The 553,361-nt window shown below is 42.8% G+C and overlaps 233 non-coding genes and 19 pseudogenes across 233 annotated transcripts; 112 read left to right on the plus strand and 140 right to left on the minus strand.

Annotated features, from left to right (window-relative positions):
* Window positions 1-94,747: 94,747 nt before the first annotated feature.
* Window positions 94,748-94,926, minus strand: LOC135044580 (U1 spliceosomal RNA; annotated as a pseudogene).
* A 9,282-nt stretch (window positions 94,927-104,208) lies between these two features.
* TRNAN-AUU (transfer RNA asparagine (anticodon AUU)) lies at window positions 104,209-104,282 on the plus strand. The gene has a single exon. It is a non-coding gene; the product is annotated as a tRNA-Asn (tRNA).
* Window positions 104,283-109,644: 5,362 nt separating this feature from the next.
* Window positions 109,645-109,760, minus strand: LOC135044778 (U5 spliceosomal RNA). The gene has a single exon (XR_010237317.1). It is a non-coding gene; the product is annotated as a U5 spliceosomal RNA (small nuclear RNA).
* Window positions 109,761-110,035: 275 nt separating this feature from the next.
* LOC135044619 (U5 spliceosomal RNA) lies at window positions 110,036-110,151 on the minus strand. Its single transcript, XR_010237160.1, has one exon. It is a non-coding gene; the product is annotated as a U5 spliceosomal RNA (small nuclear RNA).
* A 274-nt stretch (window positions 110,152-110,425) lies between these two features.
* Window positions 110,426-110,541, minus strand: LOC135044728 (U5 spliceosomal RNA). The gene has a single exon (XR_010237269.1). It is a non-coding gene; the product is annotated as a U5 spliceosomal RNA (small nuclear RNA).
* Window positions 110,542-110,827: 286 nt separating this feature from the next.
* Window positions 110,828-110,943, minus strand: LOC135044644 (U5 spliceosomal RNA). The gene has a single exon (XR_010237185.1). It is a non-coding gene; the product is annotated as a U5 spliceosomal RNA (small nuclear RNA).
* A 270-nt stretch (window positions 110,944-111,213) lies between these two features.
* Window positions 111,214-111,329, minus strand: LOC135044629 (U5 spliceosomal RNA). The gene has a single exon (XR_010237170.1). It is a non-coding gene; the product is annotated as a U5 spliceosomal RNA (small nuclear RNA).
* Window positions 111,330-111,473: 144 nt separating this feature from the next.
* Window positions 111,474-111,636, plus strand: LOC135044379 (U1 spliceosomal RNA). The gene has a single exon (XR_010236984.1). It is a non-coding gene; the product is annotated as a U1 spliceosomal RNA (small nuclear RNA).
* Window positions 111,637-112,308: 672 nt separating this feature from the next.
* LOC135045037 (U1 spliceosomal RNA) lies at window positions 112,309-112,472 on the plus strand. The gene has a single exon (XR_010237571.1). It is a non-coding gene; the product is annotated as a U1 spliceosomal RNA (small nuclear RNA).
* A 152-nt stretch (window positions 112,473-112,624) lies between these two features.
* LOC135044378 (U1 spliceosomal RNA) lies at window positions 112,625-112,787 on the plus strand. The gene has a single exon (XR_010236983.1). It is a non-coding gene; the product is annotated as a U1 spliceosomal RNA (small nuclear RNA).
* A 671-nt stretch (window positions 112,788-113,458) lies between these two features.
* LOC135044939 (U1 spliceosomal RNA) lies at window positions 113,459-113,622 on the plus strand. Its single transcript, XR_010237475.1, has one exon. It is a non-coding gene; the product is annotated as a U1 spliceosomal RNA (small nuclear RNA).
* A 152-nt stretch (window positions 113,623-113,774) lies between these two features.
* Window positions 113,775-113,937, plus strand: LOC135044478 (U1 spliceosomal RNA). The gene has a single exon (XR_010237066.1). It is a non-coding gene; the product is annotated as a U1 spliceosomal RNA (small nuclear RNA).
* A 671-nt stretch (window positions 113,938-114,608) lies between these two features.
* On the plus strand, window positions 114,609-114,772 carry LOC135045106 (U1 spliceosomal RNA). Its single transcript, XR_010237639.1, has one exon. It is a non-coding gene; the product is annotated as a U1 spliceosomal RNA (small nuclear RNA).
* A 152-nt stretch (window positions 114,773-114,924) lies between these two features.
* LOC135044495 (U1 spliceosomal RNA) lies at window positions 114,925-115,087 on the plus strand. Its single transcript, XR_010237079.1, has one exon. It is a non-coding gene; the product is annotated as a U1 spliceosomal RNA (small nuclear RNA).
* Window positions 115,088-115,757: 670 nt separating this feature from the next.
* On the plus strand, window positions 115,758-115,921 carry LOC135045130 (U1 spliceosomal RNA). The gene has a single exon (XR_010237663.1). It is a non-coding gene; the product is annotated as a U1 spliceosomal RNA (small nuclear RNA).
* A 152-nt stretch (window positions 115,922-116,073) lies between these two features.
* Window positions 116,074-116,236, plus strand: LOC135044397 (U1 spliceosomal RNA). The gene has a single exon (XR_010237001.1). It is a non-coding gene; the product is annotated as a U1 spliceosomal RNA (small nuclear RNA).
* A 614-nt stretch (window positions 116,237-116,850) lies between these two features.
* On the plus strand, window positions 116,851-117,014 carry LOC135044969 (U1 spliceosomal RNA). The gene has a single exon (XR_010237505.1). It is a non-coding gene; the product is annotated as a U1 spliceosomal RNA (small nuclear RNA).
* Window positions 117,015-117,166: 152 nt separating this feature from the next.
* On the plus strand, window positions 117,167-117,344 carry LOC135044418 (U1 spliceosomal RNA; annotated as a pseudogene).
* Window positions 117,345-117,999: 655 nt separating this feature from the next.
* Window positions 118,000-118,163, plus strand: LOC135045089 (U1 spliceosomal RNA). The gene has a single exon (XR_010237622.1). It is a non-coding gene; the product is annotated as a U1 spliceosomal RNA (small nuclear RNA).
* Window positions 118,164-120,882: 2,719 nt separating this feature from the next.
* LOC135044403 (U1 spliceosomal RNA) lies at window positions 120,883-121,046 on the plus strand. Its single transcript, XR_010237007.1, has one exon. It is a non-coding gene; the product is annotated as a U1 spliceosomal RNA (small nuclear RNA).
* Window positions 121,047-121,198: 152 nt separating this feature from the next.
* LOC135045150 (U1 spliceosomal RNA) lies at window positions 121,199-121,361 on the plus strand. The gene has a single exon (XR_010237679.1). It is a non-coding gene; the product is annotated as a U1 spliceosomal RNA (small nuclear RNA).
* Window positions 121,362-122,035: 674 nt separating this feature from the next.
* Window positions 122,036-122,199, plus strand: LOC135044836 (U1 spliceosomal RNA). The gene has a single exon (XR_010237374.1). It is a non-coding gene; the product is annotated as a U1 spliceosomal RNA (small nuclear RNA).
* A 152-nt stretch (window positions 122,200-122,351) lies between these two features.
* On the plus strand, window positions 122,352-122,514 carry LOC135045236 (U1 spliceosomal RNA). The gene has a single exon (XR_010237763.1). It is a non-coding gene; the product is annotated as a U1 spliceosomal RNA (small nuclear RNA).
* Window positions 122,515-123,188: 674 nt separating this feature from the next.
* Window positions 123,189-123,352, plus strand: LOC135044973 (U1 spliceosomal RNA). Its single transcript, XR_010237509.1, has one exon. It is a non-coding gene; the product is annotated as a U1 spliceosomal RNA (small nuclear RNA).
* Window positions 123,353-123,504: 152 nt separating this feature from the next.
* On the plus strand, window positions 123,505-123,667 carry LOC135045181 (U1 spliceosomal RNA). Its single transcript, XR_010237709.1, has one exon. It is a non-coding gene; the product is annotated as a U1 spliceosomal RNA (small nuclear RNA).
* A 674-nt stretch (window positions 123,668-124,341) lies between these two features.
* Window positions 124,342-124,505, plus strand: LOC135045133 (U1 spliceosomal RNA). The gene has a single exon (XR_010237666.1). It is a non-coding gene; the product is annotated as a U1 spliceosomal RNA (small nuclear RNA).
* A 152-nt stretch (window positions 124,506-124,657) lies between these two features.
* On the plus strand, window positions 124,658-124,809 carry LOC135044562 (U1 spliceosomal RNA; annotated as a pseudogene).
* Window positions 124,810-125,494: 685 nt separating this feature from the next.
* Window positions 125,495-125,658, plus strand: LOC135044945 (U1 spliceosomal RNA). Its single transcript, XR_010237481.1, has one exon. It is a non-coding gene; the product is annotated as a U1 spliceosomal RNA (small nuclear RNA).
* Window positions 125,659-125,811: 153 nt separating this feature from the next.
* Window positions 125,812-125,974, plus strand: LOC135045217 (U1 spliceosomal RNA). The gene has a single exon (XR_010237745.1). It is a non-coding gene; the product is annotated as a U1 spliceosomal RNA (small nuclear RNA).
* Window positions 125,975-126,648: 674 nt separating this feature from the next.
* On the plus strand, window positions 126,649-126,812 carry LOC135045063 (U1 spliceosomal RNA). Its single transcript, XR_010237597.1, has one exon. It is a non-coding gene; the product is annotated as a U1 spliceosomal RNA (small nuclear RNA).
* Window positions 126,813-126,964: 152 nt separating this feature from the next.
* Window positions 126,965-127,127, plus strand: LOC135045182 (U1 spliceosomal RNA). The gene has a single exon (XR_010237710.1). It is a non-coding gene; the product is annotated as a U1 spliceosomal RNA (small nuclear RNA).
* An 828-nt stretch (window positions 127,128-127,955) lies between these two features.
* Window positions 127,956-128,118, minus strand: LOC135044353 (U1 spliceosomal RNA). Its single transcript, XR_010236958.1, has one exon. It is a non-coding gene; the product is annotated as a U1 spliceosomal RNA (small nuclear RNA).
* A 152-nt stretch (window positions 128,119-128,270) lies between these two features.
* Window positions 128,271-128,434, minus strand: LOC135045060 (U1 spliceosomal RNA). Its single transcript, XR_010237594.1, has one exon. It is a non-coding gene; the product is annotated as a U1 spliceosomal RNA (small nuclear RNA).
* Window positions 128,435-129,108: 674 nt separating this feature from the next.
* Window positions 129,109-129,271, minus strand: LOC135045259 (U1 spliceosomal RNA). Its single transcript, XR_010237782.1, has one exon. It is a non-coding gene; the product is annotated as a U1 spliceosomal RNA (small nuclear RNA).
* Window positions 129,272-129,423: 152 nt separating this feature from the next.
* LOC135045085 (U1 spliceosomal RNA) lies at window positions 129,424-129,587 on the minus strand. Its single transcript, XR_010237618.1, has one exon. It is a non-coding gene; the product is annotated as a U1 spliceosomal RNA (small nuclear RNA).
* A 10,160-nt stretch (window positions 129,588-139,747) lies between these two features.
* Window positions 139,748-139,911, minus strand: LOC135045042 (U1 spliceosomal RNA). The gene has a single exon (XR_010237576.1). It is a non-coding gene; the product is annotated as a U1 spliceosomal RNA (small nuclear RNA).
* A 674-nt stretch (window positions 139,912-140,585) lies between these two features.
* Window positions 140,586-140,748, minus strand: LOC135044354 (U1 spliceosomal RNA). Its single transcript, XR_010236959.1, has one exon. It is a non-coding gene; the product is annotated as a U1 spliceosomal RNA (small nuclear RNA).
* A 152-nt stretch (window positions 140,749-140,900) lies between these two features.
* Window positions 140,901-141,064, minus strand: LOC135045043 (U1 spliceosomal RNA). Its single transcript, XR_010237577.1, has one exon. It is a non-coding gene; the product is annotated as a U1 spliceosomal RNA (small nuclear RNA).
* Window positions 141,065-141,738: 674 nt separating this feature from the next.
* On the minus strand, window positions 141,739-141,901 carry LOC135044355 (U1 spliceosomal RNA). The gene has a single exon (XR_010236960.1). It is a non-coding gene; the product is annotated as a U1 spliceosomal RNA (small nuclear RNA).
* A 152-nt stretch (window positions 141,902-142,053) lies between these two features.
* On the minus strand, window positions 142,054-142,217 carry LOC135045045 (U1 spliceosomal RNA). The gene has a single exon (XR_010237579.1). It is a non-coding gene; the product is annotated as a U1 spliceosomal RNA (small nuclear RNA).
* A 674-nt stretch (window positions 142,218-142,891) lies between these two features.
* Window positions 142,892-143,054, minus strand: LOC135045183 (U1 spliceosomal RNA). Its single transcript, XR_010237711.1, has one exon. It is a non-coding gene; the product is annotated as a U1 spliceosomal RNA (small nuclear RNA).
* A 152-nt stretch (window positions 143,055-143,206) lies between these two features.
* On the minus strand, window positions 143,207-143,370 carry LOC135045046 (U1 spliceosomal RNA). Its single transcript, XR_010237580.1, has one exon. It is a non-coding gene; the product is annotated as a U1 spliceosomal RNA (small nuclear RNA).
* Window positions 143,371-144,044: 674 nt separating this feature from the next.
* LOC135044356 (U1 spliceosomal RNA) lies at window positions 144,045-144,207 on the minus strand. The gene has a single exon (XR_010236961.1). It is a non-coding gene; the product is annotated as a U1 spliceosomal RNA (small nuclear RNA).
* A 152-nt stretch (window positions 144,208-144,359) lies between these two features.
* LOC135045047 (U1 spliceosomal RNA) lies at window positions 144,360-144,523 on the minus strand. Its single transcript, XR_010237581.1, has one exon. It is a non-coding gene; the product is annotated as a U1 spliceosomal RNA (small nuclear RNA).
* A 674-nt stretch (window positions 144,524-145,197) lies between these two features.
* Window positions 145,198-145,360, minus strand: LOC135044358 (U1 spliceosomal RNA). Its single transcript, XR_010236963.1, has one exon. It is a non-coding gene; the product is annotated as a U1 spliceosomal RNA (small nuclear RNA).
* A 152-nt stretch (window positions 145,361-145,512) lies between these two features.
* LOC135045048 (U1 spliceosomal RNA) lies at window positions 145,513-145,676 on the minus strand. The gene has a single exon (XR_010237582.1). It is a non-coding gene; the product is annotated as a U1 spliceosomal RNA (small nuclear RNA).
* Window positions 145,677-146,350: 674 nt separating this feature from the next.
* On the minus strand, window positions 146,351-146,513 carry LOC135045184 (U1 spliceosomal RNA). The gene has a single exon (XR_010237712.1). It is a non-coding gene; the product is annotated as a U1 spliceosomal RNA (small nuclear RNA).
* Window positions 146,514-146,666: 153 nt separating this feature from the next.
* Window positions 146,667-146,828, minus strand: LOC135044837 (U1 spliceosomal RNA). Its single transcript, XR_010237375.1, has one exon. It is a non-coding gene; the product is annotated as a U1 spliceosomal RNA (small nuclear RNA).
* A 674-nt stretch (window positions 146,829-147,502) lies between these two features.
* Window positions 147,503-147,665, minus strand: LOC135045195 (U1 spliceosomal RNA). The gene has a single exon (XR_010237723.1). It is a non-coding gene; the product is annotated as a U1 spliceosomal RNA (small nuclear RNA).
* A 152-nt stretch (window positions 147,666-147,817) lies between these two features.
* Window positions 147,818-147,982, minus strand: LOC135045228 (U1 spliceosomal RNA). Its single transcript, XR_010237755.1, has one exon. It is a non-coding gene; the product is annotated as a U1 spliceosomal RNA (small nuclear RNA).
* Window positions 147,983-148,653: 671 nt separating this feature from the next.
* LOC135044401 (U1 spliceosomal RNA) lies at window positions 148,654-148,816 on the minus strand. The gene has a single exon (XR_010237005.1). It is a non-coding gene; the product is annotated as a U1 spliceosomal RNA (small nuclear RNA).
* A 152-nt stretch (window positions 148,817-148,968) lies between these two features.
* On the minus strand, window positions 148,969-149,132 carry LOC135044830 (U1 spliceosomal RNA). Its single transcript, XR_010237368.1, has one exon. It is a non-coding gene; the product is annotated as a U1 spliceosomal RNA (small nuclear RNA).
* Window positions 149,133-150,104: 972 nt separating this feature from the next.
* LOC135044831 (U1 spliceosomal RNA) lies at window positions 150,105-150,268 on the minus strand. Its single transcript, XR_010237369.1, has one exon. It is a non-coding gene; the product is annotated as a U1 spliceosomal RNA (small nuclear RNA).
* Window positions 150,269-150,942: 674 nt separating this feature from the next.
* On the minus strand, window positions 150,943-151,105 carry LOC135044545 (U1 spliceosomal RNA). Its single transcript, XR_010237116.1, has one exon. It is a non-coding gene; the product is annotated as a U1 spliceosomal RNA (small nuclear RNA).
* Window positions 151,106-151,257: 152 nt separating this feature from the next.
* Window positions 151,258-151,421, minus strand: LOC135045023 (U1 spliceosomal RNA). The gene has a single exon (XR_010237558.1). It is a non-coding gene; the product is annotated as a U1 spliceosomal RNA (small nuclear RNA).
* A 692-nt stretch (window positions 151,422-152,113) lies between these two features.
* On the minus strand, window positions 152,114-152,255 carry LOC135045143 (U1 spliceosomal RNA; annotated as a pseudogene).
* A 152-nt stretch (window positions 152,256-152,407) lies between these two features.
* On the minus strand, window positions 152,408-152,571 carry LOC135045100 (U1 spliceosomal RNA). Its single transcript, XR_010237633.1, has one exon. It is a non-coding gene; the product is annotated as a U1 spliceosomal RNA (small nuclear RNA).
* Window positions 152,572-153,245: 674 nt separating this feature from the next.
* On the minus strand, window positions 153,246-153,408 carry LOC135044546 (U1 spliceosomal RNA). The gene has a single exon (XR_010237117.1). It is a non-coding gene; the product is annotated as a U1 spliceosomal RNA (small nuclear RNA).
* Window positions 153,409-153,560: 152 nt separating this feature from the next.
* Window positions 153,561-153,724, minus strand: LOC135045065 (U1 spliceosomal RNA). Its single transcript, XR_010237599.1, has one exon. It is a non-coding gene; the product is annotated as a U1 spliceosomal RNA (small nuclear RNA).
* A 692-nt stretch (window positions 153,725-154,416) lies between these two features.
* On the minus strand, window positions 154,417-154,558 carry LOC135045144 (U1 spliceosomal RNA; annotated as a pseudogene).
* A 152-nt stretch (window positions 154,559-154,710) lies between these two features.
* Window positions 154,711-154,874, minus strand: LOC135045111 (U1 spliceosomal RNA). The gene has a single exon (XR_010237644.1). It is a non-coding gene; the product is annotated as a U1 spliceosomal RNA (small nuclear RNA).
* A 32,352-nt stretch (window positions 154,875-187,226) lies between these two features.
* Window positions 187,227-187,390, plus strand: LOC135044871 (U1 spliceosomal RNA). Its single transcript, XR_010237407.1, has one exon. It is a non-coding gene; the product is annotated as a U1 spliceosomal RNA (small nuclear RNA).
* Window positions 187,391-187,542: 152 nt separating this feature from the next.
* On the plus strand, window positions 187,543-187,705 carry LOC135044406 (U1 spliceosomal RNA). The gene has a single exon (XR_010237010.1). It is a non-coding gene; the product is annotated as a U1 spliceosomal RNA (small nuclear RNA).
* Window positions 187,706-188,379: 674 nt separating this feature from the next.
* On the plus strand, window positions 188,380-188,543 carry LOC135044972 (U1 spliceosomal RNA). The gene has a single exon (XR_010237508.1). It is a non-coding gene; the product is annotated as a U1 spliceosomal RNA (small nuclear RNA).
* A 150-nt stretch (window positions 188,544-188,693) lies between these two features.
* Window positions 188,694-188,857, plus strand: LOC135045154 (U1 spliceosomal RNA). Its single transcript, XR_010237683.1, has one exon. It is a non-coding gene; the product is annotated as a U1 spliceosomal RNA (small nuclear RNA).
* Window positions 188,858-199,843: 10,986 nt separating this feature from the next.
* On the plus strand, window positions 199,844-200,007 carry LOC135045123 (U1 spliceosomal RNA). The gene has a single exon (XR_010237656.1). It is a non-coding gene; the product is annotated as a U1 spliceosomal RNA (small nuclear RNA).
* Window positions 200,008-200,159: 152 nt separating this feature from the next.
* Window positions 200,160-200,322, plus strand: LOC135045233 (U1 spliceosomal RNA). The gene has a single exon (XR_010237760.1). It is a non-coding gene; the product is annotated as a U1 spliceosomal RNA (small nuclear RNA).
* A 674-nt stretch (window positions 200,323-200,996) lies between these two features.
* On the plus strand, window positions 200,997-201,160 carry LOC135044965 (U1 spliceosomal RNA). Its single transcript, XR_010237501.1, has one exon. It is a non-coding gene; the product is annotated as a U1 spliceosomal RNA (small nuclear RNA).
* Window positions 201,161-201,311: 151 nt separating this feature from the next.
* Window positions 201,312-201,475, plus strand: LOC135045142 (U1 spliceosomal RNA). Its single transcript, XR_010237674.1, has one exon. It is a non-coding gene; the product is annotated as a U1 spliceosomal RNA (small nuclear RNA).
* A 13,331-nt stretch (window positions 201,476-214,806) lies between these two features.
* LOC135044872 (U1 spliceosomal RNA) lies at window positions 214,807-214,970 on the plus strand. The gene has a single exon (XR_010237408.1). It is a non-coding gene; the product is annotated as a U1 spliceosomal RNA (small nuclear RNA).
* A 152-nt stretch (window positions 214,971-215,122) lies between these two features.
* LOC135044549 (U1 spliceosomal RNA) lies at window positions 215,123-215,285 on the plus strand. Its single transcript, XR_010237120.1, has one exon. It is a non-coding gene; the product is annotated as a U1 spliceosomal RNA (small nuclear RNA).
* A 9,793-nt stretch (window positions 215,286-225,078) lies between these two features.
* LOC135044966 (U1 spliceosomal RNA) lies at window positions 225,079-225,242 on the plus strand. The gene has a single exon (XR_010237502.1). It is a non-coding gene; the product is annotated as a U1 spliceosomal RNA (small nuclear RNA).
* A 151-nt stretch (window positions 225,243-225,393) lies between these two features.
* LOC135045155 (U1 spliceosomal RNA) lies at window positions 225,394-225,557 on the plus strand. The gene has a single exon (XR_010237684.1). It is a non-coding gene; the product is annotated as a U1 spliceosomal RNA (small nuclear RNA).
* Window positions 225,558-231,647: 6,090 nt separating this feature from the next.
* On the minus strand, window positions 231,648-231,767 carry LOC135044351 (5S ribosomal RNA; annotated as a pseudogene).
* Window positions 231,768-244,016: 12,249 nt separating this feature from the next.
* LOC135044534 (U1 spliceosomal RNA) lies at window positions 244,017-244,179 on the minus strand. The gene has a single exon (XR_010237113.1). It is a non-coding gene; the product is annotated as a U1 spliceosomal RNA (small nuclear RNA).
* Window positions 244,180-244,331: 152 nt separating this feature from the next.
* Window positions 244,332-244,495, minus strand: LOC135045088 (U1 spliceosomal RNA). The gene has a single exon (XR_010237621.1). It is a non-coding gene; the product is annotated as a U1 spliceosomal RNA (small nuclear RNA).
* Window positions 244,496-245,169: 674 nt separating this feature from the next.
* Window positions 245,170-245,332, minus strand: LOC135045164 (U1 spliceosomal RNA). Its single transcript, XR_010237693.1, has one exon. It is a non-coding gene; the product is annotated as a U1 spliceosomal RNA (small nuclear RNA).
* Window positions 245,333-245,484: 152 nt separating this feature from the next.
* On the minus strand, window positions 245,485-245,648 carry LOC135045017 (U1 spliceosomal RNA). Its single transcript, XR_010237552.1, has one exon. It is a non-coding gene; the product is annotated as a U1 spliceosomal RNA (small nuclear RNA).
* A 674-nt stretch (window positions 245,649-246,322) lies between these two features.
* On the minus strand, window positions 246,323-246,485 carry LOC135044506 (U1 spliceosomal RNA). Its single transcript, XR_010237089.1, has one exon. It is a non-coding gene; the product is annotated as a U1 spliceosomal RNA (small nuclear RNA).
* Window positions 246,486-246,637: 152 nt separating this feature from the next.
* Window positions 246,638-246,801, minus strand: LOC135045018 (U1 spliceosomal RNA). The gene has a single exon (XR_010237553.1). It is a non-coding gene; the product is annotated as a U1 spliceosomal RNA (small nuclear RNA).
* Window positions 246,802-247,475: 674 nt separating this feature from the next.
* Window positions 247,476-247,638, minus strand: LOC135045196 (U1 spliceosomal RNA). Its single transcript, XR_010237724.1, has one exon. It is a non-coding gene; the product is annotated as a U1 spliceosomal RNA (small nuclear RNA).
* Window positions 247,639-247,787: 149 nt separating this feature from the next.
* Window positions 247,788-247,952, minus strand: LOC135044455 (U1 spliceosomal RNA). Its single transcript, XR_010237046.1, has one exon. It is a non-coding gene; the product is annotated as a U1 spliceosomal RNA (small nuclear RNA).
* Window positions 247,953-248,622: 670 nt separating this feature from the next.
* LOC135045125 (U1 spliceosomal RNA) lies at window positions 248,623-248,785 on the minus strand. The gene has a single exon (XR_010237658.1). It is a non-coding gene; the product is annotated as a U1 spliceosomal RNA (small nuclear RNA).
* A 152-nt stretch (window positions 248,786-248,937) lies between these two features.
* LOC135045011 (U1 spliceosomal RNA) lies at window positions 248,938-249,101 on the minus strand. Its single transcript, XR_010237547.1, has one exon. It is a non-coding gene; the product is annotated as a U1 spliceosomal RNA (small nuclear RNA).
* A 972-nt stretch (window positions 249,102-250,073) lies between these two features.
* LOC135045134 (U1 spliceosomal RNA) lies at window positions 250,074-250,237 on the minus strand. Its single transcript, XR_010237667.1, has one exon. It is a non-coding gene; the product is annotated as a U1 spliceosomal RNA (small nuclear RNA).
* A 674-nt stretch (window positions 250,238-250,911) lies between these two features.
* LOC135044582 (U1 spliceosomal RNA) lies at window positions 250,912-251,074 on the minus strand. The gene has a single exon (XR_010237137.1). It is a non-coding gene; the product is annotated as a U1 spliceosomal RNA (small nuclear RNA).
* A 152-nt stretch (window positions 251,075-251,226) lies between these two features.
* Window positions 251,227-251,390, minus strand: LOC135044913 (U1 spliceosomal RNA). The gene has a single exon (XR_010237449.1). It is a non-coding gene; the product is annotated as a U1 spliceosomal RNA (small nuclear RNA).
* Window positions 251,391-252,061: 671 nt separating this feature from the next.
* On the minus strand, window positions 252,062-252,224 carry LOC135045126 (U1 spliceosomal RNA). Its single transcript, XR_010237659.1, has one exon. It is a non-coding gene; the product is annotated as a U1 spliceosomal RNA (small nuclear RNA).
* Window positions 252,225-252,376: 152 nt separating this feature from the next.
* Window positions 252,377-252,540, minus strand: LOC135044878 (U1 spliceosomal RNA). The gene has a single exon (XR_010237414.1). It is a non-coding gene; the product is annotated as a U1 spliceosomal RNA (small nuclear RNA).
* A 674-nt stretch (window positions 252,541-253,214) lies between these two features.
* Window positions 253,215-253,377, minus strand: LOC135044501 (U1 spliceosomal RNA). Its single transcript, XR_010237084.1, has one exon. It is a non-coding gene; the product is annotated as a U1 spliceosomal RNA (small nuclear RNA).
* Window positions 253,378-253,529: 152 nt separating this feature from the next.
* On the minus strand, window positions 253,530-253,693 carry LOC135044902 (U1 spliceosomal RNA). Its single transcript, XR_010237438.1, has one exon. It is a non-coding gene; the product is annotated as a U1 spliceosomal RNA (small nuclear RNA).
* Window positions 253,694-253,837: 144 nt separating this feature from the next.
* LOC135044697 (U5 spliceosomal RNA) lies at window positions 253,838-253,953 on the plus strand. The gene has a single exon (XR_010237238.1). It is a non-coding gene; the product is annotated as a U5 spliceosomal RNA (small nuclear RNA).
* A 270-nt stretch (window positions 253,954-254,223) lies between these two features.
* Window positions 254,224-254,340, plus strand: LOC135044810 (U5 spliceosomal RNA). Its single transcript, XR_010237349.1, has one exon. It is a non-coding gene; the product is annotated as a U5 spliceosomal RNA (small nuclear RNA).
* A 286-nt stretch (window positions 254,341-254,626) lies between these two features.
* LOC135044802 (U5 spliceosomal RNA) lies at window positions 254,627-254,739 on the plus strand. The gene has a single exon (XR_010237341.1). It is a non-coding gene; the product is annotated as a U5 spliceosomal RNA (small nuclear RNA).
* Window positions 254,740-259,552: 4,813 nt separating this feature from the next.
* Window positions 259,553-259,715, minus strand: LOC135044668 (U1 spliceosomal RNA). Its single transcript, XR_010237209.1, has one exon. It is a non-coding gene; the product is annotated as a U1 spliceosomal RNA (small nuclear RNA).
* A 144-nt stretch (window positions 259,716-259,859) lies between these two features.
* On the plus strand, window positions 259,860-259,975 carry LOC135044733 (U5 spliceosomal RNA). The gene has a single exon (XR_010237274.1). It is a non-coding gene; the product is annotated as a U5 spliceosomal RNA (small nuclear RNA).
* A 270-nt stretch (window positions 259,976-260,245) lies between these two features.
* Window positions 260,246-260,361, plus strand: LOC135044762 (U5 spliceosomal RNA). The gene has a single exon (XR_010237302.1). It is a non-coding gene; the product is annotated as a U5 spliceosomal RNA (small nuclear RNA).
* A 286-nt stretch (window positions 260,362-260,647) lies between these two features.
* Window positions 260,648-260,763, plus strand: LOC135044667 (U5 spliceosomal RNA). The gene has a single exon (XR_010237208.1). It is a non-coding gene; the product is annotated as a U5 spliceosomal RNA (small nuclear RNA).
* A 275-nt stretch (window positions 260,764-261,038) lies between these two features.
* LOC135044779 (U5 spliceosomal RNA) lies at window positions 261,039-261,154 on the plus strand. The gene has a single exon (XR_010237318.1). It is a non-coding gene; the product is annotated as a U5 spliceosomal RNA (small nuclear RNA).
* Window positions 261,155-269,204: 8,050 nt separating this feature from the next.
* Window positions 269,205-269,368, minus strand: LOC135044409 (U1 spliceosomal RNA). The gene has a single exon (XR_010237013.1). It is a non-coding gene; the product is annotated as a U1 spliceosomal RNA (small nuclear RNA).
* A 671-nt stretch (window positions 269,369-270,039) lies between these two features.
* Window positions 270,040-270,203, minus strand: LOC135044458 (U1 spliceosomal RNA). The gene has a single exon (XR_010237050.1). It is a non-coding gene; the product is annotated as a U1 spliceosomal RNA (small nuclear RNA).
* A 152-nt stretch (window positions 270,204-270,355) lies between these two features.
* On the minus strand, window positions 270,356-270,519 carry LOC135044862 (U1 spliceosomal RNA). The gene has a single exon (XR_010237398.1). It is a non-coding gene; the product is annotated as a U1 spliceosomal RNA (small nuclear RNA).
* A 670-nt stretch (window positions 270,520-271,189) lies between these two features.
* On the minus strand, window positions 271,190-271,352 carry LOC135044555 (U1 spliceosomal RNA). The gene has a single exon (XR_010237124.1). It is a non-coding gene; the product is annotated as a U1 spliceosomal RNA (small nuclear RNA).
* Window positions 271,353-271,504: 152 nt separating this feature from the next.
* On the minus strand, window positions 271,505-271,668 carry LOC135044849 (U1 spliceosomal RNA). The gene has a single exon (XR_010237386.1). It is a non-coding gene; the product is annotated as a U1 spliceosomal RNA (small nuclear RNA).
* Window positions 271,669-272,370: 702 nt separating this feature from the next.
* Window positions 272,371-272,505, minus strand: LOC135044538 (U1 spliceosomal RNA; annotated as a pseudogene).
* Window positions 272,506-272,657: 152 nt separating this feature from the next.
* LOC135044990 (U1 spliceosomal RNA) lies at window positions 272,658-272,821 on the minus strand. Its single transcript, XR_010237526.1, has one exon. It is a non-coding gene; the product is annotated as a U1 spliceosomal RNA (small nuclear RNA).
* A 3,191-nt stretch (window positions 272,822-276,012) lies between these two features.
* On the plus strand, window positions 276,013-276,176 carry LOC135045116 (U1 spliceosomal RNA). Its single transcript, XR_010237649.1, has one exon. It is a non-coding gene; the product is annotated as a U1 spliceosomal RNA (small nuclear RNA).
* Window positions 276,177-276,328: 152 nt separating this feature from the next.
* Window positions 276,329-276,491, plus strand: LOC135044518 (U1 spliceosomal RNA). Its single transcript, XR_010237100.1, has one exon. It is a non-coding gene; the product is annotated as a U1 spliceosomal RNA (small nuclear RNA).
* Window positions 276,492-279,794: 3,303 nt separating this feature from the next.
* Window positions 279,795-279,958, minus strand: LOC135044888 (U1 spliceosomal RNA). The gene has a single exon (XR_010237424.1). It is a non-coding gene; the product is annotated as a U1 spliceosomal RNA (small nuclear RNA).
* Window positions 279,959-280,650: 692 nt separating this feature from the next.
* On the minus strand, window positions 280,651-280,792 carry LOC135044482 (U1 spliceosomal RNA; annotated as a pseudogene).
* Window positions 280,793-280,944: 152 nt separating this feature from the next.
* LOC135044474 (U1 spliceosomal RNA) lies at window positions 280,945-281,108 on the minus strand. The gene has a single exon (XR_010237063.1). It is a non-coding gene; the product is annotated as a U1 spliceosomal RNA (small nuclear RNA).
* Window positions 281,109-281,800: 692 nt separating this feature from the next.
* On the minus strand, window positions 281,801-281,942 carry LOC135045268 (U1 spliceosomal RNA; annotated as a pseudogene).
* Window positions 281,943-282,094: 152 nt separating this feature from the next.
* Window positions 282,095-282,258, minus strand: LOC135044587 (U1 spliceosomal RNA). Its single transcript, XR_010237141.1, has one exon. It is a non-coding gene; the product is annotated as a U1 spliceosomal RNA (small nuclear RNA).
* Window positions 282,259-283,561: 1,303 nt separating this feature from the next.
* TRNAN-AUU (transfer RNA asparagine (anticodon AUU)) lies at window positions 283,562-283,635 on the plus strand. The gene has a single exon. It is a non-coding gene; the product is annotated as a tRNA-Asn (tRNA).
* A 5,365-nt stretch (window positions 283,636-289,000) lies between these two features.
* On the minus strand, window positions 289,001-289,116 carry LOC135044780 (U5 spliceosomal RNA). Its single transcript, XR_010237319.1, has one exon. It is a non-coding gene; the product is annotated as a U5 spliceosomal RNA (small nuclear RNA).
* A 275-nt stretch (window positions 289,117-289,391) lies between these two features.
* LOC135044650 (U5 spliceosomal RNA) lies at window positions 289,392-289,507 on the minus strand. The gene has a single exon (XR_010237191.1). It is a non-coding gene; the product is annotated as a U5 spliceosomal RNA (small nuclear RNA).
* Window positions 289,508-289,781: 274 nt separating this feature from the next.
* Window positions 289,782-289,897, minus strand: LOC135044717 (U5 spliceosomal RNA). Its single transcript, XR_010237258.1, has one exon. It is a non-coding gene; the product is annotated as a U5 spliceosomal RNA (small nuclear RNA).
* Window positions 289,898-290,172: 275 nt separating this feature from the next.
* LOC135044685 (U5 spliceosomal RNA) lies at window positions 290,173-290,288 on the minus strand. Its single transcript, XR_010237226.1, has one exon. It is a non-coding gene; the product is annotated as a U5 spliceosomal RNA (small nuclear RNA).
* Window positions 290,289-290,563: 275 nt separating this feature from the next.
* Window positions 290,564-290,679, minus strand: LOC135044651 (U5 spliceosomal RNA). The gene has a single exon (XR_010237192.1). It is a non-coding gene; the product is annotated as a U5 spliceosomal RNA (small nuclear RNA).
* A 274-nt stretch (window positions 290,680-290,953) lies between these two features.
* On the minus strand, window positions 290,954-291,069 carry LOC135044721 (U5 spliceosomal RNA). The gene has a single exon (XR_010237262.1). It is a non-coding gene; the product is annotated as a U5 spliceosomal RNA (small nuclear RNA).
* A 275-nt stretch (window positions 291,070-291,344) lies between these two features.
* LOC135044686 (U5 spliceosomal RNA) lies at window positions 291,345-291,460 on the minus strand. The gene has a single exon (XR_010237227.1). It is a non-coding gene; the product is annotated as a U5 spliceosomal RNA (small nuclear RNA).
* Window positions 291,461-291,734: 274 nt separating this feature from the next.
* LOC135044673 (U5 spliceosomal RNA) lies at window positions 291,735-291,850 on the minus strand. Its single transcript, XR_010237214.1, has one exon. It is a non-coding gene; the product is annotated as a U5 spliceosomal RNA (small nuclear RNA).
* A 264-nt stretch (window positions 291,851-292,114) lies between these two features.
* Window positions 292,115-292,230, minus strand: LOC135044748 (U5 spliceosomal RNA). The gene has a single exon (XR_010237288.1). It is a non-coding gene; the product is annotated as a U5 spliceosomal RNA (small nuclear RNA).
* A 270-nt stretch (window positions 292,231-292,500) lies between these two features.
* Window positions 292,501-292,616, minus strand: LOC135044707 (U5 spliceosomal RNA). Its single transcript, XR_010237248.1, has one exon. It is a non-coding gene; the product is annotated as a U5 spliceosomal RNA (small nuclear RNA).
* Window positions 292,617-292,760: 144 nt separating this feature from the next.
* LOC135044593 (U1 spliceosomal RNA) lies at window positions 292,761-292,888 on the plus strand (annotated as a pseudogene).
* A 593-nt stretch (window positions 292,889-293,481) lies between these two features.
* On the plus strand, window positions 293,482-293,645 carry LOC135044953 (U1 spliceosomal RNA). The gene has a single exon (XR_010237489.1). It is a non-coding gene; the product is annotated as a U1 spliceosomal RNA (small nuclear RNA).
* Window positions 293,646-293,797: 152 nt separating this feature from the next.
* LOC135045240 (U1 spliceosomal RNA) lies at window positions 293,798-293,960 on the plus strand. The gene has a single exon (XR_010237767.1). It is a non-coding gene; the product is annotated as a U1 spliceosomal RNA (small nuclear RNA).
* Window positions 293,961-294,635: 675 nt separating this feature from the next.
* Window positions 294,636-294,799, plus strand: LOC135045074 (U1 spliceosomal RNA). The gene has a single exon (XR_010237608.1). It is a non-coding gene; the product is annotated as a U1 spliceosomal RNA (small nuclear RNA).
* Window positions 294,800-294,951: 152 nt separating this feature from the next.
* On the plus strand, window positions 294,952-295,114 carry LOC135044468 (U1 spliceosomal RNA). The gene has a single exon (XR_010237059.1). It is a non-coding gene; the product is annotated as a U1 spliceosomal RNA (small nuclear RNA).
* Window positions 295,115-304,329: 9,215 nt separating this feature from the next.
* LOC135045102 (U1 spliceosomal RNA) lies at window positions 304,330-304,493 on the plus strand. Its single transcript, XR_010237635.1, has one exon. It is a non-coding gene; the product is annotated as a U1 spliceosomal RNA (small nuclear RNA).
* A 152-nt stretch (window positions 304,494-304,645) lies between these two features.
* Window positions 304,646-304,808, plus strand: LOC135044363 (U1 spliceosomal RNA). The gene has a single exon (XR_010236968.1). It is a non-coding gene; the product is annotated as a U1 spliceosomal RNA (small nuclear RNA).
* Window positions 304,809-305,463: 655 nt separating this feature from the next.
* On the plus strand, window positions 305,464-305,627 carry LOC135044914 (U1 spliceosomal RNA). The gene has a single exon (XR_010237450.1). It is a non-coding gene; the product is annotated as a U1 spliceosomal RNA (small nuclear RNA).
* Window positions 305,628-315,374: 9,747 nt separating this feature from the next.
* Window positions 315,375-315,537, minus strand: LOC135044469 (U1 spliceosomal RNA). Its single transcript, XR_010237060.1, has one exon. It is a non-coding gene; the product is annotated as a U1 spliceosomal RNA (small nuclear RNA).
* Window positions 315,538-315,689: 152 nt separating this feature from the next.
* LOC135045076 (U1 spliceosomal RNA) lies at window positions 315,690-315,853 on the minus strand. Its single transcript, XR_010237609.1, has one exon. It is a non-coding gene; the product is annotated as a U1 spliceosomal RNA (small nuclear RNA).
* A 675-nt stretch (window positions 315,854-316,528) lies between these two features.
* Window positions 316,529-316,691, minus strand: LOC135045241 (U1 spliceosomal RNA). Its single transcript, XR_010237768.1, has one exon. It is a non-coding gene; the product is annotated as a U1 spliceosomal RNA (small nuclear RNA).
* A 152-nt stretch (window positions 316,692-316,843) lies between these two features.
* Window positions 316,844-317,007, minus strand: LOC135044824 (U1 spliceosomal RNA). Its single transcript, XR_010237363.1, has one exon. It is a non-coding gene; the product is annotated as a U1 spliceosomal RNA (small nuclear RNA).
* Window positions 317,008-317,600: 593 nt separating this feature from the next.
* LOC135044594 (U1 spliceosomal RNA) lies at window positions 317,601-317,728 on the minus strand (annotated as a pseudogene).
* A 144-nt stretch (window positions 317,729-317,872) lies between these two features.
* On the plus strand, window positions 317,873-317,988 carry LOC135044708 (U5 spliceosomal RNA). Its single transcript, XR_010237249.1, has one exon. It is a non-coding gene; the product is annotated as a U5 spliceosomal RNA (small nuclear RNA).
* Window positions 317,989-318,258: 270 nt separating this feature from the next.
* Window positions 318,259-318,374, plus strand: LOC135044749 (U5 spliceosomal RNA). Its single transcript, XR_010237289.1, has one exon. It is a non-coding gene; the product is annotated as a U5 spliceosomal RNA (small nuclear RNA).
* Window positions 318,375-318,638: 264 nt separating this feature from the next.
* On the plus strand, window positions 318,639-318,754 carry LOC135044674 (U5 spliceosomal RNA). Its single transcript, XR_010237215.1, has one exon. It is a non-coding gene; the product is annotated as a U5 spliceosomal RNA (small nuclear RNA).
* A 274-nt stretch (window positions 318,755-319,028) lies between these two features.
* On the plus strand, window positions 319,029-319,144 carry LOC135044687 (U5 spliceosomal RNA). Its single transcript, XR_010237228.1, has one exon. It is a non-coding gene; the product is annotated as a U5 spliceosomal RNA (small nuclear RNA).
* Window positions 319,145-319,419: 275 nt separating this feature from the next.
* LOC135044718 (U5 spliceosomal RNA) lies at window positions 319,420-319,535 on the plus strand. Its single transcript, XR_010237259.1, has one exon. It is a non-coding gene; the product is annotated as a U5 spliceosomal RNA (small nuclear RNA).
* A 274-nt stretch (window positions 319,536-319,809) lies between these two features.
* LOC135044652 (U5 spliceosomal RNA) lies at window positions 319,810-319,925 on the plus strand. Its single transcript, XR_010237193.1, has one exon. It is a non-coding gene; the product is annotated as a U5 spliceosomal RNA (small nuclear RNA).
* Window positions 319,926-320,200: 275 nt separating this feature from the next.
* On the plus strand, window positions 320,201-320,316 carry LOC135044782 (U5 spliceosomal RNA). The gene has a single exon (XR_010237321.1). It is a non-coding gene; the product is annotated as a U5 spliceosomal RNA (small nuclear RNA).
* Window positions 320,317-327,059: 6,743 nt separating this feature from the next.
* LOC135044599 (U1 spliceosomal RNA) lies at window positions 327,060-327,223 on the plus strand. Its single transcript, XR_010237142.1, has one exon. It is a non-coding gene; the product is annotated as a U1 spliceosomal RNA (small nuclear RNA).
* Window positions 327,224-327,375: 152 nt separating this feature from the next.
* LOC135045269 (U1 spliceosomal RNA) lies at window positions 327,376-327,517 on the plus strand (annotated as a pseudogene).
* Window positions 327,518-328,209: 692 nt separating this feature from the next.
* Window positions 328,210-328,373, plus strand: LOC135044485 (U1 spliceosomal RNA). The gene has a single exon (XR_010237069.1). It is a non-coding gene; the product is annotated as a U1 spliceosomal RNA (small nuclear RNA).
* Window positions 328,374-328,525: 152 nt separating this feature from the next.
* Window positions 328,526-328,667, plus strand: LOC135045270 (U1 spliceosomal RNA; annotated as a pseudogene).
* A 692-nt stretch (window positions 328,668-329,359) lies between these two features.
* On the plus strand, window positions 329,360-329,523 carry LOC135044889 (U1 spliceosomal RNA). Its single transcript, XR_010237425.1, has one exon. It is a non-coding gene; the product is annotated as a U1 spliceosomal RNA (small nuclear RNA).
* A 3,304-nt stretch (window positions 329,524-332,827) lies between these two features.
* LOC135044519 (U1 spliceosomal RNA) lies at window positions 332,828-332,990 on the minus strand. Its single transcript, XR_010237101.1, has one exon. It is a non-coding gene; the product is annotated as a U1 spliceosomal RNA (small nuclear RNA).
* Window positions 332,991-333,142: 152 nt separating this feature from the next.
* LOC135045118 (U1 spliceosomal RNA) lies at window positions 333,143-333,306 on the minus strand. The gene has a single exon (XR_010237651.1). It is a non-coding gene; the product is annotated as a U1 spliceosomal RNA (small nuclear RNA).
* Window positions 333,307-333,980: 674 nt separating this feature from the next.
* Window positions 333,981-334,136, minus strand: LOC135044603 (U1 spliceosomal RNA). Its single transcript, XR_010237145.1, has one exon. It is a non-coding gene; the product is annotated as a U1 spliceosomal RNA (small nuclear RNA).
* A 2,361-nt stretch (window positions 334,137-336,497) lies between these two features.
* On the plus strand, window positions 336,498-336,661 carry LOC135044894 (U1 spliceosomal RNA). Its single transcript, XR_010237430.1, has one exon. It is a non-coding gene; the product is annotated as a U1 spliceosomal RNA (small nuclear RNA).
* Window positions 336,662-336,813: 152 nt separating this feature from the next.
* LOC135044539 (U1 spliceosomal RNA) lies at window positions 336,814-336,948 on the plus strand (annotated as a pseudogene).
* Window positions 336,949-337,650: 702 nt separating this feature from the next.
* On the plus strand, window positions 337,651-337,814 carry LOC135044850 (U1 spliceosomal RNA). The gene has a single exon (XR_010237387.1). It is a non-coding gene; the product is annotated as a U1 spliceosomal RNA (small nuclear RNA).
* A 152-nt stretch (window positions 337,815-337,966) lies between these two features.
* Window positions 337,967-338,129, plus strand: LOC135044491 (U1 spliceosomal RNA). Its single transcript, XR_010237075.1, has one exon. It is a non-coding gene; the product is annotated as a U1 spliceosomal RNA (small nuclear RNA).
* A 670-nt stretch (window positions 338,130-338,799) lies between these two features.
* LOC135044863 (U1 spliceosomal RNA) lies at window positions 338,800-338,963 on the plus strand. Its single transcript, XR_010237399.1, has one exon. It is a non-coding gene; the product is annotated as a U1 spliceosomal RNA (small nuclear RNA).
* Window positions 338,964-339,115: 152 nt separating this feature from the next.
* Window positions 339,116-339,279, plus strand: LOC135044459 (U1 spliceosomal RNA). Its single transcript, XR_010237051.1, has one exon. It is a non-coding gene; the product is annotated as a U1 spliceosomal RNA (small nuclear RNA).
* Window positions 339,280-339,947: 668 nt separating this feature from the next.
* On the plus strand, window positions 339,948-340,111 carry LOC135045038 (U1 spliceosomal RNA). Its single transcript, XR_010237572.1, has one exon. It is a non-coding gene; the product is annotated as a U1 spliceosomal RNA (small nuclear RNA).
* Window positions 340,112-340,263: 152 nt separating this feature from the next.
* On the plus strand, window positions 340,264-340,426 carry LOC135044584 (U1 spliceosomal RNA). The gene has a single exon (XR_010237139.1). It is a non-coding gene; the product is annotated as a U1 spliceosomal RNA (small nuclear RNA).
* Window positions 340,427-341,098: 672 nt separating this feature from the next.
* On the plus strand, window positions 341,099-341,262 carry LOC135044526 (U1 spliceosomal RNA). The gene has a single exon (XR_010237106.1). It is a non-coding gene; the product is annotated as a U1 spliceosomal RNA (small nuclear RNA).
* Window positions 341,263-347,888: 6,626 nt separating this feature from the next.
* Window positions 347,889-348,004, minus strand: LOC135044783 (U5 spliceosomal RNA). Its single transcript, XR_010237322.1, has one exon. It is a non-coding gene; the product is annotated as a U5 spliceosomal RNA (small nuclear RNA).
* Window positions 348,005-348,279: 275 nt separating this feature from the next.
* LOC135044741 (U5 spliceosomal RNA) lies at window positions 348,280-348,395 on the minus strand. Its single transcript, XR_010237282.1, has one exon. It is a non-coding gene; the product is annotated as a U5 spliceosomal RNA (small nuclear RNA).
* Window positions 348,396-348,681: 286 nt separating this feature from the next.
* LOC135044798 (U5 spliceosomal RNA) lies at window positions 348,682-348,797 on the minus strand. The gene has a single exon (XR_010237337.1). It is a non-coding gene; the product is annotated as a U5 spliceosomal RNA (small nuclear RNA).
* Window positions 348,798-349,067: 270 nt separating this feature from the next.
* Window positions 349,068-349,183, minus strand: LOC135044694 (U5 spliceosomal RNA). The gene has a single exon (XR_010237235.1). It is a non-coding gene; the product is annotated as a U5 spliceosomal RNA (small nuclear RNA).
* Window positions 349,184-349,327: 144 nt separating this feature from the next.
* On the plus strand, window positions 349,328-349,490 carry LOC135044679 (U1 spliceosomal RNA). Its single transcript, XR_010237220.1, has one exon. It is a non-coding gene; the product is annotated as a U1 spliceosomal RNA (small nuclear RNA).
* Window positions 349,491-354,306: 4,816 nt separating this feature from the next.
* On the minus strand, window positions 354,307-354,419 carry LOC135044804 (U5 spliceosomal RNA). Its single transcript, XR_010237343.1, has one exon. It is a non-coding gene; the product is annotated as a U5 spliceosomal RNA (small nuclear RNA).
* A 286-nt stretch (window positions 354,420-354,705) lies between these two features.
* Window positions 354,706-354,822, minus strand: LOC135044811 (U5 spliceosomal RNA). The gene has a single exon (XR_010237350.1). It is a non-coding gene; the product is annotated as a U5 spliceosomal RNA (small nuclear RNA).
* Window positions 354,823-355,092: 270 nt separating this feature from the next.
* On the minus strand, window positions 355,093-355,208 carry LOC135044702 (U5 spliceosomal RNA). The gene has a single exon (XR_010237243.1). It is a non-coding gene; the product is annotated as a U5 spliceosomal RNA (small nuclear RNA).
* Window positions 355,209-355,352: 144 nt separating this feature from the next.
* Window positions 355,353-355,516, plus strand: LOC135044903 (U1 spliceosomal RNA). The gene has a single exon (XR_010237439.1). It is a non-coding gene; the product is annotated as a U1 spliceosomal RNA (small nuclear RNA).
* Window positions 355,517-355,668: 152 nt separating this feature from the next.
* Window positions 355,669-355,831, plus strand: LOC135044502 (U1 spliceosomal RNA). The gene has a single exon (XR_010237085.1). It is a non-coding gene; the product is annotated as a U1 spliceosomal RNA (small nuclear RNA).
* Window positions 355,832-356,505: 674 nt separating this feature from the next.
* On the plus strand, window positions 356,506-356,669 carry LOC135045064 (U1 spliceosomal RNA). Its single transcript, XR_010237598.1, has one exon. It is a non-coding gene; the product is annotated as a U1 spliceosomal RNA (small nuclear RNA).
* Window positions 356,670-356,821: 152 nt separating this feature from the next.
* LOC135044426 (U1 spliceosomal RNA) lies at window positions 356,822-356,984 on the plus strand. Its single transcript, XR_010237026.1, has one exon. It is a non-coding gene; the product is annotated as a U1 spliceosomal RNA (small nuclear RNA).
* A 674-nt stretch (window positions 356,985-357,658) lies between these two features.
* LOC135044851 (U1 spliceosomal RNA) lies at window positions 357,659-357,822 on the plus strand. The gene has a single exon (XR_010237388.1). It is a non-coding gene; the product is annotated as a U1 spliceosomal RNA (small nuclear RNA).
* Window positions 357,823-357,974: 152 nt separating this feature from the next.
* LOC135044487 (U1 spliceosomal RNA) lies at window positions 357,975-358,137 on the plus strand. The gene has a single exon (XR_010237071.1). It is a non-coding gene; the product is annotated as a U1 spliceosomal RNA (small nuclear RNA).
* A 671-nt stretch (window positions 358,138-358,808) lies between these two features.
* Window positions 358,809-358,972, plus strand: LOC135044909 (U1 spliceosomal RNA). The gene has a single exon (XR_010237445.1). It is a non-coding gene; the product is annotated as a U1 spliceosomal RNA (small nuclear RNA).
* Window positions 358,973-359,124: 152 nt separating this feature from the next.
* LOC135044564 (U1 spliceosomal RNA) lies at window positions 359,125-359,287 on the plus strand. Its single transcript, XR_010237127.1, has one exon. It is a non-coding gene; the product is annotated as a U1 spliceosomal RNA (small nuclear RNA).
* Window positions 359,288-359,958: 671 nt separating this feature from the next.
* Window positions 359,959-360,122, plus strand: LOC135045003 (U1 spliceosomal RNA). Its single transcript, XR_010237539.1, has one exon. It is a non-coding gene; the product is annotated as a U1 spliceosomal RNA (small nuclear RNA).
* Window positions 360,123-366,754: 6,632 nt separating this feature from the next.
* Window positions 366,755-366,870, minus strand: LOC135044784 (U5 spliceosomal RNA). The gene has a single exon (XR_010237323.1). It is a non-coding gene; the product is annotated as a U5 spliceosomal RNA (small nuclear RNA).
* Window positions 366,871-367,145: 275 nt separating this feature from the next.
* LOC135044662 (U5 spliceosomal RNA) lies at window positions 367,146-367,261 on the minus strand. The gene has a single exon (XR_010237203.1). It is a non-coding gene; the product is annotated as a U5 spliceosomal RNA (small nuclear RNA).
* Window positions 367,262-367,547: 286 nt separating this feature from the next.
* LOC135044739 (U5 spliceosomal RNA) lies at window positions 367,548-367,663 on the minus strand. Its single transcript, XR_010237280.1, has one exon. It is a non-coding gene; the product is annotated as a U5 spliceosomal RNA (small nuclear RNA).
* Window positions 367,664-367,933: 270 nt separating this feature from the next.
* LOC135044735 (U5 spliceosomal RNA) lies at window positions 367,934-368,049 on the minus strand. The gene has a single exon (XR_010237276.1). It is a non-coding gene; the product is annotated as a U5 spliceosomal RNA (small nuclear RNA).
* Window positions 368,050-368,193: 144 nt separating this feature from the next.
* Window positions 368,194-368,357, plus strand: LOC135045146 (U1 spliceosomal RNA). The gene has a single exon (XR_010237675.1). It is a non-coding gene; the product is annotated as a U1 spliceosomal RNA (small nuclear RNA).
* Window positions 368,358-373,176: 4,819 nt separating this feature from the next.
* LOC135044805 (U5 spliceosomal RNA) lies at window positions 373,177-373,289 on the minus strand. The gene has a single exon (XR_010237344.1). It is a non-coding gene; the product is annotated as a U5 spliceosomal RNA (small nuclear RNA).
* Window positions 373,290-373,575: 286 nt separating this feature from the next.
* Window positions 373,576-373,692, minus strand: LOC135044819 (U5 spliceosomal RNA). Its single transcript, XR_010237358.1, has one exon. It is a non-coding gene; the product is annotated as a U5 spliceosomal RNA (small nuclear RNA).
* A 270-nt stretch (window positions 373,693-373,962) lies between these two features.
* LOC135044703 (U5 spliceosomal RNA) lies at window positions 373,963-374,078 on the minus strand. Its single transcript, XR_010237244.1, has one exon. It is a non-coding gene; the product is annotated as a U5 spliceosomal RNA (small nuclear RNA).
* Window positions 374,079-374,222: 144 nt separating this feature from the next.
* On the plus strand, window positions 374,223-374,386 carry LOC135044915 (U1 spliceosomal RNA). The gene has a single exon (XR_010237451.1). It is a non-coding gene; the product is annotated as a U1 spliceosomal RNA (small nuclear RNA).
* Window positions 374,387-374,538: 152 nt separating this feature from the next.
* Window positions 374,539-374,701, plus strand: LOC135044503 (U1 spliceosomal RNA). The gene has a single exon (XR_010237086.1). It is a non-coding gene; the product is annotated as a U1 spliceosomal RNA (small nuclear RNA).
* Window positions 374,702-375,375: 674 nt separating this feature from the next.
* LOC135044899 (U1 spliceosomal RNA) lies at window positions 375,376-375,539 on the plus strand. Its single transcript, XR_010237435.1, has one exon. It is a non-coding gene; the product is annotated as a U1 spliceosomal RNA (small nuclear RNA).
* Window positions 375,540-375,691: 152 nt separating this feature from the next.
* On the plus strand, window positions 375,692-375,854 carry LOC135045168 (U1 spliceosomal RNA). The gene has a single exon (XR_010237696.1). It is a non-coding gene; the product is annotated as a U1 spliceosomal RNA (small nuclear RNA).
* Window positions 375,855-376,525: 671 nt separating this feature from the next.
* On the plus strand, window positions 376,526-376,689 carry LOC135044838 (U1 spliceosomal RNA). The gene has a single exon (XR_010237376.1). It is a non-coding gene; the product is annotated as a U1 spliceosomal RNA (small nuclear RNA).
* A 152-nt stretch (window positions 376,690-376,841) lies between these two features.
* LOC135044530 (U1 spliceosomal RNA) lies at window positions 376,842-377,004 on the plus strand. The gene has a single exon (XR_010237109.1). It is a non-coding gene; the product is annotated as a U1 spliceosomal RNA (small nuclear RNA).
* A 674-nt stretch (window positions 377,005-377,678) lies between these two features.
* LOC135045109 (U1 spliceosomal RNA) lies at window positions 377,679-377,842 on the plus strand. The gene has a single exon (XR_010237642.1). It is a non-coding gene; the product is annotated as a U1 spliceosomal RNA (small nuclear RNA).
* Window positions 377,843-377,994: 152 nt separating this feature from the next.
* Window positions 377,995-378,157, plus strand: LOC135045284 (U1 spliceosomal RNA). The gene has a single exon (XR_010237791.1). It is a non-coding gene; the product is annotated as a U1 spliceosomal RNA (small nuclear RNA).
* A 670-nt stretch (window positions 378,158-378,827) lies between these two features.
* Window positions 378,828-378,992, plus strand: LOC135045229 (U1 spliceosomal RNA). Its single transcript, XR_010237756.1, has one exon. It is a non-coding gene; the product is annotated as a U1 spliceosomal RNA (small nuclear RNA).
* A 149-nt stretch (window positions 378,993-379,141) lies between these two features.
* On the plus strand, window positions 379,142-379,304 carry LOC135045197 (U1 spliceosomal RNA). Its single transcript, XR_010237725.1, has one exon. It is a non-coding gene; the product is annotated as a U1 spliceosomal RNA (small nuclear RNA).
* A 674-nt stretch (window positions 379,305-379,978) lies between these two features.
* Window positions 379,979-380,142, plus strand: LOC135045019 (U1 spliceosomal RNA). Its single transcript, XR_010237554.1, has one exon. It is a non-coding gene; the product is annotated as a U1 spliceosomal RNA (small nuclear RNA).
* A 152-nt stretch (window positions 380,143-380,294) lies between these two features.
* LOC135045221 (U1 spliceosomal RNA) lies at window positions 380,295-380,457 on the plus strand. Its single transcript, XR_010237748.1, has one exon. It is a non-coding gene; the product is annotated as a U1 spliceosomal RNA (small nuclear RNA).
* Window positions 380,458-381,131: 674 nt separating this feature from the next.
* Window positions 381,132-381,295, plus strand: LOC135045020 (U1 spliceosomal RNA). The gene has a single exon (XR_010237555.1). It is a non-coding gene; the product is annotated as a U1 spliceosomal RNA (small nuclear RNA).
* Window positions 381,296-381,447: 152 nt separating this feature from the next.
* LOC135045165 (U1 spliceosomal RNA) lies at window positions 381,448-381,610 on the plus strand. Its single transcript, XR_010237694.1, has one exon. It is a non-coding gene; the product is annotated as a U1 spliceosomal RNA (small nuclear RNA).
* Window positions 381,611-382,284: 674 nt separating this feature from the next.
* On the plus strand, window positions 382,285-382,448 carry LOC135045090 (U1 spliceosomal RNA). Its single transcript, XR_010237623.1, has one exon. It is a non-coding gene; the product is annotated as a U1 spliceosomal RNA (small nuclear RNA).
* A 152-nt stretch (window positions 382,449-382,600) lies between these two features.
* LOC135044525 (U1 spliceosomal RNA) lies at window positions 382,601-382,742 on the plus strand (annotated as a pseudogene).
* A 30,319-nt stretch (window positions 382,743-413,061) lies between these two features.
* LOC135045156 (U1 spliceosomal RNA) lies at window positions 413,062-413,225 on the minus strand. The gene has a single exon (XR_010237685.1). It is a non-coding gene; the product is annotated as a U1 spliceosomal RNA (small nuclear RNA).
* A 151-nt stretch (window positions 413,226-413,376) lies between these two features.
* Window positions 413,377-413,540, minus strand: LOC135044967 (U1 spliceosomal RNA). Its single transcript, XR_010237503.1, has one exon. It is a non-coding gene; the product is annotated as a U1 spliceosomal RNA (small nuclear RNA).
* Window positions 413,541-414,214: 674 nt separating this feature from the next.
* LOC135044407 (U1 spliceosomal RNA) lies at window positions 414,215-414,377 on the minus strand. Its single transcript, XR_010237011.1, has one exon. It is a non-coding gene; the product is annotated as a U1 spliceosomal RNA (small nuclear RNA).
* Window positions 414,378-414,529: 152 nt separating this feature from the next.
* Window positions 414,530-414,693, minus strand: LOC135044873 (U1 spliceosomal RNA). Its single transcript, XR_010237409.1, has one exon. It is a non-coding gene; the product is annotated as a U1 spliceosomal RNA (small nuclear RNA).
* Window positions 414,694-424,513: 9,820 nt separating this feature from the next.
* Window positions 424,514-424,677, minus strand: LOC135045158 (U1 spliceosomal RNA). The gene has a single exon (XR_010237687.1). It is a non-coding gene; the product is annotated as a U1 spliceosomal RNA (small nuclear RNA).
* Window positions 424,678-424,827: 150 nt separating this feature from the next.
* LOC135044979 (U1 spliceosomal RNA) lies at window positions 424,828-424,991 on the minus strand. Its single transcript, XR_010237515.1, has one exon. It is a non-coding gene; the product is annotated as a U1 spliceosomal RNA (small nuclear RNA).
* A 674-nt stretch (window positions 424,992-425,665) lies between these two features.
* On the minus strand, window positions 425,666-425,828 carry LOC135044408 (U1 spliceosomal RNA). The gene has a single exon (XR_010237012.1). It is a non-coding gene; the product is annotated as a U1 spliceosomal RNA (small nuclear RNA).
* A 152-nt stretch (window positions 425,829-425,980) lies between these two features.
* On the minus strand, window positions 425,981-426,144 carry LOC135044712 (U1 spliceosomal RNA). The gene has a single exon (XR_010237253.1). It is a non-coding gene; the product is annotated as a U1 spliceosomal RNA (small nuclear RNA).
* A 9,819-nt stretch (window positions 426,145-435,963) lies between these two features.
* LOC135045159 (U1 spliceosomal RNA) lies at window positions 435,964-436,127 on the minus strand. The gene has a single exon (XR_010237688.1). It is a non-coding gene; the product is annotated as a U1 spliceosomal RNA (small nuclear RNA).
* A 150-nt stretch (window positions 436,128-436,277) lies between these two features.
* On the minus strand, window positions 436,278-436,441 carry LOC135044980 (U1 spliceosomal RNA). Its single transcript, XR_010237516.1, has one exon. It is a non-coding gene; the product is annotated as a U1 spliceosomal RNA (small nuclear RNA).
* A 674-nt stretch (window positions 436,442-437,115) lies between these two features.
* LOC135044410 (U1 spliceosomal RNA) lies at window positions 437,116-437,278 on the minus strand. The gene has a single exon (XR_010237014.1). It is a non-coding gene; the product is annotated as a U1 spliceosomal RNA (small nuclear RNA).
* A 152-nt stretch (window positions 437,279-437,430) lies between these two features.
* On the minus strand, window positions 437,431-437,594 carry LOC135044723 (U1 spliceosomal RNA). Its single transcript, XR_010237264.1, has one exon. It is a non-coding gene; the product is annotated as a U1 spliceosomal RNA (small nuclear RNA).
* Window positions 437,595-485,788: 48,194 nt separating this feature from the next.
* On the plus strand, window positions 485,789-485,952 carry LOC135044926 (U1 spliceosomal RNA). The gene has a single exon (XR_010237462.1). It is a non-coding gene; the product is annotated as a U1 spliceosomal RNA (small nuclear RNA).
* A 152-nt stretch (window positions 485,953-486,104) lies between these two features.
* On the plus strand, window positions 486,105-486,267 carry LOC135044386 (U1 spliceosomal RNA). Its single transcript, XR_010236991.1, has one exon. It is a non-coding gene; the product is annotated as a U1 spliceosomal RNA (small nuclear RNA).
* Window positions 486,268-486,922: 655 nt separating this feature from the next.
* LOC135045031 (U1 spliceosomal RNA) lies at window positions 486,923-487,085 on the plus strand. The gene has a single exon (XR_010237565.1). It is a non-coding gene; the product is annotated as a U1 spliceosomal RNA (small nuclear RNA).
* A 9,471-nt stretch (window positions 487,086-496,556) lies between these two features.
* On the minus strand, window positions 496,557-496,719 carry LOC135045185 (U1 spliceosomal RNA). Its single transcript, XR_010237713.1, has one exon. It is a non-coding gene; the product is annotated as a U1 spliceosomal RNA (small nuclear RNA).
* Window positions 496,720-496,871: 152 nt separating this feature from the next.
* Window positions 496,872-497,035, minus strand: LOC135044842 (U1 spliceosomal RNA). Its single transcript, XR_010237379.1, has one exon. It is a non-coding gene; the product is annotated as a U1 spliceosomal RNA (small nuclear RNA).
* A 674-nt stretch (window positions 497,036-497,709) lies between these two features.
* On the minus strand, window positions 497,710-497,872 carry LOC135045186 (U1 spliceosomal RNA). Its single transcript, XR_010237714.1, has one exon. It is a non-coding gene; the product is annotated as a U1 spliceosomal RNA (small nuclear RNA).
* A 152-nt stretch (window positions 497,873-498,024) lies between these two features.
* LOC135045007 (U1 spliceosomal RNA) lies at window positions 498,025-498,188 on the minus strand. The gene has a single exon (XR_010237543.1). It is a non-coding gene; the product is annotated as a U1 spliceosomal RNA (small nuclear RNA).
* A 694-nt stretch (window positions 498,189-498,882) lies between these two features.
* On the minus strand, window positions 498,883-499,023 carry LOC135044558 (U1 spliceosomal RNA; annotated as a pseudogene).
* A 152-nt stretch (window positions 499,024-499,175) lies between these two features.
* On the minus strand, window positions 499,176-499,339 carry LOC135045083 (U1 spliceosomal RNA). The gene has a single exon (XR_010237616.1). It is a non-coding gene; the product is annotated as a U1 spliceosomal RNA (small nuclear RNA).
* A 674-nt stretch (window positions 499,340-500,013) lies between these two features.
* On the minus strand, window positions 500,014-500,176 carry LOC135044444 (U1 spliceosomal RNA). The gene has a single exon (XR_010237039.1). It is a non-coding gene; the product is annotated as a U1 spliceosomal RNA (small nuclear RNA).
* A 152-nt stretch (window positions 500,177-500,328) lies between these two features.
* LOC135045095 (U1 spliceosomal RNA) lies at window positions 500,329-500,492 on the minus strand. The gene has a single exon (XR_010237628.1). It is a non-coding gene; the product is annotated as a U1 spliceosomal RNA (small nuclear RNA).
* A 674-nt stretch (window positions 500,493-501,166) lies between these two features.
* Window positions 501,167-501,329, minus strand: LOC135045187 (U1 spliceosomal RNA). The gene has a single exon (XR_010237715.1). It is a non-coding gene; the product is annotated as a U1 spliceosomal RNA (small nuclear RNA).
* A 152-nt stretch (window positions 501,330-501,481) lies between these two features.
* On the minus strand, window positions 501,482-501,645 carry LOC135045061 (U1 spliceosomal RNA). The gene has a single exon (XR_010237595.1). It is a non-coding gene; the product is annotated as a U1 spliceosomal RNA (small nuclear RNA).
* A 695-nt stretch (window positions 501,646-502,340) lies between these two features.
* LOC135044446 (U1 spliceosomal RNA) lies at window positions 502,341-502,482 on the minus strand (annotated as a pseudogene).
* A 152-nt stretch (window positions 502,483-502,634) lies between these two features.
* LOC135044946 (U1 spliceosomal RNA) lies at window positions 502,635-502,798 on the minus strand. Its single transcript, XR_010237482.1, has one exon. It is a non-coding gene; the product is annotated as a U1 spliceosomal RNA (small nuclear RNA).
* Window positions 502,799-503,469: 671 nt separating this feature from the next.
* On the minus strand, window positions 503,470-503,632 carry LOC135044464 (U1 spliceosomal RNA). Its single transcript, XR_010237055.1, has one exon. It is a non-coding gene; the product is annotated as a U1 spliceosomal RNA (small nuclear RNA).
* Window positions 503,633-503,784: 152 nt separating this feature from the next.
* On the minus strand, window positions 503,785-503,948 carry LOC135045067 (U1 spliceosomal RNA). The gene has a single exon (XR_010237601.1). It is a non-coding gene; the product is annotated as a U1 spliceosomal RNA (small nuclear RNA).
* Window positions 503,949-504,563: 615 nt separating this feature from the next.
* On the minus strand, window positions 504,564-504,726 carry LOC135044390 (U1 spliceosomal RNA). The gene has a single exon (XR_010236995.1). It is a non-coding gene; the product is annotated as a U1 spliceosomal RNA (small nuclear RNA).
* Window positions 504,727-504,879: 153 nt separating this feature from the next.
* Window positions 504,880-505,043, minus strand: LOC135045253 (U1 spliceosomal RNA). Its single transcript, XR_010237780.1, has one exon. It is a non-coding gene; the product is annotated as a U1 spliceosomal RNA (small nuclear RNA).
* A 683-nt stretch (window positions 505,044-505,726) lies between these two features.
* LOC135044527 (U1 spliceosomal RNA) lies at window positions 505,727-505,878 on the minus strand (annotated as a pseudogene).
* A 152-nt stretch (window positions 505,879-506,030) lies between these two features.
* LOC135045054 (U1 spliceosomal RNA) lies at window positions 506,031-506,194 on the minus strand. Its single transcript, XR_010237588.1, has one exon. It is a non-coding gene; the product is annotated as a U1 spliceosomal RNA (small nuclear RNA).
* A 671-nt stretch (window positions 506,195-506,865) lies between these two features.
* LOC135044437 (U1 spliceosomal RNA) lies at window positions 506,866-507,028 on the minus strand. The gene has a single exon (XR_010237034.1). It is a non-coding gene; the product is annotated as a U1 spliceosomal RNA (small nuclear RNA).
* Window positions 507,029-507,180: 152 nt separating this feature from the next.
* LOC135044959 (U1 spliceosomal RNA) lies at window positions 507,181-507,344 on the minus strand. Its single transcript, XR_010237495.1, has one exon. It is a non-coding gene; the product is annotated as a U1 spliceosomal RNA (small nuclear RNA).
* A 615-nt stretch (window positions 507,345-507,959) lies between these two features.
* On the minus strand, window positions 507,960-508,122 carry LOC135044392 (U1 spliceosomal RNA). Its single transcript, XR_010236997.1, has one exon. It is a non-coding gene; the product is annotated as a U1 spliceosomal RNA (small nuclear RNA).
* A 152-nt stretch (window positions 508,123-508,274) lies between these two features.
* Window positions 508,275-508,438, minus strand: LOC135045093 (U1 spliceosomal RNA). The gene has a single exon (XR_010237626.1). It is a non-coding gene; the product is annotated as a U1 spliceosomal RNA (small nuclear RNA).
* A 672-nt stretch (window positions 508,439-509,110) lies between these two features.
* Window positions 509,111-509,273, minus strand: LOC135044479 (U1 spliceosomal RNA). The gene has a single exon (XR_010237067.1). It is a non-coding gene; the product is annotated as a U1 spliceosomal RNA (small nuclear RNA).
* Window positions 509,274-509,425: 152 nt separating this feature from the next.
* LOC135044792 (U1 spliceosomal RNA) lies at window positions 509,426-509,589 on the minus strand. Its single transcript, XR_010237331.1, has one exon. It is a non-coding gene; the product is annotated as a U1 spliceosomal RNA (small nuclear RNA).
* A 671-nt stretch (window positions 509,590-510,260) lies between these two features.
* Window positions 510,261-510,423, minus strand: LOC135044438 (U1 spliceosomal RNA). The gene has a single exon (XR_010237035.1). It is a non-coding gene; the product is annotated as a U1 spliceosomal RNA (small nuclear RNA).
* A 152-nt stretch (window positions 510,424-510,575) lies between these two features.
* Window positions 510,576-510,739, minus strand: LOC135044916 (U1 spliceosomal RNA). Its single transcript, XR_010237452.1, has one exon. It is a non-coding gene; the product is annotated as a U1 spliceosomal RNA (small nuclear RNA).
* Window positions 510,740-511,410: 671 nt separating this feature from the next.
* LOC135044510 (U1 spliceosomal RNA) lies at window positions 511,411-511,573 on the minus strand. Its single transcript, XR_010237093.1, has one exon. It is a non-coding gene; the product is annotated as a U1 spliceosomal RNA (small nuclear RNA).
* Window positions 511,574-511,717: 144 nt separating this feature from the next.
* LOC135044630 (U5 spliceosomal RNA) lies at window positions 511,718-511,833 on the plus strand. Its single transcript, XR_010237171.1, has one exon. It is a non-coding gene; the product is annotated as a U5 spliceosomal RNA (small nuclear RNA).
* A 270-nt stretch (window positions 511,834-512,103) lies between these two features.
* LOC135044621 (U5 spliceosomal RNA) lies at window positions 512,104-512,219 on the plus strand. Its single transcript, XR_010237162.1, has one exon. It is a non-coding gene; the product is annotated as a U5 spliceosomal RNA (small nuclear RNA).
* A 286-nt stretch (window positions 512,220-512,505) lies between these two features.
* Window positions 512,506-512,621, plus strand: LOC135044640 (U5 spliceosomal RNA). Its single transcript, XR_010237181.1, has one exon. It is a non-coding gene; the product is annotated as a U5 spliceosomal RNA (small nuclear RNA).
* Window positions 512,622-512,899: 278 nt separating this feature from the next.
* Window positions 512,900-513,015, plus strand: LOC135044692 (U5 spliceosomal RNA). Its single transcript, XR_010237233.1, has one exon. It is a non-coding gene; the product is annotated as a U5 spliceosomal RNA (small nuclear RNA).
* Window positions 513,016-513,290: 275 nt separating this feature from the next.
* LOC135044785 (U5 spliceosomal RNA) lies at window positions 513,291-513,406 on the plus strand. Its single transcript, XR_010237324.1, has one exon. It is a non-coding gene; the product is annotated as a U5 spliceosomal RNA (small nuclear RNA).
* Window positions 513,407-518,769: 5,363 nt separating this feature from the next.
* TRNAN-AUU (transfer RNA asparagine (anticodon AUU)) lies at window positions 518,770-518,843 on the minus strand. The gene has a single exon. It is a non-coding gene; the product is annotated as a tRNA-Asn (tRNA).
* A 22,097-nt stretch (window positions 518,844-540,940) lies between these two features.
* Window positions 540,941-541,119, plus strand: LOC135044585 (U1 spliceosomal RNA; annotated as a pseudogene).
* Window positions 541,120-543,200: 2,081 nt separating this feature from the next.
* On the minus strand, window positions 543,201-543,363 carry LOC135045247 (U1 spliceosomal RNA). Its single transcript, XR_010237774.1, has one exon. It is a non-coding gene; the product is annotated as a U1 spliceosomal RNA (small nuclear RNA).
* Window positions 543,364-553,361: the final 9,998 nt, after the last annotated feature.

Below are 553,361 nucleotides of genomic sequence, written 5' to 3' on the forward strand. Positions count from 1 at the left end.
TTCTGGCTTTATTTTTATGATAACAAATTTGTTCTCTGAAAAGTGTCCACAAAGCCAAGTATCTGATTAACATCTTTGTAGGGATGTTTTTTCACCTATTACTAAATTAAACTTGCTTCATTGGAAAGGCAGCAAGATGCATCCTCATTTCAATATCTACGGAAATAATACAGGTTGACACCAGGAAACATTAACGCCACTGCATCTTTGCTGTTTTCTCATGTGGAAGTCTGTTTAATGTGAAAACAAGGTGATATCTAATTAGCACACAGGTAAGGAATTAAGAAAATCTTTATTTAAGGGTGAAGATGTTTCTCACAAAATCGTTGCCCCAATGCATAATTGAAATTCAAGCTGGAAAGATGATTTTAATATATCACTTGTACATTTTGTATTGCTCTTCTGGTGACAATGTAGTTTGTTTTTGTCAATTACCATTTTAATAATCGGGTAAAGAAAATTAATTGGATTTTTGAAAGAAAACAATACTGTCAATATACTATTAAAACAAATTAAAATGGTAAAAGTTATTGTACTTTAAGTAAAAATAAAAGAGCAAAAATATCAATCCCAGTTTTGGATTACTTTAATTAACAAAAAAAAAATGCATATAGCAGAGGATAGTTTCAATCTGCCTACCTTTGGGTTATGGACCCAGCATGCTTCCATTACAGTACTCTGCTGCACATGTAAGTGCAAGAGATCCTGAAGCACTCACTCATCATGGGAAAGTACCAATGTGTTTCTTCATTGGTTGATGGAAGAAACATCTTACAAAAACTCTCCACATTATTGACTTTTTAAAATGTTTCTAGGAATCGTTCTAGATGAATGCTTATTAGCCTTTGTCAGTAAGTACTTCTGCAAAGTGTCGCTGTGGCGCAATCAGTTAGTGTGTAAGGCTATTAACCAAAAGGTTGGTGGTTCAATCCCACCCAGGGACTTAATTGACCTTGTTATCAGATTTTGGTGATCTTTAAGTAGACAAGTCAAAATTTCAAACCCCCTGTTATGGTGTAGGGTACCTGGCCTTCTCTGATGTAATCAGAGTTAGATTTGATTCAGTGATTTTATAAAAACAGCTAGGAAGCACAATTTAGCAGTGGGTTGCAGAGAAAAAGAAATATGCTGGTAAAAAAATCCAATTGAGTGATTAAACAGCTCTTCATTTTCTGGCTTTATTTTTATGCTAACAAATTTGTTCTCTGAAAAGTGTCCACTAAGCCAAGTCTCTGATTAACACCTTTGTAGGGATGGTTTTTCACCTATTACTAAATTAAACTTGCTTCATTGGAAAGGCAGCAAGATGCATCTTCATTTCAATGTCTACTGAAATAATACAGGTTGACACCAGGAAACATTAACGCCACTGCATCCTTGCTGCTTTCGCATGTAATAGTCTGTTTAATGTGAAAACAAGGTGATATCTAATTAGCACACAGGTAATGAATTAAGAAAATCTTTATTTAAGGGTGAAGATGTTTCTCACAAAATCGTTGCCCCAATGCATCATTGAAATTCAAGCTGGAAAGATGATTTTAATATATCACTTGTACATTTTGTATTGCTCTTCTGGTGACAATGTAGTTTGTTTTTGTCAATTACCATTTTAATAATCGGGTAAAGAAAATTAATTGGATTTTTGAAAGAAAACAATACTGTCAATATACTATTAAAACAAATTAAAATGGTAAAAGTTATTGTACTTTAAGTAAAAATAAAAGAGCAAAAATATCAATCCCAGTTTTGGATTACTTTAATTAACAAAAAAAATGCATATAGCAGAGGATAGTTTCAATCTGCCTACCTCTGGGTTATGGACCCAGCATGCTTCCATTACAGTACTCTGCTGCACATGTAAGTGCAAGAGATCCTGAAGCACTCACTCATCATGGGAAAGTACCAATGTGTTTCTTCATTGGTTGATGGAAGAAACATCTTACAAAAACTCTCCACATTATTGACTTTTTAAAATGTTTCTAGGAATCGTTCTAGATGAATGCTTATTAGCCTTTGTCAGTAAGTACTTTTGCAAAGTGTCGCTGTGGCGCAATCAGTTAGTGTGTAAGGCTATTAACCAAAAGGTTGGTGGTTCAATCCCACCCAGGGACTTAATGGACCTTGTTATCAGATTTTGGTGATCTTTAAGTAGACAAGTCAAAATTTCAAACCCCCTGTTATGGTGTAGGGTACCTGGCCTTCTCTGATGTAATCAGAGTTAGATTTGATTAAGTGATTTTATAAAAACAGCTAAGAAGCACAATTTAGCAGTGGGTTGCAGAGAAAAAGAAATATGCTGGCAGAAAAATCCAATTGAGTGATTAAACAGCTCTTCATTTTCTGGCTTTATTTTTATGCTAAATAATTTGTTCTCTGAAAAGTGTCCACAAAGCCAAGTATCTGATTAACATATTTGTAGGGATGGTTTTTCACCTATTACTAAATTAAACTTGCTTCATTGGAAAGGCAGCAAGATGCATCCTCATTTCAATATCTACTGAAATAATACAGGTTGACACCAGGAAACATTAACGCCACTGCATCCTTGCTGCTTTCTCATGTGGAAGTCTGTTTAATGTGAAAACAAGGTGATATCTAATTAGCACACAGGTAAGGAATTAAGAAAATCTTTATTTAAGGGTGAAGATGTTTCTCACAAAATCGTTGCCCCAATGCATCATTGAAATTCAAGCTGGAAAGATGATTTTAATATATCACTTGTACATTTTGTATTGATCTTCTGGTGACAATGTAGTTTGTTTTTGTCAATTACCATTTTAATAATAGGGTAAAGAAAATTAAGTGGATTTTTGAAAGAAAACATTACTGTCAATATACTATTAAAACAAATTAAAATGGTAAAAGTTATTGTACTTTAAGTAAAAATAAAAGCTAAAATATCAATCCCAGTTTTGGATTACTTTAATGAACAAAAAAAAATGCATATAGCAAAGGATAGTTTCAATCTGCCTACCTCTGGGTTATGGGCCCAGCATGCTTCCATTGCAGTACTCTGCTGCACATGTAAGTGCAAGAGATCCTGAAGCACTCACTCATCATGCGAAAGTACCAATGTGTTTCTTCATTGGTTGCTGGAAGAAACATCTTACAAAAACTCTCCAGATTATTGACTTTTTAAAGTTTTTCTAGGAAACGTTCTAGATGAATGCTTATTAGTCTTTGTCAGTATGTACTTTTTGCAAAGTGTCTCTGTGGCGCAATCGGTTAGTGTGTTCAGCTATTAATCAAAAGGTTGGTGGTTCAATCCCACCCAGGGACGTAATTGACCTTGTAATCAGATTTTGGTGATATTTAAGTAGACAAGTCAAAATTGCAAACCCCCTCTTATGGTGTAGGGTACCTGGCCTTCTCTGATGTAATCAGAGTTAGATTTGATTAAGTGATTTTATAAAAAAACAGCTAGGAAGCACAATTTAGCAGTGGGTTGCAGAGAAAAAGAAAAATGCTGGCAGAAAAATCCAATTGAGTGATTAAACAGCTCTTCATTTTCTGGCTTTATTTTTATGATAACAAATTTGTTCTCTGAAAAGTGTCCACAAAGCCAAGTATCTGATTAACATCTTTGTAGGGATGTTTTTTCACCTATTACTAAATTAAACTTGCTTCATTGGAAAGGCAGCAAGATGCATCCTCATTTCAATATCTACGGAAATAATACAGGTTGACACCATGAAACATTAACGCCACTGCATCTTTGCTGTTTTCTCATGTGGAAGTCTGTTTAATGTGAAAACAAGGTGATATCTAATTAGCACACAGGTAAGGAATTAAGAAAATCTTTATTTAAGGGTGAAGATGTTTCTCACAAAATCGTTGCCCCAATGCATAATTGAAATTCAAGCTGGAAAGATGATTTTAATATATCACTTGTACATTTTGTATTGCTCTTCTGGTGACAATGTAGTTTGTTTTTGTCAATTACCATTTTAATAATCGGGTAAAGAAAATTAATTGGATTTTTGAAAGAAAACAATACTGTCAATATACTATTAAAACAAATTAAAATGGTAAAAGTTATTGTACTTTCAGTAAAAATAAAAGAGCAAAAATATCAATCCCAGTTTTGGATTACTTTAATTAACAAAAAAAAATGCATATAGCAGAGGATAGTTTCAATCTGCCTACCTTTGGGTTATGGACCCAGCATGCTTCCATTACAGTACTCTGCTGCACATGTAAGTGCAAGAGATCCTGAAGCACTCACTCATCATGGGAAAGTACCAATGTGTTTCTTCAGTGGTTGATGGAAGAAACATCTTACAAAAACTCTCCACATTATTGACACTAGAATGAAAATTTTAAAGCCTCCTGTTAGTGCTTCATCTACACGTTATAGCCCTGAATTTTCCAATGCCTATCTCTGTGCAAAAGAGAGATATCGGCAAGGAAATGCTGTATTGTACCTTTGCATTTTTCTCCCAAACGAAAGACACTAGAATGAAAATTTTAAAGCCTCCTGTTAGTGCTTCATCTACACGTTATAGCCCTGCATTTTCCAATGCCTATCTCTTTGCAAAAGAGAGATATCGGCAAGGAAATGCTGCATTGTACCTTTGCATTTTTCTCCCAAACGAAAGACACTAGAATGAAAATTGTAAAGCCTCCTGTTAGTGCTTCATCTACACGTTATAGCCCTGCATTTTCCAATGCCTAGCTCTTTGCAAAAGAGAGATATTGGCAAGGAAAAGCTGTATTGTACCTTTGCATTTTTCTCCCAAACGAAGGACACTAGATTGAAAATTTTAAAGCCTCCTATTAGTGCTTCATCTACACGTTATAGCCCTGAATTTTCCAATGCCTATCTCTTTGCAAAAGAGAGATATCGGCAAGGAAAAGCTGCATTGTACTTTTGCATTTTTCTCCCAAACGAAAGACACTAGAATGAAAATTTTAAAGCCTCCTTTTAGTGCTTCATCTACACGTAATAGTCCTGAATTTTCCAATGCCTATCTCTTTGCAAAAGAGAGATATCGGCAAGGAAAAGCTGTATTGTACCTTTGCATTTTTCTCCCAAACGAAAGACACTAGAATGAAAATTTTAAAGCCTCCTGTTAGTGCTTCATCTACACGTTATAGCCCTGAATTTTCCAATGCCTATCTCTGTGCAAAAGAGAGATATCGGCAAGGAAATGCTGTATTGTACCTTTGCATTTTTCTCCCAAACGAAAGACACTAGAATGAAAATTTTAAAGCCTCCTGTTAGTGCTTCATCTACACGTTATAGCCCTGCATTTTCCAATGCCTATCTCTTTGCAAAAGAGAGATATCGGCAAGGAAATGCTGCATTGTAACTTTGCATTTTTCTCCCAAACGAAAGACACTAGAATGAAAATTGTAAAGCCTCCTGTTAGTGCTTCATCTACACGTTATAGCCCTGCATTTTCCAATGCCTAGCTCTTTGCAAAAGAGAGATATTGGCAAGGAAAAGCTGTATTGTACCTTTGCATTTTTCTCCCAAACGAAGGACACTAGATTGAAAATTTTAAAGCCTCCTATTAGTGCTTCATCTACACGTTATAGCCCTGAATTTTCCAATGCCTATCTCTTTGCAAAAGAGAGATATCGGCAAGGAAAAGCTGCATTGTACTTTTGCATTTTTCTCCCAAACGAAAGACACTAGAATGAAAATTTTAAAGCCTCCTTTTAGTGCTTCATCTACACGTAATAGTCCTGAATTTTCCAATGCCTATCTCTTTGCAAAAGAGAGATATCGGCAAGGAAATGCTGTATTGTACCTTTGCATTTTTCTCCCAAACGAAAGACACTAGAATGAAAATTTTAAAGCCTCCTGTTAGTGCTTCATCTACACGTTATAGCCCTGCATTTTCCAATGCCTATCTCTTTGCAAAAGAGAGATATCGGCAAGGAAAAGCTGTATTGTACCTTTGCATTTTTCTCCCAAACGAAAGACACTAGAATGAAAATTTTAAAGCCTCCTGTTAGTGCTTCATCTACACGTTATAGCCCTGAATTTTCCAATGCCTATCTCTTTGCAAAAGAGAGATATCGGCAAGGAAAAGCTGTATTGTACCTTTGCATTTTTCTCCCAAACGAAAGACACTAGAATGAAAATTTTAAAGCCTCCTGTTAGTGCTTCATCTACACGTTATAGCCCTGCATTTTCAAATGCCTATCTCTTTGCAAAAGAGAGATATCGGCAAGGAAAAGCTGCATTGTACCTTTGCATTTTTCTCCCAAACGAAAGACACTAGAATGAAAATTTTAAAGCCTCCTGTTAGTGCTTCATCTACACGTTATAGCCCTGCATTTTCCAATGCCTAGCTCTTTGCAAAAGAGAGATATCGGCAAGGAAATGCTGTATTGTACCTTTGCATTTTTCTCCCAAACGAAAGACACTAGAATGAAAATTTTAAAGCCTCCTGTTAGTGCTTCATCTACACGTTATAGCCCTGAATTTTCCAATGCCTATCTCTTTGCAAAAGAGAGATATCGGCAAGGAAAAACTGTATTGTACCTTTGCATTTTTCTCCCAAACGAAAGACACTAGAATGAAAATTTTAAAGCCTCCTGTTAGTGCTTCATCTACACGTTATAGCCCTGAATTTTCCAATGCCTAGCTCTTTGCAAAAGAGAGATATTGGCAAGGAAAAGCTGTATTGTACCTTTGCATTTTTCTCCCAAACGAAGGACACTAGATTGAAAATTTTAAAGCCTCCTATTAGTGCTTCATCTACACGTTATAGCCCTGAATTTTCCAATGCCTATCTCTTTGCAAAAGAGAGATATCGGCAAGGAAAAGCTGTATTGTACCTTTGCATTTTTCTCCCAAACGAAGGACACTAGAATGAAAATTTTAAAGCCTCCTGTTAGTGCTTCATCTACACGTTATAGCCCTGAATTTTCCAATGCCTATCTCTTTGCAAAAGAGAGATATCGGCAAGGAAAAGCTGTATTGTACCTTTGCATTTTTCTCCCAAACGAAAGACACTAGAATGAAAATTTTAAAGCCTCCTGTTAGTGCTTCATCTACACGTTATAGCCCTGCATTTTCCAATGCCTATCTCTTTGCAAAAGAGAGATATCGGCAAGGAAAAGCTGCATTGTACCTTTGCATTTTTCTCCCAAACGAAAGACACTAGAATGAAAATTGTAAAGCCTCCTGTTAGTGCTTCATCTACACGTTATAGCCCTGCATTTTCCAATGCATAGCTCTTTGCAAAAGAGAGATATTGGCAAGGAAAAGCTGTATTGTACCTTTGCATTTTTCTCCCAAACGAAGGACACTAGATTGAAAATTTTAAAGCCTCCTATTAGTGCTTCATCTACACGTTATAGCCCTGAATTTTCCAATGCCTATCTCTTTGCAAAAGAGAGATATCGGCAAGGAAAAGCTGCATTGTACTTTTGCATTTTTCTCCCAAACGAAAGACACTAGAATGAAAATTGTAAAGCCTCCTTTTAGTGCTTCATCTACACGTTATAGCCCTGCATTTTCCAATGCCTATCTCTTTGCAAAAGAGAGATATCGGCAAAGAAAAGCTGTATTGTACCTTTGCATTTTTCTCCCAAACGAAAGACACTAGAATGAAAATTGTAAAGCCTCCTGTTAGTGCTTCATCTACACGTTATAGCCCTGAATTTTCCAATGCCTATCTCTTTGCAAAAGAGAGATATCGGCAAGGAAAAACTGTATTGTACCTTTGCATTTTTCTCCCAAACGAAAGACACTAGAATGAAAATTTTAAAGCCTCCTGTTAGTGCTTCATCTACACGTTATAGCCCTGAATTTTCCAATGCCTAGCTCTTTGCAAAAGAGAGATATCGGCAAGGAAAAGCTGTATTGTACCTTTGCATTTTTCTCCCAAACGAAGGACACTAGAATGAAAATTTTAAAGCCTCCTGTTAGTGCTTCATCTACACGTTATAGCCCTGAATTTTCCAATGCCTATCTCTTTGCAAAAGAGAGATATCGGCAAGGAAAAGCTGTATTGTACCTTTGCATTTTTCTCCCAAACGAAAGACACTAGAATGAAAATTTTAAAGCCTCCTGTTAGTGCTTCATCTACACGTTATAGCCCTGAATTTTCCAATGCCTATCTCTGTGCAAAAGAGAGATATCGGCAAGGAAATGCTGTATTGTACCTTTGCATTTTTCTCCCAAACGAAAGACACTAGAATGAAAATTTTAAAGCCTCCTGTTAGTGCTTCATCTCCACGTTATAGCCCTGCATTTTCCAATGCCTATCTCTTTGCAAAAGAGAGATATCGGCAAGGAAATGCTGCATTGTACCTTTGCATTTTTCTCCCAAACGAAAGACACTAGAATGAAAATTGTAAAGCCTCCTGTTAGTGCTTCATCTACACGTTATAGCCCTGCATTTTCCAATGCCTAGCTCTTTGCAAAAGAGAGATATTGGCAAGGAAAAGCTGTATTGTACCTTTGCATTTTTCTCCCAAACGAAGGACACTAGATTGAAAATTTTAAAGCCTCCTATTAGTGCTTCATCTACACGTTATAGCCCTGAATTTTCCAATGCCTATCTCTTTGCAAAAGAGAGATATCGGCAAGGAAAAGCTGTATTGTACCTTTGCATTTTTCTCCCAAACGAAAGACACTAGAATGAAAATTGTAAAGCCTCCTGTTAGTGCTTCATCTACACGTTATAGCCCTGAATTTTCCAATGCCTATCTCTTTGCAAAAGAGAGATATCGGCAAGGAAAAACTGTATTGTACCTTTGCATTTTTCTCCCAAACGAAAGACACTAGAATGAAAATTGTAAAGCCTCCTGTTAGTGCTTCATCTACACGTTATAGCCCTGCATTTTCCAATGCCTATCTCTTTGCAAAAGAGAGATATCGGCAAGGAAAAGCTGCAATGTACTTTTGCATTTTTCTCCCAAACGAAAGACACTAGAATGAAAATTTTAAAGCCTCCTTTTAGTGCTTCATCTACACGTAATAGTCCTGAATTTTCCAATGCCTATCTCTTTGCAAAAGAGAGATATCGGCAAGGAAATGCTGTATTGTACCTTTGCATTTTTCTCCCAAACGAAAGACACTAGAATTAAAATTTTAAAGCCTCCTGTTAGTGCTTCATCTACACGTTATAGCCCTGCATTTTCCAAAGCCTATCTCTTTGCAAAAGAGAGATATCGGCAAGGAAAAGCTGTATTGTACCTTTGCATTTTTCTCCCAAACGAAAGACACTAGAATGAAAATTGTAAAGCCTCCTGTTAGTGCTTCATCTACACGTTATAGCCCTGAATTTTCCAATGCCTATCTCTTTGCAAAAGAGAGATATCGGCAAGGAAAAACTGTATTGTACCTTTGCATTTTTCTCCCAAACGAAGGACACTAGATTGAAAATTTTAAAGCTTCCTATTAGTGCTTCATCTACACGTTATAGCCCTGAATTTTCCAATGCCTATCTCTTTGCAAAAGAGAGATATCGGCAAGGAAAAGCTGTATTGTACCTTTGCATTTTTCTCCCAAACGAAGGACACTAGAATGAAAATTTTAAAGCCTCCTGTTAGTGCTTCATCTACACGTTATAGCCCTGAATTTTCCAATGCCTATCTCTTTGCAAAAGAGAGATATCGGCAAGGAAAAGCTGTATTGTACCTTTGCATTTTTCTCCCAAACGAAAGACACTAGAATGAAAATTTTAAAGCCTCCTGTTAGTGCTTCATCTACACGTTATAGCCCTGCATTTTCCAATGCCTATCTCTTTACAAAAGAGAGATATCGGCAAGGAAAAGCTGCATTGTACCTTTGCATTTTTCTCCCAAACGAAAGACACTAGAATGAAAATTGTAAAGCCTCCTGTTAGTGCTTCATCTACACGTTATAGCCCTGCATTTTCCAATGCCTAGCTCTTTGCAAAAGAGAGATATTGGCAAGGAAAAGCTGTATTGTACCTTTGCATTTTTCTCCCAAACGAAGGACACTAGATTGAAAAATTTTTAAGCCTCCTATTAGTGCTTCATCTACACGTTATAGCCCTGAATTTTCCAATGCCTAGCTCTTTGCAAAAGAGAGATATTGGCAAGGAAAAGCTGTATTGTACCTTTGCATTTTTCTCCCAAACGAAGGACACTAGAATGAAAATTTTAAAGCCTCCTATTAGTGCTTCATCTACACGTTATAGCCCTGAATTTTCCAATGCCTATCTCTTTGCAAAAGAGAGATATCGGCAAGGAAAAGCTGCATTGTACTTTTGCATTTTTCTCCCAAACGAAAGACACTAGAATGAAAATTTTAAAGCCTCCTTTTAGTGCTTCATCTACACGTAATAGTCCTGAATTTTCCAATGCCTATCTCTTTGCAAAAGAGAGATATCGGCAAGGAAATGCTGTATTGTACCTTTGCATTTTTCTCCCAAACGAAAGACACTAGAATGAAAATTTTAAAGCCTCCTGTTAGTGCTTCATCTACACGTTATAGCCCTGCATTTTCCAATGCCTATCTCTTTGCAAAAGAGAGATATCGGCAAGGAAAAGCTGTATTGTACCTTTGCATTTTTCTCCCAAACGAAAGACACTAGAATGAAAATTGTAAAGCCTCCTGTTAGTGCTTCATCTACACGTTATAGCCCTGAATTTTCCAATGCCTATCTCTTTGCAAAAGAGAGATATCGGCAAGGAAAAACTGTATTGTACCTTTGCATTTTTCTCCCAAACGAAAGACACTAGAATGAAAATTGTAAAGCCTCCTGTTAGTGCTTCATCTACACGTTATAGCCCTGCATTTTCCAATGCCTAGCTCTTTGCAAAAGAGAGATATTGGCAAGGAAAAGCTGTATTGTACCTTTGCATTTTTCTCCCAAACGAAGGACACTACATTGAAAATTTTAAAGCCTCCTATTAGTGCTTCATCTACACGTTATAGCCCTGAATTTTCCAATGCCTATCTCTTTGCAAAAGAGAGATATCGATAAGGAAAAGTTGCAATGTACTTTTGCATTTTTCTCCCAAACGAAAGACACTAGAATGAAAATTTTAAAGCCTCCTTTTAGTGCTTCATCTACACGTAATAGTCCTGAATTTTCCAATGCCTATCTCTTTGCAAAAGAGAGATATCGGCAAGGAAATGCTGTATTGTACCTTTGCATTTTTCTCCCAAACGAAAGACACTAGAATGAAAATTTTAAAGACTCCTGTTAGTGCTTCATCTACACGTTATAGCCCTGCATTTTCCAATGCCTATCTCTTTGCAAAAGAGAGATATCGGCAAGGAAAAGCTGTATAGTACCTTTGCATTTTTCTCCCAAACGAAAGTCACTAGAATGAAATTTGTAAAGCCTCCTGTTAGTGCTTCATCTACACGTTAAAGCCCTGAATTTTCCAATGCCTATCTCTTTGTAAAAGAGAGATATCGGCAAGGAAAAACTGTATTGTACCTTTGCATTTTTCTCCCAAACGAAAGACACTAGAATGAAAATTTTAAAGCCTCCTGTTAGTGCTTCATCTACACGTTATAGCCCTGAATTTTCCAAAGCCTAGCTCTTTGCAAAAGAGAGATATTGGCAAGGAAAAGCTGTATTGTACCTTTGCATTTTTCTCCCAAACGAAGGACACTAGATTGAAAATTTTAAAGCCTCCTATTAGTGCTTCATCTACACGTTATAGCCCTGAATTTTCCAATGCCTATCTCTTTGCAAAAGAGAGATATCGGCAAGGAAAAGCTGTATTGTACCTTTGCATTTTTCTCCCAAACGAAGGACACTAGAATGAAAATTTTAAAGCCTCCTGTTAGTGCTTCATCTACACGTTATAGCCCTGAATTTTCCAATGCCTATCACTTTGCAAAAGAGAGATATCGGCAAGGAAAAGCTGTATTGTACCTTTGCATTTTTCTCCCAAATGAAAGACACTAGAATGAAAATTTTAAAGCCTCCTGTTAGTGCTTCATCTACACGTTATAGCCCTGCATTTTCCAATGCCTATCTCTTTACAAAAGAGAGATATCGGCAAGGAAAAGCTGCATTGTACCTTTGCATTTTTCTCCCAAACGAAAGACACTAGAATGAAAACTGTAAAGCCTCCTGTTAGTGCTTCATCTACACGTTATAGCCCTGCATTTTCCAATGCCTAGCTCTTTGCAAAAGAGAGATATTGGCAAGGAAAAGCTGTATTGTACCTTTGCATTTTTCTCCCAAACGAAGGACACTAGATTGAAAATTTTAAAGCCTCCTATTAGTGCTTCATCTACACGTTATAGCCCTGAATTTTCCAATGCCTAGCTCTTTGCAAAAGAGAGATATTGGCAAGGAAAAGCTGTATTGTACCTTTGCATTTTTCTCCCAAACGAAGGACACTAGATTGAAAATTTTAAAGCCTCCTATTAGTGCTTCATCTACACGTTATAGCCCTGAATTTTCCAATGCCTATCTCTTTGCAAAAGAGAGATATCGGCAAGGAAAAGCTGCATTGTACTTTTGCATTTTTCTCCCAAAAGAAAGACACTAGAATGAAAATTTTAAAGCCTCCTTTTAGTGCTTCATCTACACGTAATAGTCCTGAATTTTCCAATGCCTATCTCTTTGCAAAAGAGAGATATCGGCAAGGAAATGCTGTATTGTACCTTTGCATTTTTCTCCCAAACGAAAGACACTAGAATGAAAATTTTAAAGCCTCCTGTTAGTGCTTCATCTACACGTTATAGCCCTGCATTTTCCAATGCCTATCTCTTTGCAAAAGAGAGATATCGGCAAGGAAAAACTGTATTGTACCTTTGCATTTTTCTCCCAAACGAAAGACACTAGAATGAAAATTTTAAAGCCTCCTGTTAGTGCTTCATCTACACGTTATAGCCCTGAATTTTCCAAAGCCTAGCTCTTTGCAAAAGAGAGATATTGGCAAGGAAAAGCTGTATTGTACCTTTGCATTTTTCTCCCAAACGAAGGACACTAGATTGAAAATTTTAAAGCCTCCTATTAGTGCTTCATCTACACGTTATAGCCCTGAATTTTCCAATGCCTATCTCTTTGCAAAAGAGAGATATCGGCAAGGAAAAGCTGTATTGTACCTTTGCATTTTTCTCCCAAACGAAGGACACTAGAATGAAAATTTTAAAGCCTCCTGTTAGTGCTTCATCTACACGTTATAGCCCTGAATTTTCCAATGCCTATCTCTTTGCAAAAGAGAGATATCGGCAAGGAAAAGCTGTATTGTACCTTTGCATTTTTCTCCCAAATGAAAGACACTAGAATGAAAATTTTAAAGCCTCCTGTTAGTGCTTCATCTACACGTTATAGCCCTGAATTTTCCAAAGCCTAGCTCTTTGCAAAAGAGAGATATTGGCAAGGAAAAGCTGTATTGTACCTTTGCATTTTTCTCCCAAACGAAGGACACTAGATTGAAAATTTTAAAGCCTCCTATTAGTGCTTCATCTACACGTTATAGCCCTGAATTTTCCAATGCCTATCTCTTTGCAAAAGAGAGATATCGGCAAGGAAAAGCTGTATTGTACCTTTGCATTTTTCTCCCAAACGAAGGACACTAGAATGAAAATTTTAAAGCCTCCTGTTAGTGCTTCATCTACACGTTATAGCCCTGAATTTTCCAATGCCTATCTCTTTGCAAAAGAGAGATATCGGCAAGGAAAAGCTGTATTGTACCTTTGCATTTTTCTCCCAAATGAAAGACACTAGAATGAAAATTTTAAAGCCTCCTGTTAGTGCTTCATCTACACGTTATAGCCCTGCATTTTCCAATGCCTATCTCTTTACAAAAGAGAGATATCGGCAAGGAAAAGCTGCATTGTACCTTTGCATTTTTCTCCCAAACGAAAGACACTAGAATGAAAATTGTAAAGCCTCCTGTTAGTGCTTCATCTACACGTTATAGCCCTGCATTTTCCAATGCCTAGCTCTTTGCAAAAGAGAGATATTGGCAAGGAAAAGCTGTATTGTACCTTTGCATTTTTCTCCCAAACGAAGGACACTAGATTGAAAATTTTAAAGCCTCCTATTAGTGCTTCATCTACACGTTATAGCCCTGAATTTTCCAATGCCTAGCTCTTTGCAAAAGAGAGATATTGGCAAGGAAAAGCTGTATTGTACCTTTGCATTTTTCTCCCAAACGAAGGACACTAGATTGAAAATTTTAAAGCCTCCTATTAGTGCTTCATCTACACGTTATAGCCCTGAATTTTCCAATGCCTATCTCTTTGCAAAAGAGAGATATCGGCAAGGAAAAGCTGCATTGTACTTTTGCATTTTTCTCCCAAAAGAAAGACACTAGAATGAAAATTTTAAAGCCTCCTTTTAGTGCTTCATCTACACGTAATAGTCCTGAATTTTCCAATGCCTATCTCTTTGCAAAAGAGAGATATCGGCAAGGAAATGCTGTATTGTACCTTTGCATTTTTCTCCCAAACGAAAGACACTAGAATGAAAATTTTAAAGCCTCCTGTTAGTGCTTCATCTACACGTTATAGCCCTGCATTTTCCAATGCCTATCTCTTTGCAAAAGAGAGATATCGGCAAGGAAAAGCTGTATTGTACCTTTGCATTTTTCTCCCAAACGAAAGACACTAGAATGAAAATTGTAAAGCCTCCTGTTAGTGCTTCATCTACACGTTATAGCCCTGAATTTTCCAATGCCTATCTCTTTGCAAAAGAGAGATATCGGCAAGGAAAAACTGTATTGTACCTTTGCATTTTTCTCCCAAACGAAAGACACTAGAATGAAAATTTTAAAGCCTCCTGTTAGTGCTTCATCTACACGTTATAGCCCTGAATTTTCCAATGCCTAGCTCTTTGCAAAAGAGAGATATTGGCAAGGAAAAGCTGTATTGTACCTTTGCATTTTTCTCCCAAACGAAGGACACTAGATTGAAAATTTTAAAGCCTCCTATTAGTGCTTCATCTACACGTTATAGCCCTGAATTTTCCAATGCCTATCTCTTTGCAAAAGAGAGATATCGGCAAGGAAAAGCTGCATTGTACTTTTGCATTTTTCTCCCAAACGAAAGACACTAGAATGAAAATTTTAAAGCCTCCTTTTAGTGCTTCATCTACACGTAATAGTCCTGAATTTTCCAATGCCTATCTCTTTGCAAAAGAGAGATATCGGCAAGGAAATGCTGTATTGTACCTTTGCATTTTTCTCCCAAACGAAAGACACTAGAATGAAAATTGTAAAGCCTCCTGTTAGTGCTTCATCTACACGTTATAGCCCTGCATTTTCCAATGCCTATCTCTTTGCAAAAGAGAGATATCGGCAAGGAAAAGCTGTATTGTACCTTTGCATTTTTCTCCCAAACGAAAGACACTAGAATGAAAATTTTAAAGCCTCCTGTTAGTGCTTCATCTACACGTTATAGCCCTGAATTTTCCAATGCCTAGCTCTTTGCAAAAGAGAGATATTGGCAAGGAAAAGCTGTATTGTACCTTTGCATTTTTCTCCCAAACGAAGGACACTAGATTGAAAATTTTAAAGCCTCCTATTAGTGCTTCATCTACACGTTATAGCCCTGAATTTTCCAATGCCTATCTCTTTGCAAAAGAGAGATATCGGCAAGGAAAAGCTGTATTGTACCTTTGCATTTTTCTCCCAAACGAAGGACACTAGAATGAAAATTTTAAAGCCTCCTGTTAGTGCTTCATCTACAAGTTATAGCCCTGAATTTTCCAATGCCTATCTCTTTGCAAAAGAGAGATATCGGCAAGGAAAAGCTGTATTGTACCTTTGCATTTTTCTCCCAAACGAAAGACACTAGAATGAAAATTGTAAAGCCTCCTGTTAGTGCTTCATCTACACGTTATAGCCCTGAATTTTCCAATGCCTATCTCTGTGCAAAAGAGAGATATCGGCAAGGAAATGCTGTATTGTACCTTTGCATTTTTCTCCCAAACGAAAGACACTAGAATGAAAATTTTAAAGCCTCCTGTTAGTGCTTCATCTACACGTTATAGCCCTGCATTTTCCAATGCCTATCTCTTTGCAAAAGAGAGATATCGGCAAGGAAAAGCTGTATTGTACCTTTGCATTTTTCTCCCAAACGAAAGACACTAGAATGAAAATTGTAAAGCCTCCTGTTAGTGCTTCATCTACACGTTATAGCCCTGAATTTTCCAATGCCTATCTCTTTGCAAAAGAGAGATATCGGCAAGGAAAAGCTGTATTGTACCTTTGCATTTTTCTCCCAAACGAAAGACACTAGAATGAAAATTGTAAAGCCTCCTGTTAGTGCTTCATCTACACGTTATAGCCCTGAATTTTCCAATGCCTATCTCTTTGCAAAAGAGAGATATCGGCAAGGAAAAACTGTATTGTACCTTTGCATTTTTCTCCCAAACGAAAGACACTAGAATGAAAATTTTAAAGCCTCCTGTTAGTGCTTCATCTACACGTTATAGGCCTGAATTTTCCAATGCCTAGCTCTTTGCAAAAGAGAGATATTGGCAAGGAAAAGCTGCATTGTACCTTTGCATTTTTCTCCCAAACGAAAGACACTAGAATGAAAATTGTAAAGCCTCCTGTTAGTGCTTCATCTACACGTTATAGCCCTGCATTTTCCAATGCCTAGCTCTTTGCAAAAGAGAGATATTGGCAAGGAAAAGCTGCATTGTACCTTTGCATTTTTCTCCCAAACGAAAGACACTAGAATGAAAATTGTAAAGCCTCCTGTTAGTGCTTCATCTACACGTTATAGCCCTGAATTTTCCAATGCCTATCTCTTTGCAAAAGAGAGATATCGGCAAGGAAAAGCTGCATTGTACTTTTGCATTTTTCTCCCAAACGAAAGACACTAGAATGAAAATTTTAAAGCCTCCTTTTAGTGCTTCATCTACACGTAATAGTCCTGAATTTTCCAATGCCTATCTCTTTGCAAAAGAGAGATATCGGCAAGGAAATGCTGTATTGTACCTTTGCATTTTTCTCCCAAACGAAAGACACTAGAATGAAAATTTTAAAGCCTCCTGTTAGTGCTTCATCTACACGTTATAGCCCTGAATTTTCCAATGCCTAGCTCTTTGCAAAAGAGAGATATTGGCAAGGAAAAGCTGTATTGTACCTTTGCATTTTTCTCCCAAACGAAGGACACTAGATTGAAAATTTTAAAGCCTCCTATTAGTGCTTCATCTACACGTTATAGCCCTGAATTTTCCAATGCCTATCTCTTTGCAAAAGAGAGATATCGGCAAGGAAAAGCTGTATTGTACCTTTGCATTTTTCTCCCAAACGAAGGACACTAGAATGAAAATTTTAAAGCCTCCTGTTAGTGCTTCATCTACACGTTATAGCCCTGAATTTTCCAATGCCTATCTCTTTGCAAAAGAGAGATATCGGCAAGGAAAAGCTGTATTGTACCTTTGCATTTTTCTCCCAAACGAAAGACATTAGAATGAAATTTGTAAAGCCTCCTGTTAGTGCTTCATCTACACGTTATAGCCCTGAATTTTCCAATGCCTATCTCTTTGCAAAAGAGAGATATCGGCAAGGAAAAACTGTATTGTACCTTTGCATTTTTCTCCCAAACGAAAGACACTAGAATGAAAATTTTAAAGCCTCCTGTTAGTGCTTCATCTACACGTTATAGCCCTGAATTTTCCAATGCCTAGCTCTTTGCAAAAGAGAGATATTGGCAAGGAAAAGCTGTATTGTACCTTTGCATTTTTCTCCCAAACGAAGGACACTAGATTGAAAATTTTAAAGCCTCCTATTAGTGCTTCATCTACACGTTATAGCCCTGAATTTTCCAATGCCTATCTCTTTGCAAAAGAGAGATATTGGCAAGGAAAAGCTGTATTGTACCTTTGCATTTTTCTCCCAAACGAAGGACACTAGATTGAAAAATTTAAAGCCTCCTATTAGTGCTTCATCTACACGTTATAGCCCTGAATTTTCCAATGCCTATCTCTTTGCAAAAGAGAGATATCGGCAAGGAAAAGCTGTATTGTACCTTTGCATTTTTCTCCCAAACGAAGGACACTAGAATGAAAATTTTAAAGCCTCCTGTTAGTGCTTCATCTACACGTTATAGCCCTGAATTTTCCAATGCCTATCTCTTTGCAAAAGAGAGATATCGGCAAGGAAAAGCTGTATTGTACCTTTGCATTTTTCTCCCAAACGAAAGACATTAGAATGAAATTTGTAAAGCCTCCTGTTAGTGCTTCATTTACACGTTATAGCCCTGAATTTTCCAATGCCTATCTCTTTGCAAAAGAGAGATATCGGCAAGGAAAAACTGTATTGTACCTTTGCATTTTTCTCCCAAACGAAAGACACTAGAATGAAAATTTTAAAGCCTCCTGTTAGTGCTTCATCTACACGTTATAGCCCTGAATTTTCCAATGCCTAGCTCTTTGCAAAAGAGAGATATTGGCAAGGAAAAGCTGTATTGTACCTTTGCATTTTTCTCCCAAACGAAGGACACTAGATTGAAAATTTTAAAGCCTCCTATTAGTGCTTCATCTACACGTTATAGCCCTGAATTTTCCAATGCCTATCTCTTTGCAAAAGAGAGATATCGGCACGGAAAAGCTGTATTGTACCTTTGCATTTTTCTCCCAAACGAAAGACACTAGAATGAAAATTTTAAAGCCTCCCGTTAGTGCTTCATCTACACGTTATAGCCCTGCATTTTCCAATGCCTATCTCTTTGCAAAAGAGAGATATCGGCAAGGAAAAGCTGCATTGTACCTTTGCATTTTTCTCCCAAACGAAGGACACTAGATTGAAAATTTTAAAGCCTCCTATTAGTGCTTCATCTACACGTTATAGCCCTGAATTTTCCAATGCCTATCTCTTTGCAAAAGAGAGATATCGGCAAGGAAAAGCTGCATTGTACTTTTGCATTTTTCTCCCAAACGAAAGACACTAGAATGAAATTTTTAAAGCCTCCTGTTAGTGCTTCATCTACACGTTATAGCCCTGCATTTTCCAATGCCTATCTCTTTGCAAAAGAGAGATATCGGCAAGGAAAAGCTGCATTGTACCTTTGCATTTTTCTCCCAAACGAAAGACACTAGAATGAAAATTGTAAAGCCTCCTGTTAGTGCTTCATCTACACGTTATAGCCCTGAATTTTCCAATGCCTATCTCTTTGCAAAAGAGAGATATCGGCAAGGAAAAGCTGTATTGTACCTTTGCATTTTTCTCCCAAACGAAAGACACTAGAATGAAAATTGTAAAGCCTCCTGTTAGTGCTTCATCTACACGTTATAGCCCTGAATTTTCCAATGCCTATCTCTTTGCAAAAGAGAGATATCGGCAAGGAAAAACAGTATTGTACCTTTGCATTTTTCTCCCAAACGAAAGACACTAGAATGAAAATTTTAAAGCCTCCTGTTAGTGCTTCATCTACACGTTATAGCCCTGAATTTTCCAATGCCTAGCTCTTTGCAAAAGAGAGATATTTTCAAGGAAAAGCTGTATTGTACCTTTGCATTTTTCTCCCAAACGAAGGACACTAGATTGAAAATTTTAAAGCCTCCTATTAGTGCTTCATCTACACGTTATAGCCCTGAATTTTCCAATGCCTATCTCTTTGCAAAAGAGAGATATCGGCACGGAAAAGCTGTATTGTACCTTTGCATTTTTCTCCCAAACGAAGGACACTAGAATGAAAATTTTAAAGCCTCCTGTTAGTGCTTCATCTACACGTTATAGCCCTGAATTTTCCAATGCCTATCTCTTTGCAAAAGAGAGATATCGGCAAGGAAAAGCTGTATTGTACCTTTGCATTTTTCTCCCAAACGAAAGACACTAGAATGAAAATTTTAAAGCCTCCTGTTAGTGCTTCATCTACACGTTATAGCCCTGAATTTTCCAATGCCTATCTCTGTGCAAAAGAGAGATATCGGCAAGGAAATGCTGTATTGTACCTTTGCATTTTTCTCCCAAACGAAAGACACTAGAATGGAAATTGTAAAGCCTCCTGTTAGTGCTTCATCTACACGTTATAGCCCTGCATTTTCCAATGCCTATCTCTTTGCAAAAGAGAGATATCGGCAAGGAAAAGCTGCATTGTACCTTTGCATTTTTCTCCCAAACGAAAGACACTAGAATGAAAATTGTAAAGCCTCCTGTTAGTGCTTCATCTACACGTTATAGCCCTGAATTTTCCAATGCCTATCTCTTTGCAAAAGAGAGATATCGGCAAGGAAAAGCTGCATTGTACTTTTGCATTTTTCTCCCAAACGAAAGACACTAGAATGAAAATTTTAAAGCCTCCTGTTAGTGCTTCATCTACACGTTATAGCCCTGCATTTTCCAATGCCTATCTCTTTGCAAAAGAGAGATATCGGCAAGGAAAAGCTGCATTGTACCTTTGCATTTTTCTCCCAAACGAAAGACACTAGAATGAAAATTGTAAAGCCTCCTGTTAGTGCTTCATCTACACGTTATAGCCCTGAATTTTCCAATGCCTATCTCTTTGCAAAAGAGAGATATCGGCAAGGAAAAGCTGCATTGTACTTTTGCATTTTTCTCCCAAACGAAAGACACTAGAATGAAAATTTTAAAGCCTCCTTTTAGTGCTTCATCTACACGTAATAGTCCTGAATTTTCCAATGCCTATCTCTTTGCAAAAGAGAGATATCGGCAAGGAAATGCTGTATTGTACCTTTGCATTTTTCTCCCAAACGAAAGACACTAGAATGAAAATTTTAAAGCCTCCTGTTAGTGCTTCATCTACACGTTATAGCCCTGAATTTTCCAATGCCTATCTCTTTGCAAAAGAGAGATATCGGCAAGGAAAAGCTGTATTGTACCTTTGCATTTTTCTCCCAAACGAAAGACACTAGAATGAAAATTTTAAAGCCTCCTGTTAGTGCTTCATCTACACGTTATAGCCCTGCATTTTCCAATGGCTATCTCTTTGCAAAAGAGAGATATCGGCAAGGAAAAGCTGCATTGTACCTTTGCATTTTTCTCCCAAACGAAAGACACTAGAATGAAAATTGTAAAGCCTCCTGTTAGTGCTTCATCTACACGTTATAGCCCTGAATTTTCCAATGCCTATCTCTTTGCAAAAGAGAGATATCGGCAAGGAAAAGCTGCATTGTACTTTTGCATTTTTCTCCCAAACGAAAGACACTAGAATGAAAATTTTAAAGCCTCCTTTTAGTGCTTCATCTACACGTAATAGTCCTGAATTTTCCAATGCCTATCTCTTTGCAAAAGAGAGATATCGGCAAGGAAATGCTGTATTGTACCTTTGCATTTTTCTCCCAAACGAAAGACACTAGAATGAAAATTTTAAAGCCTCCTGTTAGTGCTTCATCTACACGTTATAGCCCTGCATTTTCCAATGCCTATCTCTTTGCAAAAGAGAGATATCGGCAAGGAAAAGCTGTATTGTACCTTTGCATTTTTCTCCCAAACGAAGGACACTAGAATGAAAATTTTAAAGCCTCCTGTTAGTGCTTCATCTACACGTTATAGCCCTGAATTTTCCAATGCCTATCTCTTTGCAAAAGAGAGATATCGGCAAGGAAAAGCTGTATTGTACCTTTGCATTTTTCTCCCAAACGAAAGACACTAGAATGAAAATTTTAAAGCCTCCTGTTAGTGCTTCATCTACACGTTATAGCCCTGAATTTTCCAATGCCTATCTCTGTGCAAAAGAGAGATATCGGCAAGGAAATGCTGTATTGTACCTTTGCATTTTTCTCCCAAACGAAAGACACTAGAATGAAAATTTTAAAGCCTCCCGTTAGTGCTTCATCTACACGTTATAGCCCTGCATTTTCCAATGCCTATCTCTTTGCAAAAGAGAGATATCGGCAAGGAAAAGCTGCATTGTACCTTTGCATTTTTCTCCCAAACGAAGGACACTAGATTGAAAATTTTAAAGCCTCCTATTAGTGCTTCATCTACACGTTATAGCCCTGAATTTTCCAATGCCTATCTCTTTGCAAAAGAGAGATATCGGCAAGGAAAAGCTGCATTGTACTTTTGCATTTTTCTCCCAAACGAAAGACACTAGAATGAAATTTTTAAAGCCTCCTGTTAGTGCTTCATCTACACGTTATAGCCCTGAATTTTCCAATGCCTATCTCTGTGCAAAAGAGAGATATCGGCAAGGAAATGCTGTATTGTACCTTTGCATTTTTCTCCCAAACGAAAGACACTAGAATGAAAATTTTAAAGCCTCCTGTTAGTGCTTCATCTACACGTTATAGCCCTGCATTTTCCAATGCCTATCTCTTTGCAAAAGAGAGATATCGGCAAGGAAAAGCTGCATTGTACCTTTGCATTTTTCTCCCAAACGAAAGACACTAGAATGAAAATTGTAAAGCCTCCTGTTAGTGCTTCATCTACACGTTATAGCCCTGAATTTTCCAATGCCTATCTCTTTGCAAAAGAGAGATATCGGCAAGGAAAAGCTGCATTGTACTTTTGCATTTTTCTCCCAAACGAAAGACACTAGAATGAAAATTTTAAAGCCTCCTGTTAGTGCTTCATCTACACGTTATAGCCCTGCATTTTCCAATGCCTATCTCTTTGCAAAAGAGAGATATCGGCAAGGAAAAGCTGCATTGTACCTTTGCATTTTTCTCCCAAACGAAAGACACTAGAATGAAAATTGTAAAGCCTCCTATTAGTGCTTCATCTACACGTTATAGCCCTGAATTTTCCAATGCCTATCTCTTTGCAAAAGAGAGATATCGGCAAGGAAAAGCTGCATTGTACCTTTGCATTTTTCTCCCAAACGAAAGACACTAGAATGAAAATTTTAAAGCCTCCCGTTAGTGCTTCATCTACACGTTATAGCCCTGCATTTTCCAATGCCTATCTCTTTGCAAAAGAGAGATATCGGCAAGGAAAAGCTGCATTGTACCTTTGCATTTTTCTCCCAAACGAAGGACACTAGATTGAAAATTTTAAAGCCTCCTATTAGTGCTTCATCTACACGTTATAGCCCTGAATTTTCCAATGCCTATCTCTTTGCAAAAGAGAGATATCGGCAAGGAAAAGCTGCATTGTACTTTTGCATTTTTCTCCCAAACGAAAGACACTAGAATGAAATTTTTAAAGCCTCCTGTTAGTGCTTCATCTACACGTTATAGCCCTGCATTTTCCAATGCCTATCTCTTTGCAAAAGAGAGATATCGGCAAGGAAAAGCTGCATTGTACCTTTGCATTTTTCTCCCAAACGAAAGACACTAGAATGAAAATTGTAAAGCCTCCTGTTAGTGCTTCATCTACACGTTATAGCCCTGAATTTTCCAATGCCTATCTCTTTGCAAAAGAGAGATATCGGCAAGGAAAAGCTGTATTGTACCTTTGCATTTTTCTCCCAAACGAAAGACACTAGAATGAAAATTGTAAAGCCTCCTGTTAGTGCTTCATCTACACGTTATAGCCCTGAATTTTCCAATGCCTATCTCTTTGCAAAAGAGAGATATCGGCAAGGAAAAACAGTATTGTACCTTTGCATTTTTCTCCCAAACGAAAGACACTAGAATGAAAATTTTAAAGCCTCCTGTTAGTGCTTCATCTACACGTTATAGCCCTGAATTTTCCAATGCCTAGCTCTTTGCAAAAGAGAGATATTTTCAAGGAAAAGCTGTATTGTACCTTTGCATTTTTCTCCCAAACGAAGGACACTAGATTGAAAATTTTAAAGCCTCCTATTAGTGCTTCATCTACACGTTATAGCCCTGAATTTTCCAATGCCTATCTCTTTGCAAAAGAGAGATATCGGCACGGAAAAGCTGTATTGTACCTTTGCATTTTTCTCCCAAACGAAGGACACTAGAATGAAAATTTTAAAGCCTCCTGTTAGTGCTTCATCTACACGTTATAGCCCTGAATTTTCCAATGCCTATCTCTTTGCAAAAGAGAGATATCGGCAAGGAAAAGCTGTATTGTACCTTTGCATTTTTCTCCCAAACGAAAGACACTAGAATGAAAATTTTAAAGCCTCCTGTTAGTGCTTCATCTACACGTTATAGCCCTGAATTTTCCAATGCCTATCTCTGTGCAAAAGAGAGATATCGGCAAGGAAATGCTGTATTGTACCTTTGCATTTTTCTCCCAAACGAAAGACACTAGAATGGAAATTTTAAAGCCTCCTGTTAGTGCTTCATCTACACGTTATAGCCCTGAATTTTCCAATGCCTAGCTCTTTGCAAAAGAGAGATATTGGCAAGGAAAAGCTGTATTGTACCTTTGCATTTTTCTCCCAAACGAAGGACACTAGATTGAAAATTTTAAAGCCTCCTATTAGTGCTTCATCTACACGTTATAGCCCTGAATTTTCCAATGCCTATCTCTTTGCAAAAGAGAGATATCGGCACGGAAAAGCTGTATTGTACCTTTGCATTTTTCTCCCAAACGAAAGACACTAGAATGAAAATTTTAAAGCCTCCCGTTAGTGCTTCATCTACACGTTATAGCCCTGCATTTTCCAATGCCTATCTCTTTGCAAAAGAGAGATATCGGCAAGGAAAAGCTGCATTGTACCTTTGCATTTTTCTCCCAAACGAAGGACACTAGATTGAAAATTTTAAAGCCTCCTATTAGTGCTTCATCTACACGTTATAGCCCTGAATTTTCCAATGCCTATCTCTTTGCAAAAGAGAGATATCGGCAAGGAAAAGCTGCATTGTACTTTTGCATTTTTCTCCCAAACGAAAGACACTAGAATGAAATTTTTAAAGCCTCCTGTTAGTGCTTCATCTACACGTTATAGCCCTGCATTTTCCAATGCCTATCTCTTTGCAAAAGAGAGATATCGGCAAGGAAAAGCTGCATTGTACCTTTGCATTTTTCTCCCAAACGAAAGACACTAGAATGAAAATTGTAAAGCCTCCTGTTAGTGCTTCATCTACACGTTATAGCCCTGAATTTTCCAATGCCTATCTCTTTGCAAAAGAGAGATATCGGCAAGGAAAAGCTGTATTGTACCTTTGCATTTTTCTCCCAAACGAAAGACACTAGAATGAAAATTGTAAAGCCTCCTGTTAGTGCTTCATCTACACGTTATAGCCCTGAATTTTCCAATGCCTATCTCTTTGCAAAAGAGAGATATCGGCAAGGAAAAACAGTATTGTACCTTTGCATTTTTCTCCCAAACGAAAGACACTAGAATGAAAATTTTAAAGCCTCCTGTTAGTGCTTCATCTACACGTTATAGCCCTGAATTTTCCAATGCCTAGCTCTTTGCAAAAGAGAGATATTTTCAAGGAAAAGCTGTATTGTACCTTTGCATTTTTCTCCCAAACGAAGGACACTAGATTGAAAATTTTAAAGCCTCCTATTAGTGCTTCATCTACACGTTATAGCCCTGAATTTTCCAATGCCTATCTCTTTGCAAAAGAGAGATATCGGCACGGAAAAGCTGTATTGTACCTTTGCATTTTTCTCCCAAACGAAGGACACTAGAATGAAAATTTTAAAGCCTCCTGTTAGTGCTTCATCTACACGTTATAGCCCTGAATTTTCCAATGCCTATCTCTTTGCAAAAGAGAGATATCGGCAAGGAAAAGCTGTATTGTACCTTTGCATTTTTCTCCCAAACGAAAGACACTAGAATGAAAATTTTAAAGCCTCCTGTTAGTGCTTCATCTACACGTTATAGCCCTGAATTTTCCAATGCCTATCTCTGTGCAAAAGAGAGATATCGGCAAGGAAATGCTGTATTGTACCTTTGCATTTTTCTCCCAAACGAAAGACACTAGAATGGAAATTTTAAAGCCTCCTGTTAGTGCTTCATCTACACGTTATAGCCCTGCATTTTCCAATGCCTATCTCTTTGCAAAAGAGAGATATCGGCAAGGAAAAGCTGCATTGTACCTTTGCATTTTTCTCCCAAACGAAAGACACTAGAATGAAAATTGTAAAGCCTCCTGTTAGTGCTTCATCTACACGTTATAGCCCTGAATTTTCCAATGCCTATCTCTTTGCAAAAGAGAGATATCGGCAAGGAAAAGCTGCATTGTACTTTTGCATTTTTCTCCCAAACGAAAGACACTAGAATGAAAATTTTAAAGCCTCCTGTTAGTGCTTCATCTACACGTTATAGCCCTGCATTTTCCAATGCCTATCTCTTTGCAAAAGAGAGATATCGGCAAGGAAAAGCTGCATTGTACCTTTGCATTTTTCTCCCAAACGAAAGACACTAGAATGAAAATTGTAAAGCCTCCTGTTAGTGCTTCATCTACACGTTATAGCCCTGAATTTTCCAATGCCTATCTCTTTGCAAAAGAGAGATATCGGCAAGGAAAAGCTGCATTGTACTTTTGCATTTTACTCCCAAACGAAAGACACTAGAATGAAAATTTTAAAGCCTCCTTTTAGTGCTTCATCTACACGTAATAGTCCTGAATTTTCCAATGCCTATCTCTTTGCAAAAGAGAGATATCGGCAAGGAAATGCTGTATTGTACCTTTGCATTTTTCTCCCAAACGAAAGACACTAGAATGAAAATTTTAAAGCCTCCTGTTAGTGCTTCATCTACACGTTATAGCCCTGAATTTTCCAATGCCTATCTCTTTGCAAAAGAGAGATATCGGCAAGGAAAAGCTGTATTGTACCTTTGCATTTTTCTCCCAAACGAAAGACACTAGAATGAAAATTTTAAAGCCTCCTGTTAGTGCTTCATCTACACGTTATAGCCCTGCATTTTCCAATGGCTATCTCTTTGCAAAAGAGAGATATCGGCAAGGAAAAGCTGCATTGTACCTTTGCATTTTTCTCCCAAACGAAAGACACTAGAATGAAAATTGTAAAGCCTCCTGTTAGTGCTTCATCTACACGTTATAGCCCTGAATTTTCCAATGCCTATCTCTTTGCAAAAGAGAGATATCGGCAAGGAAAAGCTGCATTGTACTTTTGCATTTTTCTCCCAAACGAAAGACACTAGAATGAAAATTTTAAAGCCTCCTTTTAGTGCTTCATCTACACGTAATAGTCCTGAATTTTCCAATGCCTATCTCTTTGCAAAAGAGAGATATCGGCAAGGAAATGCTGTATTGTACCTTTGCATTTTTCTCCCAAACGAAAGACACTAGAATGAAAATTTTAAAGCCTCCTGTTAGTGCTTCATCTACACGTTATAGCCCTGCATTTTCCAATGCCTATCTCTTTGCAAAAGAGAGATATCGGCAAGGAAAAGCTGTATTGTACCTTTGCATTTTTCTCCCAAACGAAGGACACTAGAATGAAAATTTTAAAGCCTCCTGTTAGTGCTTCATCTACACGTTATAGCCCTGAATTTTCCAATGCCTATCTCTTTGCAAAAGAGAGATATCGGCAAGGAAAAGCTGTATTGTACCTTTGCATTTTTCTCCCAAACGAAAGACACTAGAATGAAAATTTTAAAGCCTCCTGTTAGTGCTTCATCTACACGTTATAGCCCTGAATTTTCCAATGCCTATCTCTGTGCAAAAGAGAGATATCGGCAAGGAAATGCTGTATTGTACCTTTGCATTTTTCTCCCAAACGAAAGACACTAGAATGAAAATTTTAAAGCCTCCCGTTAGTGCTTCATCTACACGTTATAGCCCTGCATTTTCCAATGCCTATCTCTTTGCAAAAGAGAGATATCGGCAAGGAAAAGCTGCATTGTACCTTTGCATTTTTCTCCCAAACGAAGGACACTAGATTGAAAATTTTAAAGCCTCCTATTAGTGCTTCATCTACACGTTATAGCCCTGAATTTTCCAATGCCTATCTCTTTGCAAAAGAGAGATATCGGCAAGGAAAAGCTGCATTGTACTTTTGCATTTTTCTCCCAAACGAAAGACACTAGAATGAAATTTTTAAAGCCTCCTGTTAGTGCTTCATCTACACGTTATAGCCCTGAATTTTCCAATGCCTATCTCTGTGCAAAAGAGAGATATCGGCAAGGAAATGCTGTATTGTACCTTTGCATTTTTCTCCCAAACGAAAGACACTAGAATGAAAATTTTAAAGCCTCCTGTTAGTGCTTCATCTACACGTTATAGCCCTTCATTTTCCAATGCCTATCTCTTTGCAAAAGAGAGATATCGGCAAGGAAAAGCTGCATTGTACCTTTGCATTTTTCTCCCAAACGAAAGACACTAGAATGAAAATTGTAAAGCCTCCTGTTAGTGCTTCATCTACACGTTATAGCCCTGAATTTTCCAATGCCTATCTCTTTGCAAAAGAGAGATATCGGCAAGGAAAAGCTGCATTGTACTTTTGCATTTTTCTCCCAAACGAAAGACACTAGAATGAAAATTTTAAAGCCTCCTGTTAGTGCTTCATCTACACGTTATAGCCCTGCATTTTCCAATGCCTATCTCTTTGCAAAAGAGAGATATCGGCAAGGAAAAGCTGCATTGTACCTTTGCATTTTTCTCCCAAACGAAAGACACTAGAATGAAAATTGTAAAGCCTCCTGTTAGTGCTTCATCTACACGTTATAGCCCTGAATTTTCCAATGCCTATCTCTTTGCAAAAGAGAGATATCGGCAAGGAAAAGCTGCATTGTACCTTTGCATTTTTCTCCCAAACGAAAGACACTAGAATGAAAATTTTAAAGCCTCCTTTTAGTGCTTCATCTACACGTAATAGTCCTGAATTTTCCAATGCCTATCTCTTTGCAAAAGAGAGATATCGGCAAGGAAATGCTGTATTGTACCTTTGCATTTTTCTCCCAAACGAAAGACACTAGAATGAAAATTTTAAAGCCTTCTGTTAGTGCTTCATCTACACGTTATAGCCCTGCATTTTCCAATGCCTATCTCTTTGCAAAAGAGAGATATCGGCAAGGAAAAGCTGTATTGTACCTTTGCATTTTTCTCCCAAACGAAAGACACTAGAATGAAAATTGTAAAGCCTCCTGTTAGTGCTTCATCTACACGTTATAGCCCTGAATTTTCCAATGCCTATCTCTTTGCAAAAGAGAGATATCGGCAAGGAAAAACTGTATTGTACCTTTGCATTTTTCTCCCAAACGAAAGACACTAGAATGAAAATTTTAAAGCCTCCTGTTAGTGCTTCATCTACACGTTATAGCCCTGAATTTTCCAATGCCTATCTCTTTGCAAAAGAGAGATAATGGCAAGGAAAAGCTGTATTGTACCTTTGCATTTTTCTCCCAAACGAAAGATACTAGAATGAAAATTTTAAAGCCTCCTGTTAGTGCTTCATCTACACGTTATAGCCCTGCATTTTCCAATTCCTATCTCTTTGCAAAAGAGAGATATCGGCAAGGAAAAGCTGTATTGTACCTTTGCATTTTTCTCCCAAACGAAGGACACTAGAATGAAAATTTTAAAGCCTCCTGTTAGTGCTTCATCTACACGTTATAGCCCTGAATTTTCCAATGCCTATCTCTTTGCAAAAGAGAGATATCGGCAAGGAAAAGCTGCATTGTACTTTTGCATTTTTCTCCCAAACGAAAGACACTAGAATGAAATTTTTAAAGCCTCCTGTTAGTGCTTCATCTACACGTTATAGCCCTGAATTTTCCAATGCCTATCTCTGTGCAAAAGAGAGATATCGGCAAGGAAATGCTGTATTGTACCTTTGCATTTTTCTCCCAAACGAAAGACACTAGAATGAAAATTTTAAAGCCTCCTGTTAGTGCTTCATCTACACGTTATAGCCCTGCATTTTCCAATGCCTATCTCTTTGCAAAAGAGAGATATCGGCAAGGAAAAGCTGCATTGTACCTTTGCATTTTTCTCCCAAACGAAAGACACTAGAATGAAAATTGTAAAGCCTCCTGTTAGTGCTTCATCTACACGTTATAGCCCTGAATTTTCCAATGCCTATCTCTTTGCAAAAGAGAGATATCGGCAAGGAAAAGCTGCATTGTACTTTTGCATTTTTCTCCCAAACGAAAGACACTAGAATGAAAATTTTAAAGCCTCCTGTTAGTGCTTCATCTACACGTTATAGCCCTGCATTTTCCAATGCCTATCTCTTTGCAAAAGAGAGATATCGGCAAGGAAAAGCTGCATTGTACCTTTGCATTTTTCTCCCAAACGAAAGACACTAGAATGAAAATTGTAAAGCCTCCTGTTAGTGCTTCATCTACACGTTATAGCCCTGAATTTTCCAATGCCTATCTCTTTGCAAAAGAGAGATATCGGCAAGGAAAAGCTGCATTGTACCTTTGCATTTTTCTCCCAAACGAAAGACACTAGAATGAAAATTGTAAAGCCTCCTGTTAGTGCTTCATCTACACGTTATAGCCCTGAATTTTCCAATGCCTATCTCTTTGCAAAAGAGAGATATCGGCAAGGAAAAGCTGCATTGTACCTTTGCATTTTTCTCCCAAACGAAAGACACTAGAATGAAAATTTTAAAGCCTCCTTTTAGTGCTTCATCTACACGTAATAGTCCTGAATTTTCCAATGCCTATCTCTTTGCAAAAGAGAGATATCGGCAAGGAAATGCTGTATTGTACCTTTGCATTTTTCTCCCAAACGAAAGACACTAGAATGAAAATTTTAAAGCCTTCTGTTAGTGCTTCATCTACACGTTATAGCCCTGCATTTTCCAATGCCTATCTCTTTGCAAAAGAGAGATATCGGCAAGGAAAAGCTGTATTGTACCTTTGCATTTTTCTCCCAAACGAAAGACACTAGAATGAAAATTGTAAAGCCTCCTGTTAGTGCTTCATCTACACGTTATAGCCCTGAATTTTCCAATGCCTATCTCTTTGCAAAAGAGAGATATCGGCAAGGAAAAACTGTATTGTACCTTTGCATTTTTCTCCCAAACGAAAGACACTAGAATGAAAATTTTAAAGCCTCCTGTTAGTGCTTCATCTACACGTTATAGCCCTGAATTTTCCAATGCCTATCTCTTTGCAAAAGAGAGATATCGGCAAGGAAAAGCTGTATTGTACCTTTGCATTTTTCTCCCAAACGAAAGATACTAGAATGAAAATTTTAAAGCCTCCTGTTAGTGCTTCATCTACACGTTATAGCCCTGCATTTTCCAATTCCTATCTCTTTGCAAAAGAGAGATATCGGCAAGGAAAAGCTGTATTGTACCTTTGCATTTTTCTCCCAAACGAAGGACACTAGAATGAAAATTTTAAAGCCTCCTGTTAGTGCTTCATCTACACGTTATAGCCCTGCATTTTCCAATGCCTAGCTCTTTGCAAAAGAGAGATATTGGCAAGGAAAAGCTGTATTGTACCTTTGCATTTTTCTCTCAAACGAAGGACACTAGATTGAAAATTTTAAAGCCTCCTATTAGTGCTTTATCTACACGTTATAGCCCTGAATTTTCCAATGCCTATCTCTTTGCAAAAGAGAGATATCGGCAAGGAAAAGCTGTATTGTACCTTTGCATTTTTCTCCCAAACGAAGGACACTAGAATGAAAATTTTAAAGCCTCCTGTTAGTGCTTCATCTACACGTTATAGCCCTGAATTTTCCAATGCCTATCTCTTTGCAAAAGAGAGATATCGGCAAGGAAAAGCTGTATTGTACCTTTGCATTTTTCTCCCAAACGAAAGACACTAGAATGAAAATTTTAAAGCCTCCTGTTAGTGCTTCATCTACACGTTATAGCCCTGAATTTTCCAATGCCTATCTCTGTGCAAAAGAGAGAAATCTGCAAGGAAATGCTGTATTGTACCTTTGCATTTTTCTCCCAAACGAAAGACACTAGAATGAAAATTTGAAAGCCTCCTGTTAGTGCTTCATCTACACGTTATAGCCCTGCATTTTCCAATGCCTATCTCTTTGCAAAAGAGAGATATCGGCAAGGAAAAGCTGCATTGTACCTTTGCATTTTTCTCCCAAACGAAAGACACTAGAATGAAAATTGTAAAGCCTCCTGTTAGTGCTTCATCTACACGTTATAGCCCTGCATTTTCCAATGCCTAGCTCTTTGCAAAAGAGAGATATTGGCAAGGAAAAGCTGTATTGTACCTTTGCATTTTTCTCCCAAACGAAGGACACTAGATTGAAAATTTTAAAGCCTCCTGTTAGTGCTTCATCTACACGTTATAGCCATGAATTTTCCAATGCCTATCTCTGTGCAAAAGAGAGAAATCTGCAAGGAAATGCTGTATTGTACCTTTGCATTTTTCTCCCAAACGAAAGACACTAGAATGAAAATTTTAAAGCCTCCTGTTAGTGCTTCATCTACACGTTATAGCCCTGCATTTTCCAATGCCTATCTCTTTGCAAAAGAGAGATATCGGCAAGGAAAAGCTGCATTGTACCTTTGCATTTTTCTCCCAAACGAAAGACACTAGAATGAAAATTGTAAAGCCTCCTGTTAGTGCTTCATCTACACGTTATAGCCCTGCATTTTCCAATGCCTAGCTCTTTGCAAAAGAGAGATATTGGCAAGGAAAAGCTGTATTGTACCTTTGCATTTTTCTCCCAAACGAAAGACACTAGAATGAAAATTTTAAAGCCTCCTGTTAGTGCTTCATCTACACGTTATAGCCCTGAATTTTCCAATGCCTATCTCTTTGCAAAAGAGAGATATCGGCAAGGAAAAACTGTATTGTATCTTTGCATTTTTCTCCCAAACGAAAGACACTAGAATGAAAATTGTAAAGCTTCCTGTTAGTGCTTCATCTACACGTTATAGCCCTGAATTTTCCAATGCCTAGCTCTTTGCAAAAGAGAAATATTGGCAAGGAAAAGCTGTATTGTACCTTTGCATTTTTCTCCCAAACGAAGGACACTAGATTGAAAATTTTAAAGCCTCCTATTAGTGCTTCATCTACACGTTATAGCCCTGAATTTTCCAATGCCTATCTCTTTGCAAAAGAGAGATATCGGCAAGGAAAAGCTGTATTGTACCTTTGCATTTTTCTCCCAAACGAAGGACACTAGAATTAAAATTTTAAAGCCTCCTGTTAGTGCTTCATCTACACGTTATAGCCCTGAATTTTCCAATGCCTATCTCTTTGCAAAAGAGAGATATCGGCAAGGAAAAGCTGTATTGTACCTTTGCATTTTTCTCCCAAACGAAAGACACTAGAATGAAAATTGTAAAGCCTCCTGTTAGTGCTTCATCTACACGTTATAGCCCTGCATTTTCCAATGCCTAGCTCTTTGCAAAAGAGAGATATTGGCAAGGAAAAGCTGTATTGTACCTTTGCATTTTTCTCCCAAACGAAAGACACTAGAATGAAAATTTTAAAGCCTCCTGTTAGTGCTTCATCTACACGTTATAGCCCTGAATTTTCCAATGCCTATCTCTTTGCAAAAGAGAGATATCGGCAAGGAAAAACTGTATTGTATCTTTGCATTTTTCTCCCAAACGAAAGACACTAGAATGAAAATTGTAAAGCTTCCTGTTAGTGCTTCATCTACACGTTATAGCCCTGAATTTTCCAATGCCTAGCTCTTTGCAAAAGAGAAATATTGGCAAGGAAAAGCTGTATTGTACCTTTGCATTTTTCTCCCAAACGAAGGACACTAGATTGAAAATTTTAAAGCCTCCTATTAGTGCTTCATCTACACGTTATAGCCCTGAATTTTCCAATGCCTATCTCTTTGCAAAAGAGAGATATCGGCAAGGAAAAGCTGTATTGTACCTTTGCATTTTTCTCCCAAACGAAGGACACTAGAATTAAAATTTTAAAGCCTCCTGTTAGTGCTTCATCTACACGTTATAGCCCTGAATTTTCCAATGCCTATCTCTTTGCAAAAGAGAGATATCGGCAAGGAAAAGCTGTATTGTACCTTTGCATTTTTCTCCCAAACGAAAGACACTAGAATGAAAATTTTAAAGCCTCCTGTTAGTGCTTCATCTACACGTTATAGCCCTGCATTTTCCAATGCCTAGCTCTTTGCAAAAGAGAGATATTGGCAAGGAAAAGCTGTATTGTACCTTTGCATTTTTCTCCCAAACGAAGGACACTAGATTGAAAATTTTAAAGCCTCCTATTAGATCTTCATCTACACGTTATAGCCCTGAATTTTCCAATGCCTATCTCTTTGCAAAAGAGAGATATCGGCAAGGAAAAGCTGTATTGTACCTTTGCATTTTTCTCCCAAACGAAAGACACTAGAATGAAAATTTTAAAGCCTTCTGTTAGTGCTTCATCTACACGTTATAGCCCTGCATTTTCCAATGGCTATCTCTTTGCAAAAGAGAGATATCGGCAAGGAAAAGCTGTATTGTACCTTTGCATTTTTCTCCCAAACGAAAGACACTAGAATGAAAATTGTAAAGCCTCCTGTTAGTGCTTCATCTACACGTTATAGCCCTGAATTTTCCAATGCCTATCTCTTTGCAAAAGAGAGATATCGGCAAGGAAAAACTGTATTGTACCTTTGCATTTTTCTCCCAAACGAAAGACACTAGAATGAAAATTTTAAAGCCTCCTGTTAGTGCTTCATCTACACGTTATAGCCCTGAATTTTCCAATGCCTATCTCTTTGCAAAAGAGAGATATCGGCAAGGAAAAGCTGTATTGTACCTTTGCATTTTTCTCCCAAACGAAAGATACTAGAATGAAAATTTTAAAGCCTCCTGTTAGTGCTTCATCTACACGTTATAGCCCTGCATTTTCCAATTCCTATCTCTTTGCAAAAGAGAGATATCGGCAAGGAAAAGCTGTATTGTACCTTTGCATTTTTCTCCCAAACGAAGGACACTAGATTGAAAATTTTAAAGCCTCCTATTAGTGCTTCATCTACACGTTATAGCCCTGAATTTTCCAATGCCTATCTCTTTGCAAAAGAGAGATATCGGCAAGGAAAAGCTGCATTGTACTTTTGCATTTTTCTCCCAAACGAAAGACACTAGAATGAAAATTTTAAAGCCTCCTTTTAGTGCTTCATCTACACGTAATAGTCCTGAATTTTCCAATGCCTATCTCTTTGCAAAAGAGAGATATCGGCAAGGAAATGCTGTATTGTACCTTTGCATTTTTCTCCCAAACGAAAGACACTAGAATGAAAATTTTAAAGCCTCCTGTTAGTGCTTCATCTACACGTTATAGCCCTGCATTTTCCAATGCCTATCTCTTTGCAAAAGAGAGATATCGGCAAGGAAAAGCTGTATTGTACCTTTGCATTTTTCTCCCAAACGAAAGACACTAGAATGAAAATTGTAAAGCCTCCTGTTAGTGCTTCATCTACACGTTATAGCCCTGAATTTTCCAATGCCTATCTCTTTGCAAAAGAGAGATATCGGCAAGGAAAAATTGTATTGTACCTTTGCTTTTTTCTCCCAAACGAAAGACACTAGAATGAAAATTTTAAAGCCTCCTATTAGTGCTTCATCTACACGTTATAGCCCTGAATTTTCCAATGCCTATCTCTTTGCAAAAGAGAGATATCGGCAAGGAAAAGCTGTATTGTACCTTTGCATTTTTCTCCCAAACGAAGGACACTAGAATTAAAATTTTAAAGCCTCCTGTTAGTGCTTCATCTACACGTTATAGCCCTGAATTTTCCAATGCCTATCTCTTTGCAAAAGAGAGATATCGGCAAGGAAAAGCTGTATTGTACCTTTGCATTTTTCTCCCAAACGAAAGACACTAGAATGAAAATTGTAAAGCCTCCTGTTAGTGCTTCATCTACACGTTATAGCCCTGCATTTTCCAATGCCTAGCTCTTTGCAAAAGAGAGATATTGGCAAGGAAAAGCTGTATTGTACCTTTGCATTTTTCTCCCAAACGAAAGACACTAGAATGAAAATTTTAAAGCCTCCTGTTAGTGCTTCATCTACACGTTATAGCCCTGAATTTTCCAATGCCTATCTCTTTGCAAAAGAGAGATATCGGCAAGGAAAAACTGTATTGTATCTTTGCATTTTTCTCCCAAACGAAAGACACTAGAATGAAAATTGTAAAGCTTCCTGTTAGTGCTTCATCTACACGTTATAGCCCTGAATTTTCCAATGCCTAGCTCTTTGCAAAAGAGAAATATTGGCAAGGAAAAGCTGTATTGTACCTTTGCATTTTTCTCCCAAACGAAGGACACTAGATTGAAAATTTTAAAGCCTCCTATTAGTGCTTCATCTACACGTTATAGCCCTGAATTTTCCAATGCCTATCTCTTTGCAAAAGAGAGATATCGGCAAGGAAAAGCTGTATTGTACCTTTGCATTTTTCTCCCAAACGAAGGACACTAGAATTAAAATTTTAAAGCCTCCTGTTAGTGCTTCATCTACACGTTATAGCCCTGAATTTTCCAATGCCTATCTCTTTGCAAAAGAGAGATATCGGCAAGGAAAAGCTGTATTGTACCTTTGCATTTTTCTCCCAAACGAAAGACACTAGAATGAAAATTTTAAAGCCTCCTGTTAGTGCTTCATCTACACGTTATAGCCCTGCATTTTCCAATGCCTAGCTCTTTGCAAAAGAGAGATATTGGCAAGGAAAAGCTGTATTGTACCTTTGCATTTTTCTCCCAAACGAAGGACACTAGATTGAAAATTTTAAAGCCTCCTATTAGTGCTTCATCTACACGTTATAGCCCTGAATTTTCCAATGCCTATCTCTTTGCAAAAGAGAGATATCGGCAAGGAAAAGCGGCATTGTACTTTTGCATTTTTCTCCCAAACGAAAGACACTAGAATGAAAATTTTAAAGCCTCCTTTTAGTGCTTAATCTACACGTAATAGTCCTGAATTTTCCAATGCCTATCTCTTTGCAAAAGAGAGATATCGGCAAGGAAATGCTGTATTGTACCTTTGCATTTTTCTCCCAAACGAAAGACACTAGAATGAAAATTTTAAAGCCTCCTGTTAGTGCTTCATCTACACGTTATAGCCCTGCATTTTCCAATGCCTATCTCTTTGCAAAAGAGAGATATCGGCAAGGAAAAGCTGTATTGTACCTTTGCATTTTTCTCCCAAACGAAAGACACTAGAATGAAAATTGTAAAGCCTCCTGTTAGTGCTTCATCTACACGTTATAGCCCTGAATTTTCCAATGCCTATCTCTTTGCAAAAGAGAGATATCGGCAAGGAAAAACTGTATTGTACCTTTGCATTTTTCTCCCAAACGAAAGACACTAGAATGAAAATTTTAAAGCCTCCTGTTAGTGCTTCATCTACACGTTATAGCCCTGAATTTTCCAATGCCTAGCTCTTTGCAAAAGAGAGATATTGGCAAGGAAAAGCTGTATTGTACCTTTGCATTTTTCTCCCAAACGAAGGACACTAGATTGAAAATTTTAAAGCCTCCTATTAGATCTTCATCTACACGTTATAGCCCTGAATTTTCCAATGCCTATCTCTTTGCAAAAGAGAGATATCGGCAAGGAAAAGCTGTATTGTACCTTTGCATTTTTCTCCCAAACGAAAGACACTAGAATGAAAATTTTAAAGCCTTCTGTTAGTGCTTCATCTACACGTTATAGCCCTGCATTTTCCAATGGCTATCTCTTTGCAAAAGAGAGATATCGGCAAGGAAAAGCTGTATTGTACCTTTGCATTTTTCTCCCAAACGAAAGACACTAGAATGAAAATTGTAAAGCCTCCTGTTAGTGCTTCATCTACACGTTATAGCCCTGAATTTTCCAATGCCTATCTCTTTGCAAAAGAGAGATATCGGCAAGGAAAAACTGTATTGTACCTTTGCATTTTTCTCCCAAACGAAAGACACTAGAATGAAAATTTTAAAGCCTCCTGTTAGTGCTTCATCTACACGTTATAGCCCTGAATTTTCCAATGCCTATCTCTTTGCAAAAGAGAGATATCGGCAAGGAAAAGCTGTATTGTACCTTTGCATTTTTCTCCCAAACGAAAGATACTAGAATGAAAATTTTAAAGCCTCCTGTTAGTGCTTCATCTACACGTTATAGCCCTGCATTTTCCAATTCCTATCTCTTTGCAAAAGAGAGATATCGGCAAGGAAAAGCTGTATTGTACCTTTGCATTTTTCTCCCAAACGAAGGACACTAGATTGAAAATTTTAAAGCCTCCTATTAGTGCTTCATCTACACGTTATAGCCCTGAATTTTCCAATGCCTATCTCTTTGCAAAAGAGAGATATCGGCAAGGAAAAGCTGCATTGTACTTTTGCATTTTTCTCCCAAACGAAAGACACTAGAATGAAAATTTTAAAGCCTCCTTTTAGTGCTTCATCTACACGTAATAGTCCTGAATTTTCCAATGCCTATCTCTTTGCAAAAGAGAGATATCGGCAAGGAAATGCTGTATTGTACCTTTGCATTTTTCTACCAAACGAAAGACACTAGAATGAAAATTTTAAAGCCTCCTGTTAGTGCTTCATCTACACGTTATAGCCCTGCATTTTCCAATGCCTATCTCTTTGCAAAAGAGAGATATCGGCAAGGAAAAGCTGTATTGTACCTTTGCATTTTTCTCCCAAACGAAAGACACTAGAATGAAAATTGTAAAGCCTCCTGTTAGTGCTTCATCTACACGTTATAGCCCTGAATTTTCCAATGCCTATCTCTTTGCAAAAGAGAGATATCGGCAAGGAAAAATTGTATTGTACCTTTGCTTTTTTCTCCCAAACGAAAGACACTAGAATGAAAATTTTAAAGCCTCCTGTTAGTGCTTCATCTACACGTTATTGCCCTGAATTTTCCAATGCCTAGCTCTTTGCAAAAGAGAGATATTGGCAAGGAAAAGCTGTATTGTACCTTTGCATTTTTCTCCCAAACGAAGGACACTAGATTGAAAATTTTAAAGCCTCCTATTAGTGCTTCATCTACACGTTATAGCCCTGAATTTTCCAATGCCTATCTCTGTGCAAAAGAGAGATATCGGCAAGGAAATGCTGTATTGTACCTTTGCATTTTCTCCCAAACGAAAGACACTAGAATGAAAATTTTAAAGCCTCCTGTTAGTGCTTCATCTACACGTTATAGCACTGCATTTTCCAATGCCTATCTCTTTGCAAAAGAGAGATATCGGCAAGGAAAAGCTGCATTGTACCTTTGCATTTTTCTCCCAAACGAAAGACACTAGAATGAAAATTGTAAAGCCACCTGTTAGTGTTTCATCTACACGTTATAGCCCTGCATTTTCCAATGCCTAGCTCTTTGCAAAAGAGAGAATTTGGCAAGGAAAAGCTGCATTGTACTTTTGCATTTTTCTCCCAAACGAAAGACACTAGAATGAAAATTTTAAAGCCTCCTTTTAGTGCTTCATCTACACGTAATAGTCCTGAATTTTCCAATGCCTATCTCTTTGCAAAAGAGAGATATCGGCAAGGAAAAGCTGTATTGTACCTTTGCATTTTTCTCCCAAACGAAAAACACTAGAATGAAAATTTTAAAGCCTCCTGTTAGTGCTTCATCTACACGTTATAGCCCTGAATTTTCCAATGCCTATCTCTTTGCAAAAGAGAGATATCGGCAAGGAAAAGCTGTATTGTACCTTTGCATTTTTCTCCCAAACGAAAGACACTAGAATGAAAATTGTAAAGCCTCCTGTTAGTGCTTCATCTACACGTTATAGCCCTGAATTTTCCAATGCCTATCTCTTTGCAAAAGAGAGATATCGGCAAGGAAAAACTGTATTGTACCTTTGCATTTTTCTCCCAAACGAAAGACACTAGAATGAAAATTTTAAAGCCTCCTGTTAGTGCTTCATCTACACGTTATAGCCCTGAATTTTCCAATGCCTAGCTCTTTGCAAAAGAGAGATATTGGCAAGGAAAAGCTGTATTGTACCTTTGCATTTTTCTCCCAAACGAAGGACACTAGATTGAAAATTTTAAAGCCTCCTATTAGTGCTTCATCTACACGTTATAGCCCTGAATTTTCCAATGCCTATCTCTTTGCAAAAGAGAGATATCGGCAAGGAAAAGATGTATTGTACCTTTGCATTTTTCTCCCAAACGAAGGACACGAATGAAAATTTTAAAGCCTCCTGTTAGTGCTTCATCTACACGGTATAGCCCTCAATTTTCCAATGCCTATCTCTTTGCAAAAGAGAGATATCGGCAAGGAAAAGCTGTATTGTACCTTTGCATTTTTCTCCCAAACGAAAGACACTAGAATGAAAATTTTAAAGCCTCCTGTTAGTGCTTCATCTACACGTTATAGCCCTGAATTTTCCAATGCCTATCTCTTTGCAAAAGAGAGATATCGGCAAGGAAATGCTGTATTGTACCTTTGCATTTTTCTCCCAAACGAAAGACACTAGAATGAAAATTTTAAAGCCTCCTGTTAGTGCTTCATCTACACGTTATAGCCCTGCATTTTCCAATGCCTATCTCTTTGCAAAAGAGAGATATCGGCAAGGAAAAGCTGCATTGTACCTTTGCATTTTTCTCCCAAACGAAAGACACTAGAATGAAAATTGTAAAGCCTCCTGTTAGTGCTTCATCTACACGTTATAGCCCTGCATTTTCCAATGCCTAGCTCTTTGCAAAAGAGAGATATTGGCAAGGAAAAGCTGTATTGTACCTTTGCATTTTTCTCCCAAACGAAGGACACTAGATTGAAAATTTTAAAGCCTCCTATTAGTGCTTCATCTACACGTTATAGCCCTGAATTTTCCAATGCCTATCTCTTTGCAAAAGAGAGATATCGGCAAGGAAAAGCTGCATTGTACTTTTGCATTTTTCTCCCAAACGAAAGACACTAGAATGAAAATTTTAAAGCCTCCTTTTAGTGCTTCATCTACACGTAATAGTCCTGAATTTTCCAAAGCCTATCTCTTTGCAAAAGAGAGATATCGGCAAGGAAAAGCTGTATTGTACCTTTGCATTTTTCTCCCAAACGAAAGACACTAGAATGAAAATTTTAAAGCCTCCTGTTAGTGCTTCATCTACACGTTATAGCCCTGCATTTTCCAATGCCTATCTCTTTGCAAAAGAGAGATATCGGCAAGGAAAAGCTGCATTGTACCTTTGCATTTTTCTCCCAAACGAAAGACACTAGAATGAAAATTGTAAAGCCTCCTGTTAGTGCTTCATCTACACGTTATAGCCCTGCATTTTCCAATGCCTAGCTCTTTGCAAAAGAGAGATATTGGCAAGGAAAAGCTGTATTGTACCTTTGCATTTTTCTCTCAAACGAAGGACACTAGATTGAAAATTTTAAAGCCTCCTATTAGTGCTTTATCTACACGTTATAGCCCTGAATTTTCCAATGCCTATCTCTTTGCAAAAGAGAGATATCGGCAAGGAAAAGCTGTATTGTACCTTTGCATTTTTCTCCCAAACGAAGGACACTAGAATGAAAATTTTAAAGCCTCCTGTTAGTGCTTCATCTACACGTTATAGCCCTGAATTTTCCAATGCCTATCTCTTTGCAAAAGAGAGATATCGGCAAGGAAAAGCTGTATTGTACCTTTGCATTTTTCTCCCAAACGAAAGACACTAGAATGAAAATTTTAAAGCCTCCTGTTAGTGCTTCATCTACACGTTATAGCCCTGAATTTTCCAATGCCTATCTCTGTGCAAAAGAGAGAAATCTGCAAGGAAATGCTGTATTGTACCTTTGCATTTTTCTCCCAAACGAAAGACACTAGAATGAAAATTTGAAAGCCTCCTGTTAGTGCTTCATCTACACGTTATAGCCCTGCATTTTCCAATGCCTATCTCTTTGCAAAAGAGAGATATCGGCAAGGAAAAGCTGCATTGTACCTTTGCATTTTTCTCCCAAACGAAAGACACTAGAATGAAAATTGTAAAGCCTCCTGTTAGTGCTTCATCTACACGTTATAGCCCTGCATTTTCCAATGCCTAGCTCTTTGCAAAAGAGAGATATTGGCAAGGAAAAGCTGTATTGTACCTTTGCATTTTTCTCCCAAACGAAGGACACTAGATTGAAAATTTTAAAGCCTCCTGTTAGTGCTTCATCTACACGTTATAGCCATGAATTTTCCAATGCCTATCTCTGTGCAAAAGAGAGAAATCTGCAAGGAAATGCTGTATTGTACCTTTGCATTTTTCTCCCAAACGAAAGACACTAGAATGAAAATTTTAAAGCCTCCTGTTAGTGCTTCATCTACACGTTATAGCCCTGCATTTTCCAATGCCTATCTCTTTGCAAAAGAGAGATATCGGCAAGGAAAAGCTGCATTGTACCTTTGCATTTTTCTCCCAAACGAAAGACACTAGAATGAAAATTGTAAAGCCTCCTGTTAGTGCTTCATCTACACGTTATAGCCCTGCATTTTCCAATGCCTAGCTCTTTGCAAAAGAGAGATATTGGCAAGGAAAAGCTGTATTGTACCTTTGCATTTTTCTCCCAAACGAAAGACACTAGAATGAAAATTTTAAAGCCTCCTGTTAGTGCTTCATCTACACGTTATAGCCCTGAATTTTCCAATGCCTATCTCTTTGCAAAAGAGAGATATCGGCAAGGAAAAACTGTATTGTATCTTTGCATTTTTCTCCCAAACGAAAGACACTAGAATGAAAATTGTAAAGCTTCCTGTTAGTGCTTCATCTACACGTTATAGCCCTGAATTTTCCAATGCCTAGCTCTTTGCAAAAGAGAAATATTGGCAAGGAAAAGCTGTATTGTACCTTTGCATTTTTCTCCCAAACGAAGGACACTAGATTGAAAATTTTAAAGCCTCCTATTAGTGCTTCATCTACACGTTATAGCCCTGAATTTTCCAATGCCTATCTCTTTGCAAAAGAGAGATATCGGCAAGGAAAAGCTGTATTGTACCTTTGCATTTTTCTCCCAAACGAAGGACACTAGAATTAAAATTTTAAAGCCTCCTGTTAGTGCTTCATCTACACGTTATAGCCCTGAATTTTCCAATGCCTATCTCTTTGCAAAAGAGAGATATCGGCAAGGAAAAGCTGTATTGTACCTTTGCATTTTTCTCCCAAACGAAAGACACTAGAATGAAAATTGTAAAGCCTCCTGTTAGTGCTTCATCTACACGTTATAGCCCTGCATTTTCCAATGCCTAGCTCTTTGCAAAAGAGAGATATTGGCAAGGAAAAGCTGTATTGTACCTTTGCATTTTTCTCCCAAACGAAAGACACTAGAATGAAAATTTTAAAGCCTCCTGTTAGTGCTTCATCTACACGTTATAGCCCTGAATTTTCCAATGCCTATCTCTTTGCAAAAGAGAGATATCGGCAAGGAAAAACTGTATTGTATCTTTGCATTTTTCTCCCAAACGAAAGACACTAGAATGAAAATTGTAAAGCTTCCTGTTAGTGCTTCATCTACACGTTATAGCCCTGAATTTTCCAATGCCTAGCTCTTTGCAAAAGAGAAATATTGGCAAGGAAAAGCTGTATTGTACCTTTGCATTTTTCTCCCAAACGAAGGACACTAGATTGAAAATTTTAAAGCCTCCTATTAGTGCTTCATCTACACGTTATAGCCCTGAATTTTCCAATGCCTATCTCTTTGCAAAAGAGAGATATCGGCAAGGAAAAGCTGTATTGTACCTTTGCATTTTTCTCCCAAACGAAGGACACTAGAATTAAAATTTTAAAGCCTCCTGTTAGTGCTTCATCTACACGTTATAGCCCTGAATTTTCCAATGCCTATCTCTTTGCAAAAGAGAGATATCGGCAAGGAAAAGCTGTATTGTACCTTTGCATTTTTCTCCCAAACGAAAGACACTAGAATGAAAATTTTAAAGCCTCCTGTTAGTGCTTCATCTACACGTTATAGCCCTGCATTTTCCAATGCCTAGCTCTTTGCAAAAGAGAGATATTGGCAAGGAAAAGCTGTATTGTACCTTTGCATTTTTCTCCCAAACGAAGGACACTAGATTGAAAATTTTAAAGCCTCCTATTAGTGCTTCATCTACACGTTATAGCCCTGAATTTTCCAATGCCTATCTCTTTGCAAAAGAGAGATATCGGCAAGGAAAAGCGGCATTGTACTTTTGCATTTTTCTCCCAAACGAAAGACACTAGAATGAAAATTTTAAAGCCTCCTTTTAGTGCTTAATCTACACGTAATAGTCCTGAATTTTCCAATGCCTATCTCTTTGCAAAAGAGAGATATCGGCAAGGAAATGCTGTATTGTACCTTTGCATTTTTCTCCCAAACGAAAGACACTAGAATGAAAATTTTAAAGCCTCCTGTTAGTGCTTCATCTACACGTTATAGCCCTGCATTTTCCAATGCCTATCTCTTTGCAAAAGAGAGATATCGGCAAGGAAAAGCTGTATTGTACCTTTGCATTTTTCTCCCAAACGAAAGACACTAGAATGAAAATTGTAAAGCCTCCTGTTAGTGCTTCATCTACACGTTATAGCCCTGAATTTTCCAATGCCTATCTCTTTGCAAAAGAGAGATATCGGCAAGGAAAAACTGTATTGTACCTTTGCATTTTTCTCCCAAACGAAAGACACTAGAATGAAAATTTTAAAGCCTCCTGTTAGTGCTTCATCTACACGTTATAGCCCTGAATTTTCCAATGCCTAGCTCTTTGCAAAAGAGAGATATTGGCAAGGAAAAGCTGTATTGTACCTTTGCATTTTTCTCCCAAACGAAGGACACTAGATTGAAAATTTTAAAGCCTCCTATTAGATCTTCATCTACACGTTATAGCCCTGAATTTTCCAATGCCTATCTCTTTGCAAAAGAGAGATATCGGCAAGGAAAAGCTGTATTGTACCTTTGCATTTTTCTCCCAAACGAAGGACACTAGAATGAAAATTTTAAAGCCTCCTGTTAGTGCTTCATCTACACGTTATAGCCCTGAATTTTCCAATGCCTATCTCTTTGCAAAAGAGAGATATCGGCAAGGAAAAGCTGTATTGTACCTTTGCATTTTTCTCCCAAACGAAAGACACTAGAATGAAAATTTTAAAGCCTCCTGTTAGTGCTTCATCTACACGTTATAGCCCTGAATTTTCCAATGCCTATCTCTGTGCAAAAGAGAGATATCGGCAAGGAAATGCTGTATTGTACCTTTGCATTTTTCTCCCAAACGAAAGACACTAGAATGAAAATTTTAAAGCCTCCTGTTAGTGCTTCATCTACACGTTATAGCCCTGCATTTTCCAATGCCTATCTCTTTGCAAAAGAGAGATATCGGCAAGGAAAAGCTGTATTGTACCTTTGCATTTTTCTCCCAAACGAAAGACACTAGAATGAAAATTTAAAAGCCTCCTGTTAGTGCTTCATCTACACGTTATAGCCCTGCATTTTCCAATGCCTATCTCTTTGCAAAAGAGAGATATCGGCAAGGAAAAGCAGCATTGTACCTTTGCATTTTTCTCCCAAACGAAAGACACTAGAATGAAAATTGTAAAGCTTCCTGTTAGTGCTTCATCTACACGTTATAGCCCTGAATTTTCCAATGCCTAGCTCTTTGCAAAAGAGAGATATCGGCAAGGAAAAGCTGTATTGTACCTTTGCATTTTTCTCCCAAACGAAGGACACTAGATTGAAAATTTTAAAGCCTCCTATTAGTGCTTCATCTACACGTTATAGCCCTGAATTTTCCAATGCCTAGCTCTTTGCAAAAGAGAGATATCGGCAAGGAAAAGCGGTATTGTACCTTTGCATTTTTCTCCCAAACGAAAGACACTAGAATGAAAATTTTAAAGCCTCCTGTTAGTGCTTCATCTACACGTTATAGCCCTGAATTTTCCAATGCCTATCTCTTTGCAAAAGAGAGATATCGGCAAGGAAAAGCTGTATTGTACCTTTGCATTTTTCTCCCAAACGAAGGACACTAGAATGAAAATTTTAAAGCCTCCTATTAGTGCTTCATCTACACGTTATAGCCCTTAATTTTCCAATGCCTATCTCTTTGCAAAAGAGAGATATCGGCAAGGAAAAGCTGTATTGTACCTTTGCAGTTTTCTTCCAAACGAAGGACACTAGAATGAAAATTTTAAAGCCTCCTGTTAGTGCTTCATCTACACGTTATAGCCCTGAATTTTCCAATGCCTATCTCTTTGCAAAAGAGAGATATCGGCAAGGAAAAGCTGTATTGTACCTTTGCGTTTTTCTCCCAAACGAAAGACACTAGAATGAAAATTTTAAAGCCTCCTGTTAGTGCTTCATCTACACGTTATAGCCCTGAATTTTCCAATGCCTATCTCTTTGCAAAAGAGAGATATCGGCATGGAAAAGCTGTATTGTACCTTTGCATTTTTCTCCCAAACGAAGGACACTAGAATGAAAATTTAAAAGCCTCCTGTTAGTGCTTCATCTACACGGTATAGCCCTGAATTTTCCAATGCCTAGCTCTTTGCAAAAGAGAGATATTGGCAAGGAAAAGCTGTATTGTACCTTTGCATTTTTCTCCCAAACGAAAGACACTAGAATGAAAATTTTAAAGCCTCCTGTTAGTGCTTCATCTACACGGTATAGCCCTGCATTTTCCAATGCCTATCTCTTTGCAAAAGAGAGATATCGGCAAGGAAAAGCTGTATTGTACCTTTGCATTTTTCTCCCAAACGAAGGACACTAGATTGAAAATTTTAAAGCCTCCTATTAGTGCTTCATCTACACGTTATAGCCCTGAATTTTACAATGCCTATCTCTTTGCAAAAGAGAGATATCGGCAAGGAAAAGCTGTATTGTACCTTTGCATTTTTCTCCCAAACGAAGGACACTAGAATGAAAATTTTAAAGCCTCCTGTTAGTGCTTCATCTACACGTTATAGCCCTGAATTTTCCAATGCCTATCTCTTTGCAAAAGAGAGATATCGGCAAGGAAATGCTGTATTGTACCTTTGCATTTTTCTCCCAAACGAAAGACACTAGAATGAAAATTTTAAAGCCTCCTGTTAGTGCTTTATCTACAAGTTATAGCCCTGAATTTTCCAATGCCTATCTCTGTGCAAAAGAGAGATATCGGCAAGGAAATGCTGTATTGTACCTTTGCATTTTTCTCCCAAACGAAAGACACTAGAATGAAAATTTTAAAGCCTCCTGTTAGTGCTTCATCTACACGTTATAGCCCTGCATTTTCCAATGCCTATCTCTTTGCAAAAGAGAGATATCGGCAAGGAAAAGCTGTATTGTACCTTTGCATTTTTCTCCCAAACGAAAGACACTAGAATGAAAATTTTAAAGCCTCCTGTTAGTGCTTCATCTACACGTTATAGCCCTGCATTTTCCAATGCCTAGCTCTTTGCAAAAGAGAGATATCGGCAAGGAAAAGCAGCATTGTACCTTTGCATTTTTCTCCCAAACGAAAGACACTAGAATGAAAATTGTAAAGCTTCCTGTTAGTGCTTCATCTACACGTTATAGCCCTGAATTTTCCAATGCCTAGCTCTTTGCAAAAGAGAGATATCGGCAAGGAAAAGCTGTATTGTACCTTTGCATTTTTCTCCCAAACGAAGGACACTAGATTGAAAATTTTAAAGCCTCCTATTAGTGCTTCATCTACACGTTATAGCCCTGAATTTTCCAATGCCTAGCTCTTTGCAAAAGAGAGATATCGGCAAGGAAAAGCGGTATTGTACCTTTGCATTTTTCTCCCAAACGAAAGACACTAGAATGAAAATTTTAAAGCCTCCTGTTAGTGCTTCATCTACACGTTATAGCCCTGAATTTTCCAATGCCTATCTCTTTGCAAAAGAGAGATATCGGCAAGGAAAAGCTGTATTGTACCTTTGCATTTTTCTCCCAAACGAAGGACACTAGAATGAAAATTTTAAAGCCTCCTATTAGTGCTTCATCTACACGTTATAGCCCTTAATTTTCCAATGCCTATCTCTTTGCAAAAGAGAGATATCGGCAAGGAAAAGCTGTATTGTACCTTTGCAGTTTTCTCCCAAACGAAGGACACTAGAATGAAAATTTTAAAGCCTCCTGTTAGTGCTTCATCTACACGTTATAGCCCTGAATTTTCCAATGCCTATCTCTTTGCAAAAGAGAGATATCGGCAAGGAAAAGCTGTATTGTACCTTTGCGTTTTTCTCCCAAACGAAAGACACTAGAATGACAATTTTAAAGCCTCCTGTTAGTGCTTCATCTACACGTTATAGCCCTGAATTTTCCAATGCCTATCTCTTTGCAAAAGAGAGATATCGGCATGGAAAAGCTGTATTGTACCTTTGCATTTTTCTCCCAAACGAAGGACACTAGAATGAAAATTTAAAAGCCTCCTGTTAGTGCTTCATCTACACGGTATAGCCCTGAATTTTCCAATGCCTAGCTCTTTGCAAAAGAGAGATATTGGCAAGGAAAAGCTGTATTGTACCTTTGCATTTTTCTCCCAAACGAAAGACACTAGAATGAAAATTTTAAAGCCTCCTGTTAGTTCTTCATCTACACGTTATAGCCCTGCATTTTCCAATGCCTATCTCTTTGCAAAAGAGAGATATCGGCAAGGAAAAGCAGCATTGTACTTTTGCATTTTTCTCCCAAACGAAAGACACTAGAATGAAAATTTTAAAGCCTCCTGTTAGTGCTTCATCTACACGTTATAGCCCTGAATTTTCCAATGCCTAGCTCTTTGCAAAAGAGAGATATTGGCAAGGAAAAGCTGTATTGTACCTTTGCATTTTTCTCCCAAACGAAGGACACTAGATTGAAAATTTTAAAGCCTCCTATTAGTGCTTCATCTACACGTTATAGCCCTGAATTTTCCAATGCCTATCTCTTTGCAAAAGAGAGATATCGGCAAGGATAAGCTGTATTGTACCTTTGCATTTTTCTCCCAAACGAAGGACACTAGAATGAAAATTTTAAAGCCTCCTGTTATTGCTTCATCTACACATTATAGCCCTGAATTTTCCAATGCCTATCTCTTTGCAAAAGAGAGATATCGGCAAGGAAAAGCTGTATTGTACCTTTGCATTTTTCTCCCAAACGAAAGACACTAGAATGAAAATTTTAAAGCCTCCTGTTAGTGCTTCATCTACACGTTATAGCCCTGAATTTTACAATGCCTATCTCTTTGCAAAAGAGAGATATCGGCAAGGAAAAGCTGTATTGTACCTTTGCATTTTTCTCCCAAACGAAGGACACTAGAATGAAAATTTTAAAGCCTCCTGTTAGTGCTTCATCTACACGTTATAGCCCTGAATTTTCCAATGCCTATCTCTTTGCAAAAGAGAGATATCGGCAAGGAAAAGCTGTATTGTACCTTTGCATTTTTCTCCCAAACGAAAGACACTAGAATGAAAATTTTAAAGCCTCCTGTTAGTGCTTCATCTACACGTTATAGCCCTGAATTTTCCAATGCCTATCTCTTTGCAAAAGAGAGATATCGGCAAGGAAAAGCTGTATTGTACCTTTGCATTTTTCTCTCAAACGAAAGACACTAGAATGAAAATTTTAAAGCCTCCTGTTAGTGCTTCATCTACACGTTATAGCCCTGAATTTTCCAATGCCTATCTCTTTGCAAAAGAGAGATATCGGCAAGGAAAAGCTGTATTGTACCTTTGCATTTTTCTCCCAAACGAAAGACACTAGAATGAAAATTTTAAAGCCTCCTGTTAGTGCTTCATCTACACGTTATAGCCCTGAATTTTCCAATGCCTATCTCTTTGCAAAAGAGAGATATCGGCAAGGAAAAGCTGTATTGTACCTTTGCATTTTTCTCTCAAACGAAAGACACTAGAATGAAAATTTTAAAGCCTCCTGTTAGTGCTTCATCTACACGTTATAGCCCTGCATTTTCCAATGCCTATCTCTTTGCAAAAGAGAGATATCGGCAAGGAAAAGCAGCATTGTACTTTTGCATTTTTCTCCCAAACGAAAGACACTAGAATGAAAATTTAAAAGCCTCCTGTTAGTGCTTCATCTACACGGTATAGCCCTGAATTTTCCAATGCCTATCTCTTTGCAAAAGAGAGATATCGGCAAGGAAAAGCTGTATTGTACCTTTGCCTTTTTCTCCCAAACGAAGGACACTAGAATGAAAATTTTAAAGCCTCCTATTAGTGCTTCATCTACACGTTATAGCCCTGAATTTTCCAATGCCTAGCTCTTTGCAAAAGAGAGATATTGGCAAGGAAAAGCTGTATTGTACCTTTGCATTTTTCTCCCAAACGAAAGACACTAGAATGAAAATTTTAAAGCCTCCTGTTAGTGCTTCATCTACACGTTATAGCCCTGAATTTTCCAATGCCTATCTCTTTGCCAAAGAGAGATATCGGCAAGGAAAAACTGTATTGTACCTTTGCATTTTTCTCCCAAACGAAAGACACTAGAATGAAAATTTTAAAGCCTCCTGTTAGTGCTTCATCTACACGTTATAGCCCTGAATTTTCCAATGCCTATCTCTTTGCAAAAGAGAGATATCGGCAAGGAAAAACTGTATTGTACCTTTGCATTTTTCTCCCAAACGAAAGACACTAGAATGAAAATTTTAAAGCCTCCTGTTAGTGCTTCATCTACACGTTATAGCCCTGCATTTTCCAATGCCTAGCTCTTTGCAAAAGAGAGATATTGGCAAGGAAAAGCTGTATTGTACCTTTGCATTTTTCTCCCAAACGAAGGACACTAGATTGAAAATTTTAAAGCCTCCTATTAGATCTTCATCTACACGTTATAGCCCTGAATTTTCCAATGCCTATCTCTTTGCAAAAGAGAGATATCGGCAAGGAAAAGCTGTATTGTACCTTTGCATTTTTCTCCCAAACGAAAGACACTAGAATGAAAATTTTAAAGCCTTCTGTTAGTGCTTCATCTACACGTTATAGCCCTGCATTTTCCAATGGCTATCTCTTTGCAAAAGAGAGATATCGGCAAGGAAAAGCTGTATTGTACCTTTGCATTTTTCTCCCAAACGAAAGACACTAGAATGAAAATTGTAAAGCCTCCTGTTAGTGCTTCATCTACACGTTATAGCCCTGAATTTTCCAATGCCTATCTCTTTGCAAAAGAGAGATATCGGCAAGGAAAAACTGTATTGTACCTTTGCATTTTTCTCCCAAACGAAAGACACTAGAATGAAAATTTTAAAGCCTCCTGTTAGTGCTTCATCTACACGTTATAGCCCTGAATTTTCCAATGCCTATCTCTTTGCAAAAGAGAGATATCGGCAAGGAAAAGCTGTATTGTACCTTTGCATTTTTCTCCCAAACGAAAGATACTAGAATGAAAATTTTAAAGCCTCCTGTTAGTGCTTCATCTACACGTTATAGCCCTGCATTTTCCAATTCCTATCTCTTTGCAAAAGAGAGATATCGGCAAGGAAAAGCTGTATTGTACCTTTGCATTTTTCTCCCAAACGAAGGACACTAGATTGAAAATTTTAAAGCCTCCTATTAGTGCTTCATCTACACGTTATAGCCCTGAATTTTCCAATGCCTATCTCTTTGCAAAAGAGAGATATCGGCAAGGAAAAGCTGCATTGTACTTTTGCATTTTTCTCCCAAACGAAAGACACTAGAATGAAAATTTTAAAGCCTCCTTTTAGTGCTTCATCTACACGTAATAGTCCTGAATTTTCCAATGCCTATCTCTTTGCAAAAGAGAGATATCGGCAAGGAAATGCTGTATTGTACCTTTGCATTTTTCTCCCAAACGAAAGACACTAGAATGAAAATTTTAAAGCCTCCTGTTAGTGCTTCATCTACACGTTATAGCCCTGCATTTTCCAATGCCTATCTCTTTGCAAAAGAGAGATATCGGCAAGGAAAAGCTGTATTGTACCTTTGCATTTTTCTCCCAAACGAAAGACACTAGAATGAAAATTGTAAAGCCTCCTGTTAGTGCTTCATCTACACGTTATAGCCCTGAATTTTCCAATGCCTATCTCTTTGCAAAAGAGAGATATCGGCAAGGAAAAATTGTATTGTACCTTTGCTTTTTTCTCCCAAACGAAAGACACTAGAATGAAAATTTTAAAGCCTCCTATTAGTGCTTCATCTACACGTTATAGCCCTGAATTTTCCAATGCCTATCTCTTTGCAAAAGAGAGATATCGGCAAGGAAAAGCTGTATTGTACCTTTGCATTTTTCTCCCAAACGAAGGACACTAGAATTAAAATTTTAAAGCCTCCTGTTAGTGCTTCATCTACACGTTATAGCCCTGAATTTTCCAATGCCTATCTCTTTGCAAAAGAGAGATATCGGCAAGGAAAAGCTGTATTGTACCTTTGCATTTTTCTCCCAAACGAAAGACACTAGAATGAAAATTGTAAAGCCTCCTGTTAGTGCTTCATCTACACGTTATAGCCCTGCATTTTCCAATGCCTAGCTCTTTGCAAAAGAGAGATATTGGCAAGGAAAAGCTGTATTGTACCTTTGCATTTTTCTCCCAAACGAAAGACACTAGAATGAAAATTTTAAAGCCTCCTGTTAGTGCTTCATCTACACGTTATAGCCCTGAATTTTCCAATGCCTATCTCTTTGCAAAAGAGAGATATCGGCAAGGAAAAACTGTATTGTATCTTTGCATTTTTCTCCCAAACGAAAGACACTAGAATGAAAATTGTAAAGCTTCCTGTTAGTGCTTCATCTACACGTTATAGCCCTGAATTTTCCAATGCCTATCTCTTTGCAAAAGAGAGATATCGGCAAGGAAAAGCTGTATTGTACCTTTGCATTTTTCTCCCAAACGAAGGACACTAGAATTAAAATTTTAAAGCCTCCTGTTAGTGCTTCATCTACACGTTATAGCCCTGAATTTTCCAATGCCTATCTCTTTGCAAAAGAGAGATATCGGCAAGGAAAAGCTGTATTGTACCTTTGCATTTTTCTCCCAAACGAAAGACACTAGAATGAAAATTTTAAAGCCTCCTGTTAGTGCTTCATCTACACGTTATAGCCCTGCATTTTCCAATGCCTAGCTCTTTGCAAAAGAGAGATATTGGCAAGGAAAAGCTGTATTGTACCTTTGCATTTTTCTCCCAAACGAAGGACACTAGATTGAAAATTTTAAAGCCTCCTATTAGTGCTTCATCTACACGTTATAGCCCTGAATTTTCCAATGCCTATCTCTTTGCAAAAGAGAGATATCGGCAAGGAAAAGCGGCATTGTACTTTTGCATTTTTCTCCCAAACGAAAGACACTAGAATGAAAATTTTAAAGCCTCCTTTTAGTGCTTAATCTACACGTAATAGTCCTGAATTTTCCAATGCCTATCTCTTTGCAAAAGAGAGATATCGGCAAGGAAATGCTGTATTGTACCTTTGCATTTTTCTCCCAAACGAAAGACACTAGAATGAAAATTTTAAAGCCTCCTGTTAGTGCTTCATCTACACGTTATAGCCCTGCATTTTCCAATGCCTATCTCTTTGCAAAAGAGAGATATCGGCAAGGAAAAGCTGTATTGTACCTTTGCATTTTTCTCCCAAACGAAAGACACTAGAATGAAAATTGTAAAGCCTCCTGTTAGTGCTTCATCTACACGTTATAGCCCTGAATTTTCCAATGCCTATCTCTTTGCAAAAGAGAGATATCGGCAAGGAAAAACTGTATTGTACCTTTGCATTTTTCTCCCAAACGAAAGACACTAGAATGAAAATTTTAAAGCCTCCTGTTAGTGCTTCATCTACACGTTATAGCCCTGAATTTTCCAATGCCTAGCTCTTTGCAAAAGAGAGATATTGGCAAGGAAAAGCTGTATTGTACCTTTGCATTTTTCTCCCAAACGAAGGACACTAGATTGAAAATTTTAAAGCCTCCTATTAGATCTTCATCTACACGTTATAGCCCTGAATTTTCCAATGCCTATCTCTTTGCAAAAGAGAGATATCGGCAAGGAAAAGCTGTATTGTACCTTTGCATTTTTCTCCCAAACGAAAGACACTAGAATGAAAATTTTAAAGCCTTCTGTTAGTGCTTCATCTACACGTTATAGCCCTGCATTTTCCAATGGCTATCTCTTTGCAAAAGAGAGATATCGGCAAGGAAAAGCTGTATTGTACCTTTGCATTTTTCTCCCAAACGAAAGACACTAGAATGAAAATTGTAAAGCCTCCTGTTAGTGCTTCATCTACACGTTATAGCCCTGAATTTTCCAATGCCTATCTCTTTGCAAAAGAGAGATATCGGCAAGGAAAAACTGTATTGTACCTTTGCATTTTTCTCCCAAACGAAAGACACTAGAATGAAAATTTTAAAGCCTCCTGTTAGTGCTTCATCTACACGTTATAGCCCTGAATTTTCCAATGCCTATCTCTTTGCAAAAGAGAGATATCGGCAAGGAAAAGCTGTATTGTACCTTTGCATTTTTCTCCCAAACGAAAGATACTAGAATGAAAATTTTAAAGCCTCCTGTTAGTGCTTCATCTACACGTTATAGCCCTGCATTTTCCAATTCCTATCTCTTTGCAAAAGAGAGATATCGGCAAGGAAAAGCTGTATTGTACCTTTGCATTTTTCTCCCAAACGAAGGACACTAGATTGAAAATTTTAAAGCCTCCTATTAGTGCTTCATCTACACGTTATAGCCCTGAATTTTCCAATGCCTATCTCTTTGCAAAAGAGAGATATCGGCAAGGAAAAGCTGCATTGTACTTTTGCATTTTTCTCCCAAACGAAAGACACTAGAATGAAAATTTTAAAGCCTCCTTTTAGTGCTTCATCTACACGTAATAGTCCTGAATTTTCCAATGCCTATCTCTTTGCAAAAGAGAGATATCGGCAAGGAAATGCTGTATTGTACCTTTGCATTTTTCTACCAAACGAAAGACACTAGAATGAAAATTTTAAAGCCTCCTGTTAGTGCTTCATCTACACGTTATAGCCCTGCATTTTCCAATGCCTATCTCTTTGCAAAAGAGAGATATCGGCAAGGAAAAGCTGTATTGTACCTTTGCATTTTTCTCCCAAACGAAAGACACTAGAATGAAAATTGTAAAGCCTCCTGTTAGTGCTTCATCTACACGTTATAGCCCTGAATTTTCCAATGCCTATCTCTTTGCAAAAGAGAGATATCGGCAAGGAAAAATTGTATTGTACCTTTGCTTTTTTCTCCCAAACGAAAGACACTAGAATGAAAATTTTAAAGCCTCCTGTTAGTGCTTCATCTACACGTTATTGCCCTGAATTTTCCAATGCCTAGCTCTTTGCAAAAGAGAGATATTGGCAAGGAAAAGCTGTATTGTACCTTTGCATTTTTCTCCCAAACGAAGGACACTAGATTGAAAATTTTAAAGCCTCCTATTAGTGCTTCATCTACACGTTATAGCCCTGAATTTTCCAATGCCTATCTCTGTGCAAAAGAGAGATATCGGCAAGGAAATGCTGTATTGTACCTTTGCATTTTCTCCCAAACGAAAGACACTAGAATGAAAATTTTAAAGCCTCCTGTTAGTGCTTCATCTACACGTTATAGCACTGCATTTTCCAATGCCTATCTCTTTGCAAAAGAGAGATATCGGCAAGGAAAAGCTGCATTGTACCTTTGCATTTTTCTCCCAAACGAAAGACACTAGAATGAAAATTGTAAAGCCACCTGTTAGTGTTTCATCTACACGTTATAGCCCTGCATTTTCCAATGCCTAGCTCTTTGCAAAAGAGAGAATTTGGCAAGGAAAAGCTGCATTGTACTTTTGCATTTTTCTCCCAAACGAAAGACACTAGAATGAAAATTTTAAAGCCTCCTTTTAGTGCTTCATCTACACGTAATAGTCCTGAATTTTCCAATGCCTATCTCTTTGCAAAAGAGAGATATCGGCAAGGAAAAGCTGTATTGTACCTTTGCATTTTTCTCCCAAACGAAAAACACTAGAATGAAAATTTTAAAGCCTCCTGTTAGTGCTTCATCTACACGTTATAGCCCTGAATTTTCCAATGCCTATCTCTTTGCAAAAGAGAGATATCGGCAAGGAAAAGCTGTATTGTACCTTTGCATTTTTCTCCCAAACGAAAGACACTAGAATGAAAATTGTAAAGCCTCCTGTTAGTGCTTCATCTACACGTTATAGCCCTGAATTTTCCAATGCCTATCTCTTTGCAAAAGAGAGATATCGGCAAGGAAAAACTGTATTGTACCTTTGCATTTTTCTCCCAAACGAAAGACACTAGAATGAAAATTTTAAAGCCTCCTGTTAGTGCTTCATCTACACGTTATAGCCCTGAATTTTCCAATGCCTAGCTCTTTGCAAAAGAGAGATATTGGCAAGGAAAAGCTGTATTGTACCTTTGCATTTTTCTCCCAAACGAAGGACACTAGATTGAAAATTTTAAAGCCTCCTATTAGTGCTTCATCTACACGTTATAGCCCTGAATTTTCCAATGCCTATCTCTTTGCAAAAGAGAGATATCGGCAAGGAAAAGATGTATTGTACCTTTGCATTTTTCTCCCAAACGAAGGACACGAATGAAAATTTTAAAGCCTCCTGTTAGTGCTTCATCTACACGGTATAGCCCTCAATTTTCCAATGCCTATCTCTTTGCAAAAGAGAGATATCGGCAAGGAAAAGCTGTATTGTACCTTTGCATTTTTCTCCCAAACGAAAGACACTAGAATGAAAATTTTAAAGCCTCCTGTTAGTGCTTCATCTACACGTTATAGCCCTGAATTTTCCAATGCCTATCTCTTTGCAAAAGAGAGATATCGGCAAGGAAATGCTGTATTGTACCTTTGCATTTTTCTCCCAAACGAAAGACACTAGAATGAAAATTTTAAAGCCTCCTGTTAGTGCTTCATCTACACGTTATAGCCCTGCATTTTCCAATGCCTATCTCTTTGCAAAAGAGAGATATCGGCAAGGAAAAGCTGCATTGTACCTTTGCATTTTTCTCCCAAACGAAAGACACTAGAATGAAAATTGTAAAGCCTCCTGTTAGTGCTTCATCTACACGTTATAGCCCTGCATTTTCCAATGCCTAGCTCTTTGCAAAAGAGAGATATTGGCAAGGAAAAGCTGTATTGTACCTTTGCATTTTTCTCCCAAACGAAGGACACTAGATTGAAAATTTTAAAGCCTCCTATTAGTGCTTCATCTACACGTTATAGCCCTGAATTTTCCAATGCCTATCTCTTTGCAAAAGAGAGATATCGGCAAGGAAAAGCTGCATTGTACTTTTGCATTTTTCTCCCAAACGAAAGACACTAGAATGAAAATTTTAAAGCCTCCTTTTAGTGCTTCATCTACACGTAATAGTCCTGAATTTTCCAAAGCCTATCTCTTTGCAAAAGAGAGATATCGGCAAGGAAAAGCTGTATTGTACCTTTGCATTTTTCTCCCAAACGAAAGACACTAGAATGAAAATTTTAAAGCCTCCTGTTAGTGCTTCATCTACACGTTATAGCCCTGCATTTTCCAATGCCTATCTCTTTGCAAAAGAGAGATATCGGCAAGGAAAAGCTGCATTGTACCTTTGCATTTTTCTCCCAAACGAAAGACACTAGAATGAAAATTGTAAAGCCTCCTGTTAGTGCTTCATCTACACGTTATAGCCCTGCATTTTCCAATGCCTAGCTCTTTGCAAAAGAGAGATATTGGCAAGGAAAAGCTGTATTGTACCTTTGCATTTTTCTCTCAAACGAAGGACACTAGATTGAAAATTTTAAAGCCTCCTATTAGTGCTTTATCTACACGTTATAGCCCTGAATTTTCCAATGCCTATCTCTTTGCAAAAGAGAGATATCGGCAAGGAAAAGCTGTATTGTACCTTTGCATTTTTCTCCCAAACGAAGGACACTAGAATGAAAATTTTAAAGCCTCCTGTTAGTGCTTCATCTACACGTTATAGCCCTGAATTTTCCAATGCCTATCTCTTTGCAAAAGAGAGATATCGGCAAGGAAAAGCTGTATTGTACCTTTGCATTTTTCTCCCAAACGAAAGACACTAGAATGAAAATTTTAAAGCCTCCTGTTAGTGCTTCATCTACACGTTATAGCCCTGAATTTTCCAATGCCTATCTCTGTGCAAAAGAGAGAAATCTGCAAGGAAATGCTGTATTGTACCTTTGCATTTTTCTCCCAAACGAAAGACACTAGAATGAAAATTTGAAAGCCTCCTGTTAGTGCTTCATCTACACGTTATAGCCCTGCATTTTCCAATGCCTATCTCTTTGCAAAAGAGAGATATCGGCAAGGAAAAGCTGCATTGTACCTTTGCATTTTTCTCCCAAACGAAAGACACTAGAATGAAAATTGTAAAGCCTCCTGTTAGTGCTTCATCTACACGTTATAGCCCTGCATTTTCCAATGCCTAGCTCTTTGCAAAAGAGAGATATTGGCAAGGAAAAGCTGTATTGTACCTTTGCATTTTTCTCCCAAACGAAGGACACTAGATTGAAAATTTTAAAGCCTCCTGTTAGTGCTTCATCTACACGTTATAGCCATGAATTTTCCAATGCCTATCTCTGTGCAAAAGAGAGAAATCTGCAAGGAAATGCTGTATTGTACCTTTGCATTTTTCTCCCAAACGAAAGACACTAGAATGAAAATTTTAAAGCCTCCTGTTAGTGCTTCATCTACACGTTATAGCCCTGCATTTTCCAATGCCTATCTCTTTGCAAAAGAGAGATATCGGCAAGGAAAAGCTGCATTGTACCTTTGCATTTTTCTCCCAAACGAAAGACACTAGAATGAAAATTGTAAAGCCTCCTGTTAGTGCTTCATCTACACGTTATAGCCCTGCATTTTCCAATGCCTAGCTCTTTGCAAAAGAGAGATATTGGCAAGGAAAAGCTGTATTGTACCTTTGCATTTTTCTCCCAAACGAAAGACACTAGAATGAAAATTTTAAAGCCTCCTGTTAGTGCTTCATCTACACGTTATAGCCCTGAATTTTCCAATGCCTATCTCTTTGCAAAAGAGAGATATCGGCAAGGAAAAACTGTATTGTATCTTTGCATTTTTCTCCCAAACGAAAGACACTAGAATGAAAATTGTAAAGCTTCCTGTTAGTGCTTCATCTACACGTTATAGCCCTGAATTTTCCAATGCCTAGCTCTTTGCAAAAGAGAAATATTGGCAAGGAAAAGCTGTATTGTACCTTTGCATTTTTCTCCCAAACGAAGGACACTAGATTGAAAATTTTAAAGCCTCCTATTAGTGCTTCATCTACACGTTATAGCCCTGAATTTTCCAATGCCTATCTCTTTGCAAAAGAGAGATATCGGCAAGGAAAAGCTGTATTGTACCTTTGCATTTTTCTCCCAAACGAAGGACACTAGAATTAAAATTTTAAAGCCTCCTGTTAGTGCTTCATCTACACGTTATAGCCCTGAATTTTCCAATGCCTATCTCTTTGCAAAAGAGAGATATCGGCAAGGAAAAGCTGTATTGTACCTTTGCATTTTTCTCCCAAACGAAAGACACTAGAATGAAAATTGTAAAGCCTCCTGTTAGTGCTTCATCTACACGTTATAGCCCTGCATTTTCCAATGCCTAGCTCTTTGCAAAAGAGAGATATTGGCAAGGAAAAGCTGTATTGTACCTTTGCATTTTTCTCCCAAACGAAAGACACTAGAATGAAAATTTTAAAGCCTCCTGTTAGTGCTTCATCTACACGTTATAGCCCTGAATTTTCCAATGCCTATCTCTTTGCAAAAGAGAGATATCGGCAAGGAAAAACTGTATTGTATCTTTGCATTTTTCTCCCAAACGAAAGACACTAGAATGAAAATTGTAAAGCTTCCTGTTAGTGCTTCATCTACACGTTATAGCCCTGAATTTTCCAATGCCTAGCTCTTTGCAAAAGAGAAATATTGGCAAGGAAAAGCTGTATTGTACCTTTGCATTTTTCTCCCAAACGAAGGACACTAGATTGAAAATTTTAAAGCCTCCTATTAGTGCTTCATCTACACGTTATAGCCCTGAATTTTCCAATGCCTATCTCTTTGCAAAAGAGAGATATCGGCAAGGAAAAGCTGTATTGTACCTTTGCATTTTTCTCCCAAACGAAGGACACTAGAATTAAAATTTTAAAGCCTCCTGTTAGTGCTTCATCTACACGTTATAGCCCTGAATTTTCCAATGCCTATCTCTTTGCAAAAGAGAGATATCGGCAAGGAAAAGCTGTATTGTACCTTTGCATTTTTCTCCCAAACGAAAGACACTAGAATGAAAATTTTAAAGCCTCCTGTTAGTGCTTCATCTACACGTTATAGCCCTGCATTTTCCAATGCCTAGCTCTTTGCAAAAGAGAGATATTGGCAAGGAAAAGCTGTATTGTACCTTTGCATTTTTCTCCCAAACGAAGGACACTAGATTGAAAATTTTAAAGCCTCCTATTAGTGCTTCATCTACACGTTATAGCCCTGAATTTTCCAATGCCTATCTCTTTGCAAAAGAGAGATATCGGCAAGGAAAAGCGGCATTGTACTTTTGCATTTTTCTCCCAAACGAAAGACACTAGAATGAAAATTTTAAAGCCTCCTTTTAGTGCTTAATCTACACGTAATAGTCCTGAATTTTCCAATGCCTATCTCTTTGCAAAAGAGAGATATCGGCAAGGAAATGCTGTATTGTACCTTTGCATTTTTCTCCCAAACGAAAGACACTAGAATGAAAATTTTAAAGCCTCCTGTTAGTGCTTCATCTACACGTTATAGCCCTGCATTTTCCAATGCCTATCTCTTTGCAAAAGAGAGATATCGGCAAGGAAAAGCTGTATTGTACCTTTGCATTTTTCTCCCAAACGAAAGACACTAGAATGAAAATTGTAAAGCCTCCTGTTAGTGCTTCATCTACACGTTATAGCCCTGAATTTTCCAATGCCTATCTCTTTGCAAAAGAGAGATATCGGCAAGGAAAAACTGTATTGTACCTTTGCATTTTTCTCCCAAACGAAAGACACTAGAATGAAAATTTTAAAGCCTCCTGTTAGTGCTTCATCTACACGTTATAGCCCTGAATTTTCCAATGCCTAGCTCTTTGCAAAAGAGAGATATTGGCAAGGAAAAGCTGTATTGTACCTTTGCATTTTTCTCCCAAACGAAGGACACTAGATTGAAAATTTTAAAGCCTCCTATTAGATCTTCATCTACACGTTATAGCCCTGAATTTTCCAATGCCTATCTCTTTGCAAAAGAGAGATATCGGCAAGGAAAAGCTGTATTGTACCTTTGCATTTTTCTCCCAAACGAAGGACACTAGAATGAAAATTTTAAAGCCTCCTGTTAGTGCTTCATCTACACGTTATAGCCCTGAATTTTCCAATGCCTATCTCTTTGCAAAAGAGAGATATCGGCAAGGAAAAGCTGTATTGTACCTTTGCATTTTTCTCCCAAACGAAAGACACTAGAATGAAAATTTTAAAGCCTCCTGTTAGTGCTTCATCTACACGTTATAGCCCTGAATTTTCCAATGCCTATCTCTGTGCAAAAGAGAGATATCGGCAAGGAAATGCTGTATTGTACCTTTGCATTTTTCTCCCAAACGAAAGACACTAGAATGAAAATTTTAAAGCCTCCTGTTAGTGCTTCATCTACACGTTATAGCCCTGCATTTTCCAATGCCTATCTCTTTGCAAAAGAGAGATATCGGCAAGGAAAAGCTGTATTGTACCTTTGCATTTTTCTCCCAAACGAAAGACACTAGAATGAAAATTTAAAAGCCTCCTGTTAGTGCTTCATCTACACGTTATAGCCCTGCATTTTCCAATGCCTATCTCTTTGCAAAAGAGAGATATCGGCAAGGAAAAGCAGCATTGTACCTTTGCATTTTTCTCCCAAACGAAAGACACTAGAATGAAAATTGTAAAGCTTCCTGTTAGTGCTTCATCTACACGTTATAGCCCTGAATTTTCCAATGCCTAGCTCTTTGCAAAAGAGAGATATCGGCAAGGAAAAGCTGTATTGTACCTTTGCATTTTTCTCCCAAACGAAGGACACTAGATTGAAAATTTTAAAGCCTCCTATTAGTGCTTCATCTACACGTTATAGCCCTGAATTTTCCAATGCCTAGCTCTTTGCAAAAGAGAGATATCGGCAAGGAAAAGCGGTATTGTACCTTTGCATTTTTCTCCCAAACGAAAGACACTAGAATGAAAATTTTAAAGCCTCCTGTTAGTGCTTCATCTACACGTTATAGCCCTGAATTTTCCAATGCCTATCTCTTTGCAAAAGAGAGATATCGGCAAGGAAAAGCTGTATTGTACCTTTGCATTTTTCTCCCAAACGAAGGACACTAGAATGAAAATTTTAAAGCCTCCTATTAGTGCTTCATCTACACGTTATAGCCCTTAATTTTCCAATGCCTATCTCTTTGCAAAAGAGAGATATCGGCAAGGAAAAGCTGTATTGTACCTTTGCAGTTTTCTTCCAAACGAAGGACACTAGAATGAAAATTTTAAAGCCTCCTGTTAGTGCTTCATCTACACGTTATAGCCCTGAATTTTCCAATGCCTATCTCTTTGCAAAAGAGAGATATCGGCAAGGAAAAGCTGTATTGTACCTTTGCGTTTTTCTCCCAAACGAAAGACACTAGAATGAAAATTTTAAAGCCTCCTGTTAGTGCTTCATCTACACGTTATAGCCCTGAATTTTCCAATGCCTATCTCTTTGCAAAAGAGAGATATCGGCATGGAAAAGCTGTATTGTACCTTTGCATTTTTCTCCCAAACGAAGGACACTAGAATGAAAATTTAAAAGCCTCCTGTTAGTGCTTCATCTACACGGTATAGCCCTGAATTTTCCAATGCCTAGCTCTTTGCAAAAGAGAGATATTGGCAAGGAAAAGCTGTATTGTACCTTTGCATTTTTCTCCCAAACGAAAGACACTAGAATGAAAATTTTAAAGCCTCCTGTTAGTGCTTCATCTACACGGTATAGCCCTGCATTTTCCAATGCCTATCTCTTTGCAAAAGAGAGATATCGGCAAGGAAAAGCTGTATTGTACCTTTGCATTTTTCTCCCAAACGAAGGACACTAGATTGAAAATTTTAAAGCCTCCTATTAGTGCTTCATCTACACGTTATAGCCCTGAATTTTACAATGCCTATCTCTTTGCAAAAGAGAGATATCGGCAAGGAAAAGCTGTATTGTACCTTTGCATTTTTCTCCCAAACGAAGGACACTAGAATGAAAATTTTAAAGCCTCCTGTTAGTGCTTCATCTACACGTTATAGCCCTGAATTTTCCAATGCCTATCTCTTTGCAAAAGAGAGATATCGGCAAGGAAATGCTGTATTGTACCTTTGCATTTTTCTCCCAAACGAAAGACACTAGAATGAAAATTTTAAAGCCTCCTGTTAGTGCTTTATCTACAAGTTATAGCCCTGAATTTTCCAATGCCTATCTCTGTGCAAAAGAGAGATATCGGCAAGGAAATGCTGTATTGTACCTTTGCATTTTTCTCCCAAACGAAAGACACTAGAATGAAAATTTTAAAGCCTCCTGTTAGTGCTTCATCTACACGTTATAGCCCTGCATTTTCCAATGCCTATCTCTTTGCAAAAGAGAGATATCGGCAAGGAAAAGCTGTATTGTACCTTTGCATTTTTCTCCCAAACGAAAGACACTAGAATGAAAATTTTAAAGCCTCCTGTTAGTGCTTCATCTACACGTTATAGCCCTGCATTTTCCAATGCCTAGCTCTTTGCAAAAGAGAGATATCGGCAAGGAAAAGCAGCATTGTACCTTTGCATTTTTCTCCCAAACGAAAGACACTAGAATGAAAATTGTAAAGCTTCCTGTTAGTGCTTCATCTACACGTTATAGCCCTGAATTTTCCAATGCCTAGCTCTTTGCAAAAGAGAGATATCGGCAAGGAAAAGCTGTATTGTACCTTTGCATTTTTCTCCCAAACGAAGGACACTAGATTGAAAATTTTAAAGCCTCCTATTAGTGCTTCATCTACACGTTATAGCCCTGAATTTTCCAATGCCTAGCTCTTTGCAAAAGAGAGATATCGGCAAGGAAAAGCGGTATTGTACCTTTGCATTTTTCTCCCAAACGAAAGACACTAGAATGAAAATTTTAAAGCCTCCTGTTAGTGCTTCATCTACACGTTATAGCCCTGAATTTTCCAATGCCTATCTCTTTGCAAAAGAGAGATATCGGCAAGGAAAAGCTGTATTGTACCTTTGCATTTTTCTCCCAAACGAAGGACACTAGAATGAAAATTTTAAAGCCTCCTATTAGTGCTTCATCTACACGTTATAGCCCTTAATTTTCCAATGCCTATCTCTTTGCAAAAGAGAGATATCGGCAAGGAAAAGCTGTATTGTACCTTTGCAGTTTTCTCCCAAACGAAGGACACTAGAATGAAAATTTTAAAGCCTCCTGTTAGTGCTTCATCTACACGTTATAGCCCTGAATTTTCCAATGCCTATCTCTTTGCAAAAGAGAGATATCGGCAAGGAAAAGCTGTATTGTACCTTTGCGTTTTTCTCCCAAACGAAAGACACTAGAATGACAATTTTAAAGCCTCCTGTTAGTGCTTCATCTACACGTTATAGCCCTGAATTTTCCAATGCCTATCTCTTTGCAAAAGAGAGATATCGGCATGGAAAAGCTGTATTGTACCTTTGCATTTTTCTCCCAAACGAAGGACACTAGAATGAAAATTTAAAAGCCTCCTGTTAGTGCTTCATCTACACGGTATAGCCCTGAATTTTCCAATGCCTAGCTCTTTGCAAAAGAGAGATATTGGCAAGGAAAAGCTGTATTGTACCTTTGCATTTTTCTCCCAAACGAAAGACACTAGAATGAAAATTTTAAAGCCTCCTGTTAGTTCTTCATCTACACGTTATAGCCCTGCATTTTCCAATGCCTATCTCTTTGCAAAAGAGAGATATCGGCAAGGAAAAGCAGCATTGTACTTTTGCATTTTTCTCCCAAACGAAAGACACTAGAATGAAAATTTTAAAGCCTCCTGTTAGTGCTTCATCTACACGTTATAGCCCTGAATTTTCCAATGCCTAGCTCTTTGCAAAAGAGAGATATTGGCAAGGAAAAGCTGTATTGTACCTTTGCATTTTTCTCCCAAACGAAGGACACTAGATTGAAAATTTTAAAGCCTCCTATTAGTGCTTCATCTACACGTTATAGCCCTGAATTTTCCAATGCCTATCTCTTTGCAAAAGAGAGATATCGGCAAGGATAAGCTGTATTGTACCTTTGCATTTTTCTCCCAAACGAAGGACACTAGAATGAAAATTTTAAAGCCTCCTGTTATTGCTTCATCTACACATTATAGCCCTGAATTTTCCAATGCCTATCTCTTTGCAAAAGAGAGATATCGGCAAGGAAAAGCTGTATTGTACCTTTGCATTTTTCTCCCAAACGAAAGACACTAGAATGAAAATTTTAAAGCCTCCTGTTAGTGCTTCATCTACACGTTATAGCCCTGAATTTTACAATGCCTATCTCTTTGCAAAAGAGAGATATCGGCAAGGAAAAGCTGTATTGTACCTTTGCATTTTTCTCCCAAACGAAGGACACTAGAATGAAAATTTTAAAGCCTCCTGTTAGTGCTTCATCTACACGTTATAGCCCTGAATTTTCCAATGCCTATCTCTTTGCAAAAGAGAGATATCGGCAAGGAAAAGCTGTATTGTACCTTTGCATTTTTCTCCCAAACGAAAGACACTAGAATGAAAATTTTAAAGCCTCCTGTTAGTGCTTCATCTACACGTTATAGCCCTGAATTTTCCAATGCCTATCTCTTTGCAAAAGAGAGATATCGGCAAGGAAAAGCTGTATTGTACCTTTGCATTTTTCTCTCAAACGAAAGACACTAGAATGAAAATTTTAAAGCCTCCTGTTAGTGCTTCATCTACACGTTATAGCCCTGAATTTTCCAATGCCTATCTCTTTGCAAAAGAGAGATATCGGCAAGGAAAAGCTGTATTGTACCTTTGCATTTTTCTCCCAAACGAAAGACACTAGAATGAAAATTTTAAAGCCTCCTGTTAGTGCTTCATCTACACGTTATAGCCCTGAATTTTCCAATGCCTATCTCTTTGCAAAAGAGAGATATCGGCAAGGAAAAGCTGTATTGTACCTTTGCATTTTTCTCTCAAACGAAAGACACTAGAATGAAAATTTTAAAGCCTCCTGTTAGTGCTTCATCTACACGTTATAGCCCTGCATTTTCCAATGCCTATCTCTTTGCAAAAGAGAGATATCGGCAAGGAAAAGCAGCATTGTACTTTTGCATTTTTCTCCCAAACGAAAGACACTAGAATGAAAATTTAAAAGCCTCCTGTTAGTGCTTCATCTACACGGTATAGCCCTGAATTTTCCAATGCCTATCTCTTTGCAAAAGAGAGATATCGGCAAGGAAAAGCTGTATTGTACCTTTGCCTTTTTCTCCCAAACGAAGGACACTAGAATGAAAATTTTAAAGCCTCCTATTAGTGCTTCATCTACACGTTATAGCCCTGAATTTTCCAATGCCTAGCTCTTTGCAAAAGAGAGATATTGGCAAGGAAAAGCTGTATTGTACCTTTGCATTTTTCTCCCAAACGAAAGACACTAGAATGAAAATTTTAAAGCCTCCTGTTAGTGCTTCATCTACACGTTATAGCCCTGAATTTTCCAATGCCTATCTCTTTGCCAAAGAGAGATATCGGCAAGGAAAAACTGTATTGTACCTTTGCATTTTTCTCCCAAACGAAAGACACTAGAATGAAAATTTTAAAGCCTCCTGTTAGTGCTTCATCTACACGTTATAGCCCTGAATTTTCCAATGCCTATCTCTTTGCAAAAGAGAGATATCGGCAAGGAAAAGCTGTATTGTACCTTTGCATTTTTCTCCCAAACGAAGGACACTAGAATGAAAATTTAAAAGCCTCCTGTTAGTGCTTCATCTACACGGTATAGCCCTGAATTTTCCAATGCCTTGCTCTTTGCAAAAGAGAGATATTGGCAAGGAAAAGCTGTATTGTACCTTTGCATTTTTCTCCCAAACGAAGGAAACTAGAATGAAAATTTTAAAGCCTCCTGTTAGTGCTTCATCTACACGTTATAGCCCTGAATTTTCCAATGCCTATCTCTTTGCAAAAGAGAGATATCGGCAAGGAAAAACTGTATTGTACCTTTGCATTTTTCTCCCAAACGAAAGACACTAGAATGAAAATTTTAAAGCCTACTGTTAGTGCTTCATCTACACGTTATAGCCCTGAATTTTCCAATGCCTAGCTCTTTGCAAAAGAGAGATATCGGCAAGGAAAAGCTGTATTGTACCTTTGCATTTTTCTCCCAAACGAAAGACACTAGAATGAAAATTTTAAAGCCTCCTGTTAGTGCTTCATCTACACGTTATAGCCCTGAATATTCCAATGCCTATCTCTTTGCAAAAGAGAGATATCGGCAAGGAAAAGCTGTATTGTACCTTTGCATTTTTCTCCCAAACGAAGGACACTAGAATGAAAATTTAAAAGCCTCCTGTTAGTGCTTCATCTACACGGTATAGCCCTGAATTTTCCAATGCCTAGCTCTTTGCAAAAGAGAGATATTGGCAAGGAAAAGCTGTATTGTACCTTTGCATTTTTCTCCCAAACGAAGGACACTAGAATGAAAATTTTAAAGCCTCCTGTTAGTGCTTCATCTACACGTTATAGCCCTGAATTTTCCAATGCCTAGCTCTTTGCAAAAGAGAGATATCGGCAAGGAAAAGCTATATTGTACCTTTGCATTTTTCTCCCAAACGAAAGACACTAGAATGAAAATTTTAAAGCCTCCTGTTAGTGCTTCATCTACACGTTATAGCCCTGCATTTTCCAATGCCTATCTCTTTGCAAAAGAGAGATATTGGCAAGGAAAAGCTGTATTGTACCTTTGCATTTTTCTCCCAAACGAAAGACACTAGAATGAAAATTTTAAAGCCTACTGTTAGTGCTTCATCTACACGTTATAGCTCTGAATTTTCCAATGCCTAGCTCTTTGCAAAAGAGAGATATCGGCAAGGAAAAGCTGTATTGTACCTTTGCATTTTTCTCCCAAACGAAAGACACTAGAATGAAAATTTTAAAGCCTCCTGTTAGTGCTTCATCTACACGTTATAGCCCTGCATTTTCCAATGCCTATCTCTTTGCAAAAGAGAGATATCGGCAAGGAAAAGCTGCATTGTACTTTTGCATTTTTCTCCCAAACGAAAGACACTAGAATGAAAATTTTAAAGCCTCCTGTTAGTGCTTCATCTACACGTTATAGCCCTGAATTTTCCAATGCCTATCTCTTTGCAAAAGAGAGATATCGGCAAGGAAAAGCTGTATTGTACCTTTGCCTTTTTCTCCCAAACGAAAGACACTAGAATGAAAATTTTAAAGCCTCCTATTAGTGCTTCATCTACACGTTATAGCCCTGAATTTTCCAATGCCTATCTCTTTGCAAAAGAGAGATATCGGCAAGGAAAAGCTGTATTGTACCTTTGCATTTTTCTCCCAAACGAAGGACACTAGAATGAAAATTTTAAAGCCTCCTGTTAGTGCTTAATCTACACGTTATAGCCCTGAATTTTCCAATGCCTATCTCTTTGCAAAAGAGAGATATCGGCAAGGAAATGCTGTATTGTACCTTTGCATTTTTCTCCCAAACGAAAGACACTAGAATGAAAATTTTAAAGCCTCCTGTTAGTGCTTCATCTACACGTTATAGCCCTGCATTTTCCAATGCCTATCTCTTTGCAAAAGAGAGATATCGGCAAGGAAAAGCTGCATTGTACTTTTGCATTTTTCTCCCAAACGAAAGACACTAGAATGAAAATTTTAAAGCCTCCTGTTAGTGCTTCATCTACATGTTATAGCCCTGCATTTTCCAATGCCTATCTCTTTGCAAAAGAGAGATATCGGCAAGGAAAAGCTGCATTGTACTTTTGCATTTTTCTCCCAACCGAAAGACACTAGAATGAAAATTTTAAAGCCTCCTGTTAGTGCTTCATCTACACGTTATAGCCCTGAATTTTCCAATGCCTATCTCTTTGCAAAAGAGAGATATCGGCAAGGAAAAGCTGTATTGTACCTTTGCATTTTTCTCCCAAACGAAGGACACTAGAATAAAAATGTTAAAGCCTCCTGTTAGTGCTTCATCTACACGTTATAGCCCTGAATTTTCCAATGCCTATCTCTTTGCAAAAGAGAGATATCGGCAAGGAAATGCTGTATTGTACCTTTGCATTTTTCTCCCAAACGAAAGACACTAGAATGAAAATTTTAAAGCCTCCTGTTAGTGCTTCATCTACACGTTATAGCCCTGCATTTTCCAATGCCTATCTCTTTGCAAAAGAGAGATATCGGCAAGGAAAAGCTGCATTGTACTTTTGCATTTTTCTCCCAAACGAAAGACACTAGAATGAAAATTTTAAAGCCTCCTGTTAGTGCTTCATCTACACGTTATAGCCCTGAATTTCCAATGCCTATCTCTTTGCAAAAGAGAGATATCGGCAAGGAAAAGCTGTATTGTACCTTTGCCTTTTTCTCCCAAACGAAGGACACTAGAATGAAAATTTTAAAGCCTCCTATTAGTGCTTCATCTACACGTTATAGCCCTGAATTTTCCAATGCCTATCTCTTTGCAAAAGAGAGATATCGGCAAGGAAAAGCTGTATTGTACCTTTGCATTTTTCTCCCAAACGAAGGACACTAGAATGAAAATTTTAAAGCCTCCTGTTAGTGCTTAATCTACACGTTATAGCCCTGAATTTTCCAATGCCTATCTCTTTGCAAAAAAGAGATATCGGCAAGGAAAAGCTGTATTGTACCTTTGCATTTTTCTCCCAAACGAAAGACACTAGAATGAAAATTTTAAAGCCTCCTGTTAGTGCTTCATCTACACGTTATAGCCCTGCATTTTCCAATGCCTATCTCTTTGCAAAAGAGAGATATCGGCAAGGAAAAGCTGCATTGTACTTTTGCATTTTTCTCCCAAACGAAAGACACTAGAATGAAAATTTTAAAGCCTCCTGTTAGTGCTTAATCTACACGTTATAGCCCTGCATTTTCCAATGCCTATCTCTTTGCAAAAGAGAGATATCGGCAAGGAAATGCTGTATTGTACCTTTGCATTTTTCTCCCAAACGAAAGACACTAGAATGAAAATTTTAAAGCCTCCTGTTAGTGCTTCATCTACACGTTATAGCCCTGCATTTTCCAATGCCTATCTCTTTGCAAAAGAGAGATATCGGCAAGGAAAAGCTGCATTGTACTTTTGCATTTTTCTCCCAAACGAAAGACACTAGAATGAAAATTTTAAAGCCTCCTGTTAGTGCTTAATCTACCCGTTATAGCCCTGAATTTTCCAATGCCTATCTCTTTGCAAAAGAGAGATATCGGCAAGGAAATGCTGTATTGTACCTTTGCATTTTTCTCCCAAACGAAAGACACTAGAATGAAAATTTTAAAGCCTCCTGTTAGTGCTTCATCTACACGTTATAGCCCTGAATTTTCCAATGCCTATCTCTTTGCAAGAGAGATATCGGCAAGGAAAAGCTGTATTGTACCTTTGCCTTTTTCTCCCAAACGAAGGACACTAGAATGAAAATTTTAAAGCCTCCTATTAGTGCTTCATCTACACGTTATAGCCCTGAATTTTCCAATGCCTAGCTCTTTGCAAAAGAGAGATATTGGCAAGGAAAAGCTGTATTGTACCTTTGCATTTTTCTCCCAAACGAAAGACACTAGAATGAAAATTTTAAAGCCTCCTGTTAGTGCTTCATCTACACGTTATAGCCCTGAATTTTCCAATGCCTATCTCTTTGCCAAAGAGAGATATCGGCAAGGAAAAGCTGTATTGTACCTTTGCATTTTTCTCCCAAACGAAAGACACTAGAATGAAAATTTTAAAGCCTCCTGTTAGTGCTTCATCTACACGTTATAGCCCTGAATTTTCCAATGCCTATCTCTTTGCAAAAGAGAGATATCGGCAAGGAAAAGCTGTATTGTACCTTTGCATTTTTCTCCCAAACGAAGGACACTAGAATGAAAATTTAAAAGCCTCCTGTTAGTGCTTCATCTACACGGTATAGCCCTGAATTTTCCAATGCCTAGCTCTTTGCAAAAGAGAGATATTGGCAAGGAAAAGCTGTATTGTACCTTTGCATTTTTCTCCTAAACGAAGGACACTAGAATGAAAATTTTAAAGCCTCCTGTTAGTGCTTCATCTACACGTTATAGCCCTGAATTTTCCAATGCCTAGCTCTTTGCAAAAGAGAGATATCGGCAAGGAAAAGCTGTATTGTACCTTTGCATTTTTCTCCCAAACGAAAGACACTAGAATGAAAATTTTAAAACCTCCTGTTAGTGCTTCATCTACACGTTATAGCCCTGCATTTTCCAATGCCTATCTCTTTGCAAAAGAGAGATATTGGCAAGGAAAAGCTGTATTGTACCTTTGCATTTTTCTCCCAAACGAAAGACACTAGAATGAAAATTTTAAAGCCTACTGTTAGTGCTTCATCTACACGTTATAGCTCTGAATTTTCCAATGCCTAGCTCTTTGCAAAAGAGAGATATCGGCAAGGAAAAGCTGTATTGTACCTTTGCATTTTTCTCCCAAACGAAAGACACTAGAATGAAAATTTTAAAGCCTCCTGTTAGTGCTTCATCTACACGTTATAGCCCTGAATTTTCCAATGCCTATCTCTTTGCAAAAGAGAGATATCGGCAAGGAAAAGCTGTATTGTACCTTTGCATTTTTCTCCCAAACGAAGGACACTAGAATGAAAATTTTAAAGCCTCCTATTAGTGCTTCATCTACACGTTATAGCCCTGAATTTTCCAATGCCTATCTCTTTGCAAAAGAGAGATATCGGCAAGGAAATGCTGTATTGTACCTTTGCATTTTTCTCCCAAACGAAAGACACTAGAATGAAAATTTTAAAGCCTCCTGTTAGTGCTTCATCTACACGTTATAGCCCTGCATTTTCCAATGCCTATCTCTTTGCAAAAGAGAGATATCGGCAAGGAAAAGCTGCATTGTACTTTTGCATTTTTCTCCCAAACGAAAGACACTAGAATGAAAATTTTAAAGCCTCCTGTTAGTGCTTCATCTACACGTTATAGCCCTGAATTTTCCAATGCCTATCTCTTTGCAAAAGAGAGATATCGGCAAGGAAAAGCTGTATTGTACCTTTGCCTTTTTCTCCCAAACGAAGGACACTAGAATGAAAATTTTAAAGCCTCCTATTAGTGCTTCATCTACACGTTATAGCCCTGAATTTTCCAATGCCTATCTCTTTGCAAAAGAGAGATATCGGCAAGGAAAAGCTGTATTGTACCTTTGCATTTTTCTCCCAAACGAAGGACACTAGAATGAAAATTTTAAAGCCTCCTGTTAGTGCTTAATCTACACGTTATAGCCCTGAATTTTCCAATGCCTATCTCTTTGCAAAAGAGAGTTATCGGCAAGGAAATGCTGTATTGTACCTTTGCATTTTTCTCCCAAACGAAGGACACTAGAATGAAAATTTTAAAGCCTCCTGTTAGTGCTTAATCTACACGTTATAGCCCTGAATTTTCCAATGCCTATCTCTTTGCAAAAGAGAGATATCGGCAAGGAAAAGCTGTATTGTACCTTTGCATTTTTCTACCAAACGAAGGACACTAGAATGAAAATTTTAAAGCCTCCTATTAGTGCTTCATCTACACGTTATAGCCCTGAATTTTCCAATGCCTATCTCTTTGCAAAAGAGAGATATCGGCAAGGAAAAGCTGTATTGTACCTTTGCATTTTTCTCCCAAACGAAAGACACTAGAATGAAAATTTTAAAGCCTCCTGTTAGTGCTTCATCTACACGTTATAGCCCTGAATTTTCCAATGCCTATCTCTTTGTTATCATGCTGTTAACTGGGTTCAGATCACAAGTTGTACGGTGTGATTGGTGTGGCTGGTATGAGTCTTACCCGGGATTCAAAATCCTTCCTTATTGTGTACGCTCGTCCGGGCACAGTATCCTAACTGAGGCTTGGAGGAGGGTCATAGGGGGAGGAGCCAGTGCACACCAGCTAGTCCTAAAGCTTTTACTTTGTGCCCAGTCTCCTGCGGAGCCGCTATTCCCCATGGTCCTTTCGGAGTCCCCAGCATCCACTACGGACTATGAGAAATAGAATTATCGGTAAGTAAATTCTTATTTTCTGGACTGTGTCCAGGATCATCCTTAGGAATAGAAGACGTGTCTTCGGGATCAGCTGCGATTTTGGAATATTAAGAATCCAACCGTGCTGCCGCAACACTACCTGAGATAGTGCTACCCCGACTACCAACTGTTCCCTGGATCTTGCCCTTATCCGGAGATCGTCCAAGTAAGGGATAATTAAAACTCCCTTCCTTCGGACTTCCGGTTCCGGCATGGCGGAGTAAGCAGCAACTCCAGTGTGCTCCTCCGTTGCCATCAGCCTTTACCGCCCAACGCACACCGAAGGATCTTCCAGAATCTCACTAACCGGCATTTGACACCTCCTGCAGAGAGCCCCTGCCAGATCGGACCGCCACCCGTCACCCGCACACGCGGTGAGTAGTTACACGGCGTGCTGAGGTCCGGGCCTACGCGGCGGCCGGTAGTGGTGCCCTGGTAGCTGGAAACACCGCAGCACAAAACTCAGGCTCCCTAATAGTTATCCCACACACCGGACTCTCTCTCTCACGACCAGCTCGTCACCCGTACACGCTGGGCGCGTTAGCACGGAGTACTGCGGCTGACGGAGGCGTTCCGGTGGCTGAGATCTCCGCAGTATACCACACAGGCTGTCTGATACCTCCCGCAGCGGGCTCTCTCCCGTCCAGCTTACCACCCTCACGCGCTGTGAGTGTTAAGGAGCAGACCCACGCGGCGGCTGGCAGTGAAGTCCCGGTGGATGAGAGCACCACAGCACAGGCTCCCTGCATAGTGCTAGGCACTTTAATACTCCGTTTATAACGCTCCCTGATCTCCTGTCCTAATTTCGTTAACGACGGAGAGAAAGAAGGCGACAAGAAAAACCCAATACCCTGCCTAATATAATACAGGACCAGACACCAACGGCAACCCCATCAGGCTACACGATCTACAAGCAGCATCATGGAGAAATTACTGGGCCCACCAGTTACTGCTAAGATTCATCCCCCAGCACTACCCCCTAGGCAGGACAAAAGGAGGGCAGACCAGACTCCCCCGTCCAGTTCTGACTCTAGCCCAGTAAAACCTGCAGCAAAAAAAGCAAGCAAAGACACCTCTGACGTCTCCCAAATACAGGTACATGACAATGTTGCAACTCCGGGCACCCCCCTAACTTATAAAGATATGGTAACCGCAATACAGGATACAATGGCCCCTCTGCTGAAGAAAGCGGTGGGGGACATTTCTCTACAATTGCAGCAACTCTCAAGCAGAGTTTCTACCACGGAGAATAGCTTAGGAGTTACCATAGATGAAGTTGAACAACTAAAAGCCACGGTAGGGCGTCTGGAGAAAGACAATAGGCTTCTCAGCGACAAAATGGACAATATAGAAAACCGCACGCGTAGGTGCAACTTACGAATAATTGGCCTACCCGAATCTTTTAAAGGTCCCAGTCTGGAGCAATTTGTCAGGAATACTCTTCCTAAAATGCTTAACGTGGAAGGCGTTTGTGCTGACATGGTGATAGAACGTGTGCATAGAATGGGGGACCAGACACGCGCAGGAATTAATAAACCACGTGTGGTCATCTTTAAAACCTTGAACTTTCTTCACAAAGATGCTATATGGAGGGCCTCGCGTAAAGTAGATCTCCGATGGGAGGGCACCCCTTTGAGGATCTTTCAAGATTACTCGGCTGAACTCTCTCGCCTTCGCAAAGCCTTCAATCCTGTTTGTGCCTTTCTAGCCAAAGATAAACGGAAATTTGCTATGCTATACCCAGCTCGTCTCAGAATTTTTCAGGGATCCTCTTTCAAGGACTTTACTAACCCCGATGATGCTGAAGCATATCTCAAAGAAGAAGACGACTCGCTGGCTCAGGATATTACAGATGATCCACCTGGGTGACTCTTTAATTGTTTCTGGCTTAATACCACATTCAGGTTTCAGTTATGCTAAATAATATGGTGATCTCTAGCTAGAGCAAAGCTTAGGAGATACATTCAGAGGTGCCGTATAATATATGGTTTGGTAATCTTTTGGTGAGCTTGGAAAAATATTTCATTAATGTTACTGTATGTTAAAAAAAGTTGCTGATGGCAGCGGAGAAGCCCCCGCCGCCATTTTGTTTTCCTATCATTGTAACCAGCTTCTGTTACAGTTTCACCCGAAGTCGGTTACTATTACTAGTTCTAAATATTTTTGTAATGTTTTATTCATTACACGTGTTTTTGCTGTCTAATATTATTTTTTCCATTTTCTTTAAGTCTGTCTCCCCTGTCATTGTCGTTGTCTTTTTTCCTCATGTGTTTCCCCCTCCCCCCCATTTCCTTTCTATTCCTTCAGAGAGGAGAAATGATGTTACAATCTACATGTGCCAGACGATATACCCTTTTTACTTGATATATGGCTACGATTAAGGTATGTACACTAAATGTAGGAGGCATTAATACACCTGCCAAAAGGAGAAAAATATTGTCTTATCTGAACAAAAAACATATTGACATTGCATGTTTACAAGAGACGCACCTGGTTCTAAATGAAACTAAAAAACTACAGATGCTGAATTGGTCCTTATTAGGAGCAGCATCTTTGAACTCAAAATCTTGTGGTGTAGCGATTTTAGCAAGACGATCCCTCCCAATCGAAGTAATGTCGATGGAGGCTGACCCAGAGGGCAGGTACGTGTTAGTGCAATGTAAATTGGGCAATAAAAGTTATCACATATGCTCCGTTTATGCTCCTAATACTTATAAAAAAATCTTTTTTACAAAACTCATGGCCAGACTCCACTCCTGTGATCTCTCTTCCCTGATATTGTGTGGAGATTTAAATTTAGTATCCTCCCTATATCTTGATAAATCCCACCCTACAAGTAGATCCCGTCCTCTTCCCACGTTAGGTGTGCCGTGGTTAGCCAAAAGGCTAAGCCTGGTAGATGCCTGGAGAGCCCTAAATCCCACAGAAAAAGAGTTTACATGCCTTTCCATGGTGCACAACTCTTGGTCTCGCATAGACTATGTTTTGGTTGCTTCCCTTTTATTTCCTAATATTCGCCAGGCCTCCATTGAACCGACTGTTATCTCGGACCATGGATTGGTCTGGGTTGAGTTGGCTTATACTGTGGAAAAGTCTTCTCCCCCTTTGTGGAAATTCCCTTCGCATTTAGCGAAATCTGATAAATTCAAAAGTAAATGCGAAGAAGTCTGGGAGAATTTTCGACAAGATAACTCAATGCATGAAAGAGAGGATCCCTCTCTTTTCTGGCAAACCGCCAAAGTAGTTCTCAGAGGCGAAGTGATTTCTTATTACTCACATCTTAAGAGAAAGCTTAACCAGTCATTCTTGGATGCCCAAAGCAATCTATCAGCGGCGTATCAGTCTTTTAAAACAAAACCCTCGCTGGAATCCAGGACAGCCTATAACTTAGCCAAAACTACCTTTAATGATATCCTACATTTAAATGGGGAAAAGTATCAGTTTAATGTTAGCTATAAATTTCACCGATACGGAAACAAAACAGGCAAACTCCTTACCTCACTATTGCAGGGAACCAGGAAGCCAATGGTGGTCCATCCTCTAAAAAATCCGGATACCTCTCATACCTCCTCTAATGCCCAGATTGCAGCCATTATGCGTGAATATTACATATCCTTGTATTCTTCGCCTGATCAAAGAGATGCACTTTCCCCACATGATAAATACCCCCCACATTTTTGGGATAGTCTCCCACTACCCCAAGTACCAGAGAAAATGATACATACATTAACTTCTCCTATTACTCTCTCTGAAATCTTAACGGCTATAAAAAGGCTTAAACCTTGCAAAGCCCCAGGCCCAGATGGCTACACAAACGAATTCTATAAACTTCTGTCACATAAGATTAGCCCCCTATTACAGGCGGTTTTTAACAAAATCATGACCGAGGGGATTCTTCCTGATAGATTCACTGACGCAGTAATCAAGGTGTTACCCAAAGCTGGCAGAGACCTCTCCTTACCAGGCTCATATAGGCCGATTTCATTATTAAACGTGGATTTTAAAATTTTTACATCTATTATCACGCAGAGACTAAAACCAGTCATGCCTATACTTATCCACAAAGACCAAACAGGATTTATAAATGGTCGACACTCTGTAGTGAACCTGAGAAGGGTCCTCTCGGTCATCCAACAATCCGACATCCAACATGCCAACTCTCCTTCAACCCCCCCTCCAGCGCTTATCTTATCGATAGACGCAGAAAAGGCTTTCGACCTTTTACTATGGCCCTATCTCTTCCAAATATTACACAGATTTGGTTTCCCCGACTCCTTCATTTCTGTTATCCGTACACTGTACACAACTCCGTCTTCCTCCATTTCTTGCAATGGCCTTCTCTCAGATGCCTTTGTCTTACAGAGGGGGACGAGACAAGGCTGTCCTCTTTCCCCACTCCTTTTTGATCTGTCAATAGAACCTCTCGCTATAGCTGTTCGTAATTCCCCACTAATAAATGGTATCACAATCGGATCACAAGTTTTGAAAATAGCATTATTTGCGGATGACACACTTCTGTTTTTATCAAACCCAGAACAATCACTACCATCCCTACTACAATTGATTTACTCCTTTGGAAAATTAGCAGGTTACAGAATAAACGTTAGTAAATCGGAACTTCTGTTACTAGGTAATTTAACTCCTTCCATATTGTCCCATCCTGATATCCCATCCTTTAAAATAACCCTTTCCCATTTTAAATATCTAGGTATTAACATTTGCTCAGATCTCCTTAATCTTTACAAAATTAATTACTCTCCTATCATAAAGAACCTGGCCCTGAAATTAGATTCCTGGATGGATCTACCATTATCCCTCATGGGTAGGCTAGAAGTGTTAAAAAGCGTCATCTTCCCCAAGTTATTTTACTTAATGCAAATGCTTCCTATTTCGTTGACTGGTAAAGATACCCTCAGGCTTGAAGCACTTTTCTCTAAGTTTCTTTGGCAAGGTAAGAGACCACGTATAGCCAGACAGAAATTAAAATACCCTAAAGCAAAAGGAGGTTTTGCGGCCCCTGATATTCAAGCATATTCTTTATCTGTCCAGTTCCGCTATATTGTCGATTGGCTCCATGCAACATCCCACTATGTGGATTACGATCTTGACCTAGCAATATTCTCTCCATACGCCCCTAGTGCGCTAATACTTACGCATCACTCCCAGATACCGCCTCAATTAAAAAATCATATACTATTCAAAGACACTTACTATGCATGGTTGGCCATAAGCAAAAAATGTCACCGAGACCCTCATTTCTCTAAATTTATCCCGTTGTGGGGCAACCCAAATTTCCCGCCCTCGCTCCACAATGCCACGTACTCCCTCTGGAAGGAAAAAGGTCTTGATTCCTTTCACAAGGTGTTTGACCCAGGAGGAGTTTTGCTCTCCTTCTCTGCGCTGTGTCAAAAATACGATTTATCGCCTCGACACTTATACATGTACTTCCAGGTGCGTCACTTTGTTCTTTCATTTGATGCCTCGACCCAGGCAATATCTCCCTCTAAGGTCAACTCCGCATCCCAAGATATTGAAACTCTCCTGCATTCCTCCCAGTCGCGTCCATTTAAGATAAAATATATCTATGCCATTTTGATATCCTGCCTACCCACTGTGCAATGGGATAATTTAATGTTGAAATGGAAAGGTGACATTCCTGATTTAGTTTCCATTTCAGACATTACACAACCCTGCGAAAAATCACTGAAATTTTTGTCATCAGCTTACTTCCAGGAAGTCCACCTGCGATTTTTGCACAGGGCTTATATTACACCGGCACAACGATCACATATGTTAAATGCCGAATCTGGTGAATGCCTTAAATGTGGGAAAGCCTCTGCTTCTTTTGCACATTGCGTTTGGGAATGCAGAAAAATCAGAAAATTCTGGTGTAAACTTTTTGCATATATCAATAGTATATTTTTAATAAACTTAACACCTGATAAGCTAGCCTGCCTCACATTAAACTTCACAAACTGGCAGATCAAGGCTGTTCATATCCCGCTCCTCAGTGTGATCCTCACGCTTGGGAAAAAATGTATATTGATTAGGTGGGTCAAACGTTCTGCTCCTTCCCTCGCGGAAGTCAAGCAGAAGCTTTTACAGTTATTGTTTTATGATAGAAAATCGGTTTTATCATCTCCATCTTACAATACGCGAAAGTTTTGTCGCAAATGGAGCCCACTCATAGAATCGCTGGCAGTACCTACTAAACGTCATATCTTGGAAACCTTGGACTGCTCTATACTAGCTTATGAATCATTTATTAAGGTTTAAGTACACTGTTATACCTGGCTACCTTTAAAAGTTGCATATCATTATATCTTTATTTCTTTTATCTATTATTTATTATCTTTAATGGCACTAGTAACATGGTGTGGTTAAGAGTGTTATGGGCAGGCCCTAATACTCACTCTCTGCTGGTCTCATCTCCCCGCCCCCCCCCTCCCATCTCAGTTACCCTTATGTGTTTCCCCCCCTCCATGCGCATATTTCTCAGACCTAATACGTATTACTCATTTGTTGTATGTACATTTCATCTTACATTTTATGTATTTACATGTATGTGCTTGAAAACTCTTCAATAAATATATTTAAAAAAAAAAAAAAACTCCCTTCCTTCGAAGGAGTATCATCATTTCGGCCATTACTTTGGTAAAGACCCGGGGTGCCGTGGACAAACCAAACGGCAGCGTCTGAAACTGATAGTGACAGTTCTGTACCACAAACCTGAGGTACCCTTGGTGAGAAGGGTAATTTGGGACATGGAGATAAGCATCCTTGATGTCCAGAGACACCATATAATCCCCTTCTTCCCGGTTTGCCATCACCGCTCTGAGTGACTCCATCTTGAATTTGAACCTTTGTATGTAAGTGTTCAAGGATTTCAGATTTAAATTAGGTCTCACCGAGCCGTCCGGCTTCGGTACCACAAACAGCGTGGAATAATACCCCTTTCCCTGTTGTAGGAGGGGTACCTTGATTATCACCTGCTGGGAATACAGCTTGTGAATGGCTTCCCATACCGCCTCCCTGTCGGAGGGAGACGTCGGTAAAGCAGACTTTAGGAAAACGGCGAAGGGGAGACGTCTCGAATTCCAATTTGTACCCCTGAGATACCACCTGAAGGATCCAGGGGTCCACCTGTGAGTGAGCCCACTGCACGCTGAAATTTATGAGACGGGCCCACACCGTTTCTGTTCCTGGGAACTGGCTGTTTGCTGCAGCCTTTTTCCTCTCCCTCTGCCTCGGGGCAGAAATGAGGAGCCTTTTGCCCGCTTGCCCTTATGGGGCCCAAAGGACTGCGCCTGATAATACGGCGTCTTCTTATGTTGAGAGGCTACCTGGGGTAAAAATGTGGATTTCCCAGCTGTTGCCGTGGCCACCAGGTCTGTTAGACCTACCCCAAATAACTCCTACCTTTTATAAGGTGATACTTCCATATGCCTTTTGGAATCAGCATCACCTGACCACTGTCTTGTCCATAACCCTCTTCTGGCAGAAATGGACAGCGCACTTACTCTTGATGCCAGTCGGCAAATATCCCTCTGTGCATCACGCATATATAGAAAGCATCTTTTAAATGCTCTATAGTCAGTAATATACTGTCCCTATCTAGGGTATCAATATTGTCAGTCAGGGAATCCGACCAAGCCACCCCAGCACTGCACATCCAGGCTGAGGCGATTGCTGGTCGCAGTATCACACCCGTGTGAGTGTATATACATTTTAGGATATTTTACTGCTTTCTGTCAGCAGGTTCCTTAAGGGCGGCCGTATCCGGGGACGGTAGTGCCACCTGTTTAGACAAGCGTGTGAGCGCTTTATTCACCCTAGGGGGTGTTTCCCAATGTGCCCTATCCTCTGGCGGGAAGGGGTATGATGCTAATAACTTTTTAGGAATTAACAGTTTTTATCGGGGGAAACCCACGCATCATCACACACTTCATTTAATTCCTCAGATGCAGGAAAAACTACAGGCAGTTTTTTCTCACCCAACATAATACCCTTTTTAGTGGTACTGGTATTATCAGAAATGTGTAAAAACATTTTCCATAGCCTCAATCATGTAACGTGTGGCCCTACTGGAAGTCACATTCGTCTCTTAATCGTCGACACTGGAATCAGTATCCGTGTCGGCGTCTGTATCTGCCATCTGCGGTAACGGGCGTTTTAGAGCCCCTGATGGCTTTTGAGACACCTGGACAGGCACAGGCTGAGTAGCCGGCTGTCTCATGTCATCAATCCTTTGTAAAGAGCTGACACTGTCACGTAATTCCTTCCATAAGCTCAGCCACTCAGGTGTCGACTCCCTAGGGGGTGACAACTCCATTACAGGCAATTGCTCCGCCTCCACACCATTTTCCTCCTCATACATGTCGACACAATCGTACCGACACACAGCACACACACAGTGAATGCTCTGATAGAGGACAGGACCCCACTAGCCCTTTGGGGAGACAGAGGGAGAGTATGCCAGCACACACCAGAGCGCTAATAATATATATACAGGGATAACCTTATATAAGTGTTTTTCCCCTTATAGCTGCTGTATTGTTATACTACGCCTAATTAGTGCCCCCCTCTCTTTTTTAACCCCTTTCTGTAGTGTAGTAACTGCAGGGGAGAGCCAGGGAGCTTCCCTCCAACGGAGCTGTGAGAGAAAATGGCGCCAGTGTGCTGAGGAGATAGGCTCCGCCCCCTTCTCGGCGGCCTTTTCTCCCGTTTTTCTGTGGAATCTGGCAGGGGTTAAAATTCATCCATATAGCCCTGGGGGCTATATGTGATGTATTTTCGCCAGCCAAGGTGTTTCTATTGCTGCTCAGGGCGCCCCCCCCTAGCGCCCTGCACCCTCAGTGACCGAAGTGTGAAGTGTGTTGAGGAGCAATGGCGCACAGCTGCAGTGCTGTGCGCTACCTTGGTGAAGACAGGATGTCTTCTGCCGCCGATTTTCCGGACCTCTTCTTGCTTCTGGCTCTGTAAGGGGGCCGGCGGCGCGGCTCTGGGACCGAGCTCCGAGGCTGGGCCTGTGTTCGGTCCCTCTGGAGCTAATGGTGTCCAGTAGCCTAAGAAGCCCAATCCACTCTGCACGCAGGTGAGTTCGCTTCTTCTCCCCTTAGTCCCTCGATGCAGTGAGCCTGTTGCCAGCAGGTCTCACTGAAAATAAAAAACCTAAAACTAAACTTTCACTAAGAAGCTCAGGAGAGCCCCTAGTGTGCACCCTTCTCGGCCGGGCACAAAAATCTAACTGAGGCTTGGAGGATTGTCATAGGGGGAGGAGCCAGTGCACACCAGGTAGTCCTAAAGCTTTACTTTTGTGCCCAGTCTCCAGCGGAGCCGCTAATCCCCATGGTCCTTACGGAGTTCCCAGCATCCACTAGGACGTCAGAGAAACACTGATAGAGTACATTATATTTATGAATTAATTGCTTCCAGATTCTGCAGCAGCATCATCAGCACCACCAGTGTTACTCACAGTCACTTCACACTGACTGCTGCACAACACATCACTTAATTTCCGGGCCGCCCGCCACCTGGTGAAGAGACATGGGAGATGAAGGACCAGCAGTGCCACGTTGAGCGGAAGTATTGTGAATTAGTTACCCACACACTCCTTGTGACACCTGCTCCCCGTCTGCCCTCCCACCCGCCGCCTGCCGTCCGGAACCCGCACTGACAAGTAAGTCTCAGCAGAATGTGTCTGCCAGCAGCTCCCAGTCCCTCCTAGAGGAACACTGCCAGTGGTGTGGCGGCCGCGGCACACTAGGACTGAGAGACCGCAGCAGGAGGAAAGCACAGGTGGGCGGGAGGAGAGCATGGGCGGACATCACCATGTCACATTGCAAGGTGACGCCAGTCCCCCCAGTGAGGCCGCCGACGAATGCACTCAGCATAGTATTAGCAGCAGGCAGAGGGGGGGTCGGGTGCAGCGGTGGTGGGAGGTACGGAAATGAGCTGCAGGCTAGGCTCCACCGATCACACACTCAGCGATCACTGTGCTACAGCAAGCGTGGCGTGCAGCGGTGCTGGACATGAGGGAGTGCCTGTGCGCACCAGGCACCCCCTGTACGCACGCCTATGCGCTACCACCACCCATATGCCACACTACATCACTATGCTACAGCCCTCCCATATGCTGCACTTCATAATTACACTATACCCCCCATACAACATACTACATCACCACACTACACTACTCACAATAAAATTAAAACATCCCAGTTCCTCATTCTTAATGAGCTCACGTGAGTTCTCTCCCCAACGGAGCTCCAGACCAAGTAACAATGAAGACACCAGCAGCGTGTAGGGGGCAGGCCTGGTCCACTTGTCAGGAGAGAGCAGTCACAGGAGGGTAAGAAGGGGGCGGGGCCTAGTCCTACAGACGGGAGAGAGCACAGACAGGAGAGAGCAAGGTACAGGGGTAGAAGGGGACGGAGCCTATTCTTACAGGCTTTCAAAATTCGACTTTAAAATTCGACATTTGACAAATTCGACTTTTCTGCAATGGTACAAATGCGGCAATTCGACAAAAGTATATTCAATTGAAGTTTGTAAATTCGACAACAGTGCTTTTAAACAGTAAATTCGTCATTTTCAATCCGCCACACTTTGCTGGCGGAATCTAATAAAAAAAATTTAAAAACATGTTTTTTTTGCAGTTTTTTTTTTTTGGTAATAGCATATCTATTTATATTAGAAGGGATTAGGTACTTGGTTTGTCTTTTTTGGAGGCACAAGTATTATTTATATATTTTTTAAAATATTATTTATTTTTTAAATGGAATGTGAAAAACCCGAAAAAAAAATTGCGTGGGTCCCCCCTCCAAAGCATAACCAGCCTCGGGCTCTTCGAGCCGGTCCTGGTTCTAAAAATCTGGGGGGAAAACGGACAGGGGATCCCCCGTATTTTTAAAACCAGCACCGGGCTCTGTGCCTGGTGCTGGTGCAAAAAATACGGGGAACAAAAAGAGTAGGGGTCCCCCGTATTTTTTACACCAGCATCGGGCTCCACTAGCTGGACAGATAATGCCACAGCCGGGGGTCACTTTTATACAGTGCCCTGCGGCCGTGGCATTAAATATCCAACTAGTCACCCCTGGCCGGGGTACCCTTGGGGAGTGGGGACCCCCAGCCACCCAAGGGCCAGGGGTGAAGCCTGAGGCTGTCCCCCCCATCCAAGGGCTGCGGATGGGAGGCTGATAGCCTTGAGAAAATTTAAATAATATTGTTTTTTCTAGTAGTACTACAAGTCCCAGCAAGCCTCCCCCGCAAGCTGGTACTTGGAGAACCACAAGTACCAGCATGCAGGAGAAAAACGGGCCCGCTGGTACCTGTAGTTCTACTGGGGAAAAAATACCCAAATAAAAACAGGACACAGACACCGTAAAAATATAACTTTATTTCCCACCTGCCGACACACCCATACTTACCTATGTTGACATGAAGCAGTCGGTCCTCTTCTCCAAGTAGAATCCACGGGTACCTGAAAATAAAAGATAATTATACTCACCTGATCCAGGTTCCAGATTAAATCCACATACTTGGCAAAACAACAAACCGAACACCCGGACCAGACGGACTGAAAGGGGTCCCATGTTTACACATGGGATCCCTTTCCACGAATGCAGACATCCGAATCTCGCGAGAATCCGACAGCGGGATGATGACGTTCGTGCGCGCTCGGGCTAGCCGAGCAAGGCGGGAAGGTTCGAACCTGCCTCGGACCCGTGTAAAATGGGTGAAGTTCGGGGGGTTCGGATTCCGACGAACCGAACCCACTCATCACTAGTATGTACGTGAGTGTCAGGTGCCGTGCCCGTACATACGTGTCAGTGCCGTGCGTGTACGTACGTGTGTGTCAAGTGTCGTGCGTGTACGTGTGTGTGTGTGTCAGGTGGCGCGTACCTACATGTGTGTATGTCAGGTGCTGTGCATGTGTGTACGTACAGGCGTGTGTCAGGTGCCGCGCGTGTACGTACGTGTGTGTGTGTGCCAGGAGCCGCGCGTGTACATGCGTGTGGGTGTCAGGAGCCGTGCGTATACGTACATACGTGTAGGTGTCAGGTGCCGTGCGTATACGTACATACGTGTGTGTGTCAGGAGCCGCGCGTGTTCGTACATGTGTGTGTGTGTGTCAGGAGCCACGCGTGTGTGTGTGTGTGTCAGGAGCCGCGCGTGTTCGTACATGTGTGTCAGGTGCCGCACGTGTATGTGTGTGTGTGTGTGTGTTAAATTCCGCGTGTGTACGTACGTATGTGTGTGCCTGGAGCCGCGCGTGTACATACATGTGTGTGTGTGTCATGTGCTGTACGTGTATGTGTGTGTCTCAGGTGCTGCACGTGTATATGTGTGTATCTCAGGTGCTGCATTTGTATGCGTCAGCTGCCACGTGGGTGTCAGGTGTTGAGCGTGTATGTGTTTGTGTCGCATCTGTATGTGTGTGACTGTCAGGTGCTGCACGTGTATGTGTGTGTCAGGTGCTGCATGTATATATGTGTGTGTTAGGTGCTGTTCATGTATGTGGGAGTGGCAGGTGCTACATGTGTATATATGTGTGAGTGGCAGGTGCTGCGTGTGTATACGAGTGTGTGTGAGGTGCTGCGAGTGTATGTGTGTGTTAGGTGCTCTGAGTGTATATGATTGTGTGTCAGGTGCTGTGCGTGTGTGCGTTAAATGCCACATGTATGTATGTATGTGTGTCAGGTGCTGCGTGTGTGTGTGGGTGTGTCAGGTGCTGCATGTCTGTGTGTGTGGGTGTGTCAGGTGCTGCATGTGTGTGTGTGTGTCTGTCAGGTGCTGCATGTGTGTGTCAGGTGCTGCATGTCTGCGTGTGTGTCAGGCGCTGCATGTCTGTGTCAGGTGCTGCATGTGTGTGTGTGTGTGTCAGGTGCTGTGTGTGTGTGTGTGTCAGGTGCTGCGTATGTGTGTGTGTGTCAGGTGCTGCGTGTCTGTGTCAGGTGCTGCGTGTCTGCGTGTGTGTGTCAGGTGCTGCGTGTCTGCGTGTGTGTGTCAGGTGCTGCGTGTCTGCGTGTGTGTGTCAGGTGCTGCGTGTCTGCGTGTGTGTGTCAGGTGCTGCGTGTGTGTGTGTGTGTGTCAGGTGCTGCGTGTCTGCGTGTGTGTGTCAGGCGCTGCATGTCTGTGTGTCAGGTGCTGCGTGTGTGTGTGTCAGGTGCTGTGTGTGTGTGTCAGGTGCTGCGTGCCGTGTGCGTGTGTCAGGTGCGTGAGTGTGCGTGTGTCAGGTGCGTGAGTGTGTGTGTGTCAGGTGCGTGAGTGTGTGTGTGTGTGTCAGGTGCGTGAGTGTGTGTGTCAGGTGCGTGAGTGTGTGTGTGTCAGGCGTTGCGTGTCTGTGTGTGTCAGGCGCTGCGTGTCTGTGTGTGTAAGGCGCTGCGTGTGAGTGTGTGCGTGTGTGTCAGGTCCGTGTGAGTGTCAGGTGCTGCGTCTGTGTGTGTGTGTCAGGTGCTGCGTGTGTGCGTGTGTGTCAGGCGCTGCGTGTGCGTGTGTCAGGCGCTGCAGGGAGGGCGGGGGGGACGGACAGCAGGGAGGGCGGGGGGGGGACGGACAGCAGGGAGGGCGGGGGGGGGACGGACACACAGCAGGGAGGGCGGGGGGAGAACGGACACACAGCAGAGAGGAGGAGGGGGGGTGGCCGGACACAGCGGGAGGAGGGGGGGTGGCCGGACACAGCGGGAGGAGGGGGGTGGCCGGACACAGCGGGAGGAGGGGGGGTGGCCGGACACAGCGGGAGGAGGGGGGTGGCCGGACACAGCGGGAGGGGGGGGGTGGCCGGACACAGCGGGAGGGGGGGTGGACGGACACAGCGAGAGGGGGGGGTGGCCGGACACAGCGGGAGGGGGGGGGCGGACACAGCGGGAGGAGGGGAGGGTGGCCGGACACAGCGGGAGGAGGGGAGGGTGGCCGGACACAGCGGGAGGAGGGGAGGGTGGCCGGACACACAGCAGGGAGGGCGCGGGGGGGAACACACTGCAGGGAGGAGGGGGGGGGACACACAGCAGGGAGGGCAAGGGGGGGGGCGATGGACACACAGCAGGGGGGGGGAGGGAGACGGACACACAGCAGGGAGGGCAAGAGGGGGAGGGGGGGTGACTGGTGACCATAGAGACCTTGATAAATACCGCATACTGCAGGGAGGGAGGGCCGGACACAGCGGGAGGAGGAGGAGGGAGGAGTGGCCGGACACAGCTGCCCGAGGCGCCTCCTACTGCCAGCCGCACCACAGACGCGGGGAGGAGACGCAGGCAGCCACCAGGGAAGGTCCGGCGGGCGGCCGGGCACACAGCGGGCGAGCGAGCGGGCGGGCGGGCGGGAGGGGAGGGTGGCCGGGCGGGCGGGAGGGGAGGGTGGCCGGACACGCGGGGGAGAAGTGGAAGCTGGGTACACAGCAGTGGGCTGCCTGACAGAACTCACCCAGTGCTACGATCTCCTCCCGCTTCATGGACCTCAATGAACTCACACGCCGGGAACCGCTGGCTGTCCTCCTGCAGCTCCACGTGACTCCTTCCCGCTCTGTCTCCTCGTGCCCAACTGCCAGAGCTACTCTCTGTACACCCCCTGCTGGCGGTCACTGCGCAGGCGCAACAAATTGAAATGCCCTATCTCTATAATGGGGCATATTTCTCTTAATTAAAAAAACCCTATAACTTTCTGAAAAACCACAACCCCAAAAGGCACTACACTGGGGCATACTCTATCTAGTAAAACAAACCCCAAGTCTTAATTCGTCCTCTATCCTGAGTTATGCCTTCCCAAAAAAATCTTCATTCACTCTATGGGAAAACGTTGTCAAAAAGCCACAGAGGGAGTGGCAGAAAAAAACTGACAGTTGGAACTTTAGCTTACTCCCAATTCCTCATTTTTTATTATTTTGCCCTGAAATTTGTCCTGCAGCAGCGGGTGACGATTCTACGCGTCCATGCCAAATTTCAGCTCAGTACGTCCAATCAGTTTTGAGGTGTAGCCCCTCAAACACCATGCCCCCATCTCAGAAGTTCCCTATGGGAGAATTCCGTTTGTTCGATTCAGCCTTAATATAAGGGCACGACCGTGCCCTTATAATTGACAGTATTGTTTTCTTTCAAAAATCCACTTAATTTTCTTTACCCGATTATTAAAATGGTAATTGACAAAAACAAACTACATTGTCACCAGAAGAGCAATACAAAATGTACAAGTGATATATTAAAATCATCTTTCCAGCTTGAATTTCAATGATGCATTGGGGCAACGATTTTGTGAGAAACATCTTCACCCTTAAATAAAGATTTTCTTAATTCCTTACCTGTGTGCTAATTAGATATCACCTTGTTTTCACATTAAACAGACTTCCACATGAGAAAACAGCAAAGATGCAGTGGCGTTAATGTTTCCTGGTGTCAACCTGTATTATTTCCGTAGATATTGAAATGAGGATGCATCTTGCTGCCTTTCCAATGAAGCAAGTTTAATTTAGTAATAGGTGAAAAACCATCCCTACAAAGATGTTAATCAGATACTTGGCTTTGTGGACACTTTTCAGAGAACAAATTTGTTATCATAAAAATAAAGCCAGAAAATGAAGAGCTGTTTAATCACTCAATTGGATTTTTCTGCCAGCATTTTTCTTTTTCTCTGCAACCCACTGCTAAATTGTGCTTCCTAGCTGTTTTTTTATAAAATCACTTAATCAAATCTAACTCTGATTACATCAGAGAAGGCCAGGTACCCTACACCATAAGAGGGGGTTTGCAATTTTGACTTGTCTACTTAAATATCACCAAAATCTGATCACAAGGTCAATTACGTCCCTGGGTGGGATTGAACCACCAACCTTTTGATTAATAGCTGAACACACTAACCGATTGCGCCACAGAGACACTTTGCAAAAACTATATACTGACAAAGACTAATAAGCATTCATCTAGAACGTTTCCTAGAAAAACTTTAAAAAGTCAATAATCTGGAGAGTTTTTGTAAGATGTTTCTTCCAGCAACCAATGAAGAAACACATTGGTACTTTCGCATGATGAGTGAGTGCTTCAGGATCTCTTGCACTTACATGTGCAGCAGAGTACTGCAATGGAAGCATGCTGGGCCCATAACCCAGAGGTAGGCAGATTGAAACTATCCTTTGCTATATGCATTTTTTTTTTGTTCATTAAAGTAATCCAAAACTGGGATTGATATTTTAGCTTTTATTTTTACTTAAAGTACAATAACTTTTACCATTTTAATTTGTTTTAATAGTATATTGACAGTATTGTTTTCTTTCAAAAATCCACTTAATTTTCTTTACCCTATTATTAAAATGGTAATTGACAAAAACAAACTACATTGTCACCAGAAGAGCAATACAAAATGTACAAGTGATATATTAAAATCATCTTTCCAGCTTGAATTTCAATGATGTATTGGGGCAACAATTTTGTGAGAAACATCTTCACCCTTAAATAAAGATTTTCTTAATTCCTTACCTGTGTGCTAATTAGATATCACCTTGTTTTCACATTAAACAGACTTCCACATGAGAAAGCAGCAAGGATGCAGTGGCGTTAATGTTTCCTGGTGTCAACCTGTATTATTTCAGTAGATATTGAAATGAGGATGCATCTTGCTGCCTTTCCAATGAAGCAAGTTTAATTTAGTAATAGGTGAAAAACCATCCCTACAAATATGTTAATCAGATACTTGGCTTTGTGGACACTTTTCAGAGAACAAATTAGTTAGCATAAAAATAAAGCCAGAAAATGAAGAGCTGTTTAATCACTCAATTGGATTTTTCTGCAAGCATATTTCTTTTTCTCTGCAACCCACTGCTAAATTGTGCTTCCTAGCTGTTTTTATAAAATCACTGAATCAAATCTAACTCTGATTACATCAGAGAAGGCCAGGTACCCTACACCATAACAGGGGGTTTGAAATTTTGACTTGTCTACTTAAAGATCACCAAAATCTGATAACAAGGTCAATTAAGTCCCTGGGTGGAATTGAACCACCAACCTTTTGGTTAATAGCCTTACACACTAACTGATTGCGCCACAGCGACACTTTGCAAAAGTAGTTACTGACAAAGGCTAATAAGCATTCATCTAGAACGATTCCTAGAAACATTTTAAAAAGTCAATAATGTGGAGAGTTTTTGTAAGATGTTTCTTCCATCAACCAATGAAGAAACACATTGGTACTTTCCCATGATGAGTGAGTGCTTCAGGATCTCTTGCACTTACATGTGCAGCAGAGTACTGTAATGGAAGCATGCTGGGTCCATAACCCAGAGGTAGGCAGATTGAAACTATCCTCTGCTATATGCATTTTTTTTTGTTAATTAAAGTAATCCAAAACTGGGATTGATATTTTTGCTCTTTTATTTTTACTTAAAGTACAATAACTTTTACCATTTTAATTTGTTTTAATAGTATATTGACAGTATTGTTATCTTTCAAAAATCCAATTAATTTTCTTTACCCGATTATTAAAATGGTAATTGACAAAAGCAAACTACATTGTCACCAGAAGAGCAATACAAAATGTACAAGTGATATATTAAAATCATCTTTCCAGCTTGAATTTCAATGATGCATTGGGGCAACGATTTTGTGAGAAACATCTTCACCCTTAAATAAAGATTTTCTTAATTCCTTACCTGTGTGCTAATTAGATATCTCCTTGATTTCACATTAAACAGACTTCCACATGAGAAAGCAGCAAGGATGCAGTGGCGTTGATGTTTCCTGGTGTCAACCTGTATTATTTCAGTAGATATTGAAATGAGGATGCATCTTGCTGCCTTTCCAATTAAGCAAGTTTAATTTAGTAATAGGTGAAAAACCATCCCTACAAAGATGTTAATCAGATACTTGGCTTTGTGGACACTTTTCAGAGAACAAATTTGTTAGCATAAAAATAAAGCCAGAAAATGAAGAGCTGTTTAATCACTCAATTGGATTTTTTTGCCAGCATATTTCTTTTTCTCTGCAACCCACTGCTAAATTGTGCTTCCTAGCTATTTTTATAAAATCACTGAATCAAATCTAACTCTGATTACATCAGAGAAGGCCAGGTACCCTACACCATAACAGGGGTTTTTGAAATTTTGACTTGTCTACTTAAAGATCAACAAAATCTGATAACAAGGTCAATTACGTCCCTGGGTGGGATTGAACCACCAACCTTTTGGTTAATTGCCGTACACACTAACTGATTGCGCCACAGCGATACTTTTCAAAAGTACATACTGACAAAGGCTAATAAGCATTCATCTAGAACGTTTCCTATAAAAACTTTAAATAGTCAATAATCTGGAGAGTTTTTGTAAGATGTTTCTTCCATCAACCAATGAAGAAACACATTGGTACTTTCCCATGATGAGTGAGTGCTTCAGGATCTCTTGCACTTACATGTGCAGCAGAGTACTGTAATGGAAGCATGCTGGGTCCATAACCCAGAGGTAGGCAGATTGAAACTATCCTCTGCTATATGCATTTTTTTTGTTAATTAAAGTAATCCAAAACTGGGATTGACATTTTTGCTCTTTTATTTTTACTTAAAGTACAATAACTTTTACCATTTTAATTTGTTTTAATAGTATATTGACAGTATTGTTTTCTTTCAAAAATCCAATTAATTTTCTTTACCCGATTATTAAAATGGTAATTGACAAAAACAAACTACATTGTCACCAGAAGAGCAATACAAAATGTACAAGTGATATATTAAAATCATCTTTCCAGCTTGAATTTCAATGATGCATTGGGGCAACGATTTTGTGAGAAACATCTTCACCCTTAAATAAAGATTTTCTTAATTCCTTACCTGTGTGCTAATTAGATATCACCTTGTTTTCACATTAAACAGACTTCCACATGAGAAAACAGCAAAGATGCAGTGGCGTTAATGTTTCCTGGTGTCAACCTGTATTATTTCCGTAGATATTGAAATGAGGATGCATCTTGCTGCCTTTCCAATGAAGCAAGTTTAATTTAGTAATAGGTGAAAAACCATCCCTACAAAGATGTTAATCAGATACTTGGCTTTGTGGACACTTTTCAGAGAACAAATTTGTTATTATAAAAATAAAGCCAGAAAATGAAGAGCTGTTTAATCACTCAATTGGATTTTTCTGCCAGCATTTTTCTTTTTCTCTGCAACCCACTGCTAAATTGTGCTTCCTAGCTGTTTTTTTATAAAATCACTTAATCAAATCTAACTCTGATTACATCAGAGAAGGCCAGGTACCCTACACCATAAGAGGGGGTTTGCAATTTTGACTTGTCTACTTAAATATCACCAAAATCTGATCACAAGGTCAATTACGTCCCTGGGTGGGATTAAACCACCAACCTTTTGATTAATAGCTGAACACACTAACCGATTGCGCCACAGAGACACTTTGCAAAAAGTACATACTGACAAAGACTAATAAGCATTCATCTAGAACGTTTCCTAGAAAAACTTTAAAAAGTCAATAATCTGGAGAGTTTTTGTAAGATGTTTCTTCCAGCAACCAATGAAGAAACACATTGGTACTTTCGCATGATGAGTGAGTGCTTCAGGATCTCTTGCACTTACATGTGTAGCAGAGTACTGCACTGGAAGCATGCTGGGCCCATAACCCAGAGGTAGGCAGATTGAAACTATCCTTTGCTATATGCATTTTTTTTTTGTTCATTAAAGTAATCCAAAACTGGGATTGATATTTTAGCTTTTAGTTTACTTAAAGTACAATAACTTTTACCATTTTTATTTGTTTTAATAGTATATTGACAGTATTGTTTTCTTTCAAAAATCCAATTAATTTTCTTTACCCGATTATTAAAATGGTAATTGACAAAAACAAACTACATTGTCACCAGAAGAGCAATACAAAATGTACAAGTGATATATTAAAATCATCTTTCCAGCTTGAATTTCAATGACGCATTGGGGCAACGATTTTGTGAGAAACATCTTCACCCTTAAATAAAGATTTTCTTAATTCCTTACCTGTGTGCTAATTAGATATCACCTTGTTTTCACATTAAACAGACTTCCATATGAGAAAACAGCAAAGATGCAGTGGCTTGGATTTTTGAAAGAAAACAATACTGTCAATATACTATTAAAACAAATTAAAATGGTAAAAGTTATTGTACTTTAAGTAAAAATAAAAGCTAAAATATCAATCCCAGTTCTGGATTACTTTAATGAACAAAAAAATAATGCATATAGCAAAGGATAGTTTCAATCTGCCTACCTCTGGGTTATGGGCCCAGCATGCTTCCATTGCAGTACTCTGCTGCACATGTAAGTGCAAGAGATCCTGAAGCACTCACTCATCATGCGAAAGTACCAATGTGTTTCTTCATTGGTTGCTGGAAGAAACATCTTACAAAAACTCTCCAGATTATTGACTTTTTAAAGTTTTTCTAGGAAACGTTCTAGATGAATGCTTATTAGTCTTTGTCAGTATGTACTTTTTGCAAAGTGTCTCTGTGGCGCAATCGGTTAGTGTGTTCAGCTATTTATCAAAAGGTTGGTGGTTCAATCCCACCCAGGGACGTAATTGACCTTGTGATCAGATTTTGGTGATATTTAAGTAGACAAGTCAAAATTGCAAACCCCCTCTTATGGTGTAGGGTACCTGGCCTTCTCTGATGTAATCAGAGTTAGATTTGATTAAGTGATTTTATAAAAAAAAACAGCTAGGAAGCACAATTTAGCAGTGGGTTGCAGAGAAAAAGAAAAATGCTGGCAGAAAAATCCAATTGAGTGATTAAACAGCTCTTCATTTTCTGGCTTTATTTTTTTGATAACAAATTTGTTATCTGAAAAGTGTCCACAAAGCCAAGTATCTGATTAACATCTTTGTAGGGATGGTTTTTCACCTATTACTAAATTAAACTTGCTTCATTGGAAAGGCAGCAAGATGCATCCTCATTTCAATATCTACGGAAATAATACAGGTTGACACCAGGAAACATTAACGCCACTGCATCTTTGCTGTTTTCTCATGTGGAAGTCTGTTTAATGTGAAAACAAGGTGATATCTATTTATGCAAACAGGTAAGGAATTAAGAAAATCTTTATTTAAGGGTGAAGATGTTTCTCACAAAATCGTTGCCCCAATGCATCATTGAAATTCAAGCTGGAAAGATGATTTTAATATATCACTTGTACATTTTGTATTGCTCTTCTGGTGACAATGTAGTTTGTTTTTGTCAATTACCATTTTAATAATCGGGTAAAGAAAATTAATTGGATTTTTGAAAGAAAACAATACTGTCAATATACTATTAAAACAAATTAAAATGGTAAAAGTTATTGTACTTTAAGTAAAAATAAAAGAGCAAAAATATCAATCCCAGTTTTGGATTACTTTAATTAACAAAGAAAAATGCATATAGCAGAGGATAGTTTCAATCTGCCTACCTCTGGGTTATGGATTATGGACCCAGCACTTCCATTACAGTACTCTGCTGCACATGTAAGTGCAAAAGATCCTGAAGCACTCACTCATCATGGGAAAGTACCAATGTGTTTCTTCATTGGTTGATGGAAGAAACATCTTACAAAAACTCTCCACATTATTGACTTTTTAAAATGTTTCTAGGAATCGTTCTAGATGAATGCTTATTAGCCTTTGTCAGTATGGACTTTTGCAAAGTGTTGCTGTGGCGCAATCAGTAAGGCTATTAACCAAAAGGTTGGTGGTTCAATCCCACCCAGGGACTTAATTGACCTTGTTATCAGATTTTGGTGATCTTTAAGTAGACAAGTCAAAATTTCAAACCCCCTGTTATGGTGTAGGGTACCTGGCCTTCTCTGATGTAATCAGAGTTAGATTTGATTCAGTGAATTTATAAAAACAGCTAGGAAGCACAATTTAGCAGTGGGTTGCAGAGAAAAAGAAATATGCTGGCAGAAAAATCCAATTGAGTGATTAAACAGCTCTTCATTTTCTGGCTTTATTTTATGCTAACAAATTTGTGCTCTGAAAAGTGTCCACAAAGCCAAGTATCTGATTAACACCTTTGTAGGGATGGTTTTTCACCTATTATTAAATTAAACTTGCTTCATTGGAAAGGCAGCAAGTGATGTCATCCAAGCAGTGGGTCAAAGTTGGCTTCAAACCTCGTCTGCTTATGAAAAGAGAAAAGGGGTATGCAGGGCATGGCGGCCTTTTGCGGTGCTTGGATGACCCCTAGTTCGCATTAAATAATGCAGTCGAGTTTCCCACATTTGGGGAAATCACAGGGGTCAGCATACCCAGAATGCAATGAATGAACCGCTCCCTGGGAGAACAGTCTTCATGACCATGGTATCTCCTATGCAAAATAAGTATGATTTGGGATAGGGCTGGGGAGGGCCTCTGCTCAGGCACATCTCTGTCAAGTAAAGGAGATTCAACTGAGGCAGCACAAGGGAACTCTCATCTGGGGACAACAACTGCAGGGAGAACACATATTTTCAGATGAACATGGGAGGGCAGAAGGCTGCCTAATACTGAAGCACCCCCAAACAACAAACCAAATGCAACAACTAGTGCAAGCATTCCTGGGGGAAGGCCTGCAGCAGATGGATTTGCATATGGCGATGTCATCCAAGCAGTGGGTCAAAGTTGGCTTCAACCCTCGTCTGCATATGAAAAGAGAAAAGGGGCGTGCAGGGCATGGCGGCCTTTTGCGGCACTTGGATGACCCCTAGTTCACATTTCTTGCAGCAGCTGGGCACTGTAACAGCTCCAGAGCTGCTCTGTATGGCAAGTAAAAGGGTGTGGGCCCTGCAGCACTACCTGTAGTTCGCATTGTGCGAGACCCCTAGTTCGCATTAAACACCCCCACCCTCCTTCGGTGTGGGGCTCATGTTGGCCATGCCCCAGCCCCTGAAGCATTCACGCTGATTTCTTGCAGCAGCTGGGCACTGTAACAGCTCAAGAGCTGCTCTGTAAGGCAAGTAAAAGGGTGTGGGCCCTGCAGCACTACCTGTAGTTTGCATTGTGCTTTGGAAGGCACAAAGTAAGCAGACGGGAGGAGAAGTCAGGATAGTGCACAAGGGTATAGACGGGAGGGGCTCAAGAAAAAAGATGTGGAAACAGACAGCAAACTAGGCTTCCAATGCACAATGCAAACTACAGGTAGTGCTGCAGGGCCCACACCCTTTTACTTGCCTTACAGAGCAGCTCTGGAGCTGTTTAATCACTCAATTGGATTTTTCTGCCAGCATAATTTTTCTCTTACGGCCTAGAGGATGCTGGGGACTCCGTAAGGACCATGGGGGATAGACGGGCTCCGCAGGAGACATGGGCACTTAAAGAAAGACTTTAGATCTGGGTGTGCACTGGCTCCTCCCTCTATGCCCCTCCTCCAGACCTCAGTTTACTACTGTGCCCAGAGGAGACTGGGTGCTATTCAGGGAGCTCTCCTGAGTTTCCTGACAGAAAGTATATTTGTTAGATTTTTTTATTTTCAGGAAGCCTGCTGGCAACAGACTCTGTGCATCGAGGGGCGGAGGGGAGAGATGCACACCTACTTCTGTGAGTTGATAGGCTCTGCTTCTTAGGCTACTGTACAGCATTAGCTCCAGAGGGATCGGTACGCAGGTCTCACCCTCGCCGTCCGTCCCAGCGCCGCGCCGCCGTCCCCCTCGCAGAGCCGGAAGATAGAAGCCGGGTGAGTATGAGAAGAAAAGAAGACTTCAGAGGCGGCGGAAGACTTCATGATCTTCACTGAGGTAACGCACAGCAGTAAAGCTGTGCTCCATTGCTCCCATACACCTCTCACACGGCAGTCAGTGTAAGGGTGAAGGGCGCAGGGGGGACGCCCTGGGCAGCAAGATAGACCTCTCTTTGGCAAATTAAATATATATGCAGCTAGGCACTGTATATATATATATAAGAGCCCCCGCCATTTTTTTACTATATTTGAGCGGGACAGAAGCCCGTCGCTGAGGGGGTGGGGCTTCTCCCTCAGCACTCACCAGCGCCATTTTCTCCACGGCACCGCTGAGGGGAAGCTCCACGGACTCTCCCCTGCTTATACCACGGTAGAAAGAGGGTCTTAAAGAAGAGGGGGGCACATAATTAGGCGCATATATATATGGAAATACAGCGCTACTGGGTAAACATAAAATTATTGTGTTTTTTTCCTGGGTCATATAGCGCTGGGGTGTGTGCTGGCATACTCTCTCTCTCTGTCTCTCCAAAGGGCCTTGTTGGGGAACTGTCCTCAGATAAGAGGATTCCCTGAGTGTATGGTGTGTCGGTACACGTGTGTCGACATGTCTGAGGTAGAAGGCTCTCCTAGAGAGGAGCAGGAGCAAATTAATGTGGTGTCTCCATCGACAACGCCGACACCTGACTGGATGGATATGTGGAATGTTTTAAGTGCTAATGTAAACTTATTACACAAGAGATTAGACAAAGCTGAAGCTAGGGAACAGTCAGGGAGTCAACCCATGCCTGTCCCTATGTCGCAGGGACCTTCGGGTCTCAAAAGCGCCCACTATCCCAAATAGTTGACACAGATACCGACACGGATTCTGACTCCAGTGTCGACTACTATGATGCAAAGTTACAGCCAAAATTGGCTAAATGTATTCGATATATGATTATTGCACTAAAAGATGTTTTGCACATCACAGAGTCCCCTGTCCCTGACACGAGGGTACACATGTATAAGGGAAAGAAACCTGAGATAACCTTTCCCCCCTCACATGAGTTGAACGAATTATGTGAAAAAGCTTGGGAATCTCCAGACAAAAAGCTGCAGATTCCCAAAAGGATTCTTATGGCGTATCCTTTCCCGCCAATGGACAGGATACGGTGGGAATCCTCCCCTAGGGTGGATAAAGCATTGACACGCTTATCCAAAAAGGTAGCGCTGCCATCCCAGGATACGGCTACCATCAGGGACCCTGCTGACCGCAAGCAGGAGGTTACCCTAAAGTCCATTTACACACATTCTGGTACCTTACTCAGACCGGCAATTGCGTCGGCCGGGGTTGTAGCGCGGTGGCAGCATGGACAGGTACCTTATCAGCAGAGATTGAGACCCTAGATAAGGATGCTATGTTATTGACCATAGGGCATATAAAAGATGCTGTCCTATATATGAGAGATGCTCAAAGTGACATTAGTCTACTGGGTTCTAGAATAAACGCTATGTCGATTTCTGCTAGATGAGTCCTATGGACCCGGCAATGGACAGGTGATGCCAACTCAAAAAGGCATATGGAGGTTTTACCTTACAGGGGTGAGGAATTGTTTGGGGAAGGTCTCTCGGACCTAGTCTCCACAGCTACAGCTGGTAAATCAAATTTTTTGCCTTATATTCCCTCACAGCCTAAGAAAGCACCACATTATCAAATGCAGTCCTTTCGATCACAGAGAAACAAGAAAGTACGAGGTGCGTCGTTTCTTGCCAGAGGTAAGGGCAGAGGGAAGAAGCTGCACAACACAGCTAGTTCCCAGGAACAGAAGTCCTCCCCGGCCTCTACAAAATCCACTGCATGACGCTGGGGCTCCGCTAAAGGAGTCCGCCCAGTTGGGGGCACGTCTTCGAGTTTTCAGCCACATCTGGGTTCATTCGCAGGTGGATCCCTAGGCAATAGAAATTGTTTCTCAGGGTTACAAGCTGAAATTCGAAGAGGTGCCTCCTCGCCGGTTTTTCAAATCGGCCCTACCATCTTCTCCCCAGGAAAGGGAGATAGTGTTAAATGCAATTCACAAATTGTATCTTCAACAGGTGGTGGTCAAGGTTCCCCTGCTTCAACAAGGAAAGGGAAATTATTCGACCCTGTTTGTAGTCCCAAAACCGGACGGTTTGGTCAGACCCATATTAAATTTAAAATCCCTGAACCTATACTTGAAAAGGTTCAAGTTCAAGATGGAATCGCTAAGAGCGGTCATCGCCAGCCTAGAAGGGGGGGATTTTATGATATCTCTGGACATAAAGGATGCATACCTTCATGTACTCATTTATCCACCTCATCAGGCGTACCTAAGATTTGCGGTACAGTATTGTCATTACCAATTTCAGACGTTGCCGTTTGGTCTCTCCAGAATTTTCTCCAAGAATTTTCACCAAGGTAATGACGGAAATTATGGTGCTCCTGCGAAAGCAAGGTGTCACAATTATCCCGTACTTGAACGATCTCCTCATAAAAGCGAGATCAAGAGAGCAGTTGCTGAACAGCGTATAACTTTCACTGAAGGTGTTACAGCAACACGGCTGGATTCTCAATATCCCGAAGTCGCAGTTGGTTCCTACGACTCGTCTGACTTTGCTTGGGCATTATTCTGGATACGGACCAGAAAAGGGTTTATCTTCCGATAGAAAAGGCCCAGGAACTCATGACTCTGGTCAGGAACCTATTGAAACCAAAACAGGTGTCAGTGCATCACTGCACTCGAGTCCTGGGAATGATGGTGGCATCATACGAGGCCATTCCCTTCGGCAGGTTCTATGCGAGGATCTTGCAATGGGACCTACTGGACAAGTGGTCCGGGTCACATCTACAGATTCATCAGTTGATCACCCTGTCCCCCAGGGCCAGGGTATCTCTCCTGTGGTGGCTGCAGAGTGCTCACCTTCTAGAGGGCCGCAGGTTCGGCATTCAGGACTGGATCCTGGTGACCACGAACGCGAGCCTCCGAGGTTGGGGAGCAGCCACACAGGGAAGAAATTTCCAAGGTCTTTGGTCAAGTCAGGAGACTTGTCTTCACATCAACATCCTGGAGCTAAGGGCCATATACAACGCCCTATGTCAAGCGGAGACCTTACTTCGCGACCAACCAGTTCTGATCCAGTCAGACAACGTCACCGCAGTAGTTCATGTAAACCGCCAAGGCGGCACAAGGAGCAGAGTGGCGATGGCGGAAGCCACCAGAATTCTTCGCTGGACGGAGAATCATGTAAGCGCACTGTCAGCAGTGTTCATTCCGGGAGTGGACAACTGGGAAGCAGACTTCCTCAGCAGACACAACCTACATCCAGGAGAGTGGGGACTCCATCAGGAAGTCTTCGCACAGATTGCAAGTCGGTGGGGACTGTTCCAGATAGACATGATGGCGTCCCGCCTCAACAAAAAGCTACAGAGGTATTGCACCAGGTCAAGAGACCCTCAGGCAGTAGCTGTAGACGCCCTAGTGACACCGTGGGTGTTCCGGTCGGTCTATGTATTTCCTCCTCTACCTCTCATACCCAAGGTGTTGATAATAGTAAGAAAAAGAGGAGTAAGAACAATTCTCATTGTTTCAGATTGGCCGCGAAGGACCTGGTATCCAGATCTGCAGGAAATGCTCACAGAAGATCCGTGGCCACTTCCTCTAAGACAGGACCTGTTGCAACAGGGGCCCTGTCTGTTCCAAAACTTACCGCGGCTGCGTTTGACGGCATGGCGGTTGAACGCCGGATCCTAGCGGAAAAGGGTATTCCAGATGAGGTCATTCCTACGCTAATAAAGGCTAGGAAGGACGTGACATCTAAACATTATCACTGTATATGGCGAAAATATGTTTCTTGGTGTGAGGCCAGGAATGCTCATACGGAAGAATTCCACCTGGGCCACTTCCTTCACTTCCTACAAACTGGAGTGAATTTGGGCCTAAAATTAGGCTCTATTAAGGTTCAGATTTTGGCCTTATCCATTTTCTTTCAAAAGGAATTGGCCTCTCTTCCTGAAGTAAGTACAAACTTTTGTGAAGGGAGTACTGCATATTCAGCCTCCTTTTGTACCTCCGGTGGTCCCTTGGGACCTTAACGTGGTGTTAAGGTTATGGTTTGAACCACTTAAAATGGTGGAGTTTAAATATCTCACTTGGAAGGTGGTCATGTTATTAGCCTTGGCTTCCGCTAGGCGAGTGTCGGAATTAGCAGCTTTATCACATAAAATCCCCTATCTGGTTTTCCATATGGATAGAGCGGAATTGCAGACCCGTCCTCAATTCCTGCTAAAAGTGGACTCATCCTTTCATATGAACCAACCTATCGTGATGCCTGTGGCTACGCGTGACTTGGAGGATTCCGAGTCCCTTGATGTGGTCAGGGCTTTGAAAATTTACGTGGCCAGAACGGCTAGAGTCAGAAAAACAGAAGCACTGTTTGTCCTGTATGCAGCCAACAAGATTGGCACCCCTGCTTCAAAGCAGACTATTGCTCTCTGGATCTGTAACACGATTCAGCAGGCGCATTCTATGGCGGGATTGCCGTTGCCTAATTCAGTCAAGGCCCATTCCACTAGGAAGGTGGGCTCTTCTTGGGCAGCTGCCCGACGGGTCTCGGCACTACAGCTGTGCCGAGCTGCTACTTGGTCGGGTTCAAACACCTTTGCAAAGTTCTATAAGTTTGATACCCTGGCTGAGGAGGACCTCCTGTTTGCTCAATCGGTGCTGCAGAGTCATCCGCAGGAGCCCGTTTGGGAGCTTTGGTATAATCCCCATGGTCCTTACGGAGTCCCCAGCATCCTCTAGGACGTAAGAGAAAATAAGATTTTAAACCTACCGGTAAATCTTTTTCTCGTAGTCCGTAGAGGATGCTGGGTGCCCGTCCCAAGTGCGGACTACTTCTGCAAGACTTGTATATAGTTATTGCTTACATAAGGGTTATATGTTAGTTTTCATCGGTCTTGGACTGATGCTATGTTGTTTTCATACTGTTAACTGGGTAGTATATCACAAGTTATACGGTGTGATTGGTGTGGCTGGTATGAATCTTGACCTTGGATTAACAAAAATCCTTTCCTCGTACTGTCCGTCTCCTCTGGGCACAGTTTCTCTAACTGAGGTATGGAGGAGGGGCATAGAGGGAGGAGCCAGTGCACACCCAGATCTAAAGTCTTTCTTAAAGTGCCCATGTCTGCTGCGGAGCCCGTCTATCCCCCATGGTCCTTACGGAGTCCCCATCATCCTCTACGGACTACGAGAAAAAAATTTTACCGGTAGGTTTAAAATGTTATTTTTTTCTCTGCAACCCACTGCTAAATTGTGCTTCCTAGCTGTTTTTTATAAAATCACTTAATTAAATCTAACTCTGATTATGTCAGAGAAGGCCAGGTACCCTACACCATAAGAGGGGGTTTGAAATTTTGACTTGTCTACTTAAAGATCACCAAAATCTGATCACAAGGTCAATTACATCCCTGGGTGGGATTGAACCACCAACCTTTTGGTTAATAGCCCATGTAAGTGAAAGAGATCCTGAAGCACTCACTCATCATGGGAAAGTACCAATGTGTTTCTTACAAAAATTCTCCAGATTATTGACTTTTTAAAGTTTTTCTAGGAAACGTTCTAGATGAATGCTTATTAGCCTTTGTCAGTATCTACTTTTGCAAGGTGTCTATGTGGCGCAATCGGTTAGCATGTTTGGCTTTTAACCAAAAGGTTGGTGGTTCAATCCCACCCAGGGATGTATTTGACCTTGTAATCAGATTTTGGTGATCTTTAAGTAGACAAGTCAAAATTTCAAACCCCCTCTTATGGTGTAGGGTACCTGGCCTTCTCTGATGTAATCAGAGTTAGATTTGATTAAGTGATTTTATAAAAAAACAGCTAGGAAGCACAATTTAGCAGTGGGTTGCAGAGAAAAAAAATTATGCTGGCAGAAAAGTCCAATTGAGTGACGAAACAGCTCTTCATTTTCTGATTTTATGTTTATGCTAACAAATTTGCTCTATGAAAAGTGTCCACAAAGCCAAGTCTCTGATTAACACCTTTGTAGGAATGGTTTTTCACCTATTACTGAATTAAACTTGCTTCATTGGAAAGGCAGCAAGATGCATCCTCATTTCAATGTCTACTGAAATAATACAGGTTGACACCAGGAAACATAAACGTCACTGCATCCTTGCTGCTTCCTCATGGGGAAGTCTGTTTAATGTGAAAACAAGGTGATATCTAATCAGCACACAGGTAAGGAATTAAGAAAATCTTTCTTTATGGGTGAAGATGTTTCTCACAAAATTGTTGTACCAAAGCATCATTGAATTTCAAGCTGGAAAGATGATTTTAATATATCACTTGTACATTTTGTACTGCTCTTCTGGTGACAATGTAGTTTGTTTTTGTCAATTACCATTTTAATAATAGGGTAAAGAAAATTAAGTGGATTTTTGAAAGAAAACAATACTGTCAATATACTATTAAAACAAATTAAAATGGTAAAAGTTATTGTACTTTAAGTAAAAATAAAAGAGCCAAAATATCAATCCCAGTTTTGGATTACTTTAATTAACAAAAAACAATGCATATAGCAGAGGATAGTTTCAATCTGCCTACCTCTGGGTTATGGGCCCAGCATGCTTCCGTTGCAGTACTTTGCTGCTCATGTAAGTGCAAGAGATCCTGAAGCACTCACTCATCATGGGAAAGTACCAATGTGTTTCTTACAAAAACTCTCCAGATTATTGACTTTTTAAAGTTTTTCTGGGAAACGTTCTAGATGAATGCTTATTAGCCTTTGTCAGTATATACTTTTACGAGGTGTCTCTGTGGTGCAATCGGTTAGCATGTTTGGCTATTAACCAAAAGGTTGGTGGTTCAATCCCACCCATGGATGTAATTGACCTTGTGATTAGATTTTGGTAATCTTTAAGTAGACAAGTCAAAATGTCAAACTCCCTCTTATGGTGTAGGGTACCTGGCCTTCTCTGATGTAATCAGAGTTAGATTTGATTAAGTGATTTTATAAAAAACAGCTAGGAAGCACAATTTAGCAGTGGGTTGCAGAGAAAAAAAATTATGCTGGCAGAAAAGTCCAATTGAGTGATTAAACAGCTCTTCATTTTCTGATTTTATGTTTATGCTAACAAATTTGCTCTCTGAAAAGTGTCCACAAAGCCAAGTCTCTGATTAACACCTTTGTAGGAATGGTTTTTCACCTATTACTGAATTAAACTTGCTTCATTGGAAAGGCAGCAAGATGCATCCTCATTTCAATGTCTACTGAAATAATACAGGTTGACACCAGGAAACATAAACGTCACTGCATCCTTGCTGCTTCCTCATGGGGAAGTCTGTTTAATGTGAAAACAAGGTGATATCTAATCAGCACACAGGTAAGGAATTAAGAAAATCTTTCTTTATGGGTGAAGATGTTTCTCAAAAAATTGTTGCACCAAAGCATCATTGAAATTCAAGTGGAAAGATGATTTTAATATATCACTTGTACATTTTGTACTGCTCTTCTGGTGACAATGTAGTTTGTTTTTGTCAATTACCATTTTAATAATAGGGTAAAGAAAATTAAGTGGATTTTTGAAAGAAAACAATACTGTCAATATACTATTAAAACAAATTAAAATGGTAAAAGTTATTGTACTTTAAGTAAAAATAAAAGAGCCAAAATATCAATCCCAGTTTTGGATTACTTTAATTAACAAAAAACAATGCATATAGCAGAAGATAGTTTCAATCTGCCTACCTCTGGGTTATGGGCCCAGCATGCTTCCGTTGCAGTACTCTGCTGCTTATGTAAGTGCAAGAGATCCTGAAGCACTCACTCATCATGGGAAAGTAGCAATGTGTTTCTTACAAAAACTCTCCAGATTATTGACTTTTTAAAGTTTTTCTAGGAAACGTTCTAGATTGATGCTTATTAGCCTTTGTCAGAATAAACTTTTACGAGGTGTCTCTGTGGTGCAATCGGTTAGCATGTTTGGCTATTAACCAAAAGGTTGGTGGTTCAATCCCACCCAGGGATGTAATTGACCTTGTGATCAGATTTTGGTGATCTTTAAGTAGACAAGTCAAAATTTCAAACCCCCTCTTATGATGTAGGGTACCTGGCCTTCTCTGATGTAATCAGAGTTAGATTTGATTAAGTGATTTTATAAAAAACAGCTAGGAAGCACAATTTAGCAGTGGGTTGCAGAGAAAAAAAAATTATGCTGGCAGAAAAGTCCAATTGAGTGATTAAACAGCTCTTCATTTTCTGACTTTATTTTTATGCTAACAAATTTGCTCTCTGAAAAGTGTCCACAAAGCCAAGTCTCTGATTAACACCTTTGTAGGAATGTTTTTTCACCTATTACTGAATTAAACTTGCTACATTGGAAAGGCAGCAAGATGCATCCTCATTTCAATGTCTACTGAAATAATACAGGTTGACACCAGGAAACATAAACGTTACTGCATCCTTGCTGCTTTCTCATGTGGAAGTCTGTTTAATGTGAAAACAAGGTAATATCTAATCAGCACACAGGTAAGGAATTAAGAAAATCTTTCTTTATGGGTGAAGATGTTTCTCACAAAATTGTTGTCCCAATGCATCATTGAAATTCAAGATGGAAGATGATTTTAATATATCACTTGTACATTTTGCATTGCTCTTCTGGTGACAATGTAGTTTGTTTTTGTCAATTACCATTTCAGTAATAGGGTAAAGAAAATTAAGTGCATTTTTTAAAGAAAACAATGCTGTCAATATACTATTAAAACAAATTAAAATGATAAAAGTTATTGTACTTTAAGTAAAAATAAAAGAGCCAAAATATCAATCCCAGTTTTTGATTACTTTAATTATAAAAAAAAAATGCACATAGCAGAGGATAGTTTCGATCAATCGACCTCTGGGTTATGGGCCTAGCATCCTTCCATTGCACTACTCTGCTGCTCATGGAAGTCCGAGAGATCCTGAAGACTAAATTGATTAAAGGCCTAAAAGTACTGGACTATAAGGAAAGACTTACTAGGCTGAATATGTATACACTAGAAAAGAGGTGCCTAAGAGGAGATATTATTAATATCTTCAAATATGTAAAGATACATAACAAAGAGTTATCAGAGGAATTATTTATTAAAAGAACACGTGGTCACTCGCTGCGACTGGAGGAAAGTTCAGAACGCAATGGAGGAAAGGGTTCTTAACTGTTAGGGCAATCAGGATGTGGAATTCCCTGCCAGGGAAGGTGGTAATGGCGGACTCTGTAATTGGATTTAAAAAAGGAATGGATACATTTCTGAATGAAAAAGCTATCCAAGGTTATAATACTTAAAATATCAACAAGGTTAATCCGGGGGTAACATGAGTTATAGTAGCTAACTAGTCATAAAACATTATTCAGCAAGTATGTAGAATCATCACAACTTAAAACAGGTTGAACACGATGGGCAATTTGCCTCTATTCAACCTCAAAAACTATGTTACTATATGTTACTATATTACTGTAGTATACAGAACACCACAATGCAATGAGCAGTGATAGTGAGCACTGATGAGGATACTAGAACTGACACTGAGCAGCAAGATGCAGCACTGGACTATTAGTAATGTACTGTAGTATGCTGAGCACCACAATGCAGCACAAGACAATGAGCAGTGATACTGAGCACTGATGAGGATACTACTGAGAACTGACACTGAGCAGGAGAGACACACTACTAGTATTACTGAGCAGCAATAAGTAACCACTGATACTGAGCACTGATATTGAGATTTCCACTGAGAGAACATAGCCACGTCCTCTCCGCTCTCTCTTCAATGCACGAGTAAAAATGGCGGCAACGCGCAGCTCTATATATAATATCCGAATCTCGCGAGAATCCGACAGCGGGATGATGACATTTTCCCTTGTTCAGGTTTTCCGAGTCAGGCGGGAACAACCGAGCCTGCCTCAGACCAGTGTAAACAACGTGGAGTTCGTGGGGAATTCGGTTCTCGGAGAACCGAACCCGCTCCTCTCTACCTTATACCCATCAATTTTTTTTATTTTCAATCTAAGCCCCTGCAGTTTTCTGTAAGCATCTGCTTCGCTATCATGAACAACAAGTCACAAGGGCAAACACTCAGGGCTTGAGGCATAGATCTTTGGACCAGCTGCTACAAGCATGGCAGAGGTGTCACTATCACTGGTGACACCCAGAGAGGTGGCGAGGGAGATTGTAATGCAGTGCGTGCAAATAAGCAGCGCAATGGTAAAAAGGAGGCATGATTTCATAGGTAGGGGCGTGGCCTGGTGGCCTGAATCTACATTTTGTTGCTCCGGGTGTCCCGGGGGTTGGGGGCTGCACCCGGGGACTAGTGTGTAAGCGGTGCTGGCTCCTGCACAGTGACAGGGCATGGCCACCCAGTATGACACCTCCCTTCTTGACCATGCTGTAATTGCAGTCGCACTGCAGTTCAGCGTGATCATAAACAATGGTGTAGCCTCCTGCTGGTGCAGACTGTATGTGCGCGCAGGAAGCCGCCACCATTTTTGTGATCACAGCGGCTGAATGTGATGTCATACAGCCGCTGTGACCACGCCCCCTGTGTCTCCTCCATTGCAGACCCCATTTTGAAGCCTTGCCCCCGCACTGCTCCATCCCTGACTTGGAAATGGAGTGTTGCTGACCCCACTCTCCCCCCCTGCCCCGATTGACAGGCAGAGGCGATCGCATGCAGGCACATGCATATGCTCTTAGCAATTTTTGCAGTTGGATCGCTTATTGTGATTGCAATCCAACCTGAATCAGGCCCTATTACCTATCACAATGCGCTGCGGGCAGTACAAAATTGGGTTAATATAGGAGAAAAACCCCCAGACCTGTGCTCCTTAACTGTACCTGGTGGCTAGTGGAGCGGCTGCCCAGTAATCAGTGTCCACCCCAGTGCGCACACGGCCCACCCCCTACGGCCACGCTCCCCTTTATCAGCGGCCTCGTGATCCGGAAGGGCGGTGTGTGTGTGTGACTGACCTTAGGAAGAAACCGGAGCCTCCGCTGCAGTGACCCAGCAACCAGGGCACGGGAGTATACAGCGCCGCTGGGAGTGATGAAGCTGCAGTAAAGATGTCTATTAGACCTAGCCTGCTGCAGCCCTTGTAGATTATCATAAAACAAGTTCTTCTTTTCTTGTCAAAATTAATAGCTAAGAATAGGCTGCCTGAGGCAGGCCCCTGTTAAGTGGCCTGCTACTGAAGGCACCAACTACAAACTGAGCTCCCTGTTCATGGAAGCGGGGTTATAGAGGAGGATGCGCTGAGCATCTTGGGAACAGTCAAAAGCTTTGAGCCGGTTGGTGCCTCAGATCAAGATCCTACTCTACACCCCAATGTGAATCCTTGTGGAGTCCAGTGTACCCCACAGAAGAAATTAATGTGTCACACCCATTGGCAGCAACCTAAGAATAGCTGCTGACGGGCACAATTGAGAAAGGAAGGGGGGGGGCATTTGAATCCAGCACATAGATGCAATTCAAATATGTAATTTGTACCTTCCTATTTTAAAATATAATGGATGAACCTCACCCTGTGAGAACAATCTTCATGATCAAGAGATCTAATATGTAAAATAAGTATGAGTTGGGATAGGGCTGGGGAGGGTGGCAGCTCGGGCAGCCCCTCCCCCGTCAAGTTAAGGAGATTCAACTGAGGAAGCACAAGGGAACTCTCGTCTGGGGACAACAACTGCAGGGAGACCACATCTTTTCAGATGAACATGGGAGGGCGGAAGGCTGCCTAATACTTAAGCACCATCAAATATCAAACCATATCCAACAACTAGTACAAGCATTCCTGGGGGAAGGTCTGCAGCAGACGGATTTGCATACGGTGATGTCATCCAAGCAGTGGGCCAAAGTTGGCTGGAACCCTCATCTGCATATAAAAAGAGAAAAGGGGCATGCAGGGCATGGCGGCCTTTTGCAGTGCTTGGATGACCCCTAGTTCGCATTAAACACCCCCACCCTCCTTTGGTGTGGGGCTCATGTTGGCCATGCCCCATCCCCTGAAGCATTCATGCTGATTTCTTGCAACAGCTGGGCACTGTAACAGCTCCAGAGCTGCTCTGTAAGGCAAGTAAAAGGGTGTGGGCCCTGCAGCACCACCTGTAGTTCGCATTGTGCGTTGGAAGGCACAAAGTAAGCAGACGGGAGGAGAAGTCAGGATAGTACACAAGGGCATCCTTTTTTCTTAGTCCATAGAGGATGCTGGGGTCACATTAAGAACCATGGGGTATAGACGGGATCCGCAAGAGACATGGGCACTTTAAGACTTTCAAAGGGTGTGAACTGGCTCCTCCCTCTTTGCCCCTCCTCCAGAATCCAGTTATAGGAACTGTGCCCAGGGAGACGGACATTTCGAGGAAAGGATTTATTGTTAAACTAAGGTGAGCATCTTACCAGCTCACACCTTAAGCATGCCGCAGAACGTGGCATTCAACAGAACACAAGCCAACGGCATGAACAATTGCAGCAAAAAGCTGACCAGAACCGTAACACAACATGTGTATAACCACAAGTAATAACTGCAGACACAGTATGGACTGGGATGGGTGCCCAGCATCCTCTACGTACTAAGAGAAAAGGATTTACCGGTAGGTATTAAAATCCTATTTTCTCATACGACCTAGAGGATGCTGGGGTCACATTAAGAACCATGGGGTTATACCAAAGCTCTTGAACGGGTGGGAGAGTGCGTACGACTCTGCAGCACCGAATGACCCAACTTGAGGTTATCATCAGCCAAGGTATCAAACTTGTAAAACTTAGCAAAAGTGTTTACTAAATAGCTGCTCTGCAAAGTTGCAATGCCGAGACTCCCCGACCAGCTGCCCAGGATGAACCCACCTTTCTAGTAGAATGGGTCTTCACCTAATTCAGTAACGGCAATCCTGCCGTGGAATGAGCATGCTGAATCTTACCACAGATCCAGCGCATAATGGTCTGCATGGAAGCAGGACACCCAATCCTGTTGGGAGCATACAGGACAAACAGAGCCTCTGTTTTCCTAATCTGAACCGTTCTGGTGACATAAATTTTCAAAGTTCTGACCACAGCCAGAGACTTTGACTCAACGAAGGTGTCAGTGGCCAAAGACACCATGTGGAAAGATGAACCACCTTTGGCAGAAATTGTTGACGTGTCCTCAATTCTGCTCTATCTTCATGAAAGATCAAATAAAGGCTCTTGTGATACTGCATGGTTTGTACTGTTTTCCATGTGCTCCCAGATCTTTCAAGCAAGTAGCATGGTCAAGAAAGTTCTGTTTGAAAAGAAACAAACATTTACTGTCATTGTTATGCAAATAAACTTACATTAAAGCTAACAAGAAAGCACACTCGTTCTGTCTTTAAACTGATAAAAGAAACCCCAATAATATGGGGCATGCAAAAATTGAGATAAAACTCAGTTTTGCTCCTCTCCACGGAAATCTTTAATAAAAGGCGAAATATTTGTTAGTTCTGAAGAGAAACCAGAGCATGACCAAGATTCCACCTGTCGCCTGAGTGCCATGCCAGCAGTTCTCATTCAGCTCAAAGTGAGCACCCAATTTGAATGAAAGAAAGCAGATTTCTCACCAGGCTTCCCCTTGCTATAAACATGGTTTGTACTCTTTTCCATGTGCTCCCAGATCTTTCAAACAATTAGTGTGGTCAAGAAAGTTCTGTTTGAAAAGAAACAAACATTTACTGTCATTTCTATGCAAATGAGCTTACATTAAAGCACACTCGTTCTATCTTTAAACCGATAAAATAAAACCCCAATAAGATGGGGCATGCAAAAATTGAGATAAAACTCAGTTTTGCTCCTCTCCACGGAAATCTTTAGTAAAAGGCGAAAGATTTGTTCGTTCTGAAGAGAAACCAGAGCATGACCAAGATTCTACCTGTCGCCTGAGTGCCATGCCAGCAGTCCTCATTCAGCTCAAAGTGAGCACCCAATTTGAAAGAAAGAAAGCAGATTTCTCACCAGGCTTCCCCTTGCTATAAACATGGTTTGTACTCTTTTCCATGTGCTCCCAGATCTTTCAAGCAATTAGTATAGTCAAGAAAGTTCTGTTTGAAAAGAAACAAACATTTACTGTCATTTCTATGCAAATGAGCTTACATTAAAGCACACTCGTTCTATCTTTAAACTGATAAAAGAAACCCCAATAAGACGGGGCATGCAAAAATTGAGATAAAACTCAGTTTTGCTCCTCTCCACGGAAATCTTTAATAAAAGGCGAAAGATTTGTTCGTTCTGAAGAGAAACCAGAGCATGACTAAGATTCCACCTGTCGCCTGAGTGCCATGCCAGCAGTCCTCATTCAGCTCAAAATGAGCACCCAATTTGAAAGAAAGAAAGCAGATTTCTCACCAGACTTCCCCTTGCTATAAGCATGGTTTGTACTCTTTTCCATGTGCTCCCAGATCTTTCAAGCAATTAGTATGGTCAAGAAAGTTCTGCTTGAAAAGAAACAGACATTTATTGTCATTGTTATGCAAATAAACTTACATTAAAGCTAACAAGAAAGCACACTCGTTCTGTCTTTAATCTGATAAAAGAAACCCCAATAATATGGGGCATGCAAAAATTGAGATAAAGCTCAGTTTTGCTCCTCTCCACAGAAATCTTTAGTAAAAGGCGAAAGATTTGTTCGTTCTGAAGAGAAACCAGAGCATGACCAAGATTCCACCTGTCGCCTGAGTGCCGTGCCAGCAGTCCTCATTCAGATCAAAGTGAGCGCCCAATTTGAAAGAAAGCAGATTTCTCACCTGTCTTCTCCTTGCTATAAGCATGGTTTGTACTGTATTCCATGTGCTCCCAGATCTTTCAATCAAGTAGCATGGTCAAGAAAGTTCTGTTTGAAAAGAAACAAACATTTACTGTCATTTCTATGCAAATGAGCTTACATTAAAGCACACTCATTCTATCTTTGAACCGATAAAAGAAACCCCAAAAAGATGGGGCATGCAAAAATTGAGATAAAACTCGGTTTTGCTCCTCTCCACGGAAATCTTTAGTAAAAGGCGAAAGATTTGTTCGTTCTGAAGAGAAACCAGAGCATGACCAAGATTTTTATCTGAAAATATGTGTTCTCCCTGCAGTTGTTGTCCCCAGATGAGAGTTCCTTTGTGCTGACTCAGTTGAATCTCCTTTACTTGACAGGGGGATGCTCGAGCAGCGACCCTCCCCAGCTCTAGCCCAACTCCTACTTACCTGCCAGGTGAGATACTATGATCATGAAGGTGCTTCTCCCAGGGCAAGGCTCACCCATTGCACTCTGGGTGTGCTGCTTCTGCGATTTCCCCAAATGTGGGAAACTTGACTGCATAATTTGTGTTTCCCCTGGTCGGCTCTCGTATAATTCAGATCTCTTTGTCTCAGGTCTCTCTCCAGCCTAGTTTGCTGTCTGTTTCCACTTCTCTTTTCTTGAGCCGCTCCCTTCTATGCCCTTGCGCACTATCCTGACTTCTCCCGTCTGCTTACTTCGTGCCTTCCAACGCACAATGCAAACTACAGGTAGTGCTGCAGGGCCCACACCCTTTTACTTGCCTTACAGAGCGTCTCTGGAGCAGTTACAGTGCCCAGCTGCTGCAAGAAATCAGCTTGAATGCTTCAGGGGCTGGGGCATAGCCAACATGAGCCCCACACCGAAGGAGGGTGGAGGTGTGTAATGCGAACTAGGGGTCATCCAAGCGCCGCAAAAGGCCGCCATGCCCTGCACGCCCCTTGTCTCTTTTCATATGCAGACGAGGGTTGAAGCCAACTTTGACCCACTGTTTGGATGACATCACCATATGCAAATCCATCTGCTGCAGGCCTTCCCCCTAGGAATGCTTGCACTAGTTGTTGCATTTGGTTTGTTGTTTGGGGGTGCTTCAGTATTAGGCAGCCTTCTGCCCTCCCATGTTCATCTGAAAATATGTGTTCTCCCTGCAGTTGTTGTCCCCAGATGAGAGTTCCCTTGTGCTGCCTCAGTTGAATCTCCTTTACTTGACAGAGATGTGCCTGAGCAGCGGCCCTCCCCAGCCCTATCCCAAATCATACTTATTTTGCATAGGCGATACCATGGTCATGAAGATTGTTCTCCCAGTGTGAGGTTCATTCATTGCATTCTGGGTATGCTGACCCCTGTGATTTCCCCAAATGTGGGAAACTCGACTGCATTATTTGTGGTAGTGGGGGACTGTGTTTGTGCTTTCCTCTGGTCAGCTCTGGTAAAAATCAGATTTCTTTATCTCAGATCTTCCTCTAGCCTTGTTCTACTTTCGAGAGTTCCCTTGTGCTGCCTCAGTTGGATCTCTTTCACTTGACAGGGGGGTACCCGAGCAGCGACCCTCCCCAGCTCTAGCCCAACTCCTACTTACCTGCCAGGTGAGATACTATGATCATGAAGGTGCTTCTCTCAGGGCAAGGCTCACCCATTGCACTCTGGTTGTGCTGCCCCTGCGATTTCCCCAAATGTGGGAAACTTGACTGCATAATTTGTGTTTCCCTTGGTCGGCTCTCGTATAATTCAGATCTCTTTGTCTCAGGTCTCTCTCCAGCCTAGTTTGCTGTCTGTTTCCACTTCTCTTTTCTTGAGCCGCTCCCTTCTATGCCCTTGCGCACTATCCTGACTTCTCCCGTCTGCTTACTTCGTGCCTTCCAACGCACAATGCAAACTACAGGTAGTGCTGCAGGGCCCACACCCTTTTACTTGCCGTACAGAGCAGCTCTGGAGCAGTTACAGTGCCCAGCTGCTGCAAGAAATCAGCTTGAATGCTTCAGGGGCTGGGGCATAGCCAACATGAGCCCCACACCGAAGGAGGGTGGAGGTGTGTAATGCGAACTAGGGGTCAGCCAAGCGCCGCAAAAGGCCGCCATGCCCTGCATGCCCCTTTTCTCTTTTCATATGCAGACGAGGGTTGAAGCCAACTTTGACCCACTGCTTGGATGGCATCACCATATGCAAATCCATCTGCTGCAGGCCTTCCCCCAGGAATGCTTGCACTAGTTGTTGCATTTGGTTTGTTGTTTGGGGGTGCTTCAGTATTAGGCAGCCTTCTGCCCTCCCATGTTCATCTGAAAATATGTGTTCTCCCTGCAGTTGTTGTCCCCAGATGAGAGTTCCCTTGTGCTGCCTCAGTTGAATCTCCTTTACTTGACAGAGATGCGCCTGAGCAGCGGCCCTCCCCAGCCCTATCCCAAATCATACTTATTTTGCATAGGAGAGACCATGGTCTTGAAGATTGTTCTCCCAGGGTAAGGTTCATTCATTGCATTCTGGGTATGCTGACCCCTGTGATTTCCCCAAATGTGGGAAACTCAACTGCATTATTTGTGGTAGTGGGGGACTGTGTTTGTGCTTTCCTCTGGTCAGCTCTGGTAAAAGTCAGATTTATTTGTTTCAGATCTTCCTCTAGCCTTGTTCTTCTTTCGAGAGTTCCCTTGTGCTGCCTCAGTTGGATCTCCTTCACTTGACAGGGGTGTGCCCGAGCAGCGACCCTCCCCAGCTCTAGCCCAACTTCTACTTACCTGCCAGGTGAGATACTATAATCATGAAGGTGCTTCTCCCAGGGCAAGGCTCACCCATTGCACTCTGGATGTGCTGCCCCTGCGATTTCCCCAAATGTGGGAAACTTGACTGCATAATTTGTGTTTCCCCTGGTCGGCTCTCGTATAATTCAGATCTCTTTGTCTCAGGTCTCTCTCCAGCCTAGTTTGCTGTCTGTTTCCACTTCTCTTTTCTTAAGCCGCTCCATTCTATGGCCTTGCGCACTATCCTTACTTCTCCCGTCTGCTTACTTTGTGCCTTCCAATACACAATGCAAACTACAGGTAGTGCTGCAGGGCCCACACCCTTTTACTTGCCGTACAGAGCAGCTCTGGAGCTGTTACAGTGCCCAGCTACTGCAAGAAATCAGCTTGAATGCTTCAGGGGCTGGGGCATAGCCAACATGAGCCCCACACCGAAGGAGAATGGAGGTGTTTAATGCGAACTAGGGGTCATCCAAGCGCCGCAAAAGGCCGCCATGCCCTGCACGCCCCTTTTCTCTTTTCATATGCAGACGAGGGTTGAAGCCAACTTTGACCCACTGCTTGGATGACATCACCATATGCAAATCCATCTGCTGCAGGCCTTCCCCCAGGAATGCTTGCACTAGTTGTTGCATTTGGTTTGTTGTTTGGGGGTGCTTCAGTATTAGGCAGCCTTCTGCCCTCCCATGTTCATCTGAAAATATGTGTTCTCCCTGCAGTTGTTGTCCCCAGATGAGAGTTCCCTTATGCTGCCTCAGTTGAATCTCCTTTACTTGACAGAGATGTGCCTGAGCAGCGGCCCTCCCCAGCCCTATCCCAAATCATACTTATTTTGCATAGGAGATACCATGGTCATGAAGATTATTCTCCCAGTGTGAGGTTCATTCATTGCATTCTGGGTATGCTGACCCCTGTGATTTCCCCAAATGTGGGAAACTCGACAGCATTATTTGTGGTAGTGGGGGACTGTGTTTGTGTTTTCCTCTGGTCAGCTCTGGTAAAAGTCAGATTTCTTTGTCTCAGATCTTCCTCTAGCCTTGTTCTCCTTTCGAGAATTCCCTTGTGCTGCCTCAGTTGGATCTCCTTCACTTGACAGGGGGGTACCCGAGCAGCGACCCTCCCCAGCTCTAGCCCAACTCCTACTTACCTGCCAGGTGAGATACTATGATCACGTAGGTGCTTCTCCCAGGGCAAGGCTCACCCATTGAACTCTGGGTGTGCTGCTCCTGCGATTTCCCCAAATGTGGGAAACTTGACTGCATAATTTGTGTTTCCCCTGGTCGGCTCTCGTATAATTCAGATCTCTTTGTCTCAGGTCTCTCTCCAGCCTAGTTTGCTGTCTGTTTCCACTTCTCTTTTCTTAAGCCGCTCCATTCTATGGCCTTGCGCACTATCCTTACTTCTCCCGTCTGCTTACTTTGTGCCTTCCAATGCACAATGCAAACTACAGGTAGTGCTGCAGGGCCCACACCCTTTTACTTGCCGTACAGAGCAGCTCTGGAGCTGTTACAGTGCCCAGCTACTGCAAGAAATCAGCTTGAATGCTTCAGGGGCTGGGGCATAGCCAACATGAGCCCCACACCGAAGGAGGGTGGAGGTGTTTAATGCGAACTAGGGGTCATCCAAGCGCCGCAAAAGGCCGCCATGCCCTGCACGCCCCTTTTCTCTTTTCATATGCAGACAAGGGTTGAAGCCAACTTTGACCCACTGCTTGGATGACATCACCATATGCAAATCCATCTGCTGCAGGCCTTCCCCCAGGAATGCTTGCACTAGTTGTTGCATTTGGTTTGTTGTTTGGGGGTGCTTCAGTATTAGGCAGCCTTCTGCCCTCCCATGTTCATCTGAAAATATGTGTTCTCCCTGCAGTTGTTGTCCCCAGTGAGAGTTCCCTTATGCTGCCTCAGTTGAATCTCCTTTAATTGACAGAGATGTGCCTGAGCAGCGGCCCTCCCCAGCCCTATCCCAAATCATACTTATTTTGCATAGGAGATACCATGGTCATGAAGATTATTCTCCCAGTGTGAGGTTCATTCATTGCATTCTGGGTATGCTGACCCCTGTGATTTCCCCAAATGTGGGAAACTTGACAGCATTATTTGTGGTAGTGGGGGACTGTGTTTGTGTTTTCCTCTGGTCAGCTCTGGTAAAAGTCAGATTTCTTTGTCTCAGATCTTCCTCTAGCCTTGTTCTTCTTTCGAGAATTCCCTTGTGCTGCCTCAGTTGGATCTCCTTCACTTGACAGGGGGGTACCCGAGCAGCGACCCTCCCCAGTTCTAGCCCAACTCCTACTTACCTGCCAGGTGAGATACTATGATCACGTAGGTGCTTCTCCCAGGGCAAGGCTCACCCATTGCACTCTGGGTGTGCTGCTCCTGCGATTTCCCCAAATGTGGGAAACTTGACTGCATAATTTGTGTTTCCCCTGGTCGGCTCTCGTATACTTCAGATCTCTTTGTCTCAGGTCTCTCTCCAGCCTAGTTTGCTGTCTGTTTCCACTTCTCTTTTCTTAAGTGCCTTCCAATGCACAATGCAAACTACAGGTAGTGCTGCAGGGCCCCCACCCTTTTACTTGCCGTACAGAGCAGCTCTGGAGCTGTTACAGTGCCAAGCTGCTGCAAGAAATCAGCTTGAATGCTTCAGGGGCTGGGGCATAGCCAACATGAGCCCCACACCGAAGGAGGGTGGGGGTGTTTAATGCGAACTAAGGGTCATCCAACGCCGCAAAAGGCCGCCATGCCCTGCATACCCCTTTTCTCTTTTCATATGCAGATGAGGGTTCCAGCCAACTTTGGCCCACTGCTTGGATGACATCACCGTATGCAAATCCGTCTTCTGCAGAACTTCCCCCAGGAATGCTTGTACTAGTTGTTGCATTTGGTTTGTTGTTTGGGGGTGCTTCAGTATTAGGCAGCCTTCTGCCCTCCCATGTTCATCTGAAAATATGTGTTCTCCCTGCAGTTGTTGTCCCCAGATGGGAGTTCCCTTGTGCTGCCTCAGTTGAATCTCCTTTACTTGACAGAGATGTGCCTGAGCAGCGGCCCTCCCCAGCCCTATCCCAAATCATACTTATTTTGCATAGGAGATACCATGGTCATGAAGATTGTTCTCCGAGGGTGAGGTTCATTCATTGCATTTTGGGTATGCTGACCCCTGTGATTTCCCCAAATGTGGGAAACTCGACTGCATTATTTGTGGAGGTGGGGGACTGTGTTTGTGCTTTCCTCTGGTCAGCTCTGGTAAAAGTCAGATTTCTTTGTCTCAGATTTTCCTCTAGCCTTGTTCTTCTTTCGAGAGTTCCCTTGTGCTGCCTCAGTTGGATCTCCTTCACTTGACAGGGGGGTACCCGAGCAGCAACCCTCCGCAGCTCTAGCCCAACTCCTACTTACCTGCCAGGTGAGATACTATGATCATGAAGGTGCTTCTCCCAGGGCAAGGCTCACCCATTGCACTCTGGGTGTGCTGCTCCTGCGATTTCCCCAAATGTGGGACACTTGACTGCATAATTTGTGTTTCCCCTGGTCGGTTCTCATATAATTTAGATCTCTTTGTCTCAGGTCCCTCTCCAGCCTAGTTTGCTGCCTGTTTCCACTTCTCTTTTCTTGAGCCGCTCCCTTCTATGCCCTTGTGCACTATCCTGACTTCCCCGTCTGCTTACTTTGTGCCTTCCAACGCACAATGCAAAATACAGGTAGTGCTGCAGGGCCCACACCCTTTTACTTGCTTTACAGAGCAGCTCTGGAGCTGTTACAGTGCCCAGCTGCTGCAAGAAATCAGCTTGAATGCTTCAGGGGCTTGGGCATAGCCAACATGAGCCCCACACCGAAGGAGGGTGGAGGTGTTTAATGCGAACTAGGGGTCATCCAAGCGCCGCAAAAGGCCGCCATGCCCTGCACACCCCTTTTTTATTTTCATATGCAGACGAGGGTTGAAGCCAACTTTGACCCACTGCTTGGATGACATCACCATATGCAAATCCATCTGCTGCAGGCCTTCCCCAAGGAATGCTTGCACTAGTAGTTGCATTTGGTTTGTTTTTTGGGGGTGCTTCAGTATTAGGCAGCCTTCTGCCCTCCCATGTTCATCTGAAAATATGTGTTCTCCCTGCAGTTGTTGTCCCCAGATGAGAGTTCCCTTGTGCTGCCTCAGTTGAATCTCCTTTACTTGACAGAGATGTGCCTGAGCAGCGGCCCTCCCCAGCCCTATCCCAAATCATACTTATTTTGCATAGGAGATACCATGGTCATGAAGATTGTTCTCCCAGGGTGAGGTTCATTCATTGCATTCTGGGTATGCTGACCCCTGTGATTTCCCCAAATGTGGGAAACTCGACTGCATTATTTGTGGTAGTGGGGGACTGTGTTTGTGCTTTCCTCTGGTCAGCTCTGGTAAAAGTCAGATTTCTTTGTCTCAGATCTTCCTCTAGCCTTGTTCTTCTTTCGAGAGTTCCCTTGTGCTGCCTCAGTTGGATCTCCTTCACTTGACAGGGGGTGCCCGAGCAGCAATCCTCCACAGCTCTAGCCCAACTCCTACTTACCTGCCAGGTGAGATACTATGATCTTCACTGTTAGGGCAATCAGGATGTGGAATTCCCTGCCAGGGAAGGTGGTAATGGCGGACTCTGTAATTGGATTTAAAAAAGGAATGGATACATTTCTGAATGAAAAAGCTATCCAAGGTTATAATACTTAAAATATCAACATGGTTAATCCGGGGGTAACATGAGTTATAGTAGCTAACTCGTCATAAAACATTATTCAGCAAGTATGTAGAATCATCACAACTTAAAACAGGTTGAACACGATGGGCAATTTGCCTCTATTCAACCTCAAAAACTATGTTACTATATGTTACTATATTACTATGTTACTGTAGTATACAGAACACCACAATGTAATGAGCAGTGATAGTGAGCACTGATGAGGATACTAAAACTGACACTGAGCAGCAAGATGCAGCACTGGACTATTAGTAATGTACTGTAGTATGCTGAGCACCACAATGCAGCACAAGACAATGAGCAGTGATACTGAGCACTGATGAGGATACTACTGAGAACTGACACTGAGCAGGAGAGACACACTACTAGTATTACTGAGCAGCAATAAGTAACCACTGATACTGAGCACTGATATGGAGATTTCCACTGAGAGAACATAGCCACGTCCTCTCCGCTCTCTCTTCAATGCACGAGTAAAAATGGCGGCAACGCGCAGCTCTTTATATGGAATCCGAATCTCGCGAGAATCCGACAGCGGGATGATGACATTTTCCCTTGTTCAGGTTTTCCGAGTCAGGCGGGAACAACCGAGCCTGCCTCGGACCAGTGTAAACCACGTGGAGTTCGTCGGGAATTCGGTTCTCGGAGAACCGAACCCGCTCCTCTATATATACTATATTACTATGTTACTGTAGTATACAGAACACCACAATGCAATGAGCAGTGATAGTGAGCACTGATGAGGATACTAGAACTGACACTGAGCAGCAAGATGCAGCACTGGACTATTAGTAATGTACTGTAGTATGCTGAGCACCACAATGCAGCACAAGACAATGAGCAGTGATACTGAGCACTGATGAGGATACTACTGAGAACTGACACTGAGCAGGAGAGACACACTACTAGTATTACTGAGCAGCAATAAGTAACCACTGATACTGAGCACTGATATTGAGATTTCCACTGAGAGAACATAGCCACGTCCTCTCCGCTCTCTCTTCAATGCACGAGTAAAAATGGCAGCAACGCGCAGCTCTTTATATGGAATCCGAATCTCGCGAGAATCCGACAGCGGGATGATGACATTTTCCCTTGTTCAGGTTTTCCGAGTCAGGCGGGAACAACCGAGCCTGCCTCGGACCAGTGTTAACCACGTGGAGTTCGTGGGGAATTCGGTTCTCGGAGAACCGAACCCGCTCCTCTCTACCTTATACCCATCAATTTTTTTATTTTCAGTCTAAGCCCCTGCAGTTTTCTGTAAGCATCTGCTTCGCTATGATGATCAACAAGTCACAAGGGCAAACACTCAGGGCTTGAGGCGTAGATCTTAGGACCAGCTGCTACAAGCATGGCAGAGGTGTCACTATCACTGGTGAGACCCAGAGAGGTGGCGAGGGAGATTGTAATGCAGTGCGCGCAGATAAACAGCGCAATGGTAAAAAGGAGGCATGGTTTCATAGGTAGGGGCGTGGCCTGGTGGCCTGAATCTACATTTTGTTGCTCCGGGAGTCCCGGGGGTTGGGGGCTGCACCCGGGGACTAGTGTGTGAGCGGTGCTGGCTCCTGCACAGTGACAGGGCATGGCCACCCAGCATGACGCCTCCCTTCTTGACCATGCTGTAATTGCAGTCGCACTGCAGTTCAGCGTGATCATAAAAAATGGTGTAGGCTCCTGCTGGTGCAGACTGTAGAGAAAAGCTGCTGTGACCACGCCCCCTGTGTCTCCTCCGTTGCAGACCCCATTTTGAAGCCTTGCCCCCTGACTAAGAGAAAAGAATGCCCTTGCGCACTATCCTGACTTCTCCTCCCGTCTGCTTAATTTGTGCCTTCCAACGCACAATGCGAACAACAGGTGGTGCTGCAGGGCCCACACTCTTTTACTTGCCTTACAGAACAGCTCTGGAGCTGTTACAGTGCCCAGCTGCTGCAAGAAATCAGCTTGAATGCTTCAGGGGATGGGGCATGGCCAACATGAGCCCCACACCAAAGGAGGGTGGGGGTGTTTAATGCGAACTAGGGGTCATCCAAGCACTGCAAAAGGCCGCCATGCCCTGCATGCCCCTTTTCTCTTTTCATATGCAGATGAGGGTTCCAGTCAACTTTGGCCCACTGCTTGGATAACATCACCATATGCAAATCCGTCTGCTGCAGACCTTCCCCCAAGAGTGCTTGTACTAGTTGTTGCATATGGTTTGATATTTGATGGTGCTTCAGTATTAGGCAGCCTTCCGCCCTCCCATGTTCATCTGAAAAGATGTGGTCTCCCTGCAGTTGTTGTCCCCAGATGAGAGTTCCCTTGTGCTGCCTCAGTTGAATCTCCTTTACTTGACAGAGATGTGCCTGAGCAGCGGCCCTCACCAGCCCTATCCCAAATCATACTTATTTTGCATAGGAGATACCATGGTCATGAAGATTGTTCTCCCAGGGTGAGGTTCATTCATTGCATTCTGGGTATGCTGACCCCTGTGATTTTCCCAAATGTGGGAAACTCGACTGCATTATTTGTGGTAGTGGGGGACTGTGTTTGTGCTTTCCTCTGGTCAGCTCTGGTAAAAGTCAGATTTCTTTGTCTCAGATCTTCCTCTAGCCTTGTTCTTCTTTCGAGAGTTCCCTGGTGCTGCCTCAGTTGGATCTCCTTCACTTCACAGGGGGGAACCCGAGCAGCGACCCTCCCCAGCTCTAGCCCAACTCCTACTTACCTGCCAGGTGAGATACTATGATCATGAAGGTGTTTCTCCCAGGGCAAGGCTCACCCATTGCACTCTGGGTGTGCTGCCCCTGCGATTTCCCCAAAAGTGGGAAACTTGACTGCATAATTTGTGTTTCCCCTGGTCGGCTCTCGTATAATTCAGATCTCTTTGTCTCAGGTCTCTCTCCAGCCTAGTTTGCTGTCTGTTTCCACTTCTCTTTTCTTCAGCCGCTCCCTTCTATACCCTTGTGCACTATCCTGACTTCTCCTCCAGTCTGCTTACTTTGTGCCTTCCAATGCACAATGCAAACTACAGGAAGTGCTGCAGGGCCCACACCCTTTTACTTGCCTTACAGAGCAGCTCTGGAGCTGTTACAGTGCCCAGCTGCTGCAAGAAATCAGCTTGAATGCTTCAGGGGATGGGGCATGGCCAACATGAGCCCCACACCAAAGGAGGGTGGAGGTGTTTAATGCGAACTAGGGGTCATCCAAGCACCGCAAAAGGCCGCCATGCCCTGCACGCCCATTTTCTCTTTTCATATGCAGATGAGGGTTGAAGCCAACTTTGACCCACTGCTTGGATGACATCACCGTATGCAAATCCGTCTTCTGCAGAACTTCCCCCAGGAATGCTTGCACTAGTTGTTGCATTTGGTTTGTTGTTTGGGGGTGCTTCAGTATTAGGCAGCCTTCTGCCCTCCCATGTTCATCTGAAAATATGTGTTCTCCCTGCAGTTGTTGTCCCCAGATGAGAGTTCCCTTGTGCTGCCTCAGTTGAATCTCCTTTACTTGACAGAGATGTGCATGAGCAGCGGCCCTCCCCAGCCCTATTCCAAATCATACTTATTTTGCATAGGAGATACCATGGTCATGAAGATTGTTCTCCCAGGGTGAGGTTCATTCATTGCATTTTGGGTATGCTGACCCCTGTGATTTCCCCAAATGTGGGAAACTTGACTGCATTATTTGTGGTAGTGGGGGACTGTGTTTGTGCTTTCCTCTGGTCAGCTCTGGTAAAAGTCAGATTTCTTTGTCTCAGATTTTCCTCTAGCCTTGTTCTTCTTTCGAGAGTTCCCTTGTGCTGCCTCAGTTGGATCTCCTTCACTTTACAGGGGGGTACCCGAGCAGCGACCCTCCCCAGCTCTAGCCCAACTCCTACTTACCTGCCAGGTGAGATACTATGATCATGAAGGTGCTTCTCCCAGGGAAAGGCTCACCCATTGCACTCTGGGTGTGCTGCCCCTGCGATTTCCCCAAATGTGGGAAACTTGACTGCATAATTTGTGTTTCCCTTGGTCGGCTCTCGTATAATTCAGATCTCTTTGTCTCAGGTCTCTCTCCAGCCTAGTTTGCTGTCTGTTTCCACTTCTCTTTTCTTCAGCCGCTCCCTTCTATACCCTTGTGCACTATCCTGACTTCTCCTCCCGTCTGCTTACTTTGTGCCTTCCAATGCATAATGCAAACTACAGGTAGTGCTTCAGGGCCCACACCCTTTTACTTGCCTTACAGAGCAGCTCTGGAGCTGTTACAGTGCCCAGCTGCTGCAAGAAATCAGCTTGAATGCTTCAGGGGATGGGGCATGGCCAACATGAGCCCCACACCAAAGGAGGGTGGGGGTGTTTAATGCGAACTAGGGGTCATCCAAGCACTGCAAAAGGCCGCCATGCCCTGCATGCCCCTTTTCTCTTTTCATATGCAGATGAGGGTTCCAGTCAACTTTGGCCCACTGCTTGGATAACATCACCATATGCAAATCCGTCTGCTGCAGACCTTCCCCCAGGAGTGCTTGTACTAGTTGTTGCATATGGTTTGATATTTGATGGTGCTTCAGTATTAGGCAGCCTTCCGCCCTCCCATGTTCATCTGAAAAGATGTGGTCTCCCTGCAGTTGTTGTCCCCAGATGAGAGTTCCCTTGTGCTGCCTCAGTTGAATCTCCTTTGCTTGACAGAGATGTGCCTGAGCAGCGGCCCTCACCAGCCCTATCCCAAATCATACTTATTTTGCATAGGAGATACCATGGTCATGAAGATTGTTCTCCCAGGGTGAGGTTCATTCATTGCATTCTGGGTATGCTGACCCCTGTGATTTTCCCAAATGTGGGAAACTCGACTGCATTATTTGTGGTAGTGGGGGACTTTGTTTGTGCTTTCCTCTGGTCAGCTCTGGTAAAAGTCAGATTTCTTTGTCTCAGATCTTCCTCTAGCCTTGTTCTTCTTTCGAGAGTTCCCTGGTGCTGCCTCAGTTGGATCTCCTTCACTTCACAGGGGGGAACCCGAGCAGCGACCCTCCCCAGCTCTAGCCCAACTCCTACTTACCTGCCAGGTGAGATACTATGATCATGAAGGTGCTTCTCCCAGGGCAAGGCTCACCCATTGCACTCTGGGTGTGCTGCCCCTGCGATTTCCCCAAATGTGGGAAACTTGACTGCATAATTTGTGTTTCCCCTGGTCGGCTCTCGTATAATTCAGATCTCTTTGTCTCAGGTCTCTCTCCAGCCTAGTTTGCTGTCTGTTTCCACTTCTCTTTTCTTCAGCCGCTCCCTTCTATACCCTTGTGCACTATCCTGACTTCTCCTCCCGTCTGCTTACTTTGTGCCTTCCAATGCACAATGCGAACTACAGGTAGTGCTGCAGGGCCCACACCCTTTTACTTGCCTTACAGAGCAGCTCTGGAGCTGTTACAGTGCCCAGCTGCTGCAAGAAATCAGCTTGAATGCTTCAGGGGCTGGGGCATAGCCAACATGAGCCCCACACCAAAGGAGGGTGGAGGTGTTTAATGCAAACTAGGGGTCAGCCAAGCGCCGCAAAAGGCCACCATGCCCTGCACGCCCCTTTTCTCTTTTCATATGCAGACGAGGGTTGAAGCCAACTTTGACCCACTGCTTGGATGACATCACCATATGCAAACCCATCTGCGGCAGGCCTTCCCCCAGGAATGCTTGCACTAGTTGTTGCATTTGGTTTGTTGTTTGGGGGTGCTTCAGTATTAGGCAGCCTTCTGCCCTCCCATGTTCATCTGAAAATATATGTTCTCCCTGCAGTTGTTGTCCCAAGATGAGAGTTCCCTTGTGCTGCCTCAGTTGAATCTCCTTTACTTGACAGAGATGTGCATGAGCAGCGGCCCTCCCCAGCCCTATTCCAAATCATACTTATTTTGCATAGGAGATACCATGGTCCTGAAGATTTTTCTCCCAGGGTGAGGTTCATTCATTGCATTTTGGGTATGCTGACCCCTGTGATTTCCCCAAATGTCGGAAACTTGACTGCATTATTTGTGGTAGTGGGAGACTGTGTTTGTGCTTTCCTCTGGTCAGCTCTGGTAAAAGTCAGATTTCTTTGTCTCAGATTTTCCTTTAGCCTTGTTCTTCTTTCGAGAGTTCCCTTGTGCTGCCTCAGTTGGATCTCCTTCACTTTACAGGGGGGTACCCGAGCAGCGACCCTCCCCAGCTCTAGCCCAACTCCTACTTACCTGCCAGGTGAGATACTATGATCATGAAGGTGCTTCTCCCAGGGCAAGGCTCACCCATTGTACTCTGGGTGTGATGCTCCTGCGATTTCCCCAAATGTGGGAATCTTGACTGCATAATTTGTGTTTCCCCTGGTCGGCTCACGTATAATTCAGATCTCTTTGTCTCAGGTCTCTCTCCAGCCTAGTTTTCTGTCTGTTTCCACTTCTCTTTTCTTCAGCCGCTCCCTTCTATACCCTTGTGCACTATCCTGACTTCTCCTCCCATCTGCTTACTTTGTGCCTTCCAATGCACAATGCAAACTACAGGTAGTGCTGCAGGGCCCACACCCTTTTACTTGCCTTACAGAGCAGCTCTGGAGCTGTTACAGTGCCCAGCTGCTGCAAGAAATCAGCTTGAATGCTTCAGGGGCTGGGGCATAGCCAACATGAGCCCCACACCGAAGGAGGGTGGAGGTGTTTAATGCGAACTAGGGGTCATCCAAGCACCGCAAAAGGCCGCCATGCCCTGCACGCCCCTTTTCTCTTTTCATATGCAGATGAGGGTTGAAGCCAACTTTGACCCACTGCTTGGATGACATCACCGTATGCAAATCCATCTTCTGCAGAACTTCCCCCAGGAATGCTTGCACTAGTTGTTGCATTTGGTTTGTTGTTTGGGGGTGCTTCAGTATTAGGCAGCCTTCTGCCCTCCCATGTTCATCTGAAAATATGTGTTCTCCCTGCAGTTGTTGTCCCCAGATGAGAGTTCCCTTGTGCTGCCTCAGTTGAATCTCCTTTACTTGACAGAGATGTGCATGAGCAGCGGCCCTTCCCAGCCCTATTCCAAATCATACTTATTTTGCATAGGAGATACCATGGTCATGAAGATTGTTCTCCCAGGGTGAGGTTCATTCATTGCATTTTGGGTATGCTGACCTCTGTGATTTCCCCAAATGTGGGAAACTTGACTGCATTATTTGTGGTAGTGGGGGACTGTGTTTGTGCTTTCCTCTGGTCAGCTCTGGTAAAAGTCAGATTTCTTTGTCTCAGATTTTCCTCTAGCCTTGTTCTTCTTTCGAGAGTTCCCTTGTGCTGCCTCAGTTGGATCTCCTTCACTTTACAGGGGGGGTACCCGAGCAGCGACCCTCCCCAGCTCTAGCCCAACTCCTACTTACCTGCCAGGTGAGATACTATGATCATGAAGGTGCTTCTCCCAGGGCAAGGCTCACCCATTGCACTCTGGGTGTGCTGCTCCTGCGATTTCCCCAAATGTGGGAAACTTGACTGCATAATTTGTGTTTCCCCTGGTCGGCTCTCGTATAATTCAGATCTCTTTGTCTCAGGTCTCTCTCCAGCCTAGTTTGCTGTCTGTTTCCACTTCTCTTTTCTTGAGCCGCTCCCTTCTATGCCCTTGCGCACTATCCTGACTTCTCCTCCTGTCTGCTTACTTTGTGCCTTCCAACGCACAATGCGAACTACAGGTAGTGCTGCAGGGCCCACACCCTTTTACTTGCCTTACAGAGCAGCTCTGGAGCTGTTACAGTGCCCAGCTGCTGCAAGAATTCAGCTTGAATGCTTCAGGGGCTGGGGCATAGCCAACATGAGCCCCACACCAAAGGAGGGTGGAGGTGTTTAATGCAAACTAGGGGTCAGCCAAGCGCCGCAAAAGGCCACCATGCCCTGCACGCCCCTTTTCTCTTTTCATATGCAGACGAGGGTTGAAGCCAACTTTGACCAACTGCTTGGATGACATCACCATATGCAAATCCATCTGCGGCAGGCCTTCCCCCAGGAATGCTTGCACTAGTTGTTGCATTTGGTTTGTTGTTTGGGGGTGCTTCAGTATTAGGCAGCCTTCTGCCCTCCCATGTTCATCTGAAAATATATGTTCTCCCTGCAGTTGTTGTCCCAAGATGAGAGTTCCCTTGTGCTGCCTCAGTTGAATCTCCTTTACTTGACAGAGATGTGCATGAGCAGCGGCCCTCCCCAGCCCTCTTCCAAATCATACTTATTTTGCATAGGAGATACCATGGTCATGAAGATTTTTCTCCCAGGGTGAGGTTCATTCATTGCATTTTGGGTATGCTGACCCCTGTGATTTCCCCAAATGTGGGAAACTCGACTGCATTATTTGTGGTAGTGGGAGGCTGTGTTTGTGATTTCTTCTGGTCAGCTCTGGTAAAAGTCAGATTTCTTTGTTTCAGATTTTCCTTTAGCCTTGTTCTTCTTTCGAGAGTTCCCTTGTGCTGCCTCAGTTGGATCTCCTTCACTTAACAGGGGGGTGCCCGAGCAGCGACCCTCCCTAGCTCTAGCCCAACTCCTACTTACCTGCCAGGTGAGATACTATGATCATGAAGGTGCTTCTCCCAGGGCAAGGCTCACCCATTGCACTCTGGGTGTGCTGCCCCTGCGATTTCCCCAAATGTGGGAAACTTGACTGCATAATTTGTGTTTCCCCTGGTCGGCTCTCGTATAATTCAGATCTCTTTGTCTCAGATCTCTCTCCAGCCTAGTTTGCTGTCTGTTTCCACTTCTCTTTTCTTCAGCCGCTCCCTTCTATACCCTAGTGCACTATCCTGACTTCTCCTCCCGTCTGCTTACTTTGTGCCTTCCAATGCACAATGCAAACTACAGGTAGTGCTGCAGGGCCCACACCCTTTTACTTGCCTTACAGAGCGTCTCTGGAGCTGTTACAGTGCCCAGCTGCTGCAAGAAATCTGCTTGAATGCTTCAGGGGATGGGACATGGCCAACATGAGCCCCACACCAAAGGAGGGTGGAGCAGAAGGCTGCCTAATACTGAAGCACCCCCAAACAACAAACCAAATGCAACAACTAGTGCAAGCATTCCTGGGGGAAGGCCTGCCGCAGATGGATTTGCATATGGTGATGTCATCCAAGCAGTGGGTCAAAGGTGGCTTCAACCCTCGTCTGCATATAAAAACAGAAAAGGGGCGTGCAGGGCATGGTGGCCTTTTGCGGCGCTTGACTGACCCCTAGTTTGCATTAAACACCTCCACCCTCCTTCGGTGTGGGGCTCATGTTGGCTATGCCCCAGCCCCTGAAGCATTCAAGCTGATTTCTTGCAGCAGCTGGCCACTGTAACAGCTCCAGAGCTGCTCTGTAAGGCAAGTAAAAGGGTGTGGGCCCTGCAGCACTACCTGTAGTTTGCATTGTGCATTGGAAGGCACAAAGTAAGCAGACGGGAGGAGAAGTCAGGATAGTGCACAAGGGTATAGAAGGGAGCGGCTGAAGAAAAGAGAAGTGGAAACAGACAGCAAACTAGGCTGGAGAGAGACCTGAGACAAAGAGATCTGAATTATACGAGAGCCGACCAGGGGAAACACAAATTATGCAGTCAAGTTTCCCACATTTGGGGAAATCGCAGGAGCAGCACACCCAGAGTACAATGGGTGAGCCTTGCCCTGGGAGAAGCACCTTCATGATCATAGTATCTCACCTGGCAGGTAAGTAGGAGTTGGGCTAGAGCTGGGGAGGGTCGCTGCTCGGGTTCCCCCCTGTAAAGTGAAGGAGATCCAACTGAGGCAGCACAAGGGAACTCTCGAAAGAAGAACAAGGCTAAAGGAAAATCTGAGACAAAGAAATCTGACTTTTACCAGAGCTGACCAGAAGAAATCACAAACACAGCCTCCCACTACCACAAATAATGCAGTCAAGTTTCCCACATTTGGGGAAATCACAGGGGTCAGCATACCCAAAATGCAATGAATAAACCTCACCCTGGGAGAAAAATCTTCATGACCATGGTATCTCCTATGCAAAATAAGTATGATTTGGAATAGGGCTGGGGAGGGCCGCTGCTCATGCACATCTCTGTCAAGTAAAGGAGATTTAACTGAGGCAACACAAGGGAACTCTCATCTGGGGACAACAACTGCAGGGAGAACATATATTTTCAGATGAACATGGGAGGGCAGAAGGCTGCCTAATACTGAAGCACCCCCAAACAACAAACCAAATGCAACAACTAGTGCAAGCATTCCTGGGGGAAGGCCTGCCGCAGATGGATTTGCATATGGTGATGTCATCCAAGCAGTGGGTCAAAGTTGGCTTCAACCCTCGTCTGCATATGAAAAGAGAAAAGGGGCGTGCAGGGCATGGCGGCCTTTTGCGGTGCTTGGATGACCCCTAGTTCGCATTAAACACCTCCACCCTCTTTTGGTGTGGGGCTCATGTTGGCCATGCCCCATCCCCTGAAGCATTCAAGCAGATTTCTTGCAGCAGCTGGGCACTGTAACAGCTCCAGAGCTGCTCTGTAAGGCAAGTAAAAGGGTGTGGGCCCTGCAGCACTACCTGTAGTTTGCATTGTGCATTGGAAGGCACAAAGTAAGCAGACGGGAGGAGAAGTCAGGATAGTGCACAAGGTTATAGAAGGGAGCGGCTGAAGAAAAGAGAAGTGGAAACAGACAGCAAACTAGGCTGGAGAGAGACCTGAGACAAAGAGATCTGAATTATACGAGAGCCGACCAGGGGAAACACAAATTATGCAGTCAAGTTTCCCACATTTGGGGAAATCGCAGGGGCAGCACACCCAGAGTGCAATGGGTGAGCCTTGCCCTGGGAGAAGCACCATCATGATCATAGTATCTCACCTGGCAGGTAAGTAGGAGTTGGGCTAGAGCTGGGGAGGGTCTCTGCTCGGGCACCCCCCTGTCAAGTGAAGGAGATCCAACTGAGGCAGCACAAGGGAACTCTCAAAAGAAGAACAAGGCTAGAGGAAGATCTGAAACAAAGAAATCTGACTTTTACCAGAGCTGACCAGAGGAAAACACAAACACAGTCCCCCACTACCACAAATAAAGCAGTCGAGTTTCCCACATTTGGGGAAATCACAGGGGTCAGCATACCCAGAATGCAATGAATGAACCTCACCCTGGGAGAATAATCTTCATGACCATGGTATGTCCTATGCAAAATAAGTATGATTTGGGATAGAGCTGGGGTGGGCCGCTGCTCAGGCACATCTCTGTCAAGTTAAGGAGATTCAACTGAGGCAGCACAAGGGAACTCTCATCTGGGGACAACAACTGCAGGGAGAACACATATTTTCAGATGAACATGGGAGGGCAGAAGGCTGCCTAATACTGAAGCACCCCCAAACAACAAACCAAATGCAACAACTAGTGCAAGCATTCCTGGGGGAAGTTCTGCAGAAGACGGATTTGCATACGGTGATGTCATCCAAGCAGTGGGTCAAAGTTGGCTTCAACCCTCATCTGCATATGAAAAGAGAAAAGGGGCGTGCAGGGCATGGCGGCTTTTTGCGGTGCTTGTGACAATACTAAATACTTTTGTCGTATAAACAACCCTTTATGAGGTCTAAGAACACTGTACGCTGTTTACTTAAGAAGTACCGTAAGGGTACACTAGTTGCGTAACGATCGCTCAGCCGTAGGCGAGACGCTCAAGCGTCACGTTCGCTCACGGCCCAGAGATCACAGGACACGTTATTGGCTGTTGACTAACGTAATGATTCGCTATGGCGTAGCAGACGCTCGAGACCACGAGGAGATCACCAGCAGCGCAGACGCTCACAACGCTATACCTTTATGTCTAAACCTTTTAACAATGAAATACACAGAATACCTTAATGTGGATACAGGGTGTAAGTGCAACCTTGTGTAACCTGACTAACTACAAAGCTGCTTGAGCGTCACCGACGCTCAAGTGAACACTTAACACTATAGAAAATACACAGATACTGGTTTAGGGTCCAAAGCCTATTAACTGTATTATATCTAATATACTGGTAAAAAGGGGATAACAGTACAAATGATACACTACAATATAACAAAGACTTCCTAACCAAAATAGCTACACTAGAAATACAATACAATACAATTACTATTTATGGGAAAATGGAAGGGGAAGAGAAGAAGAGAGAGATAGAGAGAAATGGCTCATGATAACATTAAATAAGAGACAACATGGTTGCAGATAAAACTACACATGTGAGAGACAATCGCTGCGCAGTTAGTCAATGCTGAATACAGCATGGGATGGAAGCTAGACTCCATTTTGAGAAACCTCCACTTGATTCCAAAGACCACACCACATGGCTGAAAGGGGGAGGGGAAGACATCCAGCAGCAGCCATTTTAGATTTGCAGGTCCAAACACATGGCACTTTATTCCAAAATGTCCAAGCCTCAAAACAATGCATATGTTCTGATTTTACAATTCCAAACCATCTAAATCACCTTTCACAATGTAATCCAACTTCCTAGAACCATCTCATAATTTCACATCCCAAACAACTTCAGTATCTCAATAACCAGAGCATATTCATCACAAGACCAGATCACAATGTAATTAACACAAACGTAACTGCATGGTGGTATTTATGATTAACAGGATATATATTATAACTAACCAGCACAATCTATTTTAAATCTCCATAGGCAAACAAATACCACAAATACTATGCTACAGATTGTATACTGTTCCAATTCATCACGGACTTCACAGAGTATCCACAAACACCCAACAATCACACAACCAAGTTACAATATCCTATTTAAAACCAGAAAGCAATCTGTCTGTTTCCTTATCTAGCCATGTGAAGTTCAATACTTAGCCTTTAGTTTGGAAGATGTCCTGGGGATTCAGCCGCCATGCTGCTTGGTGCCAGGTAGCTGTGTGTGTGTCTGTGAGTGTAGCTACATTACATCTGTTCTCTGAGGCCACACCTGACCACTACCTTCCTGTTTGACCAGTACCTGGGGGAGGGGTCTTTCTTTCTCCTTTGTATATGCTAATCAGGTTCAGCCCTGAAAACTTAGTAAAAGGTTGTCTTGAGCATCCATTGTTCTAACAATATGATCTTAGCTTTTATACATATAATCATATCTATCCGCTGCAATGTCCCACAACAACACAACAGGCCTCAAACTAACCCACACCTCATTCTGCTTGCTTCAATACCAAACATGATGTGTTTATCTGGTTCGGTTCGAATGATACACATCCATGACATTAATTCATTAGCCAATTCTAAATCTCCATGATGTCTGGTGCTGTTCATTATTATAACCATGTACTGTATGAAACAAGTGCCGAATCCATCTCTGTGCCATGTCCGAGCAAATGCGTGTGTTTCCATATATTGCTGTGCTCGCTGCGCATATTTGCAAGTATAGCGACTTATATGTGTGCAGTTTATATGGTCTCTCTATGTAATATTTTTGACTTTGACAGTCCACCCTTTGGCAGTCACCAATAACTGCCACTTCCTAAAACATTTCAAAAAGAGAAAAATATATGTCAGGGGTTAATACATTTCCATGGTTGGGTAAGGGAGGAGAGAGGAGAAGGTGTGAAGAGGGTATGACCTAGTGAGATAGCAGAAGCATGTGTGTATGAATCCATGTTTGGGGGGTCATGTATCATCGTGCCGTACGTGTTGTACATCAAGCTTCGAGGTATTGCGAAGTATACATTTGAATTCCTTCTTATCCCGTACTAAGGGTCTGTGGATGGGCTGTCAAACTTTACCGAGCTCATTTCGGCTGTGGTTGTAACAAAATGGGGGAGCACATTTTAGTTGATGATACATGAATGGGGGAGGTATGTGGTTGCTGATATCTGTGCCTGTATTCCCTATCGACTATGTGTGTCATTACCTGAGGGTTGTAGAGATGAAGATAAAGAACACTTATGGAAAATGCAATGATATTCTATGTCAGGGAAATGTACATCTGTTGTTGAAGTTTTGTTCGGTATCTGTTGAGAGTCGTCTTCTTTGCGCTGTATTGCTCTTTGGGCATGAGCAAATAGCTTTGTCAGTGCCATCAGATTTACAAAAAATGTTGGGCTAGCGTGAGTTTAAAATACTAGGGAAACTGGGGATCCATGGCAAAGTTCATCAAGTGTCCATATCATAGGTCGTCAAAACTTCATCTTTGGTTCTTGTCTGTTGTCTGTATAGCGTCTCGTTAACTTCCTCGTCCAAGGGGTCTTTGTATCTTGGAGAAAAGCAGAAAAACAGGTGAAAGAAACGGACCGTATAATCGCATTTTCATCACATCATGGTTTCTATCATTGGGTCATATACCAAATCCAGGTTAATTACAGTTTCCTCACTCCTTAGACTCATTACCTCAGGTAGTACTTTTCCAATACAACACAATCCTTCAGAGTTTGGGGCAAGCCGCTCATACGCCTTTCTCCCGCATATGAAATATGCATCATCGGGGAGAACATATGGGACGGAATATGTCATTACCATGTTACACATTTTCCATGTGAACTCTCCTAACCCTAACTCTCCCATCTGTTTAGTACACGTATCAGTTTGTACGATATGTGCACAGTATCCTGGTGATACTTCTCCAACTCTCGTAATCCTATTTCCTAAGGTATACCTATACCGGAAAGATTTTCCTCTACTGGCTATGTGGCGTACAAGCTCTGTATCTGTAGGCATTCTATCTGCTCTATGCGAAAAGGTCATGGTTTGGTTGCTCCATGACACTTCCCAATTTCCCGGCTTTCGGGGATTGGAGATGTTAAAACATAATAGGGACCTATCCACATGGTATTGGTGGAGCTTCAAACTAGGAGGGCTGGAGATATTAAACCTCCTGTCCACCGGTCTCCCACCCTTTAGCTCAAGTACCTCCCCTACCGTTAAAGGAAATGGTACTAGCCCTGATTTACTATGACCCTGAGGTACTTGAGAGCATACCCAACAATCTGTTTTATTTAACACACTACCCACTAAGGAGTGATAGTCACTCAATGGATGCCGGTCCATATGGATATTAAAACTGGATTGGCATTTCGTTATGCATCCATCCTCAACCATTGTCACAGAGCCTACAGATACAGTTTTCTTTTTGAACTAACAATCCTTCACAATTGTTTACAAATAACATGGTTGTTAGATCGTGCCCGGTACTCGCCTTTGCTTGGTGATTGGGTTGCTATTGGAAATTTACACCTCCGTCTCAGTCATCAGGACCTTTCTGGATCCTTTCTCGACCTCACTGGTACTCTCACCGAAACAGACTGCTCTGGTCAACATCATGGTCAACAGGAAAATCCATATCACAGTCTCTTGGGGCAAGTCCATCTTACAGGAGGAGAAAAGAAGAAATTTGTAAAGGGGGTATAAGAAATCAGTTTGAGGGGGAGAGAACTTGTTACGATAATAAGTTCTCTCGTCTTGTTGTTCTTCTTGTTCTGCTGTCCTCTCAAAGGTGCTATCTCTCAGTCTTCCAAACGAACATTCTGGTGATGCAATATTCCTTCCTAACCGGCGATCTTTCTGTAAGGAGAAAAAATCTGGCATTACCATTGGTCCAACTGAGGGGTGACATACCATCTTTAAACCATGAAAACATGAGTGAGAAGAGAGAGGAAAAAAAAAAACAAAAAACAAGAGATAGAGAACAATTCATATGCATATATATATTACATAACTCGACATTAACCATCAATAGGAAAAGAGAAACAAAGCATTTTTAAAACATTGTCAACATTAAGAAAACATTGTTAGCATTAGAAAAACATTGTCAGATTATCAGGCTGTCATATCTACGTGTCTAATGGTCTCCTTGAGCAGTCCCTCCCCACCAGCACCTGCATTACTCCACTGTCTGTATCTGGCCAGAAATACATTGTGGCGGAGGTCATGCTGGGGTTTGGTAGACTTCTGCAAGGACCAAGTGGATATGCAATGTGTGAATTCTTACCAATACTCGTCAGAGATGGGGATAGAGAGAGAGAGAAAAAAAACAACATTTCACAGATACATTTACAACGTTTCACCTGGTCATTCCTGTGTCTTCAGTGAATGACCTCCCAATTTATTAACCGTTACCTCAGGCTTACCATCAGTCGTATGATCACCTTTCTTGACTACCTATCATGGGTGTGGCTCAAAATTCTTCCTATGTGATCCCTGCTTGTAATTTGGTGTGTCATAACTTTTGCTCATTTTCATGTCTAGGGGGTCTGATTTTATGTGGGCTGTTGCAGTTACTGGCATAATGCCCTTCTCTTTTGCACAGATCACAAATCCTTAAGTTCCTCCATGTGCCAATGGCCTGGGGTTTTGGTTGATTTGATGCCTCCTCAAACGCTTGGATGCTCATCACCATCAACCGCTTTCCCTGTACCTACCTGATTCCTTGGATACCATGATTATGTCGTTGTCTAGGGAGTTGGTATGCCTTCTGTGAATCTTTGATCATACAGTTAGATCTTTCCTAGGATCTGGGTAATCAGACATGATTGATCTCAATTCTGTCCGGGACCAGGGATGGCGCATTGCACTGTCCTTGACGGGAATGGTTCCCTGATCATCAGTCTTCCCATTGGGGACTGTGATCACCCTGACAGGACTAAACTCAATCACATCACCTTGTTTTGGTCTTACAATATGGGGTACATTTGTTTGTGCGTGATATAAAACATTGTACGTACCTGTGGACACGACCTCACCTGACCCTCCGTTAGGGGGTTTGATTATTGCCTTTACCAATTTGGTCGCGTCCACCTGGATGTCTTGTAGGATGGCTTCTTTAAGAGGTGCCGACATCGTTCTGGGCTCACTTTCTTGTTGGTAATCCTGAGGGAAGTTTAACATGGGGTGCGACTTGCACAGGTTAACATTTGTAATTTTTACACTTTAATTTTCATAAACATTATTACATTTAACACTTTCATTCTTAATACAGTTACTAAGTGCATTTTTATCGTACAACATTGTGCCATTTCTCTGCAACCATAATCCTCTTCAATGCCATGTCTCTCCTCTCAAGATGAAAGTTAGATATGTAAGTTACATTTCTTTGCATTTCACTTTCCTGTTGCCATAACTGCAAACAATCATCATGTTTAACTCGTTGTTTCCAGGATTTTATGAGACTGATCCTTTGCCTTAAATTATGCAACACCTCTAAGTCAAAACTACCAATCCCGGGAAATGGTGCCTTATCCCCCGCAGTCATTCGTGTCCATTCATCACAAAAGGTCTCAGTGTGGGGACCATATTTCCCCCACATTACTAACCGAGCAGACCCTCGGGGTCTGCAAGCCTCTGGAGTCTGAATCCTGACCTCCGACCGTCTCTGTGTTGTGCACTTGGCTGCCATTGTGGACCTTTTTAAACACAGAAAAACTTCCTAAAATGCACCAAACACAGAACTTCGTTGGAAATCCTTAAAGCTCTTCCACTGAACTTCTTCTGCTCCGGGTATCCCCGTTCCGCCTTCTAGCAGACACGTGTAGCCGTTGCAGGCCCTATCTCTAGAGATTTTCCTGAGAAAATTCCCTTCCTTTTTCTTTACACAAATCACGCTTGCATGTGCTCCCTACAACACGTATGAGGGCAAGATTTACGCATGGATATACGACCTCATATCACGTTGCGTTATTGGTCACACATACAACCGTGCGGTCCAATCGTACCACTTATAGACACTTGTTGCCCATAAATGGTAGGATCATTGGAGTCTCCCTACTGTGCTCCAAAACAGCCAGAGCGTAATACAACGAAAACTTTATCACACTCTGTTGCACGTTTTCACTCAGATCGTGCTCATCACGTTCCACATAGATCACACAGATCACAAAGTCCACAAAGCGGAATTCAATACCGTTTTATCACATAGATCACAAAGTCCACAAAGCGGGATTCAATACACTCATACCGTTTTCAACCCACTATCAGTCTTATAGTTTTCTGATCAGAAAAATCATTTCCCGTAGTCTGATAGCTCTCCCCAGAGGCGTTACAGTAAAGTAAGGTATTTAAACTAAATTTTGGAAACTGAACAAATGTGTGCTATTGTCTTGTGGCTTCTGTATCGCCTTACTATAAGCGATATTTCACTATATAAACGCTTACCAAACACCACACAGTATCTTCTATGCTGTGTGCTTGTTTTTTCTCAGCACGTTATCAATGCAAATGGCAAACAGGAAGGTGAGATGTGAAATTTACACAGATGAAAATGCAATTCTAAATTTAATCTAATAACATACATTGATGTAAGCACACGCATATAGATATTACATATAAGTACCAATCACTATTACCTATGATTGACTATGATATAGATTAAATAAATGCATAAAAAAAAAACTCATTAAATGATGATTTCTTTTTGACAGTGGATGGCTGATTGTTTCCTGAGTCAACTGAAAACCAGCCGCTCAGAAAAAAAAAAAAATATTTGACCTTCCCAAAATGGCCGCTGCTCCTCCCCCTTCCACCTCCATGAGGGTCACACAAAATGGTGGACAGACCATGCGGCCTCTTGTCACAAAGAAAGTCATCATTCAAAACTCCTAAAGTTATTCTAGGCCTGAGTGTGTAGTTGGCACCAAATTGAAATAAAAACCAGATTTTCAAAGACAATAGCGTACTGTTCTTACCTCCGGTCCCGGATTCCCTCAGCACCCTTTACTAAGCGAAACAGACGCTTATCCAATCAGCACTGCAAGGAATATGATCCCGCCCTTTGCTGATGGATAATGTCTGCTGATCTACCTAGTGCAGATATGTGAAGGACTGGACGGCCCCCAATTGACAATACTAAATACTTTTGTCGTATAAACAACCCTTTATGAGGTCTAAGAACACTGTACGCTGTTTACTTAAGAAGTACCGTAAGGGTACACTAGTTGCGTAACGATCGCTCAGCCGTAGGCGAGACGCTCAAGCGTCACGTTCGCTCACGGCCCAGAGATCACAGGACACGTTATTGGCTGTTGACTAACGTAATGATTCGCTATGGCGTAGCAGACGCTCGAGACCACGAGGAGATCACCAGCAGCGCAGACGCTCACAACGCTATACCTTTATGTCTAAACCTTTTAACAATGAAATACACAGAATACCTTAATGTGGATACAGGGTGTAAGTGCAACCTTGTGTAACCTGACTAACTACAAAGCTGCTTGAGCGTCACCGACGCTCAAGTGAACACTTAACACTATAGAAAATACACAGATACTGGTTTAGGGTCCAAAGCCTATTAACTGTATTATATCTAATATACTGGTAAAAAGGGGATAACAGTACAAATGATACACTACAATATAACAAAGACTTCCTAACCAAAATAGCTACACTAGAAATACAATACAATACAATTACTATTTATGGGAAAATGGAAGGGGAAGAGAAGAAGAGAGAGATAGAGAGAAATGGCTCATGATAACATTAAATAAGAGACAACATGGTTGCAGATAAAACTACACATGTGAGAGACAATCGCTGCGCAGTTAGTCAATGCTGAATACAGCATGGGATGGAAGCTAGACTCCATTTTGAGAAACCTCCACTTGATTCCAAAGACCACACCACATGGCTGAAAGGGGGAGGGGAAGACATCCAGCAGCAGCCATTTTAGATTTGCAGGTCCAAACACATGGCACTTTATTCCAAAATGTCCAAGCCTCAAAACAATGCATATGTTCTGATTTTACAATTCCAAACCATCTAAATCACCTTTCACAATGTAATCCAACTTCCTAGAACCATCTCATAATTTCACATCCCAAACAACTTCAGTATCTCAATAACCAGAGCATATTCATCACAAGACCAGATCACAATGTAATTAACACAAACGTAACTGCATGGTGGTATTTATGATTAACAGGATATATATTATAACTAACCAGCACAATCTATTTTAAATCTCCATAGGCAAACAAATACCACAAATACTATGCTACAGATTGTATACTGTTCCAATTCATCACGGACTTCACAGAGTATCCACAAACACCCAACAATCACACAACCAAGTTACAATAACCTATTTAAAACCAGAAAGCAATCTGTCTGTTTCCTTATCTAGCCATGTGAAGTTCAATACTTAGCCTTTAGTTTGGAAGATGTCCTGGGGATTCAGCCGCCATGCTGCTTGGTGCCAGGTAGCTGTGTGTGTGTCTGTGAGTGTAGCTACATTACATCTGTTCTCTGAGGCCACACCTGACCACTACCTTCCTGTTTGACCAGTACCTGGGGGAGGGGTCTTTCTTTCTCCTTTGTATATGCTAATCAGGTTCAGCCCTGAAAACTTAGTAAAAGGTTGTCTTGAGCATCCATTGTTCTAACAATATGATCTTAGCTTTTATACATATAATCATATCTATCCGCTGCAATGTCCCACAACAACACAACAGGCCTCAAACTAACCCACACCTCATTCTGCTTGCTTCAATACCAAACATGATGTGTTTATCTGGTTCGGTTCGAATGATACACATCCATGACATTAATTCATTAGCCAATTCTAAATCTCCATGATGTCTGGTGCTGTTCATTATTATAACCATGTACTGTATGAAACAAGTGCCGAATCCATCTCTGTGCCATGTCCGAGCAAATGCGTGTGTTTCCATATATTGCTGTGCTCGCTGCGCATATTTGCAAGTATAGCGACTTATATGTGTGCAGTTTATATGGTCTCTCTATGTAATATTTTTGACTTTGACACTTGGATGACCCCTAGTTCGCATTAAACACCTCCACCTTCCTTTGGTGTGGGGCTCATGTTGGCCATGCCCCATCCCCTGAAGCATTCAAGCTGATTTCTTGCAGCAGCTGGGCACTGTAACAGCTCCAGAGCTGCTCTGTACGGCAAGTAAAAGGGTGTGGGCCCTGCAGCACTACCTGTAGTTTGCATTGTGCATTGGAAGGCACAAAGTAAGCAGACAGGAGGAGAAGTCAGGATAGTGCACAAGGGTATAAAAGGGAGGGGCTCATGAAAAAAGAAGTGGAAACAGACAGCAAACTAGGCTGGAGAGAGACCTGAGACAAAGAGATCTGAATTATACGAGAGCCGACCAGGGGAAACACAAATTATGCAGTCAAGCTTCCCACATTTGGGGAAATCAGAGTGCAATGGGTGAGCCTTGCCCTGGGAGAAGCACCTTCATGATCATAGTATCTCACCTGGCAGGTAAGTAGGAGTTGGGCTAGAGCTGGGGAGGGTCGCTGCTCGGGTACCCCCCTGTAAAGTGAAGGAGATCCAACTGAGGCAGCACAAGGGAACTCTCGAAAGAAGAACAAGGCTAAAGGAAAATCTGAGACAAAGAAATTTGACTTTTACCAGAGCTGACCAGAGGAAAGCACAAACACAGTCTCCCACTACCACAAATAATGCAGTCAAGTTTCCCACATTTGGGGAAATCACAGGGGTCAGCATACCCAAAATGCAATGAATGAACCTCACCCTGGGAGAAAAATCTTCATGACCATGGTATCTCCTATGCAAAATAAGTATGATTTGGAATAGGGCTGGGGAGGGCCGCTGCTCATGCACATCTCTGTCAAGTAAAGGAGATTCAACTGAGGCAGCACAAGGGAACTCTCATCTTGGGACAACAACTGCAGGGAGAACACATATTTTCAGATGAACATGGGAGGGCAGAAGGCTGCCTAATACTGAAGCACCCCCAAACAACAAACCAAATGCAACAACTAGTGCAAGCATTCCTGGGGGAAGTTCTGCAGAAGACGGATTTGCATACGGTGATGTCATCCAAGCAGTGGGTCAAAGTTGGCTTCAACCCTCATCTGCATATGAAAAGAGAAAAGGGGCGTGCAGGGCATGGCGGCCTTTTGCGGTGCTTGGATGACCCCTAGTTCGCATTAAACACCTCCACCCTCCTTTGGTGTGGGGCTCATGTTGGCCATGCCCCATCCCCTGAAGCATTCAAGCTGATTTCTTGCAGCAGCTGGGCACTGTAACAGCTCCAGAGCTGCTCTGTAAGGCAAGTAAAAGGGTGTGGGCCCTGCAGCACTAACTGTAGTTTGCATTGTGCATTGGAAGGCACAAAGTAAGCAGACGGGAGGAGAAGTCAGGATAGTGCACAAGGGTATAGAAGGGAGTGGCTGAAGAAAAGAGAAGTGGAAACAGACAGCAAACTAGGCTGGAGAGAGACCTGAGACAAAGAGATCTGAATTATACGAGAGCCGACCAGGGGAAACACAAATTATGCAGTCAAGTTTCCCACATTTGGGGAAATCGCAGGAGCAGCACACCCAGAGTACAATGGGTGAGCCTTGCCCTGGGAGAAGCACCTTCATGATCATAGTATCTCACCTGGCAGGTAAGTAGGAGTTGGGCTAGAGCTGGGGAGGGTCGCTGCTCGGGTACCCCCCTGTAAAGTGAAGGAGATCCAACTGAGGCAGCACAAGGGAACTCTCGAAAGAAGAACAAGGCTAAAGGAAAATCTGAGACAAAGAAATCTGACTTTTACCAGAGCTGACCAGAGGAAAGCACAAACACAGTCTCCCACTACCACAAATAATGCAGTCAAGTTTCCCACATTTGGGGAAATCACAGGGGTCAGCATACCCAAAATGCAATGAATGAACCTCACCCTGGGAGAAAAATCTTCATGACCATGGTATCTCCTATGCAAAATAAGTATGATTTGGAATAGGGCTGGGGAGGGCCGCTGCTCATGCACATCTCTGTCAAGTAAAGGAGATTCAACTGAGGCAGCACAAGGGAACTCTCATCTTGGGACAACAACTGCAGGGAGAACACATATTTTCAGATGAACATGGGAGGGCAGAAGGCTGCCTAATACTGAAGCACCTCCAAACAACAAACCAAATGCAACAACTAGTGCAAGCATTCCTGGGGGAAGGCCTGCCGCAGATGGATTTGCATATGGTGATGTCATCCAAGCAGTGGGTCAAAGTTGGCTTCAACCCTCGTCTGCATATGAAAACAGAAAAGGGGCGTGCAGGGCATGGTGGCCTTTTGCGGCGCTTGTCTGACCCCTAGTTTGCATTAAACACCTCCACCCTCCTTCGGTGTGGGGCTCATGTTGGCTATGCCCCAGCCCCTGAAGCATTCAAGCTGATTTCTTGCAGCAGCTGGGCACTGTAACAGCTCCAGAGCTGCTCTGTAAGGCAAGTAAAAGGGTGTGGGCCCTGCAGCACTACCTGTAGTTTGCATTGTGCATTGGAAGGCACAAAGTAAGCAGACGGGAGGAGAAGTCAGGATAGTGCACAAGGGTATAGAAGGGAGCGGCTGAAGAAAAGAGAAGTGGAAACAGACAGCAAACTAGGCTGGAGAGAGACCTGAGACAAAGAGATCTGAATTATACGAGAGCCGACCAGGGGAAACACAAATTATGCAGTCAAGTTTCCCACATTTGGGGAAATCGCAGGAGCAGCACACCCAGAGTACAATGGGTGAGCCTTGCCCTGGGAGAAGCACCTTCATGATCATAGTATCTCACCTGGCAGGTAAGTAGGAGTTGGGCTAGAGCTGGGGAGGGTCGCTGCTCGGGTACCCCCCTGTAAAGTGAAGGAGATCCAACTGAGGCAGCACAAGGGAACTCTCGAAAGAAGAACAAGGCTAAAGGAAAATCTGAGACAAAGAAATCTGACTTTTACCAGAGCTGACCAGAGGAAAGCACAAACACAGTCTCCCACTACCACAAATAATGCAGTCAAGTTTCCCACATTTGGGGAAATCACAGGGGTCAGCATACCCAAAATGCAATGAATGAACCTCACCCTGGGAGAAAAATCTTCATGACCATGGTATCTCCTATGCAAAATAAGTATGATTTGGAATAGGGCTGGGGAGGGCCGCTGCTCATGCACATCTCTGTCAAGTAAAGGAGATTCAACTGAGGCAGCACAAGGGAACTCTCATCTTGGGACAACAACTGCAGGGAGAACACATATTTTCAGATGAACATGGGAGGGCAAAAGGCTGCCTAATACTGAAGCACCCCCAAACAACAAACCAAATGCAACAACTAGTGCAAGCATTCCTGGGGGAAGTTCTGCAGAAGACGGATTTGCATACGGTGATGTCATCCAAGCAGTGGGTCAAAGTTGGCTTCAACCCTCATCTGCATATGAAAAGAGAAAAGGGGCGTGCAGGGCATGGCGGCCTTTTGCGGTGCTTGGATGACCCCTAGTTCGCATTAAACACCTCCACCCTCCTTTGGTGTGGGGCTCATGTTGGCCATGCCCCATCCCCTGAAGCATTCAAGCTGATTTCTTGCCGCAGCTGGGCACTGTAACAGCTCCAGAGCTGCTCTGTAAGGCAAGTAAAAGGGTGTGGGCCCTGCAGCACTACCTGTAGTTTGCATTGTGCATTGGAAGGCACAAAGTAAGCAGACGGGAGGAGAAGTCAGGATAGTGCACAAGGGTATAGAAGGGAGCGGCTGAAGAAAAGAGAAGTGGAAACAGACAGCAAACTAGGCTGGAGAGAGACCTGAGACAAAGAGATCTGAATTATACGAGAGCCGACCAGGGGAAACACAAATTATGCAGTCAAGTTTCCCACATTTGGGGAAATCGCAGGGGCAGCACACCCAGAGTGCAATGGGTGAGCCTTGCCCTGGGAGAAGCACCTTCATGATCATAGTATCTCACCTGGCAGGTAAGTAGGAGTTGGGCTAGAGCTGGGGAAAGTCGCTGTTCGGGCACCCCCCTGTCAAGTGAAAGAGATCCAACTGAGGCAGCATAAGGGAACTCTCGAAAGAAGAACAAGGCTAGAGGAAGATCTGAGACAAAAAAATCTGACTTTTTCCAGAGCTGACCAGAGGAAAGCACAAACACAGTCTCCCACTACCACAAATAATGCAGTCAAGTTTCCCACATTTGGGGAAATCACAGGGGTCAGCATACCCAAAATGCAATGAATGAACCTCACCCTGGGAGAAAAATCTTCATGACCATGGTATCTCCTATGCAAAATAAGTATGATTTGGAATAGGGCTGGGGAGGGCCGCTGCTCATGCACATCTCTGTCAAGTAAAGGAGATTCAACTGAGGCAGCACAAGGGAACTCTCATCTTGGGACAACAACTGCAGGGAGAACACATATTTTCAGATGAACATGGGAGGGCAGAAGGCTGCCTAATACTGAAGCACCCCCAAACAACAAACCAAATGCAACAACTAGTGCAAGCATTCCTGGGGGAAGTTCTGCAGAAGACGGATTTGCATACGGTGATGTCATCCAAGCAGTGGGTCAAAGTTGGCTTCAACCCTCATCTGCATATGAAAAGAGAAAAGGGGCGTGCAGGGCATGGCGGCCTTTTGCGGTGCTTGGATGACCCCTAGTTCGCATTAAACACCTCCACCCTCCTTTGGTGTGGGGCTCATGTTGGCCATGCCCCATCCCCTGAAGCATTCAAGCTGATTTCTTGCAGCAGCTGGGCACTGTAACAGCTCCAGAGCTGCTCTGTAAGGCAAGTAAAAGGGTGTGGGCCCTGCAGCACTACCTGTAGTTTGCATTGTGCATTGGAAGGCACAAAGTAAGCAGACGGGAGGAGAAGTCAGGATAGTGCACAAGGGTATAGAAGGGAGTGGCTGAAGAAAAGAGAAGTGGAAACAGACAGCAAACTAGGCTGGAGAGAGACCTGAGACAAAGAGATCTGAATTATACGAGAGCCGACCAGGGGAAACACAAATTATGCAGTCAAGTTTCCCACATTTGGGGAAATCGCAGGAGCAGCACACCCAGAGTACAATGGGTGAGCCTTGCCCTGGGAGAAGCACCTTCATGATCATAGTATCTCACCTGGCAGGTAAGTAGGAGTTGGGCTAGAGCTGGGGAGGGTCGCTGCTCGGGTACCCCCCTGTAAAGTGAAGGAGATCCAACTGAGGCAGCACAAGGGAACTCTCGAAAGAAGAACAAGGCTAAAGGAAAATCTGAGACAAAGAAATCTGACTTTTACCAGAGCTGACCAGAGGAAAGCACAAACACAGTCTCCCACTACCACAAATAATGCAGTCAAGTTTCCCACATTTGGGGAAATCACAGGGGTCAGCATACCCAAAATGCAATGAATGAACCTCACCCTGGGAGAAAAATCTTCATGACCATGGTATCTCCTATGCAAAATAAGTATGATTTGGAATAGGGCTGGGGAGGGCCGCTGCTCATGCACATCTCTGTCAAGTAAAGGAGATTCAACTGAGGCAGCACAAGGGAACTCTCATCTTGGGACAACAACTGCAGGGAGAACACATATTTTCAGATGAACATGGGAGGGCAGAAGGCTGCCTAATACTGAAGCACCTCCAAACAACAAACCAAATGCAACAACTAGTGCAAGCATTCCTGGGGGAAGGCCTGCCGCAGATGGATTTGCATATGGTGATGTCATCCAAGCAGTGGGTCAAAGTTGGCTTCAACCCTCGTCTGCATATGAAAACAGAAAAGGGGCGTGCAGGGCATGGTGGCCTTTTGCGGCGCTTGTCTGACCCCTAGTTTGCATTAAACACCTCCACCCTCCTTCGGTGTGGGGCTCATGTTGGCTATGCCCCAGCCCCTGAAGCATTCAAGCTGATTTCTTGCAGCAGCTGGGCACTGTAACAGCTCCAGAGCTGCTCTGTAAGGCAAGTAAAAGGGTGTGGGCCCTGCAGCACTACCTGTAGTTTGCATTGTGCATTGGAAGGCACAAAGTAAGCAGACGGGAGGAGAAGTCAGGATAGTGCACAAGGGTATAGAAGGGAGCGGCTGAAGAAAAGAGAAGTGGAAACAGACAGCAAACTAGGCTGGAGAGAGACCTGAGACAAAGAGATCTGAATTATACGAGAGCCGACCAGGGGAAACACAAATTATGCAGTCAAGTTTCCCACATTTGGGGAAATCGCAGGAGCAGCACACCCAGAGTACAATGGGTGAGCCTTGCCCTGGGAGAAGCACCTTCATGATCATAGTATCTCACCTGGCAGGTAAGTAGGAGTTGGGCTAGAGCTGGGGAGGGTCGCTGCTCGGGTACCCCCCTGTAAAGTGAAGGAGATCCAACTGAGGCAGCACAAGGGAACTCTCGAAAGAAGAACAAGGCTAAAGGAAAATCTGAGACAAAGAAATCTGACTTTTACCAGAGCTGACCAGAGGAAAGCACAAACACAGTCTCCCACTACCACAAATAATGCAGTCAAGTTTCCCACATTTGGGGAAATCACAGGGGTCAGCATACCCAAAATGCAATGAATGAACCTCACCCTGGGAGAAAAATCTTCATGACCATGGTATCTCCTATGCAAAATAAGTATGATTTGGAATAGGGCTGGGGAGGGCCGCTGCTCATGCACATCTCTGTCAAGTAAAGGAGATTCAACTGAGGCAGCACAAGGGAACTCTCATCTTGGGACAACAACTGCAGGGAGAACACATATTTTCAGATGAACATGGGAGGGCAAAAGGCTGCCTAATACTGAAGCACCCCCAAACAACAAACCAAATGCAACAACTAGTGCAAGCATTCCTGGGGGAAGTTCTGCAGAAGACGGATTTGCATACGGTGATGTCATCCAAGCAGTGGGTCAAAGTTGGCTTCAACCCTCATCTGCATATGAAAAGAGAAAAGGGGCGTGCAGGGCATGGCGGCCTTTTGCGGTGCTTGGATGACCCCTAGTTCGCATTAAACACCTCCACCCTCCTTTGGTGTGGGGCTCATGTTGGCCATGCCCCATCCCCTGAAGCATTCAAGCTGATTTCTTGCAGCAGCTGGGCACTGTAACAGCTCCAGAGCTGCTCTGTAAGGCAAGTAAAAGGGTGTGGGCCCTGCAGCACTACCTGTAGTTTGCATTGTGCATTGGAAGGCACAAAGTAAGCAGACGGGAGGAGAAGTCAGGATAGTGCACAAGGGTATAGAAGGGAGCGGCTGAAGAAAAGAGAAGTGGAAACAGACAGCAAACTAGGCTGGAGAGAGACCTGAGACAAAGAGATCTGAATTATACGAGAGCCGACCAGGGGAAACACAAATTATGCAGTCAAGTTTCCCACATTTGGGGAAATCGCAGGGGCAGCACACCCAGAGTGCAATGGGTGAGCCTTGCCCTGGGAGAAGCACCTTCATGATCATAGTATCTCACCTGGCAGGTAAGTAGGAGTTGGGCTAGAGCTGGGGAAAGTCGCTGTTCGGGCACCCCCCTGTCAAGTGAAAGAGATCCAACTGAGGCAGCACAAGGGAACTCTCGAAAGAAGAACAAGGCTAGAGGAAGATCTGAGACAAAGAAATCTGACTTTTTCCAGAGCTGACCAGAGGAAAGCACAAACACAGTCCCCACTACCACAAATAATGCAGTCGAGTTTCCCACATTTGGGGAAATCACAGGGGTCAGCATACCCAAAATGCAATGAATGAACCTCACCCTGGGAGAACAATCTTCATGACCATGGTATCTCCTATGCAAAATAAGTATGATTTGGGATAGGGCTGGGGAGGGCCGCTGCTCATGCACATCTCTGTCAAGTAAAGGAGATTCAACTGAGGCAGCACAAGGAAACTCTCATCTGGGGACAACAACTGCAGGGAGAACACATATTTTCAGATGAACATGGGAGGGCAGAAGGCTGCCTAATACTGAAGCACCCCCAAACAACAAACCAAATGCAACAACTAGTACAAGCATTCCTGGGGGAAGTTCTGCAGAAGACGGAATTGCATACGGTGATGTCATCCAAGCAGTGGGCCAAAGTTGGCTGGAACCCTCATCTGCATATGAAAAGAGAAAAGGGGTATGCAGGGCATGGCGGCCTTTTGCGGCGCTTGGATGACCCTTAGTTCGCATTAAACACCTCCACCCTCCTTCGGTGTGGGGCTCATGTTGGCCATGCCCCATCCCCTGAAGCATTCAAGCTGATTTCTTGCTGCAGCTTGGCACTGTAACAGCTCCAGAGCTGTTCAGTAAGGCAAGTAAAAGGGTGTGGGCCCTGCAGCACTACCTGTAGTTTGCATTGCGCATTGGAAGGCACAAAGTAAGCAGACAGGAGGAGAAGTCAGGATAGTGCACAAGGGTATAAAAGGGAGCGGCTCAAGAAAAGAGAAGTTGAAACAGACAGCAAACTAGGCTGGAGAGAGACCAGAGACAAAGAGATCTGAATTATACGAGACCTGACCAGGGGAAACACAAATTATGCAGTCAAGTTTCCCACATTTGGGGAAATCGCAGGGGCAGCACACCCAGAGTGCAATGGGTGAGCCTTGCCCTGGGAGAAGCACCTTCATGATCATAGTATCTCACCTGGCAGGTAAGTAGGAGTTGGGCTAGAGCTGGGGAGGGTCGCTGCTCGGGCACCCCCCTGTCAAGTGAAGGAGATCCAACTGAGGCAGCACAAGGAAACTCTCGAAAGAAGAACAAGGCTAGAGGAAGATCTGAAACAAAGAAATTTGACTTTTACCAGAGCTGACCAGAGGAAAACACAAACACAGTCCCCCACTACCAACAAATAAAGCAGTCGCGTTTCCCACATTTGGGGAAATCACAGGGGTCAGCATACCCAGAATGCAATGAATGAACCTCACCCTGGGAGAGTAATCTTCATGACCATGGTATCTCCTATGCAAAATAAGTATGATTTGGGATAGGGCTGGGGAGGGCCGCTGCTCATGCACATCTCTGTCAAGTAAAGGAGATTCAACTGAGGCAGCACAAGGGAACTCTCATCTGGGGACAACAACTGCAGGGAGAACACATATTTTCAGATGAACATGGGAGGGCAGAAGGCTGCCTAATACTGAAGCACCCCCAAACAACAAACCAAATGCAACAACTAGTGCAAGCATTCCTGGGGGAAGTTCTGCAGAAGACGGATTTGCATACGGTGATGTCATCCAAGCAGTGGGTCAAAGTTGGCTTCAACCCTCATCTGCATATGAAAAGAGAAAAGGGGCGTGCAGGGCATGGCGGCCTTTTGCGGTGCTTGGATGACCCCTAGTTCGCATTAAACACCCCCACCCTCCTTTGGTGTGGGGCTCATGTTGGCCATGCCCCATCCCCTGAAGCATTCAAGCTGATTTATTGCAGCAGCTGGGCACTGTAACAGCTCCAGAGCTGCTCTGAACGGCAAGTAAAAGGGTGTGGGCCCTGCAGCACTACCTGTAGTTTGCATTGTGCATTGGAAGGCACAAAGTAAGCAGACGGGAGAAGTCAGGATAGTGCGCAAGGGCATAGAAGGGAGCGGCTCAAGAAAAGAGAAGTTGAAACAGACAGCAAACTAGGCTGGAGAGAGACCTGAGACAAAGAGATCTGAATTATACGAGAGCCGACCAGGGGAAACACAAATTATGCAGTCAAGTTTCCCACATTTGGGGAAATCGCAGGAGCAGCACACCCAGAGTGCAATGGGTGAGCCTTGCCCTGGGAGAAGCACCTTCCTGATTATAGTATCTCACCTGGCAGGTAAGTAGGAGTTGGGCTAGAGCTTGGGAGGGTCGCTGCTCGGGCACCCCCCTGTCAAGTGAAGGAGATCCAACTGAGGCAGCACAAGGAAACTCTCGAAAGAAGAACAAGGCTAGAGGAAGATCTGAGACAAAGAAATCTGACTTTTACCAGAGCTGACCAGAGGAAAGCACAAACACAGTCCCCCACTACCACAAATAATGCAGTCGAGTTTCCCAAATTTGGGAAAATCACAGGGGTCAGCATACCCAGAATGCAATGAATGAACCTCACCCTGGGAGAACAATCTTCATGACCATGGTATCTCCTATGCAAAATAAGTATGATTTGGGATAGGGCTGGGGAGGGCCGCTGCTCAGGCACATCTCTGTCAAGTAAAGGAGATTCAACTGAGGCAGCACAAGGGAACTCTCATCTGGGGACAACAACTGCAGGGAGAACACATATTTTCAGATGAACATGGGAGGGCAGAAGGCTGCCTAATACTGAAGCACCCCCAAACAACAAACCAAATGCAACAACTAGTGCAAGCATTCCTGGGGAAAGGCCTGCAGCAGATGGATTTGCATACGGTGATGTCATCCAAGCAGTGGGTCAAAGTTGGCTTCAACCCTCGTCTGCATATGAAAAGAGAAAAGGGGCATGCAGGGCATGGCGGCCTTTTGCGGCGCTTGGATGACCCCTAGTTCGCATTAAACACCTCCACCCTCCTTCGGTGTGGGGCTCATGTTGGCTATGCCCCAGCCCCTGAAGCATTCAAGCTGATTTCTTGCAGCAGCTGGGCACTGTAACAGCTCCAGAGCTGCTCTGTACGGCAAGTAAAAGGGTGTGGGCCCTGCAGCACTACCTGTAGTTTGCATTGTGCATTGGAAGGCACAAAGTAAGCAGACAGGAGGAGAAGTCAGGATAGTGCACAAGGGTATAAAAGGGAGGGGCTCATGAAAAAAGAAGTGGAAACAGACAGCAAACTAGGCTGGAGAGAGACCTGAGACAAAGAGATCTGAATTATACGAGAGCCGACCAGGGGAAACACAAATTATGCAGTCAAGCTTCCCACATTTGGGGAAATCAGAGTGCAATGGGTGAGCCTTGCCCTGGGAGAAGCACCTTCATGATCATAGTATCTCACCTGGCAGGTAAGTAGGAGTTGGGCTAGAGCTGGGGAGGGTCGCTGCTCGGGCACCCCCCTGTCAAGTGAAAGAGATCCAACTGAGGCAGCACAAGGGAACTCTCGAAAGAAGAACAAGGCTAGAGGAAGATCTGAGACAAATAAATCTGACTTTTACCAGAGCTGACCAGAGGAAAGCACAAACACAGTCCCCCACTACCACAAATAATGCAGTCGAGTTTCCCACATTTGGGGAAATCACAGGGGTCAGCATACCCAGAATACAATGAATGAACCTCACCCTGGGAGAACAATCTTCATGACCATGGTATCTCCTATGCAAAATAAGTATGATTTGGGATAGGGCTGGGGAGGGCCGCTGCTCAGGCACATCTCTGTCAAGTAAAGGAGATTCAACTGAGGCAGCACAAGGGAACTCTCATCTGGGGACAACAACTGCAGGGAGAACACATATTTTCAGATGAACATGGGAGGGCAGAAGGCTGCCTAATACTGAAGCACCCCCAAACAACAAACCAAATGCAACAACTAGTGCAAGCATTCCTGGGGGAAGGCCTGCAGCAGATGGATTTGCATACGGTGATGTCATCCAAGCAGTGGGTCAAAGTTGGCTTCAACCCTCGTCTGCATATGAAAAGAGAAAAGGGGCGTGCAGGGCATGGCGGCCTTTTGCGGCACTTGGATGACCCCTAGTTCACATTAAACACCTCCACCCTCCTTCGGTGTGGGGCTCATGTTGGCTATGCCCCAGCCCCTGAAGCATTCAAGCTGATTTCTTGCAGCAGCTGGGCACTGTAACAGCTCCAGAGCTGCTCTGTACGGCAAGTAAAAGGGTGTGGGCCCTGCAGCACTACCTGTAGTTTGCATTGTGCATTGGAAGGCACAAAGTAAGCAGACAGGAGGAGAAGTCAGGATAGTGCACAAGGGTATAAAAGGGAGGGGCTCATGAAAAAAGAAGTGGAAACAGACAGCAAACTAGGCTGGAGAGAGACCTGAGACAAAGAGATCTGAATTATACGAGAGCTGACCAGGGGAAACACAAATTATGCAGTCAAGCTTCCCACATTTGGGGAAATCGCAGGGGCACCACACCCAGAGTGCAATGGGTGAGCCTTGCCCTGGGAGAAGCACCTTCATGATCAAAGTATCTCACCTGGCAGGTAAGTAGGAGTTGGGCTAGAGCTGGGGAGGGTCGCTGCTCTGGCACCCCCCTGTCAAGTGAAAGAGATCCAACTGAGGCAGCACAAGGGAACTCTCGAAAGAAGAACAAGGCTAGAGGAAGATCTGAGACAAATAAATCTGACTTTTACCAGAGCTGTCCAGAGGAAAGCACAAACACAGTCCCCCACTACCACAAATAATGCAGTCGTGTTTCCCACATTTGGGGAAATCACAGGGGTCAGCATACCCAGAATGCAATGAATGAACCTCACCCTGGGAGAACAATCTTCATGACCATGGTATCGCCTATGCAAAATAAGTATGATTTGGGATAGGGCTGGGGAGGGCCGCTGCTCAGGCACATCTCTGTCAAGTAAAGGAGATTCAACTGAGGCAGCACAAGGGAACTCTCATCTGGGGACAACAACTGCAGGGAGAACACATATTTCCAGATAAACATGGGAGGGCAGAAGGCTGCCTAATACTGAAGCACCCCCAAACAACAAACCAAATGCAACAACTAGTACAAGCATTCCTGGGGGAAGGCCAGCAGCAGATGGATTTGCATATGGTGATGTCATCCAAGCAGTGGGTCAAAGTTGGCTTCAACCCTCGTCTGCATATGAAAAGAGAAAAGGGGCGTGCAGGGCATGGCGGCCTTTTGCGGCGCTTGGATGACCCCTAGTTCGCATTAAACACCTCCACCCTCCTTCGGTGTGGGGCTCATGTTGGCTATGCCCCAGCCCCTGAAGCATTCAAGCTGATTTCTTGCAGCAGCTGGGCACTGTAACAGCTCCAGAGCTGCTCTGAACGGCAAGTAAAAGGGTGTGGGCCCTGCAGCACTACCTGTAGTTTGCATTGTGCATTGGAAGGCACAAAGTAAGCAGACGGGAGAAGTCAGGATAGTGCGCAAGGGCATAGAAGGGAGCGGCTCAAGAAAAGAGAAGTTGAAACAGACAGCAAACTAGGCTGGAGAGAGACCTGAGACAAAGAGATCTGAATTATATGAGAGCCGACCAGGGGAAACACAAATTATGCAGTCAAGTTTCCCACATTTGGGGAAATCGCAGGAGCAGCACACCCAGAGTGCAATGGGTGAGCCTTGCCCTGGGAGAAGCACCTACATGATCATAGTATCTCACCTGCCAGGTAAGTAGAAGTTGGGCTAGAGCTGGGGAGGGTCGCTGCTCGGGTACCCCCCTGTCAAGTGAAGGAGATCCAACTGAGGCAGCACAAGGGAACTCTCGAAAGAAGAACAAGGCTAGAGGAAGATCTGAGACAAATAAATCTGACTTTTACCAGAGCTGACCAGAGGAAAGCACAAACACAGTCCCCCACTACCACAAATAATGCAGTCGAGTTTCCCACATTTGGGGAAATCACAGGGGTCAGCATACCCAGAATGCAATGAATGAACCTCACCCTGGGAGAACAATCTTCATGACCATGGTATCTCCTATGCAAAATAAGTATGATTTGGGATAGGGCTGGGGAGGGCCGCTGCTCAGGCACATCTCTGTCAAGTAAAGGAGATTCAACTGAGGCAGCACAAGGGAACTCTCATCTGGGGACAACAACTGCAGGGAGAACACAAATTTTCAGATGAACATGGGAGGGCAGAAGGCTGCCTAATAATGAAGCACCCCCAAACAACAAACCAAATGCAACAACTAGTGCAAGCATTCCTGGGGGAAGGCCTGCAGCAGATGGATTTGCATACGGTGATGTCATCCAAGCAGTGGGTCAAAGTTGGCTTCAACCCTCGTCTGCATATGAAAAGAGAAAAGGGGCGTGCAGGGCATGGCGGCCTTTTGCGGCGCTTGGATGACCCCTAGTTCGCATTAAACACCTCCACCCTCCTTCGGTGTGGGGCTCATGTTGGCTATGCCCCAGCCCCTGAAGCATTCAAGCTGATTTCTTGCAGCAGCTGGGCACTGTAACAGCTCCAGAGCTGCTCTGTACGGCAAGTAAAAGGGTGTGGGCCCTGCAGCACTACCTGTAGTTTGCATTGTGCATTGGAAGGCACAAAGTAAGCAGACAGGAGGAGAAGTCAGGATAGTGCACAAGGGTATAAAAGGGAGGGGCTCATGAAAAAAGAAGTGGAAACAGACAGCAAACTAGGCTGGAGAGAGACCTGAGACAAAGAGATCTGAATTATACGAGAGCTGACCAGGGGAAACACAAATTATGCAGTCAAGCTTCCCACATTTGGGGAAATCGCAGGGGCACCACACCCAGAGTGCAATGGGTGAGCCTTGCCCTGGGAGAAGCACCTTCATGATCAAAGTATCTCACCTGGCAGGTAAGTAGGAGTTGGGCTAGAGCTGGGGAGGGTCGCTGCTCTGGCACCCCCCTGTCAAGTGAAAGAGATCCAACTGAGGCAGCACAAGGGAACTCTCGAAAGAAGAACAAGGCTAGAGGAAGATCTGAGACAAATAAATCTGACTTTTACCAGAGCTGTCCAGAGGAAAGCACAAACACAGTTCCCCACTACCACAAATAATGCAGTCGTGTTTCCCACATTTGGGGAAATCACAGGGGTCAGCATACCCAGAATGCAATGAATGAACCTCACCCTGGGAGAACAATCTTCATGACCATGGTATCGCCTATGCAAAATAAGTATGATTTGGGATAGGGCTGGGGAGGGCCGCTGCTCAGGCACATCTCTGTCAAGTAAAGGAGATTCAACTGAGGCAGCACAAGGGAACTCTCATCTGGGGACAACAACTGCAGGGAGAACACATATTTCCAGATAAACATGGGAGGGCAGAAGGCTGCCTAATACTGAAGCACCCCCAAACAACAAACCAAATGCAACAACTAGTACAAGCATTCCTGGGGGAAGGCCAGCAGCAGATGGATTTGCATATGGTGATGTCATCCAAGCAGTGGGTCAAAGTTGGCTTCAACCCTCGTCTGCATATGAAAAGAGAAAAGGGGCGTGCAGGGCATGGCGGCCTTTTGCGGCGCTTGGATGACCCCTAGTTCGCATTAAACACCTCCACCCTCCTTCGGTGTGGGGCTCATGTTGGCTATGCCCCAGCCCCTGAAGCATTCAAGCTGATTTCTTGCAGCAGCTGGGCACTGTAACAGCTCCAGAGCTGCTCTGAACGGCAAGTAAAAGGGTGTGGGCCCTGCAGCACTACCTGTAGTTTGCATTGTGCATTGGAAGGCACAAAGTAAGCAGACGGGAGAAGTCAGGATAGTGCGCAAGGGCATAGAAGGGAGCGGCTCAAGAAAAGAGAAGTTGAAACAGACAGCAAACTAGGCTGGAGAGAGACCTGAGACAAAGAGATCTGAATTATATGAGAGCCGACCAGGGGAAACACAAATTATGCAGTCAAGTTTCCCACATTTGGGGAAATCGCAGGAGCAGCACACCCAGAGTGCAATGGGTGAGCCTTGCCCTGGGAGAAGCACCTACATGATCATAGTATCTCACCTGCCAGGTAAGTAGAAGTTGGGCTAGAGCTGGGGAGGGTCGCTGCTCGGGTACCCCCCTGTCAAGTGAAGGAGATCCAACTGAGGCAGCACAAGGGAACTCTCGAAAGAAGAACAAGGCTAGAGGAAGATCTGAGACAAATAAATCTGACTTTTACCAGAGCTGACCAGAGGAAAGCACAAACACAGTCCCCCACTACCACAAATAATGCAGTCGAGTTTCCCACATTTGGGGAAATCACAGGGGTCAGCATACCCAGAATGCAATGAATGAACCTCACCCTGGGAGAACAATCTTCATGACCATGGTATCTCCTATGCAAAATAAGTATGATTTGGGATAGGGCTGGGGAGGGCCGCTGCTCAGGCACATCTCTGTCAAGTAAAGGAGATTCAACTGAGGCAGCACAAGGGAACTCTCATCTGGGGACAACAACTGCAGGGAGAACACAAATTTTCAGATGAACATGGGAGGGCAGAAGGCTGCCTAATAATGAAGCACCCCCAAACAACAAACCAAATGCAACAACTAGTGCAAGCATTCCTGGGGGAAGGCCTGCAGCAGATGGATTTGCATACGGTGATGTCATCCAAGCAGTGGGTCAAAGTTGGCTTCAACCCTCGTCTGCATATGAAAAGAGAAAAGGGGCGTGCAGGGCATGGCGGCCTTTTGCGGCGCTTGGATGACCCCTAGTTCGCATTAAACACCTCCACCCTCCTTCGGTGTGGGGCTCATGTTGGCTATGCCCCAGCCCCTGAAGCATTCAAGCTGATTTCTTGCAGCAGCTGGGCACTGTAACAGCTCCAGAGCTGCTCTGTACGGCAAGTAAAAGGGTGTGGGCCCTGCAGCACTACCTGTAGTTTGCATTGTGCATTGGAAGGCACAAAGTAAGCAGGCAAGGTCCAGAGAACAGTTAGAGGTCGGAGTAGCACTATCTCAAGTAGTACTACGACAGCACGGATGGATTCTAAATATTCCAAAATCGCAGCTGATTCCGACGACACGTCTGCTGTTCCTAGGGATGATTCTGGACACAGTACAGAAAAAGGTGTTTCTCCCGGAGGAGAAAGCCAAGGAGTTATCCGACATAGTCAGGAACCTCCTAAGACCAGGCCAAGTGTCAGTACATCAATGCACAATGGTCCTGGGAAAGATGGTGGCTTCTTACGAAGCGATTCCATTCGGCAGATTCCACGCAAGAACTTTTCAGTGGGATCTGCTGGACAAATGGTCCGGATCGCATCTTCAAATGCATCAGCGGATAACCCTGTCTCCAAGGACAAGGGTGTCTCTCCTGTGGTGGTTACAGAGTGCTCATCTCCTAGAGGGCCGCAGATTCGGCATTCAGGATTGGGTCCTGGTGACCACGGATGCCAGCCTGAGAGGCTGGGGAGCAGTCACACAGGGAAGAAATTTCCAGGGCTTGTGGTCAAGCATGGAAACGTCACTTCACATAAATATCCTGGAACTAAGGGCCATTTACAATGCCCTAAGTCAGGCAAGACCTCTGCTTCAGGGTCAGCCGGTGTTGATCCAGTCGGACAACATCACGGCAGTCGCCCACGTAAACAGACAGGGCGGCACAAGAAGCAGGAGGGCAATGATGGAAGTGGCAAGGATTCTTCGCTGGGCGGAGAATCATGTGATAGCACTGTCAGCAGTGTTCATTCCGGGAGTGGACAACTGGGAAGCAGACTTCCTCAGCAGACACGATCTTCACCCGGGGGAGTGGGGACTTCACCCAGAAGTCTTCCACATGATTGTGAACCGTTGGGAAAAACCAAAGGGTGGACATGATGGCGTCCCGCCTCAACAAAAAACTGGACAGATATTGCGCCAGGTCAAGGGACCCTCAGGCAATAGCTGTGGACTCTCTGGTAACACCGTGGGTGTACCAGTCAGTGTATGTGTTCCCTCCTCTTCCTCTCATACCAAAAGTACTGAGAATCATAAGAAGGAGAGGAGTAAAGACTATACTCGTGGCTCCGGATTGGCCAAGAAGGACTTGGTACCCGGAAATTCAAGAGATGCTCACGGAAGACCCGTGGCCTCTACCTCTAAGAAAGGACCTGCTCCAGCAGGGACCATGTCTGTTCCAAGACTTACCGCGGCTGCGTTTGACGGCATGGCGGTTGAACGCCGGATCCTGAAGGAAAAAGGCATTCCGGATGAAGTCATCCCTACCCTGATCAAAGCCAGGAAGGATGTAACCATACAACATTATCACCGTATTTGGCGTAAATATGTTGCGTGGTGCGAGGCCAGGAAGGCCCCTACAGAGGAATTTCAACTGGGTCGTTTCCCGCATTTCCTGCAAACAGGACTGTCTATGGGCTTCAAATTAGGGTCCATTAAGGTTCAAATTTCGGCCCTGTCAATATTCTTCCAAAAAGAACTGGCTTCTGTTCCTGAAGTTCAGACGTTTGTCAAGGGAGTACTGCATATACAGCCTCCTTTTGTGCCTCCAGTGGCACCTTGGGATCTCAATGTAGTTTTGGGATTCCTAAAATCACATTGGTTTGAACCACTCACCACTGTGGACTTAAAATATCTCACATGGAAAGTGGTAATGCTGTTAGCCCTGGCTTCAGCCAGGCGTGTCTCAGAATTGACCAAAACAAAAAACTGCAACAAACGAGTGCCTAATCATCAAAATAAAAAGTGAAAACCAATACGTGTTTCATAGAATTAAATAATCACAACTTTATGTTCCTGATAGTCTGCGCTTGCCGGAATACTATGTGTAGTATTGTGGTGATAGCATAGAAAAAGAACAAACGGCTGCGCTGAATATCAGGAACGAAACATGATGTACAGAGAGCCAACGTAAAAAATAACAATGTTTATTAATAAAACATATAAAAAGATTAATTGTCAAATAACCGGTGAAAAATATATACAAATATATATAAGAACAGTCACTAGACGTGAACTAGTGGTATATTGTAATGACTCAGCTTATTGGGGTGAAAAGTTCCGTGATTCACTTGTTAGATAGTTGATAAATACCAGGTGTGTTGGTAGGATCCTAATGAATAAAAAAGTCCCTCAGTTGAAATTGATATTCAATACCTTTCCAAAATGGGCTGGTAAGAGCCGAGCGTCCTCGGCTTCAATGTCCTGCAATGCCCATATACGCTGTGCAGCGGAAAGGAATGGATCGTCTCTCTCACAACCCGGTCGTGGTGGCGTGTGCGCTGAAGCCGCTGATGTCGGATGCTGTAGAAGGAGGGTGCAGCGGGGACCAAGGAACACCTGGAAGATTTCACCTGAGCTGAGTGTGGATAGGGGCGGGTCCTGACGCGTTTCGTCACGTTCACGTGACTTTCTCAAAGGTAGAATGTTCTTATATATATTTATATATATTTTTCACCGGTTATTTGACAATTAATCTTTTTATATGTTTTATTAATAAACATTGTTATTTTTTACGTTGGCTCTCTGTACATCGTGTCTCAGAATTGGCGGCTTTATCCTATAAAAGCCCTTACCTAATTTTTCATATGTGGTGCCTGCGGCTACTAGGGACTTGGAGGATTCCAAGTTGCTGGACGTAGTCAGGGCCCTGAAAATATATGTTTCCAGGACGGCTGGAGTCAGAAAATCTGATTCGCTGTTTATCCTGTATGCACCCAGCAAGCTGGGTGCTCCTGCTTCTAAGCAGACGATTGCTCGTTGGATTTGTAGTACAATTCAGCTTGCACATTCTGTGGCAGGCCTGCCACAGCCAAAATCTGTAAAAGCCCATTCCACACGGAAAGTGGGCTCATCTTGGGCGGCTGCCCGAGGGGTCTCGGCTTTACAACTTTGCCGAGCAGCTACTTGGTCAGGGGAAAACATGTTTGCTAAATTCTACAAATTTGATACCCTGGCTAAGGAGGACCTGGAGTTCTCTCATTCGGTGCTGCAGAGTCATCCGCACTCTCCCACCCGGTTGGGAGCTTTGGTATAATCCCCATGGTCCTTTCGGAGTCCCCAGCATCCACTAGGACGTTAGAGAAAATAAGAATTTACTTACCGATAATTCTATTTCTCATAGTCTGTAGTGGATGCTGGGCGCCCATCCCAAGTGCGGATTGTCTGCATTACTTGTACATAGTTATTGTTACAAAAATCGGGTTATTGTTGTTGTGAGCCATCTTTTCAGAGGCTCCTTCTGTTATCATGCTGTTAACTGGGTTCAGATCACAAGTTGTACGGTGTGATTGGTGTGGCTGGTATGAGTCTTACCCGGGATTCAAAATCCTTCCTTATTGTGTACGCTCGTCCGGGCACAGTATCCTAACTGAGGCTTGGAGGAGGGTCATAGGGGGAGGAGCCAGTGCACACCAGCTAGTCCTAAAGCTTTTACTTTGTGCCCAGTCTCCTGCGGAGCCGCTATTCCCCATGGTCCTTTCGGAGTCCCCAGCATCCACTACGGACTATGAGAAATAGAATTATCGGTAAGTAAATTCTTATTTTCTGGACTGTGTCCAGGATCATCCTTAGGAATAGAAGACGTGTCGTCGGAATCAGCTGCGATTTTGGAATATTAAGAATCCAACCGTGCTGCCGCAACACTACTTGAGATAGTGCTACCCCGACTACCAACTGTTCCCTGGATCTTGCCCTTATCCGGAGATCGTCCAAGTAAGGGATAATTAAAACTCCCTTCCTTCGAAGGAGTATCATCATTTCGGCCATTACTTTGGTAAAGACCCGGGGTGCCGTGGACAAACCAAACGGCAGCGTCTGAAACTGATAGTGACAGTTCTGTACCACAAACCTGAGGTACCCTTGGTGAGAAGGGTAATTTGGGACATGGAGATAAGCATCCTTGATGTCCAGAGACACCATATAATCCCCTTCTTCCCGGTTTGCCATCACCGCTCTGAGTGACTCCATCTTGAATTTGAACCTTTGTATGTAAGTGTTCAAGGATTTCAGATTTAAATTAGGTCTCACCGAGCCGTCCGGCTTCGGTACCACAAACAGCGTGGAATAATACCCCTTTCCCTGTTGTAGGAGGGGTACCTTGATTATCACCTGCTGGGAATACAGCTTGTGAATGGCTTCCCATACCGCCTCCCTATCGGAGGGAGACGTCGGTAAAGCAGACTTTAGGAAAACGGCGAAGGGGAGACGTCTCAAATTCCAATTTGTACCCCTGAGATACCACCTGAAGGATCCAGGGGTCCACCTGTGAGTGAGCCCACTGCACGCTGAAATTTATGAGACGGGCCCCCACCGTTTCTGTTCCTGGGAACTGGCTGTTTGCTGCAGCCTTTTTCCTCTCCCTCTGCCACGGGGCAGAAATGAGGAGCCTTTTGCCCGCTTGCCCTTATGGGGCCCAAAGGACTGCGCCTGATAATACGGCGTCTTCTTATGTTGAGAGGCTACCTGGGGTAAAAATGTGGATTTCCCAGCCGTTGCCGTGGCCACCAGGTCTGTTAGACCTACCCCAAATAACTCCTCCCTTTTATAAGGCGATACTTCCATATGCCTTTTGGAATCAGCATCACCTGACCACTGTCTTGTCCATAACCCTCTTCTGGCAGAAATGGACAGCGCACTTACTCTTGATGCCAGTCGGCAAATATCCCTCTGTGCACAACGCATATATAGAAAGCATCTTTTAAATGCTCTATAGTCAGTAATATACTGTCCCTATCTAGGGTATCAATATTGTCAGTCAGGGAATCCGACCAAGCCACCCCAGCACTGCACATCCAGGCTGAGGCGATTGCTGGTCGCAGTATCACACCCGTGTGAGTGTATATACATTTTAGGATATTTTACTGCTTTCTGTCAGCAGGTTCCTTAAGGGCGGCCATATCCGGGGACGGTAGTGCCACCTGTTTAGACAAGCGTGTGAGCGCTTTATTCACCCTAGGGGGTGTTTCCCAATGTGCCCTATCCTCTGGCGGGAAGGGGTATGATGCTAATAACTTTTTAGGAATTAACAGTTTTTATCAGGGGAAACCCACGCATCATCACACACTTCATTTAATTCCTCAGATGCAGGAAAAACTACAGGCAGTTTTTTCTCACCCAACATAATACCCTTTTTAGTGGTACTGGTATTATCAGAAATGTGTAAAAACATTTTCCATAGCCTCAATCATGTAACGTGTGGCCCTACTGGAAGTCACATTCGTCTCTTAATCGTCGACACTGGAATCAGTATCCGTGTCGGCGTCTGTATCTGCCATCTGCGGTAACGGGCGTTTTAGAGCCCCTGATGGCTTTTGAGACACCTGGACAGGCACAGGCTGAGTAGCCGGCTGTCTCATGTCATCAATCTTTTGTAAAGAGCTGACACTGTCACGTAATTCCTTCCATAAGCTCAGCCACTCAGGTGTCGACTCCCTAGGGGGTGACAACTCCATTACAGGCAATTGCTCCGCCTCCACACCATTTTCCTCCTCATACATGTCGACACAATCGTACCGACACACAGCACACACACAGGGAATGCTCTGATAGAGGACAGGACCCCACTAGCCCTTTGGGGAGACAGAGGGAGAGTATGCCAGCACACACCAGAGCGCTATATATATATATATATACAGGGATAACCTTATATAAGTGTTTTTCCCCTTATAGCTGCTGTATTGTTATACTACGCCTAATTAGTGCCCCCCTCTCTTTTTTAACCCCTTTCTGTAGTGTAGTAACTGCAGGGGAGAGCCAGGGAGTTTCCCTCCAACGGCGCTGTGAGAGAAAATGGCGCCAGTGTGCTGAGGAGATAGGCTCCGCCCCCTTCTCGGCGGCCTTTTCTCACGTTTTTCTGTGGAATCTGCCAGGGGTTAAAATTCATCCATATAGCCCTGGGGGCTATATGTGATGTATTTTCGCCAGCCAAGGTGTTTCTATTGCTGCTCAGGGCGCCCCCCCCTAGCGCCCTGCACCCTCAGTGACCGAAGTGTGAAGTGTGCTGAGGAGCAATGGCGCACAGCTGCAGTGCTGTGCGCTACCTTGGTGAAGACAGGATGTCTTCTGCCGCCGATTTTCCGGACCTCTTCTTGCTTCTGGCTCTGTAAGGGGGCCGGCGGCGCGGCTCTGGGACCGAGCTCCGAGGCTGGGCCTGTGTTCGGTCCCTCTGGAGCTAATGGTGTCCAGTAGCCTAAGAAGCCCAATCCACTCTGCACGCAGGTGAGTTCGCTTCTTCTGCCCTTAGTCCCTCGATGCAGTGAGCCTGTTGCCAGCAGGTCTCACTGAAAATAAAAAACCTAAAACAAAACTTTCACTAAGAAGCTCAGGAGAGCCCCTAGTGTGCACCCTTCTCGGCCGGGCACAAAAATCTAACTGAGGCTTGGAGGATTGTCATAGGGGGAGGAGCCAGTGCACACCAGGTAGTCCTAAAGCTTTACTTTTGTGCCCAGTATCCTGCGGAGCCGCTAATCCCCATGGTCCTTACGGAGTTCCCAGCATCCACTAGGACGTCAGAGAAACACTGATAGAGTACATTATATTTATGAATTAATTGCTTCCAGATTCTGCAGCAGCATCATCAGCACCACCAGTGTTACTCACAGTCACTTCACACTGACTGCTGCACAACACATCACTTAATTTCCGGGCCGCCCGCCACCTGGTGAAGAGACATGGGAGATGAAGGACCAGCAGTGCCACGTTGAGCGGAAGTATTGTTAATTAGTTACCCACACACTCCTTGTGACACCTGCTCCCCGTCTGCCCTCCCACCCGCCGCCTGCCGTCCGGAACCCGCACTGACAAGTAAGTCTCAGCAGAATGTGTCTGCCAGCAGCTCCCAGTCCCTCCTAGAGGAACACTGCCAGTGGTGTGGCGGCCGCGGCACACTAGGACTGAGAGACCGCAGCAGGAGGAAAGCACAGGTGGGCGGGAGGAGAGCATGGGCGGACATCACCACGTCACATTGCAAGGTGACGCCAGTCCCCCCAGTGAGGCCGCCGACGAATGCACTCAGCATAGTATTAGCAGCAGGCAGAGGGGGGTCGGGTGCAGCGGTGGTGGGAGGTACGGAAATGAGCTGCAGGCTAGGCTCCACCGATCACACACTCAGCGATCACTGTGCTACTCAAGCGTGGCGTGCAGCGGTGCTGGACATTAGGGAGTGCCTGTGCGCACCAGGCACCCCCTGTACGCACGCCTATGCGCTACCACCCCCCATATGCCACACTACATCACTATGCTACAGCCCTCCCATATGCTGCACTTCATAATTACACTATACCCCCCATACAACATACTACATCACCACACTACACTACTCACAATAAAATTAAAACATCCCAGTTCCTCATTCTTAATGAGCTCACGTGAGTTCTCTCCCCAACGGAGCTCCAGACCAAGTAACAATGAAGACACCAGCAGCGTGTAGGGGGCAGGCCTGGTCCACTTGTCAGGAGAGAGCAGTCACAGGAGGGTAAGAAGGGGGCGGGGCCTAGTCCTACAGACGGGAGAGAGCACAGACAGGAGAGAGCAAGGTACAGGGGTAGAAGGGGACGGAGCCTATTCTTACAGGCTTTCAAAATTCGACTTTAAAATTCGACATTTGACAAATTCGACTTTTCTGCAATGGTACAAATGCGGCAATTCGACAAAAGTATATTCAATTGAAGTTTGTAAATTCGACAACAGTGCTTTTAAACAGTAAATTCGTCATTTTCAATCCGCCACACTTTGCTGGCGGAATCTAATAAAATTTTTTTAAAAACATGTTTTTTTTTATGCAGTTTTTTTTTTTTTGGTTATAGCATATCTATTTATATTAGAAGGGATTAGGTACTTGGTTTGTCTTTTTTGGAGGCACAAGTATTATTTATATATTTTTTAAAATATTATTTATTTTTTAAATGGAATGTGAAAAACCCGAAAAAAAAATTGCGTGGGTCCCCCCTCCAAAGCATAACCAGCCTCGGGCTCTTCGAGCCGGTCCTGGTTCTAAAAATCCGGGGGAAAAACGGACAGGGGATCCCCCGTATTTTTAAAACCAGCACCGGGCTCTGCGCCTGGTGCTGGTGCAAAAAATACGGGGGACAAAAAGAGTAGGGGTCCCCCGTATTTTTTACACCAGCATCGGGCTCCACTAGCTGGACAGATAATGCCACAGCCGGGGGTCACTTTTATACAGTGCCCTGCGGCCGTGGCATTAAATATCCAACTAGTCACCCCTGGCCGGGGTACCCTGGGGGAGTGGGGACCCCTTCAATCAAGGGGTCCCCCCCCCCAGCCACCTAAGGGCCAGGGGTGAAGCCCGAGGCTGTCCCCCCCATCCAAGGGCTGCGGATGGGAGGCTGATAGCCTTGAGAAAATTTAAAGAATATTGTTTTTTCTAGTAGTACTACAAGTCCCAGCAAGCCTCCCCCGCAAGCTGGTACTTGGAGAACCACAAGTACCAGCATGCAGGAGAAAAACGGGCCCGCTGGTACCTGTAGTTCTACTGGGGGAAAAATACCCAAATAAAAACAGGACACAGACACCGTGAAAGTATAACTTTATTTCCCACCTGCCGACACACACATACTTACCTATGTTGACATGAAGCAGTCGGTCCTCTTCTCCAAGTAGAATCCACGGGTACCTGAAAATAAAAGATAATTATACTCACCTGATCCAGGTTCCAGATTAAATCCACGTACTTGGCAAAACAACAAACCGAACACCCGGACCAGACGGACTGAAAGGGGTCCCATGTTTACACATGGGATCCCTTTCCACGAATGCAGACATCCGAATCTCGCGAGAATCCGACAGCGGGATGATGACGTTCGTGCGCGCTCGGGCTAGCCGAGCAAGGCGGGAAGGTTCGAACCTGCCTCGGACCCGTGTAAAATGGGTGAAGTTCGGGGGGTTCGGATTCCGACGAACCGAACCCACTCATCACTAGTATGTACGTGAGTGTCAGGTGCCGTGCGCGTACATACGTGTCAGTGCCGTGCGTGTACGTACGTGTGTGTCAAGTGTCGTGCGTGTACGTGTGTGTGTGTGTGTGTGTGTCAGGTGGCGCGTACCTACATGTGTGTATGTCAGGTGCTGTGCATGTGTGTACGTACAGGCGTGTGTCAGGTGCCGCGCGTGTACGTACGTGTGTGTGTGTGTGTGCCAGGAGCCGCGCGTGTACATGCGTGTGGGTGTCAGGAGCCGTGCGTATACGTACATACGTGTAGGTGTCAGGTGCCGTGCGTATACGTATATACGTGTGTGTGTCAGGAGCCGAGCGTGTTCGTACATGTGTGTGTGTGTGTGTGTGTGTGTGTGTGTCAGGAGCCACGCGTGTGTGTGTGTCAGGAGCCACGCGTGTTCGTACATGTGTGTCAGGTGCCGCACGTGTAAGTGTGTGTGTGTTTTAAATTCCGCGTGTGTACGTACGTATGTGTGTGCCTGGAGCCGCGCGTGTACATACATGTGTGTGTGTGTCAGGTGCTGTACGTGTATGTGTGTGTCTCAGGTGCTGCACGTGTATATGTGTGTATCTCAGGTGCTGCATTTGTATGTGTCAGCTGCCACGTGGGTGTCAGGTGTTGAGCGTGTATGTGTTTGTGTCGCATCTGTATGTGTGTGACTGTCAGGTGCTGCACGTGTATGTGTGTGTCAGGTGCTGCATGTATATATGTGTGTGTTAGGTGCTGTTCATGTATGTGGGAGTGGCAGGTGCTACATGTGTATATATGTGTGAGTGGCAGGTGCTGCGTGTGTATACGAGTGTGTGTGAGGTGCTGCGAGTGTATGTGTGTGTTAGGTGCTCTGAGTGTATATGATTGTGTGTCAGGTGCTGTGCGTGTGTGCGTTAAATGCCACATGTATGTATGTGTGTCAGGTGCTGCGTGTGTGTGTGGGTGTGTCAGGTGCTGCATGTCTGTGTGTGTGGGTGTGTCAGGTGCTGCATGTGTGTGTGTGTGTGTGTGTCTGTCAGGTGCTGCATGTGTGTGTCAGGTGCTGCATGTCTGCGTGTGTGTGTCAGGCGCTGCATGTCTGTGTCAGGTGCTGCGTGTGTGTGTGTCAGGTGCTGTGTGTGTGTGTCAGGTGCTGCGTATGTGTGTGTGTGTCAGGTGCTGCGTGTCTGTGTCAGGTGCTGCGTGTCTGCGTGTGTGTGTCAGGTGCTGCGTGTCTGCGTGTGTGTGTCAGGTGCTGCATGTCTGCGTGTGTGTGTCAGGTGCTGCGTGTGTGTGTGTGTGTCAGGTGCTGCGTGTCTGCGTGTGTGTGTCAGGTGCTGCGTGTCTGCGTGTGTGTGTCAGGCGCTGCATGTCTGTGTGTCAGGTGCTGCGTGTGTGTGTGTGTGTCAGGTGCTGTGTGTGTGTCAGGTGCTGCGTGCCGTGTGCGTGTGTCAGGTGCGTGAGTGTGCGTGTGTCAGGTGCGTGAGTGTGTGTGTGTCAGGTGCGTGAGTGTGTGTGTGTGTGTGTCAGGTGCGTGAGTGTGTGTGTCAGGTGCGTGAGTGTGTGTGTGTCAGGCGCTGCGTGTCTGTGTGTGTCAGGCGCTGCGTGTCTGTGTGTGTCAGGCGCTGCGTGTGAGTGTGTGCGTGTGTGTCAGGTCCGTGTGAGTGTCAGGTGCTGCGTCTGTGTGTGTGTGTCAGGTGCTGCATGTGTGCGTGTGTGTCAGGCGCTGCGTGTGCGTGTGTCAGGCGCTGCAGGGAGGGCGGGGGGGGACGGACACACAGCAGGGAGGGCGGGGGGAGAACGGACACACAGCAGAGAGGAGGAGGGGGGGTGGACGGACACAGCGGGAGGAGGGGGGGTGGCCGGACACAGCGGGAGGAGGGGGGGTGGCCGGACACAGCGGGAGGAGTGGGGGGTGGCCGGACACAGCGGGAGGGGGGGGGTGGCCGGACACAGCGGGAGGGGGGGGTGGACGGACACAGCGGGAGGGGGGGGTGGCCGGACACAGCGGGAGGGGGGGAGGGTGGCCGGACACAGCGGGAGGGGGGGGGTGGCCAGACACAGCGGGAGTGGGGGGGTGGCCGGTCACAGCGGGAGGGGGGGGTGGCCGGACACAGCGGGAGGGGGGGGTGGACGGACACAGCGGGAGGGGGGGGTGGCCGGACACAGCGGGAGGGGGGGAGGGTGGCCGGACACAGCGGGAGGGGGGGGGGTGGCCAGACACAGCGGGAGTGGGGGGGTGGCCGGTCACAGCGGGAGGGGGGGGTGGCCGGACACAGCGGGAGGGGGGGGGTGGCCGGACACAGCGGGAGGGGGGGGTGGACGGACACAGCGGGAGGGGGGGGTGGCCGGACACAGCGGGAGGGGGGGAGGGTGGCCGGACACAGCGGGAGGGGGGGGGTGGCCAGACACAGCGGGAGTGGGGGGGTGGCCGGTCACAGCGGGAGGGGGGGGTGGCCGGACACAGCGGGAGGTAGGGGGTGGACGGACACAGCGAGAGGGGGGGGGTGGCCGGACACAGCGGGAGGGGGGGTGGCCGGACACAGCGGGAGGAGGGGAGGGTGGCCGGACACAGCGGGAGGAGGGGAGGGTGGCCGGACACACAGCAGGGAGGGCGCGGGGGGGAACACACTGCAGGGAGGAGGGGGGGGGACACACAGCAGGGAGGGCAAGGGGGGGGGCGACGGACACACAGCAGGGGGGGGAGACGGACACACAGCAGGGAGGGCGAGAGGGGGAAGGGGGGGTGACTGGTGACCATAGAGACCTTGATAAATACCGCATACTGCAGGGAGGGAGGGCCGGACACAGCGGGAGGAGGAGGAGGGAGGAGTGGCCGGACACAGCTGCCCGAGACGCCTCCTACTGCCAGCCGCACCACAGACGCGGGGAGGAGACGCAGGCAGCCACCAGGGAAGGTCCGGCGGGCGGCCGGGCACACAGCGGGCAAGCGGGCGGGCGAGCGGGCGAGCGGGCGGGCGGGCGGGCGGGAGGGGAGGGTGGCCGGGCGGGCGAGAGGGGAGGGTGGCCGGACACGCGGGGGAGAAGTGGAAGCTGGGTACACAGCGGTGGGCTGCCTGACAGAACTCACCCAGTGCTACGCAGCTCCGGCGATCTCCTCCCGCTTCATGGACCTCAATGAACTCACACGCCGGGAACCGCTGGCTGTCCTCCTGCAGCTCCACGTGACTCCTTCCCGCTCTGTCTCCTCGTGCCCAACTGCCAGAGCTACTCTCTGTACACCCCCTGCTGGCGGTCACTGCGCAGGCGCAATAAATTGAAATGCCCTATCTCTATAATGGGGCATATTTCTCTTAATTAAAAAAACCCTATAACTTTCTGAAAAACCACAACCCCAAAAGGCACTACACTGGGGCATACTCTATCTAGTAAAACAAACCCCAAGTCTTAATTCGTCCTCTATCCTGAGTTATGCCTTCCCAAAAAAATCTTCATTCACTCTATAGGAAAACGTTGTCAAAAAGCCACAGAGGGAGTGGCAGAAAAAAACTGACAGTTGGAACTTTAGCTTACTCCCAATTCCTCATTTTTTATTATTTTGCCCTGAAATTTGGCCTGCAGCAGCGGGTGACGATTCTACGCGTCCATGCCAAATTTCAGCTCAGTACGTCCTATCAGTTTTGAGGTGTAGCCCCTCAAACACCATGCCCCCATCTCAGAAGTTCCCTATGGGAGAATTCCGTTTGTTCGATTCAGCCTTAATATAAGGGCACGACCGTGCCCTTATAATTGACAGTATTGTTTTCTTTCAAAAATCCACTTAATTTTCTTTACCCGATTATTAAAATGGTAATTGACAAAAAAACAAACTACATTGTCACCAGAAGAGCAATACAAAATGTACAAGTGATATATTAAAATCATCTTTCCAGCTTGAATTTCAATGATGCATTGGGGCAACGATTTTGTGAGAAACATCTTCACCCTTAAATAAAGATTTTCTTAATTCCTTACCTGTGTGCTAATTAGATATCACCTTGTTTTCACATTAAACAGACTTCCACATGAGAAAACAGCAAAGATGCAGTGGCGTTAATGTTTCCTGGTGTCAACCTGTATTATTTCCGTAGACATTGAAATGAGGATGCATCTTGCTGCCTTTCCAATGAAGCAAGTTTAATTTAGTAATAGGTGAAAAACCATCCCTACAAAGATGTTAATCAGATACTTGGCTTTGTGGACACTTTTCAGAGAACAAATTTGTTATCATAAAAATAAAGCCAGAAAATGAAGAGCTGTTTAATCACTCAATTGGATTTTTCTGCCAGCATTTTTCTTTTTCTCTGCAACCCACTGCTAAATTGTGCTTCCTAGCTGTTTTTTTTATAAAATCACTTAATCAAATCTAACTCTGATTACATCAGAGAAGGCCAGGTACCCTACACCATAAGAGGGGGTTTGCAATTTTGACTTGTCTACTTAAATATCACCAAAATCTGATCATAAGGTCAATTACGTCCCTGGGTGGGATTGAACCACCAACCTTTTGATTAATAGCTGAACACACTAACCGATTGCGCCACAGAGACACTTTGCAAAAAGTATATACTGACAAAGACTAATAAGCATTCATCTAGAACGTTTCCTAGAAAAACTTTAAAAAGTCAATAATCTGGAGAGTGTTTGTAAGATGTTTCTTCCAGCAACCAATGAAGAAACACATTGGTACTTTCGCATGATGAGTGAGTGCTTCAGGATCTCTTGCACTTACATGTGCAGCAGAGTACTGCAATGGAAGCATGCTGGGTCCATAACCCAGAGGTAGGCAGATTGAAACTATCCTTTGCTATATGCATTTTTTTTTTGTTCATTAAAGTAATCCAAAACTGGGATTGATATTTTAGCTTTTATTTTTACTTAAAGTACAATAACTTTTACCATTTTAATTTGTTTTAATAGTATATTGACAGTATTGTTTTCTTTCAAAAATCCACTTAATTTTCTTTACCCTATTATTAAAATGGTAATTGACAAAAACAAACTACATTGTCACCAGAAGAGCAATACAAAATGTACAAGTGATATATTAAAATCATCTTTCCAGCTTGAATTTCAATGATGCATTGGGGCAACGATTTTGTGAGAAACATCTTCACCCTTAAATAAAGATTTTCTTAATTCCTTACCTGTGTGCTAATTAGATATCACCTTGTTTTCACATTAAACAGACTTCCACATGAGAAAGCAGCAAGGATGCAGTGGCGTTAATGTTTCCTGGTGTCAACCTGTATTATTTCAGTAGATATTGAAATGAGGATGCATCTTGCTGCCTTTCCAATGAAGCAAGTTTAATTTAGTAATAGGTGAAAAACCATCCCTACAAATATGTTAATCAGATACTTGGCTTTGTGGACACTTTTCAGAGAACAAATTAGTTAGCATAAAAATAAAGCCAGAAAATGAAGAGCTGTTTAATCACTCAATTGGATTTTTCTGCCAGCATATTTCTTTTTCTCTGCAACCCACTGCTAAATTGTGCTTCCTAGCTGTTTTTATAAAATCACTGAATCAAATCTAACTCTGATTACATCAGAGAAGGCCAGGTACCCTACACCATAACAGGGGGTTTGAAATTTTGACTTGTCTACTTAAAGATCACCAAAATCTGATAACAATGTCAATTAAGTCCCTGGGTGGGATTGAACCACCAACCTTTTGGTTAATAGCCTTACACACTAACTGATTGCGCCACAGTGACACTTTGCAAAAGTACATACTGACAAAGGCTAATAAGCATTCATCTAGAACGATTCCTAGAAACATTTTAAAAAGTCAATAATGTGGAGAGTTTTTGTATGATGTTTCTTCCATCAACCAATGAAGAAACACATTGGTACTTTCCCATGATGAGTGAGTGCTTCAGGATCTCTTGCACTTACATGTGCAGCAGAGTACTGTAATGGAAGCATGCTGGGTCCATAACCCAGAGGTAGGCAGATTGAAACTATCCTCTGCTATATGCATTTTTTTTTGTTAATTAAAGTAATCCAAAACTGGGATTGATATTTTTGCTCTTTTATTTTTACTTAAAGTACAATAACTTTTACCATTTTAATTTGTTTTAATAGTATATTGACAGTATTGTTTTCTTTCAAAAATCCAATTAATTTTCTTTACCCGATTATTAAAATGGTAATTGACAAAAACAAACTACATTGTCACCAGAAGAGCAATACAAAATGTACAAGTGATATATTAAAATCATCTTTCCAGCTTGAATTTCAATGATGCATTGGGGCAACGATTTTGTGAGAAACATCTTCACCCTTAAATAAAGATTTTCTTAATTCCTTACCTGTGTGCTAATTAGATATCACCTTGTTTTCACATTAAACAGACTTCCACATGAGAAAGCAGCAAGGATGCAGTGGCGTTAATGTTTCCTGGTGTCAACCTGTATTATTTCAGTAGATATTGAAATGAGGATGCATCTTGCTGCCTTTCCAATGAAGCAAGTTTAATTTAGTAATAGGTGAAAAACCATCCCTACAAATATGTTAATCAGATACTTGGCTTTGTGGACACTTTTCAGAGAACAAATTAGTTAGCATAAAAATAAAGCCAGAAAATGAAGAGCTGTTTAATCACTCAATTGGATTTTTCTGCCAGCATATTTCTTTTTCTCTGCAACCCACTGCTAAATTGTGCTTCCTAGCTGTTTTTATAAAATCACTGAATCAAATCTAACTCTGATTACATCAGAGAAGGCCAGGTACCCTACACCATAACAGGGGGTTTGAAATTTTGACTTGTCTACTTAAAGATCACCAAAATCTGATAACAAGGTCAATTAAGTCCCTGGGTGGGATTGAACCACCAACCTTTTGGTTAATAGCCTTACACACTAACTGATTGCGCCACAGCGACACTTTGCAAAAGTACATACTGACAAAGGCTAATAAGCATTCATCTAGAACGATTCCTAGAAACATTTTAAAAAGTCAATAATGTGGAGAGTTTTTGTATGATGTTTCTTCCATCAACCAATGAAGAAACACATTGGTACTTTCCCATGATGAGTGAGTGCTTCAGGATCTCTTGCACTTACATGTGCAGCAGAGTACTGTAATGGAAGCATGCTGGGTCCATAACCCAGAGGTAGGCAGATTGAAACTATCCTCTGCTATATGCATTTTTTTTTGTTAATTAAAGTAATCCAAAACTGGGATTGATATTTTTGCTCTTTTATTTTTACTTAAAGTACAATAACTTTTACCATTTTAATTTGTTTTAATAGTATATTGACAGTATTGTTTTCTTTCAAAAATCCAATTAATTTTCTTTACCCGATTATTAAAATGGTAATTGACAAAAGCAAACTACATTGTCACCAGAAGAGCAATACAAAATGTACAAGTGATATATTAAAATCATCTTTCCAGCTTGAATTTCAATGATGCATTGGGGCAACGATTTTGTGAGAAACATCTTCACCCTTAAATAAAGATTTTCTTAATTCCTTACCTGTGTGCTAATTAGATATCACCTTGTTTTCACATTAAACAGACTTCCACATGAGAAAGCAGCAAGGATGCAGTGGCGTTAATGTTTCCTGGTGTCAACCTGTATTATTTCAGTAGATATTGAAATGAGGATGCATCTTGCTGCCTTTCCAATGAAGCAAGTTTAATTTAGTAATAGGTGAAAAACCATCCCTACAAAGATGTTAATCAGATACTTGGCTTTGTGGACACTTTTCAGAGAACAAATTTGTTAGCATAAAAATAAAGCCAGAAAATGAAGAGCTGTTTAATCAGTCAATTGGATTTTTTTGCCAGCATATTTCTTTTTCTCTGCAACCCACTGCTAAATTGTGCTTCCTAGCTGTTTTTATAAAATCACTGAATCAAATCTAACTCTGATTACATCAGAGAAGGCCAGGTACCCTACACCATAACAGGGGTTTTTGAAATTTTGACTTGTCTACTTAAATATCACCAAAATCTGATCACAAGGTCAATTACGTCCCTGGGTGGGATTGAACCACCAACCTTTTGATTAATAGCTGAACACACTAACCGATTGCGCCACAGAGACACTTTGCAAAAAGTACATACTGACAAAGACTAATAAGCATTCATCTAGAACGTTTCCTAGAAAAACTTTAAATAGTCAATAATCTGGAGAGTTTTTGTAAGATGTTTCTTCCATCAACCAATGAAGAAACACATTGGTACTTTCCCATGATGAGTGAGTGCTTCAGGATCTCTTGCACTTACATGTGCAGCAGAGTACTGTAATGGAAGCATGCTGGGTCCATAACCCAGAGGTAGGCAGATTGAAACTATCCTCTGCTATATGCATTTTTTTTTGTTAATTAAAGTAATCCAAAACTGGGATTGATATTTTTGCTCTTTTATTTTTACTTAAAGTACAATAACTTTTACCATTTTAATTTGTTTTAATAGTATATTGACAGTATTGTTTTCTTTCAAAAATCCAATTAATTTTCTTTACCCGATTATTAAAATGGTAATTGACAAAAACAAACTACATTGTCACCAGAAGAGCAATACAAAATGTACAAGTGATATATTAAAATCATCTTTCCAGCTTGAATTTCAATGATGCATTGGGGCAACGATTTTGTGAGAAACATCTTCACCCTTAAATAAAGATTTTCTTAATTCCTTACCTGTGTGCTAATTAGATATCACCTTGTTTTCACATTAAACAGACTTCCACATGAGAAAGCAGCAAGGATGCAGTGGCGTTAATGTTTCCTGGTGTCAACCTGTATTATTTCAGTAGATATTGAAATGAGGATGCATCTTGCTGCCTTTCCAATGAAGCAAGTTTAATTTAGTAATAGGTGAAAAACCATCCCTACAAATATGTTAATCAGATACTTGGCTTTGTGGACACTTTTCAGAGAACAAATTAGTTAGCATAAAAATAAAGCCAGAAAATGAAGAGCTGTTTAATCACTCAATTGGATTTTTCTGCCAGCATATTTCTTTTTCTCTGCAACCCACTGCTAAATTGTGCTTCCTAGCTGTTTTTATAAAATCACTGAATCAAATCTAACTCTGATTACATCAGAGAAGGCCAGGTACCCTACACCATAACAGGGGGTTTGAAATTTTGACTTGTCTACTTAAAGATCACCAAAATCTGATAACAAGGTCAATTAAGTCCCTGGGTGGGATTGAACCACCAACCTTGTGGTTAATAGCTTTACACACTAACTGATTGCGCCACAGCGACACTTTGCAAAAGTACATACTGACAAAGGCTAATAAGCATTCATCTAGAACGATTCCTAGAAACATTTTAAAAAGTCAATAATGTGGAGAGTTTTTGTATGATGTTTCTTCCATCAACCAATGAAGAAACACATTGGTACTTTCCCATGATGAGTGAGTGCTTCAGGATCTCTTGCACTTACATGTGCAGCAGAGTACTGTAATGGAAGCATGCTGGGTCCATAACCCAGAGGTAGGCAGATTGAAACTAGCCTCTGCTATATGCATTTTTTTTTGTTAATTAAAGTAATCCAAAACTGGGATTGATATTTTTGCTCTTTTATTTTTACTTAAAGTACAATAACTTTTACCATTTTAATTTGTTTTAATAGTATATTGACAGTATTGTTTTCTTTCAAAAATCCAATTAATTTTCTTTACCCGATTATTAAAATGGTAATTGACAAAAGCAAACTACATTGTCACCAGAAGAGCAATACAAAATGTACAAGTGATATATTAAAATCATCTTTCCAGCTTGAATTTCAATGATGCATTGGGGCAACGATTTTGTGAGAAACATCTTCACCCTTAAATAAAGATTTTCTTAATTCCTTACCTGTGTGCTAATTAGATATCACCTTGTTTTCACATTAAACAGACTTCCACATGAGAAAGCAGCAAGGATGCAGTGGTGTTAATGTTTCCTGGTGTCAACCTGTATTATTTCAGTAGATATTGAAATGAGGATGCATCTTGCTGCCTTTCCAATGAAGCAAGTTTAATTTAGTAATAGGTGAAAAACCATCCCTACAAAGATGTTAATCAGATACTTGGCTTTGTGGACACTTTTCAGAGAACAAATTAGTTAGCATAAAAATAAAGCCAGAAAATGAAGAGCTGTTTAATCACTCAATTGGATTTTTCTGTCAGCATATTTCTTTTTCTCTGCAACCCACTGCTAAATTGTGCTTCCTAGCTGTTTTTATAAAATTACTGAATCAAATCTAACTCTGATTACATCAGAGAAGGCCAGGTACCCTACACCATAACAGGGGGTTTGAAATTTTGACTTGTCTACTTAAAGATCACCAAAATCTGATAACAAGGTCAATTAAGTCCCTGGGTGGGATTGAACCACCAACCTTTTGGTTAATAGCCTTACACACTAACTGATTGCGCCACAGCGACACTTTGCAAAAGTACATACTGACAAAGGCTAATAAGCATTCATCTAGAACGATTCCTAGAAACATTTTAAAAAGTCAATAATGTGGAGAGTTTTTGTAAGATGTTTCTTCCATCAACCAATGAAGAAACACATTGGTACTTTCCCATGATGAGTGAGTGCTTCAGGATCTCTTGCACTTACATGTGCAGCAGAGTACTGTAATGGAAGCATGCTGGGTCCATAACCCAGAGGTAGGCAGATTGAAACTATCCTCTGCTATATGCAATTTTTTTTGTTAATTAAAGTAATCCAAAACTGGGATTGATATTTTTGCTCTTTTATTTTTACTTAAAGTACAATAACTTTTACCATTTTAATTTGTTTTAATAGTATATTGACAGTATTGTTTTCTTTCAAAAATCCAATTAATTTTCTTTACCCGATTATTAAAATGGTAATTGACAAAAACAAACTACATTGTCACCAGAAGAGCAATACAAAATGTACAAGTGATATATTAAAATCATCTTTCCAGCTTGAATTTCAATGATGCATTGGGGCAACGATTTTGTGAGAAACATCTTCACCCTTAAATAAAGATTTTCTTAATTCCTTACCTGTGTGCTAATTAGATATCACCTTGTTTTCACATTAAACAGACTTCCACATGAGAAAACAGCAAAGATGCAGTGGCGTTAATGTTTCCTGGTGTCAACCTGTATTATTTCCGTAGATATTGAAATGAGGATGCATCTTGCTGCCTTTCCAATGAAGCAAGTTTAATTTAGTAATAGGTGAAAAACCATCCCTACAAAGATGTTAATCAGATACTTGGCTTTGTGGACACTTTTCAGAGAACAAATTTGTTATCATAAAAATAAAGCCAGAAAATGAAGAGCTGTTTAATCACTCAATTGGATTTTTCTGCCAGCATTTTTCTTTTTCTCTGCAACCCACTGCTAAATTGTGCTTCCTAGCTGATTTTTTATAAAATCACTTAAACAAATCTAACTCTGATTACATCAGAGAAGGCCAGGTACCCTACACCATAAGAGGGGGTTTGCAATTTTGACTTGTCTACTTAAATATCACCAAAATCTGATCACAAGGTCAATTACGTCCCTGGGTGGGATTGAACCACCAACCTTTTGATTAATAGCTGAACACACTAACCGATTGCGCCACAGAGACACTTTGCAAAAAGTACATACTGACAAAGACTAATAAGCATTCATCTAGAACGTTTCCTAGAAAAACTTTAAAAAGTCAATAATCTGGAGAGTTTTTGTAAGATGTTTCTTCCAGCAACCAATGAAGAAACACATTGGTACTTTCGCATGATGAGTGAGTGTTTCAGGATCTCTTGCACTTACATGTGCAGCAGAGTACTGCAATGGAAGCATGCTGGGCCTATAACCCAGAGGTAGGCAGATTGAAACTATCCTTTGCTATATGCATTTTTTTTGTTCATTAAAGTAATCCAAAACTGGGATTGATATTTTAGCTTTTATTTTTACTTAAAGTACAATAACTTTTACCATTTTAATTTGTTTTAATAGTATATTGACAGTATTGTTTTCTTTCAAAAATCAACTTAATTTTCTTTACCCTATTATTAAAATGGTAATTGACAAAAACAAACTACATTGTCACCAGAAGAGCAATACAAAATGTACAAGTGATATATTAAAATCATCTTTCCAGCTTGAATTTCAATGATGCATTGGGGCAACGATTTTGTGAGAAACATCTTCACCCTTAAATAAAGATTTTCTTAATTCCTTACCTGTGTGCTAATTAGATATCACCTTGTTTTCACATTAAACAGACTTCCACATGAGAAAGCAGCAAGGATGCAGTAGCGTTAATGTTTCCTGGTGTCAACCTGTATTATTTCAGTAGATATTGAAATGAGGATGCATCTTGCTGCCTTTCCAATGAAGCAAGTTTAATTTAGTAATAGGTGAAAAACCATCCCTACAAATATGTTAATCAGATACTTGGCTTTGTGGACTCTTTTCAGAGAACAAATTAGTTAGCATAAAAATAAAGCCAGAAAATGAAGAGCTGTTTAATCACTCAATTGGATTTTTCTGCCAGCATATTTCTTTTTCTCTGCAACCCACTGCTAAATTGTGCTTCCTAGCTGTTTTTATAAAATCACTGAATCAAATCTAACTCTGATTACATCAGAGAAGGCCAGGTACCCTACACCATAACAGGGGGTTTGAAATTTTGACTTGTCTACTTAAAGATCACCAAAATCTGATAACAAGGTCAATTAAGTCCCTGAGTGGGATTGAACCACCAACCTTTTGGTTAATAGCCTTACACACTAACTGATTGCGCCACAGCGACACTTTGCAAAAGTATATACTGACAAAGGCTAATAAGCATTCATCTAGAACGATTCCTAGAAACATTTTAAAAAGTCAATAATGTGGAGAGTTTTTGTAAGATGTTTCTTCCATCAACCAATGAAGAAACACATTGGTACTTTCCCATGATGAGTGAGTGCTTCAGGATCTCTTGCACTTACATGTGCAGCAGAGTACTGTAATGGAAGCATGCTGGGTCCATAACCCAGAGGTAGGCAGATTGAAACTATCCTCTGCTATATGCATTTTTTTTGTTAATTAAAGTAATCCAAAACTGGGATTGATATTTTTGCTCTTTTATTTTTACTTAAAGTACAATAACTTTTACCATTTTAATTTGTTTTAATAGTATATTGACAGTATTGTTTTCTTTCAAAAATCCAATTAATTTTCTTTACCCGATTATTAAAATGGTAATTGACAAAAACAAACTACATTGTCACCAGAAGAGCAATACAAAATGTACAAGTGATATATTAAAATCATCTTTCCAGCTTGAATTTCAATGATGCATTGGGGCAACGATTTTGTGAGAAACATCTTCACCCTTAAATAAAGATTTTCTTAATTCCTTACCTGTGTGCTAATTAGATATCACCTTGTTTTCACATTAAACAGACTTCCACATGAGAAAACAGCAAAGATGCAGTGGCGTTAATGTTTCCTGGTGTCAACCTGTATTATTTCCGTAGATATTGAAATGAGGATGCATCTTGCTGCCTTTCCAATGAAGCAAGTTTAATTTAGTAATAGGTGAAAAACCATCCCTACAAAGATGTTAATCAGATACTTGGCTTTGTGGACACTTTTCAGAGTACAAATTTGTTATCATAAAAATAAAGCCAGAAAATGAAGAGCTGTTTAATCACTCAATTGGATTTTTCTGCCAGCATTTTTCTTTTTCTCTGCAACCCACTGCTAAATTGTGCTTCCTAGCTGATTTTTTATAAAATCACTTAATCAAATCTAACTCTGATTACATCAGAGAAGGCCAGGTACCCTACACCATAAGAGGGGGTTTGCAATTTTGACTTGTCTACTTAAATATCACCAAAATCTGATCACAAGGTCAATTACGTCCCTGGGTGGGATTGAACCACCAACGTTTTGATTAACAGCTGAACACACTAACCGATTGCGCCACAGAGACACTTTGCAAAAAGTCCATACTGACAAAGACTAATAAGCATTCATTAGAACGTTTCCTAGAAAAACTTTAAAAAGTCAATAATCTGGAGAGTTTTTGTAAGATGTTTCTTCCAGCAACCAATGAAGAAACACATTGGTACTTTTGCATGATGAGTGAGTGCTTCAGGATCTCTTGCACTTACATGTGCAGCAGAGTACTGCAATGGAAGCATGCTGGGCCCATAACCCAGAGGTAGGCAGATTGAAACTATCCTTTGCTATATGCATTTTTTTTTTGTTCATTAAAGTAATCCAAAACTGGGATTGATATTTTAGCTTTTATTTTTACTTAAAGTACAATAACTTTTACCATTTTAATTTGTTTTAATAGTATATTGACAGTATTGTTTTCTTTCAAAAATCCACTTAATTTTCTTTACCCTATTATTAAAATGGTAATTGACAAAAACAAACTACATTGTCACCAGAAGAGCAATACAAAATGTACAAGTGATATATTAAAATCATCTTTCCAGCTTGAATTTCAATGATGCATTGGGGCAACGATTTTGTGAGAAACATCTTCACCCTTAAATAAAGATTTTCTTAATTCCTTACCTGTGTGCTAATTAGATATCACCTTGTTTTCACATTAAACAGACTTCCACATGAGAAAACAGCAAACATGCAGTGGCGTTAATGTTTCCTGGTGTCAACCTGTATTATTTCCGTAGATATTGAAATGAGGATGCATCTTGCTGCCTTTCCAATGAAGCAAGTTTAATTTAGTAATAGGTGAAAAAACATCCCTACAAAGATGTTAATCAGATACTTGGCTTTGTGGACACTTTTCAGAGAACAAATTTGTTATCATAAAAATAAAGCCAGAAAATGAAGAGCTGTTTAATCACTCAATTGGATTTTTCTGCCAGCATTTTTCTTTTTCTCTGCAACCCACTGCTAAATTGTGCTTCCTAGCTGTTTTTTTATAAAATCACTTAATCAAATCTGATTACATCAGAGAAGGCCAGGTACCCTACACCATAAGAGGGGGTTTGCAATTTTGACTTGTCTACTTAAATATCACCAAAATCTGATTACAAGGTCAATTACGTCCCTGGGTGGGATTGAACCACCAACCTTTTGATTCATAGCTGAACACACTATCCGATTGCGCCACAGAGACACTTTGCGAAAAGTACATACTGACAAAGATTAATAAGCATTCATCTAGAACGTTTCCTAGAAAAACTTTAAAAAGTCAATAATCTGGAGAGTTTTTGTAAGATGTTTCTTCCAGCAACCAATGAAGAAACACATTGGTACTTTCGCATGATGAGTGAGTGCTTCAGGATCTCTTGCACTTACATGTGCAGCAGAGTACTGCAATGGAAGCATGCTGGGCCCATAACCCAGAGGTAGGCAGATTGAAACTATCCTTTGCTATATGCATTTTTTTTTTGTTCATTAAAGTAATCCAAAACTGGGGTTGATATTTTAGCTTTTATTTTTACTTAAAGTACAATAACTTTTACCATTTTAATTTGTTTTAGTGCAAATGGCATATCAGCAGTCAGCACTAACTGGTGACATGCCATTTGTACAAGTAAGCCATGTGTGACTAATATATAAACATACTTTATTAAATAACACCTCAAACTATCATACCCAGGATTCAAACCTATAACCTGTTGAATTCTAATCAAACACCCTACCCATGGAGCTACTTGATCCTGCATCTTTTCTAACCTCCAAAAACAGATTCAGTTGCATTTTCCAGCGTGTTTTGTTTGCGCCTTTGCAAATGTCTTACATCGACAAACTTATTTAGTACTATTTTGCAAATAGGGTTACATTGTCGCAACATTGTGTTCCCTAATTGCTTGATTTTTTAAATGCAACAATGCAGACACCTGATAATTGCTCTGTGGAGTCTTATTTTGTGTTTTGTGTTTAGTCTTTAGATCTGAATTTGAATGTACTTGTGAACTAACTTAATTTCCTACTTCTAAATTCATTCCTAAATTCACTACTTACATGAATCCTGTAGTTGGGCATTTTGGGACTTCGATTGTGGGCATTGTTTTGTGTCCAGACCAGCAGCAGGTGGTGTGCATTTGCTGGAAAGGCATCGAAGACCTCCGATATGCTGCATCTCCTGATGTGTGTCTCCCTCAAGTGGCTGTCAGCAAATGCCTGCTAGACACCCCATTCCAAGCTGATTGTGACATCATGGAACATGCATCATAGAACAGGCATGCTAAAACATGGGTCTTCAACCTGCGACCCTCCAGCTGCTGTGGAACTACACATCCCAGCATGCCCTGCCTCAGTTTTAGCATACCTTAATAGCAAAACTGTGGCAGGGCATGCTGGGATGTGTAGTTTCACAGCAGCTGGAGGGCCACAGGATGAAGACCCATGTGCTAGAGCCAAGCCGCAGGTACATTGAATGCTAGCAAGCTGAATATTTAAATCCTTTTTGTTCCGCAGCATTCCAATGCGGAAGATTCCATGGAACCAGAGATCCTTCCATTGAGAAGGACATGCTGCCTGGATGACTACACTGTGCAAATTAAATCACGGAGCCAGTTGGCTTGTGGGTGGCTCTGGTGACTGGGTGGTTGGGTGGGTGGTGTGTCGGAAGTGGAGCGCATGCAAATGATTGTGTATCATCCAGCTAGTGAGAGAGAAAACTCATGCAGGAGTGTGCCTGCTTGTCAGTGGGTTATGCACCTTGCCAGACGTTAAATCTACATAGAGCAGCTGGAGGGGACAAGAGCAGGTTTGCAAAATATAGATAGAAGAGCATATATGCTGGCGCATTCTCCATGATTGTGTCAGCTTATGTTTTGGTGCACTGCACTTTCCTCCACTAAGTTTTAGCCATTTTTGTTAAGCTCAAGTGTAGTTGCTTCTCGGCCTTTTGGCTGTGATCTTGTATCGTGGTTGAAGGGTCTGCTGGAGGGAGGGATTGTTTTCTTCATTGGCGAAAGACCAAAGATATTCCAGGATGGAAGGCTTGGGAACACTATCTGTTTTTCAGTTGTGGAAGAGCACAGAGGTCGGATTGGACTACATTCTATAGTAAAGGATATCTTTCTATTTATTGACCCTCCCCTTATATGTGTCTGTGTTACAATAAAGCTTCGGTTTTGTGAATCCCTCACCCTCTTACACTCCACACCCATAGCCTTATTAACTGTTGTATTATTGTATAGTTTAAATGTATAGTGCAGTTCATGATTTATAGTGTAGACTGGCCTGTGCTGTAGTTCTTGAACTGTACTATACCGTCAGCATTTGTATTGTGTTTTGGCTGTGCTGCAACACTGTATTTATGTGTGCAATGTTTATGTATGTTTTTTTTTATGTCAATAAAGACTGCTTTTTCAAGCCAATATCTGAAAACAATCAATGTTTATCTTTGATGGCAATAAAAGTGGTATGATATTTGATGCTTTTGAAATCCAATATCTGATATGTCCCCTATCTGGGAACCATATATTAAATGGCTTTTCAGAAAAGGGAGATGGGAGAAGAGCTTTCAGTACTTGTAGGACCGATGCACATAAAGAAGCAAAAAAACATACATAAACATTACACACATAAGTACCGCGTTGCGGCACAGCCAAAACACAATAGAAATGCTGATGGTATAGTACAGTTCAAGAACTACAGCACAGGCCAGCCTACACTATAAATCATGAACTGCACTATACATTTAAACTGTACAATAATACAACAGTTAATAAGGCTATGGGTGTGGAGTGTAAGAGGGTGAGGGAATCACAAGCCCGAAGCTTTATTGAAAGACTGACACATATAAGGGGAGGATTAATAAATAGAAAGACATCCTTTACTATAGAATGTAGTCCAATCCGGTCTTTCAACTCTTCCACAATTGAAAAACGGATAGTGTTCCCAAGCCTTCCATCCTGGAATATCTTTGGTCTTTCGCCAATGAAGAAAGCAATCCCTCCCTCCAGCAGACCCTTCAACCACAATACAAGATCACAGCCAAAAGGCCGAGAAGCAACTAAACTTGAGCTTAACAAAAATGGCTAAAACTTAGTGGAGGAAAGTGCAGTGCACCAAAACATAAGCTGACACAATCATGGAGAATGCGCCAGCATATATGCTCTTCTATCTATATTTTGCAAACATGCTCTTGTCCCCTCCAGCTGCTCTATGTAGATTTAACGTCTGGCAAGGTGCATAACCCACTGACAAGCAGGCACACTCCTGCATGAGTTTTCACTCTCACTAGCTGGATGATACACAATCATTTGCATGTGCTCCACCTCCGACACACCACCCACCCAACCACCCAGTCACCAGAGCCACCCACAAACCAACTGGCTCCGTGATTTAATTTGCACAGTGTAGTCATCCAGGCAGCATGTCCTTCTCAATGGAAGGATCTCTGGTTCCATGGAATCTTCCGCATTGGAATGCTGCGGAACAAAAAGGATTTAAATATTCAGCTTGCTAGCATTCAATGTACCTGCGGCTTGGCTCTAGCACATGGGTCTTCATCCTGTGGCCCTCCAGCTGCTGTGAAACTACACATCCCAGCATGCCCTGCCACAGTTTTGCTATAAGGTATGCTAAAACTGAGGCAGGGCATGCTGGGATGTGTAGTTCCACAGCAGCTGGAGGGTCGCAGGTTGAAGACCCATGTTTTAGCATGCCTGTTCTATGATGCATGTTCCGTGATGTCACAATCAGCTTGGAATGGGGTGTCTAGCAGGCATTTGCTGACAGCCACTTGAGGGAGACACACATCAGGAGATGCAGCATATCGGAGGTCTTCGATGCCTTTCCAGCAAATGCACACCACCTGCTGCTGGTCTGGACACAAAACAATGCCCACAATCGAAGTCCCAAAATGCCCAACTACAGGATTCATGTAAGTAGTGAATTTAGGAATGAATTTAGAAGTAGGAAATTAAGTTAGTTCACAAGTACATTCAAATTCAGATCTAAAGTCTAGGTAGGCCTCACGTCCTGGCAGCCGCCAGCATTTAAAAATGCCTTGATTAGAGGTACGGAATTAAATGTAGATAAGAAGTAGACACAAAATAAGACTCCGCAGAGCAGTTATCAGGTGTTTTTATCAATTGTTGCATTTAAAAAATCAAGCAATTAGGGAACACAATGTTGCAACAATGTAACCCTATTTGCAAAATAGTACTAAATAAGTTTGTCGATGTAAGACATTTGCAAAGGCGCATCCAAAATACGCTGGAAAATGCTACTGAATCTGTTTTTGGAGGCTAGAATAGGAAATGTGCATCGGTCCTACAAGTACTGAAAGCTCTTCTCCCATCTCCCTTTTCTGAAAAGCCATTTAATATATGGTTCCCAGATAGGGGACATATCAGATATTGCCTTTCAAAAGCAGCAAATATCATACCACTTCTATTGCCATCAAAGATAAACATTGATTGTTTTCAGATATTGGATTGAAAAAGCAGTCTTTATTGACATAAAGAAGCAAAAAAACATACATAAACATTACACACATAAGTACTGTGTTGCAGCACAGCCAAAACACAATACAAATGCTGTCGGTATAGTACAGTTCAAGAACTACAGCACAGGTCAGCCTACACTATAAATCATGAACTGCACTATACATTTAAACAATACAATAGTTAATAAGGCTATGGGTGTGGAGTGTAAGAGGGTGACGGAATCACAAGCCCAAAGCTTTATTGAAAGACAGACACATATAAAGGGAGGATTAATAAATACAAAGATACCCTTTACTATAGAATGTAGTCCAATCCGGTCTTTCAACTCTTCCACAACTGAAAAACGGATAGTGTTCCCAAGCCTTCCATCCTGGAATATCTTCAGTCTCTCGCCAATGAAGAAAACAATCCCTCCAGCAGACTCTTCAACCACAATACAATATCACAGCCAAAAGAGCGAGAAGCAACTACACTTGCGTTTAAACAAAATGGCTAAAACTTAGTGAAAGTGCAGTGCACCAAAACATAAGCTGACACAATCATGGAGAATGCGCCAGCATATATGCTCTTCTGTCTATATTTTCCAAACCTGCTCTTGTCCCCTCCAGTTGCTCCATGTAGATTTGACGTCTGGCAAGGTGCATAACTCACTGACAAGCAGGCACACTCCTGCATGAGTTTTCTCTCTCACTAGCTGGATGATACACATTCATTTGCATGTGCTCCACCTCCGACACACCGCCCACCCAACCACCCAGTCACCAGAGCCACCCACAAGCCAACTGGCTCCGTGATTTAATTTGCACAGTGCAGTCATCCAGGCAGCATGTCCTTCTCAATGGAATAATCTCTGGTTCCATGGAATCTTCCGCATTGGAATGCTGCGGAACAAAAAGGATTTAAACATTCAGCTTGCTAGCATTCAATGTACCTGCGGTTTGGTTCTAGCACATGGGTCTTCATCCTGTTGCCCTCCAGCTGCTGTGAAACTACACATCCCAGCATGCCCTGCTACAGTTTTGCTTTTAAGGTATGCTAAAACTGAGGCAGGGCATGCTGGGATATGTAGTTCCACAGCAGCTGGAGGGTCGCAGGTTGAAGACCCATGTTCTAGCATGCCTGTTCTATGATGCATGTTCCGTGATGTCACAATCAGCTTGGAATGGGGTGTCTAGCATGCATTTGCTGACAGCCACTTGAGGCAGACACACATCAGGAGATGCAGCATATCGGAGGTCTTCGATGCCTTTCCAGCAAATGCACACCACCAGCTGCTGGTCTGGACACAAAACAATGCCCACAATTGAAGGCTCAAAATGCCCAACTACAGGATTAATGTAAGTAGTGAATTTAGGAATGAATTTAGAAGTAGGAAATTAAGTTAGTTCACAAGTACATTCAAATTCAGATCTAAAGACTAGGTAGGCCTCACGTCCTGGCAGCACCCAGCATTTAAAAATGCCTTGATTATAGGTAGGGAATTAAATGTAGATAAGAAGTAGACACAAAAGAAGACTCCACAGAGCAATTATCAGGTGTCTTTATCAATTTTTGCATTTAAAAAATCAAGCAATTAGGGAACACAATGTTGCGACAATGTAACCCTATTTGCAAAATAGTACTAAATAAGTTTGTCGATGTAAGACATTTGCAAAGGCGCAAACAAAACACGCTGGAAAATGCAACTGAATCTGTTTTTGGAGGTTAGAATAGATGCAGGATCAAGTAGCTCAATGGGTAGGGTGTTTGATTAGAATTTAACAGGTTATAGGTTTGAATCCTGGGTATGATAGTTTGAGGTGTTATTTAATAAAGTATGTTTATATATTAGTCACACATGGCTTACTTGTACAAATGGCATGTCACCAGTTAGTGCTGACTGCTGATATGCCATTTACACAAACATGCCATGTGTGACTGTATATGCATTTAAGGAGGGCACCCCTGCAAAACCACAAACCATTGAGTGTCAAGTATACTAGATATATCTTCATATCTCATGTGCTTTCTCTGAGACCAATCTTGTTATGCCCCTTCCCCACAAGGCATGCGCCTTTTGTCCATATTGCAAAAATGGGGGGGAGGGCATATAATTCTCTGTCACAGGGCACCAAAAAGTCTAGTTATGGCTCTGGTATGCATTATGTAATCTGGCAGACCATCTCTCCAACACTGGCTGGTTGGAATAGAAATCCGGTTATCTATGTGAGCAAATGACCATCAACGATTTACTCTCAAACACTAAAAAATGGACAAAAATGGTCCCCTAAACAAATTGGTTAAATTTTGGGTTTAACCAATTTGTGTAATGACCATTTTTGACCACTTTTCTAGTGTTTGGGAGCAAATGGTTAATTGACATTTGCTCCTATACATTACCAGATTTTCATTCCATCCATCCAGACTGGATAGATAGCCTGACAGATAATTGTGTAGTGTACGCCCAGGATAACTGTTAGTCATGCTTTATTTTATGGCGGCACATAAATGGGTGGACAGATCCAGGGCAAGCACTGCCCACTCATGCATAGTTGTCAACTGATGTGAAGTTCCAGGGGGCAATCTCAGTTATAAAGAGAAGTATCTGGAAATTGTCCCTAGTTAAAAAAAAAAAATTTGATCAACTCCATTTATTTAGTATGATATCCCAGGTGATAGGATGCCGGCAGTCAGAACAACATACTTTATTAAATAACACATCTCAAACTACCATACCCAGGATTCAAACCTATAACCTGTTGAATTCTAATCAAACACCCTACCTATTGAGCTATTTGATCCTGCATAAAAATTGTGAACATTATATGAAGCTATTGGTACTTTGCAAAAAAAAAGAATCAGCATTACAACGCAGCAGATCCATGCAGTTTGCAGCCACACACTACATGTATCTGCTCAGCCACAATGCTGATTATTTCTTCACAAAGTACAAGGTGAGCTCCAAACAGAATTCTCTAGCTTAGAATTATACCTTTCTTTGCCAAACCTAGAAGTCGGGCCCCCCACCCTGGGATCCCCCAGAGGGAGGCCTGCACCGTCATGCGGCAGGCTTGTCCGTTTTGGAAGCAGGCTGATGGGCAGCCCAGGATTGCTTCAGTCTGGGCTTGGCAGGTCTGGAAACATGAGCTTGCTTTGGGTATGCCTGACCTTGGGTACGCTTTACCTGGAGGATGAAAGGGCCAAGAAAAGTACTTTTAGCCTTCTGCGTGGTAGGAGTCATACTAGGTAGGCAAGCTGTTTTAGCAGTAGCCAGATCAGCTACAATCTTATTGAGGTCTTCTCCAAAAGGAGATTCAACTGAGGCAGCACAAGGGAACTCTCATCTGGGGACAACAACTGCAGGGAGAACACATATTTTCAGATGAACATGGTAGGGCAGAAGGCTGCCTAATACTGAAGCACCCCCAAACAACAAATCAAATGCAACTTACTTGACAGAGATGTGCCTGAGCAACGGCCCTCCCCAGCCCTATCCCAAATCATACTTATTTTGCATAGGAGATACCATGGTCATGAAGATTGTTCTCCCAGGGTTAGGTTCATTCATTGCATTCTGGGTATGCTGACCCCTGTGATTTCCCCAAATGTGGGAAACTCGACTGCATTATTTGTGGTAGTGGGGGACTGTGTTTGTGCTTTCCTCTGGTCAGCTCTGGTAAAATTCAGATTTCTTTGTCTCAGATCTTCCTCTAGCCTTGTTCTTCTTTCGAGAGTTCCCTTGTGCTGCCTCAGTTGGATCTCCTTCACTTGACAGGGGGGTGCCCGAGCAGCGACCCTCCCCAGCTCTAGCCCAACTCCTACTTACCTGCCAGGTGAGATACTATGATCATGAAGTTGCTTCTCCCAGGGCAAGGCTCACCCATTGCACTCTGGGTGTGCTGCCCCTGCGATTTCCCCAAATGTGGGAAACTTGACTGCATAATTTGAGTTTTCCCTGGTCGGCTCTCATGTAATTCAGATCTCTTTGTCTCAGGTCTCTCTCCAGCCTAGTTTGCTGTCTGGTTCCACTTCTTTTTTCTTGAGCCCCTCCCTTCTATACCCTTGTGCACTATCCTGACTTCTCCTCCCGTCTGCTTACTTTGTGCCTCCCAATGCACAATGCAAACTACGGGTAGTGCTGCAGGGCCCACACCCTTTTACTTGCTTTTCAGAGCAGCTCTGGAGCTGTTACAGTGCCCAGCTGCTGCAAGAAATCAGCTTGAATGCTTCAGGGGCTGGGGAATGGCCAACATGAGCCCCACACCGAAGGAGGGTGGGGGTGCTTAATGCGAACTAGGGGTCATCCAAGCACCACAAAAGGCCTCCATGCCCTGCACGCTCCTTTTCTCTTTTCATATGCAGACGAGGGTTGAAGCCAACTTTGACCCACTGCTTGGATGACATCACCATATTCAAATCCATCTGCTGCAGGCCATCCCCCAGGAATGCTTGCACTAGTTGTTGCATTTGGTTTGTTGTTTGGGGGTGCTTCAGTATTAGGCAGCCTTCTGCCACCCCATGTTCATCTGAAAATATGTGTTCTCCCTGCAGTTGTTGTCCCCAGATGAGAGTTCCCTTGTGCTGCCTCAGTTGAATCTCCTTTACTTGACAGAGATGTGCCTGAGCAGCGGCCCTCCCCAGCCCTATCCCAAATCATACTTATTTTGCATAGGAGATACTATTGTCATGAAGATTGTTTTCCCAGGGTGAGGTTCATTCATTGCATTTTGGGTATGCTGACCCCTGTGATTTCCCCAAATGTGGGAAACTCGACTGCATTATTTGTGGTAGTGGTGGACTGTGTTTGTGCTTTCCTCTGGTCAGCTCTGGTAAAGTCAGATTTCTTTGTCTCAGATCTTCCTCTAGCCTTGTTCTTCTTTTGAGAGTTCCCTTGTGCTGCCTCAGTTGGATCTCCTTCACTTGAAAGGTAGTGCCCGAGCAGCGACCCTCCCCAGCTCTAGCCCAACTCCTACTAACCTGCCAGGTGAGATACTATGATCATGAAGGTGCTTCTCCCAGGGCAAGGCTCACCCATTGCACTCTGGGTGTGCTGCCCCTTGCGATTTCCCCAAATGTGGGAAACTTGACTGCATAATTTGTGTTTCCCCTGGACGGCTCTCGTATAATTCAGATCTCTTTGTCTCAGGTCTCTCTCCAGCCTAGTATGCTGTCTGTTTCCACTTCTCTTTTCTTGAGCCCCTCCCTTCTATAACCTTGTGCACTATCCTGACTTCTCCTCCCGTCTGCTTACTTTGTGCCTTCCAATGCACAATGCAAACTACAGGTAGTGCTGCAGGGCCCACACCCTTTTACTTGCCTTACAGAGCAGCTCTGGAGCTGTTACAGTACCCAGCTGCTGCAAGAAATCAGCTTGAATGCTTCAGGGGCTGGGGCATGGCCAACATGAGCCCCACACCGAAGGAGGGTGGGGGTGTTTAATGCGAACTAGGGGTCATCCAAGCGTCGCAAAAGGCCGCCATGCCCTGCATATCCCTTTTCTCTTTTCATAAGCAGACGAGGGTTGAAGCCAACTTTGACCCACTGCTTGGATGACATCACTTGCTGCCTTTCCAATGAAGCAAGTTTAATTTAGTAATAGGTGAAAAACCATCCCTACAAAGGTGTTAATCAGATACTTGGCTTTGTGGACACTTTTCAGAGAACAAATTAGTTAGCATAAAAATAAAGCCAGAAAATGAAGAGCTGTTTAATCACTCAATTGGATTTTTCTGCAAGCGTATTTCTTTTTCTCTGCAACCCACTGCTAAGTTGTGCTTCCTAGCTGTTCTTTTATAAAATCACTTAATCAAATCTAACTCTGATTACATCAGAGTAGGCCAGGTACCCTACACCATAAGAGGGGGTTTGAAATTTTGACTTGTCTACTTAAAGATCACCAAAATCTGATGACATGGTCAATAACATCCCTGGGTGGGATTGAACCACCAACCCTTTGGTTAATAACCAAACACACTAACCGATTGCACAACCGAGACACTTTGCAAAAGTACATACTGACAAAGGCTAATAAGCATTCATCTAGAACGTTTCCTAGAAAACTTTAAAAAGTCAATAATCTGGAGAGTTTTTGTAAGATGTTTCTTCCATCAACCAATGAAGAAACGCATTGGTACTTTCCCATGATGAGTGAGTGCTTCAGGATCTCTTGCACTTACATGTGCAGCAGAGTACTGCAATGGAAGCATGCTGGGCCCCTTAACCCAGAGGTAGGCAGATTGAAACTATCCTCTGCTATATGCATTTTTTTTTGTTAATTAAAGTAATCCAAAACTGGGATTGATATTTTTGCTCTTTTATTTTTACTTAAAGTACAATAGCTTTTACCATTTTAATTTGTTTTAATAGTATATTGACAGTATTGTTTTCTTTCAAAAATCCACTTAATTTTCTTTACCCTATTATTAAAATGGTAATTGACAAAAACAAACTACATTGTCACCAGAAGAGCAATACAAAATGTACAAGTGATATATTAAAATCATCTTTCCAGCTTGAATTTCAATGATGCATTGGGGCAACGATTTTGTGAGAAACATCTTCACCCTTAAATAAAGATTTTCTTAATTCCTTACCTGTGTGCTAATTAGATATCACCTTGTTTTCACATTAAACAGACTTCCACATGAGAAAGCAGCAAGGATGCAGTGGCGTTAATGTTTCCTGGTGTCAACCTGTATTATTTCAGGAGATATTGAAATGAGGATGCATCTTGCTGCCTTTCCAATGAAGCAAGTTTAATTTAGTAATAGGTGAAAAACCATCCCTACAAAGATGTTAATCAGATACTTGGCTTTGTGGACACTTTTCAGAGAACAAATTTGTTAGCATAAAAATAAAGCCAGAAAATGAAGAGCTGTTTAATCACTCAATTGGATTTTTTTGCCAGCATATTTCTTTTTCTCTGCAAACCACTGCTAAATTGTGCTTCCTAGCTGTTTTTATAAAATCACTGAATCAAATCTAACTCTGATTACATCAGAGAAGGCCAGGTACCCTACACCATAACAGGGGTTTTTGAAATTTTGACTTGTCTACTTAAAGATCACCAAAATCTGATAACAAGGTCAATTACATCCCTGGGTGGGATTGAACCACCAACCTTTTGGTTAATAGCCGTACACACTAACTGATTGCGCCACAGCGACACTTTGCAAAAGTATATACTGACAAAGGCTAATAAGCATTCATCTAGAACGTTTCCTTGAAAAACTTTAAATAGTCAATAATCTGGAGAGTTTTTGTAAGATGTTTCTTCCATCAACCAATGAAGAAACACATTGGTACTTTCCCATGATGAGTGAGTGCTTCAGGATCTCTTGCAATTACATGTGCAGCAGAGTACTGTAATGGAAGCATGCTGGGTCCATAGCACAGAGGTAGGCAGATTGAAACTATCCTCTGCTATATGCGTTTTTTTTTTTGTTAATTAAAGTAATCCAAAACTGGGATTGATATTTTTGCTCTTTTATTTTTACTTAAAGTACAATAACTTTTACCATTTTCATTTGTTTTAATAGTATATTGACAGTATTGTTTTCTTTCAAAAATCCACTTAATTTTCTTTACCCGATTATTAAAATGGTAATTGACAAAAACAAACTACATTGTCACCAGAAGAGCAATACAAAATGTACAAGTGATATATTAAAATCATCTTTCCAGCTTGAATTTCAATGATGCATTGGGGCAACGATTTTGTGAGAAACATCTTCACCCTTAAATAAAGATTTTCTTAATTCCTTACCTGTGTGCTAATTAGATATCACCTTGTTTTCACATTAAACAGACTTCCACATGAGAAAGCACAAAGGATGCAGTGGCGTTAATGTTTCCTGGTGTCAACCTGTATTATTTCAGTAGATATTGAAATGAGGATGCATCTTGCTGCCTTTCCAATGAAGCAAGTTTAATTTAGTAATAGGTTAAAAACCATCCCTACAAAGGTGTTAATCAGAAACTTGGCTTTGTGGACACTTTTCAGAGAACAAATTTGTTAGCATAAAAATAAAGCCAGAAAATGAAGAGCTGTTTAATCACTCAATTGGATTTTTTTGCCAGCATATTTCTTTTTCTCTGCAACCCACTGCTAAATTGTGCTTCCTAGCTGTTTTTATAAAATCACTGAATCAAATCTAACTCTGATTACATCAGAGAAGGCCAGGTACCCTACACCATAAGAGGGGGTTTGAAATTTTGACTTGTCTACATAAAGATCACCAAAATCTGATAACAAGGTCAATTACGTCCCTGGGTGGGATTGAACCACCAACCTTTTGGTTAATAGCCTTACACAGTAACTGATTGCGCCACAGCAACACTTTGTAAAAGTCCATACTGACAAAGGCTAATTAGCATTCATCTAGAACGATTCCTAGACACATTTTAAAAAGTCAATAATGTGGAGAGTTTTTGTAAGATGTTTCTTCCATCAACCAATGAAGAAACACATTGGTACTTTCCCATGATGAGTGAGTGCTTCAGGATCTCTTGCACTTACATGTGCAGCAGAGTACTGTAATGGAAGCATGCTGGGTCCATAACCCAGAGGTAGGCAGATTGAAACTATCCTTTGCTATATGCATTTTTTTTTTGTTCATTAAAGTAATCCAAAACTGGGATTGATATTTTAGCTTTTATTTTTACTTAAAGTACAATAACTTTTACCATTTTAATTTGTTTTAGTGCAAATGGCATATCAGCAGTCAGCACTAACTGGTGACATGCCATTTGTACAAAAGCAATGTGTGACTAATATATAAACATGCTTTATTAAATAACATCTCAAACTATCATACCCAGGATTCAAACCTATAACCTGTTGAATTCTAATCAAACACCCTACCCATGGAGCTACTTGATCCTGCATCTTTTCTAACCTCCAAAAACAGATTCAGTTGCATTTTCCAGCGTGTTTTGTTTGCGCCTTTGCAAATGTCTTACATCGACAAACTTATTTAGTACTATTTTGCAAATAGGGTTACATTGTCGCAACATTGTGTTCCCTAATTGCTTGATTTTTTAAATGCAACAATTGATAAAGACACCTGATAATTGCTCTGTGGAGTCTTATTTTGTGTTTTGTGTTTAGTCTTTAGATCTGAATTTGAATGTACTTGTGAACTAACTTAATTTCCTACTTCTAAATTCATTCCTAAATTCACTACTTACATGAATCCTGTAGTTGGGCATTTTGGGACTTCGATTGTGGGCATTGTTTTGTGTCCAGACCAGCAGCAGGTGGTGTGCATTTGCTGGAAAGGCATCGCAGACCTCCGATATGCTGCATCTCCTGATGTGTGTCTCCCTCAAGTGGCTGTCAGCAAATGCCTGCTAGACACCCCATTCCAAGCTGATTGTGACATCATGGAACATGCATCATAGAACAGGCATGCTAAAACATTGGTCTTCAACCTGCGACCCTCCAGCTGCTGTGGAACTACACATCCCAGCATGCCCTGCCTCAGTTTTAGCATACCTTAATAGCAAAACTGTGGCAGGGCATGCTGGGATGTGTAGTTTCACAGCAGCTGGAGGGCCACAGGATGAAGACCCATGTGCTAGAGCCAAGCCGCAGGTACATTGAATGCTAGCAAGCTGAATATTTAAATCCTTTTTGTTCCGCAGCATTCCAATGCGGAAGATTCCATGGAACCAGAGATCCTTCCATTGAGAAGGACATGCTGCCTGGATGACTACACTGTGCAAATTAAATCACGGAGCCAGTTGGCTTGTGGGTGGCTCTGGTGACTGGGTGGTTGGGTGGGTGGTGTGTCGGAAGTGGAGCGCATGCAAATGATTGTGTATCATCCAGCTAGTGAGAGAGAAAACTCATGCAGGAGTGTGCCTGCTTGTCAGTGGGTTATGCACCTTGCCAGACGTTAAATCTACATAGAGCAGCTGGAGGGGACAAGAGCAGGTTTGCAAAATATAGATAGAAGAGCATATATGCTGGCGCATTCTCCATGATTGTGTCAGCTTATGTTTTGGTGCACTGCACTTTCCTCCACTAAGTTTTAGCCATTTTTGTTAAGCTCAAGTGTAGTTGCTTCTCGGCCTTTTGGCTGTGATCTTGTATCGTGGTTGAAGGGTCTGCTGGAGGGAGGGATTGTTTTCTTCATTGGCGAAAAACCAAAGATATTCCAGGATGGAAGGCTTGGGAACACTATCTGTTTTTCAGTTGTGGAAGAGCACAGAGGTCGGATTGGACTACATTCTATAGTAAAGGATATCTTTCTATTTATTGACCCTCCCCTTATATGTGTCTGTGTTACAATAAAGCTTCGGTTTTGTGAATCCCTCACCCTCTTACACTCCACACCCATAGCCTTATTAACTGTTGTATTATTGTATAGTTTAAATGTATAGTGCAGTTCATGATTTATAGTGTAGACTGGCCTGTGCTGTAGTTCTTGAACTGTACTATACCGTCAGCATTTGTATTGTGTTTTGGCTGTGCTGCAACACTGTATTTATGTGTGCAATGTTTATGTATGTTTTTTTTTATGTCAATAAAGACTGCTTTTTCAAGCCAATATCTGAAAACAATCAATGTTTATCTTTGATGGCAATAAAAGTGGTATGATATTTGATGCTTTTGAAATCCAATATCTGATATGTCCCCTATCTGGGAACCATATATTAAATGGCTTTTCAGAAAAGGGAGATGGGAGAAGAGCTTTCAGTACTTGTAGGACCGATGCACATAAAGAAGCAAAAAAACATACATAAACATTACACACATAAGTACCGCGTTGCGGCACAGCCAAAACACAATAGAAATGCTGATGGTATAGTACAGTTCAAGAACTACAGCACAGGCCAGCCTACACTATAAATCATGAACTGCACTATACATTTAAACTGTACAATAATACAATAGTTAATAAGGCTATGGGTGTGGAGTGTAAGAGGGTGAGGGAATCACAAGCCCGAAGCTTTATTGAAAGACTGACACATATAAAGGGAGGATTAATAAATAGAAAGACATCCTTTACTATAGAATGTAGTCCAATCCGGTCTTTCAACTCTTCCACAATTGAAAAACGGATAGTGTTCCCAAGCCTTCCATCCTGGAATATCTTTGGTCTTTCGCCAATGAAGAAAGCAATCCCTCCCTCCAGCAGACCCTTCAACCACAATACAAGATCACAGCCAAAAGGCCGAGAAGCAACTACACTTGAGCTTAACAAAAATGGCTAAAACTTAGTGGAGGAAAGTGCAGTGCACCAAAACATAAGCTGACACAATCATGGAGAATGCGCCAGCATATATGCTCTTCTATCTATATTTTGCAAACATGCTCTTGTCCCCTCCAGCTGCTCTATGTAGATTTAACGTCTGGCAAGGTGCATAACCCACTGACAAGCAGGCACACTCCTGCATGAGTTTTCACTCTCACTAGCTGGATGATACACAATCATTTGCATGTGCTCCACCTCCGACACACCACCCACCCAACCACCCAGTCACCAGAGCCACCCACAAACCAACTGGCTCCGTGATTTAATTTGCACAGTGTAGTCATCCAGGCAGCATGTCCTTCTCAATGGAAGGATCTCTGGTTCCATGGAATCTTCCGCATTGGAATGCTGCGGAACAAAAAGGATTTAAATATTCAGCTTGCTAGCATTCAATGTACCTGCGGCTTGGCTCTAGCACATGGGTCTTCATCCTGTGGCCCTCCAGCTGCTGTGAAACTACACATCCCAGCACGCCCTGCCACAGTTTTGCTATAAGGTATGCTAAAACTGAGGCAGGGCATGCTGGGATGTGTAATTCTACAGCAGCTGGAGGGTCGCAGGTTGAAGACCCATGTTTTAGCATGCCTGTTCTATGATGCATGTTCCGTGATGTCACAATCAGCTTGGAATGGGGTGTCTAGCTGGCATTTGCTGACAGCCACTTGAGGGAGACACACATCAGGAGATGCAGCATATCGGAGGTCTTCGATGCCTTTCCAGCAAATGCACACCACCTGCTGCTGGTCTGGACACAAAACAATGCCCACAATCGAAGTCCCAAAATGCCCAACTACAGGATTCATGTAAGTAGTGAATTTAGGAATGAATTTAGAAGTAGGAAATTAAGTTAGTTCACAAGTACATTCAAATTCAGATCTAAAGTCTAGGTAGGCCTCACGTCCTGGCAGCCGCCAGCATTTAAAAATGCCTTGATTAGAGGTACGGAATTAAATGTAGATAAGAAGTAGACACAAAATAAGACTCCGCAGAGCAGTTATCAGGTGTTTTTATCAATTGTTGCATTTAAAAAATCAAGCAATTAGGGAACACAATGTTGCAACAATGTAACCCTATTTGCAAAATAGTACTAAATAAGTTTGTCGATGTAAGACATTTGCAAAGGCGCATCCAAAACACGCTGGAAAATGCAACTGAATCTGTTTTTGGAGGCTAGAATAGGAAATGTGCATCGGTCCTACAAGTACTGAAAGCTCTTCTCCCATCTCCCTTTTCTGAAAAGCCATTTAATATATGGTTCCCAGATAGGGGACATATCAGATATTGCCTTTCAAAAGCAGCAAATATCATACCACTTCTATTGCCATCAAAGATAAACATTGATTGTTTTCAGATATTGGATTGAAAAAGCAGTCTTTATTGACATAAAGAAGCAAAAAAACATATATAAACATTACACACATAAGTACTGTGTTGCAGCACAGCCAAATCACAATACAAATGCTGTCGGTATAGTACAGTTCAAGAACTACAGTACAGGTCAGCCTACACTATAAATCATGAACTGCACTATACATTTAAACAATACAATAGTTAATAAGGCTATGGGTGTGGAGTGTAAGAGGGTGACGGAATCACAAGCCCAAAGCTTTATTGAAAGACAGACACATATAAAGGGAGGATTAATAAATACAAAGATACCCTTTACTATAGAATGTAGTCCAATCCGGTCTTTCAACTCTTCCACAACTGAAAAACGGATAGTGTTCCCAAGCCTTCCATCCTGGAATATCTTCAGTCTCTCGCCAATGAAGAAAACAATCCCTCCAGCAGACTCTTCAACCACAATACAATATCACAGCCAAAAGAGCGAGAAGCAACTACACTTGCGTTTCAACAAAATGGCTAAAACTTAGTGGAGGAAAGTGCAGTGCACCAAAACATAAGCTGACACAATCATGGAGAATGCGCCAGCATATATGCTCTTCTGTCTATATTTTCCAAACCTGCTCTTGTCCCCTCCAGTTGCTCCATGTAGATTTGACGTCTGGCAAGGTGCATAACTCACTGACAAGCAGGCACACTCCTGCATGAGTTTTCTCTCTCACTAGCTGGATGATACACATTCATTTGCATGTGCTCCACCTCCGACACACCGCCCACCCAACCACCCAGTCACCAGAGCCACCCACAAGCCAACTGGCTCCGTGATTTAATTTGCACAGTGCAGTCATCCAGGCAGCATGTCCTTCTCAATGGAATAATCTCTGGTTCCATGGAATCTTCCGCATTGGAATGCTGCGGAACAAAAAGGATTTAAACATTCAGCTTGCTAGCATTCAATGTACCTGCGGTTTGGTTCTAGCACATGGGTCTTCATCCTGTGGCCCTCCAGCTGCTGTGAAACTACACATCCCAGCATGCCCTGCCACAGTTTTGCTATTAAGGTATGCTAAAACTGAGGCAGGGCATGCTGGGATATGTAGTTCCACAGCAGCTGGAGGGTTGCAGGTTGAAGACCCATGTTCTAGCATGCCTGTTCTATGATGCATGTTCCGTGATGTCACAATCAGCTTGGAATGGGGTGTCTAGCATGCATATGCTGACAGCCACTTGAGGCAGACACACATCAGGAGATGCAGCATATCGGAGGTCTTCGATGCCTTTCCAGCAAATGCACACCACCAGCTGCTGGTCTGGACACAAAACAATGCCCACAATTGAAGGCTCAAAATGCCCAACTACAGGATTAATGTAAGTAGTGAATTTAGGAATGAATTTAGAAGTAGGAAATTAAGTTAGTTCACAAGTACATTCAAATTCAGATCTAAAGACTAGGTAGGCCTCACGTCCTGGCAGCACCCAGCATTTAAAAATGCCTTGATTATAGGTAGGGAATTAAATGTAGATAAGAAGTAGACACAAAAGAAGACTCCACAGAGCAATTATCAGGTGTCTTTATCAATTTTTGCATTTAAAAAATCAAGCAATTAGGGAACACAATGTTGCGACAATGTAACCCTATTTGCAAAATAGTACTAAATAAGTTTGTCGATGTAAGACATTTGCAAAGGCGCAAACAAAACACGCTGGAAAATGCAACTGAATCTGTTATTGGAGGTTAGAATAGATGCAGGATCAAGTAGCTCAATGGGTAGGGTGTTTGATTAGAATTTAACAGGTTATAGGTTTGAATCCTGGGTATGATAGTTTGAGGTGTTATTTAATAAAGTATGTTTATATATTAGTCACACATGGCTTACTTGTACAAATGGCATGTCACCAGTTAGTGCTGACTGCTGATATGCCATTTACACAAACATGCCATGTGTGACTGTATATGCATTTAAGGAGGGCACCCCTGCAATACCACAAACCATTGAGTGTCAAGTATACTAGATATATCTTCATATCTCATGTGCTTTCTCTGAGACCAATCTTGTTATGCCCCTTCCCCACAAGGCATGCGCCTTTTGTCCATATTGCAAAAATGGGGGGGAGGGCATATAATTCTCTGTCACAGGGCACCAAAAAGTCTAGTTATGGCTCTGGTATGCATTATGTAATCTGGCAGACCATCTCTCCAACACTGGCTGGTTGGAATAGAAATCCGGTTATCTATGTGAGCAAATGACCATCAACGATTTACTCTCAAACACTAAAAAATGGACAAAAATGGTCCCCTAAACAAATTGGTTAAATTTTGGGTTTAACCAATTTGTGTAATGACCATTTTTGACCACTTTTCTAGTGTTTGGGAGCAAATGGTTAATTGACATTTGCTCCTATACATTACCAGATTTTCATTCCATCCATCCAGACTGGATAGATAGCCTGACAGATAATTGTGTAGTGTACGCCCAGGATAACTGTTAGTCATGCTTTATTTTATGGCGGCACATAAATGGGTGGACAGATCCAGGGCAAGCACTGCCCACTCATGCATAGTTGTCAACTGATGTGAAGTTCCAGGGGGCAATCTCAGTTATAAAGAGAAGTATCTGGAAATTGTCCCTAGTTAAAAAAAAAAAAAAATTGATCAACTCCATTTATTTAGTATGATATCCCAGGTGATAGGATGCCGGCAGTCAGAACAACATACTTTATTAAATAACACATCTCAAACTACCATACCCAGGATTCAAACCTATAACCTGTTGAATTCTAATCAAACACCCTACCTATTGAGCTATTTGATCCTGCATAAAAATTGTGAACATTATATGAAGCTATTGGTACTTTGCAAAAAAAAAGAATCAGCATTACAACGCAGCAGATCCATGCAGTTTGCAGCCACACACTACATGTATCTGCTCAGCCACAATGCTGATTATTTCTTCACAAAGTACAAGGTGAGCTCCAAACAGAATTCTCTAGCTTAGAATTATACCTTTCTTTGCCAAACCTAGAAGTCGGGCCCCCCACCCTGGGATCCCCCAGAGGGAGGCCTGCACCGTCATGCGGCAGGCTTGTCCGTTTTGGAAGCAGGCTGATGGGCAGCCCAGGATTGCTTCAGTCTGGGCTTGGCAGGTCTGGAAACATGAGCTTGCTTTGGGTATGCCTGACCTTGGGTACGCTTTACCTGGAGGATGAAAGGGCCAAGAAAAGTACTTTTAGCCTTCTGCGTGGTAGGAGTCATACTAGGTAGGCAAGCTGTTTTAGCAGTAGCCAGATCAGCTACAATCTTATTGAGGTCTTCTCCAAAAGGAGATTCAACTGAGGCAGCACAAGGGAACTCTCATCTGGGGACAACAACTGCAGGGAGAACACATATTTTCAGATGAACATGGTAGGGCAGAAGGCTGCCTAATACTGAAGCACCCCCAAACAACAAATCAAATGCAACTTACTTGACAGAGATGTGCCTGAGCAACGGCCCTCCCCAGCCCTATCCCAAATCATACTTATTTTGCATAGGAGATACCATGGTCATGAAGATTGTTCTCCCAGGGTGAGGTTCATTCATTGCATTCTGGGTATGCTGACCCCTGTGATTTCCCCAAATGTGGGAAACTCGACTGCATTATTTGTGGTAGTGGGGGACTGTGTTTGTGCTTTCCTCTGGTCAGCTCTGGTAAAAGTCAGATTTCTTTGTCTCAGATCTTCCTCTAGCCTTGCTCTTCTTTCGAGAGTTCCCTTGTGCTGCCTCAGTTGGATCTCCTTCACTTGACAGGGGGGTGCCCGAGCAGCGACCCTCCCCAGCTCTAGCCCAACTCCTACTTACCTGCCAGGTGAGATACTATGATCATGAAGGTGCTTCTCCCAGGGCAAGGCTCACCCATTGCACTCTGGGTGTGCTGCCCCTGCGATTTCCCCAAATGTGGGAAACTTGACTGCATAATTTGAGTTTTCCCTGGTCGGCTCTCATGTAATTCAGATCTCTTTGTCTCAGGTCTCTCTCCAGCCTAGTTTGCTGTCTGGTTCCACTTCTTTTTTCTTGAGCCCCTCCCTTCTATACCCTTGTGCACTATCCTGACTTCTCCTCCCGTCTGCTTACTTTGTGCCTCCCAATGCACAATGCAAACTACGGGTAGTGCTGCAGGGCCCACACCCTTTTACTTGCTTTACAGAGCAGCTCTGGAGCTGTTACAGTGCCCAGCTGCAGCAAGAAATCAGCTTGAATGCTTCAGGGGCTGGGGAATGGCCAACATGAGCCCCACACCGAAGGAGGGTGGGGGTGCTTAATGCGAACTAGGGGTCATCCAAGCACCACAAAAGGCCTCCATGCCCTGCACGCTCCTTTTCTCTTTTCATATGCAGACGAGGGTTGAAGCCAACTTTGACCCACTGCTTGGATGACATCACCATATTCAAATCCATCTGCTGCAGGCCATCCCCCAGGAATGCTTGCACTAGTTGTTGCATTTGGTTTGTTGTTTGGGGGTGCTTCAGTATTAGGCAGCCTTCTGCCACCCCATGTTCATCTGAAAATATGTGTTCTCCCTGCAGTTGTTGTCCCCAGATGAGAGTTCCCTTGTGCTGCCTCAGTTGAATCTCCTTTACTTGACAGAGATGTGCCTGAGCAGCGGCCCTCCCCAGCCCTATCCCAAATCATACTTATTTTGCATAGGAGATACTATTGTCATGAAGATTGTTCTCCCAGGGTGAGGTTCATTCATTGCATTCTGGGTATGCTGACCCCTGTGATTTCCCCAAATGTGGGAAACTCGACTGCATTATTTGTGGTAGTGGTGGACTGTGTTTGTGCTTTCCTCTGGTCAGCTCTGGTAAAAGTCAGATTTCTTTGTCTCAGATCTTCCTCTAGCCTTGTTCTTCTTTTGAGAGTTCCCTTGTGCTGCCTCAGTTGGATCTCCTTCACTTGAAAGGTAGTGCCCGAGCAGCGACCCTCCCCAGCTCTAGCCCAACTCCTACTAACCTGCCAGGTGAGATACTATGATCATGAAGGTGCTTCTCCCAGGGCAAGGCTCACCCATTGCACTCTGGGAGTGCTGTCCCTTGCGATTTCCCCAAATGTGGGAAACTTGACTGCATAATTTGTGTTTCCCCTGGACGGTTCTCGTATAATTCAGATCTCTTTGTCTCAGGTCTCTCTCCAGCCTAGTATGCTGTCTGTTTCCACTTCTCTTTTCTTGAGCCCCTCCCTTCTATAACCTTGTGAACTATCCTGACTTCTCCTCCCGTCTGCTTACTTTGTGCCTTCCAATGCACAATGCAAACTACAGGTAGTGCTGCAGGGCCCACACCCTTTTACTTGCCTTACAGAGCAGCTCTGGAGCTGTTACAGTACCCAGCTGCTGCAAGAAATCAGCTTGAATGCTTCAGGGGCTGGGGCATGGCCAACATGAGCCCCACACCGAAGGAGGGTGGGGGTGTTTAATGCGAACTAGGGGTCATCCAAGCGTCGCAAAAGGCCGCCATGCCCTGCATATCCCTTTTCTCTTTTCATAAGCAGACGAGGGTTGAAGCCAACTTTGACCCACTGCTTGGATGACATCACTTGCTGCCTTTCCAATGAAGCAAGTTTAATTTAGTAATAGGTGAAAAACCATCCCTACAAAGGTGTTAATCAGATACTTGGCTTTGTGGACACTTTTCAGAGAACAAATTTGTTAGCATAAAAATAAAGCCAGAAAATGAAGAGCTGTTTAATCACTCAATTGGATTTTTCTGCAAGCGTATTTCTTTTTCTCTGCAACCCACTGCTAAGTTGTGCTTCCTAGCTGTTCTTTTATAAAATCACTTAATCAAATCTAACTCTGATTACATCAGAGAAGGCCAGGTACCCTACACCATAAGAGGGGGTTTGAAATTTTGACTTGTCTACTTAAAGATCACCAAAATCTGATAACAAGGTAAATTACGTCCCTGGGTAGGATTGAACCACCAACCTTTTGGTTAATAACCGAACACGCTAACTGATTGCGCCACAGAGACACATTGCAAAAGTATATACTGACAAAGGCTAATAAGCATTCATCTAGAACGTTTCCTAGAAAAACTTTAAAAAGTCAATAATCTGGAGAGTTTTTGTAAGATGTTTCTTCCATCAACCAATGAAGAAACACATTGGTACTTTCCCATGATGAGTGAGTGCTTCAGGATCTCTTGCACTTACATGTGCAGCAGAGTACTGCAATGGAAGCATGCTGGGCCCATAACCCAGAGGTAGGCAGATTGAAACTATCCTCTGCTATATGCATTTTTTTTTGTTAATTAAAGTAATCCAAAACTGGGATTGATATTTTTGCTCTTTTATTTTTACTTAAAGTACAATAACTTTTATTATTTTAATTTGTTTTAATAGTATATTGACAGTATTGTTTTCTTTCAAAAATCCACTTAATTTTCTTTACCCTATTATTCAAATGGTAATTGACAAAAACAAACTACATTGTCACCAGAAGAGCAATACAAAATGTACAAGTGATATATTAAAATCATCTTTCCAGCTTGAATTTCAATGATGCATTGGGGCAACGATTTTGTGAGAAACCTCTTCACCCTTAAATAAAGATTTTCTTAATTCCTTACCTGTGTGCTAATTAGATATCACCTTGTTTTCACATTAAACAGACTTCCACATGAGAAAGCAGCAAGGATGCAGTGGCGTTAATGTTTTCTGGTGTCAACCTGTATTATTTCAGTAGATATTGAAATGAGGATGCATCTTGCTGCCTTTCCAATGAAGCATGTTTAATTTAGTAATAGGTGAAAAACCATCCCTACAAAGGTGTTAATCAGATACTTGGCTTTGTGGACTCTTTTCAGAGAACAAATTTGTTAGCATAAAAATAAAGCCAGAAAATGAAGAGCTGTTTAATCACTCAATTGGATTTTTCTGCCAGCATATTTCTTTTTCTCTGCAACCCACTGCTAAATTGTGCTTCCTAGCTGTTTTTTTTATAAAATCACTTAATCAAATCTAACTCTGATTACATCAGAGTAGGCCAGGTACCCTACACCATAAGAGAGGGTTTGAAATTTTGACTTGTCTACTTAAATATCACCAAAATCTGATCACAAGGTCAATTACGTCCCTGGGTGGGATTGAACCACCAACTTTTTGGTTAATAGCCGTACACACTAACTGATTGCGCTACAGCGACACTTTGCAAAAGTACATACTGACAAAGGCTAATAAGCATTCATCTAGAACGTTTCCTAGAAAAACTTTAAATAGTCAATAATCTGGAGAGTTTTTGTAAGATGTTTCTTCCATCAACCAATGAAGAAACACATTGGTACTTTCCCATGATGAGTGAGTGCTTCAGGATCTCTTGCACTTACATGTGCAGCAGAGTACTGTAATGGAAGCATGCTGGGTCCATAACCCAGAGGTAGGCAGATTGAAATTATCCTCTGCTATATGCATTTTTTTTTGTTAATTAAAGTAATCCAAAACTGGGATTGATATTTTTGCTCTTTTTATTTTACTTAAAGTACAATAACTTTTACCTTTTTAATTTGTTTTAATAGTATATAGACAGTATTGTTTTCTTTCAAAAATCCACTTAATTTTCTTTACCCGATTATTAAAATGGTAATTGACAAAAACAAACTACATTGTCACCAGAAGAGCAATACAAAATGTACAAGTGATATATTAAAATCATCTTTCCAGCTTGAATTTCAATGATGCATTGGGGCAACGATTTTGTGAGAAACATCTTACCATTAAATAAAGAATTTCTTAATTCCTTACCTGTGTGCTAATTAGATATCACCTTGTTTTCACATTAAACAGACTTCCACATGAGAAAGCAGCAAGGATGCAGTGGCGTTAATGTTTCCTGGTGTCAACCTGTATTATTTCAGTAGATCTTGAAATGAGGATGCATCTTGCTGCCTTTCCAATGAAGCATTTTTAATTTAGTAATAGGTGAAAAACCATCCCTACAAAGGTGTTAATCAGATACTTGTCTTTGTGGACTCTTTTCAGAGAACAAATTTGTTAGCATAAAAATAAAGTCAGAAAATGAAGAGCTGTTTAATCACTCAATTGGATTTTTCTGCCAGCATATTTCTTTTTCTCTGCAACCCACTGCTAAATTGTGCTTCCTAGCTGTTTTTTTTATAAAATCACTTAATCAAATCTAACTCTGATTACATCAGAGTAGGCCAGGTACCCTACACCATAAGAGAGGGTTTGAAATTTTGACTTGTCTACTTAAATATCACCAAAATCTGATCACAAGGTCAATTACGTCCCTGGGTGGGATTGAACCACCAACTTTTTGGTTAATAGCCGTACACACTAACTGATTGCGCTACAGCGACACTTTGCAAAAGTACATACTGACAAAGGCTAATAAGCATTCATCTAGAACGTTTCCTAGAAAAACTTTAAATAGTCAATAATCTGGAGAGTTTTTGTAAGATGTTTCTTCCATCAACCAATGAAGAAACACATTGGTACTTTCCCATGATGAGTGAGTGCTTCAGGATCTCTTGCACTTACATGTGCAGCAGAGTACTGTAATGGAAGCATGCTGGGTCCATAACCCAGAGGTAGGCAGATTGAAATTATCCTCTGCTATATGCATTTTTTTTTGTTAATTAAAGTAATCCAAAACTGGGATTGATATTTTTGCTCTTTTTATTTTACTTAAAGTACAATAACTTTTACCTTTTTAATTTGTTTTAATAGTATATAGACAGTATTGTTTTCTTTCAAAAATCCACTTAATTTTCTTTACCCGATTATTAAAATGGTAATTGACAAAAACAAACTACATTGTCACCAGAAGAGCAATACAAAATGTACAAGTGATATATTAAAATCATCTTTCCAGCTTGAATTTCAATGATGCATTGGGGCAACGATTTTGTGAGAAACATCTTACCCTTAAATAAAGATTTTCTTAATTCCTTACCTGTGTGCTAATTAGATATCACCTTGTTTTCACATTAAACAGACTTCCACATGAGAAAGCAGCAAGGATGCAGTGGCGTTAATGTTTCCTGGTGTCAACCTGTATTATTTCAGTAGATATTGAAATGAGGATGCATCTTGCTGCCTTTCCAATGAAGCAAGTTTAATTTAGTAATAGGTGAAAAACCATCCCTACAAAGATGTTAATCCGATACTTGGCTTTGTGGACACTTTTCAGAGAACAAATTAGTTAGCATAAAAATAAAGCCAGAAAATGAAGAGCTGTTTAATCACTCAATTGGATTTTTCTGCCAGCATATTTCATTTTCTCTGCAACCCACTGCTAAATTGTGCTTCCTAGCTGTTTTTTGATAAAATCACTTAATCAAATCTAACTCTGATTACATCAGAGTAGGCCAGGTACCCTACACCATAAGAGGGGGTTTGAAATTTTGACTTGTCTACTTAAAGATCACCAAAATCTGATGACAAGGTCAATAACATCCCTGGGTGGGATTGAACCACCAACCCTTTGGTTAATAACCAAACACACTAACCGATTGCACCACAGAGACACTTTGCAAAAGTACATACTGACAAAGGCTAATAAGCATTCATCTAGAACGTTTCCTAGAAAACTTTAAAAAGTCAATAATCTGGAGAGTTTTTGTAAGATGTTTCTTCCATCAACCAATGAAGAAACGCATTGGTACTTTCCCATGATGAGTGAGTGCTTCAGGATCTCTTGCACTTACATGTGCAGCAGAGTACTGCAATTGAAGCATGCTGGGCCCCTTAACCCAGAGGTAGGCAGATTGAAACTATCCTCTGCTATATGCATTTTTTTTTTGTTAATTAAAGTAATCCAAAACTGGGATTGATATTTTTGCTATTTTATTTTTACTTAAAGTACAATAACTTTTACCATTTTAATTTGTTTTAATAGTATATTGACAGTATTGTTTTCTTTCAAAAATCCACTTAATTTTCTTTACCCTATTATTAAAATGGTAATTGACAAAAACAAACTACATTGTCACCAGAAGAGCAATACAAAATGTACAAGTGATATATTAAAATCATCTTTCCAGCTTGAATTTCAATGATGCATTGGGGCAACGATTTTGTGAGAAACATCTTCACCCTTAAATAAAGATTTTCTTAATTCCTTACCTGTGTGCTAATTAGATATCACCTTGTTTTCACATTAAACAGACTTCCACATGAGAAAGCAGCAAGGATGCAGTGGCGTTAATGTTTCCTGGTGTCAACCTGTATTATTTCAGTAGATATTGAAATGAGGATGCATCTTGCTGCCTTTCCAATGAAGCAAGTTTAATTTAGTAATAGGTGAAAAACCATCCCTACAAAGATGTTAATCAGATACTTGGCTTTGTGGACACTTTTCAGAGAACAAATTTGTTAGCATAAAAATAAAGCCAGAAAATGAAGAGCTGTTTAATCACTCAATTGGATTTTTTTTGCCAGCATATTTCTTTTTCTCTGCAAACCACTGCTAAATTGTGCTTCCTAGCTGTTTTTATAAAATCACTGAATCAAATCTAACTCTGATTACATCAGAGAAGGCCAGGTACCCTACACCATAACAGGGGTTTTTGAAATTTTGACTTGTCTACTTAAAGATCACCAAAATCTGATAACAAGGTCAATTACATCCCTGGGTGGGATTGAACCACCAACCTTTTGGTTAATAGCCGTACACACTAACTGATTGCGCCACAGCGACACTTTGCAAAAGTACATACTGACAAAGGCTAATAAGCATTCATCTAGAACGTTTCCTAGAAAAACTTTAAATAGTCAATAATCTGGAGAGTTTTTGTAAGATGTTTCTTCCATCAACCAATGAAGAAACACATTGGTACTTTCCCATGATGAGTGAGTGCTTCAGGATCTCTTGCAATTACATGTGCAGCAGAGTACTGTAATGGAAGCATGCTGGGTCCATAGCCCAGAGGTAAGCAGATTGAAACTATCCTCTGCTATATGCGTTTTTTTTTGTTAATTCAAGTAATCCAAAACTGGGATTGATATTTTTGCTCTTTTATTTTTACTTAAAGTACAATAACTTTTACCATTTTCATTTGTTTTAGTGCAAATGGCATATCAGCAGTCAGCACTAACTGGTGACATGCCATTTGTACAAGTAAGCCATGTGTGACTAATATATAAACATGCTTTATTAAATAACACCTCAAACTATCATACCCAGGATTCAAACCTATAACCTGTTGAATTTTAATCAAACACCCTACCCATGGAGCTACTTGATCCTACATCTTTTCTAACCTCCAAAAACAGATTCAGTTGCATTTTCCAGCGTGTTTTGTTTGCGCCTTTGCAAATGTCTTACATCGACAAACTTATTTAGTACTATTTTGCAAATAGGGTTACATTGTCGCAACATTGTGTTCCCTAATTGCTTGATTTTTTAAATGCAACAATTGATAAAGACACCTGATAATTGCTCTGTGGAGTCTTCTTTTGTGTTTTGTGTTTAGTCTTTAGATCTGAATTTGAATGTACTTGTGAACTAACTTAATTTCCTACTTCTAAATTCATTCCTAAATTCACTACTTACATGAATCCTGTAGTTGGGCATTTTGGGACTTCGATTGTGGGCATTGTTTTGTGTCCAGACCAGCAGCAGGTGGTGTGCATTTGCTGGAAAGGCATCGAAGACCTCCGATATGCTGCATCTCCTGATGTGTGTCTCCCTCAAGTGGCTGTCAGCAAATGCCTGCTAGACACCCCATTCCAAGCTGATTGTGACATCATGGAACATGCATCATAGAACAGGCATGCTAAAACATGGGTCTTCAACCTGCGACCCTCCAGCTGCTGTGGAACTATACATCCCAGCATGCCCTGCCTCAGTTTTAGCATACCTTAATAGCAAAACTGTGGCAGGGCATGCTGGGATGTGTAGTTTCACAGCAGCTGGAGGGCCACAGGATGAAGACCCATGTGCTAGAGCCAAGCCGCAGGTACATTGAATGCTAGCAAGCTGAATATTTAAATCCTTTTTGTTCCGCAGCATTCCAATGCGGAAGATTCCATGGAACCAGAGATCCTTCCATTGAGAAGGACATGCTGCCTGGATGACTACACTGTGCAAATTAAATCACGGAGCCAGTTGGCTTGTGGGTGGCTCTGGTGACTGGGTGGTTGGGTGGGTGGTGTGTCGGAGGTGGAGCGCATGCAAATGATTGTGTATCATCCAGCTAGTGAGAGAGAAAACTCATGCAGGAGTGTGCCTGCTTGTCAGTGGGTTATGCACCTTGCCAGACGTTAAATCTACATAGAGCAGCTGGAGGGGACAAGAGCAGGTTTGCAAAATATAGATAGAAGAGCATATATGCTGGCGCATTCTCCATGATTGTGTCAGCTTATGTTTTGGTGCACTGCACTTTCCTCCACTAAGTTTTAGCCATTTTTGTTAAGCTCAAGTGTAGTTTCTTCTCGGCCTTTTGGCTGTGATCTTGTATCGTGGTTGAAGGGTCTGCTGGAGGGAGGGATTGTTTTCTTCATTGGCGAAAGACCAAAGATATTCCAGGATGGAAGGCTTGGGAACACTATCTGTTTTTCAGTTGTGGAAGAGCACAGAGGTCGGATTGGACTACATTCTATAGTAAAGGATATCTTTCTATTTATTGACCCTCCCCTTATATGTGTCTGTGTTACAATAAAGCTTCGGTTTTGTGAATCCCTCACCCTCTTACACTCCACACCCATAGCCTTATTAACTGTTGTATTATTGTATAGTTTAAATGTATAGTGCAGTTCATGATTTATAGTGTAGACTGGCCTGTGCTGTAGTTCTTGAACTGTACTATACCGTCAGCATTTGTATTGTGTTTTGGCTGTGCTGCAACACTGTATTTATGTGTGCAATGTTTATGTATGTTTTTTTTTATGTCAATAAAGACTGCTTTTTCAAGCCAATATCTGAAAACAATCAATGTTTATCTTTGATGGCAATAAAAGTGGTATGATATTTGATGCTTTTGAAATCCAATATCTGATATGTCCCCTATCTGGGAACCATATATTAAATGGCTTTTCAGAAAAGGGAGATGGGAGAAGAGCTTTCAGTACTTGTAGGACCGATGCACATAAAGAAGCAAAAAAACATACATAAACATTACACACATAAGTACCGCGTTGCGGCACAGCCAAAACACAATAGAAATGCTGACGGTATAGTACAGTTCAAGAACTACAGCACAGGCCAGCCTACACTATAAATCATGAACTGCACTATACATTTAAACTGTACAATAATACAACAGTTAATAAGGCTATGGGTGTGGAGTGTAAGAGGGTGAGGGAATCACAAGCCCGAAGCTTTATTGAAAGACTGACACATATAAGGGGAGGATTAATACATAGAAAGACATCCTTTACTATAGAATGTAGTTCAATCCGGTCTTTCAACTCTTCCACAATTGATAAACGGATAGTGTTCCCAAGCCTTCCATCCTGGAATATCTTTGGTCTTTCGCCAATGAAGAAAGCAATCCCTCCCTCCAGCAGACCCTTCAACCACAATACAAGATCACAGCCAAAAGGCCGAGAAGCAACTACACTTGAGCTTAACAAAAATGGCTAAAACTTAGTGGAGGAAAGTGCAGTGCACCAAAACATAAGCTGACACAATCATGGAGAATGCGCCAGCATATATGCTCTTCTATCTATATTTTGCAAACCTGCTCTTGTCCCCTCCAGCTGCTCTATGTAGATTTAACGTCTGGCAAGGTGCATAACCCACTGACAAGCAGGCACACTCCTGCATGAGTTTTCACTCTCACTAGCTGGATGATACACAATCATTTGCATGTGCTCCACCTCCGACACACCACCCACCCAACCACCCAGTCACCAGAGCCACCCACAAACCAACTGGCTCCGTGATTTAATTTGCACAGTGTAGTCATCCAGGCAGCATGTCCTTCTCAATGGAGGGATCTCTGGTTCCATGGAATCTTCCGCATTGGAATGCTGCGGAACAAAAAGGATTTAAATATTCAGCTTGCTAGCATTCAATGTACCTGCGGCTTGGCTCTAGCACATGGGTCTTCATCCTGTGGCCCTCCAGCTGCTGTGAAACTACACATCCCAGCATGCCCTGCCACAGTTTTGCTATAAGGTATGCTAAAACTAAGGCAGGGCATGCTGGGATGTGTAGTTCCACAGCAGTTGGAGGGTCGCAGGTTGAAGACCCATGTTTTAGCATGCCTGTTCTATGATGCATGTTCCGTGATGTCACAATCAGCTTGGAATGGGGTGTCTAGCAGGCATTTGCTGACAGCCACTTGAGGGAGACACACATCAGGAGATGCAGCATATCGGAGGTCTTCGATGCCTTTCCAGCAAATGCACACCACCTGCTGCTGGTCTGGACACAAAACAATGCCCACAATCGAAGTCCCAAAATGCCCAACTACAGGATTCATGTAAGTAGTGAATTTAGGAATGAATTTAGAAGTAGGAAATTAAGTTAGTTCACAAGTACATTCAAATTCAGATCTAAAGTCTAGGTAGGCCTCACGTCCTGGCAGCCGCCAGCATTTAAAAATGCCTTGATTAGAGGTACGGAATTAAATGTAGATAAGAAGAAGACACAAAATAAGACTCCGCAGAGCAGTTATCAGGTGTTTTTATCAATTGTTGCATTTAAAAAATCAAGCAATTAGGGAACACAATGTTGCAACAATGTAACCCTATTTGCAAAATAGTACTAAATAAGTTTGTCGATGTAAGACATTTGCAAAGGCGCATCCAAAACACGCTGGAAAATGCAACTGAATCTGTGTTTGGAGGCTAGAATAGGAAATGTGCATCGGTCCTACAAGTACTGAAAGCTCTTCTCCCATCTCCCTTTTCTGAAAAGCCATTTAATATATGGTTCCCAGATAGGGGACATATCAGATATTGCCTTTCAAAAGCAGCAAATATCATACCACTTCTATTGCCATCAAAGATAAACATTGATTGTTTTCAGATATTGGATTGAAAAAGCAGTCTTTATTGACATAAAGAAGCCATAAAACATACATAAACATTACACACATAAGTACTGTGTTGCAGCACAGCCAAAACACAATACAAATGCTGTCGGTATAGTACAGTTCAAGAACTACAGCACAGGTCAGCCTACACTATAAATCATGAACTGCACTATACATTTAAACAATACAATAGTTAATAAGGCTATGGGTGTGGAGTGTAAGAGGGTGACGGAATCACAAGCCCAAAGCTTTATTGAAAGACAGACACATATAAAGGGAGGATTAATAAATACAAAGATACCCTTTACTATAGAATGTAGTCCAATCCGGTCTTTCAACTCTTCCACAACTGAAAAACGGATAGTGTTCCCAAGCCTTCCATCCTGGAATATCTTCAGTCTCTCGCCAATGAAGAAAACAATCCCTCCAGCAGACTCTTCAACCACAATACAATATCACAGCCAAAAGAGCGAGAAGCAACTACACTTGCGTTTAAACAAAATGGCTAAAACTTAGTGGAGGAAAGTGCAGTGCACCAAAACATAAGCTGACACAATCATGGAGAATGCGCCAGCATATATGCTCTTCTGTCTATATTTTCCAAACCTGCTCTTGTCCCCTCCAGTTGCTCCATGTAGATTTGACGTCTGGCAAGGTGCATAACTCACTGACAAGCAGGCACACTCCTGCATGAGTTTTCTCTCTCACTAGCTGGATGATACACATTCATTTTCATGTGCTCCACCTCCGACACACCGCCCACCTAACCACCCAGTAACCAGAGCCACCCACAAGCCAACTGGCTCCGTGATTTAATTTGCACAGTGCAGTCATCCAGGCAGCATGTCCTTCTCAATGGAATAATCTCTGGTTCCATGGAATCTTCCACATTGGAATGCTGCGGAACAAAAAGGATTTAAACGTTCAGCTTGCTAGCATTCAATGTACCTGCGGTTTGGTTCTAGCACATGGGTCTTCATCCTGTGGCCCTCCAGCTGCTGTGAAACTACACATCCCAGCATGCCCTGCCACAGTTTTGCTATTAAGGTATGCTAAAACTGAGGCAGGGCATGCTGGGATATGTAGTTCCACAGCAGCTGGAGGGTCGCAGGTTGAAGACCCATGTTCTAGCATGCCTGTTCTATGATGCATGTTCCGTGATGTCACAATCAGCTTGGAATGGGGTGTCTAGCATGCATTTGCTGACTGCCACTTGAGGCAGACACACATCAGGAGATGCAGCATATCGGAGGTCTTCGATGCCTTTCCAGCAAATGCACACCACCAGCTGCTGGTCTGGACACAAAACAATGCCCACAATTGAAGGCTCAAAATGCCCAACTACAGGATTAATGTAAGTAGTGAATTTAGGAATGAGTTTAGAAGTAGGAAATTAAGTTAGTTCACAAGTACATTCAAATTCAGATCTAAAGACTAGGTAGGCCTCACGTCCTGGCAGCACCCAGCATTTAAAAATGCCTTGATTATAGGTAGGGAATTAAATGTAGATAAGAAGTAGACACAAAAGAAGACTCCACAGAGCAATTATCAGGTGTCTTTATCAATTTTTGCATTTAAAAAATCAAGCAATTAGGGAACACAATGTTGCGACAATGTAACCCTATTTGCAAAATAGTACTAAATAAGTTTGTCGATGTAAGACATTTGCAAAGGCGCAAACAAAACACGCTGGAAAATGCAACTGAATCTGTTTTTGGAGGTTAGAATAGATGCAGGATCAAGTAGCTCAATGGGTAGGGTGTTTGATTAGAATTTAACAGGTTATAGGTTTGAATCCTGGGTATGATAGTTTGAGGTGTTATTTAATAAAGTATGTTTATATATTAGTCACACATGGCTTACTTGTACAAATGGCATGTCACCAGTTAGTGCTGACTGCTGATATGCCATTTACACAAACATGCCATGTGTGACTGTATATGCATTTAAGGAGGGCACCCCTGCAATACCACAAACCATTGAGTGTCAAGTATACTAGATATATCTTCATATCTCATGTGCTTTCTCTGAGATCAATCTTGTTATGCCCCTTCCCCACAAGGCATGCGCCTTTTGTCCATATTGCAAAAATGGGGGGGAGGGCATATAATTCTCTGTCACAGGGCACCAAAAAGTCTAGTTATGGCTCTGGTATGCATTATGTAATCTGGCAGACCATCTCTCCAACACTGGCTGGTTGGAATAGAAATCCGGTTATCTATGTGAGCAAATGACCATCAACGATTTACTCTCAAACACTAAAAAATGGACAAAAATGGTCCCCTAAACAAATTGGTTAAATTTTGGGTTTAACCAATTTGTGTAATGACCATTTTTGACCACTTTTCTAGTGTTTGGGAGCAAATGGTTAATTGACATTTGCTCCTATACATTACCAGATTTTCATTCCATCCATCCAGACTGGATAGATAGCCTGACAGATAATTGTGTAGTGTACGCCCAGGATAACTGTTAGTCATGCTTTATTTTATGGCGGCACATAAATGGGTGGACAGATCCAGGGCAAGCACTGCCCACTCATGCATAGTTGTCAACTGATGTGAAGTTCCAGGGGGCAATCTCAGTTATAAAGAGAAGTATCTGGAAATTGTCCCTAGTTAAAAAAAAAAAATTTGATCAACTCCATTTATTTAGTATGATATCCCAGGTGATAGGATGCCGGCAGTCAGAACAACATACTTTATTAAATAACACATCTCAAACTACCATACCCAGGATTCAAACCTATAACCTGTTGAATTCTAATCAAACACCCTACCTATTGAGCTATTTGATCCTGCATAAAAATTGTGAACATTATATGAAGCTATTGGTACTTTGCAAAAAAAAAGAATCAGCATTACAACGCAGCAGATCCATGCAGTTTGCAGCCACACACTACATGTATCTGCTCAGCCACAATGCTGATTATTTCTTCCCAAAGTACAAGGTGAGCTCCAAACAGAATTCTCTAGCTTAGAATTATACCTTTCTTTGCCAAACCTAGAAGTCGGGCCCCCCACCCTGGGATCCCCCAGAGGGAGGCCTGCACCGTCATGCGGCAGGCTTGTCCGTTTTGGAAGCAGGCTGATGGGCAGCCCAGGATTGCTTCAGTCTGGGCTTGGCAGGTCTGGAAACATGAGCTTGCTTTGGGTATGCCTGACCTTGGGTACGCTTTACCTGGAGGATGAAAGGGCCAAGAAAAGTACTTTTAGCCTTCTGCGTGGTAGGAGTCATACTAGGTAGGCAAGCTGTTTTAGCAGTAGCCAGATCAGCTACAATCTTATTGAGGTCTTCTCCAAAAGGAGATTCAACTGAGGCAGCACAAGGGAACTCTCATCTGGGGACAACAACTGCAGGGAGAACACATATTTTCAGATGAACATGGTAGGGCAGAAGGCTGCCTAATACTGAAGCACCCCCAAACAACAAATCAAATGCAACTTACTTGACAGAGATGTGCCTGAGCAACGGCCCTCCCCAGCCCTATCCCAAATCATACTTATTTTGCATAGGAGATACCATGGTCATGAAGATTGTTCTCCCAGGGTTAGGTTCATTCATTGCATTCTGGGTATGCTGACCCCTGTGATTTCCCCAAATGTGGGAAACTCGACTGCATTATTTGTGGTAGTGGGGGACTGTGTTTGTGCTTTCCTCTGGTCAGCTCTGGTAAAAGTCAGATTTCTTTGTCTCAGATCTTCCTCTAGCCTTGTTCTTCTTTCGAGAGTTCCCTTGTGCTGCCTCAGTTGGATCTCCTTCACTTGACAGGGGGGTGCCCGAGCAGCGACCCTCCCCAGCTCTAGCCCAACTCCTACTTAGTTGCCAGGTGAGATACTATGATCATGAAGTTGCTTCTCCCAGGGCAAGGCTCACCCATTGCACTCTGGGTGTGCTGCCCCTGCGATTTCCCCAAATGTGGGAAACTTGACTGCATAATTTGAGTTTTCCCTGGTCGGCTCTCATGTAATTCAGATCTCTTTGTCTCAGGTCTCTCTCCAGCCTAGTTTGCTGTCTGGTTCTACTTCTTTTTTCTTGAGCCCCTCCCTTCTATACCCTTGTGCACTATCCTGACTTCTCCTCCCGTCTGCTTACTTTATGCCTCCCAATGCACAATGCAAACTACGGGTAGTGCTGCAGGGCCCACACCCTTTTACTTGCTTTACAGAGCAGCTCTGGAGCTGTTACAGTGCCCAGCTGCTGCAAGAAATCAGCTTGAATGCTTCAGGGGCTGGGGAATGGCCAACATGAGCCCCACACCGAAGGAGGGTGGGGGTGCTTAATGCGAACTAGGGGTCATCCAAGCACCACAAAAGGCCTCCATGCCCTGCACGCTCCTTTTCTCTTTTCATATGCAGACGAGGGTTGAAGCCAACTTTGACCCACTGCTTGGATGACATCACCATATTCAAATCCATCTGCTGCAGGCCATCCCCCAGGAATGCTTGCACTAGTTGTTGCATTTGGTTTGTTGTTTGGGGGTGCTTCAGTATTAGGCAGCCTTCTGCCACCCCATGTTCATCTGAAAATATGTGTTCTCCCTGCAGTTGTTGTCCCCAGATGAGAGTTCCCTTGTGCTGCCTCAGTTGAATCTCCTTTACTTGACAGAGATGTGCCTGAGCAGCGGCCCTCCCCAGCCCTATCCCAAATCAAAAAAACACAAAAACTACCCACACAGGTGTGACCCTCTGTAGGAAATCAGTAGCGCTGTCCCCACCATTTATCGGAGATAATCAATAAATAATTAAAAAATGGCTAATTACTATTAAATTTTAAAACATATAAATCATATTTTATTAACATATATTGCTGCAGCAAAATTGACATACATAAAAATGCATATTGTGTATAGTGGATGCCTTTAATGTAAATGCTCCACATACACAAATGTATATACTTAATTACGTTTATTCTCTGAGGCTTGGATTTTAATAAGCTGACTTCAAAATGTCCACATAGATTAATGATAGACCAATGAGCTCGGCATTTACGGACACTGCTTGCATGAGTATGTCCTTAATTAATTAATGTCCCGAAAAAGATGTGTGCACACATATATCACTTTGAATGGATAGTTACCATGGGCGATAAGTTTTTCATTCACCTGTTTAGGACCGTCCCAATTGGAAAGACTCCCTCTGCTGGTGCTTGTCCATTTACTGCAGAATATCTGGAGACAATATCCACGGGAATCCGTCCACAGTGCTCCGGCTCCCTCTGCTGGTGGCTAACCGCAATTGCAGGTGGACTGGCTGTTTTGTCGTAGCCAGAAGCCGGTGATCGTGTAAAACAAGCAGGAGGTGATAGTCACTGCCAGTAGGTCCTTCGAAAACGCGTTTCTCCGCCTTCCCAGTGCGTTCAGCGGCTTCCTCAGTTCGAATGACCATCATCCCAATGAACACTTTATATAGCCCCACTTATTTGAAATTCCCGCGGCCATTCGCGCATGCGCACTCAAACGTGCGTTCCAAGCCTCAGTCTCATTACAAACTTTAAATAGACTCCAGCGGCCATTTTAGCTGGTTAAAACACACGATCCAAGCCTCATTATCACACCCGGAAGTTGCATCCATCGTTCTTATTAACAATATCAGAATCAAGCCTCGTTTTAAAACATAATTATCTACAACTTCATATTCAATTATACTGAACTCTAATGCAATTTGCTCAACAAGATTACGTCACTTAGTTTAATCATAATTAATTTATCATGATTACAAGTAATCCATGTCTTATTTGACAACATCAGTACAAATATGACCGTATTTAAGAACAATATTAATACTAGTCAACACATCCTATTTTATTAGCACAGGTGATAAATATATTAAATATACTGCTCAACAGTATCATTACTCGGAAATAAAAGGGGACTAATTTTGATTATAATTTGTACTTTATAATTTATAATTTAGATCCCCACACGCCATCTTGTGGTTCAAATACATAATTACATTAAGATCGAAAATGACATCATTATAACAAATACTTTTGTTAAGGAGGTAGATCAAAACCGATATTTACATTACAAAAGTAGTCATTTACAACGATGGAAGGATAATATACCGAAGGGCCAGTTCCTTCGGATAAAAAGGAATTGTTCCACCAAAGAAGGAGCAAGAGAACAAATGGAATCTCTCTATGGGGCGTTTCTTACGCAGGGGTATCCAATATCTGTTCTTGACCAGGCTTGGAAGGAGGTGGAAAATATGGAAAGAGACCATTTATTGGATACCACCAGCAAAAATACTAGAAAGAAAAATAACAAAATGACGGATAGGACAACAATGTTTGTAACTAAGTATAATACTAGTGCATACAAGATCAAGAGGATAATTAAGAAGAACTTTTCTATTCTCAAGTTGGATGAGATGTTGAACTCCAATGTAGTCCTTAGTGAACAGGTAATATTTCGGAAGTCAGATAGTCTGAAGTCCGCACTAGCTCCAAGTTTTTTTAGGAGACCTGGGGAAAAATCCATGGCTCCAGATGCCCAAGGGGGACAAATAGATACATGGATACCCAAACCGCCATTAGGGTTCCATAAGTGTGGTAGACTAAACTGTACAACATGCAAACACACAAAAAAGAAAACCACACAATTTGTCTCATCTGTATCGGGAGAGAAATTCAATATAAAAAGTTTTCTGAATTGTAGATCCATGTATGTTATCTACGTCTTACAGTGTGGTTGTGGAGCACAGTACGTGGGGCGCACCACTCGGGCACTTCACGTTAGGTTCATGGAGCATAAAAGACAGATAGATAAAAAAGTAGGAAACACCTACCTATACCGCCATATTTTGGAATGCAATGGAGGGAAAAGTGATAATCTACAAATCATGGCAATTGAACAAGTGGCGGTAACCAGTAGAGGAGGTGATAGGTATAAAAGGTTATGTAAGAAAGAGGCTTTCTGGATCTTTAGCCTAAAAACCTTGATCCCGCAGGGTCTGAATGATACGGTTGAGTTAAATAAAATCTAAGTTCAAATGTTTAATATTTATAATATAAATATTTGATTTTTATAAATATCATTCTTGACATATAATATATGGGGGGGTGGGATAGGATATGGTTCCTTATGATGCTGGATTAAGGAGATGGAGATAACAGGATTATGTATAACAATACGAAGGGGTGTAATTATGTATTTGAACCACAAGATGGCGTGTGGGGATCTAAATTATAAATTATAAAGTACAAATTATAATCAAAATTAGTCCCCTTTTATTTCCGAGTAATGATACTGTTGAGCAGTATATTTAATATATTTATCACCTGTGCTAATAAAATAGGATGTGTTGACTAGTATTAATATTGTTCTTAAATACGGTCATATTTGTACTGATGTTGTCAAATAAGACATGGATTACTTGTAATCATGATAAATTAATTATGATTAAACTAAGTGACGTAATCTTGTTGAGCAAATTGCATTAGAGTTCAGTATAATTGAATATGAAGTTGTAGATAATTATGTTTTAAAACGAGGCTTGATTCTGATATTGTTAATAAGAACGATGGATGCAACTTCCGGGTGTGATAATGAGGCTTGGATCGTGTGTTTTAACCAGCTAAAATGGCCGCTGGAGTCTATTTAAAGTTTGTAATGAGACTGAGGCTTGGAACGCACGTTTGAGTGCGCATGCGCGAATGGCCGCGGGAATTTCAAATAAGTGGGGCTATATAAAGTGTTCATTGGGATGATGGTCATTCGAACTGAGGAAGCCGCTGAACGCACTGGGAAGGCGGAGAAACGCGTTTTCGAAGGACCTACTGGCAGTGACTATCACCTCCTGCTTGTTTTACACGATCACCGGCTTCTGGCTACGACAAAACAGCCAGTCCACCTGCAATTGCGGTTAGCCACCAGCAGAGGGAGCCGGAGCACTGTGGACGGATTCCCGTGGATATTGTCTCCAGATATTCTGCAGTAAATGGACAAGCACCAGCAGAGGGAGTCTTTCCAATTGGGACGGTCCTAAACAGACTGTTCTAAAGAGGTGAATGAAAAACTTATCGCCCATGGTAACTATCCATTCAAAGTGATATATGTGTGCACACATCTTTTTCGGGACATTAATTAATTAAGGACATACTCATGCAAGCAGTGTCCGTAAATGCCGAGCTCATTGGTCTATCATTAATCTATGTGGACATTTTGAAGTCAGCTTATTAAAATCCAAGCCTCAGAGAATAAACGTAATTAAGTATATACATTTGTGTATGTGGAGCATTTACATTAAAGGCATCCACTATACACAATATGCATTTTTATGTATGTCAATTTTGCTGCAGCAATATATGTTAATAAAATATGATTTATATGTTTTAAAATTTAATAGTAATTAGCCATTTTTTAATTATTTATTGATTATCTCCGATAAATGGTGGGGACAGCGCTACTGATTTCCTACAGAGGGTCACACCTGTGTGGGTAGTTTTTGTGTTTTTTTGTTCAATATAGGGATTGCAATTATCCCTGTATCAGGAGCAGCAGTCTCCGCCATTGTCTAAAATCTCCTTGATCCAGCGGGTACTGGCGCCGGAGAGTGTATACTTCTGTCCACACAAGGTTGGTGTGTGGGCGGTTGTGTACACATCCAGTATCATTTATTCTTTGATTTGATTGTCTTAGGTAATTGCATCTCGGGCAGCAGGTAACTTGGGGAACCATTGATCTGGCAGCGCTTAAGTGCATAGCTGAACGATTGGAAAGACGCAATGTGTATTTAAGAGGGGGGGAAGATATACAAATTATGGAGAGGGATGAGAATTTGGAGGATATGCATGGTTTATTCAATAGACTAGAAAATCTATGTATAGAGGAAACAAGGCACTGGTGGGACCAGGTGTCCTTACAGAAATATTTAGATCAAGGTTTGATACCCAGGGGATTGAGGATTTTAAAGACCTCTACGTTTAAAGAGGACAAGCAGTTTTCAGAGGAATGGAATAAATTACTAGATAATTGTTCCATAAACCTTATGAAATTGCTTGTCAGATTTAGGGAAGACAAAGTTAGTGTGATACAGAAGGAAATTGAAAAGACCCAGGATTTGTTGAAATCTTTTTCTGAAGACAAAGGATTCAATGAAAGAGATCTGAGAGTAAATCGTAAGGTGGAGGATTTTGAAAAAACCTTAGTCTTCAGAAAAAACAACAAACTAAATCGGGATAAATTAGACTATCAAAAGGGAGAGGTTCACACTTACAATAGAAGGAGGGACAACATCTATGACCAAAAACCCTCTAAAAGGGAATTAGGACCCAGACAAAATCTTGAACATAGATTAGGTCATTACAGGGGACCAAGAACCCCAATTGATCGGAGAGATTCCAGGAGTTTTAGGAATCAGGATGAGGGGAATTGGGAACCAAATACCTATAGGAATAGGCATGATAATTTATTCCAACAAAATAGTGTCAAATCCCCAGCCCCATATTCCAAGTGGAGTAGAAGAGACTCTGGAAGGGATGATTGGGTAGATATGGGAGGGAAGAATAGGCAACAGTCGAACACCCATGGTGGCACAAATAATTTTTTGGAGGACAGCCACAGATTCCAAAACCGTCCACAAAGAAAGTACGAAGGAACAGGGTGGTCCGGAAAAAGGCAAAGAGAACAAGAGCCAGAGGAAAGAGAGGAAGAAAGAGTAGGTCAAGTAAAAAAACATGAAATTAAAGTGAAGGGAAAAGGGGTTTTTAATTTGTCCTCAAAAAAGTTGGGTCCAGATCAACTGAGATTGCTTGAAAAGGGCTTAAACTTTGCTCCCGCCCAAAAACCCAACTTATTCGATCTATTCGTTGATCTTAATAGATATATCAGAACGCTAAGTAGAAAGCGATATTTCGCGATGAAAAATATGAAGAAAAAAGGTATTGAAGGTAATCCCATTATATTGGATCAGGATGACCAATTAATGGTTGATATATTAGAATCCTTGGCAGATGAATCAACGAATGAGTCGAATAAGGAGGACTATACTAAAATATTTGATGGTAATGGGACAAACAGATTTAAAAATAAGTCTGAGTTTTACCCGCTGACTTATAGAGGGCCCTATATTGAGAGCTTCTATAAGTCAACATTAGAACAATTTAGGGAGATGTGCCAAAAATCAGAGAAACAATCGTTAAAGGATAATTTGAGTACTAAGGAACGATCAGCACTTAAAATCTTGAGGGGGGATCCCTCCTTGACTATTAAACAAGCTGATAAAGGCGGTGGGATTGTGGTAATGGATACAGTGATGTACTTGGCGGAGGCCAATAGACAATTAAACAACGTCCACCTGTATTCAAGACTGACCCACAATCCCACCGCACAGTTTCAAAAGGAATTAAAAATCTTGCTAAATAGGGCAGTGGATTTAGGTGCTATATCCAGAGAAACTCAATGTTTTTTGTTTTCTGATAATCCGGTAATTCCCACGTATTATTGTCTTCCAAAAGTACATAAAACTTTAATTAACCCCCCGGGAAGACCCATTATTGCGGGGGTAGATTCATTGACCAGCAATTTATCTTTTTTTATAGACAGTTTTTTACAGGGTTATGTTGTCAAATTAAAATCACACATTAAGGACACTACACATTTTTTAAATTTAATTAAAAATATTAAATGGCAGTCAACTTATTGTTTTATCACATGTGATGTAGAATCATTATATTCTAACATTGAGCACCAGTTGGGGATTGAGGCAGTGGCATTTTATCTGTTAAGAGACCCTAATATAGGGGAAGAATTGCGGTGGTTGATTTTGGAGAGTATTAGATTTATACTCGTACATAATTATTTTATTTTTGATAAACGATATTATTTACAGACTAGGGGGACGGCCATGGGAACCAGGTTCGCTCCGAGTTTCGCCAACCTGTTTATGGGGCGGTTCGAGGAACAACATGTGTGGACCAGTGATCTCGGGGCGAGCCTGGTTCTTTATGGCCGTTTCATTGATGATTTATTTTTCATTTGGGAGGGGAGCACTGAATCAGCAGAAGAATTTGTTGCCAGTTTGAATTGCAATAATTATGGTTTGAAGTTTACGGGGTACTGCCACCCCACACAGGTCACTTTTTTGGATATAGCACTTAAGATCGAAAATGACATCATTATAACAAATACTTTTGTTAAGGAGGTAGATCAAAACCGATATTTACATTACAAAAGTAGTCATTTACAACGATGGAAGGATAATATACCGAAGGGCCAGTTCCTTCGGATAAAAAGGAATTGTTCCACCAAAGAAGGAGCAAGAGAACAAATGGAATCTCTCTATGGGGCGTTTCTTACGCAGGGGTATCCAATATCTGTTCTTGACCAGGCTTGGAAGGAGGTGGAAAATATGGAAAGAGACCATTTATTGGATACCACCAGCAAAAATACTAGAAAGAAAAATAACAAAATGACGGATAGGACAACAATGTTTGTTACTAAGTATAATACTAGTGCATACAAGATCAAGAGGATAATTAAGAAGAACTTTTCTATTCTCAAGTTGGATGAGATGTTGAACTCCAATGTAGTCCTTAGTGAACAGGTAATATTTCGGAAGTCAGATAGTCTGAAGTCCGCACTAGCTCCAAGTTTTTTTAGGAGACCTGGGGAAAAATCCATGGCTCCAGATGCCCAAGGGGGACAAATAGATACATGGATACCCAAACCGCCATTAGGGTTCCATAAGTGTGGTAGACTAAACTGTACAACATGCAAACACACAAAAAAGAAAACCACACAATTTGTCTCATCTGTATCGGGAGAGAAATTCAATATAAAAAGTTTTCTGAATTGTAGATCCATGTATGTTATCTACGTCTTACAGTGTGGTTGTGGAGCACAGTACGTGGGGCGCACCACTCGGGCACTTCACGTTAGGTTCATGGAGCATAAAAGACAGATAGATAAAAAAGTAGGAAACACCTACCTATACCGCCATATTTTGGAATGCAATGGAGGGAAAAGTGATAATCTACAAATCATGGCAATTGAACAAGTGGCGGTAACCAGTAGAGGAGGTGATAGGTATAAAAGGTTATGTAAGAAAGAGGCTTTCTGGATCTTTAGCCTAAAAACCTTGATCCCGCAGGGTCTGAATGATACGGTTGAGTTAAATAAAATCTAAGTTCAAATGTTTAATATTTATAATATAAATATTTGATTTTTATAAATATCATTCTTGACATATAATATATGGGGGGGTGGGATAGGATATGGTTCCTTATGATGCTGGATTAAGGAGATGGAGATAACAGGATTATGTATAACAATACGAAGGGGTGTAATTATGTATTTGAACCACAAGATGGCGTGTGGGGATCTAAATTATAAATTATAAAGTACAAATTATAATCAAAATTAGTCCCCTTTTATTTCCGAGTAATGATACTGTTGAGCAGTATATTTAATATATTTATCACCTGTGCTAATAAAATAGGATGTGTTGACTAGTATTAATATTGTTCTTAAATACGGTCATATTTGTACTGATGTTGTCAAATAAGACATGGATTACTTGTAATCATGATAAATTAATTATGATTAAACTAAGTGACGTAATCTTGTTGAGCAAATTGCATTAGAGTTCAGTATAATTGAATATGAAGTTGTAGATAATTATGTTTTAAAACGAGGCTTGATTCTGATATTGTTAATAAGAACGATGGATGCAACTTCCGGGTGTGATAATGAGGCTTGGATCGTGTGTTTTAACCAGCTAAAATGGCCGCTGGAGTCTATTTAAAGTTTGTAATGAGACTGAGGCTTGGAACGCACGTTTGAGTGCGCATGCGCGAATGGCCGCGGGAATTTCAAATAAGTGGGGCTATATAAAGTGTTCATTGGGATGATGGTCATTCGAACTGAGGAAGCCGCTGAACGCACTGGGAAGGCGGAGAAACGCGTTTTCGAAGGACCTACTGGCAGTGACTATCACCTCCTGCTTGTTTTACACGATCACCGGCTTCTGGCTACGACAAAACAGCCAGTCCACCTGCAATTGCGGTTAGCCACCAGCAGAGGGAGCCGGAGCACTGTGGACGGATTCCCGTGGATATTGTCTCCAGATATTCTGCAGTAAATGGACAAGCACCAGCAGAGGGAGTCTTTCCAATTGGGACGGTCCTAAACAGACTGTTCTAAAGAGGTGAATGAAAAACTTATCGCCCATGGTAACTATCCATTCAAAGTGATATATGTGTGCACACATCTTTTTCGGGACATTAATTAATTAAGGACATACTCATGCAAGCAGTGTCCGTAAATGCCGAGCTCATTGGTCTATCATTAATCTATGTGGACATTTTGAAGTCAGCTTATTAAAATCCAAGCCTCAGAGAATAAACGTAATTAAGTATATACATTTGTGTATGTGGAGCATTTACATTAAAGGCATCCACTATACACAATATGCATTTTTATGTATGTCAATTTTGCTGCAGCAATATATGTTAATAAAATATGATTTATATGTTTTAAAATTTAATAGTAATTAGCCATTTTTTAATTATTTATTGATTATCTCCGATAAATGGTGGGGACAGCGCTACTGATTTCCTACAGAGGGTCACACCTGTGTGGGTAGTTTTTGTGTTTTTTTGTTCAATATAGGGATTGCAATTATCCCTGTATCAGGAGCAGCAGTCTCCGCCATTGTCTAAAATCTCCTTGATCCAGCGGGTACTGGCGCCGGAGAGTGTATACTTCTGTCCACACAAGGTTGGTGTGTGGGCGGTTGTGTACACATCCAGTATCATCTATCCCAAATCATACTTATTTTGCATAGGAGATACTATTGTCATGAAGATTGTTCTCCCAGGGTGAGGTTCATTCATTGCATTCTGGGTATGCTGACCCCTGTGATTTCCCCAAATGTGGGAAACTCGACTGCATTATTTGTGGTAGTGGTGGACTGTGTTTGTGCTTTCCTCTGGTCAGCTCTGGTAAAAGTCAGATTTCTTTGTCTCAGATCTTCCTCTAGCCTTGTTCTTCTTTTGAGAGTTCCCTTGTGCTGCCTCAGTTGGATCTCCTTCACTTGAAAGGTAGTGCCCGAGCAGCGACCCTCCCCAGCTCTAGCCCAACTCCTACTAACCTGCCAGGTGAGATACTATGATCATGAAGGTGCTTCTCCCAGGGCAAGGCTCACCCATTGCACTCTGGGTGTGCTGCCCCTTGCGATTTCCCCAAATGTGGGAAACTTGACTGCATAATTTGTGTTTCCCCTGGACGGCTCTCGTATAATTCAGATCTCTTTGTCTCAGGTCTCTCTCCAGCCTAGTATGCTGTCTGTTTCCACTTCTCTTTTCTTGAGCCCATCCCTTCTATAACCTTGTGCACTATCCTGACTTCTCCTCCCGTCTGCTTACTTTGTGCCTTCCAATGCACAATGCAAACTACAGGTAGTGCTGCAGGGCCCACACCCTTTTACTTGCCTTACAGAGCAGCTCTGGAGCTGTTACAGTACCCAGCTGCTGCAAGAAATCAGCTTGAATGCTTTAGGGGCTGGGGCATGGCCAACATGAGCCCCACACCGAAGGAGGGTGGGGGTGTTTATTGCGAACTAGGGGTCATCCAAGCGTCGCAAAAGGCCGCCATGCCCTGCATATCCCTTTTCTCTTTTCAGAAGCAGACGAGGGATGAAGCCAACTTTGACCCACTGCTTGGATGACATAATTTGCTGCCTTTCCAATGAAGCAAGTTTAATTTAGTAATAGGTGAAAAACCATCCCTACAAAGGTGTTAATCAGATACTTGGCTTTGTGGACACTTTTCAGAGAACAAATTTGTTAGCATAAAAATAAAGCCAGAAAATGAAGAGCTGTTTAATCACTCAATTGGATTTTTCTGCAAGCGTATTTCTTTTTCTCTGCAACCCACTGCTAAGTTGTGCTTCCTAGCTGTTCTTTTATAAAATCACTTAATCAAATCTAACTCTGATTACATCAGAGAAGGCCAGGTACCCTACACCATAAGAGGGGGCTTGAAATTTTGACTTGTCTACTTAAAGATCACCAAAATCTGATAACAAGGTAAATTACGTCCCTGGGTAGGATTGAACTACCAACCTTTTGGTTAATAACCGAACACGCTAACTGATTGCGCCACAGAGACACATTGCAAAAGCATATACTGACAAAGGCTAATAAGCATTCATCTAGAACGTTTCCTAGAAAAACTTTAAAAAGTCAATAATCTGGAGAGTTTTTGTAAGATGTTTCTTCCATCAACCAATGAAGAAACACATTGGTACTTTCCCATGATGAGTGAGTGTTTCAGGATCTCTTGCACTTACATGTGCAGCAGAGTACTGCAATGGAAGCATGCTGTGCCCATAACCCAGAGGTAGGCAGATTGAAACTATCCTCTGCTATATGCATTTTTTTTTGTTAATTAAAGTAATCCAAAACTGGGATTGATATTTTTGCTCTTTTATTTTTACTTAAAGTACAATAACTTTTATTATTTTAATTTGTTTTAATAGTATATTGACAGTATTGTTTTCTTTCAAAAATCCACTTAATTTTCTTTACCCTATTATTCAAATGGTAATTGACAAAAACAAACTACATTGTCACCAGAAGAGCAATACAAAATGTACAAGTGATATATTAAAATCATCTTTCCAGCTTGAATTTCAATGATGCATTGGGGCAACGATTTTGTGAGAAACCTCTTCACCCTTAAATAAAGATTTTCTTAATTCCTTACCTGTGTGCTAATTAGATATCACCTTGTTTTCACATTAAACAGACTTCCACATGAGAAAGCAGCAAGGATGCAGTGGCGTTAATGTTTCCTGGTGTCAACCTGTATTATTTCAGTAGATATTGAAATGAGGATGCATCTTGCTGCCTTTCCAATGAAGCATGTTTAATTTAGTAATAGGTGAAAAACCATCCCTACAAAGGTGTTAATCAGATACTTGGCTTTGTGGACTCTTTTCAGAGAACAAATTTGTTAGCATAAAAATAAAGCCAGAAAATGAAGAGCTGTTTAATCACTCAATTGGATTTTTCTGCCAGCATATTTCTTTTTCTCTGCAACCCACTGCTAAATTGTGCTTCCTAGCTGTTTTTTTTATAAAATCACTTAATCAAATCTAACTGATTACATCAGAGTAGGCCAGGTACCCTACACCATAAGAGAGGGTTTGAAATTTTGACTTGTCTACTTAAATATCACCAAAATCTGATCACAAGGTCAATTACGTCCCTGGGTGGGATTGAACCACCAACTTTTTGGTTAATAGCCGTACACACTAACTGATTGCGCTACAGCGACACTTTGTGAAAGTACATACTGACAAAGGCTAATAAGCATTCATCTAGAACGTTTCCTAGAAAAACTTTAAATAGTCAATAATCTGGAGAGTTTTTGTAAGATGTTTCTTCCATCAACCAATGAAGAAACACATTGGTACTTTCCCATGATTAGTGAGTGCTTCAGGATCTCTTGCACTTACATGTGCAGCAGAGTACTGTAATGGAAGCATGCTGGGTCCATAACCCAGAGGTAGGCAGATTGAAATTATCCTCTGCTATATGCATTTTTTTTTTGTTAATTAAAGTAATCCAAAACTGGGATTGATATTTTTGCTCTTTTTATTTTACTTAAAGTACAATAACTTTTACCTTTTTAATTTGTTTTAATAGTATATAGACAGTATTGTTTTCTTTCAAAAATCCACTTAATTTTCTTTACCCGATTATTAAAATGGTAATTGACAAAAACAAACTACATTGTCACCAGAAGAGCAATACAAAATGTACAAGTGATATATTAAAATCATCTTTCCAGCTTGAATTTCAATGATGCATTGGGGCAACGATTTTGTGAGAAACATCTTACCCTTAAATAAAGATTTTCTTAATTCCTTACCTGTGTGCTAATTAGATATCACCTTGTTTTCACATTAAACAGACTTCCACATGAGAAAGCAGCAAGGATGCAGTGGCGTTAATGTTTCCTGGTGTCAACCTGTATTATTTCAGTAGATATTGAAATGAGGATGCATCTTGCTGCCTTTCCAATGAAGCAAGTTTAATTTAGTTATAGGTGAAAAACCATCCCTACAAAGATGTTAATCCGATACTTGGCTTTGTGGACACTTTTCAGAGAATAAATTAGTTAGCATAAAAATAAAGCCAGAAAATGAAGAGCTGTTTAATCACTCAATTGGATTTTTCTGCCAACATATTTCATTTTCTCTGCAAACCACTGCTAAATTGTGCTTCCTAGCTGTTTTTTGATAAAATCACTTAATCAAATCTAACTCTGATTACATCAGAGTAGGCCAGGTACCCTACACCATAAGAGGGGGTTTGAAATTTTGACTTGTCTACTTAAAGATCACCAAAATCTGATGACAAGGTCAATAACATCCCTGGGTGGGATTGAACCACCAACCCTTTGGTTAATAACCAAACACACTAACCGATTGCACCACAGAGACACTTTGCAAAAGTACATACTGACAAAGGCTAATAAGCATTCATCTAGAACGTTTCCTAGAAAACTTTAAAAAGTCAATAATCTGGAGAGTTTTTGTAAGATGTTTCTTCCATCAACCAATGAAGAAACACATTGGTACTTTCCCATGATGAGTGAGTGCTTCAGAATCTCTTGCACTTACATGTGCAGCAGAGTACTGCAATGGAAGCATGCTGGGCCCCTTAACCCAGAGGTAGGCAGATTGAAACTATCCTCTGCTATATGCATTTTTTTTTTGTTAATTAAAGTAATCCAAAACTGGGATTGATATTTTTGCTCTTTTATTTTTACTTAAAGTACAATAACTTTTACCATTTTAATTTGTTTTAATAGTATATTGACAGTATTGTTTTCTTTCAAAAATCCACTTAATTTTCTTTACCCTATTATTAAAATGGTAATTGACAAAAACAAACTACATTGTCACCAGAAGAGCAATACAAAATGTACAAGTGATATATTAAAATCATCTTTCCAGCTTGAATTTCAATGATGCATTGGGGCAACGATTTTGTGAGAAACATCTTCACCCTTAAATAAAGATTTTCTTAATTCCTTACCTGTGTGCTAATTAGATATCACCTTGTTTTCACATTAAACAGACTTCCACATGAGAAAGCAGCAAGGATGCAGTGGCGTTAATGTTTCCTGGTGTCAACCTGTATTATTTCAGTAGATATTGAAATGAGGATGCATCTTGCTGCCTTTCCAATAAAGCAAGTTTAATTTAGCAATAGGTGAAAAACCATCCCTACAAAGATGTTAATCAGATACTTGGCTTTGTGGACACTTTTCAGAGAACAAATTTGTTAGCATAAAAATAAAGCCAGAAAATGAAGAGCTGTTTAATCACTCAATTGGATTTTTTTGCCAGCATATTTCTTTTTCTCTGCAAACCGCTGCTAAATTGTGCTTCCTAGCTGTTTTTATAAAATCACTGAATCAAATCTAACTCTGATTACATCAGAGAAGGCCAGGTACCCTACACCATAACAGGGGTTTTTGAAATTTTGACTTGTCTACTTAAAGATCACCAAAATCTGATAACAAGGTCAATTACATCCCTGGGTGGGATTGAACCACCAACCTTTTGGTTAATAGCCGTACACACTAACTGATTGCGCCACAGCGACACTTTGCAAAAGTACATACTGACAAAGGCTAATAAGCATTCATCTAGAACGTTTCCTAGAAAAACTTTAAATAGTCAATAATCTGGAGAGTTTTTGTAAGATGTTTCTTCCATCAACCAATGAAGAAACACATTGGTACTTTCCCATGATGAGTGAGTACTTCAGGATCTCTTGCAATTACATGTGCAGCAGAGTACTGTAATGGAAGCATGCTGGGTCCATAGCCCAGAGGTAGGCAGATTGAAACTATCCTCTGCTATATGCGTTTTTTTTTGTTAATTAAAGTAATCCAAAACTGGGATTGATATTTTTGCTCTTTTATTTTTACTTAAAGTACAATAACTTTTACCATTTTCATTTGTTTTAATAGTATATTGACAGTATTGTTTTCTTTCAAAAATCCACTTAATTTTCTTTACCCGATTATTAAAATGGTAATTGACAAAAACAAACTACATTGTCACCAGAAGAGCAATACAAAATGTACAAGTGATATATTAAAATCATCTTTCCAGCTTGAATTTCAATGATGCATTGGGGCAACGATTTTGTGAGAAACATCTTCACCCTTAAATAAAGATTTTCTTAATTCCTTACCTGTGTGCTAATTAGATATCACCTTGTTTTCACATTAAACAGACTTCCACGTGAGAAAGCAGCAAGGATGCAGTGGCGTTAATGTTTCCTGGTGTCAACCTGTATTATTTCAGTAGATATTCAAATGAGGATGCATCTTGCTGCCTTTCCAATGAAGCAAGTTAAATTTAGTAATAGGTGAAAAACCATCCCTACAAATGTGTTAATCAGAAACTTGGCTTTGTGGACACTTTTCAGAGAACAAATTTGTTAGCATAAAAATAAAGCCAGAAAATGAAGAGCTGTTTAATCACTCAATTGGATTTTTTTGCCAGCATATTTCTTTTTCTCAGCAACCCACTGCTAAATTGTGCTTCCTAGCTGTTTTTATAAAATCACTGAATCAAATCTAACTCTGATTACATCAGAGAAGGCCAGGTACCCTACACCATAAGAGGGGGTTTGAAATTTTGACTTGTCTACATAAAGATCACCAAAATCTGATAACAAGGTCAATTACATCCCTGGGTGGGATTGGACCACCAACCTTTTGGTTAATAGCCTTAGGAAAAAATGGGTTTAGAAGGGAACCGCACCAGTTCAAACAATAATGTATAAACAATTAGTAACCTCTGAAAAACTGAATTTAAATAGAATTTTTTCTGTATATGGCAAGTAAAGGTGTAGTAGGAATTGTTCTCAACACCAAAGTTGCTTTCAGTGGTGCTCCCTAGAGTCAGAAAGTATCAAGTACCAAAAAATAACCAAAGAAGGTTCAAAGGAAAGGACTCTTTTGTGGGAGCACTCTTGATTCAGAGGAAAATATTAATAAATTTTCAAAATGACAAATTAATTAGCATGAGTCAAATCCTAGGAGTAACTGTGTGTGAAATACATAGCTATGCGAATTATTGATAATGAATATTCGTGATATTAAATTCACGATTACTAAATTGCCGGAGAGTAGAATTCTGTGATGTCTATGCCGAAAAGGAATCTGCATTTATTGAGATAAATGACCATCATTCATACTGCTGATATCCATTAAGGATTATATAGGTGCAGAAAATAAAATCATTGGTCATGCAAATCCCAATATGACATAAAGTTGAGTGCCACTGTGTCCAATAGTCAACGTTTTTTTGCAGTACCAGAGTGTTCAAAGGAGGTCTCCCTTCCTTGTACTAACCCGGCCTTTCACTGCTTAGCTTCCAAGTTCGGAAGAGATTGGGCATCTCCAGTGAAGTATGACCGCAAATGTTGGACTTCCTAGGTCACTCCAAATATATGTCAATTAGTAGCTGTATGTCAGGAGTGGAAATAGCAAGTGATTTGTAACAATTATGTTACAAAGGAAAATTACATGCAATCAGCTAAATCACCAGCACATGACACGGTGGTCACAAGGATTAATTACATCTGAATGACACGGCGGTCATGAGAATACATATATATGATTATAAATAATCAGCAGATGCAAATAAGAAAAGTCACAGACAGGGGAGGAAACAATTAACGTATGCAATTATCCTAATAATCACCAGCTGGTTAATCAGCATAAGACACAATGGTCATAGACAGAGATAATTGTACATACACCTCCTAGTTAAGTGACTGAGTTACGCTGATTGGCCTGTAATTAGCTGAAAAGACAAATATATGGCACGGCGGCCATATAGAAAAATTATATGCATGTAATGATACAATCGTCATCTAATTAATTGGTATATGACACAATGGTCACCAAAAAGATGAGTATGAGTATTATTCCTTCATTATACAGCATGTGATATTGAAATCACAGAAGACATTGTACTAAGGATAATGAGTGTGGGAAATTCACAGATGCTACATTTGATTACTAAATAATTATCCTTATATAATTTCTTGGCTCAGAGCAAATAATATCTGACAGACGGGCGGTGTAAAAACGAGCAAAATAAATGAAACAGCGGGTTATAATTTCACCCGCAATGTCTGTAAATTAATTTTGCAGAAAAAAGGGGGAAAAAAATAATAACAAATAAAGAAAAAATAACTGAAAATATCAGATATAAAGTGTTGCAGTTAGGTACTGAAGCGGTAATGAGATATTTCTCCGTGTCGTATATACGATACCAGTACTGTGTGAGGCTGTGTGGAAGCTCCAGGGATTGCAGCGGCGTGTATCCGTGTCGGAGTTCCGGGTGAGCGGTGGTTAGGTGCCGTTGCTATGGGGATGCTTCTAAAGTCTCTGCCGCGTCTGTCCGTGGTCTCTCCAAGGAGAGCGATAGCTGAGGCCGTTGCCTAGCAAGGTCTGAGCACTCCGGCTGGCGCGGTCACGTGTGCGCTTCACGTGATCGCTATTCCTCCTGACGTACGTTTCGCAAGAAAAGCTTGGTCACAGGACGTGATGAGGTCACTGGGGATTCCAGTTTAAGTAGAGCAGAGCTCATGATTGATTGGATAAAGTTAGTGATGGACATACTGATCCCCCAATCGTAGTAACATGGGGTGAATCTGTCAAACCGTGTGTCATAGCTAATTGTAACCGCCTGGGTTTAATAGGTTTGACAGAATGATTAATTAGCTGGCTGTGCTTGAGAGAAAAAAAAATATATATATATAATAATAATTATATATGATATATAATAAAGGAAAAATGTGCAGTAAAAATTATGTATATATATATGTGTAAATAAATTGATAGAAAATTAGAAAAATAGAAGAGCTTGATTGAGAAAAATTATTATGGTGAATCTTGGGGAAAGGCAGAAAAATTGAAAAAACTGATGTTAGATTGTATAAGGTTAAACGTGTGGCTGCTAGTGTAAGTTGTCTGTGTCAGTGATGGAGATGCTTGATTGATGAGTAGGATAGTGACGTGTGATAGTTGAATATGTAATATATATTATTAGAGTGAAGGGATGGGATGTGAGAGTGAAGAATAAATAAGGAATTTAAATAACTAGGGAGTGAGATAAATTAAGTAAAGCGGTTGTTGTGTTTATTGGGGAAACCTATGTGATAATATAAGGAAAAGAGAGAAAAGGATAGAGAGAAAAGAGAAGTGGTTTGAATGTGTTAGGAAGATTGTATATATATATATATATAATTTTCACTATACACTTATAAATATTTAGCTGTGAGGAGATGAGAGGGAATACTATATGGGATACCAGAGGTAGTGATAAGAGGACATTAATTTAAATATACCCCATAATTTATATGTTCATTCATGCCTGCTGGTTGTAGAGATCCCATTTTAAAGATCCATTCACTTTCTCTTTGTAGTAAATTTTCAGTTAGATTGCCTCCTCGTATTCCAAGTTTAATTTTCTCCAAGCCGAAGACTTTAAGCTCCTCCCATCTGTTTTCATGATGGGTATTGAAGTGGCGAGCAACTGAGGTAAGCTGTTTCATCTTTGCCCTGTCTGAGATGGCGTTACGTATAGATCCTACATGTTCTAGTACCCGCTGTTTAAGCGGACGGGTTGTCATGCCAACGTAGTTTTGGTTACAGCTACATTTTAGGCAATAGATAACCCCTTCAGTTTGGCAGTTTATGTAGTCTTTAATTTGTATCTTCTTTCCGAATTTGTCTTCTACTTCCTTTATTGGGTACATGTATCTGCAAGCTTTACACTTGCCACAGGGATATGTTCCAATGACGGTTGGTTTTTTTGTAGGGAGTTTTTGAAAATGGCTGCTTACAAGTCTGTCTTTAAGGTTAGTGGATCTACGCCAACTCATGGCGACCTTTGGACCCAAATTTTCAGATAAAGTGGGGTCTGCATGCAAAATATGCCAATGTTTTTGTATTGCTGTGTTCACCTTCTTCCATTCTTGACAAAAATTTCCGACAAAGCGAATGGTATTGTCAGTGTTGGAATTCTTGGGTTTTTTCTTGAAAATTAGATCCTCTCTTTTGATAGTTTTGACAGTTTTTAAAGCTTTTTTGATAGAGGTATTGCTATATCCCCTTTCACATAGTCTATTTGTCAATTCTATACTTTGTGTTGTGAATTCCTTGTCATCTGAACAGTTCCTACGGAGTCGGAGAAATTCCCCTTTTGGGATATTTTCTATAGTTGGAGGAAAGTGGGAGCTGGTTTGGTGTAGTAGGGTATTTGTTGCTGTACTCTTCCGAAATAGTTTTGTGGCAATCATTCCTTCAGAATTTTTATAGATCATTAAGTCCAAAAATGAAAGTTCTGATTGGCTTATACTGTGTGTAAGATGAATATTCAGATCATTTTGGTTAAGATGTTCTATAAATTGGTGCAACAGGTGTAAATCACCCTCCCAGATCATGAAAATGTCATCTATATATCTGTTCCACATGACGATATGAGACGTAAATCGATCATTATGGTCTTTGAAGATAATTTCCTGCTCCCACCAGCCAAGAAATATATTGGCATATGTGGGCGCACAGGCCGCCCCCATAGCCGTACCCCTTGTTTGGAGGTAGTATTTGTCGTTGAATGTGAAAAAATTGTAGTGTAACACAAAATACAATAACTTAATCAAAAAAGGATGAAAATCATTCTTGGGTTCATTGTGTAGAAAGTGTTCTACTGCTCTTATTCCATCTTTATGACCTATTGATGTATATAAAGCTTCGACATCCAGTGACACCAGGTATTGATTTTCTTCCAGTTTTAGATCGTGCAGTTTCCTCAATATATCGGTTGTGTCCTGGACATATGAGGGAAGATTCAGGACATATTGCCTGAGGTGTAGATCAAGAAAGGTACTGGCTTTTTCTGTTAAACCCCCTATCCCAGACACAATGGGTCTACCTGGGGGAGTTGCAATATTTTTGTGTACTTTTGGTAGTAGATAATAGGTTGGAATCTTGGGGTTCGGTGTCAATAGATAATCATACTCCTGTTTTGTAATTGTTCCTTGTGCTAGTGCTTGATTGAGGATATTTTCATAAATTCTTTTGTAATCTTGGAGGGGATTAAGTAATATCCGTTTATAACAGTTGGTGGTGTCAAGTTGTCGATATGCTTCTTTAATATATTCCGTTGTGGGCCAAATGACAACATTACCTCCTTTATCTGAAGATTTGATAACGACATCTTGCCATGTCTGTATTTCCCTGAGAGCAGTTCTTTCTTGTCGGGTAAGATTAGAATTACCCCGCCATTTGTGTTTGTTAATATGAATGAGGTCAAATTCTTTCGCTACAAGTTTCATAAATACCAATACTTCTGGACAGATTTGTTCCTGTGGAAAGAAGGTAGACTTCTTTTTACATCTCGGTCTGGTAGTAGGATCCACTTCCATTTGCTGGTGTTGTTCTTGTTCGAGTTCCTGCAATGCATCTAGTGCTTCTTGTTCCATCTGTGATATATCCGAAGATTGGGATTCTAAAGATGATAATGGTGTTGTTGTTACCTTATCAGCATATAGTTTGGTTAGTAGCAATTTCCTACCAAATAGCTTCAGGTCTTTTTCCCACTTGAATCTGTTGAAATACTCTGTAGGCGAAAAAGTCAGACCTTTTTGAAGTACAGATTCTTGGGCTTGTGTAAGTTCATGATCTGAGAGATTGATGATTTTTAATTTCGAGTCTTGGTCATAGTTCTGAGTTACCACCGCTCCTGTTGATGTTGTCGTCTGTAAGTGTTGCGGGTCGTTGGAGGTGAGGAATCCCATTGTCGCTGTCCTCTTCTTTTTGCGCCCCCGCCTCGTCTTCCCTCTCTTTGTCTTCCTCTTCCTATCCGTGGATCGCCTAAAAAAGATGCTGAATTTTGAGGGTTAGAGGGAATGTCACTTCTGGAGTTGGAGTGTCCTTCTCTGGTATAATCAGTGGTATCCTCAGTTCCAGAGGTTTCCGCCTCAGATGATGAATATTGGCCTGTGTATTTGGGAGGATCTTTTCTCCAAATAGGTTTTTGCCATTTGAAGATTTTCCCAGATGCAAAATCCCTTTTATCTCTCACAAATGTGGTCTTTTTTCTGTCAATGATGGTTTGTTCATAAGTTTGAAGTTCCAATTTGTTTTTCTCAAAACACCGTTGGAATTGAGGGTCTTTCTCCCAGTTTTCCAATTTCTTACCCAATTCTTCTAGGTTTTTTTCACATTCTTCCAAAATAAGATTATTGTGTTTAATAAGTACATTCATTAAGTCATTTGAGCATTTGAGGAGGATATTTTCCCATTCTTTGGTCAGATTTTCACTCGCCAGATCAAAGGTTGGGAAGACTCTTGGGCGAAGACCACGTGGAGATATTTTGTTCTTGATGTAATTTTCCAACGTCGTAAGATCCCAATTGGTCCTGATTTGTTTTCTCAGTGTCAAATTCAATTTCTGAAAGTCATCTTCCCAGCTGATGTGGGGTTCAGTGTTTACTAGATCACTTGGAAAAATATCATCCAGGTTATCCTTGTTTTTTCGTCTAGAGCTGAGCTCTTGTCTTAAACTGAAACTCATAGTCTGGTAAATGTATACAATACTCCTGGATTGAAAATATATGAGCGGGACAGGGAGTTCTAAGAGAAGAAGACCAAGACCCCTTGATATTATGACTGTGCAGGTATTCCCTGGAAAGCTGAGTTATCAGCCAAAAACGGATTAGGAAAAAATGGGTTTAGAAGGGAACCGCACCAGTTCAAACAATAATGTATAAACAATTAGTAACCTCTGAAAAACTGAATTTAAATAGAATTTTTTCTGTATATGGCAAGTAAAGGTGTAGTAGGAATTGTTCTCAACACCAAAGTTGCTTTCAGTGGTGCTCCCTAGAGTCAGAAAGTATCAAGTACCAAAAAATAACCAAAGAAGGTTCAAAGGAAAGGACTCTTTTGTGGGAGCACTCTTGATTCAGAGGAAAATATTAATAAATTTTCAAAATGACAAATTAATTAGCATGAGTCAAATCCTAGGAGTAACTGTGTGTGAAATACAGTATGAATGATGGTCATTTATCTCAATAAATGCAGATTCCTTTTCGGCATAGACATCACAGAATTCTACTCTCCGGCAATTTAGTAATCGTGAATTTAATATCACGAATATTCATTATCAATAATTCGCATAGCTATGTATTTCACACACAGTTACTCCTAGGATTTGACTCATGCTAATTAATTTGTCATTTTGAAAATTTATTAATATTTTCCTCTGAATCAAGAGTGCTCCCACAAAAGAGTCCTTTCCTTTGAACCTTCTTTGGTTATTTTTTGGTTAATAGCCTTACACAGTAACTGATTGCGCCACAGCAACACTTTGCAAAAGTCCATACTGACAAAGGCTAATAAGCATTCATCTAGAACGATTCCTAGAAACATTTTAAAAAGTCAATAATGTGGAGAGTTTTTGTAAGATGTTTCTTCCATCAACCAATGAAGAAACACATTGGTACTTTCCCATGATGAGTGAGTGCTTCAGGATCTCTTGCACTTACATGTGCAGCAGAGTACTGTAATGGAAGCATGCTGGGTCCATAACCCAGAGGTAGGCAGATTGAAACTATCCTCTGCTATATGCATTTTTTTTTGTTAATTAAAGTAATCCAAAACTGGGATTGATATTTTTGCTCTTTTATTTTTACTTAAAGTACAATAACTTTTACCATTTTAATTTGTTTTAATAGTATATTGACAGTATTGTTTTCTTTCAAAAATCCAATTAATTTTCTTTACCCGATTATTAAAATGGTAATTGACAAAAACAAACTACATTGTCACCAGAAGAGCAATACAAAATGTACAAATGATATATTAAAATCATCTTTCCAGCTTGAATTTAAATGATGCATTGGGGCAACGATTTTGTGAGAAACATCTTCACCCTTAAATAAAGATTTTCTTAATTCCTTACCTGTGTGCTAATTAGATATCACCTTGTTTTCACATTAAACAGACTTCCACATGAGAAAGCAGCAAGGATGCAGTGGCGTTAATGTTTCCTGGTGTCAACCTGTATTATTTCAGTAGATATTGAAATGAGGATGCATCTTGTTGCCTTTCCAATGAAGCAAGTTTAATTTAGTAATAGGTGAAAAACCATCCCTACAAAGATGTTAATCAGATACTTGGCTTTGTGGACACTTTTCAGAGAACAAATTTGTTAGCATAAAAATAAAGCCAGAAAATGAAGAGCTATTTAATCACTCAATTGGATTTTTTTGCCAGCATATTTCTTTTTCTCTGCAACCCACTGCTAAATTGTGCTTCCTAGCTGTTTTTATAAAATCACTGAATCAAATCTAACTCTGATTACATCAGAGAAGGCCAGGTACCCTACACCATAAGAGGGGTTTTTGAAATTTTGACTTGTCTACTTAAAGATCACCAAAATCTGATAACAAGGTCAATTACATCCCTGGGTGGGATTGAACCACCAACCTTTTGGTTAATAGCCTTACACACTAACTGATTGCGCCACAGCGACACTTTGCAAAAGTACATACTGACAAAGGCTGATAAGCATTCATCTAGAACGTTTCCAAGAAAAACTTTAAATAGTCAATAATCTGGAGAGTTTTTGTAAGATGTTTCTTCCATCAACCAATGAAGAAACACATTGGTACTTTCCCATGATGAGTGAGTGCTTCAGGATCTCTTGCAATTACATGTGCAGCAGAGTACTGTAATGGAAGCATGCTGGGTCCATAGCCCAGAGGTAGGCAGATTGAAACTATCCTCTGCTATATGCATTTTTTTTTTTGTTAATTAAAGTAATCCAAAACTGGGATTGATATTTTTGCTCTTTTATTTTTACTTAAAGTACAATAACTTTTACCATTTTAATTTGTTTTAATAGTATATTGACAGTATTGTTTTCTTTCAAAAATCCACTTAATTTTCTTTACCCGATTATTAAAATGGTAATTGACAAAAATAAACTGATGAGGATACTACTGCAGTCTTTGTTTCGTCTGTACCCGCTGAAAGAGCAGCAAAAGTTGGAGATCTTGATGGGACAGTTGAAAGGGCTTGCACTTAGAGAGGTTACTTCCTGGCCTACTGAAGAGAAGAAGACTGTGGACCAGATCCTCAACAGGCTTGCTACCACATTTGACACAAGGACAGTGTCAGAACTTAAAATGCACTTCTTTGCTCGAAAGCAACAACCAGGAGAGTCACTACGGGGCTATGCCCTCAGCTTTCAGGAAGCACTCAGAGATGTTCAGCAAGCAGACCCTGAGGAAGTGCATGACAAAGAGAAAATGTTATTGGACCAGTTCACTGAAGTTGCAAGGGGCGAATTTGTAAAAACTCAGCTGCGACTATTGAGATTGCAGAAGCCTGGAAGCACATTCCTGGATTTTAAAGAGGCTGCGATTAAAGTTCTAGGCTCCAGTCTTACTTCAGGGGCTGTTCCACAAGAGTCTATTCCAGAGATGCCACGGTATCAAGAGAATTCTGATGCCCAGGAGTCAAGTTTTAAAGGAGCTACTTACCCACCTACAGTAAAAGGAGTGACAGTGCCATGTTCAAAGACATGCATATTTGACTCTTCTAGTGAGTTACGAAGTCTGCTGGCTGAACTGACACGTGGTGTGACAGAGATGCGCAGAGACCTGCAGATTCTGAAGAGACAGCAGGCACTGCTCCATGAAGAAATGGAATGGTGCCAGGAGAGGAGACCACTGAACAGTTCCCAATGGGACCTACATAGAAACAGGGAGACACTTTTTTCCAACCACTTTGCCTCCCAAAGGCGACCCATTTTTCAAAGCTGTGAAGGAAGCGGACAAATTAAGAGAGAATTTGAGCAGCCAGATCATTTAAACTCCAAATTCATGTGGTTAACCCGTTATGTTAGCCAATGCCCGGTGGTTCAAGTTTGCATCAATGGAGTCTCAATGCCCGCTCTCTTAGACACTGGATCACAAGTGACCACAATACAAGCAACACAGTTTGAGCAGCATTGGACTGAGGAACAGATGTTTCCGTCAACTTCCACATTGATAAACCCGATTGCAAGCAATGGGCACTGCATCCCTTGCAAAGGATACTGGGAAGCTGAAATTCAAATCGGACGAACAGTGCTACCACAGCAAGGCTTCATCATCACCACTGCCCAAGATGATGGATTGCCTCCAGTGATAGTGGGCATGAATGTGTTGCGGAACTGCTGTGAGGAGCTCGTAGCAGCACTCCAAGGAGAGTTTCAAACTGACAAGCTCCAGGAGAAACAAGGCCTTCAACCTGGGATAGCCAAACAAAAGGGAAGAATGATAACAGAATTATCTGTAAGAGAGGAACATGAAAAAAATAAGGCCAGCCAAATAATGATAGAAATGCCCATCTCCAGTGTCCAGATTATCCGAAAGAATGCTTCAATGTTAGGCATGAATAATATAGCATCCAGTTCTAGAAACTGTGAGCAACCTATTCAAGGAACCAGTTTTGACCACCTGCAAGATAAAAGTCAGATGATAAGACACCTCAAAGCCTTACTGAAGATTGGGAAATACCTGACCAAGCGACAAAGGCAAGAATCCTCGCCAGAACTCCTGAAGTTGTTGAGACAGCGAGAAAGGCTGTTTGAAGAGAAAGGACAGTTGGTTCGATGTAGTGTGGATCCTAATACTCATTATAGGATCAGTCAACTTGTAATTCCAAGACAAAGTGCTTGTTATGTGCTTGAAGAATATCACGACAAGTCAGGTCACCCTGGGTGCAAAAGGATGGAAACAAGCATCTGGAAAAAGTTCTTTTGGGTTGAAATGAGGGAAGACATCAAGAGATGGTGCCGAAACTGTCCAACCTGTTCTGTAAGAAGAACCTTGCTGCCTCTTTCTCTCCAGAATCCATTGTCCCAAACCAGCTGTGATACTGAATCCCAAGATGGAATGGAAGAGGCTCATAAAATGTATTTACAGCAGACTAAGGTGGTTTGTCACCGACAAGGAGGCAAGAAGACTAGGGCTTGCAAAACAGAAAACCACCATAGTCAGCTGCAGTTTTGTACAGCATGTCCCAAAGACAGTTTAGAAAGAGTTCAATACTCATCCATGGCAGGGGGGTTGAGGTTTCCTAGACAAACTTTTCAAGACCATATACTGTCCAGATTTCAACCGATTGCTCCAGGAGCATGTGTTAATGTACTATAGCACAAAAGGAATTATACCTATCAGATACTGATGTTAAAAATGTTGATAAATGTTAATGTTTCAGACATAATCTGTGTTCACTAATGAATGTGACTGGATATAGTGAGAAGTTTATATAGGGATAAAACCAAAATGCGTGAGGACACGCATGTTTTGGGGGGGGGCACGTGTGATATCCCATAACAACAAGGACATTTTTGACAACAGTGTAGTTGCCTGTGCCATTTTAAATAAAGTTTATTTAAAAGAAAATTGAACAGCAGTTTGAGAAGTCAGTTGGAGCCATGGTGAGGAAAGAGCTGGCGACGCCATTACGCAGAGATGAGCAGCTGAGAGAGGGGAGACAAATAAGCTGAAAATTGCATGAGAGAGTAAGCAGTAGTGCAAAATACAGCAGTGGAAGTGCAGCAATTAACAAGTAAGAACGCCATGACACTCTCAGCCAAGAGAGTGCACAGCAAGTGTCAGAGACAGGAGAGTATAAAGCCTTTATACCAATGCTGACTGGCCTACATCTGAGGGGAAACTGCCTCAGAAACATCTATTGACTGGGTGAGATAAATCCATATTTATACTGAAACCTACTCCACTGCAAAGGACATTATCCTATATTTACTATACCTATGCAGCGATTTACATGGGAAGCAGCTCCAGTTTGTTTTAAACAATCATCTTTACTACACAGAGCTACAATATTTTGTTCACAGCTAAAGGAGACAATAGCTGCATATAACTATGTAACAACATAACCGGGCCCCAACGTGCACATAGAGACTCCCTGCAGTGACACCAATGTTATCTGGGACTTAAATATTGTCTGCATAAGTTGATTTCTATTACTAAGCAACATAGTATTAATCTCAGATTTAGTTATATTACCATTTGTGTAATGACTTAAAGTGTATATGGTGTCTGTGTTTAAGTTGCTTGAATCAAATCTTTCCCTTCCCTACTGTAATCAGTTCCTTTTCTGAGTTATGTGGTAAACCATTTATTCTTTCATACAAAGCCCTGCCTGCCTTTCTTTGTGTCTGGGGAAACCTTGCCTCTCTGCCAGGAATAGAGAAGAGCTGCTGCTGAAGGAGGAATAGTCCATCAAGGTATCCCTGACCTGTTCCACATAGTTTACACACTTGTTATACCGGGGTGTTACATTGTGTGTGACTGACCTTAGGAAGAAACCGGAGCCTCCGCTGCAGTGACCCAGCAACCAGGGCACGGGAGTATACAGTGCCGCTGGGAGTGATGAAGCTGCAGTAAAGATGTCTATTAGACCTAGCCTGCTGCAGCCCTTGTAGATTCTCATAAAAAAGTTCTTCTTTTCTTGTCAAAATTAATAGCTAAGAATAGGCTGCTTGAGGCAGGCCCCTGTTAAGTGGCCTGCTACTGAAGGCAACAACTACAAACTGAGCTCCCTGTTCATGGAAGCGGGGTTATAGAGGAGAATGCGCTGAGCATCTTGGGAACAGTCAAAAGCTTTGAGCCGGTTGGTGCCTCAGATCAAGATCCTACTCTACACCCCAATGTGAATCCTTGTGGAGTCCAGTGTACCCCACAGAAGAAATTAATGTGTCACACCCATTGGCAGCAACCTTAGAATAGCTGCTGATGGGCACAATTGAGAAAGGAAGGGGGGGGGGACATTTGAATCCAGCACATAGATGCAATTCAAATATGTAATTTGAACCTTCCTATTTTAAAATATAATGGATGAACCTCACCCTGTGAGAACAATCTTCATGATATAGAGATCTCATATGCAAAATAAGCATGAGTTGGGATAGGGCTGGGGAGGGTGGCTGCTCGGGCAGCCCCTCCCCCGTCAAGTTAAGGAGATTCAACTGAGGAAGCACAAGGGAACTCTCGTCTGGGGACAACAACTGCAGGGAGACCACATCTTTTCAGATGAACATGGGAGGGCGGAAGGCTGCCTAATACTGAAGCACCATCAAATATCAAACCATATGCAATAACTAGTACAAGCATTCCTGGGGGAAGGTCTGCAGGAGACGAATTTGCATACGGTGATGTCATCCAAGCAGTGGGCCAAAGTTGGCTGGAACCCTCATCTGCATATGAAAAGAGAAAAGGGTTATGCAGGGCATGGCGGCATTTTGCGGCGCTTGGATGACCCCTAGTTCGCATTAAACACCTCCACCCTCCTTCGGTGTGGGGCTCATGTTGACTATGCCCCAGCCCCTGAAGCATTCAAGCTGATTTCTTGCAGCAGCTGGGCACTGTAACAGCTCCAGAGCTGCTCTGTAAGGCAAATAAAAGGGTGTGGGCCCTGCAGCACTACCTGTAGTTCGCATTGTGCGTTGGAAGGCACAAAGTAAGCAGACGGGAGAAGTCAGGATAGTGCGCAAGGGCATAGAAGGGAGCGGCTCAAGAAAAGAGAAGTGGAAACAGACAGCAAACTAGGCTGGAGAGAGACCTGAGACAAAGAGATCTGAATTATACGAGAGCCGACCAGGGGAAACACAAATTATGCAGTCAAGTTTCCCACATTTGGGGAAATCGCAGGGGCAGCACAGCCAGAGTGCAATGGGTGAGCCTTGCCCTGGGAGAAGCACCTTCAAGATCATAGTATCTCACCTGGCAGGTAAATAGGAGTTGGGCTAGAGCTGGGGAGGGTCGCTGCTCGGGCACCCCCCTGTCAAGTGAAGGAGATCCAACTGAGGCAGCACAATGGAACTCTCGAAAGAAGAACAAGGCTAGAGGAAGATCTGAGACAAAGAAATCTGACTTTTACCAGAGCTGACCAGCGGAAAACACAAACACAGTCCCCCACTACCACAAATAATGCAGGCGAGTTTCCCACATTTGGGGAAATCACAGGGGTCAGCATACCCAGAATGCAATGAATGAACCTCACCCTGGGTGAACAATCTTCATGACCATGGTGTCTCCTATGCAAAATAAGTATGATTTGGGATAGGGCTGGGGAGGGCCGCTGCTCAGGCACATCTCTGTCAAGTAAAGGAAATTCAACTGAGGCAGCACAAGGGAACTCTCATCTGGGGACAACAACTGCAGGGAGAACACATATTTTCAGATGAACATGGGAGGGCAGAAGGCTGCCTAATACTGAAGCACCCCCAAACAACAAACCAAATGCAACAACTAGTGCAAGCATTCCTGGGGGAAGGCCTGCAGCAGATGGATTTGCATATGGTGATGTTATCCAAGCAGTGGGTCAAAGTTGGCTTCAACCCTCATCTGCATATGAAAAGAGAAAAGGGGCATGCAGGGCATGGCGGCCTTTTGCGCTGCTTGGATGACCCCTAGATCGCATTAAACACCCCCACCCTCCTTTGGTGTGGGGCTCATGTTGGCCATGCCCCATCCCATGAAGCATTCAAGCTGATTTCTTGCAGTAGCTGGGCACTGTAACAGCTCCAGAGCTGCTCTGTAAGGCAAGTAAAAGGGTGTGGGCCCTGCAGCACTACCTGTAGTTTGCATTGTGCATTGGAAGGCACAAAGTAAGCAGACGGGAGGAGAAGTCAGGATAGTGCACAAGGGTATAGAAGGGAGGGGCTCAAGAAAAGAGAAGTGGAAACAGACAGCAAACTAGGCTGGAGAGAGACCTGAGACAAAGAGATCTGAATTATACGAGAGCCGACCAGGGGAAACACAAATTATGCAGTCAAGTTTCCCACATTTGGGGAAATTGCAGGGGCAGCACACCCAGAGTGCAATGGGTGAGCCTTGCCCTGGGAGAAGCACCTTCATGATCATAGTATCTCACCTGGCAGGTAAGTAGGAGTTGGGCTAGAGCTGGGGAGGGTCGCTGCTCGGGCACCCCCCTGTCAAGTGAAGGAGATCCAACTGAGGCAGCACAAAGGAACTCTCGAAAGAAGAACAAGGCTAGAGGAAGATCTGAGACAAAGAAATCTGACTTTTACCAGAGCTGACCAGAGGAAAGCACAAACACAGTCCACCACTACCACAAATAATGCAGTCGAGTTTCCCACATTTGGGGAAATCACAGGGGTCAGCATACCCAGAGTGCAATGAATGAACCGCACCCTGGGAGAACAATCTTCATAACAATGGTATCTCCTATGCAAAATAAGTATGATTTGGGATATGGCTGGGGAGGGCCGCTGCTCAGGCACATCTCTGTCAAGTAAAGGAGATTCAACTGAGGCAGCACAAGGGAACTCTCATCTGGGGACAACAACTGCAGGGAGAACACATATTTTCAGATGAACATGGGAGGGCAGAAGGCTGCCTAATACTGAAGCACCCCCAAACAACAAACCAAATGCAACAACTAGTGCAAGCATTCCTGGGGGAAGGCCTGCAGCAGATAGATTTGCATATGGTGATGTCATCCAAGCAGTGGGTCAAAGTTGGCTTCAACCCTCGTCTGCATATGAAAAGAGAAAAGGGGCGTGCAGGGCATGGTGGCCTTTTGCGGCACTTGGCTGACCCCTAGTTTGCATTAAACACCTCCACCCTCCTTCGGTGTGGGGCTCATGTTGGCTATGCCCCAGCCCCTGAAGCATTCAAGCTGATTTCTTGCAGCAGCTGGGCACTGTAACAGCTCCAGAGCTGCTCTGTAAGGCAAGTAAAAGGGTGTGGGCCCTGCAGCACTACCTGTAGTTCGCATTGTGTGTTGGAAGGCACAAAGTAAGCAGAAAGGAGGAGAAGTCAGGATAGTGCGCAAGGGCATAGAAGGGAGCGGCTCAAGAAAAGAGAAGTGGAAACAGACAGCAAACTAGGCTGGAGAGAGACCTGAGACAAAGATATCTGAATTATACGAGACCTGACCAGGGGAAACACAAATTATGCAGTCAAGTTTCCCACATTTGGGGAAATCGCAGGAGCAGCACACCCAGAGTGCAATGGGTGAGCCTTGCCCTTGGAGAAGCACCTACATGATCATAGTATCTCACCTGGCAGGTAAGTAGGAGTTGGGCTAGAGCTGGGGAGGGTCGCTGCTCGGGCACCCCCCTGTCAAGTGAAGGAGATCCAACTGAGGCAGCACAAAGGAACTCTCGAAAGAAGAACAAGGCTAGAGGAAGATCTGAGACAAAGAAATCTGACTTTTACCAGAGCTGACCAGAGGAAAGCACAAACACAGTCCACCACTACCACAAATAATGCAGTCGAGTTTCCCACATTTGGGGAAATCACAGGGGTCAGCATACCCAGAGTGCAATGAATGAACCGCACCCTGGGAGAACAATCTTCATAACAATGGTATCTCCTATGCAAAATAAGTATGATTTGGGATATGGCTGGGGAGGGCCGCTGCTCAGGCACATCTCTGTCAAGTAAAGGAGATTCAACTGAGGCAGCACAAGGGAACTCTCATCTGGGGACAACAACTGCAGGGAGAACACATATTTTCAGATGAACATGGGAGGGCAGAAGGCTGCCTAATACTGAAGCACCCCCAAACAACAAACCAAATGCAACAACTAGTGCAAGCATTCCTGGGGGAAGGCCTGCAGCAGATAGATTTGCATATGGTGATGTCATCCAAGCAGTGGGTCAAAGTTGGCTTCAACCCTCGTCTGCATATGAAAAGAGAAAAGGGGCGTGCAGGGCATGGTGGCCTTTTGCAGCACTTGGCTGACCCCTAGTTTGCATTAAACACCTCCACCCTCCTTCGGTGTGGGGCTCATGTTGGCTATGCCCCAGCCCCTGAAGCATTCAAGCTGATTTCTTGCAGCAGCTGGGCACTGTAACAGCTCCAGAGCTGCTCTGTAAGGCAAGTAAAAGGGTGTGGGCCCTGCAGCACTACCTGTAGTTCGCATTGTGCGTTGGAAGGCACAAAGTAAGCAGAAAGGAGGAGAAGTCAGGATAGTGCGCAAGGGCATAGAAGGGAGCGGCTCAAGAAAAGAGAAGTGGAAACAGACAGCAAACTAGGCTGGAGAGAGACCTGAGACAAAGAGATCTGAATTATACGAGACCTGACCAGGGGAAACACAAATTATGCAGTCAAGTTTCCCACATTTGGGGAAATCGCAGGGGCAGCACACCCAGAGTGCAATGGGTGAGCCTTGCCCTGGGAGAAGCACCTTCATGATCATAGTATCTCACCTGGCAGGTAAGTAGGAGTTGGGCTAGAGCTGGGGAGGGTCGCTGCTCGGGCACCCCCCTGTCAAGTGAAGGAGATCCAACTGAGGCAGCACAAGGAAACTCTCGAAAGAAGAACAAGGCTAGAGGAAGATCTGAAACAAAGAAATCTGACTTTTACCAGAGATCAGAGGAAAACACAAACACAGTCCCCCACTACCAACAAATAAAGCAGTCACGTTTCCCACATTTGGGGAAATCACAGGGGTCAGCATACCCAGAATGCAATGAATGAACCTCACCCTGGGAAAGTAATCTTCATGACCATGGTATCTCCTATGCAAAATAAGTATGATTTGGGATAGGGCTGGGGAGGGCCGCTGCTCATGCACATCTCTGTCAAGTAAAGGAGATTCAACTGAGGCAGCACAAGGGAACTCTCATCTGGGGACAACAACTGCAGGGAGAACACATATTTTCAGATGAACATGGGAGGGCAGAAGGCTGCCTAATACTGAAGCACCCCCAAACAACAAACCAAATGCAACAACTAGTGCAAGCATTCCTGGGGGAAGTTCTGCAGAAGACGGATTTGCATACGGTGATGTCATCCAAGCAGTGGGTCAAAGTTGGCTTCAACCCTCATCTGCATATGAAAAGAGAAAAGGGGCGTGCAGGGCATGGCGGCCTTTTGCGGTGCTTGGATGACCCCTAGTTCGCATTAAACACCCCACCCTCCTTTGGTGTGGGGCTCATGTTGGCCATGCCCCATCCCCTGAAGCATTCAAGCTGATTTATTGCAGCAGCTGGGCACTGTAACAGCTCCAGAGCAGCTCTGAACGGCAAGTAAAAGGGTGTGGGCCCTGCAGCACTACCTGTAGGTTGCATTGTGCATTGGAAGGCACAAAGTAAGCAGACGGGAGAAGTCAGGATAGTGCGCAAGGGCATAGAAGGGAGCGGCTCAAGAAAAGAGAAGTTGAAACAGACAGCAAACTAGGCTGGAGAGAGACCTGAGACAAAGAGATCTGAATTATACGAGAGCCGACCAGGGGAAACACAAATTATGCAGTCAAGTTTCCCACATTTGGGGAAATCGCAGGAGCAGCACACCCAGAGTGCAATGGGTGAGCCTTGCCCTGGGAGAAGCACCTACATGATCATAGTATCTCACCTGCCAGGTAAGTAGAAGTTGGGCTAGAGCTGGGGAGGGTCGCTGCTCGGGTACCCCCCTGTCAAGTGAAGGAGATCCAACTGAGGCAGCACAAGGGAACTCTCGAAAGAAGAACAAGGCTAAAGGAAGATCTGAGACAAAGAAATCTGACTTTTACCAGAGCTGACCAGAGGAAAGCACAAACACAGTCCCCCACTACCACAAATAAAGCAGTCGAGTTTCCCACATTTGGGGAAATCACAGGGGTCAGCATACCCAGAATGCAATGAATGAACCTCACCGTGGGAGAACAATCTTCATGACCATGGTATCTCCTATGCAAAATAAGTATGATTTGGGATAGGGCTGGGGAGGGCCGCTGCTCAGGCACATCTCTGTCAAGTAAAGGAGATTCAACTGAGGCAGCACAAGGGAACTCTCATCTGGGGACAACAACTGCAGGGAGAACACATATTTTCAGATTAACATGGGAGGGCAGAAGGCTGCCTAATACTGAAGCACCCCCAAACAACAAACCAAATGCATCAACTAGTGCAAGCATTCCTGGGGGAAGGCCTGCAGCAGATGGATTTGCATACGGTGATGTCATCCAAGCAGTGGGTCAAAGTTGGCTTCAACCCTCGTCTGCATATGAAAAGAGAAAAGGGGCGTGCAGGGCATGGCGGCCTTTTGCGGCGCTTGGATGACCCCTAGTTCGCATTAAACACCTCCACCCTCCTTCGGTGTGGGGCTCATGTTGGCTATGCCCCAGCCCCTGAAGCATTCAAGCTGATTTCTTGCAGCAGCTGGGCACTGTAACAGCTCCAGAGCTGCTCTGTACGGCAAGTAAAAGGGTGTGGGCCCTGCAGCACTACCTGTAGTTTGCATTGTGCATTGGAAGGCACAAAGTAAGCAGACAGGAGGAGAAGTCAGGATAGTGCACAAGGGTATAAAAGGGAGGGGCTCATGAAAAAAGAAGTGGAAACAGACAGCAAACTAGGCTGGAGAGAGACCTGAGACAAAGAGATCTGAATTATACGAGAGCCAACCAGGGGAAACACAAATTATGCAGTCAAGCTTCCCACATTTGGGGAAATCAGAGTGCAATGGGTGAGCCTTGCCCTGGGAGAAGCACCTTCATGATCATAGTATCTCACCTGGCAGGTAAGTAGGAGTTGGGCTAGAGCTGGGGAGGGTCGCTGCTCGGGCACCCCCCTGTCAAGTGAAAGAGATCCAACTGAGGCAGCACAAGGAAACTCTCGAAAGAAGAACAAGGCTAGAGGAAGATCTGAGACAAATAAATCTGACTTTTACCAGAGCTGACCAGAGGAAAGCACAAACACAGTCCCCCACTACCACAAATAATGCAGTCGAGTTTCCCACATTTGGGGAAATCACAGGGGTCAGCATACCCAGAATGCAATGAATGAACCTCACCCTGGGAGAACAATCTTCATGACCATGGTATCTCCTATGCAAAATAAGTATGATTTGGGATAGGGCTGGGGAGGGCCGCTGCTCAGGCACATCTCTGTCAAGTAAAGGAGATTCAACTGAGGCAGCACAAGGGAACTCTCATCTGGGGACAACAACTGCAGGGAGAACACATATTTTCAGATGAACATGGGAGGGCAGAAGGCTGCCTAATACTGAAGCACCCCCAAACAACAAACCAAATGCAACAACTAGTGCAAGCATTCCTGGGGGAAGGCCTGCAGCAGATGGATTTGCATACGGTGATGTCATCCAAGCAGTGGGTCAAAGTTGGCTTCAACCCTCGTCTGCATATGAAAAGAGAAAAGGGGCGTGCAGGGCATGGCGGCCTTTTGCGGTGCTTGGATGACCCCTAGTTCACATTAAACACCTCCACCCTCCTTCGGTGTGGGGCTCATGTTGGCTGTGCCCCAGCCCCTGAAGCATTCAAGCTGATTTCTTGCAGTAGCTGGGCACTGTAACAGCTCCAGAGCTGCTCTGTACGGCAAGTAAAAGGGTGTGGGCCCTACAGCACTACCTGTAGTTTGCATTGTGCATTGGAAGGCACAAAGTAAGCAGACAGGAGGAGAAGTCAGGATAGTGCACAAGGGTATAAAAGGGAGGGGCTCATGAAAAAAGAAGTGGAAACAGACAGCAAACTAGGCTGGAGAGAGACCTGAGACAAAGAGATCTGAATTATACGAGAGCCGACCAGGGGAAACACAAATTATGCAGTCAAGCTTCCCACATTTGGGGAAATCGCAGGGGCACCACACCCAGAGTGCAATGGGTGAGCCTTGCCCTGGGAGAAGATCCTTCATGATCATAGTATCTCACCTGGCAAGTAAGTAGGAGTTGGGCTAGAGCTGGGGAGGGTCGCTGCTCGGGCACCCCCCTGTCAAGTTAAAGAGATCCAACTGAGGCAGCACAAGGGAACTCTCGAAAGAAGAACAAGGCTAGAGGAAGATCTGAGACAAAGAAATCTGACTTTTACCAGAGCTGTCCAGAGGAAAGCACAAACACAGTCCCCCACTACCACAAATAATGCAGTCGAGTTTCCCACATTTGGGGAAATCACAGGGGTCAGCATACCCAGAATGCAATGAATGAACCTCACCCTGGGAGAACAATCTTCATGACCATGGTATCGCCTATGCAAAATAAGTATGATTTGGGATAGGGTTGGGGAGGGCCGCTGCTCAGGCACATCTCTGTCAAGTAAAGGAGATTCAACTGAGGCAGCACAAGGGAACTCTCATCTGGGGACAACAACTGCAGGGAGAACACATATTTTCAGATAAACATGGGAGGGCAGAAGGCTGCCTAATACTGAAGCACCCCCAAACAACAAACCAAATGCAACAACTAGTACAAGCATTCCTGGGGGAAGGCCTGCAGCAGATGGATTTGCATATAGTGATGTCATCCAAGCAGTGGGTCAAAGTTGGCTTCAACCCTCGTCTGCATATGAAAAGAGAAAAGGGGCGTGCAGGGCATGGCGGCCTTTTGCGGCGCTTGGATGACCCCTAGTTCGCATTAAACACCTCCACCCTCCTTCGGTGTGGGGCTCATGTTGGCTATGCCCCAGCCCCTGAAGCATTCAAGCTGATTTCTTGCAGCAGCTGGGCACTGTAACAGCTCCAGAGCTGCTCTGAACGGCAAGTAAAAGGGTGTGGGCCCTGCAGCACTACCTGTAGTTTGCATTGTGCATTGGAAGGCACAAAGTAAGCAGACGGGAGAAGTCAGGATAGTGCGCAAGGGCATAGAAGGGAGCGGCTCAAGAAAAGAGAAGTTGAAACAGACAGCAAACTAGGCTGGAGAGAGACCTGAGACAAAGAGATCTGAATTATACGAGAGCCGACCAGGGGAAACACAAATTATGCAGTCAAGTTTCCCACATTTGGGGAAATCGCAGGAGCAGCACACCCAGAGTGCAATGGGTGAGCCTTGCCCTGGGAGAAGCACCTACATGATCATAGTATCTCACCTGCCAGGTAAGTAGAAGTTGGGCTAGAGCTGGGGAGGGTCGCTGCTCGGGTACCCCCCTGTCAAGTGAAGGAGATTCAACTGAGGCAGCACAAGGGAACTCTCGAAAGAAGAACAAGGCTAGAGGAAGATCTGAGACAAATAAATCTGACTTTTACCAGAGCTGACCAGAGAAAAGCACAAACACAGTCCCCCACTACCACAAATAATGCAGTCGAGTTTCCCACATTTGGGGAAATCACAGGGGTCAGCATACCCAGAATGCAATGAATGAACCTCACCCTGGGAGAACAATCTTCATGACCATGGTATCTCCTATGCAAAATAAGTATGATTTGGGATAGGGCTGGGGAGGGCCGCTGCTCAGGCACATCTCTGTCAAGTAAAGGAGATTCAACTGAGGCAGCACAAGGGAACTCTCATCTGGGGACAACAACTGCAGGGAGAACACATATTTTCAGATGAACATGGGAGGGCAGAAGGCTGCCTAATAATGAAGCACCCCCAAACAACAAACCAAATGCAACAACTAGTGCAAGCATTCCTGGGGGAAGGCCTGCAGCAGATGGATTTGCATACGGTGATGTCATCCAAGCAGTGGGTCAAAGTTGGCTTCAACCCTCGTCTGCATATGAAAAGAGAAAAGGGGCGTGCAGGGCATAGCGGCCTTTTGCGGCGCTTGGATGACCCCTAGTTCGCATTAAACACCTCCACCCTCCTTCGGTGTGGGGCTCATGTTGGCTATGCCCCAGCCCCTGAAGCATTCAAGCTGATTTCTTGCAGCAGCTGGGCACTGTAACAGCTCCAGAGCTGCTCTGTACGGCAAGTAAAAGGGAGTGGGCCCTGCAGCACTACCTGTAGTTTGCATTGTGCATTGGAAGGCACAAAATAAGCAGACAAGAGGAGAAGTCAGGATAGTGCACAAGGGTATAAAAGGGAGGGGCTCATGAAAAAAGAAGTGGAAACAGACAGCAAACTAGGCTGGAGAGAGACCTGAGACAAAGAGATCTGAATTATACGAGAGCCGACCAGGGGAAACACAAATTATGCAGTCAAGCTTCCCACATTTGGGGAAATCGCAGGGGCACCACACCCAGAGTGCAATGGGTGAGCCTTGCCCTGGGAGAAGCACCTTCATGATCATAGTATCTCACCTGGCAGGTAAGTAGGAGTTGGGCTAGAGCTGGGGAGGGTCGCTACTCGGGCACCCCCCTGTCAAGTGAAAGAGATCCAACTGAGGCAGCACAAGGGAACTCTCGAAAGAAGAACAAGGCTAGAGGAAGATCTGAGACAAATAAATCTGACTTTTACCAGAGCTGACTAGAGGAAAGCACAAACACAGTCCCCCACTACCACAAATAATGCAGTCGAGTTTCCCACATTTGGGGAAATCACAGGGGTCAGCATACCCAGAATGCAATGAATGAACCTCACCCTGGGAGAACAATCTTCATGACCATGGTATCGCCTATGCAAAATAAGTATGATTTGGGATAGGGCTGGGGAGGGCCGCTGCTCAGGCACATCTCTGTCAAGTAAAGGAGATTCAGCTGAGGCAGCACAAGGGAACTCTCATCTGGGGACAACAACTGCAGGGAGAACACATATTTTCAGATAAAAATCTTGGTCATGCTCTGGTTTCTCTTCAGATCGAACAAATCTTTCGCCTCTTACTAAAGATTTCCGTGGAGAGGAGCAAAACCGAGTTTTATCTCAATTTTTGCATGCCCCATCTTTTTGGGGTTTCTTTTACCGGTTTAAAGATAGAATGAGTGTGCTTTAATGTAAGCTCATTTGCATAGAAATGACAGTAAATGTTTATTTATGTTCAAACAGAACTTTCTTGACCATGCTACTTGCTTTAAAGATCTGGGAGCACATGGAATACAGTACAAACCATGCTTATAGCAAGGAGAAGCCAGGTGAGAAATCTGCTTTCTTTCAAATTGGGCGCTCACTTTGATCTGAATGAGGACTGCTGGCACAGCACTCAGGCGACAGGTGGAATCTTGGTCATGCTCTGGTTTCTCTTCAGAATGAACAAATCTTTCGCCTTTTATTAAAGATTATCCGTGGAGAGGAGCAAAACTGAGTTTTATCTCAATTTTTGCATGCCCCATATTATTGGGGTTTCTTTTATCAGTTTAAAGACAGAACAAGTGTGCTTTCTTGTTAGCTTTAATGTAAGTTTATTTGCATAACAATGACAATAAATGTCTGTTTCTTTTCAAGCAGAACTTTCTTGACCATACTAATTGCTTGAAAGATCTGGGAGCACATGGAAAAGAGTACAAACCATGTTTATAGCAAGGGGAAGCCTGGTGAGAAATCTGCTTTCTTTCTTTCAAATTGGGTGCTCACTTTGAGCTGAATGAGGACTGCTGGCATGGCACTCAGGCGACAGGTGGAATCTTGGTCATGCTCTGGTTTCTCTTCAGAACGAACAAATCTTTCGCCTTTTACTAAAGATTTCCGTGGAGAGGAGCAAAACTGAGTTTTATCTCAATTTTTGCATGCCCCATATCATACCTCCCAACTGTCCCGATTTTCGCGGGACAGTCCCGTTTTTTGGGGACTGTCCCGCTGTCCCACCTGCGGGCCGCAGTGTCCCGCGGTGGGGAGGACAGTTGGGAGGCTCTGTCTGTCGCTGCCCTGCTTAGCAGAGCAGCGGTGAATAGTCGCTGTGCGCACAGCGTCTATTCACTGAAGTCAGAGGGAGAGGTGGCATGCCAGCGGCTCACAGAGCGCTGGGCATGCCCCCTCAGTGCCGAAAACGGGGGCGTGACTCGCGATCGCGGGTCCTCCCGCGAAGCCATGCCCCTTTTTACTTAGGCCACGCCCTTTTTGGGAGCGCGTGCGACTTCGCCGCGCGTGTGTCCCTCTTTGCGAGCCGACAAAGTTGGGAGGTATGCCCATATTATTGGGGTTTCTTTTATCAGTTTAAAGACAGAACGAGTGTGCTTTCTGGTTAGCTTTAATGTAAGTTCATTTGCATAACAATGACAGTAAATGTTTGTTTCTTTTCAAACAGAACTTTCTTGACCATGCTACTTGCTTGAAAGATCTGGGAGCACATGGAAAACAGTACAAACCATGCAGTATCACAAGAGCCTTTATTTGATCTTTCATGAAGATAGAGCAGAATTGAGGACACGTCAACAATTTCTGCCGAAGGTGGTTCATCTTTCCACATGGTGCCTTTGGCCACTGACACCTTCGTTGAGTCAAAGTCTCTGGCTGTGGTCAGAACTTTGAAAATTTATGTCACCAGAACGGTTCAGATTAGGAAAACAGAGGCTCTGTTTGTCCTGTATGCTCCCAACAGGATTGGGTGTCCTGCTTCCATGTAGACCATTATGCGCTGGATCTGTGGTAAGATTCAGCATGCTCATTCCATGGCAGGATTGCCGTTACTGAATTAGGTGAAGACCCATTCTACTAGAAAGGTGGGTTCATCCTGGGCAGCTGGTCGGGGAGTCTCGGCATTGCAACTTTGCCGAGCAGCTATTTAGTAAACACTTTTGCTAAGTTTTACAAGTTTGATACCTTGGCCGATGATAACTTCAAGTTGGGTAATTCGGTGCTGCAGAGTCGTACGCACTCTTCCACCCGTTCAAGAGCTTTGGTATAACCCCATGGTTCTTAATGTGACCCCAGCATCCTCTAGGTCGTATGAGAAAATAGGATTTTAATACCTACCGGTAAATCCTTTTCTCTTAGTCTGTAGAGGATGCTGGGCACCCGTCCCAGTCCATACTGTGTCTGCAGTTATTACTTGTGGTTATACACATGTTGTGTTATGGTTCTGGTCAGCTTTTTGCTGCAATTATTCATGCCGTTGGCTTGTGTTCTGTTGAATGCCACGTTCTGCGGCATGCTTAAGGTGTGAGCTGGTAAGATGCTCACCTTAGTTTAACAATAAATCCTTTCCTCGAAATGTCCGTCTCCATGGGCACAGTTCCTATAACTGGAGTCTGGAGGAGGGGCATAGAGGGAGGAGCCAGTTCACACCCTTTGATAGTCTTAAAGTGCCCATGTCTCTTGCGGATCCCGTCTATACCCCATGGTTCTTAATGTGACCCCAGCATCCTCTACGGACTAAGAGAAAAGGATGCCCTTGCGCACTATCCTGACTTCTCCTCCCGTCTGCTTACTTTGTGCCTTCCAACGCACAATGCAAACTACAGGTGGTGCTGCAGGGCCCACACCCTTTTACTTGCCTTACAGAACAGCTCTGGAGCTGTTACAGTGCCCAGCTGCTGCAAGAAATCAGCTTGAATGCTTCAGGGGATGGGGCATGGCCAACATGAGCCCCACACCAAAGGAGGGTGGGGGTGTTTAATGAGAACTAGGGGTCATCCAAGCACTGCAAAAGGCCGCCATGCCCTGCACGCCCCTTTTCTCTTTTCATATGCAGATGAGGGTTCCAGCCAACTTTGGCCCACTGCTTGAATAACATCACTGTATGCAAATCCGTCTGCTGCAGACCTTCCCCCAGGAAGGCTTGTACTAGATGTTGCATATGGTTTGATATTTGATGGTGCTTCAGTATTAGGCAGCCTTCCGCCCTCCCATGTTCATCTGAAAAGATGTGGTCTCCCTGCAGTTGTTGTCCCCAGACGAGAGTTCCCTTGTGCTTCCTCAGTTGAATCTCCTTAACTTGACGGGGGAGGGGCTGCCCGAGCAGCCACCCTCCCCAGCCCTATCCCAACTCATACTTATTTTGCATATGTGATCTCTTGATCATGAAGATTGTTCTCACAGGGTGAGGTTCATCCATTATATTTTAAAATAGGAAGGTACAAATTACATATTTGAATTGCATTTATGTGCTGGATTCAAATGTCCCCCCCCCCCCTTCCTTTCTCAATTGTGCCCGTCAGCAGCTATTCTAAGGTTGCTGCCAATGGGTGTGACACATTAATTTCTTCTGTGGGGTACACTGGACTCCACAAGGATTCACATTGGGGTGTACAGTAGGATCTTGATCTGAGGCACCAACCGGCTCAAAGCTTTTGACTGTTCCCAAGATGCTCAGTGCATTCTCCTCTATAACCCCGCTTCCATGAACAGGGAGCTCAGTTTGTAGTTGGTGCCTTCAGTAGCAGGCCACTTAACAGGGGCCTGCCTCAGGCAGCCTATTCTTAGCTATAAATTTTGACAAGAAAAGAAGAACTTGTTTTATGAGAATCTACAAGGGCTGCAGCAGGCTAGGTCTAATAGACATCTTTACTGCAGCTTCATCACTCCCAGCGGCGCTGTATACTCCCGTGCCCTGGTTGCTGGGTCACTGCAGCGGAGGGTCCGGTTTCATCCTAAGGTCAGTCACACACACACCACCCTTCCGGATCACGAGGCCGCTGATGAAGGGGAGCGTGGCCGTAGGGGGTGGACCGTGTGCGCACTGGCGTGGACACTGATTACTGGGCAGCCGCTCCACTAGCCACCAGGTACAGTTAAGGAGCACAGGTCTGGGGGTTTTTCTCCTATATTAACCCAATTTTGTACTGCCCGCAGCGCATTGTGATAGGTAATAGGGCCTGATTCAGGTTGGATTGCAATCACAATAAGCGATCCAACTGCAAAAATTGCTAAGAGCATACGCATGTGCCTGCATTTTCTGCGGCACCCCGCAGAGAATGCGATCGCCTCTGCCTGTCAATCGGGGCGGGGGGGGATAGGTGGGTCAGCAACACTCCATTTCCAAGTCAGGGATGGAGCGGTGCGGGGGCAAGGCTTCAAAATGGGGTCTGCAACGGAGTAGACACAGGGGGCGTGGTCACAGCGGCTGTATGACATCACATTCAGCCGCTGTGATCACAAAAATGGTGGCGGCTTCCTGCGCGCACATACAGTCTGCACCAGCAGGAGGCTACACCATTTTTTATGATCACGCTGAACTGCAGTGCGACTGCAATTATAGCATGGTCAAGAAGGGAGGCGTCATGCTGGGTGGCCATGCCCTTTCACTGTGCAGGAGCCAGCACCGCTCACACACTAGTCCCCGGGTGCAGCCCCCAACCCCCGGGACACCCGGAGCAACAAAATGTAGATTCAGGCCACCAGGCCACGCCCCTACCTATGAAACCATGCCTCCTTTTTACCATTGCGCTGCTTATCTGCGCGCACTGCATTACAATCTCCCTCGCCACCTCTCTGGGTGTCACCAGTGATAGTGACACCTCTGCCATGCTTGTAGCAGCTGGTCCTAAGATCTACGCCTCAAGCCCTGAGTGTTTGCCCTTGTGACTTGTTGATCATCATAGCGAAGCAGATGCTTACAGAAAACTGCAGGGGCTTAGATTGAAAATAAAAAAATTGATTGGTATAAGGTAGAGAGGAGCGGGTTCGGTTCTCCGAGAACCGAATTCCCCACGAACTCCACGTTGTTTACACTGGTCCGAGGCAGGCTCGGTTGTTCCCGCCTGACTCGCAAAACCTGAACAAGGGAAAATGTCATCATCCCGCTGTCGGATTCTCGCGAGATTCGGATTCCATATAAAGAGCTGCGCGTTGCCGCCATTTTTACTCGTGCATTGAAGAGAGAGCGGAATGGACGTGGCTATGTTCTCTCAGTGGAAATCTCAATATCAGTGCTCAGTATCAGTGGTTACTTATTGCTGCTCAGTAATACTAGTAGTGTGTCTCTCCTGCTCAGTGTCAGTTCTCAGTAGTATCCTCATCAGTGCTCAGTATCACTGCTCATTGTCTTGTGCTGCATTGTGGTGCTCAGCATACTACAGTACATTACTAATAGTCCAGTGCTGCATCTTGCTGCTCAGTGTCAGTTCTAGTATCCTCATCAGTGCTCACTATCACTGTTCATTGCATTTTGGTTTTCTGTATACTACAGTAACATAGTAATATAGTAACATATAGTAACATAGTTTTTGAGGTTGAATAGAGGCAAATTGCCCATCGTGTTCAACCTGTTTTAAGTTGTGATGATTCTACATACTTGCTGAATAATGTTTTATGACTAGTTAGCTACTATAACTCATGTTACCCCCGGATTAACCATGTTGATATTTTAAGTATTATAACCTTAGATAGCTTTTTCATTCAGAAATGTATCCATTCCTTTTTTAAATCCAATTACAGAGTCCGCCATTACCACCTTCCCTGGCAGGGAATTCCACATCCTGATTGCCCTAACAGTGAAGATCATAGTATCTCACCTGGCAGGTAAGTAGGAGTTGGGCTAGAGCTGTGGAGGATTGCTGCTCGGGCACCCCCTGTCAAGTGAAGGAGATCCAACTGAGGCAGCACAAGGGAACTCTCGAAAGAAGAACAAGGCTAGAGGAAGATCTGAGACAAAGAAATCTGACTTTTACCAGAGCTGACCAGAGGAAAGCACAAACACAGTCCCCCACTACCACAAATAATGCAGTCGAGTTTCCCACATTGGGGAAATCACAGGGGTCAGCATACCCAGAATGCAATGAATGAACCTCACCCTGGGAGAACAATCTTCATGACCATGGTATCTCCTATGCAAAATAAGTATGATTTGGGATAGGGCTGGGGAGGGCCGCTGCTCAGGCACATCTCTGTCAAGTAAAGGAGATTCAACTGAGGCAGCACAAGGGAACTCTCATCTGGGGACAACAACTGCAGGGAGAACACATATTTTCAGATGAAAATCTTGGTCATGCTCTGGTTTCTCTTCAGAACGAACAAATCTTTCGCCTTTTACTAAAGATTTCCGTGGAGAGGAGCAAAACTGAGTTTTACCTCAATTTTTGCATGCCCCATCTTTTTGGATTTTCTTTTATCGGTTTAAAGATAGAATGAGTGTGCTTTAATGAAAGCTCATTTGCATAGAAATTACAGTATATGTTTGTTTCTTTTCAAACAGAACTTTCTTGACCATGCTACTTGCTTGAAAGATCTGGGAGCACATGGAATACAGTACAAACCATGCTTATAGCAAGGAGAAGCCAGGTGAGAAATCTGCTTTCTTTCAAATTGGGCGCTCACTTTGATCTGAATGAGGACTGCTGGCATGGCACTCAGGCGACAGGTGGAATCTTGGTCATGCTCTGGTTTCTCTTCAGAATGAACAAATCTTTCGCCATTTATTAAAGATTTCCGTGGAGAGGAGCAAAACTGAGTTTTATCTCAATTTTTGCATGCCCCATATTATTGGGGTTTCTTTTATCAGTTTAAGGACAGAATGAGTGTGCTTTCTTGTTGGCTTTAATGTAAGTTTATTTGTATAACAATGACAGTAAATGTCTGTTTCTTTTCAAACAGAACTTTCTTGACCATGCTACTTGCTTGAAAGATCTGGGAGCACATGGAAAAGAGTACAAACCATGCTTATAGCAAGGGGAAGCCTGGTGAGAAATCTGCTTTCTTTCTTTCAAATTGGGTGCTCACTTTGAGCTGAATGAGGACTGCTGGCATGGCACTCAGGCGACAGGTGGAATCTTGGTCATGCTCTGGTTTCTCTTCAGAACGAACAAATCTTTCGCCTTTTACTAAAGATTTCCGTGGAGAGGAGCAAAACTGAGTTTTATCTCAAATTTTGCATTCCCCATCTTATTGGGGTTTTATTTTATCTGTTTAAAGATAGAACGAGTGTGCTTTAATGTAAGCTCATTTGCATAGAAATGACAGTAAATGTTTGTTTCTTTTCAAACAGAACTTTCTTGACTATACTAATTGCTTGAAAGATCTGGGAACACATGGAAAAGAGTACAAACCATGTTTATAGCTAGGGGAAGCCTGGTGAGAAATCTGCTATCTTTCTTTCAAATTGGGTGCTCACTTTGAGCTCAATGAGAACTGCTGGCATGGCACTCAGGCGACAGGTGGAATCTTGGTCATGCTCTGGTTTCTCTTCAGAACTAACAAATATTTCGCCTTTTATTAAAGATTTCCGTGGAGAGGAGCAAAACTGAGTTTTATCTCAATTTTTGCATGCCCCATATTATTGGGGTTTCTTTTATCAGTTTAAAGACAGAACGAGTGTGCTTTCTTGTTAGCTTTAATGTAAGTTGCCATAGATGCAGTGAAACACACGTGTAGGGCACGGCGTGTCCGCGTGTATTTGACTCATGTGAAATGTTATAAAACAAAAATATATGATTATGATGTTAGCTGTTAGTCTCCACTAATAGGGAATAGAAGCTGAGCTATAAGAAAGGAATACACTAGATATGATGTCACTTAGCAGATACAATGTCTAAAGTGCATACAGATAGCTACTAATAACTCTTGATAAGAAAGTATATCAGTGTGGGTATATTTATATGATGGGATATTGGGACTAGTGAATATATATCACTCCTGCTGTCCAGATTGGCAATAACCAGACAATTATGATAAGAGTAGAGATGTCACATGGGCTGCTATAGATATTAATTTAATGCTGTATGTGTCATTTGTTACAAATGGATACATTTTCTATGAGTCAGCCTAGCAGCTGCATGTTCTAACAGAACACTATCCTCACACAGAATCTGCTAACCTTGAGATAACTAAATGACAGTGTGTAACAGTCTCTTTACTATAAGACTGTTACAAAGTAATATATATATTTGAAGTCAGTCTAGCAGCTGTGTGTTCCAGCAGTTTATAAGACAAAGAAAATCTCCTATTGTGGAATCTAGACACATGGGACTGCTGGCCTGTGTCATACTATTTCTATGTAATACCAGTAACATGTATATAACTGTTACATAATTGTTACAAATGGATAAATCTTTGAGTCAGCCTAGCAGCTGCATGTCCAAACAGGACACCATAAATCCTTTACAGTGTAACAAATTGATTTGGTAACACTTAAAGGCTGGAGAGCAGTTATATGCCTTACTAGCATACTCAATATACCACATTATTACACCAGTTACCACGATTATTGACAGCGCATTTGATATATTATATTACCCTCACACTGAGTCTGTTTACCTTTAGATAACTAAGTGACCGAATATGTAACAGTTTCTCTATCATAAGACTGTTACAAAGTGAGATAGATATATTTGGAAGTCAGTCAAACAGCTGTGTGTTTCAGCGGTTTATAAGAAAATTCCTCATTGTGGAATCTGGACCACTAAGGGTTATTATATATATAGCACATGGAATTGCCACATCTCCCTATATGATAATTTCATTACACTGTAACATAATAAGAATTAACTCTTTAACAGTGTAAATAGAGAGTAATGAATCTCTGACACATGGAATATATTATTTCTTAGATGAATTGGATAAACCATTATGACAGACACTTTGCTTCCTAATAAGAATTGAGGTGGCTATACCTCTAAGGAAAGCATTATTGCCTACGCCTAGATCAGATTAAATAAGATCTGGCTGAATATATGAAGGAAGGTTGCTATTTATATGAGAATTGGAATTGCTATATTCCTTAAGGCAACCCCACCGATTGATATATGTTGTCAATTAAGTATATCTGAACGGCTATATCTGGACCAGATTTAATAAGATCTGGCTGATTATATGAAGGAGGGCTGCTATTTATATTGGAATTGCCATATTCCTTAAGGCAACCGCACCTGTTGGTATATCTCGCCAATTAACTATATCTAAACAGCTAAATTAAAGCTATTCATCATTTTTTTAGTTTGGATATTAATAAATATGATCTTTCCATGATGCATAGAGATTTCCCTATCAAGTGATTCCTTATCCGATATAGAAAGCTATCCCCCTGTGGTATTGAATTTAGGAATATAGTCTTAGGGGACACAGAGAAATAAGTGATCCCCATCTACCTAAGCACCCCACAAATTGGAGGTTAGCTTACCGGTTATACTCAATCACCCCCACAAATTCGCCAATGGGGATGGCTTCCCGGGAGGTAACCCCTATTGAGTGAAGGGAGTATATAGGATACGACCCAGTGGTACCTGACGACATAGATACTAACAGCTATTTAATAACATTACGCTAGAAAGTGATTATTAGCAACATATATATCTATATAAACAACCCCGCCAGGGTTGTGCCTTCAAAAATAATCACACACGGACACGCTTTTTAAACCTTTTTTTCACATCTCTTTATTCTTCTTATGCACATGTATGTTAGTTCTGTGATTTTAACCTTTATGTTTCACTGCAGTTTGGGATAATAATATTAATATTTATCCAATTTTAATACATACTTAATAAAGGTTATATTTTATGATTCATTCATTCTGTCCAGTGCGTCAACAGTGCAGATTTCTTCTTGTTTTTTCTCCCAAATTCTATAACAATGACAGTAAATGTTGTTTCTTTTCAAACAGAACTTTCTTGACCATGCTACTTGCTTGAAAGATCTGGGAGCACATGGAAAACAGTACAAACCATGCAGTATCACAAGAGCCTTTATTTGATCTTTCATGAAGATAGAGCAGAATTGAGGACACGTCAACAATTTCTGCCGAAGGTGGTTCATCTTTCCACATGGTGCCTTTGGCCACTGACACCTTCGTTGAGTCAAAGTCTCTGGCTGTGGTCAGAACTTTGAAAATTTATGTCACCAGAACGGTTCAGATTAGGAAAACAGAGGCTCTGTTTGTCCTGTATGCTCCCAACAGGATTGGGTGTCCTGCTTCCATGTAGACCATTATGCGCTGGATCTGTGGTAAGATTCAGCATGCTCATTCCATGGCAGGATTGCCGTTACTGAATTAGGTGAAGACCCATTCTACTAGAAAGGTGGGTTCATCCTGGGCAGCTGGTCGGGGAGTCTCGGCATTGCAACTTTGCCGAGCAGCTATTTAGTAAACACTTTTGCTAAGTTTTACAAGTTTGATACCTTGGCTGATGATAACCTCAAGTTGGGTCATTCGGTGCTGCAGAGTCGTACGCACTCTCCCACCCGTTCAAGAGCTTTGGTATAACCCCATGGTTCTTAATGTGACCCCAGCATCCTCTAGGTCGTATGAGAAAATAGGATTTTAATACCTACCGGTAAATCCTTTTCTCTTAGTCCGTAGAGGATGCTGGGCACCCGTCCCAGTCCATACTGTGTCTGCAGTTATTACTTGTGGTTATACACATGTTATGTTATGGTTCTGGTCAGCTTTTTGCTGCAATTGTTCATGCCGTTGGCTTGTGTTCTGTTGAATGCCACGTTCTGCGGCATGCTTAAGGTGTGAGCTGGTAAGATGCTCACCTTAGTTTAACAATAAATCCTTTCCTCGAAATGTCCGTCTCCCTGGGCACAGTTCCTATAACTGGAGTCTGGAGGAGGGGCATAGAGGGAGGAGCCAGTTCACACCCTTTGAAAGTCTTAAAGTGCCCATGTCTCTTGCGGATCCCGTCTATACCCCATGGTTCTTAATGTGACCCCAGCATCCTCTACGGACTAAGAGAAAAGGATGCCCTTGCGCACTATCCTGACTTCTCCTCCCGTCTGCTTACTTTGTGCCTTCCAACGCACAATGCGAACTACAGGTGGTGCTGCAGGGCCCACACCCTTTTACTTGCCTTACAGAACAGCTCTGGAGCTGTTACAGTGCCCAGCTGCTGCAAGAAATCAGCTTGAATGCTTCAGGGGATGGGGCATGGCCAACATGAGCCCCACACCAAAGGAGGGTGGGGGTGTTTAATGCGAACTAGGGGTCATCCAAGCACCGCAAAAGGCCGCCATGCCCTGCATGCCCCTTTTCTCTTTTCATATGCAGATGAGGGTTCCAGCCAACTTTGGCCCACATCTTGGATGACATCACCGTATGCAAATCCGTCTTCTGCAGACCTTCCCCCAGGAATGCTTGTACTAGTTGTTGCATATGGTTTGATATTTGATGGTGCTTCAATATTAGGCAGCCTTCCACCCTCCCATGTTCATCTGAACAGATGTGGTCTCCCTGCAGTTGTTGTCCCAAGACGAGAGTTCCCTTGTGCGTCCTCAGTTGAATCTCCTTAACTTGACGGGGGAGGGGCTGCCCGAGCAGCCACCCTCCCCAGCCCTATCCCAACTCATACTTATTTTGCATATGAGATCTCTTGATCATGAAGATTGTTCTCACAGGGTGAGGTTCATCCATTATATTTTAAAATAGGAAGGTACAAATTACATATTTGAATTGCATCTATGTGCTGGATTCAAATGTCCCCCCCCCCCCCTTCCTTTCTCAATTGTGCCCGTCAGCAGCTATTCTAAGGTTGCTGCCAATGGGTGTGACACATTAATTTCTTCTGTGGGGTACACTGGACTCCACAAGGATTCACATTGGGGTGTAGAGTAGGATCTTGATCTGAGGCACCAACCGGCTCAAAGCTTTTGACTGTTCCCAAGATGCTCAGCGCATCCTCCTCTATAACCCCGCTTCCATGAACAGGGAGCTCAGTTTGTAGTTGGTGCCTTCAGTAGCAGGCCACTTAACAGGGGCCTGCCTCAGGCAGCCTATTCTTAGCTATTAATTTTGACAAGAAAAGAAGAACTTGTTTTATGAGAATCTACAAGGGCTGCAGCAGGCTAGGTCTAATAGACATCTTTACTGCAGCTTCATCACTCCCAGCGGCGCTGTATACTCCCGTGCCCTGTGTCAAAGTCAGAAAAATGTCTCAATGCACGTTGCCATATTTGCACCGCACACTGGTCCGCGCTGCGCGTGCGTACGCTCTCCCGTGGAGGCGCATACCCGCAATAGCGTACACTCGCAGGCGCGGTATGCGCATTTACGGTAGAGTTTACGTAGTCGTAGCGTGCGACTCATTCGTTACATATTTTCACAATTAATGTAGTTTATAGATCATGGTCCCTTTGATAGATTCTGAAAGTTTGGTTAAAATACAATGTCCCAGAGCTGAGGAATCCCTCTTTATATCGTACGAAGGGTCTAACAGGAATCATACAGCAGTGTTTGGTACCCATCGGAAGAGTATTTAATTAGCAATATTCCGGTGTTGGTTTGGAGCGTATTAATCGCTCGTGCGAATAGTTATGGACATAAGAAGTTTATGTCCATTTCTATTATTTACTCATACTCAGGTATGCGGCGGGAAACCCAGTTTCCCACCCACCTGAGCTGTTGGAAATCGTCACAGCCCACCTGTATGAATCACCCTATGACCTTTTGTTATGATGCAGGGCCGAATTCCTTCGGCCAATGGACAATGGGATTGTAGGACCATGAGATTGCATTGTGTGTGGGGTATAAATAGGCAGGCCGACCACATCCAGCTCTCACTCTCTCATCAACGGTTATCTGCTGATAGCCGGGAGCTGGATATCGAGGCGCAGGCGATCATACCCTTTGTGCGTAAGTTTCTCTCCGTAATCATTGTCTTTCTGTGAGCCAATTTCTCTCTCTCTCTCTATCTCTCTCTCTCTTCTTTTCTCTTATATCTCTCATAGTATTATAGTATTGTACTGTATTGCATTTAGGTCAGTGTAGTATTGTCTTTTTGTATTTATTGTTTAGTTCTGTGGTTAGGAAGTCCTTGTTATATTGTAGTGTATCATTTGTACTGTTATCCCCTTTTACAAGTATATTAGATATAATACAGTTAATAGGCTTTGGAACCTAAACCAGTATCTGTGTATTTTCTATAGTGTTAAGTGTTCACTTGAGCGTCGGTGACGCTCAAGCAGCTTTGTAGTTAGTCAGGTTACACAAGGTTGCATTTACACCCTGTACTCACATTAAGGTATTCAGTGTATTTCATTGGTATAAGGTTTTAACATAAAGGTATAGTGTTGTGAGCGTCTGCATCGCTGGTGACCTCCTCGTGGTCTCGAGCGTAAGCTACGCCATAGCGAATCATTCCCCTAGACATAGCCAATAACGTGTCCTGTGATCACTGGGCCGCGAGCGAACGTGACGCTTGAGCGTCTCGCCTACGGCTGAGCGATCGCTACGTCAATAGCGTACCATTACGGTACTTCTTAAGTAAACAGCGTACAGTGTTCTTAGCTTCATAAAGGGTTGTTTATACGACAAGGAATTTAGCATTGTCACCTGGTTGCTGGGTCACTGCAGCGGAGGCTCCAGTTTCCTCCTAAGGTCAGTCACACACACACCGCCCTTCCGGATCACGAGGCCGCTGATGAAGGGGAGCGTGGCCGTAGGGGGTGGACCGTGTGCGCACTGGCGTGGACACTGATTACTGGGCAGCCGCTCCACTAGCCACCAGGTACAGTTAAGGAGCACAGGTCTGGGAGTTTTACTCCTATATTAACCCAATTTTGTACTGCCCGCAGCGCATTGTGATAGGTAATAGGGCCTGATTCAGGTTGGAATGCAATCACAATAAGCGATCCAACTGCAAAAATTGCTAACAGCATACGCATGTGCCTGCATTTTCTGCGGCACCCCGCAGAGAATGCGATCGCCTCTGCCTGTCAATCGGGGCGGGGGGGGGAGAGGGGGGTCAGCAACACTCCATTTCCAAGTCAGGGATGGAGCGGTGCGGGGGCAAGGCTTCAAAATGGGGTCTGCAACGGAGGAGACACAGGGGGCGTGGTCACAGCGGCTGTATGACATCACATTCAGCCGCTGTGATCACAAAAATGGTGGCGGCTTCCTGCGCGCACATACAGTTTGCACCAGCAGGAGGCTACACCATTTTTTATGATCACGCTGAACTGCAGTGCGACTGCAATTACAGCATGGTCAAGAATGGAGGCGTCATGCTGGGTGGCCATGCCCTGTCACTGTGCAGGAGCCAGCACCGCACACACACTAGTCCCCGGGTGCAGCCCCCAACCCCCGGGACACCCGGAGCAACAAAATGTAGATTCAGGCCACCAGGCCACGCCCCTACCTATGAAACCATGCCTCCTTTTTACCATTGCGCTGCTTATCTGCGCGCACTGCATTACAATCTCCTTCGCCACCTCTCTGGGTGTCACCAGTGATAGTGACACCTCTGCCATGCTTGTAGCAGCTGGTCCTAAGATCTACGCCTCAAGCCCTGAGTGTTTGCCCTTGTGACTTGTTGATCATCATAGCGAAGCAGATGCTTACAGAAAACTGCAGGGGCTTAGATTGAAAATAAAAAAATTGATGGGTATAAGGTAGAGAGGAGCGGGTTCGGTTCTCCGAGAACCGAATTCCCGACGAACTCCATGTGGTTTACACTGGTCCGAGGCAGGCTCGGTTGTTCCCGCCTGACTCGGAAAACCTGAACAAGGGAAAATGTCATCATCCCGCTGTCGGATTCTCTCGAGATTCGGATTCCATATAAAGAGCTGCGCGTTGCCGCCATTTTTACTCGTGCATTGAAGAGAGAGCGGAGAGGACGTGGCTATGTTCTCTCAGTGGAAATCTCAATATCAGTGCTCAGTATCAGTGGTTACTTATTGCTGCTCAGTAATACTAGTAGTGTGTCTCTCCTGCTCAGTGTCAGTTCTCAGTAGTATCCTCATCAGTGCTCAGTATCACTGCTCATTGTCTTGTGCTGCATTGTGGTGCTCAGCATACTACAGTACATTACTAATAGTCCAGTGCTGCATCTTGCTGCTCAGTGTCAGTTCTAGTATCCTCATCAGTGCTCACTATCACTGCTCATTACATTGTGGTGTTCTGTATACTACAGTAACATAGTAATATAGTAACATATAGTAACATAGTTTTTGAGGTTGAATAGAGGCAAATTGCCCATCGTGTTCAACCTGTTTTAAGTTGTGATGATTCTACATACTTGCTGAATAATGTTTTATGACTAGTTAGCTACTATAACTCATGTTACCCCCGGATTAACCATGTTGATATTTTAAGTATTATAACCTTGGATAGCTTTTTCATTCAGAAATGTATCCATTCCTTTTTTAAATCCAATTACAGAGTCCGCCATTACCACCTTCCCTGGCAGGGAATTCCACATCCTGATTGCCCTAACAGTGAACATCATAATATCTCACCTGGCAGGTAAGTAGGAGTTGGGCTAGAGCTGTGGAGGATTGCTGCTCGGGCACCCCCTGTCAAGTGAAGGAGATCCAACTGAGGCAGCACAAGGGAACTCTCGAAAGAAGAACAAGGCTAGAGGAAGATCTGAGACAAAGAAATCTGACTTTTACCAGAGCTGACCAGAGGAAAGCACAAACGCAGTCCCCCACTACCACAAATAATGCAGTCGAGTTTCCCACATTTGGGGAAATCACAGGGGTCAGCATACCCAGAGTGCAATGAATGAACCTCACCCTGGGAGAACAATCTTCATGACCATGGTATCTCCTATGCAAAATAAGTATGATTTGGGATAGGGCTGGGGAGGGCCGCTGCTCAGGCACATCTCTGTCAAGTAAAGGAGATTCAACTGAGGCAACACAAGGGAACTCTCATCTGGGGACAACAACTGCAGGGAGAACACATATTTTCAGATGAACATGGGAGGGCAGAAGGCTGCCTAACACTGAAGCACCCCCAAACAACAAACCAAATGCAACTACTAGTGCAAGCATTCCTGGGGGAAGGCCTGCAGCAGATGGATTTGCATATGGTGATGTCATCCAAGCAGTGGGTCAAAGTTGGCTTCAACCCGCGTCTGCATATGAAAATAAAAAAGGGGTGTGCAGGGCATGGCGGCCTTTTGCGGCGCTTGGATGACCCCTAGTTTGCATTAAACACCTCCACCTTCCTTCGGTGTGGGGCTCATGTTGGCTATGCCCCAGCCCCTGAAGCATTCAAGCTGATTTCTTGCAGCAGCTGGGCACTGTAACAGCTCCAGAGCTGCTCTGTAAAGCAAGTAAAAGGGTGTGGGCCCTGCAGCACTACCTGTAGTTTGCATTGTGCGTTGGAAGGCACAAAGTAAGCAGACGGGAGAAGTCAGGATAGTGCACAAGGGCATAGAAGGGAGCGGCTCAAGAAAAGAGAAGTGGAAACAGACAGCAAACTAGGCTGGAGAGAGACCTGAGACAAAGAGATCTGAATTATACGAGTAGCCGACCAGAGGAAACACAAATTATGTAGTCAAGTGTCCCACATTTGGGGAAATCGTAGGAGCAGCACACCCAGAGTGCAATGGGTGAGCCTTGCCCTGGGAGAAGCACCTTCCTGATCATAGTATCTCACCTGGCAGGTAAGTAGGAGTTGGGCTAGAGCTGGGGAGGGTCGCTGCTCGGGCACCCCCCTGTCAAGTGAAGGAAATCCAACTGAGGCAGCACAAGGAAACTCTCAAAAAAAGAACAAGGCTAGAGGAAGATCTGAGACAAAGAAATCTGACTTTTACCAGAGCTGACCAGAGGAAAGCACAAACACAGTCCCCCACTACCACAAATAATGCAGTCGAGTTTCCCACATTTGGGGAAATCACAGGGGTCAGCATACCCAGAATGCAATGAATGAACCTCACCCTGGAAGAACAATCTTCATGACCATGGTATCTCCTATGCAAAATAAGTATGATTTGGGATAGGGCTGGGGATGGCCGCTGCTCAGGCACATCTCTGTCAAGTAAAGGAGATTCAACTGAGGCAGCACAAGAGAACTCTCATCTGGGGACAACAACTGCAGGGAGAACACATATTTTCAGATGAACATGGGAGAGCAGAAGGCTGCCTAATACTGAAGCACCCCAAACAACAAACCAAATGCAACAACTAGTACAAGCATTCCTGGGGGAAGGTCTGCAGAAGACGTATTTGCATACGGTGATGTCATCCAAGCAGTGGGCCAAAGTTGGCTGGAACCCTCATCTGCATATGAAAAGAGAAAAGGGGTATGCAGGGCATGGCGGCCTTTTGCGGCGCTTGGATGACCCTTAGTTCGCATTAAACACCTCCACCCTCCGTCGGTGTGGGGCTCATGTTGGCTATGCCCCAGCCCCTGAAGCATTCAAGCTGATTTCTTGCAGCAGCTGGGCACTGTAACAGCTCCAGAGCTGCTCTGAAAGGCAAGTAAAAGGGTGTGGGCCCTGCAGCACTACCTGTAGTTTGCATTGTGCGTTGGAAGGCACAAAGTAAGCAGACAGGAGAAGTCAGGAGAGTGCACAAGGGCATAGAAGGCAGCGGCTCAAGAAAAGAGAAGTGGAAACAGACAGCAAACTAGGCTGGAGAGAGACCTGAGACAAAGAGATCTGAATTATACGAGAGCCGACCAGGGGAAACGCAAATTATGCAGTCAAGTTTCCCACATTTGGGGAAATCGCAGGAGCAGCACACCCAGAGTGCAATGGGTGAGCCTTGCCCTGGGAGAAGCACCTTCATGATCATAGTATCTCACCTGGCAGTTATGTAGGAGTTGGGCTAGAGCTGGGGAGGGTCGCTGCTCGGGTACCCCCCTGTCAAGTGAAGGAGATCAAACTGAGGCAGCACAATGGAACTCTCGAAAGAAGAACAAGGCTAGAGGAAGATCTGAGACAAAGAAATCTGACTTTTACCAGAGCTGACCAGAGGAAAACACAAACACAGTCCCCCACTACCACAAATAATGCAGTTGAGTTTCCCACATTTGGGGAAATCACAGGGGTCAGCATACCCAGAATGCAATGAATGAACCTCACCCTGGGAGAACAATCTTTATGACCATGGTATCTCCTATGCAAAATAAGTATGATTTGGGATAGGGCTGGGGAGGGCCGCTGCTCAGGCACATCTCTGTCAAGTAAAGGAGATTCAACTGAGGCAGCACAAGGGAACTCTCATCTGGGGACAACAACTGCCGGGAGAACACATATTTTCAGATGAACATGGGAGGGCAGAAGGCTGCCTAATACTGAAGCACCCCCAAACAACAAACCAAATGCAACAACTAGTACAAGCATTCCTGGGGGAAGGTCTGCAGAAGACGGATTTGCATACAGTGATGTCATCCAAGCAGTGGGCCAAAGTTGGCTGGAACCCTCATCTGCATATGAAAAGAGAAAAGGGGTATGCAGGGCATGGCGGCCTTTTGCGGCGCTTGGTTGACCCTTAGTTCGCATTAAACACCCCCACCCTACTTCGGTGTGGGGCTCATGTTGGCCATGCCCCAGCCCCTGAAGCATTCAAGCTGATTTCTTGCAGCAGCTTGGCACTGTAACAGCTCCAGAGCTGCTCTGTAAGGCAAGTAAAAGGGTGTGGGCCCTGCAGCACTACCTGTAGTTTGCATTGTGCATCGGAAGGCACAAAGTAAGCAGACAGGAGGAGAAGTCAGGATAGTGCACAAGGGTATAGAAGGGAGGGGCTCAAGAAAAAAGAAGTGGAAACAGACAGCAAACTAGGCTGGAGAGAGACCTGAGACAAAGAGATCTGAATTATATGAGAGCCGACTAGGGGAAACACAAATTATGCAATCAAGTTTCCCATATTTGGGGAAATCGCAGGGGCAGCACACCCAGAGTGCAATGGGTGAGCCTTGCCCTGGGAGAAGCAACTTCATGATCATAGTATCTCACCTGGCAGGTAAGTAGGAGTTGGGCTAGAGCTGGGGAGGGTCGCTGCTCGGGCACCCCCCTGTCAAGTGAAGGAGATCCAACTGAGGCAGCACAAGGGAACTCTTGAAAGAAGAACAAGGCTAGAGGAAGATCTGAGACAAAGAAATCTGACTTTTACCAGAGCTGACCAGAGGAAAGCACAAACACAGTCCCCCACTACCACAAATAATGCAGTTGAGTTTCCCACATTTGGGGAAATCACAGAGGTCAGCATACCCAGAACGCAATGAATGAACCTAACCCTGGGAGAACAATCTTCATGACCATGGTATCTCCTATGCAAAATAAGTATGATTTGGGATAGGGCTGGGGAGGGCCGCTGCTCAGGCACATCTCTGTCAAGTAAAGGAGATTCAACTGAGGCAGCACAAGGGAACTCTCATCTGGGGACAACAACTGCAGGGAGAACACATATTTTCAGATGAACATGGGAGGGCAGAAGGCTGCCTAATACTGAAGCACCCCAAAACAACAAACCAAATGCAACAACTAGTGCAAGCATTCCTGGGGGAAGGCCTGCCGCAGATGGATTTGCATATGGTGATGTCATCCAAGCAGTGGGTCAAAGTTGGCTTCAACCCTCGTCTGCATATGAAAAGAGAAAAGGGGCATGCAGGGCATGGCGGCCTTTTGCGGCGCTTGGCTGACCCCTAGTTTGCATTAAACACCTCCACCCTCCGTCGGTGTGGGGCTCATGTTGGCTATGCCCCAGCCCCTGAAGCATTCAAGCTGATTTCTTGCTGCAGCTGGGCACTGTAACAGCTCCAGAGCTGCTCTGTAAGGCAAGTAAAAGGGTGTGGGCCCTGCAGCACTACCTGTAGTTTGCATTGTGCGTTGGAAGGCACAAAGTAAGCAGACAGGAGAAGTCTGGAGAGTGCACAAGGGCATAGAAGGCAGCGGCTCAAGAAAAGAGAAGTGGAAACAGACAGCAAACTAGGCTGGAGAGAGACCTGAGACAAAGAGATCTGAATTATACGAGAGCCGACCAGGGGAAACACAAATTATGCAGTCAAGTTTCCCACAGGAGTATATAGGATACGACCCAGTGGTACCTGACGACATAGATACTAACAGCTATTTAATAACATTACGCTAGAAAGTGATTATTAGCAACATATATATCTATATAAACAACCCCGCCAGGGTTGTGCCTTCAAAAATAATCACACACGGACACGCTTTTTAAACCTTTTTTTCACATCTCTTTATTCTTCTTATGCACATGTATGTTAGTTCTGTGATTTTAACCTTTATGTTTCACTGCAGTTTGGGATAATAATATTAATATTTATCCAATTTTAATACATACTTAATAAAGGTTATATTTTATGATTCATTCATTCTGTCCAGTGCGTCAACAGTGCAGATTTCTTCTTGTTTTTTCTCCCAAATTCTATAACAATGACAGTAAATGTTGTTTCTTTTCAAACAGAACTTTCTTGACCATGCTTCTTGCTTGAAAGATCTGGGAGCACATGGAAAACAGTACAAACCATGCAGTATCACAAGAGCCTTTATTTGATATTTCATGAAGATAGAGCAGAATTGAGGACACGTCAACTATTTCTGCCGAAGGTGGTTCATCTTTCCACATGGTGCCTTTGGCCACTGACACCTTCGTTGAGTCAAAGTCTCTGGCTGTGGTCAGAACTTTGAAAATTTATGTCACCAGAACGGTTCAGATTAGGAAAACAGAGGCTCTGTTTGTCCTGTATGCTCCCAACAGGATTGGGTGTCCTGCTTCCATGTAGACAATTATGCGCTGGATCTGTGGTAAGATTCAGCATGCTCATTCCACGGCAGGATTGCCGTTACTGAATTAGGTGAAGACCCATTCTACTAGAAAGGTGGGTTCATCCTGGGCAGCTGGTCGGGGAGTCTCGGCATTGCAACTTTGCCGAGCAGCTATTTAGTAAACACTTTTGCTAAGTTTTACAAGTTTTAGAGTAAAGGAGATTCAACTGAGGCAGCACAAGGGAACTCTCATCTGGGGACAACAACTGCAGTGAGAACACATATTTTCAGATGAACATGGGAGGGCAGAAGGCTGCCTAATACTGAAGCACCCCCAAACAACAAACCAAATGCAACAACTAGTACAAGCATTCCTGGGGGAAGGTCTGCAGAAGACGGATATGCATATAGTGATGTCATCCAAGCAGTGGGCCAAAGTTGGCTGGAACCCTCATCTGCATATGAAAAGAGAAAAGGGGTATGCAGGGCATGGCGGCCTTTTGCGGCGCTTGGATGACCCTTAGTTCGCATTAAACACCCCCACCCTCCTTCGGTGTGGGGCTCATGTTGGCCATGCCCCAGCCCCTGAAGCATTCAAGCTGATTTCTTGCAGCAGCTTGGCACTGTAACAGCTCCAGAGCTGCTCTGTAAGGCAAGTAAAAGGGTGTGGGCCCTGCAGCACTACCTGTAGTTTGCATTGTGCATTGGAAGGCACAAAGTAAGCAGACAGGAGGAGAAGTCAGGATAGTCCACAAGGGTATAGAAGGGAGGGGCTCAAGAAAAAAGAAGTGGAAACAGACAGCAAACTAGGCTGGAGAGAGACCTGAGACAAAGAGATCTGAATTATATGAGAGCCGACCAGGGGAAACACAAATTATGCAGTCAAGTTTCCCACATTTGGGGAAATCGCAGGGGCAGCACACCCAGGTGAGATACTATAATCAGGAAGGTGCTTCTCCCAGGGCAAGGCTCACCCATTGCACACTGGGTGTGCTGCTCCTACGATTTCCCCAAATGTGGGACACTTGACTGCATAATTTGAGTTTCCTCTGGTCGGCTCTCGTATAATTCAGATCTCTTTGTCTCAGGTCTCTCTCCAGCCTAGTTTGCTCTCTGTTTCCACTTCTTTTTTCTTGAGCCCCTCCCTTCTATACCCTTGTGCACTATCCTGACTTCTCCTCCCGTCTGCTTACTTTGTGCCTTCCAATGCACAATGCAAACTACAGGTAGTGCTGCAGGGCCCACACCCTTTTACTTGCCTTACAGAGCAGCTCTGGAGCTGTTACAGTGCCCAGCTGCTGCAAGAAATCAGCTTGAATGCTTCATGGGATGGGGCATGGCCAACATGAGCCCCACACCAAAGGAGGGTGGGGGTGTTTAATGCGATCTAGGGGTCATCCAAGCACCGCAAAAGGCCGCCATGCCCTGCACGCCCCTTTTCTCTTTTCATATGCAGATGAGGGTTGAAGCCAACTTTGACCCACTGCTTGGATAACATCACCATATGCAAATCCATCTGCTGCAGGCCTTCCCCCAGGAATGCTTGCACTAGTTGTTGCATTTGGTTTGTTGTTTGGGGGTGCTTCAGTATTAGGCAGCCTTCTGCCCTCCCATGTTCATCTGAAAATATGTGTTCTCCCTGCAGTTGTTGTCCCCATATGAGAGTTCCCTTGTGCTGCCTCAGTTGAATCTCCTTTACTTGACAGAGATGTGCCTGAGCAGCGGCCCTCCCCAGCCCTATCCCAAATCATACTTATTTTGCATAGGAGACACCATGGTCATGAAAATTGTTCACCCAGGGTGAGGTTCATTCATTGCATTCTGGGTATGCTGACCCCTGTGATTTACCCAAATGTGGGAAACTCGCCTGCATTATTTGTGGTAGTTGGGGACTGTGTTTGTGTTTTCCGCTGGTCAGCTCTGGTAAAAGTCAGATTTCTTTGTCTCAGATCTTCCTCTAGCCTTGTTCTTCTTTCGAGAGTTCCATTGTGCTGCCTCAGTTGGATCTCCTTCACTTGACAGGGGGGTGCCCGAGCAGCGACCCTCCCCAGCTCTAGTCCAACTCCTACTTACCTGCCAGGTGAGATACTATGATCTTGAAGGTGCTTCTCCCAGGGCAAGGCTCAACCATTGCACTCTGGGTGTGCTGCCCCTGCGATTTCCCCAAATATGGGAAACTTGACTGCATAATTTGTGTTTCCCCTGGTCGGCTCTCGTATAATTCAGATCTCTTTGTCTCAGGTCTCTCTCCAGCCTAGTTTGCTGTCTGTTTCCACTTCTCTTTTCTTGAGCCGCTCCCTTCTATGCCCTTGCGCACTATCCTGACTTCTCCCGTCTGCTTACTTTGTGCCTTCCAACGCACAATGCGAACTACAGGTAGTGCTGCAGGGCCCACACCCTTTTATTTGCCTTACAGAGCAGCTCTGGAGCTGTTACAGTGCCCAGCTGCTGCAAGAAATCAGCTTGAATGCTTCAGGGGCTGGGGCATAGCCAACATGAGCCCCACACCGAAGGAAGGTGGAGGTGTTTAATGCGAACTAGGGGTCATCCAAGCGCCGCAAAAGGCCGCCATGCCCTGCATAACCCTTTTCTCTTTTCATATGCAGATGAGGGTTCCAGCCAACTTTGGCCCACTGCTTGGATGACATCACCGTATGCAAATTCGTCTCCTGCAGACCTTCCCCCAGGAATGCTTGTACTAGTTATTGCATATGGTTTGATATTTGATGGTGCTTCAGTATTAGGCAGCCTTCCGCCCTCCCATGTTCATCTGAAAAAATGTGGTCTCCCTGCAGTTGTTGTCCCCAGACGAGAGTTCCCTTGTGCTTCCTCAGTTGAATCTCCTTAACTTGACGGGGGAGGGGCTTGCCTGAGCAGCCACCCTCCCCAGCCCTATCCCAACTCTTACTTATTTTGCATATGAGATCTCTATATCATGAAGATTGTTATCACAGGGTGAAGTTCATCCATTATATTTTAAAATAGGAAGGTTCAAATTACATATTTGAATTGCATCTATGTGCTGGATTCAAATGTCCCCCCCCCTTCCTTTCTCAATTGTGCCCATCAGCAGCTATTCTAAGGTTGCTGCCAATGGGTGTGACACATTAATTTCTTCTGTGGGGTACACTGGACTCCACAAGGATTCACATTGGGGTGTAGAGTAGGATCTTGATCTGAGGCACCAACCGGCTCAAAGCTTTTGACTGTTCCCAAGATGCTCAGTGCATTCTCCTCTATAACCCCGCTTCCATGAACAGGGAGCTCAGTTTGTAGTTGGTGCCTTCAGTAGCAGGCCACTTAACAGGGGCCTGCCTCAGGCAGCCTATTCTTAGCTATTAATTTTGACAAGAAAATAAGAACTTTTTTTATGAGAATCTACAAGGGCTGCAGCAGGCTAGGTCTAATAGACATCTTTACTGCAGCTTCATCACTCCCAGCGGCGCTGTATACTCCCGTGCCCTGGTTGCTGGGTCACTGCAGCGGAGGCTCCGGTTTCTTCCTAAGGTCAGTCACACACGCACCGCCCTTCCGGATCACGAGGCCGCTGATGAAGGGGAGCGTGGCCGTAGGGGGTGGACCGTGTGCGCACTGGCGTGGACACTGATTACTGGGCAGCCGCTCCACGAGCCACCAGGTACAGTTAAGGAGCACAGGTCTGGGGTTTTTTCTCCCATATTAAACCAATTTTGTACTGCCCGCAGCGCATTGTGATAGGTAATAGGGCCTGATTCAGGTTGGATTGCAATCACAGTAAGCGATCCAACTGCAAAAATTGCTAAGAGCATACGCATGTGCCTGCATTTTCTGCGGCACCCCGCAGAGAATGCGATCGCCTCTGCCTGTCAATCGGGGCAGGGGGGGAGAGGGGGGTCAGCAACACTCCATTTCCAAGTCAGGGATGGAGCGGTGCGGGGGCAAGGCTTCAAAATGGGGTCTGCAACGGAGGAGACACAGGGGGCGTGGTCACAGCGGCTGTATGACATCACATTCAGCCGCTGTGATCACAAAAATGGTGGCGGCTTCCTGCGCGCACATACAGTCTGCACCAGCAGGAGGCTACACCATTTTTTATGATCACGCTGAACTGCAGTGCGACTGCAATTACAGATTGGTCAAGAAGGGAGGCGTCATGCTGGGTGGCCATGTCCTGTCACTGTGCAGGAGCCAGCACCGCTCACACACTAGTCCCAGGGTGCAGCCCCCAACCCCCGGGACACCCGGAGCAACAAAATGTAGATTCAGGCCACCAGGCCACGCCCCTACCTATGAAACCATGCCTCCTTTTTACCATTGCGCTGCTTATCTGCGCGCACTGCATTACAATCTCCTTCGCCACCTCTCTGGGTGTCACCAGTGATAGTGACACCTCTGCCATGCTTGTAGCAGCTGGTCCTAAGATCTACGCCTCAAGCCCTGAGTGTTTGCCCTTGTGACTTGTTGATCATCATAGCGAAGCAGATGCTTACAGAAAACTGCAGGGGCTTAGATTGAAAATAAAAAAATATATGGGTATAAGGTAGAGAGGAGCGGGTTCGGTTCTCCGAGAACCGAATTCCCCACGAACTCCACGTGGTTTACACTGGTCCGAGGCAGGCTCGGTTGTTCCCGCCTGACTCGGAAAACCTGAACAAGGGAAAATGTCATCATCCCGCTGTCGGATTCTCGCGAGATTCGGATTTCATATAAAGAGCTGCGCGTTGCCGCCATTTTTACTCGTGCATTGAAGAGGGAGCGGAGAGGACGTGGCTATGTTCTCTCAGTGGAAATCTCAATGTCAGTGCTCAGTATCAGTGGTTACTTATTGCTGCTCAGTAATACTAGTAGTGTGTCTCTCCTGCTCAGTGTCAGTTCTCAGTAGTATCCTCATCAGTGCTCAGTATCACTGCTCATTGTCTTGTGCTGCATTGTGGTGCTCAGCATACTACAGTACATTACTAATAGTCCAGTGCTGCATCTTGCTGCTCAGTGTCAGTTCTAGTATCCTCATCAGTGCTCACTATCACTGCTCATTACATTGTGGTGTTCTGTATACTACAGTAACATAGTAATATAGTAACATATAGTAATATAGTTTTTGAGGTTGAAAAGAGGCAAATTGCCCATCGTGTTCAACCTGTTTTAAGTTGTGATGATTCTACATACTTGCTGAATAATGTTTTATGACTAGTTAACTACTACAACTCATGTTACCCCCGGATTAACCATGTTGATATTTTAAGTATTATAACCTTGGATAGCTTTTTCATTCAGAAATGTATCCATTCCTTTTTTAAATCCAATTACAGAGTCCGCCATTACCACCTTCCCTGGCAGGGAATTCCACATCCTGATTGCTCTAACAGTGAAGATCATAGTATCTCACCTGGCAGGTAAGTAGGAGTTGGGCTAGAGCTGTGGAGGATTGCTGCTTGGGCACCCCCTGTCAAGTGAAGGAGATCCAACTGAGGCAGCACAAGGGAACTCTCGAAAGAAGAACAAGGCTAGAGGAAGATCTGAGACAAAGAAATCTGACTTTTACCAGAGCTGACCAGAGGAAAGCACAAACACAGTCCCCCACTACCACAAATAATGCAGTCGAGTTTCCCACATTTGGGGAAATCACAGGGGTCAGCATACCCAGAATGCAATGAATGAACCTCACCCTGGGAGAACAATCTTCATGACCAAGGTATCTCCTATGCAAAATAAGTATGATTTGGGATAGGGCTGGGGAGGGCCGCTGCTCAGGCACATCTCTGTCAAGTAAAGGAGATTCAACTGAGGCAGCACAAGGGAACTCTCATCTGGGGACAACAACTGCAGGGAGAACACATATTTTCAGATGAACATGGGAGGGCAGAAGGCTGCCTAAAACTGAAGCACCCCCAAACAACGAACCAAATGCAACTACTAGTGCAAGCATTCCTGGGGGAAGGCCTGCAGCAGATGGATTTGCATATGGTGATGTCATCCAAGCAGTGGGTCAAAGTTGGCTTCAACCCTCGTCTGCATATGAAAAGAAAAAAGGGGTGTGCAGGGCATGGCGGCCTTTTGCGGCGCTTGGATGACCCCTAGTTCGCATTAAACACCTCCACCCTCCTTCGGTGTGGGGCTCATGTTGGCTATGCCCCAGCCCCTGAAGCATTCAAGCTGATTTCTTGCAGCAGCTGGGCACTGTAACAGCTCCAGAGCTGCTCTGTAAAGCAAGTAAAAGGGTGTGGGCCCTGCAGCACTACCTGTAGTTTGCATTGTGCGTTGGAAGGCACAAAGTAAGCAGATGGGAGAAGTCAGGATAGTGCACAAGGGTATAGAAGGGAGGGGCTCAAGAAAAAAGAAGTGGAAACAGACAGCAAACTAGGCTGGAGAGAGACCTGAGACAAAGAGATCTGAATTATATGAGAGCCGACCAGGGGAAACACAAATTATGCAGTCAAGTTTCCCACATTTGGGGAAATCGCAGGGGCAGCACAGCCAGAGTGCAATGGGTGAGCCTTGCCCTGGGAGAAGCATCTTCATGATCATAGTATCTCACCTGGCAGGTAAGTAGGAGTTGGGCTAGAGCTGGGGAGGGTCGCTGCTCGGGCACCCCCCTGTCAAGTGAAGGAGATCCAACTGAGGCAGCACAAGGGAACTCTCGAAAGAAGAACAAGGCTAGAGGAAGATCTGAGACAAAGAAATCTGACTTTTACCAGAGCTGACCAGAGGAAAGCACAAACACAGTCCCCCACTACCACAAATAATGCAGTTGAGTTTCCCACATTTGGGGAAATCACAGGGGTCAGCATACCCAGAATGCAATGAATGAACCTAACCCTGGGAGAACAATCTTCATGACCATGGTATCTCCTATGCAAAATAAGTATGATTTGGGATAGGGCTGGGGAGGGCCGCTGCTCAGGCACATCTCTGTCAAGTAAAGGAGATTCAACTGAGGCAGCACAAGGGAACTCTCATCTGGGGACAACAACTGCAGGGAGAACACATATTTTCAGATGAACATGGGAGGGCAGAAGGCTGCCTAATACTGAAGCACCCCCAAACAACAAACCAAATGCAACAACTAGTGCAAGCATTCCTGGGGGAAGGCCTGCAGCAGATGGATTTGAATATGGTGATGTCATCCAAGCAGTGGGTCAAAGTTGGCTTCAACCCTCGTCTGCATATGAAAAGAATAAAGGGGTGTGCAGGGCATGGCGGCCTTTTGCGGCGCTTGGATGACCCCTAGTTCGCATTAAACACCTCCACCCTCCTTCGGTGTGGGGCTCATGTTGGCTATGCCCCAGCCCCTGAAGCATTCAAGCTGATTTCTTGCAGCAGCTGGGCACTGTAACAGCTCCAGAGCTGCTCTGTAAAGCAAGTAAAAGGGTGTGGGCCCTGCAGCACTACCTGTAGTTTGTATTGTGCGTTGGAAGGCACAAAGTAAGCAGACGGGAGAAGTCAGGATAGTGCACAAGGGTATAGAAGGGAGGGGCTCAAGAAAAAAGAAGTGGAAACAGACAGCAAACTAGGCTGGAGAGAGACCTGAGACAAAGAGATCTGAATTATATGAGAGCCGACCAGGGGAAACACAAATTATGCAGTCAAGTTTCCCACATTTGGGGAAATCGCAGGGGCAGCACACCCAGAGTGCAATGGGTGAGCCTTGCCCTGGGAGAAGCATCTTCATGATCATAGTATCTCACCTGGCAGGTAAGTAGGAGTTGGGCTAGAGCTGGGGAGGGTCGCTGCTCGGGCACCCCCCTGTCAAGTGAAGGAGATCCAACTGAGGCAGCACAAGGGAACTCTCGAAAGAAGAACAAGGCTAGAGGAAGATCTGAGACAAAGAAATCTGACTTTTACCAGAGCTGACCAGAGGAAAGCACAAACACAGTCCCCCACTACCACAAATAATGCAGTTGAGTTTCCCACATTTGGGGAAATCACAGGGGTCAGCATACCCAGAATGCAATGAATTAACCTAACCCTGGGAGAACAATCTTCATGACCATGGTATCTCCTATGCAAAATAAGTATGATTTGGGATAGGGCTGGGGAGGGCCGCTGCTCAGGCACATCTCTGTCAAGTAAAGGAGATTCAACTGAGGCAGCACAAGGGAACTCTCATCTGGGGACAACAACTGCAGGGAGAACACATATTTTCAGATGAACATGGGAGGGCAGAAGGCTGCCTAATACTGAAGCACCCCCAAACAACAAACCAAATGCAACAACTAGTGCAAGCATTCCTGGGGGAAGGCCTGCCGCAGATGGATTTGCATATGGTGATGTCATCCAAGCAGTGGGTCAAAGTTGGTTCAAACACCTTTGCAAAGTTCTATAAGTTTGATACCCTGGCTGAGGAGGACCTCCTGTTTGCTCAATCGGTGCTGCAAAGTCATCCGCACTCTCCTGCCCGTTTGGGAGCTTTGGTATAATCCCCATGGTCCTTACGGAGTCCCCAGCATCCTCTAGGACGTAAGAGAAAATAAGATTTTAAACCTACCGGTAAATCTTTTTCTCGTAGTCCGTAGAGGATGCTGGGTGCCCGTCCCAAGTGCGGTCTACTTCTGCAAGACTTGTATATAGTTATTGCTTACATAAGGGTTATATGTTAGTTTTCATCGGTCTTGGACTGATGCTATGTTGTTTTCATACTGTTAACTGGGTAGTATATCACAAGTTATACGGTGTGATTGGTGTGGCTGGTATGAATCTTGACCTTGGATTAACAAAAATCCTTTCCTCGTACTGTCCGTCTCCTCTGGGCACAGTTTCTCTAACTGAGGTATGGAGGAGGGGCATAGAGGGAGGAGCCAGTGCACACCCAGATCTAAAGTCTTTCTTAAAGTGCCCATGTCTGCTGCGGAGCCCGTCTATCCCCCATGGTCCTTACGGAGTCCCCATCATCCTCTACGGACTACGAGAAAAAAAATTACCGGTAGGTTTAAAATGTTATTTTTTTCTCTGCAACCCACTGCTAAATTGTGCTTCCTAGCTGTTTTTTATAAAATCACTTAATTAAATCTAACTCTGATTACGTCAGAGAAGGCCAGGTACCCTACACCATAAGAGGGGGTTTGAAATTTTGACTTGTCTACTTAAAGATCACCAAAATCTGATGACAAGGTCAATTACATCCCTGGGTGGGATTGAACCACCAACCTTTTGGTTAATAGCCCATGTAAATGCAAGAAATCCTGAAGCACTCACTCATCATGGGAAAGTACCAATGTGTTTCTTACAAAAATTCTCCAGATTATTGACTTTTTAAAGTTTTTCTAGGAAACGTTCTAGATGAATGCTTATTAGCCTTTGTCAGTATTGACTTTCGCAAGGTGTCTCTGTGGCGCAATCGGTTAGCATGTTTGGCTATTAACCAAAAGGTTGGTGGTTCAATCCCACCCAGGGATGTAATTGACCTTGTAATCAGATTTTGGTGATCTTTAAGTAGACAAGTCAAAATTTCAAAAACCCCCCTTATGGTGTAGGGTACCTGGCCTTCTCTGATGTAATCAGAGTTAGATTTGATTAAGTGATTTTATAAAAAAACAGCTAGGAAGCACAATTTAGCAGTGAGTTGCAGAGAAAAAAAATTATGCTGGCAGAAAAGTCCAATTGAGTGATTAAACAGCTCTTCATTTTCTGATTTTATGTTTATGCTAACAAATTTGCTCTCTGAAAAGTGTCCACAAAGCCAAGTCTCTGATTAACACCTTTGTAGGAATGGTTTTTCACCTATTACTGAATTAAACTTGCTTCATTGGAAAGGCATCAAAGATGCATCCTCATTTCAATGTCTACTGAAATAATACAGGTTGACACCAGGAAACGTCACTGCATCCTTGCTGCTTCCTCATGGGGAAGTCTGTTTAATGTGAAAACAAGGTGATATCTAATCAGCACACAGGTAAGGAATTAAGAAAATCTTTCTTTATGGGTGAAGATGTTTCTCACAAATTGTTGTCCCAATGCATCATTGAAATTCAAGATGGAAGATGATTTTCATATATCACTTGTACATTTTGCATTGCTCTTCTGGTGACAATGTAGTTTGTTTTTGTCAATTACCATTTCAGTAATAGGGTAAAGAAAATTAAGTGGATTTTTTAAAGAAAACAATGCTGTCAATATACTATTAAAACAAATTAAAATGATAAAAGTTATTGTACTTTAAGTAAAAATAAAAGTGCCAAAATATCAATCCCAGTTTTTGATTACTTTAATTATAAAAAAAAAAATGCACATAGCAGAGGATAGTTTCGATCAATCGACCTCTGGGTTATGGGCCCAGCATGCTTCCATTGCACTACTCTGCTGCTCATGGAAGTGTCAGAGATCCTGAAGACTAAATTGATTAAAGGCCTTAAAGTACTGGACTATAAGGAAAGACTTACTAGGCTGAATATTTATACACTAGAAAAGAGGTGCCTAAGAGGAGATATTATTAATATCTTCAAATATGTAAAGATACATAACAAAGAGTTATCAGAGGAATTATTTATTAAAAGAACACGTGGTCACTCGCTGCGACTGGAGGAAAGTTCAGAACGCAATGGAGGAAAGGTTTCTTCACTGTTAGGGCAATCAGGATGTGGAATTCCCTGCCAGGGAAGGTGGTAATGGCGGACTCTGTAATTGGATTTAAAAAAGGAATGGATACATTTCTGAATGAAAAAGCTATCCAAGGTTATAATACTTAAAATATCAACATGGTTAATCCGGGGGTAACATGAGTTATAGTAGCTAACTAGTCATAAAACATTATTCAGCAAGTATGTAGAATCATCACAACTTAAAACAGGTTGAACACGATGGGCAATTTGCCTCTATTCAACCTCAAAAACTATGTTACTATATTACTATGTTATTGTAGTATACAGAACACCACAATGCAATGAGCAGTGATAGTGAGCACTGATGAGGATACTAGAACTGACACTGAGCAGCAAGATGCAGCACTGGACTATTAGTAATGTACTGTATTATGCTGAGCAACACAATGCAGCACAAGACAATGAACAGTGATACTGAGCACTGATGAGGATACTACTGAGAACTGACACTGAGCAGGAGAGACACACTACTAGTATTACTGAGCAGCAATAAGTAACCACTGATACTGAGCACTGATATTGAGATTTCCACTGAGAGAACATAGCCACGTCCTCTCCGCTCTCTCTTCAATGCACGAGTAAAAATGGCAGCAACGCGCAGCTCTTTATATGGAATCCGAATCTCGCGAGAATCCGACAGCGGGATGATGACATTTTCCCTTGTTCAGGTTTTCCGAGTCAGGCGGGAACAACCGAGCCTGCCTCGGACCAGTGTAAACCACGTGGAGTTCGTGGGGAATTCGGTTCTCGGAGAACCGAACCCGCTCCTCTCTACCTTATACCCTATCAATTTTTTTATTTTCAATCTAAGCCCCTGCAGTTTTCTGTAAGCATCTGCTTCGCTATGATGATCAACAAGTCACAAGGGCAAACACTCAGGGTTTGAGGCGTAGATCTTAGGACCAGCTGCTACAAGCATGGCAGAGGTGTCACTGTCACTGGTGACACCCAGAGAGGTGGCGAGGGAGATTGTAATGCAGTGCGCGCAGATAAGCAGTGCAATGGTAAAAAGGAGGCATGGTTTCATAGGTAGGGGCGTGGCCTGGTGGCCTGAATCTACATTTTGTTGCTCCGGGTGTCCCGGGGGTTGGGGGCTGCACCCGGGGACTAGTGTGTGAGCGGTGCTGGCTCCTGCAAAGTGACAGGGCATGGCCACCCAGCATGACGCCTCCCTTCTTGACCATGCTGTAATTGCAGTCGCACTGCAGTTCAGCGTGATCATAAAAAATGGTGTAGGCTCCTGCTGGTGCAAACTGTATGTGCGCGCAGGAAGCCGCCACCATTTTTGTGATCACAGCGGCTGAATGTGATGTCATACAGTCGCTGTGACCACGCCCCCTGTGTCTCCTCCGTTGCAGACCCCATTTTGAAGCCTTGCCCCCGCACCGCTCCATCCCTGACTTGGAAATGGAGTGTTGCTGACCCACCTCTCCCCCCCTTCCCCGCCCCGATTGACAGGCAGAGGCGATCACATTCTCTGCGGGGTGCCGCAGAAAATGCAGGCACATGCGTATGCTCTTAGCAATTTTTGCAGTTGGATCGCTTATTGTGATTGCAATCCAACCTGAATCAGGCCCTATTACCTATCACAATGCGCTGCGGGCAGTACAAAATTGGGTTAATATAGGAGAAAAAACCCCAGACCTGTGCTCCTTAACTGTACCTGGTGGCTAGTGGAGCGGCTGCCCAGTAATCAGTGTCCACCGCAGTGCGCACACGGCCCACCCCCTACGGCCTCGCTCCCCTTCAGCAGCGGCCTCGTGATCCGGAAGGGTGGTGTGTGTGTGACTGACCTTAGGATGAAACCGGAGCCTCCGCTGCAGTGACCCAGCAACCAGGGCACGGGAGTATACAGCGCCGCTGGGAGTGATGAAGCTGCAGTAAAGATGTCTATTAGACCTAGCCTGCTGCAGCCCTTGTAGATTCTCATAAAACAAGTTCTTCTTTTCTTGTCAAAATTAATAGCTAAGAATAGGCTGCCTGAGGCAGGCCCCTGTTAATTGGCCTGCTACTGAAGGCACCAACTACAAACTGAGCTCCCTGTTCATGGAAGCGGGGTTATAGAGGAGAATGCACTGAGCTTCTTGGGAACAGTCAAAAGCTTTGAGCCGGTTGGTGCCTCAGATCAAGATCCTACTCTACACCCCAATGTGAATCCTTGTGGAGTCCAGTGTACCCCACAGAAGAAATTAATGTGTCACACCCATTGGCAGCAACCTTAGAATAGCTGCTGACGGGCACAATTGAGAAAGGAAGGGGGGGGGGACATTTGAATCCAGCACATAGATGCAATTCAAATATGTAATTCGTACCTTCCTATTTTAAAATATAATGGATGAACCTCACCCTGTGAGAACAATCTTCATGATCAAGAGATCTCATATGCAAAATAAATATGAGTTGGGATAGGGCTGGGGAGGGCTGCTCGGGCAGCACCTCCCCCGTCAAGTTAAGGAGATTCAACTGAGGAAGCACAAGGGAACTCTCGTCTGGGGACAACAACTGCAGGGAGACCACATCTTTTCAGATGAACATGGGAGGGCGGAAGGCTGCCTAATACTGAAGCACCATATGCAACAACTAGTACAAGCATTCCTGGGGGAAGGTCTGCAGCAGACGGATTTGCATACGGTGATGTTATCCAAGCAGTGGGCCAAAGTTGACTGGAACCCTCATCTGCATATGAAAAGAGAAAAGGGGCATGCAGGGCATGGCGGCCTTTTGCAGTGCTTGGATGACCCCTAGTTCACATTAAACACCCCCACCCTCCTTTGGTGTGGGGCTCATGTTGGCCATGCCCCATCCCCTGAAGCATTCAAGCTGATTTCTTGCAGCAGCTGGGCACTGTAACAGCTCCAGAGCTGTTCTGTAAGGCAAGTAAAAGGGTGTGGGCCCTGCAGCACCACCTGTAGTTCGCATTGTGCGTTGGAAGGCACAAAGTAAGCAGACGGGAGGAGAAGTCAGGATAGTGCGCAAGGGCATTCTTTTCTCTTAGTCCGTAGAGGATGCTGGGGTCACATTAAGAACCATGGGGTATAGACGGGATCCGCAAGAGACATGGGCACTTTAAGACTTTCAAAGGGTGTGAACTGGCTCCTCCCTCTATGCCCCTCCTCCAGACTCCAGTTATAGGAACTGTGCCCAGGGAGACGGACATTTCGAGGAAAGGATTTATTGTTAAACTAAGGTGAGCATCTTACCAGCTCACACCTTAAACATTCCGCAGAACGTGGCATTCAGCAGAACACAAGCCAACGGCATGAACAATTGCAGCAAAAAGCTGACCAGAACCATAACACAACATGTGTATAACCACAAGTAATAACTGCAGACACAGTATGGACTGGGACGGGTGCCCAGCATCCTCTACAGACTAAGAGAAAAGGATTTACCGGTAGGTATTAAAATCCTATTTTCTCATACGACCTAGAGGATGCTGGGGTCACATTAAGAACCATGGGGTTATACCAAAGCTCTTGAACGGGTGGGAGAGTGCGTACGACTCTGCAGCACCGAATGACCCAACTTAAGGTTATCATCAGCCAAGGTATCAAACTTGTAAAACTTAGCAAAAGTGTTTACTAAATAGCTGCTCGGCAAAGTTGCAATGCCGAGACTCCCCGACCAGCTGCCAAGGATGAACCCACCTTTCTAGTAGAATGGGTCTTCACCTACTTCAGTAACGGCAATCCTGCCGTGGAACGAGCATGCTGAATCTTACCACAGATCCAGCGCATAATGGTCTGCATGGAAGCAGGACACCAAATCCTGTTGGGAGCATACAGGACAAACAGAGCCTCTGTTTTCCTAATCTGAACCGTTCTGGTGACATACATTTTCAAAGTTCTGACCACAGCCAGAGACTTTGACTCAACGAAGGTGTCAGTGGCCAAAGGCACCATGTGGAAAGATGAACCACCTTCGGCAGAAATTGTTGACGTGTCCTCAATTCTGCTCTATCTTCATGAAAGATCAAATAAAGGCTCTTGTGATACTGCATGGTTTGTACTGTTTTCCATGTGCTCCCAGACCTTTAAGCAAGTAGCATTGTCAAGAAAGTTCTGTTTAAAAAGAAACAACATTTACTGTCATTGTTATGCAAATAAACTTACATTAAAGCTAACAAGAAAGCACACTCGTTCTGTCTTTAAACTGATAAAAGAAACCCCAATAATATGGGGCATGCAAAAATTGAGATAAAACTCAGTTTTGCTCCTCTCCACGGAAATCTTTAATAAAAGGCGAAATATTTGTTAGTTCTGAAGAGAAACCAGAGCATGACCAAGATTCCACCTGTCGCCTGAGTGCCATGCCAGCAGTTCTCATTCAGCTGAAAGTGAGCACCCAATTTGAATGAAAGAAAGCAGATTTCTCACCAGGCTTCCCCTTGCTATAAACATGGTTTGTACTCTTTTCCATGTGCTCCCAGATCTTTCAAGCAATTAGTGTGGTCAAGAAAGTTCTGTTTGAAAAGAAACAAACATTTACTGTCATTTCTATGCAAATGAGCTTACATTAAAGCACACTCGTTCTATCTTTAAACCGATAAAATAAAACCCCAATAAGATGGGGCATGCAAAAATTGAGATAAAACTCAGTTTTGCTCCTCTCCACGGAAATCTTTAGTAAAAGGCGAAAGATTTGTTCGTTCTGAAGAGAAACCAGAACATGACCAAGATTCCACCTGTCGCCTGAGTGCCATGCCAGCAGTCCTCATTCAGCTCAAAGTGAGCACCCAATTTGAAAGAAAGAAAGCAGATTTCTCACCAGGCTTCCCCTTGCTATAAACATGGTTTGTACTCTTTTCCATGTGCTCCCAGATCTTTCAAGCAATTAGTATAGTCAAGAAAGTTCTGTTTGAAAAGAAACAAACATTTACTGTCATTTCTATGCAAATGAGCTTACATTAAAGCACACTCGTTCTATCTTTAAACCGATAAAAGAAACCCCAATAAGACGGAGCATGCAAAAATTGAGATAAAACTCAGTTTTGCTCCTCTCCACGGAAATCTTTAGTAAAAGGCGAAAGATCTGTTCGTTTTGAAGAGAAACCAGAGCATGACCAAGATTCCACCTGTCGCCTGAGTGCCATGCCAGCAATCCTCATTCAGCTCAAAGTGAGCACCCAATTTGAAAGAAAGAAAGCAGATTTCTCACCAGGCTTCCCCTTGCTATAAACATGGTTTGTACTCTTTTCCATGTGCTCCCAGATCTTTCAAGCAATTAGTGTGGTCAAGAAAGTTCTGTTTGAAAAGAAACAAACATTTACTGTCATTTCTATGCAAATGAGCTTACATTAAAGCACACTCGTTCTATCTTTAAACCGATAAAATAAAATCCCAATAAGATGGGGCATGCAAAAATTGAGATAAAACTCAGTTTTGCTCCTCTCCACGGAAATCTTTAGTAAAAGGCGAAAGATTTGTTCGTTCTGAAGAGAAACCAGAACATGACCAAGATTCCACCTGTCGCCTGAGTGCCATGCCAGCAGTCCTCATTCAGCTCAAAGTGAGCACCCAATTTGAAAGAAAGAAAGCAGATTTCTCACCAGGCTTCCCCTTGCTATAAACATGGTTTGTACTCTTTTCCATGTGCTCCCAGATCTTTCAAGCAATTAGTGTGGTCAAGAAAGTTCTGTTTGAAAAGAAACAAACATTTACTGTCATTTCTATGCAAATGAGCTTACATTAAAGCACACTCGTTCTATCTTTAAACCGATAAAATAAAACCCCAATAAGATGGGGCATGCAAAAATTGAGATAAAACTCAGTTTTGCTCCTCTCCACGGAAATCTTTAGTAAAAGGCGAAAGATTTGTTCGTTCTGAAGAGAAACCAGAACATGACCAAGATTCCACCTGTCGCCTGAGTGCCATGCCAGCAGTCCTCATTCAGCTCAAAGTGAGCACCCAATTTGAAAGAAAGAAAGCAGATTTCTCACCAGGCTTCCCCTTGCTATAAACATGGTTTGTACTCTTTTCCATGTGCTCCCAGATCTTTCAAGCAATTAGTATAGTCAAGAAAGTTCTGTTTGAAAAGAAACAAACATTTACTGTCATTTCTATGCAAATGAGCTTACATTAAAGCACACTCGTTCTATCTTTAAACCGATAAAAGAAACCCCAATAAGACGGAGCATGCAAAAATTGAGATAAAACTCAGTTTTGCTCCTCTCCACGGAAATCTTTAGTAAAAGGCAAAAGATCTGTTCGTTTTGAAGAGAAACCAGAGCATGACCAAGATTCCACCTGTCGCCTGAGTGCCATGCCAGCAATCCTCATTCAGCTCAAAGTGAGCACCCAATTTGAAAGAAAGAAAGCAGATTTCTCACCAGGCTTCCCCTTGCTATAAACATGGTTTGTACTCTTTTCCATGTGCTCCCAGATCTTTCAAGCAATTAGTGTGGTCAAGAAAGTTCTGTTTGAAAAGAAACAAACATTTACTGTCATTTCTATGCAAATGAGCTTACATTAAAGCACACTCGTTCTATCTTTAAACCGATAAAATAAAATCCCAATAAGATGGGGCATGCAAAAATTGAGATAAAACTCAGTTTTGCTCCTCTCCACGGAAATCTTTAGTAAAAGGCGAAAGATTTGTTCGTTCTGAAGAGAAACCAGAACATGACCAAGATTCCACCTGTCGCCTGAGTGCCATGCCAGCAGTCCTCATTCAGCTCAAAGTGAGCACCCAATTTGAAAGAAAGAAAGCAGATTTCTCACCAGGCTTCCCCTTGCTATAAACATGGTTTGTACTCTTTTCCATGTGCTCCCAGATCTTTCAAGCATTTAGTATAGTCAAGAAAGTTCTGTTTGAAAAGAAACAAACATTTACTGTCATTTCTATGCAAATGAGCTTACATTAAAGCACACTCGTTCTATCTTTAAACCGATAAAAGAAACCCCAATAAGACGGAGCATGCAAAAATTGAGATAAAACTCAGTTTTGCTCCTCTCCACGGAAATCTTTAGTAAAAGGCGAAAGATCTGTTCGTTTTGAAGAGAAACCAGAGTATGACTAAGATTCCACCTGTCGCCTGAGTGCCATGCCAGCAGTCCTCATTCAGCGCAAAGTGAGCACCCAATTTGAAAGAAAGAAAGCAGATTTCTCACCAGGCTTCCCCTTGCTATAAGCATGGTTTGTACTCTTTTCCATGTGCTCCCAGATCTTTCAAGCAATTAGAATGGTCAAGAAAGTTCTGCTTGAAAAGAAACAGACATTTATAGTCATTGTTATGCAAATAAACTTACATTAAAGCTAACAAGAAACTGATAAAAGAAACCCCAATAATATGGGGCATGCAAAAATTGAGATAAAACTCAGTTTTGCTCCTCTCCACAGAAATCTTTAATAAAAGGCGAAAGATTTGTTCGTTCTGAAGAGAAACCAGAGCATGACCAAGATTCCACCTGTCGCCTAAATGCTGTGTCAGCAGTCCTCATTCAGATCAAAGTGAGCGCCCAACTTGAAAGTAAGCAGATTTCTCACCTGGCTTCTCCTTGCTATAAGCATGGTTTGTACTGTATTCCATGTGCTCCCAGATCTTTCAAGCAAGTAGCATGGTCAAGAAAGTTCTGTTTGAAAAGAAACAAACATTTACTGTCATTTCTATGCAAATGAGCTTACATTAAAGCACACTCATTCTATCTTTAAACCGATAAAAGAAACCCCAAAAAGATGGGGCATGCAAAAATTGAGATAAAACTCGGTTTTGCTCCTCTCCACGGAAATCTTTAATAAAAGGCGAAAGATTTGTTCGTTCTGAAGAGAAACCAGAGCATGACCAAGATTTTTATCTGAAAATATGTGTTCTCCCTGCAGTTGTTGTCCCCAGATGAGAGTTCCCTTGTGCTGCCTCAGTTGAATCTCCTTTACTTGACAGAGATGTGCCTGAGCAGCGGCCCTCCCCAGCCCTATCCCAAATCATACTTATTTTGCATAGGAGATACCATGGTCATGAAGATTGTTCTCCCAGGGTGAGGTTCATTCATTGCATTCTGGGTATGCTGACCCCTGTGATTTTCCCAAATGTGGGAAACTCGCTTTTATACCCTTGTGCACTATCCTGACTTCTCCTCCTGTCTGCTTACTTTGTGCCTTCCAATGCACAATGCAAACTACAGGTAGTGCTGCAGGGCCCACACCCTTTTACTTGCCTTACCGAGCAGCTCTGGAGCTGATACAGTGCCAAGCTGCTGCAAGAAATCAGCTTGAATGCTTCAGGGGATGGGGCATGGCCAACATGAGCCCCACACCGAAGGAGGGTGGGGGTGTTTAATGCGAACTAAGGGTCATCCAAGCGCCGCAAAAGGCCGCCATGCCCTGCATACCCCTTTTCTCTTTTCATATGCAGATGAGGGTTCCAGCCAACTTTGGCCCACTGCTTGGATGACATCACCGTATGCAAATCCGTCTTCTGCAGAACTTCCCCCAGGAATGCTTGCACTAGTTGTTGCATTTGGTTTGTTGTTTGGGGGTGCTTCAGTATTAGGCAGCCTTCTGCCCTCCCATGTTCATCTGAAAATATGTGTTCTCCCTGCAGTTGTTGTCCCCAGATGAGAATTCCCTTGTGCTGCCTCAGTTGAATCTCCTTTACTTGACAGAGATGTGCATGAGCAGCGGCCCTCCCCAGCCCTATCCCAAATCATACTTATTTTGCATAGGAGATACCATGGTCATGAAGATTGTTCTCCCAGGGTGAGGTTCATTCATTGCATTTTGGGTATGCTGACCCCTGTGATTTACCCAAATGTGGGAAACTCGACTGCATTATTTGTGGTAGTGGGGGACTGTGTTTGTGCTTTCCTCTGGTCAGCTCTGTTAAAACTCAGATTTCTTTGTCTCAGATTTTCCTCTAGCCTTGTTCTTCTTTCGAGAGTTCCCTTGTGCTGCCTCAGGTGGATCTCCTTCACTTGACAGGGGGGTGCCCGAGCAGCGACCCTCCCCAGCTCTAGCCCAACTCCTACTTACCTGCCAGGTGAGATACTATGATCAGGAAGGTGCTTCTCCCAGGGCAAGGCTCACCCATTGCACTCTGGGTGTGCTGCTCCTACGATTTCCCCAAATGTGGGACACTTGACTGCATAATTTGTGTTTCCTCTGGTCGGCTCTCGTATAATTCAGATCTCTTTGTCTCAGGTCTTTCTCCAGCCTAGTTTGCTGTCTGTTTCCACTTCTTTTATCTTGAGCCCCTCCCTTCTATACCCTTGTGCACTATCCTGACTTCTCCTCCCGTCTGCTTACTTTGTGCCTTCCAATGCACAATGCAAACTACAGGTAGTGCTGCAGGGCCCACACAATCTTTTACTTGCCTTAAAGAGCAGCTCTGGAGCTGTTACAGTGCCCAGCTGCTGCAAGAAATCAGCTTGAATGCTTCAGGGGATGGGGCATGGCCAACATGAGCCCCACACCAAAGGTGGGTGGGGGTGTTTAATGCGAACTAGGGGTAATCCAAGCACCGCAAAAGGCCGCCATGCCCTGCACGCCCCTTTTCTCTTTTCATATGCAGATGAGGGTTGAAGCCAACTTTGACCCACTGCTTGGATGACATCACCATATGCAAATCCATCTGCTGCAGGCCTTGCCCCAGGAATGCTTGCACTAGTTGTTGCATTTGGTTTGTTGTTTGGGGGTGCTTCAGTATTAGGCAGCCTTCTGCCCTCCCATGTTCATCTGAAAATATGTGTTCTCCCTGCAGTTGTTGTCCCCAGATGAGAGTTCCCTTGTGCTGCCTCAGTTGAATCTCCTTTACTTGACAGAGATGTGCCTGAGCAGCGGCCCTCCCAGCCCTATCCCAAATCATACTTATTTTGCATAGGAGACACCATGGTCATGAAGATTGTTCACCCAGGGTGAGGTTCATTCATTGCATTCTGGGTATGCTGACCCCTGTGATTTCCCCAAATGTGGGAAACTCGCCTGCATTTTTTGTGGTAGTGGGGGACTGTGTTTGTGTTTTCCTCTGGTCAGCTCTGGTAAAAGTCAGATTTCTTTGTCTCATATATTCCTCTAGCCTTGTTCTTCTTTCGAGAGTTCCCTTGTGCTGCCTCAGTTGGATCTCCTTCACTTGACAGGGGGGTGCCCGAGCAGTGACCCTCCCCAGCTCTAGCCCAACTCCTACTTACCTGCCAGGTGAGATACTATGATCATGAAGGTGCTTCTCCCAGGGCAAGGCTCACCCATTGCACTCTGGGTGTGCTGCTCCTGTGATTTCCCCAAATGTGGGAAACTTGATTGCATAATTTGTGTTTCCCCTGGTCGGCTCTCGTATAATTCAGATCTCTTTGTCTCAGGTCTCTCTCCAGCCTAGTTTGCTGTCTGTTTCCACTTCTCTTTTCTGGAGCCACTCCCTTCTATGCCCTTGCGCACTATCCTGACTTCTCCCGTCTGCTTACTTTGTGCCTTCCAACGCACAATGCGAACTACAGGTAGTGCTGCAGGGCCCACACCCTTTTAGTTGCCTTACAGAGCAGCTCTGGAGCTGTTACAGTGCCCAGCTGCTGCAAGAAATCAGCTTGGAATGCTTCAGGGGCTGGGGCATAGCCAACATGAGCCCCACACCAAAGGAGGGTGGGGGTGTTTAATGCGAACTAGGGGTCATCCAAGCACCGCAAAAGGCCGCCATGCCCTGCATGCCCCTTTTCTCTTTTCATATGCAGATGAGGGTTCCAGCCAACTTTGGCCCACTGCTTGGATGACATCACCGTATGCAAATCCGTCTGCTGCAGACCTTCCCCCAGGAATGCTTGTACTAGTTGTTGCATATGGTTTGATATTTGATGGTGCTTCAGTATTAGGCAGCCTTCCGCCCTCCCATGTTCATCTGAAAAGATGTGGTCTCCCTGCAGTTGTTGTCCCCAGACGAGAGTTCCCTTGTGCTTCCTCAGTTGAATCTCCTTAACTTGATGGGGGAGGGGCTGCCCGAGCAGCCACCCTCCCCAGCCCTATCCCAACTCATACTTATTTTGCATATGAGATCTCTTGATCATGAAGATTGTTCTCACAGGGTGAAGTTCATCCATTATATTTTAAAATAGGAAGGTACAAATTACATATTTGAATTGCATCTATGTGCTGGATTCAAATGTCCCCCCCCCCTTCCTTTCTCAATTGTGCCCATCAGCAGCTATTCTAAGGTTGCTGCCAATGGGTGTGACACATTAATTTCTTCTGTGGGGTACACAGGACTCCACAAGGATTCACATTGGGGTGTAGAGTAGGATCTTGATCTGAGGCACCAACCGACTCAAAGCTTTTGACTGTTCCCAAGATGCTCAGCGCATCCTCCTCTATAACCCCGCTTCCATGAACAGGGAGCTCAGTTTGTAGTTGGTGCCTTCAGTAGCAGGCCACTTAACAGGGGCCTGCCTCAGGAAGCCAATTCTTAGCTATTCATTTTGACAAGAAAAGAAGAACTTGTTTTATGAGAATCTACAAGGGCTGCAGCAGGCTAGGTCTAATAGACATCTTTACTGCAGCTTCATCACTCCCAGCGGCGCTGTATACTCCCGTGCCCTGGTTGCTGGGTCACTGCAGCGGAGGCTCCGGTTTCTTCCTAAGGTCAGTCACACACACACCGCCCTTCCGGATCACGAGGCCGCTGATGAAGGGGAGCGTGGCCGTAGGGGGTGGACCGTGTGCGCACTGGCGTGGACACTGATTACTGGGCAGCCGCTCCACTAGCCACCAGGTACAGTTAAGGAGCACAGGTCTGGGGGTTTTTCTCCTATATTAAACCAATTTTGTACTGCCCGCAGCGCATTGTGATAGGTAATAGGGCCTGATTCAGGTTGGATTGCAATCACAATAAGTGATCCAACTGCAAAAATTGCTAAGAGCATACGCATGTGCCTGCATTTTCTGCGGCACCCCGCAGAGAATGCGATCGCCTCTGCCTGTCAATCGGGGCAGGGGGGGAGAGGGGGGTCAGCAACACTCCATTTCCAAGTCAGGGATGGAGCGGTGCGGGGGCAAGGCTTCAAAATGGGGTCTGCAATGGAGGAGACACAGGGGGCGTGGTCACAGCAGCTGTATGACATCACATTCAGCCGCTGTGATCACAAAAATGGTGGCGGCTTCCTGCGCGCACATACAGTCTGCACCAGCAGGAGGCTACACCATTTTTTATGATCACGCTGAACTGCAGTGCGACTGCAATTACAGCATGGTCAAGAAGGGAGGCGTCATGCTGGGTGGCCATAAGAGATGAGCGGGTTCGGTTCCTCGGAATCCGAACCCGCCCGAACTTCACCCTTTTTTGCTCGGGTCCGAGCAGACTCGGATCCTCTCGCCTTGCTCGGTTAACCCGAGCGCGCCCGAACGTCATCATCCCGCTGTCGGATTCTCACGAGACTTGGATTCTATATAAGGAGCCGCGCGTCGCCGCCATTTTCACACGTGCATTGAGATTGATAGGGAGAGGACGTGGCTGGCGTCCTCTCCGTTTAGATTAGAAGATAGAGACGAGTGACATTTGATTTACTACTAATTTGGGGAGCAGTTGAACTTGTCAGGAGTACTCAGTAGTGCAGAGTTTTGCTGATAGTGACCACCAGTTTTATTATTTATAATCCGTTCTCTGCCTGAAAAAAAACGATACACATACCATATCTGTGCTCAGCCTCAGTGTGCTGCATGATATATCATCTATGTATATCTGACTGTGCTGAGTGCTCACTGCTCACACAGCTTAATTGTGGGGGAGACTGGGGAGCAGTTATAGCAGGAGTACAGTGCACACTTTTGCTGCCAGTGTGACCACCAGTATATTGTCTGCCTGAAAAAGTTAAACACTCCTGTGGTGTTTTTTTTTTATTCTATAAATGCATTCTGCTGACAGTGTCCAGCAGGTCCGTCATACATATATTATATAAATATTTACCTGCAGTAGTGTTATATTTTTTTTTTCATCTTTATCATCTCTATATTAGCAGACGCAGTACGGTAGTCCACGGCTGTGGCTATCTCTGTGTCGTCAGTGCTCGTCCATAATTGTATACCTACCTACCTGTGGTGGTTTTTTTTTTTCTATCTTCTTCATACTAGTAGTTTAGGAGTCTACTGACAGTGTCCACCAGGTCCATCATTATATTATATACCTACAGTAGTAATATATTTATTATATTATCTATACTAGCAGACGCAGTACGGTAGTCCACGGCTGTGGCTATCTCTGTGTCGTCAGTGCTCGTCCATAATTGTATACCTACCTACCTGTGGTGGGGTTTTTTTTTTATCTTCTTCATACTAGTAGTTTAGCAGTCTGCTGACAGTGTCCACCAGGTCCGTCATTATATTATATACCTACAGTAGTAATATATTTATTATATTATCTATACTAGCAGATGCAGTACGGTAGTCCACGGCTGTACCTACCTCTGTGTCGTCAGTGCTCGTCCATAATTGTATACCTACCTGTGGTGGGGTTTTTTTTTCTATCTTCTTCATACTAGTAGTTTAGGAGTCTGCTGACAGTGTCCACCAGGTCCGTCATTATATTATATACCTACAGTAGTAATATATTTAGTATATTATCTATACTAGCAGACGCAGTACGGTAGTCCACGGCTGTACCTACCTCTGTGTCGTCACTCGTCCATAATTGTATACCTAACTGTGGTGGTTTTTTTTTTCTATCTTCTTCATACTAGTAGTTTAGCAGTCTGCTGACAGTGTCCACCAGGTCCGTCATTATATTATATATACCTACAGTAGTTATATATATTTTTTTTTATATCATTAATTATCATCTCTATACTAGCAGACGCAGTACGGTAGGCCACGGCTGTGGCTATCTCTGTGTCGTCAGTGCTCGTCCATAATTGTATACCTACCTACCTGTGGTGGAAGTTTTTTTCTATCTTCTTCATACTAGTAGTTTAGCAGTCTGCTGACAGTGTCCACCAGGTCCGTCATTATATTATATATACCTACAGTAGTTATATATATTTTTTTTTTTTATATCATTAATTATCATCTCTATACTAGCAGACGCAGTACGGTAGTCCACGGCTGTAGCTACCTCTGTGTCGTCAGTCACTCGTCATCCATAAGTATACTAGTATCCATCCATCTCCATTGTTTACCTGAGGTGCCTTTTAGTTGTGCCTATTAAAATATGGAGAACAAAAATGTTGAGGTTCCAAAAATAGGGAAAGATCAAGATCCACTTCCACCTCGTGCTGAAGCTGCTGCCACTAGTCATGGCCGAGACGATGAAATTCCATCAACGTCGTCTGCCAAGGCCGATGCCCAATGTCATAGTACAGAGCATGTAAAATCCAAAACACAAAAGATCAGTAAAAAAATGACTCAAAAATCTAAATAAAAATCGTCGGAGGAGAAGCGTAAACTTGCCAATATGCCATTTACCACACGGAGTGGCAAGGAACGGCTGAGGCCCTGGCCTATCTTCATGGCTAGTGGTTCAGCTTCACATGAGGATGGAAGCACTCAGCCTCTCGCTAGAAAAATGAAAAGACTTAAGCTGGCAAAAGCACAGCAAAGAACTGTGCGTTCTTCAAAATCACAAATCCACAAGGAGAGTCCAATTGTGTCGGTTGCGATGCCTGACCTTCCCAACACTGGACGTGAAGAGCATGCACCTTCCACCATTTGCACGCCCCCTGCAAGTGCTGGAAGGAGCACCCGCAGTCCAGTTCCTGATAGTCAGATTGAAGATGTCAGTGTTGAAGTACACCAGGATGAGGAGAATATGGGTGTTGCTGGCGCTGGGGAGGAAATTGACAAGGAGGATTCTGATGGTGAGGTGGTTTGTTTAAGTCAGGCACCCGGCGAGACACCTGTTGTCCGTGGGAGGAATATGGCCATTGACATGCCTGGTGAAAATACCAAAAAAATCAGCTCTTCGGTGTGGAAGTATTTCAACAGAAATGCGGACAACAGGTGTCAAGCCGTGTGTTGCCTTTGTCAAGCTGTAATAAGTAGGGGTAAGGACGTTAACCACCTCGGAACATCCTCCCTTATACGTCACCTGCAGCGCATTCATCATAAGTCAGTGACAAGTTCAAAAACTTTGGGCGACAGCGGAAGCAGTCCACTGACCAGTAAATCCCTTCCTCTTGTAACCAAGCTCACGCAAACCACCCCACCAACTCCCTCAGTGTCAATTTCCTCCTTCCCCAGGAATGCCAATAGTCCTGCAGGCCATGTCACTGGCAATTCTGACGAGTTCTCTCCTGCCTGGGATTCCTCCGATGCATCCTTGAGTGTAACGCCTACTGCTGCTGGCGCTGCTGTTGTTGCTGCTGGGAGTCGATGGTCATCCCAGAGGGGAAGTCGTAAGACCACTTTTACTACTTCCACCAAGCAATTGACTGTCCAACAGTCCTTTGCGAGGAAGATGAAATATCACAGCAGTCATCCTGCTGCAAAGCGGATAACTGAGGCCTTGGCATCCTGGGCAGTGAGAAACGTGGTTCCGGTATCCATCATTACTTCAGAGCCAACTATAGACTTGATTGAGGTACTGTGTCCCCGGTACCAAATACTATCTAGGTTCCATTTCTCTAGGCAGGCGATACCGAAAATGTACACAGACCTCAGAAAAAGACTCACCAGTGTCCTAAAAAATGCAGTTGTACCCAATGTCCACTTAACCACGGACATGTGGACAAGTGGAGCAGGGCAGACTCAGGACTATATGACTGTGACAGCCCACTGGGTAGATGTATTGACTCCCGCCGCAAGAACAGCAGCGGCGGCACCAGTAGCAGCATCTCGCAAACGCCAACTCTTTCCTAGGCAGGCTACGCTTTGTATCACCGCTTTCCAGAATACGCACACAGATGAAAACCTCTTACGGCAACTGAGGAAGATCATCACAGAATGGCTTACCCCAATTGGACTCTCCTGTGGATTTGTGGCATCGGACAACGCCAGCAATATTGTGCGTGCATTATATCTGGGCAAATTCCAGCACGTCCCATGTTTTGCACATACCTTGAATTTGGTGGTGCAGAATTATTTAAAAAACGACAGGGGCGTGCAAGAGATGCTGTCGGTGGCCACAAGAATTGCGGGACACTTTCGGCGTACAGGCACCACGTACAGAAGACTGGAGCAACACCAAAAACGCCTGAACCTGCCCTGCCATCATCTGAAGCAAGAAGTGGAAACGAGGTGGAATTCAACCCTCTATATGCTTCAGAGGATGGAGGAGCAGCAAAAGGCCATTCAAGCCTATACATCTGACCACGATATAGGAGGTGGAATGCACCTGTCTCAAGCGCAGTGGAGAATGATTTCAACGTTGTGCAAGGTTCTGCAACCTTTTGAACTTGCCACACGTGAAGTCAGTTCAGACACTGCCAGCCTGAGTCAGGTCATTCCCGTCATCAGGCTTTTGCAGAAGAAGCTGGAGACATTGAAGGAGGAGCTAAGACAGAGCGATTCCGCTAGGCATGTGGGACTTGTGGATGGAGCCCTTCATTCGCTTAACCAGGATTCACGGGTGGTCAATCTGTTGAAATCAGAGCACTACATTTTGGCCACCGTGCTCGATCCTAGATTTAAAACCTACGTTGTATCTCTCTTTCCGGCAGACACAAGTCTGCAGGGGTTCAAAGACCTGCTGGTGAGAAAATTATCAAGTCAAGCGGAACTTGATCGGTCAACAGCTCCTCCTTCACAGTCTCCCGCAATTGGGGGTGCGAGGAAAAGGCTCAGAATTCCGAGCCCACCCGCTGGCGGTGATGCAGGGCAGTCTGGAGCGACTGCTGATGCTGACATCTGGTCCGGACTGAAGGACCTGCCAACGATTACGGACATGTCGTCTACTGTCACTGCATATGATTCTCTCACCATTGAAAGAATGGTGGAGGATTATATGAGTGACCGCATCCAAGTAGGCACGTCAGACAGTCCGTACGTATACTGGCAGGAAAAAGAGGCAATTTGGAGGCCCTTGCACAAACTGGCTTTATTCTACCTAAGTTGCCCTCCCACAAGTGTGTACTCCGAAAGAGTGTTTAGTGCCGCCGCTCACCTTGTCAGCAATCGGCGTACGAGGTTACTTCCAGAAAATGTGGAGAAGATGATGTTCATTAAAATGAATTATAATCAATTGCTCCGTGGAGACATTGACCAGCAGCAATTGCCTCCACAAAGTATACAGGGAGCTGAGATGGTGGATTCCAGTGGGGACGAATTGATAATCTGTGAGGAGGGGGATGTACACGGTGATGAATCGGAGGATGATGATGAGGTGGACATCTTGCCTCTATAGAGCCAGTTTGTGCAAGGAGAGATTAATTGCTTCTTTTTTGGTGGGGGTCCAAACCAACCCGTCATTTCAGTCACAGTCGTGTGGCAGACCCTGTCACTGAAATGATGGGTTGGTTAAAGTGTGCATGTCCTGTTTATACAACATAAGGGTGGGTGGGAGGGCCCAAGGCAATTCCACCTTGCACCTCTTTTTTCTTTTATTTTTCTTTGCGTCATGTGCTGTTTGGGGAGTGTTTTTTGGAAGGGCCATCCTGCGTGACACTGCAGTGCCACTCCTAGATGGGCCAGGTGTTTGTGTCGGCCACTTGGGTCGCTGAGCTTAGTCACACAGCTACCTCATTGCGCCTCTTTTTTTCTTTGCGTCATGTGCTGTTTGGGGAGTGTTTTTTGGAAGGGCCATCCTGCGTGACACTGCAGTGACACTCCTAGATGGGCCAGGTGTTTGTGTCGTCCACTTGGGTCGCTGAGCTTAGTCACACAGCTACCTCATTGCGCCACTTTTTTTCTTTGCGTCATGTGCTGTTTGGGGAGTGTTTTTTGGAAGGGCCATCCTGCGTGACACTGCAGTGCCACTCCTAGATGGGCCAGGTGTTTGTGTCGGCCACTTGGGTCGCTGAGCTTAGTCACACAGCTACCTCATTGCGCCTCTTTTTTTCTTTGCGTCATGTGCTGTTTGGGGAGTGTTTTTGGAAGGGCCATCCTGCGTGACACTGCAGTGCCACTCCTAGATGGGCCAGGTGTTTGTGTCGGCCACTTGGGTCGCTGAGCTTAGTCACACAGCTACCTCATTGCGCCTCTTTTTTTCTTTGCGTCATGTGCTGTTTGGGGAGTGTTTTTTGGAAGGGCCATCCTGCGTGACACTGCAGTGCCACTCCTAGATGGGCCAGGTGTTTGTGTCGGCCACTTGGGTCGCTGAGCTTAGTCACACAGCTACCTCATTGCGCCTCTTTTTTTCTTTGCGTCATGTGCTGTTTGGGGAGTGTTTTTTGGAAGGGCCATCATGCGTGACACTGCAGTGCCACTCCTAGATGGGCCAGGTGTTTGTGTCGGCCACTTGGGTCACTGAGCTTAGTCATCCAGCGACCTCGGTGCAAATTTTAGGACTAAAAATAATATTGTGAGGTGTGAGGTGTTAAGAATAGACTGAAAATTAGTGGAAATTATGGTTATTGAGGTTAATAATACTTTGGGATCAAAATGACTCCCAAATTCTATGATTTAAGCTGTTTTTTAGGGTTTTTTGAAAAAAACACCCGAATCCAAAACACACCCGAATACGACAAAAAAAATTCGGTGAGGTTTAGCCAAAACGCGTTCGAACCCAAAACACGGCCGCGGAACCGAACCCAAAACCAAAACACAAAACCCGAAAAATTTCCGGTGCACATCTCTAGTGGCCATGCCATGTCACTGTGCAGGAGCCAGCACCGCTCACACACTAGTCCCCGGTGCAGCCCCCAACCCCCGGGACACCCGGAGCAACAAAATGTAGATTCAGGCCACCAGGCCACGCCCCTACCTATGAAACCATGCCTCCTTTTTACCATTGCGCTGCTTATCTGCGCGCACTGCATTACAATCTCCCTCGCCACCTCTCTGGGTGTCACCAGTGATAGTGACACCTCTGCCATGCTTGTAGCAGCTGGTCCTAAGATCTACACCTCAAGCCCTGAGTGTTTGCCCTTGTGACTTGTTGATCATCATAGCAAAGCAGATGCTTACAGAAAACTGCAGGGGCTTAGATTGAAAATAAAAAAAATTGATGGGTATAAGGTAGAGAGGAGCGGGTTCGGTTCTCCGAGAACCGAATTCCCCACGAACCCCACGAACTCCTCCTCCGAGGCAGGCTCGGTTGTTCCCGCCTGACTCGGAAAACCTGAACAAGGGAAAATGTCATCATCCCGCTGTCGGATTCTCGCGAGATTCGGATTTCATATAAAGAGTGCAAGCATTCCTGGGGGAAGGCCTGCAGCAGATGGATTTGCATATGGTGATGTCATCCAAGCAGTGGGTCAAAGTTGGCTTCAGAAACAAACAGGAATGCTTGCACTAGTTGTTGCATTTGGTTTGTTGTTTGGGGGTGCTTCAGTATTAGGCAGCCTTCTGCCCTCCCATGTTCATCTGAAAATATGTGTTCTCCCTGCAGTTGTTGTCCCCAGATGAGAGTTCCCTTGTGCTGCCTCAGTTGAATCTCCTTTACTTGACAGAGATGTGCCTGAGCAGCGGCCCTCCCCAGCCCTATCCCAAATCATACTTATTTTGCATATGAGATACCATGGTCATGAAGATTATTCTCCCAGGGTGAGGTTCATTCATTGCATTCTGGGTATGCTGACCCCTGTGATTTCCCCAAATGTGGGTAACTCGACTGCATTATTTGTGGTAGTGGGGGACTGTGTTTGTGTTTTCCTCTGGTCAGCTCTGGTAAAAGTCAGATTTCTTTGTTTCAGATCTTCCTCTAGCCTTGTTCTTCTTTCGAGAGTTCCCTTGTGCTGCCTCAGTTGGATCTCCTTCACTTGACAGGGGGGTGCCCGAGCAGCGACCCTCCCCAGCTCAAGCCCAACTCCTACTTACCTGCCAGGTGAGATACTATGATCATGAAGGTGCTTCTTCCAGGGCAAGGCTCACCCATTGCACTCTGGGTGTGCTGCCCCTGCGATTTCCCCAAATGTGGGAAACTTGACTGCATAATTTGTGTTTCCCCTGGTCGGCTCTCGTATAATTCAGATCTCTTTGTCTCAGGTCTCTCTCCAGCCTAGTTTGCTGTCTGTTTCCACTTCTTTTTTCTTGAGCCCCTCCCTTTTATACCCTTGTGCACTATCCTGACTTCTCCTCCTGTCTGCTTACTTTGTGCCTTCCAATGCACAATGCAAACTACACACCCTTTTACTTGCCTTACAGAGCAGCTCTGGAGCTGTTACAGTGCCAAGCTGCTGTAAGAAATCAGCTTGAATGCTTCAGGGGCTGGGGCATTGTCAACATGAGCCCCACACCGAAGGAGGGTGGGGGTGTTTACTGCGAACTAAGGGTCATCCAAGCGCCGCAAAAGGCCGCCATGCCCTGCATACCCCTTTTCTCTTTTCATATGCAGATGAGGGATCCAGCCAACTTTGGCCCACTGCTTGGATGACATCACCGTATGCAAATCCGTCTTCTGCAGAACTTCCCCCAGGAATGCTTGTACTAGTTGTTGCATTTGGTTTGTTGTTTGGGGGTGCTTCAGTATTAGGCAGCCTTCTGCCCTCCCATGTTCATCTGAAAATATGTGTTCTCCCTGCAGTTGTTGTCCCCAGATGAGAGTTCCCTTGTGCTGCCTCAGTTGAATCTCCTTTACTTGACAGAGATGTGCCTGAGCAGCGGCCCTCCCCAGCCCTATCCCAAATCATACTTATTTTGCATAGGCGATACCATGGTCATGAAGATTGTTCTCCCAGGGTGAGGTTCATTCATTGCATTCTGGGTATGCTGACCCCTGTGATTTCCCCAAATGTGGGAAACTCGACTGCATTATTTGTGGTAGTGGGGGACTGTGTTTGTGCTTTCCTCTGGTCAGCTCTGGTAAAAGTCAGATTTCTTTGTCTCAGATCTTCCTCTAGCCTTGTTCTTCTTTCGAGAGTTCCCTTGTGCTGCCTCAGTTGGATCTCCTTCATTTGACAGGGGGTGCCCGAGCAGCAATCCTCCACAGCTCTGGCCCAACTCCTACTTACCTGCCAGGTGAGATACTATGATCTTCACTGTTAGGGCAATCAGGATGTGGAATTCCCTGCCAGGGAAGGTGGTAATGGCGGACTCTGTAATTGGATTTAAAAAAGGAATGGATACATTTCTGAATGAAAAAGCTATCCAAGGTTATAATACTTAAAATATCAACATGGTTAATCCGGGGGTAACATGAGTTGTAGTAGCTAACTAGTCATAAAACATTATTCAGCAAGTATGTAGAATCATCACAACTTAAAACAGGTTGAACACGATGGGCAATTTGCCTCTATTCAACCTCAAAAACTATGTTACTATATGTTACTATATTACTATGTTACTGTAGTATACAGAACACCACAATGCAATGAGCAGTGATAGTGAGCACTGATGAGGATACTAGAACTGACACTGAGCAGCAAGATGCAGCACTGGACTATTAGTAATGTACTGTAGTATGCTGAGCACAACAATGCAGCACAAGACAATGAGCAGTGATACTGAGCACTGATGAGGATACTACTGAGAACTGACACTGAGCAGGAGAGACACACTACTAGTATTACTGAGCAGCAATAAGTATCCACTGATACTGAGCACTGATATTGAGATTTCCACTGAGAGAACATAGCCACGTCCTCTCCGCTCTCTCTTCAATGCACGAGTAAAAATGGCGGCAACGCGCAGCTCTTTATATGGAATCCGAATCTCGCGAGAATCCGACAGCGGGATGATGACATTTTCCCTTGTTCAGGTTTTCCGAGTCAGGCGGGAACAACCGAGCCTGCCTCGGAGGAGGAGTTCGTGGGGTTCGTGGGGAATTCGGTTCTCGGAGAACCGAACCCGCTCCTCTCTACCTTATACCCATCAATTTTTTTTATTTTCAATCTAAGCCCCTGCAGTTTTCTGTAAGCATCTGCTTTGCTATGATGATCAACAAGTCACAAGGGCAAACACTCAGGGCTTGAGGTGTAGATCTTAGGACCAGCTGCTACAAGCATGGCAGAGGTGTCACTATCACTGGTGACACCCAGAGAGGTGGCGAGGGAGATTGTAATGCAGTGCGCGCAGATAAGCAGCGCAATGGTAAAAAGGAGGCATGGTTTCATAGGTAGGGGCGTGGCCTGGTGGCCTGAATCTACATTTTGTTGCTCCGGGTGTCCCGGGGGTTGGGGGCTGCACCGGGGACTAGTGTGTGAGCGGTGCTGGCTCCTGCACAGTGACATGGCATGGCCACTAGAGATGTGCACCGGAAATTTTTCGGGTTTTGTGTTTTGGTTTTGGGTTCGGTTCCGCGGCCGTGTTTTGGGTTCGAACGCGTTTTGGCTAAACCTCACCGAATTTTTTTTGTCGGATTCGGGTGTGTTTTGGATTCGGGTGTTTTTTTCAAAAAACCCTAAAAAACAGCTTAAATCATAGAATTTGGGAGTCATTTTGATCCCAAAGTATTATTAACCTCAATAACCATAATTTCCACTAATTTTCAGTCTATTCTTAACACCTCACACCTCACAATATTATTTTTAGTCCTAAAATTTGCACCGAGGTCGCTGGATGACTAAGCTCAGTGACCCAAGTGGCCGACACAAACACCTGGCCCATCTAGGAGTGGCACTGCAGTGTCACGCATGATGGCCCTTCCAAAAAACACTCCCCAAACAGCACATGACGCAAAGAAAAAAAGAGGCGCAATGAGGTAGCTGTGTGACTAAGCTCAGCGACCCAAGTGGCCGACACAAACACCTGGCCCATCTAGGAGTGGCACTGCAGTGTCACGCAGGATGGCCCTTCCAAAAAACACTCCCCAAACAGCACATGACGCAAAGAAAAAAAGAGGCGCAATGAGGTAGCTGTGTGACTAAGCTCAGCGACCCAAGTGGCCGACACAAACACCTGGCCCATCTAGGAGTGGCACTGCAGTGTCACGCAGGATGGCCCTTCCAGAAACACTCCCCAAACAGCACATGACGCAAAGAAAAAAAGAGGCGCAATGAGGTAGCTGTGTGACTAAGCTCAGCGACCCAAGTGGCCGACACAAACACCTGGCCCATCTAGGAGTGGCACTCCAGTGTCACGCAGGATGGCCCTTCCAAAAAACACTCCCCAAACAGCACATGACGCAAAGAAAAAAAGTGGCGCAATGAGGTAGCTGTGTGACTAAGCTCAGCGACCCAAGTGGACGACACAAACACCTGGCCCATCTAGGAGTGTCACTGCAGTGTCACGCAGGATGGCCCTTCCAAAAAACACTCCCCAAACAGCACATGACGCAAAGAAAAAAAGAGGCGCAATGAGGTAGCTGTGTGACTAAGCTCAGCGACCCAAGTGGCCGACACAAACACCTGGCCCATCTAGGAGTGGCACTGCAGTGTCACGCAGGATGGCCCTTCCAAAAAACACTCCCCAAACAGCACATGACGCAAAGAAAAATAAAGGAAAAAAGAGGTGCAAGGTGGAATTGCCTTGGGCCCTCCCACCCACCCTTATGTTGTATAAACAGGACATGCACACTTTAACCAACCCATCATTTCAGTGACAGGGTCTGCCACACGACTGTGACTGAAATGACGGGTTGGTTTGGACCCCCACCAAAAAAGAAGCAATAAATCTCTCCTTGCACAAACTGGCTCTATAGAGGCAAGATGTCCACCTCATCATCATCCTCCGATTCATCACCGTGTACATCCCCCTCCTCACAGATTATCAATTCGTCCCCACTGGAATCCACCATCTCAGCTCCCTGTATACTTTGTGGAGGCAATTGCTGCTGGTCAATGTCTCCACGGAGCAATTGATTATAATTCATTTTAATGAACATCATCTTCTCCACATTTTCTGGAAGTAACCTCGTACGCCGATTGCTGACAAGGTGAGCGGCGGCACTAAACACTCTTTCGGAGTACACACTTGTGGGAGGGCAACTTAGGTAGAATAAAGCCAGTTTGTGCAAGGGCCTCCAAATTGCCTCTTTTTCCTGCCAGTATACGTACGGACTGTCTGACGTGCCTACTTGGATGCGGTCACTCATATAATCCTCCACCATTCTTTCAATGGTGAGAGAATCATATGCAGTGACAGTAGACGACATGTCCGTAATCGTTGGCAGGTCCTTCAGTCCGGACCAGATGTCAGCATCAGCAGTCGCTCCAGACTGCCCTGCATCACCGCCAGCGGGTGGGCTCGGAATTCTGAGCCTTTTCCTCGCACCCCCAATTGCGGGAGACTGTGAAGGAGGAGCTGTTGACCGATCAAGTTCCGCTTGACTTGATAATTTTCTCACCAGCAGGTCTTTGAACCCCTGCAGACTTGTGTCTGCCGGAAAGAGAGATACAACGTAGGTTTTAAATCTAGGATCGAGCACGGTGGCCAAAATGTAGTGCTCTGATTTCAACAGATTGACCACCCGTGAATCCTGGTTAAGCGAATGAAGGGCTCCATCCACAAGTCCCACATGCCTAGCGGAATCGCTCTGTCTTAGCTCCTCCTTCAATGTCTCCAGCTTCTTCTGCAAAAGCCTGATGACGGGAATGACCTGACTCAGGCTGGCAGTGTCTGAACTGACTTCACGTGTGGCAAGTTCAAAAGGTTGCAGAACCTTGCACAACGTTGAAATCATTCTCCACTGCGCTTGAGACAGGTGCATTCCACCTCCTATATCGTGGTCAGATGTATAGGCTTGAATGGCCTTTTGCTGCTCCTCCATCCTCTGAAGCATATAGAGGGTTGAATTCCACCTCGTTTCCACTTCTTGCTTCAGATGATGGCAGGGCAGGTTCAGGCGTTTTTGGTGTTGCTCCAGTCTTCTGTACGTGGTGCCTGTACGCCGAAAGTGTCCCGCAATTCTTGTGGCCACCGACAGCATCTCTTGCACGCCCCTGTCGTTTTTTAAATAATTCTGCACCACCAAATTCAAGGTATGTGCAAAACATGGGACGTGCTGGAATTTGCCCAGATATAATGCACGCACAATATTGCTGGCGTTGTCCGATGCCACAAATCCACAGGAGAGTCCAATTGGGGTAAGCCATTCTGTGATGATCTTCCTCAGTTGCCGTAAGAGGTTTTCATCTGTGTGCGTATTCTGGAAAGCGGTGATACAAAGCGTAGCCTGCCTAGGAAAGAGTTGGCGTTTGCGAGATGCTGCTACTGGTGCCGCCGCTGCTGTTCTTGCGGCGGGAGTCAATACATCTACCCAGTGGGCTGTCACAGTCATATAGTCCTGAGTCTGCCCTGCTCCACTTGTCCACATGTCCGTGGTTAAGTGGACATTGGGTACAACTGCATTTTTTAGGACACTGGTGAGTCTTTTTCTGAGGTCTGTGTACATTTTCGGTATCGCCTGCCTAGAGAAATGGAACCTAGATAGTATTTGGTACCGGGGACACAGTACCTCAATCAAGTCTATAGTTGGCTCTGAAGTAATGATGGATACCGGAACCACGTTTCTCACTGCCCAGGATGCCAAGGCCTCAGTTATCCGCTTTGCAGCAGGATGACTGCTGTGATATTTCATCTTCCTCGCAAAGGACTGTTGGACAGTCAATTGCTTGGTGGAAGTAGTAAAAGTGGTCTTACGACTTCCCCTCTGGGATGACCATCGACTCCCAGCAGCAACAACAGCAGCGCCAGCAGCAGTAGGCGTTACACTCAAGGATGCATCGGAGGAATCCCAGGCAGGAGAGAACTCGTCAGAATTGCCAGTGACATGGCCTGCAGGACTATTGGCATTCCTGGGGAAGGAGGAAATTGACACTGAGGGAGTTGGTGGGGTGGTTTGCGTGAGCTTGGTTACAAGAGGAAGGGATTTACTGGTCAGTGGACTGCTTCCGCTGTCGCCCAAAGTTTTTGAACTTGTCACTGACTTATGATGAATGCGCTGCAGGTGACGTATAAGGGAGGATGTTCCGAGGTGGTTAACGTCCTTACCCCTACTTATTACAGCTTGACAAAGGCAACACACGGCTTGACACCTGTTGTCCGCATTTCTGTTGAAATACTTCCACACCGAAGAGCTGATTTTTTTGGTATTTTCACCAGGCATGTCAATGGCCATATTCCTCCCACGGACAACAGGTGTCTCGCCGGGTGCCTGACTTAAACAAACCACCTCACCATCAGAATCCTCCTTGTCAATTTCCTCCCCAGCGCCAGCAACACCCATATTCTCCTCATCCTGGTGTACTTCAACACTGACATCTTCAATCTGACTATCAGGAACTGGACTGCGGGTGCTCCTTCCAGCACTTGCAGGGGGCGTGCAAATGGTGGAAGGTGCATGCTCTTCACGTCCAGTGTTGGGAAGGTCAGGCATCGCAACCGACACAATTGGACTCTCCTTGTGGATTTGTGATTTTGAAGAACGCACAGTTCTTTGCTGTGCTTTTGCCAGCTTAAGTCTTTTCATTTTTCTAGCGAGAGGCTGAGTGCTTCCATCCTCATGTGAAGCTGAACCACTAGCCATGAAGATAGGCCAGGGCCTCAGCCGTTCCTTGCCACTCCGTGTGGTAAATGGCATATTGGCAAGTTTACGCTTCTCCTCCGACGATTTTTATTTAGATTTTTGAGTCATTTTTTTACTGATCTTTTGTGTTTTGGATTTTACATGCTCTGTACTATGACATTGGGCATCGGCCTTGGCAGACGACGTTGATGGAATTTCATCGTCTCGGCCATGACTAGTGGCAGCAGCTTCAGCACGAGGTGGAAGTGGATCTTGATCTTTCCCTATTTTTGGAACCTCAACATTTTTGTTCTCCATATTTTAATAGGCACAACTAAAAGGCACCTCAGGTAAACAATGGAGATGGATGGATACTAGTATACTTATGGATGACGAGTGACTGACGACACAGAGGTAGCTACAGCCGTGGACTACCGTACTGCGTCTGCTAGTATAGAGATGATAATTAATGATATAAAAAAAAATATATATATAACTACTGTAGGTATATATAATATAATGACGGACCTGGTGGACACTGTCAGCAGACTGCTAAACTACTAGTATGAAGAAGATAGAAAAAAACTTCCACCACAGGTAGGTAGGTATACAATTATGGACGAGCACTGACGACACAGAGATAGCCACAGCCGTGGCCTACCGTACTGCGTCTGCTAGTATAGAGATGATAATTAATGATATAAAAAAAAATATATATAACTACTGTAGGTATATATAATATAATGACGGTCCTGGTGGACACTGTCAGCAGACTGCTAAACTACTAGTATGAAGAAGATAGAAAAAAAAAACCACCACAGTTAGGTATACAATTATGGACGAGTGACGACACAGAGGTAGGTACAGCCGTGGACTACCGTACTGCGTCTGCTAGTATAGATAATATACTAAATATATTACTACTGTAGGTATATAATATAATGACGGACCTGGTGGACACTGTCAGCAGACTCCTAAACTACTAGTATGAAGAAGATAGAAAAAAAAACCCCACCACAGGTAGGTATACAATTATGGACGAGCACTGACGACACAGAGGTAGGTACAGCCGTGGACTACCGTACTGCATCTGCTAGTATAGATAATATAATAAATATATTACTACTGTAGGTATATAATATAATGACGGACCTGGTGGACACTGTCAGCAGGCTGCTAAACTACTAGTATGAAGAAGATAAAAAAAAAAACCCACCACAGGTAGGTAGGTATACAATTATGGACGAGCACTGACGACACAGAGATAGCCACAGCCGTGGACTACCGTACTGCGTCTGCTAGTATAGATAATATAATAAATATATTACTACTGTAGGTATATAATATAATGATGGACCTGGTGGACACTGTCAGTAGACTCCTAAACTACTAGTATGAAGAAGATAGAAAAAAAAAAACCACCACAGGTAGGTAGGTATACAATTATGGACGAGCACTGACGACACAGAGATAGCCACAGCCGTGGACTACCGTACTGCGTCTGCTAATATAGAGATGATAAAGATGAAAAAAAAAATATAACACTACTGCAGGTAAATATTTATATAATATATGTATGACGGACCTGCTGGACACTGTCAGCAGAATGCATTTATAGAATAAAAAAAAAACACCACAGGAGTGTTTAACTTTTTCAGGCAGACAATATACTGGTGGTCACACTGGCAGCAAAAGTGTGCACTGTACTCCTGCTATAACTGCTCCCCAGTCTCCCCCACAATTAAGCTGTGTGAGCAGTGAGCACTCAGCACAGTCAGATATACATAGATGATATATCATGCAGCACACTGAGGCTGAGCACAGATATGGTATGTGTATCGTTTTTTTTCAGGCAGAGAACGGATTATAAATAATAAAACTGGTGGTCACTATCAGCAAAACTCTGCACTACTGAGTACTCCTGACAAGTTCAACTGCTCCCCAAATTAGTAGTAAATCAAATGTCACTCGTCTCTATCTTCTAATCTAAACGGAGAGGACGCCAGCCACGTCCTCTCCCTATCAATCTCAATGCACGTGTGAAAATGGCGGCGACGCGCGGCTCCTTATATAGAATCCAAGTCTCGTGAGAATCCGACAGCGGGATGATGACGTTCGGGCGCGCTCGGGTTAACCGAGCAAGGCGAGAGGATCCGAGTCTGCTCGGACCCGAGCAAAAAAGGGTGAAGTTCGGGCGGGTTCGGATTCCGAGGAACCGAACCCGCTCATCTCTTATGGCCACCCAGCATGACGCCTCCCTTCTTGACCATGCTGTAATTGCAGTCGCACTGCAGTTCAGCGTGATCATAAAAAATGGTGTAGCCTCCTGCTGGTGCAGACTGTATGTGCGCGCAGGAAGCCGCCACCATTTTTGTGATCACAGCGGCTGAATGTGATGTCATACAGCTGCTGTGACCACGCCCCCTGTGTCTCCTCCATTGCAGACCCCATTTTGAAGCCTTGCCCCCGCACCGCTCCATCCCTGACTTGGAAATGGAGTGTTGCTGACCCCCCTCTCCCCCCCTGCCCCGATTGACAGGCAGAGGCGATCGCATTCTCTGCGGGGTGCCGCAGAAAATGCAGGCACATGCGTATGCTCTTAGCAATTTTTGCAGTTGGATCACTTATTGTGATTGCAATCCAACCTGAATCAGGCCCTATTACCTATCACAATGCGCTGTGGGCAGTACAAAATTGGTTTAATATAGGAGAAAAACCCCCAGACCTGTGCTCCTTAACTGTACCTGGTGGCTAGTGGAGCGGCTGCCCAGTAATCAGTGTCCACGCCAGTGCGCACACGGTCCACCCCCTACGGCCACGCTCCCCTTCATCAGCGGCCTCGTGATCCGGAAGGGCGGTGTGTGTGTGACTGACCTTAGGAAGAAACCGGAGCCTCCGCTGCAGTGACCCAGCAACCAGGGCACGGGGGAGTATACAGCGCCGCTGGGAGTGATGAAGCTGCAGTAAAGATGTCTATTAGACCTAGCCTGCTGCAGCCCTTGTAGATTCTCATAAAACAAGTTCTTCTTTTCTTGTCAAAATGAATAGCTAAGAATTGGCTTCCTGAGGCAGGCCCCTGTTAAGTGGCCTGCTACTGAAGGCACCAACTACAAACTGAGCTCCCTGTTCATGGAAGCGGGGTTATAGAGGAGGATGCGCTGAGCATCTTGGGAACAGTCAAAAGCTTTGAGTCGGTTGGTGCCTCAGATCAAGATCCTACTCTACACCCCAATGTGAATCCTTGTGGAGTCCTGTGTACCCCACAGAAGAAATTAATGTGTCACACCCATTGGCAGCAACCTTAGAATAGCTGCTGATGGGCACAATTGAGAAAGGAAGGGGGGGGGGGACATTTGAATCCAGCACATAGATGCAATTCAAATATGTAATTTGTACCTTCCTATTTTAAAATATAATGGATGAACTTCACCCTGTGAGAACAATCTTCATGATCAAGAGATCTCATATGCAAAATAAGTATGAGTTGGGATAGGGCTGGGGAGGGTGGCTGCTCGGGCAGCCCTTCCCCCATCAAGTTAAGGAGATTCAACTGAGGAAGCACAAGGGAACTCTCGTCTGGGGACAACAACTGCAGGGAGACCACATCTTTTCAGATGAACATGGGAGGGCGGAAGGCTGCCTAATACTGAAGCACCATCAAATATCAAACCATATGCAACAACTAGTACAAGCATTCCTGGGGGAAGGTCTGCAGCAGACGGATTTGCATACGGTGATGTCATCCAAGCAGTGGGCCAAAGTTGGCTGGAACCCTCATCTGCATATGAAAAGAGAAAAGGGGCATGCAGGGCATGGCGGCCTTTTGCGGTGCTTGGATGACCCCTAGTTCGCATTAAACACCCCCACCCTCCTTTGGTGTGGGGCTCATGTTGGCTATGCCCCAGCCCCTGAAGCATTCAAGCTGATTTCTTGCAGCAGCTGGGCACTGTAACAGCTCCAGAGCTGCTCTGTAAGGCAACTAAAAGGGTGTGGGCCCTGCAGCACTACCTGTAGTTCGCATTGTGCGTTGGAAGGCACAAAGTAAGCAGACGGGAGAAGTCAGGATAGTGCGCAAGGGCATAGAAGGGAGTGGCTCCAGAAAAGAGAAGTGGAAACAGACAGCAAACTAGGCTGGAGAGAGACCTGAGACAAAGAGATCTGAATTATACGAGAGCCGACCAGGGGAAACACAAATTATGCAATCAAGTTTCCCACATTTGGGGAAATCACAGGAGCAGCACACCCAGAGTGCAATGGGTGAGCCTTGCCCTGGGAGAAGCACCTTCATGATCATAGTATCTCACCTGGCAGGTAAGTAGGAGTTGGGCTAGAGCTGGGGAGGGTCACTGCTCGGGCACCCCCCTGTCAAGTGAAGGAGATCCAACTGAGGCAGCACAAGGGAACTCTCGAAAGAAGAACAAGGCTAGAGGAATATATGAGACAAAGAAATCTGACTTTTACCAGAGCTGACCAGAGGAAAACACAAACACAGTCCCCCACTACCACAAAAAATGCAGGCGAGTTTCCCACATTTGGGGAAATCACAGGGGTCAGCATACCCAGAATGCAATGAATGAACCTCACCCTGGGTGAACAATCTTCATGACCATGGTGTCTCCTATGCAAAATAAGTATGATTTGGGATAGGGCTGGGAGGGCCGCTGCTCAGGCACATCTCTGTCAAGTAAAGGAGATTCAACTGAGGCAGCACAAGGGAACTCTCATCTGGGGACAACAACTGCAGGGAGAACACATATTTTCAGATGAACATGGGAGGGCAGAAGGCTGCCTAATACTGAAGCACCCCCAAACAACAAACCAAATGCAACAACTAGTGCAAGCATTCCTGGGGCAAGGCCTGCAGCAGATGGATTTGCATATGGTGATGTCATCCAAGCAGTGGGTCAAAGTTGGCTTCAACCCTCATCTGCATATGAAAAGAGAAAAGGGGCGTGCAGGGCATGGCGGCCTTTTGCGGTGCTTGGATTACCCCTAGTTCGCATTAAACACCCCCACCCACCTTTGGTGTGGGGCTCATGTTGGCCATGCCCCATCCCCTGAAGCATTCAAGCTGATTTCTTGCAGCAGCTGGGCACTGTAACAGCTCCAGAGCTGCTCTTTAAGGCAAGTAAAAGATTGTGTGGGCCCTGCAGCACTACCTGTAGTTTGCATTGTGCATTGGAAGGCACAAAGTAAGCAGACGGGAGGAGAAGTCAGGATAGTGCACAAGGGTATAGAAGGGAGGGGCTCAAGATAAAAGAAGTGGAAACAGACAGCAAACTAGGCTGGAGAAAGACCTGAGACAAAGAGATCTGAATTATACGAGAGCCGACCAGAGGAAACACAAATTATGCAGTCAAGTGTCCCACATTTGGGGAAATCGTAGGAGCAGCACACCCAGAGTGCAATGGGTGAGCCTTGCCCTGGGAGAAGCACCTTCCTGATCATAGTATCTCACCTGGCAGGTAAGTAGGAGTTGGGCTAGAGCTGGGGAGGGTCGCTGCTCGGGCACCCCCCTGTCAAGTGAAGGAGATCCACCTGAGGCAGCACAAGGGAACTCTCGAAAGAAGAACAAGGCTAGAGGAAAATCTGAGACAAAGAAATCTGAGTTTTAACAGAGCTGACCAGAGGAAAGCACAAACACAGTCCCCCACTACCACAAATAATGCAGTCGAGTTTCCCACATATGGGTAAATCACAGGGGTCAGCATACCCAAAATGCAATGAATGAACCTCACCCTGGGAGAACAATCTTCATGACCATGGTATCTCCTATGCAAAATAAGTATGATTTGGGATAGGGCTGGGGAGGGCCGCTGCTCATGCACATCTCTGTCAAGTAAAGGAGATTCAACTGAGGCAGCACAAGGGAACTCTCATCTGGGGACAACAACTGCAGGGAGAACACATATTTTCAGATGTACATGGGAGGGCAGAAGGCTGCCTAATACTGAAGCACCCCCAAACAACAAACCAAATGCAACAACTAGTGCAAGCATTCCTGGGGGAAGTTCTGCAGAAGACGGATTTGCATACGGTGATGTCATCCAAGCAGTGGGCCAAAGTTGGCTGGAACCCTCATCTGCATATGAAAAGAGAAAAGGGGTATGCAGGGCATGGCGGCCTTTTGCGGCGCTTGGATGACCCTTAGTTCGCATTAAACACCCCCACCCTCCTTCGGTGTGGGGCTCATGTTGGCCATGCCCCATCCCCTGAAGCATTCAAGCTGATTTCTTGCAGCAGCTTGGCACTGTATCAGCTCCTGAGCTGCTCTGTAAGGCAAGTAAAAGGGTGTGGGCCCTGCAGCACTACCTGTAGTTTGCATTGTGCATTGGAAGGCACAAAGTAAGCAGACAGGAGGAGAAGTCAGGATAGTGCACAAGGGTATAAAAGCGAGTTTCCCACATTTGGGAAAATCACAGGGGTCAGCATACCCAGAATGCAATGAATGAACCTCACCCTGGGAGAACAATCTTCATGACCATGGTATCTCCTATGCAAAATAAGTATGATTTGGGATAGGGCTGGGGAGGGCCGCTGCTCAGGCACATCTCTGTCAAGTAAAGGAGATTCAACTGAGGCAGCACAAGGGAACTCTCATCTGGGGACAACAACTGCAGGGAGAACACATATTTTCAGATAAAAATCTTGGTCATGCTCTGGTTTCTCTTCAGAACGAACAAATCTTTCGCCTTTTATTAAAGATTTCCGTGGAGAGGAGCAAAACCGAGTTTTATCTCAATTTTTGCATGCCCCATCTTTTTGGGGTTTCTTTTATCGGTTTAAAGATAGAATGAGTGTGCTTTAATGTAAGCTCATTTGCATAGAAATGACAGTAAATGTTTGTTTCTTTTCAAACAGAACTTTCTTGACCATGCTACTTGCTTGAAAGATCTGGGAGCACATGGAATACAGTACAAACCATGCTTATAGCAAGGAGAAGCCAGGTGAGAAATCTGCTTACTTTCAAGTTGGGCGCTCACTTTGATCTGAATGAGGACTGCTGGCACAGCATTTAGGCGACAGGTGGAATCTTGGTCATGCTCTGGTTTCTCTTCAGAACGAACAAATCTTTCGCCTTTTATTAAAGATTTCTGTGGAGAGGAGCAAAACTGAGTTTTATCTCAATTTTTGCATGCCCCATATTATTGGGGTTTCTTTTATCAGTTTCTTGTTAGCTTTAATGTAAGTTTATTTGCATAACAATGACTATAAATGTCTGTTTCTTTTCAAGCAGAACTTTCTTGACCATTCTAATTGCTTGAAAGATCTGGGAGCACATGGAAAAGAGTACAAACCATGCTTATAGCAAGGGGAAGCCTGGTGAGAAATCTGCTTTCTTTCTTTCAAATTGGGTGCTCACTTTGCGCTGAATGAGGACTGCTGGCATGGCACTCAGGCGACAGGTGGAATCTTAGTCATACTCTGGTTTCTCTTCAAAACGAACAGATCTTTCGCCTTTTACTAAAGATTTCCGTGGAGAGGAGCAAAACTGAGTTTTATCTCAATTTTTGCATGCTCCGTCTTATTGGGGTTTCTTTTATCGGTTTAAAGATAGAACGAGTGTGCTTTAATGTAAGCTCATTTGCATAGAAATGACAGTAAATGTTTGTTTCTTTTCAAACAGAACTTTCTTGACTATACTAAATGCTTGAAAGATCTGGGAGCACATGGAAAAGAGTACAAACCATGTTTATAGCAAGGGGAAGCCTGGTGAGAAATCTGCTTTCTTTCTTTCAAATTGGGTGCTCACTTTGAGCTGAATGAGGACTGCTGGCATGGCACTCAGGCGACAGGTGGAATCTTGGTCATGTTCTGGTTTCTCTTCAGAACGAACAAATCTTTCGCCTTTTACTAAAGATTTCCGTGGAGAGGAGCAAAACTGAGTTTTATCTCAATTTTTGCATGCCCCATCTTATTGGGATTTTATTTTATCGGTTTAAAGATAGAACGAGTGTGCTTTAATGTAAGCTCATTTGCATAGAAATGACAGTAAATGTTTGTTTCTTTTCAAACAGAACTTTCTTGACCACACTAATTGCTTGAAAGATCTGGGAGCACATGGAAAAGAGTACAAACCATGTTTATAGCAAGGGGAAGCCTGGTGAGAAATCTGCTTTCTTTCTTTCAAATTGGGTGCTCACTTTGAGCTGAATGAGGATTGCTGGCATGGCACTCAGGCGACAGGTGGAATCTTGGTCATGCTCTGGTTTCTCTTCAAAACGAACAGATCTTTCGCCTTTTACTAAAGATTTCCGTGGAGAGGAGCAAAACTGAGTTTTATCTCAATTTTTGCATGCTCCGTCTTATTGGGGTTTCTTTTATCGGTTTAAAGATAGAACGAGTGTGCTTTAATGTAAGCTCATTTGCATAGAAATGACAGTAAATGTTTGTTTCTTTTCAAACAGAACTTTCTTGACTATACTAATTGCTTGAAAGATCTGGGAGCACATGGAAAAGAGTACAAACCATGTTTATAGCAAGGGGAAGCCTGGTGAGAAATCTGCTTTCTTTCTTTCAAATTGGGTGCTCACTTTGAGCTGAATGAGGACTGCTGGCATGGCACTCAGGCGACAGGTGGAATCTTGGTCATGTTCTGGTTTCTCTTCAGAACGAACAAATCTTTCGCCTTTTACTAAAGATTTCCGTGGAGAGGAGCAAAACTGAGTTTTATCTCAATTTTTGCATGCCCCATCTTATTGGGGTTTTATTTTATCGGTTTAAAGATAGAACGAGTGTGCTTTAATGTAAGCTCATTTGCATAGAAATGACAGTAAATGTTTGTTTCTTTTCAAACAGAACTTTCTTGACCACACTAATTGCTTGAAAGATCTGGGAGCTCATGGAAAAGAGTACAAACCATGTTTATAGCAAGGGGAAGCCTGGTGAGAAATCTGCTTTCTTTCATTCAAATTGGGTGCTCACTTTCAGCTGAATGAGAACTGCTGGCATGGCACTCAGGCGACAGGTGGAATCTTGGTCATGCTCTGGTTTCTCTTCAGAACTAACAAATATTTCGCCTTTTATTAAAGATTTCCGTGGAGAGGAGCAAAACTGAGTTTTATCTCAATTTTTGCATGCCCCATATTATTGGGGTTTCTTTTATCAGTTTAAAGACAGAACGAGTGTGCTTTCTTGTTAGCTTTAATGTAAGTTTATTTGCATAACAATGACAGTAAATGTTGTTTCTTTTCAAACAGAACTTTCTTGACCATGCTACTTGCTTAAAGGTCTGGGAGCACATGGAAAACAGTACAAACCATGCAGTATCACAAGAGCCTTTATTTGATCTTTCATGAAGATAGAGCAGAATTGAGGACACGTCAACAATTTCTGCCGAAGGTGGTTCATCTTTCCACATGGTGCCTTTGGCCACTGACACCTTCGTTGAGTCAAAGTCTCTGGCTGTGGTCAGAACTTTGAAAATGTATGTCACCAGAACGGTTCAGATTAGGAAAACAGAGGCTCTGTTTGTCCTGTATGCTCCCAACAGGATTTGGTGTCCTGCTTCCATGCAGACCATTATGCGCTGGATCTGTGGTAAGATTCAGCATGCTCGTTCCACGGCAGGATTGCCGTTACTGAAGTAGGTGAAGACCCATTCTACTAGAAAGGTGGGTTCATCCTTGGCAGCTGGTCGGGGAGTCTCGGCATTGCAACTTTGCCGAGCAGCTATTTAGTAAACACTTTTGCTAAGTTTTACAAGTTTGATACCTTGGCTGATGATAACCTTAAGTTGGGTCATTCGGTGCTGCAGAGTCGTACGCACTCTCCCACCCGTTCAAGAGCTTTGGTATAACCCCATGGTTCTTAATGTGACCCCAGCATCCTCTAGGTCGTATGAGAAAATAGGATTTTAATACCTACCGGTAAATCCTTTTCTCTTAGTCTGTAGAGGATGCTGGGCACCCGTCCCAGTCCATACTGTGTCTGCAGTTATTACTTGTGGTTATACACATGTTGTGTTATGGTTCTGGTCAGCTTTTTGCTGCAATTGTTCATGCCGTTGGCTTGTGTTCTGTTGAATGCCACGTTCTGCGGCATGTTTAAGGTGTGAGCTGGTAAGATGCTCACCTTAGTTTAACAATAAATCCTTTCCTCGAAATGTCCGTCTCCCTGGGCACAGTTCCTATAACTGGAGTCTGGAGGAGGGGCATAGAGGGAGGAGCCAGTTCACACCCTTTGAAAGTCTTAAAGTGCCCATGTCTCTTGCGGATCCCGTCTATACCCCATGGTTCTTAATGTGACCCCAGCATCCTCTACGGACTAAGAGAAAAGAATGCCCTTGCGCACTATCCTGACTTCTCCTCCCGTCTGCTTACTTTGTGCCTTCCAACGCACAATGCGAACTACAGGTGGTGCTGCAGGGCCCACACCCTTTTACTTGCCTTACAGAACAGCTCTGGAGCTGTTACAGTGCCCAGCTGCTGCAAGAAATCAGCTTGAATGCTTCAGGGGATGGGGCATGGCCAACATGAGCCCCACACCAAAGGAGGGTGGGGGTGTTTAATGTGAACTAGGGGTCATCCAAGCACTGCAAAAGGCCGCCATGCCCTGCATGCCCCTTTTCTCTTTTCATATGCAGATGAGGGTTCCAGTCAACTTTGGCCCACTGCTTGGATAACATCACCGTATGCAAATCCGTCTGCTGCAGACCTTCCCCCAGGAATGCTTGTACTAGTTGTTGCATATGGTGCTTCAGTATTAGGCAGCCTTCCGCCCTCCCATGTTCATCTGAAAAGATGTGGTCTCCCTGCAGTTGTTGTCCCCAGACGAAAGTTCCCTTGTGCTTCCTCAGTTGAATCTCCTTAACTTGACGGGGGAGGTGCTGCCCGAGCAGCCCTCCCCAGCCCTATCCCAACTCATATTTATTTTGCATATGAGATCTCTTGATCATGAAGATTGTTCTCACAGGGTGAGGTTCATCCATTATATTTTAAAATAGGAAGGTACGAATTACATATTTGAATTGCATCTATGTGCTGGATTCAAATGTCCCCCCCCCCTTCCTTTCTCAATTGTGCCCGTCAGCAGCTATTCTAAGGTTGCTGCCAATGGGTGTGACACATTAATTTCTTCTGTGGGGTACACTGGACTCCACAAGGATTCACATTGGGGTGTAGAGTAGGATCTTGATCTGAGGCACCAACCGGCTCAAAGCTTTTGACTGTTCCCAAGAAGCTCAGTGCATTCTCCTCTATAACCCCGCTTCCATGAACAGGGAGCTCAGTTTGTAGTTGGTGCCTTCAGTAGCAGGCCAATTAACAGGGGCCTGCCTCAGGCAGCCTATTCTTAGCTATTAATTTTGACAAGAAAAGAAGAACTTGTTTTATGAGAATCTACAAGGGCTGCAGCAGGCTAGGTCTAATAGACATCTTTACTGCAGCTTCATCACTCCCAGCGGCGCTGTATACTCCCGTGCCCTGGTTGCTGGGTCACTGCAGCGGAGGCTCCGGTTTCATCCTAAGGTCAGTCACACACACACCACCCTTCCGGATCACGAGGCCGCTGCTGAAGGGGAGCGAGGCCGTAGGGGGTGGGCCGTGTGTGCACTGCGGTGGACACTGATTACTGGGCAGCCGCTCCACTAGCCACCAGGTACAGTTAAGGAGCACAGGTCTGGGGGTTTTTCTCCTATATTAACCCAATTTTGTACTGCCCACAGCGCATTGTGATAGGTAATAGGGCCTGATTCAGGTTGGATTGCAATCACAATAAGCGATCCAACTGCAAAAATTGCTAAGAGCATACGCATGTGCCTGCATTTTCTGCGGCACCCCGCAGAGAATGTGATCGCCTCTGCCTGTCAATCGGGGCGGGGAAGGGGGGGAGAGGTGGGTCAGCAACACTCCATTTCCAAGTCAGGGATGGAGCGGTGCGGGGGCAAGGCTTCAAAATGGGGTCTGCAACGGAGGAGACACAGGGGGCGTGGTCACAGCGACTGTATGACATCACATTCAGCCGCTGTGATCACAAAAATGGTGGCGGCTTCCTGCGCGCACATACAGTCTGCACCAGCAGGAGCCTACACCATTTTTTATGATCACGCTGAACTGCAGTGCGACTGCAATTACAGCATGGTCAAGAAGGGAGGCGTCATGCTGGGTGGCCATGCCCTGTCACTTTGCAGGAGCCAGCACCACTCACACACTAGTCCCCGGGTGCAGCCCCCAACCCCCGGGACACCCGGAGCAACAAAATGTAGATTCAGGCCACCAGGCCATGCCCCTACCTATGAAACCATGCCTCCTTTTTACCATTGCACTGCTTATCTGCGCGCACTGCATTACAATCTCCCTCGCCACCTCTCTGGGTGTCACCAGTGATAGTGACACCTCTGCCATGCTTGTAGCAGCTGGTCCTAAGATCTACGCCTCAAACCCTGAGTGTTTGCCCTTGTGACTTGTTGATCATCATAGCGAAGCAGATGCTTACAGAAAACTGCAGGGGCTTAGATTGAAAATAAAAAAATTGATAGGGTATAAGGTAGAGAGGAGCGGGTTCGGTTCTCCGAGAACCGAATTCCCCACGAACTCCACGTGGTTTACACTGGTCCGAGGCAGGCTCGGTTGTTCCCGCCTGACTCGGAAAACCTGAACAAGGGAAAATGTCATCATCCCGCTGTCGGATTCTCGCGAGATTCGGATTCCATATAAAGAGCTGCGCGTTGCTGCCATTTTTACTCGTGCATTGAAGAGAGAGCGGAGAGGACGTGGCTATGTTCTCTCAGTGGAAATCTCAATATCAGTGCTCAGTATCAGTGGTTACTTATTGCTGCTCAGTAATACTAGTAGTGTGTCTCTCCTGCTCAGTGTCAGTTCTCAGTAGTATCCTCATCAGTGCTCAGTATCACTGTTCATTGTCTTGTGCTGCATTGTGTTGCTCAGCATAATACAGTACATTACTAATAGTCCAGTGCTGCATCTTGCTGCTCAGTGTCAGTTCTAGTATCCTCATCAGTGCTCACTATCACTGCTCATTGCATTGTGGTGTTCTGTATACTACAATAACATAGTAATATAGTAACATAGTTTTTGAGGTTGAATAGAGGCAAATTGCCCATCGTGTTCAACCTGTTTTAAGTTGTGATGATTCTACATACTTGCTGAATAATGTTTTATGACTAGTTAGCTACTATAACTCATGTTACCCCCGGATTAACCATGTTGATATTTGAAGTATTATAACCTTGGATAGCTTTTTCATTCAGAAATGTATCCATTCCTTTTTTAAATCCAATTACAGAGTCCGCCATTACCACCTTCCCTGGCAGGGAATTCCACATCCTGATTGCCCTAACAGTGAAGAAACCTTTCCTCCATTGCGTTCTGAACTTTCCTCCAGTCGCAGCGAGTGACCACGTGTTCTTTTAATAAATAATTCCTCTGATAACTCTTTGTTATGTATCTTTACATATTTGAAGATATTAATAATATCTCCTCTTAGGCACCTCTTTTCTAGTGTATAAATATTCAGCCTAGTAAGTCTTTCCTTATAGTCCAGTACTTTAAGGCCTTTAATCAATTTAGTCTTCAGGATCTCTGACACTTCCATGAGCAGCAGAGTAGTGCAATGGAAGCATGCTGGGCCCATAACCCAGAGGTCGATTGATCGAAACTATCCTCTGCTATGTGCATTTTTTTTTTTATAATTAAAGTAATCAAAAACTGGGATTGATATTTTGGCACTTTTATTTTTACTTAAAGTACAATAACTTTTATCATTTTAATTTGTTTTAATAGTATATTGACAGCATTGTTTTCTTTAAAAAATCCACTTAATTTTCTTTACCCTGTTACTGAAATGGTAATTGACAAAAACAAACTACATTGTCACCAGAAGAGCAATGCAAAATGTACAAGTGATATATGAAAATCATCTTCCATCTTGAATTTCAATGATGCATTGGGACAACAATTTGTGAGAAACATCTTCACCCATAAAGAAAGATTTTCTTAATTCCTTACCTGTGTGCTGATTAGATATCACCTTGTTTTCACATTAAACAGACTTCCCCATGAGGAAGCAGCAAGGATGCAGTGACGTTTCCTGGTGTCAACCTGTATTATTTCAGTAGACATTGAAATGAGGATGCATCTTTGATGCCTTTCCAATGAAGCAAGTTTAATTCAGTAATAGGTGAAAAACCATTCCTACAAAGGTGTTAATCAGAGACTTGGCTTTGTGGACACTTTTCAGAGAGCAAATTTGTTAGCATAAACATAAAATCAGAAAATGAAGAGCTGTTTAATCACTCAATTGGACTTTTCTGCCAGCATAATTTTTTTTCTCTGCAACTCACTGCTAAATTGTGCTTCCTAGCTGTTTTTTTATAAAATCACTTAATCAAATCTAACTCTGATTACATCAGAGAAGGCCAGGTACCCTACACCATAAGGGGGGTTTTTGAAATTTTGACTTGTCTACTTAAAGATCACCAAAATCTGATTACAAGGTCAATTACATCCCTGGGTGGGATTGAACCACCAACCTTTTGGTTAATAGCCAAACATGCTAACCGATAGCGCCACAGAGACACCTTGCGAAAGTCAATACTGACAAAGGCTAATAAGCATTCATCTAGAACGTTTCCTAGAAAAACTTTAAAAAGTCAATAATCTGGAGAATTTTTGTAAGAAACACATTGGTACTTTCCCATGATGAGTGAGTGCTTCAGGATTTCTTGCACTTACATGGGCTATTAACCAAAAGGTTGGTGGTTCAATCCCACCCAGGGATGTAATTGACCTTGTCATCAGATTTTGGTGATCTTTAAGTAGACAAGTCAAAATTTCAAACCCCCTCTTATGGTGTAGGGTACCTGGCCTTCTCTGACGTAATCAGAGTTAGATTTAATTAAGTGATTTTATAAAAAACAGCTAGGAAGCACAATTTAGCAGTGGGTTGCAGAGAAAAAAATAACATTTTAAACCTACCGGTAATTTTTTTTTCTCATAGTCCGTAGAGGATGATGGGGACTCCGTAAGGACCATGGGGGATAGACGGGCTCCGCAGCAGACATGGGCACTTTAAGAAAGACTTTAGATCTGGGTGTGCACTGGCTCCTCCCTCTATGCCCCTCCTCCATACCTCAGTTAGAGAAACTGTGCCCAGAGGAGACGGACAGTACGAGGAAAGGATTTTTGTTAATCCAAGGTCAAGATTCATACCAGCCACACCAATCACACCGTATAACTTGTGATATACTACCCAGTTAACAGTATGAAAACAACATAGCATCAGTCCAAGACCGATGAAAACTAACATATAACCCTTATGTAAGCAATAACTATATACAAGTCTTGCAGAAGTAGACCGCACTTGGGACGGGCACCCAGCATCCTCTACGGACTACGAGAAAAAGATTTACCGGTAGGTTTAAAATCTTATTTTCTCTTACGTCCTAGAGGATGCTGGGGACTCCGTAAGGACCATGGGGATTATACCAAAGCTCCCAAACGGGCAGGAGAGTGCGGATGACTTTGCAGCACCGATTGAGCAAACAGGAGGTCCTCCTCAGCCAGGGTATCAAACTTATAGAACTTTGCAAAGGTGTTTGAACCAACTTTGACCCACTGCTTGGATGACATCACCATATGCAAATCCATCTGCGGCAGGCCTTCCCCCAGGAATGCTTGCACTAGTTGTTGCATTTGGTTTGTTGTTTGGGGGTGCTTCAGTTTTAGGCAGCCTTCTGCCCTCCCATGTTCATCTGAAAATATGTGTTCTCCCTGCAGTTGTTGTCCCCAGATGAGAGTTCCCTTGTGCTGCCTCAGTTGAATCTCCTTTACTTGACAGAGATGTGCCTGAGCAGCGGCCCTCCCCAGCCCTATCCCAAATCATACTTATTTTGCATAGGAGATACCATGGTCATGAAGATTGTTCTCCCAGGGTTAGGTTAATTCATTGCATTCTGGGTATGCTGACCCCTGTGATTTCCCCAAATGTGGGAAACTCAACTGCATTATTTGTGGTAGTGGGGGACTGTGTTTGTGCTTTCCTCTGGTCAGCTCTGGTAAAAGTCAGATTTCTTTGTCTCAGATCTTCCTCTAGCCTTGTTCTTCTTTCGAGAGTTCCCTTGTGCTGCCTCAGTTGGATCTCCTTCACTTGACAGGGGGGTGCCCGAGCAGCGACCCTCCCCAGCTCTAGCCCAACTCCTACTTACCTGCCAGGTGAGATACTATGATCATGAAGATGCTTCTCCCAGGGCAAGGCTCACCCATTGCACTCTGGGTGTGCTGCCCCTGCGATTTCCCCAAATGTGGGAAACTTGACTGCATAATTTGTGTTTCCCCTGGTCGGCTCTCATATAATTCAGATCTCTTTGTCTCAGGTCTCTCTCCAGCCTAGTTTGCTGTCTGTTTCCACTTCTTTTTTCTTGAGCCCCTCCCTTCTATACCCTTGTGCACTATCCTGACTTCTCCCGTCTGCTTACTTTGTGCCTTCCAACGCACAATACAAACTACAGGTAGTGCTGCAGGGCCCACACCCTTTTACTTGCTTTACAGAGCAGCTCTGGAGCTGTTACAGTGCCCAGCTGCTGCAAGAAATCAGCTTGAATGCTTCAGGGGCTGGGGCATAGCCAACATGAGCCCCACACCGAAGGAGGGTGGAGGTGTTTAATGCGAACTAGGGGTCATCCAAGCGCCGCAAAAGGCCGCCATGCCCTGCACACCCCTTTATTCTTTTCATATGCAGACGAGGGTTGAAGCCAACTTTGACCCACTGCTTGGATGACATCACCATATTCAAATCCATCTGCTGCAGGCCTTCCCCCAGGAATGCTTGCACTAGTTGTTGCATTTGGTTTGTTGTTTGGGGGTGCTTCAGTATTAGGCAGCCTTCTGCCCTCCCATGTTCATCTGAAAATATGTGTTCTCCCTGCAGTTGTTGTCCCCAGATGAGAGTTCCCTTGTGCTGCCTCAGTTGAATCTCCTTTACTTGACAGAGATGTGCCTGAGCAGCGGCCCTCCCCAGCCCTATCCCAAATCATACTTATTTTGCATAGGAGATACCATGGTCATGAAGATTGTTCTCCCAGGGTTAGGTTCATTCATTGCATTCTGGGTATGCTGACCCCTGTGATTTCCCCAAATGTGGGAAACTCAACTGCATTATTTGTGGTAGTGGGGGACTGTGTTTGTGCTTTCCTCTGGTCAGCTCTGGTAAAAGTCAGATTTCTTTGTCTCAGATCTTCCTCTAGCCTTGTTCTTCTTTCGAGAGTTCCCTTGTGCTGCCTCAGTTGGATCTCCTTCACTTGACAGGGGGGTGCCCGAGCAGCGACCCTCCCCAGCTCTAGCCCAACTCCTACTTACCTGCCAGGTGAGATACTATGATCATGAAGATGCTTCTCCCAGGGCAAGGCTCACCCATTGCACTCTGGGTGTGCTGCCCCTGCGATTTCCCCAAATGTGGGAAACTTGACTGCATAATTTGTGTTTCCCCTGGTCGGCTCTCATATAATTCAGATCTCTTTGTCTCAGGTCTCTCTCCAGCCTAGTTTGCTGTCTGTTTCCACTTCTTTTTTCTTGAGCCCCTCCCTTCTATACCCTTGTGCACTATCCTGACTTCTCCCATCTGCTTACTTTGTGCCTTCCAACGCACAATGCAAACTACAGGTAGTGCTGCAGGGCCCACACCCTTTTACTTGCTTTACAGAGCAGCTCTGGAGCTGTTACAGTGCCCAGCTGCTGCAAGAAATCAGCTTGAATGCTTCAGGGGCTGGGGCATAGCCAACATGAGCCCCACACCGAAGGAGGGTGGAGGTGTTTAATGCGAACTAGGGGTCATCCAAGCGCCGCAAAAGGCCGCCATGCCCTGCACACCCCTTTTTTCTTTTCATATGCAGACGAGGGTTGAAGCCAACTTTGACCCACTGCTTGGATGACATCACCATATGCAAATCCATCTGCTGCAGGCCTTCCCCCAGGAATGCTTGCACTAGTAGTTGCATTTGGTTCGTTGTTTGGGGGTGCTTCAGTTTTAGGCAGCCTTCTGCCCTCCCATGTTCATCTGAAAATATGTGTTCTCCCTGCAGTTGTTGTCCCCAGATGAGAGTTCCCTTGTGCTGCCTCAGTTGAATCTCCTTTACTTGACAGAGATGTGCCTGAGCAGCGGCCCTCCCCAGCCCTATCCCAAATCATACTTATTTTGCATAGGAGATACCTTGGTCATGAAGATTGTTCTCCCAGGGTGAGGTTCATTCATTGCATTCTGGGTATGCTGACCCCTGTGATTTCCCCAAATGTGGGAAACTCGACTGCATTATTTGTGGTAGTGGGGGACTGTGTTTGTGCTTTCCTCTGGTCAGCTCTGGTAAAAGTCAGATTTCTTTGTCTCAGATCTTCCTCTAGCCTTGTTCTTCTTTCGAGAGTTCCCTTGTGCTGCCTCAGTTGGATCTCCTTCACTTGACAGGGGGTGCCCAAGCAGCAATCCTCCACAGCTCTAGCCTAACTCCTACTTACCTGCCAGGTGAGATACTATGATCTTCACTGTTAGGGCAATCAGGATGTGGAATTCCCTGCCAGGGAAGGTGGTAATGGCGGACTCTGTAATTGGATTTAAAAAAGGAATGGATACATTTCTGAATGAAAAAGCTATCCAAGGTTATAATACTTAAAATATCAACATGGTTAATCCGGGGGTAACATGAGTTGTAGTAGTTAACTAGTCATAAAACATTATTCAGCAAGTATGTAGAATCATCACAACTTAAAACAGGTTGAACACGATGGGCAATTTGCCTCTTTTCAACCTCAAAAACTATATTACTATATGTTACTATATTACTATGTTACTGTAGTATACAGAACACCACAATGTAATGAGCAGTGATAGTGAGCACTGATGATGATACTAGAACTGACACTGAGCAGCAAGATGCAGCACTGGACTATTAGTAATGTACTGTAGTATGCTGAGCACCACAATGCAGCACAAGACAATGAGCAGTGATACTGAGCACTGATGAGGATACTACTGAGAACTGACACTGAGCAGGAGAGACACACTACTAGTATTACTGAGCAGCAATAAGTAACCACTGATACTGAGCACTGATATTGAGATTTCCACTGAGAGAACATAGCCACGTCCTCTCCGCTCCCTCTTCAATGCACGAGTAAAAATGGCGGCAACGCGCAGCTCTTTATATGAAATCCGAATCTCGCGAGAATCCGACAGCGGGATGATGACATTTTCCCTTGTTCAGGTTTTCCGAGTCAGGCGGGAACAACCGAGCCTGCCTCGGACCAGTGTAAACCACGTGGAGTTCGTGGGGAATTCGGTTCTCGGAGAACCGAACCCGCTCCTCTCTACCTTATACCCATATATTTTTTTATTTTCAATCTAAGCCCCTGCAGTTTTCTGTAAGCATCTGCTTCGCTATGATGATCAACAAGTCACAAGGGCAAACACTCAGGGCTTGAGGCGTAGATCTTAGGACCAGCTGCTACAAGCATGGCAGAGGTGTCACTATCACTGGTGACACCCAGAGAGGTGGCGAAGGAGATTGTAATGCAGTGCGCGCAGATAAGCAGCGCAATGGTAAAAAGGAGGCATGGTTTCATAGGTAGGGGCGTGGCCTGGTGGCCTGAATCTACATTTTGTTGCTCCGGGTGTCCCGGGGGTTGGGGGCTGCACCCGGGGACTAGTGTGTGAGCGGTGCTGGCTCCTGCACAGTGACAGGACATGGCCACCCAGCATGACGCCTCCCTTCTTGACCAATCTGTAATTGCAGTCGCACTGCAGTTCAGCGTGATCATAAAAAATGGTGTAGCCTCCTGCTGGTGCAGACTGTATGTGCGCGCAGGAAGCCGCCACCATTTTTGTGATCACAGCGGCTGAATGTGATGTCATACAGCCGCTGTGACCACGCCCCCTGTGTCTCCTCCGTTGCAGACCCCATTTTGAAGCCTTGCCCCCGCACCGCTCCATCCCTGACTTGGAAATGGAGTGTTGCTGACCCCCCTCTCCCCCCCTGCCCCGATTGACAGGCAGAGGCGATCGCATTCTCTGCGGGGTGCCGCAGAAAATGCAGGCACATGCGTATGCTCTTAGCAATTTTTGCAGTTGGATCGCTTACTGTGATTGCAATCCAACCTGAATCAGGCCCTATTACCTATCACAATGCGCTGCGGGCAGTACAAAATTGGTTTAATATAGGAGAAAAAACCCCAGACCTGTGCTCCTTAACTGTACCTGGTGGCTCGTGGAGCGGCTGCCCAGTAATCAGTGTCCACGCCAGTGCGCACACGGTCCACCCCCTACGGCCACGCTCCCCTTCATCAGCGGCCTCGTGATCCGGAAGGGCGGTGCGTGTGTGACTGACCTTAGGAAGAAACCGGAGCCTCCGCTGCAGTGACCCAGCAACCAGGGCACGGGAGTATACAGCGCCGCTGGGAGTGATGAAGCTGCAGTAAAGATGTCTATTAGACCTAGCCTGCTGCAGCCCTTGTAGATTCTCATAAAAAAAGTTCTTATTTTCTTGTCAAAATTAATAGCTAAGAATAGGCTGCCTGAGGCAGGCCCCTGTTAAGTGGCCTGCTACTGAAGGCACCAACTACAAACTGAGCTCCCTGTTCATGGAAGCGGGGTTATAGAGGAGAATGCGCTGAGCATCTTGGGAACAGTCAAAAGCTTTGAGCCGGTTGGTGCCTCAGATCAAGATCCTACTCTACACCCCAATGTGAATCCTTGTGGAGTCCAGTGTACCCCACAGAAGAAATTAATGTGTCACACCCATTGGCAGCAACCTTAGAATAGCTGCTGACGGGCACAATTGAGAAAGGAAGGGGGGGGGGACATTTGAATCCAGCACATAGATGCAATTCAAATATGTAATTTGAACCTTCCTATTTTAAAATATAATGGATGAACTTCACCCTGTGATAACAATCTTCATGATATAGAGATCTCATATGCAAAATAAGTATGAGTTGGGATAGGGCTGGGGAGGGTGGCTGCTCGGGCAAGCCCCTCCCCCGTCAAGTTAAGGAGATTCAACTGAGGAAGCACAAGGGAACTCTCGTCTGGGGACAACAACTGCAGGGAGACCACATTTTTTCAGATGAACATGGGAGGGCGGAAGGCTGCCTAATACTGAAGCACCATCAAATATCAAACCATATGCAATAACTAGTACAAGCATTCCTGGGGGAAGGTCTGCAGGAGACGAATTTGCATACGGTGATGTCATCCAAGCAGTGGGCCAAAGTTGGCTGGAACCCTCATCTGCATATGAAAAGAGAAAAGGGTTATGCAGGGCATGGCGGCCTTTTGCGGCGCTTGGATGACCCCTAGTTCGCATTAAACACCTCCACCCTCCTTCGGTGTGGGGCTCATGTTGGCTATGCCCCAGCCCCTGAAGCATTCAAGCTGATTTCTTGCAGCAGCTGGGCACTGTAACAGCTCCAGAGCTGCTCTGTAAGGCAAATAAAAGGGTGTGGGCCCTGCAGCACTACCTGTAGTTCGCATTGTGCGTTGGAAGGCACAAAGTAAGCAGACGGGAGAAGTCAGGATAGTGCGCAAGGGCATAGAAGGGAGCGGCTCAAGAAAAGAGAAGTGGAAACAGACAGCAAACTAGGCTGGAGAGAGACCTGAGACAAAGAGATCTGAATTATACGAGAGCCGACCAGGGGAAACACAAATTATGCAGTCAAGTTTCCCATATTTGGGGAAATCGCAGGGGCAGCACACCCAGAGTGCAATGGTTGAGCCTTGCCCTGGGAGAAGCACCTTCAAGATCATAGTATCTCACCTGGCAGGTAAGTAGGAGTTGGGCTAGAGCTGGGGAGGGTCGCTGCTCGGGCACCCCCCTGTCAAGTGAAGGAGATCCAACTGAGGCAGCACAATGGAACTCTCGAAAGAAGAACAAGGCTAGAGGAAGATCTGAGACAAAGAAATCTGACTTTTACCAGAGCTGACCAGCGGAAAACACAAACACAGTCCCCAACTACCACAAATAATGCAGGCGAGTTTCCCACATTTGGGTAAATCACAGGGGTCAGCATACCCAGAATGCAATGAATGAACCTCACCCTGGGTGAACAATTTTCATGACCATGGTGTCTCCTATGCAAAATAAGTATGATTTGGGATAGGGCTGGGGAGGGCCGCTGCTCAGGCACATCTCTGTCAAGTAAAGGAGATTCAACTGAGGCAGCACAAGGGAACTCTCATATGGGGACAACAACTGCAGGGAGAACACATATTTTCAGATGAACATGGGAGGGCAGAAGGCTGCCTAATACTGAAGCACCCCCAAACAACAAACCAAATGCAACAACTAGTGCAAGCATTCCTGGGGGAAGGCCTGCAGCAGATGGATTTGCATATGGTGATGTTATCCAAGCAGTGGGTCAAAGTTGGCTTCAACCCTCATCTGCATATGAAAAGAGAAAAGGGGCGTGCAGGGCATGGCGGCCTTTTGCGGTGCTTGGATGACCCCTAGATCGCATTAAACACCCCCACCCTCCTTTGGTGTGGGGCTCATGTTGGCCATGCCCCATCCCATGAAGCATTCAAGCTGATTTCTTGCAGCAGCTGGGCACTGTAACAGCTCCAGAGCTGCTCTGTAAGGCAAGTAAAAGGGTGTGGGCCCTGCAGCACTACCTGTAGTTTGCATTGTGCATTGGAAGGCACAAAGTAAGCAGACGGGAGGAGAAGTCAGGATAGTCCACAAGGGTATAGAAGGGAGGGGCTCAAGAAAAAAGAAGTGGAAACAGAGAGCAAACTAGGCTGGAGAGAGACCTGAGACAAAGAGATCTGAATTATACGAGAGCCGACCAGAGGAAACACAAATTATGCAGTCAAGTGTCCCACATTTGGGGAAATCGTAGGAGCAGCACACCCAGTGTGCAATGGGTGAGCCTTGCCCTGGGAGAAGCACCTTCCTGATTATAGTATCTCACCTGGGTGTGCTGCCCCTGCGATTTCCCCAAATGTGGGAAACTTGACTGCATAATTTGTGTTTCCCCTGGTCGGCTCTCATATAATTCAGATCTCTTTGTCTCAGGTCTCTCTCCAGCCTAGTTTGCTGTCTGTTTCCACTTCTTTTTTCTTGAGCCCCTCCCTTCTATACCCTTGTGGACTATCCTGAATTCTCCTCCTGTCTGCTTACTTTGTGCCTTCCAATGCACAATGCAAACTACAGGTAGTGCTGCAGGGCCCACACCCTTTTACTTGCCTTACAGAGCAGCTCTGGAGCTGTTACAGTGCCAAGCTGCTGCAAGAAATCAGCTTGAATGCTTCAGGGGCTGGGGCATGGCCAACATGAGCCCCACACCGAAGGAGGGTGGGGGTGTTTAATGCGAACTAAGGGTCATCCAAGCGCCGCAAAAGGCCGCCATGCCCTGCATACCCCTTTTCTCTTTTCATATGCAGATGAGGGTTCCAGCCAACTTTGGCCCACTGCTTGGATGACATCACTATATGCATATCCGTCTTCTGCAGACCTTCCCCCAGGAATGCTTGTACTAGTTGTTGCATTTGGTTTGTTGTTTGGGGGTGCTTCAGTATTAGGCAGCCTTCTGCCCTCCCATGTTCATCTGAAAATATGTGTTCTCACTGCAGTTGTTGTCCCCAGATGAGAGTTCCCTTGTGCTGCCTCAGTTGAATCTCCTTTACTCTAAAACTTGTAAAACTTAGCAAAAGTGTTTACTAAATAGCTGCTCGGCAAAGTTGCAATGCCGAGACTCCCCGACCAGCTGCCCAGGATGAACCCACCTTTCTAGTAGAATGGGTCTTCACCTAATTCAGTAACGGCAATCCTGCCGTGGAATGAGCATGCTGAATCTTACCACAGATCCAGCGCATAATTGTCTACATGGAAGCAGGACACCCAATCCTGTTGGGAGCATACAGGACAAACAGAGCCTCTGTTTTCCTAATCTGAACCGTTCTGGTGACATAAATTTTCAAAGTTCTGACCACAGCCAGAGACTTTGACTCAACGAAGGTGTCAGTGGCCAAAGGCACCATGTGGAAAGATGAACCACCTTCGGCAGAAATAGTTGACGTGTCCTCAATTCTGCTCTATCTTCATGAAATATCAAATAAAGGCTCTTGTGATACTGCATGGTTTGTACTGTTTTCCATGTGCTCCCAGATCTTTCAAGCAAGAAGCATGGTCAAGAAAGTTCTGTTTGAAAAGAAACAACATTTACTGTCATTGTTATAGAATTTGGGAGAAAAAACAAGAAGAAATCTGCACTGTTGACGCACTGGACAGAATGAATGAATCATAAAATATAACCTTTATTAAGTATGTATTAAAATTGGATAAATATTAATATTATTATCCCAAACTGCAGTGAAACATAAAGGTTAAAATCACAGAACTAACATACATGTGCATAAGAAGAATAAAGAGATGTGAAAAAAAGGTTTAAAAAGCGTGTCCGTGTGTGATTATTTTTGAAGGCACAACCCTGGCGGGGTTGTTTATATAGATATATATGTTGCTAATAATCACTTTCTAGCGTAATGTTATTAAATAGCTGTTAGTATCTATGTCGTCAGGTACCACTGGGTCGTATCCTATATACTCCTGTGGGAAACTTGACTGCATAATTTGTGTTTCCCCTGGTCGGCTCTCGTATAATTCAGATCTCTTTGTCTCAGGTCTCTCTCCAGCCTAGTTTGCTGTCTGTTTCCACTTCTCTTTTCTTGAGCCGCTGCCTTCTATGCCCTTGTGCACTCTCCAGACTTCTCCTGTCTGCTTACTTTGTGCCTTCCAACGCACAATGCAAACTACAGGTAGTGCTGCAGGGCCCACACCCTTTTACTTGCCTTACAGAGCAGCTCTGGAGCTGTTACAGTGCCCAGCTGCAGCAAGAAATCAGCTTGAATGCTTCAGGGGCTGGGGCATAGCCAACATGAGCCCCACACCGTCGGAGGGTGGAGGTGTTTAATGCAAACTAGGGGTCAGCCAAGCGCCGCAAAAGGCCGCCATGCCCTGCATGCCCCTTTTCTCTTTTCATATGCAGACGAGGGTTGAAGCCAACTTTGACCCACTGCTTGGATGACATCACCATATGCAAATCCATCTGCGGCAGGCCTTCCCCCAGGAATGCTTGCACTAGTTGTTGCATTTGGTTTGTTGTTTGGGGGTGCTTCAGTATTAGGCAGCCTTCTGCCCTCCCATGTTCATCTGAAAATATGTGTTCTCCCTGCAGTTGTTGTCCCCAGATGAGAGTTCCCTTGTGCTGCCTCAGTTGAATCTCCTTTACTTGACAGAGATGTGCCTGAGCAGCGGCCCTCCCCAGCCCTATCCCAAATCATACTTATTTTGCATAGGAGATACCATGGTCATGAAGATTGTTCTCCCAGGGTTAGGTTCATTCATTGCGTTCTGGGTATGCTGACCTCTGTGATTTCCCCAAATGTGGGAAACTCAAATGCATTATTTGTGGTAGTGGGGGACTGTGTTTGTGCTTTCCTCTGGTCAGCTCTGGTAAAAGTCAGATTTCTTTGTCTCAGATCTTCCTCTAGCCTTGTTCTTCTTTCAAGAGTTCCCTTGTGCTGCCTCAGTTGGATCTCCTTCACTTGACAGGGGGGTGCCCGAGCAGCGACCCTCCCCAGCTCTAGCCCAACTCCTACTTACCTGCCAGGTGAGATACTATGATCATGAAGTTGCTTCTCCCAGGGCAAGGCTCACCCATTGCACTCTGGGTGTGCTGCCCCTGCGATTTCCCCAAATATGGGAAACTTGATTGCATAATTTGTGTTTCCCCTAGTCGGCTCTCATATAATTCAGATCTCTTTGTCTCAGGTCTCTCTCCAGCCTAGTTTGCTGTCTGTTTCCACTTCTTTTTTCTTGAGCCCCTCCCTTCTATACCCTTGTGCACTATCCTGACTTCTCCTCCTGTCTGCTTACTTTGTGCCTTCCGATGCACAATGCAAACTACAGGTAGTGCTGCAGGGCCCACACCCTTTTACTTGCCTTACAGAGCAGCTCTGGAGCTGTTACAGTGCCAAGCTGCTGCAAGAAATCAGCTTGAATGCTTCAGGGGCTGGGGCATGGCCAACATGAGCCCCACACCGAAGTAGGGTGGGGGTGTTTAATGCGAACTAAGGGTCATCCAAGCGCCGCAAAAGGCCGCCATGCCCTGCATACCCCTTTTCTCTTTTCATATGCAGATGAGGGTTCCAGCCAACTTTGGCCCACTGCTTGGATGACATCACTGTATGCAAATCCGTCTTCTGCAGACCTTCCCCCAGGAATGCTTGTACTAGTTGTTGCATTTGGTTTGTTGTTTGGGGGTGCTTCAGTATTAGGCAGCCTTCTGCCCTCCCATGTTCATCTGAAAATATGTGTTCTCCCGGCAGTTGTTGTCCCCAGATGAGAGTTCCCTTGTGCTGCCTCAGTTGAATCTCCTTTACTTGACAGAGATGTGCCTGAGCAGCGGCCCTCCCCAGCCCTATCCCAAATCATACTTATTTTGCATAGGAGATACCATGGTCATAAAGATTGTTCTCCCAGGGTGAGGTTCATTCATTGCATTCTGGGTATGCTGACCCCTGTGATTTCCCCAAATGTGGGAAACTCAACTGCATTATTTGTGGTAGTGGGGGACTGTGTTTGTGTTTTCCTCTGGTCAGCTCTGGTAAAAGTCAGATTTCTTTGTCTCAGATCTTCCTCTAGCCTTGTTCTTCTTTCGAGAGTTCCATTGTGCTGCCTCAGTTTGATCTCCTTCACTTGACAGGGGGGTACCCGAGCAGCGACCCTCCCCAGCTCTAGCCCAACTCCTACATAACTGCCAGGTGAGATACTATGATCATGAAGGTGCTTCTCCCAGGGCAAGGCTCACCCATTGCACTCTGGGTGTGCTGCTCCTGCGATTTCCCCAAATGTGGGAAACTTGACTGCATAATTTGTGTTTCCCCTGGTCGGCTCTCGTATAATTCAGATCTCTTTGTCTCAGGTCTCTCTCCAGCCTAGTTTGCTGTCTGTTTCCACTTCTCTTTTCTTGAGCCGCTGCCTTCTATGCCCTTGTGCACTCTCCTGACTTCTCCTGTCTGCTTACTTTGTGCCTTCCAACGCACAATGCAAACTACAGGTAGTGCTGCAGGGCCCACACCCTTTTACTTGCCTTTCAGAGCAGCTCTGGAGCTGTTACAGTGCCCAGCTGCTGCAAGAAATCAGCTTGAATGCTTCAGGGGCTGGGGCATAGCCAACATGAGCCCCACACCGACGGAGGGTGGAGGTGTTTAATGCGAACTAAGGGTCATCCAAGCGCCGCAAAAGGCCGCCATGCCCTGCATACCCCTTTTCTCTTTTCATATGCAGATGAGGGTTCCAGCCAACTTTGGCCCACTGCTTGGATGACATCACCGTATGCAAATACGTCTTCTGCAGACCTTCCCCCAGGAATGCTTGTACTAGTTGTTGCATTTGGTTTGTTGTTTGGGGTGCTTCAGTATTAGGCAGCCTTCTGCTCTCCCATGTTCATCTGAAAATATGTGTTCTCCCTGCAGTTGTTGTCCCCAGATGAGAGTTCTCTTGTGCTGCCTCAGTTGAATCTCCTTTACTTGACAGAGATGTGCCTGAGCAGCGGCCCTCCCCAGCCCTATCCCAAATCATACTTATTTTGCATAGGAGATACCATGGTCATGAAGATTGTTCTTCCAGGGTGAGGTTCATTCATTGCATTCTGGGTATGCTGACCCCTGTGATTTCCCCAAATGTGGGAAACTCGACTGCATTATTTGTGGTAGTGGGGGACTGTGTTTGTGCTTTCCTCTGGTCAGCTCTGGTAAAAGTCAGATTTCTTTGTCTCAGATCTTCCTCTAGCCTTGTTCTTTTTTTGAGAGTTTCCTTGTGCTGCCTCAGTTGGATTTCCTTCACTTGACAGGGGGGTGCCCGAGCAGCGACCCTCCCCAGCTCTAGCCCAACTCCTACTTACCTGCCAGGTGAGATACTATGATCAGGAAGGTGCTTCTCCCAGGGCAAGGCTCACCCATTGCACTCTGGGTGTGCTGCTCCTACGATTTCCCCAAATGTGGGACACTTGACTACATAATTTGTGTTTCCTCTGGTCGGCTACTCGTATAATTCAGATCTCTTTGTCTCAGGTCTCTCTCCAGCCTAGTTTGCTGTCTGTTTCCACTTCTCTTTTCTTGAGCCCCTGCCCTTGCCCTTGTGCACTCTCCTGACTTCTCCTGTCTGCTTACTTTGTGCCTTCCAACGCACAATGCAAACTACAGGTAGTGCTGCAGGGCCAACACCCTTTTACTTGCCTTACAGAGCAGCTCTGGAGCTGTTACAGTGCCCAGCTGCTGCAAGAAATCAGCTTGAATGCTTCAGGGGCTGGGGCATAGCCAACATGAGCCCCACACCGACGGAGGGTGGAGGTGTTTAATGCGAACTAAGGGTCATCCAAGCGCCGCAAAAGGCCGCCATGCCCTGCATACCCCTTTTCTCTTTTCATATGCAGATGAGGGTTCCAGCCAACTTTGGCCCACTGCTTGGATGACATCACCGTATGCAAATCCGTCTTCTGCAGACCTTTTCCCAGGAATGCTTGTACTAGTTGTTGCATTTGGTTTGTTGTTTGGGGGTGCTTCAGTATTAGGCAGCCTTCTGCTCTCCCATGTTCATCTGAAAATATGTGTTCTCCCTGCAGTTGTTGTCCCCAGATGAGAGTTCCCTTGTGCTGCCTCAGTTGAATCTCCTTTACTTGACAGAGATGTGCCTGAGCAGCGGCCCTCCCCAGCCCTATCCCAAATCATACTTATTTTGCATAGGAGATACCATTGTCATGAAGATTGTTCTCCCAGGGTGAGGTTCATTCATTGCATTCTGGGTATGCTGACCCCTGTCATTTCCCCAAATGTGGGAAACTCGACTGCATTATTTGTGGTAGTGGGGGACTGTGTTTGTGCTTTCCTCTGGTCAGCTCTGGTAAAAGTCAGATTTCTTTGTCTCAGATCTTCCTCTAGCCTTGTTCTTTTTTCGAGAGTTTCCTTGTGCTGCCTCAGTTGGATCTCCTTCACTTGACAGGGGGGTGCCCGAACAGCGACCCTCCCCAGCTCTAGCCCAACTCCTACTTACCTGCCAGGTGAGATACTATGATCAGGAAGGTGCTTCTTCCAGGGCAAGGCTCACCCAATGCACTCTGGGTGTGCTGCTCCTACGATTTCCCCAAATGTGGGACACTTGATTACATAATTTGTGTTTCCTCTGGTCGGCTCTCGTATAATTCAGATCTCTTTGTCTCAGGTCTCTCTCCAGCCTAGTTTGCTGTCTGTTTCCACTTCTCTTTTCTTGAGCCGCTCCCTTCTATGCCCTTGTGCACTATCCTGACTTCTCCCGTCTGCTTACTTTGTGCCTTCCAACGCACAATGCAAACTACAGGTAGTGCTGCAGGGCCCACACCCTTTTACTTGCTTTACAGAGCAGCTCTGGAGCTGTTACAGTGCCCAGCTGCTGCAAGAAATCAGCTTGAATGCTTCAGGGGCTGGGGCATAGCCAACATGAGCCCCACACCGAAGGAAGGTGGAGGTGTTTAATGCAAACTAGGGGTCATCCAAGCGCCGCAAAAGGCCGCCATGCCCTGCACACCCCTTTTTTATTTTCATATGCAGACGAGGGTTGAAGCCAACTTTGATCCCACTGCTTGGATGACATCACCATATGCAAATCCATCTGCTGCAGGCCTTCCCCCAGGAATGCTTGCACTAGTAGTTGCATTTGGTTTGTTGTTTGGGGGTGCTTCAGTGTTAGGCAGCCTTCTGCCCTCCCATGTTCATCTGAAAATATGTGTTCTCCCTGCAGTTGTTGTCCCCAGATGAGAGTTCCCTTGTGTTGCCTCAGTTGAATCTCCTTTACTTGACAGAGATGTGCCTGAGCAGCGGCCCTCCCCAGCCCTATCCCAAATCATACTTATTTTGCATAGGAGATACCATGGTCATGAAGATTGTTCTCCCAGGGTGAGGTTCATTCATTGCACTCTGGGTATGCTGACCCCTGTGATTTCCCCAAATGTGGGAAACTCGACTGCATTATTTGTGGTAGTGGGGGACTGCGTTTGTGCTTTCCTCTGGTCAGCTCTGGTAAAAGTCAGATTTCTTTGTCTCAGATCTTCCTCTAGCCTTGTTCTTCTTTCGAGAGTTCCCTTGTGCTGCCTCAGTTGGATCTCCTTCACTTGACAGGGGGTGCCCGAGCAGCAATCCTCCACAGCTCTAGCCCAACTCCTACTTACCTGCCAGGTGAGATACTATGATGTTCACTGTTAGGGCAATCAGGATGTGGAATTCCCTGCCAGGGAAGGTGGTAATGGCGGACTCTGTAATTGGATTTAAAAAAGGAATGGATACATTTCTGAATGAAAAAGCTATCCAATGTTATAATACTTAAAATATCAACATGGTTAATCCGGGGGTAACATGAGTTATAGTAGCTAACTAGTCATAAAACATTATTCAGCAAGTATGTAGAATCATCACAACTTAAAACAGGTTGAACACGATGGGCAATTTGCCTCTATTCAACCTCAAAAACTATGTTACTATATGTTACTATATTACTATGTTACTGTAGTATACAGAACACCACAATGTAATGAGCAGTGATAGTGAGCACTGATGAGGATACTAGAACTGACACTGAGCAGCAAGATGCAGCACTGGACTATTAGTAATGTACTGTAGTATGCTGAGCACCACAATGCAGCACAAGACAATGAGCAGTGATACTGAGCACTGATGAGGATACTACTGAGAACTGACACTGAGCAGGAGAGACACACTACTAGTATTACTGAGCAGCAATAAGTAACCACTGATACTGAGCACTGATATTGAGATTTCCACTGAGAGAACATAGCCACGTCCTCTCCGCTCTCTCTTCAATGCACGAGTAAAAATGGCGGCAACGCGCAGCTCTTTATATGGAATCCGAATCTCGAGAGAATCCGACAGCGGGATGATGACATTTTCCCTTGTTCAGGTTTTCCGAGTCAGGCGGGAACAACCGAGCCTGCCTCGGACCAGTGTAAACCACGTGGAGTTCGTCGGGAATTCGGTTCTCGGAGAACCGAACCCGCTCCTATCTACCTTATACCCATCAATTTTTTTATTTTCAATCTAAGCCCCTGCAGTTTTCTGTAAGCATCTGCTTCGCTATGATGATCAACAAGTCACAAGGGCAAACACTCAGGGCTTGAGGCGTAGATCTTAGGACCAGCTGCTACAAGCATGGCAGAGGTGTCACTATCACTGGTGACACCCAGAGAGGTGGCGAAGGAGATTGTAATGCAGTGCGCGCAGATAAGCAGCGCAATGGTAAAAAGGAGGCATGGTTTCATAGGTAGGGGCGTGGCCTGGTGGCCTGAATCTACATTTTGTTGCTCCGGGTGTCCCGGGGGTTGGGGGCTGCACCCGGGGACTAGTGTGTGTGCGGTGCTGGCTCCTGCACAGTGACAGGGCATGGCCACCCAGCATGACGCCTCCATTCTTGACCATGCTGTAATTGCAGTCGCACTGCAGTTCAGCGTGATCATAAAAAATGGTGTAGCCTCCTGCTGGTGCAGACTGTATGTGCGCGCAGGAAGCCGCCACCATTTTTGTGATCACAGCGGCTGAATGTGATGTCATACAGCCGCTGTGACCACGCCCCCTGTGTCTCCTCCGTTGCAGACCCCATTTTGAAGCCTTGCCCCCGCACCGCTCCATCCCTGACTTGGAAATGGAGTGTTGCTGACCCCCCTCTCCCCCCCCCGCCCCGATTGACAGGCAGAGGCGATCGCATTCTCTGCGGGGTGCCGCAGAAAATGCAGGCACATGCGTATGCTGTTAGCAATTTTTGCAGTTGGATCGCTTATTGTGATTGCATTCCAACCTGAATCAGGCCCTATTACCTATCACAATGCGCTGCGGGCAGTACAAAATTGGGTTAATATAGGAGTAAAACTCCCAGACCTGTGCTCCTTAACTGTACCTGGTGGCTAGTGGAGCGGCTGCCCAGTAATCAGTGTCCACGCCAGTGCGCACACGGTCCACCCCCTACGGCCACGCTCCCCTTCATCAGCGGCCTCGTGATCCGGAAGGGCGGTGTGTGTGTGACTGACCTTAGGAAGAAACTGGAGCCTCCGCTGCAGTGACCCAGCAACCAGGGCACGGGAGTATACAGCGCCGCTGGGAGTGATGAAGCTGCAGTAAAGATGTCTATTAGACCTAGCCTGCTGCAGCCCTTGTAGATTCTCATAAAACAAGTTCTTCTTTTCTTGTCAAAATTAATAGCTAAGAATAGGCTGCCTGAGGCAGGCCCCTGTTAAGTGGCCTGCTACTGAAGGCACCAACTACAAACTGAGCTCCCTGTTCATGGAAGCGGGGTTATAGAGGAGGATGCGCTGAGCATCTTGGGAACAGTCAAAAGCTTTGAGCCGGTTGGTGCCTCAGATCAAGATCCTACTCTACACCCCAATGTGAATCCTTGTGGAGTCCAGTGTACCCCACAGAAGAAATTAATGTGTCACACCCATTGGCAGCAACCTTAGAATAGCTGCTGACGGGCACAATTGAGAAAGGAAGGGGGGGGGGGACATTTGAATCCAGCACATAGATGCAATTCAAATATGTAATTTGTACCTTCCTATTTTAAAATATAATGGATGAACCTCACCCTGTGAGAACAATCTTCATGATCAAGAGATCTCATATGCAAAATAAGTATGAGTTGGGATAGGGCTGGGGAGGGTGGCTGCTCGGGCAGCCCCTCCCCCGTCAAGTTAAGGAGATTCAACTGAGGACGCACAAGGGAACTCTCGTCTGGGGACAACAACTGCAGGGAGACCACATCTGTTCAGATGAACATGGGAGGGTGGAAGGCTGCCTAATATTGAAGCACCATCAAATATCAAACCATATGCAACAACTAGTACAAGCATTCCTGGGGGAAGGTCTGCAGAAGACGGATTTGCATACGGTGATGTCATCCAAGATGTGGGCCAAAGTTGGCTGGAACCCTCATCTGCATATGAAAAGAGAAAAGGGGCATGCAGGGCATGGCGGCCTTTTGCGGTGCTTGGATGACCCCTAGTTCGCATTAAACACCCCCACCCTCCTTTGGTGTGGGGCTCATGTTGGCCATGCCCCATCCCCTGAAGCATTCAAGCTGATTTCTTGCAGCAGCTGGGCACTGTAACAGCTCCAGAGCTGTTCTGTAAGGCAAGTAAAAGGGTGTGGGCCCTGCAGCACCACCTGTAGTTCGCATTGTGCGTTGGAAGGCACAAAGTAAGCAGACGGGAGGAGAAGTCAGGATAGTGCGCAAGGGCATCCTTTTCTCTTAGTCCGTAGAGGATGCTGGGGTCACATTAAGAACCATGGGGTATAGACGGGATCCGCAAGAGACATGGGCACTTTAAGACTTTCAAAGGGTGTGAACTGGCTCCTCCCTCTATGCCCCTCCTCCAGACTCCAGTTATAGGAACTGTGCCCAGGGAGACGGACATTTCGAGGAAAGGATTTATTGTTAAACTAAGGTGAGCATCTTACCAGCTCACACCTTAAGCATGCCGCAGAACGTGGCATTCAACAGAACACAAGCCAACGGCATGAACAATTGCAGCAAAAAGCTGACCAGAACCATAACATAACATGTGTATAACCACAAGTAATAACTGCAGACACAGTATGGACTGGGACGGGTGCCCAGCATCCTCTACGGACTAAGAGAAAAGGATTTACCGGTAGGTATTAAAATCCTATTTTCTCATACGACCTAGAGGATGCTGGGGTCACATTAAGAACCATGGGGTTATACCAAAGCTCTTGAACGGGTGGGAGAGTGCGTACGACTCTGCAGCACCGAATGACCCAACTTGAGGTTATCATCAGCCAAGGTATCAAACTTGTAAAACTTAGCAAAAGTGTTTACTAAATAGCTGCTCGGCAAAGTTGCAATGCCGAGACTCCCCGACCAGCTGCCCAGGATGAACCCACCTTTCTAGTAGAATGGGTCTTCACCTAATTCAGTAACGGCAATCCTGCCATGGAATGAGCATGCTGAATCTTACCACAGATCCAGCGCATAATGGTCTACATGGAAGCAGGACACCCAATCCTGTTGGGAGCATACAGGACAAACAGAGCCTCTGTTTTCCTAATCTGAACCGTTCTGGTGACATAAATTTTCAAAGTTCTGACCACAGCCAGAGACTTTGACTCAACGAAGGTGTCAGTGGCCAAAGGCACCATGTGGAAAGATGAACCACCTTCGGCAGAAATTGTTGACGTGTCCTCAATTCTGCTCTATCTTCATGAAAGATCAAATAAAGGCTCTTGTGATACTGCATGGTTTGTACTGTTTTCCATGTGCTCCCAGATCTTTCAAGCAAGTAGCATGGTCAAGAAAGTTCTGTTTGAAAAGAAACAACATTTACTGTCATTGTTATAGAATTTGGGAGAAAAAACAAGAAGAAATCTGCACTGTTGACGCACTGGACAGAATGAATGAATCATAAAATATAACCTTTATTAAGTATGTATTAAAATTGGATAAATATTAATATTATTATCCCAAACTGCAGTGAAACATAAAGGTTAAAATCACAGAACTAACATACATGTGCATAAGAAGAATAAAGAGATGTGAAAAAAAGGTTTAAAAAGCGTGTCCGTGTGTGATTATTTTTGAAGGCACAACCCTGGCGGGGTTGTTTATATAGATATATATGTTGCTAATAATCACTTTCTAGCGTAATGTTATTAAATAGCTGTTAGTATCTATGTCGTCAGGTACCACTGGGTCGTATCCTATATACTCCCTTCACTCAATATGGGTTACCTCCCGGGAAGCCATCCCCATTGGCGAATTTGTGGGGGTGATTGAGTATAACCGGTAAGCTAACCTCCAATTTGTGGGGTGCTTAGGTAGATGGGGATCACTTATTTCTCTGTGTCCCCTAAGACTATATTCCTAAATTCAATACCACAGGGGGATAGCTTTCTATATCGGATAAGGAATCACTTGATAGGGAAATCTCTATGCATCATGGAAAGATCATATTTATTAATATCCAAACTAAAAAAATGATGAATAGCTTTAATTTAGCTGTTTAGATATAGTTAATTGGCGAGATATACCAACAGGTGCGGTTGCCTTAAGGAATATGGCAATTCCAATATAAATAGCAGCCCTCCTTCATATAATCAGCCAGATCTTATTAAATCTGGTCCAGATATAGCCGTTCAGATATACTTAATTGACAACATATATCAATCGGTGGGGTTGCCTTAAGGAATATAGCAATTCCAATTCTCATATAAATAGCAACCTTCCTTCATATATTCAGCCAGATCTTATTTAATCTGATCTAGGCGTAGGCAATAATGCTTTCCTTAGAGGTATAGCCACCTCAATTCTTATTAGGAAGCAAAGTGTCTGTCATAATGGTTTATCCAATTCATCTAAGAAATAATATATTCCATGTGTCAGAGATTCATTACTCTCTATTTACACTGTTAAAGAGTTAATTCTTATTATGTTACAGTGTAATGAAATTATCATATAGGGAGATGTGGCAATTCCATGTGCTATATATATAATAACCCTTAGTGGTCCAGATTCCACAATGAGGAATTTTCTTATAAACCGCTGAAACACACAGCTGTTTGACTGACTTCCAAATATATCTATCTCACTTTGTAACAGTCTTATGATAGAGAAACTGTTACATATTCGGTCACTTAGTTATCTAAAGGTAAACAGACTCAGTGTGAGGGTAATATAATATATCAAATGCGCTGTCAATAATCGTGGTAACTGGTGTAATAATGTGGTATATTGAGTATGCTAGTAAGGCATATAACTGCTCTCCAGCCTTTAAGTGTTACCAATCAATTTGTTACACTGTAAAGGATTTATGGTGTCCTGTTAGGACATGCAGCTGCTAGGCTGACTCAAAGATTTATCCATTTGTAACAATTATGTAACAGTTATATACATGTTACTGGTATTACATAGAAATAGTATGACACAGGCCAGCAGTCCCATGTGTCTAGATTCCACAATAGGAGATTTTCTTTGTCTTATAAACTGCTGGAACACACAGCTGCTAGACTGACTTCAAATATATATATTACTTTGTAACAGTCTTATAGTAAAGAGACTGTTACACACTGTCATTTAGTTATCTCAAGGTTAGCAGATTCTGTGTGAGGATAGTGTTCTGTTAGAACATGCAGCTGCTAGGCTGACTCATAGAAAATGTATCCATTTGTAACAAATGACACATACAGCATTAAATTAATATCTATAGCAGCCCATGTGACATCTCTACTCTTATCATAATTGTCTGGTTATTGCCAATCTGGACAGCAGGAGTGATATATATTCACTAGTCCCAATATCCCATCATATAAATATACCCACACTGATATACTTTCTTATCAAGAGTTATTAGTAGCTATCTGTATGCACTTTAGACATTGTATCTGCTAAGTGACATCATATCTAGTGTATTCCTTTCTTATAGCTCAGCTTCTATTCCCCATTAGTGGAGACTAACAGCTAACATCATAATCATATATTTTTGTTTTATAACATTTCACATGAGTCAAATACACGCGGACACGCCGTGCCCTACACGTGTGTTTCACTGCATCTATGGCAACTTACATTAAAGCTAACAAGAAAGCACACTCGTTCTGTCTTTAAACTGATAAAAGAAACCCCAATAATATGGGGCATGCAAAAATTGAGATAAAACTCAGTTTTGCTCCTCTCCACGGAAATCTTTAATAAAAGGCGAAATATTTGTTAGTTCTGAAGAGAAACCAGAGCATGACCAAGATTCCACCTGTCGCCTGAGTGCCATGCCAGCAGTTCTCATTGAGCTCAAAGTGAGCACCCAATTTGAAAGAAAGATAGCAGATTTCTCACCAGGCTTCCCCTAGCTATAAACATGGTTTGTACTCTTTTCCATGTGTTCCCAGATCTTTCAAGCAATTAGTATAGTCAAGAAAGTTCTGTTTGAAAAGAAACAAACATTTACTGTCATTTCTATGCAAATGAGCTTACATTAAAGCACACTCGTTCTATCTTTAAACAGATAAAATAAAACCCCAATAAGATGGGGAATGCAAAATTTGAGATAAAATTCAGTTTTGCTCCTCTCCACGGAAATCTTTAGTAAAAGGCGAAAGATTTGTTCGTTCTGAAGAGAAACCAGAGCATGACCAAGATTCCACCTGTCGCCTGAGTGCCATGCCAGCAGTCCTCATTCAGCTCAAAGTGAGCACCCAATTTGAAAGAAAGAAAGCAGATTTCTCACCAGGCTTCCCCTTGCTATAAGCATGGTTTGTACTCTTTTCCATGTGCTCCCAGATCTTTCAAGCAAGTAGCATGGTCAAGAAAGTTCTGTTTGAAAAGAAACAGACATTTACTGTCATTGTTATACAAATAAACTTACATTAAAGCCAACAAGAAAGCACACTCATTCTGTCCTTAAACTGATAAAAGAAACCCCAATAATATGGGGCATGCAAAAATTGAGATAAAACTCAGTTTTGCTCCTCTCCACGGAAATCTTTAATAAATGGCGAAAGATTTGTTCATTCTGAAGAAAAACCAGAGCATGACCAAGATTCCACCTGTCGCCTGAGTGCCATGCCAGCAGTCCTCATTCAGATCAAAGTGAGCGCCCAATTTGAAAGAAAGCAGATTTCTCACCTGGCTTCTCCTTGCTATAAGCATGGTTTGTACTGTATTCCATGTGCTCCCAGATCTTTCAAGCAAGTAGCATGGTCAAGAAAGTTCTGTTTGAAAAGAAACAAACATTTACTGTAATTTCTATGCAAATGAGCTTTCATTAAAGCACACTCATTCTATCTTTAAACCGATAAAAGAAAATCCAAAAAGATGGGGCATGCAAAAATTGAGGTAAAACTCAGTTTTGCTCCTCTCCACGGAAATCTTTAGTAAAAGGCGAAAGATTTGTTCGTTCTGAAGAGAAGCCAGAGCATGACCAAGATTTTCATCTGAAAATATGTGTTCTCCCTGCAGTTGTTGTCCCCAGATGAGAGTTCCCTTGTGCTGCCTCAGTTGAATCTCCTTTACTTGACAGAGATGTGCCTGAGCAGCGGCCCTCCCCAGCCCTATCCCAAATCATACTTATTTTGCATAGGAGATACCATGGTCATGAAGATTGTTCTCCCAGGGTGAGGTTCATTCATTGCATTCTGGGTATGCTGACCCCTGTGATTTCCCCAATGTGGGAAACTCGACTGCATTATTTGTGGTAGTGGGGGACTGTGTTTGTGCTTTCCTCTGGTCAGCTCTGGTAAAAGTCAGATTTCTTTGTCTCAGATCTTCCTCTAGCCTTGTTCTTATTTCGAGAGTTCCCTTGTGCTGCCTCAGTTGGATCTCCTTCACTTGACAGGGGGTGCCCGAGCAGCAATCCTCCACAGCTCTAGCCCAACTCCTACTTACCTGCCAGGTGAGATACTATGATCTTCACTGTTAGGGCAATCAGGATGTGGAATTCCCTGCCAGGGAAGGTGGTAATGGCGGACTCTGTAATTGGATTTAAAAAAGGAATGGATACATTTCTGAATGAAAAAGCTATCTAAGGTTATAATACTTAAAATATCAACATGGTTAATCCGGGGGTAACATGAGTTATAGTAGCTAACTAGTCATAAAACATTATTCAGCAAGTATGTAGAATCATCACAACTTAAAACAGGTTGAACACGATGGGCAATTTGCCTCTATTCAACCTCAAAAACTATGTTACTATATGTTACTATATTACTATGTTACTGTAGTATACAGAAAACCAAAATGCAATGAACAGTGATAGTGAGCACTGATGAGGATACTAGAACTGACACTGAGCAGCAAGATGCAGCACTGGACTATTAGTAATGTACTGTAGTATGCTGAGCACCACAATGCAGCACAAGACAATGAGCAGTGATACTGAGCACTGATGAGGATACTACTGAGAACTGACACTGAGCAGGAGAGACACACTACTAGTATTACTGAGCAGCAATAAGTAACCACTGATACTGAGCACTGATATTGAGATTTCCACTGAGAGAACATAGCCACGTCCATTCCGCTCTCTCTTCAATGCACGAGTAAAAATGGCGGCAACGCGCAGCTCTTTATATGGAATCCGAATCTCGCGAGAATCCGACAGCGGGATGATGACATTTTCCCTTGTTCAGGTTTTGCGAGTCAGGCGGGAACAACCGAGCCTGCCTCGGACCAGTGTAAACAACGTGGAGTTCGTGGGGAATTCGGTTCTCGGAGAACCGAACCCGCTCCTCTCTACCTTATACCAATCAATTTTTTTATTTTCAATCTAAGCCCCTGCAGTTTTCTGTAAGCATCTGCTTCGCTATGATGATCAACAAGTCACAAGGGCAAACACTCAGGGCTTGAGGCGTAGATCTTAGGACCAGCTGCTACAAGCATGGCAGAGGTGTCACTATCACTGGTGACACCCAGAGAGGTGGCGAGGGAGATTGTAATGCAGTGCGCGCAGATAAGCAGCGCAATGGTAAAAAGGAGGCATGGTTTCATAGGTAGGGGCGTGGCCTGGTGGCCTGAATCTACATTTTGTTGCTCCGGGTGTCCCGGGGGTTGGGGGCTGCACCGGGGGACTAGTGTGTGAGCGGTGCTGGCTCCTGCACAGTGAAAGGGCATGGCCACCCAGCATGACGCCTCCCTTCTTGACCATGCTGTAATTGCAGTCGCACTGCAGTTCAGCGTGATCATAAAAAATGGTGTAGCCTCCTGCTGGTGCAGACTGTATGTGCGCGCAGGAAGCCGCCACCATTTTTGTGATCACAGCGGCTGAATGTGATGTCATACAGCCGCTGTGACCACGCCCCCTGTGTCTACTCCGTTGCAGACCCCATTTTGAAGCCTTGCCCCCGCACCGCTCCATCCCTGACTTGGAAATGGAGTGTTGCTGACCCACCTATCCCCCCCCGCCCCGATTGACAGGCAGAGGTGATCGCATTCTCTGCGGGGTGCCGCAGAAAATGCAGGCACATGCGTATGCTCTTAGCAATTTTTGCAGTTGGATCGCTTATTGTGATTGCAATCCAACCTGAATCAGGCCCTATTACCTATCACAATGCGCTGCGGGCAGTACAAAATTGGGTTAATATAGGAGAAAAACCCCCAGACCTGTGCTCCTTAACTGTACCTGGTGGCTAGTGCAGCGGCTGCCCAGTAATCAGTGTCCACGCCAGTGCGCACACGGTCCACCCCCTACGGCCACGCTCCCCTTCATCAGCGGCCTCGTGATCCGGAAGGGTGGTGTGTGTGTGACTGACCTTAGGATGAAACCGGACCCTCCGCTGCAGTGACCCAGCAACCAGGGCACGGGAGTATACAGCGCCGCTGGGAGTGATGAAGCTGCAGTAAAGATGTCTATTAGACCTAGCCTGCTGCAGCCCTTGTAGATTCTCATAAAACAAGTTCTTCTTTTCTTGTCAAAATTTATAGCTAAGAATAGGCTGCCTGAGGCAGGCCCCTGTTAAGTGGCCTGCTACTGAAGGCACCAACTACAAACTGAGCTCCCTGTTCATGGAAGCGGGGTTATAGAGGAGAATGCACTGAGCATCTTGGGAACAGTCAAAAGCTTTGAGCCGGTTGGTGCCTCAGATCAAGATCCTACTCTACACCCCAATGTGAATCCTTGTGGAGTCCAGTGTACCCCACAGAAGAAATTAATGTGTCACACCCATTGGCAGCAACCTTAGAATAGCTGCTGACGGGCACAATTGAGAAAGGAAGGGGGGGGGGGGGGGACATTTGAATCCAGCACATAAATGCAATTCAAATATGTAATTTGTACCTTCCTATTTTAAAATATAATGGATGAACCTCACCCTGTGAGAACAATCTTCATGATCAAGAGATCTCATATGCAAAATAAGTATGAGTTGGGATAGGGCTGGGGAGGGTGGCTGCTCGGGCAGCCCCTCCCCCGTCAAGTTAAGGAGATTCAACTGAGGAAGCACAAGGGAACTCTCGTCTGGGGACAACAACTGCAGGGAGACCACATCTTTTCAGATGAACATGGGAGGGCGGAAGGCTGCCTAATACTGAAGCACCATCAAATATCAAACCATATGCAACATCTAGTACAAGCCTTCCTGGGGGAAGGTCTGCAGCAGACGGATTTGCATACAGTGATGTTATTCAAGCAGTGGGCCAAAGTTGGCTGGAACCCTCATCTGCATATGAAAAGAGAAAAGGGGCGTGCAGGGCATGGCGGCCTTTTGCAGTGCTTGGATGACCCCTAGTTCTCATTAAACACCCCCACCCTCCTTTGGTGTGGGGCTCACGTTGGCCATGCCCCATCCCCTGAAGCATTCAAGCTGATTTCTTGCAGCAGCTGGGCACTGTAACAGCTCCAGAGCTGTTCTGTAAGGCAAGTAAAAGGGTGTGGGCCCTGCAGCACCACCTGTAGTTTGCATTGTGCGTTGGAAGGCACAAAGTAAGCAGACGGGAGGAGAAGTCAGGATAGTGCGCAAGGGCATCCTTTTCTCTTAGTCCGTAGAGGATGCTGGGGTCACATTAAGAACCATGGGGTATAGACGGGATCCGCAAGAGACATGGGCACTTTAAGACTATCAAAGGGTGTGAACTGGCTCATCCCTCTATGCCCCTCCTCCAGACTCCAGTTATAGGAACTGTGCCCATGGAGACGGACATTTCGAGGAAAGGATTTATTGTTAAACTAAGGTGAGCATCTTACCAGCTCACACCTTAAGCATGCCGCAGAACGTGGCATTCAACAGAACACAAGCCAACGGCATGAATAATTGCAGCAAAAAGCTGACCAGAACCATAACACAACATGTGTATAACCACAAGTAATAACTGCAGACACAGTATGGACTGGGACGGGTGCCCAGCATCCTCTACGGACTAAGAGAAAAGGATTTACCGGTAGGTATTAAAATCCTATTTTCTCATACGACCTAGAGGATGCTGGGGTCACATTAAGAACCATGGGGTTATACCAAAGCTCTTGAACGGGTGGAAGAGTGCGTACGACTCTGCAGCACCGAATGACCCAACTTGAGGTTATCATCGGCCAAGGTATCAAACTTGTAAAACTTAGCAAAAGTGTTTACTAAATAGCTGCTCGGCAAAGTTGCAATGCCGAGACTCCCCGACCAGCTGCCCAGGATGAACCCACCTTTCTAGTAGAATGGGTCTTCACCTAATTCAGTAACGGCAATCCTGCCATGGAATGAGCATGCTGAATCTTACCACAGATCCAGCGCATAATGGTCTACATGGAAGCAGGACACCCAATCCTGTTGGGAGCATACAGGACAAACAGAGCCTCTGTTTTCCTAATCTGAACCGTTCTGGTGACATAAATTTTCAAAGTTCTGACCACAGCCAGAGACTTTGACTCAACGAAGGTGTCAGTGGCCAAAGGCACCATGTGGAAAGATGAACCACCTTCGGCAGAAATTGTTGACGTGTCCTCAATTCTGCTCTATCTTCATGAAAGATCAAATAAAGGCTCTTGTGATACTGCATGGTTTGTACTGTTTTCCATGTGCTCCCAGATCTTTCAAGCAAGTAGCATGGTCAAGAAAGTTCTGTTTGAAAAGAAACAAACATTTACTGTCATTGTTATGCAAATAAACTTACATTAAAGCTAACCAGAAAGCACACTCGTTCTGTCTTTAAACTGATAAAAGAAACCCCAATAATATGGGCATACCTCCCAACTTTGTCGGCTCGCAAAGAGGGACACACGCGCGGCGAAGTCGCACGCGCTCCCAAAAAGGGCGTGGCCTAAGTAAAAAGGGGCATGGCTTCGCGGGAGGACCCGCGATCGCGAGTCACGCCCCCGTTTTCGGCACTGAGGGGGCATGCCCAGCGCTCTGTGAGCCGCTGGCATGCCACCTCTCCCTCTGACTTCAGTGAATAGACGCTGTGCGCACAGCGACTATTCACCGCTGCTCTGCTAAGCAGGGCAGCGACAGACAGAGCCTCCCAACTGTCCTCCCCACCGCGGGACACTGCGGCCCGCAGGTGGGACAGCGGGACAGTCCCCAAAAAACGGGACTGTCCCGCGAAAATCGGGACAGTTGGGAGGTATGATATGGGGCATGCAAAAATTGAGATAAAACTCAGTTTTGCTCCTCTCCACGGAAATCTTTAGTAAAAGGCGAAAGATTTGTTCGTTCTGAAGAGAAACCAGAGCATGACCAAGATTCCACCTGTCGCCTGAGTGCCATGCCAGCAGTCCTCATTCAGCTCAAAGTGAGCACCCAATTTGAAAGAAAGAAAGCAGATTTCTCACCAGGCTTCCCCTTGCTATAAACATGGTTTGTACTCTTTTCCATGTGCTCCCAGATCTTTCAAGCAATTAGTATGGTCAAGAAAGTTCTGCTTGAAAAGAAACAGACATTTATTGTCATTGTTATGCAAATAAACTTACATTAAAGCTAACAAGAAAGCACACTCGTTCTGTCTTTAAACTGATAAAAGAAACCCCAATAATATGGGGCATGCAAAAATTGAGATAAAACTCAGTTTTGCTCCTCTCCACGGATAATCTTTAATAAAAGGCGAAAGATTTGTTCATTCTGAAGAGAAACCAGAGCATGACCAAGATTCCACCTGTCGCCTGAGTGCTGTGCCAGCAGTCCTCATTCAGATCAAAGTGAGCGCCCAATTTGAAAGAAAGCAGATTTCTCACCTGGCTTCTCCTTGCTATAAGCATGGTTTGTACTGTATTCCATGTGCTCCCAGATCTTTAAAGCAAGTAGCATGGTCAAGAAAGTTCTGTTTGAACATAAATAAACATTTACTGTCATTTCTATGCAAATGAGCTTACATTAAAGCACACTCATTCTATCTTTAAACCGGTAAAAGAAACCCCAAAAAGATGGGGCATGCAAAAATTGAGATAAAACTCGGTTTTGCTCCTCTCCACGGAAATCTTTAGTAAGAGGCGAAAGATTTGTTCGTTCTGAAGAGAAACCAGAGCATGACCAAGATTTTTATCTGAAAATATGTGTTCTCCCTGCAGTTGTTGTCCCCAGATGAGAGTTCCCTTGTGCTGCCTCAGCTGAATCTCCTTTACTTGACAGAGATGTGCCTGAGCAGCGGCCCTCCCCAGCCCTATCCCAAATCATACTTATTTTGCATAGGCGATACCATGGTCATGAAGATTGTTCTCCCAGGGTGAGGTTCATTCATTGCATTCTGGGTATGCTGACCCCTGTGATTTCCCCAAATGTGGGAAACTCGACTGCATTATTTGTGGTAGTGGGGGACTGTGTTTGTGCTTTCCTCTAGTCAGCTCTGGTAAAAGTCAGATTTATTTGTCTCAGATCTTCCTCTAGCCTTGTTCTTCTTTCGAGAGTTCCCTTGTGCTGCCTAAGTTGGATCTCTTTCACTTGACAGGGGGGTGCCCGAGTAGCGACCCTCCCCAGCTCTAGCCCAACTTCTACTTACCTGCCAGGTGAGATACTATGATCATGAAGGTGCTTCTCCCAGGGCAAGGCTCACCCATTGCACTCTGGGTGTGGTGCCCCTGCGATTTCCCCAAATGTGGGAAGCTTGACTGCATAATTTGTGTTTCCCCTGGTCGGCTCTCGTATAATTCAGATCTCTTTGTCTCAGGTCTCTCTCCAGCCTAGTTTGCTGTCTGTTTCCACTTCTTTTTTCATGAGCCCCTCCCTTTTATACCCTTGTGCACTATCCTGACTTCTCCTCTTGTCTGCTTATTTTGTGCCTTCCAATGCACAATGCAAACTACAGGTAGTGCTGCAGGGCCCACACCCTTTTACTTGCCGTACAGAGCAGCTCTGGAGCTGTTACAGTGCCCAGCTGCTGCAAGAAATCAGCTTGAATGCTTCAGGGGCTGGGGCATAGCCAACATGAGCCCCACACCGAAGGAGGGTGGAGGTGTTTAATGCGAACTAGGGGTCATCCAAGCGCCGCAAAAGGCCGCTATGCCCTGCACGCCCCTTTTCTCTTTTCATATGCAGACGAGGGTTGAAGCCAACTTTGACCCACTGCTTGGATGACATCACCGTATGCAAATCCATCTGCTGCAGGCCTTCCCCCAGGAATGCTTGCACTAGTTGTTGCATTTGGTTTGTTGTTTGGGGGTGCTTCATTATTAGGCAGCCTTCTGCCCTCCCATGTTCATCTGAAAATATGTGTTCTCCCTGCAGTTGTTGTCCCCAGATGAGAGTTCCCTTGTGCTGCCTCATTTGAATCTCCTTTACTTGACAGAGATGTGCCTGAGCAGCGGCCCTCCGCAGCCATATCCCAAATCATACTTATTTTGCATAGGAGATACCATTGTTATGTAGATTGTTCTCCCAGGGTGCGGTTCATTCATTGCACTCTGGGTATGCTGACCCCTGTGATTTCCCCAAATGTGGGAAACTCGACTGCATTATTTGTGGTAGTGGTGGACTGTGTTTGTGCTTTCCTCTGGTCAGCTCTGGTAAAAGTCAGATTTCTTTGTCTCAGATCTTCCTCTAGCCTTGTTCTTCTTTCGAGAGTTCCTTTGTGCTGCCTCAGTTGGATCTCCTTCACTTGACAGGGGGGTGCCCGAGCAGCGACCCTCCCCAGCTCTAGCCCAACTCCTACTTACCTGCCAGGTGAGATACTATGATCATGAAGGTGCTTCTCCAAGGGCAAGGCTCACCCATTGCACTCTGGGTGTGCTGCTCCTGCGATTTCCCCAAATGTGGGAAACTTGACTGCATAATTTGTGTTTCCCCTGGTCAGGTCTCGTATAATTCAGATATCTTTGTCTCAGGTCTCTCTCCAGCCTAGTTTGCTGTCTGTTTCCACTTCTCTTTTCTTGAGCCGCTCCCTTCTATGCCCTTGCGCACTATCCTGACTTCTCCTCCTTTCTGCTTACTTTGTGCCTTCCAACGCACAATGCGAACTACAGGTAGTGCTGCAGGGCCCACACCCTTTTACTTGCCTTACAGAGCAGCTCTGGAGCTGTTACAGTGCCCAGCTGCTGCAAGAAATCAGCTTGAATGCTTCAGGGGCTGGGGCATAGCCAACATGAGCCCCACACCGAAGGAGGGTGGAGGTGTTTAATGCAAACTAGGGGTCAGCCAAGTGCCGCAAAAGGCCACCATGCCCTGCACGCCCCTTTTCTCTTTTCATATGCAGACGAGGGTTGAACCCAACTTTGACCCACTGCTTGGATGACATCACCATATGCAAATCTATCTGCTGCAGGCCTTCCCCCAGGAATGCTTGCACTAGTTGTTGCATTTGGTTTGTTGTTTGGGGGTGCTTCAGTATTAGGCAGCCTTCTGCTCTCCCATGTTCATCTGAAAATATGTGTTCTCCCTGCAGTTGTTGTCCCCAGATGAGAGTTCCCTTGTGCTGCCTCAGTTGAATCTCCTTTACTTGACAGAGATGTGCCTGAGCAGCGGCCCTCCCCAGCCCTATCCCAAATCATACTTATTTTGCATAGGAGATACCATGGTCATAAAGATTGTTCTCCCAGGGTGAGGTTCATTCATTGCATTCTGGGTATGCTGACCCCTGTGATTTCCCCAAATGTGGGAAACTCAACTGCATTATTTGTGGTAGTGGGGGACTGTGTTTGTGTTTTCCTCTGGTCAGCTCTGGTAAAAGTCAGATTTCTTTGTCTCAGATCTTCCTCTAGCCTTGTTCTTCTTTCGAGAGTTCCATTGTGCTGCCTCAGTTTGATCTCCTTCACTTGACAGGGGGGTACCCGAGCAGCGACCCTCCCCAGCTCTAGCCCAACTCCTACATACCTGCCAGGTGAGATACTATGATCATGAAGGTGCTTCTCCCAGGGCAAGGCTCACCCATTGCACTCTGGGTGTGCTGCTCCTGTGATTTCCCCAAATGTGGGAAACTTGACTGCATAATTTGTGTTTCCCCTGGTCGGCTCTCGTATAATTCAGATCTCTTTGTCTCAGGTCTCTCTCCAGCCTAGTTTGCTGTCTGTTTCCACTTCTCTTTTCTTGAGCCGCTGCCTTCTATGCCCTTGTGCACTCTCCTGACTTCACCTGTCTGCTTACTTTGTGCCTTCCAACGCACAATGCAAACTACAGGTAGTGCTGCAGGGCCAACACCCTTTTACTTGCCTTACAGAGCAGCTCTGGAGCTGTTACAGTGCCCAGCTGCTGCAAGAAATCAGCTTGAATGCTTCAGGGGCTGGGGCATAGCCAACATGAGCCCCACACCGACGGAGGGTGGAGGTGTTTAATGCTAACTAAGGGTCATCCAAGCGCCGCAAAAGGCCGCCATGCCCTGCATACCCCTTTTCTCTTTTCATATGCAGATGAGGGTTCCAGCCAACTTTGGCCCACTGCTTGGATGACATCACCGTATGCAAATCCGTCTTCTGCAGACCTTTTCCCAGGAATGCTTGTACTAGTTGTTGCATTTGGTTTGTTGTTTGGGGGTGCTTCAGTATTAGGCAGCCTTCTGCTCTCCCATGTTCATCTGAAAATATGTGTTCTCCCTGCAGTTGTTGTCCCCAGATGAGAGTTCCCTTGTGCTGCCTCAGTTGAATCTCCTTTACTTGACAGAGATGTGCCTGAGCAGCGGCCCTCCCCAGCCCTATCCCAAATCATACTTATTTTGCATAGGAGATACAATTGTCATGAAGATTGTTCTCCCAGGGTGAAGTTCATTCATTGCATTCTGGGTATGCTGACCCCTGTGATTTCCCCAAATGTGGGAAACTCGACTGCATTATTTGTGGTAGTGGGGGACTGTGTTTGTGCTTTCCTCTGGTCAGCTCTGGTAAAAGTCAGATTTCTTTGTCTCAGATCTTCCTCTAGCCTTGTTCTTTTTTCGAGAGTTTCCTTGTGCTGCCTCAGTTGGATCTCCTTCACTTGACAGGGGGGTGCCCGAACAGCGACCCTCCCCAGCTCTAGCCCAACTCCTACTTACCTGCCAGGTGAGATACTATGATCAGGAAGGTGCTTCTCCCAGGGCAAGGCTCACCCAATGCACTCTGGGTGTGCTGCTCCTACGATTTCCCCAAATGTGGGACACTTGATTACATAATTTGTGTTTCCTCTGGTCGGCTCTCGTATAATTCAGATCTCTTTGTCTCAGGTCTCTCTCCAGCCTAGTTTGCTGTCTGTTTCCACTTCTCTTTTCTTGAGCCGCTCCCTTCTATGCCCTTGTGCACTATCCTGACTTCTCCCGTCTGCTTACTTTGTGCCTTCCAACGCACAATGCAAACTACAGGTAGTGCTGCAGGGCCCACACCCTTTTACTTGCTTTACAGAGCAGCTCTGGAGCTGTTACAGTGCCCAGCTGCTGCAAGAAATCAGCTTGAATGCTTCAGGGGCTGGGGCATAGCCAACATGAGCCCCACACCGAAGGAAGGTGGAGGTGTTTAATGCGAACTAGGGGTCATCCAAGCGCCGCAAAAGGCCGCCATGCCCTGCACACCCCTTTTTTATTTTCATATGCAGACGAGGGTTGAAGCCAACTTTGACCCACTGCTTGGATGACATCACCATATGCAAATCCATCTGCTGCAGGCCTTCCCCCAGGAATGCTTGCACTAGTAGTTGCATTTGATTTGTTGTTTGGGGGTGCTTCAGTATTAGGCAGCCTTCTGCCCTCCCATGTTCATCTGAAAATATGTGTTCTCCCTGCAGTTGTTGTCCCCAGATGAGAGTTCCCTTGTGTTGCCTCAGTTGAATCTCCTTTACTTGACAGAGATGTGCCTGAGCAGCGGCCCTCCCCAGCCCTATCCCAAATCATACTTATTTTGCATAGGAGATACCATGGTCATGAAGATTGTTCTCCCAGGGTGAGGTTCATTCATTGCACTCTGGGTATGCTGACCCCTGTGATTTCCCCAAATGTGGGAAACTCGACTGCATTATTTGTGGTAGTGGGGGACTGCGTTTGTGCTTTCCTCTTGTCAGCTCTGGTAAAAGTCAGATTTCTTTGTCTCAGATCTTCCTCTAGCCTTGTTCTTCTTTCGAGAGTTCCCTTGTGCTGCCTCAGTTGGATCTCCTTCACTTGACAGGGGGTGCCCGAGCAGCAATCCTCCACAGCTCTAGCCCAACTCCTACTTACCTGCCAGGTGAGATACTATGATCTTCACTGTTAGGGCAATCAGGATGTGGAATTCCCTGCCAGGGAAGGTGGTAATGGCGGACTCTGTAATTGGATTTAAAAAAGGAATGGATACATTTCTGAATGAAAAAGCTATCCAAGGTTATAATACTTAAAATATCAACATGGTTAATCCGGGGGTAACATGAGTTATAGTAGCTAACTAGTCATAAAACATTATTCAGCAAGTATGTAGAATCATCACAACTTAAAACAGGTTGAACACGATGGGCAATTTGCCTCTATTCAACCTCAAAAACTATGTTACTATATGTTACTATATTACTATGTTACTGTAGTATACAGAAAACCAAAATGCAATGAACAGTGATAGTGAGCACTGATGAGGATACTAGAACTGACACTGAGCAGCAAGATGCAGCACTGGACTATTAGTAATGTACTGTAGTATGCTGAGCACCACAATGCAGCACAAGACAATAAGCAGTGATACTGAGCACTGATGAGGATACTACTGAGAACTGACACTGAGCAGGAGAGACACACTACTAGTATTACTGAGCAGCAATAAGTAACCACTGATACTGAGCACTGATATTGAGATTTCCACTGAGAGAACATAGCCACGTCCTCTCCGCTCTCTCTTCAATGCACGAGTAAAAATGGCGGCAACGCGCAGCTCTTTATATGGAATCCGAATCTCGCGAGAATCCGACAGCGGGATGATGACATTTTCCCTTGTTCAGGTTTTCCGAGTCAGGCGGGAACAACCGAGCCTGCCTCGGACCAGTGTAAACCACGTGGAGTTCGTCGGGAATTCGGTTCTCGGAGAACCGAACCCGCTCCTCTCTACCTTATACCCATCAATTTTTTTATTTTCAATCTAAGCCCCTGCAGTTTTCTGTAAGCATCTGCTTCGCTATGATGATCAACAAGTCACAAGGGCAAACACTCAGGGCTTGAGGCGTAGATCTTAGGACCAGCTGCTACAAGCATGGCAGAGGTGTCACTATCACTGGTGACACCCAGAGAGGTGGCGAGGGAGATTGTAATGCAGGGCGCGCAGATAAGCAGTGCAATGGTAAAAAGGAGGCATGGTTTCATAGGTAGGGGCGTGGCCTGGTGGCCTGAATCTACATTTTGTTGCTCCGGGTGTCCCGGGGGTTGGGGGCTGCACCCGGGGACTAGTGTGTGTGCGGTGCTGGCTCCTGCACAGTGACAGGGCATGGCCACCCAGCATGACGCCTCCATTCTTGACCATGCTGTAATTGCAGTCGCACTGCAGTTCAGCGTGATCATAAAAAATGGTGTAGCCTCCTGCTGGTGCAGACTGTATGTGCGCGCAGGAAGCCGCCACCATTTTTGTGATCACAGCGGCTGAATGTGATGTCATACAGCCGCTGTGACCACGCCCCCTGTGTCTCCTCCGTTGCAGACCCCATTTTGAAGCCTTGCCCCCGCACCGCTCCATCCCTGACTTGGAAATGGAGTGTTGCTGACCCCCCTCTCCCCCCCCCCCCCCGCCCCGATTGACAGGCAGAGGCGATCGCATTCTCTGCGGGGTGCCGCAGAAAATGCAGGCACATGCGTATGCTGTTAGCAAATTTTGCAGTTGGATCGCTTATTGTGATTGCATTCCAACCTGAATCAGGCCCTATTACCTATCACAATGCGCTGCGGGCAGTACAAAATTGGGTTAATATAGGAGTAAAACTCCCAGACCTGTGCTCCTTAACTGTACCTGGTGGCTAGTGGAGCGGCTGCCCAGTAATCAGTGTCCACGCCAGTGCGCACACGGTCCACCCCCTACGGCCACGCTCCCCTTCATCAGCGGCCTCGTGATCCGGAAGGGCGGTGTGTGTGTGACTGACCTTAGGAAGAAACTGGAGCCTCCGCTGCAGTGACCCAGCAACCAGGGCACGGGAGTATACAGCGCCGCTGGGAGTGATGAAGCTGCAGTAAAGATGTCTATTAGACCTAGCCTGCTGCAGCCCTTGTAGATTCTCATAAAACAAGTTCTTCTTTTCTTGTCAAAATTAATAGCTAAGAATAGGCTGCCTGAGGCAGGCCCCTGTTAAGTGGCCTGCTACTGAAGGCACCAACTACAAACTGAGCTCCCTGTTCATGGAAGCGGGGTTATAGAGGAGGATGCGCTGAGCATCTTGGGAACAGTCAAAAGCTTTGAGCCGGTTGGTGCCTCAGATCAAGATCCTACTCTACACCCCAATGTGAATCCTTGTGGAGTCCAGTGTACCCCACAGAAGAAATTAATGTGTCACACCCATTGGCAGCAACCTTAGAATAGCTGCTGACGGGCACAATTGAGAAAGGAAGGGGGGGGGGGGACATTTGAATCCAGCACATAGATGCAATTCAAATATGTAATTTGTACCTTCCTATTTTAAAATATAATGGATGAACCTCACCCTGTGAGAACAATCTTCATGATCAAGAGATCTCATATGCAAAATAAGTATGAGTTGGGATAGGGCTGGGGAGGGTGGCTGCTCGGGCAGCCCCTCCCCCGTCAAGTTAAGGAGATTCAACTGAGGACGCACAAGGGAACTCTCGTCTGGGGACACCAACTGCAGGGAGACCACATCTGTTCAGATGAACATGGGAGGGTGGAAGGCTGCCTAATATTGAAGCACCATCAAATATCAAACCATATGCAACAACTAGTACAAGCATTCCTGGGGGAAGGTCTGCAGAAGACGGATTTGCATACGGTGATGTCATCCAAGATGTGGGCCAAAGTTGGCTGGAACCCTCATCTGCATATGAAAAGAGAAAAGGGGCATGCAGGGCATGGCGGCCTTTTGCGGTGCTTGGATGACCCCTAGTTCGCATTAAACACCCCCACCCTCCTTTGGTGTGGGGCTCATGTTGGCCATGCCCCATCCCCTGAAGCATTCAAGCTGATTTCTTGCAGCAGCTGGGCACTGTAACAGCTCCAGAGCTGTTCTGTAAGGCAAGTAAAAGGGTGTGGGCCCTGCAGCACCACCTGTAGTTCGCATTGTGCGTTGGAAGGCACAAAGTAAGCAGACGGGAGGAGAAGTCAGGATAGTGCGCAAGGGCATCCTTTTCTCTTAGTCCGTAGAGGATGCTGGGGTCACATTAAGAACCATGGGGTATAGACGGGATCCGCAAGAGACATGGGCACTTTAAGACTTTCAAAGGGTGTGAACTGGCTCCTCCCTCTATGCCCCTCCTCCAGACTCCAGTTATAGGAACTGTGCCCAGGGAGACGGACATTTCGAGGAAAGGATTTATTGTTAAACTAAGGTGAGCATCTTACCAGCTCACACCTTAAGCATGCCGCAGAACGTGGCATTCAACAGAACACAAGCCAACGGCATGAACAATTGCAGCAAAAAGCTGACCAGAACCATAACATAACATGTGTATAACCACAAGTAATAACTGCAGACACAGTATGGACTGGGACGGGTGCCCAGCATCCTCTACGGACTAAGAGAAAAGGATTTACCAGTAGGTATTAAAATCCTATTTTCTCATACGACCTAGAGGATGCTGGGGTCACATTAAGAACCATGGGGTTATACCAAAGCTCTTGAACGGGTGGGAGAGTGCGTACGACTCTGCAGCACCGAATGACCCAACTTGAGGTTATCATCAGCCAAGGTATCAAACTTGTAAAACTTAGCAAAAGTGTTTACTAAATAGCTGCTCGGCAAAGTTGCAATGCCGAGACTCCCCGACCAGCTGCCCAGGATGAACCCACCTTTCTAGTAGAATGGGTCTTCACCTAATTCAGTAATGGCAATCCTGCCATGGAATGAGCATGCTGAATCTTACCACAGATCCAGCGCATAATGGTCTACATGGAAGCAGGACACCCAATCCTGTTGGGAGCATACAGGACAAACAGAGCCTCTGTTTTCCTAATCTGAACCGTTCTGGTGACATAAATTTTCAAAGTTCTGACCACAGCCAGAGACTTTGACTCAACGAAGGTGTCAGTGGCCAAAGGCACCATGTGGAAAGATGAACCACCTTCGGCAGAAATTGTTGACGTGTCCTCAATTCTGCTCTATCTTCATGAAAGATCAAATAAAGGCTCTTGTGATACTGCATGGTTTGTACTGTTTTCCATGTGCTCCCAGATCTTTCAAGCAAGTAGCATGGTCAAGAAAGTTCTGTTTGAAAAGAAACAACATTTACTGTCATTGTTATAGAATTTGGGAGAAAAAACAAGAAGAAATCTGCACTGTTGACGCACTGGACAGAATGAATGAATCATAAAATATAACCTTTATTAAGTATGTATTAAAATTGGATAAATATTAATATTATTATCCCAAACTGCAGTGAAACATAAATGTTAAAATCACAGAACTAACATACATGTGCATAAGAAGAATAAAGAGATGTGAAAAAAAGGTTTAAAAAGCGTGTCCGTGTGTGATTATTTTTGAAGGCACAACCCTGGCGGGGTTGTTTATATAGATATATATGTTGCTAATAATCACTTTCTAGCGTAATGTTATTAAATAGCTGTTAGTATCTATGTCGTCAGGTACCACTGGGTCGTATCCTATATACTCCCTTCACTCAATAGGGGTTACCTCCCGGGAAGCCATCCCCATTGGCGAATTTGTGGGGGTGATTGAGTATAACCGGTAAGCTAACCTCCAATTTGTGGGGTGCTTAGGTAGATGGGGATCACTTATTTCTCTGTGTCCCCTAAGACTATATTCCTAAATTCAATACCACAGGGGGATAGCTTTCTATATCGGATAAGGAATCACTTGATAGGGAAATCTCTATGGATCATGGAAAGATCATATTTATTAATATCCAAACTAAAAAAATGATGAATAGCTTTAATTTAGCTGTTTAGATATAGTTAATTGGCGAGATATACCAACAGGTGCGGTTGCCTTAAGGAATATGGCAATTCCAATATAAATAGCAGCCCTCCTTCATATAATCAGCCAGATCTTATTAAATCTGGTCCAGATATAGCCGTTCAGATATACTTAATTGACAACATATATCAATCGGTGGGGTTGCCTTAAGGAATATAGCAATTCCAATTCTCATATAAATAGCAACCTTCCTTCATATATTCAGCCAGATCTTATTTAATCTGATCTAGGCGTAGGCAATAATGCTTTCCTTAGAGGTATAGCCACCTCAATTCTTATTAAGAAGCAAAGTGTCTGTCATAATGGTTTATCCAATTCATCTAAGAAATAATATATTCCATGTGTCAGAGATTCATTACTCTCTATTTACACTGTTAAAGAGTTAATTCTTATTATGTTACAGTGTAATGAAATTATCATATAGGGAGATGTGGCAATTCCATGTGCTATATATATAATAACCCTTAGTGGTCCAGATTCCACAATGAGGAATTTTCTTATAAACCGCTGAAACACACAGCTGTTTGACTGACTTCCAAATATATCTATCTCACTTTGTAACAGTCTTATGATAGAGAAACTGTTACATATTCGGTCACTTAGTTATCTAAAGGTAAACAGACTCAGTGTGAGGGTAATATAATATATCAAATGCGCTGTCAATAATCGTGGTAACTGGTGTAATAATGTGGTATATTGAGTATGCTAGTAAGGCATATAACTGCTCTCCAGCCTTTAAGTGTTACCAATCAATTTGTTACACTGTAAAGGATTTATGGTGTCCTGTTAGGACATGCAGCTGCTAGGCTGACTCAAAGATTTATCCATTTGTAACAATTATGTAACAGTTATATACATGTTACTGGTATTACATAGAAATAGTATGACACAGGCCAGCAGTCCCATGTGTCTAGATTCCACAATAGGAGATTTTCTTTGTCTTATAAACTGCTGGAACACACAGCTGCTAGACTGACTTCAAATATATATATTACTTTGTAACAGTCTTATAGTAAAGAGACTGTTACACACTGTCATTTAGTTATCTCAAGGTTAGCAGATTCTGTGTGAGGATAGTGTTCTGTTAGAACATGCAGCTGCTAGGCTGACTCATAGAAAATGTATCCATTTGTAACAAATGACACATACAGCATTAAATTAATATCTATAGCAGCCCATGTGACATCTCTACTCTTATCATAATTGTCTGGTTATTGCCAATCTGGACAGCAGGAGTGATATATATTCACTAGTCCCAATATCCCATCATATAAATATACCCACACTGATATACTTTCTTATCAAGAGTTATTAGTAGCTATCTGTATGCACTTTAGACATTGTAATTGCTAAGTGACATCATATCTAGTGTATTCCTTTCTTATAGCTCAGCTTCTATTCCCTATTAGTGGAGACTAACAGCTAACATCATAATCATATATTTTTGTTTTATAACATTTCACATGAGTCAAATACACGCGGACACGCCGTGCCCTACACATGTGTTTCACTGCATCTATGGCAACTTACATTAAAGCTAACAAGAAAGCACACTCGTTCTGTCTTTAAACTGATAAAAGAAACCCCAATAATATGGGGCATGCAAAAATTGAGATAAAACTCAGTTTTGCTCCTCTCCACGGAAATCTTTAATAAAAGGCGAAATATTTGTTAGTTCTGAAGAGAAACCAGAGCATGACCAAGATTCCACCTGTCGCCTGAGTGCCATGCCAGCAGTTCTCATTGAGCTCAAAGTGAGCACCCAATTTGAAAGAAAGAAAGCAGATTTCTCACCAGGCTTCCCCTAGCTATAAACATGGTTTGTACTCTTTTCCATGTGTTCCCAGATCTTTCAAGCAATTAGTATAGTCAAGAAAGTTCTGTTTGAAAAGAAACAAACATTTACTGTCATTTCTATGCAAATGAGCTTACATTAAAGCACACTCGTTCTATCTTTAAACAGATAAAATAAAACCCCAATAAGATGGGGCATGCAAAATTTGAGATAAAACTCAGTTTTGCTCCTCTCCACGGAAATCTTTAGTAAAAGGCGAAAGATTTGTTCGTTCTGAAGAGAAACCAGAGCATGACCAAGATTCCACCTGTCGCCTGAGTGCCATGCCAGCAGTCCTCATTCAGCTCAAAGTGAGCACCCAATTTGAAAGAAAGAAAGCAGATTTCTCACCAGGCTTCCCCTTGCTATAAGCATGGTTTGTACTCTTTTCCATGTGCTCCCAGATCTTTCAAGCAAGTAGCATGGTCAAGAAAGTTCTGTTTGAAAAGAAACAGACATTTACTATCATTGTTATACAAATAAACTTACATTAAAGCCAACAAGAAAGCACACTCGTTCTGTCTTTAAACTGATAAAAGAAACCCCAATAATATGGGGCATGCAAAAATTGAGATAAAACTCAGTTTTGCTCCTCTCCACGGAAATCTTTAATAAAAGGCGAAAGATTTGTTCATTCTGAAGAGAAACCAGAGCATGACCAAGATTCCACCTGTCGCCTGAGTGCCATGCCAGCAGTCCTCATTCAGATCAAAGTGAGCGCCCAATTTGAAAGAAAGCAGATTTCTCACCTGGCTTCTCCTTGCTATAAGCATGGTTTGTACTGTATTCCATGTGCTCCCAGATCTTTCAAGCAAGTAGCATGGTCAAGAAAGTTCTGTTTGAAAAGAAACAAACATTTACTGTAATTTCTATGCAAATGAGCTTTCATTAAAGCACACTCATTCTATCTTTAAACCGATAAAAGAAAATCCAAAAAGATGGGGCATGCAAAAATTGAGGTAAAACTCAGTTTTGCTCCTCTCCACGGAAATCTTTAGTAAAAGGCGAAAGATTTGTTCGTTCTGAAGAGAAACCAGAGCATGACCAAGATTTTCATCTGAAAATATGTGTTCTCCCTGCAGTTGTTGTCCCCAGATGAGAGTTCCCTTGTGCTGCCTCAGTTGAATCTCCTTTACTTGACAGAGATGTGCCTGAGCAGCGGCCCTCCCCAGCCCTATCCCAAATCATACTTATTTTGCATAGGAGATACCATGGTCATGAAGATTGTTCTCCCAGGGTGAGGTTCATTCATTGCATTCTGGGTATGCTGACCCCTGTGATTTCCCCAAATGTGGGAAACTCGACTGCATTATTTGTGGTAGTGGGGGACTGTGTTTGTGCTTTCCTCTGGTCAGCTCTGGTAAAAGTCAGATTTCTTTGTCTCAGATCTTCCTCTAGCCTTGTTCTTCTTTCGAGAGTTCCCTTGTGCTGCCTCAGTTGGATCTCCTTCACTTGACAGGGGGTGCCCGAGCAGCAATTCTCCACAGCTCTAGCCCAACTCCTACTTACCTGCCAGGTGAGATACTATGATATTCACTGTTAGGGCAATCAGGATGTGGAATTCCCTGCCAGGGAAGGTGGTAATGGCGGACTCTGTAATTGGATTTAAAAAAGGAATGGATACATTTCTGAATGAAAAAGCTATCTAAGGTTATAATACTTAAAATATCAACATGGTTAATCCGGGGGTAACATGAGTTATAGTAGCTAACTAGTCATAAAACATTATTCAGCAAGTATGTAGAATCATCACAACTTAAAACAGGTTGAACACGATGGGCAATTTGCCTCTATTCAACCTCAAAAACTATGTTACTATATGTTACTATATTACTATGTTACTGTAGTATACAGAAAACCAAAATGCAATGAACAGTGATAGTGAGCACTGATGAGGATACTAGAACTGACACTGAGCAGCAAGATGCAGCACTGGACTATTAGTAATGTACTGTAGTATGCTGAGCACCACAATGCAGCACAAGACAATGAGCAGTGATACTGAGCACTGATGAGGATACTACTGAGAACTGACACTGAACAGGAGAGACACACTACTAGTATTACTGAGCAGCAATAAGTAACCACTGATACTGAGCACTGATATTGAGATTTCCACTGAGAGAACATAGCCACGTCCATTCCGCTCTCTCTTCAAAGCACGAGTAAAAATGGCGGCAACAAGCAGCTCTTTATATGGAATCCGAATCTCGCGAGAATCCGACAGCGGGATGATGACATTTTCCCTTGTTCAGGTTTTCCGAGTCAGGCGGGAACAACCGAGCCTGCCTCGGACCAGTGTAAACAACGTGGAGTTCGTGGGGAATTCGGTTCTCGGAGAACCGAACCCGCTCCTCTCTACCTTATACCCATCAATTTTTTTATTTTCAATCTAAGCCCCTGCAGTTTTCTGTAAGCATCTGCTTCGCTATGATGATCAACAAGTCACAAGGGCAAACACTCAGGGCTTGAGGCGTAGATCTTAGGACCAGCTGCTACAAGCATGGCAGAGGTGTCACTATCACTGGTGACACCCAGAGAGGTGGCGAGGGAGATTGTAATGCAGTGCGCGCAGATAAGCAGTGCAATGGTAAAAAGGAGGCATGGTTTCATAGGTAGGGGCGTGGCCTGGTGGCCTGAATCTACATTTTGTTGCTCCGGGTGTCCCGGGGGTTGGGGGCTGCACCCGGGGACTAGTGTGTGAGCAGTGCTGGCTCCTGCACAGTGAAAGGGCATGGCCACCCAGCATGACGCCTCCCTTCTTGACCATGCTGTAATTGCAGTCGCACTGCAGTTCAGCGTGATCATAAAAAATGGTGTAGCCTCTTGCTGGTGCAGACTGTATGTGCGCGCAGGAAGCCGCCACCATTTTTGTGATCACAGCGGCTGAATGTGATGTCATACAGCCGCTGTGACCACGCCCCCTGTGTCTCCTCCGTTGCAGACCCCATTTTGAAGCCTTGCCCCCGCACCGCTCCATCCCTGACTTGGAAATGGAGTGTTGCTGACCCACCTATCCCCCCCCCGCCCCGATTGACAGGCAGAGGCGATCGCATTCTCTGCGGGGTGCCGCAGAAAATGCAGGCACATGCGTATGCTCTTAGCAATTTTTGCAGTTGGATCGCTTATTGTGATTGCAATCCAACCTGAATCAGGCCCTATTACCTATCACAATGCGCTGCGGGCAGTACAAAATTGGGTTAATATAGGAGAAAAACCCCCAGACCTGTGCTCCTTAACTGTACCTGGTGGCTAGTGGAGCGGCTGCCCAGTAATCAGTGTCCACGCCAGTGCGCACACGGTCCACCCCCTACGGCCACGCTCCCCTTCATCAGCGGCCTCGTGATCCGGAAGGGTGGTGTGTGTGTGACTGACCTTAGGATGAAACCGGACCCTCCGCTGCAGTGACCCAGCAACCAGGGCACGGGAGTATACAGCGCCGCTGGGAGTGATGAAGCTGCAGTAAAGATGTCTATTAGACCTAGCCTGCTGCAGCCCTTGTAGATTCTCATAAAACAAGTTCTTCTTTTCTTGTCAAAATTTATAGCTAAGAATAGGCTGCCTGAGGCAGGCCCCTGTTAAGTGGCCTGCTACTGAAGGCACCAACTACAAACTGAGCTCCCTGTTCATGGAAGCGGGGTTATAGAGGAGAATGCACTGAGCATCTTGGGAACAGTCAAAAGCTTTGAGCCGGTTGGTGCCTCAGATCAAGATCCTACTCTACACCCCAATGTGAATCCTTGTGGAGTCCAGTGTACCCCACAGAAGAAATTAATGTGTCACACCCATTGGCAGCAACCTTAGAATAGCTGCTGACGGGCACAATTGAGAAAGGAAGGGGGGGGGGGACATTTGAATCCAGCACATAAATGCAATTCAAATATGTAATTTGTACCTTCCTATTTTAAAATATAATGGATGAACCTCACCCTGTGATTACAATCTTCATGATCAAGAGATCTCATATGCAAAATAAGTATGAGTTGGGATAGGGCTGGGGAGGGTGGCTGCTCGGGCAGCCCCTCCCCCGTCAAGTTAAGGAGATTCAACTGAGGAAGCACAAGGGAACTCTCGTCTGGGGACAACAACTGCAGGGAGACCACATCTTTTCAGATGAACATGGGAGGGCGGAAGGCTGCCTAATACTGAAGCACCATCAAATATCAAACCATATGCAACATCTAGTACAAGCCTTCCTGGGGGAAGGTCTGCAGCAGACGGATTTGCACACAGTGATGTTATTCAAGCAGTGGGCCAAAGTTGGCTGGAACCCTCATCTGCATATGAAAAGAGAAAAGGGGCGTGCAGGGCATGGCGGCCTTTTGCAGTGCTTGGATGACCCCTAGTTCTCATTAAACACCCCCACCCTCCTTTGGTGTGGGGCTCATGTTGGCCATGCCCCATCCCCTGAAGCATTCAAGCTGATTTCTTGCAGCAGCTGGGCACTGTAACAGCTCCAGAGCTGTTCTGTAAGGCAAGTAAAAGGGTGTGGGCCCTGCAGCACCACCTGTAGTTTGCATTGTGCGTTGGAAGGCACAAAGTAAGCAGACGGGAGGAGAAGTCAGGATAGTGCGCAAGGGCATCCTTTTCTCTTAGTCCGTAGAGGATGCTGGGGTCACATTAAGAACCATGGGGTATAGACGGGATCCGCAAGAGACATGGGCACTTTAAGACTATCAAAGGGTGTGAACTGGCTCCTCCCTCTATGCCCCTCCTCCAGACTCCAGTTATAGGAACTGTGCCCATGGAGACGGACATTTCGAGGAAAGGATTTATTGTTAAACTAAGGTGAGCATCTTACCAGCTCACACCTTAAGCATGCCGCAGAACGTGGCATTCAACAGAACACAAGCCAACGGCATGAACAATTGCAGCAAAAAGCTGACCAGAACCATAACACAACATGTGTATAACCACAAGTAATAACTGCAGACACAGTATGGACTGGGACGGGTGCCCAGCATCCTCTACAGACTAAGAGAAAAGGATTTACCGGTAGGTATTAAAATCCTATTTTCTCATACGACCTAGAGGATGCTGGGGTCACATTAAGAACCATGGGGTTATACCAAAGCTCTTGAACGGGTGGAAGAGTGCGTACGACTCTGCAGCACCGAATGACCCAACTTGAAGTTATCATCGGCCAAGGTATCAAACTTGTAAAACTTAGCAAAAGTGTTTACTAAATAGCTGCTCGGCAAAGTTGCAATGCCGAGACTCCCCGACCAGCTGCCCAGGATGAACCCACCTTTCTAGTAGAATGGGTCTTCACCTAATTCAGTAACGGCAATCCTGCCATGGAATGAGCATGCTGAATCTTACCACAGATCCAGCGCATAATGGTCTACATGGAAGCAGGACACCCAATCCTGTTGGGAGCATACAGGACAAACAGAGCCTCTGTTTTCCTAATCTGAACCGTTCTGGTGACATAAATTTTCAAAGTTCTGACCACAGCCAGAGACTTTGACTCAACGAAGGTGTCAGTGGCCAAAGGCACCATGTGGAAAGATGAACCACCTTCGGCAGAAATTGTTGACGTGTCCTCAATTCTGCTCTATCTTCATGAAAGATCAAATAAAGGCTCTTGTGATACTGCATGGTTTGTACTGTTTTCCATGTGCTCCCAGATCTTTCAAGCAAGTAGCATGGTCAAGAAAGTTCTGTTTGAAAAGAAACAAACATTTACTGTCATTGTTATGCAAATAAACTTACATTAAAGCTAACAAGAAAGCAAACTCGTTCTGTCTTTAAACTGATAAAAGAAACCCCAATAATATGGGCATACCTCCCAACTTTGTCGGCTCGCAAAGAGGGACACACGCGCAACGAAGTCGCGCGCGCTCCCAAAAAGGGTGTGGCCTAAGTAAAAGGGGGCGTGGCTCCGCGGGAGGACCCGCGATCGCGAGTCACGCCCCCGTTTTCGGCACTGAGCGGGCATGCCCAGCGCTCTGTGAGCCGCTGGCATGCCACCTCTCCCTCTGACTTCAGTGAATAGACGCTGTGCGCATGCGCACAGCGTCTATTCACCGCTGCTCTGCTAAGCAGGGCAGCGACAGACAGAGCCTCCCAATTGTCCTCCCCACCGCGGGACACTGCGGCCCGCAGGTGGGACAGCGGGACAGTCCCCAAAAAACGGGACTGTCCCGCGAAAATCGGGACAGTTGGGAGGTATGATATGGGGCATGCAAAAATTGAGATAAAACTCAGTTTTGCTCCTCTCCACGGAAATCTTTAGTAAAAGGCGAAAGATTTGTTCGTTCTGAAGAGAAACCAGAGCATGACCAAGATTCCACCTGTCGCCTGAGTGCCATGCCAGCAGTCCTCATTCAGCTCAAAGTGAGCACCCAATTTGAAAGAAAGAAAGCAGATTTCTCACCAGGCTTCCCCTTGCTATAAACATGGTTTGTACTCTTTTCCATGTGCTCCCAGATCTTTCAAGCAATTAGTATGGTCAAGAAAGTTCTGCTTGAAAAGAAACAGACATTTATTGTCATTGTTATGCAAATAAACTTACATTAAAGCTAACAAGAAAGCACACTCGTTCTGTCTTTAAACTGATAAAAGAAACCCCAATAATATGGGGCATGCAAAAATTGAGATAAAATTCAGTTTTGCTCCTCTCCACGGATAATCTTTAATAAAAGGCGAAAGATTTGTTCGTTCTGAAGAGAAACCAGAGCATGACCAAGATTCCACCTGTCGCCTGAGTGCTGTGCCAGCAGTCCTCATTCAGATCAAAGTGAGCGCCCAATTTGAAAGAAAGCAGATTTCTCACCTGGCTTCTCCTTGCTATAAGCATGGTTTGTACTGTATTCCATGTGCTCCCAGATCTTTAAAGCAAGTAGCATGGTCAAGAAAGTTCTGTTTGAACATAAATAAACATTTACTGTCATTTCTATGCAAATGAGCTTACATTAAAGCACACTCATTCTATCTTTAAACCGGTAAAAGAAACCCCAAAAAGATGGGGCATGCAAAAATTGAGATAAAACTCGGTTTTGCTCCTCTCCACGGAAATCTTTAGTAAGAGGCGAAAGATTTGTTCGTTCTGAAGAGAAACCAGAGCATGACCAAGATTTTTATATGAAAATATGTGTTCTCCCTGCAGTTGTTGTCCCCAGATGAGAGTTCCCTTGTGCTGCCTCAGCTGAATCTCCTTTACTTGACAGAGATGTGCCTGAGCAGCGGCCCTCCCCAGCCCTATCCCAAATCATACTTATTTTGCATAGGCGATACCATGGTCATGAAGATTGTTCTCCCAGGGTGAGGTTCATTCATTGCATTCTGGGTATGCTGACCCCTGTGATTTCCCCAAATGTGGGAAACTCGACTGCATTATTTGTGGTAGTGGGGGACTGTGTTTGTGCTTTCCTCTGGTCAGCTCTGGTAAAAGTCAGATTTATTTGTCTCAGATCTTCCTCTAGCCTTGTTCTTCTTTCGAGAGTTCCCTTGTGCTGCCTCAGTTGGATCTCTTTCACTTGACAGGGGGGTGCCCGAGTAGCGACCCTCCCCAGCTCTAGCCCAACTCCTACTTACCTGCCAGGTGAGATACTATGATCATGAAGGTGCTTCTCCCAGGGCAAGGCTCACCCATTGCACTCTGGGTGTGGTGCCCCTGCGATTTCCCCAAATGTGGGAAGCTTGACTGCATAATTTGTGTTTCCCCTGGTCGGCTCTCGTATAATTCAGATCTCTTTGTCTCAGGTCTCTCTCCAGCCTAGTTTGCTGTCTGTTTCCACTTCTTTTTTCATGAGCCCCTCCCTTTTATACCCTTATGCACTATCCTGACTTCTCCTCTTGTCTGCTTACTTTGTGCCTTCCAATGCACAATGCAAACTACTGGTAGTGCTGCAGGGCCCACACCCTTTTACTTGCCGTACAGAGCAGCTCTGGAGCTGTTACAGTGCCCAGCTGCTGCAAGAAATCAGCTTGAATGCTTCAGGGGCTGGGGCATAGCCAACATGAGCCCCACACCGAAGGAGGGTGGAGGTGTTTAATGCGAACTAGGGGTCATCCAAGCGCCGCAAAAGGCCGCTATGCCCTGCACGCCCCTTTTCTCTTTTCATATGCAGACGAGGGTTGAAGCCAACTTTGACCCACTGCTTGGATGACATCACCGTATGCAAATCCATCTGCTGCAGGCCTTCCCCCAGGAATGCTTGCACTAGTTGTTGCATTTGGTTTGTTGTTTGGGGGTGCTTCATTATTAGGCAGCCTTCTGCCCTCCCATGTTCATCTGAAAATATGTGTTCTCCCTGCAGTTGTTGTCCCCAGATGAGAGTTCCCTTGTGCTGCCTCAGTTGAATCTCCTTTACTTGACAGAGATGTGTCTGAGCAGCGGCCCTCCCCAGCCCTATCCCAAATCATACTTATTTTGCATAGGATATACCATGGTCATGAAGATTGTTCTCCCAGGGTGAGGTTCATTCATTGCATTCTGGGTATGCTGACCCCTGTGATTTCCCCAAATGTGGGAAACTCGACTGCATTATTTGTGGTAGTGGGGGACTGTGTTTGTGCTTTCCTCTGGTCAGCTCTGGTAAAAGTCAGATTTATTTGTCTCAGATCTTACTCTAGCCTTGTTCTTCTTTCGAGAGTTCCCTTGTGCTGCCTCAGTTGAATCTCCTTCACTTGACAGGGGGGTACCCGAGCAGCGACCCTCCCCAGCTCTAGCCCAACTTCTACTTACCTGGCAGGTGAGATACTATGATCATGTAGGTGCCTCTCCCAGGGCAAGGCTCACCCATTGCACTCTGGGTGTGCTGCTCCTGCGATTTCCCCAAATGTGGGAAACTTGACTGCATAATTTGTGTTTCCCCTGGTCGGCTCTCGTATAATTCAGATCTCTTTGTCTCAGGTCTCTCTCCAGCCTAGTTTGCTGTCTGTTTCAACTTCTCTTTTCTTGAGCCGCTCCCTTCTATGCCCTTGCGCACTATCCTGACTTCTCCCGTCTGCTTACTTTGTGCCTTCCAATGCACAATGCAAACTACAGGTAGTGCTGCAGGGCCCACACCCTTTTACTTGCCGTTCAGAGCAGCTCTGGAGCTGTTACAGTGCCCAGCTGCTGCAAGAAATCAGCTTGAATGCTTCAGGGGCTGGGGCATAGCCAACATGAGCCCCACACCGAAGGAGGGTGGAGGTGTTTAATGCGAACTAGGGGTCATCCAAGCGCCGCAAAAGGCCGCCATGCCCTGCACGCCCCTTTTCTCTTTTCATATGCAGACGAGGGTTGAAGCCAACTTTGACCCACTGCTTGGATGACATCACCATATGCAAATCCATCTGCTGCAGGCCTTCCCCCAGGAATGCTTGTACTAGTTGTTGCATTTGGTTTGTTGTTTGGGGGTGCTTCAGTATTAGGCTGCCTTCTGCCCTCCCATGTTTATCTGAAAATATGTGTTCTCCCTGCAGTTGTTGTCCCCAGATGAGAGTTCCCTTGTGCTGCCTCAGTTGAATCTCCTTTACTTGACAGAGATGTGCCTGAGCAGCGGCCCTCCCCAGCCCTATCCCAAATCATACTTATTTTGCATAGGCGATACCATGGTCATGAAGATTGTTCTCCCAGGGTGAGGTTCATTCATTGCATTCTGGGTATGCTGACCCCTGTGATTTCCCCAAATGTGGGAAACTCAACTGCATTATTTGTGGTAGTGGGGGACTGTGTTTGTGCTTTCCTCTGGACAGCTCTGGTAAAAGTCAGATTTATTTGTCTCAGATCTTCCTCTAGCCTTGTTCTTCTTTCGAGAGTTCCCTTGTGCTGCCTCAGTTGGATCTCTTTCACTTGACAGGGGGGTGCCCGAGCAGCGACCCTCCCCAGCTCTAGCCCAACTCCTACTTACTTGCCAGGTGAGATACTATGATCATGAAGGTGCTTCTCCCAGGGCAAGGCTCACCCATTGCACTCTGGGTGTGGTGCCCCTGCGATTTCCCCAAATGTGGGAAGCTTGACTGCATAATTTGTGTTTCCCCTGGTCGGCTCTCGTATAATTCAGATCTCTTTGTCTCAGGTCTCTCTCCAGCCTAGTTTGCTGTCTGTTTCCACTTCTTTTTTCATGAGCCCCTCCCTTTTATACCCTTGTGCACTATCCTGACTTCTCCTCCTGTCTGCTTACTTTGTGCCTTCCAATGCACAATGCAAACTACAGGTAGTGCTGTAGGGCCCACACCCTTTTACTTGCCGTACAGAGCAGCTCTGGAGCTGTTACAGTGCCCAGCTACTGCAAGAAATCAGCTCGAATGCTTTAGGGGCTGGGGCACAGCCAACATGAGCCCCACACCGAAGGAGGGTGGAGGTGTTTAATGTGAACTAGGGGTCATCCAAGCGCCGCAAAAGGCCGCCATGCCCTGCACGCCCCTTTTCTCTTTTCATATGCAGACGAGGGTTGAAGCCAACTTTGACCCACTGCTTGGATGACATCACCGTATGCAAATCCATCTGCTGCAGGCCTTCCCCTAGGAATGCTTGCACTAGTTGTTGCATTTGGTTTGTTGTTTGGGGGTGCTTCAGTATTAGGCAGCCTTCTGCCCTCCCATGTTCATCTGAAAATATGTGTTCTCCCTGCAGTTGTTGTCCCCAGATGAGAGTTCCCTTGTGCTGCCTCAGTTGAATCTCCTTTACTTGACAGAGATGTGCCTGAGCAGCGGCCCTCCCCAGCCCTATCCCAAATCATACTTATTTTGCATAGGAGATACCATGGTCATGAAGATTGTTCTCCCACGGTGAGGTTCATTCATTGCATTCTCTGTATGCTGACCCCTGTGATTTCCCCAAATGTGGGAAACTCGACTGCTTTATTTGTGGTAGTGGGGGACTGTGTTTGTGCTTTCCTCTGGTCAGCTCTGGTAAAAGTCAGATTTCTTTGTCTCAGATCTTCCTTTAGCCTTGTTCTTCTTTCGAGAGTTCCCTTGTGCTGCCTCAGTTGGATCTCCTTCACTTGACAGGGGGGTACCCGAGCAGCGACCCTCCCCAGCTCTAGCCCAACTTCTACTTACCTGGCAGGTGAGATACTATGATCATGTAGGTGCTTCTACCAGGGCAAGGCTCACCCATTGCACTCTGGGTGTGCTGCTCCTGCGATTTCCCCAAATGTGGGAAACTTGACTGCATAATTTGTGTTTCCCCTGGTCGGCTCTCGTATAATTCAGATCTCTTTGTCTCAGGTCTCTCTCCAGCCTAGTTTGCTGTCTGTTTCAACTTCTCTTTTCTTGAGCCGCTCCCTTCTATGCCCTTGCGCACTATCCTGACTTCTCCCGTCTGCTTACTTTGTGCCTTCCAATGCACAATGCAAACTACAGGTAGTGCTGCAGGGCCCACACCCTTTTACTTGCCGTTCAGAGCAGCTCTGGAGCTGTTACAGTGCCCAGCTGCTGCAATAAATCAGCTTGAATGCTTCAGGGGATGGGGCATGGCCAACATGAGCCCCACACCAAAGGAGGGTGGGGTGTTTAATGCGAACTAGGGGTCATCCAAGCACCGCAAAAGGCCGCCATGCCCTGCACGCCCTTTTTCTCTTTTCATATGCAGATGAGGGTTGAAGCCAACTTTGACCCACTGCTTGGATGACATCACCGTATGCAAATCCGTCTTCTGCAGAACTTCCCCCAGGAATGCTTGCACTAGTTGTTGCATTTGGTTTGTTGTTTGGGGGTGCTTCAGTATTAGGCAGCCTTCTGCCCTCCCATGTTCATCTGAAAATATGTGTTCTCCCTGCAGTTGTTGTCCCCAGATGAGAGTTCCCTTGTGCTGCCTCAGTTGAATCTCCTTTACTTGACAGAGATGTGCATGAGCAGCGGCCCTCCCCAGCCCTATCCCAAATCATACTTATTTTGCATAGGAGATACCATGGTCATGAAGATTACTCTCCCAGGGTGAGGTTCATTCATTGCATTCTGGGTATGCTGACCCCTGTGATTTCCCCAAATGTGGGAAACGCGACTGCTTTATTTGTTGGTAGTGGGGGACTGTGTTTGTGTTTTCCTCTGATCTCTGGTAAAAGTCAGATTTCTTTGTTTCAGATCTTCCTCTAGCCTTGTTCTTCTTTCGAGAGTTTCCTTGTGCTGCCTCAGTTGGATCTCCTTCACTTGACAGGGGGGTGCCCGAGCAGCGACCCTCCCCAGCTCTAGCCCAACTCCTACTTACCTGCCAGGTGAGATACTATGATCATGAAGGTGCTTCTCCCAGGGCAAGGCTCACCCATTGCACTCTGGGTGTGCTGCCCCTGCGATTTCCCCAAATGTGGGAAACTTGACTGCATAATTTGTGTTTCCCCTGGTCAGGTCTCGTATAATTCAGATCTCTTTGTCTCAGGTCTCTCTCCAGCCTAGTTTGCTGTCTGTTTCCACTTCTCTTTTCTTGAGCCGCTCCCTTCTATGCCCTTGCGCACTATCCTGACTTCTCCTCCTTTCTGCTTACTTTGTGCCTTCCAACGCACAATGCGAACTACAGGTAGTGCTGCAGGGCCCACACCCTTTTACTTGCCTTACAGAGCAGCTCTGGAGCTGTTACAGTGCCCAGCTGCTGCAAGAAATCAGCTTGAATGCTTCAGGGGCTGGGGCATAGCCAACATGAGCCCTACACCGAAGGAGGGTGGAGGTGTTTAATGCAAACTAGGGGTCAGCCAAGTGCCGCAAAAGGCCACCATGCCCTGCACGCCCCTTTTCTCTTTTCATATGCAGACGAGGGTTGAAGCCAACTTTGACCCACTGCTTGGATGACATCACCATATGCAAATCTATCTGCTGCAGGCCTTCCCCCAGGAATGCTTGCACTAGTTGTTGCATTTGGTTTGTTGTTTGGGGGTGCTTCAGTATTAGGCAGCCTTCTGCCCTCCCATGTTCATCTGAAAATATGTGTTCTCCCTGCAGTTGTTGTCCCCAGATGAGAGTTCCCTTGTGCTGCCTCAGTTGAATCTCCTTTACTTGACAGAGATGTGCCTGAGCAGCGGCCCTCCCCAGCCATATCCCAAATCATACTTATTTTGCATAGGAGATACCATTGTTATGAAGATTGTTCTCCCAGGGTGCGGTTCATTCATTGCACTCTGGGTATGCTGACCCCTGTGATTTCCCCAAATGTGGGAAACTCGACTGCATTATTTGTGGTAGTGGTGGACTGTGTTTGTGCTTTCCTCTGGTCAGCTCTGGTAAAAGTCAGATTTCTTTGTCTCAGATCTTCCTCTAGCCTTGTTCTTCTTTCGAGAGTTCCTTTGTGCTGCCTCAGTTGGATCTCCTTCACTTGACAGGGGGGTGCCCGAGCAGCGACCCTCCCCAGCTCTAGCCCAACTCCTACTTACCTGCCAGGTGAGATACTATGATCATGAAGGTGCTTCTCCCAGGGCAAGGCTCACCCATTGCACTCTGGGTGTGCTGCTCCTGCGATTTCCCCAAATGTGGGAAACTTGACTGCATAATTTGTGTTTCCCCTGGTCAGGTCTCGTATAATTCAGATCTCTTTGTCTCAGGTCTCTCTCCAGCCTAGTTTGCTGTCTGTTTCCACTTCTCTTTTCTTCAGCAGCTCCCTTCTATGCCCTTGCGCACTATCCTGACTTCTCCTCCTTTCTGCTTACTTTGTGCCTTCCAACGCACAATGCGAACTACAGGTAGTGCTGCAGGGCCCACAACCTTTTACTTGCCTTACAGAGCAGCTCTGGAGCTGTTACAGTGCCCAGCTGCTGCAAGAAATCAGCTTGAATGCTTCAGGGGCTGGGGCATAGCCAACATGAGCCCCACACCGAAGGAGGGTGGAGGTGTTTAATGCAAACTAGGGGTCAGCCAAGTGCCGCAAAAGGCCACCATGCCCTGCACGCCCCTTTTCTCTTTTCATATGCAGACGAGGGTTGAAGCCAACTTTGACCCACTGCTTGGATGACATCACCATATGCAAATCTATCTGCTGCAGGCCTTCCCCCAGGAATGCTTGCACTAGTTGTTGCATTTGGTTTGTTGTTTGGGGGTGCTTCAGTATTAGGCAGCCTTCTGCCCTCCCATGTTCATCTGAAAATATGTGTTCTCCCTGCAGTTGTTGTCCCCAGATGAGAGTTCCCTTGTGCTGCCTCAGTTGAATCTCCTTTACTTGACAGAGATGTGCCTGAGCAGCGGCCCTCCCCAGCCATATCCCAAATCATACTTATTTTGCATAGGAGATACCATTGTTATGAAGATTGTTCTCCCAGGGTGCGGTTCATTCATTGCACTCTGGGTATGCTGACCCCTGTGATTTCCCCAAATGTGGGAAACTCGACTGCATTATTTGTGGTAGTGGTGGACTGTGTTTGTGCTTTCCTCTGGTCAGCTCTGGTAAAAGTCAGATTTCTTTGTCTCAGATCTTCCTCTAGCCTTGTTCTTCTTTCGAGAGTTCCTTTGTGCTGCCTCAGTTGGATCTCCTTCACTTGACAGGGGGGTGTCCGAGCAGCGACCCTCCCCAGCTCTAGCCCAACTCCTACTTACCTGCCAGGTGAGATACTATGATCATGAAGGTGCTTCTCCCAGGGCAAGGCTCACCCATTGCACTCTGGGTGTGCTGCCCCTGCAATTTCCCCAAATGTGGGAAACTTGACTGCATAATTTGTGTTTCCCCTGGTCGGCTCTCGTATAATTCAGATCTCTTTGTCTCAGGTCTCTCTCCAGCCTAGTTTGCTGTCTGTTTCCACTTCTCTTTTCTTGAGCCCCTCCCTTCTATACCCTTGTGCACTATCCTGACTTCTCCTCCCGTCTGCTTACTTTGTGCCTTCCAATGCACAATGCAAACTACAGGTAGTGCTGCAGGGCCCACACCCTTTTACTTGCCTTACAGAGCAGCTCTGGAGCTGTTACAGTGCCCAGCTGCTGCAAGAAATCAGCTTGAATGCTTCATGGGATGGGGCATGGCCAACATGAGCCCCACACCAAAGGAGGGTGGGGGTGTTTAATGCGATCTAGGGGTCATCCAAGCAGCGCAAAAGGCCGCCATGCCCTGCACGCCCCTTTTCTCTTTTCATATGCAGATGAGGGTTGAAGCCAACTTTGACCCACTGCTTGGATAACATCACCATATGCAAATCCATCTGCTGCAGGCCTTCCCCCAGGAATGCTTGCACTAGTTGTTGCATTTGGTTTGTTGTTTGGGGGTGCTTCAGTATTAGGCAGCCTTCTGCCCTCCCATGTTCATCTGAAAATATGTGTTCTCCCTGCAGTTGTTGTCCCCAGATGAGAGTTCCCTTGTGCTGCCTCAGTTGAATTAACTTTACTTGACAGAGATGTGCCTGAGCAGCGGCCCTCCCCAGCCCTATCCCAAATCATACTTATTTTGCATAGGAGACACCATGGTCATGAAGATTGTTCACCCAGGGTGAGGTTCATTCATTGCATTCTGGGTATGCTGACCCCTGTGATTTCCCCAAATGTGGGAAACTCGCCTGCATTATTTGTGGTAGTGGGGGACTGTGTTTGTGTTTTCCGCTGGTCAGCTCTGGTAAAAGTCAGATTTCTTTGTCTCAGATCTTCCTCTAGCCTTGTTCTTCTTTCGAGAGTTCCATTGTGCTGCCTCAGTTGGATCTCCTTCACTTGACAGGGGGGTGCCCGAGCAGCGACCCTCCCCAGCTCTAGCCCAACTCCTACTTACCTGCCAGGTGAGATACTATGATCTTGAAGGTGCTTCTCCCAGGGCAAGGCTCACCCATTGCACTCTGGCTGTGCTGCCCCTGCGATTTCCCCAAATGTGGGAAACTTGACTGCATAATTTGTGTTTCCCCTGGTCGGCTCTCAATGCTCAATGCTTCATGGGATGGGGCATGGCCAACATGAGCCCCACACCGAAGGAAGGTGGAGGTGTTTAATGCGAACTAGGGGTCATCCAAGCGCCGCAAAAGGCCGCCATGCCCTGCATAACCCTTTTCTCTTTTCATATGCAGATGAGGGTTCCAGCCAACTTTGGCCCACTGCTTGGATGACATCACCGTATGCAAATTCGTCTCCTGCAGACCTTCCCCCAGGAATGCTTGTACTAGTTATTGCATATGGTTTGATATTTGATGGTGCTTCAGTATTAGGCAGCCTTCCGCCCTCCCATGTTCATCTGAAAAGATGTGGTCTCCCTGCAGTTGTTGTCCCCAGACGAGAGTTCCCTTGTGCTTCCTCAGTTGAATCTCCTTAACTTGACGGGGGAGGGGCTGCCCGAGCAGCCACCCTCCCCAGCCCTATCCCAACTCATACTTATTTTGCATATGAGATCTCTATATCATGAAGATTGTTCTCACAGGGTGAGGTTCATCCATTATATTTTAAAATAGGAAGGTTCAAATTACATATTTGAATTGCATCTATGTGCTGGATTCAAATGTCCCCCCCCCCTTCCTTTCTCAATTGTGCCCGTCAGCAGCTATTCTAAGGTTGCTGCCAATGGGTGTGACACATTAATTTCTTCTGTGGGGTACACTGGACTCCACAAGGATTCACATTGGGGTGTAGAGTAGGATCTTGATCTGAGGCACCAACCGGCTCAAAGCTTTTGACTGTTCCCAAGATGCTCAGCGCATTCTCCTCTATAACCCCGCTTCCATGAACAGGGAGCTCAGTTTGTAGTTGTTGCCTTCAGTAGCAGGCCACTTAACAGGGGCCTGCCTCAAGCAGCCTATTCTTAGCTATTAATTTTGACAAGAAAAGAAGAACTTTTTTTATGAGAATCTACAAGGGCTGCAGCAGGCTAGGTCTAATAGACATCTTTACTGCAGCTTCATCACTCCCAGCGGCACTGTATACTCCCGTGCCCTGGTTGCTGGGTCACTGCAGCGGAGGCTCCGGTTTCTTCCTAAGGTCAGTCACACACAATGTAACACCCCGGTATAACAAGTGTGTAAACTATGTGGAACAGGTCAGGGATACCTTGATGGACTATTCCTCCTTCAGCAGCAGCTCTTCTCTATTCCTGGCAGAGAGGCAAGGTTTCCCCAGACACAAAGAAAGGCAGGCAGGGCTTTGTATGAAAGAATAAATGGTTTACCACATAACTCAGAAAAGGAACTGATTACAGTAGGGAAGGGAAAGATTTGATTCAAGCAACTTAAACACAGACACCATATACACTTTAAGTCATTACACAAATGGTAATATAACTAAATCTGAGATTAATACTATGTTGCTTAGTAATAGAAATCAACTTATGCAGACAATATTTAAGTCCCAGATAACATTGGTGTCACTGCAGGGAGTCTCTATGTGCACGTTGGGGCCCGGTTATGTTGTTACATAGTTATATGCAGCTATTGTCTTCTTTAGCTGTGAACAAAATATTGTAGCTCTGTGTAGTAAAGATGATTGTTTAAAACAAACTGGAGCTGCTTCCCATGTAAATCGCTGCATAGGTATAGTAAATATAGGATAATGTCCTTTGCAGTGGAGTAGGTTTCAGTATAAATATGGATTTATCTCACCCAGTCAATAGATGTTTCTGAGGCAGTTTCCCCTCAGATGTAGGCCAGTCAGCATTGGTATAAAGGCTTTATACTCTCCTGTCTCTGACACTTGCTGTGCACTCTCTTGGCTGAGAGTGTCATGGCGTTCTTACTTGTTAATTGCTGCACTTCCACTGCTGTATTTTGCACTACTGCTTACTCTCTCATGCAATTTTCAGCTTATTTGTCTCCCCTCTCTCAGCTGCTCATCTCTGCGTAATGGCGTCGCCAGCTCTTTCCTCACCATGGCTCCAACTGACTTCTCAAACTGCTGTTCAATTTTCTTTTAAATAAACTTTATTTAAAATGGCACAGGCAACTACACTGTTGTCAAAAATGTCCTTGTTGTTATGGGATATCACACGTGCCCCCCCCCAAAACATGCGTGTCCTCACGCATTTTGGTTTTATCCCTATATAAACTTCTCACTATATCCAGTCACATTCATTAGTGAACACAGATTATGTCTGAAACATTAACATTTATCAACATTTTTAACATCAGTATCTGATAGGTATAATTCCTTTTGTGCTATAGTACATTAACACATGCTCCTGGAGCAATCGGTTGAAATCTGGACAGTATATGGTCTTGAAAAGTTTGTCTAGGAAACCTCAACCCCCCTGCCATGGATGAGTATTGAACTCTTTCTAAACTGTCTTTGGGACATGCTGTACAAAACTGCAGCTGACTATGGTGGTTTTCTGTTTTGCAAGCCCTAGTCTTCTTGCCTCCTTGTCGGTGACAAACCACCTTAGTCTGCTGTAAATACATTTTATGAGCCTCTTCCATTCCATCTTGGGATTCAGTATCACAGCTGGTTTGGGACAATGGATTCTGGAGAGAAAGAGGCAGCAAGGTTCTTCTTACAGAACAGGTTGGACAGTTTCGGCACCATCTCTTGATGTCTTCCCTCATTTCAACCCAAAAGAACTTTTTCCAGATGCTTGTTTCCATCCTTTTGCACCCAGGGTGACCTGACTTGTCGTGATATTCTTCAAGCACATAACAAGCACTTTGTCTTGGAATTACAAGTTGACTGATCCTATAATGAGTATTAGGATCCACACTACATCGAACCAACTGTCCTTTCTCTTCAAACAGCCTTTCTCGCTGTCTCAACAACTTCAGGAGTTCTGGCGAGGATTCTTGCCTTTGTCGCTTGGTCAGGTATTTCCCAATCTTCAGTAAGGCTTTGAGGTGTCTTATCATCTGACTTTTATCTTGCAGGTGGTCAAAACTGGTTCCTTGAATAGGTTGCTCACAGTTTCTAGAACTGGATGCTATATTATTCATGCCTAACATTGAAGCATTCTTTCGGATAATCTGGACACTGGAGATGGGCATTTCTATCATTATTTGGCTAGCCTTATTTTTTTCATGTTCCTCTCTTACAGATAATTCTGTTATCATTCTTCCCTTTTGTTTGGCTATCCCAGGTTGAAGGCCTTGTTTCTCCTGGAGCTTGTCAGTTTGAAACTCTCCTTGGAGTGCTGCTACGAGCTCCTCACAGCAGTTCCGCAACACATTCATGCCCACTATCACTGGAGGCAATCCATCATCTTGGGCAGTGGTGATGATGAAGCCTTGCTGTGGTAGCACTGTTCGTCCGATTTGAATTTCAGCTTCCGAGTATCCTTTGCAAGGGATGCAGTGCCCATTGCTTGCAATCGGGTTTATCAATGTGGAAGTTGACGGAAACATCTGTTCCTCAGTCCAATGCTGCTCAAACTGTGTTGCTTGTATTGTGGTCACTTGTGATCCAGTGTCTAAGAGAGCGGGCATTGAGACTCCATTGATGCAAACTTGAACCACCGGGCTTTGGCTAACATAACGGGTTAACCACATGAATTTGGAGTTTAAATGATCTGGCTGCTCAAATTCTCTCTTAATTTGTCCGCTTCCTTCACAGCTTTGAAAAATGGGTCGCCTTTGGGAGGCAAAGTGGTTGGAAAAAAGTGTCTCCCTGTTTCTATGTAGGTCCCATTGGGAACTGTTCAGTGGTCTCCTCTCCTGGCACCATTCCATTTCTTCATGGAGCAGTGCCTGCTGTCTCTTCAGAATCTGCAGGTCTCTGCGCATCTCTGTCACACCACGTGTCAGTTCAGCCAGCAGACTTCGTAACTCACTAGAAGAGTCAAATATGCATGTCTTTGAACATGGCACTGTCACTCCTTTTACTGTAGGTGGGTAAGTAGCTCCTTTAAAACTTGACTCCTGGGCATCAGAATTCTCTTGATACCGTGGCATCTCTGGAATAGACTCTTGTGGAACAGCCCCTGAAGTAAGACTGGAGCCTAGAACTTTAATCGCAGCCTCTTTAAAATCCAGGAATGTGCTTCCAGGCTTCTGCAATCTCAATAGTCGCAGCTGAGTTTTACAAATTCGCCCCTTGCACCTTCAGTGAACTGGTCCAATAACATTTTCTCTTTGTCATGCACTTGCTCAGGGTCTGCTTGCTGAACATCTCTGAGTGCTTCCTGCAAGCTGAGGGCATAGCCCCGTAGTGACTCTCCTGGTTGTTGCTTTCGAGCAAAGAAGTGCATTTTAAGTTCTGACACTGTCCTTGTGTCAAATGTGGTAGCAAGCCTGTTGAGGATCTGGTCCACAGTCTTCTTCTCTTCAGTAGGCCAGGAAGTAACCTCTCTAAGTGCAAGCCCTTTCAACTGTCCCATCAAGATCTCCACCTTTTGCTGCTCTTTCAGCGGGTACAGACGAAACAAAGACTGCAGTAGTATCCTCATCAGTTTATTTTTGTCAATTACCATTTTAATAATCGGGTAAAGAAAATTAAGTGGATTTTTGAAAGAAAACAATACTGTCAATATACTATTAAAACAAATTAAAATGGTAAAAGTTATTGTACTTTAAGTAAAAATAAAAGAGCAAAAATATCAATCCCAGTTTTGGATTACTTTAATTAACAAAAAAAAATGCATATAGCAGAGGATAGTTTCAATCTGCCTACCTCTGGGCTATGGACCCAGCATGCTTCCATTACAGTACTCTGCTGCACATGTAATTGCAAGAGATCCTGAAGCACTCACTCATCATGGGAAAGTACCAATGTGTTTCTTCATTGGTTGATGGAAGAAACATCTTACAAAAACTCTCCAGATTATTGACTATTTAAAGTTTTTCTTGGAAACGTTCTAGATGAATGCTTATCAGCCTTTGTCAGTATGTACTTTTGCAAAGTGTCGCTGTGGCGCAATCAGTTAGTGTGTACAGCTATTAACCAAAAGGTTGGTGGTTCAATCCCACCCAGGGACGTAATTGACCTTGTTATCAGATTTTGGTGATCTTTAAGTAGACAAGTCAAAATTTCAAAAACCCCTGTTATGGTGTAGGGTACCTGGCCTTCTCTGATGTAATCAGAGTTAGATTTGATTCAGTGATTTTATAAAAACAGCTAGGAAGCACAATTTAGCAGTGGTTTGCAGAGAAAAAGAAATATGCTGGCAAAAAAATCCAATTGAGTGATTAAACAGCTCTTCATTTTCTGGCTTTACTTTTATGCTAACAAATTTGTACTCTGAAAAGTGTCCACAAAGCCAAATATCTGATTAACATCTTTGTAGGAATGGTTTTTCACCTATTACTAAATTAAACTTGCTTCATTGGAAAGGCAGCAAGATGCATCCTCATTTCAATATCTACTGAAATAATACAGGTTGACACCAGGAAACATTAACGCCACTGCATCCTTGCTGCTTTCTCATGTGGAAGTCTGTTTAATGTGAAAACAAGGTGATATCTAATTAGCACACAGGTAAGGAATTAAGAAAATCTTTCTTTATTTAAGGGTGAAGATGTTTCTCACAAAATCGTTGCCCCAATGCATCATTGAAATTCAAGCTGGAAAGATGATTTTAATACATCACTTGTACATTTTGTATTGCTCTTCTGGTGACAATGTAGTTTGTTTTTGTCAATTACCATTTTAATAATCGGGTAAAGAAAATTAAGTGGATTTTTGAAAGAAAACAATACTGTCAATATACTATTAAAACAAATTAAAATGGTAAAAGTTATTGTACTTTAAGTAAAAATAAAAGCTAAAATATCAATCCCAGTTTTGGATTACTTTAATGAACAAAAAAAAATGCATATAGCAAAGGATAGTTTCAATCTGCCTACCTCTGGGTTATGGACCCAGCATGCTTCCATTACAGTACTCTGCTGCACATGTAAGTGCAAGAGATCCTGAAGCACTCACTCATCATGCGAAAGTACCAATGTGTTTCTTCATTGGTTGCTGGAAGAAACATCTTACAAAAACTCTCCAGATTATTGACTTTTTAAAGTTTTTCTAGGAAACGTTCTAGATGAATGCTTATTAGTCTTTGTCAGTATTTACTTTTTGCAAAGTGTCTCTGTGGCGCAATCGGTTAGTGTGTTCAGCTATTAATCAAAAGGTTGGTGGTTCAATCCCACCCAGGGACGTGATTGACCTTGTGATCAGATTTTGGTGATATTTAAGTAGACAAGTCAAAATTGCAAACCCCCTCTTATGGTGTAGGGTACCTGGCCTTCTCTGATGTAATCAGAGTTAGATTTAATTAAGTGATTTTATAAAAAAAACAGCTAGGAAGCACAATTTAGCAGTGGGTTGCAGAGAAAAAGAAAAATGCTGGCAGAAAAATCCAATTGAGTGATTAAACAGCTCTTCATTTTCTGGCTTTATTTTTATGATAACAAATTTGTTCTCTGAAAAGTGTCCACAAAGCCAAGTATCTGATTAACATCTTTGTAGGGATGGTTTTTCACCTATTACTAAATTAAACTTGCTTCATTGGAAAGGCAGCAAGATGTATCCTCATTTCAATATCTACGGAAATAATACAGGTTGACACCATGAAACATTAACGCCACTGCATCTTTGCTGTTTTCTCATGTGGAAGTCTGTTTAATGTGAAAACAAGGTGATCTCTAATTAGCACACAGGTAAGGAATTAAGAAAATCTTTATTTAAGGGTGAAGATGTTTCTCACAAAATCGTTGCCCCAATGCATCATTGAAATCCAAGCTGGAAAGATGATTTTAATATATTACTTGAACATTTTATATTGCTCTTCTGGTGATAATGTAGTTTGTTTTTGTCAATTACCATTTTAATAATCGGGTAAAGAAAATTAAGTGGATTTTTGAAAGAAAACAATACTGTCAATATACTATTAAAACAAATTAAAATGGTAAAAGTTATTGTACTTTAAGTAAAAATAAAAGAGCAAAAATATCAATCCCAGTTTTGGATTACTTTAATTAACAAAAAAAAAATGCATATAGCAGAGGATAGTTTCAATCTGCCTACCTCTGGGTTATGGACCCAGCATGCTTCCATTACAGTACTCTGCTGCACATGTAAGTGCAAGAGATCCTGAAGCACTCACTCATCATGGGAAAGTACCAATGTGTTTCTTCATTGGTTGATGGAAGAAACATCTTACAAAAACTCTCCACATTATTGACTTTTTAAAATGTTTCTAGGAATCGTTCTAGATGAATGCTTATTAGCCTTTGTCAGTATGGACTTTTGCAAAGTGTTGCTGTGGTGCAATCAGTTACTGCGTAAGGCTATTAACCAAAAGGTTGGTGGTTCAATCCCACCCAGGGACGTAATTGACCTTGTTATCAGATTTTGGTGATCTTTATGTAGACAAGTCAAAATTTCGAAAACCCCTGTTATGGTGTAGGGTACCTGGCCTTCTCTGATGTAATCAGAGTTAGATTTGATTCAGTGATTTTATAAAAACAGCTAGGAAGCACAATTTAGCAGTGGGTTGCAGAGAAAAAGAAATATGCTGGCAAAAAAATCCAATTGAGTGATTAAATAGCTCTTCATTTTCTGGCTTTATTTTTATGCTAACAAATTTGTTCTCTGAAAAGTGTCTACAAAGCCAAGTATCTGATTAACATCTTTGTAGGGATGGTTTTTCACCTATTACTAAATTAAACTTGCTTCATTGGAAAGGCAGCAAGGTGCATCCTCATTTCAATATCTACTGAAATAATACAGGTTGACACCAGGAAACATTAACGCCACTGCATCCTTGCTGCTTTCTCATGTGGAAGTCTGTTTAATGTGAAAACAAGGTGATATCTAATTAGCACACAGGTAAGGAATTAAGAAAATCTTTATTTAAGGGTGAAGATGTTTCTCACAAAATCGTTGCCCCAATGCATCATTGAAATTCAAGCTGGAAAGATGATTTTAATATATCATTTGTACATTTTGTATTGCTCTTCTGGTGACAATGTAGTTTGTTTTTGTCAATTACCATTTTAATAATCGGGTAAAGAAAATTAATTGGATTTTTGAAAGAAAACAATACTGTCAATATACTATTAAAACAAATTAAAATGGTAAAAGTTATTGTACTTTAAGTAAAAATAAAAGAGCAAAAATATCAATCCCAGTTTTGGATTACTTTAATTAACAAAAAAAAATGCATATAGCAGAGGATAGTTTCAATCTGCCTACCTCTGGGTTATAGACCCAGCATGCTTCCATTACAGTACTCTGCTGCACATGTAAGTGCAAGAGATCCTGAAGCACTCACTCATCATGGGAAAGTACCAATGTGTTTCTTCATTGGTTGATGGAAGAAACATCTTACAAAAACTCTCCACATTATTGACTTTTTAAAATGTTTCTAGGAATCGTTCTAGATGAATGCTTATTAGCCTTTGTCAGTATGGAATTTGCAAAGTGTTGCTGTGGCGCAATCAGTTACTGTGTAAGGCTAATAACCAAAAGGTTGGTGGTTCAATCCCACCCAGGGACGTAATTGACCTTGTTATCAGATTTTGGTGATCTTTATGTAGACAAGTCAAAATTTCAAACCCCCTCTTATGGTGTAGGGTACCTGGCCTTCTCTGATGTAATCAGAGTTAGATTTGATTCACTGATTTTATAAAAACAGCTAGGAAGCACAATTTAGCAGTGGGTTGCAGAGAAAAAGAAATATGCTGGCAAAAAAATCCAATTGAGTGATTAAACAGCTCTTCATTTTCTGGCTTTATTTTTATGCTAACCAATTTGTTCTCTGAAAAGTGTCCACAAAGCCAAGTTTCTGATTAACACCTTTGTAGGGATGGTTTTTCACCTATTACTAAATTAAACTTGCTTCATTGGAAAGGCTGCAAGATGCATCCTCATTTGAATATCTACTGAAATAATACAGGTTGACACCAGGAAACATTAACGCCACTGCATCCTTGCTGCTTTCTCATGTGGAAGTCTGTTTAATGTGAAAACAAGGTGATATCTAATTAGCACACAGGTAAGGAATTAAGAAAATCTTTATTTAAGGGTGAAGATGTTTCTCACAAAATCGTTGCCCCAATGCATCATTGAAATTCAAGCTGGAAAGATTATTTTAATATATCACTTGTACATTTTGTATTGCTCTTCTGGTGACAATGTAGTTTGTTTTTGTCAATTACCATTTTAATAATCGGGTAAAGAAAATTAAGTGGATTTTTGAAAGAAAACAATACTGTCAATATACTATTAAAACAAATTAAAATGGTAAAAGTTATTGTACTTTAAGTAAAAATAAAAGCTAAAATATCAATCCCAGTTTTGGATTACTTTAATGAACAAAAAAAAATGCATATAGCAAAGGATAGTTTCAATCTGCCTACCTCTGGGTTATGGACCCAGCATGCTTCCATTACAGTACTCTGCTGCACATGTAAGTGCAAGAGATCCTGAAGCACTCACTCATCATGCGAAAGTACCAATGTGTTTCTTCATTGGTTGCTGGAAGAAACATCTTACAAAAACTCTCCAGATTATTGACTTTTTAAAGTTTTTCTAGGAAACGTTCTAGATGAATGCTTATTAGTCTTTGTCAGTATTTACTTTTTGCAAAGTGTCTCTGTGGCGCAATCGGTTAGTGTGTTCAGCTATTAATCAAAAGGTTGGTGGTTCAATCCCACCCAGGGACGTGATTGACCTTGTGATCAGATTTTGGTGATATTTAAGTAGACAAGTCAAAATTGCAAACCCCCTCTTATGGTGTAGGGTACCTGGCCTTCTCTGATGTAATCAGAGTTAGATTTAATTAAGTGATTTTATAAAAAAAACAGCTAGGAAGCACAATTTAGCAGTGGGTTGCAGAGAAAAAGAAAAATGCTGGCAGAAAAATCCAATTGAGTGATTAAACAGCTCTTCATTTTCTGGCTTTATTTTTATGATAACAAATTTGTTCTCTGAAAAGTGTCCACAAAGCCAAGTATCTGATTAACATCTTTGTAGGGATGGTTTTTCACCTATTACTAAATTAAACTTGCTTCATTGGAAAGGCAGCAAGATGTATCCTCATTTCAATATCTACGGAAATAATACAGGTTGACACCATGAAACATTAACGCCACTGCATCTTTGCTGTTTTCTCATGTGGAAGTCTGTTTAATGTGAAAACAAGGTGATCTCTAATTAGCACACAGGTAAGGAATTAAGAAAATCTTTATTTAAGGGTGAAGATGTTTCTCACAAAATCGTTGCCCCAATGCATCATTGAAATCCAAGCTGGAAAGATGATTTTAATATATTACTTGAACATTTTATATTGCTCTTCTGGTGATAATGTAGTTTGTTTTTGTCAATTACCATTTTAATAATCGGGTAAAGAAAATTAAGTGGATTTTTGAAAGAAAACAATACTGTCAATATACTATTAAAACAAATTAAAATGGTAAAAGTTATTGTACTTTAAGTAAAAATAAAAGAGCAAAAATATCAATCCCAGTTTTGGATTACTTTAATTAACAAAAAAAAAAATGCATATAGCAGAGGATAGTTTCAATCTGCCTACCTCTGGGTTATGGACCCAGCATGCTTCCATTACAGTACTCTGCTGCACATGTAAGTGCAAGAGATCCTGAAGCACTCACTCATCATGGGAAAGTACCAATGTGTTTCTTCATTGGTTGATGGAAGAAACATCTTACAAAAACTCTCCACATTATTGACTTTTTAAAATGTTTCTAGGAATCGTTCTAGATGAATGCTTATTAGCCTTTGTCAGTATGGACTTTTGCAAAGTGTTGCTGTGGTGCAATCAGTTACTGCGTAAGGCTATTAACCAAAAGGTTGGTGGTTCAATCCCACCCAGGGACGTAATTGACCTTGTTATCAGATTTTGGTGATCTTTATGTAGACAAGTCAAAATTTCGAAAACCCCTGTTATGGTGTAGGGTACCTGGCCTTCTCTGATGTAATCAGAGTTAGATTTGATTCAGTGATTTTATAAAAACAGCTAGGAAGCACAATTTAGCAGTGGGTTGCAGAGAAAAAGAAATATGCTGGCAAAAAAATCCAATTGAGTGATTAAATAGCTCTTCATTTTCTGGCTTTATTTTTATGCTAACAAATTTGTTCTCTGAAAAGTGTCCACAAAGCCAAGTATCTGATTAACATCTTTGTAGGGATGGTTTTTCACCTATTACTAAATTAAACTTGCTTCATTGGAAAGGCAGCAAGGTGCATCCTCATTTCAATATCTACTGAAATAATACAGGTTGACACCAGGAAACATTAACGCCACTGCATCCTTGCTGCTTTCTCATGTGGAAGTCTGTTTAATGTGAAAACAAGGTGATATCTAATTAGCACACAGGTAAGGAATTAAGAAAATCTTTATTTAAGGGTGAAGATGTTTCTCACAAAATCGTTGCCCCAATGCATCATTGAAATTCAAGCTGGAAAGATGATTTTAATATATCATTTGTACATTTTGTATTGCTCTTCTGGTGACAATGTAGTTTGTTTTTGTCAATTACCATTTTAATAATCGGGTAAAGAAAATTAATTGGATTTTTGAAAGAAAACAATACTGTCAATATACTATTAAAACAAATTAAAATGGTAAAAGTTATTGTACTTTAAGTAAAAATAAAAGAGCAAAAATATCAATCCCAGTTTTGGATTACTTTAATTAACAAAAAAAAATGCATATAGCAGAGGATAGTTTCAATCTGCCTACCTCTGGGTTATGGACCCAGCATGCTTCCATTACAGTACTCTGCTGCACATGTAAGTGCAAGAGATCCTGAAGCACTCACTCATCATGGGAAAGTACCAATGTGTTTCTTCATTGGTTGATGGAAGAAACATCTTACAAAAACTCTCCACATTATTGACTTTTTAAAATGTTTCTAGGAATCGTTCTAGATGAATGCTTATTAGCCTTTGTCAGTATGGACTTTTGCAAAGTGTTGCTGTGGCGCAATCAGTTACTGTGTAAGGCTAATAACCAAAAGGTTGGTGGTTCAATCCCACCAAGGGACGTAATTGACCTTGTTATCAGATTTTGGTGATCTTTATGTAGACAAGTCAAAATTTCAAACCCCCTCTTATGGTGTAGGGTACCTGGCCTTCTCTGATGTAATCAGAGTTAGATTTGATTCAGTGATTTTATAAAAACAGCTAGGAAGCACAATTTAGCAGTGGGTTGCAGAGAAAAAGAAATATGCTGGCAAAAAAATCCAATTGAGTGATTAAACAGCTCTTCATTTTCTGGCTTTATTTTTATGCTAACCAATTTGTTCTCTGAAAAGTGTCCACAAAGCCAAGTTTCTGATTAACACCTTTGTAGGGATGGTTTTTCACCTATTACTAAATTAAACTTGCTTCATTGGAAAGGCTGCAAGATGCATCCTCATTTGAATATCTACTGAAATAATACAGGTTGACACCAGGAAACATTAACGCCACTGCATCCTTGCTGCTTTCTCATGTGGAAGTCTGTTTAATGTGAAAGCAAGGTGATATCTAATTAGCACACAGGTAAGGAATTAAGAAAATCTTTATTTAAGGGTGAAGATGTTTCTCACAAAATCGTTGCCCCAATGCATCATTGAAATTCAAGCTGGAAAGATTATTTTAATATATCACTTGTACATTTTGTATTGCTCTTCTGGTGACAATGTAGTTTGTTTTTGTCAATTACCATTTTAATAATCGGGTAAAGAAAATTAAGTGGATTTTTGAAAGAAAACAATACTGTCAATATACTATTAAAACAAATGAAAATGGTAAAAGTTATTGTACTTTAAGTAAAAATAAAAGAGCAAAAATATCAATCCCAGTTTTGGATTACTTTAATTAACAAAAAAAAACGCATATAGCAGAGGATAGTTTCAATCTGCCTACCTCTGGGCTATGGACCCAGCATGCTTCCATTACAGTACTCTGCTGCACATGTAATTGCAAGAGATCCTGAAGTACTCACTCATCATGGGAAAGTACCAATGTGTTTCTTCATTGGTTGATGGAAGAAACATCTTACAAAAACTCTCCAGATTATTGACTACTTAAAGTTTTTCTAGGAAACGTTCTAGATGAATGCTTATTAGCCTTTGTCAGTATATACTTTTGCAAAGTGTCGCTGTGGCGCAATCAGTTAGTGTGTACGGCTATTAACCAAAAGGTTGGTGGTTCAATCCCACCCAGGGATGTAATTGACCTTGTTATCAGATTTTGGTGATCTTTAAGTAGACAAGTCAAAATTTCAAAAACCCCTGTTATGGTGTTGGGTACCTGGCCTTCTCTGATGTAATCAGAGTTAGATTTGATTCAGTGATTTTATAAAAACAGCTAGGAAGCACAATTTAGCAGTGGTTTGCAGAGAAAAAGAAATATGCTGGCAAAAAAATCCAATTGAGTGATTAAACAGCTCTTCATTTTCTGGCTTTATTTTTATGCTAACAAATTTGTTCTCTGAAAAGTGTCCACAAAGCCAAGTATCTGATTAACATCTTTGTAGGGATGGTTTTTCACCTATTACTAAATTAAACTTGCTTCATTGGAAAGGCAGCAAGATGCATCCTCATTTCAATATCTACTGAAATAATACAGGTTGACACCAGGAAACATTAACGCCACTGCATCCTTGCTGCTTTCTCATGTGGAAGTCTGTTTAATGTGAAAACAAGGTGATATCTAATTAGCACACAGGTAAGGAATTAAGAAAATCTTTATTTAAGGGTGAAGATGTTTCTCACAAAATCGTTGCCCCAATGCATCATTGAAATTCAAGCTGGAAAGATGATTTTAATATATCACTTGTACATTTTGTATTGCTCTTCTGGTGACAATGTAGTTTGTTTTTGTCAATTACCATTTTAATAATAGGGTAAAGAAAATTAAGTGGATTTTTGAAAGAAAACAATACTGTCAATATACTATTAAAACAAATTAAAATGGTAAAAGTTATTGTACTTTAAGTAAAAATAAAAGAGCAAAAATATCAATCCCAGTTTTGGATTACTTTAATTAACAAAAAAAAATGCATATAGCAGAGGATAGTTTCAATCTGCCTACCTCTGGGTTAAGGGGCCCAGCAAGCTTCCATTGCAGTACTCTGCTGCACATGTAAGTGCAAGAGAACCTGAAGCACTCACTCATCATGGGAAAGTACCAATGCGTTTCTTCATTGGTTGATGGAAGAAACATCTTACAAAAACTCTCCAGATTATTGACTTTTTAAAGTTTTCTAGGAAACGTTCTAGATGAATGCTTATTAGCCTTTGTCAGTATATACTTTTGCAAAGTGTCTCTGTGGTGCAATCGGTTAGTGTGTTTGGTTATTAACCAAAGGGTTGGTGGTTCAATCCCACCCAGGGATGTTATTGACCTTGTCATCAGATTTTGGTGATCTTTAAGTAGACAAGTCAAAATTTCAAACCCCCTCTTATGGTGTAGGGTACCTGGCCTACTCTGATGTAATCAGAGTTAGATTTGATTAAGTGATTTTATCAAAAAACAGCTAGGAAGCACAATTTAGCAGTGGTTTGCAGAGAAAATGAAATATGCTGGCAGAAAAATCCAATTGAGTGATTAAACAGCTCTTCATTTTCTGGCTTTATTTTTATGCTAACTAATTTGTTCTCTGAAAAGTGTCCACAAAGCCAAGTATCGGATTAACATCTTTGTAGGGATGGTTTTTCACCTATTACTAAATTAAACTTGCTTCATTGGAAAGGCAGCAAGATGCATCCTCATTTCAATATCTACTGAAATAATACAGGTTGACACCAGGAAACATTAACGCCACTGTATCCTTGCTGCTTTCTCATGTGGAAGTCTGTTTAATGTGAAAACAAGGTGATATCTAATTAGCACACAGGTAAGGAATTAAGAAAATCTTTATTTAAGGGTAAGATGTTTCTCACAAAATCGTTGCCCCAATGCATCATTGAAATTCAAGCTGGAAAGATAATTTTAATATATCATTTGTACATTTTGTATTGCTCTTCTGGTGACAATGTAGTTTGTTTTTGTCAATTACCATTTTAATAATCGGGTAAAGAAAATTAATTGGATTTTTGAAAGAAAACAATACTGTCAATATACTATTAAAACAAATTAAAATGGTAAAAGTTATTGTACTTTAAGTAAAAATAAAAGAGCAAAAATATCAATCCCAGTTTTGGATTACTTTAATTAACAAAAAAAAATGCATATAGAAGAGGATAGTTTCAATCTGCCTACCTCTGGGTTATGGACCCAGCATGCTTCCATTACAGTACTCTGCTGCACATGTAAGTGCAAGAGATCCTGAAGCACTCACTCATCATGGGAAAGTACCAATGTGTTTCTTCATTGGTTGATGGAAGAAACATCTTACAAAAACTCTCCACATTATTGACTTTTTAAAATGTTTCTAGGAATCGTTCTAGATGAATGCTTATTAGCCTTTGTCAGTATGGACTTTTGCAAAGTGTTGCTGTGGCGCAATCAGTTACTGTGTAAGGCTATTAACCAAAAGGTTGGTGGTTCAATCCCACCCAGGGACGTAATTGACCTTGTTAGCAGATTTTGGTGATCTTTATGTAGACAAGTCAAAATTTCAAACCCCCTCTTATGGTGTAGGGTACCTGGCCTTCTCTGATGTAATCAGAGTTAGATTTGATTCAGTGATTTTATAAAAACAGCTAGGAAGCACAATTTAGCAGTGGGTTGCAGAGAAAAAGAAATATGCTGGCAAAAAAATCCAATTGAGTGATTAAACAGCTCTTCATTTTCTGGCTTTATTTTTATGCTAACAAATTTGTTCTCTGAAAAGTGTCCACAAAGCCAAGTTTCTGATTAACACCTTTGTAGGGATGGTTTTTCACCTATTACTAAATTAAACTTGCTTCATTGGAAAGGCAGCAAGATGCATCCTCATTTGAATATCTACTGAAATAATACAGGTTGACACCAGGAAACATTAACGCCACTGCATCCTTGCTGCTTTCTCATGTGGAAGTCTGTTTAATGTGAAAACAAGGTGATATCTAATTAGCACACAGGTAAGGAATTAAGAAAATCTTTATTTAAGGGTGAAGATGTTTCTCACAAAATCGTTGCCCCAATGCATCATTGAAATTCAAGCTGGAAAGATGATTTTAATATATCACTTGTACATTTTGTATTGCTCTTCTGGTGACAATGTAGTTTGTTTTTGTCAATTACCATTTTAATAATCGGGTAAAGAAAATTAAGTGGATTTTTGAAAGAAAACAATACTGTCAATATACTATTAAAACAAATGAAAATGGTAAAAGTTATTGTACTTTAAGTAAAAATAAAAGAGCAAAAATATCAATCCCAGTTTTGGATTACTTTAATTAACAAAAAAAAAACGCATATAGCAGAGGATAGTTTCAATCTGCCTACCTCTGGGCTATGGACCCAGCATGCTTCCATTACAGTACTCTGCTGCACATGTAATTGCAAGAGATCCTGAAGTACTCACTCATCATGGGAAAGTACCAATGTGTTTCTTCATTGGTTGATGGAAGAAACATCTTACAAAAACTCTCCAGATTATTGACTACTTAAAGTTTTTCTAGGAAACGTTCTAGATGAATGCTTATTAGCCTTTGTCAGTATGTACTTTTGCAAAGTGTCGCTGTGGCGCAATCAGTTAGTGTGTACTGCTATTAACCAAAAGGTTGGTGGTTCAATCCCACCCAGGGATGTAATTGACCTTGTTATCAGATTTTGGTGATCTTTAAGTAGACAAGTCAAAATTTCAAAAACCCCTGTTATGGTGTAGGGTACCTGGCCTTCTCTGATGTAATCAGAGTTAGATTTGATTCAGTGATTTTATAAAAACAGCTAGGAAGCACAATTTAGCAGTGGTTTGCAGAGAAAAAGAAATATGCTGGCAAAAAAATCCAATTGAGTGATTAAACAGCTCTTCATTTTCTGGCTTTATTTTTATGCTAACAAATTTGTTCTCTGAAAAGTGTCCACAAAGCCAAGTATCTGATTAACATCTTTGTAGGGATGGTTTTTCACCTATTACTAAATTAAACTTGCTTCATTGGAAAGGCAGCAAGATGCATCCTCATTTCAATATCTACTGAAATAATACAGGTTGACACCAGGAAACATTAACGCCACTGCATCCTTGCTGCTTTCTCATGTGGAAGTCTGTTTAATGTGAAAACAAGGTGATATCTAATTAGCACACAGGTAAGGAATTAAGAAAATCTTTATTTAAGGGAGAAGATGTTTCTCACAAAATCGTTGCCCCAATGCATCATTGAAATTCAAGCTGGAAAGATGATTTTAATATATCACTTGTACATTTTGTATTGCTCTTCTGGTGACAATGTAGTTTGTTTTTGTCAATTACCATTTTAATAATAGGGTAAAGAAAATTAAGTGGATTTTTGAAAGAAAACAATACTGTCAATATACTATTAAAACAAATTAAAATGGTAAAAGTTATTGTACTTTAAGTAAAAATAAAAGAGCAAAAATATCAATCCCAGTTTTGGATTACTTTAATTAACAAAAAAAAATGCATATAGCAGAGGATAGTTTCAATCTGCCTACCTCTGGGTTAAGGGGCCCAGCATGCTTCCATTGCAGTACTCTGCTGCACATGTAAGTGCAAGAGATCCTGAAGCACTCACTCATCATGGGAAAGTACCAATGCGTTTCTTCATTGGTTGATGGAAGAAACATCTTACAAAAACTCTCCAGATTATTGACTTTTTAAAGTTTTCTAGGAAACGTTCTAGATGAATGCTTATTAGCCTTTGTCAGTATGTACTTTTGCAAAGTGTCTCTGTGGTGCAATCGGTTAGTGTGTTTGGTTATTAACCAAAGGGTTGGTGGTTCAATCCCACCCAGGGATGTTATTGACCTTGTCATCAGATTTTGGTGATCTTTAAGTAGACAAGTCAAAATTTCAAACCCCCTCTTATGGTGTAGGGTACCTGGCCTACTCTGATGTAATCAGAGTTAGATTTGATTAAGTGATTTTATCAAAAAACAGCTAGGAAGCACAATTTAGCAGTGGTTTGCAGAGAAAATGAAATATGCTGGCAGAAAAATCCAATTGAGTGATTAAACAGCTCTTCATTTTCTGGCTTTATTTTTATGCTAACTAATTTGTTCTCTAAAAAGTGTCCACAAAGCCAAGTATCGGATTAACATCTTTGTAGGGATGGTTTTTCACCTATTACTAAATTAAACTTGCTTCATTGGAAAGGCAGCAAGATGCATCCTCATTTCAATATCTACTGAAATAATACAGGTTGACACCAGGAAACATTAACGCCACTGCATCCTTGCTGCTTTCTCATGTGGAAGTCTGTTTAATGTGAAAACAAGGTGATATCTAATTAGCACACAGGTAAGGAATTAAGAAAATCTTTATTTAAGGGTAAGATGTTTCTCACAAAATCGTTGCCCCAATGCATCATTGAAATTCAAGCTGGAAAGATGATTTTAATATATCACTTGTACATTTTGTATTGCTCTTCTGGTGACAATGTAGTTTGTTTTTGTCAATTACCATTTTAATAATCGGGTAAAGAAAATTAAGTGGATTTTTGAAAGAAAACAATACTGTCAATATACTATTAAAACAAATTAAAATGGTAAAAGTTATTGTACTTTAAGTAAAAATAAAAGAGCAAAAATATCAATACCAGTTTTGGATTACTTTAATTAACAAAAAAAAATGCATATAGCAGAGGATAGTTTCAATCTGCCTACCTCTGGGTTATGGACCCAGCATGCTTCCATTACAGTCCTCTGCTGCACATGTAAGTGCAAGAGATCCTGAAGCACTCACTCATCATGGGAAAGTACCAATGTGTTTCTTCATTGGTTGATGGAAGAAACATCTTACAAAAACTCTCCACATTATTGACTTTTTAAAATGTTTCTAGGAATCGTTCTAGATGAATGCTTATTAGCCTTTGTCAGTATGGACTTTTGCAAAGTGTTGCTGTGGCGCAATCAGTTACTGTGTAAGGCTATTAACCAAAAGGTTGGTGGTTCAATCCCATCCAGGGATGTAATTGACCTTGTTATCAGATTTTGGTGATCTTTATGTAGACAAGTCAAAATTTCGAAAACCCCTGTTATGGTGTAGGGTACCTGGCCTTCTCTGATGTAATCAGAGTTAGATTTGATTCAGTGATTTTATAAAAACAGCTAGGAAGCACAATTTAGCAGTGGGTTGCAGAGAAAAAGAAATATGCTGGCAAAAAAATCCAATTGAGTGATTAAATAGCTCTTCATTTTCTGGCTTTATTTTTATGCTAACAAATTTGTTCTCTGAAAAGTGTCCACAAAGCCAAGTATCTGATTAACATCTTTGTAGGGATGGTTTTTCACCTATTACTAAATTAAACTTGCTTCATTGGAAAGGCAGCAAGATGCATCCTCATTTCAATATCTACTGAAATAATACAGGTTGACACCAGGAAACATTAACGCCACTGCATCCTTGCTGCTTTCTCATGTGGAAGTCTGTTTAATGTGAAAACAAGGTGATATCTAATTAGCACACAGGTAAGGAATTAAGAAAATCTTTATTTAAGGGTGAAGATGTTTCTCACAAAATCGTTGCCCCAATGCATCATTGAAATTCAAGCTGGAAAGATGATTTTAATATATCATTTGTACATTTTGTATTGCTCTTCTGGTGACAATGTAGTTTGTTTTTGTCAATTACCATTTTAATAATCGGGTAAAGAAAATTAATTGGATTTTTGAAAGAAAACAATACTGTCAATATACTATTAAAACAAATTAAAATGGTAAAAGTTATTGTACTTTAAGTAAAAATAAAAGAGCAAAAATATCAATCCCAGTTTTGGATTACTTTAATTAACAAAAAAAATGCATATAGCAGAGGATAGTTTCAATCTGCCTACCTCTGGGTTATGGACCCAGCATGCTTCCATTACAGTACTCTGCTGCACATGTAAGTGCAAGAGATCCTGAAGCACTCACTCATCATGGGAAAGTACCAATGTGTTTCTTCATTGGTTGATGGAAGAAACATCTTACAAAAACTCTCCACATTATTGACTTTTTAAAATGTTTCTAGGAATCGTTCTAGATGAATGCTTATTAGCCTTTGTCAGTATGGACTTTCGCAAAGTGTTGCTGTGGCGCAATCAGTTACTGTGTAAGACTATTAACCAAAAGGTTGGTGGTTCAATCCCACCCAGGGACGTAATTGACCTTGTTATCAGATTTTGGTGATCTTTATGTAGACAAGTCAAAATTTCAAACCCCCTCTTATGGTGTAGGGTACCTGGCCTTCTCTGATGTAATCAGAGTTAGATTTGATTCAGTGATTTTATAAAAACAGCTAGGAAGCACAATTTAGCAGTGGGTTGCAGAGAAAAAGAAATATGCTGGCAAAAAAATCCAATTGAGTGATTAAACAGCTCTTCATTTTCTGGCTTTATTTTTATGCTAACAAATTTGTTCTCTGAAAAGTGTCCACAAAGCCAAGTTTCTGATTAACACCTTTGTAGGGATGGTTTTTCACCTATTACTAAATTAAACTTGCTTCATTGGAAAGGCAGCAAGATGCATCCTCATTTGAATATCTACTGAAATAATACAGGTTGACACCAGGAAACATTAACGCCACTGCATCCTTGCTGCTTTCTCATGTGGAAGTCTGTTTAATGTGAAAACAAGGTGATATCTAATTAGCACACAGGTAAGGAATTAAGAAAATCTTTATTTAAGGGTGAAGATGTTTCTCACAAAATCGTTGCCCCAATGCATCATTGAAATTCAAGCTGGAAAGATGATTTTAATATAACACTTGTACATTTTGTATTGCTCATCTGGTGACAATGTAGTTTGTTTTTGTCAATTACCATTTTAATAATCGGGTAAAGAAAATTAAGTGGATTTTTGAAAGAAAACAATACTGTCAATATACTATTAAAACAAATGAAAATGGTAAAAGTTATTGTACTTTAAGTAAAAATAAAAGAGCAAAAATATCAATCCCAGTTTTGGATTACTTTAATTAACAAAAAAAAACGCATATAGCAGAGGATAGTTTCAATCTGCCTACCTCTGGGCTATGGACCCAGCATGCTTCCATTACAGTACTCTGCTGCACATGTAATTGCAAGAGATCCTGAAGTACTTACTCATCATGGGAAAGTACCAATGTGTTTCTTCATTGGTTGATGGAAGAAACATCTTACAAAAACTCTCCAGATTATTGACTATTTAAAGTTTTTCTAGGAAACGTTCTAGATGAATGCTTATTAGCCTTTGTCAGTATGTACTTTTGCAAAGTGTCGCTGTGGCGCAATCAGTTAGTGTGTACGGCTATTAACCAAAAGGTTGGTGGTTCAATCCCACCCAGGGATGTAATTGACCTTGTTATCAGATTTTGGTGATCTTTAAGTAGACAAGTCAAAATTTCAAAAACCCCTGTTATGGTTTAGGGTACCTGGCCTTCTCTGATGTAATCAGAGTTAGATTTGATTCAGTGATTTTATAAAAACAGCTAGGAAGCACAATTTAGCAGTGGTTTGCAGAGAAAAAGAAATATGCTGGCAAAAAAATCCAATTGAGTGATTAAACAGCTCTTCATTTTCTGGCTTTATTTTTATGCTAACAAATTTGTTCTCTGAAAAGTGTCCACAAAGCCAAGTATCTGATTAACATCTTTGTAGGGATGGTTTTTCACCTATTACTAAATTAAACTTGCTTCATTGGAAAGGCAGCAAGATGCATCCTCATTTCAATATCTACTGAAATAATACAGGTTGACACCAGGAAACATTAACGCCACTGCATCCTTGCTGCTTTCTCATGTGGAAGTCTGTTTAATGTGAAAACAAGGTGATATCTAATTAGCACACAGGTAAGGAATTAAGAAAATCTTTATTTAAGGGTGAAGATGTTTCTCACAAAATCGTTGCCCCAATGCATCATTGAAATTCAAGCTGGAAAGATGATTTTAATAAATCATTTGTACATTTTGTATTGCTCTTCTGGTGACAATGTAGTTTGTTTTTGTCAATTACCATTTTAATAATCGGGTAAAGAAAATTAATTGGATTTTTGAAAGAAAACAATACTGTCAATATACTATTAAAACAAATTAAAATGGTAAAAGTTATTGTACTTTAAGTAAAAATAAAAGAGCAAAAATATCAATCCCAGTTTTGGATTACTTTAATTAACAAAAAAAAATGCATATAGCAGAGGATAGTTTCAATCTGCCTACCTCTGGGTTATGGACCCAGCATGCTTCCATTGCAGTACTCTGCTGCACATGTAAGTGCAAGAGATCCTGAAGCACTCACTCATCATGGGAAAGTACCAATGTGTTTCTTCATTGGTTGATGGAAGAAACATCTTACAAAAACTCTCCACATTATTGACTTTTTAAAATGTTTCTAGGAATCGTTCTAGATGAATGCTTATTAGCCTTTGTTAGTATGGACTTTCGCAAAGTGTTGCTGTGGCGCAATCAGTTACTGTGTAAGACTATTAACCAAAAGGTTGGTGGTTCAATCCTACCCAGGGACGTAATTGACCTTGTTATCAGATTTTGGTGATCTTTATGTAGACAAGTCAAAATTTCAAACCCCCTCTTATGGTGTAGGGTACCTGGCCTTCTCTGATGTAATCAGAGTTAGATTTGATTCAGTGATTTTATAAAAACAGCTAGGAAGCACAATTTAGCAGTGGGTTGCAGAGAAAAAGAAATATGCTGGCAAAAAAATCCAATTGAGTGATTAAACAGCTCTTCATTTTCTGGCTTTATTTTTATGCTAACAAATTTGTTCTCTGAAAAGTGTCCACAAAGCCAAGTTTCTGATTAACACCTTTGTAGGGATGGTTTTTCACCTATTACTAAATTAAACTTGCTTCATTGGAAAGGCAGCAAGATGCATCCTCATTTCAATATCTACTGAAATAATACAGGTTGACACCAGGAAACATTAACGCCACTGCATCCTTGCTGCTTTCTCATGTGGAAGTCTGTTTAATGTGAAAACAAGGTGATATCTAATTAGCACACAGGTAAGGAATTAAGAAAATCTTTATTTAAGGGTAAGATGTTTCTCACAAAATCGTTGCCCCAATGCATCATTGAAATTCAAGCTGGAAAGATGATTTTAATATATCACTTGTACATTTTGTATTGCTCTTCTGGTGACAATGTAGTTTGTTTTTGTCAATTACCATTTTAATAATCGGGTAAAGAAAATTAAGTGGATTTTTGAAAGAAAACAATACTGTCAATATACTATTAAAACAAATTAAAATGGTAAAAGTTATTGTACTTTAAGTAAAAATAAAAGAGCAAAAATATCAATACCAGTTTTGGATTACTTTAATTAACAAAAAAAAATGCATATAGCAGAGGATAGTTTCAATCTGCCTACCTCTGGGTTATGGACCCAGCATGCTTCCATTACAGTCCTCTGCTGCACATGTAAGTGCAAGAGATCCTGAAGCACTCACTCATCATGGGAAAGTACCAATGTGTTTCTTCATTGGTTGATGGAAGAAACATCTTACAAAAACTCTCCACATTATTGACTTTTTAAAATGTTTCTAGGAATCGTTCTAGATGAATGCTTATTAGCCTTTGTCAGTATGGACTTTTGCAGTGTTGCTGTGGCGCAATCAGTTACTGTGTAAGGCTATTAACCAAAAGGTTGGTGGTTCAATCCCACCCAGGGATGTAATTGACCTTGTTATCCGATTTTGGTGATCTTTATGTAGACAAGTCAAAATTTCGAAAACCCCTGTTATGGTGTAGGGTACCTGGCCTTCTCTGATGTAATCAGAGTTAGATTTGATTCAGTGATTTTATAAAAACAGCTAGGAAGCACAATTTAGCAGTGGGTTGCAGAGAAAAAGAAATATGCTGGCAAAAAAATCCAATTGAGTGATTAAATAGCTCTTCATTTTCTGGCTTTATTTTTATGCTAACAAATTTGTTCTCTGAAAAGTGTCCACAAAGCCAAGTATCTGATTAACATCTTTGTAGGGATGGTTTTTCACCTATTACTAAATTAAACTTGCTTCATTGGAAAGGCAGCAAGATGCATCCTCATTTCAATATCTACTGAAATAATACAGGTTGACACCAGGAAACATTAACGCCACTGCATCCTTGCTGCTTTCTCATGTGGAAGTCTGTTTAATGTGAAAACAAGGTGATATCTAATTAGCACACAGGTAAGGAATTAAGAAAATCTTTATTTAAGGGTGAAGATGTTTCTCACAAAATCGTTGCCCCAATGCATCATTGAAATTCAAGCTGGAAAGATGATTTTAATATATCATTTGTACATTTTGTATTGCTCTTCTGGTGACAATGTAGTTTGTTTTTGTCAATTACCATTTTAATAATCGGGTAAAGAAAATTAATTGGATTTTTGAAAGAAAACAATACTGTCAATATACTATTAAAACAAATTAAAATGGTAAAAGTTATTGTACTTTAAGTAAAAATAAAAGAGCAAAAATATCAATCCCAGTTTTGGATTACTTTAATTAACAAAAAAAAATGCATATAGCAGAGGATAGTTTCAATCTGCCTACCTCTGGGTTATGGACCCAGCATGCTTCCATTACAGTACTCTGCTGCACATGTAAGTGCAAGAGATCCTGAAGCACTCACTCATCATGGGAAAGTACCAATGTGTTTCTTCATTGGTTGATGGAAGAAACATCTTACAAAAACTCTCCACATTATTGACTTTTTAAAATGTTTCTAGGAATCGTTCTAGATGAATGCTTATTAGCCTTTGTCAGTAAGGACTTTTGCAAAGTGTTGCTGTGGCGCAATCAGTTACTGTGTAAGGCTATTAACCAAAAGGTTGGTGGTTCAATCCCACCCAGGGACGTAATTGACCTTGTTATCAGATTTTGGTGATCTTTATGTAGACAAGTCAAAATTTCAAACCCCCTCTTATGGTGTAGGGTACCTGACCTTCTCTGATGTAATCAGAGTTAGATTTGATTCAGTGATTTTATAAAAACAGCTAGGAAGCACAATTTAGCAGTGGGTTGCAGAGAAAAAGAAATATGCTGGCAAAAAAATCCAATTGAGTGATTAAACAGCTCTTCATTTTCTGGCTTTATTTTTATGCTAACAAATTTGTTCTCTGAAAAGTGTCCACAAAGCCAAGTTTCTGATTAACACCTTTGTAGGGATGGTTTTTCACCTATTACTAAATTAAACTTGCTTCATTGGAAAGGCAGCAAGATGCATCCTCATTTGAATATCTACTGAAATAATACAGGTTGACACCAGGAAACATTAACGCCACTGCATCCTTGCTGCTTTCTCATGTGGAAGTCTGTTTAATGTGAAAACAAGGTGATATCTAATTAGCACACAGGTAAGGAATTAAGAAAATCTTTATTTAAGGGTGAAGATGTTTCTCACAAAATCGTTGCCCCAATGCATCATTGAAATTCAAGCTGGAAAGATGATTTTAATATATCACTTGTACATTTTGTATTGCTCTTCTGGTGACAATGTAGTTTGTTTTTGTCAATTACCATTTTAATAATCGGGTAAAGAAAATTAATTGGATTTTTGAAAGAAAACAATACTGTCAATATACTATTAAAACAAATGAAAATGGTAAAAGTTATTGTACTTTAAGTAAAAATAAAAGAGCAAAAATATCAATCCCAGTTTTGGATTACTTTAATTAACAAAAAAAACGCATATAGCAGAGGATAGTTTCAATCTGCCTACCTCTGGGCTATGGACCCAGCATGCTTCCATTACAGTACTCTGCTGCACATGTAATTGCAAGAGATCCTGAAGTACTCACTCATCATGGGAAAGTACCAATGTGTTTCTTCATTGGTTGATGGAAGAAACATCTTACAAAAACTCTCCAGATTATTGACTATTTAAAGTTTTTCTAGGAAACGTTCTAGATGAATGCTTATTAGCCTTTGTCAGTATGTACTTTTGCAAAGTGTCGCTGTGGCGCAATCAGTTAGTGTGTACGGCTATTAACCAAAAGGTTGGTGGTTCAATCCCACCCAGGGATGTAATTGACCTTGTTATCAGATTTTGGTGATCTTTAAGTAGACAAGTCAAAATTTCAAAAACCCCTGTTATGGTGTAGGGTACCTGGCCTTCTCTGATGTAATCAGAGTTAGATTTGATTCAGTGATTTTATAAAAACAGCTAGGAAGCACAATTTAGCAGTGGTTTGCAGAGAAAAAGAAATATGCTGGCAAAAAAATCCAATTGAGTGATTAAACAGCTCTTCATTTTCTGGCTTTATTTTTATGCTAACAAATTTGTTCTCTGAAAAGTGTCCACAAAGCCAAGTGTCTGATTAACATCTTTGTAGGGATGGTTTTTCACCTATTACTAAATTAAACTTGCTTCATTGGAAAGGCAGCAAGATGCATCCTCATTTCAATATCTACTGAAATAATACAGGTTGACACCAGGAAACATTAACGCCACTGCATCCTTGCTGCTTTCTCATGTGGAAGTCTGTTTAATGTGAAAACAAGGTGATATCTAATTAGCACACAGGTAAGGAATTAAGAAAATCTTTATTTAAGGGTGAAGATGTTTCTCACAAAATCGTTGCCCCAATGCATCATTGAAATTCAAGCTGGAAAGATGATTTTAATATATCACTTGTACATTTTGTATTGCTCTTCTGGTGACAATGTAGTTTGTTTTTGTCAATTACCATTTTAATAATAGGGTAAAGAAAATTAAGTGGATTTTTGAAAGAAAACAATACTGTCAATATACTATTAAAACAAATTAAAATGGTAAAAGTTATTGTACTTTAAGTAAAAATAAAAGAGCAAAAATATCAATCCCAGTTTTGGATTACTTTAATTAACAAAAAAAAAATGCATATAGCAGAGGATAGTTTCAATCTGCCTACCTCTGGGTTAAGGGGCCCAGCATGCTTCCATTGCAGTACTCTGCTGCACATGTAAGTGCAAGAGATCCTGAAGCACTCACTCATCATGGGAAAGTACCAATGCGTTTCTTCATTGGTTGATGGAAGAAACATCTTACAAAAACTCTCCAGATTATTGACTTTTTAAAGTTTTCTAGGAAACGTTCTAGATGAATGCTTATTAGCCTTTGTCAGTATGTACTTTTGCAAAGTGTCTCTGTGGTGTAATCGGTTAGTGTGTTTGGTTATTAACCAAAGGGTTGGTGGTTCAATCCCACCCAGGGATGTTATTGACCTTGTCATCAGATTTTGGTGATCTTTAAGTAGACAAGTCAAAATTTCAAACCCCCTCTTATGGTGTAGGGTACCTGGCCTACTCTGATGTAATCAGAGTTAGATTTGATTAAGTGATTTTATCAAAAAACAGCTAGGAAGCACAATTTAGCAGTGGTTTGCAGAGAAAATGAAATATGCTGGCAGAAAAATCCAATTGAGTGATTAAACAGCTCTTCATTTTCTGGCTTTATTTTTATGCTAACTAATTTGTTCTCTGAAAAGTGTCCACAAAGCCAAGTATCGGATTAACATCTTTGTAGGGATGGTTTTTCACCTATTACTAAATTAAACTTGCTTCATTGGAAAGGCAGCAAGATGCATCCTCATTTCAATATCTACTGAAATAATACAGGTTGACACCAGGAAACATTAACGCCACTGCATCCTTGCTGCTTTCTCATGTGGAAGTCTGTTTAATGTGAAAACAAGGTGATATCTAATTAGCACACAGGTAAGGAATTAAGAAAATCTTTATTTAAGGGTAAGATGTTTCTCACAAAATCGTTGCCCCAATGCATCATTGAAATTCAAGCTGGAAAGATGATTTTAATATATCACTTGTACATTTTGTATTGCTCTTCTGGTGACAATGTAGTTTGTTTTTGTCAATTACCATTTTAATAATCGGGTAAAGAAAATTAAGTGGATTTTTGAAAGAAAACAATACTGTCTATATACTATTAAAACAAATTAAAAAGGTAAAAGTTATTGTACTTTAAGTAAAATAAAAAGAGCAAAAATATCAATCCCAGTTTTGGATTACTTTAATTAACAAAAAAAATGCATATAGCAGAGGATAATTTCAATCTGCCTACCTCTGGGTTATGGACCCAGCATGCTTCCATTACAGTACTCTGCTGCACATGTAAGTGCAAGAGATCCTGAAGCACTCACTCATCATGGGAAAGTACCAATGTGTTTCTTCATTGGTTGATGGAAGAAACATCTTACAAAAACTCTCCAGATTATTGACTATTTAAAGTTTTTCTAGGAAACGTTCTAGATGAATGCTTATTAGCCTTTGTCAGTATGTACTTTCACAAAGTGTCGCTGTAGCGCAATCAGTTAGTGTGTACGGCTATTAACCAAAAAGTTGGTGGTTCAATCCCACCCAGGGACGTAATTGACCTTGTGATCAGATTTTGGTGATATTTAAGTAGACAAGTCAAAATTTCAAACCCTCTCTTATGGTGTAGGGTACCTGGCCTACTCTGATGTAATCAGTTAGATTTGATTAAGTGATTTTATGAAAAAAAACAGCTAGGAAGCACAATTTAGCAGTGGGTTGCAGAGAAAAAGAAATATGCTGGCAGAAAAATCCAATTGAGTGATTAAACAGCTCTTCATTTTCTGGCTTTATTTTTATGCTAACAAATTTGTTCTCTGAAAAGAGTCCACAAAGCCAAGTATCTGATTAACACCTTTGTAGGGATGGTTTTTCACCTATTACTAAATTAAACATGCTTCATTGGAAAGGCAGCAATATGCATCCTCATTTCAATATCTACTGAAATAATACAGGTTGACACCAGGAAACATTAACGCCACTGCATCCTTGCTGCTTTCTCATGTGGAAGTCTGTTTAATGTGAAAACAAGGTGATATCTAATTAGCACACAGGTAAGGAATTAAGAAAATCTTTATTTAAGGGTGAAGAGGTTTCTCACAAAATCGTTGCCCCAATGCATCATTCAAGCTGGAAAGATGATTTTAATATATCACTTGTACATTTTGTATTGCTCTTCTGGTGACAATGTAGTTTGTTTTTGTCAATTACCATTTGAATAATAGGGTAAAGAAAATTAAGTGGATTTTTGAAAGAAAACAATACTGTCAATATACTATTAAAACAAATTAAAATAATAAAAGTTATTGTACTTTAAGTAAAAATAAAAGAGCAAAAATATCAATCCCAGTTTTGGATTACTTTAATTAACAAAAAAAAATGCATATAGCAGAGGATAGTTTCAATCTGCCTACCTCTGGGTTATGGGCCCAGCATGCTTCCATTGCAGTATTCTGCTGCACATGTAAGTGCAAGAGATCCTGAAGCACTCACTCATCATGGGAAAGTACCAATGTGTTTCTTCATTGGTTGATGGAAGAAACATCTTACAAAAACTCTCCAGATTATTGACTTTTTAAAGTTTTTCTAGGAAACGTTCTAGATGAATGCTTATTAGCCTTTGTCAGTATATACTTTTGCAATGTGTCTCTGTGGCGCAATCAGTTAGCGTGTTCGGTTATTAACCAAAAGGTTGGTGGTTCAATCCTACCCAGGGACGTAATTTACCTTGTTATCAGATTTTGGTGATCTTTAAGTAGACAAGTCAAAATTTCAAACCCCCTCTTATGGTGTAGGGTACCTTGCCTTCTCTGATGTAATCAGAGTTAGATTTGATTAAGTGATTTTATAAAAGAACAGCTAGGAAGCACAACTTAGCAGTGGGTTGCAGAGAAAAAGAAATACGCTTGCAGAAAAATCCAATTGAGTGATTAAACAGCTCTTCATTTTCTGGCTTTATTTTTATGCTAACAAATTTGTTCTCTGAAAAGTGTCCACAAAGCCAAGTATCTGATTAACACCTTTGTAGGGATGGTTTTTCACCTATTACTAAATTAAACTTGCTTCATTGGAAAGGCAGCAAGTGATGTCATCCAAGCAGTGGGTCAAAGTTGGCTTCATCCCTCGTCTGCTTATGAAAAGAGAAAAGGTATATGCAGGGCATGGCGGCCTTTTGCGACGCTTGGATGACCCCTAGTTCGCATTAAACACCCCCACCCTCCTTCGGTGTGGGGCTCATGTTGGCCATGCCCCAGCCCCTAAAGCATTCAAGCTGATTTCTTGCAGCAGCTGGGTACTGTAACAGCTCCAGAGCTGCTCTGTAAGGCAAGTAAAAGGGTGTGGGCCCTGCAGCACTACCTGTAGTTTGCATTGTGCATTGGAAGGCACAAAGTAAGCAGACGGGAGGAGAAGTCAGGATAGTGCACAAGGTTATAGAAGGGATGGGCTCAAGAAAAGAGAAGTGGAAACAGACAGCATACTAGGCTGGAGAGAGACCTGAGACAAAGAGATCTGAATTATACGAGAGCCGTCCAGGGGAAACACAAATTATGCAGTCAAGTTTCCCACATTTGGGGAAATCGCAAGGGGCAGCACACCCAGAGTGCAATGGGTGAGCCTTGCCCTGGGAGAAGCACCTTCATGATCATAGTATCTCACCTGGCAGGTTAGTAGGAGTTGGGCTAGAGCTGGGGAGGGTCGCTGCTCGGGCACTACCTTTCAAGTGAAGGAGATCCAACTGAGGCAGCACAAGGGAACTCTCAAAAGAAGAACAAGGCTAGAGGAAGATCTGAGACAAAGAAATCTGACTTTTACCAGAGCTGACCAGAGGAAAGCACAAACACAGTCCACCACTACCACAAATAATGCAGTCGAGTTTCCCACATTTGGGGAAATCACAGGGGTCAGCATACCCAGAATGCAATGAATGAACCTCACCCTGGGAGAACAATCTTCATGACAATAGTATCTCCTATGCAAAATAAGTATGATTTGGGATAGGGCTGGGGAGGGCCGTTGCTCAGGCACATCTCTGTCAAGTAAAGGAGATTCAACTGAGGCAGCACAAGGGAACTCTCATCTGGGGACAACAACTGCAGGGAGAACACATATTTTCAGATGAACATGGGGTGGCAGAAGGCTGCCTAATACTGAAGCACCCCCAAACAACAAACCAAATGCAACAACTAGTGCAAGCATTCCTGGGGGATGGCCTGCAGCAGATGGATTTGAATATGGTGATGTCATCCAAGCAGTGGGTCAAAGTTGGCTTCAACCCTCGTCTGCATATGAAAAGAGAAAAGGAGCGTGCAGGGCATGGAGGCCTTTTGTGGTGCTTGGATGACCCCTAGTTCGCATTAAGCACCCCCACCCTCCTTCGGTGTGGGGCTCATGTTGGCCATTCCCCAGCCCCTGAAGCATTCAAGCTGATTTCTTGCAGCAGCTGGGCACTGTAACAGCTCCAGAGCTGCTCTGTAAAGCAAGTAAAAGGGTGTGGGCCCTGCAGCACTACCCGTAGTTTGCATTGTGCATTGGGAGGCACAAAGTAAGCAGACGGGAGGAGAAGTCAGGATAGTGCACAAGGGTATAGAAGGGAGGGGCTCAAGAAAAAAGAAGTGGAACCAGACAGCAAACTAGGCTGGAGAGAGACCTGAGACAAAGAGATCTGAATTACATGAGAGCCGACCAGGGAAAACTCAAATTATGCAGTCAAGTTTCCCACATTTGGGGAAATCGCAGGGGCAGCACACCCAGAGTGCAATGGGTGAGCCTTGCCCTGGGAGAAGCAACTTCATGATCATAGTATCTCACCTGGCAGGTAAGTAGGAGTTGGGCTAGAGCTGGGGAGGGTCGCTGCTCGGGCACCCCCCTGTCAAGTGAAGGAGATCCAACTGAGGCAGCACAAGGGAACTCTCGAAAGAAGACAAAGGCTAGAGGAAGATCTGAGACAAAGAAATCTGACTTTTACCAGAGCTGACCAGAGGAAAGCACAAACACAGTCCCCCACTACCACAAATAATGCAGTCGAGTTTCCCACATTTGGGGAAATCACAGGGGTCAGCATACCCAGAATGCAATGAATGAACCTAACCCTGGGAGAACAATCTTCATGACCATGGTATCTCCTATGCAAAATAAGTATGATTTGGGATAGGGCTGGGGAGGGCCGTTGCTCAGGCACATCTCTGTCAAGTAAGTTGCATTTGATTTGTTGTTTGGGGGTGCTTCAGTATTAGGCAGCCTTCTGCCCTACCATGTTCATCTGAAAATATGTGTTCTCCCTGCAGTTGTTGTCCCCAGATGAGAGTTCCCTTGTGCTGCCTCAGTTGAATCTCCTTTTGGAGAAGACCTCAATAAGATTGTAGCTGATCTGGCTACTGCTAAAACAGCTTGCCTACCTAGTATGACTCCTACCACGCAGAAGGCTAAAAGTACTTTTCTTGGCCCTTTCATCCTCCAGGTAAAGCGTACCCAAGGTCAGGCATACCCAAAGCAAGCTCATGTTTCCAGACCTGCCAAGCCCAGACTGAAGCAATCCTGGGCTGCCCATCAGCCTGCTTCCAAAACGGACAAGCCTGCCGCATGACGGTGCAGGCCTCCCTCTGGGGGATCCCAGGGTGGGGGGCCCGACTTCTAGGTTTGGCAAAGAAAGGTATAATTCTAAGCTAGAGAATTCTGTTTGGAGCTCACCTTGTACTTTGTGAAGAAATAATCAGCATTGTGGCTGAGCAGATACATGTAGTGTGTGGCTGCAAACTGCATGGATCTGCTGCGTTGTAATGCTGATTCTTTTTTTTTGCAAAGTACCAATAGCTTCATATAATGTTCACAATTTTTATGCAGGATCAAATAGCTCAATAGGTAGGGTGTTTGATTAGAATTCAACAGGTTATAGGTTTGAATCCTGGGTATGGTAGTTTGAGATGTGTTATTTAATAAAGTATGTTGTTCTGACTGCCGGCATCCTGTCACCTGGGATATCATACTAAATAAATGGAGTTGATAAAAAATTTTTTTTTTTTTTTAACTAGGGACAATTTCCAGATACTTCTCTTTATAACTGAGATTGCCCCCTGGAACTTCACATCAGTTGACAACTATGCATGAGTGGGCAGTGCTTGCCCTGGATCTGTCCACCCATTTATGTGCCGCCATAAAATAAAGCATGACTAACAGTTATCCTGGGCGTACACTACACAATTATCTGTCAGGCTATCTATCCAGTCTGGATGGATGGAATGAAAATCTGGTAATGTATAGGAGCAAATGTCAATTAACCATTTGCTCCCAAACACTAGAAAAGTGGTCAAAAATGGTCATTACACAAATTGGTTAAACCCAAAATTTAACCAATTTGTTTAGGGGACCATTTTTGTCCATTTTTTAGTGTTTGAGAGTAAATCGTTGATGGTCATTTGCTCACATAGATAACCGGATTTCTATTCCAACCAGCCAGTGTTGGAGAGATGGTCTGCCAGATTACATAATGCATACCAGAGCCATAACTAGACTTTTTGGTGCCCTGTGACAGAGAATTATATGCCCTCCCCCCCATTTTTGCAATATGGACAAAAGGCGCATGCCTTGTGGGGAAGGGGCATAACAAGATTGGTCTCAGAGAAAGCACATGAGATATGAAGATATATCTAGTATACTTGACACTCAATGGTTTGTGGTATTGCAGGGGTGCCCTCCTTAAATGCATATACAGTCACACATGGCATGTTTGTGTAAATGGCATATCAGCAGTCAGCACTAACTGGTGACATGCCATTTGTACAAGTAAGCCATGTGTGACTAATATATAAACATACTTTATTAAATAACACCTCAAACTATCATACCCAGGATTCAAACCTATAACCTGTTAAATTCTAATCAAACACCCTACCCATTGAGCTACTTGATCCTGCATCTATTCTAACCTCCAAAAACAGATTCAGTTGCATTTTCCAGCGTGTTTTGTTTGCGCCTTTGCAAATGTCTTACATCGACAAACTTATTTAGTACTATTTTGCAAATAGGGTTACATTGTCGCAACATTGTGTTCCCTAATTGCTTGATTTTTTAAATGCAAAAATTGATAAAGACACCTGATAATTGCTCTGTGGAGTCTTCTTTTGTGTCTACTTCTTATCTACATTTAATTCCCTACCTATAATCAAGGCATTTTTAAATGCTGGGTGCTGCCAGGACGTGAGGCCTACCTAGTCTTTAGATCTGAATTTGAATGTACTTGTGAACTAACTTAATTTCCTACTTCTAAACTCATTCCTAAATTCACTACTTACATTAATCCTGTAGTTGGGCATTTTGAGCCTTCAATTGTGGGCATTGTTTTGTGTCCAGACCAGCAGCTGGTGGTGTGCATTTGCTGGAAAGGCATCGAAGACCTCCGATATGCTGCATCTCCTGATGTGTGTCTGCCTCAAGTGGCTGTCAGCAAATGCATGCTAGACACCCCATTCCAAGCTGATTGTGACATCACGGAACATGCATCATAGAACAGGCATGCTAGAACATGGGTCTTCAACCTGCGACCCTCCAGCTGCTGTGGAACTACATATCCCAGCATGCCCTGCCTCAGTTTTAGCATACCTTAATAGCAAAACTGTGGCAGGGCATGCTGGGATGTGTAGTTTCACAGCAGCTGGAGGGCCACAGGATGAAGACCCATGTGCTAGAACCAAACCGCAGGTACATTGAATGCTAGCAAGCTGAATGTTTAAATCCTTTTTGTTCCGCAGCATTCCAATGCGGAAGATTCCATGGAACCAGAGATTATTCCATTGAGAAGGACATGCTGCCTGGATGACTGCACTGTGCAAATTAAATCACGGAGCCAGTTGGCTTGTGGGTGGCTCTGGTGACTGGGTGGTTGGGTGGGCGGTGTGTCGGAGGTGGAGCACATGCAAATGAATGTGTATCATCCAGCTAGTGAGAGAGAAAACTCATGCAGGAGTGTGCCTGCTTGTCAGTGAGTTATGCACCTTGCCAGACGTCAAATCTACATGGAGCAACTGGAGGGGACAAGAGCAGGTTTGGAAAATATACACAGAAGAGCATATATGCTGGCGCATTCTCCATGATTGTGTCAGCTTATGTTTTGGTGCACTGCACTTTCCTCCACTAAGTTTTAGCCATTTTGTTTAAACGCAAGTGTAGTTGCTTCTCGCTCTTTTGGCTGTGATATTGTATTGTGGTTGAAGAGTCTGCTGGAGGGATTGTTTTCTTCATTGGCGAGAGACTGAAGATATTCCAGGATGGAAGGCTTGGGAACACTATCCGTTTTTCAGTTGTGGAAGAGTTGAAAGACCGGATTGGACTACATTCTATAGTAAAGGGTATCTTTGTATTTATTAATCCTCCCTTTATATGTGTCTGTCTTTCAATAAAGCTTTGGGCTTGTGATTCCGTCACCCTCTTACACTCCACACCCATAGCCTTATTAACTATTGTATTGTTTAAATGTATAGTGCAGTTCATGATTTATAGTGTAGGCTGACCTGTACTGTAGTTCTTGAACTGTACTATACCGACAGCATTTGTATTGTGTTTTGGCTGTGCTGCAACACAGTACTTATGTGTGTAATGTTTATGTATGTTTTTTTGCTTCTTTATGTCAATAAAGACTGCTTTTTCAATCCAATATCTGAAAACAATCAATGTTTATCTTTGATGGCAATAGAAGTGGTATGATATTTGCTGCTTTTGAAAGGCAATATCTGATATGTCCCCTATCTGGGAACCATATATTAAATGGCTTTTCAGAAAAGGGAGATGGGAGAAGAGCTTTCAGTACTTGTAGGACCGATGCACATTTCCTATTCTAGCCTCCAAAAACAGATTCAGTTGCATTTTCCAGCGTGTTTTGGATGCGCCTTTGCAAATGTCTTACATCGACAAACTTATTTAGTACTATTTTGCAAATAGGGTTACATTGTTGCAACATTGTGTTCCCTAATTGCTTGATTTTTTAAATGCAACAATTGATAAAAACACCTGATAACTGCTCTGCGGAGTCTTATTTTGTGTCTACTTCTTATCTACATTTAATTCCGTACCTCTAATCAAGGCATTTTTAAATGCTGGCGGCTGCCAGGACGTGAGGCCTACCTAGACTTTAGATCTGAATTTGAATGTACTTGTGAACTAACTTAATTTCCTACTTCTAAATTCATTCCTAAATTCACTACTTACATGAATCCTGTAGTTGGGCATTTTGGGACTTCGATTGTGGGCATTGTTTTGTGTCCAGACCAGCAGCAGGTGGTGTGCATTTGCTGGAAAGGCATCAAAGACCTCCGATATGCTGCATCTCCTGATGTGTGTCTCCCTCAAGTGGCTGTCAGCAAATGCCTGCTAGACACCCCATTCCAAGCTGATTGTGACATCACGGAACATGCATCATAGAACAGGCATGCTAAAACATGGGTCTTCAACCTGCGACCCTCCAGCTGCTGTGGAACTACACATCCCAGCATGCCCTGCCTCAGTTTTAGCATACCTTATAGCAAAACTGTGGCAGGGCGTGCTGGGATGTGTAGTTTCACAGCAGCTGGAGGGCCACAGGATGAAGACCCATGTGCTAGAGCCAAGCCGCAGGTACATTGAATGCTAGCAAGCTGAATATTTAAATCCTTTTTGTTCCGCAGCATTCCAATGCGGAAGATTCCATGGAACCAGAGATCCTTCCATTGAGAAGGACATGCTGCCTGGATGACTACACTGTGCAAATTAAATCACGGAGCCAGTTGGTTTGTGGGTGGCTCTGGTGACTGGGTGGTTGGGTGGGTGGTGTGTCGGAGGTGGAGCACATGCAAATGATTGTGTATCATCCAGCTAGTGAGAGTGAAAACTCATGCAGGAGTGTGCCTGCTTGTCAGTGGGTTATGCACCTTGCCAGACGTTAAATCTACATAGAGCAGCTGGAGGGGACAAGAGCATGTTTGCAAAATATAGATAGAAGAGCATATATGCTGGCGCATTCTCCATGATAGTGTCAGCTTATGTTTTGGTGCACTGCACTTTCCTCCACTAAGTTTTAGCCATTTTTGTTAAGCTCAAGTGTAGTTGCTTCTCGGCCTTTTGGCTGTGATCTTGTATTGTGGTTGAAGGGTCTGCTGGAGGGAGGGATTGCGTTCTTCATTGGCGAAAGACCAAAGATATTCCAGGATGGAAGGCTTGGGAACACTATCTGTTTTTCAGTTGTGGAAGAGCACAGAGGTCGGATTGGACTACATTCTATAGTAAAGGATGTCTTTCTATTTATTAAACCTCCCCTTATATGTGTCAGTCTTTCAATAAAGCTTCGGGCTTGTGATTCCCTCACCCTCTTACACTCCACACCCATAGCCTTATTAACTGTTGTATTATTGTACAGTTTAAATGTATAGTGCAGTTCATGATTTATAGTGTAGGCTGGCCTGTGCTGTAGTTCTTGAACTGTACTATACCATCAGCATTTCTATTGTGTTTTGGCTGTGCCGCAACGCGGTACTTATGTGTGTAATGTTTATGTATGTTTTTTTGCTTCTTTATGTGCATCGGTCCTACAAGTAATGAAAGCTCTTCTCCCATCTCCCTTTTCTGAAAAGCCATTTAATATATGGTTCCCAGATAGGGGACATATCAGATATTGGATTTCAAAAGCATCAAATATCATACCACTTTTATTGCCATCAAAGATAAACATTGATTGTTTTCAGATATTGGCTTGAAAAAGCAGTCTTTATTGACATAAAAAAAAACATACATAAACATTGCACACATAAATACAGTGTTGCAGCACAGCCAAAACACAATACAAATGCTGACGGTATAGTACAGTTCAAGAACTACAGCACAGGCCAGTCTACACTATAAATCATGAACTGCACTATACATTTAAAGTATACAATAATACAACAGTTAATAAGGCTATGGGTGTGGAGTGTAAGAGGGTGAGGGATTCACAAAACCGAAGCTTTATTGTAACACAGACACATATAAGGGGAGGGTCAATAAATAGAAAGATATCCTTTACTATAGAATGTAGTCCAATCCGACCTCTGTGCTCTTCCACAACTGAAAAACAGATAGTGTTCCCAAGCCTTCCATCCTGGAATATCTTTGGTCTTTCGCCAATGAAGAAAACAATCCCTCCCTCCAGCAGACCCTTCAACCACGATACAAGATCACAGCCAAAAGGCCGAGAAGCAACTACACTTGAGCTTAACAAAAATGGCTAAAACTTAGTGGAGGAAAGTGCAGTGCACCAAAACATAAGCTGACACAATCATGGAGAATGCGCCAGCATATATGCTCTTCTATCTATATTTTGCAAACCTGCTCTTGTCCCCTCCAGCTGCTCTATGTAGATTTAACGTCTGGCAAGGTGCATAACCCACTGACAAGCAGGAACACTCCTGCATGAGTTTTCTCTCTCACTAGCTGGATGATACACAATCATTTGCATGCGCTCCACTTCCGACACACCACCCACCCAACCACCCAGTCACCAGAGCCACCCACAAGCCAACTGGCTCCGTGATTTAATTTGCACAGTGTAGTCATCCAGGCAGCATGTCCTTCTCAATGGAAGGATCTCTGGTTCCATGGAATCTTCCGCATTGGAATGCTGCGGAACAAAAAGGATTTAAATATTCAGCTTGCTAGCATTCAATGTACCTGCGGCTTGGCTCTAGCACATGGGTCTTCATCCTGTGGCCCTCCAGCTGCTGTGAAACTACACATCCCAGCATGCCCTGCCACAGTTTTGCTATTAAGGTATGCTAAAACTGAGGCAGGGCATGCTGGGATGTGTAGTTCCACAGCAGCTGGAGGGTCGCAGGTTGAAGACCCATGTTTTAGCATGCCTGTTCTATGATGCATGTTCCATGATGTCACAATCAGCTTGGAATGGGGTGTCTAGCAGGCATTTGCTGACAGCCACTTGAGGGAGACACACATCAGGAGATGCAGCATATCGGAGGTCTTCGATGCCTTTCCAGCAAATGCACACCACCTGCTGCTGGTCTGGACACAAAACAATGCCCACAATCGAAGTCCCAAAATGCCCAACTACAGGATTCATGTAAGTAGTGAATTTAGGAATGAATTTAGAAGTAGGAAATTAAGTTAGTTCACAAGTACATTCAAATTCAGATCTAAAGACTAAACACAAAACACAAAATAAGACTCCACAGAGCAATTATCAGGTGTCTTTATCAATTGTTGCATTTAAAAAATCAAGCAATTAGGGAACACAATGTTGCGACAATGTAACCCTATTTGCAAAATAGTACTAAATAAGTTTGTCGATGTAAGACATTTGCAAAGGCGCAAACAAAACACGCTGGAAAATGCAACTGAATCTGTTTTTGGAGGTTAGAAAAGATGCAGGATCAAGTAGCTCCATGGGTAGGGTGTTTGATTAGAATTCAACAGGTTATAGGTTTGAATCCTGGGTATGATAGTTTGAGGTGTTATTTAATAAAGCATGTTTATATATTAGTCACACATGGCTTACTTGTACAAATGGCATGTCACCAGTTAGTGCTGACTGCTGATATGCCATTTGCACTAAAACAAATTAAAATGGTAAAAGTTATTGTACTTTAAGTAAAAATAAAAGCTAAAATATCAATCCCAGTTTTGGATTACTTTAATGAACAAAAAAAAAATGCATATAGCAAAGGATAGTTTCAATCTGCCTACCTCTGGGTTATGGACCCAGCATGCTTCCATTACAGTACTCTGCTGCACATGTAAGTGCAAGAGATCCTGAAGCACTCACTCATCATGGGAAAGTACCAATGTGTTTCTTCATTGGTTGATGGAAGAAACATCTTACAAAAACTCTCCACATTATTGACTTTTTAAAATGTTTCTAGGAATCGTTCTAGATGAATGCTTATTAGCCTTTGTCAGTATGGACTTTTACAAAGTGTTGCTGTGGCGCAATCAGTTACTGTGTAAGGCTATTAACCAAAAGGTTGGTGGTTCAATCCCACCCAGGGACGTAATTGACCTTGTTATCAGATTTTGGTGATCTTTATGTAGACAAGTGAAAATTTCAAACCCCCTCTTATGGTGTAGGGTACCTGGCCTTCTCTGATGTAATCAGAGTTAGATTTGATTCAGTGATTTTATAAAAACAGCTAGGAAGCACAATTTAGCAGTGGGTTGCAGAGAAAAAGAAATATGCTGGCAAAAAAATCCAATTGAGTGATTAAACAGCTTTTCATTTTCTGGCTTTATTTTTATGCTAACAAATTTGTTCTCTGAAAAGTGTCCACAAAGCCAAGTTTCTGATTAACACATTTGTAGGGATGGTTTTTAACCTATTACTAAATTAAACTTGCTTCATTGGAAAGGCAGCAAGATGCATCCTCATTTCAATATCTACTGAAATAATACAGGTTGACACCAGGAAACATTAACGCCACTGCATCCTTTGTGCTTTCTCATGTGGAAGTCTGTTTAATGTGAAAACAAGGTGATATCTAATTAGCACACAGGTAAGGAATTAAGAAAATCTTTATTTAAGGGTGAAGATGTTTCTCACAAAATCGTTGCCCCAATGCATCATTGAAATTCAAGCTGGAAAGATGATTTTAATATATCACTTGTACATTTTGTATTGCTCTTCTGGTGACAATGTAGTTTGTTTTTGTCAATTACCATTTTAATAATCGGGTAAAGAAAATTAAGTGGATTTTTGAAAGAAAACAATACTGTCAATATACTATTAAAACAAATGAAAATGGTAAAAGTTATTGTACTTTAAGTAAAAATAAAAGAGCAAAAATATCAATCCCAGTTTTGGATTACTTTAATTAACAAAAAAAAAAACGCATATAGCAGAGGATAGTTTCAATCTGCCTACCTCTGGGCTATGGACCCAGCATGCTTCCATTGCAGTACTCTGCTGCACATGTAAGTGCAAGAGATCCTGAAGCACTCACTCATCATGGGAAAGTACCAATGCATTTCTTCATTGGTTGATGGAAGAAACATCTTACAAAAACTCTCCAGATTATTGACTTTTTAAAGTTTTCTAGGAAACGTTCTAGATGAATGCTTATTAACCTTTGTCAGTATGTACTTTTGCAAAGTGTGTCGGTGGTGCAATCGGTTAGTGTGTTTGGTTATTAACCAAAGGGTTGGTGGTTCAATCCCACCCAGGGATGTTATTGACCTTGTCATCAGATTTTGGTGATCTTTAAGTAGACAAGTCAAAATTTCAAACCCCCTCTTATGGTGTAGGGTACCTGGCCTTCTCTGATGTAATCAGAGTTAGATTTGATTAAGTGATTTTATAAAAGAACAGCTAGGAAGCACAACTTAGCAGTGGGTTGCAGAGAAAAAGAAATACGCTTGCAGAAAAATCCAATTGAGTGATTAAACAGCTCTTCATTTTCTGGCTTTATTTTTATGCTAACTAATTTGTTCTCTGAAAAGTGTCCACAAAGCCAAGTATCTGATTAACACCTTTGTAGGGATGGTTTTTCACCTATTACTAAATTAAACTTGCTTCATTGGAAAGGCAGCAAGTGATGTCATCCAAGCAGTGGGTCAAAGTTGGCTTCAACCCTCGTCTGCTTATGAAAAGAGAAAAGGGATATGCAGGGCATGGCGGCCTTTTGCGACGCTTGGATGACCCCTAGTTCGCATTAAACACCCCCACCCTCCTTCGGTGTGGGGCTCATGTTGGCCATGCCCCAGCCCCTGAAGCATTCAAGCTGATTTCTTGCAGCAGCTGGGTACTGTAACAGCTCCAGAGCTGCTCTGTAAGGCAAGTAAAAGGGTGTGGGCCCTGCAGCACTACCTGTAGTTTGCATTGTGCATTGGAAGGCACAAAGTAAGCAGACGGGAGGAGAAGTCAGGATAGTGCACAAGGTTATAGAAGGGAGGGGCTCAAGAAAAGAGAAGTGGAAACAGACAGCATACTAGGCTGGAGAGAGACCTGAGACAAAGAGATCTGAATTATACGAGAGCCGTCCAGGGGAAACACAAATTATGCAGTCAAGTTTCCCACATTTGGGGAAATCGCAAGGGGCAGCACACCCAGAGTGCAATGGGTGAGCCTTGCCCTGGGAGAAGCACCTTCATGATCATAGTATCTCACCTGGCAGGTTAGTAGGAGTTGGGCTAGAGCTGGGGAGGGTCGCTGCTCGGGCACTACCTTTCAAGTGAAGGAGATCCAACTGAGGCAGCACAAGGGAACTCTCAAAAGAAGAACAAGGCTAGAGGAAGATCTGAGACAAAGAAATCTGACTTTACCAGAGCTGACCAGAGGAAAGCACAAACACAGTCCACCACTACCACAAATAATGCAGTCGAGTTTCCCACATTTGGGGAAATCACAGGGGTCAGCATACCCAGAATGCAATGAATGAACCTCACCCTGGGAAAACAATCTTCATGACAATAGTATCTCCTATGCAAAATAAGTATGATTTGGGATAGGGCTGGGGAGGGCCGCTGCTCAGGCACATCTCTGTCAAGTAAAGGAGATTCAACTGAGGCAGCACAAGGGAACTCTCATCTGGGGACAACAACTGCAGGGAGAACACATATTTTCAGATGAACATGGGGTGGCAGAAGGCTGCCTAATACTGAAGCACCCCCAAACAACAAACCAAATGCAACAACTAGTGCAAGCATTCCTGGGGGATGGCCTGCAGCAGATGGATTTGAATATGGTGATGTCATCCAAGCAGTGGGTCAAAGTTGGCTTCAACCCTTGTCTGCATATGAAAAGAGAAAAGGAGCGTGCAGGGCATGGAGGCCTTTTGTGGTGCTTGGATGACCCCTAGTTCGCATTAAGCACCCCCACCCTCCTTCGGTGTGGGGCTCATGTTGGCCATTCCCCAGCCCCTGAAGCATTCAAGCTGATTTCTTGCAGCAGCTGGGCACTGTAACAGCTCCAGAGCTGCTCTGTAAAGCAAGTAAAAGGGTGTGGGCCCTGCAGCACTACCCGTAGTTTGCATTGTGCATTGGGAGGCACAAAGTAAGCAGACGGGAGGAGAAGTCAGGATAGTGCACAAGGGTATAGAAGGGAGGGGCTCAAGAAAAAAGAAGTGGAACCAGACAGCAAACTAGGCTGGAGAGAGACCTGAGACAAAGAGATCTGAATTACATGAGAGCCGACCAGGGAAAACTCAAATTATGCAGTCAAGTTTCCCACATTTGGGGAAATCGCAGGGGCAGCACACCCAGAGTGCAATGGGTGAGCCTTGCCCTGGGAGAAGCAACTTCATGATCATAGTATCTCACCTGGCAGGTAAGTAGGAGTTGGGCTAGAGCTGGGGAGGGTCGCTGCTCGGGCACCCCCCTGTCAAGTGAAGGAGATCCAACTGAGGCAGCACAAGGGAACTCTCGAAAGAAGAACAAGGCTAGAGGAAGATCTGAGACAAAGAAATCTGAATTTTACCAGAGCTGACCAGAGGAAAGCACAAATACAGTCCCCCACTACCACAAATAATGCAGTCGAGTTTCCCACATTTGGGGAAATCACAGGGGTCAGCATACCCAGAATGCAATGAATGAACCTAACCCTGGGAGAACAATCTTCATGACCATGGTATCTCCTATGCAAAATAAGTATGATTTGGGATAGGGCTGGGGAGGGCCGTTGCTCAGGCACATCTCTGTCAAGTAAGTTGCATTTGATTTGTTGTTTGGGGGTGCTTCAGTATTAGGCAGCCTTCTGCCCTACCATGTTCATCTGAAAATATGTGTTCTCCCTGCAGTTGTTGTCCCCAGATGAGAGTTCCCTTGTGCTGCCTCAGTTGAATCTCCTTTTGGAGAAGACCTCAATAAGATTGTAGCTGATCTGGCTACTGCTAAAACAGCTTGCCTACCTAGTATGACTCCTACCACGCAGAAGGCTAAAAGTACTTTTCTTGGCCCTTTCATCCTCCAGGTAAAGCGTACCCAAGGTCAGGCATACCCAAAGCAAGCTCATGTTTCCAGACCTGCCAAGCCCAGACTGAAGCAATCCTGGGCTGCCCATCAGCCTGCTTCCAAAACGGACAAGCCTGCCGCATGACGGTGCAGGCCTCCCTCTGGGGGATCCCAGGGTGGGGGGCCCGACTTCTAGGTTTGGCAAAGAAAGGTATAATTCTAAGCTAGAGAATTCTGTTTGGAGCTCACCTTGTACTTTGTGAAGAAATAATCAGCATTGTGGCTGAGCAGATACATGTAGTGTGTGGCTGCAAACTGCATGGATCTGCTGCGTTGTAATGCTGATTCTTTTTTTTTGCAAAGTACCAATAGCTTCATATAATGTTCACAATTTTTATGCAGGATCAAATAGCTCAATAGGTAGGGTGTTTGATTAGAATTCAACAGGTTATAAGTTTGAATCCTGGGTATGGTAGTTTGAGATGTGTTATTTAATAAAGTATGTTGTTCTGACTGCCGGCATCCTATCACCTGGGATATCATACTAAATAAATGGAGTTGATCAAATTTTTTTTTTTTTTTTAACTAGGGACAATTTCCAGATACTTCCCTTTATAACTGAGATTGCCCCCTGGAACTTCACATCAGTTGACAACTATGCATGAGTGGGCAGTGCTTGCCCTGGATCTGTCCACCCATTTATGTGCCGCCATAAAATAAAGCATGACTAACAGTTATCCTGGGCGTACACTACACAATTATCTGTCAGGCTATCTATCCAGTCTGGATGGTTGGAATGAAAATCTGGTAATGTATAGGAGCAAATGTCAATTAACCATTTGCTCCCAAACACTAGAAAAGTGGTCAAAAATGGTCATTACACAAATTGGTTAAACCCAAAATTTAACCAATTTGTTTAGGGGACCATTTTTGTCCATTTTTTAGTGTTTGAGAGTAAATCGTTGATGGTCATTTGCTCACATAGATAACCGGATTTCTATTCCAACCAGCCAGTGTTGGAGAGATGGTCTGCCAGATTACATAATGCATACCAGAGCCATAACTAGACTTTTTGGTGCCCTGTGACAGAGAATTATATGCCCTCCCCCCCATTTTTGCAATATGGACAAAAGGCGCATGCCTTGTGGGGAAGGGGCATAACAAGATTGGTCTCAGAGAAAGCACATGAGATATGAAGATATATCTAGTATACTTGACACTCAATGGTTTGTGGTATTGCAGGGGTGCCCTCCTTAAATGCATATACAGTCACACATGGCATGTTTGTGTAAATGGCATATCAGCAGTCAGCACTAACTGGTGACATGCCATTTGTACAAGTAAGCCATGTGTGACTAATATATAAACATACTTTATTAAATAACACCTCAAACTATCATACCCAGGATTCAAACCTAAAACCTGTTAAATTCTAATCAAACACCCTACCCATTGAGCTACTTGATCCTGCATCTATTCTAACCTCCAAAAACAGATTCAGTTGCATTTTCCAGCGTGTTTTGTTTGCGCCTTTGCAAATGTCTTACATCGACAAACTTATTTAGTACTATTTTGCAAATAGGGTTACATTGTCGCAACATTGTGTTCCCTAATTGCTTGATTTTTTAAATGCAAAAATTGATAAAGACACCTGATAATTGCTCTGTGGAGTCTTCTTTTGTGTCTACTTCTTATCTACATTTAATTCCCTACCTATAATCAAGGCATTTTTAAATGCTGGGTGCTGCCAGGACGTGAGGCCTACCTAGTCTTTAGATCTGAATTTGAATGTACTTGTGAACTAACTTAATTTCCTACTTCTAAATTCATTCCTTAATTCACTACTTACATTAATCCTGTAGTTGGGCATTTTGAGCCTTCAATTGTGGGCATTGTTTTGTGTCCAGACCAGCAGCTGGTGGTGTGCATTTGCTGGAAAGGCATCGAAGACCTCCGATATGCTGCATCTCCTGATGTGTGTCTGCCTCAAGTGGCTGTCAGCAAATGCATGCTAGACACCCCATTCCAAGCTGATTGTGACATCACGGAACATGCATCATAGAACAGGCATGCTAGAACATGGGTCTTCAACCTGCGACCCTCCAGCTGCTGTGGAACTACATATCCCAGCATGCCCTGCCTCAGTTTTAGCATACCTTAAAAGCAAAACTGTGGCAGGGCATGCTGGGATGTGTAGTTTCACAGCAGCTGGAGGGCCACAGGATGAAGACCCATGTGCTAGAACCAAACCGCAGGTACATTGAATGCTAGCAAGCTGAATGTTTAAATCCTTTTTGTTCCGCAGCATTCCAATGCGGAAGATTCCATGGAACCAGAGATTATTCCATTGAGAAGGACATGCTGCCTGGATGACTGCACTGTGCAAATTAAATCACGGAGCCAGTTGGCTTGTGGGTGGCTCTGGTGACTGGGTGGTTGGGTAGGCGGTGTGTCGGAGGTGGAGCACATGCAAATGAATGTGTATCATCCAGCTAGTGAGAGAGAAAACTCATGTAGGAGTGTGCCTGCTTGTCAGTGAGTTATGCACCTTGCCAGACGTCAAATCTACATGGAGCAACTGGAGGGGACAAGAGCAGGTTTGGAAAATATAGACAGAAGAGCATATATGCTGGCGCATTCTCCATGATTGTGTCAGCTTATGTTTTGGTGCACTGCACTTTCCTCCACTAAGTTTTAGCCATTTTGTTTAAACGCAAGTGTAGTTGCTTCTCGCTCTTTTGGCTGTGATATTGTATTGTGGTTGAAGAGTCTGCTGGAGGGATTGTTTTCTTCATTGGCGAGAGACTGAAGATATTCCAGGATGGAAGGCTTGGGAACACTATCCGTTTTTCAGTTGTGGAAGAGTTGAAAGACCGGATTGGACTACATTCTATAGTAAAGGGTATCTTTGTATTTATTAATCCTCCCTTTATATGTGTCTGTCTTTCAATAAAGCTTTGGGCTTGTGATTCCGTCACCCTCTTACACTCCACACCCATAGCCTTATTAACTATTGTATTGTTTAAATGTATAGTGCAGTTCATGATTTATAGTGTAGGCTGACCTGTGCTGTAGTTCTTGAACTGTACTATACCGACAGCATTTGTATTGTGTTTTGGCTGTGCTGCAACACAGTACTTATGTGTGTAATGTTTATGTATGTTTTTTTGCTTCTTTATGTCAATAAAGACTGCTTTTTTAATCCAATATCTGAAAACAATCAATGTTTATCTTTGATGGCAATAGAAGTGGTATGATATTTGCTGCTTTTGAAAGGCAATATCTGATATGTCCCCTATCTGGGAACCATATATTAAATGGCTTTTCAGAAAAGGGAGATGGGAGAAGAGCTTTCAGTACTTGTAGGACCGATGCACATTTCCTATTCTAGCCTCCAAAAACAGATTCAGTTGCATTTTCCAGCGTGTTTTGGATGCGCCTTTGCAAATGTCTTACATCGACAAACTTATTTAGTACTATTTTGCAAATAGGGTTACATTGTTGCAACATTGTGTTCCCTAATTGCTTGATTTTTTAAATGCAACAATTGATAAAAACACCTGATAACTGCTCTGCGGAGTCTTATTTTGTGTCTACTTCTTATCTACATTTAATTCCGTACCTCTAATCAAGGCATTTTTAAATGCTGGCGGCTGCCAGGACGTGAGGCCTACCTAGACTTTAGATCTGAATTTGAATGTACTTGTGAACTAACTTAATTTCCTACTTCTAAATTCATTCCTAAATTCACTACTTACATGAATCCTGTAGTTGGGCATTTTGGGACTTCGATTGTGGGCATTGTTTTGTGTCCAGACCAGCAGCAGGTGGTGTGCATTTGCTGGAAAGGCATCAAAGACCTCCGATATGCTGCATCTCCTGATGTGTGTCTCCCTCAAGTGGCTGTCAGCAAATGCCTGCTAGACACCCCATTCCAAGCTGATTGTGACATCACGGAACATGCATCATAGAACAGGCATGCTAAAACATGGGTCTTCAACCTGCGACCCTCCAGCTGCTGTGGAACTACACATCCCAGCATGCCCTGCCTCAGTTTTAGCATACCTTATAGCAAAACTGTGGCAGGGCGTGCTGGGATGTGTAGTTTCACAGCAGCTGGAGGGCCACAGGATGAAGACCCATGTGCTAGAGCCAAGCCGCAGGTACATTGAATGCTAGCAAGCTGAATATTTAAATCCTTTTTGTTCCGCAGCATTCCAATGCGGAAGATTCCATGGAACCAGAGATCCTTCCATTGAGAAGGACATGCTGCCTGGATGACTACACTGTGCAAATTAAATCACGGAGCCAGTTGGTTTGTGGGTGGCTCTGGTGACTGGGTGGTTGGGTGGGTGGTGTGTCGGAGGTGGAGCACATGCAAATGATTGTGTATCATCCAGCTAGTGAGAGTGAAAACTCATGCAGGAGTGTGCCTGCTTGTCAGTGGGTTATGCACCTTGCCAGACGTTAAATCTACATAGAGCAGCTGGAGGGGACAAGAGCATGTTTGCAAAATATAGATAGAAGAGCATATATGCTGGCGCATTCTCCATGATAGTGTCAGCTTATGTTTTGGTGCACTGCACTTTCCTCCACTAAGTTTTAGCCATTTTTGTTAAGCTCAAGTGTAGTTGCTTCTCGGCCTTTTGGCTGTGATCTTGTATTGTGGTTGAAGGGTCTGCTGGAGGGAGGGATTGCGTTCTTCATTGGCGAAAGACCAAAGATATTCCAGGATGGAAGGCTTGGGAACACTATCTGTTTTTCAGTTGTGGAAGAGCACAGAGGTCGGATTGGACTACATTCTATAGTAAAGGATGTCTTTCTATTTATTAAACCTCCCCTTATATGTGTCAGTCTTTCAATAAAGCTTCGGGCTTGTGATTCCCTCACCCTCTTACACTCCACACCCATAGCCTTATTAACTGTTGTATTATTGTACAGTTTAAATGTATAGTGCAGTTCATGATTTATAGTGTAGGCTGGCCTGTGCTGTAGTTCTTGAACTGTACTATACCATCAGCATTTCTATTGTGTTTTGGCTGTGCCGCAACGCGGTACTTATGTGTGTAATGTTTATGTATGTTTTTTTGCTTCTTTATGTGCATCGGTCCTACAAGTAATGAAAGCTCTTCTCCCATCTCCCTTTTCTGAAAAGCCATTTAATATATGGTTCCCAGATAGGGGACATATCAGATATTGGATTTCAAAAGCATCAAATATCATACCACTTTTATTGCCATCAAAGATAAACATTGATTGTTTTCAGATATTGGCTTGAAAAAGCAGTCTTTATTGACATAAAAAAAAACATACATAAACATTGCACACATAAATACAGTGTTGCAGCACAGCCAAAACACAATACAAATGCTGACGGTATAGTACAGTTCAAGAACTACAGCACAGGCCAGTCTACACTATAAATCATGAACTGCACTATACATTTAAAGTATACAATAATACAACAGTTAATAAGGCTATGGGTGTGGAGTGTAAGAGGGTGAGGGATTCACAAAACCGAAGCTTTATTGTAACACAGACACATATAAGGGGAGGGTCAATAAATAGAAAGATATCCTTTACTATAGAATGTAGTCCAATCCGACCTCTGTGCTCTTCCACAACTGAAAAACAGATAGTGTTCCCAAGCCTTCCATCCTGGAATATCTTTGGTCTTTCGCCAATGAAGAAAACAATCCCTCCCTCCAGCAGACCCTTCAACCACGATACAAGATCACAGCCAAAAGGCCGAGAAGCAACTACACTTGAGCTTAACAAAAATGGCTAAAACTTAGTGGAGGAAAGTGCAGTGCACCAAAACATAAGCTGACACAATCATGGAGAATGCGCCAGCATATATGCTCTTCTATCTATATTTTGCAAACCTGCTCTTGTCCCCTCCAGCTGCTCTATGTAGATTTAACGTCTGGCAAGGTGCATAACCCACTGACAAGCAGGAACACTCCTGCATGAGTTTTCTCTCTCACTAGCTGGATGATACACAATCATTTGCATGCGCTCCACTTCCGACACACCACCCACCCAACCACCCAGTCACCAGAGCCACCCACAAGCCAACTGGCTCCGTGATTTAATTTGCACAGTGTAGTCATCCAGGCAGCATGTCCTTCTCAATGGAAGGATCTCTGGTTCCATGGAATCTTCCGCATTGGAATGCTGCGGAACAAAAAGGATTTAAATATTCAGCTTGCTAGCATTCAATGTACCTGCGGCTTGGCTCTAGCACATGGGTCTTCATCCTGTGGCCCTCCAGCTGCTGTGAAACTACACATCCCAGCATGCCCTGCCACAGTTTTGCTATTAAGGTATGCTAAAACTGAGGCAGGGCATGCTGGGATGTGTAGTTCCACAGCAGCTGGAGGGTCGCAGGTTGAAGACCCATGTTTTAGCATGCCTGTTCTATGATGCATGTTCCATGATGTCACAATCAGCTTGGAATGGGGTGTCTAGCAGGCATTTGCTGACAGCCACTTGAGGGAGACACACATCAGGAGATGCAGCATATCGGAGGTCTTCGATGCCTTTCCAGCAAATGCACACCACCTGCTGCTGGTCTGGACACAAAACAATGCCCACAATCGAAGTCCCAAAATGCCCAACTACAGGATTCATGTAAGTAGTGAATTTAGGAATGAATTTAGAAGTAGGAAATTAAGTTAGTTCACAAGTACATTCAAATTCAGATCTAAAGACTAAACACAAAACACAAAATAAGACTCCACAGAGCAATTATCAGGTGTCTTTATCAATTGTTGCATTTAAAAAATCAAGCAATTAGGGAACACAATGTTGCGACAATGTAACCCTATTTGCAAAATAGTACTAAATAAGTTTGTCGATGTAAGACATTTGCAAAGGCGCAAACAAAACACGCTGGAAAATGCAACTGAATCTGTTTTTGGAGGTTAGAAAAGATGCAGGATCAAGTAGCTCCATGGGTAGGGTGTTTGATTAGAATTCAACAGGTTATAGGTTTGAATCCTGGGTATGATAGTTTGAGGTGTTATTTAATAAAGCATGTTTATATATTAGTCACACATGGCTTACTTGTACAAATGGCATGTCACCAGTTAGTGCTGACTGCTGATATGCCATTTGCACTAAAACAAATTAAAATGGTAAAAGTTATTGTACTTTAAGTAAAAATAAAAGCTAAAATATCAATCCCAGTTTTGGATTACTTTAATGAACAAAAAAAAAATGCATATAGCAAAGGATAGTTTCAATCTGCCTACCTCTGGGTTATGGACCCAGCATGCTTCCATTACAGTACTCTGCTGCACATGTAAGTGCAAGAGATCCTGAAGCACTCACTCATCATGGGAAAGTACCAATGTGTTTCTTCATTGGTTGATGGAAGAAACATCTTACAAAAACTCTCCACATTATTGACTTTTTAAAATGTTTCTAGGAATCGTTCTAGATGAATGCTTATTAGCCTTTGTCAGTATGGACTTTTACAAAGTGTTGCTGTGGCGCAATCAGTTACTGTGTAAGGCTATTAACCAAAAGGTTGGTGGTTCAATCCCACCCAGGGACGTAATTGACCTTGTTATCAGATTTTGGTGATCTTTATGTAGACAAGTGAAAATTTCAAACCCCCTCTTATGGTGTAGGGTACCTGGCCTTCTCTGATGTAATCAGAGTTAGATTTGATTCAGTGATTTTATAAAAACAGCTAGGAAGCACAATTTAGCAGTGGGTTGCAGAGAAAAAGAAATATGCTGGCAAAAAAATCCAATTGAGTGATTAAACAGCTTTTCATTTTCTGGCTTTATTTTTATGCTAACAAATTTGTTCTCTGAAAAGTGTCCACAAAGCCAAGTTTCTGATTAACACATTTGTAGGGATGGTTTTTAACCTATTACTAAATTAAACTTGCTTCATTGGAAAGGCAGCAAGATGCATCCTCATTTCAATATCTACTGAAATAATACAGGTTGACACCAGGAAACATTAACGCCACTGCATCCTTTGTGCTTTCTCATGTGGAAGTCTGTTTAATGTGAAAACAAGGTGATATCTAATTAGCACACAGGTAAGGAATTAAGAAAATCTTTATTTAAGGGTGAAGATGTTTCTCACAAAATCGTTGCCCCAATGCATCATTGAAATTCAAGCTGGAAAGATGATTTTAATATATCACTTGTACATTTTGTATTGCTCTTCTGGTGACAATGTAGTTTGTTTTTGTCAATTACCATTTTAATAATCGGGTAAAGAAAATTAAGTGGATTTTTGAAAGAAAACAATACTGTCAATATACTATTAAAACAAATGAAAATGGTAAAAGTTATTGTACTTTAAGTAAAAATAAAAGAGCAAAAATATCAATCCCAGTTTTGGATTACTTTAATTAACAAAAAAAAAAACGCATATAGCAGAGGATAGTTTCAATCTGCCTACCTCTGGGCTATGGACCCAGCATGCTTCCATTGCAGTACTCTGCTGCACATGTAAGTGCAAGAGATCCTGAAGCACTCACTCATCATGGGAAAGTACCAATGCGTTTCTTCATTGGTTGATGGAAGAAACATCTTACAAAAACTCTCCAGATTATTGACTTTTTAAAGTTTTCTAGGAAACGTTCTAGATGAATGCTTATTAACCTTTGTCAGTATGTACTTTTGCAAAGTGTCTCGGTGGTGCAATCGGTTAGTGTGTTTGGTTATTAACCAAAGGGTTGGTGGTTCAATCCCACCCAGGGATGTTATTGACCTTGTCATCAGATTTTGGTGATCTTTAAGTAGACAAGTCAAAATTTCAAACCCCCTCTTATGGTGTAGGGTACCTGGCCTTCTCTGATGTAATCAGAGTTAGATTTGATTAAGTGATTTTATAAAAGAACAGCTAGGAAGCACAACTTAGCAGTGGGTTGCAGAGAAAAAGAAATACGCTTGCAGAAAAATCCAATTGAGTGATTAAACAGCTCTTCATTTTCTGGCTTTATTTTTATGCTAACTAATTTGTTCTCTGAAAAGTGTCCACAAAGCCAAGTATCTGATTAACACCTTTGTAGGGATGGTTTTTCACCTATTACTAAATTAAACTTGCTTCATTGGAAAGGCAGCAAGTGATGTCATCCAAGCAGTGGGTCAAAGTTGGCTTCAACCCTCGTCTGCTTATGAAAAGAGAAAAGGGATATGCAGGGCATGGCGGCCTTTTGCGACGCTTGGATGACCCCTAGTTCGCATTAAACACCCCCACCCTCCTTCGGTGTGGGGCTCATGTTGGCCATGCCCCAGCCCCTGAAGCATTCAAGCTGATTTCTTGCAGCAGCTGGGTACTGTAACAGCTCCAGAGCTGCTCTGTAAGGCAAGTAAAAGGGTGTGGGCCCTGCAGCACTACCTGTAGTTTGCATTGTGCATTGGAAGGCACAAAGTAAGCAGACGGGAGGAGAAGTCAGGATAGTGCACAAGGTTATAGAAGGGAGGGGCTCAAGAAAAGAGAAGTGGAAACAGACAGCATACTAGGCTGGAGAGAGACCTGAGACAAAGAGATCTGAATTATACGAGAGCCGTCCAGGGGAAACACAAATTATGCAGTCAAGTTTCCCACATTTGGGGAAATCGCAAGGGGCAGCACACCCAGAGTGCAATGGGTGAGCCTTGCCCTGGGAGAAGCACCTTCATGATCATAGTATCTCACCTGGCAGGTTAGTAGGAGTTGGGCTAGAGCTGGGGAGGGTCGCTGCTCGGGCACTACCTTTCAAGTGAAGGAGATCCAACTGAGGCAGCACAAGGGAACTCTCAAAAGAAGAACAAGGCTAGAGGAAGATCTGAGACAAAGAAATCTGACTTTACCAGAGCTGACCAGAGGAAAGCACAAACACAGTCCACCACTACCACAAATAATGCAGTCGAGTTTCCCACATTTGGGGAAATCACAGGGGTCAGCATACCCAGAATGCAATGAATGAACCTCACCCTGGGAAAACAATCTTCATGACAATAGTATCTCCTATGCAAAATAAGTATGATTTGGGATAGGGCTGGGGAGGGCCGCTGCTCAGGCACATCTCTGTCAAGTAAAGGAGATTCAACTGAGGCAGCACAAGGGAACTCTCATCTGGGGACAACAACTGCAGGGAGAACACATATTTTCAGATGAACATGGGGTGGCAGAAGGCTGCCTAATACTGAAGCACCCCCAAACAACAAACCAAATGCAACAACTAGTGCAAGCATTCCTGGGGGATGGCCTGCAGCAGATGGATTTGAATATGGTGATGTCATCCAAGCAGTGGGTCAAAGTTGGCTTCAACCCTTGTCTGCATATGAAAAGAGAAAAGGAGCGTGCAGGGCATGGAGGCCTTTTGTGGTGCTTGGATGACCCCTAGTTCGCATTAAGCACCCCCACCCTCCTTCGGTGTGGGGCTCATGTTGGCCATTCCCCAGCCCCTGAAGCATTCAAGCTGATTTCTTGCAGCAGCTGGGCACTGTAACAGCTCCAGAGCTGCTCTGTAAAGCAAGTAAAAGGGTGTGGGCCCTGCAGCACTACCCGTAGTTTGCATTGTGCATTGGGAGGCACAAAGTAAGCAGACGGGAGGAGAAGTCAGGATAGTGCACAAGGGTATAGAAGGGAGGGGCTCAAGAAAAAAGAAGTGGAACCAGACAGCAAACTAGGCTGGAGAGAGACCTGAGACAAAGAGATCTGAATTACATGAGAGCCGACCAGGGAAAACTCAAATTATGCAGTCAAGTTTCCCACATTTGGGGAAATCGCAGGGGCAGCACACCCAGAGTGCAATGGGTGAGCCTTGCCCTGGGAGAAGCAACTTCATGATCATAGTATCTCACCTGGCAGGTAAGTAGGAGTTGGGCTAGAGCTGGGGAGGGTCGCTGCTCGGGCACCCCCCTGTCAAGTGAAGGAGATCCAACTGAGGCAGCACAAGGGAACTCTCGAAAGAAGAACAAGGCTAGAGGAAGATCTGAGACAAAGAAATCTGAATTTTACCAGAGCTGACCAGAGGAAAGCACAAATACAGTCCCCCACTACCACAAATAATGCAGTCGAGTTTCCCACATTTGGGGAAATCACAGGGGTCAGCATACCCAGAATGCAATGAATGAACCTAACCCTGGGAGAACAATCTTCATGACCATGGTATCTCCTATGCAAAATAAGTATGATTTGGGATAGGGCTGGGGAGGGCCGTTGCTCAGGCACATCTCTGTCAAGTAAGTTGCATTTGATTTGTTGTTTGGGGGTGCTTCAGTATTAGGCAGCCTTCTGCCCTACCATGTTCATCTGAAAATATGTGTTCTCCCTGCAGTTGTTGTCCCCAGATGAGAGTTCCCTTGTGCTGCCTCAGTTGAATCTCCTTTTGGAGAAGACCTCAATAAGATTGTAGCTGATCTGGCTACTGCTAAAACAGCTTGCCTACCTAGTATGACTCCTACCACGCAGAAGGCTAAAAGTACTTTTCTTGGCCCTTTCATCCTCCAGGTAAAGCGTACCCAAGGTCAGGCATACCCAAAGCAAGCTCATGTTTCCAGACCTGCCAAGCCCAGACTGAAGCAATCCTGGGCTGCCCATCAGCCTGCTTCCAAAACGGACAAGCCTGCCGCATGACGGTGCAGGCCTCCCTCTGGGGGATCCCAGGGTGGGGGGCCCGACTTCTAGGTTTGGCAAAGAAAGGTATAATTCTAAGCTAGAGAATTCTGTTTGGAGCTCACCTTGTACTTTGTGAAGAAATAATCAGCATTGTGGCTGAGCAGATACATGTAGTGTGTGGCTGCAAACTGCATGGATCTGCTGCGTTGTAATGCTGATTCTTTTTTTTTGCAAAGTACCAATAGCTTCATATAATGTTCACAATTTTTATGCAGGATCAAATAGCTCAATAGGTAGGGTGTTTGATTAGAATTCAACAGGTTATAGGTTTGAATCCTGGGTATGGTAGTTTGAGATGTGTTATTTAATAAAGTATGTTGTTCTGACTGCCGGCATCCTATCACCTGGGATATCATACTAAATAAATGGAGTTGATCAAATTTTTTTTTTTTTTTTAACTAGGGACAATTTCCAGATACTTCCCTTTATAACTGAGATTGCCCCCTGGAACTTCACATCAGTTGACAACTATGCATGAGTGGGCAGTGCTTGCCCTGGATCTGTCCACCCATTTATGTGCCGCCATAAAATAAAGCATGACTAACAGTTATCCTGGGCGTACACTACACAATTATCTGTCAGGCTATCTATCCAGTCTGGATGGTTGGAATGAAAATCTGGTAATGTATAGGAGCAAATGTCAATTAACCATTTGCTCCCAAACACTAGAAAAGTGGTCAAAAATGGTCATTACACAAATTGGTTAAACCCAAAATTTAACCAATTTGTTTAGGGGACCATTTTTGTCCATTTTTTAGTGTTTGAGAGTAAATCGTTGATGGTCATTTGCTCACATAGATAACCGGATTTCTATTCCAACCAGCCAGTGTTGGAGAGATGGTCTGCCAGATTACATAATGCATACCAGAGCCATAACTAGACTTTTTGGTGCCCTGTGACAGAGAATTATATGCCCTCCCCCCCATTTTTGCAATATGGACAAAAGGCGCATGCCTTGTGGGGAAGGGGCATAACAAGATTGGTCTCAGAGAAAGCACATGAGATATGAAGATATATCTAGTATACTTGACACTCAATGGTTTGTGGTATTGCAGGGGTGCCCTCCTTAAATGCATATACAGTCACACATGGCATGTTTGTGTAAATGGCATATCAGCAGTCAGCACTAACTGGTGACATGCCATTTGTACAAGTAAGCCATGTGTGACTAATATATAAACATACTTTATTAAATAACACCTCAAACTATCATACCCAGGATTCAAACCTAAAACCTGTTAAATTCTAATCAAACACCCTACCCATTGAGCTACTTGATCCTGCATCTATTCTAACCTCCAAAAACAGATTCAGTTGCATTTTCCAGCGTGTTTTGTTTGCGCCTTTGCAAATGTCTTACATCGTCAAACTTATTTAGTACTATTTTGCAAATAGGGTTACATTGTCGCAACATTGTGTTCCCTAATTGCTTGATTTTTTAAATGCAAAAATTGATAAAGACACCTGATAATTGCTCTGTGGAGTCTTCTTTTGTGTCTACTTCTTATCTACATTTAATTCCCTACCTATAATCAAGGCATTTTTAAATGCTGGGTGCTGCCAGGACGTGAGGCCTACCTAGTCTTTAGATCTGAATTTGAATGTACTTGTGAACTAACTTAATTTCCTACTTCTAAATTCATTCCTTAATTCACTACTTACATTAATCCTGTAGTTGGGCATTTTGAGCCTTCAATTGTGGGCATTGTTTTGTGTCCAGACCAGCAGCTGGTGGTGTGCATTTGCTGGAAAGGCATCGAAGACCTCCGATATGCTGCATCTCCTGATGTGTGTCTGCCTCAAGTGGCTGTCAGCAAATGCATGCTAGACACCCCATTCCAAGCTGATTGTGACATCACGGAACATGCATCATAGAACAGGCATGCTAGAACATGGGTCTTCAACCTGCGACCCTCCAGCTGCTGTGGAACTACATATCCCAGCATGCCCTGCCTCAGTTTTAGCATACCTTAAAAGCAAAACTGTGGCAGGGCATGCTGGGATGTGTAGTTTCACAGCAGCTGGAGGGCCACAGGATGAAGACCCATGTGCTAGAACCAAACCGCAGGTACATTGAATGCTAGCAAGCTGAATGTTTAAATCCTTTTTGTTCCGCAGCATTCCAATGCGGAAGATTCCATGGAACCAGAGATTATTCCATTGAGAAGGACATGCTGCCTGGATGACTGCACTGTGCAAATTAAATCACGGAGCCAGTTGGCTTGTGGGTGGCTCTGGTGACTGGGTGGTTGGGTAGGCGGTGTGTCGGAGGTGGAGCACATGCAAATGAATGTGTATCATCCAGCTAGTGAGAGAGAAAACTCATGTAGGAGTGTGCCTGCTTGTCAGTGAGTTATGCACCTTGCCAGACGTCAAATCTACATGGAGCAACTGGAGGGGACAAGAGCAGGTTTGGAAAATATAGACAGAAGAGCATATATGCTGGCGCATTCTCCATGATTGTGTCAGCTTATGTTTTGGTGCACTGCACTTTCCTCCACTAAGTTTTAGCCATTTTGTTTAAACGCAAGTGTAGTTGCTTCTCGCTCTTTTGGCTGTGATATTGTATTGTGGTTGAAGAGTCTGCTGGAGGGATTGTTTTCTTCATTGGCGAGAGACTGAAGATATTCCAGGATGGAAGGCTTGGGAACACTATCCGTTTTTCAGTTGTGGAAGAGTTGAAAGACCGGATTGGACTACATTCTATAGTAAAGGGTATCTTTGTATTTATTAATCCTCCCTTTATATGTGTCTGTCTTTCAATAAAGCTTTGGGCTTGTGATTCCGTCACCCTCTTACACTCCACACCCATAGCCTTATTAACTATTGTATTGTTTAAATGTATAGTGCAGTTCATGATTTATAGTGTAGGCTGACCTGTGCTGTAGTTCTTGAACTGTACTATACCGACAGCATTTGTATTGTGTTTTGGCTGTGCTGCAACACAGTACTTATGTGTGTAATGTTTATGTATGTTTTTTTGCTTCTTTATGTCAATAAAGACTGCTTTTTTAATCCAATATCTGAAAACAATCAATGTTTATCTTTGATGGCAATAGAAGTGGTATGATATTTGCTGCTTTTGAAAGGCAATATCTGATATGTCCCCTATCTGGGAACCATATATTAAATGGCTTTTCAGAAAAGGGAGATGGGAGAAGAGCTTTCAGTACTTGTAGGACCGATGCACATTTCCTATTCTAGCCTCCAAAAACAGATTCAGTTGCATTTTCCAGCGTGTTTTGGATGCGCCTTTGCAAATGTCTTACATCGACAAACTTATTTAGTACTATTTTGCAAATAGGGTTACATTGTTGCAACATTGTGTTCCCTAATTGCTTGATTTTTTAAATGCAACAATTGATAAAAACACCTGATAACTGCTCTGCGGAGTCTTATTTTGTGTCTACTTCTTATCTACATTTAATTCCGTACCTCTAATCAAGGCATTTTTAAATGCTGGCGGCTGCCAGGACGTGAGGCCTACCTAGACTTTAGATCTGAATTTGAATGTACTTGTGAACTAACTTAATTTCCTACTTCTAAATTCATTCCTAAATTCACTACTTACATGAATCCTGTAGTTGGGCATTTTGGGACTTCGATTGTGGGCATTGTTTTGTGTCCAGACCAGCAGCAGGTGGTGTGCATTTGCTGGAAAGGCATCGAAGACCTCCGATATGCTGCATCTCCTGATGTGTGTCTCCCTCAAGTGGCTGTCAGCAAATGCCTGCTAGACACCCCATTCCAAGCTGATTGTGACATCACGGAACATGCATCATAGAACAGGCATGCTAAAACATGGGTCTTCAACCTGCGACCCTCCAGCTGCTGTGGAACTACACATCCCAGCATGCCCTGCCTCAGTTTTAGCATACCTTATAGCAAAACTGTGGCAGGGCATGCTGGGATGTGTAGTTTCACAGCAGCTGGAGGGCCACAGGATGAAGACCCATGTGCTAGAGCCAAGCCGCAGGTACATTGAATGCTAGCAAGCTGAATATTTAAATCCTTTTTGTTCCGCAGCATTCCAATGCGGAAGATTCCATGGAACCAGAGATCCTTCCATTGAGAAGGACATGCTGCCTGGATGACTACACTGTGCAAATTAAATCACGGAGCCAGTTGGTTTGTGGGTGGCTCTGGTGACTGGGTGGTTGGGTGGGTGGTGTGTCGGAGGTGGAGCACATGCAAATGATTGTGTATCATCCAGCTAGTGAGAGTGAAAACTCATGCAGGAGTGTGCCTGCTTGTCAGTGGGTTATGCACCTTGCCAGACGTTAAATCTACATAGAGCAGCTGGAGGGGACAAGAGCAGGTTTGCAAAATATAGATAGAAGAGCATATATGCTGGCGCATTCTCCATGATTGTGTCAGCTTATGTTTTGGTGCACTGCACTTTCCTCCACTAAGTTTTAGCCATTTTTGTTAAGCTCAAGTGTAGTTGCTTCTCGGCCTTTTGGCTGTGATCTTGTATTGTGGTTGAAGGGTCTGCTGGAGGGAGGGATTGCTTTCTTCATTGGCGAAAGACCAAAGATATTCCAGGATGGAAGGCTTGGGAACACTATCCGTTTTTCAATTGTGGAAGAGTTGAAAGACCGGATTGGACTACATTCTATAGTAAAGGATGTCTTTCTATTTATTAATCCTCCCCTTATATGTGTCAGTCTTTCAATAAAGCTTCGGGCTTGTGATTCCCTCACCCTCTTACACTCCACACCCATAGCCTTATTAACTGTTGTATTATTGTACAGTTTAAATGTATAGTGCAGTTCATGATTTATAGTGTAGGCTGGCCTGTGCTGTAGTTCTTGAACTGTACTATACCGTCAGCATTTCTATTGTGTTTTGGCATTGCCGCAACGCGGTACTTATGTGTGTAATGTTTATGTATGTTTTTTTGCTTCTTTATGTGCATCGGTCCTACAAGTACTGAAAGCTCTTCTCCCATCTCCCTTTTCTGAAAAGCCATTTAATATATGGTTCCCAGATAGGGGACATATCAGATATTGCCTTTCAAAAGCATCAAATATCATACCACTTTTATTGCCATCAAAGATAAACATTGATTGTTTTCAGATATTGGCTTGAAAAAGCAGTTTTTATTGACATTAAAAAAACATACATAAACATTACACACATAAGTACAGTGTTGCAGCACAGCCAAAACACAATACAAATGCTGACGGTATAGTACAGTTCCAGAACTACAGCACAGGCCAGCCTACACTATAAATCATGAACTGCACTATACATTTAAACTATACAATAATACAACAGTTAATAAGGCTATGGGTGTGGAGTGTAAGAGGGTGAGGGATTCACAAAACCGAAGCTTTATTGTAACACAGACACATATAAGGGGAGGGTCAATAAATAGAAAGATATCCTTTACTATAGAATGTAGTCCAATCCGACCTCTGTGCTCTTCCACAACTGAAAAACAGATAGTGTTCCCAAGCCTTCCATCCTGGAATATCTTTGGTCTTTCGCCAATGAAGAAAACAATCCCTCCCTCCAGCAGACCCTTCAACCACGATACAAGATCACAGCCAAAAGGCCGAGAAGCAACTACACTTGAGCTTAACAAAAATGGCTAAAACTTAGTGGAGGAAAGTGCAGTGCACCAAAACATAAGCTGACACAATCATGGAGAATGCGCCAGCATATATGCTCTTCTATCTATATTTTGCAAACCTGCTCTTGTCCCCTCCAGCTGCTCTATGTAGATTTAACGTCTGGCAAGGTGCATAACCCACTGACAAGCAGGCACACTCCTGCATGAGTTTTCTCTCTCACTAGCTGGATGATACACAATCATTTGCATGCGCTCCACTTCCGACACACCACCCACCCAACCACCCAGTCACCAGAGCCACCCACAAGCCAACTGGCTCCGTGATTTAATTTGCACAGTGTAGTCATCCAGGCAGCATGTCCTTCTCAATGGAAGGATCTCTGGTTCCATGGAATCTTCCGCATTGGAATGCTGCGGAACAAAAAGGATTTAAATATTCAGCTTGCTAGCATTCAATGTACCTGCGGCTTGGCTCTAGCACATGGGTCTTCATCCTGTGGCCCTCCAGCTGCTGTGAAACTACACATCCCAGCATGCCCTGCCACAGTTTTGCTATTAAGGTATGCTAAAACTGAGGCAGGGCATGCTGGGATGTGTAGTTCCACAGCAGCTGGAGGGTCGCAGGTTGAAGACCCATGTTTTAGCATGCCTGTTCTATGATGCATGTTCCATGATGTCACAATCAGCTTGGAATGGGGTGTCTAGCAGGCATTTGCTGACAGCCACTTGAGGGAGACACACATCAGGAGATGCAGCATATCGGAGGTCTTCGATGCCTTTCCAGCAAATGCACACCACCTGCTGCTGGTCTGGACACAAAACAATGCCCACAATCGAAGTCCCAAAATGCCCAACTACAGGATTCATGTAAGTAGTGAATTTAGGAATGAATTTAGAAGTAGGAAATTAAGTTAGTTCACAAGTACATTCAAATTCAGATCTAAAGACTAAACACAAAACACAAAATAAGACTCCACAGAGCAATTATCAGGTGTCTTTATCAATTGTTGCATTTTAAAAATCAAGCAATTAGGGAACACAATGTTGCGACAATGTAACCCTATTTGCAAAATAGTACTAAATAAGTTTGTCGATGTAAGACATTTGCAAAGGCGCAAACAAAACACGCTGGAAAATGCAACTGAATCTGTTTTTGGAGGTTAGAAAAGATGCAGGATCAAGTAGCTCCATGGGTAGGGTGTTTGATTAGAATTCAACAGGTTATAGGTTTGAATCCAGGGTATGATAGTTTGAGGTGTTATTTAATAAAGTATGTTTATATATTAGTCACACATGGCTTACTTGTACAAATGGCATGTCACCAGTTAGTGCTGACTGCTGATATGCCTTTTGCACTAAAACAAATTAAAATGGTAAAAGTTATTGTACTTTAAGTAAAAATAAAAGCTAAAATATCAATCCCAGTTTTGGATTACTTTAATGAACAAAAAAAAAATGCATATAGCAAAGGATAGTTTCAATCTGCCTACCTCTGGGTTATGGGCCCAGCATACTTCCATTGCAGTACTCTGCTGCACATGTAAGTGCAAGAGATCCTGAAGCACTCACTCATCATGCGAAAGTACCAATGTGTTTCTTCATTGGTTGCTGGAAGAAACATCTTACAAAAACTCTCCAGATTATTGACTTTTTAAAGTTTTTCTAGGAAACGTTCTAGATGAATGCTTATTAATCTTTGTCAGTATGTACTTTTTGCAAAGTGTCTCTGTGGCGCAATCGGTTAGTGTGTTCAGCTATTAATCAAAAGGTTGGTGGTTCAATCCCACCCAGGGACGTAATTGACCTTGTAATCAGATTTTGGTGATATTTAAGTAGACAAGTCAAAATTGCAAACCCCCTCTTATGGTGTAGGGTACCTGGCCTTCTCTGATGTAATCAGAGTTAGATTTGATTAAGTGATTTTATAAAAAAAACAGCTAGGAAGCACAATTTAGCAGTGGGTTGCAGAGAAAAAGAAAAATGCTGGCAGAAAAATCCAATTGAGTGATTAAACAGCTCTTCATTTTCTGGGTTTATTTTTATGATAACAAATTTGTTCTCTGAAAAGTGTCCACAAAGCCAAGTATCTGATTAACATCTTTGTAGGGATGTTTTTTCACCTATTACTAAATTAAACTTGCTTCATTGGAAAGGCAGCAAGATGCATCCTCATTTCAATATCTACGGAAATAATACAGGTTGACACCAGGAAACATTAACGCCACTGCATCTTTGCTGTTTTCTCATGTGGAAGTCTGTTTAATGTGAAAACAAGGTGATATCTAATTAGCACACAGGTAAGGAATTAAGAAAATCTTTATTTAAGGGTGAAGATGTTTCTCACAAAATCGTTGCCCCAATGCATCATTGAAATTCAAGCTGGAAAGATGATTTTAATATATCACTTGTACATTTTGTATTGCTCTTCTGGTGACAATGTAGTTTGTTTTTGTCAATTACCATTTTAATAATCGGGTAAAGAAAATTAATTGGATTTTTGAAAGAAAACAATACTGTCAATATACTATTAAAACAAATTAAAATGGTAAAAGTTATTGTACTTTAAGTAAAAATAAAAGAGCAAAAATATCAATCCCAGTTTTGGATTAATTTAATTAACAAAAAAAAATGCATATAGCAGAGGATAGTTTCAATCTGCCTACCTCTGGGTTATGGACCCAGCATGCTTCCATTACAGTACTCTGCTGCACATGTAAGTGCAAGAGATCCTGAAGCACTCACTCGTCATGGGAAAGTACCAATGTGTTTCTTCATTGGTTGATGGAAGAAACATCTTACAAAAACTCTCCACATTATTGACTTTTTAAAATGTTTCTAGGAATCGTTCTAGATGAATGCTTATTAGCCTTTGTCAGTATGTACTTTTGCAAAGTGTCGCTGTGGCGCAATCAGTTAGTGTGTAAGGCTATTAACCAAAAGGTTGGTGGTTTAATCCCACCCAGGGACTTAATTGACCTTGTTATCAGATTTTGGTGATCTTTAAGTAGACAAGTCAAAATTTCAAACCCCCTGTTATGGTGTAGGGTACCTGGCCTTCTCTGATGTAATGAGAGTTAGATTTGATTCAGTGATTTTATAAAAACAGCTAGGAAGCACAATTTAGCAGTGGGTTGCAGAGAAAAAGAAATATGCTGGCAGAAAAATCCAATTGAGTGATTAAACAGCTCTTCATTTTCTGGCTTTATTTTTATGCTAACTAATTTGTTCTCTGAAAAGTGTCCACAAAGCCAAGTATCTGATTAACATATTTGTAGGGATGGTTTTTTACCTATTACTAAATTAAACTTGCTTCATTGGAAAGGCAGCAAGATGCATCCTCATTTCAATATCTACTGAAATAATACAGGTTGACACCAGGAAACATTAACGCCACTGCATCCTTGCTGCTTTCTCATGTGGAAGTCTGTTTAATGTGAAAACAAGGTGATATCTAATTAGCACACAGGTAAGGAATTAAGAAAATCTTTATTTAAGGGTGAAGATGTTTCTCACAAAATCGTTGCCCCAATGCATCATTGAAATTCAAGCTGGAAAGATGATTTTAATATATCACTTGTACATTTTGTATTGCTCTTCTGGTGACAATGTAGTTTGTTTTTGTCAATTACCATTTTAATAATAGGGTAAAGAAAATTAAGTGGATTTTTGAAAGAAAACAATACTGTCAATATACTATTAAAACAAATTAAAATGGTAAAAGTTATTGTACTTTAAGTAAAAATAAAAGCTAAAATATCAATCCCAGTTTTGGATTACTTTAATGAACAAAAAAAAAATGCATATAGCAAAGGATAGTTTCAATCTGCCTACCTCTGGGTTATGGGCCCAGCATGCTTCCATTGCAGTACTCTGCTGCACATGTAAGTGCAAGAGATCCTGAAGCACTCACTCATCATGCGAAAGTACCAATGTGTTTCTTCATTGGTTGCTGGAAGAAACATCTTACAAAAACTCTCCAGATTATTGACTTTTTAAAGTTTTTCTAGGAAACGTTCTAGATGAATGCTTATTAGTCTTTGTCAGTATGGACTTTTTGCAAAGTGTCTCTGTGGCGCAATCGGTTAGTGTATTCAGCTATTAGTCAAAAGGTTGGTGGTTCAATCCCACCCAGGGACGTAATTGACCTTGTGATCAGATTTTGGTGATATTTAAGTAGACAAGTCAAAATTGCAAACCCCCTCTTATGGTGTAGGGTACCTGGCCTTCTCTGATGTAATCAGAGTTAGATTTGATTAAGTGATTTTATAAAAAATCAGCTAGGAAGCACAATTTAGCAGTGGGTTGCAGAGAAAAAGAAATATGCTGGCAAAAAAATCCAATTGACTGATTAAACAGCTCTTCATTTTCTGGCTTTATTTTTATGCTAACAAATTTGTTCTCTGAAAAGTGTCCACAAAGCCAAGTATCTGATTAACATCTTTGTAGGGATGGTTTTTCACCTATTACTAAATTAAACTTGCTTCATTGGAAAGGCAGCAAGATGCATCCTCATTTCAATATCTACTGAAATAATACAGGTTGACACCAGGAAACATTAACGCCACTGCATCCTTGCTGCTTTCTCATGTGGAAGTCTGTTTAATGTGAAAACAAGGTGATATCTAATTAGCACACAGGTAAGGAATTAAGAAAATCTTTATTTAAGGGTGAAGATGTTTCTCACAAAATCGTTGCCCCAATGCATCATTGAAATTCAAGCTGGAAAGATGATTTTAATATATCACTTGTACATTTTGTATTGCTCTTCTGGTGACAATGTAGTTTGCTTTTGTCAATTACCATTTTAATAATCGGGTAAAGAAAATTAATTGGATTTTTGAAAGAAAACAATACTGTCAATATACTATTAAAACAAATTAAAATGGTAAAAGTTATTGTACTTTAAGTAAAAATAAAAGAGCAAAAATATCAATCCCAGTTTTGGATTACTTTAATTAACAAAAAAAAAATGCATATAGCAGAGGATAGTTTCAATCTGCCTACCTCTGGGTTATGGACCCAGCATGCTTCCATTACAGTACTCTGCTGCACATGTAAGTGCAAGAGATCCTGAAGCACTCACTCATCATGGGAAAGTACCAATGTGTTTCTTCATTGGTTGATGGAAGAAACATCATACAAAAACTCTCCACATTATTGACTTTTTAAAATGTTTCTAGGAATCGTTCTAGATGAATGCTTATTAGCCTTTGTCAGTATGTACTTTTGCAAAGTGTCGCGGTGGCGCAATCAGTTAGTGTGTAAGGCTATTAACCAAAAGGTTGGTGGTTCAATCCCACCCAGGGACTTAATTGACCTTGTTATCAGATTTTGTTGATCTTTAAGTAGACAAGTCAAAATTTCAAACCCCCTGTTATGGTGTAGGGTACCTGGCCTTCTCTGATGTAATCAGAGTTAGATTTGATTCAGTGATTTTATAAAAACAGCTAGGAAGCACAATTTAGCAGTGGGTTGCAGAGAAAAAGAAAAATGCTTGCAGAAAAATCCAATTGAGTGATTAAACAGCTCTTCATTTTCTGGCTTTATTTTTATGCTAACTAATTTGTTCTCTGAAAAGTGTCCACAAAGCCAAGTATCTGATTAACATATTTGTAGGGATGGTTTTTCACCTATTACTAAATTAAACTTGCTTCATTGGAAAGGCAGCAAGATGCATCCTCATTTCAATATCTACTGAAATAATACAGGTTGACACCAGGAAACATTAACGCCACTGCATCCTTGCTGCTTTCTCATGTGGAAGTCTGTTTAATGTGAAAACAAGGTGATATCTAATTAGCACACAGGTAAGGAATTAAGAAAATCTTTATTTAAGGGTGAAGATGTTTCTCACAAAATCGTTGCCCCAATGCATCATTGAAATTCAAGCTGGAAAGATGATTTTAATATATCACTTGTACATTTTGTATTGCTCTTCTGGTGACAATGTAGTTTGTTTTTGTCAATTACCATTTTAATAATAGGGTAAAGAAAATTAAGTGGATTTTTGAAAGAAAACAATACTGTCAATATACTATTAAAACAAATTAAAATGGTAAAAGTTATTGTACTTTAAGTAAAAATAAAAGCTAAAATATCAATCCCAGTTTTGGATTACTTTAATGAACAAAAAAAAATGCATATAGCAAAGGATAGTTTCAATCTGCCTACCTCTGGGTTATGGACCCAGCATGCTTCCATTGCAGTACTCTGCTGCACATGTAAGTGCAAGAGATCCTGAAGCACTCACTCATCATGCGAAAGTACCAATGTGTTTCTTCATTGGTTGCTGGAAGAAACATCTTACAAACACTCTCCAGATTATTGACTTTTTAAAGTTTTTCTAGGAAACGTTCTAGATGAATGCTTATTAGTCTTTGTCAGTATATACTTTTTGCAAAGTGTCTCTGTGGCGCAATCGGTTAGTGTGTTCAGCTATTAATCAAAAGGTTGGTGGTTCAATCCCACCCAGGGACGTAATTGACCTTGTGATCAGATTTTGGTGATATTTAAGTAGACAAGTCAAAATTTCGAAAACCCCTGTTATGGTGTAGGGTACCTGGCCTTCTCTGATGTAATCAGAGTTAGATTTGATTCAGTGATTTTATAAAAACAGCTAGGAAGCACAATTTAGCAGTGGGTTGCAGAGAAAAAGAAATATGCTGGCAAAAAAATCCAATTGACTGATTAAACAGCTCTTCATTTTCTGGCTTTATTTTTATGCTAACAAATTTGTTCTCTGAAAAGTGTCCACAAAGCCAAGTATCTGATTAACATCTTTGTAGGGATGGTTTTTCACCTATTACTAAATTAAACTTGCTTCATTGGAAAGGCAGCAAGATGCATCCTCATTTCAATATCTACTGAAATAATACAGGTTGACACCAGGAAACATTAACGCCACTGCATCCTTGCTGCTTTCTCATGTGGAAGTCTGTTTAATGTGAAAACAAGGTGATATCTAATTAGCACACAGGTAAGGAATTAAGAAAATCTTTATTTAAGGGTGAAGATGTTTCTCACAAAATCGTTGCCCCAATGCATCATTGAAATTCAAGCTGGAAAGATGATTTTAATATATCACTTGTACATTTTGTATTGCTCTTCTGGTGACAATGTAGTTTGCTTTTGTCAATTACCATTTTAATAATCGGGTAAAGAAAATTAATTGGATTTTTGAAAGAAAACAATACTGTCAATATACTATTAAAACAAATTAAAATGGTAAAAGTTATTGTACTTTAAGTAAAAATAAAAGAGCAAAAATATCAATCCCAGTTTTGGATTACTTTAATTAACAAAAAAAAATGCATATAGCAGAGGATAGTTTCAATCTGCCTACCTCTGGGTTATGGACCCAGCATGCTTCCATTACAGTACTCTGCTGCACATGTAAGTGCAAGAGATCCTGAAGCACTCACTCATCATGGGAAAGTACCAATGTGTTTCTTCATTGGTTGCTGGAAGAAACATCTTACAAAAACTCTCCAGATTATTGACTTTTTAAAGTTTTTCTAGGAAACGTTCTAGATGAATGCTTATTAGTCTTTGTCAGTATGGACTTTTTGCAAAGTGTCTCTGTGGCGCAATCGGTTAGTGTGTTCAGCTATTAGTCAAAAGGTTAGTGGTTCAATCCCACCCAGGGACGTAATTGACCTTGTGATCAGATTTTGGTGATATTTAAGTAGACAAGTCAAAATTTCGAAAACCCCTGTTATGGTGTAGGGTACCTGGCCTTCTCTGATGTAATCAGAGTTAGATTTGATTAAGTGATTTTATAAAAAATCAGCTAGGAAGCACAATTTAGCAGTGGGTTGCAGAGAAAAAGAAAAATGCTGGCAGAAAAATCCAATTGAGTGATTAAACAGCTCTTCATTTTCTGGCTTTATTTTTATGATAACAAATTTGTTCTCTGAAAAGTGTCCACAAAGCCAAGTATCTGATTAACATCTTTGTAGGGATGGTTTTTCACCTATTACTAAATTAAACTTGCTTCATTGGAAAGGCAGCAAGATGCATCCTCATTTCAATATCTACGGAAATAATACAGGTTGACACCAGGAAACATTAACGCCACTGCATCTTTGCTGTTTTCTCATGTGGAAGTCTGTTTAATGTGAAAACAAGGTGATATCTAATTAGCACACAGGTAAGGAATTAAGAAAATCTTTATTTAAGGGTGAAGATGTTTCTCACAAAATCGTTGCCCCAATGCATCATTGAAATTCAAGCTGGAAAGATGATTTTAATATATCACTTGTACATTTTGTATTGCTCTTCTGGTGACAATGTAGTTTGTTTTTGTCAATTACCATTTTAATAATCGGGTAAAGAAAATTAATTGGATTTTTGAAAGAAAACAATACTGTCAATATACTATTAAAACAAATTAAAATGGTAAAAGTTATTGTACTTTAAGTAAAAATAAAAGAGCAAAAATATCAATCCCAGTTTTGGATTACTTTAATTAACAAAAAAAATGCATATAGCAGAGGATAGTTTCAATCTGCCTACCTCTGGGTTATGGACCCAGCATGCTTCCATTACAGTACTCTGCTGCACATGTAAGTGCAAGAGATCCTGAAGCACTCACTCATCATGGGAAAGTACCAATGTGTTTCTTCATTGGTTGATGGAAGAAACATCTTACAAAAACTCTCCACATTATTGACTTTTTAAAATGTTTCTAGGAATCGTTCTAGATGAATGCTTATTAGCCTTTGTCAGTATATAGTTTTGCAAAGTGTCGCTGTGGCGCAATCAGTTAGTGTGTAAGGCTATTAACCAAAAGGTTGGTGGTTCAATCCCACCCAGGGACTTAATTGACCTTGTTATCAGATTTTGGTGATCTTTAAGTAGACAAGTCAAAATTTCAAACCCCCTGTTATGGTGTAGGGTACCTGGCCTTCTCTGATGTAATCAGAGTTAGATTTGATTCAGTGATTTTATAAAAACAGCTAGGAAGCACAATTTAGCAGTGGGTTGCAGAGAAAAAGAAATATGCTGGCAGAAAAATCCAATTGAGTGATTAAACAGCTCTTCATTTTCTGGCTTTATTTTTATGCTAACTAATTTGTTCTCTGAAAAGTGTCCACAAAGCCAAGTATCTGATTAACATATTTGTAGTGATGGTTTTTCACCTATTACTAAATTAAACTTGCTTCATTGGAAAGGCAGCAAGATGCATCCTCATTTCAATATCTACTGAAATAATACAGGTTGACACCAGGAAACATTAACGCCACTGCATCCTTGCTGCTTTCTCATGTGGAAGTCTGTTTAATGTGAAAACAAGGTGATATCTAATTAGCACACAGGTAAGGAATTAAGAAAATCTTTATTTAAGGGTGAAGATGTTTCTCACAAAATCGTTGCCCCAATGCATCATTGAAATTCAAGCTGGAAAGATGATTTTAATATATCACTTGTACATTTTGTATTGCTCTTCTGGTGACAATGTAGTTTGTTTTTGTCAATTACCATTTTAATAATCGGGTAAAGAAAATTAATTGGATTTTTGAAAGAAAACAATACTGTCAATATACTATTAAAACAAATTAAAATGGTAAAAGTTATTGTACTTTAAGTAAAAATAAAAGCTAAAATATCAATCCCAGTTTTGGATTACTTTAATGAACAAAAAAAAAATGCATATAGCAAAGGATAGTTTCAATCTGCCTACCTCTGGGTTATGGGCCCAGCATGCTTCCAGTGCAGTACTCTGCTGCACATGTAAGTGCAAGAGATCCTGAAGCACTCACTCATCATGCGAAAGTACCAATGTGTTTCTTCATTGGTTGCTGGAAGAAACATCTTACAAAAACTCTCCAGATTATTGACTTTTTAAAGTTTTTCTAGGAAACGTTCTAGATGAATGCTTATTAGTCTTTGTCAGTATGTACTTTTTGCAAAGTGTCTCTGTGGCGCAATCGGTTAGTGTGTTCAGCTATTAATCAAAAGGTTGGTGGTTCAATCCCACCCAGGGACGTAATTGACCTTGTGATCAGATTTTGGTGATATTTAAGTAGACAAGTCAAAATTTCGAAAACCCCTGTTATGGTGTAGGGTACCTGGCCTTCTCTGATGTAATCAGAGTTAGATTTGATTCAGTGATTTTATAAAAACAGCTAGGAAGCACAATTTAGCAGTGGGTTGCAGAGAAAAAGAAATATGCTGGCAAAAAAATCCAATTGACTGATTAAACAGCTCTTCATTTTCTGGCTTTATTTTTATGCTAACAAATTTGTTCTCTGAAAAGTGTCCACAAAGCCAAGTATCTGATTAACATCTTTGTAGGGATGGTTTTTCACCTATTACTAAATTAAACTTGCTTCATTGGAAAGGCAGCAAGATGCATCCTCATTTCAATATCTACGGAAATAATACAGGTTGACACCAGGAAACATTAACGCCACTGCATCCTTGCTGCTTTCTCATGTGGAAGTCTGTTTAATGTGAAAACAAGGTGATATCTAATTAGCACACAGGTAAGGAATTAAGAAAATCTTTATTTAAGGGTGAAGATGTTTCTCACAAAATCGTTGCCCCAATGCATCATTGAAATTCAAGCTGGAAAGATGATTTTAATATATCACTTGTACATTTTGTATTGCTCTTCTGGTGACAATGTAGTTTGTTTTTGTCAATTACCATTTTAATAATCGGGTAAAGAAAATTAATTGGATTTTTGAAAGAAAACAATACTGTCAATATACTATTAAAACAAATTAAAATGGTAAAAGTTATTGTACTTTAAGTAAAAATAAAAGAGCAAAAATATCAATCCCAGTTTTGGATTACTTTAATTAACAAAAAAAATGCATATAGCAGAGGATAGTTTCAATCTGCCTACCTCTGGGTTATGGACCCAGCATGCTTCCATTACAGTACTCTGCTGCACATGTAAGTGCAAGAGATCCTGAAGCACTCACTCATCATGGGAAAGTACCAATGTGTTTCTTCATTGGTTGATGGAAGAAACATCTTACAAAAACTCTCCACATTATTGACTTTTTAAAATGTTTCTAGGAATCGTTCTAGATGAATGCTTATTAGCCTTTGTCAGTATATAGTTTTGCAAAGTGTCGCTGTGGCGCAATCAGTTAGTGTGTAAGGCTATTAACCAAAAGGTTGGTGGTTCAATCCCACCCAGGGGCTTAATTGACCTTGTTATCAGATTTTGGTGATCTTTAAGTAGACAAGTCAAAATTTCAAACCCCCTGTTATGGTGTAGGGTACCTGGCCTTCTCTGATGTAATCAGAGTTAGATTTGATTCAGTGATTTTATAAAAACAGCTAGGAAGCACAATTTAGCAGTGGGTTGCAGAGAAAAAGAAATATGCTGGCAGAAAAATCCAATTGAGTGATTAAACAGCTCTTCATTTTCTGGCTTTATTTTTATGCTAACTAATTTGTTCTCTGAAAAGTGTCCACAAAGCCAAGTATCTGATTAACATATTTGTAGTGATGGTTTTTCACCTATTACTAAATTAAACTTGCTTCATTGGAAAGGCAGCAAGATGCATCCTCATTTCAATATCTACTGAAATAATACAGGTTGACACCAGGAAACATTAACGCCACTGCATCCTTGCTGCTTTCTCATGTGGAAGTCTGTTTAATGTGAAAACAAGGTGATATCTAATTAGCACACAGGTAAGGAATTAAGAAAATCTTTATTTAAGGGTGAAGATGTTTCTCACAAAATCGTTGCCCCAATGCGTCATTGAAATTCAAGCTGGAAAGATGATTTTAATATATCACTTGTACATTTTGTATTGCTCTTCTGGTGACAATGTAGTTTGTTTTTGTCAATTACCATTTTAATAATCGGGTAAAGAAAATTAATTGGATTTTTGAAAGAAAACAATACTGTCAATATACTATTAAAACAAATTAAAATGGTAAAAGTTATTGTACTTTAAGTAAAAATAAAAGCTAAAATATCAATCCCAGTTTTGGATTACTTTAATGAACAAAAAAAAAATGCATATAGCAAAGGATAGTTTCAATCTGCCTACCTCTGGGTTATGGGCCCAGCATGCTTCCAGTGCAGTACTCTGCTGCACATGTAAGTGCAAGAGATCCTGAAGCACTCACTCATCATGCGAAAGTACCAATGTGTTTCTTCATTGGTTGCTGGAAGAAACATCTTACAAAAACTCTCCAGATTATTGACTTTTTAAAGTTTTTCTAGGAAACGTTCTAGATGAATGCTTATTAGTCTTTGTCAGTATGTACTTTTTGCAAAGTGTCTCTGTGGTGCAATCGGTTAGTGTGTTCAGCTATTAATCAAAAGGTTGGTGGTTCAATCCCACCCAGGGACGTAATTGACCTTGTGATCAGATTTTGGTGATATTTAAGTAGACAAGTCAAAATTTCGAAAACCCCTGTTATGGTGTAGGGTACCTGGCCTTCTCTGATGTAATCAGAGTTAGATTTGATTCAGTGATTTTATAAAAACAGCTAGGAAGCACAATTTAGCAGTGGGTTGCAGAGAAAAAGAAATATGCTGGCAAAAAAATCCAATTGACTGATTAAACAGCTCTTCATTTTCTGGCTTTATTTTTATGCTAACAAATTTGTTCTCTGAAAAGTGTCCACAAAGCCAAGTATCTGATTAACATCTTTGTAGGGATGGTTTTTCACCTATTACTAAATTAAACTTGCTTCATTGGAAAGGCAGCAAGATGCATCCTCATTTCAATATCTACTGAAATAATACAGGTTGACACCAGGAAACATTAACGCCACTGCATCCTTGCTGCTTTCTCATGTGGAAGTCTGTTTAATGTGAAAACAAGGTGATATCTAATTAGCACACAGGTAAGGAATTAAGAAAATCTTTATTTAAGGGTGAAGATGTTTCTCACAAAATCGTTGCCCCAATGCATCATTGAAATTCAAGCTGGAAAGATGATTTTAATATATCACTTGTACATTTTGTATTGCTCTTCTGGTGACAATGTAGTTTGTTTTTGTCAATTACCATTTTAATAATCGGGTAAAGAAAATTAATTGGATTTTTGAAAGAAAACAATACTGTCAATATACTATTAAAACAAATTAAAATGGTAAAAGTTATTGTACTTTAAGTAAAAATAAAAGAGCAAAAATATCAATCCCAGTTTTGGATTACTTTAATTAACAAAAAAAAAATGCATATAGCAGAGGATAGTTTCAATCTGCCTACCTCTGGGTTATGGACCCAGCATGCTTCCATTACAGTACTCTGCTGCACATGTAAGTGCAAGAGATCCTGAAGCACTCACTCATCATGGGAAAGTACCAATGTGTTTCTTCATTGGTTGATGGAAGAAACATCATACAAAAACTCTCCACATTATTGACTTTTTAAAATGTTTCTAGGAATCGTTCTAGATGAATGCTTATTAGCCTTTGTCAGTATGTACTTTTGCAAAGTGTCGCGGTGGCGCAATCAGTTAGTGTGTAAGGCTATTAACCAAAAGGTTGGTGGTTCAATCCCACCCAGGGACTTAATTGACCTTGTTATCAGATTTTGGTGATCTTTAAGTAGACAAGTCAAAATTTCAAACCCCCTGTTATGGTGTAGGGTACCTGGCCTTCTCTGATGTAATCAGAGTTAGATTTGATTCAGTGATTTTATAAAAACAGCTAGGAAGCACAATTTAGCAGTGGGTTGCAGAGAAAAAGAAAAATGCTGGCAGAAAAATCCAATTGAGTGATTAAACAGCTCTTCATTTTCTGGCTTTATTTTTATGCTAACTAATTTGTTCTCTGAAAAGTTTCCACAAAGCCAAGTATCTGATTAACATATTTGTAGGGATGGTTTTTCACCTATTACTAAATTAAACTTGCTTCATTGGAAAGGCAGCAAGATGCATCCTCATTTCAATATCTACTGAAATAATACAGGTTGACACCAGGAAACATTAACGCCACTGCATCCTTGCTGCTTTCTCATGTGGAAGTCTGTTTAATGTGAAAACAAGGTGATATCTAATTAGCACACAGGTAAGGAATTAAGAAAATCTTTATTTAAGGGTGAAGATGTTTCTCACAAAATCGTTGCCCCAATGCATCATTGAAATTCAAGCTGGAAAGATGATTTTAATATATCACTTGTACATTTTGTATTGCTCTTCTGGTGACAATGTAGTTTGTTTTTGTCAATTACCATTTTAATAATAGGGTAAAGAAAATTAAGTGGATTTTTGAAAGAAAACAATACTGTCAATATACTATTAAAACAAATTAAAATGGTAAAAGTTATTGTACTTTAAGTAAAAATAAAAGCTAAAATATCAATCCCAGTTTTGGATTACTTTAATGAACAAAAAAAAATGCATATAGCAAAGGATAGTTTCAATCTGCCTACCTCTGGGTTATGGACCCAGCATGCTTCCATTGCAGTACTCTGCTGCACATGTAAGTGCAAGAGATCCTGAAGCACTCACTCATCATGCGAAAGTGCCAATGTGTTTCTTCATTGGTTGCTGGAAGAAACATCTTACAAACACTCTCCAGATTATTGACTTTTTAAAGTTTTTCTAGGAAACGATCTAGATGAATGCTTATTAGTCTTTGTCAGTATATACTTTTTGCAAAGTGTCTCTGTGGCGCAATCAGTTAGTGTGTTCAGCTATTAATCAAAAGGTTGGTGGTTCAATCCCACCCAGGGACGTAATTGACCTTGTGATCAGATTTTGGTGATATTTAAGTAGACAAGTCAAAATTGCAAACCCCCTCTTATGGTGTAGGGTACCTGGCCTTCTCTGATGTAATCAGAGTTAGATTTGATTCAGTGATTTTATAAAAACAGCTAGGAAGCACAATTTAGCAGTGGGTTGCAGAGAAAAAGAAATATGCTGGCAGAAAAATCCAATTGAGTGATTAAACAGCTCTTCATTTTCTGGCTTTATTTTTATGCTAACTAATTTGTTCTCTGAAAAGTGTCCACAAAGCCAAGTATCTGATTAACATATTTGTAGTGATGGTTTTTCACCTATTACTAAATTAAACTTGCTTCATTGGAAAGGCAGGAAGATGCATCCTCATTTCAATATCTACTGAAATAATACAGGTTGACACCAGGAAACATTAACGCCACTGCATCCTTGCTGCTTTCTCATGTGGAAGTCTGTTTAATGTGAAAACAAGGTGATATCTAATTAGCACACAGGTAAGGAATTAAGAAAATCTTTATTTAAGGGTGAAGATGTTTCTCACAAAATCGTTGCCCCAATGCATCATTGAAATTCAAGCTGGAAAGATGATTTTAATATATCACTTGTACATTTTGTATTGCTCTTCTGGTGACAATGTAGTTTGTTTTTGTCAATTACCATTTTAATAATCGGGTAAAGAAAATTAATTGGATTTTTGAAAGAAAACAATACTGTCAATATACTATTAAAAAAAATTAAAATGGTAAAAGTTATTGTACTTTAAGTAAAAATAAAAGCTAAAATATCAATCCCAGTTTTGGATTACTTTAATGAACAAAAAAAAATGCATATAGCAAAGGATAGTTTCAATCTGCCTACCTCTGGGTTATGGGCCCAGCATGCTTCCAGTGCAGTACTCTGCTGCACATGTAAGTGCAAGAGATCCTGAAGCACTCACTCATCATGCGAAAGTACCAATGTGTTTCTTCATTGGTTGCTGGAAGAAACATCTTACAAAAACTCTCCAGATTATTGACTTTTTAAAGTTTTTCTAGGAAACGTTCTAGATGAATGCTTATTAGTCTTTGTCAGTATGTACTCTTTGCAAAGTGTCTCTGTGGCGCAATCGGTTAGTGTGTTCAGCTATTAATCAAAAGGTTGGTGGTTCAATCCCACCCAGGGACGTAATTGACCTTGTGATCAGATTTTGGTGATATTTAAGTAGACAAGTCAAAATTGCAAACCCCCTCTTATGGTGTAGGGTACCTGGCCTTCTCTGATGTAATCAGAGTTAGATTTGATGAAGTGATTTTATAAAAAATCAGCTAGGAAGCACAATTTAGCAGTGGGTTGCAGAGAAAAAGAAAAATGCTGGCAGAAAAATCCAATTGAGTGATTAAACAGCTCTTCATTTTCTGGCTTTATTTTTATGATAACAAATTTGTTCTCTGAAAAGTGTCCACAAAGCCAAGTATCTGATTAACATCTTTGTAGGGATGGTTTTTCACCTATTACTAAATTAAACTTGCTTCATTGGAAAGGCAGCAAGATGCATCCTCATTTCAATATCTACGGAAATAATACAGGTTGACACCAGGAAACATTAACGCCACTGCATCTTTGCTGTTTTCTCATGTGGAAGTCTGTTTAATGTGAAAACAAGGTGATATCTAATTAGCACACAGGTAAGGAATTAAGAAAATCTTTATTTAAGGGTGAAGATGTTTCTCACAAAATCGTTGCCCCAATGCATCATTGAAATTCAAGCTGGAAAGATGATTTTAATATATCACTTGTACATTTTGTATTGCTCTTCTGGTGACAATGTAGTTTGTTTTTGTCAATTACCATTTTAATAATCGGGTAAAGAAAATTAATTGGATTTTTGAAAGAAAACAATACTGTCAATATACTATTAAAACAAATTAAAATGGTAAAAGTTATTGTACTTTAAGTAAAAATAAAAGAGCAAAAATATCAATCCCAGTTTTGGATTACTTTAATTAACAAAAAAAATGCATATAGCAGAGGATAGTTTCAATCTGCCTACCTCTGGGTTATGGACCCAGCATGCTTCCATTACAGTACTCTGCTGCACATGTAAGTGCAAGAGATCCTGAAGCACTCACTCATCATGGGAAAGTACCAATGTGTTTCTTCATTGGTTGATGGAAGAAACATCTTACAAAAACTCTCCACATTATTGACTTTTTAAAATGTTTCTAGGAATCGTTCTAGATGAATGCTTATTAGCCTTTGTCAGTATATAGTTTTGCAAAGTGTCGCTGTGGCGCAATCAGTTAGTGTGTAAGGCTATTAACCAAAAGGTTGGTGGTTCAATCCCACCCAGGGACTTAATTGACCTTGTTATCAGATTTTGGTGATCTTTAAGTAGACAAGTCAAAATTTCAAACCCCCTGTTATGGTGTAGGGTACCTGGCCTTCTCTGATGTAATCAGAGTTAGATTTGATTCAGTGATTTTATAAAAACAGCTAGGAAGCACAATTTAGCAGTGGGTTGCAGAGAAAAAGAAATATGCTGGCAGAAAAATCCAATTGAGTGATTAAACAGCTCTTCATTTTCTGGCTTTATTTTTATGCTAACTAATTTGTTCTCTGAAAAGTGTCCACAAAGCCAAGTATCTGATTAACATATTTGTAGTGATGGTTTTTCACCTATTACTAAATTAAACTTGCTTCATTGGAAAGGCAGCAAGATGCATCCTCATTTCAATATCTACTGAAATAATACAGGTTGACACCAGGAAACATTAACGCCACTGCATCCTTGCTGCTTTCTCATGTGGAAGTCTGTTTAATGTGAAAACAAGGTGATATCTAATTAGCACACAGGTAAGGAATTAAGAAAATCTTTATTTAAGGGTGAAGATGTTTCTCACAAAATCGTTGCCCCAATGCATCATTGAAATTCAAGCTGGAAAGATGATTTTAATATATCACTTGTACATTTTGTATTGCTCTTCTGGTGACAATGTAGTTTGTTTTTGTCAATTACCATTTTAATAATCGGGTAAAGAAAATTAATTGGATTTTTGAAAGAAAACAATACTGTCAATATACTATTAAAACAAATTAAAATGGTAAAAGTTATTGTACTTTAAGTAAAAATAAAAGCTAAAATATCAATCCCAGTTTTGGATTACTTTAATGAACAAAAAAAAATGCATATAGCAAAGGATAGTTTCAATCTGCCTACCTCTGGGTTATGGGCCCAGCATGCTTCCAGTGCAGTACTCTGCTGCACATGTAAGTGCAAGAGATCCTGAAGCACTCACTCATCATGCGAAAGTACCAATGTGTTTCTTCATTGGTTGCTGGAAGAAACATCTTACAAAAACTCTCCAGATTATTGACTTTTTAAAGTTTTTCTAGGAAACGTTCTAGATGAATGCTTATTAGTCTTTGTCAGTATGTACTTTTTGCAAAGTGTCTCTGTGGCGCAATCGGTTAGTGTGTTCAGCTATTAATCAAAAGGTTGGTGGTTCAATCCCACCCAGGGACGTAATTGACCTTGTGATCAGATTTTGGTGATATTTAAGTAGACAAGTCAAAATTTCGAAAACCCCTGTTATGGTGTAGGGTACCTGGCCTTCTCTGATGTAATCAGAGTTAGATTTGATTAAGTGATTTTATAAAAAAAAACAGCTAGGAAGCACAATTTAGCAGTGGGTTGCAGAGAAAAAGAAAAATGCTGGCAGAAAAATCCAATTGAGTGATTAAACAGCTCTTCATTTTCTGGGTTTATTTTTATGATAACAAATTTGTTCTCTGAAAAGTGTCCACAAAGCCAAGTATCTGATTAACATCTTTGTAGGGATGTTTTTTCACCTATTACTAAATTAAACTTGCTTCATTGGAAAGGCAGCAAGATGCATCCTCATTTCAATATCTACGGAAATAATACAGGTTGACACCAGGAAACATTAACGCCACTGCATCTTTGCTGTTTTCTCATGTGGAAGTCTGTTTAATGTGAAAACAAGGTGATATCTAATTAGCACACAGGTAAGGAATTAAGAAAATCTTTATTTAAGGGTGAAGATGTTTCTCACAAAATCGTTGCCCCAATGCATCATTGAAATTCAAGCTGGAAAGATGATTTTAATATATCACTTGTACATTTTGTATTGCTCTTCTGGTGACAATGTAGTTTGTTTTTGTCAATTACCATTTTAATAATCGGGTAAAGAAAATTAATTGGATTTTTGAAAGAAAACAATACTGTCAATATACTATTAAAACAAATTAAAATGGTAAAAGTTATTGTACTTTAAGTAAAAATAAAAGAGCAAAAATATCAATCCCAGTTTTGGATTAATTTAATTAACAAAAAAAAATGCATATAGCAGAGGATAGTTTCAATCTGCCTACCTCTGGGTTATGGACCCAGCATGCTTCCATTACAGTACTCTGCTGCACATGTAAGTGCAAGAGATCCTGAAGCACTCACTCGTCATGGGAAAGTACCAATGTGTTTCTTCATTGGTTGATGGAAGAAACATCTTACAAAAACTCTCCACATTATTGACTTTTTAAAATGTTTCTAGGAATCGTTCTAGATGAATGCTTATTAGCCTTTGTCAGTATGTACTTTTGCAAAGTGTCGCTGTGGCGCAATCAGTTAGTGTGTAAGGCTATTAACCAAAAGGTTGGTGGTTTAATCCCACCCAGGGACTTAATTGACCTTGTTATCAGATTTTGGTGATCTTTAAGTAGACAAGTCAAAATTTCAAACCCCCTGTTATGGTGTAGGGTACCTGGCCTTCTCTGATGTAATCAGAGTTAGATTTGATTCAGTGATTTTATAAAAACAGCTAGGAAGCACAATTTAGCAGTGGGTTGCAGAGAAAAAGAAATATGCTGGCAGAAAAATCCAATTGAGTGATTAAACAGCTCTTCATTTTCTGGCTTTATTTTTATGCTAACTAATTTGTTCTCTGAAAAGTGTCCACAAAGCCAAGTATCTGATTAACATATTTGTAGGGATGGTTTTTTACCTATTACTAAATTAAACTTGCTTCATTGGAAAGGCAGCAAGATGCATCCTCATTTCAATATCTACTGAAATAATACAGGTTGACACCAGGAAACATTAACGCCACTGCATCCTTGCTGCTTTCTCATGTGGAAGTCTGTTTAATGTGAAAACAAGGTGATATCTAATTAGCACACAGGTAAGGAATTAAGAAAATCTTTATTTAAGGGTGAAGATGTTTCTCACAAAATCGTTGCCCCAATGCATCATTGAAATTCAAGCTGGAAAGATGATTTTAATATATCACTTGTACATTTTGTATTGCTCTTCTGGTGACAATGTAGTTTGTTTTTGTCAATTACCATTTTAATAATAGGGTAAAGAAAATTAAGTGGATTTTTGAAAGAAAACAATACTGTCAATATACTATTAAAACAAATTAAAATGGTAAAAGTTATTGTACTTTAAGTAAAAATAAAAGCTAAAATATCAATCCCAGTTTTGGATTACTTTAATGAACAAAAAAAAAATGCATATAGCAAAGGATAGTTTCAATCTGCCTACCTCTGGGTTATGGGCCCAGTATGCTTCCATTGCAGTACTCTGCTGCACATGTAAGTGCAAGAGATCCTGAAGCACTCACTCATCATGCGAAAGTACCAATGTGTTTCTTCATTGGTTGCTGGAAGAAACATCTTACAAAAACTCTCCAGATTATTGACTTTTTAAAGTTTTTCTAGGAAACGTTCTAGATGAATGCTTATTAGTCTTTGTCAGTATGGACTTTTTGCAAAGTGTCTCTGTGGCGCAATCGGTTAGTGTATTCAGCTATTAGTCAAAAGGTTGGTGGTTCAATCCCACCCAGGGACGTAATTGACCTTGTGATCAGATTTTGGTGATATTTAAGTAGACAAGTCAAAATTGCAAACCCCCTCTTATGGTGTAGGGTACCTGGCCTTCTCTGATGTAATCAGAGTTAGATTTGATTAAGTGATTTTATAAAAAATCAGCTAGGAAGCACAATTTAGCAGTGGGTTGCAGAGAAAAAGAAATATGCTGGCAAAAAAATCCAATTGACTGATTAAACAGGTCTTCATTTTCTGGCTTTATTTTTATGCTAACAAATTTGTTCTCTGAAAAGTGTCCACAAAGCCAAGTATCTGATTAACATCTTTGTAGGGATGGTTTTTCACCTATTACTAAATTAAACTTGCTTCATTGGAAAGGCAGCAAGATGCATCCTCATTTCAATATCTACTGAAATAATACAGGTTGACACCAGGAAACATTAACGCCACTGCATCCTTGCTGCTTTCTCATGTGGAAGTCTGTTTAATGTGAAAACAAGGTGATATCTAATTAGCACACAGGTAAGGAATTAAGAAAATCTTTATTTAAGGGTGAAGATGTTTCTCACAAAATCGTTGCCCCAATGCATCATTGAAATTCAAGCTGGAAAGATGATTTTAATATATCACTTGTACATTTTGTATTGCTCTTCTGGTGACAATGTAGTTTGCTTTTGTCAATTACCATTTTAATAATCGGGTAAAGAAAATTAATTGGATTTTTGAAAGAAAACAATACTGTCAATATACTATTAAAACAAATTAAAATGGTAAAAGTTATTGTACTTTAAGTAAAAATAAAAGAGCAAAAATATCAATCCCAGTTTTGGATTACTTTAATTAACAAAAAAAAAAATGCATATAGCAGAGGATAGTTTCAATCTGCCTACCTCTGGGTTATGGACCCAGCATGCTTCCATTACAGTACTCTGCTGCACATGTAAGTGCAAGAGATCCTGAAGCACTCACTCATCATGGGAAAGTACCAATGTGTTTCTTCATTGGTTGATGGAAGAAACATCATACAAAAACTCTCCACATTATTGACTTTTTAAAATGTTTCTAGGAATCGTTCTAGATGAATGCTTATTAGCCTTTGTCAGTATGTACTTTTGCAAAGTGTCGCGGTGGCGCAATCAGTTAGTGTGTAAGGCTATTAACCAAAAGGTTGGTGGTTCAATCCCACCCAGGGACTTAATTGACCTTGTTATCAGATTTTGTTGATCTTTAAGTAGACAAGTCAAAATTTCAAACCCCCTGTTATGGTGTAGGGTACCTGGCCTTCTCTGATGTAATCAGAGTTAGATTTGATTCAGTGATTTTATAAAAACAGCTAGGAAGCACAATTTAGCAGTGGGTTGCAGAGAAAAAGAAAAATGCTTGCAGAAAAATCCAATTGAGTGATTAAACAGCTCTTCATTTTCTGGCTTTATTTTTATGCTAACTAATTTGTTCTCTGAAAAGTGTCCACAAAGCCAAGTATCTGATTAACATATTTGTAGGGATGGTTTTTCACCTATTACTAAATTAAACTTGCTTCATTGGAAAGGCAGCAAGATGCATCCTCATTTCAATATCTACTGAAATAATACAGGTTGACACCAGGAAACATTAACGCCACTGCATCCTTGCTGCTTTCTCATGTGGAAGTCTGTTTAATGTGAAAACAAGGTGATATCTAATTAGCACACAGGTAAGGAATTAAGAAAATCTTTATTTAAGGGTGAAGATGTTTCTCACAAAATCGTTGCCCCAATGCATCATTGAAATTCAAGCTGGAAAGATGATTTTAATATATCACTTGTACATTTTGTATTGCTCTTCTGGTGACAATGTAGTTTGTTTTTGTCAATTACCATTTTAATAATAGGGTAAAGAAAATTAAGTGGATTTTTGAAAGAAAACAATACTGTCAATATACTATTAAAACAAATTAAAATGGTAAAAGTTATTGTACTTTAAGTAAAAATAAAAGCTAAAATATCAATCCCAGTTTTGGATTACTTTAATGAACAAAAAAAAAATGCATATAGCAAAGGATAGTTTCAATCTGCCTACCTCTGGGTTATGGGCCCAGCATGCTTCCATTGCAGTACTCTGCTGCACATGTAAGTGCAAGAGATCCTGAAGCACTCACTCATCATGCGAAAGTACCAATGTGTTTCTTCATTGGTTGCTGGAAGAAACATCTTACAAAAACTCTCCAGATTATTGACTTTTTAAAGTTTTTCTAGGAAACGTTCTAGATGAATGCTTATTAGTCTTTGTCAGTATGGACTTTTTGCAAAGTGTCTCTGTGGCGCAATCGGTTAGTGTATTCAGCTATTAGTCAAAAGGTTGGTGGTTCAATCCCACCCAGGGACGTAATTGACCTTGTGATCAGATTTTGGTGATATTTAAGTAGACAAGTCAAAATTGCAAACCCCCTCTTATGGTGTAGGGTACCTGGCCTTCTCTGATGTAATCAGAGTTAGATTTGATTAAGTGATTTTATAAAAAATCAGCTAGGAAGCACAATTTAGCAGTGGGTTGCAGAGAAAAAGAAATATGCTGGCAAAAAAATCCAATTGACTGATTAAACAGCTCTTCATTTTCTGGCTTTATTTTTATGCTAACAAATTTGTTCTCTGAAAAGTGTCCACAAAGCCAAGTATCTGATTAACATCTTTGTAGGGATGGTTTTTCACCTATTACTAAATTAAACTTGCTTCATTGGAAAGGCAGCAAGATGCATCCTCATTTCAATATCTACTGAAATAATACAGGTTGACACCAGGAAACATTAACGCCACTGCATCCTTGCTGCTTTCTCATGTGGAAGTCTGTTTAATGTGAAAACAAGGTGATATCTAATTAGCACACAGGTAAGGAATTAAGAAAATCTTTATTTAAGGGTGAAGATGTTTCTCACAAAATCGTTGCCCCAATGCATCATTGAAATTCAAGCTGGAAAGATGATTTTAATATATCACTTGTACATTTTGTATTGCTCTTCTGGTGACAATGTAGTTTGCTTTTGTCAATTACCATTTTAATAATCGGGTAAAGAAAATTAATTGGATTTTTGAAAGAAAACAATACTGTCAATATACTATTAAAACAAATTAAAATGGTAAAAGTTATTGTACTTTAAGTAAAAATAAAAGAGCAAAAATATCAATCCCAGTTTTGGATTACTTTAATTAACAAAAAAAAAATGCATATAGCAGAGGATAGTTTCAATCTGCCTACCTCTGGGTTATGGACCCAGCATGCTTCCATTACAGTACTCTGCTGCACATGTAAGTGCAAGAGATCCTGAAGCACTCACTCATCATGGGAAAGTACCAATGTGTTTCTTCATTGGTTGATGGAAGAAACATCATACAAAAACTCTCCACATTATTGACTTTTTAAAATGTTTCTAGGAATCGTTCTAGATGAATGCTTATTAGCCTTTGTCAGTATGTACTTTTGCAAAGTGTCGCGGTGGCGCAATCAGTTAGTGTGTAAGGCTATTAACCAAAAGGTTGGTGGTTCAATCCCACCCAGGGACTTAATTGACCTTGTTATCAGATTTTGTTGATCTTTAAGTAGACAAGTCAAAATTTCAAACCCCCTGTTATGGTGTAGGGTACCTGGCCTTCTCTGATGTAATCAGAGTTAGATTTGATTCAGTGATTTTATAAAAACAGCTAGGAAGCACAATTTAGCAGTGGGTTGCAGAGAAAAAGAAAAATGCTTGCAGAAAAATCCAATTGAGTGATTAAACAGCTCTTCATTTTCTGGCTTTATTTTTATGCTAACTAATTTGTTCTCTGAAAAGTGTCCACAAAGCCAAGTATCTGATTAACATATTTGTAGGGATGGTTTTTCACCTATTACTAAATTAAACTTGCTTCATTGGAAAGGCAGCAAGATGCATCCTCATTTCAATATCTACTGAAATAATACAGGTTGACACCAGGAAACATTAACGCCACTGCATCCTTGCTGCTTTCTCATGTGGAAGTCTGTTTAATGTGAAAACAAGGTGATATCTAATTAGCACACAGGTAAGGAATTAAGAAAATCTTTATTTAAGGGTGAAGATGTTTCTCACAAAATCGTTGCCCCAATGCATCATTGAAATTCAAGCTGGAAAGATGATTTTAATATATCACTTGTACATTTTGTATTGCTCTTCTGGTGACAATGTAGTTTGTTTTTGTCAATTACCATTTTAATAATAGGGTAAAGAAAATTAAGTGGATTTTTGAAAGAAAACAATACTGTCAATATACTATTAAAACAAATTAAAATGGTAAAAGTTATTGTACTTTAAGTAAAAATAAAAGCTAAAATATCAATCCCAGTTTTGGATTACTTTAATGAACAAAAAAAAATGCATATAGCAAAGGATAGTTTCAATCTGCCTACCTCTGGGTTATGGACCCAGCATGCTTCCATTGCAGTACTCTGCTGCACATGTAAGTGCAAGAGATCCTGAAGCACTCACTCATCATGCGAAAGTACCAATGTGTTTCTTCATTGGTTGCTGGAAGAAACATCTTACAAACACTCTCCAGATTATTGACTTTTTAAAGTTTTTCTAGGAAACGTTCTAGATGAATGCTTATTAGTCTTTGTCAGTATATACTTTTTGCAAAGTGTCTCTGTGGCGCAATCGGTTAGTGTGTTCAGCTATTAATCAAAAGGTTGGTGGTTCAATCCCACCCAGGGACGTAATTGACCTTGTGATCAGATTTTGGTGATATTTAAGTAGACAAGTCAAAATTTCGAAAACCCCTGTTATGGTGTAGGGTACCTGGCCTTCTCTGATGTAATCAGAGTTAGATTTGATTCAGTGATTTTATAAAAACAGCTAGGAAGCACAATTTAGCAGTGGGTTGCAGAGAAAAAGAAATATGCTGGCAAAAAAATCCAATTGACTGATTAAACAGCTCTTCATTTTCTGGCTTTATTTTTATGCTAACAAATTTGTTCTCTGAAAAGTGTCCACAAAGCCAAGTATCTGATTAACATCTTTGTAGGGATGGTTTTTCACCTATTACTAAATTAAACTTGCTTCATTGGAAAGGCAGCAAGATGCATCCTCATTTCAATATCTACTGAAATAATACAGGTTGACACCAGGAAACATTAACGCCACTGCATCCTTGCTGCTTTCTCATGTGGAAGTCTGTTTAATGTGAAAACAAGGTGATATCTAATTAGCACACAGGTAAGGAATTAAGAAAATCTTTATTTAAGGGTGAAGATGTTTCTCACAAAATCGTTGCCCCAATGCATCATTGAAATTCAAGCTGGAAAGATGATTTTAATATATCACTTGTACATTTTGTATTGCTCTTCTGGTGACAATGTAGTTTGCTTTTGTCAATTACCATTTTAATAATCGGGTAAAGAAAATTAATTGGATTTTTGAAAGAAAACAATACTGTCAATATACTATTAAAACAAATTAAAATGGTAAAAGTTATTGTACTTTAAGTAAAAATAAAAGAGCAAAAATATCAATCCCAGTTTTGGATTACTTTAATTAACAAAAAAAAATGCATATAGCAGAGGATAGTTTCAATCTGCCTACCTCTGGGTTATGGACCCAGCATGCTTCCATTACAGTACTCTGCTGCACATGTAAGTGCAAGAGATCCTGAAGCACTCACTCATCATGGGAAAGTACCAATGTGTTTCTTCATTGGTTGCTGGAAGAAACATCTTACAAAAACTCTCCAGATTATTGACTTTTTAAAGTTTTTCTAGGAAACGTTCTAGATGAATGCTTATTAGTCTTTGTCAGTATGGACTTTTTGCAAAGTGTCTCTGTGGCGCAATCGGTTAGTGTGTTCAGCTATTAGTCAAAAGGTTAGTGGTTCAATCCCACCCAGGGACGTAATTGACCTTGTGATCAGATTTTGGTGATATTTAAGTAGACAAGTCAAAATTTCGAAAACCCCTGTTATGGTGTAGGGTACCTGGCCTTCTCTGATGTAATCAGAGTTAGATTTGATTAAGTGATTTTATAAAAAATCAGCTAGGAAGCACAATTTAGCAGTGGGTTGCAGAGAAAAAGAAAAATGCTGGCAGAAAAATCCAATTGAGTGATTAAACAGCTCTTCATTTTCTGGCTTTATTTTTATGATAACAAATTTGTTCTCTGAAAAGTGTCCACAAAGCCAAGTATCTGATTAACATCTTTGTAGGGATGGTTTTTCACCTATTACTAAATTAAACTTGCTTCATTGGAAAGGCAGCAAGATGCATCCTCATTTCAATATCTACGGAAATAATACAGGTTGACACCAGGAAACATTAACGCCACTGCATCTTTGCTGTTTTCTCATGTGGAAGTCTGTTTAATGTGAAAACAAGGTGATATCTAATTAGCACACAGGTAAGGAATTAAGAAAATCTTTATTTAAGGGTGAAGATGTTTCTCACAAAATCGTTGCCCCAATGCATCATTGAAATTCAAGCTGGAAAGATGATTTTAATATATCACTTGTACATTTTGTATTGCTCTTCTGGTGACAATGTAGTTTGTTTTTGTCAATTACCATTTTAATAATCGGGTAAAGAAAATTAATTGGATTTTTGAAAGAAAACAATACTGTCAATATACTATTAAAACAAATTAAAATGGTAAAAGTTATTGTACTTTAAGTAAAAATAAAAGAGCAAAAATATCAATCCCAGTTTTGGATTACTTTAATTAACAAAAAAAATGCATATAGCAGAGGATAGTTTCAATCTGCCTACCTCTGGGTTATGGACCCAGCATGCTTCCATTACAGTACTCTGCTGCACATGTAAGTGCAAGAGATCCTGAAGCACTCACTCATCATGGGAAAGTACCAATGTGTTTCTTCATTGGTTGATGGAAGAAACATCTTACAAAAACTCTCCACATTATTGACTTTTTAAAATGTTTCTAGGAATCGTTCTAGATGAATGCTTATTAGCCTTTGTCAGTATATAGTTTTGCAAAGTGTCGCTGTGGCGCAATCAGTTAGTGTGTAAGGCTATTAACCAAAAGGTTGGTGGTTCAATCCCACCCAGGGACTTAATTGACCTTGTTATCAGATTTTGGTGATCTTTAAGTAGACAAGTCAAAATTTCAAACCCCCTGTTATGGTGTAGGGTACCTGGCCTTCTCTGATGTAATCAGAGTTAGATTTGATTCAGTGATTTTATAAAAACAGCTAGGAAGCACAATTTAGCAGTGGGTTGCAGAGAAAAAGAAATATGCTGGCAGAAAAATCCAATTGAGTGATTAAACAGCTCTTCATTTTCTGGCTTTATTTTTATGCTAACTAATTTGTTCTCTGAAAAGTGTCCACAAAGCCAAGTATCTGATTAACATATTTGTAGTGATGGTTTTTCACCTATTACTAAATTAAACTTGCTTCATTGGAAAGGCAGCAAGATGCATCCTCATTTCAATATCTACTGAAATAATACAGGTTGACACCAGGAAACATTAACGCCACTGCATCCTTGCTGCTTTCTCATGTGGAAGTCTGTTTAATGTGAAAACAAGGTGATATCTAATTAGCACACAGGTAAGGAATTAAGAAAATCTTTATTTAAGGGTGAAGATGTTTCTCACAAAATCGTTGCCCCAATGCATCATTGAAATTCAAGCTGGAAAGATGATTTTAATATATCACTTGTACATTTTGTATTGCTCTTCTGGTGACAATGTAGTTTGTTTTTGTCAATTACCATTTTAATAATCGGGTAAAGAAAATTAATTGGATTTTTGAAAGAAAACAATACTGTCAATATACTATTAAAACAAATTAAAATGGTAAAAGTTATTGTACTTTAAGTAAAAATAAAAGCTAAAATATCAATCCCAGTTTTGGATTACTTTAATGAACAAAAAAAAAATGCATATAGCAAAGGATAGTTTCAATCTGCCTACCTCTGGGTTATGGGCCCAGCATGCTTCCAGTGCAGTACTCTGCTGCACATGTAAGTGCAAGAGATCCTGAAGCACTCACTCATCATGCGAAAGTACCAATGTGTTTCTTCATTGGTTGCTGGAAGAAACATCTTACAAAAACTCTCCAGATTATTGACTTTTTAAAGTTTTTCTAGGAAACGTTCTAGATGAATGCTTATTAGTCTTTGTCAGTATGTACTTTTTGCAAAGTGTCTCTGTGGCGCAATCGGTTAGTGTGTTCAGCTCTTAATCAAAAGGTTGGTGGTTCAATCCCACCCAGGGACGTAATTGACCTTGTGATCAGATTTTGGTGATATTTAAGTAGACAAGTCAAAATTTCGAAAACCCCTGTTATGGTGTAGGGTACCTGGCCTTCTCTGATGTAATCAGAGTTAGATTTGATTCAGTGATTTTATAAAAACAGCTAGGAAGCACAATTTAGCAGTGGGTTGCAGAGAAAAAGAAATATGCTGGCAAAAAAATCCAATTGACTGATTAAACAGCTCTTCATTTTCTGGCTTTATTTTTATGCTAACAAATTTGTTCTCTGAAAAGTGTCCACAAAGCCAAGTATCTGATTAACATCTTTGTAGGGATGGTTTTTCACCTATTACTAAATTAAACTTGCTTCATTGGAAAGGCAGCAAGATGCATCCTCATTTCAATATCTACGGAAATAATACAGGTTGACACCAGGAAACATTAACGCCACTGCATCCTTGCTGCTTTCTCATGTGGAAGTCTGTTTAATGTGAAAACAAGGTGATATCTAATTAGCACACAGGTAAGGAATTAAGAAAATCTTTATTTAAGGGTGAAGATGTTTCTCACAAAATCGTTGCCCCAATGCATCATTGAAATTCAAGCTGGAAAGATGATTTTAATATATCACTTGTACATTTTGTATTGCTCTTCTGGTGACAATGTAGTTTGTTTTTGTCAATTACCATTTTAATAATCGGGTAAAGAAAATTAATTGGATTTTTGAAAGAAAACAATACTGTCAATATACTATTAAAACAAATTAAAATGGTAAAAGTTATTGTACTTTAAGTAAAAATAAAAGAGCAAAAATATCAATCCCAGTTTTGGATTACTTTAATTAACAAAAAAAAAATGCATATAGCAGAGGATAGTTTCAATCTGCCTACCTCTGGGTTATGGACCCAGCATGCTTCCATTACAGTACTCTGCTGCACATGTAAGTGCAAGAGATCCTGAAGCACTCACTCATCATGGGAAAGTACCAATGTGTTTCTTCATTGGTTGATGGAAGAAACATCATACAAAAACTCTCCACATTATTGACTTTTTAAAATGTTTCTAGGAATCGTTCTAGATGAATGCTTATTAGCCTTTGTCAGTATGTACTTTTGCAAAGTGTCGCGGTGGCGCAATCAGTTAGTGTGTAAGGCTATTAACCAAAAGGTTGGTGGTTCAATCCCACCCAGGGACGTAATTGACCTTGTGATCAGATTTTGGTGATATTTAAGTAGACAAGTCAAAATTGCAAACCCCCTCTTATGGTGTAGGGTACCTGGCCTTCTCTGATGTAATCAGAGTTAGATTTGATTCAGTGATTTTATAAAAACAGCTAGGAAGCACAATTTAGCAGTGGGTTGCAGAGAAAAAGAAATATGCTGGCAGAAAAATCCAATTGAGTGATTAAACAGCTCTTCATTTTCTGGCTTTATTTTTATGCTAACTAATTTGTTCTCTGAAAAGTGTCCACAAAGCCAAGTATCTGATTAACATATTTGTAGTGATGGTTTTTCACCTATTACTAAATTAAACTTGCTTCATTGGAAAGGCAGGAAGATGCATCCTCATTTCAATATCTACTGAAATAATACAGGTTGACACCAGGAAACATTAACGCCACTGCATCCTTGCTGCTTTCTCATGTGGAAGTCTGTTTAATGTGAAAACAAGGTGATATCTAATTAGCACACAGGTAAGGAATTAAGAAAATCTTTATTTAAGGGTGAAGATGTTTCTCACAAAATCGTTGCCCCAATGCATCATTGAAATTCAAGCTGGAAAGATGATTTTAATATATCACTTGTACATTTTGTATTGCTCTTCTGGTGACAATGTAGTTTGTTTTTGTCAATTACCATTTTAATAATCGGGTAAAGAAAATTAATTGGATTTTTGAAAGAAAACAATACTGTCAATATACTATTAAAAAAAATTAAAATGGTAAAAGTTATTGTACTTTAAGTAAAAATAAAAGCTAAAATATCAATCCCAGTTTTGGATTACTTTAATGAACAAAAAAAAATGCATATAGCAAAGGATAGTTTCAATCTGCCTACCTCTGGGTTATGGGCCCAGCATGCTTCCAGTGCAGTACTCTGCTGCACATGTAAGTGCAAGAGATCCTGAAGCACTCACTCATCATGCGAAAGTACCAATGTGTTTCTTCATTGGTTGCTGGAAGAAACATCTTACAAAAACTCTCCAGATTATTGACTTTTTAAAGTTTTTCTAGGAAACGTTCTAGATGAATGCTTATTAGTCTTTGTCAGTATGTACTCTTTGCAAAGTGTCTCTGTGGCGCAATCGGTTAGTGTGTTCAGCTATTAATCAAAAGGTTGGTGGTTCAATCCCACCCAGGGACGTAATTGACCTTGTGATCAGATTTTGGTGATATTTAAGTAGACAAGTCAAAATTGCAAACCCCCTCTTATGGTGTAGGGTACCTGGCCTTCTCTGATGTAATCAGAGTTAGATTTGATTAAGTGATTTTATAAAAAATCAGCTAGGAAGCACAATTTAGCAGTGGGTTGCAGAGAAAAAGAAAAATGCTGGCAGAAAAATCCAATTGAGTGATTAAACAGCTCTTCATTTTCTGGCTTTATTTTTATGATAACAAATTTGTTCTCTGAAAAGTGTCCACAAAGCCAAGTATCTGATTAACATCTTTGTAGGGATGGTTTTTCACCTATTACTAAATTAAACTTGCTTCATTGGAAAGGCAGCAAGATGCATCCTCATTTCAATATCTACGGAAATAATACAGGTTGACACCAGGAAACATTAACGCCACTGCATCTTTGCTGTTTTCTCATGTGGAAGTCTGTTTAATGTGAAAACAAGGTGATATCTAATTAGCACACAGGTAAGGAATTAAGAAAATCTTTATTTAAGGGTGAAGATGTTTCTCACAAAATCGTTGCCCCAATGCATCATTGAAATTCAAGCTGGAAAGATGATTTTAATATATCACTTGTACATTTTGTATTGCTCTTCTGGTGACAATGTAGTTTGTTTTTGTCAATTACCATTTTAATAATCGGGTAAAGAAAATTAATTGGATTTTTGAAAGAAAACAATACTGTCAATATACTATTAAAACAAATTAAAATGGTAAAAGTTATTGTACTTTAAGTAAAAATAAAAGAGCAAAAATATCAATCCCAGTTTTGGATTACTTTAATTAACAAAAAAAATGCATATAGCAGAGGATAGTTTCAATCTGCCTACCTCTGGGTTATGGACCCAGCATGCTTCCATTACAGTACTCTGCTGCACATGTAAGTGCAAGAGATCCTGAAGCACTCACTCATCATGGGAAAGTACCAATGTGTTTCTTCATTGGTTGATGGAAGAAACATCTTACAAAAACTCTCCACATTATTGACTTTTTAAAATGTTTCTAGGAATCGTTCTAGATGAATGCTTATTAGCCTTTGTCAGTATATAGTTTTGCAAAGTGTCGCTGTGGCGCAATCAGTTAGTGTGTAAGGCTATTAACCAAAAGGTTGGTGGTTCAATCCCACCCAGGGACTTAATTGACCTTGTTATCAGATTTTGGTGATCTTTAAGTAGACAAGTCAAAATTTCAAACCCCCTGTTATGGTGTAGGGTACCTGGCCTTCTCTGATGTAATCAGAGTTAGATTTGATTCAGTGATTTTATAAAAACAGCTAGGAAGCACAATTTAGCAGTGGGTTGCAGAGAAAAAGAAATATGCTGGCAGAAAAATCCAATTGAGTGATTAAACAGCTCTTCATTTTCTGGCTTTATTTTTATGCTAACTAATTTGTTCTCTGAAAAGTGTCCACAAAGCCAAGTATCTGATTAACATATTTGTAGTGATGGTTTTTCACCTATTACTAAATTAAACTTGCTTCATTGGAAAGGCAGCAAGATGCATCCTCATTTCAATATCTACTGAAATAATACAGGTTGACACCAGGAAACATTAACGCCACTGCATCCTTGCTGCTTTCTCATGTGGAAGTCTGTTTAATGTGAAAACAAGGTGATATCTAATTAGCACACAGGTAAGGAATTAAGAAAATCTTTATTTAAGGGTGAAGATGTTTCTCACAAAATCGTTGCCCCAATGCATCATTGAAATTCAAGCTGGAAAGATGATTTTAATATATCACTTGTACATTTTGTATTGCTCTTCTGGTGACAATGTAGTTTGTTTTTGTCAATTACCATTTTAATAATCGGGTAAAGAAAATTAATTGGATTTTTGAAAGAAAACAATACTGTCAATATACTATTAAAACAAATTAAAATGGTAAAAGTTATTGTACTTTAAGTAAAAATAAAAGCTAAAATATCAATCCCAGTTTTGGATTACTTTAATGAACAAAAAAAAATGCATATAGCAAAGGATAGTTTCAATCTGCCTACCTCTGGGTTATGGGCCCAGCATGCTTCCAGTGCAGTACTCTGCTGCACATGTAAGTGCAAGAGATCCTGAAGCACTCACTCATCATGCGAAAGTACCAATGTGTTTCTTCATTGGTTGCTGGAAGAAACATCTTACAAAAACTCTCCAGATTATTGACTTTTTAAAGTTTTTCTAGGAAACGTTCTAGATGAATGCTTATTAGTCTTTGTCAGTATGTACTTTTTGCAAAGTGTCTCTGTGGCGCAATCGGTTAGTGTGTTCAGCTATTAATCAAAAGGTTGGTGGTTCAATCCCACCCAGGGACGTAATTGACCTTGTGATCAGATTTTGGTGATATTTAAGTAGACAAGTCAAAATTTCGAAAACCCCTGTTATGGTGTAGGGTACCTGGCCTTCTCTGATGTAATCAGAGTTAGATTTGATTCAGTGATTTTATAAAAACAGCTAGGAAGCACAATTTAGCAGTGGGTTGCAGAGAAAAAGAAATATGCTGGCAAAAAAATCCAATTGACTGATTAAACAGCTCTTCATTTTCTGGCTTTATTTTTATGCTAACAAATTTGTTCTCTGAAAAGTGTCCACAAAGCCAAGTATCTGATTAACATCTTTGTAGGGATGGTTTTTCACCTATTACTAAATTAAACTTGCTTCATTGGAAAGGCAGCAAGATGCATCCTCATTTCAATATCTACTGAAATAATACAGGTTGACACCAGGAAACATTAACGCCACTGCATCCTTGCTGCTTTCTCATGTGGAAGTCTGTTTAATGTGAAAACAAGGTGATATCTAATTAGCACACAGGTAAGGAATTAAGAAAATCTTTATTTAAGGGTGAAGATGTTTCTCACAAAATCGTTGCCCCAATGCATCATTGAAATTCAAGCTGGAAAGATGATTTTAATATATCACTTGTACATTTTGTATTGCTCTTCTGGTGACAATGTAGTTTGCTTTTGTCAATTACCATTTTAATAATCGGGTAAAGAAAATTAATTGGATTTTTGAAAGAAAACAATACTGTCAATATACTATTAAAACAAATTAAAATGGTAAAAGTTATTGTACTTTAAGTAAAAACAAAAGCTAAAATATCAATCCCAGTTTTGGATTACTTTAATGAACAAAAAAAAAATGCATATAGCAAAGGATAGTTTCAATCTGCCTACCTCTGGGTTATGGGCCCAGCATGCTTCCAGTGCAGTACTCTGCTGCACATGTAAGTGCAAGAGATCCTGAAGCACTCACTCATCATGCGAAAGTACCAATGTGTTTCTTCATTGGTTGCTGGAAGAAACATCTTACAAAAACTCTCCAGATTATTGACTTTTTAAAGTTTTTCTAGGAAACGTTCTAGATGAATGCTTATTAGTCTTTGTCAGTATGTACTTTTTGCAAAGTGTCTCTGTGGCGCAATCGGTTAGTGTGTTCAGCTATTAATCAAAAGGTTGGTGGTTCAATCCCACCCAGGGATGTAATTGACCTTGTGATCAGATTTTGGTGATATTTAAGTAGACAAGTCAAAATTTTGAAAACCCCTGTTATGGTGTAGGGTACCTGGCCTTCTCTGATGTAATCAGAGTTAGATTTGATTCAGTGATTTTATAAAAACAGCTAGGAAGCACAATTTAGCAGTGGGTTGCAGAGAAAAAGAAATATGCTGGCAAAAAAATCCAATTGACTGATTAAACAGCTCTTCATTTTCTGGCTTTATTTTTATGCTAACAAATTTGTTCTCTGAAAAGTGTCCACAAAGCCAAGTATCTGATTAACATCTTTGTAGGGATGGTTTTTCACCTATTACTAAATTAAACTTGCTTCATTGGAAAGGCAGCAAGATGCATCCTCATTTCAATATCTACTGAAATAATACAGGTTGACACCAGGAAACATTAACGCCACTGCATCCTTGCTGCTTTCTCATGTGGAAGTCTGTTTAATGTGAAAACAAGGTGATATCTAATTAGCACACAGGTAAGGAATTAAGAAAATCTTTATTTAAGGGTGAAGATGTTTCTCACAAAATCGTTGCCCCAATGCATCATTGAAATTCAAGCTGGAAAGATGATTTTAATATATCACTTGTACATTTTGTATTGCTCTTCTGGTGACAATGTAGTTTGCTTTTGTCAATAACCATTTTAATAATCGGGTAAAGAAAATTAATTGGATTTTTGAAAGAAAACAATACTTTCAATATACTATTAAAACAAATTAAAATGGTAAAAGTTATTGTACTTTAAGTAAAAATAAAAGAGCAAAAATATCAATCCCAGTTTTGGATTACTTTAATTAACAAAAAAAAAAAATGCATATAGCAGAGGATAGTTTCAATCTGCCTACCTCTGGGTTATGGACCCAGCATGCTTCCATTACAGTACTCTGCTGCACATGTAAGTGCAAGAGATCCTGAAGCACTCACTCATCATGGGAAAGTACCAATGTGTTTCTTCATTGGTTGATGGAAGAAACATCATACAAAAACTCTCCACATTATTGACTTTTTAAAATGTTTCTAGGAATCGTTCTAGATGAATGCTTATTAGCCTTTGTCAGTATGTACTTTTGCAAAGTGTCGCGGTGGCGCAATCAGTTAGTGTGTAAGGCTATTAACCAAAAGGTTGGTGGTTCAATCCCACCCAGGGACTTAATTGACCTTGTTATCAGATTTTGGTGATCTTTAAGTAGACAAGTCAAAATTTCAAACCCCCTGTTATGGTGTAGGGTACCTGGCCTTCTCTGATGTAATCAGAGTTAGATTTGATTCAGTGATTTTATAAAAACAGCTAGGAAGCACAATTTAGCAGTGGGTTGCAGAGAAAAAGAAAAATGCTGGCAGAAAAATCCAATTGAGTGATTAAACAGCTCTTCATTTTCTGGCTTTATTTTTATGCTAACTAATTTGTTCTCTGAAAAGTGTCCACGAAGCCAAGTATCTGATTAACATATTTGTAGGGATGGTTTTTCACCTATTACTAAATTAAACTTGCTTCATTGGAAAGGCAGCAAGATGCATCCTCATTTCAATATCTACTGAAATAATACAGGTTGACACCAGGAAACATTAACGCCACTGCATCCTTGCTGCTTTCTCATGTGGAAGTCTGTTTAATGTGAAAACAAGGTGATATCTAATTAGCACACAGGTAAGGAATTAAGAAAATCTTTATTTAAGGGTGAAGATGTTTCTCACAAAATCGTTGCCCCAATGCATCATTGAAATTCAAGCTGGAAAGATGATTTTAATATATCACTTGTACATTTTGTATTGCTCTTCTGGTGACAATGTAGTTTGTTTTTGTCAATTACCATTTTAATAATAGGGTAAAGAAAATTAAGTGGATTTTTGAAAGAAAACAATACTGTCAATATACTATTAAAACAAATTAAAATGGTAAAAGTTATTGTACTTTAAGTAAAAATAAAAGCTAAAATATCAATCCCAGTTTTGGATTACTTTAATGAACAAAAAAAAATGCATATAGCAAAGGATAGTTTCAATCTGCCTACCTCTGGGTTATGGACCCAGCATGCTTCCATTGCAGTACTCTGCTGCACATGTAAGTGCAAGAGATCCTGAAGCACTCACTCATCATGCGAAAGTACCAATGTGTTTCTTCATTGGTTGCTGGAAGAAACATCTTACAAACACTCTCCAGATTATTGACTTTTTAAAGTTTTTCTAGGAAACGTTCTAGATGAATGCTTATTAGTCTTTGTCAGTATATACTTTTCGCAAAGTGTCTCTGTGGCGCAATCGGTTAGTGTGTTCAGCTATAAATCAAAAGGTTGGTGGTTCAATCCCACCCAGGGACGTAATTGACCTTGTGATCAGATTTTGGTGATATTTAAGTAGACAAGTCAAAATTGCAAACCCCCTCTTATGGTGTAGGGTACCTGGCCTTCTCTGATGTAATCAGAGTTAGATTTGATTCAGTGATTTTATAAAAACAGCTAGGAAGCACAATTTAGCAGTGGGTTGCAGAGAAAAAGAAATATGCTGGCAGAAAAATCCAATTGAATGATTAAACAGCTCTTCATTTTCTGGCTTTATTTTTATGCTAACTAATTTGTTCTCTGAAAAGTGTCCACAAAGCCAAGTATCTGATTAACATATTTGTAGTGATGGTTTTTCACCTATTACTAAATTAAACTTGCTTCATTGGAAAGGCAGCAAGATGCATCCTCATTTCAATATCTACTGAAATAATACAGGTTGACACCAGGAAACATTAACGCCACTGCATCCTTGCTGCTTTCTCATGTGGAAGTCTGTTTAATGTGAAAACAAGGTGATATCTAATTAGCACACAGGTAAGGAATTAAGAAAATCTTTATTTAAGGGTGAAGATGTTTCTCACAAAATCGTTGCCCCAATGCATCATTGAAATTCAAGCTGAAAAGATGATTTTAATATATCACTTGTACATTTTGTATTGCTCTTCTGGTGACAATGTAGTTTGTTTTTGTCAATTACCATTTTAATAATCGGGTAAAGAAAATTAATTGGATTTTTGAAAGAAAACAATACTGTCAATATACTATTAAAAAAAATTAAAATGGTAAAAGTTATTGTACTTTAAGTAAAAATAAAAGCTAAAATATCAATCCCAGTTTTGGATTACTTTAATGAACAAAAAAAAAATGCATATAGCAAAGGATAGTTTCAATCTGCCTACCTCTTGGTTATGGGCCCAGCATGCTTCCAGTGCAGTACTCTGCTGCACATGTAAGTGCAAGAGATCCTGAAGCACTCACTCATCATGCGAAAGTACCAATGTGTTTCTTCATTGGTTGCTGGAAGAAACATCTTACAAAAACTCTCCAGATTATTGACTTTTTAAAGTTTTTCTAGGAAACGTTCTAGATGAATGCTTATTAGTCTTTGTCAGTATGTACTTTTTGCAAAGTGTCTCTGTGGCGCAATCGGTTAGTGTGTTCAGCTATTAATCAAAAGGTTGGTGGTTCAATCCCACCCAGGGACGTAATTGACCTTGTGATCAGATTTTGGTGATATTTAAGTAGACAAGTCAAAATTTCGAAAACCCCTGTTATGGTGTAGGGTACCTGGCCTTCTCTGATGTAATCAGAGTTAGATTTGATTCAGTGATTTTATAAAAACAGCTAGGAAGCACAATTTAGCAGTGGGTTGCAGAGAAAAAGAAATATGCTGGCAAAAAAATCCAATTGACTGATTAAACAGCTCTTCATTTTCTGGCTTTATTTTTATGCTAACAAATTTGTTCTCTGAAAAGTGTCCACAAAGCCAAGTATCTGATTAACATCTTTGTAGGGATGGTTTTTCACCTATTACTAAATTAAACTTGCTTCATTGGAAAGGCAGCAAGATGCATCCTCATTTCAATATCTACTGAAATAATACAGGTTGACACCAGGAAACATTAACGCCACTGCATCCTTGCTGCTTTCTCATGTGGAAGTCTGTTTAATGTGAAAACAAGGTGATATCTAATTAGCACACAGGTAAGGAATTAAGAAAATCTTTATTTAAGGGTGAAGATGTTTCTCACAAAATCGTTGCCCCAATGCATCATTGAAATTCAAGCTGGAAAGACGATTTTAATATATCACTTGTACATTTTGTATTGCTCTTCTGGTGACAATGTAGTTTGCTTTTGTCAATTACCATTTTAATAATCGGGTAAAGAAAATTAATTGGATTTTTGAAAGAAAACAATACTGTCAATATACTATTAAAACAAATTAAAATGGTAAAAGTTATTGTACTTTAAGTAAAAATAAAAGAGCAAAAATATCAATCCCAGTTTTGGATTACTTTAATTAACAAAAAAAAATGCATATAGCAGAGGATAGTTTCAATCTGCCTACCTCTGGGTTATGGACCCAGCATGCTTCCATTACAGTACTCTGCTGCACATGTAAGTGCAAGAGATCCTGAAGCACTCACTCATCATGGGAAAGTACCAATGTGTTTCTTCATTGGTTGATGGAAGAAACATCATACAAAAACTCTCCACATTATTGACTTTTTAAAATGTTTCTAGGAATCGTTCTAGATGAATGCTTATTAGCCTTTGTCAGTATGTACTTTTGCAAAGTGTCGCGGTGGCGCAATCAGTTAGTGTGTAAGGCTATTAACCAAAAGGTTGGTGGTTCAATCCCACCCAGGGACTTAATTGACCTTGTTATCAGATTTTGGTGATCTTTAAGTAGACAAGTCAAAATTTCAAACCCCTGTTATGGTGTAGGGTACCTGGCCTTCTCTGATGTAATCAGAGTTAGATTTGATTCAGTGATTTTATAAAAACAGCTAGGAAGCACAATTTAGCAGTGGGTTGCAGAGAAAAAGAAATATGCTGGCAAAAAAATCCAATTGACTGATTAAACAGCTCTTCATTTTCTGGCTTTATTTTTATGCTAACAAATTTGTTCTCTGAAAAGTGTCCACAAAGCCAAGTATCTGATTAACATCTTTGTAGGGATGGTTTTTCACCTATTACTAAATTAAACTTGCTTCATTGGAAAGGCAGCAAGATGCATCCTCATTTCAATATCTACTGAAATAATACAGGTTGACACCAGGAAACATTAACGCCACTGCATCCTTGCTGCTTTCTCATGTGGAAGTCTGTTTAATGTGAAAACAAGGTGATATCTAATTAGCACACAGGTAAGGAATTAAGAAAATCTTTATTTAAGGGTGAAGATGTTTCTCACAAAATCGTTGCCCCAATGCATCATTGAAATTCAAGCTGGAAAGATGATTTTAATATATCACTTGTACATTTTGTATTGCTCTTCTGGTGACAATGTAGTTTGCTTTTGTCAATTACCATTTTAATAATCGGGTAAAGAAAATTAATTGGATTTTTGAAAGAAAACAATACTGTCAATATACTATTAAAACAAATTAAAATGGTAAAAGTTATTGTACTTTAAGTAAAAATAAAAGAGCAAAAATATCAATCCCAGTTTTGGATTACTTTAATTAACAAAAAAAAAATGCATATAGCAGAGGATAGTTTCAATCTGCCTACCTCTGGGTTATGGACCCAGCATGCTTCCATTACAGTACTCTGCTGCACATGTAAGTGCAAGAGATCCTGAAGCACTCACTCATCATGGGAAAGTACCAATGTGTTTCTTCATTGGTTGATGGAAGAAACATCATACAAAAACTCTCCACATTATTGACTTTTTAAAATGTTTCTAGGAATCGTTCTAGATGAATGCTTATTAGCCTTTGTCAGTATGTACTTTTGCAAAGTGTCGCGGTGGCGCAATCAGTTAGTGTGTAAGGCTATTAACCAAAAGGTTGGTGGTTCAATCCCACCCAGGGACTTAATTGACCTTGTTATCAGATTTTGGTGATCTTTAAGTAGACAAGTCAAAATTTCAAACCCCCTGTTATGGTGTAGGGTACCTGGCCTTCTCTGATGTAATCAGAGTTAGATTTGATTCAGTGATTTTATAAAAACAGCTAGGAAGCACAATTTAGCAGTGGGTTGCAGAGAAAAAGAAAAATGTTGGCAGAAAAATCCAATTGAGTGATTAAACAGCTCTTCATTTTCTGGCTTTATTTTTATGCTAACTAATTTGTTCTCTGAAAAGTGTCCACAAAGCCAAGTATCTGATTAACATATTTGTAGGGATGGTTTTTCACCTATTACTAAATTAAACTTGCTTCATTGGAAAGGCAGCAAGATGCATCCTCATTTCAATATCTACTGAAATAATACAGGTTGACACCAGGAAACATTAACGCCACTGCATCCTTGCTGCTTTCTCATGTGGAAGTCTGTTTAATGTGAAAACAAGGTGATATCTAATTAGCACACAGGTAAGGAATTAAGAAAATCTTTATTTAAGGGTGAAGATGTTTCTCACAAAATCGTTGCCCCAATGCATCATTGAAATTCAAGCTGGAAAGATGATTTTAATATATCACTTGTACATTTTGTATTGCCCTTCTGGTGACAATGTAGTTTGTTTTTGTCAATTACCATTTTAATAATAGGGTAAAGAAAATTAAGTGGATTTTTGAAAGAAAACAATACTGTCAATATACTATTAAAACAAATTAAAATGGTAAAAGTTATTGTACTTTAAGTAAAAATAAAAGCTAAAATATCAATCCCAGTTTTGGATTACTTTAATGAACAACAAAAAAATGCATATAGCAAAGGATAGTTTCAATCTGCCTACCTCTGGGTTATGGACCCAGCATGCTTCCATTGCAGTACTCTGCTGCACATGTAAGTGCAAGAGATCCTGAAGCACTCACTCATCATGCGAAAGTACCAATGTGTTTCTTCATTGGTTGCTGGAAGAAACATCTTACAAACACTCTCCAGATTATTGACTTTTTAAAGTTTTTCTAGGAAACGTTCTAGATGAATGCTTATTAGTCTTTGTCAGTATATACTTTTTGCAAAGTGTCTCTGTGGCGCAATCGGTTAGTGTGTTCAGCTAACCCTTGTGCACTATCCTGACTTCTCCTCCTGTCTGCTTACTTTGTGCCTTCCAATGCACAATGCAAACTACAGGTAGTGCTGCAGGGCCCACACCCTTTTACTTGCCTTACGGAGCAGCTCTGGAGCTGTTTCAGTGCCAAGCTGCTGTAAGAAATAAGCTTGAATGCTTCAGAGGCTGGGGCATTGTCAACATGAGCCCCACACCAAAGGAGGGTGGAGGTGTTTAATGCGAACTAGGGGTCATCCAAGCGCCGCAAAAGGCCGCCATACCCTGCACGCCCCTTTTCTCTTTTCATATGCAGATGAGGATTGAAGCCAACTTTGACCCACTGCTTGGATGACATCACCATATGCAAATCCATCTGCTGCAGGCCTTCCCCCCGGAATGCTTGCACTAGTTGTTGCATTTGGTTTGTTGTTTGGGGGTGCTTCAGTATTAGGCAGCCTTCTGCCCTCCCATGTTCATCTGAAAATATGTGTTCTCCCTGCAGTTGTTGTCCCCAGATGAGAGTTCCCTTGTGCTGCCTCAGTTGAATCTCCTTTACTTGACAGAGATGTGCCTGAGCAGCGGCCCTCCCCAGCCCTATCCCAAATCATACTTATTTTGCATAGGAGATACCATGGTCATGAAGATTGTTCTCCCAGGGTGAGGTTCATTCATTGCATTTTGGGTATGCTGACCCCTGTGATTTCCCCAAATGTGGGTAACTCGACTGCATTATTTGTGGTAGTGGGGGACTGTGTTTGTGTTTTCCTCTGGTCAGCTCTGGTAAAAGTCAGATTTCTTTGTTTCAGATCTTCCTCTAGCCTTGTTCTTCTTTCGAGAGTTCCCTTGTGCTTCCTCAGTTGGATCTCCTTCAGTTGACAGGGCGGTGCCCGAGCAGCGACCCTCCCCAGCTCAAGCCCAACTCCTACTTACCTGCCAGGTGAGATACTATGATCATGAAGGTGCTTCTTCCAGGGCAAGGCTTACCCATTGCACTCTGGGTGTGCTGCCCCTGCGATTTCCCCAAATGTGGGAAACTTGACTGCATAATTTGTGTTTCCCCTGGTCGGCTCTCGTATAATTCAGATCTCTTTGTCTCAGGTCTCTCTCCAGCCTAGTTTGCTGTCTGTTTCCACTTCTTTTTTCTTGAGCCCCTCCCTTTTATACCCTTGTGCACTATCCTGACTTCTCCTCCTGTCTGCTTACTTTGTGCCTTCCAATGCACAATGCAAACTACACACCCTTTTACTTGCCTTACAGAGCAGCTCTGGAGCTGTTACAGTGCCAAGCTGCTGTAAGAAATCAGCTTGAATGCTTCAGGGGCTGGGGCATTGTCAACATGAGCCCCACACCGAAGGAGGGTGGGGGTGTTTAATGCGAACTAAGGGTCATCCAAGCGCCGCAAAAGGCCGCCATGCCCTGCATGCCCCTTTTCTCTTTTCATATGCAGATGAGGGTTCCAGCCAACTTTGGCCCACTGCTTGGATGACATCACCGTATGCAAATCCGTCTTCTGCAGAACTTCCCCCAGGAATGCTTGTACTAGTTGTTGCATTTGGTTTCTTGTTTGGGGGTGCTTCAGTATTAGGCAGCCTTCTGCCCTCCCATGTTCATCTGAAAATATGTGTTCTCCCTGCAGTTGTTGTCCCCAGATGAGAGTTCCCTTGTGCTGCCTCAGTTGAATCTCCTATACTTGACAGAGATGTGCCTGAGCAGCGGCCCTCCCCAGCCCTATCCCAAATCATACTTATTTTGCATAGGCGATACCATGGTCATGAAGATTGTTCTCCCAGGGTGAGGTTCATTCATTGCATTCTGGGTATGCTGACCCCTGTGATTTCCAAAATGTGGGAAACTCGACTGCATTATTTGTGGTAGTGGGGGACTGTGTTTGTGCTTTCCTCTGGTCAGCTCTGGTAAAAGTCAGATTTCTTTGTCTCAGATCTTCCTCTAGCCTTGTTCTTCTTTCGAGAGTTCCCTTGTGCTGCCTCAGTTGGATCTCCTTCACTTCACAGGGGGTGCCCGAGCAGCAATCCTCCACAGCTCTGGCCCAACTCCTACTTACCTGCCAGGTGAGATACTATGATCTTCACTGTTAGGGCAATCAGGATGTGGAATTCCCTGCCAGGGAAGGTGGTAATGGCGGACTCTGTAATTGGATTTAAAAAAGGAATGGATACATTTCTGAATGAAAAAGCTATCCAAGTTTATAATACTTAAAATATCAACATGGTTAATCCGGGGGTAACATGAGTTGTAGTAGCTAACTAGTCATAATACATTATTAAGCAAGTATGTAGAATCATCACAACTTAAAACAGGTTGAACACGATGGGCAATTTGCCTCTATTCAACCTCAAAAACTATGTTACTATATGTTACTATATTACTATGTTACTGTAGTATACAGAACACCACAATGCAATGAGCAGTGATAGTGAGCACTGATGAGGATACTAGAACTGACACTGAGCAGCAAGATGCAGCACTGGACTATTAGTAATGTACTGTAGTATGCTGAGCACAACAATGCAGCACAAGACAATGAGCAGTGATACTGAGCACTGATGAGGATACTACTGAGAACTGACACTGAGCAGGAGAGACACACTACTAGTATTACTGAGCAGCAATAAGTATCCACTGATACTGAGCACTGATATTGAGATTTCCACTGAGAGAACATAGCCACGTCCTCTCCGCTCTCTCTTCAATGCACGAGTAAAAATGGCGGCAACGCGCAGCTCTTTATATGGAATCCGAATCTCGCGAGAATCCGACAGCGGGATGATGACATTTTCCCTTGTTCATAGAATTTGGGAGTCATTTTGATCCCAAAGTATTATTAACCTCAATAACCATAATTTCCACTCATTTTCAGTCTATTCTTAACACCTTACACCTCACAATATTATTTTTAGTCCTAAAATTTGCACCGAGGTCGCTGGATGACTAAGCTCAGCGACCCAAGTGGCCGACACAAACACCTGGCCCATCTAGGAGTGGCACTGCAGTGTCACGCAGGATAGCCCTTCCAAAAAACACTCCCCAAACAGCACATGACGCAAAGAAAAAAAGAGGCGCAATGAGGTAGCTGTGTGACTAAGCTCAGCGACCCAAGTGGCCGACACAAACACCTGGCCCATCTAGGAGTGGCACTGCAGTGTCACGCAGGATGGCCCTTCCAAAAAACACTCCCCAAACAGCACATGACGCAAAGAAAAAAAGAGGCGCAATGAGGTAGCTGTGTGACTAAGCTCAGCGACCCAAGTGGCCGACACAAACACCTGGCCCATCTAGGAGTGGCACTGCAGTGTCACGCAGGATGGCCCTTCCAAAAACACTCCCCAAACAGCACATGACGCAAAGAAAAAAAGAGGCGCAATGAGGTAGCTGTGTGACTAAGCTCAGCGACCCAAGTGGCCGACACAAACACCTGGCCCATCTAGGAGTGGCACTGCAGTGTCACGCAGGATGGCCCTTCCAAAAAACACTCCCCAAACAGCACATGACGCAAAGAAAAAAAGAGGCGCAATGAGGTAGCTGTGTGACTAAGCTCAGCGACCCAAGTGGCCGACACAAACACCTGGCCCATCTAGGAGTGTCACTGCAGTGTCACGCAGGATGGCCCTTCCAAAAAACACTCCCCAAACAGCACATGACGCAAAGAAAAAAAGAGGCGCAATGAGGTAGCTGTGTGACTAAGCTCAGCGACCCAAGTGGCCGACACAAACACCTGGCCCATCTAGGAGTGGCACTGCAGTGTCACGCAGGATGGCCCTTCCAAAAAACACTCCCCAAACAGCACATGACGCAAAGAAAAATGAAAGAAAAAAGAGGTGCAAGATGGAATTGTCCTTGGGCACTCCCACCCACCCTTATGTTGTATAAACAGGACATGCACACTTTAACCAACCCATCATTTCAGTGACAGGGTCTGCCACACGACTGTGACTGAAATGACGGGTTGGTTTGGACCCCCACCAAAAAAGAAGCAATTAATCTCTCCTTGCACAAACTGGCTCTACAGAGGCAAGATGTCCACCTCATCATCATCCTCCGATTCATCACCGTGTACATCCCCCTCCTCACAGATTATCAATTCGTCCCCACTGGAATCTACCATCTCAGCTCCCTGTGTACTTTGTGGAGGCAATTGCTGCTGGTCAATGTCTCCACGGAGCAATTGATTATAATTCATTTTAATGAACATCATCTTCTCCACATTTTCTGGAAGTAACCTCGTACGCCGATTGCTGACAAGGTGAGCGGCGGCACTAAACACTCTTTCGGAGTACTACTTGTGGGAGGGCAACTTAGGTAGAATAAAGCCAGTTTGTCCAAGGGCCTCCAAATTGCCTCTTTTTCCTGCCAGTATACGTACGGACTGTCTGACGTGCCTACTTGGATGCGGTCACTCATATAATCCTCCACCATTCTTTCAATGGTGAGAGAATCATATGCAGTGACAGTAGACGTCATGTCCGTAATCGTTGGCAGGTCCTTCAGTCCGGACCAGATGTCAGCATCAGCAGTCGCTCCAGACTGCCCTGCATCACCGCCAGCGGGTGGGCTCGGAATTCTGAGCCTTTTCCTCGCACCCCCAATTGCGGGAGAATGTGAAGGAGGAGCTGTTGACCGATCAAGTTCCGCTTGACTTGATAATTTTCTCACCAGCAGGTCTTTGAACCCCTGCAGACTTGTGTCTGCCGGAAAGAGAGATACAACGTAGGTTTTAAATCTAGGATCGAGCACGGTGGCCAAAATGTAGTGCTCTGATTTCAACAGATTGACCACCCGTGAATCCTGGTTAAGCGAATGAAGGGCTCCATCCACAAGTCCCACATGCCTAGCGGAATCGCTCTGTCTTAGCTCCTCCTTCAATGTCTCCAGCTTCTTCTGCAAAAGCCTGATGACGGGAATGACCTGACTCAGGCTGGCAGTGTCTGAACTGACTTCACGTGTGGCAAGTTCAAAAGGTTGCAGAACCTTGCACAACGTTGAAATCATTCTCCACTGCGCTTGAGACAGGTGCATTCCACCTCCTATATCGTGGTCAGATGTATAGGCTTGAATGGCCTTTTGCTGCTCCTCCATCCTCTGAAGCATATAGAGGGTTGAATTCCACCTCGTTACCACTTCTTGCTTCAGATGATGGCAGGGCAGGTTCAGGCGTTTTTGGTGTTGCTCCAGTCTTCTGTACGTGGTGCCTGTACGCCGAAAGTGTCCCGCAATTCTTCTGGCCACCGACAGCATCTCTTGCACACCCCTGTCGTTTTTTAAATAATTCTGCACCACCAAATTCAAGGTATGTGCAAAACATGGGACGTGCTGGAATTTGCCCAGATATAATGCACGCACAATATTGCTGGCGTTGTCCGATGCCACAAATCCACAGGAGAGTCCAATTGGGGTAAGCCATTCTGCGATGATCTTCCTCAGTTGCCGTAAGAGGTTTTCAGCTGTGTGCGTATTCTGGAAAGCGGTGATACAAAGCGTAGCCTGCCTAGGAAAGAGTTGGCGTTTGCGAGATGCTGCTACTGGTGCCGCCGCTGCTGTTCTTGCGGCGGGAGTCAATACATCTACCCAGTGGGCTGTCACAGTCATATAGTCCTGAGTCTGCCCTGCCCCATTTGTCCACATGTCCGTGGTTAAGTGGACATTGGGTACAACTGCATTTTTTAGGACACTGGTGAGTCTTTTTCTGAGGTCTGTGTACATTTTCGGTATCGCCTGCCTAGAGAAATGGAACCTAGATGGTATTTGGTACCGGGGACACAGTACCTCAATCAAGTCTATAGTTAGCTCTGAAGTAATGATGGATACCGGAACCACGTTTCTCACCGCCCAGGATGCCAAGGCCTCAGTTATCCGCTTTGCAGCAGGATGACTGCTGTGATATTTCATCTTCCTTGCAAAGGACTGTTGGACAGTCAATTGCTTGGTGGAAGTAGTAAAAGTGGTCTTACGACTTCCCCTCTGGGATGACCATCGACTCCCAGCAGCAACAACAGCAGCGCCAGCAGCAGTAGGCGTTACACTCAAGGATGCATCGGAGGAATCCCAGGCAGGAGAGAACTCGTCAGAATTGCCAGTGACATGGCCTGCAGGACTATTGGCATTCCTGGGGAAGGAGGAAATTGACACTGAGGGAGTTGGTGGGGTGGTTTGCGTGAGCTTGGTTACAAGAGGAAGGGATTTACTGGTCAGTGGACTGCTTCCGCTGTCGCCCAAAGTTTTTGAACTTGTCACTGACTTATGATGAATGCGCTGCAGGTGACGTATAAGGGAGGATGTTCCGAGGTGGTTAACGTCCTTACCCCTACTTATTACAGCTTGACAAAGGCAACACACGGCTTGACACCTGTTGTTCGCATTTCTGTTGAAATACTTCCACACCGAAGAGCAGTTTTTTTTTGTATTTTCACCAGGCATGTCAATGGCCATATTCCTCCCACGGACAACAGGTGTCTCCCCGGGTGCCTGACTTAAACAAACCACCTCACCTCCCCAGCGCCAGCAACACCCATATCCTCCTCATCCTGGTGTACTTCAACACTGACATCTTCAATCTGACTATCAGGTACTGGACTGCGGGTGCTCCTTCCAGCACTTGCAGGGGGTGTGCAAATGGTGGAAGGTGCATGCTCTTCACGTCCAGTGTTGGGAAGGTCAGGCATCGCAACCGACACAATTGGACTCTCCTTGTGGATTTGTGATTTTGAAGAACGCACAGTTCTTTGCTGTGCTTTTGCCAGCTTAAGTCTTTTCATTTTTCTAGCGAGAGGCTGAGTGCTTCCATCCTCATGTGAAGCTGAACCACTAGCCATGAACATAGGCCAGGGCCTCAGCCGTTCCTTGCCACTCCGTGTGGTAAATGGCATATTGGCAAGTTTACGCTTCTCCTCCGACGATTTTTATTTAGATTTTTGAGTCCTTTTTTTTACTGATCTTTTGTGTTTTGAATTTTACATGCTCTGTACTATGACATTGGGCATCGGCCTCGGCAGACGACGTTGATGGAATTTCATCGTCTCGGCCATGACTAGTGGCAGCAGCTTCAGCACGAGGTGGAAGTGGATCTTGATCTTTCCCTATTTTTGGAACCTCAACATTTTTGTTCTCCATATTTTAATAGGCACAACTAAATGGCACCTCAGGTAAACAATGGAGATGGATGGATACTAGTATACTTATGGATGACGAGTGACTGACGACACAGAGGTAGCTACAGCCGTGGACTACCGTACTGCGTCTGCTAGTATAGAGATGATAATTAATGATATAAAAAAAATATATATATAACTACTGTAGGTATATATTATATAATGACGGACCTGGTGGACACTGTCAGCAGACTGCTAAACTACTAGTATGATGAAGATAGAAAAAAAACCCCCACCACAGGTAGGTAGGTATACAATTATGGACGAGCACTGACGACACAGAGATAGCCACAGCCGTGGCCTACCGTACTGCGTCTGCTAGTATAGAGATGATAATTAATGATATAAAAAAAAATATATATAACTACTGTAGGTATATATAATGTAATGACGGACCTGGTGGACACTGTCAGCAGACTGCTAAACTACTAGTATGAAGAAGATAGAAAAAAAACTTCACCACAGGTAGGTATACAATTATGGACGAGTGACGACACAGAGGTAGGTACAGCCGTGGACTACCGTACTGCGTCTGCTAGTATAGATAATATACTAAATATATTACTACTGTAGGTATATAATATAATGACGGACCTGGTGGACACTGTCAGCAGACTCCTAAACTACTAGTATGAAGAAGATAGAAAAAAAAACCCACCACAGGTAGGTAGGTATACAATTATGGACGAGCACTGACGACACAGAGATAGCCACAGCCGTGGCCTACCGTACTGCGTCTGCTAGCATAGATAATATACTAAATATATTACTACTGTAGGTATATAATATAATGACGGACCTGGTGGACACTGTCAGCAGACTGCTAAACTACTAGTATGAAGAAGATAGAAAAAAAAACCCCACCACAGGTAGGTATACAATTATGGACGAGTGACGACACAGAGGTAGGTACAGCCGTGGACTACAGTACTGCGTCTGCTAGTATAGATAATATACTAAATATATTACTACTGTAGGTATATAATATAATGACGGACCTGGTGGACACTGTCAGCAGACTCCTAAACTACTAGTATGAAGAAGATAGAAAAAAAAACCCCACCACAGTTAGGTATACAATTATGGACGAGTGACGACACAGAGGTAGGTACAGCCGTGGACTACCGTACTGCGTCTGCTAGTATAGATAATATACTAAATATATTACTACTGTAGGTATATAATATAATGACGGACCTGGTGGACACTGTCAGCAGACTCCTAAACTACTAGTATGAAGAAGATAGAAAAAAAACACCCCACCACAGGTAGGTATACAATTATGGACGAGCACTGACGACACAGAGATAGCCACAGCCGTGGACTACCGTACTGCGTCTGCTAGTATAGATAATATAATAAATATATTACTACTGTAGGTATATAATATAATGATGGACCTGGTGGACACTGTCAGCAGACTCCTAAACTACTAGTATGAAGAAGATAGAAAAAAAAAAACCACCACAGGTAGGTAGGTATACAATTATGGACGAGCACTGACGACACAGAGATAGCCACAGCCGTGGACTACCGTACTGCGTCTGCTAATATAGAGATGATAAAGATGATAGAGATGAAAAAAAAATATAACACTACTGCAGGTAAATATTTATATAATATAATGTATGACCGACCTGCTGGACACTGTCAGCAGAATGCGTTTATAGAATAAAAAAAAAAAAACACCACAGGAGTGTTTAACTTTTTCAGGCAGACAATATACTGGTGGTCACACTGGCAGCAAAAGTGTGCACTGTACTCCTGCTATAACTGCTCCCCAGTCTCCCCCACAATTAAGCTGTGTGAGCAGTGAGCACTCAGCACAGTCAGATATACATAGATGATATATCATGCAGCACACTGAGGCTGAGCACATATATGGTATGTGTATCGTTTTTTTTCAGGCAGAGAACGGATTATAAATAATAAAACTGGTGGTCACTATCAGCAAAACTCTGCACTACTGAGTACTCCTGACAAGTTCAACTGCTCCCCAAATTAGTAGTAAATCAAATGTCACTCGTCTCTATCTTCTAATCTAAACGGAGAGGACGCCAGCCACGTCCTCTCCCTATCAATCTCAATGCACGTGTGAAAATGGCGGCGACGCGCGGCTCCTTATATAGAATCCGAGTCTCGTGAGAATCCGACAGCGGGATGATGACGTTCGAGCGCGCTCGGGATAACCGAGCAAGGCGGGAGGATCCGAGTCTGCTCGGACCCGTGCAAAAAAGGGTGAAGTTCGGGCGGGTTCGGATTCCGAGGAACCGAACCCGCTCATCTCTAATGGCCACCCAGCATGACGCCTCCCTTCTTGACCATGCTGTAATTGCAGTCGCACTGCAGTTCAGCGTGATCATAAAAAATGGTGTAGCCTCCTGCTGGTGCAGACTGTATGTGCGCGCAGGAAGCCGCCACCATTTTTGTGATCACAGCGGCTGAATGTGATGTAATACAGCCGCTGTGACCACGCCCCCTGTGTCTCCTCCATTGCAGACCCCATTTTGAAGCCTTGCCCCCGCACCGCTCCATCCCTGACTTGGAAATGGAGTGTTGCTGACCCCCCTCTCCCCCCCTGCCCCGATTGACAGGCAGAGGCGATCGCATTCTCTGCGGGGTGCCGCAGAAAATGCAGGCACATGCGTATGCTCTTAGCAATTTTTGCAGTTGGATCGCTTATTGTGATTGCAATCCAACCTGAATCAGGCCCTATTACCTATCACAATGCGCTGCGGGCAGTACAAAATTGGTTTAATATAGGAGAAAAACCCCCAGACCTGTGCTCCTTAACTGTACCTGGTGGCTAGTGGAGCGGCTGCCCAGTAATCAGTGTCCACGCCAGTGCGCACACGGTCCACCCCCTACGGCCACGCTCCCCTTCATCAGCGGCCTCGTGATCCGGAAGGGCGGTGTGTGTGTGACTGACCTTAGGAAGAAACCGGAGCCTCCGCTGCAGTGACCCAGCAACCAGGGCACGGGAGTATACAGCGCCGCTGGGAGTGATGAAGCTGCAGTAAAGATGTCTATTAGACCTAGCCTGCTGCAGCCCTTGTAGATTCTCATAAAACAAGTTCTTCTTTTCTTGTCAAAATTAATAGCTAAGAATAGGCTGCCTGAGGCAGGCCCCTGTTAAGTGGCCTGCTACTGAAGGCACCAACTACAAACTGAGCTCCCTGTTCATGGAAGCGGGGTTATAGAGGAGAATGCACTGAGCTTCTTGGGAACAGTCAAAAGCTTTGAGCCGGTTGGTGCCTCAGATCAAGATCCTACTCTACACCCCAATGTGAATCCTTGTGGAGTCCAGTGTACCCCACAGAAGAAATTAATGTGTCACACCCATTGGCAGCAACCTTAGAATAGCTGCTGACGGGCACAATTGAGAAAGGAAGGGGGGGGGGACATTTGAATCCAACACATAGATGCAATTCAAATATGTAATTTGTACCTTCCTATTTTAAAATATAATGGATGAACCTCACCCTGTGAGAACAATCTTCATGATCAAGAGATCTCATATGCAAAATAAGTATGAGTTGGGATAGGGCTGGGGAGGGTGGCTGCTCGGGCAGCCCCTCCCCCGTCAAGTTAAGGAGATTCAACTGAGGAAGCACAAGGGAACTTTCGTCTGGGGACAACAACTGCAGGGAGACCACATCTTTTCAGATGAACATGGGAGGGCGGAAGGCTGCCTAATACTGAAGCACCATCAAATATCAAACCATATGCAACAACTAGTACAAGCATTCCTGGGGGAAGGTCTGCAGAAGACGGATTTGCATACGGTGATGTCATCCAAGCAGTGGGCCAAAGTTGTCTGGAACCCTCATCTGCATATGAAAAGAGAAAAGGGGCATGCAGGGCATGGCGGCCTTTTGCGGTGCTTGGATGACCCTTAGTTCGCATTAAACACCCCCACCCTCCTTTTGTGTGGGGCTCATGTTGGCTCTGCCCCAGCCCCTGAAGCATTCAAGCTGATTTCTTGCAGCAGCTGGGCACTGTAACAGCTCCAGAGCTGCTCTGTAAGGCAAGTAAAAGGGTGTGGGCCCTGCAGCACTACCTGTAGTTCGCATTGTGCGTTTGAAGGCACAAAGTAAGCAGACAGGAGGATAAGTCAGGATAGTGCGCAAGGGCATAGAAGGGAGCGGCTCAAGAAAAGAGAAGTGGAAACAGACAGCAAACTAGGCTGGAGAGAGACCTGAGACAAAGAGATCTGAATTATACGAGAGCCGACCAGGGGAAACACAAATTATGCAGTCAAGTTTCCCACATTTGGGGAAATCGCAGGGGCAGCACACCCAGAGTGCAATGGGTGAGCCTTGCCCTGGGAGAAGCACCTTCATGATCATAGTATCTCACCTGGCAGGTAAGTAGGAGTTGGGCTAGAGCTGGGGAGGGTCGCTGCTCGGGTACCCCCCTGTAAAGTGAAGGAGATCCAACTGAGGCAGCACAAGGGAACTCTCGAAAGAAGAACAAGGCTAGAGGAAAATCTGAGACAAAGAAATCTGACTTTTACCAGAGCTGACCAGAGGAAAGCACAAACACAGTCCCCCACTACCAAAAATAATGCAGTCAAGTTTCCCACATTTGGGGAAATCACAGGGGTCAGCATACCCAAAATGCAATGAATGAACCTCACCCTGGGAGAACAATCTTCATGACCATGGTATCTCCTATGCAAAATAAGTATGATTTGGAATAGGGCTGGGGAGGGCCGCTGCTCAGGCACATCTCTGTCAAGTAAAGGAGATTCAACTGAGGCAGCACAAGGGAACTCTCATCTGGGGACAACAACTGCAGGGAGAACACATATTTTCAGATGAACATGGGAGGGCAGAAGGCTGCCTAATACTGAAGCACCCCCAAACAACAAACCAAATGCAACAACTAGTGCAAGCATTCCTGGGGGAAGTTCTGCAGAAGACGGATTTGCATACGGTGATGTCATCCAAGCAGTGGGTCAAAGTTGGCTTCAACCCTCATCTGCATATGAAAAGAGAAAAGGGGCGTGCAGGGCTTGGCGGCCTTTTGCGGTGCTTGGATGACCCCTAGTTCGCATTAAACTCCTCCACCCTCCTTTGGTGTGGGGCTCATGTTGGCCATGCCCCATCCCCTGAAGCATTCAAGCTGATTTCTTGCAGCAGCTGGGCACTGTAACAGCTCCAGAGCTGCTCTGTAAGGCAAGTAAAAGGGTGTGGGCCCTGCAGCACTACCTGTAGTTTGCATTGTGCATTGGAAGGCACAAAGTAAGCAGACGGGAGGAGAAGTCAGGATAGTGCACAAGGGTATAGAAGGGAGCGGCTAAAGAAAAGAGAAGTGGAAACAGACAGCAAACTAGGCTGGAGAGAGACCTGAGACAAAGAGATCTGAATTATACGAGAGCCGACCAGGGGAAACACAAATTATGCAGTCAAGTTTCCCACATTTGGGGAAATCGCAGGGGCAGCACACCCAGAGTGCAATGGGTGAGCCTTGCCCTGGGAGAAGCACCTTCATGATCATAGTATCTCACCTGGCAGGTAAGTAGGAGTTGGGCTAGAGCTGGGGAGGGTCGCTGCTCGGGCACCCCCCTGTCAAGTGAAGGAGATCCAACTGAGGCAGCACAAGGGAACTCTCGAAAGAAGAACAAGGCTAGAGGAAGATCTGAAACAAAGAAATCTGACTTTTACCAGAGCTGACCAGAGGAAAACACAAACACAGTCCCCCACTACCACAAATAAAGCAGTCGAGTTTCCCACATTTGGGGAAATCACAGGGGTCAGCATACCCAGAATGCAATGAATGAACCTCACCCTGGGAGAATAATCTTCATGACCATGGTATCTCCTATGCAAAATAAGTATGATTTGGGATAGAGCTGGGGAGGGCCGCTGCTCAGGCACATCTCTGTCAAGTAAAGGAGATTCAACTGAGGCAGCACAAGGGAACTCTCATCTGGGGATAACAACTGCAGGGAGAACACATATTTTCAGATGAACATGGAGGGCAGAAGGCTGCCTAATACTGAAGCACCCCCAAACAACAAACCAAATGCAACAACTAGTGCAAGCATTCCTGGGGGAAGGCCTGCCGCAGATGGATTTGCATATGGTGATGTCATCCAAGCAGTGGGTCAAAGTTGGCTTCAACCCTCGTCTGCATATGAAAAGAGAAAAGGGGCGTGCAGGGCATGGTGGCCTTTTGCGGCGCTTGGCTGACCCCTAGTTTGCATTAAACACCTCCACCCTCCTTCGGTGTGGGGCTCATGTTGGCTATGCCCCAGCCCCTGAAGCATTCAAGCTGATTTCTTGCAGCAGCTGGGCACTGTAACAGCTCCAGAGCTGCTCTGTAAGGCAAGTAAAAGGGTGTGGGCCCTGCAGCACTACCTGTAGTTTGCATTGTGCATTGGAAGGCACAAAGTAAGCAGACGGGAGGAGAAGTCAGGATAGTGCACAAGGGTATAGATGGGAGGGGCTCAAGAAAAAAGAAGTGGAAACAGACAGCAAACTAGGCTGGAGAGAGACCTGAGACAAAGAGATCTAAATTATACGAGAGCCGACCAGGGGAAACACAAATTATGCAGTCAAGTTTCCCACATTTCGGGAAATCGCAGGGGCAGCACACCCAGAGTGCAATGGTGGGCCTTGCCCTGGGAGAAGCACCTTCATGATCATAGTATCTCACCTGGCAGGTAAGTAGGAGTTGGGCTAGAGCTGGGGAGGGTCGCTGCTCGGGCACCCCCCTGTCAAGTGAAGGAGATCCAACTGAGGCAGCACAAGGGAACTCTCGAAAGAAGAACAAGGCTAGAGGAAGATCTGAAACAAAGAAATCTGACTTTTACCAGAGCTGACCAGAGGAAAACACAAACACAGTCCCCCACTACCACAAATAAAGCAGTCGCGTTTCCCACATTTGGGGAAATCACAGAGGTCAGCATACCCAGAATGCAATGAATGAACCTCACCCTGGGAGAACAATCTTCATGACCATGGTATCTCCTATGCAAAATAAGTATGATTTGGAATAGGGCTGGGGAGGGCCGCTGCTCATGCACATCTCTGTCAAGTAAAGGAGATTCAACTGAGGCAGCACAAGGGAACTCTCATCTGGGGACAACAACTGCAGGGAGAACACATATTTTCAGATGAACATGGGAGGGCAGAAGGCTGCCTAATACTGAAGCACCCCCAAACAACAAACCAAATGCAACAACTAGTACAAGCATTCCTGGGGGAAGTTCTGCAGAAGACGGATTTGCATATGGTGATGTCATCCAAGCAGTGGGTCAAAGTTGGCTTCAACCCTCGTCTGCATATGAAAAGAGAAAAGGGGCGTGCAGGGCATGGCGGCCTTTTGCGGCGCTTGGATGACCCCTAGTTCGCATTAAACACCTCCACCCTCCTTTGGTGTGGGGCTCATGTTGACAATGCCCCAGCCTCTGAAGCATTCAAGCTTATTTCTTACAGCAGCTGGGCACTGTAACAGCTCCAGAGCTGCTCTGTAAGGCAAGTAAAAGGGTGTGGGCCCTGCAGCACTACCTGTAGTTTGCATTGTGCATTGGAAGGCACAAAGTAAGCAGACGGGAGGAGAAGTCAGGATAGTGCACAAGGGTATAGAAGGAAGCGGCTGAAGAAAAGAGAAGTGGAAACAGACAGCAAACTAGGCTGGAGAGAGACCTGAGACAAAGAGATCTGAATTATACGAGAGCCGACCAGGGGAAACACAAATTATGCAGTCAAGTTTCCCACATTTGGGGAAATCGCAGGAGCAGCACACCCAGAGTACAATGAGTGAGCCTTGCCCTGGGAGAAGCACCTTCATGATCATAGTATCTCACCTGGCAGGTAAGTAGGAGTTGGTCTAGAGCTGGGGAGGGTTGCTGCTCGGGTACCCCCCTGTAAAGTGAAGGAGATCCAACTGAGGCAGCACAAGGGAACTCTCGAAAGAAGAACAAGGCTAAAGGAAAATCTGAGACAAAGAAATCTGACTTTTACCAGAGCTGACCAGAAGAAATCACAAACACAGCCTCCCACTACCACAAATAATGCAGTCAAGTTTCCCACATTTGGGGAAATCACAGGGGTCAGCATACCCAAAATGCAATGAATGAACCTCACCCTGGGAGAAAAATCTTCATGACCATGGTATCTCCTATGCAAAATAAGTATGATTTGGAATAGGGCTGGGGAGGGCCGCTGCTCATGCACATCTCTATCAAGTAAAGGAGATTCAACTGAGGCAGCACAAGGGAACTCTCATCTGGGGACAACAACTGCAGGGAGAACATATATTTTCAGATGAACATGGGAGGGCAGAAGGCTGCCTAATACTGAAGCACCCCCAAACAACAAACCAAATGCAACAACTAGTGCAAGCATTCCTGGGGGAAGGCCTGCCGCAGATGGATTTGCATATGGTGATGTCATCCAAGCAGTGGGTCAAAGTTGGCTTCAACCCTCGTCTGCATATGAAAAGAGAAAAGGGGCGTGCAGGGCATGGTGGCCTTTTGCGGCGCTTGGCTGACCCCTAGTTTGCATTAAACACCTCCAACCTCCTTTGGTGTGGGGCTCATGTTGGCTATGCCCCAGCCCCTGAAGCATTCAAGCTGATTTCTTGCAGCAGCTGGGCACTGTAACAGCTCCAGAGCTGCTCTGTAAGGCAAGTAAAAGGGTGTGGGCCCTGCAGCACTACCTGTAGTTCGCATTGTGCGTTGGAAGGCACAAAGTAAGCAGACAGGAGGAGAAGTCAGGATAGTGCGCAAGGGCATAGAAGGGAGCGGCTCAAGAAAAGAGAAGTGGAAACAGACAGCAAACTAGGCTGGAGAGAGACCTGAGACAAAGAGATCTGAATTATACGAGAGCCGACCAGGGGAAACACAAATTATGCAGTCAAGTTTCCCACATTTGGGGAAATCGCAGGGGCAGCACACCCAGAGTGCAATGGGTGAGCCTTGCCCTGGGAGAAGCACCTTCATGATCATAGTATCTCACCTGGCAGGTAAGTAGGAGTTGGGCTAGAGCTGGGGAGGGTCTCTGCTCGGGCACCCCCCTGTCAAGTGAAGGAGATCCAACTGAGGCAGCACAAGGGAACTCTCGAAAGAAGAACAAGGCTAGAGGAAGATCTGAAACAAAGAAATCTGACTTTTACCAGAGCTGACCAGAGGAAAACACAAACACAGTCCCCCACTACCACAAATAAAGCAGTCAAGTTTCCCACATTTGGGGAAATCACAGGGGTCAGCATACCCAGAATGCAATGAATGAACCTCACCCTGGGAGAATAATCTTCATGACCATGGTATCTCCTATGCAAAATAAGTATGATTTGGGATAGAGCTGGGGAGGGCCGCTGCTCAGGCACATCTCTGTCAAGTTAAGGAGATTCAACTGAGGCAGCACAAGGGAACTCTCATCTGGGGACAACAACTGCAGGGAGAACACATATTTTCAGATGAACATGGGAGGGCAGAAGGCTGCCTAATACTGAAGCACCCCCAAACAACAAACCAAATGCAACAACTAGTGCAAGCATTCCTGGGGGAAGGCCTGCCGCAGATGGATTTGCATATGGTGATGTCATCCAAGCAGTGGGTCAAAGTTGGCTTCAACCCTCGTCTGCATATGAAAACAGAAAAGGGGCGTGCAGGGCATGGTGGCCTTTTGCGGCGCTTGTCTGACCCCTTGCTTGCATTAAACACCTCCACCCTCCTTCGGTGTGGGGCTCATGTTGGCTATGCCCCAGCCCCTGAAGCATTCAAGCTGATTTCTTGCAGGAGCTGGGCACTGTAACAGCTCCAGAGCTGCTCTGTAAGGCAAGTAAAAGGGTGTGGGCCCTGCAGCACTACCTGTAGTTTGCAATGTGCATTGGAAGGCACAAAGTAAGCAGACGGGAGGAGAAGTCAGGATAGTGCACAAGGGTATAGAAGGGAGCGGCTGAAGAAAAGAGAAGTGGAAACAGACAGCAAACTAGGCTGGAGAGAGACCTGAGACAAAGAGATCTGAATTATATGAGAGCCGACCAGGGGAAACACAAATTATGCAGTCAAGTTTCCCACATTTGGGGAAATCGCAGGGGCAGCACACCCAGAGTGCAATGGGTGAGCCTTGCCCTGGGAGAAGCACCTACATGATCATAGTATCTCACCTGGCAGGTAAGTAGGAGTTGGGCTAGAGCTGGGGAGGGTCGCTGCTCGGGCACCCCCCTGTCAAGTGAAGGAGATCCAACTGAGGCAACACAAGGGAACTCTCGAAAGAAGAACAAGGCTAGAGGAAGATCTGAGACAAAGAAATCTGACTTTTACCAGAGCTGACCAGAGGAAAGCACAAACACAGTCCCCCACTACCACAAATAATGCAGTTGAGTTTCTCACATTTGGGGAAATCACAGGGGTCAGCATACCCAGAATGCAATGAATGAACCTAACCCTGGGAGAACAATCTTCATGACCATGGTATCTCCTATGCAAAATAAGTATGATTTGGGATAGGGCTGGGGAGGGCCGCTGCTCAGGCACATCTCTGTCAAGTAAAGGAGATTCAACTGAGGCAGCACAAGGGAACTCTCATCTGGGGACAACAACTGCAGGGAGAACACATATTTTCAGATGAACATGGGAGGGCAGAAGGCTGCCTAATACTGAAGCACCCCCAAACAACAAACCAAATGCAACAACTAGTAAAAGCATTCCTGGGAGAAGGTCTGCAGAAGACGGATTTGCATACGGTGATGTCATCCAAGCAGTGGGCCAAAGTTGGCTGGAACCCTCATCTGCATATGCAAAGAAAAAAGGGTTATGCAGGGCATGGCGGCCTTTTGCGGTGCTTGGATGACCCCTAGTTCGCATTAAACACCTCCATTCTCCTTCGGTGTGGGGCTCATGTTGGCTATGCCCCAGCCCCTGAAGTATTCAAGCTGATTTCTTGCAGCAGCTGGGCACTGTAACAGCTCCAGAGCTGCTCTGTAAGGCAAGTAAAAGGGTGTGGGCCCTGCAGCACTACCTGTAGTTCGCATTGTGCGTTGGAAGGCACAAAGTAAGCAGACAGGAGAAGTCAGGAGAGTGCACAAGGGCATAGACGGCAGGGGCTCAAGAAAAGAGAAGTGGAAACAGACAGCAAACTAGGCTGGAGAGAGACCTGAGACAAAGAGATCTGAATTATACAAGCGCCGACCAGGGGAAACACAAATTATGCAGTCAAGTTTCCCACATTTGGAGAAATCGCAGGAGCAGCACACCCAGAGTGCAATGGGTGAGCCTTGCCCTGGGAGAAGCACCTTCATGATCATAGTATCTCACCTGGCAGGTATGTAGGAGTTGGGCTAGAGCTGGGGAGGGTCGCTACTCGGGTACCCCCCTGTCAAGTGAAGGAGATCAAACTGAGGCAGCACAATGGAACTCTCGAAAGAAGAACAAGGCTAGAGGAAGATCTGAGACAAAGAAATCTGACTTTTACCAGAGCTGACCAGAGGAAAACACAAAAACAGTCCCCCACTACCACAAATAATGCAGTTGAGTTTCCCACATTTGGGGAAATCACAGGGGTCAGCATACCCAGAATGCAATGAATGAACCTCATCCTGGGAGAACAGTCTTTATGACCATGGTATCTCCTATGCAAAATAAGTATGATTTGGGATAGGGCTGGGGAGGGCCGCTGCTCAGGCACATCTCTGTCAAGTAAAGGAGATTCAACTGAGGCAGCACAAGGGAACTCTCATCTGGGGACAACAACTGCAGGGAGAACACATATTTTCAGATGAACATGGGAGGGCAGAAGGCTGCCTAATACTGAAGCACGCCCAAACAACAAACCAAATGCAACAACTAGTACAAGCATTCCTGGGGGAAGGTCTGCAGAAGACGGATTTGCATACGGTGATGTCATCCAAGCAGTGGGCCAAAGTTGGCTGGAACCCTCATCTGCATATGAAAAGAGAAAAGGGGTATGCAGGGCATGGCGGCCTTTTGCGGCGCTTGGATGACCCTTAGTTCGCATTAAACACCCCCACCCTCCTTCGGTGTGGGGCTCATGTTGGCCATGCCCCAGCCCCTGAAGCATTCAAGCTGATTTCTTGCAGCAGCTTGGCACTGTAACAGCTCCAGAGCTGCTCTGTAAGGCAAGTAAAAGGGTGTGGGCCCTGCAGCACTACCTGTAGTTTGCATTGTGCATTGGAAGGCACTTAAGAAAAGAGAAGTGGAAACAGACAGCAAACTAGGCTGGAGAGAGACCTGAGACAAAGAGATCTGAATTATACGAGAGCCGACCAGGGGAAACACAAATTATGCAGTCAAGTTTCCCACATTTGGGGAAATCGCAGGAGCAGCACACCCAGAGTGCAATGGGTGAGCCTTGCCCTGGGAGAAGCACCTACGTGATCATAGTATCTCACCTGGCAGGTAAGTAGGAGTTGGGCTAGAGCTGGGGAGGGTCGCTGCTCGGGTACCCCCCCTGTCAAGTGAAGGAGATCCAACTGAGGCAGCACAAGGGAATTCTCGAAAGAAGAACAAGGCTAGAGGAAGATCTGAGACAAAGAAATCTGACTTTTACCAGAGCTGACCAGAGGAAAACACAAACACAGTCCCCCACTACCACAAATAATGCTGTCGAGTTTCCCACATTTGGGGAAATCACAGGGGTCAGCATACCCAGAATGCAATGAATGAACCTCATACTGGGAGAATAATCTTCATGACCATGGTCTCTCCTATGCAAAATACGTATGATTTGGGATAGGGCTGGGGAGGGCCGCTGCTCAGGCACATCTCTGTCAAGTAAAGGAGATTCAACTGAGGCAGCATAAAGGAACTCTCATCTGGGGACAACAACTGCAGGGAGAACACATATTTTCAGATGAACATGGGAGGGCAGAAGGCTGCCTAATACTGAAGCACCCCCAAACAACAAACCAAATGCAACAACTAGTGCAAGCATTCCTGGGGGAAGGCCTGCAGCAGATGGATTTGCATATGGTGATGTCATCCAAAGCAGTGGGTCAAAGTTGGCTTCAACCCTCGTCTTTATATGAAAAGAGAAAAGGGGCGTGCAGGGCATGGCGGCCTTTTGCGGCGCTTGGATGACCCCTAGTTCGCATTAAACACCTCCACCCTCCTTCGGTGTGGGGCTCATGTTGGCTATGCCCCAGCCCCTGAAGCATTCAAGCTGATTTCTTGCATTAGCTGGGCACTGTAACTGCTCCAGAGCTGCTCTGTACGGCAAGTAAAAGGGTGTGGGCCCTGCAGCACTACCTGTAGTTTGCATTGTGCATTGGAAGGCACAAAGTAAGCAGACGGGAGAAGTAAGGATAGTGCGCAAGGCCATAGAATGGAGCGGCTTAAGAAAAGAGAAGTGGAAACAGACAGCAAACTAGGCTGGAGAGAGACCTGAGACAAAGAGATCTGAATTATACCAGAGCCGACCAGGGGAAACACAAATTATGCAGTCAAGTTTCCCACATTTGGGGAAATCGCAGGGGCAGCACATCCAGAGTGCAATGGGTGAGCCTTGCCCTGGGAGAAGCACCTTCATGATTATAGCATCTCACCTGGCAGGTAAGTAGAAGTTGGGCTAGAGCTGGGGAGAGTCGCTGCACGGGCACCCCCCTGTCAAGTGAAGGAGATCCAACTGAGGCAGCACAAGGGAACTCTCGAAAGAAGAACAAGGCTAGAGGAAGATCTGAAACAAAGAAATCTGACTTTTACCAGAGCTGACCAGAGGAAAGCACAAACACAGTCCCCCACTACCACAAATAATGCAGTTGAGTTTCCCACATTTGGGGAAATCACAGGGGTCAGCATACCCAGAATGCCATGAATGAACCTCACCTTGGGAGAACAATCTTCAAGACCATGGTCTCTCCTATGCAAAATAAGTATGATTTGGGATAGGGCTGGGGAGGGCCGCTGCTCAGGCACATCTCTGTCAAGTAAAGGAGATTCAACTGAGGCAGCACAAGGGAACTCTCATCTGGGGACAACAACTGCAGGGAGAACACATATTTTCAGATGAACATGGGAGGGCAGAAGGCTGCCTAATACTGAAGCACCCCCAAACAACAAACCAAATGCAACAACTAGTGCAAGCATTCCTGGGGGAAGGCCTGCAGCAGATGGATTTGCATATGGTGATGCCATCCAAGCAGTGGGTCAAAGTTGGCTTCAACCCTCGTCTGCATATGAAAAGAGAAAAGGGGCGTGCAGGGCATGGCGGCCTTTTGCGGCGCTTGGATGACCCCTAGTTCGCATTACACACCTCCACCCTCCTTCGGTGTGGGGCTCATGTTGGCTATGCCCCAGCCCCTGAAGCATTCAAGCTGATTTCTTGCAGCAGCTGGGCACTGTAATTGCTCCAGAGCTGCTCTGTAAGGCAAGTAAAAGGGTGTGGGCCCTGCAGCACTACCTGTAGTTTGCATTGTGCGTTGGAAGGCACGAAGTAAGCAGACGGGAGAAGTCAGGATAGTGCGCAAGGGCATAGAAGGGAGCGGCTCAAGAAAAGAGAAGTGGAAACAGACAGCAAACTAGGCTGGAGAGAGACCTGAGACAAAGAGATCTGAATTATACGAGAGATGACCAAGGGAAACACAAATTATGCAGTCAAGTTTCCCACATTTGGGGAAATCGCAGGGGCAGCACAACCAGAGTGCAATGGGTGAGCCTTGCCCTGGGAGAAGCACCTTCATGATCATAGTATCTCACCTGGCAGGTAAGTAGGAGTTGGGCTAGAGCTGGGGAGGGTCACTGCTCGGGCACCCCCCTCTCAAGTGAAAGAGATCCAACTGAGGCAGCACAAGGGAACTCTCGAAAGAAGAACAAGGCTAGAGGAAGATCTGATATAAAGAAATCTGATTTTTACCAGAGCTGACCAGAGGAAAGCACAAACACAGTCCCCCACTACCACAAATAATGCAGTCGAGTTTCCCACATTTGGGGAAATCACAGGGGTCAGCATACCCAAAATGCAATGAATGAACCTCACCCTCGGAGAACAATCTTCATGAAAATGGTATCTCCTATGCAAAATAAGTATGATTTGGGATAGGGCTGGGGAGGGCCGCTGCTCAGGCACATCTCTGTCAAGTAAAGGAGATTCAACTGAGGCAGCACAAGGGAACTCCCATCTGGGGACAACAACTGCAGGGAGAACACATATTTTCAGATGAACATGGGAGGGCAGAAGGCTGCCTAATACTGAAGCACCCCCAAACAACAAACCAAATGCAACAACTAGTACAAGCATTCCTGGGGGAAGTTCTGCAGAAGACGGATTTGCATACGGTGATGTCATCCAAGCAGTGGGCCAAAGTTGGCTGGAACCCTCATCTGCATATGAAAAGAGAAAAGGGGTATGCAGGGCATGGCGGCCTTTTGCGGCGCTTGGATGACCCTTAGTTCACATTAAACACCCCCACCCTCCTTCGGTGTGGGGCTCATGTTTGCTATGCCCCAGCCCCTGAAGCATTCAAGCTGATTTCTTGCAGCAGCTGGGCACTGTAACAGCTCCAGAGCTGCTCTGTACGGCAAGTAAAAGGGTGTGGGCCCTGCAGCACTACCTGTAGTTTGCATTGTGCATTGGAAGGCACTTAAGAAAAGAGAAGTGGAAACAGACAGCAAACTAGGCTGGAGAGAGACCTGAGACAAAGAGATCTGAATTATACGAGAGCCGACCAGGGGAAACACAAATTATGCAGTCAAGTTTCCCACATTTGGGGAAATCGCAGGAGCAGCACACCCAGAGTGCAATGGGTGAGCCTTGCCCTGGGAGAAGCACCTACGTGATCATAGTATCTCACCTGGCAGGTAAGTAGGAGTTGGGCTAGAGCTGGGGAGGGTCGCTGCTCGGGTACCCCCCTGTCAAGTGAAGGAGATCCAACTGAGGCAGCACAAGGGAATTCTCGAAAGAAGAACAAGGCTAGAGGAAGATCTGAGACAAAGAAATCTGACTTTTACCAGAGCTGACCAGAGGAAAACACAAACACAGTCCCCCACTACCACAAATAATGCTGTTGAGTTTCCCACATTTGGGGAAATCACAGGGGTCAGCATACCCAGAATGCAATGAATGAACCTCACACTGGGAGAATAATCTTCATGACCATGGTATCTCCTATGCAAAATAAGTATGATTTGGGATAGGGCTGGGGAGGGCCGCTGCTCAGGCACATCTCTTTCAAGTAAAGGAGATTCAACTGAGGCAGCATAAGGGAACTCTCATCTGGGGACAACAACTGCAGGGAGAACACATATTTTCAGATGAACATGGGAGGGCAGAAGGCTGCCTAATACTGAAGCACCCCCAAACAACAAACCAAATGCAACAACTAGTGCAAGCATTCCTGGGGGAAGGCCTGCAGCAGATGGATTTGCATATGGTGATGTCATCCAAAGCAGTGGGTCAAAGTTGGCTTCAACCCTCGTCTGCATATGAAAAGAGAAAAGGGGCGTGCAGGGCATGGCGGCCTTTTGCGGCGCTTGGATGACCCCTAGTTCGCATTAAACACCTCCACCCTCCTTCGGTGTGGGGCTCATGTTGGCTATGCCCCAGCCCCTGAAGCATTCAAGCTGATTTCTTGCAGTAGCTGGGCACTGTAACTGCTCCAGAGCTGCTCTGTACGGCAAGTAAAAGGGTGTGGGCCCTGCAGCACTACCTGTAGTTTGCATTGTGCATTGGAAGGCACAAAGTAAGCAGACGGGAGAAGTAAGGATAGTGCGCAAGGCCATAGAATGGAGCGGCTGAAGAAAAGAGAAGTGGAAACAGACAGCAAACTAGGCTGGAGAGAGACCTGAGACAAAGAGATCTGAATTATACGAGAGCCGACCAGGGGAAACACAAATTATGCAGTCAAGTTTCCCACATTTGGGGAAATCGCAGGGGCAGCACATCCAGAGTGCAATGGGTGAGCCTTGCCCTGGGAGAAGCACCTTCATGATTATAGTATCTCACCTGGCAGGTAAGTAGAAGTTGGGCTAGAGCTGGGGAGAGTCGCTGCACGGGCACCCCCCTGTCAAGTGAAGGAGATCCAACTGAGGCAGCACAAGGGAACTCTCGAAAGAAGAACAAGGCTAGAGGAAGATCTGAAACAAAGAAATCTGACTTTTACCAGAGCTGACCAGAGGAAAGCACAAACACAGTCCCCCACTACCACAAATAATGCAGTTGAGTTTCCCACATTTGGGGAAATCACAGGGGTCAGCATACCCAGAATGCAATGAATGAACCTCACCCTGGGAGAACAATCTTCAAGACCATGGTCTCTCCTATGCAAAATAAGTATGATTTGGGATAGGGCTGGGGAGGGCCGCTGCTCAGGCACATCTCTTTCAAGTAAAGGAGATTCAACTGAGGCAGCACAAGGGAACTCTCATCTGGGGACAACAACTGCAGGGAGAACACATATTTTCAGATGAACATGGGAGGGCAGAAGGCTGCCTAATACTGAAGCACCCCCAAACAACAAACCAAATGCAACAACCAGTGCAAGCATTCCTGGGGGAAGGCCTGCAGCAGATGGATTTGCATATGGTGATGCCATCCAAGCAGTGGGTCAAAGTTGGCTTCAACCCTCGTCTGCATATGAAAAGAGAAAAGGGGCGTGCAGGGCATGGCGGCCTTTTGCGGCGCTTGGATGACCCCTAGTTCGCATTACACACCTCCACCCTCCTTCGGTGTGGGGCTCATGTTGGCTATGCCCCAGCCCCTGAAGCATTCAAGCTGATTTCTTGCAGCAGCTGGGCACTGTAACTGCTCCAGAGCTGCTCTGTAAGGCAAGTAAAAGGGTGTGGGCCCTGCAGCACTACCTGTAGTTTGCATTGTGCGTTGGAAGGCACGAAGTAAGCAGACGGGAGAAGTCAGGATAGTGCGCAAGGGCATAGAAGGGAGCGGCTCAAGAAAAGAGAAGTGGAAACAGACAGCAAACTAGGCTGGAGAGAGACCTGAGACAAAGAGATCTGAATTATACGAGAGATGACCAAGGGAAACACAAATTATGCAGTCAAGTTTCCCACATTTGGGGAAATCGCAGGGGCAGCACAACCAGAGTGCAATGGGTGAGCCTTGCCCTGGGAGAAGCACCTTCATGATCATAGTATCTCACCTGGCAGGTAAGTAGGAGTTGGGCTAGAGCTGGGGAGGGTCGCTGCTCGGGCACCCCCCTCTCAAGTGAAAGAGATCCAACTGAGGCAGCACAAGGGAACTCTCGAAAGAAGAACAAGGCTAGAGGAAGATCTGATATAAAGAAATCTGATTTTTACCAGAGCTGACCAGAGGAAAGCACAAACACAGTCCCCCACTACCACAAATAATGCAGTCGAGTTTCCCACATTTGGGGAAATCACAGGGGTCAGCATACCCAGAATGCAATGAATGAACCTCACCCTGGGAGAACAATCTTCATGACCATGGTATCGCCTATGCAAAATAAGTATGATTTGGGATAGGGCTGGGGAGGGCCGCTGCTCAGGCACATCTCTGTCAAGTAAAGGAGATTCAACTGAGGCAGCACAAGGGAACTCTCATCTGGGGACAACAACTGCAGGGAGAACACATATTTTCAGATGAACATGGGAGGGCAGAAGGCTGCCTAATACTGAAGCACCCCCAAACAACAAACCAAATGCAACAACTAGTGCAAGCATTCCTGGGGGAAGGCCTGCAGCAGATGGATTTGCATATGGTGATGTCATCCAAACAGTGGGTCAAAGTTGGCTTCAACCCTCGTCTGCATATGAAAAGAGACAAGGGGCGTGCAGGGCATGGCGGCCTTTTGCGGCGCTTGGATGACCCCTAGTTCGCATTACACACCTCCACCCTCCTTCGGTGTGGGGCTCATGTTGGCTATGCCCCAGCCCCTGAAGCATTCAAGCTGATTTCTTGCAGCAGCTGGGCACTGTAACTGCTCCAGAGACGCTCTGTAAGGCAAGTAAAAGGGTGTGGGCCCTGCAGCACTACCTGTAGTTTGCATTGTGCGTTGGAAGGCACGAAGTAAGCAGACGGTAGAAGTCAGGATAGTGCGCAAGGGCATAGAAGGGAGCGGCTCAAGAAAAGAGAAGTGGAAACAGACAGCAAACTAGGCTGGAGAGAGACCTGAGACAAAGAGATCTGAATTATACGAGAGCCGACCAGGGGAAACACAAATTATGCAGTCAAGTTTCCCACATTTGGGGAAAACGCAGAAGCAGCACACCCAGAGTGCAATGGGTGAGCCTTGCCCTGGGAGAAGCACCTTCATGATCATAGTATCTCACCTGGCAGGTAAGTAGGAGTTGGGCTAGAGCTGGGGAGGGTCGCTGCTCGAGCATCCCCCTGTCAAGTAAAGGAGATTCAACTGAGGCAGCACAAGGGAACTCTCATCTGGGGACAACAACTGCAGGGAGAACACATATTTTCAGATAAAAATCTTGGTCATGCTCTGGTTTCTCTTCAGAACGAACAAATCTTTCGCCTTTTACTAAAGATTTCCGTGGAGAGGAGCAAAACCGAGTTTTATCTCAATTTTTGCATGCCCCATCTTTTTGGGGTTTCTTTTATCGGTTTAAAGATAGAATGAGTGTGCTTTAATGTAAGCTCATTTGCATAGAAATGACAGTAAATGTTTGTTTCTTTTCAAACAGAACTTTCTTGACCATGCTACTTGCTTGAAAGATCTGTGAGCACATGGAATACAGTACAAACCATGCTTATAGCAAGGAGAAGACAGGTGAGAAATCTGCTTTCTTTCAAATTGGGCGCTCACTTTGATCTGAATGAGGACTGCTGGCACGGCACTCAGGCGACAGGTGGAATCTTGGTCATGCTCTGGTTTCTCTTCAGAACGAACAAATCTTTCGCCTTTTACTAAAGATTTCCGTGGAGAGGAGCAAAACTGAGTTTTATCTCAATTTTTGCATGCCCCATATTATTGGGGTTTCTTTTATCGGATTAAAGACAGAACGAGTGTGCTTTCTTGTTAGCTTTAATGTAAGTTTATTTGCATAACAATGACAATAAATGTCTGTTTCTTTTCAAGCAGAACTTTCTTGACCATACTAATTGCTTGAAAGATCTGGGAGCACATGGAAAAGAGTACAAACCATGCTTATAGCAAGGGGAAGCCTTGTGAGAAATCTGCTTTCTTTCTTTCAAATTGGGTGCTCACTTTGAGCTGAATGAGGACTGCTGGCATGGCACTCAGGCGACAGGTGGAATCTTGGTCATGCTCTGGTTTCTCTTCAGAACGAACAAATCTTTCGCCTTTTACTAAAGATTTCCGTGGAGAGGAGCAAAACTGAGTTTTATCTCAATTTTTGCATGCCCCGTCTTATTGGGGTTTCTTTTATCAGTTTAAAGATAGAACGAGTGTGCTTTAATGTAAGCACATTTGCATAGAAATGACAGTAAATGTTTGTTTCTTTTCAAACATAACTTTCTTGACTATACTAATTGCTTGAAAAATGTGGGAGCACATGGAAAAGAGTACAAACCATGTTTATAGCAAGGGGAAGCCTGGTGAGAAATCTGCTTTCTTTCTTTCTTTCAAATTGGGTGCTCACTTTGAGCTGAATGAGGACTGCTGGCATGGCACTCAGGCGACAGGTAGAATCTTGGTCATGCTGTGGTTTCTCTTCAGAACGAACAAATCTTTCGCCTTTTACTAAAGATTTCCGTGAAGAGGAGCAAAACTGAGTTTTATCTCAATTTTTGCATGCCCCATCTTATTGGGGTTTTATTTTATCGGTTTAAAGATAGAACGAGTGTGCTTTAATGTAAGCTCATTTGCATAGAAATGACAGTCAATGTTTGTTTCTTTTCAAACAGAACTTTCTTGACCACACTAATTGTTTGAAAGATCTGGGAGCACATGGAAAAGAGTACAAACCATGTTTATAGCAAGGGGAAGCCTGGTGAGAAATCTGCTTTCTTTCATTCAAATTGGGTGCTCACTTTGAGCTGAATGAGAACTGCTGGCATGGCACTCAGGCGACAGGTGGAATCTTGGTCATGCTCTGGTTTCTCTTCAGAACTAACAAATATTTCGCCTTTTATTAAAGATTTCCGTGGAGAGGAGCAAAACTGAGTTTTATCTCAATTTTTGCATGCCCCATATTATTGGGGTTTCTTTTATCAGTTTAAAGACAGAACGAGTGTGCTTTCTTGTTAGCTTTAATGTAAGTTTATTTGCATAACAATGACAGTAAATGTTTGTTTCTTTTCAAACAGAACTTTCTTGACCATGCTACTTGCTTGAAAGATCTGGGAGCACATGGAAAACAGTACAAACCATGCAGTATCACAAGAGCCTTTATTTGATCTTTCATGAAGATAGAGCAGAATTGAGGACACGTCAACAATTTCTGCCAAAGGTGGTTCATCTTTCCACATGGTGCCTTTGGCCACTGACACCTTCGTTGAGTCAAAGTCTCTGGCTGTGGTCAGAACTTTGAAAATTTATGTCACCAGAACGGTTCAGATTAGGAAAACAGAGGCTCTGTTTGTCCTGTATGCTCCCAACAGGATTGGGTGTCATGCTTCCATGCAGACCATTATGCGCTGAATCTGTGGTAAGATTCAGCATGCTCATTCCACGGCAGGATTGCCGTTACTGAATTAGGTGAAGACCCATTCTACTAGAAAGGTGGGTTCATCCTGGGCAGCTGGTCGGGGAGTCTCAGCATTGCAACTTTGCCGAGCAGCTATTTAGTAAACACTTTTGCTAAGTTTTACAAGTTTGATACCTTGGCTGATGATAACCTCAAGTTGGGTCATTCGGTGCTGCAGAGTCGTACGCACTCTCCCACCCGTTCAAGAGCTTTGGTATAACCCCATGGTTCTTAATGTGACCCCAGCATCCTCTAGGTCGTATGAGAAAATAGGATTTTAATACCTACCGGTAAATCCTTTTCTCTTAGTACGTAGAGGATGCTGGGCACCCGTCCCAGTCCATACTGTGTCTGCAGTTATTACTTGTGGTTATACACATGTTGTGTTACGGTTCTGGTCAGCTTTTTGCTGCAATTGTTCATGCCGTTGGCTTGTGTTCTGTTGAATGCCACGTTCTGCGGCATGCTTAAGGTGTGAGCTGGTAAGATGCTCACCTTAGTTTAACAATAAATCCTTTCCTCGAAATGTCCGTCTCCCTGGGCACAGTTCCTATAACTGGAGTCTGGAGGAGGGGCATAGAGGGAGGAGCCAGTTCACACCCTTTGAAAGTCTTAAAGTGCCCATGTCTCTTGCGGATCCCGTCTATACCCCATGGTTCTTAATGTGACCCCAGCATCCTTTACGGACTAAGAGAAAAGGATGCCCTTGTGTACTATCCTGACTTCTCCTCCCGTCTGCTTACTTTGTGCCTTCCAACGCACAATGCGAACTACAGGTGGTGCTGCAGGGCCCACACCCTTTTACTTGCCTTACAGAGCAGCTCTGGAGCTGTTACAGTGCCCAGCTGCTGCAAGAAATCAGCATGAATGCTTCAGGGGATGGGGCATGGCCAACATGAGCCCCACACCAAAGGAGGGTGGGGGTGTTTAATGCAAACTAGGGGTCATCCAAGCACTGCAAAAGGCCGCCATGCCCTGCATGCCCCTTTTCTCTTTTTATATGCAGATGAGGGTTCCAGCCAACTTTGGCCCACTGCTTGGATGACATCACCGTATGCAAATCCGTCTGCTGCAGACCTTCCCCCAGGAATGCTTGTACTAGTTGTTGGATATGGTTTGATATTTGATGGTGCTTCAGTATTAGGCAGCCTTCCGCCCTCCCATGTTCATCTGAAAAGATGTGGTCTCCCTGCAGTTGTTGTCCCCAGACGAGAGTTCCCTTGTGCTTCCTCAGTTGAATCTCCTTAACTTGACGGGGGAGGGGCTGCCCGAGCTGCCACCCTCCCCAGCCCTATCCCAACTCATACTTATTTTACATATTAGATCTCTTGATCATGAAGATTGTTCTCACAGGGTGAGGTTCATCCATTATATTTTAAAATAGGAAGGTACAAATTACATATTTGAATTGCATCTATGTGCTGGATTCAAATGCCCCCCCCCCCTTCCTTTCTCAATTGTGCCCGTCAGCAGCTATTCTAAGGTTGCTGCCAATGGGTGTGACACATTAATTTCTTCTGTGGGGTACACTGGACTCCACAAGGATTCACATTGGGGTGTAGAGTAGGATCTTGATCTGAGGCACCAACCGGCTCAAAGCTTTTGACTGTTCCCAAGATGCTCAGCGCATCCTCCTCTATAACCCCGCTTCCATGAACAGGGAGCTCAGTTTGTAGTTGGTGCCTTCAGTAGCAGGCCACTTAACAGGGGCCTGCCTCAGGCAGCCTATTCTTAGCTATTAATTTTGACAAGAAAAGAAGAACTTGTTTTATGAGAATCTACAAGGGCTGCAGCAGGCTAGGTCTAAAAGACATCTTTACTGCAGCTTCATCACTCCCAGCGGCGCTGTATACTCCCGTGCCCTGGTTGCTGGGTCACTGCAGCGGAGGCTCCGGTTTCTTCCTAAGGTCAGTCACACACACACACCGCCCTTCCGGATCACGAGGCCGCTGATTAAGGGGAGCGTGGCCGTAGGGGGTGGGCCGTGTGCGCACTGGGGTGGACACTGATTACTGGGCAGCCGCTCCACTAGCCACCAGGTACAGTTAAGGAGCACAGGTCTGGGGGTTTTTCTCCTATATTAACCCAATTTTGTACTGCCCGCAGCGCATTGTGATAGGTAATAGGGCCTGATTCAGGTTGGATTGCAATCACAATAAGCGATCCAACTGCAAAAATTGCTAAGAGCATACGCATGTGCCTGCATGCGATCGCCTCTGCCTGTCAATCGGGGCAGGGGGGGAGAGTGGGGTCAGCAACACTCCATTTCCAAGTCAGGGATGGAGCAGTGCGGGGGCAAGGCTTCAAAATGGGGTCTGCAATGGAGGAGACACAGGGGGCGTGGTCACAGCGGCTGTATGACATCACATTCAGCCGCTGTGATCACAAAAATGGTGGCGGCTTCCTGCGCGCACATACAGTCTGCACCAGCAGGAGGCTACACCATTGTTTATGATCACGCTGAACTGCAGTGCGACTGCAATTACAGCATGGTCAAGAAGGGAGGTGTCATACTGGGTGGCCATGCCCTGTCACTGTGCAGGAGCCAGCACCGCTTACACACTAGTCCCCGGGTGCAGCACCCAACCCCCGGGACACCCGGAGCAACAAAATGTAGATTCAGGCCACCAGGCCACGCCCCTACCTATGAAATCATGCCTCCTTTTTACCATTGCGCTGCTTATTTGCACGCACTGCATTACAATCTCCCTCGACACCTCTCTGGGTGTCACCAGTGATAGTGACACCTCTGCCATGCTTGTAGCAGCTAGTCCAAAGATCTATGCCTCAAGCCCTGAGTGTTTGCCCTTGTGACTTGTTGATCATCATAGCGAAGCAGATGCTTACAGAAAACTGCAGGGGCTTAGATTGAAAATAAAAAAAATTGATGGGTATAAGGTAGAGAGGAGCGGGTTCGGTTCTCCGAGAACCGAATTCCCCACGAACTCCACGTGGTTTACACTGGTCTGAGGCAGGCTCGGTTGTTCCCGCCTGACTCGGAAAACCTGAACAAGGGAAAATGTCATCATCCCGCTGTCGGATTCTCGCGAGATTCGGATATTATATATAGAGCTGCGCGTTGCCGCCATTTTTACTCGTGCATTGAAGAGAGAGCGGAGAGGACGTGGCTATGTTCTCTCAGTGGAAATCTCAATATCAGTGCTCAGTATCAGTGGTTACTTATTGCTGCTCAGTAATACTAGTAGTGTGTCTCTCCTGCTCAGTGTCAGTTCTCAGTAGTATCCTCATCAGTGCTCAGTATCACTGCTCATTGTCTTGTGCTGCATTGTGGTGCTCAGCATACTACAGTACATTACTAATAGTCCAGTGCTGCATCTTGCTGCTCAGTGTCAGTTCTAGTATCCTCATCAGTGCTCACTATCACTGCTCATTGCATTGTGGTGTTCTGTATACTACAGTAATATAGTAACATATAGTAACATAGTTTTTGAGGTTGAATAGAGGCAAATTGCCCATCGTGTTCAACCTGTTTTAAGTTGTGATGATTCTACATACTTGCTGAATAATGTTTTATGACTAGTTAGCTACTATAACTCATGTTACCCCCGGATTAACCATGTTGATATTTTAAGTATTATAACCTTGGATAGCTTTTTCATTCAGAAATGTATCCATTCCTTTTTTAAATCCAATTACAGAGTCCGCCATTACCACCTTCCCTGGCAGGGAATTCCACATCCTGATTGCCCTAACAGTGAAGAAACCTTTCCTCCATTGCGTTCTGAACTTTCCTCCAGTCGCAGCGAGTGACCACGTGTTCTTTTAATAAATAATTCCTCTGATAACTCTTTGTTATGTATCTTTACATATTTGAAGATATTAATAATATCTCCTCTTAGGCACCTCTTTTCTAGTGTATACATATTCAGCCTAGTAAGTCTTTCCTTATAGTCCAGTACTTTTAGGCCTTTAATCAATTTAGTCTTCAGGATCTCTCGGACTTCCATGAGCAGCAGAGTAGTGCAATGGAAGGATGCTGGGCGCATAACCCAGAGGTCGATTAATCGAAACTATCCTCTGCTATGTGCATTTTTTTTTATAATTAAAGTAATCAAAAACTGGGATTGATATTTTGGCTCTTTTATTTTTACTTAAAGTACAATAACTTTTATCATTTTAATTTGTTTTAATAGTATATTGACAGCATTGTTTTCTTTAAAAAATCCACTTAATTTTCTTTACCCTATTACTGAAATGGTAATTGACAAAAACAAACTACATTGTCACCAGAAGAGCAATGCAAAATGTACAAGTGATATATTAAAATCATCTTCCATCTTGAATTTCAATGATGCATTGGGACAACAATTTTGTGAGAAACATCTTCACCCATAAAGAAAGATTTTCTTAATTCCTTATCTGTGTGCTGATTAGATATTACCTTGTTTTCACATTAAACAGACTTCCACATGAGAAAGCAGCAAGGATGCAGTAACGTTTATGTTTCCTGGTGTCAACCTGTATTATTTCAGTAGACATTGAAATGAGGATGCATCTTGCTGCCTTTCCAATGTAGCAAGTTTAATTCAGTAATAGGTGAAAAAACATTCCTACAAAGGTGTTAATCAGAGACTTGGCTTTGTGGACACTTTTCAGAGAGCAAATTTGTTAGCATAAAAATAAAGTCAGAAAATGAAGAGCTGTTTAATCACTCAATTGGACTTTTCTGCCAGCATAATTTTTTTTTCTCTGCAACCCACTGCTAAATTGTGCTTCCTAGCTGTTTTTTATAAAATCACTTAATCAAATCTAACTCTGATTACATCAGAGAAGGCCAGGTACCCTACACCATAAGAGGGGGTTTGAAATTTTGACTTGTCTACTTAAAGATCACCAAAATCTGATCACAAGGTCAATTACATCCCTGGGTGGGATTGAACCACCAACCTTTTGGTTAATAGCCAAACATGCTAACCGATTGCACCACAGAGACACCTCGTAAAAGTCCATTCTGACAAAGGCTAATAAGCATTCATCTAGAACGTTTCCTAGAAAAACTTTAAAAAGTCAATAATCTGGAGAGTTTTTGTAAGAAACACATTGCTACTTTCCCATGATGAGTGAGTGCTTCAGGATCTCTTGCACTTACATGAGCAGCAGAGTACTGCAACGGAAGCATGCTGGGCCCATAACCCAGATGTAGGCAGATTGAAACTATCTTCTGCTATATGCATTGTTTTTTTGTTAATTAAAGTAATCCAAAACTGGGATTGATATTTTGGCTCTTTTATTTTTACTTAAAGTACAATAACTTTTACCATTTTAATTTGTTTTAATAGTAAATTGACAGTATTGTTTTCTTTCAAAAATCCACTTAATTTTCTTTACCCTATTATTAAAATGGTAATTGACAAAAACAAACTACATTGTCACCAGAAGAGCAGTATAAAATGTACAAGTGATATATTAAAATCATCATTGCAGCTTGAATTTCAATGATGCTTTGGTGCAACAATTTTGTGAGAAACATCTTCACCCATAAAGAAAGATTTTCTTAATTCCTTACCTGTGTGCTGATTAGATATCACCTTGTTTTCACATTAAACAGACTTCCCCATGAGGAAGCAGCAAGGATGCAGTGACGTTTATGTTTCCTGGTGTCAACCTGTATTATTTCAGTAGACATTGAAATGAGGATGCATCTTGCTGCCTTTCCAATGAAGCAAGTTTAATTCAGTAATAGGTGAAAAACCATTCCTACAAAGGTGTTAATCAGAGACTTTACTTTGTGGACACTTTTCAGAGAGCAAATTTGTTAGCATAAACATAAAATCAGAAAATGAAGAGCTGTTTAATCACTCAATTGGACTTTTCTGCCAGCATAGTTTTTTTTCTCTGCAACCCACTGCTAAATTGTGCTTCCTAGCTGTTTTTTATAAAATCACTTAATCAAATCTAACTCTGATTACATCAGAGAAGGCCAGGTACCCTACACCATAAGAGGGAGTTTGACATTTTGACTTGTCTACTTAAAGATTACCAAAATCTAATCACAAGGTCAATTACATCCATGGGTGGGATTGAACCACCAACCTTTTGGTTAATAGCCAAACATACTAACCGATTGCACCACAGAGACACCTCGTAAAAGTATATACTGACAAAGGCTAATAAGCATTCATCTAGAACGTTTCCTAGAAAAACTTTAAAAAGTCAATAATCTGGAGAGTTTTTGTAAGAAACACATTGGTACTTTCCCATGATGAGTGAGTGCTTCAGGATCTCTTGCACTTACATGAGCAGCAGAGTACTGCAACGGAAGCATGCTGGGCCCATAACCCAGAGGTAGGCAGATTGAAACTATCCTCTGCTATATGCATTGTTTTTTGTTAATTAAAGTAATCCAAAACTGGGATTGATATTTTGGCTCTTTTATTTTTACTTAAAGTACAATAACTTTTACCATTTTAATTTGTTTTAATAGTATATTGACAGTATTGTTTTCTTTCAAAAATCCACTTAATTTTCTTTACCCTATTATTAAAATGGTAATTGACAAAAACAAACTACATTGTCACCAGAAGAGCAGTACAAAATGTACAAGTGATATATTAAAATCATCTTTCCAGCTTGAATTTCAATGATGCTTTGGTGCAACAATTTTGTGAGAAACATCTTCACCCATAAAGAAAGATTTTCTTAATTCCTTACCTGTGTGCTGATTAGATATCACCTTGTTTTCACATTAAACAGACTTCCCCATGAGGAAGCAGCAAGGATGCAGTGACGTTTATGTTTCCTGGTGTCAACCTGTATTATTTCAGTAGACATTGAAATGAGGATGCATCTTGCTGCCTTTCCAATGAAGCAAGTTTAATTCAGTAATAGGTGAAAAACCATCCCTACAAAGGTGTTAATCAGAGACTTGGCTTTGTGGACACTTTTCAGAGAGCAAATTTGTTAGCATAAACATAAAATCAGAAAATGAAGAGCTGTTTCGTCACTAAATTGGACTTTTCTGCCAGCATAATTTTTTTTCTCTGCAACCCACTGCTAAATTGTGCTTCCTAGCTGTTTTTTTTATAAAATCACTTAATCAAATCTAACTCTGATTACATCAGAGAAGGCCAGGTACCCTACACCATAAGAGGGGGTTTGAAATTTTGACTTGTCTATTTAAAGATCACCAAAATCTGATTACAAGGTTATTTACATCCCTGGGTGGGATTGAACCACCAACCTTTTGGTTAATAGCCAAACATGCTAACCGATTGCGCCACATAGACACCTTGCAAAAGTAGATACTGACAAAGGCTAATAAGCATTTATCTAGAACGTTTCCTAGAAAAACTTTAAAAAGTCAATAATCTGGAGAATTTTTGTAAGAAACACATTGGTACTTTCCCATGATGAGTGAGTGCTTCAGGATCTCTTTCACTTACATGGGCTATTAACCAAAAGGTTGGTGGTTCAATCCCACCCAGGGATGTAATTGACCTTGTGATCAGATTTTGGTGATCTTTAAGTAGACAAGTCAAAATGTCAAACCCCCTCTTATGGTGTAGGGTACCTGGCCTTCTCTGACGTAATCAGAGTTAGATTTAATTAAGTGATTTTATAAAAATCAGCTAGGAAGCACAATTTAGCAGTGGGTTGCAGAGAAAAAAATAACATTTTAAACCTACCGGTAAATTTTTTTTCTCGTAGTCCGTAGAGGATGATGGGGACTCCGTAAGGACCATGGGGGATAGACGGGCTCCGCAGCAGACATTGGCACTTTAAGAAAGACTTTAGATCTGGGTGTGCACTGGCTCCTCCCTCTATGCCCCTCCTCCATACCTCAGTTAGAGAAACTGTGCCCAGAGGAGACGGACAGTACGAGGAAAGGATTTTTGTTAATCCAAGGTCAAGATTCATACCAGCCACACCAATCACACCGTATAACTTGTGATATACTACCCAGTTAACAGTATGAAAACAACATAGCATCAGTCCAAGACCGATGAAAACTAACATATAACCCTTATGTAAGCAATAACTATATACAAGTCTTGCAGAAGTAGTCCGCACTTGGGACGGGCACCCAGCATCCTCTACGGACTACGAGAAAAAGATTTACCGGTAGGTTTAAAATCTTATTTTCTCTTACGTCCTAAAAGATGCTGGGGACTCCGTAAGGACCATGGGGATTATACCAAAGCTCCCAAACGGGCTCCTGCGGATGACTCTGCAGCACCGATTGAGCAAACAGGAGGTCCTCCTCAGCCAGGGTATCAAACTTATAGAACTTTGCAAAGGTGTTTGAACCCGACCAAGTAGCAGCTCGGCACAGCTGTAGTGCCGAGACCCCCGGGCAGCTGCCCAAGAAGAGCCCACCTTCCTAGTGGAATGGGCCTTGACTGAATTAGGCAACGGCAATCCCGCCATAGAATGCGCCTGCTGAATCGTGTTACAGATCCAGAGAGCAATAGTCTGATTTGAAGCAGGGGTGCCAATCTTGTTGGCTGCATACAGGACAAACAGTGCTTCTGTTTTTCTGACTCTAGCCGTTCTGGCCACGTAAATTTTCAAAGCCCTGACCACATCAAGGGACTCGGAATCCTCCAAGTCATGCGTAGCCACAGGCACCACAATAGGTTGGTTCATATGAAAGGATGAGTCCACTTTTAGCAGGAATTGAGGACGGGTCTGCAATTCCGCTCTATCCATATGGAAAACCAGATAGGGGATTTTATGTGATAAAGCTGCTAATTCCGACACTCGCCTAGCGGAAGCCAAGGCTAATAACATGACCACCTTCCAAGTGAGATATTTAAACTCCACCATTTTAAGTGGTTCAAACCATAACCTTAACACCACGTTAAGGTCCCAAGGGACCACCGGAGGTACAAAAGGAGGCTGAATATGCAGTACTCCCTTCACAAAAGTTTGTACTTACTTCAGGAAGAGAGGCCAATTCCTTTTGAAAGAAAATGGATAAGGCCAAAATCTGAACCTTAATAGAGCCTAATTTTAGGCCCAAATTCACTCCAGTTTGTAGGAAGTGAAGGAAGTGGCCCAGGTGGAATTCTTACGTATGAGCATTCCTGGCCTCACACAAAGAAACATATTTTCGCCATATACAGTGATAATGTTTAGATGTCACGTCCTTCCTAGCCTTTATTAGCGTAGGAATGACCTCATCTGGAATACCCTTTTCCGCTAGGATCCGGCGTTCAACCGCCATGCCGTCAAACGCAGCCGCTGTAAGTCTTGGAACAGACAGGGCCCCTGTTGCAACAGGTCCTGTCTTAGAGGAAGTGGCCACGGATCTTCTGTGAGCATTTCCTGCAGATCTGGATACCAGGTCCTTCGCGGCCAATCTGGAACAATGAGAATTGTTCTTACTCCTCTTTTTCTTACTATTATCAACACCTTGGGTATGAGAGGTAGAGGAGGAAATACATAGACCGACCGGAACACCCACGGTGTCACTAGGGCGTCTACAGCTACTGCCCGAGGGTCTCTTGACCTGTTGCAATACCTCTGTAGCTTTTTGTTGAGGCGGGACGCCATCATGTCTATCTGGAACAGTCCCCACCGACTTGCAATCTGTGCGAAGACTTCCTGATGGAGTCCCCACTCTCCTGGATGTAGGTCGTGTCTGCTGAGGAAGTCTGCATCCCAGTTGTCCACTCCCGGAATGAACACTGCTGACAGTGCGCTTTGATAAAGCTAAATATTTATCTTATTTAAAACCCTTTGTGAGGTCTAAGAACACTGTACGCTATTTGCGTATGGAGTACCGTAAGGGTACGCTCGTTGCGTAACAATCGCTTAGCCGTGGTCGAGACGCTCAAGCGTCACGTTCGCTCACGGCCAAGAGATCACAGGCAGGCACGCTATTGGCTGCTGACTAACGTAATGGTTCGCTATAGCGTAACGGACGCTGTATCGGGAGCGGGCTGCTCGAGCGATACAGACGCTCACGAGAATACGCTGTTGGTATCGGGCACACTTATAGGTGAGCGACTACCGTAATGCTACGCTATCAGCGTAGCGGACGCTCGAGACCACGAGGAGATCACGAGCGGCGCCGACGCTCACAATGTTAAACCTTTATGTCTAAACCACAAACAATGTAATTTGCTGTAAAACCTTAGTGTAGAGATAGGGTGTAAATGCAACACTGTATAACCTTATTAACTCAAAAGCTGTTCGAGCGTCACCGACGCTCTGAGAATACTTAACACTATAAGAAATACACAAATACCGTGCTTAGGGTCCAACGCCTAATATATATATTATGAATGTTATACTTGCAAAATAATTAATACAATACAAGTCATACACTACAATATAACATAGACTAACTAACCAGGTAACTACACAGTAAATACAATACAAGTACGTTTAAGAGAAAATGAGAGAAAGAGAAGAGAGAGAGAGAAAGATATGGCCCATAATAACAAGAAAAGACAATATGATTACGGAGAAAACTTACGCACAAAGGAAACGATCGCATGCGCCTCTGGACATCCAGCTCCCGATTTTAAGCAATGATAACCGATGAAGAGTGAGTGCTGGATGTGATCGGCCTGTCTATTTATGCCCCACACACAATACAATTCAATGGTCCCTACAATCTCATTGTTCATTGGACACAGGAATTCGTCTTCGCATTATAACAAAAGGTCATAGGTTGATTCATACAGGTGGGCTGTGACTATTTCCAACAGCTCAGGTGGGAGGGAAACTGGGTTTCCCGCCGCATGGATAAGTAAGTGCAAATACAGTAAATGTTCATAAACTTCTTATGTCCATAACTATTCTCACGAGCGATTGATCCGCTTCAAACCAACACCGGAATATTGCTAATTAAATACTCTTCCGATGGATACTAAACACCACTGTACTACTCCTGTCTGACCCTTCGTATCAAACAATGAGGGATCTCTCTGTCCAGGAACATACTACATTAACTAAACTTTCAGAATCTATCAAAGGGACCATAATCTACAAAATGCATTATATGGTGAAAATATGTAACGAAAGAGTCGCCCGCTAGACGCACACAATCTCTACCGTAAATGTGCATACCGTGCGCCTGCGGGTGCCCGCAACAGCGAGTATGCGCACGCACGGTAGAGCGCACGCATGCGCAGCAGGGACACATATGAGGTGCAAATATGGCAGTGTGCATCGTGATATTTTTCTGACTTTGACAGTCCACCCTTTGGCAGTCAACAATAACTGCCACTTCCTAAAACATTTCAAAAAGAGAAAAATATATGTCAGGGGTTAATACATTTACATGGTTGGGTAGGGGAGGAGAGGAGAAGGTAGGAAAAGGGTATGACCTAGTGAGATAGCAGAAACATGTGTGTATGAATCCATGTTTGGGGGGTCATGTATCATCGTGCCGTACGTGTTTTAAATCAAGCTTTGAGGTATTGCGAAGTATACATTTGAATTCCTTCTTATCCCGTGGTACGGGTCTGTGGATGGGCTGTCAAACTTTACCGAGCTTTTTTCGGATTTTGGTTGTAACAAAAATGGGGAGCACATTTTAGTTGATGATACATGAATGGGGGAATATGTGATTGCTGATATCTGTGCCTGTATTCCCTATACTATGTGTGTAATTACCTGAAGGTTGTAGAGATGAAGAAAATACATAGTTACGGTAAATGCAGTGGTATTCTATGTCAGGTTAATGAACATTCGTCGATTGAGGTCTTGTTTGGTGTCTGTTGAATGCAGTCTTCTTTGTGCTTTTGCCCATAAGGTGCGAGCAAAAAGCTTTGTCAATGTCCATAGATTTACAAAAGTGTTGGGCTAGAGTAATTTTAAAATTTCTAGGGAAACTGGGGATCTATGGCATAGTTCATCAAAAATCTGTGTATAAGGTTGTCAAAACTTCTTCTTTAATCCATCTGTTGTCTGTATATCGGCTCATCAAATTCCTCGTCCAAGTGGGTCTTTTTACCTCAGAGGAAAACGGAAAAACAGGTGAAAGAAACGGACCGTAGAAATCGCATTACAATTTCCTCACTCCTTAAACTCATCACCCTGGTACTTCGTTTGCACTTCGTTAAAGCCTGACCGCATCTAAATATCAAGCCAATCGTTATGATAACACCTAAGATACATAGGAGAAACTTCCCTACATCCATTATAACTCCTTGAGCCCATTCTCCTAAACCGGAGAACCAATTTCGCGGGTTCAACCATGACACCCAACTAGTCAGCTCATTACTCACAGCAGCAAGGGTGAGATTGTGTCTCCTGCGAAATTCCCACTTCAATTGGAGAATATCGTCCATCTTTTGGTCTATGACCTCGACCGGGTCCTCGGTACTATTCGTTATATATGTGCAGCATTTCACGCCGTACTGCGTTGCCAGTGTGACACAATATCCACCTGTTACTGCTGTGAGATAATTGAGAATCATTCTATGCTGAACTAGTTCTGTTTTATAAGCTTGAAGTTCTCTTCCAGTATACCTAAACGTGTCATCATACATTTCTGTGATATTGTCTAACAAATTTGCGAGCGCAGATATGTATTTATAATTCAACACTCCTCTGGCGGTGCGAGTGAGGTCTAACGCAAGTAGAAGCTGAATCCCGGTGGATTCATGGATCATGTCAGAGGCCGGGTGCTCTGTTCTTTCTATCAGGTGCCGTTTAACTACGTGCTCGTAATGGGTGTGAGTATAAGGAGTTTGGGCAACACGGTGTATGTCTTTCATTTTGGCATGTGATACAGTCATTACCTCAGGCAATACTTTTCCAATATAACACAATCCTTCAGAGTTTGGGGCAAGCCACTTATACGCCTTCCTCCCGCATATGAAATATGCATCATCGGGGAGAACATATGGGACGGAGTAGGACATAACCATATTACACATTTTCCATGTGAAATCTCCTAACCCTAATTCTCCCATCTGTCTAGTACACGTATCAGCTTGTACGATATGTGCACAGTATCCTGGTGATACCTCTCCAACTCTCGTAATCCTACTTCCTAGGGTATACCTATACCGGAAAGATTTTCCTCTACTGGCTATGTGGCGTATAAGCTCTGTATCTGTCGGCATTCTATCTGCTCTATATGAAAAGGTCATGGTTTGGTTACTCCATGACACTTCCCAATTTCCCGGCTTTCGGGGATTGGAAATGTTAAAACATATGAGGGATCTATCCACATGATATTGGTGGAGCTTCAAACTAGGAGGACTGGAGATATTAAACCTCCTGTCCACCGGTCTCCCACCACTTAGCTCAAGTACCTCCCCTATCGTTAAAGGAAATGGTACTAGTCCTGATTTGCTATGACCTTGAGGTACTTGAGAGCATACCCAACAATCTGTTTGATTTAACACGCTACCCACTAAGGAGTGATAGTCACTCAAGGGATGCCGGTCCATGTGGATATTAAAACTGGATTGGCATTTCTTAATGCACCCATCCTCGACTACGCTGTCACAGAGCCTACAGATACAGTTTTCTTCAGCTAACAATCCTTCACAATTCCTTCTATTGTCAATGCTATCGGATCGTTTTCTGATACTCGCCTTTGCTTGTTGATTATGTTGTTCTCGGAAAACTACGCCTCCATCTCTGTCATCAGAACCCATTCCAGAACCTCTCTCGACCTCCATGGTACTCTCGCCGGAACAGACTGCTCTGGTCAACATCATGGTCAACAGGAAAATCCGGATCACAGTCTCTTGGGGCAAGTCCATCTTATAGGAGGAAACGAAGAAGAATGAGAAGGGGGGGAAAATAATTTGAGGGAGAGGGGATGGGAAGTTGGAGAAAAACAATAAAAGGGAACAGGGAATCGACAACTGCTTTTGATCTTGTGATTTTCAATGCTCAGGTGCCGCCTCAGTCCTCCTGGAACAGACACTCCAGTGATACAACGTCCTCTACCGTCTGTTCCTTATCACGGGACCTCTCTGGATCAGCAACCTTCTTACAATGGGACGAATGAACCCAAGTCTCTCTCTCGGCAACTTTCAATGCTGTAGTGCTAGTCAATAAGACTTGGTATGGTCCTTCCCATCTGTCAATAAGGCAACCTGAGCGTAGAAAATTTTGTATCATTACATACTCCCCAGGTTCAATGTCATGACAATTACTATCTGGTAAATCAGGAATCACCAACTTCAAATTATTATTTTGATTCCTTAGCTGTTTACTCATATTAACCAGGTACTTTACAGTCACTTCATTGTTACACTTCAAATCATCCTGAGGGTTAATCATAACATGCGGTTGTCGACCAAACAAGATTTCAAAAGGGGACAGATTAAGAGGGGACCTGGGAGTGGTTCTGATGCTGTACAGTACAATGGGTAAAGCTTCTGGCCATGTCAATCCTGTTTCTGCCATAACTTTGCTCAAATTATTTTTAATAGTGCTATTCACTCTTTCCACCTTCGCACTCGCCTGTGGACGGTATGGAGTGTGCAGCTTGCTATCAATTCCCATCAACTTACACATTCCTTGAAAGACATCACCTGTAAAATGGGTACCCCTATCACTTTCGATAATTCTAGGGATACCATATCTACATACAAATTCCTGCACAATTTTCTTAGCAGTAAACATAGCGGTATTTGTGGCCGCCGGGAATGCTTCAACCCAATTTGAGAACACATCTATACAAACAAGTACATATTTCAAATTTCGACAAGGGGGTAATTGAATGAAGTCAATCTGTATTGCCTGGAAAGGACCGCCTGCAGGTGGGATATGAGATGGTTCTGTTGGTATTGCCTTTCCGATATTCTTTCTCAAACAGGTAAGGCATGACATTGCTCTCTTACTTGCATGAGATGAAAATCCTGGGGCGCACCAATATGCTCTTACCAACTTGCACATTCCTTCCTTGCCCAGATGAGTCAGCCCGTGAGCTGCCTCAGCTAAACATGGAAGATATGCTCTGGGGGCCACCGGTTTACCTTGTCCATCCGTCCAGAGTCCTGAGGACTCCTGGCCATATCCCTTCGCCTTCCAGACTGCCTTTTCCTGTGTGGAACACAAATTTTGCATTTCACACAACTTCTGTGTGTTGATGGTATTAAATACCATCAGTTGTGTGGTGTCTGTCTGTCTGGGGGTACCAGCTGCTAACTTAGCTGCTTCGTCTGCTCGGCTGTTACCAAGTGATACTGGGTCCTGGCTATATGTGTGTGCTTTACACTTGATAACAGCCACTCTGTCGGGTTCCTGTATCGCTGTTAGAAGCCTTTTGATGTGAGCTGCATGCGCTACCGGTGTACCAGCTGCCGTCATGAAATTTCTGAGGCGCCATAGGGCTCCGAAATCATGGACTACCCCGAATGCGTATCTAGAGTCGGTGTAGATATTGGCTGATTTGCCCTTAGCCAATTCACATGCTCTGGTTAGGGCGACCAGTTCAGCAACCTGGGCTGAGTGAGGTGGGCCTAGCGGTTCCGCTTCTATGGTGCCTTGGTCATCTACGACTGCGTATCCAGTACACAAGTCTCCCGAGTCTGACTGTCTGTGACAACTACCGTCCGTGTAGAAAGTTAGATCTACATTTTCCAGCGGGTTGTCACTGATGTCAGGCCTTGCGGTAAAATTTTGGGTCAAATATTCCATACAATCATGTGTGTCCTCCTGTGTGTTAAATTCTCCTTCCCCACCACTCTCATCCTCCACCCTTTGTGCCTGTCCAGGCACACCTGGGAGATATGTTGCAGGATTTAATGCACTGCATCTCCTTATGGTGATGTTTACGGGGGCCATTAGTGCCAATTCCCATCTTGTAAACCGCGCTGATGAGACGTGCCTGGTTTGGGCAGAATTTACCAAGGCTGACACTGCATGTGGTGTATGAATTGTGAGGTTGTGACCTAGCACTACATCTTCGCTTTTCGTTACTAGCAATGCTATCGCAGCGACGCTTCGCAAGCATGTGGGGAGGGATCGCGCTACCGTGTCTAGCTGAGCGCTGTAGTATGCTACTGGCCTGCTGGCATCACCGTGCTTTTGGGTTAAGACGCCTGCCGCGCAACCAGCACTTTCTGTTCCGTACAGCTCAAAGGGTTTCCCATAGTCTGGCATACCTAATGCTGGTGCCTGCGTTAGGCACTGTTTAAGTCTCTCAAATGCCATCTCGGACTCGTCTGTATGCGAAATCCGATCAGGTTTGTTTGAGGAGACCATCTCCTGCAGAGGTAACGCTAGAATGGAAAACCCTGGGATCCAGTTACGGCAATACCCACACATTCCTAAAAATGTTCTGATCTGTTGCTGGGTTTTTGGCAGAGTCATGTCTCTAATTGCTTGAATTCTATCAGTGGTCAGGTGTCTCAGTCCTTGTGTTAGACAGTGTCCCAAATATTTTACCTTAGTTTGGCATAATTGCAACTTGTCTTTGGAAACCTTGTGTCCTGTGTCTGAAAGATGAAACAGGAGCTGTTTCGTATCCTTCAGGGATGCTTCCAATGAATCAGAACACAGTAGTAGATCATCCACGTACTGTATTAATACTGATCCACTCTCTGGTTGGAAAGACTGTAAACAATCATGCAAAGCCTGGGAAAATATACTTGGACTGTCTATGAAACCTTGTGGTAATCGAGTCCATGTGTATTGGACTCCTCTGTATGTGAATGCAAACAAATATTGGCTGTCAGGGTGCAGAGGTACCGAAAAGAAAGCGGAGCAGAGGTCAATAACAGTGAAAAATTTCGCAGTGGGAGGGATTTGCATAAGGATGACAGCTGGATTTGGCACTACGGGGAACTGACTCTCAACTATTTTGTTGATCCCCTTAGATCCTGCACTAGCCGGTAACCCCTCCCCCCACTCTTTTTCACAGGGAAGATGGGACTATTGGCAGTGCTGGACGTTCTTACCAGAATACCCTGTTGTAGCAAGCGCTCTATTACGGGATACACTCCTAACTCCACCTCTGGCTTCAGAGGGTACTGTGGGATTTTTGGAGCTATCCTACCATCTTTTACTTGTACAACTACTGGAGCTACGTTTGCCATTAATCCAGTGTCCTGTCCATCTTTAGTCCAAAGTGACTCTGGTATCTGGGATGTCATTTCTTCTACTTTGGATGGAGTCCTATTTGTCATAATGGTATGTGACATTAATTTTGATGGGGAGTCTAACATGTCTCGCACTTCCTGAGCGTGATTCTCAGGTATGTCCAAGAATACACCTTCAGGAGTACAATAAATGACGCACCCCATTTTACACAATAAGTCTCTTCCCAGGAGATTAGTCGGTGCCGATGCAGCCAGCAAAAAGGAATGCTTGGTATGTAAAGGCCCTACTGTAATCTCGGCTGGTTTGCTAACAGGGTAGTGCTGGACTACTCCCGTTACCCCTATGGCTGGAATTGTCTTACCAGTGGTTCTCATGCCCACTGTCGAATTTATCACTGATTTGGCCGCCCCTGTGTCTACAAGAAAGTTTAATGATTTACCAGCTACATTGATTGCAATTTCAGGTTCACTCCCAAGGCTTGCAATCAATTTTACTGGCTGCAGATTACAGGTATGGCTACACCCCTATTGGGTATGGTGACCTCCCTGAATCCCGCTGGCAGCAACTACTTGTGAAGGGGTTAAATGGGAACTGCCAGGAGTTTGCCAGTCTCTGTTCGGGGGGTATCTTTTTGTTTCTCCTGCATGTGGCTCATAACTCCGTCTCTGCGGACCTTGCTCCCAATGTCGTGTGTCGTGTCGTTGTCTAGGGGGTTGGTAAGATCTTTGCGAATTTTTCGCTCTACAGTCTCGTGCTATGTGTCCCTGTTTATGACAAAAATAACATGTTACCACATTTGACTTACCCACAGGGTTTGGTGATATAAACACAGGCTGTTTTGTGGTCAGGGCCTGTATACTTACTGACATTAACTTATCACCTTGCGACTCCCTGTGTCTGGTGATATTCCGGTCGTGATCAATAGCAGCCTCTCTCAAAGTAGCCACTGACAGACCTCGCCAACATGGTTGCGTGGTCTGTACCCTTGTCTTTAATGCTTCTTTTAAACCATCCATTAGCACAGATACTGCTACTTCTTGATGGTTTGCATTGGTCCTAATGTCTTCTATGCCAGTGTACTTTGCCATTTCTAATAATGCCCGGTGAAAATAATCAGCAGCTGTTTCTGTCTCTTTTTGTTTAATGGAAAAAATTCTATTCCATTTGGCTACAGCTGGGAAATACTCCTTTAACTGTAAATTTATTCTTTTTACGTTATCTTTGTTGTACACATCTGTAAGAGGTACATCCAGATCCAATCCACAGTCAGCTAAAAATTGAGCTGAGTCGACATTGGAGGGTAAACATGCCCTCAGCAATATCTGCCAGTCTTTGTTATTGGGCTCTAAAGTGTTTCCTAGGTCTCTGATGTATTTTTGGCTAGCAACTAAGTCTTTTCTGGGGTCAGGGAATTCAGACACTATGGTCCTTAATTCCATTCTGGAAAATGGGATATACATGGCAATGTTCCTGATAGGAGTGACTCCTGATGTGTCAGTTTTCCCATTTGGAACAGCTATTACCCTAACAGGATTAAGTCTACTAACATCATTCTGTGTAGATTCTACAGCCTGTGGTGAAATGGTTTCAGCATAGTGTAAGGTGCCGTACTTACCCGTTGATACGACCTCACCTGTCCCTCCGCTAGGGGGCTTTGTTACTAATCTTATGGGTTGGGCCGTGCCTACTGTCGTTTCTGATATAGTGGCTGCTAGAGAGAGCGCCGATATTGTTGCCGATTCGTCCTCTTGATCACACTCCTGGGGAAAGTTCAAAACAGGGTACAACTTGCACGGGTTAATGCTTGCATTGGTTAACTTATTAACATTATCCTTAACATTTATACAGTTGCTAAGTGCCTGTTTGTTACCCCCTGATGCGTCATTCTCCGCAACCAATTTCTCTCCTGATATGTATGGTGGCGGCGGGGCCGTGGCTATCAGTTTCCTGATAGGGCCAGATCCCGCCGCCAGAGCCAATCCTCTCTGTATTTCACCCTCCTGTTGCCATAGCTGCAAATAATCATAATGTTGGATTTGTCTCTTTGTTGATTTAATGAGACATATCCTCCTCCTTAAATTCATTAACACTTCTGGGCTGAAGCTACCTACTCTTGGGAATTTCTCCCCGTCATGTACTGTCATTCTCTCCCATTCATCACATAAAATTTCTGTATGTAAACCATATTTTTCACACATTACATACCTTGCCGACCCGACTGGTCGGTTTACTGAATCAACCCGAACCGAGGTTGATCGCCCCCTTCCTGAACAACTGGCCCCCATAATTTGCAGGTGTTGCTTGCTCTACCTCTGACCTTTATCTCAGGGTCTTCAGCGAACCCTTACAAAAAACCAAAATATTAAAAGATAGGTTGACGGTGAAGTTTACCGAGCACCTCACTCACTCGCCCACGCCGACCAATACGCCCACACACTGATATAGCGCTGGCGTACTCGACCCAGGGCCCCTATGAACCTCTATTTACTGGAACATGCGAGAGATATCCGAAGAACACTTACTCTTTCCAGTAACTATTGGTTGTTGGACAATTCCTGAGTGACCAGCGAACTTCCCTTCAGAAAATAAAAAATTACACAAATAACGTCAGAATGTACAAATAGTTTTATGACCGGGTTTGTACACAAATGGTACTGGTCAGACTAACTTAATGCACACAATTACGTGCGGTACAATCGTTCAGCACATAAGCAACTAATCTTATGTACGGAGCGACCAGTGGAATCGACATTCAGCAGCTGCGAATTCCTTCAGCCTGAGCTTTTTATGGCCTATATGGGTGTCGCACCAACCCTTCTTGGTGTTGTGCCTTGTCTCTATAGCGGACTTCCTTGTCTGCTGTACTTGGACCTCCTGGTCTGTTATGCGACCTCCTGGTCTGACCTCCTGGTCTGTTACAGTATGACCTCCTGGTCTGCTACACTCTAATGCTCAAATTTTATGTTTAACCAGAGATGCCTCCCTAGCCACCACGTATGTCACTTACACGTATGTACTTCACGAGAACTCGATGATTTCTGTGGTTCAATCCCCAAAATTGTAAAAACAAACACTCACTCACCACATACACACTTTTGTTTCTATTTCTATTTCTGCGCAGAAATTTTTCTTTAGACCAGATGTGTTGTAAATTTGGAGAAGGATCTGTTAATTTAAATTTCGGATTTAAAATAGATTTGCGCTATTTATCGCCTGTTGCGCTATTTATCGCTTGTTGCGCTATTTATCGCCTGTTGCGATATTTATCGCTTATTGCGCTATTTATCGCTTATTGTGCTATTTAAAAATCAACACTATCGTGTGATTTGAGTTACGTGGGCGTACCCAGACGCTCCGTTGCATAATTTACGCTGCGTGCGTCGGCCTTTGCGTACGCGAGTCTCAGCCTTTTGTTAGAGACACGTGTATACAAAACCAATGTCCACCGTAACACAACTAACACGTTTTATCAATGTAGATGATCCTCAGTCGTCTACCGTGCAACACACCAATCTCTCCTTTTACCTTTAGGTAGAGCTGCGTGTGTGCTTTACACTTTATCCCTTAACGCATTACTTTTACACTTTAACTATGAAATAGCGACAAATCTCTCTTAGCACGTTTTATCAATTATAAAATGGCAAACAGGAGAGTGATATATGAAAATACACGAATGAAAAAGAAATGCAGATATGCGTGTGTGCGTACGCAAGATAGAAATAAACAGTTTTAAAAGACACTAGTGTGTTGTTCTTACCTCCGGTTCCCGGATTCCTTCAGCACCCTTTACTAAGCGAAACAGACGCTTATCCCGTCAGCACTGCGAAGAATATGATCTCCCGCCCTTTGCTGATGGATAATGTCTGCTGAAATTACCTAGCAGAGATATGTGAAGGACAGGACGAGCCGCCAATTGATAAAGCTAAATATTTATCTTATTTAAAACCCTTTGTGAGGTCTAAGAACACTGTACGCTATTTGCGTATGGAGTACCGTAAGGGTACGCTCGTTGCGTAACAATCGCTTAGCCGTGGTCGAGACGCTCAAGCGTCACGTTCGCTCACGGCCAAGAGATCACAGGCAGGCACGCTATTGGCTGCTGACTAACGTAATGGTTCGCTATAGCGTAACGGACGCTGTATCGGGAGCGGGCTGCTCAAGCGATACAGACGCTCACGAGAATACGCTGTTGGTATCGGGCACACTTATAGGTGAGTGACTACCGTAATGCTACGCTATCAGCGTAGCGGACGCTCGAGACCACGAGGAGATCACGAGCGGCGCCGACGCTCACAATGTTAAACCTTTATGTCTAAACCACAAACAATGTAATTTGCTGTAAAACCTTAGTGTAGAGATAGGGTGTAAATGCAACACTGTATAACCTTATTAACTCAAAAGCTGTTCGAGCGTCACCGACGCTCTGAGAATACTTAACACTATAAGAAATACACAAATACCGTGCTTAGGGTCCAACGCCTAATATATATATTATGAATGTTATACTTGCAAAAGAATTAATACAATACAAGTCATACACTACAATATAACATAGACTAACTAACCAGGTAACTACACAGTAAATACAATACAAGTACGTTTAAGAGAAAATGAGAGAAAGAGAAGAGAGAGAGAGAAAGATATGGCCCATAATAACAAGAAAAGACAATATGATTACGGAGAAAACTTACGCACAAAGGAAACGATCGCATGCGCCTCTGGACATCCAGCTCCCGATTTTCAGCAATGATAACCGATGAAGAGTGAGTGCTGGATGTGATCGGCCTGTCTATTTATGCCCCACACACAATACAATTCAATGGTCCCTACAATCTCATTGTTCATTGGACACAGGAATTCGTCTTCGCATTATAACAAAAGGTCATAGGTTGATTCATACAGGTGGGCTGTGACTATTTCCAACAGCTCAGGTGGGAGGGAAACTGGGTTTCCCGCCGCATGGATAAGTAAGTGCAAATACAGTAAATGTTCATAAACTTCTTATGTCCATAACTATTCGCACGAGCGATTGATCCGCTTCAAACCAACACCGGAATATTGCTAATTAAATACTCTTCCGATGGATACTAAACACCACTGTATTACTCCTGTCTGACCCTTCGTATCAAACAATGAGGGATCTCTCTGTCCAGGAACATACTACATTAACTAAACTTTCAGACTCTATCAAAGGGACCATAATCTACAAAATGCATTATATGGTGAAAATATGTAACGAAAGAGTCGCCCGCTAGACGCACACAATCTCTACCGTAAATGCGCATACCGTGCGCCTGCGGGTGCCCGCAACAGCGAGTATGCGCACGCACGGGAGAGCGCACGCATGCGCAGCAGGGACACATATGAGGTGCAAATATGGCAGTGTGCATCGTGATATTTTTCTGACTTTGACAGCTTACATGATTCTCCGCCCAGCGAAGAATTCTGGTGGCTTCCGCCATCGCCACTCTGCTCCTTGTGCCGCCTTGGCGGTTTACATGAACTAGTGCGGTGACGTTGTCTGACTGGATCAGAACTGGTTGGTCGCGAAGTAAGGTCTCCGCTTGACATAGGGCGTTGTATATGGCCCTTAGCTCCAGGATGTTGATGTGAAGACAAGTCTCCTGACTTGACCAAAGACCTTGGAAATTTCTTCCCTGTGTGGCTGCTCCCCAACCTCGGAGGCTCGCGTTCGTGGTCACCAGGATCCAGTCCTGAATGCCGAACCTGCGGCCCTCTAGAAGGTGAGCACTCTGCAGCCACCACAGGAGAGATACCCTGGCCCTGGGGGACAGGGTGATCAACTGATGAATCTGTAGATGTGACCCGGACCACTTGTCCAGTAGGTCCCATTGCAAGATCCTCGCATGGAACCTGCCGAAGGGAATGGCCTCGTATGATGCCACCATCATTCCCAGGACTCGAGTGCAGTGATGCACTGACACCTGTTTTGGTTTCAATAGGTTCCTGACCAGAGTCATGAGTTCCTGGGCCTTTTCTATCGGAAGATAAACCCTTTTCTGGTCCGTATCCAGAATAATGCCCAAGCAAAGTCAGACGAGTCGTAGGAACCAACTGCGACTTCGGGATATTGAGAATCCAGCCGTGTTGCTGTAACACCTTCAGTGAAAGTTATACGCTGTTCAGCAACTGCTCTCTTGATCTCGCTTTTATGAGGAGATCGTTCAAGTACGGGATAATTGTGACACCTTGCTTTCGCAGGAGCACCATAATTTCCGTCATTACCTTGGTGAAAATTCTCGGAGAAAATTCTGGAGAGACCAAACGGCAACGTCTGAAATTGGTAATGACAATACTGTACCGCAAATCTTAGGTACGCCTGATGAGGTGGATAAATGAGTACATGAAGGTATGCATCCTTTATGTCCAGAGATATCATAAAATCCCCCCCTTCTAGGCTGGCGATGACCGCTCTTAGCGATTCCATCTTGAACTTGAACCTTTTCAAGTATAGGTTCAGGGATTTTAAATTTAATATGGGTCTGACCAAACCGTCCGGTTTTGGGACTACAAACAGGGTCGAATAATTTCCATTTCCTTGTTGAAGCAGGGGAACCTTGACCACCACCTGTTGAAGATACAATTTGTGAATTGCATTTAACACTATCTCCCTTTCCTGGGGAGAAGATGGTAGGGCCGATTTGAAAAACCGGCGAGGAGGCACCTCTTCGAATTTCAGCTTGTAACCCTGAGAAACAATTTCTATTGCCTAGGGATCCACCTGCGAATGAACCCAGATGTGGCTGAAAACTTGAAGACGTGCCCCCAACTGGGCGGACTCCTTTAGCGGAGCCCCAGCGTCATGCGGTGGATTTTGTAGAGGCCGGGGAGGACTTCTGTTCCTGGGAACTAGCTGTGTTGTGCAGCTTCTTCCCTCTGCCCTTACCTCTGGCAAGAAAGGACACACCTCGTACTTTCTTGTTTCTCTGTGATCGAAAGGACTGCATTTGATAATGTGGTGCTTTCTTAGGCTGTGAGGGAATATAAGGCAAAAAATTTGATTTACCAGCTGTAGCTGTGGAGACTAGGTCCGAGAGACCTTCCCCAAACAATTCCTCACCCCTGTAAGGTAAAACCTCCATATACCTTTTTGAGTCGGCATCACCTGTCCATTGCCGGGTCCATAGGACTCGTCTAGCAGAAATTGACATAGCGTTTATTCTAGAACCCAGTAGACTAATGTCACTTTGAGCATCTCTTATATATAGGACAGCATCTTTTATATGCCCTATGGTCAATAACATAGCATCCTTATCTAGGGTCTCAATCTCTGCTGATAAGGTATCTGTCCATGCTGCCACCGCGCTACAACCCCGGCCGACGCAATTGCCGGTCTGAGTAAGGTACCAGAATGTGTGTAAATGGACTTTAGGGTAACCTCCTGCTTGCGGTCAGCATGGTCCCTGATGGTAGCCGTATCCTGGGATGGCAGCGCTACCTTTTTGGATAAGCGTGTCAATGCTTTATCCACCCTAGGGGAGGATTCCCACCGTATCCTGTCCATTGGCGGGAAAGGATACGCCATAAGAATCCTTTTGGGAATCTGCAGCTTTTTGTCTGGAGATTCCCAAGCTTTTTCACATAATTCGTTCAACTCATGTGAGGGGGGAAAGGTTATCTCAGGTTTCTTTCCCTTATAGATGTGTACCCTCGTGTCAGGGACAGGGGACTCTGTGATGTGCAAAACATCTTTTATTGCAATAATCATATATCGAATACATTTAGCCAATTTTGGCTGTAACTTTGCATCATCGTAGTCGACACTGGAGTCAGAATCCGTGTCGGTATCTGTGTCAACTATTTGGGATAGTGGGCGCTTTTGAGACCCCGAAGGTCCCTGCGACATAGGGACAGGCATGGGTTGACTCCCTGACTGTTCCCTAGCTTCAGCTTTGTCTAATCTCTTGTGTAATAAGTTTACATTAGCACTTAAAACATTTCACATATCCATTCAGTCAGGTGTCGGCGTTGTCGATGGAGACACCACATTAATTTGCTCCTGCTCCTCTCTAGGAGAGCCTTCTACCTCAGACATGTCGACACACGTGTACCGACACACCATACACTCAGGGAATCCTCTTATCTGAGGACAGTTCCCCAACAAGGCCCTTTGGAGAGACAGAGAGAGAGAGAGTATGCCAGCACACACCCCAGCGCTATATGACCCAGGAAAAAAACACAATAATTTTATGTTTACCCAGTAGCGCTGTATTTCCATATATATATGCGCCTAATTATGTGCCCCCCTCTTCTTTAAGACCCTCTTTCTACCGTGGTATAAGCAGGGGAGAGTCCGTGGAGCTTCCCCTCAGCGGTGCTGTGGAGAAAATGGTGCTGGTGAGTGCTGAGGGAGAAGCCCCACCCCCTCAGCGACGGGCTTCTGTCCCGCTCAAATATAGTAAAAAAATGGCGGGGGCTCTTATATATATATATACAGTGCCTAGCTGCATATATATTTATTTTGCCAAAGAGAGGTCTATATTGCTGCCCAGGGCGTCCCCCCTGAGCCCTTCACCCTTACACTGACTGCCGTGTGTGAGGTGTATGGGAGCAATGGAGCACAGCTTTACTGCTGTGCGTTACCTCAGTGAAGATCATGAAGTCTTCCGCCGCCTCTGAAGTCTTCTTTTCTTCTCATACTCACCCGGCTTCTATCTTCCGGCTCTGCGAGGGGGACGGCGGCGCGGCTCTGGGACGGACGGCGAGGGTGAGACCTGCGTACCGATCCCTCTGGAGCTAATGCTGTACAGTAGCCTAAGAAGCAGAGCCTATCAACTCACAGAAGTAGGTGTGCATCTCTCCCCTCCGCCCCTCGATGCAGGGAGTCTGTTGCCAGCAGGCTCCCTGAAAATAAAAAAATCTAACAAATATACTTTCTGTCAGGAAACTCAGGAGAGCTCCCTGAAAAGCACCCAGTCTCCTCTGGGCACAGTAGTAAACTGAGGTCTGGAGGAGGGGCATAGAGGGAGGAGCCAGTGCACACCCAGATCTAAAGTCTTTCTTTAAGTGCCCATGTCTCCTGCGGAGCCCGTCTATCCCCCATGGTCCTTACGGAGTCCCCAGCATCCTCTAGGACGTAAGAGAAAAATTATGCTGGCAGAAAAATCCAATTGAGTGATTAAACAGCTCCAGAGCTGCTCTGTAAGGCAAGTAAAAGGGTGTGGGCCCTGCAGCACTACCTGTAGTTTGCATTGTGCATTGGAAGCCTAGTTTGCTGTCTGTTTCCACTTCTTTTTTCTTGAGCCCCTCCCGTCTATACCCTTGTGCACTATCCTGACTTCTCCTCCCGTCTGCTTACTTTGTGCCTTCCAATGCACAATGCAAACTACAGGTAGTGCTGCAGGGCCCACACCCTTTTACTTGCCTTACAGAGCAGCTCTTGAGCTGTTACAGTGCCCAGCTGCTGCAAGAAATCAGCGTGAATGCTTCAGGGGCTGGGGCATGGCCAACATGAGCCCCACACCGAAGGAGGGTGGGGGTGTTTAATGCGAACTAGGGGTCTTGCACAATGCGAACTACAGGTAGTGCTGCAGGGCCCACACCCTTTTACTTGCCTTACAGAGCAGCTCTGGAGCTGTTACAGTGCCCAGCTGCTGCAAGAAATCAGCTTGAATGCTTCAGGGGCTGGGGCATAGCCAACATGAGCCCCACACCGACGGAGGGTGGAGGTGTTTAATGCAAACTAGGGGTCATCCAAGTGCCGCAAAAGGCCGCCATGCCCTGCACGCCCCTTTTCTCTTTTCATATGCAGACGAGGGTTGAAGCCAACTTTGACCCACTGCTTGGATGACATCGCCATATGCAAATCCATCTGCTGCAGGCCTTCCCCCAGGAATGCTTGCACTAGTTGTTGCATTTGGTTTGTTGTTTGGGGGTGCTTCAGTATTAGGCAGCCTTCTGCCCTCCCATGTTCATCTGAAAATATGTGTTCTCCCTGCAGTTGTTGTCCCCAGATGAGAGTTCCCTTGTGCTGCCTCAGTTGAATCTCCTTTACTTGACAGAGATGTGCCTGAGCAGCGGCCCTCCCCAGCCCTATCCCAAATCATACTTATTTTGCATAGGAGATGCCATGGTCATGAAGACTGTTCTCCCAGGGTGCGGTTCATTCATTGCATTCTGGGTATGCTGACCCCTGTGATTTCCCCAAATGTGGGAAACTCGACTGCATTATTTAATGCGAACTAGGGGTCATCCAAGCACCGCAAAAGGCCGCCATGCCCTGCATACCCCTTTTCTCTTTTCATAAGCAGACGAGGTTTGAAGCCAACTTTGACCCACTGCTTGGATGACATCACTTGCTGCCTTTCCAATGAAGCAAGTTTAATTTAATAATAGGTGAAAAACCATCCCTACAAAGGTGTTAATCAGATACTTGGCTTTGTGGACACTTTTCAGAGCACAAATTTGTTAGCATAAAAATAAAGCCAGAAAATGAAGAGCTGTTTAATCACTCAATTGGATTTTTCTGCCAGCATATTTCTTTTTCTCTGCAACCCACTGCTAAATTGTGCTTCGTGGCTGTTTTTTTTATAAAATCACTTAATCAAATCTAACTCTGATTACATCAGAGAAGGCCAGGTACCCTACACCATAAGAGGTGGTTTGAAATTTTTACTTGTCTACTTAAAGATCACCAAAATCTGATAACGAGGTCAATTACGTCCCTAGGTGGGATTGAACCACCAACCTTTTGGTTAACAACTGAACACGCTAACTGTTTGCGCCTCAGAGACACTTTGCAAAAGTACATACTGACAAAGGTTAATAAGCATTCATCTAGAACGTTTCCTAGAAAAACTTTAAAAAGTCAATAATCTGGAGAGTTTTTGTAAGATGTTCCTTCCATCAACCAATGAAGAAACACATTGGTACTTCCCCATGATGAGTGAGTGCTTCAGGATCTCTTGCACTTACATGTGCAGCAAAGGACTACAATGGAAGCATGCTGGGCCTATAACCCAGAGGTAGGCAGATTGCAACTGTCCTCTGCTATATGCATTTTTTTTGTTAATTAAAGTAATCCAAAACTGGGATTGATATTTTGGCTCTTTTATTTTTACTTAAAGTACAATAACTTTTACTGTTTTAATTTGTTTTAATAGTATATTGACAGTATTGTTTTCTTTCAAAAATCCAATTAATTTTCTTTACCCGATTATTAAAATGGTAATTGACAAAAACAATCTACATTGTCACCAGAAGAGCAGTACAAAATGTACAAGTGATATATTAAAATCATCTTTCCAGCTTGAATTTCAATGATGCCTTGGTGCAACAATTTTGTGAGAAACATCTTCACCCATAAAGAAAGATTTTCTTAATTCCTTACCTGTGTGCTGATTAGATATCACCTTGTTTTCACATTAAACAGACTTCCCCATGAGGAAGCAGCAAGGATGCAGTGACGTTTATGTTTCCTGGTGTCAACCTGTATTATTTCAGTAGACATTGAAATGAGGATGCATCTTGCTGCCTTTCCAATGAAGCAAGTTTAATTCAGTAATAGGTGAAAAACCATTCCTACAAAGGTGTTAATCAGAGACTTGGCTTTGTGGACACTTTTCAGAGAGCAAATTTGTTAGCATAAACATAAAATCAGAAAATGAAGAGCTGTTTAATCACTCAATTGGACTTTTCTGCCAGCATAATTTTTTTTCTCTGCAACCCACTGCTAAATTGTGCTTCCTAGCTGTTTTTTATAAAATCACTTAATCAAATCTAATTCTGATTACATCAGAGAAGGCCGGGTACCCTACACCATAAGAGGGGGTTTGAAATTTTGACTTGTCTACTTAAAGATCACCAAAATCTGATAACAAGGTCTATTACGTCCCTGGGTGGGATTGAATCACCAACCTTTAGGTTAATAGCCATACACACTAACTGATTGCGCCACAGCGACACTTTGCAAAAGTACATACTGACAAAGGCTAATAAGCATTCATCTAGAACGTTTCCTAGAAAAACTTTAAAAAGTCAATAATCTGGAGAATTTTTGTAAGAAACACATTGGTACATTCCCATGTTGAGTGAGTGCTTCAGGATCTCTTGCACTTACATGGGCTATTAACCAAAAGGTTCCCACCCAGTGATGTAATTGACCTTGTGATCAGATTTTGGTGATCTTTAAGTAGACAAGTCAAAATTTCAAACCCCCTCTTATGGTGTAGGGTACCTGGCCTTCTCTGACGTAATCAGAGTTAGATTTAATTAAGGTGCACAAGGGAATAGAAGGGAGCGGTTTAAGAAAAGAGAAGTGGAAACAGACAGCAAACTAGGCTGGAGAGAGACCTGAGACAAAGAGATCTGAATTATACGAGAGCCGACCAGGGGAAACACAAATTATGCAGTCAAGTTTCCCACATTTGGGGAAATCGCAGGAGCAGCACACCCAGAGTGCAATGGGTGAGCCTTTCCCTGGGAGAAGCACCTTCCTGATCATAGTATCTCACCTGGCAGGTAAGTAGGAGTTGGGCTAGTGCTGGGGAGGGTCGCTGCTCGTGTACCCCCCTGTCAAGTGAAGGAGATCCAACTGAGGCAGCACAAGGGAACTCTCGAAAGAAGAACAAGGCTAGAGGAAGATCTGAGACAAAGAAATCTGACTTTTACCAGAGCTGACCAGAGGAAAGCACAAACACAGTACCCCACTACCACCAGGAAACATTAACGCCACTGCATCCTTGCTGCTTTCTCATGTGGAAGTCTATTTAATGTGAAAACAAGGTGATATCTAATTAGCACACAGAAAAGAAAATTAAGTGAATTTTTGAAAGAAAACAATACTGTCAATATACTATTAAAACAAATTAAAATGGTAAAAGTTATTGTACTTTAAGTAAAAATAAAAGAGCAAAAATATCAATCCCAGTTTTGGATTACTTTAATTAACAAAAAAAATGCATATAGCAGAGGATAGTTTCAATCTTTCTACCTCTGGGTTATGGGCCCAGCATGCTTCCATTGCAGTACTCTGCTGCACATGTAAGTGCAAGAGATCCTGAAGCACTCACTCATCATGGGAAAGTACCAATGTGTTTCTTCATTGGTTGATGGCAGAAACATCTTACAAAAACACTCCAGATTATTGACTTTTTAAAGTTTTTCTAGGAAACGTTCTAGATGATTGTTTATTAGCCTTTGTCAGTATGTAATTTTGCAAAGTGTCGCTGTGGCGCAATCAGTTAGTGTGTATGGCTATTAACCAAAAGGTTGGTGGTTCAATCCCACCCAGGGATGTAATTGACTTTGTTATCAGATTTTGGTGATCTTTAAGTAGACAAGTCAAAATTTCAAACCCCCTGTTATGGTGTTAGGTATTTAGACTTCTCTGATGTAATCAGAGTTAGATTTGATTCAGTGATTTTATAAAAACAGCTAGGAAGCACAATTTAGCAGTGGGTTGCAGAGAAAAAGAAATATGCTGGCAAAAAAATCCAATTGAGTGATTAAACAGCTCTTGGATGGTTTTTCACCTATTACTAAATTAAACTTGCTTCATTGGAAAGGCAGCAAGATGCATCCTCATTTCAATATCTACTGAAATAATACAGGTTGACACCAGGAAACATTAACGCCACTGCATCCTTGCTGCTTTCTCATGTGGAAGTCTGTTTAATGTGAAAACAAGGTGATATCTAATTAGCACACAGGTAAGGAATTAAGAAAATCTTTATTAAAGGGTGAAGATGTTTCTCACAAAATCGTTGCCCCAATGCATCATTGAAATTCAAGCTGGAAAGATGATTTTAATATATCACTTGTACATTTTGTATTGCTCTTCTGGTGACAATGTAGTTTGTTTTTGTCAATTACCATTTTAATAATCGGGTAAAGAAAATTAATTGGATTTTTGAAAGAAAACAATACTGTCAATATACTATTAAAACAAATTAAAATGGTAAAAGTTATTGTACTTTAAGTAAAAATAAAAGAGCAAAAATATCAATCCCAGTTTTGGATTACTTTAATTAACAAAAAAAAATGCATATAGCAGAGGATAGTTTCAATCTGCCTACCTCTGGGTTATGGACCCAGCATGCTTCCATTACAGTACTCTGCTGCACATGTAAGTGCAAGAGGTCCTGAAGCACTCACTTATCATGGGAAAGTTCCAATGTGTTTCTTCATTGGTTGATGGAAGAAACATCTTACAAAAACTCTCCACATTATTGACTTTTTAAAATGTTTCTAGGAAACGTTCTAGACGAATGCTTATTAGCATTTGTCAGTATGTACTTTTGCAAAGTGTCGCTGTGGCGCAATCAGTCTGTGTGTATGGTTATTAACCAAAAGGTTGGTGGTTCAATCCCACCCAGGGACGTAATTGACCTTGTTATCAGATTTTGGTGATCTTTAAGTAGACAAGTCAAAATTTCAAACCCCCTGTTATGGTGTAGGGTACCTGGCCTTCTCTGATGTAATCAGAGTTAGATTTGATTCAGTGATTTTATAAAAACAGCTAGGAAGCACAATTTAGCAGTGAGTTGCAGAGAAAAAGAAATATGCTGGCAAAAAAATCCAATTGAGTGATTAAACAGCTCTTCATTTTCTGGCTTTATTTTTATGCTAACAAATTTGTTCTCTGAAAAGTGTCCACAAAGCCAAGTCTCTGATTAACACCTTTGTAGGGATGGTTTTTCACCTATTACTAAATTAAACTTGCTTCATTGGAAAGGCAGCAAGATGCATCCTCATTTCAATGTCTACTGAAATAATACAGGTTGACACCAGGAAACATTAACGCCACTGCATCCTTGCTGCTTTCGCATGTGGAAGTCTGTTTAATGTGAAAACAAGGTGATATCTAATTAGCACACAGGTAAGGAATTAAGAAAATCTTTATTTAAGGGTGAAGATGTTTCTCACAAAATCGTTGCCCCAATGCATCATTGAAATTCAAGCTGGAAAGATGATTTTAATATATCACTTGTACATTTTGTATTGCTCTTCTGGTGACAATGTAGTTTGTTTTTGTCAATTACCATTATAAAAATAGGGTAAAGAAAATTAAGTGGATTTTTGAAAGAAAACAATACTGTCAATATACTATTAAAACAAATTAAAATGGTAAAAGTTATTGTACTTTAAAGTAAAAATAAAAGAGCAAAAATATCAATCCCAGTTTTGGATTACTTTAATTAACAATAAAAAATGCATATAGCAGAGGATAGTTTCAATCTGCCTACCTCTGGGTTATGGGCCCAGCATGTTTCCAATGCAGTACTCTGCTGCACATGTAAGTGCAAGAGATCCTGAAGCACTCACTCATCATAGGAAAGTACCAATGTGTTTCTTCGTTGGTTGATGGAAGAAACATCTTACAAAAACTCTCCAGATTATTGACTTTTTAAAGTTTTTCTAGGAAACGTTCTAGATGAATGCTTATTAGCCTTTGTCAGTATGTAAGTTTGCAAAGTGTCTCTGTGGCGCAATCGGTTAGTGTGTTTGGTTATTAATCAAAGGGTTGGTGGTTCAATCCCACCCAGGGATGTAATTGACCTTGTTATCAGATTTTGGTGATCTTTAAGTAGACTAGTCAAAATTTCAAACCCCCTCTTATGGTGTAGGGTACCTGGCCTTCTCTGATGTAATCAGAGTTAGATTTGATTAAGTGATTTTATAAAAAAACAGCTAGGAAGCACAATTTAGCAGTGGGTTGCAGAGAAAAAGAAATATGCTGGCAGAAAAATCCAATTGAGTGATTAAACTGCTCTTCATTTTCTGGCTTTATTTTTATGCTAACTAATTTGTTCTCTGAAAAGTGTCCACAAAGCCAAGTGTCTGATTAACATCTTTGTAGGGATGGTTTTTCACCTATTACTAAATTAAACTTGCTTCATTGGAAAGGCAGCAAGATGCATCCTCATTTCAATATCTACGGAAATAATACAGGTTGACACCAGGAAACATTAACGCCACTGCATCTTTGCTGTTTTCTCATGTGGAAGTCTGTTTAATGTGAAAACAAGGTGATATCTAATTAGCACACAGGTAAGGAATTAAGAAAATCTTTATTTAAGGGTGAAGATGTTTCTCACAAAATCGTTGCCCCAATGCATCATTGAAATTCAAGCTGGAAAGATGATTTTAATATATCACTTGTACATTTTGTATTGCTCTTCTGGTGACAATGTAGTTTGTTTTTGTCAATTACCATTTTAATAATCGGGTAAAGAAAATTAATTGGATTTTTGAAAGAAAACAATACTGTCAATATACTATTAAAACAAATTAAAATGGTAAAAGTTATTGTACTTTAAGTAAAAATAAAAGAGCACAAATATCAATCCCAGTTTTGGATTACTTTAATTAACAAAAAAAATGCATATAGCAGAGGATAGTTTCAATCTGCCTACCTCTGGGTTATGGACCCAGCATGCTTCCATTACAGTACTCTGCTGCACATGTAAGTGCAAGAGATCCTGAAGCACTCACTCATCATGGGAAAGTACCAGTGTGTTTCTTCATTGGTTGATGGAAGAAACATCTTACAAAAACTCTCCAGATTATTGACTATTTAAAGTTTTTATAGGAAACGTTCTAGATGAATGCTTATTAGCCTTTGTCAGTAAGTACTTTTGCAAAGTGTCGCTGTGGCTCAATCAGTTAGTGTGTATGGCTATTAACCAAAAGGTTGTTGGTTCAACCCCACCCAGGGACATAATTGACCTTGTTATCAGATTTTGTTGATCTTTAAGTAGACAAGTCAAAATTTCGAAAACCGCTGTTATGGTGTAGGGTACCTGGCCTTCTCTGATGTAATCAGAGTTAGATTTGATTCAGTGATTTTATAAAAACAGCTAGGAAGCACAATTTAGCAGTGGGTTGCAGAGAAAAAGAAATATGCTGGCAAAAAAATCCAATTGAGTGATTAAACAGCTCTTCATTTTCTGGCTTTATTTTTATGCTAACAAATTTGTTCTCTGAAAAGTGTCCACAAAGCCAAGTATCTGATTAACATCTTTGTAGGGATGGTTTTTCACCTATTACTAAATTAAACTTGCTTCATTGGAAAGGCAGCAAGATGCATCCTCATTTCAATATCTACTGAAATAATACAGGTTGACACCAGGAAACATTAACGCCACTGCATCCTTGCTGCTTTCTCATGTGGAAGTCTGTTTAATGTGAAAACAAGGTGATATCTAATTAGCACACAGGTAAGGAATTAAGAAAATCTTTATTTAAGGGTGAAGATTTTTCTCACAAAATCGTTGCCCCAATGCATCATTGAAATTCAAGCTGGAAAGATGATTTTAATATATCACTTGTACATTTTGTATTGCTCTTCTGGTGACAATGTAGTTTGCTTTTGTCAATTACCATTTTAATAATCGGGTAAAGAAAATTAATTGGATTTTTGAAAGAAAACAATACTGTCAATATACTATTAAAACAAATTAAAATGGTAAAAGTTATTGTACTTTAAGTAAAAATAAAAGAGCAAAAATATCAATCCCAGTTTTGGATTACTTTAATTAACAAAAAAAATGCATATAACAGAGGATAGTTTCAATCTGCCTACCTCTGGGTTATGGACCCAGCATGCTTCCATTACAGTACTCTGCTGCACATGTAAGTGCAAGAGATCCTGAAGCACTCACTCATCATGGGAAAGTACCAATGTGTTTCTTCATTGGTTGAAGGAAGAAACATCTTACAAAAACTCTCCACATTATTGACTTTTTAAAATGTTTCTAGGAATCGTTCTAGATGAATGCGTATTAGTCTTTGTCAGTAAGTACTTTTGCAAAGTGTCGCTGTGGCGCAATCAGTTAGTGTGTGAGGCTATTAACCAAAAGGTTGGTGGTTCAATCCCACCCAGGGACTTAATTGACCTTGTTATCAGATTTTGGTGATCTTTAAGTAGACAAGTCAAAATTTCAAACCCCCTGTTATGGTGTAGGGTACCTGGCCTTCTCTGATGTAATCAGAGTTAGATTTGATTTAGTGATTTTATAAAAACAGCTAGGAAGCACAATTTAGCAGTGAGTTGCAGAGAAAAAGAAATATGCTGGCAAAAAAATCCAATTGAGTGATTAAACAGCTCTTCATTTTCTGGCTTTATTTTTATGCTAACAAATTTGTTCTCTGAAAAGTGTCCACAAAGCCAAGTCTCTGATTAACATCTTTGTAGGGATGGTTTTTCACCTATTACTAAATTAATCTTGCTTCATTGGAAAGGCAGCAAGATGCATCCTCATTTCAATGTCTACTGAAATAATACAGGTTGACACCAGGAAACATTAACGCCACTGCATCCTTGCTGCTTTCGCATGTGGAAGTCTGTTTAATGTGAAAACAAGGTGATATCTAATTAGCACACAGGTAAGGAATTAAGAAAATCTTTATTTAAGGGTGAAGGTGTTTCTCACAAAATCGTTGCCCCAATGCATCATTGAAATTCAAGCTGGAAAGATGATTTTAATATATCACTTGTACATTTTGTATTGCTCTTCTGGTGACAATGTAGTTTGTTTTTGTCAATTACCATTATAATAATAGGGTAAAGAAAATTAAGTGGATTTTTGAAAGAAAACAATACTGTCAATATACTATTAAAACAAATTAAAATGGTAAAAGTTATTGTACTTTAAGTAAAAATAAAAGAGCAAAAATATCAATCCCAGTTTTGGATTACTTTAATTAACAATAAAAAATGCATATAGCAGAGGATAGTTTCAATCTGCCTACCTCTGGGTTATGGGCCCAGCATGTTTCCAATGCAGTACTCTGCTGCACATGTAAGTGCAAGAGATCCTGAAGCACTCACTCATCATGGGAAAGTACCAATGTGTTTCTTCGTTGGTTGATGGAAGAAACATCTTACAAAAACTCTCCAGATTATTGACTTTTTAAAGTTTTTCTAGGAAACGTTCTAGATGAATGCTTATTAGCCTTTGTCAGTATGTAAGTTTGCAAAGTGTCTCTGTGGCGCAATCGGTTAGTGTGTTTGGTTATTAATCAAAGGGTTGGTGGTTCAATACCACCCAGGGATGTAATTGACCTTGTTATCAGATTTTGGTGATCTTTAAGTAGACAAGTCAAAATTTCAAACCCCCTCTTATGGTGTAGGGTACCTGGCCTTCTCTGATGTAATCAGAGTTAGATTTGATTAAGTGATTTTATAAAAAAACAGCTAGGAAGCACAATTTAGCAGTGGGTTGCAGAGAAAAAGAAATATGCTGGCAGAAAAATCCAATTGAGTGATTAAACAGCTCTTCATTTTCTGGCTTTATTTTTATGCTAACTAATTTGTTCTCTGAAAAGTGTCCACAAAGCCAAGTGTCTGATTAACATCTTTGTAGGGATGGTTTTTAACCTATTACTAAATTAAACTTGCTTCATTGGAAAGGCAGCAAGATGCATCCTCATTTCAATATCTACGGAAATAATACAGGTTGACACCAGGAAACATTAACGCCACTGCATCTTTGCTGTTTTCTCATGTGGAAGTCTGTTTAATGTGAAAACAAGGTGATATCTAATTAGCACACAGGTAAGGAATTAAGAAAATCTTTATTTAAGGGTGAAGATGTTTCTCACAAAATCGTTGCCCCAATGCATCATTGAAATTCAAGCTGGAAAGATGATTTTAATATATCACTTGTACATTTTGTATTGCTCTTCTGGTGACAATGTAGTTTGTTTTTGTCAATTACCATTATAATAATAGGGTAAAGAAAATTAAGTGGATTTTTGAAAGAAAACAATACTGTCAATATACTATTAAAACAAATTAAAATGGTAAAAGTTATTGTACTTTAAGTAAAAATAAAAGAGCAAAAATATCAATCCCAGTTTTGGATTACTTTAATTAACAATAAAAAATGCATATAGCAGAGGATAGTTTCATTCTGCCTACCTCTGGGTTATGGGCCCAGCATGTTTCCAATGCAGTACTCTGCTGCACATGTAAGTGCAAGAGATCCTGAAGCACTCACTCATCATGGGAAAGTACCAATGTGTTTCTTCGTTGGTTGATGGAAGAAACATCTTACAAAAACTCTCCACATTATTGACTTTTTAAAATGTTTCTAGGAATCGTTCTAGATGAATGCTTATTAGCCTTTGTCAGTAAGTACTTTTGCAAAGTGTCGCTGTGGCGCAATCAGTTAGTGTGTACGGCTATTAACCAATAGGTTGGTGGTTCAATCCCACCCAGGGACGTAATTGACCTTGTTATCAGATTTTGTTGATCTTTAAGTAGACAAGTCAAAATTTCGAAAACCCCTGTTATGGTGTAGGGTACCTGGCCTTCTCTGATGTAATCAGAGTTAGATTTGATTCAGTGATTTTATAAAAACAGCTAGGAAGCACAATTTAGCAGTGGGTTGCAGAGAAAAAGAAATATGCTGGCAAAAAAATCCAATTGAGTGATTAAACAGCTCTTCATTTTCTGGCTTTATTTTTATGCTAACAAATTTGTTCTCTGAAAAGTGTCCACAAAGCCAAGTATCTAATTAACATCTTTGTAGGGATGGTTTTTCACCTATTACTAAATTAAACTTGCTTCATTGGAAAGGCAGCAAGATGCATCCTCATTTCAATATCTACTGAAATAATACAGGTTGACACCAGGAAACATTAACGCCACTGCATCCTTGCTGCTTTCTCATGTGGAAGTCTGTTTAATGTGAAAACAAGGTGATATCTAATTAGCACACAGGTAAGGAATTAAGAAAATCTTTATTTAAGGGTGAAGATGTTTCTCACAAAATCGTTGCCCCAATGCATCATTGAAATTCAAGCTGGAAAGATGATTTTAATATATCACTTGTACATTTTGTATTGCTCTTCTGGTGACAATGTAGTTTGCTTTTGTCAATTACCATTTTAATAATCGGGTAAAGAAAATTAATTGGATTTTTGAAAGAAAACAATACTGTCAATATACTATTAAAACAAATTAAAATGGTAAAAGTTAATGTACTTTAAGTAAAAATAAAAGAGCAAAAATATCAATCCCAGTTTTGGATTACTTTAATTAACAAAAAAAAAATGCATATAGCAGAGGATAGTTTCAATCTGCCTACCTCTGGGTTATGGACCCAGGATGCTTCCATTACAGTACTCTGCTGCACATGTAAGTGCAAGAGATCCTGAAGCACTCACTCATCATGGGAAAGTACCAATGTGTTTCTTCATTGGTTGATGGAAGAAACATCTTACAAAAACTCTCCACATTATTGACTTTTTAAAATGTTTCTAGGAATCGTTCTAGATGAATGCTTATTAGCCTTTGTCAGTAAGTACTTTTGCAAAGTGTCACTGTGGCGCAATCAGTTAGTGTGTAAGGCTATTAACCAAAAAGTTGGTGGTTCAATCCCACCCAGGGACTTAATTGATCTTGTTATCAGATTTTGGTGATCTTTAAGTAGACAAGTCAAAATTTCAAACCCCCTGTTATGGTGTAGGGTACCTGGCCTTCTCTGATGTAATCAGAGTTAGATTTGATTCAGTGATTTTATAAAAACAGCTAGGAAGCACAATTTAGCAGTGGGTTGCAGAGAAAAAGAAATATGCTGGCAGAAAAAATCCAATTGAGTGATTAAACAGCTCTTCATTTTCTGGCTTTATTTTTATGCTAACTAATTTGTTCTCTGAAAAGTGTCCACAAAGCCAAGTATCTGATTAACATATTTGTAGGGATGGTTTTTCACCTATTACTAAATTAAACTTGCTTCATTGGAAAGGCAGCAAGATGCATCCTCATTTCAATATCTACTGAAATAATACAGGTTGACACCAGGAAACATTAACGCCACTGCATCCTTGCTGCTTTCTCATGTGGAAGTCTGTTTAATGTGAAAACAAGGTGATATCTAATTAGCACACAGGTAAGGAATTAAGAAAATCTTTATTTAAGGGTGAAGATGTTTCTCACAAAATCGTTGCCCCAATGCATCATTGAAATTCAAGCTGGAAAGATGATTTTAATATATCACTTGTACATTTTGTATTGCTCTTCTGGTGACAATGTAGTTTGTTTTTGTCAATTACCATTTTAATAATCGGGTAAAGAAAAGTAATTGGATTTTTGAAAGAAAACAATACTGTCAATATACTATTAAAACAAATTAAAATGGTAAAAGTTATTGTACTTTAAGTAAAAATAAAAGAGCAAAAATATCAATCCCAGTTTTGGATTACTTTAATTAACAAAAAAAAAATGCATATAGCAGAGGATAGTTTCAATCTGCCTACCTCTGGGTTATGGACCCAGCATGCTTTCATAACAGTACTCTGCTGCACATGTAAGTGCAAGAGATCCTGAAGCACTCACTCATCATGGGAAAGTACCAATGTGTTTCTTCATTGGTTGATGGAAGAAACATCTTACAAAAACTCTCCACATTATTGACTTTTTAAAATGTTTCTAGGAATCGTTCTAGATGAATGCTTATTAGCCTTTGTCAGTAAGTACTTTTGCAAAGTGTCACTGTGGCGCAATCAGTTAGTGTGT

Source organism: Pseudophryne corroboree, unplaced genomic scaffold (assembly GCF_028390025.1).
Source record: "Pseudophryne corroboree isolate aPseCor3 unplaced genomic scaffold, aPseCor3.hap2 scaffold_90, whole genome shotgun sequence".
In the NCBI taxonomy this organism is placed as follows: Eukaryota; Metazoa; Chordata; class Amphibia; order Anura; family Myobatrachidae; genus Pseudophryne; species Pseudophryne corroboree.